Source organism: Diachasmimorpha longicaudata, chromosome 10 (assembly GCF_034640455.1).
Source record: "Diachasmimorpha longicaudata isolate KC_UGA_2023 chromosome 10, iyDiaLong2, whole genome shotgun sequence".
NCBI classification, from domain to species: domain Eukaryota; kingdom Metazoa; phylum Arthropoda; class Insecta; order Hymenoptera; family Braconidae; genus Diachasmimorpha; species Diachasmimorpha longicaudata.
Window position 1 is genome coordinate 666,037 of NC_087234.1, and position 561,419 is coordinate 1,227,455.

General features: G+C 39.9%; 23 protein-coding genes, 8 long non-coding RNA genes, 1 other non-coding gene and 2 pseudogenes across 53 annotated transcripts; 14 read left to right on the forward strand and 20 right to left on the reverse strand.

The window, feature by feature from the left end:
- The first annotated feature begins 69,795 nt into the window (after positions 1-69,795).
- LOC135166760 (uncharacterized) lies at positions 69,796-75,970 on the forward strand. Its single transcript, XM_064129320.1, has 9 exons — positions 69,796-69,812; positions 69,936-70,191; positions 70,781-70,918; positions 71,173-71,289; positions 71,345-71,448; positions 71,701-72,447; positions 72,491-73,146; positions 73,213-75,860; positions 75,902-75,970. The coding sequence occupies exons 1-9, from the start codon at positions 69,796-69,798 to the stop codon at positions 75,968-75,970; spliced, it is 4,752 nt and encodes a 1,583-aa protein (XP_063985390.1).
- Positions 75,971-75,980: 10 nt separating this feature from the next.
- Positions 75,981-77,306, forward strand: LOC135166761 (uncharacterized). The gene has a single exon (XM_064129321.1). The coding sequence runs from the start codon at positions 75,981-75,983 to the stop codon at positions 77,304-77,306; it is 1,326 nt and encodes a 441-aa protein (XP_063985391.1).
- A 1,786-nt stretch (positions 77,307-79,092) lies between these two features.
- Positions 79,093-80,604, reverse strand: LOC135166762 (uncharacterized). Its single transcript, XM_064129322.1, has one exon. It carries the CDS (start codon positions 80,602-80,604, stop codon positions 79,093-79,095), a length of 1,512 nt encoding a protein of 503 aa, XP_063985392.1.
- Positions 80,605-80,631: 27 nt separating this feature from the next.
- Positions 80,632-82,194, reverse strand: LOC135166763 (uncharacterized). The gene has a single exon (XM_064129323.1). The coding sequence runs from the start codon at positions 82,192-82,194 to the stop codon at positions 80,632-80,634; it is 1,563 nt and encodes a 520-aa protein (XP_063985393.1).
- A 104-nt stretch (positions 82,195-82,298) lies between these two features.
- On the reverse strand, positions 82,299-84,374 carry LOC135166525 (uncharacterized). Its single transcript, XM_064128830.1, has 2 exons — positions 83,286-84,374; positions 82,299-83,215 (listed from the first exon to the last, which is right to left on the reverse strand). The coding sequence occupies exons 1-2, from the start codon at positions 84,361-84,363 to the stop codon at positions 82,407-82,409; spliced, it is 1,887 nt and encodes a 628-aa protein (XP_063984900.1). The 5' UTR covers positions 84,364-84,374; the 3' UTR covers positions 82,299-82,406.
- Positions 84,375-86,982: 2,608 nt separating this feature from the next.
- On the reverse strand, positions 86,983-90,201 carry LOC135166764 (uncharacterized). Its single transcript, XM_064129324.1, has 2 exons — positions 88,710-90,201; positions 86,983-88,643 (listed from the first exon to the last, which is right to left on the reverse strand). The coding sequence occupies exons 1-2, from the start codon at positions 90,199-90,201 to the stop codon at positions 86,983-86,985; spliced, it is 3,153 nt and encodes a 1,050-aa protein (XP_063985394.1).
- A 2,049-nt stretch (positions 90,202-92,250) lies between these two features.
- LOC135166765 (uncharacterized) lies at positions 92,251-97,959 on the forward strand. The gene is made up of 3 exons (XM_064129326.1): positions 92,251-93,778; positions 93,845-95,619; positions 95,689-97,959. The coding sequence occupies exons 1-3, from the start codon at positions 92,251-92,253 to the stop codon at positions 97,957-97,959; spliced, it is 5,574 nt and encodes a 1,857-aa protein (XP_063985396.1).
- Positions 97,960-110,243: 12,284 nt separating this feature from the next.
- On the reverse strand, positions 110,244-117,176 carry LOC135166584 (uncharacterized; annotated as a pseudogene).
- On the forward strand, positions 116,861-151,345 carry LOC135166580 (kynurenine 3-monooxygenase). Of its 2 annotated transcripts, XM_064128939.1 has the most exons (10): positions 116,861-116,921; positions 116,993-117,062; positions 118,262-118,452; positions 118,542-118,590; positions 126,590-126,677; positions 140,395-140,590; positions 144,816-145,157; positions 147,952-148,092; positions 148,162-148,323; positions 151,077-151,345. In XM_064128939.1, exons 1-10 carry the CDS (start codon positions 116,874-116,876, stop codon positions 151,161-151,163), a joined length of 1,374 nt encoding a protein of 457 aa, XP_063985009.1. In that variant the 5' UTR covers positions 116,861-116,873; the 3' UTR covers positions 151,164-151,345. The 2 variants fall into 2 exon arrangements, with proteins under 2 accessions (XP_063985009.1, XP_063985010.1); XM_064128940.1 differs by lacking the exon at positions 116,861-116,921 and having other exon boundaries at positions 118,224-118,452.
- On the reverse strand, positions 117,708-137,256 carry LOC135166583 (uncharacterized). 2 transcript variants are annotated; one of them, XM_064128947.1, is made up of 3 exons: positions 136,479-137,256; positions 134,509-134,723; positions 117,708-117,984 (listed from the first exon to the last, which is right to left on the reverse strand). In XM_064128947.1, the coding sequence occupies exons 1-2, from the start codon at positions 136,623-136,625 to the stop codon at positions 134,535-134,537; spliced, it is 336 nt and encodes a 111-aa protein (XP_063985017.1). In that variant the 5' UTR covers positions 136,626-137,256; the 3' UTR covers positions 117,708-117,984; positions 134,509-134,534. The 2 variants fall into 2 exon arrangements, with proteins under 2 accessions (XP_063985017.1, XP_063985016.1); XM_064128946.1 differs by lacking the exon at positions 117,708-117,984 and having other exon boundaries at positions 133,145-134,723.
- Positions 144,166-214,854, reverse strand: LOC135166581 (2-acylglycerol O-acyltransferase 2-A-like). 3 transcript variants are annotated; one of them, XM_064128942.1, is made up of 5 exons: positions 214,289-214,309; positions 213,767-214,132; positions 183,343-183,801; positions 182,897-183,096; positions 144,166-144,451 (listed from the first exon to the last, which is right to left on the reverse strand). In XM_064128942.1, exons 2-5 carry the CDS (start codon positions 213,994-213,996, stop codon positions 144,276-144,278), a joined length of 1,065 nt encoding a protein of 354 aa, XP_063985012.1. In that variant the 5' UTR covers positions 213,997-214,132; positions 214,289-214,309; the 3' UTR covers positions 144,166-144,275. The 3 variants fall into 3 exon arrangements, with proteins under 3 accessions (XP_063985012.1, XP_063985011.1, XP_063985013.1); XM_064128941.1 differs by lacking the exon at positions 214,289-214,309 and adding an exon at positions 214,669-214,854 and having other exon boundaries at positions 144,167-144,451; XM_064128943.1 differs by lacking the exons at positions 144,166-144,451; positions 214,289-214,309 and adding exons at positions 151,329-151,551; positions 214,669-214,848.
- Positions 214,855-217,601: 2,747 nt separating this feature from the next.
- Positions 217,602-262,455, reverse strand: LOC135166579 (protein GDAP2 homolog). 3 transcript variants are annotated; one of them, XM_064128937.1, is made up of 10 exons: positions 262,216-262,455; positions 255,543-255,731; positions 250,442-250,584; positions 249,443-249,925; positions 247,192-247,360; positions 228,670-228,823; positions 224,179-224,318; positions 221,838-221,892; positions 221,443-221,586; positions 217,602-220,515 (listed from the first exon to the last, which is right to left on the reverse strand). In XM_064128937.1, the coding sequence occupies exons 2-10, from the start codon at positions 255,725-255,727 to the stop codon at positions 220,462-220,464; spliced, it is 1,527 nt and encodes a 508-aa protein (XP_063985007.1). In that variant the 5' UTR covers positions 255,728-255,731; positions 262,216-262,455; the 3' UTR covers positions 217,602-220,461. The 3 variants fall into 3 exon arrangements, with proteins under 3 accessions (XP_063985007.1, XP_063985006.1, XP_063985008.1); XM_064128936.1 differs by lacking the exon at positions 262,216-262,455 and adding an exon at positions 258,308-258,458; XM_064128938.1 differs by lacking the exons at positions 255,543-255,731; positions 262,216-262,455 and adding an exon at positions 252,876-253,029.
- Positions 229,752-243,227, reverse strand: LOC135166582 (uncharacterized). 2 transcript variants are annotated; one of them, XR_010299710.1, is made up of 3 exons: positions 241,585-243,227; positions 230,148-237,402; positions 229,752-230,008 (listed from the first exon to the last, which is right to left on the reverse strand). XR_010299710.1 is itself a non-coding variant. In XM_064128945.1 (2 exons), exons 1-2 carry the CDS (start codon positions 241,628-241,630, stop codon positions 238,758-238,760), a joined length of 300 nt encoding a protein of 99 aa, XP_063985015.1. In that variant the 5' UTR covers positions 241,631-243,227; the 3' UTR covers positions 237,411-238,757. The 2 variants fall into 2 exon arrangements, 1 of the variants encoding a protein (XP_063985015.1); XM_064128945.1 differs by lacking the exons at positions 229,752-230,008; positions 230,148-237,402 and adding an exon at positions 237,411-239,011.
- On the forward strand, positions 239,006-242,954 carry LOC135166586 (uncharacterized). The gene is made up of 2 exons (XR_010299712.1): positions 239,006-240,205; positions 240,294-242,954. It is a non-coding gene; the product is annotated as an uncharacterized LOC135166586 (long non-coding RNA).
- A 4,754-nt stretch (positions 262,456-267,209) lies between the features above and the next one.
- LOC135166585 (uncharacterized) lies at positions 267,210-387,410 on the forward strand. The gene is made up of 4 exons (XR_010299711.1): positions 267,210-268,268; positions 313,116-313,675; positions 313,755-314,851; positions 387,303-387,410. It is a non-coding gene; the product is annotated as an uncharacterized LOC135166585 (long non-coding RNA).
- LOC135166637 (uncharacterized) lies at positions 290,623-291,919 on the forward strand. Its single transcript, XR_010299717.1, has 2 exons — positions 290,623-290,915; positions 291,565-291,919. It is a non-coding gene; the product is annotated as an uncharacterized LOC135166637 (long non-coding RNA).
- Positions 331,651-331,727, reverse strand: Trnas-gga (transfer RNA serine (anticodon GGA)). Its single transcript has one exon. It is a non-coding gene; the product is annotated as a tRNA-Ser (tRNA).
- LOC135166759 (putative odorant receptor 71a) lies at positions 359,780-370,397 on the reverse strand. Its single transcript, XM_064129319.1, has 6 exons — positions 370,294-370,397; positions 368,859-369,105; positions 368,766-368,812; positions 360,444-360,648; positions 360,215-360,370; positions 359,780-360,120 (listed from the first exon to the last, which is right to left on the reverse strand). The coding sequence occupies exons 1-6, from the start codon at positions 370,395-370,397 to the stop codon at positions 360,082-360,084; spliced, it is 798 nt and encodes a 265-aa protein (XP_063985389.1). The 3' UTR covers positions 359,780-360,081.
- Positions 387,411-387,563: 153 nt separating the features above from the next.
- LOC135166884 (pre-mRNA 3'-end-processing factor FIP1-like) lies at positions 387,564-400,827 on the forward strand. The gene is made up of 4 exons (XM_064129587.1): positions 387,564-387,765; positions 390,700-391,599; positions 395,506-395,840; positions 400,459-400,827. The coding sequence occupies exons 1-4, from the start codon at positions 387,589-387,591 to the stop codon at positions 400,577-400,579; spliced, it is 1,533 nt and encodes a 510-aa protein (XP_063985657.1). The 5' UTR covers positions 387,564-387,588; the 3' UTR covers positions 400,580-400,827.
- Positions 400,828-403,573: 2,746 nt separating this feature from the next.
- LOC135166883 (DNA polymerase alpha subunit B) lies at positions 403,574-426,676 on the reverse strand. 9 transcript variants are annotated; one of them, XM_064129580.1, is made up of 12 exons: positions 426,354-426,676; positions 426,005-426,265; positions 425,226-425,914; positions 424,858-425,135; positions 423,361-424,637; positions 423,159-423,193; positions 422,843-423,074; positions 420,610-420,661; positions 411,484-411,587; positions 407,938-408,759; positions 404,521-404,730; positions 403,574-404,009 (listed from the first exon to the last, which is right to left on the reverse strand). In XM_064129580.1, the coding sequence occupies exons 5-12, from the start codon at positions 423,378-423,380 to the stop codon at positions 403,691-403,693; spliced, it is 1,794 nt and encodes a 597-aa protein (XP_063985650.1). In that variant the 5' UTR covers positions 423,381-424,637; positions 424,858-425,135; positions 425,226-425,914; positions 426,005-426,265; positions 426,354-426,676; the 3' UTR covers positions 403,574-403,690. The 9 variants fall into 9 exon arrangements, with proteins under 9 accessions (XP_063985650.1, XP_063985649.1, XP_063985648.1 ...); XM_064129579.1 differs by having other exon boundaries at positions 423,361-425,135; positions 425,512-425,914; XM_064129578.1 differs by having other exon boundaries at positions 423,361-425,135.
- LOC135166887 (uncharacterized) lies at positions 412,950-414,576 on the forward strand. Its single transcript, XR_010299766.1, has 3 exons — positions 412,950-413,064; positions 413,857-414,103; positions 414,235-414,576. It is a non-coding gene; the product is annotated as an uncharacterized LOC135166887 (long non-coding RNA).
- LOC135166885 (uncharacterized) lies at positions 413,962-415,473 on the reverse strand. 2 transcript variants are annotated; one of them, XR_010299763.1, is made up of 3 exons: positions 415,003-415,471; positions 414,642-414,916; positions 413,962-414,093 (listed from the first exon to the last, which is right to left on the reverse strand). It is a non-coding gene; the product is annotated as an uncharacterized LOC135166885 (long non-coding RNA). The 2 variants fall into 2 exon arrangements; XR_010299764.1 differs by having other exon boundaries at positions 413,968-414,085; positions 415,003-415,473.
- Positions 426,677-427,991: 1,315 nt separating the features above from the next.
- LOC135166882 (lipase maturation factor 2-like) lies at positions 427,992-439,870 on the forward strand. Its single transcript, XM_064129576.1, has 7 exons — positions 427,992-428,293; positions 430,275-430,458; positions 430,542-430,643; positions 431,992-432,185; positions 432,675-432,853; positions 433,735-433,984; positions 434,815-439,870. The coding sequence occupies exons 1-7, from the start codon at positions 428,200-428,202 to the stop codon at positions 435,756-435,758; spliced, it is 1,947 nt and encodes a 648-aa protein (XP_063985646.1). The 5' UTR covers positions 427,992-428,199; the 3' UTR covers positions 435,759-439,870.
- Positions 439,871-439,971: 101 nt separating this feature from the next.
- On the reverse strand, positions 439,972-448,811 carry LOC135166881 (snRNA-activating protein complex subunit 4). Its single transcript, XM_064129575.1, has 4 exons — positions 448,534-448,811; positions 446,761-447,256; positions 444,481-445,120; positions 439,972-443,530 (listed from the first exon to the last, which is right to left on the reverse strand). Exons 2-4 carry the CDS (start codon positions 447,219-447,221, stop codon positions 442,124-442,126), a joined length of 2,508 nt encoding a protein of 835 aa, XP_063985645.1. The 5' UTR covers positions 447,222-447,256; positions 448,534-448,811; the 3' UTR covers positions 439,972-442,123.
- A 1,293-nt stretch (positions 448,812-450,104) lies between these two features.
- Positions 450,105-452,581, reverse strand: LOC135166886 (uncharacterized). The gene is made up of 3 exons (XR_010299765.1): positions 452,386-452,581; positions 452,017-452,109; positions 450,105-451,935 (listed from the first exon to the last, which is right to left on the reverse strand). It is a non-coding gene; the product is annotated as an uncharacterized LOC135166886 (long non-coding RNA).
- Positions 452,582-454,615: 2,034 nt separating this feature from the next.
- LOC135166916 (uncharacterized) lies at positions 454,616-483,534 on the forward strand. Of its 4 annotated transcripts, none has more exons than XM_064129654.1 (13): positions 454,617-454,808; positions 454,875-455,114; positions 456,739-456,854; positions 456,944-457,077; positions 457,278-457,389; positions 459,535-459,738; positions 459,813-459,916; positions 460,225-461,226; positions 462,959-463,097; positions 463,630-463,879; positions 466,656-466,703; positions 476,444-477,547; positions 480,219-483,534. In XM_064129654.1, exons 2-13 carry the CDS (start codon positions 455,000-455,002, stop codon positions 481,097-481,099), a joined length of 4,209 nt encoding a protein of 1,402 aa, XP_063985724.1. In that variant the 5' UTR covers positions 454,617-454,808; positions 454,875-454,999; the 3' UTR covers positions 481,100-483,534. The 4 variants fall into 4 exon arrangements, with proteins under 4 accessions (XP_063985727.1, XP_063985724.1, XP_063985723.1 ...); XM_064129655.1 differs by having other exon boundaries at positions 454,648-454,664; XM_064129657.1 differs by having other exon boundaries at positions 454,616-455,114; positions 462,959-463,088.
- On the reverse strand, positions 471,697-480,449 carry LOC135166917 (uncharacterized). Its single transcript, XR_010299771.1, has 2 exons — positions 480,309-480,449; positions 471,697-477,421 (listed from the first exon to the last, which is right to left on the reverse strand). It is a non-coding gene; the product is annotated as an uncharacterized LOC135166917 (long non-coding RNA).
- Positions 483,535-496,124: 12,590 nt separating the features above from the next.
- Positions 496,125-498,377, reverse strand: LOC135166427 (uncharacterized). Its single transcript, XR_010299678.1, has 3 exons — positions 498,284-498,377; positions 497,887-497,976; positions 496,125-497,757 (listed from the first exon to the last, which is right to left on the reverse strand). It is a non-coding gene; the product is annotated as an uncharacterized LOC135166427 (long non-coding RNA).
- A 6,003-nt stretch (positions 498,378-504,380) lies between these two features.
- Positions 504,381-507,578, forward strand: LOC135167021 (uncharacterized). 2 transcript variants are annotated; one of them, XM_064129858.1, is made up of 2 exons: positions 504,381-505,133; positions 506,016-507,578. In XM_064129858.1, the coding sequence occupies exon 2, from the start codon at positions 506,016-506,018 to the stop codon at positions 507,576-507,578; it is 1,563 nt and encodes a 520-aa protein (XP_063985928.1). In that variant the 5' UTR covers positions 504,381-505,133. The 2 variants fall into 2 exon arrangements, with proteins under 2 accessions (XP_063985928.1, XP_063985927.1); XM_064129857.1 differs by lacking the exon at positions 504,381-505,133 and adding an exon at positions 505,370-505,639.
- A 9-nt stretch (positions 507,579-507,587) lies between these two features.
- Positions 507,588-515,985, forward strand: LOC135167020 (uncharacterized). Its single transcript, XM_064129856.1, has 2 exons — positions 507,588-510,956; positions 515,315-515,985. Exon 1 carries the CDS (start codon positions 508,425-508,427, stop codon positions 510,324-510,326), a length of 1,902 nt encoding a protein of 633 aa, XP_063985926.1. The 5' UTR covers positions 507,588-508,424; the 3' UTR covers positions 510,327-510,956; positions 515,315-515,985.
- A 165-nt stretch (positions 515,986-516,150) lies between these two features.
- On the reverse strand, positions 516,151-529,290 carry LOC135166766 (double-strand break repair protein MRE11-like; annotated as a pseudogene).
- A 2,562-nt stretch (positions 529,291-531,852) lies between these two features.
- LOC135167023 (hexokinase-2-like) lies at positions 531,853-545,844 on the reverse strand. Of its 2 annotated transcripts, none has more exons than XM_064129859.1 (10): positions 545,643-545,844; positions 540,445-540,551; positions 538,432-538,585; positions 537,088-537,306; positions 534,827-535,146; positions 534,457-534,569; positions 534,219-534,374; positions 533,491-533,630; positions 533,162-533,295; positions 531,853-532,670 (listed from the first exon to the last, which is right to left on the reverse strand). In XM_064129859.1, the coding sequence occupies exons 2-10, from the start codon at positions 540,526-540,528 to the stop codon at positions 532,572-532,574; spliced, it is 1,419 nt and encodes a 472-aa protein (XP_063985929.1). In that variant the 5' UTR covers positions 540,529-540,551; positions 545,643-545,844; the 3' UTR covers positions 531,853-532,571. The 2 variants fall into 2 exon arrangements, with proteins under 2 accessions (XP_063985929.1, XP_063985930.1); XM_064129860.1 differs by lacking the exon at positions 545,643-545,844 and adding an exon at positions 544,032-544,218.
- Positions 545,845-547,180: 1,336 nt separating this feature from the next.
- LOC135167018 (intraflagellar transport protein 88 homolog) lies at positions 547,181-554,490 on the reverse strand. The gene is made up of 13 exons (XM_064129854.1): positions 554,359-554,490; positions 553,775-553,920; positions 553,642-553,692; positions 552,120-552,938; positions 551,091-551,248; positions 550,818-551,004; positions 550,385-550,571; positions 550,072-550,219; positions 549,889-550,000; positions 549,469-549,537; positions 548,626-548,932; positions 548,185-548,373; positions 547,181-547,453 (listed from the first exon to the last, which is right to left on the reverse strand). Exons 2-13 carry the CDS (start codon positions 553,913-553,915, stop codon positions 547,338-547,340), a joined length of 2,484 nt encoding a protein of 827 aa, XP_063985924.1. The 5' UTR covers positions 553,916-553,920; positions 554,359-554,490; the 3' UTR covers positions 547,181-547,337.
- Positions 554,491-554,588: 98 nt separating this feature from the next.
- On the forward strand, positions 554,589-557,493 carry LOC135167019 (intraflagellar transport protein 74 homolog). The gene is made up of 2 exons (XM_064129855.1): positions 554,589-555,013; positions 555,776-557,493. The coding sequence occupies exons 1-2, from the start codon at positions 554,589-554,591 to the stop codon at positions 557,283-557,285; spliced, it is 1,935 nt and encodes a 644-aa protein (XP_063985925.1). The 3' UTR covers positions 557,286-557,493.
- The last annotated feature ends 3,926 nt before the right edge of the window (positions 557,494-561,419 follow it).

Consider the following 561,419-nt stretch of genomic DNA (forward strand, 5'->3'; position numbering starts at 1 on the left):
GCGCACTTGGATTCGTGAGACGATTTCCGATTTTTCTAGGGGTCCGGGAATTTTCTAAAGTCGATTTTTTCGTTTTTCGCGTTTTGCTCGGCTCCTGGGCCTCCTAGAGCAAAACGGGCCCGGATTCGGGATCACACCGTTTTTCGCCCATATCTTTGGAAATATCATAGCTAGGACAATTTGGCTGGCGCCATTGGATTCGTGAGACGATTTCCGATTTTTCTAGGGGTCCGGGAATGGTCCACAGTTGATTTTTTCGTTTTTTGCGTTTTGCTCGGCTCCTGGGCCTCCTAGAGCAAAACGGGCCCGAATTTGGGATCACACCGTTTTTCGCCCATATCTTTGGAAATATCATAGCTGGGACAATTTGGCTGGCGCACTTGGATTCGTGAGACGATTTCCGATTTTTCTAGCGGTCCGGAAATTTTCTGAAGTCGATTTTTTCGTTTTTCGCGTTTTTCTCGGCTCCTGGGCCTCCTAGAGCAAAACGGGCCCGGATTTGGGATCACACAGTCTTTTCCCCATATCTTTGGAAATATCATAGCTAGGACAATTTGGCTGGCGCCATTGGATTCGTGAGGCGATTTCCGATTTTTCTAGGGGTCCGGGAATTTTCTAAAGTTGATTTTTTCCTTTTTCGCGTTTTTCTCGGCTCCTGGGCCTCCTAGAGCAAAACGGGCCCGGATTTGGGATCACACAGTCTTTTCCCCATATCTTTGGAAATATCATAGCTAGGACAATTTGGCTGGCGCCATTGGATTCGTGAGACGATTTCCGATTTTTCTAGGGGTCCGGGAATTTGCTAAAGTCGATTTTTTCTTTTTTCGCGTTTTTCTCGGCTCCTGGGCCTCCTAGAGCAAAACGGGCCTGGATTTGGCATCACACCGTTATTCGCCCATATCTTTGGAAATATCATAGCTAGGACAATTTGGCTGGCGCCATTGGATTCGTGAGACGATTTCCGATTTTCCTAGGGGTCCGGGAATGGTCCACAGTCGATTTTTTCGTTTTTTTGCGTTTTGCTCGGCTCCTGGGCCTCCTAGAGCAAAACGGGCCCGGATTTGGGATCACACCGTTTGTCGCCCATATCTTTGGAAATATCATAGTTAGGACAATTTGGCTGGCGCCATTGGATTCGTGAGACGATTTCCGATTTTTCTAGGGGTCCGGGAATTTTCTAAAGTCGATTTTTTCGTTTTTCGCGTTTTTCTCGGCTCCTGGGCCTCCTAGAGCAAAACGGGCCCGGATTTGGATCACACCGTTTTTCGCCCATATCTTTGGAAATATCATAGCTAGAACAATTTGGCTGGCGTCATTGGATTCGTGAGACGATTTCCGATTTTCCTAGGGGGCTGGGAATTTGCTAAAGTCGATTTTTTCGTTTTTCGCGATTTTCTCGGCTCCTGGGCCTCCTAGAGCAAAACGGGCCTGGATTTGGCATCACACCGTTATTCGCCCATATCTTTGGAAATATCATAGCTAGGACAATTTGGCTGGCGCCATTGGATTCGTGAGACGATTTCTGATTTTTCTAGGGGGCCGGGAATTTTCTAAAGTCGATTTTTTCGTTTTTCGCGTTTTTCTCGGCTCCTGGGCCTCCTAGAGCAAAACGGGCCCGGATTTGGGATCACACCGTTTTTCGCCCATATCTTTGGAAATATCATAGCTAGGACAATTTGGCTGGCGCCATTGGATTCGTGAGACGATTTCTGATTTTTCTAGGGGGCCGGGAATTTTCTAAAGTCGATTTTTTCGTTTTTCGCGTTTTTCTCGGCTCCTGGGCCTCCTAGAGCAAAACGGGCCCGGATTTGGGATCACACCGTTTTTCGCCCATATCTTTGGAAATATCATAGCTAGGACAATTTGGCTGGCGCCATTGGATTCGTGAGACGATTGCCGATTTTTCTTGGGGTCCGGGAATTTTCTAAAGTCGATTTTTTCGTTTTTCGCGTTTTTCTCGGCTCCTGGGCCTCCTAGACCAAAACGGGCCCGGATTTGGGATCACACCGTTTTTCGCCCATATCTTTGGAAATATCGTAGCTAGGACAATTTGGCTGGCGCCATTGGATTCGTGAGGCGATTTCCGATTTTTCTAGGGGGCCGGGAATTTTCTTAAGTTGATTTTTTCCTTTTTAGCGTTTTTCTCGGCTCCTGGGCCTCCTAGAGCAAAACGGGCCCGGATTTGGGATCACACCGTTTTTCGCCCATATCTTTGGAAATATCATAGCTAGGACAATTTGGCTGGCGCCATTGGATTCGTGAGACGATTGCCGATTTTTCTAGGGGTCCGGGAATTTTCTAAAGTCGATTTTTTCGTTTTTCGCGTTTTTCTCGGCTCCTGGGCCTCCTAGACCAAAACGGGCCCGGATTTGGGATCACACCGTTTTTCGCCCATATCTTTGGAAATATCGTAGCTAGGACAATTTGGCTGGCGCCATTGGATTCGTGAGACGATTTCCGATTTTTCTAGGTGTCCGGGAATTTTCTAAAGTCGATTTTTTCGTTTTTCGCGTTTTTCTCGGCTCCTGGGCCTCCTAGAGCAAAACGGGCCCGGATTTGGGATCACACCGTTTTTCGCCCATATCTTTGGAAATAGCATAGCTAGGACAATTTGGCTGGCGCCATTGGATTCGTGAGACGATTTCCGATTTTTCTAGGGGTCCGGGAATTTTCTAAAGTCGATTTTTTCGTTTTTCGCGTTTTTCTCGGCTCCTGGGCCTCCTAGAGCAAACCGGGCCCGGATTTGGCATCACACCGTTATTCGCCCATATCTTTGGAAATATCATAGCTAGGACAATTTGGCTGGCGCCATTGGATTCGTGAGACGATTTCCGATTTTTCTAGGGGTCCGGGAATTTGCTAAAGTCGATTTTTTCTTTTTTCGCGTTTTTCTCGGCTCCTGGGCCTCCTAGAGCAAAACGGGCCTGGATTTGGCATCACACCGTTATTCGCCCATATCTTTGGAAATATCATAGCTAGGACAATTTGGCTGGCGCCATTGGATTCGTGAGACGATTTCCGATTTTCCAAGTGGTCCGGGAATGGTCCACAGTCGATTTTTTCGTTTTTTTGCGTTTCGCTCGGCTCCAGGGCCTCCTAGAGCAAAACGGGCCCGGATTTGGGATCACACCGTGTGTCGCCCATATCTTTGGAAATATCATAGTTAGGACAATTTGGCTGGCGCCATTGGATTCGTGAGACGATTTCCGATTTTCCTAGGGGGCTGGGAATTTTCTAAAGTCGATTTGTTCGTTTTTCGCGTTTTTCTCGGCTCCTGGGCCTCCTAGAGCAAAACGGGCCTGGATTTGGCATCACACCGTTATTCGCCCATATCTTTGGAAATATCATAGCTAGGACAATTTGGCTGGCGCCATTGGATTCGTGAGACGATTTCCGATTTTCCAAGTGGTCCGGGAATGGTCCACAGTCGATTTTTTCGTTTTTTTGCGTTTCGCTCGGCTCCAGGGCCTCCTAGAGCAAAACGGGCCCGGATTTGGGATCACACCGTTTGTCGCCCATATCTTTGGAAATATCATAGTTAGGACAATTTGGCTGGCGCCATTGGATTCGTGAGACGATTTCCGATTTTCCTAGGGGGCTGGGAATTTTCTAAAGTCGATTTGTTCGTTTTTCGCGTTTTTCTCGGCTCCTGGGCCTCCTAGAGCAAAACGGGCCCGGATTTGGGATCACACAGTCTTTTCCCCATATCTTTGGAAATATCATAGCTAGGACAATTTGGCTGGCGCCATTGGATTCGTGAGACGATTTCGATTTTTCTACGGGTCCGGGAATTTTCTAAAGTCGTTTTTTTCGTTTTTCGGGTTTTTCTCAGCTCCTGGGCCTCCTAGAGCAAAACGGGCCCGGATTTGGGATCACACAGTCTTTTCCCCATATCTTTGGAAATATCATAGCGAGGACAATTTGGCTGGCGCCATTGGATTCGTGAGACGGTTTCCGTTTTTTCTAGGGGTCCGGGAATTTTCTAAAGTCGATTTTGTCGTTTTTCGCGTTTTTCTCGGCTCCTGCGCCTCCTAGAGCAAAACGGGCCCGGATTTGGCATCACACAGTCTTTTGCCCATATCTTTGGAAATATCATAGCTAGGACAATTTGGCTGGCGCACTTGGATTCGTGAGACGATTTCGGTTTTTTCTAGGGGTCCGGGAATTTTCTAAAGTCGATTTTTTCGTTTTTCGCGTTTTTCTCGGCTCCTGGGCCTCCTAGAGCAAAACGGGCCCGGATTTGGGATCACACAGTCTTTTGCCCATATCTTTGGAAATATCATAGCTAGGACAATTTGGCTGGCGCCATCGGATTCGTGATGCGATTTCCGATTTTTCTAGGGGTCCGGGAATTTTCTAAAGTCGATTTTTTCCTTTTTCGCGTTTTTCTCGGCTCCTGGGCCTCCTAGGGCATAACGGGCCCGGATTTGGGATCACGCCGTTTTTCGCCAATATCTTTGGAAATATCATAGCTAGAACAATTTGGCTGGCGCCATTGGATTCGTGAGACGATTTCCGATTTTTCTAGGGGTCCGGGAATTTTCTAAAGTCGATTTTTTCGTTTTTCGCGTTTTTCTCGGCTCCTGGGCCTCCTAGAGCAAAACGGGCCCGGATTTGGCATCACACCGTTATTCGCCCATATCTTTGGAAATATCATAGCTAGGACAATTTGGCTGGCGCCATTGGATTCGTGAGACGATTTCCGATTTTTCTAGGGGGCTGGGAATTTTCTAAACTCGATTTTTTCGTTTTTCGGGTTTTTCTCGGCTCCTGGGCCTCCTAGAGCAAAACGGGCCCGGATTTGGCATCACACCGTTTTTCGCCCATATCTTTGGAAATATCGCAGCTAAGACAATTTGGCTGGCGCCATTGCATTCGTGAGACGATTTCCGATTTTTCTAGGGGTCCGGGAATGGTCCACAGTTGATTTTTTCGTTTTTTGCGTTTTGCTCGGCTCCTGGGCCTCCTAGAGCAAAACGGGCCCGGATTTGGGATCACACCGTTTTTCGCCCATATCTTTGGAAATATCATAGCTAGGACAATTTGGCTGGCGCACTTGGATTCGTGAGACGATTTCCGATTTTTCTAGGGGTCCGGAAATTTTCTGAAGTCGATTTTTTCGTTTTTCGCGTTTTTCTCGGCTCCTGGGCCTCCTAGAGCAAAACGGGCCCGGATTTGGGATCACACAGTCTTTTCCCCATATCTTTGGAAATATCATAGCTAGGACAATTTGGCTGGCGCCATTGGATTCGTGAGGCGATTTCCGATTTTTCTAGGGGTCCGGGAATTTTCTAAAGTTGATTTTTTCCTTTTTCGCGTTTTTCTCGGCTCCTGGGCCTCCTAGAGCAAAACGGGGCCGGATTTGGGATCACACAGTCTTTTCCCCATATCTTTGGAAATATCATAGCTAGGACAATTTGGCTGGCGCCATTGGATTCGTGAGACGATTTCCGATTTTTCTAGGGGTCCGGGAATTTGCTAAAGTCGATTTTTTCTTTTTTCGCTTTTTTCTCGGCTCCTGGGCCTCCTAGAGCAAAACGGGCCTGGATTTGGCATCACACCGTTATTCGCCCATATCTTTGGAAATATCATAGCTAGGACAATTTGGCTGGCGCCATTGGATTCGTGAGACGATTTCCGATTTTCCTAGGGGTCCGGGAATGGTCCACAGTCGATTTTTTCGTTTTTTTGCGTTTTGCTCGGCTCCTGGGCCTCCTAGAGCAAAACGGGCCCGGATTTGGGATCACACCGTTTGTCGCCCATATCTTTGGAAATATCATAGTTAGGACAATTTGGCTGGCGCCATTGGATTCGTGAGACGATTTCCGATTTTTCTAGGGGTCCGGGAATTTGCTAAAGTCGATTTTTTCTTTTTTCGCGTTTTTCTCGGCTCCTGGGCCTCCTAGAGCAAAACGGGCCTGGATTTGGCATCACACCGTTATTCGCCCATATCTTTGGAAATATCATAGCTAGGACAATTTGGCTGGCGCCATTGGATTCGTGAGACGATTTCCGATTTTCCTAGGGGTCCGGGAATGGTCCACAGTCGATTTTTTCGTTTTTTTGCGTTTTGCTCGGCTCCTGGGCCTCCTAGAGCAAAACGGGCCCGGATTTGGGATCACACCGTTTGTCGCCCATATCTTTGGAAATATCATAGTTAGGACAATTTGGCCGGCGCCATTGGATTCGTGAGACGATTTCCGATTTTTCTAGGGGTCCGGGAATTTTCTAAAGTCGATTTTTTCGTTTTTCGCGTTTTTCTCGGCTCCTGGGCCTCCTAGAGCAAAACGGGCCCGGATTTGGATCACACCGTTTTTCGCCCATATCTTTGGAAATATCATAGCTAGAACAATTTGGCTGGCGTCATTGGATTCGTGAGACGATTTCCGATTTTCCTAGGGGGCTGGGAATTTGCTAAAGTCGATTTTTTCGTTTTTCGCGATTTTCTCGGCTCCTGGGCCTCCTAGAGCAAAACGGGCCTGGATTTGGCATCACACCGTTATTCGCCCATATCTTTGGAAATATCATAGCTAGGACAATTTGGCTGGCGCCATTGGATTCGTGAGACGATTTCTGATTTTTCTAGGGGGCCGGGAATTTTCTAAAGTCGATTTTTTCGTTTTTCGCGTTTTTCTCGGCTCCTGGGCCTCCTAGAGCAAAACGGGCCCGGATTTGGGATCACACCGTTTTTCGCCCATATCTTTGGAAATATCATAGCTAGGACAATTTGGCTGGCGCCATTGGATTCGTGAGACGATTGCCGATTTTTCTAGGGGTCCGGGAATTTTCTAAAGTCGATTTTTTCGTTTTTCGCGTTTTTCTCGGCTCCTGGGCCTCCTAGACCAAAACGGGCCCGGATTTGGGATCACACCGTTTTTCGCCCATATCTTTGGAAATATCGTAGCTAGGACAATTTGGCTGGCGCCATTGGATTCGTGAGGCGATTTCCGATTTTTCTAGGGGGCCGGGAATTTTCTAAAGTTGATTTTTTCCTTTTTAGCGTTTTTCTCGGCTCCTGGGCCTCCTAGGGCATAACGGGCCCGGATTTGGGATCACACCGTTTTTCGCCCATATCTTTGGAAATATCATAGCTAGGACAATTTGGCTGGCGCCATTGGATTCGTGAGACGATTTCTGATTTTTCTAGGGGGCCGGGAATTTTCTAAAGTCGATTTTTTCGTTTTTCGCGTTTTTCTCGGCTCCTGGGCCTCCTAGAGCAAAACGGGCCCGGATTTGGGATCACACCGTTTTTCGCCCATATCTTTGGAAATATCATAGCTAGGACAATTTGGCTGGCGCCATTGGATTCGTGAGACGATTGCCGATTTTTCTTGGGGTCCGGGAATTTTCTAAAGTCGATTTTTTCGTTTTTCGCGTTTTTCTCGGCTCCTGGGCCTCCTAGACCAAAACGGGCCCGGATTTGGGATCACACCGTTTTTCGCCCATATCTTTGGAAATATCGTAGCTAGGACAATTTGGCTGGCGCCATTGGATTCGTGAGGCGATTTCCGATTTTTCTAGGGGGCCGGGAATTTTCTTAAGTTGATTTTTTCCTTTTTAGCGTTTTTCTCGGCTCCTGGGCCTCCTAGAGCAAAACGGGCCCGGATTTGGGATCACACCGTTTTTCGCCCATATCTTTGGAAATATCATAGCTAGGACAATTTGGCTGGCGCCATTGGATTCGTGAGACGATTGCCGATTTTTCTAGGGGTCCGGGAATTTTCTAAAGTCGATTTTTTCGTTTTTCGCGTTTTTCTCGGCTCCTGGGCCTCCTAGACCAAAACGGGCCCGGATTTGGGATCACACCGTTTTTCGCCCATATCTTTGGAAATATCGTAGCTAGGACAATTTGGCTGGCGCCATTGGATTCGTGAGACGATTTCCGATTTTTCTAGGTGTCCGGGAATTTTCTAAAGTCGATTTTTTCGTTTTTCGCGTTTTTCTCGGCTCCTGGGCCTCCTAGAGCAAAACGGGCCCGGATTTGGGATCACACCGTTTTTCGCCCATATCTTTGGAAATAGCATAGCTAGGACAATTTGGCTGGCGCCATTGGATTCGTGAGACGATTTCCGATTTTTCTAGGGGTCCGGGAATTTTCTAAAGTCATTTTTTTCGTTTTTCGCGTTTTTCTCGGCTCCTGGGCCTCCTAGAGCAAACCGGGCCCGGATTTGGCATCACACCGTTATTCGCCCATATCTTTGGAAATATCATAGCTAGGACAATTTGGCTGGCGCCATTGGATTCGTGAGACGATTTCCGATTTTTCTAGGGGTCCGGGAATTTGCTAAAGTCGATTTTTTCTTTTTTCGCGTTTTTCTCGGCTCCTGGGCCTCCTAGAGCAAAACGGGCCTGGATTTGGCATCACACCGTTATTCGCCCATATCTTTGGAAATATCATAGCTAGGACAATTTGGCTGGCGCCATTGGATTCGTGAGACGATTTCCGATTTTCCAAGTGGTCCGGGAATGGTCCACAGTCGATTTTTTCGTTTTTTTGCGTTTCGCTCGGCTCCAGGGCCTCCTAGAGCAAAACGGGCCCGGATTTGGGATCACACCGTGTGTCGCCCATATCTTTGGAAATATCATAGTTAGGACAATTTGGCTGGCGCCATTGGATTCGTGAGACGATTTCCGATTTTCCTAGGGGGCTGGGAATTTTCTAAAGTCGATTTGTTCGTTTTTCGCGTTTTTCTCGGCTCCTGGGCCTCCTAGAGCAAAACGGGCCTGGATTTGGCATCACACCGTTATTCGCCCATATCTTTGGAAATATCATAGCTAGGACAATTTGGCTGGCGCCATTGGATTCGTGAGACGATTTCCGATTTTCCAAGTGGTCCGGGAATGGTCCACAGTCGATTTTTTCGTTTTTTTGCGTTTCGCTCGGCTCCAGGGCCTCCTAGAGCAAAACGGGCCCGGATTTGGGATCACACCGTTTGTCGCCCATATCTTTGGAAATATCATAGTTAGGACAATTTGGCTGGCGCCATTGGATTCGTGAGACGATTTCCGATTTTCCTAGGGGGCTGGGAATTTTCTAAAGTCGATTTGTTCGTTTTTCGCGTTTTTCTCGGCTCCTGGGCCTCCTAGAGCAAAACGGGCCCGGATTTGGGATCACACAGTCTTTTCCCCATATCTTTGGAAATATCATAGCTAGGACAATTTGGCTGGCGCCATTGGATTCGTGAGACGATTTCGATTTTTCTACGGGTCCGGGAATTTTCTAAAGTCGATTTTGTCGTTTTTCGCGTTTTTCTCGGCTCCTGCGCCTCCTAGAGCAAAACGGGCCCGGATTTGGCATCACACAGTCTTTTGCCCATATCTTTGGAAATATCATAGCTAGGACAATTTGGCTGGCGCACTTGGATTCGTGAGACGATTTCGGTTTTTTCTAGGGGTCCGGGAATTTTCTAAAGTCGATTTTTTCGTTTTTCGCGTTTTTCTCGGCTCCTGGGCCTCCTAGAGCAAAACGGGCCCGGATTTGGGATCACACAGTCTTTTGCCCATATCTTTGGAAATATCATAGCTAGGACAATTTGGCTGGCGCCATCGGATTCGTGATGCGATTTCCGATTTTTCTAGGGGTCCGGGAATTTTCTAAAGTTGATTTTTTCCTTTTTCGCGTTTTTCTCGGCTCCTGGGCCTCCTAGAGCAAAACGGGCCCGGATTTGGGATCACACAGTCTTTTCCCCATATCTTTGGAAATATCATAGCTAGGACAATTTGGCTGGCGCCATTGGATTCGTGAGACGATTTCCGATTTTTCTAGGGGTCCGGGAATTTGCTAAAGTCGATTTTTTCTTTTTTCGCTTTTTTCTCGGCTCCTGGGCCTCCTAGAGCAAAACGGGCCTGGATTTGGCATCACACCGTTATTCGCCCATATCTTTGGAAATATCATAGCTAGGACAATTTGGCTGGCGCCATTGGATTCGTGAGACGATTTCCGATTTTCCTAGGGGTCCGGGAATGGTCCACAGTCGATTTTTTCGTTTTTTTGCGTTTTGCTCGGCTCCTGGGCCTCCTAGAGCAAAACGGGCCCGGATTTGGGATCACACCGTTTGTCGCCCATATCTTTGGAAATATCATAGTTAGGACAATTTGGCTGGCGCCATTGGATTCGTGAGACGATTTCCGATTTTTCTAGGTGTCCGGCAATTTTCTAAAGTCGATTTTTTCGTTTTTCGCGTTTTTCTCGGCTCCTGGGCCTCCTAGAGCAAAACGGGCCCGGATTTGTGATCACACACAGTCTTTTGCCCATATCTTTGGAAATATCATAGCTAGGACAATTTGGCTGGCGCCATTGGATTCGTGAGGCGATTTCCGATTTTTCTAGGGGGCCGGGAATTTTCTAAAGTAGATTTTTTCGTTTTTCGCGTTTTTCTCGGCTCCTGGGCCTCCTAGAGCAAAACGGGCCCGGATTTGGGATCACACCGTTTGTCGCCCATATCTTTGGAAATATCATAGTTAGGACAATTTGGCTGGCGCCATTGGATTCGTGAGACGATTTCCGATTTTCCTAGGGGGCTGGGAATTTTCTAAAGTCGATTTGTTCGTTTTTCGCGTTTTTCTCGGCTCCTGGGCCTCCTAGAGCAAAACGGGCCCGGATTTGGGATCACACAGTCTTTTCCCCATATCTTTGGAAATATCATAGCTAGGACAATTTGGCTGGCGCCATTGGATTCGTGAGACGATTTCCGATTTTTCTAGGGGTCCGGGAATTTGCTAAAGTCGATTTTTTCTTTTTTCGCGTTTTTCTCGGCTCCTGGGCCTCCTAGACCAAAACGGGCCCGGATTTGGCATCACACCGTTTTTCGCCCATATCTTTGGAAATATCATAGCTAGGACAATTTGGCTGGCGCCATTGGATTCGTGAGACGATTGCCGATTTTTCTAGGGGTCCGGGAATTTTCTAAAGTCGATTTTTTCGTTTTTCGCGTTTTTCTCGGCTCCTGGGCCTCCTAGAGCAAAACGGGCCCGGATTTGGGATCACACCGTTTTTCGCCCATATCTTTGGAAATATCGTAGCTAGGACAATTTGGCTGGCGCCATTGGATTCGTGAGACGATTTCCGATTTTTCTAGGTGTCCGGGAATTTGCTAAAGTCGATTTTTTCTTTTTTCGCTTTTTTCTCGGCTCCTGGGCCTCCTAGAGCAAAACGGGCCTGGATTTGGCATCACACCGTTATTCGCCCATATCTTTGGAAATATCATAGCTAGGACAATTTGGCTGGCGCCATTGGATTCGTGAGACGATTTCCGATTTTCCTAGGGGTCCGGGAATGGTCCACAGTCGATTTTTTCGTTTTTTTGCGTTTTGCTCGGCTCCTGGGCCTCCTAGAGCAAAACGGGCCCGGATTTGGGATCACACCGTTTGTCGCCCATATCTTTGGAAATATCATAGTTAGGACAATTTGGCTGGCGCCATTGGATTCGTGAGACGATTTCCGATTTTTCTAGGGGTCCGGGAATTTGCTAAAGTCGATTTTTTCTTTTTTCGCGTTTTTCTCGGCTCCTGGGCCTCCTAGAGCAAAACGGGCCTGGATTTGGCATCACACCGTTATTCGCCCATATCTTTGGAAATATCATAGCTAGGACAATTTGGCTGGCGCCATTGGATTCGTGAGACGATTTCCGATTTTCCTAGGGGTCCGGGAATGGTCCACAGTCGATTTTTTCGTTTTTTTGCGTTTTGCTCGGCTCCTGGGCCTCCTAGAGCAAAACGGGCCCGGATTTGGGATCACACCGTTTGTCGCCCATATCTTTGGAAATATCATAGTTAGGACAATTTGGCCGGCGCCATTGGATTCGTGAGACGATTTCCGATTTTTCTAGGGGTCCGGGAATTTTCTAAAGTCGATTTTTTCGTTTTTCGCGTTTTTCTCGGCTCCTGGGCCTCCTAGAGCAAAACGGGCCCGGATTTGGATCACACCGTTTTTCGCCCATATCTTTGGAAATATCATAGCTAGAACAATTTGGCTGGCGTCATTGGATTCGTGAGACGATTTCCGATTTTCCTAGGGGGCTGGGAATTTGCTAAAGTCGATTTTTTCGTTTTTCGCGATTTTCTCGGCTCCTGGGCCTCCTAGAGCAAAACGGGCCTGGATTTGGCATCACACCGTTATTCGCCCATATCTTTGGAAATATCATAGCTAGGACAATTTGGCTGGCGCCATTGGATTCGTGAGACGATTTCTGATTTTTCTAGGGGGCCGGGAATTTTCTAAAGTCGATTTTTTCGTTTTTCGCGTTTTTCTCGGCTCCTGGGCCTCCTAGAGCAAAACGGGCCCGGATTTGGGATCACACCGTTTTTCGCCCATATCTTTGGAAATATCGTAGCTAGGACAATTTGGCTGGCGCCATTGGATTCGTGAGGCGATTTCCGATTTTTCTAGGGGGCCGGGAATTTTCTAAAGTCGATTTTTTCGTTTTTCGCGTTTTTCTCGGCTCCTGGGCCTCCTAGAGCAAAACGGGCCCGGATTTGGGATCACACCGTTTTTCGCCCATATCTTTGGAAATAGCATAGCTAGGACAATTTGGCTGGCGCCATTGGATTCGTGAGACGATTTCCGATTTTTCTAGGGGTCCGGGAATTTTCTAAAGTCGATATTTTCGTTTTTCGCGTTTTTCTCGGCTCCTGGGCCTCCTAGAGCAAACCGGGCCCGGATTTGGCATCACACCGTTATTCGCCCATATCTTTGGAAATATCATAGCTAGGACAATTTGGCTGGCGCCATTGGATTCGTGAGACGATTTCCGATTGTTCTAGGGGTCCGGGAATTTGCTAAAGTCGATTTTTTCTTTTTTCGCGTTTTTCTCGGCTCCTGGGCCTCCTAGAGCAAAACGGGCCTGGATTTGGCATCACACCGTTATTCGCCCATATCTTTGGAAATATCATAGCTAGGACAATTTGGCTGGCGCCATTGGATTCGTGAGACGGTTTCCGTTTTTTCTAGGGGTCCGGGAATTTTCTAAAGTCGATTTTGTCGTTTTTCGCGTTTTTCTCGGCTCCTGCGCCTCCTAGAGCAAAACGGGCCCGGATTTGGGATCACACAGTCTTTTGCCCATATCTTTGGAAATATCATAGCTAGGACAATTTGGCTGGCGCCATTGGATTCGTGAGGCGATTTCCGATTTTTCTAGGGGTCCGGGAATTTTCTAAAGTTGATTTTTTCCTTTTTAGCGTTTTTCTCGGCTCCTGGGCCTCCTAGGGCATAACGGGCCCGGATTTGGGATCACACGGTTTTTCGCCCATATCTTTGGAAATATCATAGCTAGGACAATTTGGCTGGCGCCATTGGATTCGTGAGACGATTTCCGATTTTCCAAGTGGTCCGGGAATGGTCCACAGTCGATTTTTTCGTTTTTTTGCGTTTCGCTCGGCTCCAGGGCCTCCTAGAGCAAAACGGGCCCGGATTTGGGATCACACCGTTATTCGCCCATATCTTTGGAAATATCATAGCTAGGACAATTTGGCTGGCGCCATTGGATTCGTGAGACGATTTCCGATTTTTCTAGGGGGCTGGGAATTTTCTAAACTCGATTTTTTCGTTTTTCGGGTTTTTCTCGGCTCCTGGGCCTCCTAGAGCAAAACGGGCCCGGATTTGGCATCACACCGTTATTCGCCCATATCTTTGGAAATATCATAGCTAGGACAATTTGGCTGGCGCCATTGGATTCGTGAGACGATTTCCGATTTTCCTAGGGGTCCGGGAATGGTCCACAGTCGATTTTTTCGTTTTTTTGCGTTTTGCTCGGCTCCTGGGCCTCCTAGAGCAAAACGGGCCCGGATTTGGATCACACCGTTTTTCGCCCATATCTTTGGAAATATCGTAGCTAGGACAATTTGGCTGGCGCCATTGGATTCGTGAGGCGATTTCCGATTTTTCTAGGGGGCCGGGAATTTTCTAAAGTTGATTTTTTCCTTTTTAGCGTTTTTCTCGGCTCCTGGGCCTCCTAGGGCATAACGGGCCCGGATTTGGGATCACACCGTTTTTCGCCCATATCTTTGGAAATATCATAGCTAGGACAATTTGGCTGGCGCCATTGGATTCGTGAGACGATTTCCGATTTTTCTAGGGGGCCGGGAATTTTCTAAAATCGATTTTTTCGTTTTTCGCGTTTTTCTCGGCTCCTGGGCCTCCTAGAGCAAAACGGGCCCGGATTTGGGATCACACAGTCTTTTGCCCTTATCTTTGGAAATATCATAGCTAGGACAATTTGGCTGGCGCCATTGGATTCGTGAGGCGATTTCCGATTTTTCTAGGGGTCCGGGAATTTTCTAAAGTTGATTTTTTCCTTTTTAGCGTTTTTCTCGGCTCCTGGGCCTCCTAGGGCATAACGGGCCCGGATTTGGGATCACACAGTCTTTTGCCCATATCTTTGGAAATATCATAGCTAGGACAATTTGGCTGGCGCCATCGGATTCGTGATGCGATTTCCGATTTTTCTAGGGGGCCGGGAATTTTCTAAAGTCGATTTTTTCCTTTTTCGCGTTTTTCTCGGCTCCTGGGCCTCCTAGGGCATAACGGGCCCGGATTTGGGATCACGCCGTTTTTCGCCAATATCTTTGGAAATATCATAGCTAGAACAATTTGGCTGGCGCCATTGGATTCGTGAGACGATTTCCGATTTTTCTAGGGGTCCGGGAATTTTCTAAAGTCGATTTTTTCGTTTTTCGCGTTTTTCTCGGCTCCTGGGCCTCCTAGAGCAAAACGGGCCCGGATTTGGGATCACACCGTTTGTCGCCCATATCTTTGGAAATATCATAGTTAGGACAATTTGGCTGGCGCCATTGGATTCGTGAGACGATTTCCGATTTTCCTAGGGGGCTGGGAATTTTCTAAAGTCGATTTGTTCGTTTTTCGCGTTTTTCTCGGCTCCTGGGCCTCCTAGAGCAAAACGGGCCCGGATTTGGGATCACACAGTCTTTTCCCCATATCTTTGGAAATATCATAGCTAGGACAATTTGGCTGGCGCCATTGGATTCGTGAGACGATTGCCGATTTTTCTAGGGGTCCGGGAATTTTCTAAAGTCGATTTTTTCGTTTTTCGCGTTTTTCTCGGCTCCTGGGCCTCCTAGAGCAAAACGGGCCCGGATTTGGGATCACACCGTTTTTCGCCCATATCTTTGGAAATATCGTAGCTAGGACAATTTGGCTGGCGCCATTGGATTCGTGAGACGATTTCCGATTTTTCTAGGTGTCCGGGAATTTTCTAAAGTCGATTTTTTCGTTTTTCGCGTTTTTCTCGGCTCCTGGGCCTCCTAGAGCAAAACGGGCCCGGATTTGGGATCACACCGTTTTTCGCCCATATCTTTGGAAATAGCATAGCTAGGACAATTTGGCTGGCGCCATTGGATTCGTGAGACGATTTCCGATTTTTCTAGGGGTCCGGGAATTTTCTAAAGTCGATATTTTCGTTTTTCGCGTTTTTCTCGGCTCCTGGGCCTCCTAGAGCAAACCGGGCCCGGATTTGGCATCACACCGTTATTCGCCCATATCTTTGGAAATATCATAGCTAGGACAATTTGGCTGGCGCCATTGGATTCGTGAGACGATTTCCGATTTTTCTAGGGGTCCGGGAATTTGCTAAAGTCGATTTTTTCTTTTTTCGCGTTTTTCTCGGCTCCTGGGCCTCCTAGAGCAAAACGGGCCTGGATTTGGCATCACACCGTTATTCGCCCATATCTTTGGAAATATCATAGCTAGGGCAATTTGGCTGGCGCCATTGGATTCGTGAGACGGTTTCCGTTTTTTCTAGGGGTCCGGGAATTTTCTAAAGTCGATTTTGTCGTTTTTCGCGTTTTTCTCGGCTCCTGCGCCTCCTAGAGCAAAACGGGCCCGGATTTGGGATCACACAGTCTTTTGCCCATATCTTTGGAAATATCATAGCTAGGACAATTTGGCTGGCGCCATTGGATTCGTGAGGCGATTTCCGATTTTTCTAGGGGTCCGGGAATTTTCTAAAGTTGATTTTTTCCTTTTTAGCGTTTTTCTCGGCTCCTGGGCCTCCTAGGGCATAACGGGCCCGGATTTGGGATCACACGGTTTGTCGCCCATATCTTTGGAAATATCATAGCTAGGACAATTTGGCTGGCGCACTTGGATTCGTGAGACGATTTCGGTTTTTTCTAGGGGTCCGGGAATTTTCTAAAGTCGATTTTTTCGTTTTTCGCGTTTTTCTCGGCTCCTGGGCCTCCTAGAGCAAAACGGGCCCGGATTTGGGATCACACAGTCTTTTGCCCATATCTTTGGAAATATCATAGCTAGGACAATTTGGCTGGCGCCATCGGATTCGTGATGCGATTTCCGATTTTTCTAGGGGTCCGGGAATTTTCTAAAGTCGATTTTTTCCTTTTTCGCGTTTTTCTCGGCTCCTGGGCCTCCTAGGGCATAACGGGCCCGGATTTGGGATCACGCCGTTTTTCGCCAATATCTTTGGAAATATCATAGCTAGAACAATTTGGCTGGCGCCATTGGATTCGTGAGACGATTTCCGATTTTTCTAGGGGTCCGGGAATTTTCTAAAGTCGATTTTTTCGTTTTTCGCGTTTTTCTCGGCTCCTGGGCCTCCTAGAGCAAAACGGGCCCGGATTTGGATCACACCGTTTTTCGCCCATATCTTTGGAAATATCATAGCTAGGACAATTTGGCTGGCGCCATTGGATTCGTGAGGCGATTTCCGATTTTTCTAGGGGGCCGGGAATTTTCTAAAGTCGATTTTTTCGTTTTTCGCGTTTTTCTCGGCTCCTGGGCCTCCTAGAGCAAAACGGGCCCGGATTTGGGATCACACCGTTTGTCGCCCATATCTTTGGAAATATCATAGTTAGGACAATTTGGCTGGCGCCATTGGATTCGTGAGACGATTTCCGATTTTCCTAGGGGGCTGGGAATTTTCTGAAGTCGATTTGTTCGTTTTTCGCGTTTTTCTCGGCTCCTGGGCCTCCTAGAGCAAAACGGGCCCGGATTTGGGATCACACAGTCTTTTCCCCATATCTTTGGAAATATCATAGCTAGGACAATTTGGCTGGCGCCATTGGATTCGTGAGACGATTTCGATTTTTCTACGGGTCTGGGAATTTTCTAAAGTCGTTTTTTTCGTTTTTCGGGTTTTTCTCAGCTCCTGGGCCTCCTAGAGCAAAACGGGCCCGGATTTGGGATCACACAGTCTTTTCCCCATATCTTTGGAAATATCATAGCTAGGACAATTTGGCTGGCGCCATTGGATTCGTGAGACGATTTCCGTTTTTTCTAGGGGTCCGGGAATTTTCTAAAGTCGATTTTGTCGTTTTTCGCGTTTTTCTCGGCTCCTGGGCCTCCTAGAGCAAAACGGGCCCGGATTTGGGATCACACAGTCTTTTGCCCATATCTTTGGAAATATCATAGCTAGGACAATTTGGCTGGCGCCATTGGATTCGTGAGGCGATTTCCGATTTTTCTAGGGGTCCGGGAATTTTCTAAAGTTGATTTTTTCCTTTTTCGCGTTTTTCTCGGCTCCTGGGCCTCCTAGAGCAAAACGGGCCCGGATTTGGGATCACACAGTCTTTTGCCCATATCTTTGGAAATATCATAGCTAGGACAATTTGGCTGGCGCCATTGGATTCGTGAGACGATTTCCGATTTTTCTAGGGGTCCGGGAATTTGCTAAAGTCGATTTTTTCATTTTTCGCGATTTTCTCGGCTCCTGGGCCTCCTAGAGCAAAACGGGCCTCGATTTGGCATCACACCGTTATTCGCCCATATCTTTGGAAGTATCATAGCTAGGACAATTTGGCTGGCGCCATTGGATTCGTGAGACGATTTCCGATTTTCCAAGTGGTCCGGGAATGGTCCACAGTCGATTTTTTCGTTTTTTTGCGTTTCGCTCGGCTCCAGGGCCTCCTAGAGCAAAACGGGCCCGGATTTGGGATCACACCGTTATTCGCCCATATCTTTGGAAATATCATAGCTAGGACAATTTGGCTGGCGCCATTGGATTCGTGAGACGATTTCCGATTTTTCTAGGGGGCTGGGAATTTTCTAAACTCGATTTTTTCGTTTTTCGGGTTTTTATCGGCTCCTGGGCCTCCTAGAGCAAAACGGGCCCGGATTTGGCATCACACCGTTTTTCGCCCATATCTTTGGAAATATCGCAGCTAAGACAATTTGGCTGGCGCCATTGCATTCGTGAGACGATTTCCGATTTTTCTAGGGGTCCGGGAATGGTCCACAGTTGATTTTTTCGTTTTTTGCGTTTTGCTCGGCTCCTGGGCCTCCTAGAGCAAAACGGGCCCGGATTTGGGATCACACCGTTTTTCGCCCATATCTTTGGAAATATCATAGCTAGGACAATTTGGCTGGCGCACTTGGATTCGTGAGACGATTTCCGATTTTTCTAGGGGTCCGGAAATTTTCTGAAGTCGATTTTTTCGTTTTTCGCGTTTTTCTCGGCTCCTGGGCCTCCTAGAGCAAAACGGGCCCGGATTTGGGATCACACAGTCTTTTCCCCATATCTTTGGAAATATCATAGCTAGGACAATTTGGCTGGCGCCATTGGATTCGTGAGACGATTTCCGATTTTTCTAGGGGTCCGGGAATTTGCTAAAGTCGATTTTTTCTTTTTTCGCGTTTTTCTCGGCTCCTGGGCCTCCTAGAGCAAAACGGGCCTGGATTTGGCATCACACCGTTATTCGCCCATATCTTTGGAAATATCATAGCTAGGACAATTTGGCTGGCGCCATTGGATTCGTGAGACGATTTCCGATTTTCCTAGGGGTCCGGGAATGGTCCACAGTCGATTTTTTCGTTTTTTTGCGTTTTGCTCGGCTCCTGGGCCTCCTAGAGCAAAACGGGCCCGGATTTGGGATCACACCGTTTGTCGCCCATATCTTTGGAAATATCATAGTTAGGACAATTTGGCTGGCGCCATTGGATTCGTGAGACGATTTCCGATTTTTCTAGGGGTCCGGGAATTTGCTAAAGTCGATTTTTTCTTTTTTCGCGTTTTTCTCGGCTCCTGGGCCTCCTAGAGCAAAACGGGCCTGGATTTGGCATCACACCGTTATTCGCCCATATCTTTGGAAATATCATAGCTAGGACAATTTGGCTGGCGCCATTGGATTCGTGAGACGATTTCCGATTTTCCTAGGGGTCCGGGAATGGTCCACAGTCGATTTTTTCGTTTTTTTGCGTTTTGCTCGGCTCCTGGGCCTCCTAGAGCAAAACGGGCCCGGATTTGGGATCACACCGTTTGTCGCCCATATCTTTGGAAATATCATAGTTAGGACAATTTGGCCGGCGCCATTGGATTCGTGAGACGATTTCCGATTTTTCTAGGGGTCCGGGAATTTTCTAAAGTCGATTTTTTCGTTTTTCGCGTTTTTCTCGGCTCCTGGGCCTCCTAGAGCAAAACGGGCCCGGATTTGGATCACACCGTTTTTCGCCCATATCTTTGGAAATATCATAGCTAGAACAATTTGGCTGGCGTCATTGGATTCGTGAGACGATTTCCGATTTTCCTAGGGGGCTGGGAATTTGCTAAAGTCGATTTTTTCGTTTTTCGCGATTTTCTCGGCTCCTGGGCCTCCTAGAGCAAAACGGGCCTGGATTTGGCATCACACCGTTATTCGCCCATATCTTTGGAAATATCATAGCTAGGACAATTTGGCTGGCGCCATTGGATTCGTGAGACGATTTCTGATTTTTCTAGGGGGCCGGGAATTTTCTAAAGTCGATTTTTTCGTTTTTCGCGTTTTTCTCGGCTCCTGGGCCTCCTAGAGCAAAACGGGCCCGGATTTGGGATCACACCGTTTTTCGCCCATATCTTTGGAAATATCATAGCTAGGACAATTTGGCTGGCGCCATTGGATTCGTGAGACGATTGCCGATTTTTCTAGGGGTCCGGGAATTTTCTAAAGTCGATTTTTTCGTTTTTCGCGTTTTTCTCGGCTCCTGGGCCTCCTAGACCAAAACGGGCCCGGATTTGGGATCACACCGTTTTTCGCCCATATCTTTGGAAATATCGTAGCTAGGACAATTTGGCTGGCGCCATTGGATTCGTGAGGCGATTTCCGATTTTTCTAGGGGTCCGGGAATTTTCTAAAGTCGATTTTTTCGTTTTTCGCGTTTTTCTCGGCTCCTGGGCCTCCTAGACCAAAACGGGCCCGGATTTGGGATCACACCGTTTTTCGCCCATATCTTTGGAAATATCGTAGTTAGGACAATTTGGCTGGCGCCATTGGATTCGTGAGACGATTTCCGATTTTTCTAGGTGTCCGGGAATTTTCTAAAGTCGATTTTTTCGTTTTTCGCGTTTTTCTCGGCTCCTGGGCCTCCTAGAGCAAAACGGGCCCGGATTTGGGATCACACCGTTTTTCGCCCATATCTTTGGAAATAGCATAGCTAGGACAATTTGGCTGGCGCCATTGGATTCGTGAGACGATTTCCGATTTTTCTAGGGGTCCGGGAATTTTCTAAAGTCGATTTTTTCGTTTTTCGCGTTTTTCTCGGCTCCTGGGCCTCCTAGAGCAAACCGGGCCCGGATTTGGCATCACACCGTTATTCGCCCATATCTTTGGAAATATCATAGCTAGGACAATTTGGCTGGCGCCATTGGATTCGTGAGACGATTTCCGATTTTTCTAGGGGTCCGGGAATTTGCTAAAGTCGATTTTTTCTTTTTTCGCGTTTTTCTCGGCTGCTGGGCCTCCTAGAGCAAAACGGGCCCGGATTTGGGATCACACAGTCTTTTCCCCATATCTTTGGAAATATCATAGCTAGGACAATTTGGCTGGCGCCATTGGATTCGTGAGACGATTTCGATTTTTCTACGGGTCCGGGAATTTTCTAAAGTCGTTTTTTTCGTTTTTCGGGTTTTTCTCAGCTCCTGGGCCTCCTAGAGCAAAACGGGCCCGGATTTGGGATCACACAGTCTTTTCCCCATATCTTTGGAAATATCATAGCGAGGACAATTTGGCTGGCGCCATTGGATTCGTGAGACGGTTTCCGTTTTTTCTAGGGGTCCGGGAATTTTCTAAAGTCGATTTTGTCGTTTTTCGCGTTTTTCTCGGCTCCTGCGCCTCCTAGAGCAAAACGGGCCCGGATTTGGGATCACACAGTCTTTTGCCCTTATCTTTGGAAATATCATAGCTAGGACAATTTGGCTGGCGCCATTGGATTCGTGAGGCGATTTCCGATTTTTCTAGGGGTCCGGGAATTTTCTAAAGTTGATTTTTTCCTTTTTAGCGTTTTTCTCGGCTCCTGGGCCTCCTAGGGCATAACGGGCCCGGATTTGGGATCACACAGTCTTTTGCCCATATCTTTGGAAATATCATAGCTAGGACAATTTGGCTGGCGCCATCGGATTCGTGATGCGATTTCCGATTTTTCTAGGGGTCCGGGAATTTTCTAAAGTCGATTTTTTCCTTTTTCGCGTTTTTCTCGGCTCCTGGGCCTCCTAGGGCATAACGGGCCCGGATTTGGGATCACGCCGTTTTTCGCCAATATCTTTGGAAATATCATAGCTAGAACAATTTGGCTGGCGCCATTGGATTCGTGAGACGATTTCCGATTTTCCTAGGGGGCTGGGAATTTTCTAAAGTCGATTTTGTCGTTTTTTCCGTTTTTCTCGGCTCCTGGGCCTCCTAGAGCAAAACGGGTCCGGATTTGGGATCACACCGTTTTTCGCCCATATCTTTGGAAATATCATAGCTAGGACAATTTGGCTGGCGCCATTGGATTCGTGAGACGATTTCCGATTTTCCAAGTGGTCCGGGAATGGTCCACAGTCGATTTTTTCGTTTTTTTGCGTTTCGCTCGGCTCCAGGGCCTCCTAGAGCAAAACGGGCCTGGATTTGGCATCACACCGTTATTCGCCCATATCTTTGGAAATATCATAGCTAGGACAATTTGGCTGGCGCCATTGGATTCGTGAGACGATTTTCGATTTTCCTAGGGGTCCGGGAATGGTCCACAGTCGATTTTTTCGTTTTTTTGCGTTTTGCTCGGCTCCTGGGCCTCCTAGAGCAAAACGGGCCCGGATTTGGGATCACACCGTTTGTCGCCCATATCTTTGGAAATATCATAGTTAGGACAATTTGGCCGGCGCCATTGGATTCGTGAGACGATTTCCGATTTTTCTAGGGGGCTGGGAATTTGCTAAAGTCGATTTTTTCGTTTTTCGCGTTTTTCTCGGCTCCTGGGCCTCCTAGAGCAAAACGGGCCCGGATTTGGATCACACCGTTTTTCGCCCATATCTTTGGAAATATCATAGCTAGGACAATTTGGCTGGCGCCATTGGATTCGTGAGACGATTTCTGATTTTTCTAGGGGGCCGGGAATTTTCTAAAGTCGATTTTTTCGTTTTTCGCGTTTTTCTCGGCTCCTGGGCCTCCTAGAGCAAAACGGGCCCGGATTTGGGATCACACCGTTTTTCGCCCATATCTTTGGAAATATCATAGCTAGGACAATTTGGCTGGCGCCATTGGATTCGTGAGACGATTGCCGATTTTTCTAGGGGTCCGGGAATTTTCTAAAGTCGATTTTTTCGTTTTTCGCGTTTTTCTCGGCTCCTGGGCCTCCTAGACCAAACCGGGCCCGGATTTGGCATCACACCGTTATTCGCCCATATCTTTGGAAATATCATAGCTAGGACAATTTGGCTGGCGCCATTGGATTCGTGAGACGATTTCCGATTTTTCTAGGTGTCCGGGAATTTTCTAAAGTCGATTTTTTCGTTTTTCGCGTTTTTCTCGGCTCCTGGGCCTCCTAGAGCAAAACGGGCCCGGATTTGTGATCACACACAGTCTTTTGCCCATATCTTTGGAAATATCATAGCTAGGACAATTTGGCTGGCGCCATTGGATTCGTGAGGCGATTTCCGATTTTTCTAGGGGGCCGGGAATTTTCTAAAGTAGATTTTTTCGTTTTTCGCGTTTTTCTCGGCTCCTGGGCCTCCTAGAGCAAAACGGGCCCGGATTTGGGATCACACCGTTTGTCGCCCATATCTTTGGAAATATCATAGTTAGGACAATTTGGCTGGCGCCATTGGATTCGTGAGACGATTTCCGATTTTCCTAGGGGGCTGGGAATTTTCTAAAGTCGATTTGTTCGTTTTTCGCGTTTTTCTCGGCTCCTGGGCCTCCTAGAGCAAAACGGGCCCGGATTTGGGATCACACAGTCTTTTCCCCATATCTTTGGAAATATCATAGCTAGGACAATTTGGCTGGCGCCATTGGATTCGTGAGACGATTTCCGATTTTTCTAGGGGTCCGGGAATTTGCTAAAGTCGATTTTTTCTTTTTTCGCGTTTTTCTCGGCTCCTGGGCCTCCTAGAGCAAAACGGGCCTGGATTTGGCATCACACCGTTATTCGCCCATATCTTTGGAAATATCATAGCTAGGACAATTTGGCTGGCGCCATTGGATTCGTGAGACGATTTCCGATTTTCCTAGGGGTCCGGGAATGGTCCAAGGTCGATTTTTTCGTTTTTTTGCGTTTTGCTCGGCTCCTGGGCCTCCTAGAGCAAAACGGGCCCGGATTTGGGATCACACCGTTTGTCGCCCATATCTTTGGAAATATCATAGTTAGGACAATTTGGCTGGCGCCATTGGATTCGTGAGACGATTTCCGATTTTTCTAGGGGTCCGGGAATTTGCTAAAGTCGATTTTTTCTTTTTTCGCGTTTTTCTCGGCTCCTGGGCCTCCTAGAGCAAAACGGGCCTGGATTTGGCATCACACCGTTATTCGCCCATATCTTTGGAAATATCATAGCTAGGACAATTTGGCTGGCGCCATTGGATTCGTGAGACGATTGCCGATTTTTCTAGGGGTCCGGGAATTTTCTAAAGTCGATTTTTTCGTTTTTCGCGTTTTTCTCGGCTCCTGGGCCTCCTAGACCAAAACGGGCCCGGATTTGGGATCACACCGTTTTTCGCCCATATCTTTGGAAATATCGTAGCTAGGACAATTTGGCTGGCGCCATTGGATTCGTGAGGCGATTTCCGATTTTTCTAGGGGTCCGGGAATTTTCTAAAGTTGATTTTTTCCTTTTTAGCGTTTTTCTCGGCTCCTGGGCCTCCTAGAGCAAAACGGGCCCGGATTTGGGATCACACCGTTTTTCGTCCATATCTTTGGAAATATCATAGCTAGGACAATTTGGCTGGCGCCATTGGATTCGTGAGACGATTTCCGATTTTTCTAGGGGGCCGGGAATTTTCTAAAGTCGATTTTTTCGTTTTTCGCGTTTTTCTCGGCTCCTGGGCCTCCTAGAGCAAAACGGGCCCGGATTTGGGATCACACCGTTTTTCGCCCATATCTTTGGAAATATCATAGCTAGGACAATTTGGCTGGCGCCTTTGGATTCGTGAGACGATTGCCGATTTTTCTAGGGTTCCGGGAATTTTCTAAAGTCGATTTTTTCGTTTTTCGCGTTTTTCTCGGCTCCTGGGCCTCCTAGACCAAAACGGGCCCGGATTTGGGATCACACAGTCTTTTCCCCATATCTTTGGAAATATCATAGCTAGGACAATTTGGCTGGCGCCATTGGATTCGTGAGACGATTTCCGATTTTTCTAGGGGTCCGGGAATTTTCTAAAGTCGATTTTTTCGTTTTTCGCGTTTTTCTCGGCTCCTGGGCCTCCTAGAGCAAAACGGGCCCGGATTTGTGATCACACAGTCTTTTGCCCATATCTTTGGAAATATCATAGCTAGGACAATTTGGCTGGCGCCATTGGATTCGTGAGACGATTTCCGATTTTCCAAGTGGTCCGGGAATGGTCCACAGTCGATTTTTTCGTTTTTTTGCGTTTCGCTCGGCTCCAGGGCCTCCTAGAGCAAAACGGGCCCGGATTTGGGATCACACCGTTTTTCGCCCATATCTTTGGAAATATCATAGCTAGGACAATTTGGCTGGCGCCATTGGATTCGTGAGACGATTTCCGATTTTTCTAGGGGGCCGGGAATTTTCTAAAGTCGATTTTTTCGTTTTTCGCGTTTTTCTCGGCTCCTGGGCCTCCTAGAGCAAAACGGGCCCGGATTTGGGATCACACCGTTTTTCGCCCATATCTTTGGAAATATCATAGCTAGGACAATTTGGCTGGCGCCTTTGGATTCGTGAGACGATTGCCGATTTTTCTAGGGTTCCGGGAATTTTCTAAAGTCGATTTTTTCGTTTTTCCCGTTTTTCTCGGCTCCTGGGCCTCCTAGACCAAAACGGGCCCGGATTTGGGATCACACAGTCTTTTCCCCATATCTTTGGAAATATCATAGCTAGGACAATTTGGCTGGCGCCATTGGATTCGTGAGACGATTTCCGATTTTTCTAGGGGTCCGGGAATGGTCCACAGTCGATTTTTTCGTTTTTTTGCGTTTCGCTCGGCTCCAGGGCCTCCTAGAGCAAAACGGGCCCGGATTTGGGATCACACCGTTTTTCGCCCATATCTTTGGAAATATCATAGCTAGGACAATTTGGCTGGCGCCATTGGATTCGTGAGACGATTTCCGATTTTTCTAGGGGGCCGGGAATTTTCTAAAGTCGATTTTTTCGTTTTTCGCGTTTTTCTCGGCTCCTGGGCCTCCTAGAGCAAAACGGGCCCGGATTTGGGATCACACCGTTTTTCGCCCATATCTTTGGAAATATCATAGCTAGGACAATTTGGCTGGCGCCTTTGGATTCGTGAGACGATTGCCGATTTTTCTAGGGTTCCGGGAATTTTCTAAAGTCGATTTTTTCGTTTTTCGCGTTTTTCTCGGCTCCTGGGCCTCCTAGACCAAAACGGGCCCGGATTTGGGATCACACAGTCTTTTCCCCATATCTTTGGAAATATCATAGCTAGGACAATTTGGCTGGCGCCATTGGATTCGTGAGACGATTTCCGATTTTTCTAGGGGTCCGGGAATGGTCCACAGTCGATTTTTTCGTTTTTTTGCGTTTCGCTCGGCTCCAGGGCCTCCTAGAGCAAAACGGGCCCGGATTTGGGATCACACCGTTTTTCGCCCATATCTTTGGAAATATCATAGCTAGGACAATTTGGCTGGCGCCATTGGATTCGTGAGACGATTTCCGATTTTTCTAGGGGGCCGGGAATTTTCTAAAGTCGATTTTTTCGTTTTTCGCGTTTTTCTCGGCTCCTGGGCCTCCTAGAGCAAAACGGGCCCGGATTTGGGATCACACCGTTTTTCGCCCATATCTTTGGAAATATCATAGCTAGGACAATTTGGCTGGCGCCTTTGGATTCGTGAGACGATTGCCGATTTTTCTAGGGTTCCGGGAATTTTCTAAAGTCGATTTTTTCGTTTTTCGCGTTTTTCTCGGCTCCTGGGCCTCCTAGAGCAAAACGGGCCTGGATTTGGCATCACACCGTTATTCGCCCATATCTTTGGAAATATCATAGCTAGGACAATTTGGCTGGCGCCATTGGATTCGTGAGACGATTTCCGATTTTCCAAGTGGTCCGGGAATGGTCCACAGTCGATTTTTTCGTTTTTTTGCGTTTCGCTCGGCTCCAGGGCCTCCTAGAGCAAAACGGGCCCGGATTTGGGATCACACCGTTTTTCGCCCATATCTTTGGAAATATCATAGCTAGGACAATTTGGCTGGCGCCATTGGATTCGTGAGACGATTTCCGATTTTTCTAGGGGGCCGGGAATTTTCTAAAGTCGATTTTTTCGTTTTTCGCGTTTTTCTCGGCTCCTGGGCCTCCTAGAGCAAAACGGGCCCGGATTTGGGATCACACAGTCTTTTCCCCATATCTTTGGAAATATCATAGCGAGGACAATTTGGCTGGCGCCATTGGATTCGTGAGACGGTTTCCGTTTTTTCTAGGGGTCCGGGAATTTTCTAAAGTCGATTTTGTCGTTTTTCGCGTTTTTCTCGGCTCCTGCGCCTCCTAGAGCAAAACGGGCCCGGATTTGGGATCACACAGTCTTTTGCCCTTATCTTTGGAAATATCATAGCTAGGACAATTTGGCTGGCGCCATTGGATTCGTGAGGCGATTTCCGATTTTTCTAGGGGTCCGGGAATTTTCTAAAGTTGATTTTTTCCTTTTTAGCGTTTTTCTCGGCTCCTGGGCCTCCTAGGGCATAACGGGCCCGGATTTGGGATCACACAGTCTTTTGCCCATATCTTTGGAAATATCATAGCTAGGACAATTTGGCTGGCGCCATCGGATTCGTGATGCGATTTCCGATTTTTCTAGGGGTCCGGGAATTTTCTAAACTCGATTTTTTCCTTTTTCGCGTTTTTCTCGGCTCCTGGGCCTCCTAGGGCATAACGGGCCCGGATTTGGGATCACGCCGTTTTTCGCCAATATCTTTGGAAATATCATAGCTAGAACAATTTGGCTGGCGCCATTGGATTCGTGAGACGATTTCCGATTTTTCTAGGGGTCCGGGAATTTTCTAAAGTCGATTTTTTCGTTTTTCGCGTTTTTCTCGGCTCCTGGGCCTCCTAGAGCAAAACGGGCCCGGATTTGGGATCACACCGTTTGTCGCCCATATCTTTGGAAATATCATAGTTAGGACAATTTGGCTGGCGCCATTGGATTCGTGAGACGATTTCCGATTTTCCTAGGGGGCTGGGAATTTTCTAAAGTCGATTTGTTCGTTTTTCGCGTTTTTCTCGGCTCCTGGGCCTCCTAGAGCAAAACGGGCCCGGATTTGGGATCACACAGTCTTTTCCCCATATCTTTGGAAATATCATAGCTAGGACAATTTGGCTGGCGCCATTGGATTCGTGAGACGATTGCCGATTTTTCTAGGGGTCCGGGAATTTTCTAAAGTCGATTTTTTCGTTTTTCGCGTTTTTCTCGGCTCCTGGGCCTCCTAGAGCAAAACGGGCCCGGATTTGGGATCACACCGTTTTTCGCCCATATCTTTGGAAATATCGTAGCTAGGACAATTTGGCTGGCGCCATTGGATTCGTGAGACGATTTCCGATTTTTCTAGGTGTCCGGGAATTTTCTAAAGTCGATTTTTTCGTTTTTCGCGTTTTTCTCGGCTCCTGGGCCTCCTAGAGCAAAACGGGCCCGGATTTGGGATCACACCGTTTTTCGCCCATATCTTTGGAAATAGCATAGCTAGGACAATTTGGCTGGCGCCATTGGATTCGTGAGACGATTTCCGATTTTTCTAGGGGTCCGGGAATTTTCTAAAGTCGATATTTTCGTTTTTCGCGTTTTTCTCGGCTCCTGGGCCTCCTAGAGCAAACCGGGCCCGGATTTGGCATCACACCGTTATTCGCCCATATCTTTGGAAATATCATAGCTAGGACAATTTGGCTGGCGCCATTGGATTCGTGAGACGATTTCCGGTTTTTCTAGGGGTCCGGGAATTTGCTAAAGTCGATTTTTTCTTTTTTCGCGTTTTTCTCGGCTCCTGGGCCTCCTAGAGCAAAACGGGCCTGGATTTGGCATCACACCGTTATTCGCCCATATCTTTGGAAATATCATAGCTAGGGCAATTTGGCTGGCGCCATTGGATTCGTGAGACGGTTTCCGTTTTTTCTAGGGGTCCGGGAATTTTCTAAAGTCGATTTTGTCGTTTTTCGCGTTTTTCTCGGCTCCTGCGCCTCCTAGAGCAAAACGGGCCCGGATTTGGGATCACACAGTCTTCTGCCCATATCTTTGGAAATATCATAGCTAGGACAATTTGGCTGGCGCCATTGGATTCGTGAGGCGATTTCCGATTTTTCTAGGGGTCCGGGAATTTTCTAAAGTTGATTTTTTCCTTTTTAGCGTTTTTCTCGGCTCCTGGGCCTCCTAGGGCATAACGGGCCCGGATTTGGGATCACACGGTTTGTCGCCCATATCTTTGGAAATATCATAGCTAGGACAATTTGGCTGGCGCACTTGGATTCGTGAGACGATTTCGGTTTTTTCTAGGGGTCCGGGAATTTTCTAAAGTCGATTTTTTCCTTTTTCGCGTTTTTCTCGGCTCCTGGGCCTCCTAGGGCATAACGGGCCCGGATTTGGGATCACGCCGTTTTTCGCCAATATCTTTGGAAATATCATAGCTAGAACAATTTGGCTGGCGCCATTGGATTCGTGAGACGATTTCCGATTTTTCTAGGGGTCCGGGAATTTTCTAAAGTCGATTTTTTCGTTTTTCGCGTTTTTCTCGGCTCCTGGGCCTCCTAGAGCAAAACGGGCCCGGATTTGGATCACACCGTTTTTCGCCCATATCTTTGGAAATATCATAGCTAGGACAATTTGGCTGGCGCCATTGGATTCGTGAGGCGATTTCCGATTTTTCTAGGGGGCCGGGAATTTTCTAAAGTCGATTTTTTCGTTTTTCGCGTTTTTCTCGGCTCCTGGGCCTCCTAGAGCAAAACGGGCCCGGATTTGGGATCACACCGTTTGTCGCCCATATCTTTGGAAATATCATAGTTAGGACAATTTGGCTGGCGCCATTGGATTCGTGAGACGATTTCCGATTTTCCTAGGGGGCTGGGAATTTTCTGAAGTCGATTTGTTCGTTTTTCGCGTTTTTCTCGGCTCCTGGGCCTCCTAGAGCAAAACGGGCCCGGATTTGGGATCACACAGTCTTTTCCCCATATCTTTGGAAATATCATAGCTAGGACAATTTGGCTGGCGCCATTGGATTCGTGAGACGATTTCGATTTTTCTACGGGTCTGGGAATTTTCTAAAGTCGTTTTTTTCGTTTTTCGGGTTTTTCTCAGCTCCTGGGCCTCCTAGAGCAAAACGGGCCCGGATTTGGGATCACACAGTCTTTTCCCCATATCTTTGGAAATATCATAGCTAGGACAATTTGGCTGGCGCCATTGGATTCGTGAGACGATTTCCGTTTTTTCTAGGGGTCCGGGAATTTTCTAAAGTCGATTTTGTCGTTTTTCGCGTTTTTCTCGGCTCCTGGGCCTCCTAGAGCAAAACGGGCCCGGATTTGGGATCACACAGTCTTTTGCCCATATCTTTGGAAATATCATAGCTAGGACAATTTGGCTGGCGCCATTGGATTCGTGAGGCGATTTCCGATTTTTCTAGGGGTCCGGGAATTTTCTAAAGTTGATTTTTTCCTTTTTCGCGTTTTTCTCGGCTCCTGGGCCTCCTAGAGCAAAACGGGCCCGGATTTGGGATCACACAGTCTTTTGCCCATATCTTTGGAAATATCATAGCTAGGACAATTTGGCTGGCGCCATTGGATTCGTGAGACGATTTCCGATTTTTCTAGGGGTCCGGGAATTTGCTAAAGTCGATTTTTTCATTTTTCGCGATTTTCTCGGCTCCTGGGCCTCCTAGAGCAAAACGGGCCTCGATTTGGCATCACACCGTTATTCGCCCATATCTTTGGAAGTATCATAGCTAGGACAATTTGGCTGGCGCCATTGGATTCGTGAGACGATTTCCGATTTTCCAAGTGGTCCGGGAATGGTCCACAGTCGATTTTTTCGTTTTTTTGCGTTTCGCTCGGCTCCAGGGCCTCCTAGAGCAAAACGGGCCCGGATTTGGGATCACACCGTTATTCGCCCATATCTTTGGAAATATCATAGCTAGGACAATTTGGCTGGCGCCATTGGATTCGTGAGACGATTTCCGATTTTTCTAGGGGGCTGGGAATTTTCTAAACTCGATTTTTTCGTTTTTCGGGTTTTTATCGGCTCCTGGGCCTCCTAGAGCAAAACGGGCCCGGATTTGGCATCACACCGTTTTTCGCCCATATCTTTGGAAATATCGCAGCTAAGACAATTTGGCTGGCGCCATTGCATTCGTGAGACGATTTCCGATTTTTCTAGGGGTCCGGGAATGGTCCACAGTTGATTTTTTCGTTTTTTGCGTTTTGCTCGGCTCCTGGGCCTCCTAGAGCAAAACGGGCCCGGATTTGGGATCACACCGTTTTTCGCCCATATCTTTGGAAATATCATAGCTAGGACAATTTGGCTGGCGCACTTGGATTCGTGAGACGATTTCCGATTTTTCTAGGGGTCCGGAAATTTTCTGAAGTCGATTTTTTCGTTTTTCGCGTTTTTCTCGGCTCCTGGGCCTCCTAGAGCAAAACGGGCCCGGATTTGGGATCACACAGTCTTTTCCCCATATCTTTGGAAATATCATAGCTAGGACAATTTGGCTGGCGCCATTGGATTCGTGAGACGATTTCCGATTTTTCTAGGGGTCCGGGAATTTGCTAAAGTCGATTTTTTCTTTTTTCGCGTTTTTCTCGGCTCCTGGGCCTCCTAGAGCAAAACGGGCCTGGATTTGGCATCACACCGTTATTCGCCCATATCTTTGGAAATATCATAGCTAGGACAATTTGGCTGGCGCCATTGGATTCGTGAGACGATTTCCGATTTTCCTAGGGGTCCGGGAATGGTCCACAGTCGATTTTTTCGTTTTTTTGCGTTTTGCTCGGCTCCTGGGCCTCCTAGAGCAAAACGGGCCCGGATTTGGGATCACACCGTTTGTCGCCCATATCTTTGGAAATATCATAGTTAGGACAATTTGGCTGGCGCCATTGGATTCGTGAGACGATTTCCGATTTTTCTAGGGGTCCGGGAATTTGCTAAAGTCGATTTTTTCTTTTTTTGCGTTTTTCTCGGCTCCTGGGCCTCCTAGAGCAAAACGGGCCTGGATTTGGCATCACACCGTTATTCGCCCATATCTTTGGAAATATCATAGCTAGGACAATTTGGCTGGCGCCATTGGATTCGTGAGACGATTTCCGATTTTCCTAGGGGTCCGGGAATGGTCCACAGTCGATTTTTTCGTTTTTTTGCGTTTTGCTCGGCTCCTGGGCCTCCTAGAGCAAAACGGGCCCGGATTTGGGATCACACCGTTTGTCGCCCATATCTTTGGAAATATCATAGTTAGGACAATTTGGCCGGCGCCATTGGATTCGTGAGACGATTTCCGATTTTTCTAGGGGTCCGGGAATTTTCTAAAGTCGATTTTTTCGTTTTTCGCGTTTTTCTCGGCTCCTGGGCCTCCTAGAGCAAAACGGGCCCGGATTTGGATCACACCGTTTTTCGCCCATATCTTTGGAAATATCATAGCTAGAACAATTTGGCTGGCGTCATTGGATTCGTGAGACGATTTCCGATTTTCCTAGGGGGCTGGGAATTTGCTAAAGTCGATTTTTTCGTTTTTCGCGATTTTCTCGGCTCCTGGGCCTCCTAGAGCAAAACGGGCCTGGATTTGGCATCACACCGTTATTCGCCCATATCTTTGGAAATATCATAGCTAGGACAATTTGGCTGGCGCCATTGGATTCGTGAGACGATTTCTGATTTTTCTAGGGGGCCGGGAATTTTCTAAAGTCGATTTTTTCGTTTTTCGCGTTTTTCTCGGCTCCTGGGCCTCCTAGAGCAAAACGGGCCCGGATTTGGGATCACACCGTTTTTCGCCCATATCTTTGGAAATATCATAGCTAGGACAATTTGGCTGGCGCCATTGGATTCGTGAGACGATTGCCGATTTTTCTAGGGGTCCGGGAATTTTCTAAAGTCGATTTTTTCGTTTTTCGCGTTTTTCTCGGCTCCTGGGCCTCCTAGACCAAAACGGGCCCGGATTTGGGATCACACCGTTTTTCGCCCATATCTTTGGAAATATCATAGCTAGGACAATTTGGCTGGCGCCATTGGATTCGTGAGACGATTTCCGATTTTCCAAGTGGTCCGGGAATGGTCCACAGTCGATTTTTTCGTTTTTTTGCGTTTCGCTCGGCTCCAGGGCCTCCTAGAGCAAAACGGGCCTGGATTTGGCATCACACCGTTATTCGCCCATATCTTTGGAAATATCATAGCTAGGACAATTTGGCTGGCGCCATTGGATTCGTGAGACGATTTTCGATTTTCCTAGGGGTCCGGGAATGGTCCACAGTCGATTTTTTCGTTTTTTTGCGTTTTGCTCGGCTCCTGGGCCTCCTAGAGCAAAACGGGCCCGGATTTGGGATCACACCGTTTGTCGCCCATATCTTTGGAAATATCATAGTTAGGACAATTTGGCCGGCGCCATTGGATTCGTGAGACGATTTCCGATTTTTCTAGGTGTCCGGGAATTTTCTAAAGTCGATTTTTTCGTTTTTCGCGTTTTTCTCGGCTCCTGGGCCTCCTAGAGCAAAACGGGCCCGGATTTGTGATCACACACAGTCTTTTGCCCATATCTTTGGAAATATCATAGCTAGGACAATTTGGCTGGCGCCATTGGATTCGTGAGGCGATTTCCGATTTTTCTAGGGGGCCGGGAATTTTCTAAAGTAGATTTTTTCGTTTTTCGCGTTTTTCTCGGCTCCTGGGCCTCCTAGAGCAAAACGGGCCCGGATTTGGGATCACACCGTTTGTCGCCCATATCTTTGGAAATATCATAGTTAGGACAATTTGGCTGGCGCCATTGGATTCGTGAGACGATTTCCGATTTTCCTAGGGGGCTGGGAATTTTCTAAAGTCGATTTGTTCGTTTTTCGCGTTTTTCTCGGCTCCTGGGCCTCCTAGAGCAAAACGGGCCCGGATTTGGGATCACACAGTCTTTTCCCCATATCTTTGGAAATATCATAGCTAGGACAATTTGGCTGGCGCCATTGGATTCGTGAGACGATTTCCGATTTTTCTAGGGGTCCGGGAATTTGCTAAAGTCGATTTTTTCTTTTTTCGCGTTTTTCTCGGCTCCTGGGCCTCCTAGAGCAAAACGGGCCTGGATTTGGCATCACACCGTTATTCGCCCATATCTTTGGAAATATCATAGCTAGGACAATTTGGCTGGCGCCATTGGATTCGTGAGACGATTTCCGATTTTCCTAGGGGTCCGGGAATGGTCCAAGGTCGATTTTTTCGTTTTTTTGCGTTTTGCTCGGCTCCTGGGCCTCCTAGAGCAAAACGGGCCCGGATTTGGGATCACACCGTTTGTCGCCCATATCTTTGGAAATATCATAGTTAGGACAATTTGGCTGGCGCCATTGGATTCGTGAGACGATTTCCGATTTTTCTAGGGGTCCGGGAATTTGCTAAAGTCGATTTTTTCTTTTTTCGCGTTTTTCTCGGCTCCTGGGCCTCCTAGAGCAAAACGGGCCTGGATTTGGCATCACACCGTTATTCGCCCATATCTTTGGAAATATCATAGCTAGGACAATTTGGCTGGCGCCATTGGATTCGTGAGACGATTGCCGATTTTTCTAGGGGTCCGGGAATTTTCTAAAGTCGATTTTTTCGTTTTTCGCGTTTTTCTCGGCTCCTGGGCCTCCTAGACCAAAACGGGCCCGGATTTGGGATCACACCGTTTTTCGCCCATATCTTTGGAAATATCGTAGCTAGGACAATTTGGCTGGCGCCATTGGATTCGTGAGGCGATTTCCGATTTTTCTAGGGGTCCGGGAATTTTCTAAAGTTGATTTTTTCCTTTTTAGCGTTTTTCTCGGCTCCTGGGCCTCCTAGAGCAAAACGGGCCCGGATTTGGGATCACACCGTTTTTCGTCCATATCTTTGGAAATATCATAGCTAGGACAATTTGGCTGGCGCCATTGGATTCGTGAGACGATTTCCGATTTTTCTAGGGGGCCGGGAATTTTCTAAAGTCGATTTTTTCGTTTTTCGCGTTTTTCTCGGCTCCTGGGCCTCCTAGAGCAAAACGGGCCCGGATTTGGGATCACACCGTTTTTCGCCCATATCTTTGGAAATATCATAGCTAGGACAATTTGGCTGGCGCCTTTGGATTCGTGAGACGATTGCCGATTTTTCTAGGGTTCCGGGAATTTTCTAAAGTCGATTTTTTCGTTTTTCGCGTTTTTCTCGGCTCCTGGGCCTCCTAGACCAAAACGGGCCCGGATTTGGGATCACACAGTCTTTTCCCCATATCTTTGGAAATATCATAGCTAGGACAATTTGGCTGGCGCCATTGGATTCGTGAGACGATTTCCGATTTTTCTAGGGGTCCGGGAATTTTCTAAAGTCGATTTTTTCGTTTTTCGCGTTTTTCTCGGCTCCTGGGCCTCCTAGAGCAAAACGGGCCCGGATTTGTGATCACACAGTCTTTTGCCCATATCTTTGGAAATATCATAGCTAGGACAATTTGGCTGGCGCCATTGGATTCGTGAGACGATTTCCGATTTTCCAAGTGGTCCGGGAATGGTCCACAGTCGATTTTTTCGTTTTTTTGCGTTTCGCTCGGCTCCAGGGCCTCCTAGAGCAAAACGGGCCCGGATTCGGGATCACACCGTTTTTCGCCCATATCTTTGGAAATATCATAGCTAGGACAATTTGGCTGGCGCCATTGGATTCGTGAGACGATTTCCGATTTTTCTAGGGGGCCGGGAATTTTCTAAAGTCGATTTTTTCGTTTTTCGCGTTTTTCTCGGCTCCTGGGCCTCCTAGAGCAAAACGGGCCCGGATTTGGGATCACACCGTTTTTCGCCCATATCTTTGGAAATATCATAGCTAGGACAATTTGGCTGGCGCCTTTGGATTCGTGAGACGATTGCCGATTTTTCTAGGGTTCCGGGAATTTTCTAAAGTCGATTTTTTCGTTTTTCCCGTTTTTCTCGGCTCCTGGGCCTCCTAGACCAAAACGGGCCCGGATTTGGGATCACACAGTCTTTTCCCCATATCTTTGGAAATATCATAGCTAGGACAATTTGGCTGGCGCCATTGGATTCGTGAGACGATTTCCGATTTTTCTAGGGGTCCGGGAATGGTCCACAGTCGATTTTTTCGTTTTTTTGCGTTTCGCTCGGCTCCAGGGCCTCCTAGAGCAAAACGGGCCCGGATTTGGGATCACACCGTTTTTCGCCCATATCTTTGGAAATATCATAGCTAGGACAATTTGGCTGGCGCCATTGGATTCGTGAGACGATTTCCGATTTTTCTAGGGGGCCGGGAATTTTCTAAAGTCGATTTTTTCGTTTTTCGCGTTTTTCTCGGCTCCTGGGCCTCCTAGAGCAAAACGGGCCCGGATTTGGGATCACACCGTTTTTCGCCCATATCTTTGGAAATATCATAGCTAGGACAATTTGGCTGGCGCCTTTGGATTCGTGAGACGATTGCCGATTTTTCTAGGGTTCCGGGAATTTTCTAAAGTCGATTTTTTCGTTTTTCGCGTTTTTCTCGGCTCCTGGGCCTCCTAGACCAAAACGGGCCCGGATTTGGGATCACACAGTCTTTTCCCCATATCTTTGGAAATATCATAGCTAGGACAATTTGGCTGGCGCCATTGGATTCGTGAGACGATTTCCGATTTTTCTAGGGGTCCGGGAATGGTCCACAGTCGATTTTTTCGTTTTTTTGCGTTTCGCTCGGCTCCAGGGCCTCCTAGAGCAAAACGGGCCCGGATTTGGGATCACACCGTTTTTCGCCCATATCTTTGGAAATATCATAGCTAGGACAATTTGGCTGGCGCCATTGGATTCGTGAGACGATTTCCGATTTTTCTAGGGGGCCGGGAATTTTCTAAAGTCGATTTTTTCGTTTTTCGCGTTTTTCTCGGCTCCTGGGCCTCCTAGAGCAAAACGGGCCCGGATTTGGGATCACACCGTTTTTCGCCCATATCTTTGGAAATATCATAGCTAGGACAATTTGGCTGGCGCCTTTGGATTCGTGAGACGATTGCCGATTTTTCTAGGGTTCCGGGAATTTTCTAAAGTCGATTTTTTCGTTTTTCGCGTTTTTCTCGGCTCCTGGGCCTCCTAGACCAAAACGGGCCCGGATTTGGGATCACACAGTCTTTTCCCCATATCTTTGGAAATATCATAGCTAGGACAATTTGGCTGGCGCCATTGGATTCGTGAGACGATTTCCGATTTTTCTAGGGGTCCGGGAATGGTCCACAGTCGATTTTTTCGTTTTTTTGCGTTTCGCTCGGCTCCAGGGCCTCCTAGAGCAAAACGGGCCCGGATTTGGGATCACACCGTTTTTCGCCCATATCTTTGGAAATATCATAGCTAGGACAATTTGGCTGGCGCCATTGGATTCGTGAGACGATTTCCGATTTTTCTAGGGGGCCGGGAATTTTCTAAAGTCGATTTTTTCGTTTTTCGCGTTTTTCTCGGCTCCTGGGCCTCCTAGAGCAAAACGGGCCCGGATTTGGGATCACACCGTTTTTCGCCCATATCTTTGGAAATATCATAGCTAGGACAATTTGGCTGGCGCCTTTGGATTCGTGAGACGATTGCCGATTTTTCTAGGGTTCCGGGAATTTTCTAAAGTCGATTTTTTCGTTTTTCGCGTTTTTCTCGGCTCCTGGGCCTCCTAGACCAAAACGGGCCCGGATTTGGGATCACACAGTCTTTTCCCCATATCTTTGGAAATATCATAGCTAGGACAATTTGGCTGGCGCCATTGGATTCGTGAGACGATTTCCGATTTTTCTAGGGGTCCGGGAATGGTCCACAGTCGATTTTTTCGTTTTTTTGCGTTTCGCTCGGCTCCAGGGCCTCCTAGAGCAAAACGGGCCCGGATTTGGGATCACACCGTTTTTCGCCCATATCTTTGGAAATATCATAGCTAGGACAATTTGGCTGGCGCCATTGGATTCGTGAGACGATTTCCGATTTTTCTAGGGGGCCGGGAATTTTCTAAAGTCGATTTTTTCGTTTTTCGCGTTTTTCTCGGCTCCTGGGCCTCCTAGAGCAAAACGGGCCCGGATTTGGGATCACACCGTTTTTCGCCCATATCTTTGGAAATATCATAGCTAGGACAATTTGGCTGGCGCCTTTGGATTCGTGAGACGATTGCCGATTTTTCTAGGGTTCCGGGAATTTTCTAAAGTCGATTTTTTCGTTTTTCGCGTTTTTCTCGGCTCCTGGGCCTCCTAGACCAAAACGGGCCCGGATTTGGGATCACACCGTTTTTCGCCCATATCTTTGGAAATATCATAGCTAGGACAATTTGGCTGGCGCCTTTGGATTCGTGAGACGATTGCCGATTTTTCTAGGGTTCCGGGAATTTTCTAAAGTCGATTTTTTCGTTTTTCGCGTTTTTCTCGGCTCCTGGGCCTCCTAGACCAAAACGGGCCCGGATTTGGGATCACACAGTCTTTTCCCCATATCTTTGGAAATATCATAGCTAGGACAATTTGGCTGGCGCCATTGGATTCGTGAGACGATTTCCGATTTTTCTAGGGGTCCGGGAATGGTCCACAGTCGATTTTTTCGTTTTTTTGCGTTTCGCTCGGCTCCAGGGCCTCCTAGAGCAAAACGGGCCCGGATTTGGGATCACACCGTTTTTCGCCCATATCTTTGGAAATATCATAGCTAGGACAATTTGGCTGGCGCCATTGGATTCGTGAGACGATTTCCGATTTTTCTAGGGGGCCGGGAATTTTCTAAAGTCGATTTTTTCGTTTTTCGCGTTTTTCTCGGCTCCTGGGCCTCCTAGAGCAAAACGGGCCCGGATTTGGGATCACACCGTTTTTCGCCCATATCTTTGGAAATATCATAGCTAGGACAATTTGGCTGGCGCCTTTGGATTCGTGAGACGATTGCCGATTTTTCTAGGGTTCCGGGAATTTTCTAAAGTCGATTTTTTCGTTTTTCGCGTTTTTCTCGGCTCCTGGGCCTCCTAGACCAAAACGGGCCCGGATTTGGGATCACACAGTCTTTTCCCCATATCTTTGGAAATATTATAGCTAGGACAATTTGGCTGGCGCCATTGGATTCGTGAGACGATTTCCGATTTTTCTAGGGGTCCGGGAATGGTCCACAGTCGATTTTTTCGTTTTTTTGCGTTTCGCTCGGCTCCAGGGCCTCCTAGAGCAAAACGGGCCCGGATTTGGGATCACACCGTTTTTCGCCCATATCTTTGGAAATATCATAGCTAGGACAATTTGGCTGGCGCCATTGGATTCGTGAGACGATTTCCGATTTTTCTAGGGGGCCGGGAATTTTCTAAAGTCGATTTTTTCGTTTTTCGCGTTTTTCTCGGCTCCTGGGCCTCCTAGAGCAAAACGGGCCCGGATTTGGGATCACACCGTTTTTCGCCCATATCTTTGGAAATATCATAGCTAGGACAATTTGGCTGGCGCCATTGGATTCGTGAGACGATTTCCGATTTTTCTAGGGGTCCGGGAATTTTCTAAAGTCGATCTTTTCGTTTTTCGCGTTTTTCTCGGCTCCTGGGCCTCCTAGAGCAAAACGGGCCCGGATTTGTGATCACACAGTCTTTTGCCCATATCTTTGGAAATATCATAGCTAGGACAATTTGGCTGGCGCCATTGGATTCGTGAGACGATTTCCGATTTTCCAAGTGGTCCGGGAATGGTCCACAGTCGATTTTTTCGTTTTTTTGCGTTTCGCTCGGCTCCAGGGCCTCCTAGAGCAAAACGGGCCCGGATTTGGGATCACACCGTTTTTCGCCCATATCTTTGGAAATATCATAGCTAGGACAATTTGGCTGGCGCCATTGGATTCGTGAGACGATTTCGATTTTTCTACGGGTCCGGGAATTTTCTAAAGTCGTTTTTTTCGTTTTTCGGGTTTTTCTCAGCTCCTGGGCCTCCTAGAGCAAAACGGGCCCGGATTTGGGATCACACCGTTTTTCGCCCATATCTTTGGAAATATCATAGCTAGGACAATTTGGCTGGCGCCATTGGATTCGTGAGGCGATTTCCGATTTTTCTAGGGGGCCGGGAATTTTCAAAGTCGATTTTTTCGTTTTTCGCGTTTTTCTCGGCTCCTGGGCCTCCTAGAGCAAAACGGGCCCGGATTTGGGATCACACCGTTTGTCGCCCATATCTTTGGAAATATCATAGCTAGGACAATTTGGCTGGCGCCATTGGATTCGTGAGACGATTTCCGATTTTTCTAGGGGGCCGGGAATTTTCTAAAGTAGATTTTTTCGTTTTTCGCGTTTTTCTCGGCTCCTGGGCCTCCTAGAGCAAAACGGGCCCGGATTTGGGATCACACCGTTTGTCGCCCATATCTTTGGAAATATCATAGTTAGGACAATTTGGCTGGCGCCATTGGATTCGTGAGACGATTTCCGATTTTCCTAGGGGGCTGGGAATTTTCTAAAGTCGATTTGTTCGTTTTTCGCGTTTTTCTCGGCTCCTGGGCCTCCTAGAGCAAAACGGGCCTGGATTTGGCATCACACCGTTATTCGCCCATATCTTTGGAAATATCATAGCTAGGACAATTTGGCTGGCGCCATTGGATTCGTGAGACGATTTCCGATTTTCCAAGTGGTCCGGGAATGGTCCACAGTCGATTTTTTCGTTTTTTTGCGTTTCGCTCGGCTCCAGGGCCTCCTAGAGCAAAACGGGCCCGGATTTGGGATCACACCGTTTGTCGCCCATATCTTTGGAAATATCATAGTTAGGACAATTTGGCTGGCGCCATTGGATTCGTGAGACGATTTCCGATTTTCCTAGGGGGCTGGGAATTTTCTAAAGTCGATTTGTTCGTTTTTCGCGTTTTTCTCGGCTCCTGGGCCTCCTAGAGCAAAACGGGCCCGGATTTGTGATCACACAGTCTTTTGCCCATATCTTTGGAAATATCATAGCTAGGACAATTTGGCTGGCGCCATTGGATTCGTGAGACGATTTCCGATTTTCCAAGTGGTCCGGGAATGGTCCACAGTCGATTTTTTCGTTTTTTTGCGTTTCGCTCGGCTCCAGGGCCTCCTAGAGCAAAACGGGCCCGGATTTGGGATCACACCGTTTTTCGCCCATATCTTTGGAAATATCATAGCTAGGACAATTTGGCTGGCGCCATTGGATTCGTGAGACGATTTCGATTTTTCTACGGGTCCGGGAATTTTCTAAAGTCGTTTTTTTCGTTTTTCGGGTTTTTCTCAGCTCCTGGGCCTCCTAGAGCAAAACGGGCCCGGATTTGGGATCACACCGTTTTTCGCCCATATCTTTGGAAATATCATAGCTAGGACAATTTGGCTGGCGCCATTGGATTCGTGAGGCGATTTCCGATTTTTCTAGGGGGCCGGGAATTTTCAAAGTCGATTTTTTCGTTTTTCGCGTTTTTCTCGGCTCCTGGGCCTCCTAGAGCAAAACGGGCCCGGATTTGGGATCACACCGTTTGTCGCCCATATCTTTGGAAATATCATAGCTAGGACAATTTGGCTGGCGCCATTGGATTCGTGAGACGATTTCCGATTTTTCTAGGGGGCCGGGAATTTTCTAAAGTAGATTTTTTCGTTTTTCGCGTTTTTCTCGGCTCCTGGGCCTCCTAGAGCAAAACGGGCCCGGATTTGGGATCACACCGTTTGTCGCCCATATCTTTGGAAATATCATAGTTAGGACAATTTGGCTGGCGCCATTGGATTCGTGAGACGATTTCCGATTTTCCTAGGGGGCTGGGAATTTTCTAAAGTCGATTTGTTCGTTTTTCGCGTTTTTCTCGGCTCCTGGGCCTCCTAGAGCAAAACGGGCCTGGATTTGGCATCACACCGTTATTCGCCCATATCTTTGGAAATATCATAGCTAGGACAATTTGGCTGGCGCCATTGGATTCGTGAGACGATTTCCGATTTTCCAAGTGGTCCGGGAATGGTCCACAGTCGATTTTTTCGTTTTTTTGCGTTTCGCTCGGCTCCAGGGCCTCCTAGAGCAAAACGGGCCCGGATTTGGGATCACACCGTTTGTCGCCCATATCTTTGGAAATATCATAGTTAGGACAATTTGGCTGGCGCCATTGGATTCGTGAGACGATTTCCGATTTTCCTAGGGGGCTGGGAATTTTCTAAAGTCGATTTGTTCGTTTTTCGCGTTTTTCTCGGCTCCTGGGCCTCCTAGAGCAAAACGGGCCCGGATTTGGGATCACACAGTCTTTTCCCCATATCTTTGGAAATATCATAGCTAGGACAATTTGGCTGGCGCACTTGGATTCGTGAGACGATTTCCGATTTTTCTAGGGGTCCGGAAATTTTCTGAAGTCGATTTTTTCGTTTTTCGCGTTTTTCTCGGCTCCTGGGCCTCCTAGAGCAAAACGGGCCCGGATTTGGGATCACACAGTCTTTTCCCCATATCTTTGGAAATATCATAGCTAGGACAATTTGGCTGGCGCCATTGGATTCGTGAGGCGATTTCCGATTTTTCTAGGGGTCCGGGAATTTTCTAAAGTTGATTTTTTCCTTTTTCGCGTTTTTCTCGGCTCCTGGGCCTCCTAGAGCAAAACGGGCCCGGATTTGGGATCACACAGTCTTTTCCCCATATCTTTGGAAATATCATAGCTAGGACAATTTGGCTGGCGCCATTGGATTCGTGAGACGATTTCCGATTTTCCTAGGGGTCCGGGAATGGTCCACAGTCGATTTTTTCGTTTTTTTGCGTTTTGCTCGGCTCCTGGGCCTCCTAGAGCAAAACGGGCCCGGATTTGGGATCACACCGTTTGTCGCCCATATCTTTGGAAATATCATAGTTAGGACAATTTGGCTGGCGCCATTGGATTCGTGAGACGATTTCCGATTTTTCTAGGGGTCCGGGAATTTGCTAAAGTCGATTTTTTCGTTTTTCGCGATTTTCTCGGCTCCTGGGCCTCCTAGAGCAAAACGGGCCTGGATTTGGCATCACACCGTTATTCGCCCATATCTTTGGAAATATCATAGCTAGGACAATTTGGCTGGCGCCATTGGATTCGTGAGACGATTTCTGATTTTTCTAGGGGGCCGGGAATTTTCTAAAGTCGATTTTTTCGTTTTTCGCGTTTTTCTCGGCTCCTGGGCCTCCTAGAGCAAAACGGGCCCGGATTTGGGATCACACCGTTTTTCGCCCATATCTTTGGAAATATCATAGCTAGGACAATTTGGCTGGCGCCATTGGATTCGTGAGACGATTGCCGATTTTTCTAGGGGTCCGGGAATTTTCTAAAGTCGATTTTTTCGTTTTTCGCGTTTTTCTCGGCTCCTGGGCCTCCTAGACCAAAACGGGCCCGGATTTGGGATCACACCGTTTTTCGCCCATATCTTTGGAAATATCGTAGCTAGGACAATTTGGCTGGCGCCATTGGATTCGTGAGGCGATTTCCGATTTTTCTAGGGGGCCGGGAATTTTCTAAAGTTGATTTTTTCCTTTTTAGCGTTTTTCTCGGCTCCTGGGCCTCCTAGGGCATAACGGGCCCGGATTTGGGATCACACCGTTTTTCGCCCATATCTTTGGAAATATCATAGCTAGGACAATTTGGCTGGCGCCATTGGATTCGTGAGACGATTTCCGATTTTTCTAGGGGGCCGGGAATTTTCTAAAATCGATTTTTTCGTTTTTCGCGTTTTTCTCGGCTCCTGGGCCTCCTAGAGCAAAACGGGCCCGGATTTGGGATCACACCGTTTTTCGCCCATATCTTTGGAAATATCATAGCTAGGACAATTTGGCTGGCGCCATTGGATTCGTGAGACGATTGCCGATTTTTCTAGGGGTCCGGGAATTTTCTAAAGTCGATTTTTTCGTTTTTCGCGTTTTTCTCGGCTCCTGGGCCTCCTAGACCAAAACGGGCCCGGATTTGGGATCACACAGTCTTTTCCCCATATCTTTGGAAATATTATAGCTAGGACAATTTGGCTGGCGCCATTGGATTCGTGAGACGATTTCCGATTTTTCTAGGGGTCCGGGAATGGTCCACAGTCGATTTTTTCGTTTTTTTGCGTTTCGCTCGGCTCCAGGGCCTCCTAGAGCAAAACGGGCCCGGATTTGGGATCACACCGTTTTTCGCCCATATCTTTGGAAATATCATAGCTAGGACAATTTGGCTGGCGCCATTGGATTCGTGAGACGATTTCCGATTTTTCTAGGGGGCCGGGAATTTTCTAAAGTCGATTTTTTCGTTTTTCGCGTTTTTCTCGGCTCCTGGGCCTCCTAGAGCAAAACGGGCCCGGATTTGGGATCACACCGTTTTTCGCCCATATCTTTGGAAATATCATAGCTAGGACAATTTGGCTGGCGCCATTGGATTCGTGAGACGATTTCCGATTTTTCTAGGGGTCCGGGAATTTTCTAAAGTCGATCTTTTCGTTTTTCGCGTTTTTCTCGGCTCCTGGGCCTCCTAGAGCAAAACGGGCCCGGATTTGTGATCACACAGTCTTTTGCCCATATCTTTGGAAATATCATAGCTAGGACAATTTGGCTGGCGCCATTGGATTCGTGAGACGATTTCCGATTTTCCAAGTGGTCCGGGAATGGTCCACAGTCGATTTTTTCGTTTTTTTGCGTTTCGCTCGGCTCCAGGGCCTCCTAGAGCAAAACGGGCCCGGATTTGGGATCACACCGTTTTTCGCCCATATCTTTGGAAATATCATAGCTAGGACAATTTGGCTGGCGCCATTGGATTCGTGAGACGATTTCGATTTTTCTACGGGTCCGGGAATTTTCTAAAGTCGTTTTTTTCGTTTTTCGGGTTTTTCTCAGCTCCTGGGCCTCCTAGAGCAAAACGGGCCCGGATTTGGGATCACACCGTTTTTCGCCCATATCTTTGGAAATATCATAGCTAGGACAATTTGGCTGGCGCCATTGGATTCGTGAGGCGATTTCCGATTTTTCTAGGGGGCCGGGAATTTTCAAAGTCGATTTTTTCGTTTTTCGCGTTTTTCTCGGCTCCTGGGCCTCCTAGAGCAAAACGGGCCCGGATTTGGGATCACACCGTTTGTCGCCCATATCTTTGGAAATATCATAGCTAGGACAATTTGGCTGGCGCCATTGGATTCGTGAGACGATTTCCGATTTTTCTAGGGGGCCGGGAATTTTCTAAAGTAGATTTTTTCGTTTTTCGCGTTTTTCTCGGCTCCTGGGCCTCCTAGAGCAAAACGGGCCCGGATTTGGGATCACACCGTTTGTCGCCCATATCTTTGGAAATATCATAGTTAGGACAATTTGGCTGGCGCCATTGGATTCGTGAGACGATTTCCGATTTTCCTAGGGGGCTGGGAATTTTCTAAAGTCGATTTGTTCGTTTTTCGCGTTTTTCTCGGCTCCTGGGCCTCCTAGAGCAAAACGGGCCTGGATTTGGCATCACACCGTTATTCGCCCATATCTTTGGAAATATCATAGCTAGGACAATTTGGCTGGCGCCATTGGATTCGTGAGACGATTTCCGATTTTCCAAGTGGTCCGGGAATGGTCCACAGTCGATTTTTTCGTTTTTTTGCGTTTCGCTCGGCTCCAGGGCCTCCTAGAGCAAAACGGGCCCGGATTTGGGATCACACCGTTTGTCGCCCATATCTTTGGAAATATCATAGTTAGGACAATTTGGCTGGCGCCATTGGATTCGTGAGACGATTTCCGATTTTCCTAGGGGGCTGGGAATTTTCTAAAGTCGATTTGTTCGTTTTTCGCGTTTTTCTCGGCTCCTGGGCCTCCTAGAGCAAAACGGGCCCGGATTTGGGATCACACAGTCTTTTCCCCATATCTTTGGAAATATCATAGCTAGGACAATTTGGCTGGCGCACTTGGATTCGTGAGACGATTTCCGATTTTTCTAGGGGTCCGGAAATTTTCTGAAGTCGATTTTTTCGTTTTTCGCGTTTTTCTCGGCTCCTGGGCCTCCTAGAGCAAAACGGGCCCGGATTTGGGATCACACAGTCTTTTCCCCATATCTTTGGAAATATCATAGCTAGGACAATTTGGCTGGCGCCATTGGATTCGTGAGGCGATTTCCGATTTTTCTAGGGGTCCGGGAATTTTCTAAAGTTGATTTTTTCCTTTTTCGCGTTTTTCTCGGCTCCTGGGCCTCCTAGAGCAAAACGGGCCCGGATTTGGGATCACACAGTCTTTTCCCCATATCTTTGGAAATATCATAGCTAGGACAATTTGGCTGGCGCCATTGGATTCGTGAGACGATTTCCGATTTTCCTAGGGGTCCGGGAATGGTCCACAGTCGATTTTTTCGTTTTTTTGCGTTTTGCTCGGCTCCTGGGCCTCCTAGAGCAAAACGGGCCCGGATTTGGGATCACACCGTTTGTCGCCCATATCTTTGGAAATATCATAGTTAGGACAATTTGGCTGGCGCCATTGGATTCGTGAGACGATTTCCGATTTTTCTAGGGGTCCGGGAATTTGCTAAAGTCGATTTTTTCGTTTTTCGCGATTTTCTCGGCTCCTGGGCCTCCTAGAGCAAAACGGGCCTGGATTTGGCATCACACCGTTATTCGCCCATATCTTTGGAAATATCATAGCTAGGACAATTTGGCTGGCGCCATTGGATTCGTGAGACGATTTCTGATTTTTCTAGGGGGCCGGGAATTTTCTAAAGTCGATTTTTTCGTTTTTCGCGTTTTTCTCGGCTCCTGGGCCTCCTAGAGCAAAACGGGCCCGGATTTGGGATCACACCGTTTTTCGCCCATATCTTTGGAAATATCATAGCTAGGACAATTTGGCTGGCGCCATTGGATTCGTGAGACGATTGCCGATTTTTCTAGGGGTCCGGGAATTTTCTAAAGTCGATTTTTTCGTTTTTCGCGTTTTTCTCGGCTCCTGGGCCTCCTAGACCAAAACGGGCCCGGATTTGGGATCACACCGTTTTTCGCCCATATCTTTGGAAATATCGTAGCTAGGACAATTTGGCTGGCGCCATTGGATTCGTGAGGCGATTTCCGATTTTTCTAGGGGGCCGGGAATTTTCTAAAGTTGATTTTTTCCTTTTTAGCGTTTTTCTCGGCTCCTGGGCCTCCTAGGGCATAACGGGCCCGGATTTGGGATCACACCGTTTTTCGCCCATATCTTTGGAAATATCATAGCTAGGACAATTTGGCTGGCGCCATTGGATTCGTGAGACGATTTCCGATTTTTCTAGGGGGCCGGGAATTTTCTAAAATCGATTTTTTCGTTTTTCGCGTTTTTCTCGGCTCCTGGGCCTCCTAGAGCAAAACGGGCCCGGATTTGGGATCACACCGTTTTTCGCCCATATCTTTGGAAATATCATAGCTAGGACAATTTGGCTGGCGCCATTGGATTCGTGAGACGATTGCCGATTTTTCTAGGGGTCCGGGAATTTTCTAAAGTCGATTTTTTCGTTTTTCGCGTTTTTCTCGGCTCCTGGGCCTCCTAGACCAAAACGGGCCCGGATTTGGGATCACACCGTTTTTCGCCCATATCTTTGGAAATATCGTAGCTAGGACAATTTGGCTGGCGCCATTGGATTCGTGAGACGATTTCCGATTTTTCTAGGTGTCCGGGAATTTTCTAAAGTCGATTTTTTCGTTTTTCGCGTTTTTCTCGGCTCCTGGGCCTCCTAGAGCAAAACGGGCCCGGATTTGGGATCACACCGTTTTTCGCCCATATCTTTGGAAATAGCATAGCTAGGACAATTTGGCTGGCGCCATTGGATTCGTGAGACGATTTCCGATTTTCCTAGGGGTCCGGGAATTTGCTAAAGTCGATTTTTTCTTTTTTCGCGTTTTTCTCGGCTCCTGGGCCTCCTAGAGCAAAACGGGCCTGGATTTGGCATCACACCGTTATTCGCCCATATCTTTGGAAATATCATAGCTAGGACAATTTGGCTGGCGCCATTGGATTCGTGAGACGATTGCCGATTTTTCTAGGGGTCCGGGAATTTTCTAAAGTCGATTTTTTCGTTTTTCGCGTTTTTCTCGGCTCCTGGGCCTCCTAGACCAAAACGGGCCCGGATTTGGGATCACACCGTTTTTCGCCCATATCTTTGGAAATATCGTAGCTAGGACAATTTGGCTGGCGCCATTGGATTCGTGAGACGATTTCCGATTTTTCTAGGTGTCCGGGAATTTTCTAAAGTCGATTTTTTCGTTTTTCGCGTTTTTCTCGGCTCCTGGGCCTCCTAGAGCAAAACGGGCCCGGATTTGGGATCACACCGTTTTTCGCCCATATCTTTGGAAATAGCATAGCTAGGACAATTTGGCTGGCGCCATTGGATTCGTGAGACGATTTCCGATTTTCCTAGGGGTCCGGGAATTTGCTAAAGTCGATTTTTTCTTTTTTCGCGTTTTTCTCGGCTCCTGGGCCTCCTAGAGCAAAACGGGCCTGGATTTGGCATCACACCGTTATTCGCCCATATCTTTGGAAATATCATAGCTAGGACAATTTGGCTGGCGCCATTGGATTCGTGAGACGATTTCCGATTTTCCAAGTGGTCCGGGAATGGTCCACAGTCGATTTTTTCGTTTTTTTGCGTTTCGCTCGGCTCCAGGGCCTCCTAGAGCAAAACGGGCCCGGATTTGGATCACACCGTTTTTCGCCCATATCTTTGGAAATATCATAGCTAGAACAATTTGGCTGGCGTCATTGGATTCGTGAGACGATTTCCGATTTTCCTAGGGGGCTGGGAATTTGCTAAAGTCGATTTTTTCGTTTTTCGCGTTTTTCTCGGCTCCTGGGCCTCCTAGACCAAAACGGGCCCGGATTTGGGATCACACCGTTTTTCGCCCATATCTTTGGAAATATCGTAGCTAGGACAATTTGGCTGGCGCCATTGGATTCGTGAGACGATTTCCGATTTTTCTAGGTGTCCGGGAATTTTCTAAAGTCGATTTTTTCGTTTTTCGCGTTTTTCTCGGCTCCTGGGCCTCCTAGAGCAAAACGGGCCCGGATTTGGGATCACACCGTTTTTCGCCCATATCTTTGGAAATAGCATAGCTAGGACAATTTGGCTGGCGCCATTGGATTCGTGAGACGATTTCCGATTTTTCTAGGGGTCCGGGAATTTTCTAAAGTCGATTTTTTCGTTTTTCGCGTTTTTCTCGGCTCCTGGGCCTCCTAGAGCAAACCGGGCCCGGATTTGGCATCACACCGTTATTCGCCCATATCTTTGGAAATATCATAGCTAGGACAATTTGGCTGGCGCCATTGGATTCGTGAGACGATTTCCGATTTTTCTAGGGGTCCGGGAATTTGCTAAAGTCGATTTTTTCTTTTTTCGCGTTTTTCTCGGCTCCTGGGCCTCCTAGAGCAAAACGGGCCCGGATTTGGGATCACACAGTCTTTTCCCCATATCTTTGGAAATATCATAGCTAGGACAATTTGGCTGGCGCCATTGGATTCGTGAGACGATTTCGATTTTTCTACGGGTCCGGGAATTTTCTAAAGTCGTTTTTTTCGTTTTTCGGGTTTTTCTCAGCTCCTGGGCCTCCTAGAGCAAAACGGGCCCGGATTTGGGATCACACAGTCTTTTCCCCATATCTTTGGAAATATCATAGCGAGGACAATTTGGCTGGCGCCATTGGATTCGTGAGACGGTTTCCGTTTTTTCTAGGGGTCCGGGAATTTTCTAAAGTCGATTTTGTCGTTTTTCGCGTTTTTCTCGGCTCCTGCGCCTCCTAGAGCAAAACGGGCCCGGATTTGGGATCACACAGTCTTTTGCCCTTATCTTTGGAAATATCATAGCTAGGACAATTTGGCTGGCGCCATTGGATTCGTGAGGCGATTTCCGATTTTTCTAGGGGTCCGGGAATTTTCTAAAGTTGATTTTTTCCTTTTTAGCGTTTTTCTCGGCTCCTGGGCCTCCTAGGGCATAACGGGCCCGGATTTGGGATCACACAGTCTTTTGCCCATATCTTTGGAAATATCATAGCTAGGACAATTTGGCTGGCGCCATCGGATTCGTGATGCGATTTCCGATTTTTCTAGGGGTCCGGGAATTTTCTAAAGTCGATTTTTTCCTTTTTCGCGTTTTTCTCGGCTCCTGGGCCTCCTAGGGCATAACGGGCCCGGATTTGGGATCACGCCGTTTTTCGCCAATATCTTTGGAAATATCATAGCTAGAACAATTTGGCTGGCGCCATTGGATTCGTGAGACGATTTCCGATTTTCCTAGGGGGCTGGGAATTTTCTAAAGTCGATTTTGTCGTTTTTTCCGTTTTTCTCGGCTCCTGGGCCTCCTAGAGCAAAACGGGTCCGGATTTGGGATCACACCGTTTTTCGCCCATATCTTTGGAAATATCATAGCTAGGACAATTTGGCTGGCGCCATTGGATTCGTGAGACGATTTCCGATTTTCCAAGTGGTCCGGGAATGGTCCACAGTCGATTTTTTCGTTTTTTTGCGTTTCGCTCGGCTCCAGGGCCTCCTAGAGCAAAACGGGCCTGGATTTGGCATCACACCGTTATTCGCCCATATCTTTGGAAATATCATAGCTAGGACAATTTGGCTGGCGCCATTGGATTCGTGAGACGATTTTCGATTTTCCTAGGGGTCCGGGAATGGTCCACAGTCGATTTTTTCGTTTTTTTGCGTTTTGCTCGGCTCCTGGGCCTCCTAGAGCAAAACGGGCCCGGATTTGGGATCACACCGTTTGTCGCCCATATCTTTGGAAATATCATAGTTAGGACAATTTGGCCGGCGCCATTGGATTCGTGAGACGATTTCCGATTTTTCTAGGGGGCTGGGAATTTGCTAAAGTCGATTTTTTCGTTTTTCGCGTTTTTCTCGGCTCCTGGGCCTCCTAGAGCAAAACGGGCCCGGATTTGGATCACACCGTTTTTCGCCCATATCTTTGGAAATATCATAGCTAGGACAATTTGGCTGGCGCCATTGGATTCGTGAGACGATTTCTGATTTTTCTAGGGGGCCGGGAATTTTCTAAAGTCGATTTTTTCGTTTTTCGCGTTTTTCTCGGCTCCTGGGCCTCCTAGAGCAAAACGGGCCCGGATTTGGGATCACACCGTTTTTCGCCCATATCTTTGGAAATATCATAGCTAGGACAATTTGGCTGGCGCCATTGGATTCGTGAGACGATTGCCGATTTTTCTAGGGGTCCGGGAATTTTCTAAAGTCGATTTTTTCGTTTTTCGCGTTTTTCTCGGCTCCTGGGCCTCCTAGACCAAACCGGGCCCGGATTTGGCATCACACCGTTATTCGCCCATATCTTTGGAAATATCATAGCTAGGACAATTTGGCTGGCGCCATTGGATTCGTGAGACGATTTCCGATTTTTCTAGGTGTCCGGGAATTTTCTAAAGTCGATTTTTTCGTTTTTCGCGTTTTTCTCGGCTCCTGGGCCTCCTAGAGCAAAACGGGCCCGGATTTGTGATCACACACAGTCTTTTGCCCATATCTTTGGAAATATCATAGCTAGGACAATTTGGCTGGCGCCATTGGATTCGTGAGGCGATTTCCGATTTTTCTAGGGGGCCGGGAATTTTCTAAAGTAGATTTTTTCGTTTTTCGCGTTTTTCTCGGCTCCTGGGCCTCCTAGAGCAAAACGGGCCCGGATTTGGGATCACACCGTTTGTCGCCCATATCTTTGGAAATATCATAGTTAGGACAATTTGGCTGGCGCCATTGGATTCGTGAGACGATTTCCGATTTTCCTAGGGGGCTGGGAATTTTCTAAAGTCGATTTGTTCGTTTTTCGCGTTTTTCTCGGCTCCTGGGCCTCCTAGAGCAAAACGGGCCCGGATTTGGGATCACATAGTCTTTTCCCCATATCTTTGGAAATATCATAGCTAGGACAATTTGGCTGGCGCCATTGGATTCGTGAGACGATTTCCGATTTTTCTAGGGGTCCGGGAATTTGCTAAAGTCGATTTTTTCTTTTTTCGCGTTTTTCTCGGCTCCTGGGCCTCCTAGAGCAAAACGGGCCTGGATTTGGCATCACACCGTTATTCGCCCATATCTTTGGAAATATCATAGCTAGGACAATTTGGCTGGCGCCATTGGATTCGTGAGACGATTTCCGATTTTCCTAGGGGTCCGGGAATGGTCCACAGTCGATTTTTTCGTTTTTTTGCGTTTTGCTCGGCTCCTGGGCCTCCTAGAGCAAAACGGGCCCGGATTTGGGATCACACCGTTTGTCGCCCATATCTTTGGAAATATCATAGTTAGGACAATTTGGCTGGCGCCATTGGATTCGTGAGACGATTTCCGATTTTTCTAGGGGTCCGGGAATTTGCTAAAGTCGATTTTTTCTTTTTTCGCGTTTTTCTCGGCTCCTGGGCCTCCTAGAGCAAAACGGGCCTGGATTTGGCATCACACCGTTATTCGCCCATATCTTTGGAAATATCATAGCTAGGACAATTTGGCTGGCGCCATTGGATTCGTGAGACGATTGCCGATTTTTCTAGGGGTCCGGGAATTTTCTAAAGTCGATTTTTTCGTTTTTCGCGTTTTTCTCGGCTCCTGGGCCTCCTAGACCAAAACGGGCCCGGATTTGGGATCACACCGTTTTTCGCCCATATCTTTGGAAATATCGTAGCTAGGACAATTTGGCTGGCGCCATTGGATTCGTGAGGCGATTTCCGATTTTTCTAGGGGTCCGGGAATTTTCTAAAGTTGATTTTTTCCTTTTTAGCGTTTTTCTCGGCTCCTGGGCCTCCTAGGGCATAACGGGCCCGGATTTGGGATCACACCGTTTTTCGCCCATATCTTTGGAAATATCATAGCTAGGACAATTTGGCTGGCGCCATTGGATTCGTGAGACGATTTCCGATTTTTCTAGGGGTCCGGGAATTTGCTAAAGTCGATTTTTTCTTTTTTCGCGTTTTTCTCGGCTCCTGGGCCTCCTAGGGCATAACGGGCCCGGATTTGGGATCACACGGTTTGTCGCCCATATCTTTGGAAATATCATAGCTAGGACAATTTGGCTGGCGCACTTGGATTCGTGAGACGATTTCGGTTTTTTCTAGGGGTCCGGGAATTTTCTAAAGTCGATTTTTTCGTTTTTCGCGTTTTTCTCGGCTCCTGGGCCTCCTAGAGCAAAACGGGCCCGGATTTGGGATCACACAGTCTTTTGCCCATATCTTTGGAAATATCATAGCTAGGACAATTTGGCTGGCGCCATCGGATTCGTGATGCGATTTCCGATTTTTCTAGGGGTCCGGGAATTTTCTAAAGTCTATTTTTTCCTTTTTCGCGTTTTTCTCGGCTCCTGGGCCTCCTAGAGCAAACCGGGCCCGGATTTGGCATCACACCGTTATTCGCCCATATCTTTGGAATTATCATAGCTAGGACAATTTGGCTGGCGCCATTGGATTCGTGAGACGATTTCCGATTTTCCAAGTGGTCCGGGAATGGTCCACAGTCGATTTTTTCGTTTTTTTGCGTTTCGCTCGGCTCCAGGGCCTCCTAGAGCAAAACGGGCCCGGATTTGGACTCAGACCGTTATTCGCCCATATCTTTGGAAATATCATAGCTAGGACAATTTGGCTGGCGCCATTGGATTCGTGAGACGATTTCCGATTTTGCTAGGGGGCTGGGAATTTTCTAAAGTCGTTTTTTTCGTTTTTCGCGTTTTTCTCGGCTCCTGGGCCTCCTAGAGCAAAACGGGCCCGGATTTGGGATCACACCGTTTTTCGCCCATATCTTTGGAAATATCATAGCTAGGACAATTTGGCTGGCGCCTTTGGATTCGTGAGACGATTGCCGATTTTTCTAGGGTTCCGGGAATTTTCTAAAGTCGATTTTTTCGTTTTTCGCGTTTTTCTCGGCTCCTGGGCCTCCTAGACCAAAACGGGCCCGGATTTGGGATCACACAGTCTTTTCCCCATATCTTTGGAAATATCATAGCTAGGACAATTTGGCTGGCGCCATTGGATTCGTGAGACGATTTCCGATTTTTCTAGGGGTCCGGGAATTTTCTAAAGTCGATTTTTTCGTTTTTCGCGTTTTTCTCGGCTCCTGGGCCTCCTAGAGCAAAACGGGCCCGGATTTGTGATCACACAGTCTTTTGCCCATATCTTTGGAAATATCATAGCTAGGACAATTTGGCTGGCGCCATTGGATTCGTGAGACGATTTCCGATTTTCCAAGTGGTCCGGGAATGGTCCACAGTCGATTTTTTCGTTTTTTTGCGTTTCGCTCGGCTCCAGGGCCTCCTAGAGCAAAACGGGCCCGGATTTGGGATCACACCGTTTTTCGCCCATATCTTTGGAAATATCATAGCTAGGACAATTTGGCTGGCGCCATTGGATTCGTGAGACGATTTCCGATTTTTCTAGGGGGCCGGGAATTTTCTAAAGTCGATTTTTTCGTTTTTCGCGTTTTTCTCGGCTCCTGGGCCTCCTAGAGCAAAACGGGCCCGGATTTGGGATCACACCGTTTTTCGCCCATATCTTTGGAAATATCATAGCTAGGACAATTTGGCTGGCGCCTTTGGATTCGTGAGACGATTGCCGATTTTTCTAGGGTTCCGGGAATTTTCTAAAGTCGATTTTTTCGTTTTTCGCGTTTTTCTCGGCTCCTGGGCCTCCTAGACCAAAACGGGCCCGGATTTGGGATCACACAGTCTTTTCCCCATATCTTTGGAAATATCATAGCTAGGACAATTTGGCTGGCGCCATTGGATTCGTGAGACGATTTCCGATTTTTCTAGGGGTCCGGGAATTTTCTAAAGTCGATTTTTTCGTTTTTCGCGTTTTTCTCGGCTCCTGGGCCTCCTAGAGCAAAACGGGCCCGGATTTGTGATCACACAGTCTTTTGCCCATATCTTTGGAAATATCATAGCTAGGACAATTTGGCTGGCGCCATTGGATTCGTGAGACGATTTCCGATTTTCCAAGTGGTCCGGGAATGGTCCACAGTCGATTTTTTCGTTTTTTTGCGTTTCGCTCGGCTCCAGGGCCTCCTAGAGCAAAACGGGCCCGGATTTGGGATCACACCGTTTTTCGCCCATATCTTTGGAAATATCATAGCTAGGACAATTTGGCTGGCGCCATTGGATTCGTGAGACGATTTCCGATTTTTCTAGGGGGCCGGGAATTTTCTAAAGTCGATTTTTTCGTTTTTCGCGTTTTTCTCGGCTCCTGGGCCTCCTAGAGCAAAACGGGCCCGGATTTGGGATCACACCGTTTTTCGCCCATATCTTTGGAAATATCATAGCTAGGACAATTTGGCTGGCGCCTTTGGATTCGTGAGACGATTGCCGATTTTTCTAGGGTTCCGGGAATTTTCTAAAGTCGATTTTTTCGTTTTTCGCGTTTTTCTCGGCTCCTGGGCCTCCTAGACCAAAACGGGCCCGGATTTGGGATCACACAGTCTTTTCCCCATATCTTTGGAAATATCATAGCTAGGACAATTTGGCTGGCGCCATTGGATTCGTGAGACGATTTCCGATTTTTCTAGGGGTCCGGGAATGGTCCACAGTCGATTTTTTCGTTTTTTTGCGTTTCGCTCGGCTCCAGGGCCTCCTAGAGCAAAACGGGCCCGGATTTGGGATCACACCGTTTTTCGCCCATATCTTTGGAAATATCATAGCTAGGACAATTTGGCTGGCGCCATTGGATTCGTGAGACGATTTCCGATTTTTCTAGGGGGCCGGGAATTTTCTAAAGTCGATTTTTTCGTTTTTCGCGTTTTTCTCGGCTCCTGGGCCTCCTAGAGCAAAACGGGCCCGGATTTGGGATCACACCGTTTTTCGCCCATATCTTTGGAAATATCATAGCTAGGACAATTTGGCTGGCGCCTTTGGATTCGTGAGACGATTGCCGATTTTTCTAGGGTTCCGGGAATTTTCTAAAGTCGATTTTTTCGTTTTTCGCGTTTTTCTCGGCTCCTGGGCCTCCTAGACCAAAACGGGCCCGGATTTGGGATCACACAGTCTTTTCCCCATATCTTTGGAAATATCATAGCTAGGACAATTTGGCTGGCGCCATTGGATTCGTGAGACGATTTCCGATTTTTCTAGGGGTCCGGGAATGGTCCACAGTCGATTTTTTCGTTTTTTTGCGTTTCGCTCGGCTCCAGGGCCTCCTAGAGCAAAACGGGCCCAGATTTGGGATCACACCGTTTTTCGCCCATATCTTTGGAAATATCATAGCTAGGACAATTTGGCTGGCGCCATTGGATTCGTGAGACGATTTCCGATTTTTCTAGGGGGCCGGGAATTTTCTAAAGTCGATTTTTTCGTTTTTCGCGTTTTTCTCGGCTCCTGGGCCTCCTAGAGCAAAACGGGCCCGGATTTGGGATCACACCGTTTTTCGCCCATATCTTTGGAAATATCATAGCTAGGACAATTTGGCTGGCGCCTTTGGATTCGTGAGACGATTGCCGATTTTTCTAGGGTTCCGGGAATTTTCTAAAGTCGATTTTTTCGTTTTTCGCGTTTTTCTCGGCTCCTGGGCCTCCTAGACCAAAACGGGCCCGGATTTGGGATCACACCGTTTTTCGCCCATATCTTTGGAAATATCATAGCTAGGACAATTTGGCTGGCGCCTTTGGATTCGTGAGACGATTGCCGATTTTTCTAGGGTTCCGGGAATTTTCTAAAGTCGATTTTTTCGTTTTTCGCGTTTTTCTCGGCTCCTGGGCCTCCTAGACCAAAACGGGCCCGGATTTGGGATCACACAGTCTTTTCCCCATATCTTTGGAAATATCATAGCTAGGACAATTTGGCTGGCGCCATTGGATTCGTGAGACGATTTCCGATTTTTCTAGGGGTCCGGGAATGGTCCACAGTCGATTTTTTCGTTTTCTTGCGTTTCGCTCGGCTCCAGGGCCTCCTAGAGCAAAACGGGCCCGGATTTGGGATCACACCGTTTTTCGCCCATATCTTTGGAAATATCATAGCTAGGACAATTTGGCTGGCGCCATTGGATTCGTGAGACGATTTCCGATTTTTCTAGGGGGCCGGGAATTTTCTAAAGTCGATTTTTTCGTTTTTCGCGTTTTTCTCGGCTCCTGGGCCTCCTAGAGCAAAACGGGCCCGGATTTGGGATCACACCGTTTTTCGCCCATATCTTTGGAAATATCATAGCTAGGACAATTTGGCTGGCGCCTTTGGATTCGTGAGACGATTGCCGATTTTTCTAGGGTTCCGGGAATTTTCTAAAGTCGATTTTTTCGTTTTTCGCGTTTTTCTCGGCTCCTGGGCCTCCTAGACCAAAACGGGCCCGGATTTGGGATCACACAGTCTTTTCCCCATATCTTTGGAAATATCATAGCTAGGACAATTTGGCTGGCGCCATTGGATTCGTGAGACGATTTCCGATTTTTCTAGGGGTCCGGGAATGGTCCACAGTCGATTTTTTCGTTTTTTTGCGTTTCGCTCGGCTCCAGGGCCTCCTAGAGCAAAACGGGCCCGGATTTGGGATCACACCGTTTTTCGCCCATATCTTTGGAAATATCATAGCTAGGACAATTTGGCTGGCGCCATTGGATTCGTGAGACGATTTCCGATTTTTCTAGGGGGCCGGGAATTTTCTAAAGTCGATTTTTTCGTTTTTCGCGTTTTTCTCGGCTCCTGGGCCTCCTAGAGCAAAACGGGCCCGGATTTGGGATCACACCGTTTTTCGCCCATATCTTTGGAAATATCATAGCTAGGACAATTTGGCTGGCGCCTTTGGATTCGTGAGACGATTGCCGATTTTTCTAGGGTTCCGGGAATTTTCTAAAGTCGATTTTTTCGTTTTTCGCGTTTTTCTCGGCTCCTGGGCCTCCTAGACCAAAACGGGCCCGGATTTGGGATCACACAGTCTTTTCCCCATATCTTTGGAAATATCATAGCTAGGACAATTTGGCTGGCGCCATTGGATTCGTGAGACGATTTCCGATTTTTCTAGGGGTCCGGGAATTTTCTAAAGTCGATTTTTTCGTTTTTCGCGTTTTTCTCGGCTCCTGGGCCTCCTAGAGCAAAACGGGCCCGGATTTGTGATCACACAGTCTTTTGCCCATATCTTTGGAAATATCATAGCTAGGACAATTTGGCTGGCGCCATTGGATTCGTGAGACGATTTCCGATTTTCCAAGTGGTCCGGGAATGGTCCACAGTCGATTTTTTCGTTTTTTTGCGTTTCGCTCGGCTCCAGGGCCTCCTAGAGCAAAACGGGCCCGGATTTGGGATCACACCGTTTTTCGCCCATATCTTTGGAAATATCATAGCTAGGACAATTTGGCTGGCGCCATTGGATTCGTGAGACGATTTCCGATTTTTCTAGGGGGCCGGGAATTTTCTAAAGTCGATTTTTTCGTTTTTCGCGTTTTTCTCGGCTCCTGGGCCTCCTAGAGCAAAACGGGCCCGGATTTGGGATCACACCGTTTTTCGCCCATATCTTTGGAAATATCATAGCTAGGACAATTTGGCTGGCGCCTTTGGATTCGTGAGACGATTGCCGATTTTTCTAGGGTTCCGGGAATTTTCTAAAGTCGATTTTTTCGTTTTTCGTGTTTTTCTCGGCTCCTGGGCCTCCTAGACCAAAACGGGCCCGGATTTGGGATCACACAGTCTTTTCCCCATATCTTTGGAAATATCATAGCTAGGACAATTTGGCTGGCGCCATTGGATTCGTGAGACGATTTCGATTTTTCTACGGGTCCGGGAATTTTCTAAAGTCGTTTTTTTCGTTTTTCGGGTTTTTCTCAGCTCCTGGGCCTCCTAGAGCAAAACGGGCCCGGATTTGGGATCACACCGTTTTTCGCCCATATCTTTGGAAATATCATAGCTAGGACAATTTGGCTGGCGCCATTGGATTCGTGAGACGATTTCCGATTTTTCTAGGGGTCCGGGAATTTGCTAAAGTCGATTTTTTCTTTTTTCGCGTTTTTCTCGGCTCCTGGGCCTCCTAGAGCAAAACGGGCCTGGATTTGGCATCACACCGTTATTCGCCCATATCTTTGGAAATATCATAGCTAGGACAATTTGGCTGGCGCCATTGGATTCGTGAGACGATTTCCGATTTTCCTAGGGGTCCGGGAATGGTCCACAGTCGATTTTTTCGTTTTTTTGCGTTTTGCTCGGCTCCTGGGCCTCCTAGAGCAAAACGGGCCCGGATTTGGGATCACACCGTTTTTCGCCCATATCTTTGGAAATATCGTAGCTAGGACAATTTGGCTGGCGCCATTGGATTCGTGAGGCGATTTCCGATTTTTCTAGGGGTCCGGGAATTTTCTAAAGTTGATTTTTTCCTTTTTAGCGTTTTTCTCGGCTCCTGGGCCTCCTAGGGCATAACGGGCCCGGATTTGGGATCACACCGTTTGTCGCCCATATCTTTGGAAATATCATAGCTAGGACAATTTGGCTGGCGCCATCGGATTCGTGATGCGATTTCCGATTTTTCTAGGGGTCCGGGAATTTTCTAAAGTCGATTTTTTCCTTTTTCGCGTTTTTCTCGGCTCCTGGGCCTCCTAGAGCAAAACGGGCCCGGATTTGGGATCACACCGTTATTCGCCTATATCTTTGGAAATATCATAGCTAGGACAATTTGGCTGGCGCCATTGGATTCGTGAGACGATTTCCGATTTTTCTAGGGGTCCGGGAATTTTCTAAAGTCGATTTTTTCGTTTTTCGCGTTTTTCTCGGCTCCTGGGCCTCCTAGAGCAAACCGGGCCTGGATTTGGCATCACACCGTTATTCGCCCATATCTTTGGAAATATCATAGCTAGGACAATTTGGCTGGCGCCATTGGATTCGTGAGACGATTTCCGATTTTTCTAGGGGTCCGGGAATTTTCTAAAGTCGATTTTTTCGTTTTTCGCGTTTTTCTCGGCTCCTGGGCCTCCTAGAGCAAAACGGGCCCGGATTTGGACTCAGACCGTTATTCGCCCATATCTTTGGAAATATCATAGCTAGGACAATTTGGCTGGCGCCATTGGATTCGTGAGACGATTTCCGATTTTTCTAGGTGTCCGGGAATTTTCTAAAGTCGATTTTTTCGTTTTTCGCGTTTTTCTCGGCTCCTGGGCCTCCTAGAGCAAACCGGGCCCGGATTTGGCATCACACCGTTATTCGCCCATATCTTTGGAAATATCATAGCTAGGACAATTTGGCTGGCGCCATTGGATTCGTGAGACGGTTTCCGATTTTCCAAGTGGTCGGGGAATGGTCCACAGTCGATTTTTTCGTTTTTTTGCGTTTCGCTCGGCTCCAGGGCCTCCTAGAGCAAAACGGGCCCGGATTTGGACTCAGACCGTTATTCGCCCATATCTTTGGAAATATCATAGCTAGGACAATTTGGCTGGCGCCATTGGATTCGTGAGACGATTTCCGATTTTGCTAGGGGGCTGGGAATTTTCTAAAGTCGTTTTTTTCGTTTTTCGCGTTTTTCTTGGCTCCTGGGCCTCCTAGAGCAAAACGGGCCCGGATTTGGGATCACACCGTTATTCGCCTATATCTTTGGAAATATCATATCTAGGACAATTTGGCTGGCGCCATTGGATTCGTGAGACGATTTCCGATTTTTCTAGGGGTCCGGGAATTTTCTAAAGTCGATTTTTTCGTTTTTCGCGTTTTTCTCGGCTCCTGGGCCTCCTAGAGCAAACCGGGCCTGGATTTGGCATCACACCGTTATTCGCCCATATCTTTGGAAATATCATAGCTAGGACAATTTGGCTGGCGCCATTGGATTCGTGAGACGATTTCCGATTTTTCTAGGGGTCCGGGAATTTTCTAAAGTCGATTTTTTCGTTTTTCGCGTTTTTCTCGGCTCCTGGGCCTCCTAGAGCAAAACGGGCCCGGATTTGTGATCACACAGTCTTTTGCCCATATCTTTGGAAATATCATAGCTAGGACAATCTGGCTGGCGCCATTGGATTCGTGAGGCGATTTCCGATTTTTCTAGGGGGCCGGGAATTTTCTAAAGTCGATTTTTTCGTTTTTCGCGTTTTTCTCGGCTCCTGGGCCTCCTAGAGCAAAACGGGCCCGGATTTGGGATCACACCGTTTGTCGCCCATATCTTTGGAAATATCATAGTTAGGACAATTTGGCTGGCGCCATTGGATTCGTGAGACGATTTCCGATTTTCCTAGGGGGCTGGGAATTTTCTAAAGTCGATTTGTTCGTTTTTCGCGTTTTTCTCGGCTCCTGGGCCTCCTAGAGCAAAACGGGCCCGGATTTGGGATCACACCGTTTGTCGCCCATATCTTTGGAAATATCATAGCTAGGACAATTTGGCTGGCGCACTTGGATTCGTGAGACGATTTCCGATTTTTCTGAGGGGTCCGGGAATTTTCTAAAGTCGATTTTTTCGTTTTTCGCGTTTTTCTCGGCTCCAGGGCCTCCTAGAGCAAAACGGGCCCGGATTTGGGATCACACCGTTTTTCGCCCATATCTTTGGAAATATCATAGCTAGGACAATTTGGCTGGCGCCATTGGATTCGTGAGACGATTTCCGATTTTTCTAGGGGGCCGGGAATTTTCTAAAGTCGATTTTTTCGTTTTTCGCGTTTTTCTCGGCTCCTGGGCCTCCTAGAGCAAAACGGGCCCGGATTTGGGATCACACCGTTTTTCGCCCATATCTTTGGAAATATCATAGCTAGGACAATTTGGCTGGCGCCATTGCATTCGTGAGACGATTTCCGATTTTGCTAGGGGGCTGGGAATTTTCTAAAGTCGGTTTTTTCGTTTTTCGCGTTTTTCTCGGCTCCTGGGCCTCCTAGAGCAAAACGGGCCCGGATTTGGGATCACACAGTCTTTTCCCCATATCTTTGGAAATATCATAGCTAGGACAATTTGGCTGGCGCCATTGGATTCGTGAGACGATTTCCGATTTTGCTAGGGGGCTGGGAATTTTCTAAAGTCGTTTTTTTCGTTTTTCGCGTTTTTCTTGGCTCCTGGGCCTCCTAGAGCAAAACGGGCCCGGATTTGGGATCGCACAGTCTTTTCCCCATATCTTTGGAAATATCGTAGCTAGGACAATTTGGCTGGCGCCATTGGATTCGTGAGACGATTTCCGATTTTTCTAGGGGTCCGGGAATTTTCTAAAGTCGATTTTTTCGTTTTTCGCGTTTTTCTCGGCTCCTGGGCCTCCTAGAGCAAAACGGGCCCGGATTTGGGATCACACCGTTTTTCGCCCATATCTTTGTAAATATCATAGCTAGGACAATTTGGCTGGCGCCATTGGATTCGTGAGACGATTTCCGATTTTTCTAGGGGTCCGGGAATTTGCTAAAGTCGATTTTTTCGTTTTTCGCGATTTTCTCGGCTCCTGGGCCTCCTAGAGCAAAACGGGCCTGGATTTGGCATCACGCCGTTATTCGCCCATATCTTTGGAAATATCATAGCTAGGACAATTTGGCTGGCGCCATTGGATTCGTGAGACGATTTCCGATTTTCCAAGTGGTCCGGGAATGGTCCACAGTCGATTTTTTCGTTTTTTTGCGTTTCGCTCGGTGTTCCGTCGCGGATAGGGTTTATTATTCCTAAAACTAGTCTCATTTTTGGGGACTATAAAATCAGTAATTTGAAAAAACATCTGCCTGTCCGCTAAATTATTTTATTGTACACTCTTCGAAATTTTCCCTCTAATCCCTTCAGCAGACACGGATGGGGAATAAGAAATATTTTTATTGTAACTCCCAAGATTTTAGCCTGCTTTGGGGTCTTGAAGAGTCCCTAATAACTCAGGGTTGTCTTTGAATTTTATTGCCTTTGAGATTCCTGGGAAAAGGTCAGTTAGGGCGACCTTCGTCATGGTCCGTGCTTTCTGCCAAGAGGGCATGGATTTTTCACGACTCTCTCTCTTGTTTTTGGTTTTTTAGTTTTTCTTCCGAGATACGATCCGCAATTATCACGTCACTGATCAGATATAATTCCTACATTATTTCTATCGGTAACATATTCGATTGTTACAAGTTACACCGCGTTCCGTTTAAACTCCTTTCGAATAAAAAACAGTTTTTCCATCCTCGCGATGTATTAAATATCAATAGACTTCCCCGTCGATAAACAAATATTTAGTTTTGTATGTTTGATATCCTTAAGCAAATTTTTAATTTTGGAACATTCTTTTTTTTTGTGTAATAAAGTGAAAGTGACATTATAATAATTAAACTCATTTTTTTATTAACAATTCGTAAATATTTAAACCTTCCAACAATCACCTCCCCAGTATCAAGACACTGTGCGAGTGAACACTCGGCTCCAGGGCCTCCTAGAGCAAAACGGGCCCGGATTTGGGATCACACCGTTTTTCGCCCATATCTTTGGAAATATCATAGCTAGGACAATTTGGCTGGCGCCATTGCATTCGTGAGACGATTTCCGATTTTGCTAGGGGGCTGGGAATTTTCTAAAGTCGATTTTTTTGTTTTTCGCGTTTTCCTCGGCTCCTGGGCCTCCTAGAGCAAAACGGGCCCGGATTTGGGATCACACAGTCTTTTCCCCATATCTTTGGAAATATCATAGCTAGGACAATTTGGCTGGCGCCATTGGATTCGTGAGACGATTTCCGATTTTTCTAGGGGTCCGGGAATGGTCCACAGTCGAATTTTTCGTTTTTTGCGTTTTTCTCGGCTCCTGGGCCCCCTAGAGCAAAACGGGCCCGGATTTGGGATCACACCGTTTTTCGCCCATATCTTTGGAAATATCATAGCTAGGACAATTTGGCTGGCGCCATTGGATTCGGGAGACGATTTCCGATTTTTCTAGGCGTCAGGGAATTTTCTAAAGTCGATTTTTTCGTTTTTCGCGTTTTTCTCGGCTCCTGGGCCTCCTAGGGCATAACGGGCCCGGATTTGGAATCACACCGTTATTCGCCCATATCTTTGGAAATATCATAGCTAGGACAATTTGGCTGGCGCCATTGGATCCGTGAGACGATTTCCGATTTTTCTAGGGGTCCGGGAATTTTCTAAATTCGATTTTTTCGTTTTTCGCGTTTTTCTCGGCTCCTGGGCCTCCTAGGGCATAACGAGCCCGGATTTGGGATCACACCGTTTTTCGCCCATATCTTTGGAAATATCATTGCTACGACAATCTGGCTGGCGCCATTGGATTCGTGAGACGATTTCCGATTTTTCTAGGGGTCCGGGAATGGTCCACAGTCGATTTTTTCGTTTTTTGCGTTTTGCTCGGCTCCTGGGCCTCATTGAGCAAAACGGGCCCGGATTTGGGATCACACCGTTTTTCGCCCATATCTTTGGAAATATCATAGCTAGGACAATTTGGCTGGCGCCATCGGTATCGTGAGACGATTTCCGATTTTTCTAGGGTTCCGGGAATTTTCTAAATTCGATTTTTTCGTTTTTCGCGTTTTTCTCGGCTCCTGGGCCTCCTAGAGCAAAACGGGCCCGGATTTGGGATCACACCGTCTTTCGCCCATATCTTTGGAAATATCATAGCTAGGACAATTTGGCTGGCGCCATTGAATTCGTGAGACGATTTCCAATTTTTCTAGGCGTTAGGGAATTTTCTCAAGTCGATTTTCTCGTTTTTCGCGATTTCCTCGGCCCCTGGGCCTCCTAGAGCAAAACGGACCCGGATTTGGACTCAGACCGTTTTTCGTCCATATCTTCGGAAATATCATAGCTAGAACAATTTGGCTGGCGCCATTGGATTCGTGAGACGATTTCCGATTTTTCTAGGGGTCCGCGAATTTTCTAAAGTCGATTTTTTCGTTTTTCGCGTTTTTCTAGGCTCCCTGGCCTCCTAGAGCAAAACGGGCCCAGATTTGGGATCACACCGTTTTTCGCCCATATCTTTGGAAATATCATAGCTAGGACAATTTGGCTGGCGCCATTGGATTCGTGAGACGATTTCCGATTTTTCTAGGCGTCAGGGAATTTTCTAAAGTCGATTTCGCGCTTCGCGCTCGTGATTTTTAAACTGGAAAACTTGACACGTTCATTTGTTTGCAACGAACCTATCGGGAAATATCCGATAATTTCGGAGCTCTTGTGGTATTACATGCGATTATTTTTCCCACCCAAATTTCAGCCAATAGAATTGCACCATTCGACGTTATTTTGTATAGTCAACACGGTATTTCAGCGGATATTCTTGGAAATTTCACTGGAAATTTTGCATGTTGATATATATAAAAAAAAACAAATATTGAAGTAACCCTCCATTGTATCTGACAGATTAATGGCAATTCATTGAAAATTATGTCTCATGGTGCAATTCTATCGGCCAAGATTTGGATGCAAAAAATAATCCCCCGAATACCACTCGAACTTCGAAATTATCTGATATTTCCCTCAAGGTTCCCTACAAACAAATAAGCTCGTCAAGTTTTCCAGAAAAATCACTCGCGCTTCGCGCTCGTGATTTTCAAACTGGAAAACTTGACACGTTTCCAGCGTTGACTCGCGCTTCGCGCTCGTGATTTTCAAACTGGAAAACTTGACACGTTCATTTGTTTGCAACGAACCTATCGGGAAATATCCGATAATTTCGGAGCTCTTGTGGTATTATATGCGAGAATTTCACTAGGGACGTGAATCGACGATCGGAAATTCGGATGGTCGGAAAAAATATATATGCTACGGTCATAGCTTTCAAAAAATCTACATTTTTATTTTTGATTTTAGTTTTGTCTTGAAAATGGATGCGGTTTTATATGAAGAATTTGATTTAACATGTCCAATGATCGCAATCTTAGCACAAAAAAATACAAAACTACTAGTGATGCAGTATTCACTAGAAATATAAATAGATTTAAATCATAAGTGTTCATTTCACACTTTAGTTGCCATAGACCTATTGTTTCAGTTTTAGAATTTGATGAAAATGCTGATAATGATGATGTAAGAGTTGTTGAAATTATGGATGAGAATGGATCAATTTTGTATTTACTATTTACTAATATTTACTCATTTAAATAAAACCACTTCCTTCGAATATAGTTTCTATATTATTATACTTCATGTCCATTCACAAAGTGCCCACATTGCTTTGATAAACTTGATATTTTATGTACAATTTCTCATGTCGCGAGCGCACCTAAAAATGCTCACCCAAAAAAGTGCCCAACGCGCCATCAGTTCAAGTTTTCACTTCTGCCTTTTTTTTACAGACTTTTAGAGTATTAAATTTTCCCTGGCTATGGAAGACCGTTGGAAAAATTCTCAACGATGTCTCTTCTTTTTTTGACTATGTTGTTCTCTCTTTCTTTTATTGCATGCGTTTTCGTTTCGAAAGTTTTTTTTATCTAAAAAGCAAAAATGTTTTTTGCCTTCCGTCTTTTTTCTTATACCTGAAAAGATGTTGAGGGTTTTTTCATAAATAATTCAACACAGGGTTTACATTTTATCTTTTTTATAATTCATAAAAATAATAGGATACATTTTACAAATCTTTGTCTTTATTAAAATCATTTACATAAAATCATATGTGTATGGTTTTTTCAATATGAGCGCATTCTGTAAGCCCCTCGCGCAAATTTATCCAAATAATTGAAGCAATTATGCAATAATTCTCCAAATAATTGGTACAAATATCCGAGATTTTCGTGGGGTATACATGAGATACATCTCCTCGAAATTTTCGCGTATGCGATAATAAAGATCCTCCGTGGCAGGCATTCTATTGTATTCCATATAATTCATAGCAATCCCTGTAAGTGATGGTACAAGCGATTCCTTATAATCCTTGAGAGGCAATGTCTCCCAGAAATCCAGCCATTGATTAATCCACGCAGCCTTGTGTTTCAATGTAATGATGCTCTGGCCCATCATCATTATGGGAGTCTGATTTGCATCATTATCGGGAACAAAGGTCACGCAGGGATTTTTGAAACTACGCTGGAATTTCACGTTTATGGCCCCAAATTCCTTTGCAGGTACATTGTGGTTGATCTTGGGATGAAACTTCTCAGGGTCAAAGTAGTCGGTTATAGCATCCAGATCGTTGAAAAAAAGGCTCCATTCTTGTCGTGCCATTGACAATATTGCGCGTTTCGGGCGTACGCCCATAAATTGTACAACCGGGACGAATTGTCCGAAACACGTAACTTTTAAGCCGACACGAATTTGCTTTGTCTCTGATCTATTCAAAGATATAACTTGGGACAGTACCACATGCTGTTCAGCATCACTGAATCCCCCTTTGTTTGTTACTTTCCATGTTGAAAAAATGAATGGATGAAATCAGGACGACTGAATAAAATCCACCGCGAGCAGTCGCATTTTATAGCGCGGCGTATGAGAGTGGAGGGGACATAATCCCCCACTATGCACATAACAGACCTATAGCCGTCACACATTATCCCTCACCGCAGGGAGTTCTGCGGACGCGGCGTCACACATGCACCCCACTTTCGCGGTTTTCGTATGTTGCGCGTTACCCCCACTCTTACCATACACCCCTCCTATAGCGATTTTGTTTTTGATGTGAAACATCTATAGGCGCACTCCTAAACCGAATCGTTGGCGTGGCGATACTTGCCGTGGCGAGCAATCTCCACGCTATACTAAGGTATGCCTATCTATATTCTGTGTAGTAGAGTGCACGGTGTGGCTTGTCACTCAGTTCGACGTTGTTGTTGACTACGGTACACATAACCTGCGTTTTATTTAATTTTTAATTTTAATTTTTGACAATAAAATATGTGTGACAGTGATAACTCAGAAGATCAAAGTGATCAACCTTGTGCAAAGAAAGTGAATCTACACTATGGTATACTACCAAGTCATCAGTAAGTAGATCGTATTTTTCAAGTCTCCATAAATGTAATTATTATATTTTTATATTTAATTAATTATATTCATATTAATCATATTAATAATTTATATAAATTATATTAATATTATCTTCAATTAAGTATTCGTTTATTATTCATGAAGGAATTAATATAGAAAAATTTATTAATAAAATTTATATCTGCAAATCTTTAGTCATATATTGCAATAATTAACTAAGATTTGAGTTCATGAGTATATTGAAGCCACACTTAAAATTTTTTTTTTTTGTGTATTTTAATATCATATTTTTTTTAATATTTCAGTTTCTAACAATCATCAGAAGGATCACAAAATATTATTATTGAAACTGGACGTCACCCTGATCAGTTAAGGGGTTATTCTCATGTGAACGCCTATATTTTACCACTTTTTCGGAATTTTTTTTTTATGCGACAACAAACTTCAATCATGTTGATTTTTCAATATATTTTTATTTGTATTTTGAAATATACGAAAAAAATTTTTTTTTTCATTTTTTACATTTTTAAGATATATTTTTTTTAAGTCAAAGTAGTCCCCAACAAAAAAATGTAGTTCACTGGTCAAGGTGATAGCGGCTGTTCATGTTGTCTGACATAAAAAAATCGAATGGATTATGATTCAGTAGATCTGTGGCTATCGTCCCTACCAAATATAATCAATTTCATTAAAAACAAAAAAAAATATCGAACTTCAAAAAAAAAATCACGAAAATCTCCTTCTTTTTCGTTACAAATCGTTTAAGAAAAATATGAAGATATTGTCGAAAATAAACAATTGTGGTAGGGACGATAACTATAAATGAGTAGAAGAACATATGTAAATTTTAAAGCAATCGGTTGAATACTTTTTCTTGTAGGACCTTGACCGTTTCAGAAAATGATGATTCGAGAAAAACGCGTTTAAAGTTGAAAGCCTGGTAGACAATCGCTTACGACACGTCGGCGACTATGAGCTGTAACTTATCAAATACTATGAATTTCGGTCTGAATTTTTCACAGCATGTTTTCAATAGGTTTTACTGTCAAAATATCAAAAAAAAAAAAATCGATTTTTTGAAGTGCTCACATGAGAATAACCCCTTAAACACAAGGTATACTATCAATGTTGTGTAAGACTTTATTAATCGAATAGTGCCAGACTATTTTAAACTATTGCATCTATTGGAGATATGTGTTCTTCACATGTTAAACTACAAGACGGAAGTGAATTAATTATGATTGTAATATACATTTCACCTAATAACAAAATGGATCATATCATTTCATTTTTACATGAAAGGTTATTTCCTTATAGTCAAACAGGTTCAATAATTCTTGAAACGAATAAACATAAACTACCATTATTTTTAGCTGCATATTTCAATGTAAATTTTGCAAATCAATAACGATCCAAAAGAATCTACTACCAAATATGGAACAACAATAGATGCTGTATTTGTGAGATATCTTGATGGTGTTTCATCCAATACTTTTGTAACGTACGTTAGTTATCATCGACCAATCGTCACAGTAATACCGGCAGAGGAAAAATCGAATATAACTATTATTGAAGCCACAGATGAAAATATTTAAATTGTGGCAACTTGATACTAATATCGAATTTTTATATCATGTAAATAAATGTTTATTAAATAAAGTTACCACTTACTGTAAGAATCTCGTAATACTTCATTTTTTCATTAGGCTATATTTAATTCCTGTAATAATATTATCTTTTATGCATATTACTTGTACACACACGATGTTTCACATCTGCCAGGCGTCCCATGACGGCTCATTTTTTTAATTCGAGCGACGCGTTTGTTGTCATTCGTTAAAAGGCATTGCAATAGTAAAAATGTCTAAAAACTTTGATGTTACGTTTTAGAGTCCCTCAAAAAATTTCTCGCGGATCGCAAATCGTATGAGGGACGACAAAAGCCTCAATTTCGCCAGAAAAGAGTACGCGTATGTGTCGATAAATATACAGATAATGACATGTGCATTCCAGCAAAAGCGCGGAAAATCGCGATAGGGTCAGGATTGGAATGTGAAGTGGAAGATTTCCTTGTTAATCCTTCTTGCGTATGTGAAACATGGAATAAAATCCATATCAGATATCGCAGGGATGAATTCCACTCTCAAGATGGGGGCATAGACATGTGTACGACTTTTAAAATATGTTACAAAGAAGAATCTGCCGAATCTAATAAGGAAATCGAATCAAATTTTCAAATGAGATATAATCCTCCATCACTGAGAAGCATTGCAATCGCGAATTTATTAAATGAAAGGAAATATGCGAAATTTGAAAAAACTTTGGCCGTGGTTACCAAAGCAATTGTGCACAATAGTGATGTTTTATTATATACAGTGTCGAAGTCAATGGGTTTTTTCGACTGCATAGAACGAATAAGATTATGTAAAGCAAGCGTGGGGGAAACACTCGACTTGTGTCAATTGTTTAGGGTGTGGGACGAAGAATATCATCTCCCTACGTTGGAGGAGACATTGGTCTACAAGAAAGGAAATGGACCAATCATTGATCTTGCCTTTCAATAGCCAACAAATGCAAACCAGGTTGCGGCGAAAAAAAGGAAAACTCAAGCATCCTTCCTCATTACGTATTCAAAGCACCCCCCACCAAGGGCAAATTTTCAAAAAAGTGTGGAAAACTTAGCCCCTCCTCTAAACTAGGGATGCATCAAGGAACCCAGTGAGATCATTTCACTGCATTTACGTTTTTTGCGTCAAAATGACATCAAGTCAAGTGAACTCATCTCCAACATCCAGTTATCAATGAGGTTATGAGAAGAAGCAATGCATTTTAATTTTTCAGTGTTGTCGATCCTGAAAACGCTAACGTAACATACGGAAAGCTTATCCATGCCGGAATTTTCACTGAGCAACAACAAATGTATACAGGGTCCTCTTTATCTTATTGTGAAGGGTGCACCGGCGTGTTTGGGGGGTGGTTTGGAACCGAAAAGTCCTTTTCCACTTTTCGCCCCGACGCACCCCTATCGAGATATGGGGGTGAAAAGACCGGCCAATGGGGCGCGAGCTTTGCGCGGCTGTACGTCCGTGTGCCGCGGGTAAGCGGTGTGCGTGCTTCCCCTTCTCCACGGACGGACGTTCCATTCCGCTAGTGAGAGGAAGAGAGGGGGGGGGGAAGATATTTCTCTCTCAATCATTGCCAATTTCAAGACAAACCTTGGGGGGAGGGGGTAGAGGGGGTGATTAAATTACATAATTAATGTTTAAAATTGTCGAAATAATAATAAACACGTTAAATAATAAACGCGATTTCTTGATTATCAAAGAATCAAATTGTCTACAACAAATGTCTTATGGCGGGTCCCGTAAATCCATTTGTTTATGTAATAATTGGATGTAAAATTTAAACAACAATCCGCGATTAATTATTAAACTAAGACATCTACGCGATTTTTCGATAAGATCATTAATGTGTAAAATTGAATTTTTGGCAAAAAAACCGTCTTGACAAAATGTTGTAAACCCATTTGTTTACAGGATAATTGGCAAAACGTGTTTTTTGGTGGAAAAATTCTGAAAATCGCGGGCATCCCCCTTGGCGTTCCAAAGCTAATTATTTAAATGTTAATTATCTCATTACGCAATAGCCCTACGGGGTTTTGTCAAAAGATTTTGTTTGAAACGTAGACATTTAGCGCCCAAATAACAATGAAGGCCCCCGGTCAGGCCAAAAGGTCGACAGCGACACCTCGGGTCACTAGGCCCCGAGCTGACCCCGGAAGTACCGAAAATCGTTCAGTTCATCGTAGTCCATCATCAAGCGCGGTAACGCTTAGCAACCCCAGATAATCCTCGTGTAATTTAGTACATCACCGAGTACATCTCCGGCACAATTAAACTGCATAATTAGCCAGTTTGTGCAGAGTGAATCACCAGTGAAAGTTAATATTGTTTACAATAACCGAATCTAATTATATATTGTACATCAACGGCTTATTGAGTGAATTTGTGTAAAAGACTTTGACTTTGGTGGCACGTGGCCCCAATTAAACTTTTATAAAACCCTCAATTATTAACAGTCTGATTTTCATACCATTCAATTACCATCCAGTGGATTATTCCTTACAAATTCCTCCCACATCCACCCCTATAGATTAGAAACTCCCCAAACATTGGTCCTTCGAGCCGGATCGTGGGTGTGAAATTTGAGTGAAGTGCGCGTGTGAAAATTTGGACGCCGTGGGATTCCAGAATATTCGAGGTTCACACGAGTGTCAGCAAGGATTCCAACGCAGGACAATCAACGAGGGATTAACCATCGAGATACTTTGTTTACCTTACGAACAAAGGACAAGGTCAGTCGAATCAACACAAAATTCTTCAAGTGTTCGGAATTAGTCGGTAGATTTCGAGTGTCTTCGCGGAGACCCACTACTTGGGCCGCACAGCTCTAGCAACAGGTGGCGATCGTAGCGCCGTCGATAACGAACCGACGTCAGATTGTCAACGGTCGGTAACTGACAGGCATTTATCAACGGATCGATAAGGAAGAGCTGCATCATGAGCGACATCCACGAACCCACTGACAGCCCAACCATCTCATGAAGGGAGACTCAACAGGAGTCGTGCTCATGGGCAGATGCGACGGAGGAAATCAAATTGGCAGGACCACATGATTCTCTCCATGTGGAAGCTCCAATGACAGACATGCTCAAACCCATAGGAGCAATTAAGACTAGAAAATCGACCATCGGAGCCTTGGACCAGGAAATCACCGCAGCTCAACGTAGCAAATTAAGGATGATTAAAGCAAAGGCTCACATCATCAGAGAAGTGCACCAGGAACTATCCCGGGTACACGAGATGCGGGCTCCATACACCATTGAGGAGTTGGAGAGCCAACGTGACATTATTGGTTCTGAGTGGGCAGAGCTCAATAAAATCAACGACCAGCTGATAGATTCTTTGCCGGCAGAGCATGAGTACCATGAGGGCAAAGAATACGATGAAGCATCCCACTACAAACGAGGCTGCTTAACATTAATGGGCCAGATTAGAGGCCAGATTATCCACGTTCGGGATGCAGCTAGATCGCAGGACGCGACGTACGCCCATCAACTGGGGACGCTCAAAATTAAGCCCTTTGACGGGAAGAGAGAGGAGTGGAGGGAATTCAGCGAGTCCTTCCTGACGATGGTAGGAAACGACGAGAGCATTCCCCCAGTCAAGAAGCTCATGTGGCTAAAGACATTTTTGAAAGGAATGCCAGCTGAGCTTCTCACTACCTTCAGTACTCAACCAGCAAGCTACGAAAAGGCGTGGCAAAAATTAGTCAGGAGATATGAGGATCCAAGGTTAGTGGCTCAGGCATTGTTCAATAAAGTTTTAGACTTGCAGCACATCAGCCACTGCAGAAAGCCTCGGATCCAGAGCCTCAACAGTGGTCGAAACCCTCGACCAGCTGAAGGATGTTCCAGGATTAGACACCGAGAACATCACTGAGCAGTTCTTCGCCCACATACTAAGGAGATCCCTAGATGTGGATACTCTTAAGCAGTGGGAGGTGAAGCTGGGAACATCCAAGGACTTCCCTAGTCTGCAAGAATTTGTGGACTTCCTTGAGGCTTATGGGAGAGCACTCAACGCAGGGGCTAGCCTTAAGGACCATCAAGAGAGCGGTCCGGCAACCAAGAAAATCAAGAGTGGATACATGACAACGCAGCAGCCAGAGAGCCATTCAACAGAGAAGCTACTCCCCAAAACGAACTGTGCATATTGCAAGGGCAGGCACTTTATTGCCCTGTGTCCACTATTTAAGACGCTCATCCCAGTGAAGAGGAATGAGTTCGTTGTGCACAAGGAATTATGCTTCAGGTGCTTGGGTCCTCATCGCAAGCCGAAGTGTAAATCTACAAAGACGTGCCATGAGTGCAACAGGGATCACCACACGCTCATCCACAACGGCAGTTCATGGACAACAACGCCAGCGGTCGGAACTGGACTCAAATCAAAGGACAGAAATGATGAGCATCCAAAGCCAGGCACCTCAACCAGTGAGTGAATGATTTAATACGATAAATAGAATCATTCACTCCCTCATTGGTCCTCTACATTCACAGGACTCAGTACATCATCAGCATCATCAGAAATCAGCACTCCGAGGATCAATGAGAGGTCAACAGAAATCCACGCAGTACATCAGCCAGAAGACGATCAGCAAGCGGTATTACTCGCCACCGCTAGACTCAGAGCGCATTCACCTAGAGGATTCATGGTGAAGGCAAGAGCGCTAATTGATCAAGGATCAGAGTTATCCTTTATTACCGATCAATTAGCACATCAACTGCAACTCAAGAGAAGGCCATCATCAACAGAATTAGTAGGAATTGGCGGAATAAATTCAGGCATCACCAAGGGCGTAGTGACTGTCATTCTTCAATCAACTCAGGGGCAGAGGCACATCACAATCAGCGCCCACGTATTGAAAAAACTGACGACTACACTGCCATCATTTTCATGTACATTAGCAGACATCGGCTCACTAGAGAATCTTCAACTAGCCGATCCTCAATACCTCAGACCTGGACCGATCGACATCATCATAGGAGCAGATTATTATGGGCGGATCATCGAGAGTCAAATCATCAAGTCTAGACGAACAGCAGTAGTTGGCCAACGCACAGCATTTGGGTGGATACTATCAGGACCAGTCAAATGCACAAGTTGTTTAACGAAGATTTCTTTATCTGCAGTACGGGAATCATCAAACGAACAACTACTAGAGCTTCTCCAGAAATTTTGGGTCCAGGAAGAATTGCCAATTCAACATCAACAATCAGAGCTGTCAATAGAGGAACTCGAGTGCGAGAAGCACTTTCAAGAAACCCACCGCAGAGACGAATCCGGACGCTACATAGTGAGACTTCCATTGAGGACGTCATCAGCAGCGCTCGGCGATTCAAAAAACAAGGCCTCACGTCAATTAAAGTCAGTCATCAGCAGGCTCAACAAGGATCAAGCATATGCCCAACTCTACGAGGAATTCATCAGGGAGTACGAGGAATTGGGACATATGACAAGAGCGTCAAAACTTCCAGAATCATCAACAGCCTACTATCTACCGCATCATGGAGTTTTAAGAGAGAACGCCATCACAACAAAGCTGAGAGTTGTATTCAACGGCTCCAGCGCCAGTTCATCAGGTATGTCACTTAACGACATTTTATATCCTGGTGTTAAATTACAGATCAACCCGATGAACGTCTTAACCTGGATGAGAAGACATAAGCTCGTCTTTGGGACGGACATCGTCAAGATGTTTAGACAGATCAAAGTACATCAGGACGACTGGGATCTTCAAAGGATACTGTGGATCGATGACAATCAACAGGAGATCACGTTCCAGCTAACCACAGTGACCTACGGTCTTAATTGTTCGCCCTGGTTATCACTCAGAGTGCTCCAACAATTAGCAGACGATGAAGGACACCGTTTCCCAGTAGCAGTCGAAGCGATCACGAGAGGTCGTTACGTCGACGACATATACGGAGGGTCCGACTCAGAAGAAGGCCTCAAGGAAATAGCAGTGCAGCTTCAAGGACTATGCAAAGCAGGCGGTTTCGATCTACAAAAGTGGAGCAGTAATTGTCCAGAAGCTCTTCATCAACTAGGCCTAACAACAGAGAGCAGTCTGATTCAATTTGAGGAATCAGTGACAAAGGTACTTGGGTTGTGTTGGCACCAGTCAACCGACACATTCAGGTACAAATCGAGGAGATTCAACGCAGCTACCATCACAAAAAGAACAGTGTCATCGGAGATAGCTCAGATCTTCGATCCATTGGGATTCATCGCCCCAGTGGTAGTACAAGGGAAAGTTCTCCTGCAGGAGCTATGGAAGCTCAAAGCCAACTGGGATGATCCTCTTCCAGAGGAGTATAAGGAACGTTGGAGGACATTCCGAGGAGATCTCACCAACTTAGACAGAGTTACTGTACCCAGGTGGATACAGTTAACATCAAAGACTACCAACATCCAAATCCACGGATTCGCAGATGCATCAACGGTAGCCATGAGTGCAGTGGTCTACCTTAGAACGAGATCAAGCAACGAGAATCCATCAACAACTTTAGTATGTGCAAAAACCAAGGTCGCACCAATCAAAAGGATGACCATACCTCGGCTAGAGCTCACAGCAGCTCTACTCTTAACCCAGCTAGTGGATTCAATATACGAGATGCTTCAACTAGACCGGAATCAGATGGAAACTTATCTCTGGTCAGACTCATCAGCCACACTAGCCTGGATCAGAAGCCCAGCCTCAAGATGGAAGGATTTCGTCCATAACAGGGTCATCAAAATACAGGAAACGCTACTAAAGGCCATATGGAGACACGTCAGTGGCAAAGAAAACCCAGCTGACTGTGCCTCAAGAGGAATCTCACCAAACGAGTTAGTAGATCATCCACTCTGGTGGTCAGCACCAAGCTGGATTAATCAGGATCCAGACAACTGGCCTCAATCAACCATAGACGTATCAAAAATGGATACTCCAGAGGTGGCCAAGGAAGCAAAACCAGTACCAGCACATCCAGCAAGGATGAAAATCAGCAAGGTAGCAGAACTCCTCAACCGATACAGCAAAATGGCCAAACTGTTAGCAGTAACAGCGACTATCAACAGAGCGATCGACAGATTCAGCCGGCGCCCAACGCCCCCGGGACCTGTCCTGACAACTAGAGAACTAAATGAAGCAAGAACATTCTGGGTTAAGGTAACACAAGCACAATATTTTGAATCAGCTATTAGACTTTTGCAGAGAGATCATCAGTTACCAAGAAGCCATTAGCTAGCCAAGCTAACACCAACGCTAGATGATCAAGTCATCATGAGACTAGGAGGTCGTCTGAAGAACGCTCAACTCAGTCCAGACGAAATACATCCAATAATCCTGCCCAGACAGTCAAGGTTCACCACATTGGTCATTGCCGAAGCTCACCAGAGAACCCAATATGGAGGTACCCAACTGACTCTAGCCTACACGAGACAAAAATACTGGATCGTAGGAGGCAGAGGTACTGTCAGAGCATACATCTTACGCTGCGCCATCTGCACCCGTCATCGAGGAAGACAAGCTCAACAGCAGATGGGTCAACTGCCGTCAACAAGGATTTCACCAGCCAGGGCATTTCTCCACACAGGAGTGGATTATGCAGGTCCATTCCCCATCCTGAAGTGGAGGCCAACAAATGCACAACCAGGAACAGTGCATATAGCAGTATTTGTGTGCTTCACCACGTCAGCAGTTCACCTAGAGCTCGTCAACAGGCAAAAAACAGAGGCTTTCATCGGCGCCTACAAACGGTTCACGGGAAGACGTGGCATTCCAGCAGTCATGTATAGTGACAATGCCACCACCTTCACAGGAGCAGCAGAGGTCCTAGAGCAACTTTATCACCAGGATTCAAGAGAGAACCAACATGTTCAGGCTGTCCTCGCAACCCATGGAACTCAGTGGAAGTTCATCCCGCCAAGAGCACCACACTTTGGTGGTAAATGGGAGGCAGCCGTGAAATCCGTGAAGTATCACCTGAAGAGGATACTAGGACCATCTACACTCACATACGAAGAGCTCAACAGCGTGATCATCCAGATAGAAGCCTGTCTCAACTCCAGACCAATCTGTCCCATGTCAGATGATCCAGAAGATCTCCAGGTGCTCACTCCAGGACACTTCCTGGTAGGAGAACCCCTTCAACTAGTACCAGAACCATCTCTTCTCCAGAAACCTAGCAGCAAGCTACAGAGATGGAACCTCGTCACCCAGATCACCCAACAATTCTGGTCCAGATGGTCTAAAGAGTGCTTGCAGAGATACCAAGCAATCTACAAATGGAACAATCAACAGGACAACATCAAGGTCGGCGACATGGTCCTGATGATGGATGAATATCCACCAGCAACATGGCCAATCGCCAGAGTCATCGCAACACGACCAGGAGCAGATGGACTCACCAGAGTCGTCACACTGAGAACAGCAAGATCCCAAGTGGCAAGACACGTAGACGGATCACCAGACCCTCAAAATATAAGGGTAACTTACGCCGAGTTTGACAGACCAATCGCCAAACTCTGTCTTCTACCATCAGATCCACCACCAGCAGAAGAACCTCCAGAAGAACAACAAGGGGACCTCCAGGAATCACAGGACTGAGAGCTAAGTATCATTTTGATTAATTATTCAATTACTTGACAATGATACGTCTCTCACCCTGTCCTTCCCCTTACAGACAAAAAACCAATCATCAACAAGAGGAAGTCACAGCTCAAGGGAATTTACGTCTCCCTCAGGCAACCAGCAGTCCAACAGCAGATACAACACCCAGCACTACAACCAGAAGACATCCAACACCTTCCAGAGGATCAGCTGACAACGAAGAATTCAACATTCCTGATGTTGAATTGCCCCCGGGATGTTTGAAACGTAGACATTTAGCGCCCAAATAACAATGAAGGCCCCCGGTCAGGCCAAAAGGTCGACAGCGACACCTCGGGTCACTAGGCCCCGAGCTGACCCCGGAAGTACCGAAAATCGTTCAGTTCATCGTAGTCCATCATCAAGCGCGGTAACGCTTAGCAACCCCAGATAATCCTCGTGTAATTTAGTACATCACCGAGTACATCTCCGGCACAATTAAACTGCATAATTAGCCAGTTTGTGCAGAGTGAATCGCCAGTGAAAGTTAATATTGTTTACAATAACCGAATCTAATTATATATTGTACATCAACGGCTTATTGAGTGAATTTGTGTAAAAGACTTTGACTTTGGTGGCACGTGGCCCCAATTAAACTTTTATAAAACCCTCAATTATTAACAGTCTGATTTTCATACCATTCAATTACCATCCAGTGGATTATTCCTTACAAATTCCTCCCACATCCACCCCTATAGATTAGAAACTCCCCAAATAGATTTTTTTTATTGTAAATTTAATTTACAACAAGAAAGGTGTCTTGACAAAATCCTGTAAAAGAGCCTCTTATCGAGATAATTAATAATAAACAATCGCGGTCGGAATTCCGAGGGGATAGCTCGCGATTTTCGCGGAATCCGGCGCAATAACCGCGTTTTCTTGATTATCAACTAAACAAATGGATTTACGGCCTTTTGTCACAAGACATTTTTTGCAGAGAATCCAATTTCCTACAATAAATGTCTTCTGGTGGAATCCCGTAAATCCATTTGTTTATGTAATAATTGGATTTAAAATTTAAACAACAATCCGCGATTAATTATTAAACTAAGACATCTACGCGATTTTTCGATAAAATCATTAATGTGTAAAATTGAATTTTTGGCAAAAAAACCGTCTTGACAAAATGTTGTAAACCTATTTGTTTACAGGATAATTGGCAAAACGTGTTTTTTGGTGGAAAAATTCTGAAAATCGCGGGCATCCCCCTTGGCGTTCCAAAGCTAATTATTTAAATGTTAATTACCTCATTACGCAATAGCCCTACGGGGTTTTGTCAAAAGATCTTGTTTAGTTGAGGAACGTTGTTTTGGGTGGTCGGGCGTCGGAAAAATTGGGATTGGTGTAGTGAGATGCAATTGAAGACACACGACACTAAATTATAAAAACTTCGTATGTTTATTGTCACTAATTGTAAAAAACTATACAAGTTTCACAAAGTTCGTTGGGTTTCACCCGTGTGAAATCCTGGATCGCTGATATTCTAATTGTAGTTGAGAGACGTTGATAAAGGCGAAATTATAGAATTACGTTGACCGGTACGTTGGAGATACGTTGAAAGACTGATTTGGGGGGGGTCTCAAGTTGGTGACCGAGACCGATGACCAGTGACCCGATGAACCCCGGAAGTATCCGAAATTCATCGATCAGTTGTCGTTGAGTTGGGGGGCGTTTTTTTTAGGTATAGTTTAAACATCCCGCCCGCATTCATCATGCGTGCTGAATCCTCTGTTGATGGTAATCTCTAGTTGTCCTCTTGTTGGTCTGCTGGTGTTGGGTCCATTGGTAGCAAGCAAAGTTTTGCTATCGGTCTGGTGTATTGATGTCGTTGAACCCGAATGTTCTGTGTTGATGGTGATCCATCTGGATTCGTTGGGACCTCTGGTGTTGCTGTGAGCAGTTCTGCGACTCTCACTAGTCCATCAGGCCCTGGCCTTACCGCAATGACTCGCGCCAGTGGCCAACGTGCTGGAGGGAGATCATCATTGATCATCAGGACAATATCGCCCACCTTGATGTTGCGTTGCTGTTGATTCCACTTGTAGATGGAGTGGTAACGTTGAAGACACTCCCTGGACCATCTCGACCAGAATTGTTGTATTTTCTGGGTCACCAGATTCCATCGTGTGATTTTGTTGATATTTGTGTTGAGTTGAGATGGCTCCGGGAGTAGTTGAAGAGGTTCTCCGATGAGGAAATGCCCTGGTGTAAGAGCCTGAAGGTCATCTGGGTCATCTCTCATCGGAACAATAGGCCTTGAGTTGAGACAGGCCTCGATTTGTATCAGGATCGTGTTGAGCTCTTCGTATGTTAACGTTGTTGTTCCTAATACTCGTCGTAGATGATACTTCGTTGACTTTACAGCGGCCTCCCACTTGCCTCCGAAGTGAGGAGCATTTGGTGGGATGAATTTCCAATGGGTTCCGTTGGAAGCAAGAGCAGCTCTTATTTGTTGGTTATCTGGAGATTCTTGGTTGTATAGTCTGTTGAGTTCGTTGGCTGCTCCTTCGAATGTCGTTGCATTGTCACTATACATGATAGCTGGAATGCCTCGCCTTCCAGTGAATCGTTTATATGCTGCGATGAATGCATCCGTTGTTTGTCTGTTGACCAGTTCAAGGTGAACAGCTGAGGTTGTGAAACACACAAAAACCGCTATATGAACCGTTGATGGTTGCGCGTTCGTTGGTCTCCACTTCAGGATTGGAAGTGGCCCTGGATAGTCCACTCCAGTATGCAGGAATGGTCTTGAAGGCGTTGCTCTGGCTGTTGGAAGTTGACCCATTAACTGTTGGGCTCTTGTTGCCCTGAATCTGGTGCAGACAGCACAGCGCAGAATTGCTGCGTGCACTGACTTTCTGCCACCAACGATCCAGTATCGTTGTCTGATGTGAGCCATGGTGAGTTGAACTCCTCCGTGGAGTGTTTTCTGGTGAGCTTCGTTGATGATGAGCGTTGTCAGGCGAGATTGTCGTGGTAAGATAATTGGATGAGTCTCGTCTGGATCAAGCAATGAGTTCTTTAGTCGTCCACCAAGCCTGAGAATTCCTTGATCATCAATTCTCGGGGTGAGCTTGGCCAGTGGATGTTGGCGAGGTAGTTGAATATCTCTGTTCAAGTTCTGAAACACAGATTCAAAGTATTGGTGTTGTGTTACCTTAACCCAGAATGTCCTCGCTTCGTTGAGTTCTATCGTTGTTAATACTGATGAATCGGGCGTTGGTTGTCGTCGAAGTCGTTGGATGGCTCGATTCATCGTTGCGGTGACTTGTAATACTTTTGATTAAGTAGAATATCTGTTGAGGAACTCTGTCAGTGGATGCTGCCTAGCTTCAGCAGCTACTGGGTGAGCTGTTGCTGGTCTCTCTTCAAGAGACACCTCCGTTGGAGAACTGGTTGTATTTTGTGGCCAGGCTGACGGCGGTTTTACTAGCCAGTCAGGCCCTTTCCACCAAAGGTGATGTTCGTTGAGTTGACTCGGTGAAATGCCACGTGAAGCGCAGTCAGCAGGGTTGTAAATCCCACCAACATGTCTCCATACGGCTGTTGGTAATGCTTCCTGGATTTTCGTTACTCTATTGTGAACGAATTCCTTCCATTTCGATGGATGGCTGTTGATCCATGCCAAAGCTACAGAAGAATCAGACCAGAGGTATGTCTCTCCGTTGATTGCCAATGTGCGTTGTGCCCAGCTGACAATTTTTGTTAGCAGAAGGGCCGCGGTTAGCTCCAGGCGTGGAATCGTCAGCTTTTTCAGTGGTGCAACTCTTGTTTTTGCACACACCAAGCTGATTGTTGGTGTTTCGTTGTCTCGTTGAACTCGTAGATAAACGACTGCTCCCATGGCAGCTGTTGATGCGTCGGCAAATCCATGTATTTGTACGTTGGTAGTCGTTGGAGATAGATTTAGCCATCTTGGGATTGACAGTTGATTTAGTTGCGTGAGTTCCTCCCTGAACTCTTTCCACCTTCGAACATAGTCGAGTGGAAGTTGATCATCCCAAGCGAGTTTGAGCAGCCATAGCTCTTGGATGAGTATTTTTCCTCGAACAATGACTGGTGCGATGAATCCAAGAGGATCGAAAATTTGAGCTATTTCCGATAGCAGTACTCTCTTGGTGAAGCTCGTTGAGTTGAATGTTCTAGATTTATATTGAAATAAATCTGTTGCTGGATGCCAGCACAATCCGAGCGTTTTGATGACTGCTTCCTCGAATTGCACTGTACCTGCCGGTCCCGTTGACAAGTTGAGCTGTTGGAGTATCTCTGGGCGATTACTGGTCCACTTTTGAAGTGGAAATCCGCCCGCCTGGCAGATCTGTTGAAGTTGGATTATCATTTCTTTGAATTCTCCCTCAGAGTGCGCTCCACCGTAAATGTCGTCGACATAGCGGCCTTTAGTTAGCGGTAGCACTGCTGCAGGGAATCGTTGACCTTCATCGTTAACGAGTTGTTGAAGAACTCTCAAAGAGAGCCATGGAGAGCATTTCTGTCCATATGTGACCGTTGTTAGTTGGTATGTCACAAGTTGTTGATTGTTGTTTATCCAAAGAATGCGTTGAAGATTCCAATCGTCAGGGTGTACGTTGATTTGTCGAAACATCTTAACGATGTCGGTGCCGAAGACGAGTCGATGTCGTCTCAACCATGTTAGTACATCCATTGCATCCACTTGAAGCTTTCCGCCCGCGTGGAGGATGTCGTTGAGTGAGATACCCGTTGATGTCTTGTTGGAGCCGTTGAAGACTACTCGAAGCTTCGTGGTTAGCGAATCTTCCCTCAGAACCCCATGATGTGGCAGGTAGTAGTTTGTTGCTGGTTCTGATATTTGTTGTATACGTCGCATGTGATCAAGTGCTTCGTATTCGTTGATAAAGTCATAGTAGAGTTTGCTGTAGTCAGGATTAGCGTTTAGTCTTCGTTTCACCGACTGGAGCTGACAAAGCGCTTTATTCCTCGATTCTCCGAGCGCTACTGTTGATGTGCGAAGTGGCAGTCGCACAATGTAGCGCCCAGACGTGTCTCGCTGATGAGTGCGTTGAAAGTGTTCTTCACACTCTAATTCGTCTGGTGTGAGCTCGTTGGTTGGATTTGTTGAGATTGGTGGTTCTTCCTGGCCCAGAATCTTTGTAGAAGCTCCGTTAATTGTTCGTTGGAAGATCCCCTTGCCGCGGATAAGGAGGTCCTCGTTGAAGACGTTGTGTTGCATAATGGACCGGATAAGATCCATCCGAATGTTGTTAGTTGGCCAACTAATTGATCATCGTTGGATTTTTCAATCCCGTTGCCGATGATTTTCCCGTAGTTGTCAGCTCCGATAATTATGTTGAGAGGTCCAGGGGTTGAATAGTTCTCATCTGCCAGTTGAAGCTGCTGCAGTGATCCGATTGATGCAGATGAGCATGAGAACGTTGGTAACCGTGAGGTTAGCTTTTGCAGGATGTGGGCGTTGATCTCAACTTGTTGAAATGGCTGTTTCGTTGATTGGAGCGTGATTGCCACAATCCCTCTCGTTGAACATGCGTGTTTTCCACCAATTCCGATGAGTTCAATCGTTGAATGTCGTCGTTGTAGTTGAAGCTGATGAACCAGGCTTTCCGAAATAAATGAAAGCTCTGAGCCTTGATCGATGAGGATTCTGGCGATCGTGTAAAATCCGGTTTTGGAGAATGCCCTGGCTTTAGCCGTAGCCAAGAGCACTAGTCGCTGATCCGTTGATTTGTGGGAGAACTTAGCGTCCTCTGCGTTGACCGACTTCCGTTGAGTCGATTCTTCGACTTGACTCAGGGGGGCGTAAATCCTCTTGTTAGCCGTTGAATCTGTTGAATTCTCGTTGGATCTAGTTGACTGAGTTGATGTTGGACGACCTGTTGAAAACGAGTGAGGATCAATGATCTGAGTGATGAATGAAAATTATAATAAATCAAACACTCAAACCTGATTCCGCACTCGTTGATGGTTGCTCTGGACCGCTGTTGATTGTCGATGTCGGTGGTCTCTCTCTGTCTGTTGGGTCCATGTGCAACAGCGTGTGGTGCCTGTGTTGACATTTCATGCAAGATTTAGTGCACTTGCATCTCGTCACCAGGTGTGTACCGAAGCAGTTGTAGCATAGTCGTGTTGTTGACAGATGCTCTAGTTTTCTCTGCGCTGAGAGGCTGAGAAATGATGGACACTTTCCAATGAAGTGCTTGGCGTTACAGTACCCACAGCAATCAGCAGGCTTAATACGCTGAGGTTCCTTCCGTTGAACTGTTGCTTCGGCGGCATGATAAACGCGTGCTCGAGGTGGTGATTTTCCACGTTGAATTTTCTCTTTTGGCCGTTGAGAAACCGTTGGTTCGTGTTGATCATCTGGAGTCATGCCTCTTGCTGTTGACTCCAGGAAGTTGACTAACTCCTGCAGAGGTATGAAATTCGTTGATGTTCCCAGCCTCTGTTCCCACGTGGTGCGAGTATCAGCCTCCATTGATCGTTTGAGCAAGTGAAAAACGAATTGATCGCCCAAATCCTCTTTGGGAATCCCGGCGGTGCTAATAAGGTGGTCCACTGTCTCACGAGCAATGTGTGCGTTGGTTATCATGGCCTTGGCGTCTCCCTTAGCCATTGGCCGCAAGTTGAGCACCCTGTTGAAGAGGTGTCCGGCGATGAGACGTGGATTTTCATAATGCCGTTGAAGTTTGTCCCATGCCTTCTCGTAGTTGATGCCCGTAGCAGTGAAGGACGAGATTAGCTCAGCTGGGGGTCCCTTAAGAGCCTCCTTCAGCCTCACCAGCTTTTCTGCAGGCGACATGTCTGGTTTTCTCCCAACCAGATTCTGGAACAGATCAGAAAACTCTTTCCACTGGGAAAATTTACCTTGAAATGTTGGGAGATCGATTCTTTTCAGTTGACTGGTCGTTGTTCGACCCGCGGATAATTTCTCCTTCGTTGATATCTCCCCTTTGAGTTTCCAGATCCTCTTTAGCGTCTGACGTTTCAATTCTCCTGTTCTGAGAAATGCTTTTCCCGTCATCCAGCTGTGATCTGGGGGTAGATTGGCAATCAATGCCTGTGATCGCGCAGCAAATTCGATCCAGGCGTCCTTTAAATACTCCTCATGGCCGTTGAGTTCCTCCAGCGTTGTATCTGAGGTTCATAATTCCCTCAGTTCCTCATCAATTGCGTTGCATTCTAGTATTCTGTCTTGCAGAAACTCTAGTTGATTGTTTGTTCCTGTTGAGAGCTGCGTTGGTGTACTTGAAGTTGATGGCATCGTTGCAATTTCAGACTTCCTCGTCTTGCTAGTTGAGATGTTGACTGAAGGAAAAGTTTCCACTGCAGTTGCCCAGTCTTCATGCTCCTGTGTGGTTGGAGCTTGCGTCTCTGGAGGGTTAACGACGATTGGAGGTACGGGGTTGATCTCGACGTTGATTTCAATGGGTTGGGTTGGATGGTACTCTCCATCATCTGCCATGTTGGTAACTGATACCTACGTTACCGACCGTTGAGCTTTACCGACCGCTGCGCTGTACCGACCGTTGAGTTGACGTTGAGCGGGGTGCGACCTCACTCGTGGAGCACAGTCCCAGTAAGTGGGGGACTACTGGCGAAGTTGAGCGAAGTGGGCCGAGCACTCACGAATGGTCACACACGCGGTCAGGGAAATTTGAGACCCGATGGAATGTAAACACTGAATACAAAGGGTCAAGGGCAATAAACACTTATTGTTCTCGTTGGATTATCGTTGGAATGTTCCAGAATATTCTACGGGTCGTTGATTTCACTATAGGACTTGGCGTCCTTTTTGGTTTTCCGTTGAATTTTCACCACACTTTCACAATTTTTCACTGTTTTTTTACCGCACCATCCGGCTCAAAGGACCAATGTTTAGTTGAGGAACGTTGTTTTGGGTGGTCGGGCGTCGGAAAAATTGGGATTGGTGTAGTGAGATGCAATTGAAGACACACGACACTAAGTTATAAAAACTTCGTATGTTTATTGTCACTAATTGTAAAAAACTATACAAGTTTCACAAAGTTCGTTGGGTTTCACCCGTGTGAAATCCTGGATCGCTGATATTCTAATTGTAGTTGAGAGACGTTGATAAAGGCGAAATTATAGAATTACGTTGACCGGTACGTTGGAGATACGTTGAAAGACTGATTTGGGGGGGGGTCTCAAGTTGGTGACCGAGACCGATGACCAGTGACCCGATGAACCCCGGAAGTATCCGAAATTCATCGATCAGTTGTCGTTGAGTTGGGGGGCGTTTTTTTTAGGTATAGTTTAAACAGATCTTTTTTATTGTAAATTTAATTTACAACAAGAAAGGTCTCTTGACAAAATCCTGTAAAAGAGCCTCTTATCGAGATAATTAATAATAAACAATAGCGGTAGGAATTCCGCGGGGATAGCTCGCGATTTTCGCGGAATCCGGAGCAATAACCGCGTTTTCTTGATTATCAACTAAACAAATGGATTTACGGCCTTTTGTCACAAGACATTTTTTGCAGAGAATCCAATTTTCTACAATAAATGTCTTCTGGTGGAATCCCGTAAATCCATTTGTTTATGTAATAATTGGATTTAAAATTTGAACAACAATCCGCGATTAATTATTAAACTAAGACATCTACGCGATTTTTCGATAAAATCATTAATGTGTAAAATTGAATTTTTGGCAAAAAAACCGTCTTGACAAAATGTTGTAAACCCATTTGTTTACAGGATAATTGGCAAAACGTGTTTTTTGGTGGAAAAATTCTGAAAATCGCGGACATCCCCCTTGGCGTTCCAAAGCTAATTATTTAAATGTTAATTATCTCATTACGCAATAGCCCTACGGGGTTTTGTCAAAAGATCTTTTTTATTGTAAATTTAATTTACAACAAGAAAGGCCTGTTTGGGGATTTGCTGAACTTAGGGTGGATGTGGGTGAAAATTAGGTGAAGGATCTGGTTGGAATTAACACGGGTGAAAATTAGGCTCGTTATTCACTTTTTCACTAAAAGTTTATTGGGGCCACGTGCCACCAAAGTCGAGGTTTACACAAATGTTATATTGCTTAATTGATAATGTACTGATTAATTTCTATTAATGTTCACGACACAATTATTTTACAGTTATTTTAATAAGAGAGGAAAATCCTCCTTAGATCTCTAATGGAGATGTACTCGGAGAGTCACTTTGGTGATTTACTAGGATTAAGGTTGGGAGAGGTTCTTAACAATTAAGCGCGTTACCGTACTCAATAGCTGTCTACGATAGACTGGGGTGAGTTTCGGTACTTCCGGGGTCAGCTCGGTGGCCTAGTGACCCGAGGTGTCGCTGTCGACCTTTTGGCCTGACCGGGCCCTTCATTATAAATTTGGGCGCTAAATGTCTGCGTTTCAAACATCCCGGGGGCAATTCAACATCAGGAATGTTGAATTTTTCGATGTCAGCTGATCCTATGGAAGGTGTTGGATGTCCTCTAGTTGTAGTACTGGGTGTTGTATCTGCTGTTGGACTGCTGGTTGCCTGAGGGAGGCGTAAATTCCCTTGAGCTGTTACTTCCTCTTGTTGATGATTGGTTGTTGTCTGTAAGGGGAAGGACAGGGTGAGAGACGTATCATTGTCAAGTAATTGAATAATTAAAAATGATACTTAGCTCTCAGTCCTGTGATTCCTGGAGGTCCCCTTGTTGATCCTCTGGAGGTTCTTCTGCTGGTGGTGGATCTGATGGTAGTAGACAGAGTTTGGCAATTGGTCTGTCAAACTCTGCGTAGGTTACCCTTATATTTTGAGGGTCTGGTGATCCGTCAACGTGTCTTGACACTTGGGATCTTGCTGTTCTCACTGTGACGACCCTGGTGAGTCCATCTGCTCCTGGTCGTGTTGCGATGACTCTGGCGATTGGCCACGTTGCGGGTGGATATTCATCCATCATCAGGACCATGTCGCCGACCTTGATGTTGTCCTGTTGATTCTTCCATTTGTAGATTGCTTGGTATCTCTGCAAGCACTCCTTAGACCATCTGGACCAGAATTGTTGGGTGATCTGGGTGACGAGGTTCCATCTCTGTAGCTTGCTGCTAGGTTTCTGGAGAAGAGATGGTTCTGGTACTAGTTGAAGGGGCTCTCCTACCAGGAAGTGTCCTGGAGTGAGCACCTGGAGATCTTCTGGATCATCTGACATGGGACAGATTGGTCTGGAGTTGAGACAGGCTTCTATCTGGATGATCACGCTGTTGAGCTCTTCGTATGTGAGTGTTGATGGTCCTAGTATCCTCTTCAGGTGATACTTCACGGATTTCACGGCTGCCTCCCATTTACCACCAAAGTGTGGTGCTCTTGGCGGGATGAACTTCCACTGAGTTCCATGGGTTGCGAGGACAGCCTGAACTTGTTGGTTTTCTCTTGACTCCTGGTGATAAAGTTGCTCTAGGACCTCTGCTGCTCCTGTGAAGGTGGTGGCATTGTCACTATACATGACTGCTGGAATGCCACGTCTTCCTGTGAATCTTTTGTAGGCGCCGATGAAAGCCTCTGTTGTCTGCCTGTTGACGAGCTCTAGGTGAACTGCTGACGTGGTGAAGCACACGAATACTGCTATATGCACTGTTCCTGGTTGTGCATTTGTTGGCCTCCACTTCAGGATGGGGAATGGACCTGCATAGTCCACTCCTGTGTGGAGAAATAGCCTGGCTGGTGAAATCCTTGTTGAACAACTGGTGCATTTGACTGGTCCTGATAGTATCCAACCAAATGCGGTGCGTTGGCCAACTACTGCTGTTCGTCTAGACTTGATGATCTGGTTTTCGATAATCCGCCCATAATAGTCTGCTCCTATGATGATGTCGATCGGTCCAGGTCTGAGATATTGAGGATCGGCTAGGTGGAGGTTCTCTAGTGAGCCGATGTCTGCTAACGTACAAGAGAATGATGGCAGTGTAGTTGTCAATTTCCTCAGTACGTGGGCGCTTATTGTGATCTGCTTCTGCCCCTGAATTGATTGAAGACTGACATTTACTATGCCCTGAGTGATGCCTGAGTTGAGTCCGCCAATTCCTATTAGTTCTGTTGATGATGGCCGTCTATTGAGTTGCAGTTGATGTGCTAATTGATCAGTAATAAAGGATAGCTCCGATCCTTGATCAATTAGCGCTCTCGCTTTCATCGTGAATCCTCTGGGTGAGTGTGCTCTTAGTCTTGCGGTGGCCAGTAATACCGCTTGTTGGTCTTCTTCTGGCTGATGTACTGCGTGGATTTCCGTTGACTCCTCATTGATCCTCTGGTCGATGATCTCCGTTGATGCCGATGATGTACTTAATCCTGTGAATGTAGAGGACCAATGAGGGAGTGAATGATTTTGTTTATTATATTAAATCATTCACTCACTGGTTGAGGTGCCTGGCTTTTGGTGCTCCTCATTCCTCTCCGTTGATCGGAATCCTGCTCCAGTTGATGGTGCCGTTGTCCACGAGCTCCCATTGTGGATGAGCGTGTGGTGATCCCTGTTGCACTCGTGACATGTCTTGGTAGATTTACACTTCGGTTTTCGATGGGGACCCAAACACCTGAAGCATAGCTCCTTATTCACGACGAACTCGTTCCTCTTTACAGGGATGAGTGTCTTGAACAGTGGACAAGCTGCGATGAAATGTCTTCCCTTGCAATACGCGCAGTTCGTCTTGGGGAGAAGCCTTTCTGTAGAATGGGTGTCCTGCTGTTGAGTGGCTGTGTATCCACCCTTTAACTTCGTGACGAGCTTCCTATTTGCTGGACCGCTCTCATGATACTCTTTGAGACTGGCTCCTGCGTTGAGAGCTCTTCCATAAGCCTCAAGAAAGTCTACGAACTCCTGTAGACTGGGAAAGTCCTTGGATGTGCCCAACTTGACCTCCCATTGTTTGAGTGTGTCCACATCCAGTGATCTCCTTAATATGTGGGCGAAGAGTTGCTCGGTGATGTTCTCAGAGTCGAGTCCTGGCACATCCTTCAGTTGGTCGAGGGTCTCGACCACTGCTGAGGCTCTGGATCCGAGGATTTCGGCAGTGGGCTTGTGGATTTGCTGTAAGTCTAATACCTTATTGAAAAGGGATTGAGCCACTAACCTGGGGTCCTCGTACCTCCTGACGAGTTTCTGCCACGCTTTTTCATAGCTCGCTGGCTGCGTATTGAAGGTGGCGATGAGCTCGGCTGGTAGTCCTTTCAAAAACGTCTTCAACCACATGAGTTTCTTGACGGGGGGGATAGTGTCGTCATTCCCTACCATCGTCAGGAATGACTCACTAAATTCCCTCCACTCTTTTCTCTTTCCATCGAAGGGTTTTATTTTTAGGGTCCCCAGTTGATGAGCGTACGTCAAATCCTGGGCTCTGGCTGCATCTCTCGCGTTGACTATCTGGCCTCTTATCTGTCCCATTAAGGTTAAACAACCTCTCTTGTATCGGGACGCCTCGTCATAATCTCTGCCCTGGTGATGTTCATGATTGTCGGGGAGAGAATCAATCAATTGTTCATTGATTTTGTTGAGTTCTGCCCACTCAGACTCAACGATATCTCTCTGGCTCTCCAGTTCCTCAACGGTGTACTGGGCCTGCGTCTCGTATATGCGAGACAATTCCCTATACACCTCTGTGATAATTTGCGCCTTGTTTTTCAGCAACCGAAGTTTGCTGCGTTGAGATGCGCTGATGTCCTGCTCGGAGACTCCTATATCTGAATGCCTCACTTTGATTGGCCTTGGCGGGGTTGGCTCGATGTTGAGGGACTCATCAACCACCGTTAATTTTATTTCCTCCGCTGCATCAGCCCAGGAGCACGACTCCTGCTGAACATCCTTTTGCGTGAGGGTTGAGCTGTCACTGGGCTCGTTGAGGTCGCTCATGATGAGGTGCTTGGTTATCGACGAGTTGAGGAGTATCGGTCAGTTACCGACTGTTGGATGTCTGCTGTCGGCCGGTTATCGACCGTGACGCTGCGATCGCCACCTGTTGATCACTATTCGGCCCAAGTGTTGGGGCTTGTCGAAGTCACTCGAACACTCGCGAGTCTTCCCGATCACTTGAGGAATGTTGTGTTGATTCGACTGACCTTGTGCTTTGTTCGATGTAAACAAAGTGTCTCGCTGCTAATCCCTCGTTGATTTTTCTGCGTTGGAATCCTTGATTTCACTCGTGTGAGCCTCGAAAGTTCTAGAAACACGAATCGTCCAATTTTCACACGCGACACTTCACACAATTTTTAGCACTCACGATCCGGCTCGAAGGACCAATGCTTGGGGATTTGCTGAACTTAGGGTGGATGTGGGTGAAAATTAGGTGAAGGATCTGGTTGGAATTAACACGGGTGAAAATTAGGCTCGTTATTCACTTTTTCACTAAAAGTTTATTGGGGCCACGTGCCACCAAAGTCGAGGTTTACACAAATGTTATATTGCTTAATTGATAATGTACTGATTAATTTCTATTAATGTTCACGACACAATTATTTTACAGTTATTTTAATAAGAGAGGAAAATCCTCCTTAGATCTCTAATGGAGATGTACTCGGAGAGTCACTTTGGTGATTTACTAGGATTAAGGTTGGGAGAGGTTCTTAACAATTAAGCGCGTTACCGTACTCAATAGCTGTCTACGATAGACTGGGGTGAGTTTCGGTACTTCCGGGGTCAGCTCGGGGGCCTAGTGACCCGAGGTGTCGCTGTCGACCTTTTGGCCTGACCGGGCCCTTCATTATAAATTTGGGCGCTAAATGTCTGCGTTTCAAACAAGGCCTCTTGACAAAATCCTGTAAAAGAGCCTCTTATCGAGATAATTAATAATAAACAATAGCGGTAGGAATTCCGCGGGGATAGCTCGCGATTTTCGCGGAATCCGGAGCAATAACCGCGTTTTCTTGATTATCATCCATTTGTTTAGTTGATAATCAAGAAAACGCGGTTATTGCGCCGGATTCCGCGAAAATCGCGACCTATCCCCTCGGAATTCCGACCGCGATTGTTTATTATTAATTATCTCGATATGAAGCTCTTTTACAGGATTTTGTCAAGAGACCTTTCTTGTTGTAAATTAAATTTACAATAAAAAAGATCTGTTTGAAACGTAAACAGAAATACGCCAGGTTTAGCATCAGAACAATCGAGAAAATTCGGACGACCTTGAGGGCATTGAAATTCGGGGCCAGTTCACGCAGAACAACCTAAAAGCATTCAGTTCGTTACGGAAACTCAATCAGAGCAGTTCTCATCTATAAATTGTGTCTAACGTCCCTATCGAGAAATTAGAATCGGGCGTTTAGATATTTTGTAAGGAACGTATAAGTTCCTCGGGTTTTTGAGTACATCATCTATTAAAACCTTATTTTGTCAATTTATCGGAGTGTTAGCAATTCAGCGGATTATTATTGAGATACGCAACGTTATAAATTTCCACGAGGAATAGTTTGTATAATCAGGACACAAGGCTCACGCCTAATAAAAGTACATCAGCAATAGGTTTAGTGGACCATTTGTGTTAAAACATTATTTTCTACCACCAATTGTCCCACTTCCCCTAAATCCCGGCAAAAAACATAGTCACTCCTCAAACATTGGTCCTTCGAGCCGGATAAGGGGCATAGTGAATAATTAGAGTGGTAGAAAACCTCGTGGAAAATCGACGCCACGTCGATTAGAAAATTATCGGGGTTCACATAAGAAAATCAACGGACAGAGATTTCGGGTCAATATTCGTGGTTTATTAGAGTCAGTGCCGAATTCCTTGAGGTCATAAACTAAAAGTATACACGGCTCGTTGTAAACACCGTGAGTGAAAAACCGAGGTCCTTCAAATTGGCCGAGCGAACCTAGCCGAGTCCAGCAGACGTGAGACACATCAACACACCGACACAGCGAAGAGCACAGTCGGTCGGTAACCTCACACAACGGTCACTTACCATGGACAACCAAATCACGGAGCAGCGCAGCAGCAGCGATTCTCAAGACGACCAACAATCAGATGAGTCTATTCAAAGTGTTGTTCCAACCATTTCAATATCTGATTTATCTCATAATGCACATTGCAGCAAGGACATTCCGAAACCTATGTCAGAAAATCATCGAGAATCGGAAATTCAAATCAAAAAAAGGATGTCTGAGGTACCCCCGCTAGGACAATTGAATGGATCTCAGCGATTTAAATTGCAACAGATCGAGTTGCATTTAGATACCCTCAATCATACCAATCAAGAACTTCATCAAGCACTGGAGAGTTCAAGTCTACCCCCACTCACGTGCGAGGAGTTGAATGGGTTGGAACGAACTATCAACGCGGATTGGAAGGAGATGCTCGACGTTCATACGAGTTTAAGCGACGAGTTAAATCCAACTCAAGAGGACATCATCAAGGAGACCTTCCAGAGCGCAACAGTCCTGAAGAGAGAGTGTCTCAGGATGATCTTTCGTCTAAATGGAGAGTTGCAGAGAAAATCAGCCCAGAGCAACTCAACCACTTCAAGTCAGTTACATCAATTAAAGCGCATCAGCTTACCTCCATTCGATGGGAAACACTCAGAATGGAAACAATTCAGTGACCTGTTTCAGTCATTGGTAGGAAAGGATCAATCCATCCCGCCAGTGCAGAAGCTGGTTCGACTGAAAGAAGCCCTGAGGGGAACAGCTGCTAGTCTCATATCTACCTTCACAGTTACTGACGATAATTACGAGAAAGCTTGGGAGAAGCTCGTGAGGAAGTACGAGGATCCCAGATTGATCACTCAAGCTCTATTCAATCGAATCCTCAATCTTCCGAAAATCAGCAAGGCAACTGAGGAGAGCCTCAGCTCCAATTCAGCAGCCGCTCTGGAGACAATGGACCAGCTTGTAGCCATGACTGGTCTATCCAAGGAGCAGCTTATCGAACAGATGATCGTACATCTACTCAGGAAGTCGCTGGACACTGAGACATTAAGAGCCTGGGAGCTGTATGTGGGCAGCTCTAAGGATTTCCCTACCTTGCAAGAAGTCACTAGCTTCGTTGACTCTTGCGGTAGAGGTATCAACGCTGGCTCTAAGCTACATGCAAACACAGAGAAAAATCATCAGAGTACATCAGCAATGCATCATCGAAAGAAGAGCGCTCTCGTCGTAGCGAGTGCTCAGAAAGAGCCAGGACAAACCCCAAAGGATTTTTCAAAGGACAACTGTGCCTTCTGCAAGGAGGCACACTTCATCTCCAGCTGTCCTAAATTCATCGATCTATCACCTGAGAAGAGGAATGAGGTGGTGGCCAGCAAAAGGCTGTGTTTCAATTGTCTTGGACCACATCTGTTCTCCAAATGTAAGAGCAGCAAGACTTGTTACACCTGCAAGAGAAGACACCACACCCTCATTCACGGCGGAAACTCCTACACTGGAAGTGGAGGGGCTGAACGAAGACTTTCCACAGCAGGAGACCAACCAATCGCCGGACCCTCGCATAACGGAAGTGAGTAAAATTTCCTACTCATAATCCACTCGAGCATTCACTGATCGCATTTAAACCACATCTTAGTAGCACGAGAAAATTCATCAGCATCAATCATCAATGAGAAGATCAGTGAGCCAACGGAGAAAATCATCGAGGAAGGTATCATCAATCAGGAAATCAGCCAGCAGAGCAGTCATCATTCTTCAGGAGATCATCAGCACGTACTGCTTGCAACAGCACAAGCCAAAGCTTATTCAGCAAAGGGCTATTCACTCCTAGCAAGGATACTAATCGATCAAGGCTCAGAGCTATCGTTCGTCTCTGACTCTTTAGTGCATCAGCTTCAACTTCAACGGAGGTCATCATCAATAGAAATAGCAGGAATAGGAGGAATCAATTCAGGTCGCACGAGAGGAGTCGTTTCAATACTTCTCCAGGCAGTTCATACCACGCAACAAATTCAAATCCACGCACATATTTTAAAGAAGCTAACCGCAAGACTGCCATCGTTCTCGTGTTCGACAACCGGGATCAACCACTTCCGAGGTCTTCAGCTAGCTGATCCTGGCTATCTTACACCTGGTCCAATAGACATCATCATAGGGGCGGACATCTACGGGCGGATCATCGAAAACAGAGTCGTCAAGCCCAAACAAACTCACCTAGTTGGCCAACAAACGATTTTCGGTTGGATAATAACCGGGCCAATCGAGAATCAAGGTTGTTCACCGAGAGTATCCCTAACGGCCGTAAGGAACTCATCGAACGAACAACTATTAGAGCTATTGCAAAAATTCTGGACCCAGGAGGAGTTACCATATAACTCACATCAAGAGCTATCACCAGAGGAAATCGAGTGCGAAGAATTCTTTAAACGCACACACTTCAGAGATATCAAAGGACGGTACATAGTGAGACTACCCTTAAGGACATCAGCAAAAGTGCTAGGAGAATCGAGATTCATTGCCTCAAGGCAACTCCAATCAGTCACAAGGCGCCTCAAATCAAACGCGGCCTACGCCAAACTCTACACAGAATTCATCGAGGAGTACGAGTCACTTGGACACATGAGGAAATCAGCGGAGAGCACAGAACCCGCAATAGCCTATTATCTACCGCATCATGGGGTTCTGCGCACAGACGCAATCACAACAAAGTTAAGAGTTGTGTTCAATGGATCAAGTCCAAGTTCATCGGGGTTGTCGCTGAACGACATCCTCTACCCTGGTGAAAAACTTCAGGTTGACACAATGAACGTGCTGACCTGGCTTAGAAGACATCGGTTCACATTTGGAACGGACATCGTGAAGATGTTCAGACAAATAGCAGTGCATGAAGACGATTGGGATCTACAAAGGATTCTGTGGCTTAACGAGAATCATGAGCTCATCATCTATAGACTTACCACAGTAACCTATGGACTCAATTGCTCTCCATGGCTCTCACTTCGAGTCCTTCAACAATTAGCCGAAGACGAAGGACATCGCTATCCAGCCGCAGTCGAGACTCTCACCAAAGGCCGTTATGTAGATGACATTTACGGCGGAGCAGACACAGTACATCAGCTTAAAGAAATCGCTTGGCAGCTACAAGGTCTCTGCGAAGCAGGAGGATTTCCCCTACAGAAGTGGAGCACCAACTGCCCAACGGCGCTGGAAGATTTAGGTTTATCAACTAATTCATCACCTATCCAATTCGAGGAGTCTATTACTAAGGTGCTCGGACTGTGCTGGCACCAATCGAGTGACACATTTCGTTACAAATCCAAGGAATTCACCTCACAGACCTTTACTAAGAGATCAGTGCTATCAGAGATAGCCCAACTATTCGATCCATTAGGATTTCTAGCTCCAGTCGTCGTACGAGGCAAGATGATCATCCAGGACTTATGGAGACTCAAAATCAATTGGGATGAATCACTTCCTTAGGAGTACGTTCGAAAATGGAGAAACTTCAGAGAAAATATCAATGAACTAGAGAAGATATCTGTACCCAGATGGCTGAGAATCTCATCAAACACATCTGGCATCGAGATTCACGGATTTGCAGATGCATCAACCGTTGCAATGAGTGCAGTGGTGTATATCCGTTGCAAGGAGATCAACAAACCAGCATCAGTGACAATGGTCTGCGCTAAAACAAAGGTGGCGCCTCTCAAACGTATGACCATCCCCAGACTCGAGTTAACCGCAGCTGTACTGCTCACTCAGCTAGTGGTCACAACGCAGAAGATGCTGGAATTAACAGACGAGAAAATTCACCTGTGGTCTGATTCAGCAGTAGCACTGGCTTGGATCAGGAGCCACTCATCACGATGGAAGGACTTCGTTCAAAATCGAGTAAATAAAATTCAGGAGTCACTTCCCACCGCTACCTGGAGGCACATCAGTGGAAAGGAAAATCCAGCTGACTGCGCCTCCAGGGGAATAACAACGAGGGAATTATCAGAGCATAAACTATGGTGGTCAGGACCCGAGTGGCTAACTCAAGAGAATGACCACTGGCCATCATCACCAATCGACATTCCAGAGGAAGCAGCAATAGAAACAAGAGCAACTCCAGCTCATCCAGCAACAGCAATGCAGGTTAAAGAAATTGCGGCAATCCTCAATAAATACTCAACACTAGAGAAAGTCCTACAAGTATCAGCCACAATAAGTAGGGCAATCAAGAGATTTAGAAGAGAAGAGGTCCCCCAGTCACCTGTCCTTACAACTCAAGAGCTCAACGAGGCCAGGATATTCTGGGTAAAATTAACACAAACTCAATATTTTGCCTCTGCTTACAGGATACTTGTGAGAGATCAACAACTGCCAAAAAATCATCCAATGGCTAAGTTGACGCCAATAATCAATGAAGAGGGCATCATCAGACTTGGTGGCCGCCTCAAAAACTCTCTATTAGACCCTGACGAGATTCATCCAGTTATTCTACCTCGTCAGTCTCGCCTCACCACATTAATTATCGAAGAAGCTCATCGGAGAACCCTGCATGGCGGCACTCAACTAACACTAGCCTACACCCGCCAGAAATATTGGATCATCGGAGGACGAGGAACGGTACGCGCGTATATTTTACGCTGCGCCATTTGCACCAGGCACCGAGCAAGAAGGGCGCAGCAACAGATGGGCCAGCTACCAGCCGTAAGAGTATCTCCGACGAGAGCGTTTCTCCACACGGGAGTGGACTACGCAGGACCTCTTCCCATCCTCAAATGGCGACCCACAAACGCTCAACCCTCACGGGTACATATTGCAGTATTTGTGTGTTTTAGTACATCAGCAGTCCATTTGGAGTTGGTTACAAGGGAAACGGTAGAGGGATTCATCGGAGCCTATAAGCGATTCACCGGAAGGAGAGGTATCCCAAAGGTCATGTACAGTGACAACGCAACAACGTTCACCGGAACGTCCAAGGTCCTCACCAGGCTCTACAATCAGCAGACCGAAGAAAATCAGCAAATCCAAGCTGCCCTCGCCACGAATGGGACCCAGTGGAGCTTTTCACCGCCTAGAGCCCCCCATTTCGGTGGAAAATGGGAGGCAGCCGTTAAATCGACGAAGCATCACCTAAAGAGAGTCCTCGGGCCATCGACATACACCTACGAGGAACTCAATAGCGTCCTGGTTCAGATAGAAGCCTGTCTGAACTCCAGGCCAATCACCCCAATGTCGGATGACCCAGAGGACCTACAAGCGCTCACCCCAGGACACTTCCTGATCGGTGAGCCTCTGCAACTAGTTCCAGAGCCATCACTAGTCAATGAGAATCCTATCAAGCTGCAGAGATGGAATCTAGTCAAGCAGAAGGTTCAACAATTCTGGGCCAGGTGGTCCAGAGAATGCCTTCAAAGATACCAGGCCATCTACAAGTGGAATAAACGGAGAGAAAACATCAAGGTCGGGGACATGGTTCTCATGGTAGATGAGGACTATCCACCCGCACAATGGCCAATAGCAAGAGTTATAGCTGTTCATCCAGGAGCTGACAGTTTAACAAGAGTAGCAACTGTCAGAACATCAAGAGCAGTCGTTCCAACAAATCAGAACGGCACACCCATCATCGAGAGAGTTAGCAGCACGAGTATGACGTTCAAGAGACCTATCGCCAAGCTCTGTCTCTTACCGACGGATCCACCACCAGCAGAAACTCCTCCAGAAGATGAGCCAGAGCCAGAGCCAGAGTTAATCGACGAGTAAAATTCAACGAAATAAATTCATATGAACATTTATCAAAACGCATTGAGAGAATTATCAAAGAAATTCATCATCCCTGATGATGAATGCCCCCGGGATGTTTGAAACGTAAACAGAAATACGCCAGGTTTAGCATCAGAACAATCGAGAAAATTCGGACGACCTTGAGGGCATTGAAATTCGGGGCCAGTTCACGCAGAACAACCTAAAAGCATTCAGTTCGTTACGGAAACTCAATCAGAGCAGTTCTCATCTATAAATTGTGTCTAACGTCCCTATCGAGAAATTAGAATCGGGCGTTTAGATATTTTGTAAGGAACGTATAAGTTCATCGGGTTTTTGAGTACATCATCTATTAAAACCTTATTTTGTCAATTTATCGGAGTGTTAGCAATTCAGCGGATTATTATTGAGATACGCAACGTTATAAATTTCCACGAGGAATAGTTTGTATAATCAGGACACAAGGCTCACGCCTAATAAAAGTACATCAGCAATAGGTTTAGTGGACCATTTGTGTTAAAACATTATTTTCTACCACCAATTGTCCCACTTCCCCTAAATCCCGGCAAAAAACATAGTCACTCCTCAAACAAGATCTTTTGACAAAACCCCGTAGGGCTATTGCGTAATGAGATAATTAACATTTAAATAATTAGCTTTGGAACGCCAAGGGGGATGCCCGCGATTTTCAGAATTTTTCCACCAAAAAACACGTTTTGCCAATTATCCTGTAAACAAATGGGTTTACAACATTTTGTCAAGACGGTTTTTTTGCCAAAAATTCAATTTTACACATTAATGATCTTATCGAAAAATCGCGTAGATGTCTTAGTTTAATAATTAATCGCGGATTGTTGTTTAAATTTTACATCCAATTATTACATAAACAAATGGATTTACGGGACCCGCCATAAGACATTTGTTGTAGACAATTTGATTCTTTGATAATCAAGAAATCGCGTTTATTATTCAACGTGTTTATTATTATTTCGACAATTTTAAACATTAATTATGTAATTTAATCACCCCCTCTACCCCCTCCCCCCAAGGTTTGTCTTGAAATTGGCAATGATTGAGAGAGAAATATCTTCCCCCCCCCCCCCTCTCTTCCTCTCACTAGCGGAATGGAACGTCCGTCCGTGGAGAAGGGGAAGCACGCACACCGCTTACCCGCGGCACACGGACGTACAGCCGCGCAAAGCTCGCGCCCCATTGGCCGGTCTTTTCACCCCCATATCTCGATAGGGGTGCGTCGGGGCGAAAAGTGGAAAAGGACTTTTCGGTTCCAAACCACCCCCCAAACACGCCGGTGCACCCTTCACAATAAGATAAAGAGGACCCTGTATAACCGTGTCGCATCGTGCATGAAAGTGTATTGCATCATACATATACATATATATATATATATTTTTTTCCTTTTATTTTACATTGAAAAGGAATGAGGAGCCAGTTGGGATTTCGTCACAAAGTCGTGCGGCTCGTAAATTGGGCTCATTGAAAATATATAAGGAAAAATTCCTATCAAGATTGTCAATTTTCGAGTTGCAAATATCTTTCCTGTCAAAAATTGTGACTCTGGGGAGAGGACGTTGATGTTCTCCCGTTATTTTTTCACACTCTTGTGTCCCAGAATACATTGAAAATAGTGGGAAAACATTGGAGGACGTGTACCGGCTGATTTCTGGTCCATTCCTCATTTTGGAGCAGAAGGTGAAAAGAAAGCTTTAGAAAATTAACTAGTTTTGTCAATGTAAGACTATCATGATCATTCGCAAAAAACCAGTGATACAGCGAAGGAACCACGAGAATACTTGGCTGATATCTGAGTTCAATCTCCTCCAAAAAAAAAAATGAACCTATTTTTGTTGTGTTTTTGTTTTTTTATTGGTGTTGTTGCTAACAATTTGGGGGTACTCCGGGCCGCTAGTGATCAATTGAGTTTTGGACTAAAGAGAATTTCCCGACGATTGCAAGTGTTAGAGTTACGATGAATGAACATTTTAAGGTCTCCACGAGACCTGGCCTCAATAAAGCACAACTAGCTGATGTAAGCAAAGCGTTACAACAATTTTTTTCAAGCATCTCCAACATGCTTGATGAGTTGTTTTTATCATTAGAAAAATTTTTTTTTTTTTTCAATATTCTAGCAGTTTCCAAGAATTCTTAACATTTCTATCTGATCAATGAGGGCCTTCGAAATCCAATTTTGAAATCAATTTTATTGATTATTTTTCCCATCCAAATCTTGGCCAATAGGATTGCACCATTCGACGTTATTTTATATAGTCAACACGGTATTTCAGCGGAAATTCTTGGAAATTTCACTGATTATTTTTTTCATCCCAATTTCAACCAATCAAATGGTGGCATTTCCCGTCACGTGGTACAAGTAAGAGAGTTTTACTTCGGATATTTTTCGGATATTTCCCTGTTTGTTGCTAAGCAATGAAAATCCTATAAAAAAAATCACAAAAAAACTTTTGTGAAAAAATTTCGCCAAGTTGACGTTTTATTGGCTGATCCTATTTTCCAAAAAAAATATGGTTACTTTTGTTTACAAAAAAAACTTGAAATAAAAAATACGCCAAGCACATCGTTCACAATTCATATTGGTTAGAGGAACCTGATATCTCAAGTGAATGAATCCAGGAACATTTATGAATAGCAAATCGCCATTCTAAACGCTAAATAACAAAACGCCCTCTGCAAATTGTCGGCTCAAGTCTGATCAATGAGTCTGAAACACATAAATGATACATACGCTCATATGTCCATGTGTGAGCAGACTTTAATATATCTGTGATTTATAAACTGGCCATCTTGAAAAAACTAGCGCCACCAACGGTAACTAGCGTCGCCAATTGCCAATTCGATTTTCAGAAAAAAGTCCACTTGGCGCGCCCGGCATTTTATGTATACTTCAGAAAATAAAAATTGTATGTAAGTGAGTAGTTAATAGATAGATGGGTGTCGAACTTCATTTCTAGAAAGCAATAAACAAATTTCGGAGAAAATATTGTACAATCTCCGAAATTAAGTCAATCGTTGGTGATATAGTTACTCGAAAAACATTCGATTGTAGATTATCCCAATTCAACGGTCGATCGAGGAATCAAGTGGAAATGATCTTAATCGTGAATACCATATTCAGTTGAATCAATTGAGAAGGTTAAATACTCCGGTTGAGTAATGTTGCAATCCACTGATGAAGTACTGAGGCGTTCTATCGTAATGAATTGACCGGTAACAATCGGTACTTTCTATCAAGGGACATATAGTGACACAGTGTTAACATAACATATGTCTTGTTGTGTTGTTTTGATCAATCGTAGTTCTCCTATTTAATACTGTGTTAGGCAGTACCCTACGATGGAAAGCGCCCAGTGTTATTGACTTACAAATAACGCGGCGCGCCAAGTGGACTTTTTTCTGAAAATCGAATTGGCAATTGGCGACGCTAGTTACCGTTGGTGGCGCTAGTTTTTTCAAGATGGCCAGTTTATAAATCACAGATATATTAAAGTCTGCTCACACATGGACATATGAGCGTATGTATCATTTATGTGTTTCAGACTCATTGATCAGACTTGAGCCGACAATTTGCAGAGGGCGTTTTGTTATTTAGCGTTTAGAATGGCGATTTGCTATTCATAAATGTTCCTGGATTCATTCACTTGAGATATCAGGTTCCTCTAACCAATATGAATTGTGAACGATGTGCTTGGCGTATTTTTTATTTCAAGTTTTTTTTGTAAACAAAAGTAACCATATTTTTTTTGGAAAATAGGATCAGCCAATAAAACGTCAACTTGGCGAAATTTTTTCACAAAAGTTTTTTTGTGATTTTTTTTATAGGATTTCACTCATTTTTGCAAAGCATAACAATCACTTGCAAAATAATATAAGCAACAAAATCACTGAAACATGGAAGGGAAAATCATCATTCAGAAATAATTTTATCTAATCATTTAAATAATTAAAAATGATTAGACAAAATCATTAAAATGTGATGTTTTTCCCTACTATTTAGTTTCACTGATTTTATCGAATCATTCAAATAATAAAAATGATTAGACAAAGTCGCTGAAATTTAATGTTCTTCTCTTTCATTCCTTTTCACTGATTTGTTTACCAATTAATAATTTTTTTATTTGCTATTTTTGTTTGCATGATTTGTTTCACTTATTTTTATACAGAAAAGCATGTAAATTATTTTAAAAAAAGTTAAAAACATCAGTGACAAAAAATAAAAGGCCAATATTAATTTTTTTAATGATTTTAACTAATCATTTCCACAATAACAACATTATGCAAACGGCTCACAAAGAAACCTCATCTGTATAGGTTAGATTTTCTGTCAGCCGGCTTCATAATCTATCTAATCATTTAAATAATTGAAAATAATTAGATAAAACCATTGAAGTTTGATGTTTTTCCATTTCATTTCGATTCACTGATTTTCTTACTAATTAATAATTTTGTTATTTGTTATTTCTGTTTGTATCATTTTTTTCAATCGATTTTTGTCACTTATTTTTATGCTGAAAAGCATCTAAATTACTAAAACAAATGTAAAAAAAATCAGTGAAAGAAAATAAACGGCCAATATACGGTTTTAATGATTTTTTCAATTTCCCCGCTGTTACCGCTGTTACCGGTAGCGCGGGAAGCTAGAAATGCTGCCAGCGCTACCGGTAACAGCGGTAAAAGGGAAAGACCGCAGGTACTAGATCAAAGAGGATAGACCAAAGTAGAGGCTCAGTTCTGGGGATTTGACTGACGCCAGTTTCTCCACATTACCGACACGATTTCACCCCCGAGGAGACGGGGCGCCACGAGTACTACTGACGTGAATAACCCAGTGTGAGTGACATAGGAAGAGAGAGGGGGAAAGATATTTCTCTCTCGCTCATTGGCAATTTCATCGAAGTCTTTCAGGGGGGGCAGGGCGGTTCGCGTTTTTCTCGGCTCCTGGGCCTCCTAGAGCGAAATGGGCCCGGATTTGGGCTCACACCGTTTTTCGCCCATATCTTAGGAAATATCATAGCTAGGACAATTTGGCTGGCACCATTGGATTCGTGAGACGATTTCCGATTTTTCTAGGGGTCCGGGAATTTTCTAAAGTCGATTTTTCTAGTTTTTCGCGTTTTTCTCGGCTCCTGGGCCTCCTAGAGCAAAATGGGCCCGGATTTGGGCTCATACCGTTTTTCGCCCATATCTTTGGAAATATCATAGCTAGGACAATTTGGCTGGCGCCATTGGATTCGTGACACGATTTCCGATTTTTCTAGGGGTCCGGGAATTTTCTAAAGTCGATTTTTCTAGTTTTTCGCGTTTTTCTCGGCTCCTGGGCCTCCTAGAGCAAAATGGGCCCGGATTTGGGCTCATACCGTTTTTCGCCCATATCTTTGGAAATATCATAGCTAGGACAATTTGGCTGGCGCCATTGGATTCGTGAGACGATTTCCGATTTTTCTAGGGGTCCGGGAATTTTCTAAAGTCGATTTTTCTAGTTTTTCGCGTTTTTCTCGGCTCCTGGGCCTCCTAGAGCGAAATGGGCCCGGATTTGGGCTCATACCGTTTTTCGCCCATATCTTTGGAAATATCATAGCTAGGACAATTTGGCTGGCACCATTGGATTCGTGAGACGATTTCCGATTTTTCTAGGGGTCCGGGAATTTTCTAAAGTCGATGTTTCTAGTTTTTCGCGTTTTTCTCGGCTCCTGGGCCTCCTAGAGCGAAATGGGCCCGGATTTGGGCTCATACCGTTTTTCGCCCATATCTTTGGAAATATCATAGCTAGGACAATTTGGCTGGCGCCATTGGATTCGTGAGACGATTTCCGATTTTTCTAGGGGTCCGGGAATTTTCTAAAGTCGATTTTTCTAGTTTTTCGCGTTTTCCTCGGCTCCTGGGCCTCCTAGAGCGAAATGGGCCCGGATTTGGGCTCATACCGTTTTTCGCCCATATCTTTGGAAATATCATAGCTAGGACAATTTGGCTGGCGCCATTGGATTCGTGAGACGATTTCCGATTTTTCTAGGGGTCCGGGAATTTTCTAAAGTCGATTTTTCTAGTTTTTCGCGTTTTTCTCGGCTCCGGGGCCTCCTAGAGCGAAATGGGCCCGGATTTGGGCTCATACCGTTTTTCGCCCATATCTTTGGAAATATCATAGCTAGGACAATTTGGCTGGCGCCATTGGATTCGTGAGACGATTTCCGATTTTTCTAGGGGTTCGGGAATTTTCTAAAGTCGATTTTTCTAGTTTTTCGCGTTTTTCTCGGCTCCGGGGCCTCCTAGAGCGAAATGGGCCCGGATTTGGGCTCATACCGTTTTTCGCCTATATCTTTGGAAATATCATAGCTAGGACAATTTGGCTGGCACCATTGGATTCGTGAGACGATTTCCGATTTTTCTAGGGGTCCGGGAATTTTCTAAAGTCGATTTTTCTAGTTTTTCGCGTTTTTCTCGGCTCCTGGGCCTCCTAGAGCGAAATGGGCCCGGATTTGGGCTCATACCGTTTTTCGCCCATATCTTTGGAAATATCATAGCTAGGACAATTTGGCTGGCGCCATTGGATTCGTGAGACGATTTCCGATTTTTCTAGGGGTCCGGGAATTTTCTAAAGTCGATTTTTCTAGTTTTTCGCGTTTTCCTCGGCTCCTGGGCCTCCTAGAGCGAAATGGGCCCGGATTTGGGCTCATACCGTTTTTCGCCCATATCTTTGCAAATATCATAGCTAGGACAATTTGGCTGGCGCCATTGGATTCGTGAGACGATTTCCGATTTTTCTAGGGGTCCGGGAATTTTCTAAAGTCGATTTTTCTAGTTTTTCGCGTTTTTCTCGGCTCCTGGGCCTCCTAGAGCGAAATGGGCCCGGATTTGGGCTCATACCGTTTTTCGCCCATATCTTTGGAAATATCATAGCTAGGACAATTTGGCTGGCGCCATTGGATTCGTGAGACGATTTCCGATTTTTCTAGGGGTCCGGGAATTTTCTAAAGTCGATTTTTCTAGTTTTTCGCGTTTTCCTCGGCTCCTGGGCCTCCTAGAGCGAAATGGGCCCGGATTTGGGCTCATACCGTTTTTCGCCCATATCTTTGCAAATATCATAGCTAGGACAATTTGGCTGGCGCCATTGGATTCGTGAGACGATTTCCGATTTTTCTAGGGGTCCGGGAATTTTCTAAAGTCGATTTTTCTAGTTTTTCGCGTTTTTCTCGGCTCCTGGGCCTCCTAGAGCGAAATGGGCCCGGATTTGGGCTCATACCGTTTTTCGCCCATATCTTTGGAAATATCATAGCTAGGACAATTTGGCTGGCGCCATTGGATTCGTGAGACGATTTCCGATTTTTCTAGGGGTCCGGGAATTTTCTAAAGTCGATTTTTCTAGTTTTTCGCGTTTTTCTCGGCTCCGGGGCCTCCTAGAGCGAAATGGGCCCGGATTTGGGCTCATACCGTTTTTCGCCCATATCTTTGGAAATATCATAGCTAGGACAATTTGGCTGGCACCATTGGATTCGTGAGACGATTTCCGATTTTTCTAGGGGTCCGGGAATTTTCTAAAGTCGATTTTTCTAGTTTTTCGCGTTTTTCTCGGCTCCTGGGCCTCCTAGAGCGAAATGGGCCCGGATTTGGGCTCATACCGTTTTTCGCCCATATCTTTGGAAATATCATAGCTAGGACAATTTGGCTGGCGCCATTGGATTCGTGAGACGATTTCCGATTTTTCTAGGGGTCCGGGAATTTTCTAAAGTCGATTTTTCTAGTTTTTCGCGTTTTTCTCGGCTCCGGGGCCTCCTAGAGCGAAATGGGCCCGGATTTGGGCTCATACCGTTTTTCGCCCATATCTTTGGAAATATCATAGCTAGGACAATTTGGCTGGCACCATTGGATTCGTGAGACGATTTCCGATTTTTCTAGGGGTCCGGGAATTTTCTAAAGTCGATTTTTCTAGTTTTTCGCGTTTTTCTCGGCTCCTGGGCCTCCTAGAGCGAAATGGGCCCGGATTTGGGCTCATACCGTTTTTCGCCCATATCTTTGGAAATATCATAGCTAGGACAATTTGGCTGGCACCATTGGATTCGTGAGACGATTTCCGATTTTTCTAGGGGTCCGGGAATTTTCTAAAGTCGATTTTTCTAGTTTTTCGCGTTTTTCTCGGCTCCTGGGCCTCCTAGAGCGAAATGGGCCCGGATTTGGGCTCATACCGTTTTTCGCCCATATCTTTGGAAATATCATAGCTAGGACAATTTGGCTGGCGCCATTGGATTCGTGAGACGATTTCCGATTTTTCTAGGGGTCCGGGAATTTTCTAAAGTCGATTTTTCTAGTTTTTCGCGTTTTTCTCGGCTCCTGGGCCTCCTAGAGCAAAATGGGCCCGGATTTGGGCTCATACCGTTTTTCGCCCATATCTTTGGAAATATCATAGCTAGGACAATTTGGCTGGCACCATTGGATTCGTGAGACGATTTCCGATTTTTCTAGGGGTCCGGGAATTTTCTAAAGTCGATTTTTCTAGTTTTTCGCGTTTTTCTCGGCTCCGGGGCCTCCTAGAGCGAAATGGGCCCGGATTTGGGCTCATACCGTTTTTCGCCCATATCTTTGGACATATCATAGCTAGGACAATTTGGCTGGCACCATTGGATTCGTGAGACGATTTCCGATTTTTCTAGGGGTCCGGGAATTTTCTAAAGTCGATTTTTCTAGTTTTTCGCGTTTTTCTCGGCTCCGGGGCCTCCTAGAGCGAAATGGGCCCGGATTTGGGCTCATACCGTTTTTCGCCCATATCTTTGGACATATCATAGCTAGGACAATTTGGCTGGCACCATTGGATTCGTGAGACGATTTCCGATTTTTCTAGGGGTCCGGGAATTTTCTAAAGTCGATTTTTCTAGTTTTTCGCGTTTTTCTCGGCTCCGGGGCCTCCTAGAGCGAAATGGGCCCGGATTTGGGCTCATACCGTTTTTCGCCCATATCTTTGGAAATATCATAGCTAGGACAATTTGGCTGGCGCCATTGGATTCGTGGTAGGATCGAACTCGAGTCCACAGCATGCGATTTGAGGACGCTCGCTGTGCGCCAATATAGCAATTAAAATATTGTATTTAGCTCTTGGTACATGCTTAACTAACTGGCCAGGTGAAAATATTTCTCTCCTGACCGGGAAAAATAGATCTTTTAAATTAATTTTTGTAAACCTAAAAACGACATATTATGGCTGAAAAATCATAAAGAAACATTTCAAAGGCGCAGAAACCTATATCTGCACTCTCGACTTGTCCCCGTGGCAGCGGGACTGCTACTGAGGCGTTACCGGCTTGGCCGATATGCTGATACCCCAGTAGGATTCGTGGCGCCCCGTCTCTTCGGGGGTGAAATCATGTCGGTAATGTGGAGAAACTGGCGTCAGTCAAACCCCCAGAACTGAGCCTCTACTTTGGTCTATCCTCTTTGTACTAGATAACCGAGGTTGGGACAGTAGTCGGTCGCTGGGCGCGCCATGTGAATCGGCCTTTTTCCCGATTTAACGTCGATTGTGATTGGTCCCGTCATTTTTCCCCTAGAATGAGCCCAGCGACAGAATTTATCATCGGAACATGTACTGTGCCAACCTTGTTATCTAGTAACCTTGGGGAGGAAGAGGAAATTGCATACATTATAATTGTTGCCAACTTTGACGTACAAGTCTAACGCTGAGAAAATAAAATCGCGAAAATATTACATTATGATGGTTGCTATGGGCGGATATTTTTATTTATTATTGTTTATCAAGAAATAAAAATATCATTAGAAAGCTCATAGTCAACTTATATAATGTAACTAAGGACGGATTTCGCGAGAAATTTTCATATAACGAGAAAAAAAATGAAAACCATTCGGGGAGTAGTTGTGTCGTGTATATTATACGCGACAGCATCGGCCTATGACGTCACACGGGTCTAAAACGTCAACTTGGCCGATACGCTCTCGCGTATCTTGATATCCGATAAACAATTTGTACGCGTTTCAAACCCCAAAACTGTCATTACAAAAAATCAAGTTCAAAGACTTTACCTCGACATGAGCAGATTTGGAGGAGAATCCTTGGAGATTATTGATCAAAAAATTAAAAATAATGTTCCTAATAATACAGTAAAGACAAAAGCCACAATTTGGAAACAATTCTCTGCATTTTGTGCAGACAGAAAATATACGCTGGAGAAGCCACAACGCCGAGTGAAAAACCATACTATATGACGTGAAATGCCACACATTTAATTGTTTGAAATTGGAATGAAAAAAATAATCCAGCCAAATACCCCTCGACCTTCAAAATTAATCGGATATTTCCCTCCAGTTTCCCTGCGTAGCACCGATCGGGATAACATTCGCAGAAAAACCCTCGCGCTTCGCGCTCGGGTTTTTTAACCTGCGAACCTTATCCCTCTCGTTGCTACGCAACGAAACTCTCGGGAAATATTCGATAATTTTGAACCACTTGTGGTATTATATGTGATTATTTTTCCCACCCAAATTTCAGCCAATAGAATTGCACCATTTGTTGATATTTTGTATAGCCTACCTCGAATATCAGCGATTATTTTTCCCATCCAAATCTTGGCCAATAGGATTGCACCATTCGACGTTATTTTGTATAGTCAACACGGTATTTCAGCGGATATTCTTGGAAATTTCACTGGAAATTTTGCATGTTGATATATATAAAAAAAAACAAATGTTGAAGTAACCCTCAATTGTATCTGACAGATTAAATGGCAATTCGTTGAAAATTATGTCTCATGGTGCAATTCTATCGGCCAAGATTTGGATGCAAAAAATAATCCCCCGAATACCACTCGAACTTCGAAATTATCTGATATTTCCCTCAAGGTTCCCTGCAAACAAATAAGCTCGTCAAGTTTTCCAGAAAAATCACTCGCGCTTCGCGCTCGTGATTTTTAAACTGGAAAACTTGACACGTTCATTTATTTGCAACGAACCTATCGGGAAATATCCGATAATTTCGGAGCTCTTGTGGTATTATATGCGATAATTTTTTGAATATTTTGGTAAACAAACGACACTTAACCAAATAAACCTCTTTTCATGTCATGGCACAATTCTCTTGGCCGACATTTGGATAGGAAAAATAATCCCCTGAATACCACTCGAGCTTCAAAATTATAGACCGTAACACCGTAGACGTATTAGTAACCGTAATAAAATCCAATCTGTCAGATACAATTGAGGGTTACTTCATCATTTGTTTTTTTTTTATATAGGCAACATGCAAAATTTTCACATATAATACCACAAGTGGTTCAAAATTATCGAATATTTCCCGATAGATTCGTTGCAAACAAATGAAGGAGTCAAGTTTTTCAGGCTAAAAAATCACGAGTGCGAAGCACGAGTGATTTTTCCTGAAAAACTTGACGACTTCATTTGTATGCAGGGAACCTAGAGGGAAATATTCTATAATTTTGAAGCTCGAGTGGTATTCAGGGGATTATTTTTCCTATCCAAATTTCGGCCAAGAGAATTGTGCCATGACATGAAAAGAGGTTTATTTGGTTAAGTGTCGTTTGTTTACCAAAATATTCAAAAAATTATCGCTGATATTCGAGGTAGGCTATACAAAATATCAACAAATGGTGCAATTCTATTGGCTGAAATTTGGGTGGGAAAAATAATCCCCCGAATACCACTCGAGCTTCGAAATTATCTGATATTTCCCTCAAGGTTCCCTACAAACAAATAAGCTTGTCAAGTTTTCCAGAAAAATCACTCGCGCTTCGCGCTCGTGATTTTTAAACTGGAACACTTGACACGTTCATTTGTTTGCAACGAACCTATCGGGAAATATCCGATAATTTCGGAGCTCTTGTGGTATTATATGCGAAAATTCACTACTTGTAACATTTGAAAAAATTGATGTGAACCTCTATTTTGGAAATTCTAGTCTTTCCAACACTTAGTAATCTTTTGATTATTTTTTCAATTTTCCAGACACTAATGAAACACTTCAAAACGATTCCCGTTGCTGAGAAAGAGGCCCTGAGTATTTTCTTCTACACTGTCAAAACAAATGCCAACAAACTCGACCAGAAAAATGGCCTCAATAATGACGCAACGTAACCAATACTCTCATTGTTACAATTAAATTCATCCCCATCAATAACATAATTATTAAGATTTTTATTATAATTTTAACGTTAATTTTTTCGTCTTCTTCCTCGGGGAGGTGACAACTGAATCATGTATGAATGATTATACAAAAAAAACAATTGTGAATTTATTTGAATGAATTTTCTAAATTGTTGATAGACGGCAGTATATTTTATAAGAATTCATTATTTATAATTATATTATATTTTATTATATTATTATATTTATATTATATTAATTATTTATATTAATTATTTTATAGAATGAATTATTTATTAGACACTCTTTCTTTACTCGTCTTTTGATATTGTTTCATCAGCGTAAATCACTCGTTGAGACTGTGCACGTGGTCTCCTCTTCACTGCCACTCAGTTCTAGATGAATGACAAATAAGAAAATTTATTTGAGAATAATTGAATAAATCTTTTTACGAAAAATTGTAAAACCATTGATTACCTATGTTATCCAAAACCTTCTTCTCCGGTTTCTGGACTTTTATGAGTTTAATTTCTCCAGAATCATCATCATCATCGTCATCCTCCATGGCTTCAGGGTCTGAGGAGTCCTATGTGTTCTTCCCTCCTTCTCCAACAGCTAAATTACTATTTGTTATCAATTTTGCTGACCTCTTACCCACTCCCCCAATCTTAATGTCCTGCTCGTCCTTCATCTCGATGTCCAAAGAATCTTCGAGTTCCTCTTTAGCATTGTTTGTCGATTGCCATTTAGAGAGTCGTATGTGGATCCTCTCGGCCATCATTGAGGTGATTTTGTTGACTGCAATAGCGTCTTTGAACCTAAAAGCCTTCGCTGCTTCTTTTTTGTACCTGGGAATATTTCAAATGTGACAAGCATTTAATTGAATGCATTTTTTTTTGGCTGGAGTCATTTCATGACTTCTACCTGGATTCGACGTCTATCTTGACCGTTTCCTTAATTTGTCTCACCAAATTAGTCGCATAATTGACTGCATCTTTCATTGCGAGAGACAGGACATCAGTGGATACTCTGCTGATTGATGTGTGATCGAAATGCAGACAACAGAGTTCTCTGTAGGCGTTCAAGCCCATGGTCAGCTGAGTCACCCCCAGTCTTTCCTCTACATATGAAGCATCCGTTACAGTCGTTCCACTGAGAGTATAAGATGAAAAAAAAAACTCGTTGCACTCCGGGAGTGCAGGCAGAAGTGAAAACTTGAACTTATGGCGCGTTGGGCACTTTTTTGGGTGAGCATTTTTAGGTGCGCTCGCGACATGAGAAATTGTACATAAAAAATCAAGTTTTTCAAAGCAATGTGGGCACTTTTTGAATGGACATGAAGTATAATAATATAGAAACTATATTCGAAGGAAGTGGTTTTATTTAAATGAGTAAATATTAGTAAATAGTAAATACAAAATTGATCCATTCTCATCCATAATTTCAACAACTCTTACATCATCATTATCAGCATTTTCATCAAATTTTAAAACTGAAACAATAGGTCTATGGCAACTAAAGTGTGAAATGAACACTTATGATTTAAATCTATTTATATTTCTAGTGAATACTGCATCACTAGTAGTTTTGTATTTTTTTGTGCTAAGATTGCCATCATTGGACATGTTAAATCAAATTCTTCATAAAAAACCGCATCCATTTTCAAGACAAAACTATAATCAAAAATAAAAATGTAGATTTTTTGAAAGCTATGATCGTAGCATATATATTTTTTCCGACCATCCGAATTTCCGATCGTCGATTCACGTCCCTAGTGAAATTCTCTACTAAATTGAGTATATTTTCGATTTTTCGGGTTTTCCTACTTTTCCGGCTTTCCCATAATTTTTAGCGATTTTCCGACCGCCGATTCACGTCCCTAGTGAAATTCTCTACTAAATTGAGTATATTTTCGATTTTTCGGGTGTTCCTACTTTTCCGGCTTTCCCATAATTTTTAGCGATTTTCCGTCCGCCGATTCACGTCCCTACTGAAATTCTCTACTAAATTGAGTATATTTTCGATTTTTCGGGTTTTCCTACTTTTCCGGCTTTCCCATAATTTTTAGCGATTTTCCGACCGCCGATTCACGTCCCTAGTGAAATTCTCTACTAAATTGAGTATATTTTAGATTTTTTGGGTTTTCCTACTTTTCCGGCGTTCCCATAATTTTTAGCGATTTTCCGATCGTCGATTCACGTCCCTAGGGGAATTCTCTACTAAATTGAGTATATTTTGGATTTTTCGGGTTTTCCTACTTTTCCGGCTTTCGCATAATTTTTAACGATTTTCCGACCGTCGATTCAAGTCCCTAGTGAAATTCTCGACTAAATTTAGGGTATTTTCGATTTTTCGAGTTTTCCTACTTTTCCGGCTTTCCGATAATTTTTAATTCTTAGCTGAAATGAGCGTACTGATAATTTTCCTAATTCCCCAAAATTTCGAGATTTTCTGTAATTTTGTAGAAATTTATCAAACTTTAAATGCAACGGCTTTTTAAACGCTAGCGCCAAACTTGTATTCTTTTAATGTAACTGTTGCTAAAACAGGAAGTTGTTTCCCTAGCGGAAGAATGAAACAGCTCATATATACCTATGCGTATACTAATAGCAGTGATGCCAGACGGGGGCAAAAATCCCACGCGTGGGGGTTTCATGCGCAACTCCCTCGCGCAACTACTGCTGCGGAGTGGGGCAGTGGGAGACGTGTGGGTCCCGCATCTGGCATCACTGTACAATCTCATCTGTCGCGAGTTCACGAGAAAATGCTCACCCACAAAAGTGCCCAACGCGCCATAAGAAGTTTTCACTTCAAAAATACATAATAGAAAATATTAATTTTATTTGGTAAATTAAAATTCCAAAATTAAAATAGAAAATCGAATATGGAAAATTCATAAACGACGAAAAAACCCACTTCTCAAACGTTGTAAATGAGACACAGATTGGTTGATGGAATAGAGTCACAGGCAGAGGATCCTTTTCAGCGAAGGAGTGGATAATGACTTCATCTCCAGTGGAAGTGACATCCGGTCTGTGGAAATGGAGCAGAGCAGCTAGGGTAGCAATACTAGCGCAATCCACAAGATTGCCATCATGATTGATCACACTGATATCCACTCTGAGGTTCCACACTTTCTTGTCAGCCACAATGCAGAGGGACTCTAGGTCAAGGCACCTCGAATCCTTGAAGCATTTCTCCAACTGTCTGGTGAGAAGAACCGCCGTCTCTGACTGTCTTCCAGCTTCGAAATAAGGAGCTGCCAGAGGTGTTAATTCGACGTTTATGTGCACCATTCCCTCGTTGGGTCTGGACACTTTTGGGGGCGATTCCTAGAATAAATTCGCCAATCGTGCCCACTTACTACTAATATTATCTAATTTGTGCTGTAAATCCTTTAACCGATCCATCCCACATATTTATTAAGAATTCCTTGTAGTTTAAGTTACTTTTTTTGTGGATTAAAGCCCAACGAACTCATCTCCATCCGAACTACCCCCTCTCTCCACAGACAATCCCCGGAAGGGCGCGGACATTCAAGGGCTTCCCTTGGATTCGTTGAGCAAAGCTATACGTTTTCGTTTCTGTTTGACTTTTTTTGAGAATCTGTTTTAGCAAGGCTCTGGTTTGCTGTTCCTCGGTAAAAAGGACGGCTGGGATCCAAGAAATGTTGCTCGCGAATCCAGGGGCACGGGCAGTTAACGGATTTTTCTCAACCCCGAGGAAAAATTTCGTTACAAGGCAGGAATGACGCTCTATGCAATAAATGCGGGTTGACAGAGGAGGACCTTCATCATCTACGTACAACCGAGTCGCTGCATCACCGATGCCGATGATGATGATGATGATAATGAATAATAATAATAATAATACCAATAATATTTTTCCAATCAATAATATTATGTAGCATCCCCCATATACCGATAATTTTTGCAGAAATAATTCATATACGTCAATAAATTTTATATCATATCATTATTTCACACATGTAGCCCACATTTCCCACACCACCCCCCACTTTCCACCCCCCCCCCTTTTGCTACATTTTTGAAGTGAAACTTCTTTGCGCTCGTTGGGGTGTAAATCGAATATCGTATGTAACGAAAAAGCGACAGGAAAAGGGAAGGGAAAGCGCGCGTGGTGGGGCAGTCGGACTGAAGGAGATATGAGAGAGAAAGAAAAACGCGACAGATTCGGAGTCGGAAAATGGCTCATTTTATTAATATGATGGACAATACTAATAAAACCTTTCTGTTAATATTGGGAGAGTTCACTGGTAATTACCAATCCAGTGGCATCAAATGCTTTTTACCCATATGAAAATCATGAAATCTCCGGTCTAATTTATCCTTAAGTAAAATTCCCGAATTTTAAGCGGCACGAAAATGAGAATTTCGTAATTTATTAAAATATATATTCTAATATGAATATTGGAGATCAATTAACTTGATTTTTCAATAAAATCGTAAATTTCCTGATTTTTTGTCCTAAATGGGCTTCGGTGTCACTGTTCCCCGAATTCAAGAATGCATTGACAGCAATTTCCTTGTTTTCTGTTCATTTTCAGGGAAATATGGAACAGAAATTGACTATTCTATTTGGTTTCTCCACGAGATTTCGAATTTTCAATGACAAAATGTTCTGAAATCTTCCTGTGTGGCTTAATAAAAATTTCCAGAAATTATCACATATAATACCACAAGTGCTTCAAAATTATCGAATATTTCCCGATAGATTCGTTGCAAACAAATGAACGTGTCAAGTTTTCCAGTCTAAAAATCACGAGCGCGAAGCGCGAGTGATTTTTCTGGAAAACTTGACAAGCTTATTTGTTTGTAGGGAACCTTGAGGGAAATATCAGATAATTTCGAAGTTCGAGTGGTATTCGGGGGATTATTTTTTTCATCCAAATGTTGGCCGATAGAATTGCACCATGAGACATACTTTTCAACGTATTGCCATTTAATCTGTCAGATACAATTGAGGGTTACTTCATCATTTGTTTTTTTTTATATAGGCAACATGCAAAATTTCCAGTGCAATTTCCAAGAATTTCCGCTGAAATACCGTGTTGGCTATACAAAATAACGTCGAATGGTGCAATTCTATTGGCTGAAATTTGGATAGGAAAAATAATCGCTGAAATTCGAGGTAGGCTATACAAAATATCAACAAATGGTGCAATTCTATTGGCTGAAATTTGGATACGAAAGATAATCACAAAAAATTCAGACAAAATTTTTTAACAATCTATGGCTAAGAAGTTTCGCTTCTGTCGTGCATAAATATTATACACATATTTTTTTTAAGCACGTGACCCTAACCACCCACCCACCACCGACTTCCCGTCGAGACAAAAAACATTTTTTTGCCGACTCTCATCCCAGGGGCTCGCACAGCGTCGACGCCCTCTTCAAAGGACATACCGACAAAGAGAAAACCTGCTAAAACGCGCCTGGAGAAAAGGGGGGAGGAGGGAGAATTCTAGCAATAAATTCGTCAATCGTGCCCACTTAGTACTCTTGGCACTTGACATTGTTTCGGAAGAGATTGACCCCTAATAAAAATAAAAATGGCGCCTGGAAAATTTTTTGGAATTTATTTTGTAATACGGAAATAATGGATATGAGAGACATTATTAACGAGAAATTGGACAAATAATACTTTGGCGTATTCATTTTGTCCGTAGATCAAGATATGGAAACAGTTGACCGAGTTTTGATCACAACATGAGATACCTGATGCTATCGAACGCCGGTGTAAAATAGATAAAGAAAGGATATAGCATTTCAGGAGAGATGTGAGAGAGAACATTCTATAATCATAAATATGCTTGAAATTTTTCATTATTCGAAGGGAACAGAGTTTTAGATATGAGTTTTAGGTACCACGAAAAATTCTGAGTAAATTCAACTAATCTAGACCGTAATCAACTCCACCATTTCAATTAGTTTCTTCCTGTAGTTAATTCTCTCTGCACAAACAGTCGAAAACCTAAATTCTGTTGCAATTTCTACAACAATAATCCTTTCACTCCACGATTTCTAATTTGGATTAACATTTTTTGGTAACTAAAAATCTCTCAAGGAGAAAATAACTGTTAAGAAGAATATAGGAAAGAATGAAAAAATGCTTACGCCTTTATATAAGTTTCCATCAAATAACACGCGATTGGAGGCTCACATCTCCTGGCTATGACTGTATACCATTTTCCGATATAACAGAATAAACGCGAGACAAATTCTGATGTTTTCCTTATTGTAGTAAATAAATATCTATTAAAATAGATATTCATTAACAATTAATTAATCTTGCTTACCAATTGAAGCATTGCAATTTTGTATCGAATTCATCAACGATTGATTGCAACCGAACACAAAATTATTATATATTAATAAAGCGGTTGTTTTTGTTTGATTTAAGAAATGAGTTTGTATACAAGTTATTGAGTTTATACTTGATTGGAATAAACCATTTTGTTGATTAAAAAGGATGAATATTTGGGCCGGAGCTTTCTTGTGTTTTTAATATTGGGAAGAGGTGCAGAAAAAATTTACCTCCCGTTTTTTGTTTCTGGTGCCTGCGGAAAATGGAGAAATACTTAGTGTCATCAGGGGTCAATGATATCAAAGTTTTATTTAGAGATAATTTGCAAGCTATTCGAATTCTTCTCCTGCATGTTTTTGGTGAATTAAAGAGGGCAATACGGGGACTATGGAGGGGATGGATGTCTCATAACTCAGTACTTGCATGCGAGCTTCGGAATCAGTGTAGAGTGCGACACGATGAAGACAACACACTCGATGGACATTGTGATTGTGGGGGGTGGCTTGGTAGACTTCACATTCTTATCGGTTTTTATTCTCAAAATTATCAGTGCCAAATTTATTATCTGAATTTTTAGGTTGGCGGGCTGGCCGCTTGTATGCTTGCTGGACGTGGACATAAAGTTCGGGTTTACGAATATCGCTCTGGTAACTAAATATACATAGCATATTCTACGTTAAATGAGTTAATGAATGAACTTCACTCTGTTAAAAATTGATTGCGTATTTTTACGATTTGAAAACTGGAAGAACTATCACTTTGTTTCATTCCGATTTTTACATAACTCGCTACCGTAAAGACCGAATTACATATTCTACCGCACGTTAGTTCTTTCTTAACTCGTAATCTATAATCCGTACAAAACACGTGCAGCATAAATTTTATGCTGAAGTCTGATTCGAAAATCACCTCCGGTTTGTTCTCCAACCCTCAGAATCGCTAGAAATTTGTGACATTTGTTGTGTAATCTAATATTTCCACACCCTCTTTTGAGATGAAATTATTATGGTGTTTTTTCAATAACTCTGCTTTATTTAGCCATTTTTTATTTCTAGGACATAAAAATTTCAAATATTCAACAATCTATGAGAAAATTTTAGATAATGTTTTGTGTTGAATCCCATTGTGCGACTTTCGTCATATCGAGAAATTACAACTACTTAAAAATTTTCCAGTTTTAAATTATAAAATAGGGCTAACATTTTTCATAACCCTACGAAAAATTATTTAAACACAGCAAATTGTGTATTATTAGGATTATGCCTAACGTAATCGGAAAGATTGACGATTTGTTAGATACTCGAAGATTTTCTCAGACAACTTTAACGGTTCAACTAATTCAAAATTTACAGTTTTATCTTACCAATTACTGTATTACTTTTTTGACAGCATCCCCTAAACCTCAAACAGTGTTTCCAAAATTTTCACATAAGTTTTTGTATTATACAAAGAGATTTTGACGGGTAGATTCAAATTCCACTCAATGTAAAACGGAACTCCTTTTCCATCTTGACGGGTGCAAAGTGACATTTCGCTGTGGCTTGACTGATGAGAAATCTGCCTTTGTGGCTGCACATAAACGAAAAATGGAGAGAAACAATTCGAAAAATCCTATTCATATGAAAAAACGTGATTGATGGCCATCCTCGAGCATGAACCCATTTGATATGGACTCCATTTGTCTGATCGAAATAATTATCAAATTCATTAAATGCATAAGAAAATATACAATCACTTCTCATTTGCCCATTAATTTAACTAAAATGCAAAAATTAATTCATTTCTTTTCAAATATTTGATACTTCAAGAAAAAACATTCTATCATATCGATTTCTCTACGACAAAGATATTCGAGTGGAAGAGTCTTGTGGTCAATCCATCGACCTTGCTTTATCTGTTCGGGGAAGAGAGGCTCTCAAACTGATTGGTCTCGAGGATAAAATAGTTAATCATCATGGGATTGCCATGAAGGGGCGAATGTTGCATGGCAAAGATGGACGTTTACGAGAAATGATCTATGACAGTGTGAAGAAGAATGTAAGTCCATAAAAGCACTGATAAATACTTGTTAATTAATTGCATGAACGTGGGAAGAAAAATTAAATTATTATTTTATATTTTTATAGTGTATTTACTCAGTAAGTCGAAAATATTTGAATCAAGTTCTACTAGACGGTGAGTTTTTTCTTTATATTTTATTCACGCAATTATTGTAATAATATATCATCTTACACCTGGCTCACAACCCATACAAAAACCATATCTGGTTTCACTCATATAGCGTTGAAGCTGAAACATCCTCAGTCAAACGTATTTACCTCCCCTGGTGATTCAACGCGTTCACTCCCTCTCTCTCTCTCTCTCTTGCGAAACCTGACACATTTTTGCGATAGTTTATGCATAAAAAAACTATTGTTCCGTTGCATTTCTAGAGTTTTTATGGTTTTCTTCACTACTTTTTCTGCTGTGAAATACATTTTTACTTTTTGAGTTACAAATTACAACTTGTATTCAAGCTTCAGTTGACACTGTTTCCGGGAATTTTACCAGGCTTTTATCGACCTCTACGAGACTGTAAAAAAATTCCAATGCTTAAAGCTGCTATTTCACTCATAAACTGATATAGGTATTTTTTCTTTGTGTGCTGTGATTTAGAGCATTGTAATTTAAGAAAAACGCAAAAGTCTCGTTTTTGTCATAATAGTGAAGAAGTATATAAAACCCATGTAAACAGTTCCGGTCTGGAGTATCTATTTTTCAAATTAATTGTCAATATAGTATGTATGATTGTGGCACACATGGGAAAAACGTTTACATTTTTCAACTTCAACCTCAATATTGATCTGACTAAACACCTTCTTCAATTAAAAACAAGCAACATAAAACCTTACTCGGGAAAAACCGCCGTTAAATTCTTTATTGTTAGTATTTTGATTCTTTTTACTTCTACAAATATCATTGATAAGAGGCGTCCGGGTGGGAGTCATTTTTATTTCGGCAATGATAAATCTATTAACCGTTTTAGTGCCGACGAGCGCCATCACACCGAAAAAATTATTAAAATTGGATAATTTTTCGAAGAGATACAGTTTTTTTTCGAGACAAGAGTAAATGACATGAAAAACAAAAGATTTCTTTGGCACTTTTAAGTAGATATGAGTAAAAATCAATAGCACTCAAACGGTTAATGTATATTACCGAGGCATCCGCACCTCTCCATCCCTGCCATTTCATTCTAACAAATGTGTCATAACATAAAAACATAAAATAAAATAACGCTCCGTCTGTGATATTTCGTGAAATACTACATGACTGTAGAAAAACAGAAATTAATTTTCATAAAAGAACACCAAGGAACTATTTTGATATATTGGCATCGAAAACATACAGTGTTTGTTGGGTGGATATGAAACTCCGCAGACTCAGTCAATGCTGAAAATTGTTAACAATATCTAAAACAGGAAACTGTGCCAAGTTTGTAGAGTGTCTTGATTAAATAGAAACGTCAAAAAAATACGACCAGCCGTACTTGGTGCGATTTTTCATAATATCTGTTCATTTAAGAGAGAATTTGGTGCGCGTTAATCCGCTAAACACTGGTAGTTACGTGTGAAAAGAGCGTCAAAGAGCGTCTGGACACTTTCTCACCTCATCGTCGGATTCTACCCATCTACAATCCCAGACCATGATACTATAGGATCTACTATCACACAGCATTTCAATTTTCTATCGTAATTTTTCAGACTGCTATCGCACCCACGATATCTTTCTCGTCGACGTGAAAAATCTCTATCATTAGCCAACCATCGACAGAAAATCGGCGATATTATAATTTGATTCGATTGATATTATCACAAGGGATGTTTTAACATAAAACCGATTCAATTTTGGATGTCAATTAATGATTCCATTAGTGAAATTTTATCACTAAATTCACTTTATGACGAATGAAATCGGATCTATAGTTTGTGAGATATTCCACATAATATGTAAAACATTGTTCTTCATTATGGCAAAAACTACCAATCCGATGTCTTTGTTTTTTTTTAATGTTCAATGTAGATCATTGAAAAGCTCGGAGATATTTTCCTTTTTCTATTGCTTACTATAAATTTACTTTTGGATATTTTAACACGGCTAAAAGTCGGGGCGAACGTTTCAAGAAACGGATAGTAGTCCGATTTGTCAAATTATACTTATATATTCAATACTAGGCCAGTATTTTTACTATTTTTAACGATGAGACAAGAATAACTGGTAAATGGCTATCGTAACAAGACTTTGTGGCACGGTTTTTGGCCGTTTCTAACAATTTTTCGAAAAATCACCACACGATTACAAAAATCCAAAAGGTAAATGCGGTAGTTTCTGATCACTTAGTCGCCTTTTTGCCGATTTTATGGGTTATGTTTAAATTACTGACCCTTTCTTGCTGACCGCGGGAAGAATTATACTTATAATTTTATTCTCAGACGGAATCATCTGATTAATACTAATTAATATTTTTATACTAATTAATATTTTGGCGAAAAACCGCCAAAATAAATAACGAAATGTCTTGCCTCTAACCAGCACCGGCTTGCAGTGCTTTGTTAATAAGTAAAGTAGCTGTACAAGTGGATTTCTTGCAGTCATATTTCATCATGCACACAGAAAAAATTAATCATACAATACGAGATTAAAAACGTAGTTTACGAGACTGTGGAACACGTAGAGTACGCTTTTGAAAACGTAAATTGCGTCTCAAGAAACGTAAATTAGGACTTTGAATACGTAAATTAGCATTTCTATAAGCTAATTAACAATCTTTAAATAGTAAATGATTCAAAAAACGAAACCATAACGTTCCAACGACGCGTCGAATCATAGCGGCATCGTAATCATTCTTAGTTCCAACTCATAAATTACCAGTTCCTATCCCGTTAATGACACGCCGTATTCCGAAGAAATGACGGCTTAATTGAACACAACGACAACTGAGAAAACGAGATATTGTTGACAGAGAATTGTATTGTTACCCTGAGACTCCGGAACTTGGAAGGTGTTGAAGGTTCGGCGGGTAATTTGAACCTCATTTAAGAGAGAATTCCGGAAGATACCATGACTGTGAACATTAAGATATAATTAATTTATTGTAATATATGTGACATAGTCTAATAACTCTTCCCTCTCGGGAAAGGGGTAAGATTTGATAGAGAAGTGGATAAGACAAGTTTGGAGGATGTCCTTCCTACAGAAGAATCTCGGACTAAAACCCAACATAAATCATCCTAACGACAATTTCACTCTCGGAGTGAGTTATTCCCAAGTCATATAAGAATCGAGTCATAGATACAATTACTGGCCTCAAACATAATGATTACCCCAATAGCTCTTAGCAAGATTTGGAAGGATAGTAAGATTTTACACTTCTCAACAATATCGAATTAGAGAATATTGATTGCCCGCGACAATGACAAATTAGTCAAGAAACTAGCGGGAGGTGAGCTCAAAGTTACAATTAATGGTCATGAAATTCCGGTACGAGCCAACACTACAAATAATAAAAAAAACTAATCTTGTCGAATGTTTACGCCTGGACTCCGAACATAATTCTAGAGGAAAACTTTAAAAAATTAGGGATTACCGGTAAATCATCGATTACACCAATTAGAGCTGCGATTATCGATCCTGAATTAACTCATTTCAACAGCAATCGAAGACAAGTTTATATTCGGGCTGACGAGATGAAAAAACTTCCACTTCAATTAAAAATATATCACGATGACTCAGCATATTGAATATGGCCCTCCACTGACGCCAGCAAATGTTTCACCTGTCATGAACTAGGACATCGAAGTAGAGAATGTCCTAATATTCCGGACGATAAACAGAGAGACGAACATGAAGAAGATCTTAACCCTGACGATGGCAATATTATATCGATGTCAATTGAGCCAGTGCCATCTTGCTTTGATAACCTTAGCAATATCTTGGTGTATGCTGATCATAACTTGAACAAGAACCAAGAAACTCTAACTATATTCTTAGATGTAAACTCAGCGTTTGACAACGTAGACATTTCCATCTTAATAGATAAAATAGAAAGTGTATGATGCTCAAAGTATATGGTTAAATTTATCCACTTCCTAATATACGAAAGAGAAATAACCGGGTGCCCCAAAATTGAACGTCCACACTTTAAACTTAAGTTGGGGGTGAAATTCTGGATCGAAAAGTCCTGAGCGACTTTTTGATCAGACGCACCCTCTTCAACTTATTCAGGGTTGAAGTTGGACGAATCAGGGGCGGGGAATACCCGGTCGCACGACGGTGAGGAAAACGTTCGAGTGTGGTGGTGTCCCCACCATACGGTACTACTCCCCTGCGGCGGCAGAAAGAGACGACTGGCGGCGGCGGGTAAGAGGAAGGGGAGGGAAATGAAAAAAATGAACACCCAAAAAAAAAAATCATGAGCGATTGATCTTTTTTTTTTCTCCTTCGCTGAAAGAAAAAATGAAAATCTCATACAGGGCCAATGGGGCTTTAAAAAATTAAATCGCCGGGTTTTTTTTTCCAGCGCTGTAATTTTCAGCGCAGTTTTTTTCTCTTTTTCGATTAGATTAAGAGGTGTAATGGGCCTCAATCTATGGGGAATTTATTCCTCCATCGAATGCCCTTGGTTTCATCCCTTGGCATTAATTAGGGGAGGAGTAAATAATTGTTATGTAGCGGGCGGGGGTTCATTTTTTTAATTTCCCTCCCCTTCCTCTTACCAACCGCCGCCAGTCAGCTCTTTCTGCCGCCGCAGGGGAGTTGTACCGTATGGTGGGGACTCCACCACACTCGCATGTTTTCCTCACCGTCGTGCGAGCGGTTATCCCACGCCCCTGATTCGTCCAACTTCAACCCTGAATAAGTTGAAGAGGGTGCGTCTGATCAAAAAGTCGCTCAGGACTTTTCGATCCAGAATTTCACCCCCAACTTAAGTTTAAAGTCTGGATGTTCAATTCTGGGACACCCTGTATAAGTCGGTTCCTAGAAAAGTTTATAAAGGTGTCCCACAAGCAATCCAAATGGTCTTATCTTCATTGCTATACACTCTATGTATATGTGCCCCAAGTAAACGCAGGAATCCACCAGGACGTCCAGGTGTCACTCCTCGCAGATGATTTTGCACTGTAATACAGCACTAAATCAATACCCAGACTAACAGAAAAAGTAGAGGAATCGGTTCAAACAATTCATAAAAAACTACAAAATCGTGGCTTATCCCTCGCCCCTCATAAGCCAGAATTCTTACAACTCAACAAAAGCCGTACCTCATCAAGAGACACGACCATCAACGTCTTTACTTGCACTATCAAGTCTAGAGCGCAAGCTAGATTTCTTGGTACTATTATTCATGAGAAATTAATTTCGGAGCTCACCTTGAAAAGGGGTTTATGAATTCCATTAAAATTGTTGGATTTAATCAAGTTTATACTCAAATGCTCGACATTCTATATAATTCATTTATCTGAACGATAATAGGAGATGATGCTTTTGTTTATAGCTCACAGAGAAAAACTCATTTAGATAAACCCGAAAAACTTCAGTATATTGGCATACGCTTAGCCATGGGCTGTAGAAGATCCCCTCCATTAGACATTCTCTTAACTGAAAGTACACTTCCTACCATATACTCCCGGGCAGTATTTTTATATAAAAATTACCTAATTAAATTATTGATCCATACGTGATCAGGCTTAACCTTTAAATATAATAAATCGTATATATAAATACTTCTGTGATATGAATACTGTAATGATATTCATCAAAATAAACCTCATGGCTTCAACGCTTGAAAACAAAAGAGGGAGGATTTCCTTGCAGGACATGAATCTTGGAAAAAAGGCGGAATGGAGGGAAATTGAGGAGTGGGATTCTATCCAGGCACCAAACATTAGTATCCGTCTGGGTATTGGCGGCAATCAAAGACTAATTTTTTTATTAGTTTAGGAAGGAAAGTGCGGACAGGATTTGAGGCTCTAGAGAATTTTGGATATAATTGGAAAATTGGGGGTATTTCGTAAATGGAAAAAAAAAGGAAATAACCAGGGTATACAGGATACGATTTAAAAAAAAGTAAATTACCATTTCAAAAAACATAAATTAATAGCTGCAACCTCGTGCCTTCTTTTTTAGGACATGAAATACGGGGTCTAACCTTCTGATTCATGCCTTTTTTCTAGTAATTTGTCAAGTAATCGTTCTCGATAGGAGAAACCAAGATGAGTTTTTAAAAGAATAATAATTGAAATTCCAGCAGCGATTTAAAAGATATTCGGGGAAGGATCTAGAACAAATTAAAAAAATGGAATATCTCACAAACTATCCATTCGATTTTGTTCCTATTCAATTATTTGATTTGCTTATTCGTGCGATTTAGAAGGTGCTAAGGGAATGATCTAAAAAAAATGGGCGCGTGGAGTCCCTACACGTGGACGAAGTGAAACTTCTTAGTGGTATTCCAAGAAATTTATATCATTTCGTATGAGAGAAAAATAGCGAGGGAGAAAGGAGAACAATAAGGTGGAGTGACCAACACTTTTTGAAATTCACATTTGATAAATTTATTATTATGCAGATTCCAAGTTAATTAGCATCACTGAACTCTGACGGATTCATATCTATAGTATTTGTAATTGGATGCTGATAACTAAAATACGATGTAAACTATCTTACGTCTATTTTAACTATATTTCTGGCGGACACCGCATAGCCGGGCGCCTACGCTTTCCTCTATTTCTCTTTCTCTATCTTTCCTTTGTTCTTTTCGTAATTTCACTTTGTATAATTCATGATAAAAAAAATTCTCGATTTAATTAACAAATTTGATGATTGAAAGTGGTTAGCGATGTTCAGGCGAGATGTAAAATCACAGCCAAATTACAAAAATGTTTTTTGGACATTTTTCCAATACCCTAGAGCCATTAAATTTTTGGAAACAGCCGTTTCAATCCGCATTCCTTCGGGAAAATTGGGGAAATGCGCAGGCTGAACGTAAAAGTGTAATCAATATCATGAAACTTCATTCATCTATGAGAAATTAATAAATACACCATCTGCGAAAGGCATAACATTTATTCAGAATGTTTTGCAGTTGTAGTTAACAAAAAACCACAACAAAATGAATTTTCTGCGCGTGCAGCGTAAAGTGACGACAACATTGCACTTGACTCTGGGGTAAGGATAAACGCGGTATATTTTAAAATTTTCTAAGCAATGTCGTGGATTTTAATATGTAAAAATAATTTGACAAATAAATATTGATGGATACATTCGCAAATAACCATTAAGAAAACTGATAAGGTGTTCATAATCGATGCACAACGACTAATTAAATATGGTTATGGTAATACGGTTTTATTTAATCGCACAGAATATTTTTAAATCAATTTATATTCATGTCTCTTCACAGCAGTTTGTTAACAAATCAAAAGAGGTGAATATCTTTTTGGGGTAACGCTCTTTCCCTTCCAAAAAACATAATTATCCCAGAGATTTTGGGGTGAGATTAAATGCAATCAATCACACATAAAGACTGCACCTTTGGAAATTTCCCAAATTTTGCGTGTACTGAGTTCAACATTCACTCACATATATGCATCATTTATTACTTCCTATAACATACACCGAGGACGTTAAGTGAAATATGACAAGCTGGTGAACTTTGTAAAAACAAATATGGCACCGCCCGACGCTGCCACGTTTTCTTCCAAATCAATTATTTTCTATTTATTATTAACAGTGGCATGGAAAATGCTTGAATATATGCCCCATGTGTAAAACACTTGAATGGTGATAAGAAAAATTATTAGACCATAGGAAGTGTCAAATATGCTACAAAAGTTTATTTGAAAGGGGACAATTTCTGTCGTCTAGCGATTGGTTTTCAGCAAAAATGCTGTAGATTCCCATTCGTTTCACCTTCTCCATTTCATCATCGCCTGTACATCGCTAAGTCTACAATGGTGTTCGTACAAACCTGTAAACGATACTTGGATATCATTAATGTATTTGTATCAAAGGGAGTTGAAAGAAAATCTCTTGTTACAAACATTCATGTCATGGTAAATGAGTTTCTTATATTTCCAATGGCTGGACCTAATACCTGATTGACCATTGGTTTTGTGGATATTCTATACCGCAGCTGCAGATCAATATCCAGCGGTGACACTGATTTTCAATAAGAAGCTGGTCGATGCTGATTTGGATCTAGGGAAGCTGAAATTCGTTGAGTAAGACTATTATTTTCCATATGATTGAAAATAATACAGACACGTAAAGAAAAAAAGTTGGAGAAACATGACCAAACAATTCAAGTAATCGTGAATCACTGAATAGAATCAAAACCCCAGAGTGAATAATGAATTTTACTCGATTCTATCCATAATATTTCGAGGGGCCATTCATTCATGAAATCACTGTTTCCCTTCGGGCTAAAATCGGATAAAATCTCATGACAAGACATCACACCTTCCCGCATATAATAAAAATTAAACTCAACAAGAGTTTAATTTTTAAGAGTTCTCATCTCTGGTTTACATAATTAACAGTAGTTTAAGTCCATATTCTTTTCCTTTAATAGACTTTTACTGCGCACATCTTAAGTCTTTAGGTATTAAAACGTCCTTTTGTTAGAAACGCTGGTTTCAGCTTATTGAAGTGTACAGTTTTGGTGCGATGATCCGTCAATTTGATTACAGCATTTTCCTTATTAGTAGTTTTTTGTATTTCATAAGGACCTAGATAATTAGGATCTAATTTATTAGCCTTGGCATCATTGATGAGGAACACACAATCACCCGGCTGGAAATGTCGCTCATTGACTGTTCTGTCATAATATAGTTTAGATTTAAACTTGGCCAAGTCAACGTCATCAGCCGCGCGTGATTGTGTGTCTCTTAATTTATCCACTAAATCACCTAAGTAATCCGTATATCCCGGTACACTACTTTCTTTCACAAAATTAGAGGAAAAGCGAGCCAATCTACCGAAAATCAGTTCATGGGGTGTAACACCTGTTGATTCATGAACTGAAGTATTGTATGAGAACATGGCATATTTTAGCCAGGTATCCCAATTTCTATTAGTGTCAATATAATTTTTCAAATATTCAACTAAAACTAGATGGCTTCTTTCGAGAGATCCATTAGTCTGAGGGTGAAATGCCGTGGTTTTCAATTGTCGAATTTTAAATAATTTAGTTAAATGTCTCATAACTTCGCCGACAAAATTTGAGCCTTGATCAGTTAATATTGCCTCCGGGCACCCGAAAACACAGATAAAATTTTCCGCGAAGGCTTTAGCGATATCCGTGGCTTTTGTTTCAGCTAAAGGGACTGCCAAAGAGTATCTAGTCAGGTTATCTTGAATTGTCAGAACATATCTATTCCTTGTACTAGTGATAGGTAATGGTCCAACAATATCAAGTGGTATTTTTTCAAACGCCGTTTGTGAAGTGTCGGTTACTATTATAGGCTGTCTTGTCTTGACTCTTACTAATTTATTTCTTTGACAAGTCACACAATGTTTGATAAAATTTTGAACCTGTGGTTTCATATTTTCCCAAAAATATAATCGTCGAATTCTATCGTAAGTCTTCACCACAACTTTATGCCCACCAACTGCAGACTCATGCATCTCTTTAATTATATCTTGTCTTTTATCAACACTAGGTATTTCGATTTGATTTAAGCAGATGGTCACATGGTTACCTTGAGGAAAGGTTCCCTCCAAATACATCTTAATATTACCCCAAGGTAGCTTACCAAGCCCACTTCCGGTTCGCGCTATTCTAACTGTTTTCACCTCAAAATAATCCATACTCTCTTTGAGCCTTGTAATTCCGAGGCTAGTATTATTCAAAAGTGTTTTATCTTCACCTCTATTCTTGATAACGACGAGGAAGATGTGAATATCCTTTTGTTTAAAAACAACTACGTCACCTATCTCCAGGTTATCTTTTGGAAATTCTTCCTCGTTAATGTACTTTCTAACAAGGAGTTCTTGGAAAATTAGGGTTCTCATTTTCAAATCGGCAGAAATGAACGTTGCCACATTGTCTTTTTGCATGAAAATTCCATCTCTGGTTTCGCTAAACACATTCAAGGCAACCCGTTTGAATATTCTTTTTCCGTGTTTAATAATCCTATCTACTCGAGGGGCATTTGTATCCTCTTCATCTGAGGAAGTGACTTGGTCGTCATGATCACTAAGTTCTTCTGGGAAATCGTCTTCAGGAATTTCTGAGATGGAGGGCTCTTCGTCTGAGTTTGAATGGAAGACTTGAGTAGTACTTTCCATATGAAAAATTGGGCATTGTTCGCAAACACGATTGCTTTCATTGGGCGTATTTTCGTAACTAGTTAATTCACCTCTTAACTGACTTCCTTTAGATGACTCAAGTGTTAGTACTGCATGCTGTTTTTCTATTATTGTCTGTAACTCTCGAGGATCATACATGCACGTCTTTTCTAAACTATTTGCATTACTCGGCACTTCGTCTCTGCTCCATGCCTCCGGGCCCGGAAAATAACTATGAACCATCGGTTCTCTGAGAACAGAGGAAAACCAAAATGAAACAGAAGCCCCTGAGGTCAGCAGAGTCCTCTCGGATGATTTCTGCCGTTCCCCAAGGCTCTCCCGGCCCATAATACCAGCTTTTCCCTTTTGATTATTACTAGGTAGAATGAATCCAGTGTGCATTCTAATTCTATTGACTATGTCATTTCGTTCAATGAAATTGACTGATTTTGTTGTTCCACTAGAAGTGAGGAATTTCCTCACTGTGTTTTTCTCTATTGAGAGCATCTTCAGGAAGTCTAACTCTTCTTCAACTACAGATAAACTTTTGGTGAATTTAATATGTGCAATAGATAAATTGGATAACTCTACAGGTTTTCGTGAGAGTGCATCAGCATTCGAGTTCAGTCTCCCTGGTTTATATACCACTTCGTATTGATATTCTCTCAGTAACAAAACCCAACGAAGCAATCGTGAAGCAGGATCTTTAATTTTATGTGCCCATACCAAAGGTCTGTGATCCGTTACTAATTGGAATTTCGTACCATATAAATAAGGGCGATAATGCTTGACAGCGAATACTATCGCGTACAACTCTTTTTCTATAACGGAATAATTAAGTTCGGCTCCTCTCAGCAATGTCGAAGCGTATGACACGGGTAAATCTTTACCAATTTCCCCCTGACTGAGGACAGCACCGAGGGCATAAAAAGAGGCATCTCTTGTGACAATAAAGGTTTTCTTAAAATCAGGGAATTGGAGAATAGGCTCTTTACATAAAAGTCCTCTTAAATGTTCGAACGCGTTTTGGCAGTGGACCCCCCAAATAAAAGTTTGATTTTTCTTTAATAATTGTGTCAATGGACGAGAAATTTTTGCTAAATTGGGAATAAACCGTCGGTAATAACCGATAAGTCCTAGGAACTCTCTGATATTTTTTGCTGTCTTGGGAATAGGAAATTGTTGTACCGCTTGCACCTTCGTTAAATCTGGTGTGACTCCCTTATCGCTCACTATGTGACCTAGATAAGTTACGCTTGTTTGCAAGCAGCGACACTTATCAATTTGCAAGGTCAATCTACTCGTACGCAGCCTCCCCAAAAGTTTCATGAGTTTTCTTTCATGATCTTCGAGGGATGCTGCGTAAATAACAATATCATCAAGGTATACAAATAGGTCTACGCCTTGGAGTCCAGTAAGTACCTGGTCCATCAGGCGTTGGAACGTTGCAGGTGTGTTCTTCAGACCAAAAGGCATTCTTGTATAGTGATAATGGCCATGGGGGGTAGAAAAGGCTGTTTTGGTTTTATCTTGTTCATCCATTGGGATCTGGTGAAACCCGGAAGTTAAATCGAGGACGGAGAAATATTTAGCACCTCCCAACTGATCCAAAATATCAGTAATATTAGAAAGAGGATGCGCGTCTGAAATTGTTTTCTCGTTCAAATTCAGGAAATCTATTACCATACGCCATCGTTTGTTACCTGCCGAATCTGGTTTTTGAGGTACAATCCAGATTGGTGAATTATAGGGGGACGATGAGGGCTCGATTATATCCGACGCGAGTAATTCTTTTATTTGTTTTTGAATTTCTTCCTTGTGGATTTGAGGGAATCTATATTGTTTGGGGGAGATTGGATTTTCATCTGTCGTGGGAATTTTATGGGTCATGACATTAGTACCCTGTAAACGGTCCCCCGGTAGTTGGACTTGATAAGCGAATTTTTCGAATATTCTAAGTATGCTCTCTTCTTCTTCTACGCTAAAATTTTCTAAATGAAGGCTACTTTTGAGTCTCTTCATTCTCTCTTCTATAGACTCACTCTCAAACGCAAGACAAGTTTTCATTGGTTTCCCAGAATATTTTTCAACCTCTTCGATACATTGGGCTGGAATATTGAGCTCCCGTTCCTCCTCGCTGCAATTTATGACAAAAATCCATGCTATTCCATTATTATTCGTAACGAGTGATTCACCCGCGTATAAATTTGGGCTTAAATTTAGCCTGGGTAAGTACCCTTCTTTCAAATCTGTATTCAATAATTTGATCCCAACTTTCTTTTTGCAACGAGCTGGAATTGTCACTCTTGTTTGTACTAAAGGAATTGTAATTCCTTTGTTACTAACTCTCACACAACTGCTTGCGAAACATAAGGTTGCTTTTTCATCTCTCAGAAATTGCGCGCCCAAGATACCATCGTACTTAATTGGAAAATCTGCACGAATAACTTGGAACTTACAAGGAATGGAATTGAACGTGATTTGAACCTCCCCAATTGTTTCATCGGACCCTGAGGTTATACCCGTCAAGAGAAATCTTTTATTCCTATTGATTAAAACGTTTGGTTTCAATAAATTTTCCTTCAACAGGTTTATATCTGCCCCAGAGTCGACAAGAAGTCAGTTTCTCATGCCGCTCAATTCCTCACTAGTAATTGTCACACGAGGGGATGCTAACTCATCTGCATGATTGACATTTATTGCTGCCTGTTGAGTCGATGCCTGATTGCTAACCTGAGAATTTTGACCTCGCAAGATTGGCGATTTGTTCGGGAAGCTTTGACACTTATGTGTTGTATGGCCCATAACTTTGCAGTTAACGCAGTATCCTGGTCTATAATTACTCCTACAATCCTGCTTCATGTGCCCTATTTTTCCGCACGCGAAACAGATTCGGTTTTGACTGAATTTCTGATTTGTCTGAATTGTATTAACGTGAGAAGAAAGGAGTTTGTGTGATCGATTTTGAAAATTATACGGTCCCTGATTTTTAAAATGACTCCTTTGATTTGATTGTAAAGCGTAGGAAGATTTATTTTCCTCGTGTTTAAAAATATCTCTACGCTGTTCAATTTCTCTCTGCTTCTTAATTGCGATTTCGATAGCTGCTGCCAGATTAGCGGGTTCTTTGATCAAAATGCTCGAGCTAAGTTCACCCCTTAAACCGCGAATGAAGCTATCACGAGCCCCCTCATGGGTAGCTGCCAAAACTCCAACTAAGATATCACTGGGATATTTTTCGCGAACTAACTCTGTAATTCCCTGGACTACGGTCTTGATCCTTGCGGCAAGATCAACGATCTTTTCATTTGGTTCTTGATGAATATTAGCAAGTGATCCTTGCCATTGGAAGAGAGTCTGACAAGATGCAAATGTTTGTTTTAAATTAGAAAAGATGCTCTCAAGAGTTGCTGGGTCTTCATCGATATTACTGGCCGTCCCTGCGATTCTCGACTTGATTAATTGAGTGAAAAAAATGTGATGTGAGGGGGATGCAAGCGCCAATGCTTCTTTGCACAAACTAATGAATTTATTTACCGACATATTTTCTCCGTTGAAAGTTGGAATCAAACTAGAAATATCTTTGATGGACATAGTGGGTGCAGAGGGCTGAAGATTCTGACTATTTAAATTCTTTCGACTCCCGGATGGTAAATTTGACAAATCGCTTAAAGTGCTCCCTGTGGTAACATCCACTAAATCACTGAGCGAATCATTGCATGAATTATTGGTTCGTGCAGAATTCCCTTTAGATCTACCTCGTCTAACTCTTACGGGTGGCATTTTGAGGATTTTTTATAAATTCCTAGGACTCTATTGGCTTCTCTCTTCACGAAACTACTATAAATTAAAATTATCTTTTGTGCTCTACCTGGGTATGGACAAGGTGCCGCCTATAATCAGAGTATCCCTTTACTATTCAGGAAAACCGCAAAAACCTGAACGATACCCTGAGACGTGCATCCACGAAATAATGCTTATTTCTAGACTTACAATTTTCTGCATTACAGCTAATCCAATTAGGCCACTAGATTACTTATTTATCACCTTAAAGTTCACTAATTGCCTACAAATTTGTTCACTATAACTTGACACTGATTTTCTTCCTGTCGGACTGGCTGGCTGCGATCACCTCCTTAGCGATTTCCGCCGGAACTCGATGTCGTCAGAGTAATTCGGTTGAATTTAGAATTTGAATTCAATTTCGATGAATGCGGCTATCCCACCGCTGTCTCCAATTGTTATGTCCTACCTGAGTTACCAGGAAGATAGTGGCGCCTCTCACCAGGTTGAGCGCCAAAGTTTTGAAAATCGTAGATTCGTCAGCCGCTAAACCTTTAAAGAGGACTCCGTCGAAGTTGACTCGTTCACTCTCCGGATGCCAGGGTTTAGGTTTTAATTATAAATAAATTGGTAAAACAAGCTCTTAGGAGAGCACACTTTATTTTATTTAAACTTCTGTTGAAACTTCAAGAAGACTTTAAACATAAAAATCCGTAAAACTAAATAAGGCGAAGAGAGAAGCTCAAAGTTGTGGGAAAGAATGCCACACTAGGACTAACTTAAAAAGAATAATTAAATCTAAGGGTTGGGTCCTACACCCCCACCCGTTTATTAGTTGCGCGCGCAATCTTTGTGCGTAAAACATAGGAAGATAGCTCCTAGAAGAAAATGGGAGGGGGGAAAAGAAAAGAGGGATGGATCTTGAACAAGGGGACCATGCAACGTCATGTTTACGTTGCGAGAAACTCAGGTCCCTTTGAGCCAGCAAAACAATGAACAAGGGGAACAACATGTATGGGGCACATGTAGCGCGAAACCTTTCTAAATATTTCGTAACAGAGGGTTTCCAATTTCCCGACCGTGACCGTCGAATGCATTTTCATCTATTATTTTGACTTTCGAGGAAAGTGTTTTTATGATAAATTTTGGAGAATCATAAATCCAACAGGCAGACTCAACTCCTGAGATTTATGACTTCCGATGGTTTTCCACTTTTGACAGAATTATTTTCCATCCCTTGTTTATTCTTCCATAGCTCGACCCTCTCCTAACTTTCTATTTTATCGGAATACATTTCCAAATTTCGCGGATAAAATGGTGAATTAATAGTGCCATCTATGTAATTCTGGCCGCAGGACATCACATGGTCTGCTCGTCAAGATTATCAAACTCATAGACATTTTCACGATAAGCAGATGGAACTTTCGGTTCAATTTTTCGCTTTGTTCATTCTCCTAGAATTTCCAGACTGAAGGACAGTTCGTGTAATAGAGGCAAGTACTCTGTTGTCGCTAGTTCTAAAGAGAAAGTGGTGAGTTTCGAAAAAACCGCGCCACGTACGTTGATCCTGACCATATTGCTGAATAAATTTTTGATTCACAATGGACTTTTTACCCCTTTCGATTTGAGTCGAGTATTTGATTTGACTGCGATGTCCTTTGTAGGACATTGTGGGACTTGTGTTAGTCAAGATAGTCATAGAGAACTCGAAACGATTTATGGACTCCTATCATCACCAGCTTTCTCCACTGGTAAATTCAATCAACGAGCTTGGCATCTTTTTTTATTTGTGTATTTTTTTCAAATTTCCATAATTGTGGCTTCAATTTTTAAGTAATTGTTTTTCAAATGAACAACATCGAAATATATGCTTGGCGCATTTTTTTACAAAAACATTTTTTGTTTTTGGGGGGATTTCAAGCATTTTTTCAAAATGGGCAAGAGATTTTACACTTCTTTTAGTAAGAGTCCACATGTTACCTGGTCTAACTCTCTCTAGACTAAAATTAAACAGGATCGTCCTGAAGACAATTTCCGCTTCCCCCTGACAGACCGCGTTGCTGCTGTGGTGCTGCTGCTGATCTCCGTCCTGGTGGCAGTGGTGGTGGTGGTGGTGGTCTTGTTTTTGCCGCTGCTGCTGCTGCGGGTGTCAGTGGCGGCGAAAGCCCAGCGGCGCGGTTTTGGGCCAAAGGCAGCTAAAAAAACATATAATTAATAATATACTCTAAGCAGTTGGCAATAAGAGTGTGTTAGTCGTGTGACAGCAATGAAATTAGAAATATAACCCCTGTGAGCCGAAAGAGAGGGGAAAATACGTTAAAAACACTTCTCTATACTTAATTCTCGATATTGAATTCTCTAAATTTATTGAAATGATTTAATGACATGAAATGCCCCGAGAAAATGCACAATTAATCCTTTCCAATACGGAATTAGCTCATAGACGTTTCTAATACCCTACACATTAATATATTCATGTATTAGCAACTTCTGCGAGCTAAGAATGTAATAACAAAGACTATTTGTGCATTTTTTTGGGTGAAAAATTTTTTTTCTTAATCATTTTCAAAATAAGGCATTTTCTTTTTAATTATTTTTGAAACATCTCTCGTTTTAGAAAAGTATAGCATATCTCGATTGTCAAAAACCATTTTATATTTTACAGTACAGTAAAGAGGGTTTTTTTTTTAGATTATTTTTCCCACCCAAATTTCAGCCAATAGAATTGCACCATTTGTTGATATTTTGTATAGCCTACCTCGAATATCAGCGATAATTTTTTGAATATTTTGGTAAACAAACGACACTTAAGGGGTTATTCTCATGTGAACGCCTATATTTTACCACTTTTTCGGAATTTTTTTTTTATGCAACAACAAACTTCAATCATGTTGATTTTTCAATATATTTTTATTTGTATTTTGAAATATACGAAAAAATTTTTTTTTCCGTTTTTTACATTTTTAACATATATTTTTTTTAAGTCAAAGTAGTCCCCAACAAAAAAAGGTATTTCACTGGTCAAGGTGATAGCGGCTGTTCATGTTGTCTGACATAAAAAAATCGAATGGATTATTATTCAGTAGATCTATGGCTATCGTCCCTACCAAATATAATCAATTTCATTAAAAACAAAAAAAAATATCGAACTTCAAAAAAAAAATCACGAAAATCTCCTTCTTTTTCGTTACAAATCGTTTAAAAAAAATATGAAGATATTGTCGAAAATAAACAATTGTGGTAGGGACGATAACTATAAATGAGTAGAAGAACATATGTAAATTTTAAAGCAATCGGTTGAATACTTTTTCTTGTAGGATCTTGACCGTTTCAGAAAATGATGATTCGAGAAAAACGCGTTTAAAGTTTAAAGCCTGGTAGACAATCGCTTACGACACGTCGGCGACTATGAGCTGTAACTTATCAAATACTATGAATTTCGGTCTGAATTTTTCACAGCATGTTTTCAATAGGTTTTACTGTCAAAATATCAAAAAAAAAAATCGATTTTTTGAAGTGCTCACATGAGAATAACCCCTTAACCAAATAAACCTCTTTTCATGTCATGGCACAATTCTCTTGGCCGAAATTTGGATAGGAAAAATAATCCCCTGAATACCACTCGAGCTTCAAAATTATAGAATATTTCCCTCTAGGTTCCCTGCATACAAATGAAGTCGTCAAGTTTTTTAGCCTGAAAAACTTGACTCCTTCATTTGTTTGCAACGAATCTATCGGGAAATATTCGATAATTTTGAAGCACTTGTGGTATTATATGTGAAAATCTGTTTATTTACAAGGATAAATGAAAAAAATAGAAAAAGGGTTAGGTGTCAACCGCCATGAAATGCCAAATTATGCATTTTTCATTTATCACTGAATCATTTATCACTAAACAAGAAACAATTTTTCTAATCCCGGACTGATCGAAAATTAAGTATTTTACTTACCAATTCATCTTCAAAATCCATTAGCTCGTGATCGGCGTCCTCCAAGTTCACCATGGTGCACGAAAAGAGAGAACTAGGGATTCCCCTAGTCTCTTCTCGGTCTTCTCGGCGCACTTTCCATCCACGACACTTTTGCCAACCTCTCATTTCTCGCGCCCGTCGCTGATTACGAACCGACCACACAGCGCCCGTAGGAAACAAATGCTGTCAACTTTTGAACAAAAATCTGACAGTTTCATTCTGAGATAATCGCACCGCGGAAAATATGTAAAAAAATCCGTTGCTATGCGCGGATCTTTTTAATTGGGCGTTTAATTCGGAAAAACTTAACATAAACGAATATAGCATATGCGGTTTAGGTAATGTAACTAAGTGTATTTTTGCTGCAAATTGCCGCGTTTTCACTCAGTTACGGAAATTAGTTTTGGAGGTAGTGGAAGGGGTAGTTGTGTCGTGTATAGATACTTGGGAGCACTCGACCTGTTTGTTCGAGGTTTGGAAATATATACTTGGCCGATACGCTCCCGCGTATCTCGATGTGATACGTTGTGTCTACGTGTGCGAAAAAATGTGTGAAACGGATTTTTTTGAAAGCGAAAAATTCTGGGAGGTTTTGAGGAGTGAGACAGGGATTAATTTGTCAACACATGTGAAGTCATTTTGAAATTTAATGGCCTGAATCATCCAGTTGTATTCGGAGGAATCACAATAGAGGCCATTGATGGGACGGAAATGCACACGAGGAATGGTTTGAAGGACATAGTGGATCGCAAGGAGAATTTGCAGTTGGTTTATGGTCATTATCATAAGAAACCCGAAAAATTTTAATTCAACGATGGGTAGCGTACTGTGATAATGAAACTTGTATAGTTAGTAACAGGAAAACCCTGGATTTTCAAGGCATAAGAAAGAAAAGACTCTAGAGACTTAGACGAAGAGAGTGAGAATAAAAATGCCATTGACTATTGATCTTCAATGCCAGACACTTACTAAGAAGTGAAAAAATGTGATTAATTCGTTTTTTGAAAATGAACATCTCATTGATCGGGGAGTCGTGCAACAAGTCTCAGTCGCCGACTTATCTGTTAAAATAACGGTGGTTGAGCAGTACCAAGGAGAGAATTTACCCCAATCGTTCTCGCGCGAGGCAAAAATTAAGTGCATTTCTCGGATACGGAAAACCAATTTAATTATTCATGACTATTCGCGTCAAAATCGCGCATAGTGCAACATTTTGAACCCCCAGATGTCAATAAACTCATACAAATGCGCTCCATGCTGTTAAGGAGTTCGACACGGAGATAAAGGTTTCGGATTGTTTAAAAATCTCTGTGAAATTGATAGAAAATAACCAATTCTTTGCTAAAGGTCTAGATGGTTTAGTTAATTTTGAGGGTGAGAATGTTAAGTAGGTGTAGAATACGAAGGATGAGATTAACTCAACAGAAGAATTGACAGAATTATTGAGAGACTTGACAAATCTTTCTAGTGTTAAAGAACCCCTAGAATTTAGAAGCGTTAATAAGGAAAAAAAACTAGTCTGTTTCCTGAGAGCCCCCTTACTATTGTGCCACATAAATCAGGTACGACGTCTGTAATGCGTAAATTTTCATTGTGTTGGCTTTTTAATCAAGGACGTTCTCAGTTAAGCATTGATAGATTAGAAAGAGTTAAAGCAGCTGAATTAATGGAATTCAACAAGAAAAGAAAGATTTCAAGCATTGAAAATGAAGGGACTCCCTTCATTAGACAATGTGATGAAATAAACATAGGCGATTGGTGTCTATTCAAAGGATAGAATTATAAAACATGTTTAATAGGATTGGTGTTGAGTTTTGTTTATTTGCATCGGAGAACAATCAAATCTCGAGAGTTTTCAGGATGATATGCTCGTGTACAGGGTCATGTTAAGGAAGTAGGGGGATTTTGTATCTGGTATATTTTATCTTGATGAAAGGAAACAAACACTTCTTAAATGAACGCAATGACTACTCATGGCTATATAAATATTAGTCGATACCGTCAAACAATTTCCTCTCCAGTCATTTCCAAAGATGGTCTCCGAGTTGATGAGAAAATATATACAGACGTTGTCACATATTTTTAATTCTGAATTGTTTGTCCTTTACTGAGACGCGAAGATTTTATTCCATTTAGTTCAATTCAGTTCAGTATCTCAGAGATATATTTTATTTTACTATGTTGAATAAATGATTTATTGACAAAGATTGCCATCTTTCTCATCGTGTTTCTCATTGCATGACTCGGATACAACTGCTATTAGTGCAGGTAGAAACATATAGGGGTGACTGTGATATGCAAGTATTCCATCATGCCTTGGTCTCCCTCACCTAGACATTTGAACTAATAAAATTGAAAATAAAAAATTACCCAATTTTCCTGATTGTCCTGTTCCCTCCCTCGCATTTTATCCCGAGATTTAATTGCATTCAACTTATCCCCCCTCCCAGCCCTCTCCGACCTTGTTGCCCCATTCGGATTAACGAATTGAAATCACATGAAAGCACTTGAAGTCACAGAAATCATTCGAAATCACAAAATCACCGGGAAAAATCCCCAGCAATCACATGAAATCAACGATTTCAAGAAATCATTGAAATCATCTGGAAAGCAGCAAGCAGTGCGTCCTCGAATGAATAGCCCCTCGGGAAATTCCCTATACATGAGTGTGATTCCTCAACAGTGGAAAAGTTACCCAGTAAACGCAACTGATTGCTCCCATGTAATGCATAATTCTTTCTTTACGGGACATAATTTTATCGAATTCGTTTGGTAACCATTCCCTTTCATTCGTCTCTATGACCTTTAGATGGTTGTAATAAGAAGCTTTCATTCAGAAGAAGGAAGCAGTTGTTATCAATATTGGACGCTGTGCCAGACGAAAAGACACACGGAGAGAAAAGTTGTAGAAAAATTACTGTGCCGCACACTAGCATCGAGATGCAAAATGTCCGAATACTGGAATGGTTTTTATTTGCACATAAAAATTCCTATCAATACCATATCTTGTTTTCAATACAAAAGGTAAAAGATCCCGTCGCACGTGTATCCGAACTATATTTTTGGTTAGCGATGGTACTTTCAACGAGTGGTGAACTGTACCATTTTTCGGTTAATAGTAAACGAAAAGAATTTTCGTTTACTAGTTTTGACTTTTCGTGTACAAGTAAACGAAAAGGCATTTTTAGACACAGGCTAAACGTAGCAGCAGTCTCAAAAAGGAAATTTTACTAGATGGCATAGTATTTTTTCCGAGGTCTGCAGTTGGCGCCGAGAATGGAAGGTAGCAGTCATTTTTATCGGAGTCATCCTATGCAAATTCACAGATTTTTCTCTCCGCGCAATTGTTCCATCCATGCGAAATTGCTTTTACCAAGGAAATCGGAAAGACCAGTATTTTAACCGTCAAATTTTTAGTTTCAGTCTTTTATATTAAAATGACCCATCCTAGGCTTAGGAACCAGAATGTGATGCGGTTACCCCATTCTCGGATACATGAGAATGTGTGTATATGATCGATCTCCTCTTGTCATAATTGAACAACATATCTGTGTCCAAATCGATCAAATCTAGTTAAGATATATTATAATGGCAGTTTTACTTGTTCGAGTATCGTTCGAGAGTGATCTCCGGATTGATCAATTTGGGAGCATATTGCTAATTTATTAGCTAAAAAAGAGAATAATTAATGAAATACACAAGCAATGATCCACTTGTTTCAGTCAATCTCATTTCACTCTACGATTACGTACAGTTAATTTCGTCATAACTCTCCAGGTCATTTTTTATTTACTTCTTTTTTTATTTTTCATCATTTCTCTGCTTAAATCACGAATGACGCCGTCATATTTCCATCAATTTTGTAGTGTTATAACTAACTGCAATTATTCTTCAGTACGAATTCTCGAGAGATTATCGAAGTCAACGCTGATTTAATTATTGGAGCCGATGGCGCCTATTCCACCGTAAGAAGAACAATGATGAAGAGACCGGGATTTGATTTCTCGCAGACTTACATCGAACATGGCTATGTGGAGGTGAATATACCGCCGCAGAAGATCGATGAAAACCGTCCTGACAAAGGCGTAAAGGTACAATAAAATGGGAAAGACTATTCACTAACTTTAATGGGCCCAGAATATTTTACGCAAATTGGTCTATTATGAAATAGAATTGAACTATTTATTTATTCATCTATTCCATATATACCCTACTCGGGTTTTTACATTGTATTTTGGGGTAGCATGTGCCGACTTCCTTTTGAACCGTGTTGCTTTTACACTAGCAGCTGTACGCCACCTATCAATTCTCCTGGTGATCAAAGAGAATCTTGGCTGGCACGGTGTCCATCAACCAAGCTTCATTGGGAAATAATATTTCTTGATGATTCTTGGCTGCTAGACTTCCGTTCGACGGTTTGCGAAACATTAAAAATTCCAATATCCTAAGCAGGACTTAAATCCGCGCCTATCAGGTCCCGTCGTCCGGCCGTGCGATTTAACCAATTTGACCACCGTCGTCGGCGTGAATTTAACGAGTTAAGTCATTAATTAGAGAGGCTAGTAATTTATTGCACTACGTCGGGCCGGGCCATTTATTCGGCGATCTGGGGCAGTGGAGTAGTTCATTTCCTCACGGGCGAACGGTTCCAAATTGAAAGTCCATCCGACTAGAATAGTGAGCTAACCATTTTCAAAAAGTCTTGATCATCAATGCAGCATATCCTAACCGGGCCAAAGTGATGTACACTAACCATAACGAGAATCACTACAAATGATGGAAAGGTCGATGATTTGAGAAGTAATTATAAGTCATCAGTGAAAATGAAACTTCTTTTTTTTATTCAAGGTCACTTACAGCTCTGGATCAGCATAATCGCCTCCTAACAATATCATTCAATTCGTATTATAACAGCTTTTAGACCCTTCTACCCTCGTTACTTGACATATATCTCTTCGAAATTTCCACGTATGTGATGATGGAGATTTTCAGTGGCTGCCATCCTTCTGTATTCCATATAATACATGGCAACGCTTGCAATCGATTGATCGTACACGAGATTCCTTATATTGTTTGAGATGTAATGTTTCAACGAAATGGAGCCAGTCATCAATCCATGTAGCCTGGATTTCCAATGTTGTGATGCTTTAGCTTATCATTATTATGAGAGTCTAATTAGCATAATCATCGCCAAGAAAATTTGGGCAGGGATTTTCAAAACTGCGGTGGAATTTGCACTTCTATGACCCCAAATTCCTTTGCAGGTACAATTTGGATGATCTTCTAATAGAACTTGTCAGGATCGAAGTACTCCGTAGCAGCATTCACATCGTGAAAAAAGCGCTATTTTTATCGTGGCATTGACAATATTAAAGATTTTCGGCGTACTGCGATAAATGGTACAAGTGGAAGGAATTGCTCGAAACACGTGACTTGTAAACCGATATGAATTAGCCGAGCAATTCAGAGATATAACTTCGAACACCCCGCAGGGGAGAAAGGGGGGCAAAACTCCCCCTTGAACACGGGCGTGATGACCCCGCGGACCCCGAGTCCAGCTGGGAACCTCCAGACAAGCTCGAACGCATTTGAAATACTATTGTGCTTCTTGTGCACCTCACTGGGGACCGAAACCTCGAGATGGTTCTATCTCTACTAGTCGGACCACCAGTTGAGGTTGTACAGTGGTACTCAAGGTAAAGACAATGCCAAGTGCGCGGTCTGTGTTTCTGGTTGTGTGCATGGTGGTCAAACCATTCAAAATGGCATTTTCCCAAAAAGCTCATACTCCGCAAATATCCTTTGCGTGGGTAACACATTATACAGGGTGTCCCAGAATTATATATGCACCACAGCGGGAGTGCATCGCGAATATCATCGGTAATCGCCCATGGCCCCAGGCGGCACAAGCGCTAGTATCGTCCAGGGAGTCGTTCGCCGCGTTTGCGGATTTTTGTAGGGAGTGCATGTGGCTGAAGTGCGTGGAAGCGTACGCGGAAATTAGAAACGACGGCGACGATGAGTGAAGGAATGAATGCGACCAACTAGCTCTCGTTGTCGGAGACGAGAGTCGTGGGGCAGGAACCCGGTAACCTTCTCCGGGTAACCCTGTCCCGGTTGGAGATATGAATGGGAATTAGCTTCACCTCTTCTCTTTTCTTCCTCTTCTTCTATTCTATTTCTTTTAATCCCAAATACCCTTATCCACTTCTCACATTCTGGGTGTCAGGCTGACACCAAGGACCACCGCCCCGAGGTTCCCCGCGGGAGCCATACCTGCGTCAGTCACTTGTGACCTGGCGCCGTCATGGTTGCAAAGTGTCCTTCGGCCATCTGAACCGGCCGACAGTATGGATTTTTCCAAACCCCCCCTTGGCAGTGGGTAATGGCCTAAGTGTTTGTTTCATGTACATAGAGTAGATTAATAGGTCATGCGAGGTTTCCGAAAACCATAACCTGGCACGGTTGTTTTCATACTACCGCATTGAGTGTTCCAGAATTGAACGTCCAGACTTTAAACTTAAGTTGGGGGTGAAATTCTGGAAATGAAAAAAATGAACACCCAAAAAAAAAAATCATCAGCGATTGATCATTTTTTTTCTCCTTCGCTGAAAGAAAAAATGAAAATCTCATACAGGGCCAATGGGGCTTTAAAAAATTAAATCGCCGGGTTTTTTTTCCAGCGCTGTAATTTTCAACGCTGTTTTTTTTCTCCTTTTCGATTAGATTAAGAGATGTAATGGGCCTCAATCGATGGGGAATTTATTCCTCCATCGAATGCCCTTGGTTTCATCCCTTGGCATTAATTAGGGGAGGAGTAAATAATTTTTATGTAGCGGGCGGGTGTTCATTTTTTTAATTTCCCTCCCCTTCCTCTTACCAACCGCCACCAGTCATCTCTTTCTGCCGCCGCAGGGGAGTAGTACGGTATGGTGGGGACACCATCACACTCGAACGCTTTCCTCACCGTCGTGCGACCGGGTATTCCACGCCCCTGATTCGTTCAACTTCAACCCTGAATAAGTTGAAGAGGGTGCGTCTGATCAAAGAGTCGCTCAGGACTTTTCGATCCAGAATTTTACCCCCAACTTAAGTTTAAAGTCTCGACGTTCAATTCTGGGAGACTCTGTATAGCTAGAGACGATTATACTCTATCAAAAAATTCCAAATTAGCTCCATGTAAATAAAAAATAAAAATAAAAAATCGATTTTTCATACTCAAAATCAATTATAAAATAGTATATATATAATAGATTGATTTTGGAAAAAAAATTACACTGCTAGTAATATATTTTTTAAACTAACTCTATGGACAGTTGAATCTGAAATTCATTGCGAATTTTTAACATGAAAAATTCAAGTGAAATTATAACTGAATTTGCAACATATATCTAACAGTGTATATCCAATTTCAGGAAAAATTGCTTCTAGATTTGAGAATACACAAACAATTAAGAAAAAAACTCGTACTAAAGTACGCATGAATTAGTGATCTCGTAAAAATGACAAAATACTAGTAATTATCAATATTACAATATAAACTATAGAAAAGTACAAATAAAAGAACAATGAAGACCCATTTCAATCCGTTAAAATTCTATATAATTCATTCGTTCGGAAATACGAATAAATAAATTAATAACAACAGAATCTCACAATTCCTTGCAGAGTTTATCAATATTGTCGATTACTAATTGTTTTTCCTCTTTTTCCCTCTGCCTGCACTTCCGTCAACGCTAAACTGAATGACGCTCCTCTTCCTGTTTTCTAGTTCCTTCAACCCACGAATTTTCCGACGATCATCTGATATTTTCGATTGTATATTGTTGGAAAGCGGGTGGAGATTTTTACTTTGTCATTTTCGTATTGGTTGGTTTTGCAAGGACTGAAGCCCTGTCTAGTGTATAGACCCTTCGTCGTCCGACGGAGAACTGCCCGAGGTTGTATAACTGCTGCACATGTTAAACAAAAAAAGTTTAAGGATGAGCACATTCATATATTTGCAGATTAGAAATTTTACCGCAAACCCCTTGTGTTTTGAGCCAGTGGGTTCCCTTCTTCCAGGAGAGAAGTTTCAGCACGAGTGTATGTTTAGATACAACTGTTTGAGAGAGTCCAAAATTATTATATTTCATATAAATTTACGAAAGAAATAAAGAAAATATTTCGAATTTGATGTACCGAAGCCATTATGACAAAGGTCATAACAGCTTTTGTGGACTCATCAATGCAATTCTCCTGACACGATAAAAAGTTGATAGTGTAGAAAAACCTGTGATGGCGTAAATAAAAATTCAATTGTTTTTCCACTAATAGTTCTGCATGAGTTCGAAACACCTGCACATCTGGCCTCGCGGTACTTTCATGATGATAGCAATGCCAAACGACGACTGCACATTTACCGGAAATTTATTTGCACCTCTCGCAATTCTGAATGGACTGGATACACCCGAGAAGCTGATTAAATTTTACAAGGACCAATTTCCAGATGTTCTACCAGTAATTGGGGATCAACAGACATTGATAGATACCTTCTTCACCGTCAAACCAAAAACACTGATTTCAATCAAGTGTAATCCATATCATTGCGGAAAGGGTCTTATTCTGGGCGATGCGGCTCATGCTATGGTACCTTTCTATGCACAGGGGATGAATGCCGTGAGTAATACATTTATCAAATATTTTTAAAACCTATCCTCTTTCTCTGTAGAACTTATAAATGACCGGTCTAAATTTCACAAACCAAAAAATATTGTGCGCAAAAATCTTCTCTTAAAATCTAATTGGTGTAAATTACACGGCATGAATATCACATCACACAAGAATGTCATTCCTAAGATCACTTGTTAACATATCGCAACGGAAAATCACTATAATAGAGTTCCTTTGTAGTGTTTGATGCTCGGATCAATATCGACTAGTTCATTTCCTATTTATTCAAGTAGAATAGGTATGACAATCGTTAACCGACTTAGTCAAAAAATTTAATATGTTTGTGCACGTCACACCTTTGAAAAAAAGATCACTATTAACATCGATTTGCCGCCGCGCAGAGAAACGTCTCTTCAGGTCGCTCATTGAGAAAATGTTATTCCCAACTGATTAAGACGACAAAACTAAAATTCCGTGACATATACTCTAAAATTCAGTAATTGTTGGCTGATTGCTATTTCCTTTCACCAACAGTCACTGATAACTGATTTTTAAGGCAAGTTTTTCTCAGTGTGAGGTTCGTTCCTTAAAATTTCACAATTTTTGTTGAGGAAAAAATACGAAACGACTTGTTGTCTGGCTATCGATGAATCCTCAGATAAGTGGTTTAATCGGAATCATTTCGTATCAAAGAATAATTCAATTACTTTTCAGGAAAATTAGAATAATTGAATTAACGGGGGCATGAGTTATATGAACTTGAAATGCTATGAACTATACTCTGGGGATGTGATGTACATGAAATATTTGCAAAGAATTATTGAATACCTTTTAAAAATTGAATCAAGGGAAGTGGGCAAGGCTAGGCAATACGTTGGGCACATATTGGTTTTGAAACGGAGACATCCTAGCCAATATCGAAAAAGGACAGGAACAAGTCCCATTTTCAGAAGCCGATTCTGACGATCCTACGGTGTTCAATAAAAAAAATAGAGAAAATGGAATGGGATTATGGAGAGAAATACTCAGTAGTAATGCGTTAAGAGATTCAAAATTATGGGGTATTTCCTTAAAGCCATCCTACAAGCAAATGAGGATGCCAAGTTTTGACCACCTCATTTGTTTGCAATGAAGCTATTGAGAAATACCCGATAATTTTAACGTTCGAGGGGCATTTGTTGCATTTCACATTCAGAATTTCGACTAATCGAGACAGCGCATTTGATGTAATCGGGGAACAACTCAATTTACTGGCAAAAATAATAATGATACATTCTCAATGTATTATTCATATAAATATTTGCGCAATGGAAGTGACAATTGAAATAAATGGATTCATTCTTCAGATTTGGTCAATTCATGTGAACAAAATTTAACAGTTGTCAAGTTTCATCAGGCTATTTGGATGGGGTACAGAATAAATTTCTAGCTTAGCAACTACCACGGAAATATCCGAAAAATACCCTAAATAATACCCACCCACTTCCCCTCAATTATATCAAATGCGCTGTTTTTATTGGTAGGAATTCCGACGGTAAAAAAATCCCTGGAACTATGACTTGCTTGCTAGCTGTTCCACAGGATAATCAACAATACTAAAATTTTCTTTCCGTTACGGTGCTTCTGACTGAACTTCTGTGAATTGGATGTAGGCTCAATCGAGGGAGCATTCATTTAAAAATTCGATGACACAGCGATTCCTGATTTCATCTGATTTCGAGATCTTTTCAATGATTTTTTGAACTCGTTAATTTCATGTAATTACTAGGTTTTTTTCGCTAATTTTACGATTTCGAATAGTATCCGTCAGTTCATGTAGTTTTCTGTGGTTTGAATTCCGAATGCGAATAAAGCAGCAACGGCGGAGAGGGCTGGAAGGGGGGACAAGTTGGAATTGATTAGATCTCGGAATAAAAGACGACGAGAGGAACAGGACAACGCGAGAAAATGAGTAATATTTTAGTTTCAATCTTATCAGAAAAATTATGTAGGTGGGGAAGACCAAGGCATGATGGATTACTTGCATACCAGAGTCACTCCTATGCGTTTCTACCCCCATCAGCAGCAGTCTTATCAGAGTCATGCAATGAGAAAACTAGTTGACTAGCTTGTTAGAGGGAAATTGGCAGAATAAGTGGGAACCATAACGAGGCTACGAAAAGTACAATCAAAGAGAAAGAGAGTCCGGAGGAAAACAGTGCATTCCTGCGGACTCTCCTCCTATACTGGAAGATGTAGCTGGACACAGAGAGAGCTATCTTGTGATCTCCAATACATACGTCTATAAGGGGTTCTTCTCGGCATTGGTCCCGAACACAACTCGCTTTGAAGAGCCTTATGCGATAAGCACTAATCAATAAGTATGATCGGACTGAACAGGTTGTAGTCTCGTTTGTAAATTATTGTGAATCCTTATTTTTCAATGGTTAAGCCGCCCTCAATCAGGTAGAATTTGAATTTCGATAGCTTCAACATCCACGATGATCGATAAACGATTACGTGGCCCGGGTAAACGATATTGTGGCGCATCTCTCGCCACAAAAATGCTGATTTTCAAAAATCGATATCACAATTCACTCCGGATCACTTCTTCATTGCCGAACTTACTCTTCACAAAATTCTGTCATGGCAGTTTGTGATGCGATGGTCCAAAGTCCTGTCCCCATTTCTCAGTTCCAAGAAGTTTTCAATCATTTATATTTTCTACGATATATTCATGAAGAAATTTTTGTGTATATGTGTTTATATAGTGTTCACATGTTATAATATTTAGAACTGCCAACAAATTATGTACTTGCAGGCATTCGAAGATGTACTTCTACTTGATGAAATAATGAATTATTACGAAGATGACATGAGTAAAGTGCTACCAGCATTCTCTCAACACCGATGCGCAGATGCTCACGCCATCTGCGATCTCGCAATGTACAATTATATCGAGGTACTTTGTATATTAATTAGGTTTTGAGTTTCACATACATAACGATTAATCCATGAATATCTTACCCAGATGCGTGACCTGGTCATGAGAAAATCGTTCCTTGCTAGGAGAAACCTGGATACACTACTTCACAGGCTCTGGCCGAACAGCTGGCTCCCCCTCTATAGCACCATTCACTTTTCTCGCATGAAATTTCAAGACTGCATCGCAAATCGTGAATGGCAAAATAAGGTAATAAAACACCAGTTGAAGAGACACATATGAATTTTATTTACAGTTTCCACAAGCAAAGAAAGTCAGAAAGGATCTGGTTCGCGGAGTTTTCTCAGGGGCTGGGCCAGGCAAGATGTGGATACGGGAGGATGCGTGAGACATCGGAAAATCACTACACATTCGCCTTAGTTTCAAACAATCACAGTTTTTATAAACTTGACTTTGGAAAATAGTCACAATAATTCAGAAAACTATTATTTTTAATTTGCATTGAGCCGATCAATGATTAAATGCGCTACTATTCAACTTTACGCGATGGTCCAAAGAATTATGCCCGAACGGAGCCAAACTACAAACGATGACCGAGAGCTGTCATTTGCAAGCGAACCTTATGATGACCCGAAGACAACAGACCGAGTCCTGTGCCCCGAGGTAGCAATTTTCCTAATTTCGAAGTCACATGACCCGAATTAGAACAATCCCGAAGGATACACGAGCTGTCCATCGAGTGTCGCTGTAGGTGTCTCGGTCATGAACCTCGGTCATCTGAGATCGGTCACCAGTCAGCCATTATCGATAACCCAGAGCGAGCAGGGCCAATAAGCGTATGTGTATGTGTGTGAGAATAAAAAATTCAGTAGAAAACCCAACAGCTCACGAAGCTTAAATTTAGAAAGATCATCTCATTGTAAAAAGATATGGGATTTTTCCATCGGTTTACAAGAAATTGTAGATACGGGACAGGTGAGGTATACATAGATAGGTCATAACGACGCAGCACGTGATAACAGGTCCTGAATAAAGTTTGAAATGAAAGAGATAGCGCTGAGGTAGCTGCTGCGGTCGAACGCTCTCACCTTCTATCCGACGGCATTACTCGTTGCCGGTATCGTTCCTGGTCTCCGGACGTTTGTCACCTCCCAGAGCAAGGCCCGGTGATCGCTCCCGTATAGGCCTCGCTCTCCTCCCGTGGTTGGTTCCCCCTAGAAAGATCGCCACTCACGAAGATCAGGTCTACTATGAAGCTTGACCCTGCCCTGGAGAATGTTGGTTCTTCCCCATGGTTTAGGAGGACCTGGTCCAGCGACGACATGGCCTCCAGTAATATCTGCTCCCTCAGGTTTGTCTCCCTACTCGCCCAGTCGGCCGCCCAGGCGTTGAAGCCACCCGCGATAGCCACGGGGTATCCTGCTTCACGTCCTCGGACAGCCGACCAGGATATATATCCCGGCTACTTTGATCCGCACAGAGGCCTGATCTTTGGCGTTATTTGAGCTCTCCGATGGAGTCCTTCCACATACCCAGATGGCGGCCCCCTGGCTGGTATCGGTAAATCAGCTCTGCGAACCGAACTGATGGTACAGCTCTGAGATACATACCAGTTCCACCCCGAACTCCCGAACCGTCTGCCACAGAAGGTCATGTGCACCACACTGCTTAAGGTTTATCTGCAGCACCCTCATCTCCGATGTGTTGAGGCGTTCTGGAGCACCGCTCTGAACTCCGGAGACCTGCCGCTTGCGGCTACGTGTGGCGCGTTTGCCCCCGTTCCCGACCCACACAGATCGAACACGTCGGCTCCCGGGTGCAGTCTGCGAGTGTCCGGCCGGGCTTGCCATATCTAACGCAGAGCTTGGCCCTGTCGGCCTCGCTCTTGCACTATGCGGCAAGATGACCGTAGTGACAGCGCTTGAAACACTTTGTTGGCCTCACCAGCCGGCTGACCCTGCAGCTGAGCCAACTAGTTTTGATCCAGGCGCCTTCGTCAAGGATCCTCCCGGCACCTCTTTCCGGGATGCCCACCACTGCGATTTTGGTCTCAGTCGGCATGCTCATCCGGTACCTCCTTCTTCACCCTCCTCAGGATGTCACAGTACCCGTGTCTGTCTGTAGGGCGAATGATCATGGCATGGGGCCTCACCAGAGGTCCGCGGTTCCCTCTCCGCTTTCCGCTCTGCTCCTTCATCCGGGAGCGGTCCGCGGCGGCATCCTGCCTTCTCCCTGCGTCATGCCCCTCTTTCCCTCTTGACCCTGAGTCCCAAGTGGGTCCTTGGACAACGTTGTGGGTGAGAGTGGGACGAGGGTGGGGGTGAGAGAGAGAGAGAGAGAGAGAGACAGAGAAGAAAAATAGAAATTTTTGAAATTTTCCATTGTGATTTCGTATTTACCCAAGACCACTCTCAACAATTTGGAAACGCTCAGTGTTTAAAATCTGGCCGTCAAATGTCCCCCGGCATCACCCAATTACCTTTGACCGACGTAACGAGAGGTCACGACGGTCTTCGGGACCGTTACGGTGGTCAGTACACCATCGAATATCATCAGGTTCGGACGTGTTATTCGAACTCGCTCGGTAATCCTCGGGAAAGTAATCTAAAATCGTCAGGAGTTATTATCACTCTTGCGAACCTCATCTCTTTACGTGAATTTATACAGTCCACTATTTATCTAATTTATTTATTGTAAAATGAACATCTACGTGTGCTTTTGTAATAGAACGGGATTCTCATTATAACCACGTGCGGACAGTGAATCATTTGCCCCTCATCGAATTTCCGCACTTCCTGTCCCATCCACCCATTACATCAAATCCGGATAATTAAAATTATTAGCACCCTGTTAAAACTCCGTAACAGACCCACGAATTTGTTTTTCCAAGCGCTTCCTTGTGGATTTACGCAGTATCTTTACTGATTTTATTCGCTTTGCGAAAGTACCGAAATATTTCAACTAAAAAATATCGCACCTCTATTTTTCGTCTATTCTTCCAGGTTCTGAGGGGATGTTTATGCTGTGTAGGATTACTCATGCTTGCAATATTTTTGGCGTCAGCGATATTCCCCGCTATCGCCGAGTGATCCAGAGAAACTCAACGGCCCACAAATACTTCTAAAAAGCGCTTTCTTTACTATTGCGTATTCAAGTTAATTGATATTTTGTCACATTGTATCAGCATTAGGCTAATATCAATGGAAGCATTCACCTAGTGGAGATACGCCTGTAAGTTCGAATGAGTAAATGCATTTTAAAGAGACAGTAATATCGTAGTATATTTTCAAACAGTCCACTCCCATGTAAAATTTCTATTTTAATATATATTGAGTTTCATCTTCTCAGGGTGCTTCAGGTAATTGTGTTTCTCCGTCTCGAAGAGCTCGATCAACTTGATGGTGAATTTATGATGGTATTCGTCAACTTTTGCTTGTGAAGGCTGGAGAATTTTTGGTAGCTCGAGGGGTTCACCAACTGAAAAGGAATTTCATTCATTAAATTAATCATTTAATCCATCGAATTTACTTTTAGTTCGCTACGACTACTTTCAGCCCGTATTCAAAAGTGCTTTTTCGTTTACTTGTGAACAAAAAATCAATTAATGTAAAGGGAAAATGGCACAGTTCGCGCCTCGCTCATCGTAACCTCACTAAAAAAACTATATGGCGGATTGTGATGTCCTGAGCTTGATAGCTAGTAGACGTCACTAAACATCATTAATCTTAGTCCGCGAAATTTAAATTAATCTTAATTTTTATATTTTTAATCAGTGTCGAAATACGCACAAAATAAGTAGATACAATGGACAATGAACAATGAAAACAACACCACCAGTGTGGGAAAAACCGTTACGCATAAATCTTAACATCTTGAGTTTAACTTTCCCATTTATTTACCCGTAAAATTCGTTGGATAAACATTTTCTCCAAACCTGAAACTTGAGAAGGAAATCATAAATCTTCGAATCCATACAGTCTAGGTCGTAAAATACCAGTTCTGTTTTTGCTCATGTTTTGATTCAACACGTGTGAGGTCTCCTTTGTCCATTGTATCGAAAGCTGAGGGCCTGACAGAGAAAACGCGATGTCACGCGTTTTCCTTTTCCCCGCTTTCCTTATTCTACCCCTCTTCCCTTTTTCTCGACCAAGTTGCGTGCGCAACATATAGACTAGTGGGGGTTGTAGGACCCAACCCTTGGAAAATTAGTTTAAGTTTTGTTAGTTCGATTCTAACTTGTTTCTTTGCCGCTTTTCTCTTCAACTAGTTAATCGCCAAATTTCCGTCTAGTTTGGGTTGTTAGGTTCTCTGAAACTTTATTAATAATTCGAGACTCAATCTAAGATTTAAAACTTATTAAATAAAGTGTGTGTTACGTGCTCTCCTAAGCACTGCTGTTTGCATTGATTTTATTTGGAAAACCTGAATCCAATTATTTCCTTTCAACGAGTTGACATCGATGGAGTCCTCATTAGAGGTTTAGCGGCTGACGGATCTACGGTTTTCAAAACTTTGGCGCTCAACCTGGTGAGAGGCGCCACAATCCTCCTGGTAACTCAGGTAGGACATAACAGGATACATGTGCCACGAGGTGTTTCAATTCGTGTGGCCCTCGACGTCACATCGGACCGCTTACTTTACACTCGCTGCCACCGCATCACACTTGTATCCAAATATATTGTGTTGCTCCATTTTGTTTTATTCCTCATCGGTAGTACCCTTTTCATATTCCTGATATTCTAAATTGCGCCCATCAGCGGCGCGGAATGAACTTGCATCTATCCGTGATTGGAGTGTAAAAGTATCTTATTTTTGGATTCGAAACACGGCTTTACTTTCTTCAGGCGGAGCTGTATAAGAACTTTACGTTCGAAAGCCGTCATTAGCGAAAATAGAAAGGAATATTTTTGATATTAATTGACGTTTGTCCCTTTCCTTCCTCTTTCTGCTACTCGGGTCTTGCGAACCAAAAACGCCTTCATTTATTTTCGTTGTCTGAAACGAACGGCGTCGTCTGGTGGGGATAATATCACCATTCTTGCATTCTGGTCATGAAGAGGCACCCAAAGTTCCATGATATATGTACTTGAGATGCAACTTCAATTTTTTTATAACCTAGGACTTGACGTGCGCGGCGCGCATATTTCATTCTCCCCCAATCAACTCTGAGGACATTTAACTCTATGATCAGTAACTCTGGCCACGTTTCATTCTCCCCCTATCGATTCTCAGGACAATCACTGCTCCCACACACAACCCACGGGACGTTTGACTCTCCCGAATCCACTCTGATGATATTGAACCCTCCGCCAATCAACTCTGAAAACATTGAATCTTCCCCCCAGTGATTCTCACGACCTCCAACCCTCTTCCGAATGAGTTTCCTAAGGCTTGACCCTCACCCACATATCAAAAATATTCCTCATATTTGATGAGAAAACATTTAGAATAAATAGTAAGTAAAAAAAGTATTTGCTGAGAATCGAACCCGGATCAACCGTATGGAAGTCCCATCCGTATGTGAATTGCCGCGGCGACATTTATCTGAGTATCCTGAGTTTAAAATTGTTATTTTCCAGGCTCCACGAGCATATTGCTCTAGCTGAAACGCTTGCTCCCTTGGCCCTTGATTAAAAAATATATATAGCTGAAAAATAAAACAAAAAGCATTTATGTATGGCAAAGGGAGTGACAAGCATAATCCTGCTTGCAACCTGTCCCTTCATCGGCGGGACAGCGCCTTCTAACATTGCCGCTCAACTGACTGGATCTACCGACGAAATGAGTAAGTGGACGCGATTGGAGAATGTATTCCGAAAATTCTCCCCTTCCCCCTTTTTTCTAGTCGGATCCGAACCGCTTTTCATTTGTTGGCATGTCCGTTGAAGAGAACGTCGACGTCCTGGGGGCCCCCGGGGTCCCCAAAACAATGTTTTTTTGGTTGACAGGAAGTGGGTGGTCAGGGTCCCGTGGTTCAAAAAATACAGCAAAGAGGGGGGGGCGTGGAAAGTGATTCGTGTGGGAAATGTCGCTTATATGTGTGGAAAATGAAATAATTATATAATACATAATTCATGATCGTTTATGGATTATTTATGTAGGATCCAATTCAGTAATTTTATTTATCAGGTATTATTTATTATTAGAAATAGAAAGTCACAAATACAATTGTAAACCCGACACTACGAACTCCGACTTACTACTAACTAACTTAATAATTTGGTCATCCTTAAATACTAAAAGTGCCCTCTGCTGTCCTCATCTTCCTCACTCAGGCCTAAACCTCGCTATTTTATTTTACAATCTAACCTCTGGTCCCTCAATTGCACTGGGGACTTCCCTAATGAACCTCGAGCCTGCATTCTATTGTATGGCATAATCCTCAGCTTACACAACATATTCCATCAATAGGGGTTTTCCCCACTAACACTCTCTAAGTTTAAATTAAAATATAGATCCCACAACCGGCCGTCCTGAATTCAAGCATCGTCCTCGAGGCAATTCTCCTCTGCCTGATCCGGAACGGGTTCTGCATCATCGTCGTCTTCACCAATTCGAAAATCTACTGCTTCCGACTATGGTTTCATATAGACGGCCGCTGAACTCGTTCGATTGGGTCCCTCGTTTTGCCCAATCTTCTCCACCAAATAGCGATTGTTCCTCAGCACTTTCGTGATTTTGTAAGGTAAGGCGTATGTACCTTCAGTCCTGGTCCAAACTGCGTCCTTTTAATAGCCACAAGATCATTTGGCTGGTAGACTCTCGGTGGCTTTCTCTTTTTATTATAGGTTTGCTTGTTCTCTTCTTGTACCTTCAATAATTTTTCTCGTGCCTCTTTTCTCAATCTCGTGCGGTTTGCATCAAATATTGCACTTATCTCCCCATCAATCAATCGTCGAAGTTTCATGTCGTCCTTTAACTTCATTTTTGTTCCAATGAGCAATTCAAACGGCGTTATGTCTACGCTCCAATTCAATGTTGAATTAAGCATCTACTGAACCTTATCCACGTACTTATACTATTCTAGGGGCTTGGGCATTGACAATTTCGTCAGCACAGGTATAATTGTCCGGTTGACCCTTTCTACCTGACCATTACCTATCGGTACTCCACTCGTCACCACCACGTGTTTAATTGCTTCTTCCTCGCAATACTCCTGGAACGCTCTTGAAGTAAATCTGCTCCGCGGTCAAACATAAGCCTTCGTGGGTTGCCAAATATTGTTGCCTGCATTTGCAGCCTCTTAATTAGCTCCTCAGCTGTCGTAGATGGAGTAGGATAGACCCATACAAACTTAGTAAATGCGTCCACTACTGCAAATATGTGACAATAGCTCTTCCGTGTCGATGGCATTGGCCCGAAGTAGTCCACGTGATACGTATGTAGTGGTGTATCTCCCTTCTCAATAACATTTAAAAAGCCTTCAGCTTTCCCGTGCTTTTTCTCCGATAAGATACACCTCACGCAACTGTCAATTACTTTCTGCACTCGTTGTTTCATGTTCGGAAACCAAAACTGCTGCTTTAATAAGTGCTCCGTCTTACTCCACCCAAAATGACCTTGTTCGTATGCTACTCTAATCACCTTGTACTGCATACTTCTCGGCACAACCAATAACTCATCGCCGGCATACTCTCAATATAAAATATTTTGCGAAGACAATTTAAAATCATCGCTAGATTTCTTTCATGCAGCTTCAATTATTTTCAATACCTCTGGATCTTCTCGCTGTGCCTTCTGGATTCGTTCAATTAATACGCCTCGGCCCTGCTGCAGGTATAACACTTGGACGGGGTTGCAGCTCGGTGCGTCCACATGACGCATTGATGTACCTGGTCTATGCTCCATTGTGTATCGGTATTGCTCCAGCATTAAAGTCCAATGAGCGACGCACAAACAATTGTCCTTTTTCTTCATTGTTTGGACAAATACCTGACAATCCGTCACTATTTTAAAATCAATCCCTAGCAGGTATACCCGGAATTTTTTCAACGCCTTAACGAGAGTCAAAATTTCCAATTCAGAACTTATATATCTCTCCTCCACCGGCGACGTTTTTCGGCTGGCAAAGTATACCGAGTGGAATTTCCCATCCTCAGAGTGCTCTTGCATAATGACAGCAACTAGTCCTCCCTTACAGGCTTCTGTATGAAGCTGCGTTTCAGCTGTTGGTCGATATAGCTTCAAGATCAGCTGCTGGACCAATGCTTCTTTCAGCTTCTCGAATGCCGCCTCCTGTTCTGGTCCAAACTGGAATTTTATACCATCGCGCGACAGATTCGATAGGGGACGCGCTTGCACTGCATATCGCGGAATGAATTTACGAAAATAACCCGTAAGACCCAAAAAAACTTTGCACTTGTTTGACTGTTTTCGGCTTTGGGAAATCTTTAACAGCACGCGTTTTCTCCTCAGAGGGGCGTATTTGCCCATGCTCCACGATATACCCTAAGTACTCCACACGTCTCACTACTACCTTACACTTTTTCCAATTGATAATTAGTCCGAACTTCACTGCGGTCTCTAGCACGTCTTTCAACTTTTTTAAGGCTTCTAATTCAGACTTCGCGGGAAGAATTAAATCATTGAGATATGTTAACATGACTCCATTATTAATTAACTTCTCAAATCCGACTCTGACGAACCTCTGAAACACGCGGGTGAATTACACAAACCGAACGGCACTTTTAAAAACTCGTAATGACCATCTGGCGTCATGAACGCGGTGTACTTCACACTCCCTTCCTCAATTGGCACATGAAAAAACCCGTCTTTTGAGTCTAATGCACAAAATACTTCAGCGTCCTGCAACTTATCCAGGTGATCCTCAATCAGTGGCAAGGGATTTCTATCACGTATCATTTTACGGTTTAACATTCGATAGTCTCCACACAATCGCGATGTTCTGTCCTTCTTTGATACTAACACCACAGGGCTAGCATAGTCCGAAGTACTTGGCCTCAGAACACCTCGCTGAAGCCATTCCTCCACGGTCTCGTTCACGATCTTACTCTGGTTGGCAGGCAGTCGTCTGGGATTTTGGTACACTGGCTCTTCGTCTTTTAGTACAATTTTTATTTCTACGTTCGTGTTTTCGGTTTTTGTCGGCTCATAATTTTCAATTAATTCCTTTACCTCATTTCTGATGTTCACGTCGCTGACGTGTCTTAAGTCCACTTCGTCGTCTCGCTCATCATGTACGTTGATGTTAAGTATGGTTCTACATCCTGGGTAATCCGTCTCCACTGTCCTCTCTTCTGGATTTAATGGCGTTAATGTTACAGCACGATTCTTGAACCGAACCTCAGCGTACTCCGACAATTCTCCTCCAATTAGAAAATCATGCCCGATATATTCGTCAGGAATCACATCGATGTTAAGCTCGAAGTTTAATCCATCAATTACTACCTGTGTCCTAAATCGGCCCTACGTACTCATATTGGGTGCACCCACACCATCAAACGGGATCTTCTTTAGCTGGAGGGGCGGCGCACCCAAACGCACATACAGGCTAGCGCGTGCTAGGTACAGGTCATTACCTGAGTCGATGACGGCTTTTACCTTCTGTCCTATGATGTCCATGTCTTTGTACGTTTTTTGGCCGGCAGATTTGAATGCATCAACTCTTGCCTTCGCCTTTACTCTCATTGTTCCCAGATCACTCTTGTTTTTCTGGGGACATGCAGGAGGAATGTGACCATAACCCTCGCAATTAAAAAACCTTGACCCTTTGTCCGTCTCCGGACAGTCTCTGCTGATGTGATGCTTCGCGCCGCAATTGAAACAATGTTTATGTTTTTCCATTCCTCGTCTATTATCTATTATTGGCTTCCTCGATTTATCATTCACTGTGCCTTTAAGTTGTGATTTGTATTTACCGTTGTTATTTTTCTGCATTTCGTAAAACTGAAATTTCTCGCGTAACTCTTTTATTGTTTTGGCATCGTACAACACTGATTTGTTCGCCTCGTCGTCTTTTACTCCGTCCACTACGTACTGCATAATTGACGCCATCTCTATTTTGGAATGACTCGCCAGTTCCAACATACGATAAATGTAAGCTTGATAAGATTCGTCTGTTTTCTTTTCACCGAGTGCTAACTCCTTATGCACTTGTTTACTGCTCATTGTCTGTGCAAATTCTTTCACTAGCATCTTCTGTAAGCCATGCCATATTGTCGCTTTAGTCTCGAAATTAGCAACCACTTTTGCTGATCCTTTCAATAATGTTTTTGCGTAAATCACTCGATGAGCATCCGGCCACTTGCACATTGCTGCAGTCTCCTCGAAAGATTTCAGCCAGCGGTCGATATTTTCACCAGAATCACCACTGAACGATTCCATGGACTTACAAACATTTTTGAAGGCAAGCGCGCGTCCTGTCTCCGTCACTCGACGTCTGTGGCCCACATTTCTCCGTCGTGTGAGATTGTTTCCATCTTCTTCTTCGCTCGACTCTTTATCTAGAGCTCTTTGCAGTCTTATACGAAGCTCTGCTTTTCTTTCCGTCAGTTTAAGTCCGGCACTAGGCAATTCGGCTTTCAGTTCAGCTGCACGCATTTCGTCGACGTTCAGCTCTTTCTCCACGTCTTCGTCTTCACTTTCGTCATCGTCACATGCTGGCTCCTTATCCTTCACCTCTAGCATTTTTCGTCAATGCTTTCCGGAGCCTTTTAGCTAACACCGCTTTGGTTCCTTTAATGGACCGACCGATTCCTTCTAAACGTCGTCTCAACTCTTCAACCTCCATAGCTGCTACCCGATCCACACTTACGGAGGTTTCTTCGTTAGTCATCTCGGGTTTACAAAGAGTGTTGCTCACTGAATGATATTCTCGTCTATTGGCCGTCTGCCTATCACTCGTTGTCCAACACCGTCACTGTTTAACTTTTCTTTACGACACTATGTGACCAACTCTATCATATACTTTTAATAATTTTGATACTGACGCGATCCCGGTTGCGCCCCCAATTTTGTAGGAGTCAATTCAGTGATTTTATTTATCAGATATGATTTATTGTTAGAAATAGACAGCTACGAATACAATTGTAAACTCGACACTACGAACTCCGGCTAACAACTAACTAACTTAATCATTAATCATCACTTAGAAGAGTGCGAATGTAGAAACGACATGACGATTAGTTGAAAATATCCTACAAATCACGAGTCTTCCGCCTAGATTCATGGCTCCTCACTTTTTTCACTTTCTTACTTTTTTTGTTTCCAAATGACTCTCTTGTTTTTATTATTCCGAGTTTTGGATGTGTTGGCAGATCCATGGCCGGTGAGCTTATGAGAGGCAAGGCGTTTACGCTTTCTCTTATATCCTGATTCACGCATCATGGACCCAATTTTGTCCTGAGCCTTCCTTTCCAATTGCAATCCAAACTCGGCTAATCGGTCTTCTAGCACCGCCTTTAAAGGTGTGCCATTTGTCACTACATCCCCAGCAACGTTAATACGTTAATGCATCAAAAAAGGCCCCCAAGGAAAGCTCCAATTCCATGATCTCGCTGACAAGGACTTCCAACGTATATCCCTTCCGAAATTGGTATATCTATCCACTGATCCTCCACCAGCTTGGCTTGCGTAATATGCAATGTAGGGACTCATTTTTTTGCAGTCAATCAATCCTCTTGAAGGGAAGTGTTACGTTCAAAGGACCATACTCGAATGGAATCATTTCACCCTGATTGAGAATATCTCATATCTCATCATAGGTATACGCAGTAGCATTCAATGGTACCACTTGTAACAGAGATGACTGCACGTCACCTGTTACGTAGGGTACGCAAAGATCGCTGTCGATGAACACATTCTCAGGTAAACCTCTGGCTAAACTTGCTGCTAAAGAGCCTTTACAATAAGGTTTGGCGTTTGTGAAACTGAATACACGTCTCTCAAATCCCAACATATCAGCTACTTTATCGGAAAAGTCTAATGCATAAACTGTGCAGTGCAGGTTTTGGAGGTACAGTGTCTTCCAATTTTCACAAAACCTTGTTGAGATAGATACTCAAATCGGATACGCGTACACAAAGGCGCAAAATTAGTCATGAATCCCACTAAATCTGTTATATCGAGATACGCGGTAGCGTATCGGCCATGTACACGTTTCATACGCTAAAGATCGCCGAAAGCTATCAAGTATCTATACACCACACAACTTCCCCTTCCACTACCTCCAGTGCCTTTTTCTTAGGTAATAAACTTACGCGATAATGTAGATGAAAACTGGCCTTAGTTACGTAATATAAATCGCGTATCAGCTTTCCACTGATGCAATTATTCGATTTATTTATTGAATATTAACGAAGATATGCGCAGAGCAACGAGCTATCATGCACCTTTCTCGACTTTTGATTATGTCCATCCGCTAACGGGTTACACTTGAGCCGCTCAGTTGGCAGCGCGCAGTGTAGTGTACTGTAGTGTAATACATAATCGTGATTGACCATTCGCTAGTAAGACAGTGGCGATCTAAAACCCTAGACAACAGTGTACAGTGCAGTGAAGTGTTGGTGAGCGCATCCTCCCTCGTTTTTTCAGTTTATCAACATGGCCGACAACGATCTCAACATCCGAGCTCTGGCAGAAGGCGCTTGAAAATATCAAATATCAACTATGTAATAGAAAAAAACACTGTTTATTTAAAGTACTAAAACCATGTGTTCAACGAAGACTAGAAGTTTGTGATGATTTTAAAAATAAAATAATGGCCCTTATAACATGTCTGAAGTAATTTCTTTGCGTTCCTTTTTCCCATTGTCTTCTTCTTATCTACTTTTCTATTTTATTTAAATATTATCTCTTTACTATACCTAACTCGAAGAAACCCCAAGGAGTACCAACATCTGCTGTTTAGTTCCAATGTCGTTCATTGGAGCTAACCTAACCTTTCCTTACATGAGGGGTATTGCGACGAAAGTCGGAATATCCCTCTCTATTTCCACGGACGGAGTCACGGCCCTCTCCGCTCCGGTCGGGCGCACACGTTTGTCTCCGGCGCGTGCGCGGCGACTATTTGGAACTCAAATAGTTCGTTGCGCGTGCGCTTTGGCGCTTCGGGTGTTCTCGGTCTCGGGAATGGTTGGGTCTTCGTCCGGATTCACGTTTTTGGCTCTCTCTCTTCTGGAGAAAGAGTGAAGTGAAAGTCGTGTTTTTCGCGGATCTCTTTAACCAATAATTATCCTTTGATATCCGTGCAATCCCAAACCAAAGTTACGAAATAATCGAATAGAATTAAAGACGAAATGGTCGTCATCACTGATCCGTGCATATTTCTGTAGTATTCTATAAATTTATTAATAAAACATAAACTAAAACTAACCTCCTGAGTAACCCCCAGGATATCATCACGTGAGATTTCTCACAACTATCAAGTGGTACCACACATTGAAGTTGGATACCAGATTTAAGATTTGATCCAACGAAACCGATCTGTTTTATCATAGATATATTTTTTAAGTTAAAAGTGTGTATGTGCCAAGTTTGTGTGGGCTGCAGCCAAAATAAGATCTAAAATAATTAGTGCTAAGTTGTTTACTCTCGGTTGTTGTATTAACTATTTAAATATATCTTGGGTTTTTTATGCCGTAACGGCTTTTTCCCAAATCAAAAAACTGTGTTGATTGATTTTTATTTTAAACAAAATTTCAAATAACATAACCTCAAACATCCTATTGCAACTGTCATACCACCTATGGTATGACAGTTTAACTCAAAACATTTCATCTGCCCTCAAAATTAGAATAAGTGACCGGGCTAAGGAGTAAGGAATAGAAAGTTAGAAGTAAAAATATTCGAGACATATATATGTCTCATAAAAAAATACAGTTAGCTAGAGACTTCTTGACATTGGTATAAAAATTCATTTAGGTGAAAAAACTTGAAATATATTTGGTAAAATATTAAACATAGCCGATAAATGCCAACTGTCCATGAACGCATCAGTATACCTAACCAACAGGGGCATGTACCGACACCAACAATTAGCCTATGAAAACACTTTATAAAGGAAAAAATACTCCATGTGTGGATAGCTTGACAGGCAAAAGTACTTGGGTTTCGAGATTGAAATCCGGTTTGGACAACCCTTCATCCCTCAATCCTACCCCCAACACCCGCTCACTCATCATCACTCCGGCTCTGGTATGGCCTCCAAAAAAATATAATTAACTAGAAACTTCTTAACATTAACGTAAAAATTCATTTAGGTGAAAAAACTTGAAATATATTTGGCAAAATATTAAAAATGTCATAAAAATCAAAAATAATTTTTGAAAAAAATGGCCAAGTCCACGTTTCAATGTATTGTGTTTTGCGCGGTTTCGTTAACTTCACTGGTTTCAAAAAATGCTAAAAAAAAAAAAAAAGTCAAGCTTGTACTAATACACTGCCTTAGTAATGAAGCTACCATTCTGAATACAACGTTTATGACAAAAACGCCTGATATTTGGTCGAAAAAAATTTTCAAAAAAATTGCCGCGACTAACGTACTTGGCGCGGTTTCTAAAAAAACCCATCAGATGAGAGCTGCTATTCACTGTAGATATAGATCCTAAATTATAAGATTGGGTTCAGGAAGTGTCCCTAGACAAAAACATCATTGCTGCCTTACTGTGCCAGACTTATTGATCCGTGGTCCTGATTATTCAATGGTATCACTTAATAAATCTCCCTGATCCCCGGGTTGCTCTATGGGGCAGCTCTGGGTTTAAGCCACGGAGGAATTCTAACTGATTGAAATAAAACACATTATTATCTCATAGTCTGCAAACACCTCCTGTGACAATCTACTTTCTGATCCTGAAGTATGACTCAGGATACAGAACTTCCGAAGTTGAATGCTCGATAGTACGGAAAACCGCGCCAAGTACGTTGGTCCTGTCGTTTTTTTGAACATTTTTTTTCGACCAAATATCAGGCGTTTTTACATAAACGTTATATTCAGAATGGTAGCTTCATTACTAAGGCAGTGTATCCCCCTCATCCTACAAGCGTCTGAGTAATAAGAGCTGAAACTCACGCGAGGGGGAGATACCTATGGGGTACTAGACCGGTACCACTAGATTGCTAATTGTAGAACACACAAAATGTAGGGAGTGGTGCCCCTACCCGCATGTTTGCCGTGTGTGGAAACCCGTAACCTTGGTGGAGGTGCCTGGTACGCTGAGGAAAATCATCTCTGCGGAGTTGATGGACCAACACGCTGCTTCGGTCTCTTTCCTGGGCTAAACGGGCGGACGAGGGATTAGCCACCCCTCGACCAATCGGCTTCGGCGAGTTCGGAGGCTGCAGCGGCAAGACACTCTTTTCCCAGAATGCGGACCTACTTTTGCGGGGTGGAATTCTGCATGAGGAGAGGGTGTCGAGTTTAGCTTGCAGTTATCTGCGCTATATCTGACTCGTAGCTCTCACGATGTGTCCGCTATCCTATGGAAGCCACCACATTCGTGCCACTTTTGAGGGTCCACGGAGGCTGGAGCGCGAGAAAGATGAATGAAATATAAATTGACTGTATGGATAATAAAAAGAAAAACACCGCACTTAAATCGACCAACACAAATACCACAGCACAAGTAAAGATGGGTGCAAGGGTCAGGCTTGAGAAGGCTGGAGCTCAAGTAAATAAGGACAAGCCCACAAGAGCAATAACCACAACGAGCAAAAACATAAAAAAGGGAACAAAGCTGGACAGTCCTATAGCAATGGACTGCGAGGAGCAAAGCCTCAAAAGAGCGAGGAGCGACCTTAGCTCCTCCTCTAGCGATAGTACTGAGGCAAAAGCTAAGAAGACCCAGAAGAAGACCATCACTCATTTCGAGAGCGATAGCTCGAGTGAGGAGGAGCCAGAGGTGCCATGCGCTGACCTTGGCACTGATAAAGTGCCGAGGACGGCATACAAGCACCTTGGTATTATTAAAAACGCCCTGGACACCTCAAGTGACCAGGGCAAAAAGGCTGACAAAAGCCTAGACTCCTTAATGGAGATCATTGCCACCCTGACAGCGCGTTGTGCTAAGCTGCAGGGAAGCGTAGACTCCCTGAGGGAAGTCGGGGTTACAACCCAGAAGGGCGTTACATACGCCAGTATTGTGCAAAAGCTGACAGCCCCACGGCTGCCAGCCAAAGCACAGCCGATGAGGAAGGAACCGGTCAAAACCGTGTTCCTAAAACCTAAGAATTCGAAAGAGTTCGAGAATATGGGACAAGCAAAAAGCCGGCTTATGAAGGTGTTCAACCCGAACACCGAAAAAGTACGGATCAAGAATATCCGAACTACAAAATGGGGAATCATAATAACGACCCCCACGGAGAATGAAGCACAAAGGCTAGGTCAGAGCAAAAATCTGACAAAAACTTTCTCGGTCGAGGAACCGAGAAAGAGACCTCCAAGGATCATCATTTATGATGTTCCCAAAGATATGACTGAGGCTGAGTTGGGCAGCGCTCTACATGAACAGAATGATGGGCTAGCAGAGAGTAAAGAGCTTTTTGAGAAGCAATTTACTCTAAAATTCAGAACGGGCAAGAATGGTGGTAAAACCACGAACTGGGTTGCGGAGGTTACTCCGCAGATGAGAAATAGAATATTGGCGAAACAGCGTCTTTATATACAGTGGAACGCTTGTAGAATCCGTGACTTCCTTCTCGTCACGCGATGCTTCAAATGCCAAGGCTTCGGCCACTTGGCGAAGCATTGCGAGAGAGATTCTTGTTGCTCGATTTGTGCAACCGTGGGACACAAGGGGCCAGAGTGCCCAAATAAACAAAACGTGCAGGAACACAAATGTGTAAACTGCCAGAAAGCAAAAAAGCCACATAATCATGTAGCCACACACAAGGACTGCCCATCCTACAAGCAGGGCTTGGAGAGACTAGTGGAACGAATAGATTATGGACAATAAACACCCTAAAAATCCACAGGTGGATGTAGGCTTGAAAGTAGTGCAACTGAACTGCAGAAGAGCAAGAAAAGTCATGCCTGAAATCCGGCAAATAGCCGTGACAAAAGGGTATGACGTTCTCTTGCTCCAAGAACCATATAACAACAAAAATGGTATAGAGGGCCTTGGAATGGGTACAAGGATCGTTAAACATGGGAATACACCACCATGGGCGGTTATAGCTGTTACAAACCCAGAAATCACAGTAACAAAACTCGGACACTTGTGTAACACACACTTTGTGATCGCTGAGCTCATACACAACAACAAAAGCACGTATATGGCAAGTGGATATTTCCAACTGTGCCAAGACATCGATGAACATATCGATCACGTGCAAAAAGTGATGGAACAGCTGAGAGGTAAAGAACTCTTAATTGCCATAGATGCTAATGCATGCTCCACCCTATGGGGAGCAAAGAAAACAAACACCAAAGGTGAAAAACTCGAAGCATTGATCGCCCAGTGGGGATTGCAAGTCGTAAATGAGGGGGACACGGCTACCGTCTCATCGGAAGTCGGAGAAGGTCACCCAGACGTGACACTGGCAACACCTGGAATGTACGAACACATCTGCGGATGGAAAGTACACGATGGGTGGACATCCAGTGATCACAGAGCAATCACGTTCACAATTACACCTACTAAAAACGGGAAAATAGTCAATACCCAAAGCAGCGAAGGCTGCAAAGGGTATGTGACGAGTAAAGCCGACTGGAATCTCTTTACAGAGCGATTAATGCATGAGTGGCATAGCAAACCCTATAACGATCTAACCAACCGAACCCAGGTCATTGAACAGGTAAAACACCTCAGTAAAGCACTACGAAAAGCCTGCAACACGTCCATTCCTATTCGGAATAGTCGAGCCAGGAAGGTTCCATGGTAGAATCCTGAGCTCACAAGACTCAAAAAAGTGGCATACAGGGCTAGAAGGAAACTCCAAAGAAATAAAGATCCCACAAAGAGAGCACAAAAACTCGAAGAATATAGAAGGGAGAAATGGATTTATACACAAAACATTTTCGAAGCGCGCACAAATAAGTGGAAAGAATTCGTTACCCTTAACGGGAACGAGAATCCATGGAGTTTCGTATACAAACTCCAAACAGGAAAAATCAACACCAAAGATGTGATAAATAACATAAAGTATGACAATGAGTTCACAACTGACTGGCAAGCAACAGCCAAAGCCATGATGGATAAGTTGTTTCCGGAAGACTGTGAGGATGGAGAGACGGAGGGCCAGAGGCGAGTCCGGGCGCTGAACAAGCGAACACCAGAAGGCGAAATGAGACTCTTCACCAAGGAAGAGCTAACAGCATGCATAAACAAGATGAAGTTGAAAAAAGCCCCAGGGCCAGACAACTTCAGCTTGGACATATTAAAAGCTGCAATGCCAATAATAAGCGAAGACCTGCTTAAAATATACAACGCCTGTCTCATACACTCCCTTTTTCCAGATTCATGGAAAACCGGGAGAGTCGTAACAATTAAAAAGGGCCCCGACAAAGACGAAACAGACCCGTCATCGTATCGGCCAATCTGTCTCCTACCAATCCTCGGCAAGATACTGGAAGCACTTATGCTAAATAAACTAACTGGGGTAATTGAACCACAATTATCCCAAAACCAATATGGCTTCAGATGTGGTAGATCCACGGTAGACGCCATAGTCCAGTTGAGAAACATAGTAAAAAACTCAAGTCAAAAATATGTTATGGCCATCTTTCTTGACATAAAAGGTGCCTTCGATAATGTGTGGTGGCCCAGTGTTCTGAGAGCGCTGAGAGAAAAGGATTGCCCCAAAAAACTATATTTGCTCATCAACGATTACCTCTGTAACAGGAAGATAATGATGAGAGAGTCTGCTCTTGAGGTCATCAAGCCTGTGAACAAGGGCTGCCCTCAGGGATCAGTCATCGGACCCACGCTTTGGAACCTCATCTTCGACTCGAATCTGAAGATGCTTGAAAATATGAGCTGCAAGACGCTAGCATATGCTGACGATCAAGTAGTTCTAATTGAAGGGCACAGCAGAAGAGATTTAGAGGAAAAAGGCCAAGCTGCACTAGATGCAATAGTTCGTTGGTGTGACGAGAACAAGCTCACGCTTGCTGCACATAAGTGTGAAATGTTACTTGCAAAAGGGAACTTTCACAAGAAGACGTCTCCGGACGTCAGAATCAAAGGAACTAGAGTGAAAAGAACAGAACTCTACAAGTACCTAGGAATCACCTTTGGTCCAGGCCTAAGTGTACAAGAACACGTGAGAAAAATCTCAGAACGAACCAAGGACTTATTTGAAAGGCTGGGCAGAGTGGCCAGACGAGAGTGGGGAATAGGCCTAAAAGCGATGGGAACAATATACAAAGGTCTCTTCGTGCCGATAGCTACCTATGCGGCAGCAGGATGGCATGATAGAATGCTAAGGTTAAACCATGTTAAGGTTAAACTTAACATGGCTCAGAGATTTGCGTTGATCAAAGTCACAGGTGCATATCGAACCGTTTCCGCGCAAGCGCTGACGGTACTGACGAGGAATGTGCCCGTTGCACTGGAATGTATCCGCAGAACAGCGCAATACAATCTGAGAAAAGGGAATAAAATAGAGATTGAGGATCTTGAACGTGACCCCGAGACGCGAAATCCCGGGGAAAGGCTAGAAAAATGGAGAGCACGAGTCCTGAAAGACATTGATAGTAAAATCAATGAAATGTGGCAGAGAGAGTGGGAAAACTCTGAAAAGGGTAGAACCACTTTCAAATATCTGCCAAATGTCATCACACGGATGAAAGCTGAATGGCTTCTTCCAAATAGATTTGTCATCCAGTTCATGACTGGCCATGGCAACTTCAAGAGCAGACTTCACAAGCAGGGATCCATAGATTCAGATCTATGCCCTTGTGGTGAAGAAGAGACGGACAGTCACGTTCTGATCGACTGCGACAGGTACGATCTCCTGAGAGAGAAGTACATGAAGCGGTTGGGTATGGGCGTGATGGACGTACAAAAACTTGCTAAAGATGAAGAATCATTTCGGATCTTTCAGGACTTTGCAAAAGATCTACTTACAGAGAAAATAGCCATGGAAGCTCGGGAACTCGAGCTACAAACGTCTCCAGGGGAGGACGCGTAATTGGGGGCAAACAAAACCCTCAGAAAAATCCCTTAGCATTTAAACAATATATAGAGACATCGAAAATAGAGGTGAAGTAAAAATATACACTCAGTGGTTCGGATCCCACTTAAAAATGTAGGTCCACTCGTGTTCTCGCATGAGGATGCGAGGATAAATAAACACCACAGCCAAATCGATAGTAAGAATGTGGAAAACTTAAAATAGCGAAAAGAGCAAGCCGATGAATGAGAATAAACAAATGCTGGTATGCAATTGCGAGGTACAGCATAGTCGAAAGCTTCACGTAGTGATGCTTAGGAGGCAACTCTCTTTTTTTTTTTTTTTTTTTTTTTTTTTTTTTTTTTGTAAGGCAGTGTATTTATATAAACTTGGCGTTCTTTTTTATTTTTAGCATTTTCTCATACCAGTCAAGTTAACGAAATTGTGCAAAACACAATCCATTGAAACGTGGACTTGGCCATTTTTTCCAAAAATTCTTTTTGATTTTTATCAGATTTCAATCATTTTTGCAAACCAAGAGGAGTAAATTTTTAGTATCTATACTACCAGACTGAGTTACGTATTACACGACTCCTGTCACAAAAAGTACTCCAGATCTATGAAGAAAAATTTCCCTATCTCATTGTTGCGTACCAACATATGTACCAATAGTACAGAAAAATTTATAAGGTGTGTGAATAAGTCTTTCCCGTTTTTTGTAAGAGATGCTGCCACCAATACTGTGCGAGTATTCAATGGTTACATATGTCATAATCAAAGCTTATTCATCTGTCAACAATTCTACACTAACACATTAGTTGAAATTTTTTCGCATCATAAATTTTTGATATCGTGAAAATGTCGAAATTTGAGCCGAGTCGACGTCATTTGCGGGAAGTTTCAGTTTATTGGTTCAATTTGAAGAAATCTGCTGCCGAGGCGCATCGATTGCTTCAGGAAGCTTATGGAGAAGGTTGTGTCGATGATTCAAGTGTTTGCGGATGGTTTCGACGCTTCAAAAGTGGTGATTTCGACGTGGAAGACAAGGAGCGTTCCGGGCGGCCGCAAATCTTTGAAGATCAAGAATTGGCGACTTTGCTTGATGAAGATTCGTGTCAAACGCAAGAAGAACTTGCTGAAGCATTGGGAGTTGACCGAACAACCATTTCCAAGCGTTTGAAAGCCATGGGAATGATCCAAAAGCAAGGAAATTTGGTGCCGTACGAACTGAAGCTGAGAGACGTCGAACGGCGTTTTTTCACTTGCGAACAGCTGCTTCAGCGACATAAAAGAAAGGGTTTTCTGCATCGTATCGTGACTGGCGATGAAAAGTGGATCCGTTACGATAATCCGAAGCGAAGAAAATCATGGGGACTACCCGGCCATCCATCATCATCGACGGCCAAGCCAAATATTCATGGCGCTCATGCTCTGTATATGGTGGGACCAGCTAGGTGTGGTTTACTATGAGCTTCTGAAACCGAATGAAAGGATCACAGGCGAGGTCTATCGACGACAATTGATGCGTTTGAGCCGCGCACTGCGAATAAAACGGCCACAATACTCTGACAGGCACGACAAAGTTATTTTGCAACATGACAATGCTCGCCCACATGTTGCACAGCCGGTGAAAACAGACTTAGAAACGCTCAAATGGGAAGTCCTACCCCACCCGCCGTATAGTCCAGACATTGCTCCGTCTGATTACCATCTCTTCAGATCGATGACGCATGGCCTGGCTGACCAGTACTTCCATTCCTACGAGGAAGCCAAAAAATGGGTGGATGACTCGATATATGCCAAACCGGTCGAATTTTTTCACAACGGGATTCGTATGTTGCCAGAAAGATGGGAAAAAGTTGTAGCCAGCGATGGCCAATACTTTCAATAATTCATTTGTAACCATTTTTTCACAATAAAGGCTCAAAATTTGAAAAAAAACGGGAAAGACTTATTCACACACCTTATAGAATTTAAACATTGTGACCTTTTCCCTAATTTATTATTATTTAAATTAGAGGGCGGGTCAATTATTAAATAAAACGGGGCAGAGGCTGTTATCTAAAATACATTTATTTGAAATATTAGTTAATTGAATTACAATGTTGGGAGTCAAAGTATAATTAATGAAAAATATAATATTAATGACGCGATCGTACAATAGTTTGTTCAATAGTACAATATTTATAAAAATGCCTGTTTCTTGGAATATCTCAGGGGTGGGGGGCAGGCAGGTCGCTTGTCGGACCACTTTTGAATTTATATAATGAAAAAGGGGGTGGCTCTACTTTGAAACAAAAAGGGGAAGAATTGAGGGATCCAATATAAATTAAACAATAATAATAATACGAATAATACAATTAGAATATTAATAATCCCTAGAAAAGAAATAATAAGGATTTACACCGTTGGAGGGGTTCCGCGAATTGTAATTGGGGAGAATGATGCCGCTGGGTGATGAGGGGAAAAGAAAGGGTACTCACTCGGCAGATGATTTTCCGAGTTCCTGGGGATTTTGTCCTCCTTCTCTGGGTCCTCTGGGTCTCAAGCCTCTTCCTGAGGGACAACAGGTTGATCCTGGTGTAGGGTGAGCCTTTCTTCCAGCTCGGACGTCCTGGGTCACTTCACCAATGTTCCGCGATTTATTATATCAAGAATAATGGGGCGCACTGTATGATTAACGGCTGAACGACGAGTGACGAGTTATTGTCCACTTGAGGAACTCCCCGAAGTATTCGGGGGTCCTCGGCCCAATTTCGTCCGTTTCCGGGGTGAGTTCTTCGCCTTCCCCTGATCCACCGATCGATGCTTGTGGGCATCTTCGGGGGCTGAGGGGTGGCGGGGTGGCGCACTACGCAACGTGCGTGTGCGCCCATTGTCCTGTAGCGCGTGGTGAACAGGGGACTGCGGCGGAGGGGGACGCGCTACGTCATCATCCTCTCACGTTGGTGGCTGAGCGCTGCGAGTAGGGGACCGCGGGAAGGAGGGGGACGGCCTACGTCATCCCATCCTTCAGTGGTGCTTCTTGCTGGTGTTTCTCGCGCTGTCCGAGCGCGGTGAGTAGGGGATTGGGGGAAGGGGAAGGAACTAAGGAAAGGGGCTCTCCAACGGTGTGTATTGCGTGTATGAATCTAGTAAGAAATAGGGGGCGTGCGGAGGGCAAAAATCAACATAACTTCTAGGGTTATGTTGCCTCGTCACAACATTTATCATTTTTAAGAAAAAAAGACTGGCTAGGCGTAAAACCCCCCATAAATTGTTTTAATCGCTCTGGGAAAGTACTCGAAATCTCCGAAAGGCACGTACGGAGAAATTCTCTACAATAGTTTTTTTTGGTCAACTCAAATTTGTCCGGGTGGTCAGCACATGGGTGACACTCGTTGCGTTGCGAGAGCGCATCGGGCATAAGTGCATTTTCTCTTTTTTTATATATGTCTTCCCTATCCCTCTGGTTGACCAATTCCAGCTCAGGAAATAGTTTTTCGACCAACCAATTTTAGGAAAATCCCTTCACACTCTTCGTGGTCAGGGCCACGAACTTCCGTGTGAAACCTTTTCAAACCAGTCTACATCGAAGCCTTCATACAATCACTTCGCGCCTTAAATATCACCTTTAATTCGACCTAGCCAAGTCTTTAACTCTACTGAATTCAACTCATGTTAGTCTTAGAATTCTAAAATTAAGAGAATATAATACTTATAAGACTAGTGTAATTTAAAGTGTATAAAGGACTTTAGTAACATTAAATAGTGATCCTTCGAGAGACTCCGAACATTTTATTAATTACTAACCATTAAACTACTTAAACCCGTTTAAAACCAAACGTAAAGCACCAAGTGAAAATATCGTAGCTTGGTTGTCTCATTCCTTATCAATTTTAATAAAAATTACAGCTAAGGCGAGACACTCATATCGATTCAGAAATTCATCAAAAACTAATTTCCAATAGGATGAACTCATCCTGATACCCGATTTCACACTAACCTTCACACATAAATTATTCCCCACAATTATTTGCTTTATTTTATGAATTGAAGATAGCTATTTTATTTTTATTTTTCGGAAATAATTCACGCAAGTTTCCCTGTCACAATTTTAACCTAAAAAATCACGGTCGAGCGCCAGGTGCATTCCCCCCCCCCTAAAAACATATGCAATAAGCAAAGCACATGACTGAAGCTGCTCCCAATATTAACGCGGATAATATAAGGCATTAACGATTTATATTTGGGAGCGTACCTGATCGTCTGTATGCTCGGCAAATGCCAGAGGATAACGACGATCACCAACACTTCACTGCAGTGTGTAGTGTTGTCTAGGGTCTCTAGATCACCGCCGTAGTACTGGCCAATGGCCAGTCATGATTAAGTTTTATGTCACAGTTCACTGCACTGTTTCCAATCGCTGAACGCGATAAATGAGAATTCGAGTCGCGCTGCCAACTGAAGGGCTCAAATGTAACCCGTTATTTAATGGAGATGAAAAAAACTTGAGAAATGTGCATGATAGCTCGTTGCTATGCACATATCAGTGTTAATATTCAATAACTAAACCGAAAATTGGATCAGTGGAAAGCTGACACGCAATTTATATTACGTAATTAAGGCCAGTTTTCGTCTAAATTATCGCGTAAATTTATTAACTAAGGAAAATGGATTGGAAGTAGTGGAAGGGGAAGTTGTGTGGTGTCGAGATACTTGGTAGCTTTCGGCAATCTTTCGCGCATGCCTCTCGGTGGTGTTTCGCATATGAAACGTGTACTGGGCCGATACGCTATCACGTATCTCGATATAGCGGTTTTCCCGGGTGGCAACTTCCTTTCACGATCCCTATCGGCACCTATACTATCCTAACACTACATCCCCTAACGCCGTCACATTTTCTTGCTTAATACCAGGCGCCAGGTGATTTATGTAACCCAGGGTCACCTGTGGACGAGGCTTGGTTTTATCCTACAGTATGACGAAACCCTTAAGGCTGCGTCTTTATATTTGCCAGATCCACTAGATGACCCCTTGATGATTCCACTTAACACCTTTGGTGCATTTTCCCCAGATTTGCTATCTGTTACTTCTGGAGATGAGGTGGTAAGATAGGATTACGTACCCGACCGCTCAGTCTGTCGGTTGTTTAGAGAGGGCGATGTCGAGGGATGTATAATCCTTAAGGATCTAAAGCATCTAAAAGGATATGAAGGATTTATGGGATCTCAAGAATCTAAAGATTACACATAATCTAAAGATTATACATAATCTTTAGATCCTTTATTCTAGTCTATTTCTCAACTAATTATCAGGCCAGGCGGGACCCACTGAAATATATATACTGGAAAAGGCACTGCCATGCCGGCTCGTGTACGGCAAACGAGCCAGTGCGAGTGAGAATAAGGGAGCCACCTCTCGCACTCTATTCACATTGCGCATGTGCAGTACATGGGAAACGTCGCACGGTACAGTCACGTTGAGAAGTTTATGTTTATGAACATTGTTAAGCCCACAAAGAGTTTAAAAAAAAAGAAAATTAAGGAAATTTCGAACGTGCTAACGTGATAATATTTTCGTAATAGTGAAATAACATTGGAATAAAAAAGTACCAACTTCATCCAGTATGACGAATAATTCATCTGTCAAAAAATCTTGTTCAGAATCGACCCGCAATCTTCATATGACCAACAAACCATGGGTAAAATATATATTTCTACAACTTCTTTCCACTCCTTCTTACGTGCAGACGTAAACTAATTTTCATTTCTTGTTATTAGGACACTGATAGAATAATCAAATTTCACAAGGAAAAAGAAGAAGCACTTCGCAGAAGAATAAAAATACTTCAATCAAAACTCCGCCGTAGAGAGAAGAAACTGACAAATTTGACTTCAATCATAAAAGTCCTTAAAAAATAAGGTAATTGTTCTGAATTCTTAGAAAAAGAACTTTTGAGAAGATTTTCTGATGATGTAGTAGAACTTTTCAAAAATCAAGTTGACAATTGTGGAAAAGCTAAAATTCGAATTCGGTACACGGATAAAATGAAGGAATTTGCTTATACTATTTATTTTTATTCTCCTAAGGCTTATAGATTCTTGCGAAAAACTTTATTTTTACCGGATGAATCTTTACTCAGAAAAAGTTCATTAGCATGTTTTTTTTTATAACAGTATTGGAAAGATTAAAAAGAACGCATCACAAATTTATACATCGAATGAAAAGGCGAATTTAATGCCAATATTATATCGAAACTTTATAACTCGCACAACCGAAACCATGAAAGAAAACTTTTGGAGCGGACAGTAAGACAAAGACAGGTGGCCCCCTTCATCGGCCCTCTCTCTCGGCGCGCGTCGAGCGCCTCAGTGCCTTTTCCAGTATATATACATTTCAGTGGCGAGACCACGCGCGCACACACATGAACCCACATCCATATATGTATACACACGCGCGCGCACACACATATTACTCTTCGGTAGCGATAGCTTTGACGACTCTCCGGAAAAGGATTGCCTAGCGTGACTCACACTTCCGCCACGGAGGGCACTCTCTTGACTCTCGGAACAGAAGAGAACTGCCCCCGGACCACGGTAACTTCTAAGATAAAGACGCGAGCTATCACCGCCGAGGCCGACTACTAGATACCCTCCTCGCCTCGGGTTCCCTTGCAGCGCACACCGAGCAAGGTTAATCATATCCCAAGGCTAACTCAGCTAACTACGACCTCCCTGACTAATCTCCAGAACGTTCGAGTGGTCCTCACCACGAATCAAGAACCTCCAGAAATGCATCATCTCGACCTAAGGATTTAGAGAATCGTGCATGGCAGGTTCTTGTGGAGGACTTGAGTCCCTCAGAAAAAAGAACAACATGATAGAGCTCCGTGAAGTGGGCACCCCACTTAGGGGGATTCGAACGAAAATTTGACATTTGATAGATTTTGAGCTACTTGGAATAGTAGTAAGGTTTTTTTCGTTTGTAGTTGAAAACTAAACGACCAATTCGTTTTTGAAACACAGTTAGGAACTATTTCATAGTTACAGCTGGAGTGACATTGGATTCTCGTTGGCAATCGTTTGTAGCTGATTGTAGTTCTGAAAATTTCACGATCGGTATGGTAATGAACGTTTAATAGATTTTTCCAAACAGTGAGGAACTATTTCAAAGTTGTATTCGAAATTACGTGGTATTCTTATTTGCAATCGTTTGTAGTTGATAGTAGTTCTTGAATTTTTGTTATCCGAACTGCAATTAACGAGCAATCGACTTTCAAAGCATAAGTAGGAAATGATTGATAGCTATAGGCAAAGTGTCTTCCGATTCCTATCTACAAGCGTTTGTAGTTGATTGTAGTAACCATAGATTTGCAATGCACGGAGAATAAAAGAAGGTGAGCAGTTGAGATATGCAGGAAAATTTGAAGTTGTGTTTGAAAGTGGAAGAAATAGGAAAGGAAAGATGCTTATGAACCAACATCCATACGTGATTGTAGTTCTCGAATTTTCCAAATGTAAACTGAAATGAGCGTACATATCGATTTTCGGAGCCCGAGTAAGAACTAATCGACAGCTATAGACGAAATGACATCGGTTTCCTGTCTCAAATAGTTTGTAGTTGTTTGTAGTACTTATAGATTTTGAATACACCGGGAAAAAAGGGTGGGAGAGAATTGAGAAATGTAGAAGGATTTGTTTGTAGTTGTTTCTAACAGTGGAAAAAATGGAAAAGTTTGAAAAACCTTATAGAACAAAGTTCATACATGATTGTAGTTTTGGAATTTTACCTATCTGAACTGGAATGAGGGTTCTATCTGTTTTTGAAATACAGTTCGGAACGATTTCATAGTTAAAGCTGTCGTGACATTGGATTCTCATCTGCAATCGTTTGTAGTTGATTGTAGTTCTACAAATTTCACGATCGCTATCGTAATAAACGTTCAATTGGTTTTTTTTTTTCAAAGAGTGAAGAGCTATTTCAGAGTTGTATTTGAAATGACGTGGGATTCTTATTTGCAATAGTTTGTAGGTGATTGTAGTCGTTTATCTTTGCCAATCCGAACTGAAATGAACGTCCAATTGACTTTCGGAGCATAAGTAGCAAATGATTGATAGCTATAGACAAATTTACATCGGATTCCTGTTTAAAATAGTTTGTAGTTGATTGTAGTACTGACCGATTTTCAACGTACCATGTACAAACGGTGACAAGTCGTTCAGATATGTGCAAAAATTTGTTTGTAGTTGTGGTTGAAAGTGGAAGACATAAGAAAAAAAAAAATATCCCTGTGAACCAACGTTCATACTTGATTGTAGTTCTCGGATTTTCCAAATGTAAACTCAAATGAGCGTCCATATCGATTTTTGGAGCCCGAGTAAAAACTAATCGACAGCTATAGCCGACATGACATCGGTTTCCTGTCTCAAATGGTTTGTAGTTGTTTGTAGTACTCATAGATTTTTAATACACGGGGAAGAAAGGGTGGGAGAGGATTGAGAAATGTAGAAGGATTTGTTTGTAGTTGTTTCTAACAGTGGAAAAAATCGGAAAGTTTGAAAAACCTTATAGAACAAAGTTCATACATGATTGTAGTTTTGGAATTTTACCTATCTGAACTGGAATGAGGATTCCATCTGTTTTTGGAATACAGTTCGGAACGACTTCATAGTTCAGATTGGAAAAAGAATTGGAAAATTGGAAATTGGAAAGAATTGGAAAAATTCCAAAACTATAATCAAGTATGATATTTTTTTCCACTTTTAGAAACAACTACAAACAAATCGTTCGACATATCTCAATTTTTCCCTTTTCCTGGTGTATTGAAAATACTACAAACAGCAAACCATTTTAGGCCACAATCCGAGCTCATTCCGGCTAAGGCTGTCAGCAAGTTCCTAATTGGACTTCAAAGATCGATTCGATGTAGATTTGAGTGTGGAACAAAAAACATCCAAAGCTGTAATTGAGTATGAACCTCAATCTATGTAATTATTTTTATTGGTTTTTTTTTTCATTGCAAGAAATGCCTGCAAGAAAATCCTAATATCTGAACTGTCTGCCACCCGGTTTTTGCGGTGCATTCGAAATTTATGAGTACTACGAACAACTACAAATGATTTCAGATAGAAATCCGAGCTTACTCTGGCTATAGCTTTCAATCAGTTTCTCCTTGATCTTCAAAAATCGAGTGGCCGCTCATTTAATTTCCGATTGCAAAGATTCCAAAACTGCAATCAACTACAAACAATTGCAGATGAGAATCCAATGTCACTCAAGCGTAAACTATGACATCGTTCCGAACTGTGTTTCAAAAATGGAGAGAATCCTCATTCTAGTGCAGATAGGACAAACTCCAAAACTACAATCATGTATGAACTTTAATCTATAAGGTTTTTCAAACTTTTCCATTTTTTCCACTGTTAGAAACAACTACAAACAAATCCTTCTACATTTCTCAATTCTCTCCCACCCTTTCTTCCCGGTGTATTAAAAATCTGTGAGTACTACAATCAACTACAAAACATTTTCAACAGGAATCCGATGTAAATTTGTCTATAGCTATCAATCATTTGTTACTAGTGCTCCGAAAGTCAATTCGACCTTCATTTCAGTTTGGATTGCAAAAATTAAAAAACGTTCATTAACTGCAAACTATTGCAAATAAGAATCCCACGTCATTTCAAATACAACTCTGTAATAGTTCTTCACTCTTTAAAAAAAAAACCAATTGAACGTTTATTACGATAGCGATCGTGAAATTTCTAGAACTACAATCAACTACAAACGATTGCAGATGAGAATCCAATGTCACGACAGCTTTAACTATGAAATCGTTCCGAACTGTATTTCAAAAACAGATAGAACCCTCATTCCAGTTCAGATAGGTAAAATTCCAAAACTACAATCATGTATGAACTTTGTTCTATAAGGTTTTTCAAACTTTTCCATTTTTTCCACTGTTAGAAACAACTACAAACAAATCCTTCTACATTTCTCAATTCTCTCCCACCCTTTTTTCCCGGTGTATTCAAAATCTATAAGTACTACAAACAACTACAAACTATTTGAGACAGGAAACCGATGTCATTTCGTCTATAGCTGTCGATTAGTTCTTACTCGGGCTCCGAAAATCGATATGTACGCTCATTTCAGTTTACATTTGGAAAATTCGAGAACTACAATCACGTATGGATGTTGGTTCATAAGCATCTTTTTTTTCCTATTTCTTCCACTTTCAAACACAACTTCAAATTTTCCTGCATATCTCAACTGTTCACCTTCTTTTATTCTCCGTGCATTGGAAATCTATGGTTACTACAATCAACTACAAACGCTTGTAGATAGGAATTGGAAGACAATTTGCCTATAGCTATCAATCATTTCCTACTTATGCTTTGAAAGTCGATTGCTCGTTAATTGCAGTTTGGATTAGAAAAATTCAAGAACTACTATCAACTACAAACGATTGCAAATAAGAATCCCACGTAATTTCGAATACAACTTTGAAATAGTTCCTCACTGTTTGGAAAAATCTATTAAACGTTCATTACGATACCGATCGTGAAATTTTCAGAACTACAATCAGCTACAAACAATTGCCAACGAGAATCCATTGTCACTCCAGCTGTAACTATGAAATAGTTCCTAACTGTGTTTCAAAAACGAATTGGTCGTTCAGTTTTCAACTACAAACGAAAAAAACGTTACTACTATTCCAAGTAGCTCAAAATCTATCAAATGTCAAATTTTCGTTCGAATCCCTCTAAGTGGGGTGCCCACTTCACGGAGCTACACAAAGAGGATAGACCAAAGTAGAGGCTCAGTTCTGGGGGTTTGACTGACGCCAGTTTCTCCACGTTACCGACACGATTTCACCCCCGAGGAGACGGGGCGCCACGAGTCCTACTGGGGTATCTGCATATCGGCCAAGCGGGGGGGCTCCGTTCGTACTTGTTCAACTGTACAAATGATCAACTGTACACAGAATTTTTAGACGGTGAGAGCACTGCTGTGTAGGGATTCAACTGTCGAGAGACAAAGCTAGGCTGTACATGTGGACCCAGCGCCACATGTACAGTCTAGCTTTTTAGAATTTTAGAATTTTCAAACGGTGCTCTTACCGTTTGAAAATTCTGTGTACAGTTGATCATTTGTACAGTTGAACAAGTACGAACGGAGCCCCCCCGCTTGGCCGATATGCAGATACCCCAGTAGGACTCGTGGCGCCCCGTCTCCTCGGGGGTGAAATCGTGTCGGTAACGTGGAGAAACTGGCGTCAGTCAAACCCCCAGAACTGAGCCTCTACTTTGGTCTATCCTCTTTGGAGCTACATGATAGACTTAGTAGGTACTCATTAGTCGAGAGCTTTCCTGGTGCAATTCCAATTAGATTGGCCCACACTCTACACGGCGCTCTGATGTGGCACGACCTCTTCCGAGGATTTTCATGTCTCTGGGTCTCTCTCATAATATTGTGCTCTTGCATCTATCGGCTGTCGCAACATGTGGCTGAAGTAGGGTAGAAGATAGCATTGCTCAACATTTTCTGGGATGTCACGCACTCCAAGCAACTTTTGCCGCTAAAATTAAGGAAACAAGCCGGCAATCTGGGAAAATGGAGGGGTCCCTGTTAGAGATTCCTAGAGGACTGATGCACTGCTGCTCGTATTGCCTGTCAGGGGAGTTCACTACTTATTCTTTCTACGAATTTCGCCCCAGTTCTTCATTGATCACTGAGATGAGATTATTTTCCGGCCAGGTTCCGAAACCTATAGAGCCAGTTTTCGCCAACCAGACTGATGACTCTCGAAGCAGCGCTCCATCCAAATAACGAGCAATGGCGCGATCTCCTGAATCCGAGCCCTTCTGAGGCGTTAAAGATCCATAACATCTCGGGTAGGTATCAACTGTCTGTTAATCTCGATGACTAGTCCAATAGACCCTGCCACACCTAACATTATCGCCAAGTGGGTTCGATTGGCTATCGAATCAGCAAATATGGATACATTTCTGGGAATCATCTGGTCCGCACTTACTTCCAGAGACTTGTCCCCCAACATTCTAATAGAGGTCATCTCAAAAAGAACAAATTGACGATGCATTGGAACATTTTGTATGCATTATTGCGGATCGATCGAGGCCACCTAGTCATCTAGTAACTCGTCTTCAAGACTCCGTTCTAATAACCTTAAACCAATTCTAAACTAAATATCAATTTTTATTTTCTTGCTTTCTTTTTCCAGGAGATTCGATTTTTTGAACTCGAAGTGAAATACTTTTCAAATGGTGAGGGCCTGTGATTGAATTCCTAAAGTACTTTATTAAATATTAAATGTAAGAAGATTGCGGATGTCAAAATTTACAATAAAAACAGTTTACTTCATTGTTTGATTTCGGGGCTTTCCGCAACTACAAAATTTATTTTTCTGAAGTTTCATATTCTTGCATTTAGAAAATATTTATTATTCTATTTTTATGAGACCCTCCTCCATATTGCAATAGAGAAAAAGTCCCTATGAGATCATCCCCGCGTGGGATTTCCCAAAATACGTCTGGCGACCAGGGAGGGTCAAGATGCATAAACCAAGGGTTGGGGAGAAGGAGAGCATTAAGTTATCCTTCAGTTGAGTATAAATCCTGGGGCTTATTAGGAGTAGTTAGTTCATACAAACATTCATACTGTGAAATACTTGTAGCGTCACAACTGCGATTTTAATAATAACTTAAAATGTTAAAATACCCGAAGTGCGAAATACACTCCATTATTGACTGCAATAAAATACAAATATTATGCCGGAGCGGGTACACGGTATCTTAGTATCATTCTTACTAGTTTCATTTGCGGCTATGGCGCGAGACGATTCACGCCCCAGGTGAACACGCACGTGGACAATTCAGTCAGCTGGTGTCCCAGGGGAAAGCAAAGGTGAGGAGAGCCATGAAAAGAACGGAAAATAACAGCTTCTCTCATTACTGATGCCATATATCGGCTGTGGCACATAACCCGTCTCGTGTTGTAGAACAAAACACTACCGTAGAACATTACACCGAAAAATGCATATCCGAGAAAAAGGCCCCTTCTTCGCAACCCGTGTATTCGATAACACCTCAATAATTGAATTTCAATGTACACTTGTTTACGCTCAAATAAATATTTTGTATCTATTCATTCGTGAGTCTATTTAACTTCCAAGTAGAACTCAAGATATTAGTACCTGAACTTATTTTCAAACTTATTTTACATCGCTTCAAAACATGATGGCTGTCTAGATCTCACTATTTTACCCGGCCAGAAATAAACCATGGGACCATGGGCCTATTCACTGCGAGGCAACGCAGCGAATAGGCCGAACTATCTGAACTTTGCTGTGACTTTCATGAAAAAAAGTTTGTTTAGCATTTTCAACCTTAAAAAATCATAATTCTCCAAATTTTACATCTGGTGAGACGTGTAAACTCTTACAATATTCTGATCTTAGTCGTACACACCCATATACAGGGTGATCTCGACGTGGAGGTCGATTCTGAAAACGGCTGATGAGGAAATTGCGTAAATTAATTAGTTTATTCAATAATCGAGGATTATTATTTGAATTTTCGATCTGATAAGATTATTCTTGTATTCTCATAAATAATCCTAATTTTCATAATAACAAGTTTCTATTTACCCCCCCTAAAAGGATTGTCTTGAAATTGCCAATGAGCGAGAGAGAAATACCTTTCCCCCTCTCTCTCTCACTCACTAGCGGAATGGAACGTCCACCCATGGAGAAGGAGAAGCACGCATGCCGCTTACCCGCGGCACACGGACGTAGAGCCGCCCAACGCTCGCGCCCCATTGGCCGTTCTTTTCACCCCTATATCTCAGCAGGGATGCGTCCGATCGAAAAGTGGAAAAGGACTTTTCTGGTCACAATTACCCCCCTAACAGGTCGGTTCGTAATCGGCATCAACTCACCGGACACCCTGTATATAAGTCCAGTATTGTAAAAGTGAGCCCTTTTGATGTGGACGTCCATATATATTTTGATCACTTCGTACTTTACATTTGCGAACTCCGAAGTCCTAATAATAGATCCAGCACTTTCGTATGTATACATGACATGACTACCACTACCGCCAAAATTGATTTAATTACTTAAACTAGAGTGAGAAAATTTTTATGAAAAATGAACTTTGTTACCCCATAGATAAGGCTCTTGAATTTTTCACTCCATTTTTTTTATTGCGCTCACGTGAATAAGGGAAGAAGAACGGGCCGATGAATAAAATCCGTTTCCCTTTTTTCGTTTTAACATGATCGTTCAGGACAATCGGCCAAAATGCCAACGAAGATGCCAAACTTATCAACGAAATGAATTATAAGTCAATTGATCTCTTGACCGAGTATTCCAGAAATAGCTTGGAACGTATGACACAGAGAGAACTGTTAGTAACTTTTTTTATAGAGTAAATAGAGCGTTAGAGAAAAAGGTTGTGACATGAACTTTACTACGTCTCTTTAATTCGTCGAGGTTCCCTGAAATGTTGGCAACGAGTTAAGTTGATACACCTTCTTTCACCGCTTAACTGTCGGATTGATTGATGCGACTTCAATCTCGCCTGCTTCAATTACGTGCAATATCAGAAATAATACTGGTTCCTACATTATTATTTCGGTGTTTTAAATTCTACTGCATAAAAATAAACATAGTCATACCGATTTACCTATTGAGGAATCTATATATATTTGAATGGTTGAAAACGATGAAAACTTTGAAACTTACCTACGACAGTTACTGGTTTTCTCTGTGGGATAAGTCCAAAACTATATTGGAAAAATCCTCGACCAACAACAATTACTGGTGCGATGCCACAAATTTTTCTGATGAATTGTTGAACTTTAGACAGTACCGAGTCATCGGTACTGCGTATTTGATCGTACAAATCTGTCTCACCAAATGAAAAAACCGGAACCAATGGAGTACTAATATAAACAAAAAAATATAGGACGAGGCCATCAGAATAAAAATGAAATTCAGGAAGACGAGTACGGGCCGGTACTAGATGTCTTGATTAAGTTAGACCTGAGTTTAAGAAAGTGATAGTAAATAAGCAAAGCCACAAGATTGAGAGAAAACTCAATCTGTAGTTATCCTAATCGACATATCTAGTATTGGCCCAAAGCCATACACGTGTGATACACATTGACCTGGTTATGGATTGCACCTACCCCGTTTCCAGCGCGATTTTCACGAATCCTTTTCTCTTCTTAAGAATGATATCATAAGTAGATGGTTTGCATTTGAGGGACTCAGCAGCTCCTCCAACAACCAAAACCACAGCTGCACTCTTTTGATTCTGATCCTTTGATTGCAATAAATATTGAAGACTTTCCGAGGAGGCACCACACGCGCCAAAACTGTAGGCAAACTCCCTGAAAAATGGTACCTTGAAGTGCTGATCCAGAGTCACTATCCGCGGGTCTAAACCAGTGAAAATTGTTTTGCAATTGAGGATATCGGTGGAAAATGCAGCGAAGACACCGGTGGCTAAAATTCCATGGGGAAATGAACACAAAAGGTAGTTTTGTGATGGATCAAGGTCAACAGTTTTGACTAGCTTCACGGGGAAATAGGCACAGAAGTAATGCCACCAGATGAAGTTCCTCATCCATAAGGTCCATCGTTCACTAAAACAATAGTTATAAATTATTGTATATGAAAGATGACAAGAGGTGAAAATCATCATCTTGATTGAATGTATTTTTTCGTTTTTAAAAAGTGCTATTTTCGTTGGCTTTCTATCGGTCCGTACTTGAAACCGCGCACCCGCTTCGTGCTATAGAGCGCTGGGATCGGTCAAGTTGCAAGTCAACGGTGGCAACATTGAATAACTCATGAACTCATGTGCACATAAACGTCCACATATGTTTGCGCTATTTTTTCTCCTTTCTTAGCTCAACGGGTGGGAGCAGACTTTATTTCCCTGTGGTGCCTCCTGGGTCACGCTAAAAAGTATGAATCTGCAGTTTGATACTAGAACTCTTTTTCATCGCATTTTCAAAGTAAAAACTTAGGAATTTACATGAAGTATCACCGTGAAAGCTAAAAAAATGCATGCATCGAACGTCCCCCTGGAAATCCTACAGCTGATATCTCAAAACATTTCCTGGCACTTGTTCTCCTCGAGAGACATTTAGATGGATTATTTCAAATGAAACCCCCTGAGACATGTGGTAGCCCGTTTTCAATGTAAGATGAGAATTTTATATAGTGTTCCACATCTTGCGACGTCATAGGAAATTCTTAGACTGGATTTTGGTCTGGGAAAGATAAATAGAACGTAATGTAGCCTGAAATCGGGCTTAATATAGCCATGAATAAGTATTAGGTAACTCTCGGTATGAGTGCCCTGTTATTAAGGGAAAAAGCTCATGAAGGCTGATCTCAGCCATTGCATACTTTCGAAGGCCTCCGCGCGACTTCCCGGGGAGCTGTGGAATGGCTTCCAGATTGAGGGATACCTAGGTTCGAATCGACTCTCCGGTAATGGCAAGTACGAGTGAAGTTATTATTATACTGTTACAGCGTGAATTCAGTGCTGTTTATGAAAGTTGACGTCGATTGGTAAATGGCGTCACTAGCTTCAGACAGAATGCCGAGAAACGGGCTCATAGTTCGGAGGGCTAGAAAATCTCCAAACAAACCACGATACACTCTTCATAAAATTATTTTAATATGTTCGCTACCTAAAACTACCTAAAATTAGAGATCTGATGCATGACGGGAAACTAATGTGTCTTGTCACGATGATTGCTGCCGCTAATTTTTCTAGCTACCTCGTTGTTCTACAGCTGCCAATTTGGGATGATCTTTTTCTCTCGTTGTATATTCCGGCCCTTTTTGCCCTATTTCGACAGATTAGCCCAATCGAAATGTCGCTGTCCCAGGCCAGTGAGTTTTGATTTACAATTTCAGAGTGGCTCGAGGTACTGATTTTTGCGTTAGTGCTTTATAAATTAGTTTGACTTTGATTTGATTCACCGGGTTTTTGATATGAAACATCTATAGGCTCACTTGTAGACCGAATCGTTGGCGTGGCGACGCTTGCCGTGGCGACGGGTCGCCACGCTATACTAAGTTATACCTATATATATTATGGGTAGTAGAGTGTACGGTGTGGCTTCTCACTCAGCTCGACGTTATTGTTTACTACGGTACACATAACCTGCGTTTTATGTAATTTTTCATTTTAATTTTTGACAATAAAATATGTGTGATAGTGATAACTCAGAAGATCAAAGTGATCAACCTTGTGCAAAGAAAGTGAAACTACACTATGGCGTACTACCAAATCATCAGTAAGTAGATCGCATGTTTCAAGTGTCCATAAATGTAATTATTATATTTTTATATTTAATTCATTATATTAATATTATCTTCAATTAATTATTTTTTTTATTATTCATGAAGGCATTAATATGGACAAATTTATTAATAAAATTTATATTTGCAAATCTTTAGTCATGACTTTATGACTTTATTATTTTAGACGGTCCTAACCAGAGGTGCAATCAGCCTCTCGGCCATTTTACACCCTGCCTTTAGGCAGCCGTCTAGTCGCTGGTCTCGAGTATCTGTGCCCTACGAGCTAACTCATAGAGCCCCTTGATCCCGTCCCTGTCGACAAGTATATCTTTGCATGCACACCCAAAAACATCCCACCTGGCTTCATCGAGCCCGCTGCACCTTGTGCATAGGTGAAGAGAATCCTCCTCCGTCAACCCGCATCTTTTGCATAGGGGGTCAGTCCCTTTGCCTATCCCTGATAAATACAGAGCCAGGGGCCAGTGTCCAGTGATAAGCCCCACTATAGCTCGGAGCTTAGCCTTGTTTAGGCCCAACAAAGTTTCTGCAATCTTCCTAGTGGGTTTTTCCAAGAGGGATTTCGTGTGTCTGGTACCCGTCTCCGAGTCCCACCTCTCCACAATCCTCCTGTCCCCACGCTCCTTGTCGTTCACAAAGTCGGTGTGCACGCCTACGTGCTCCACTCCCCCCTGAGAGGCCCTACTGTTTGCGTTCTTTGCTAGCTCATCGGCTTTCTCATTGCCTCTGATGCCAGCGTGGCCCAGAATCCAAGCCACCTCAAGCCGATTATTTACGGCAATTTCCTCCATCAGCTCTACGCATTCACCCACTAACTTAGAGCAACACTCGTACTCGTACTTGAGTATTGCCCTCAGCGCGCGTCTGCTGTCTGAGTAGATGAAGATCTTTTTGCCCTTGTCCCCTCTCTCCAGGATCATCCTGGCGCAGGTCCTTAGGGCAGCCAGCTCAGTCTGGAGCACGGTTGCGTGCGAGTCCAGCCTCTTTAGTCATATATTGCAATAATTAACTAAGATTTGAGTTCATGAGTATATTGAAGCCACACTTCATTTTTTTTTCTTTTTCTTGTGTATTTTAATATCACATTTTTTTTAATATTTCAGTTCCGAACAATGATCACAGGGATCACAACATATTCTTATTGAAACGACGCCACCCTGATCATTCAAACACAAGGTATACTATCAATGTTGTGTAAGACTTTACTAATCGAATAGTACCAGACTATTTTAATTTTTATCTTAGATTTTATCAACATATTTATATTTTTTATAAATATAGATGTGTGTTTATATTTTTTAATATGGAACAACAATAGATGCTGTATTTGTGAGATATCTTGATGATGTTTCATCCAATACTTTTGTAAAACACTTTAGTTATCATCGACCAATCCTCACATTAATACCGGCAGAGGAAAAATCGAATATAACTATTACTGAAGTCACAGATGAAAATATTTAAATTGTGGCCACTTGATATTAATATCGAATTTTTAGACCACATGTAAATAAATGTTTATTAAATAAAGTTACCATTTTCTGTAAGAAATTCGTAATACTTCCTTTTTTCATTAGGCTATATTTAATTCCTGTAATAATATCATCTTCTATGCATAGTACTTGTACACACACGATGTTTCACATCTGCAAGGCGTCCCATGGCGGCTTACATTTTTTTCGTTTCAGTTGTTATATTCCGGCCCTTCTTGCCCTGGTTTAAATAATTCACCGTATCAGATCTTATCCATATGGTTGTAGATTCTGCACTGCACCGCCTTCACACTCCTATAGAATATAGAAATTTGTATGGGTAACCGCAGAAAAAACGTATACCGACACAGACGATTACCATACCGACAGTCTCCTACTCGTCCGAACTTCAGGTAGTGGAAAATTCGCCCCGCGGGGATTTCAACTTTGGCCACTGATGCCGCTTAGCGATGATCTGGTTTTCTGATGAAGCTTCTGAACGGTCTGAAACTTTTTTCTTGATCCCCGACCCGAAAGTGCGGTCTTTCCGGCGCAATTTTGCTCCGGGAACAACACCTTTTGTGGCGCGCGTTATTCATATGTTTTCTCTCCAGGCGAGGACTGTACACAAATGTGACAGGTTATCAGTGCTGTGATTTTACAAGTTTGAAAGTTTGGCTGAACGATGATTAGTTTAAAAAACTTCGTTTCTCCGATTTTTCCAAAACCGATGCAATCAAGTTTATAATAATCAGCTTGAAACGAGTTTAGCCCTGAAAAGGCATTATTTAAGATTTTAGGATTGTACTTTCAACCATTGTACTTTTAATATATCTCGATGTGATTGTGATAAAGAGAATAATCCGCAAAATAAATGAAAAAATCATACATATTTATAAATAGTCATTTTCTGGATTTCACTTTTTCTGCAGCAATTATATGAAATTTTTTGAATGCAGTTCTCACTTTTCGCCCGCCACGACCAGCAAAAACCTCGGCTTCGCCTCGGTTTTGCAAAAGTCGGGCGGGCTCCCATGTAACTGGCGAGAGAATGTTGTTGTCAATATCGAAATAGAAAAAATCTAGTCTTCACGAGGTGTGATTATATGGTATAGACGTACACATGAACATCCCGCGCCGGCGTTCAATCAATAACAAAAGCCAAACGACGAATTTACAAATTTACTATTTCAGTTGATTGCGTTACCACTTATTAAATATTAAGATATTTCTGGTCTACCGCACTTTCGGGTGGGGATAAAGAAAAATAGTATACGACACACGGCCAGGAAATCCAACTCTCTGGCCTTGTGTCGTAATATACTATTTGTCTGTCTGTCTGTCCGTCTGTTTATGGTCAGATGGTCCTTCTTGGAGTTCTTCAGGGACCCTCAACCCTCCTGAAGCCTCAATTTCATGTAGCAAAGTCGTCTCTTGAAAACGACGAGCGGTTTCCACCTGCATGAAGGACGACGAGATAGCAGAACAAGCAACCACCAACCACATATGGCTGAGATCGACACATTCTCTGCGAAAGTCAGTGTGACACTGATGAAAGCACTAATCTTGCTAAATCCGAGTGAGCATCCTGTAAAGGCATGTAAGAGCTGGTCGATACGAATTTCCTTGCGGCAAAACTGAAACTGAAGAGGATAGACTCCCTGTGAGTATGCCGAAAGTACCACTCACACTGCAGCTCTTCCCCCTGTAGCGCTAGCTACATACCAACACCTTCGAAATGAGACGAGACGATACCTTCTCTCTCACTCCTGCGGTGTTATTGTTTCCCGATGGGCAAATTCCTCACAGGATTATCCCCACTACTCTCGGCAAATCACTTGCCGAAAACTAGCAATCGAGTGCTCGAAAGACACTAGTAATATAAACTAGTATATTACAATCGGCACGCGACACACTGTGTATAGTTAATTATAATATTTAATAAACGACGTATTACTTTTGATAAACGAACGTTTAAATTATGTGTAGTGCAGAAACCTAGTTCTGCTACACCCCGAGAGGTTCGAGTTAATCCATTCGAGACGTTCCCCCTGGACCCAGAATTTGACGAGCAGCTCTTCGGGCGGATCGTTCGAGACGTCGGATAGAGCCAGGTGATGCGCTAACCACGTAGGAGCTGACGCTGGGTCCGTCGGCCCGAACTCGATGCAGCCGAAACTGGTAATTTAAGCAACCGGAGCATCTGCCCCGTGTTTAATGCCACTGACCTTGACGATGCGGTCAAAGACATCAGCGCCGATGAGCAAATCAATTCGAGCAGGGTACTGAGCGGAAGCTCGGATCTGCTAAACTCAGCTCCTTGAGATAGTCCCAGTCGACGTCCTCCACCGAGAAGGTCGGGAGTGAAGCTCCGCGCCGAGCCAGCCCAATGAGCTACCACTTGAATGTGCTCTGCTCGAGCGAATCGACTGGAGCGTGAGATTAACTGCGCTAGACGTTGTCCCAAACGACGACGCCACTATGCGCAAGATGTGGATGGAGTAACGCTGCTTTGTCAGCTTTCACTGACGAACGAACGGCTCTGAAATGAGGCAGAGGTCTGAGCCTAGATCCAAAACTAGTTAGACTCGCTAAGCAGGAGGATCATTGATGATGAGCAGAGCGACACTAGTAGAGAGCAGGACCGCAGGACCACTCTCGTGTGAGTGTAGGTTACCTGTGGCACTCCATGGCGCTGAGCTGGTTCAGCAGCTGAAGATGCCGGCGCAGTGGGGAGCAGCACGAGGCTGAGCTCGACAACGGGGGCGATCAGGATGCAAGAGAGTCCGATGCTTCCCCTGGCACATCCTTCAGGTACCCGAAGTCTGATAGAACCGGACGCTACGCTTACCCAAGCAATTGTAGCATAAGCACAGCGTTTCTACCAACCCCTTTCGAATGGGTGGTGAAAGTACCTTGAACTCGCTGCAAGAGGCAATATAATGGTCCCTCTTACAATAGGAACAGGGATGATCAGCATCCGCTCTGGATGTCGAGGTTGTGGACTGTATGGGAGCTGAGCCTTGAAACTTCTGTGAGATCTCAGCTAGGAGAGAGGCCGCTGTGGCAGTCATTTGAGTGGTCGGCTTCCTTGGCTGAAGGCGTTGAATAGGTCTATCTGGAGAGCTGTTCTTAACTGCCTCAGCTCAGCCGATTTCGAGGCTTCCTATAGCTCCAGCTCAGTATTGGAGAAACTCAAGTAGAGTCGTAAGATCCGGAAATTCTGTTGCCATTCCTACTTCAGTCTCCCAAACTTCTTTGAGCTGAGCCGGTAAGCCAAGATGTGTACCATCACTGATTACCAAGGCTCCTTGGGCTGACCGAAAGTTTGGAGAACACTGAGGGCTTCGCTTACCCCGTTGGTAGGGTGGTTTAATGCCTGTGCGTTGTGAGCGATCATCGGGGAAAGGCGCAAGAGAGCGTCGAGGTGCGCGCAGACAAGAAGCCCCTTATTCTCGTACCGGTTAACGAGGAGCCCCTAGACAGTGTGAACGATTCATCAAAGACGGTCAAATTCGAAATCTATTGCGACGGCTCCCTGGACAGAGACGTTCGAAGATAAGGCATCCTCTCAACGTTGGACAAGTCTGGGTTCGATCCTGCCAGCGTCTTTAACAAGTGTCGGAATGAGCGCCATTCACAGAGAACACCGGAAAAGTTTGGCCACGAGATTTCCTGAAGAGCATGTCGAGAGCAGCCGCCTTGATTCCAGGTGGTCACCATCGTGCCACAGGAGTACCCATTGAGATTCACTGCTTCCTTGATCTCAATGAGCTTAGCGATCTTCTCCTTAGCTGCTGCGAAGTTCGAGATGACCTCATCGAAGACGCCCTCCTTGAAGTAGGGAACGTTTAGGACACCGTCGTGCTCTGAGCTCCCTGCGACGATGTTCTCGTCAGTGGATTCGATCTTTTCCCAATAGGTCTGCAGCATCTTCCGCTTTGACTCCCAAACAGCGATACTGCATTGCGCTACTTGCAGTTCCTCCACTTCGGGAGTAATCTGGTCAATAAAAGCGGGACGAAATATCTAAAGATTGACTGTAACCTCGTGACTCGACATTTTGCGGGAATATAAGCGAGGATCTCAAAAAGCTCGAAAATGATCCGAAGAACAATAGCGCCGGTCAGGTTGAATTAATCGAGCGTGACTATGACCTCGGAAATTCGAAAAATATTATTTAATCAAAATGATCACCGCCAAGATAATCAATAAATGCTGACACAAAATGTTAATTCGAAATAGTCGCTATCGAGATGGCCAATCAATTCCGAAAAAAAAGAATGATAAATTGGAATAATCGCCTCCAAGATGGCCAATAAACTTCGCAAGAACGATCATAATAATTATTAAGACTGTCCTTTATGAGGAGACGATGTTCGGTCGATGATCCGAAATATCCGGAGTAGGTCCACCTTGTCTTGAGCTGGTCCGTAATAGCCGGAATGTAGTCGGAAATACCGGAGTTAGCCCACAATATACGGAGTGAGGTGCTGTAGCTCCTGAAGAATTCTGCAGGGCCGGGGCGATGACCACTGTAGTGCCGGTACTGACGATCGAAAACTCCCGAACGGGCTCCCAGGATTGGCGTGACGGCATGCACTTCACCAACTCCCGAAAAACCCCACTCTCGCCTGAGAAACGCGCGAAAAGCAAAAAATACTCCACTGATCCGGCTCGAAGTACCAAAATGTTCGATGCAGGATCTGGTTTGGGGAGTATTTTTTGTGGATGGGCGAGATAAACGTGGATTACGGGAGGATGATGCATAGGTCGAAAAATCACTGCACATGCGCGTTGATGAAACAAAGTCAGTTTTTATTTTAAAAAAACCGTCAAATTGCATACTGTAAAAATCACGACTAATGTTGCGAAGAAAAAGAGCCGAACAAATACTGATTGAGCACGTTGCAATTAGGAGTAGCAATGGTCAAAAGTATTACAAAAGCGGAGCAAAGAACACTGTTAATTAGAACACGAGATGCCCGATGCTATAGCACAAGAATCTAGAAGAAGGCTAATAACAGGTCATAGGCCAAGAGACCGCAAATGGCCGAATTCCGGGGGTCACTAGAACCCACTGGCACCTTCCAGAAAGATAACCGAGCTGTCCAGGACGTGGCGCCTCAGATGCCGAACCAATTAGCTCGGTCCTACCGGGTAATCAATCGGCCAGCCATTACGGATCAAATCGAGGGAGCGGAGGGGATTATCATATTAGATTATGGGGTAGAAAAGAATAAGAACTATTTAAGTTTTAGTTAAATCAAATTATTATTTAAAATATCACTATTGATTCTATCCACTCAAGAGGCAGTACACACTACAAATGTTTACTATGAACGATGCTAGCTAACTAACCCTCGTAAGGCCCAGATGCCACACTCAACCTCAGAGGGCAATAGAACTCCCTCCCCTTGCACCCATCTTGGTCCTCTCTGGTCACCAGACGTAAATGGGGAAAACTATAGCGGAGAATCCTCATGGGGATTCTCCTTAAATTATTCTAGGAGGAGGGCCTCATAAAAGTAGACTAATAAATATTTCCCATATATTGAATAATTTTATAGCAGGGTGACTTTTGCAGTGGAGAAAACCCCAAAATCCAACATATCATGCCATTTTTCAATATGATAAGAATTATGGAATTGTGATTGAGAATAATGAATGTTCAAGTAATTGATGATGAATTATTATGAATTAATTAATATTAATTCTAATATAATATTGATATTAATTCATATTATTATCTGTTTAGTTCCAATGCCGTTCATTGGAAATTACCTAGCCTTTCCTTACATGAGGGGTATTGCGACGGAAGTCGGAATATCCCTCTCTGTTTTTCTCCGCTCCGGCCGGGCGCACACGATTGTCTCCGGCGCGTGCGCGGCGACTATTTGGGACTCAAATGTTCGTTGCGCGTGCGCTTTGGCGCTTCGGGTGTTCTCGGTCTTGGGGATGGTTGGGTCTTCATCCGGATTTATGTTTTGCTTTCTCTCTTCTCGAAAAAGTGTAAAGTGAAAGTCGTGCTTTTTCACGGATCTCTATACTCAATAATTATTGTTTGATATTTGTGCAATCGAGAACCAAAGTTATTAAATAATTAGATATAATTAAAGACGAAACGGTCGTCGTCACTGATCCATGTATATTTTTTTAGTATTCTATAAATTTATTGAACAAAATATAACGAAAACTAACCTCCTGGGTAACCCCCAGGATATCATCAGGTGAGAGTTTTCACAATTATCAAGTGGTACCACACATCGAAGTTGGATACCAAATTTAAGATTTGATCCAACAAAACCGATCTGTTTTATCATAGTTAAATTTTTTAAGTTAAAAGTGTGTATGTGCCAAGTTTGTGTGGGCTGTAGCCAAATTAATATCTAAACAATTAGTGCTAAGTTGATTGCTCTCGGTTATTGTATTAACTATTTCAATACATCTTGGGTTTTTTGTGCCGTAACGGCTTTTTCCAAAATCAAAAAACTGTGTTCATTGATCATTTTTACACAAATCTTCAAGACAACCTAACCTTGAAAATCCTATTGCAACTGTCATACCACCTAGGGTATGGCAGTATAGTTCAAAACGTTTCATTATCAATGAATGAGTTTTGATGAAGCAAAAGAAGCAATCATATATTTTTAAACCAAGAAAATGAGCACCCATGGGCTTTTATTGTCTATACGATTATGAGTATTCAACAGTTGCAGTGTAGCAGACGAGGATACACCAACATTAGCGATCGTCGAAGCTGAGAAACATCAAACTGGGATAGAAACTCGATAGGTGACCAAGTGCGATAAAACCTAAGTTCGAAATCCAGGGGAACCGTTTTTTTTTAATTTTTTCCTTACGATTCGTGTTTGTGAACCATTGAAATGGTGCGTAATGGTATACACAAAGTTATAAATCAAGAATGGAATAATTATTCAAGTAATAATTAATTACTTTAAAAGTCAATCAACCTGATGAGGCCCAGACTTGATAGTGCGTTACACTTCAAATGAGGTCTTGATGCGCTAAGCGCTAGTTAACTGCACGAGAATCTGACTTCCAAAAAACAGTGATCCGTATTAAAAACATATTCTTGGAACTGCGGGGGGTCGAGTGTTCCAGGTACGAAACATTTTAATGTAACCGCATTGCTCCTTTCTTTTGAGAAAATTCACGGGGATTCCACCGGCCACACCATTCTATTCACTTTTCTAGCACATGGAAGACTAGCGTAATTTCTCCAAGATTTAAAACCGACGAAGGTCTCTCTAAACATTCAAGACAATGCTAGTGTTAACTATGATATTTTCTCCATCAAATTGCCTATGTCTCCACAAGATCCAAGAAACTTTAATTTTTTGTTGCTTTCAACCCAACAGTCGCTTCAAACTCAAGTACCACGGTGGGCCTTTCTCCAGACGTGACATTTTTCAAAACACCCAGATTTGTTCACTCCATGCAGACTTGGTCAACATCCAAGTCATAAACCGCCAACTAACCAATCACATTCTCCAGAATCCCTCTTCATCAATCAGAAGGATCCTGATACCGCTACTCATCCTGAGGGAGGAACTCAGGAACAAGGGTTTGATCTAGGGAGAACAAAGGAGGGTAGAATCAGTAGTTTTTGAGCGTCGGGTGAGCTCACGTTGATACAAATAAGAGTGCGCGTCCTTCAGACATTACGACCTTCCACAGTTCCCAGTAATCAACTAAATCAGTTTGTTTTAAGTGTAATAATAATTTAACTAACCAAATCAACCTTATGCGGGAAAATAAACACGTGATTCACCCAAGTCATTAATTGTTTTGAGTCAATTTAATGAGTACCTCAGATGTGTCGTCTACTGTAGAAATAGACGAAACAAACAGGCAACCTGATCTAGACCTGATATGACATACCACGTATTTATTTTTCAAGTTGGGTCGCTCATGACTGAATCTCCCTTTCGATTAATTACTCGCTCTCTTAATGAGTACCCTGCTCTCCTAATCTAAAACAGAGAGCTAAAACTTTATGAATTGCTCTCTTAAGTAATTTTCGGCTCTCTTAATCAATTAAAGTGCTCTCGATCCGTCGATAAAGATTAAAAATCCTTGATTTGCTCAGTTTGGTACTCTACTCTTCATCACCACCGATCCAGGTTCACAGTTTGAGTCCAAGCTATTCTCAGCACTTGCAAAGGTGATTGGAGCCAAGAGCATCCACACCACCTCGTACCATCCTCAGTCGAATGGGTTGGTGGAGCACTAGCACCGCGCAGTGACGGCCGCGCTCATGTGCAACGCCCCAACACCTTGGTCACATCTTCTGCCCTGAGCCTTGCTTGGGCTTCGAACCGCGCTAAGAGAGGACTTGAGAGCCTTGCCAGCACAACTGCTCTATAGAACTGATCTCCGTATACCTGGTGAGTTTTTTGTAACTGCAAACTTGCCAGCCGACTGAAATTTCTTCTAATAGAAATTGCGAGACCATATGCGACGAATCAGACCCACCACCACTGCCCATCACATCAAGGCACGTTGCTTCATCCTCACGAATTTGTACCACTGCAGCCGTGTTTTCGCCCGTGTCGATACGGTTAAAAAACCCTTCGACCCTCCCTGCACCAGACCACACGAAGTCGTCAACAGAGTGTTTGTTGTACAAATAAATGGCATCGACAAAGCAATCTCTGTTGATAGACTCAAGCCTGCATCCATCGTTAAGACTGTTACGTGTCATGTTGCACATTCTGAATTTTTTGTATTTCTCATCATTTCTTTTCTTTGATTTCTCATTTCTAAATTAATTTTCCTAAAAAACTATTTTATTCCAAGGGGACCTATTTCCCTACTTCCATAAATCCATAAAACGAAAGTATTTTCAATCTTCAGTACAGCTGCCCCCTCAATTGTTTTATTACTGTATTTATATTTTTCTCAAACTCTGGACAGAACCCTTTGTCCACATTTTCAATTATCTTTCAACGCATAATTTAAATTGTTTTTCCCGCGACCTGGGTCACCTGGCGCCTCCTATCCCTAACCACCTTCATATTGTTTCGTTGTGTCAACGCATCGGAACGTTTCCAGTAACACAACAAGTGTTTCCCTGAAAGGAATGGTTTTCCCTCTCAATAAGATTCTCTTTCCCTTAAAAAGCTCCAGAAACAAGGGATAAAGAAAACACACCATCGCCAGAGAAAAATTCTCGGGAAGAAGTTGGCATTGACATACCTGATGATCCGACAGTGCATGCAGAGCAAGAAGAGGGGGAAAAAATCACGGAAACCGCGCCAAATGAAACAGTTCTGAAAGCATTTGGACTAAATGCGGAAGACACACCATTTAAAGAGGTCAAACATAATCCAGCATTGATCGGCTCCTGGGAAAAATGGATTAAGCAAGGACTCCCAGAAGAAAAGAAAAAAGAAATCTTGGAGCAGTACGATCGAAAAGGTGAGCTGTACTGTGAGGCCCCGAAAATGAATTTGGAATTGACCCCTCTTCTCACCGAAATAGCAAAAAACAGAGATGATCACTTTGTCCATACACAAAACTGTGTTGGAATTGCCCTGTCTAGCTTAGGGGCTGCTATTTCTATGATGATTGATCCACCAGAGGAGGGAATCAGGGAAGAGGTATTCACTGATTTGCTGAGTCATACGGGTCAGATTCTAGCAGATATTTTCCATCACCAGACGGTAGCTCGTAGGTCGTTCATTACTCCTCTTTTCAACAAGAGTATGAAGTCGACAGTGGATTCATTGGGCTCCGATGAATGGCTGTACAGCGCGGCACTTAGAGACAAGGTGAAGGATGCCAAGGACATGGAAAAAATCTGCTCCGAGATTAAGGAAAAACCAAAGGCCCCTCTTAAAAAACCGAATCAGGGAAACTCGAGGTACCCGCCTGCGATACACAGACAGGCGGGTCAGCAACAGAAGCCTCGATACATGAGATTCGGCAAGCCAGCACCACCCCCAGCACGAGCTGCGACACGGAGTCAAGCCAAGCCACAGAGGCGGACGTCGAGCCGATCATCACCCAGGAAATAAATCAGGTAAACAAACCAGCAGGCAGGCTGCAATTCTTCGAGGAGGCTTGGCAAAGCATCACAGCTGACAAAGTGATCCTGGACTACATAAAAGGCTACAAAATTACATTCAAAAAGCTCCCAGTACAAATGTACTCCCCCAAAGAACGAATATATGTGGTATCCTACCACATCGACACCAACGACGCGAAATTAAGACGAAGTTATTATTCGGCCCCTTTCGCCTATTGTCGTACACCGATACACTAACACACGACCCGAATTATTATCGCGCCTGACCAGCAGCAGATTGAGTAGTCTAAATTTAACCTTTGATTTGTATACATCTTTCCACGTAATAAATTTATCTTCGATAAATATTTAATTGATAGTTGAGTTAGCTAAATACCCAACTCACTTCAGTGGTGACCCCGACGTGATCTGTTGCAAATCAGTTACGTTAACAATTGCAAGCAATCCCACATTTTGTCGATTTGTTTGACCGCGTGGCCGAGTTAATTTTTCGCCGCACATCATTCTCCAACGTGTTAGCTAGTGCATTAGTGCTTCTCAGTGCCTAGCCTCACTGTTTTGTATAATTGTCGACAAGATAAAAGTATTGTTTAATCATTGCCGCAGTATCTCGTAAACGATGATTCTCGGCGTATGGAAAATTCTCGTTAAGTGAACCTTCGAGAACATTCCATAGCATTACCTCAGTATCGATAGCCAGCCTGCGGAACCAAAACAAACGCGCCAAGGCCACCTCACGACACTTCAAAGCAGTGCCCGGAGAACAGTGAATTTTTGCCTAATCCGTTTTCGACAACAACACTCGTAAATCGATAATTCCGCGTGTGTATTACCAAGTGCCGTCAGCTGAGTGCCGACACATTGCTGAGCACCCTATAGACGCTGTGCTGTGTTGGTGAATTTAATACGGACTCACAACGCCCGATTATTCCACGATGCCCGTTGATCCAGTCACAGGTCTCCCGACACCTGCGACGGGAATGTCAACGATAGTCACTGCTGACCTCAAAGCACCACCATTCAGCACGGAAAAGCCTGCCCTTTGGTTCGCCCAGCTGGAAGCTCAATTCAGGAACCGTGGTATCGTCACAGAAGCTGATAAATACTACCGAACTATTCCTCTAATTGATACTCGCTCTGCATCGGAAGTGGAGGATTTAATTATCAATCCACCCACAGAGATACCGTACCAAAAATTTAAATCTGCCTTAATATCATCTTTTTCTAGATCCCGGGAGGCAAATCTCCTCCAACTACTCGATCGCGAGAGCATTGGAGATCGCACTCCTTCGCAGTACCTTCGTTATCTACGAAGCCTGGTGCCAGATATCGACGAAGAAGTTTTAAGGACTCGCTGGATTTCACATCTGCCAGAGCAAACCAAGGCCTGCTTGATAATCCAGAAGAACGCCTCAGTCACCGAACTAGGAGAACTTGCGGACAAACTACACGAGGTCTTTCAGCCCACAGTTACCGCAATCTCAGGCCCGAATCTGGAGCACCAGATTGCCGAACTGACTAAGCAGGTGGCCGCGCTTTCTTCCGGCCGGTCTCGGCCGAGTCGCTCGCCATCCCGCACCTCATCCGACTCTCGCAAAAGGCGAGGTAGTCGATCTCGATCCAGGAAAGTATCCAAAAAATTCGAAACGTGTTGGTATCATTTCGCTTATGGCGACAAAGCACGCTCTTGTTTACCAGGATGTAAGTTTCAGGGAAAAGGCCAGGAGAATCAACAGAGGCGGTAGTTGGTTCCCCTATTTCAAACCGCCTTTTCGTCGACGATACAGCCAGCCGTCAGAGATTTCTCATCGACTCGGGCTCAGACGTTTCCGTCCTTCCACATAATCGACGACCTTCTCTCCGAAGGATCCCTTATCAACTCTTTGCAGCAAACGGCTCGGTGATTAACACCTACGGCGACGCAGTCCTCACATTGAATTTAAAACTGCGCCGTGACTTCACTTGGCGATTTCTGGTCGCCGACGTTACCCATCCGATCTTGGGCGCCGACTTCCTCAGCCATTTTGGTCTCGCCGTCGACCTTAAAAACAAACGCCTCATCGATAATGTAACGGACATGTCGACACCGGGTAAGACGACGGAAAACCAAACCGTAGCATCTATTAAAGTGCTTCAGCAACACGATGATTCACCGTACCTGAAGCTACTTCAGGAATATGCGTCTATAACGAAACCTGACGGAGCCTTCTCCAGAGCTAAGCATTCGACAGTCCACCACATCAGAACGACAGATGGACCCCCAGTATCGAGTAAAGCTCGTAGATTAGCACCCGATAAACTCGCTGTAGCTCAGAAATGTTTCCAAGATATGCTAAATTTAGGAATTGCTCGTCGTTCCCAAGGGTCCTGGTCATCTCCTTTACACCTCGCACCGAAGGCGACAGGGGATGTACGACCATGCGGAGATTACCGCCGACTCAACGACAGGACCATTCCAGACAGATACCCAATTCGACGCCTGGATGACTTTGCTGCAACGCTCCACGGAAAAACAATATTTTCCACAGTCGATTTAGTCAGAGCGTTTAATCAGATACCTGTGGCAACTCAAGACATCGAGAAGACAGCCATCATTACCCCGTTTGGGTTATTCGAATTCCCAGTAATGACATTTGGTCTCCGCAATGCAGCTCAGTCGTTCCAACGGTTTATGGACGAAGTCACGAGAGACCTGCCATACGCCTTCCCATACATCGACGACGTGTTAATCGCCTCGCGCAACGAGGAAGAGCATCTTCAACACCTGAAGACACTTTTCGACAGATTCCAAGAACATGGACTCGTCATCAACGCCGCGAAGTCGACATTTGGGAAGCCAGAAGTGAAGTTTTTGGGTCATCTCATCAATGCGCAAGGGATTAAACCACTACCCGAGAAAGTAGAGATGCTATTGAATTTCCCTCAGCCAAATAACATCAAACAGCTGCGTCGATTCATGGGCATGATAAACTTCTACCGCAACTTCATTAAAGGCCGTGCACAACTCCTCGCACCCCTGAATCAACTGACGAGTGGTAACGTCAAGGGTAGTACAATCATCGACTGGACACCACAGCTCAACGAGGCTTTCACGAAATCGAAGGAAGCCTTAGCCAATGTCGCGCTCCTCGCGCATCCTGACACTAGCGCCGAGTGGGCAATATTCACCGACGCTTCAGATCATGCCGCCGGAGCAGTTCTGCAGCAACGTCGTCAAGAGGGTTGGCAACCATTAGCCTTCTACAGCAAGAAGTTCGCCCCTAATGTCAGCAAGTTATCGACATATGATAGGGAACTTCACGCTATTTATGAAGCTGTTCGCCATTTTCGATACATTTTTGAAGGACGACATGTCGAAATCCACACAGATCACAAGCCGCTAACGCACGCTTTCCAGCAACAACCTGACAGAGCCACTCCCTGGCGATTTCATCGATTAAACTTCATCAGCAATTTTACCACTGATATTCGACATATCGCCGGTGATGAAAATGTCGTCGCCGATTCTTTATCACGACTAGAATCGATTTCAACGGCCGTCACCATACAACAAGTAGCTGAGGCGCAACACTCCGATCCTGAGCTGGGAAATATCCTGCGAGGAAATCACCCGGTTTCAACTCTAAACCTTCATAAAATTCGTTTCCCGGACACCGAGGTCGAACTGTACGTCGACGTCTCGTCGAGTTCAGCACGTCCTTACGTCCCACAGCAATTGAGAAAACAAGTTTTCAACTCGCTTCATTCTCTTGCGCACCCAGGACATAAAGCTTCCTTAAAGCTCATCGCTCAACGCTACGTGTGGCCTTATATGAATCGCGACTGCCGCGAGTGGGCCAGATCATGCATAGAGTGCCAAAAATGTAAGATAACTAGGCACCAGTCAGCTCCAATCGCTCATTTCGAACTTCCGTCTCAGAGATTCGAACACATACACATTGACATCGTCTCATTACCCCTGTCCAGAGGACATCGCAAATGCCTCACAATCATCGACAGGTTTACTCGTTTTCCCGAGGCAGTGCCACTGGAAACGGCATCTACGGAGAACATTGCCCGAGCACTATTACTGCACTGGATTTGCCGATATGGTGTGCCACTAAGAATCACATCCGACCGAGGAGGACAATTCGAATCAGATCTTTTCAGACAGCTAAATGATCTACTAGGAACTAAACACCTCGTGACGACACCTTACCATCCACAAGCAAATGGCCTCGTCGAACGCCTCCATAGGCAGCTCAAGGCTGCACTACTATGTCACAATGACACATGGGTCGACGCGTTGCCCGCTACACTTTTGGGACTCCGAGCAGCATTCAAAGAAGACGTCGGAAGTACGCCAGCAGAACTTGTTTACGGAGAACCAATTCGACTACCTGGCGAATTTCTCGCACCATCGAATAAACCGCTCCGCGCCGGAGAACTCGTCCAGAACTTGAGAAACCACTTCAACAATCTAGCCCCAGAACAAACATCAAGACACGGACATCGTTCAATTTTCAAATTCAAGGACTTGAACGCCGCCAGCCACGTCTTCATTCGCCAAGGCCAAATCCAAGCAAGTTTCTCCAAGCCATACTCTGGACCACATCGTGTAGTTGAACGTCACGAAAAATACTTCATTGTCCAAATCCGCGATAAAACAATCGCAATCTCAATCGATAATTTGAAACCGGCATACCTAATGGATGAAGATATCAACCACACAGCGAAAGTACCTGAACAGACTGAGTCTCAACCAACAGCAGGAACAAGCTCATCGTCTACACCACCTAATCGAACCCGGAGACGAGTGCATTTCAGCGACAATTAATTCTTTCTTGTCTAATAGTCAAACACACCTATTTTTCTCTCTGTTTCAGCCAGTAATCTTTCTCAAAGCAAGGGAGGCATGTGGTATCCTACCACATCGACACCAACGACGCGAAATTAAGACGAAGTTATTATTCGGCCCCTTTCGCCTATTGTCGTACACCGATACACTAACACACGACCCGAATTATTATCGCGCCTGACCAGCAGCAGATTGAGTAGTCTAAATTTAACCTTTGATTTGTATACATCTTTCCACGTAATAAATTTATCTTCGATAAATATTTAATTGATAGTTGAGTTAGCTAAATACCCAACTCACTTCATATATACCCAAGAGGAAACAAAACAATTCAAAGCTGAGATTGATAAACTCCTGGAGAAAAACGTAATAGAAGAATGTTTACCAACTGAAGACCAGTTTATATCTTCGTATTTTCTTCGCTTGAAGCCAGACAAAACTTTTAGATTCATTTTTAATTTGAAAAAATTGAAAAAATATGTCAAGAGCCCACATTTCAAGCTGGAAGATATGAAAACTGTACTGAATTTGCTTTCTCCAGGAGATTTCATGGGATCAATTGATCTTAAAGATGCCTACTTCGTAGTTCCAGTTCATAAGGATTACAGGAAATTCCTCAGATTTGAATTTCAGGGCAAACTTTTCCAGTTCACGTGCCTTCCTTTTGAACTAAGCACAAGTCCATATGTTTTCACTAAAATTCTAAAACCACTCGTTGGTGCATTAAGAAAGAAGGAAAAGTATTTAGTCTTATACTTGGACGATTTCCTCTTCGTAAATTCCTCGAAGAGTCAATGTGAGGAAAATATGAGAGAAGCGATTCAAATGGTAGAACGACTGGGATTTATAATAAATTACGACAAAAGTTGTTTAATTGCCCATAGAACATGCAGATATTTGGGTTTTATAATAGACTCAGTCAAATTTTCTTTGAATCTTCCGAGGGAAAAAAAGAAACTCATTGTTGAACTCATTGATAAATTCAAAATAGGTAGTGCACATAAAATCAAAGAGTATGCGACCCTATTAAGAACATTGACAGCAGCATGTCCAGCAGTGGCATATGGGTTTATCCACTGTAAACGATTAGAAAGACAAAAATTTCTATACCTAAAATTCAATGGGGGAAATTATAACGGAAGAATTTACATTAACGACGTTATGAGTAAAGACCTAAACTGGTGGAAGAAAAATGCACTTATCGGTTCACAACCAATCAGAAGGCAAAAGTATAATTTGGAAATTTTTTCGGATTCATCGTCAACAGGTTGGGGTTGTTTCTGTAATGGAATAAGCATGTCTGGTTTCTGGAACGACGAAGAAAGAAAGCATCATATTAATTATCTTGAGCTATATGCAGCATTGCTGGCATTGAAATGTTTTGCTTCAGATTCAAATGATTGCGAAATTCTATTGAGATTAGACAACACTACGGCCATTGCGTACGTGAATAGAGCAGGAGGTGTTCAGTTCCCTCACCTCAGTGAGCTGGCCAGGAACATCTGGGATTGATGCGAGGAACGTAAAATCTGGGTCAAAGCATCGTATATTCGTTCAACTGAGAATGTGGAAGCAGACATAGCGTCCCGTAATACCAACGAGGACACCGAATGGGAATTATCTCAGACTGCTTTCAAGCAAATCAAAAACAAATTTGGGCCCTTCTCAGTAGATCTTTTTGCTTCACGAACTAATAAAAAATGTGAGAATTTCTACTCACGGTTTCCAGACCCAGAGGCGAAATTAGTTGATGCTTTTACAACATCCTGGCAAAGCGAATATTTCTATGCTTTCCCGCCATTTGCACTGATTTTACGTACCCTAAGAAAAATCATAAATGATAAATCGACGGGTGTAATGGTAATTCCCTTCTGGCCAACCCAGCCATGGTATCCTCTGTTCACCTCGCTTTTGGTTGAACCTGTTCTTACATTTACGCCCACTAAATTGTTGTTAAAATCCCCTTACAGGAACAAAGTTCATCCGCTGTCGTCCCACCTTTCCCTGGTGGCCGGGAAGTTATCCGGAAAGCGTACATGCAACGCGGAATTCAAGGAGAATCAGCGGAAATGTTCGAAAAATCGATAACAACATCAACTCGGAACAATACGAAAGTGGTCTAAGAGCGTGGTGGAATTTTTCTTATGAAAATAACTTAGATGTATACGATACAAAAACTCCACAAATAATAGATTTTCTACACAAAATGTTCAAAAAGGGAGCGAGTTACAGTTCACTAAAACACTACACGGTCAGCCATTTCATTAATTTCAATCAACAACATCAATAATGATGGAATGATCTCACGTTTCTTTAAAAGTGTTTTCAAAGAAAGGCCTACGAAGCCCAAATACACAACAACTTGGGATGTCAGTCCGGTATTAGATTTTCTTGAAAAACTTGCTCCCTTTAAACAACTGAAACTCAAAGAAGCGGGTGAAAAACTCTCGACTCTTTTAGCCCTTACATCAGCACAAAGATTACAGACGCTAGCTCTTATCAATATCGATAATATTGTAATTGATTCGACGGGACTAAGTATCAAAATAACCGAGCAGATAAAAACGTTAAAAGCCGGTGCTTATCAACCGGAACTAATTTTACCTTTCTTTTAAGAAAAATCAAACTTATGTGTGGCGTCGTTGATTCTAGAATATCTAGATATTACCAAAGAATTAAGAGATAAAAATGCAAAGTACTTGCTCATCACGTCAACGAAACCACACACATCGGCTAAAGCAGAAACAATTGGACACTGAATCAAAAATACTCTAAATAAAGCCGGTATTGATACAAATAAATTCACAGCATACAGCACCAGACATGCTGCCGTATCTGATGCCCATAAGAAAGGGGTTGACGTTAACATGATTATGAAAACTGCCGGATGGTCTCAGGGGTCGCAAACCTTTTTCAAATTCTATAACCGACCCATAGAAGCACAGAGCGGCACATTCGCCCGTACAATTCTCGGTTAACCGTACTTTAATACTTTTATGATTCAAATTTTCTTTCTAAGTCTGTACAACAGCGATCAGTCTCTGGTTTTTTGGGAATCTCATTTAATAAAAAAAAAAAAAAACAATAATGAAGTGAATTATCACATCCTCTAAAAAGCTACATTATATTATCATCGAGAACGAGACTCTCAGTATAATTGTGTAATCAAACGAGCCCGCCGAAGGCGGGCGAAGTTTGATCGAAATTATACGCAGAGTCTCGTTCGAAGATGATAATCACCCACCCTAAAAATTCCCAAAATTGAACCCTTTATCATCTTCATGATATTGTGTGATAATTCAAAATCACAACAAAACAATATGAAGGTGGTTAGGGATAGGAGACGCCAGGTGACCCAGGTCGCGGGAAAAACAATTTAAATTATGCGTTGAAACGTTGTGATGTGAGCATGACAAGCATACTACATTATATTATCATCTTCGAACGAGACTCTGCGTATAATTTCGATCAAACTTCGCCCGCCTTCGGCGAGCTCGTTTGATCACACAATTTTACAACTAGCTTACATTTTCACGACGAACCACAATGTTTTATTGCACCAATCGGTTCATCTCAATAATCCTCATCACGGGACGCACTTACCCTAGTAAACCCAAGGTTGCTGCTCCCTTCCACCTCCCGTAACCGAAAACCCTACCGATTTCCCAAATATAGTTATTTTTCCCACCTCCTTTGCATTTCCACCAATGGGAAACCTCTAATTCCATTCATTTATTGGGAGTTACCACCTCCATTTTCACGAACTAATATTAATTTTTGAAATTGTTAGTTAGTAGAATTTAGAACCTCTTAGTAGTTACATCGAGTAACAGTGTATACCCTTATTTGAATAAACGGAAAAAATAGTGAATCAAGTGAAGTGTTTAATCCCGACAATCGAAGTCTTCCTATATTCACCCATCACATCCTCACTCTTTCCAAACAATTCAACAAATCCTGAATTAATTACACAAAGAACCCATTCGGCGTGTAATAGTTAGTTTGAGAGTGAATAACTTGAAATCCCTGGAATTTACAACTCCTGAATCAATAAGTTTTCTTTTTAATTATTCACTCCCCTAACAAACACTGACTCGGACCTGGTACCCCAGTAGCAGGAGCATCCCAGTCCGGAGCCTAGTCCACTAATTGTTGTACCTGAAGAACATCGTTCTACAAATATAGATCTACTTCTGCGGACGCATGCCAAAGTAACTAAAATACCTGAGAGAGTTGCGTTTGCTTCTCTACCTCGTCAGGTGAGCGGGGGGAGGGGGGGAGTGGTTGTGGCGGATCAGCCTCGACCAGAGTCCAGCCGGGCCGACGGAAGCACGCACCAGCGCCAACGGCGCAAAGAGATACTAGTGCCAAGGTTGAATCAAGGAGACTTCGCGAAACGTCCTGTTAGTCGTTAAGGGGTTATTCTCATGTGAACGCCTATATTTTACCACTTTTTCGGAATTTTTTTTTATGCGACAACAAACTTCAATCATGTTGATTTTTCAATATATTTTTATTTGTATTTTGAAATATACGAAAAAAATTTTTTTTTCCGTTTTTTACATTTTTAACATATATTTTTTTTAAGTCAAAGTAGTCCCCAACAAAAAAAGGTAGTTCACTGGTCAAGGTGATAGCGGCTGTTCATGTTGTCTGACATAAAAAAATCGAATGGATTATTATTCAGTAGATCTGTGGCTATCGTCCCTACCAAATATAATCAATTTCATTAAAAAAAAAAAAAATATCGAACTTCAAAAAAAAAAATCACGAAAATCTCCTTCTTTTTCGTTACAAATCGTTTAAAAAAAATATGAAGATATTGTCGAAAATAAACAATTGTGGTAGGGACGATAACTATAAATGAGTAGAAGAACATATGTAAATTTTAAAGCAATCGGTTGAATACTTTTTCTTGTAGGACCTTGACCGTTTCAGAAAATGATGATTCGAGAAAAACGCGTTTAAAGTTGAAAGCCTGGTAGACAATCGCTTACGACACGTCGGCGACTATGAGCTGTAACTTATCAAATACTATGAATTTCGGTCTGAATTTTTCACAGCATGTTTTCAATAGGTTTTACTGTCAAAATATCAAAAAAAAAAAAAATCGATTTTTTGAAGTGCTCACATGAGAATAACCCCTTAAGCTATATAGTATATATCTCACGGACACCACCACAGCTGTGGCCCCGCGCCTTTTGTGTTATTAGTTACAATTTAATTACGCTAACTAAATAAATATAACAGTTACGTATATGTGTATGTTGGGTTTTGTGTGAGATCCCTCATATCTCCACACCAGCATTGCGTGTGGCGCCCTGCCTCTTCTGCGGTGAGGTACTACGATGCCGCTGGGGTCACTCAAACCTGCAGAACTGAGCCTCTACATTCGAGATACGCGGTAGCGTATCGACCAAAGTAATTTTCGATACTTTCCAAATGTCCGAAAATCAGGCCGAGAGCTACCGCGTATACAGGGTGTCCCAGAATTGCACGTCCAGACTTTAAACTTAAGTTGGGGGTGAAATTCTGGATCGAAAAGTCCTGAGCGACTTTTTGATCAGACGCACCCTCTTCAACTTATTCAGGGTTGAAGTTGGACGAATCAAGGGCGTGGAATACCCGGTCGCACGACGGTGAGGAAAACATGCGAGTGTGGTGGTGTCCCCACCATACCGTACTACTCCCCTGCGGCGGCAGAAAGAGATGACTGGCGGCGGTGGGTAAGAGGAAGGGGAGGGAAATGAAAAAAATGAACACCCAAAAAAAAAATCATCAGCGATTGATTATTTTTTTTCTCCTTCGCTGAAAGAAAAAATGAAAATCTCATACAGGGCCAATGGAGCTTTAGAAAATTAAATCGCCGGGTTTTTTTTTCCAGCGCTGTAATTTTCAACGCTGTTTTTTTCTCCTTTTCGATTAGATTAAGAGATTTAATGGGCCTCAATCGATGGGGAATTTATTCCTCCATCGAATGCCCTTGGTTTCATCCCTTGGCATTAATTAGGGGAGTAGTAAATAATTTTTATGTAGCGGGCGGGTGTTCATTTTTTTTCATTTCCCTCCCCTTCCTCTTACCCGCCGCCGCCTGTCATCTCTTTCCGCCGCCGCAGGGGAGTAGTACGGTATGGTGGGGACACCACCACACTCGTATGTTTTTCTCACCGTCGTGCGACCGGGTATTCCACGCCCCTGATTCGTCCAACTTCAACCCTGAATAAGTTGAAGAAGGTGCGTCTGATCAAAAAGTCGCTCAGGACTTTTCGATCCAGAATTTCACCCCCAGCTTAAGTTTAAAGTCTGGACGTGCATTCTGGGATACCCTGTATATACACGACACAACTACTCCCTCCACTACTCCGGAATAATAGTAATGCAATAAAATGCAAATACGCAAGATTACGGGAGAATAGACCTCACTTTCATAATATAAATCACGTATAATCTACACATTTTCTTCCGTGTTTCTTGTTTCTGATTAATATTTTCAGAGGTACGTTCATTAACATTATGTAACATTTTCTATTTTTGCGATTGAGATTATTTCTATCATTTTTTTTGTTTCAATATTAGCATCATTGTCTGACTTCATTCGAGAATCAAAAAATAATGGTTCTATTGGTGTTCCATCGTTGGCTAAATTTGCTTCGATCGAGCGGCACGCATGAGCGTTGAGTGGTACTAGTGACCAGACGATGACAGAACTTATCCCCTCTCTCTCAGGTTCGATATATCACAAGATCTTATTAGTGATTTTCGGAATGATCCAGACTTCGACGACAATTTAGTAAATAAAACCAGCATTTAAGTATAATTTTGTCTAGGAAATAATTATTTAGAATCACCGGCTTTTGTTTTTATCGAAGTTTTCTCGGGATTTCCATCAGATGTATCGAAAATAACATCGTTGGTCCGCGTGAAATTTTCGAGGTTATGGAAAGCACAACTTTGGGCACATTTATCCAAATAAATGTTGACATAATTGTTGTATCTTCCGTAACCTCGGAAATGTTTGGGGGATTCTTCATTGATAATTTTCTCAGCTAGGAAAATTATTTTTTGGACATTCCACGTAAATGTAATGATCTAGCTGTGAAATCTCAACTCTTGAAAAATTTCTTCATTGATGTGTTTGAATTTGGAGGAGATCAAGAAATTTTAAAAAGGGTTTTTTTTGTAGATCTCATCGTGCTCTACACAAAAGGTCATTTTCACAATTGCTCTAGATTCGGAGATATCAATGAATAAATGTCTCAAGAGTTGAGATTACGCAATTCGATTATCGAATTTACTCGATGTCTCATGTTGTTTATTGGTAGGAATTTCTAGCGCCAAACGTAATTGCACAACGAATTATTCTGCAGATCCATTAGATCTATTGAAAATTCGATCTTCGGTCCACCGGACATTTTTGTTTCTCAAAGATACAACTTCTCAAACATTTACTCAAATGAATGTTTAAAAGGTTGTGCTATCTTGTATGATTTTGAAAATGTCAGAGGAGATTTTTCATTGGTACTTTCTGTTATGTCCTATCGAGTCACTAGTAGTACAGTGGCGCCATTAACGAATATGTGCGCCAAGTTTTAAAAACGTGGAATTCGTTAGCCGCTAAACCTCTAATGAGGACTCCATCGATGGCAACTCGTTGACAGGAAATAGTTGGATTCAGGTTTTTGCAAATAAAATCAATCCAAACAGCAGTGCTTAGGAGAGCACGTAACACACACTTTATTCAATAACTTTTAAATCTTAAGTTGAGTCTTGAAATATTAATAGACATTCAGAAAAACTAAAACAAAACTACACTGTGAAACTTGGAGATTAACTAATTGAAGAGAGAAGCGGCACAGAAACAAGTTAAAATCGAACTGAACTAAACTTAACTAATTTTCCAAGGGTTGGGTCCTACAACCCCCACTAGTCTAAATGTTGCGCACGGAACTTGGTCAAGAAAAGGGTAGAGGGGTCGAATAAGGAAAGCGGTGAACAGGAAAACGCGTGACATCGCGTTTTCTCTGTCAAGGGACTCAGGCCCTCAGCTTTCGATACAATGGACAAAGAAGACCTCACACGTGTTGAATCGAAGCATGAGCAAAAAAAGAACTCTACTTTATGACTTAAACTGTATTGATTCGAAGATTCATGATTTCTTTCTCAAGTTTCGGGTTTGGAGAAAATGTTTATCCAACTAATTTTACGGGTAAATAAATGGGAAAGTTAAACTCAAGAGGTTAAGATTTATGCGTAACGGTTTTTCCCACACTGGTGGTGTTGTTTTCATTGTTCGTTGTCCATTGTTCATTGTATCTACTTATTTTCTGCGTATTCGACACTGATTAAAATTAAAAATTAAGAGTAATTTAAATTTCGCGGACTAAGATTAATCATATATAGTGACATCTACTGGCTATCAAGCTCAGGACATGACATTTCGTCAACTAGGAACAACTTTTTTTCATATTTATTACTAAAATCTGTGTTGACAGGTCCTTTTGTAGATCCAGATTTAAGTATTATTGCTTAAAGAGCGAACTAAAATAAGATAATATCTCAGTCGATGAAGTACAATGGTAGCAGACTAGAGCTTCACATTCCCGAGTGAGATCGGAACGAGACTTCTTCACTCAGATTTGAGAAAAAACTAGTGAAATGATACAAAAAAAACAACAAAAAGCCAAAAGCCAAAAGATGAAACAAAATTTTGTTTCATCTCCAAAATTTGAAAAGAAAAGAAAGGTATTTGTTAATCTTGGGAAGTCTCGGGTATGTCGCGAGTACTGAAAATTACAACCAAGATGTTTCTCCCCGGGCATGGGAAATCCCCATTTTTATTTGTCTTTAGAATCTTCCCAAGCCAAAATGAAAAAAAAAACACTCTTAAGGTCCCGGTCTCCTTTTTTTATATATATAACCTCTCTACAAATTATCGCTTCTTGAAAGGTACCTTTCACGTAAAATTCCCACAAGAATCTCTCAAATATTACAGTGTTTACGACTTAATCCCTTGCAGTGGCGACAATAAAGCAATTTTGAGAAGTTTCTCTCGCATTTTACAGCGCAATCCTTTGCAGCTGTGTCCGAATACCTCTCATCTCCGGTCAGTTAGAGTCAGTCAAAAATACGTTTCCGACAGAGACACATCAATTCCGTTCGCGCATATCCGAGATTTCCCAGTCCGCGTTTCGCGATTCGAACATCTTGCCTTTACATAGTCACTTTCATTGTTTGTTATTAAATTGCCATAAGTGGGTGAAGTTTTTAAATTAAATCAAATTGATGTCAAATTCTACCGCTTCCACGTCCTAAAATATAAAACACTGTAAATTTCAAACTTCTGTGTTGTGTATTATTTCTACTTATAAGTGAACAAATCATCAAAAATTAAAAACATTTTTTAACTTAGTCTTAATATTCTTTCGAGTGACGTTAATTTCGATAGCTCGAAAAGTGCATGTGTTTAAACAAACAATAACTACGTGCACACCTTTTATATAAAAAAAACCCACCAAGTCAATTTATCGACTATGTCTCTTTCTACAGAATAGAAATCTTGAGAAAGGAGCACAAAGTCAGAAATGCTTACGAAAGAAAACAGTACAGGCGAGTAGATAATCGAAGACTTGGCGCGGTTTTGTTGATTATCGTAGGTAACTGCTGAGCAGTATTTGATCCAAAGAGGATAGACCAAGGTAGAGGCTCAGTTCTGGGGGTTTGACTGACGCCAGTTTCTCCACGTTATCGACACGATTTCACCCCCGAGGAGACGGGGCGCCACGAGTCCTACTGGGGTATCTGCATATCGGCCAAGCGGGGGGGCTCCGTTCGTACTTGTTCAACTGTACAAATGATCAACTGTACACAGAATTTTTAAACGGTGAGAGCACCGTTTGAAAATTCTAAAATTCTAAAAAGCTAGGCTGTACATGTGGCGCTCGGTCCACATGTACAGCCTAGCTTTTTCTCTCGACAGTTGAATCCCTTCACAGTGGTGCTCTCACCGTCTGAAAATTCTGTGTACAGTTGATCATTTGTACAGTTGAACAAGTACGAACGGAGTCCCCCCGCTTGGCCGATATGCAGATACCCCAGTAGGACTCATGGCGCCCCGTCTCCTCGGGGGTGAAATCATGTCGGTAACGTGGAGAAACTGGCGTCAGTCAAACCCCCAGAACTGAGCCTCTACTTTGGTCTATTCTCTTTGATTTGATCCATTGAATCGCAGCCTCACTCACTCAGTCTCGTTTTCTTAATCCTCTCAACCGCGAATCATAGTCAATGCTCGTTGGAACAAGATTTGGTCACGAATTCTCGAGGATCGGCCCATACCAGTTCGGCCTCCACTCTTGATCTCTACTTTTTATGATTATATCAGATGATCTTTTTTTTTGCTTAGCATCTTCAATAAACCGTATATTCATCATTATCCATTAATGCTGATTTTTTTTACGGATAAGAAAAATTGAGGCGAAAGTTCCGAAAAATTAATTTTCTTACATGACTCTTATCCTTGTTTCCGACGATAAATAGACGGCAATACTACATGTTGTCCCTATAGTTGACATGTGATTCCCATAACCTCATCTAACATTTTTGTGAGAGGTGAAGGTCGTGCAGAATCATGAGTTAAATTAGGTGAGGGGAAAAGGAAAAGGGTATTTGGCAAAAAGTGGGTCGAAGAAAGCTTTTCCCAAAATACCAGTGGAAAAACAAACTTAAGAAGATTAAGGTCGAAGGGCGATAGAGGTCACGAAAACTCATAAATCCATTGTTAATTTAAATATTTCAAACATTCCACTCGAAAAATTTACGTTCCTATTTATTAAAGGAGAAGCACATAAATTAAGTTAGCTACGTAAGACATTGGCTAACTTCATGCGTAAGACTTTTTCCTTATTGGTCGTTCGAGTTCATAGTGGACGAGATCGCCAGCGCGCCGAATTTGAATTTATTCCGAAGTAGAACATGTAATATTTTCGATGGTGACTTAAACAATCAATTAGTAGAATTTATGGAATTGTTCATGTTGCCCGAAAATGAGGTAGTTTCGTTTCATCGTTATGATAAGTCACCATCGAAAATATTACATGTTCTACTTCGAAATAAATTCAAATTCGGCGCGCGAAGCGCGCTGGCGGTCTCGTCATATTTGAAACACGTTGTATAGTGTAAGGGAATGCCATGTTGCCAAATCAGTGGAGCCCTCGGATTCAACCCATCCAACATGGCGATAGATCAAATAGGAGAGTTTTCAATTCACTTTTTTCACTTATTCGTCCGGAACCTTATACTTATCTTTTTTCAATATTTTGAACGGTTGTACATGACAACAAACGCTCCAACATTACCAAAAATGAGATTGTTGATGCGAGGGCACTGTTCGTATAGGAATTGTGGATTATAATTTATTTTTCGGAATTGGTTTTTTAAATGAAATGTCCAAAAACTTGGGTTAAAAGTGTGCTCAAAATGTCCATTCTACACTCCCCCCCCCCCCCATAAGTGGTATTATGACCGATATCTCGCGTCTTTTTACGTTTCACCACAATTTTCTGAGAAACTGTCGCCTTATCGTCGTTTAATGGCTCTCAAATTTTCATAAATGTACGTTTGGTTTTCAACATTTTTACTTAAGTAGTAAGGATTTTCAGAAAAGATTATTGAAAACGTGGAAAAAGTATTAAAAAATGATAAAAGTTAATGAGTCATTAAACAGTGAAGTAAGTTAAACGCGGTATATTTATACGTGTCAATCTTATCGATCCGCTTTCCGAAAAATCGGAAAGAATATGAAAAATGGAGGGATATCGAGAATAAATTCTATGCGTGAACTATTTCATGTTGCCCCACTCGGTATTTGTTAAATATTAATGCAATAAATAATTTCTACTTTTTCAACTCACCTTCGTCCACCCCTTTTGTATGTATTCCAATCAATGTAGAATACCCAGTATAAATATATGAGCGTGAAGTATCTCAACCAATGTCCAAACACTAAACAATAAAACGTGATTATCCATCCAAAGAAACTTCCAAATCCCAGTACACAAAACCAAGCGCCAGCCGCAAGTGTCTGTAGTCGTCTTTCGAGAGGCACCCGAAGAGGCGCAAACTTTACACCCAACAGCTCCATGTGCCAATGAATACAATCGACAAGTTGCGATTACAAATGTCTGGCTTCAACTCTCAATATCTTTACGACTTTATAATTAGACGACGGCACTCTCATGGGCAAACTGGCTCTCTCAATAGGTTTTATTTTCCAGCTCCTGAATGGTTTTAACCGAATGAAGAAAATTTAATAGTTCATGAAGTATAAAATTGCACGTCATGTGACATTGCCATCAGTTAATCAATGCTTAGATCAAAAAATCAATAAATTCCAGAATGGGGGAACTGAGATAATAATTTATACAATCTAATACCTTCGGGAAAAAAAGTCAAACAGAGCTAAACGAATCTGTCGTTTGAGTACGCGTCGTGTGACGCACTTGGCCTGTTCCATCTATATAAATATGACTAGAAGACGTGTGTAACCGTTCCAACGTGACTAGTGCGTTGGTGAGTTTCATGGCAAAAGAACTTAATTATTGAGGGAGAAATTTTTTTTAATTCCATGATGAATTTAAAATGGACGAGGATCAAATTAGTATGAAAAAAAAAATGTCAGAAACTTTACCCTATAATTCGGGTTTCTTAATTCCCAAGATATAGATCAGCAGTTGAAGTGATAGAAAAACATTGACATTTAAATTTATATGATTATGAGAATAATTTACAACAAATATACGATAAATAGACTCACCGACTTTCCTGACGCGAATCGCTCTGATACGAAATATGGTCGAATAATATTATCTTATCGGCCCGCCCATGAACAATGTCAAGTAATTTCCAAAGACGCTGTATTCGTTTTTGCCCAATCTCAAAGTTTTGACTATCAATAGAACCATGTTTATCTAGCGAGTCTAGCGATTGAGTGCACGAGAAAGGTACTCCAAGAGTTGGGGATGGTTAGCTCTTCAAATTGTATATTATCATAAAAGGCAACTATACACAACTGCTAGAGTTATTACATAATGAAGGAGGACAGGAGGTCGCTTGGATAATGGACTTTATTCACAGTTTTCTTGTTTGAAAATTTTCCTTGTAAACGTCGTAATTTTTGTCGGATAATGGTGAAAGTAAAATTTTTCACTTCATTATGTCGTTTATTTTGTAATTATTTGCTTAATAACGAGTTTGATTGAAATAGTACATTACGAAACAAGTGCGGTAAAGTTTTTGTAACGAGTGTGATGAGTGGAAAGTGGAGCGCAGAGGGAATTTGTAATGGTACGAGTTATTCTTTACAGAATTATTCTTTACAATGTGCGAAAAAGGCTCCTAACGCACGCCCTGGTAGGCATATTTCGCTATTCATTGCACGCCGTAATGTAAAATGTTAGAATACATTTTCAATTGAATAGTTTCTTGTTGACAAGGAGTCTTGAAACTTTTTTCGCTGCAATCAATATATTCATAGATAATTACCGATTGCAAAAACTAAATCCAGGAGCTGTTTTGAATTCCAAGGTCTTTGAAAAACGTAAATTACCATTTCTAAAACGTTATTTATGATGTTCACAACCTAAATTAGGATTTCAAACTCGCTAATTGCGATTTGAATAAACATGAATTTGTTGAAAGCCTAAGTTACGATATCCGAATCTGAATTCTTGCAGTTGCAGGACGCTAATCGCAAATTCAAGCAATTCGATATTTACAGATTTTGTATTAGTTTAATAAGCCTCTTTCTCGTTAAGGAGTTCATCAATCAAAGATTTTACGTAATTGAGGAAAGAAGTATAAATCACGAGGTTGGACCACGCATTTTACGTCCCAAAAAAGCGTAATTTACGAAGTCGGATCTCTTAATTTACATTTTTCGAAATCATAATGTAAGTTTTCAAAATCGGAAATTACGTTTTAGAAATGGTACTGTAGGTTCTTTTGAGCGTAATATACACTATCAAAATCGTAATTTACTAGTTTCAAACTTTTGTAAATTACATTTTAAGTCCCGTATTTTACCACTAGTTTTTTCTGTGTGTACTATTACTGAAAAAAAAAACAAGTCTCAATATATTCATCGTTTCTAGAGTACTCGAGAATTTGCTTCAATTGTCTATAAAATCCTGAAACTCACCTGATTTCACAGATATTTCAGAAAAATTGAAAACACTGAAATTTTTCAATTTTACCGAAAATTTTTAAATACCCTGAAAATTTTTAAGAATCCCTTGGATTCTGTCGAGCTTTATAATTAACTTTTCAATTTACTCTTTGGTAGGAATTTGTCTTGATTTTTCATAGGAACTTCTTGAATTGTTACGATCTAAAAAATATAAAGGTAGTGAGCTTATATTGACAGCGATCTTGTGACAAGGAACAGGTCATTGAGTAATTATTTAATTTTTCCATCACTATAAATAAACTAATATGTTTAGATTCTAAATGGCTAGCGATAGTGCTGAAATCCTTACACGGCTTATCATTTGTTCGACAATCAAGCCATTAACTGGAAATGTCACATCAAGTTTCGTGGATAACGATACTTGCTTTCCATTGAAGATGGAATAAATCATATAATAAATTTGGAAGATTTTCAAATGAGTGTAGAATTCGGCCTACAGCCTTTCGAACCGAAGATAATAAAGCTAAACAATGGCCTATCCTTGTTTAAAAAATTTCGCTGAATTTTCCGTGGCAAAGTCTGGAGTTTTCATCGCATCACAATTGCACTGAAATTTCAAAACATCTTGGCATTGAAAATTAAGAGTTTGATGAAAAAATCAAATAGAACTGCAAACTGACGTCCCGTTTATTCCCGAAAATGCACATAAAACCAAATAATTCCGGTGAATAGTTTCTTGAATTTGAAGAACAGTAACGCACAATGCGAGACAAAGTCACGAAATTCCCCATTACATTGAAAATTATATGTGATTTGACAGCAAATATTCATTTTACATTGGAAATTTAGATAAATTAAGTAATTTTTATCTTCATGCTACGTAAAATTCTAAAATTTTGCTCAATTCTCAGTGAAAGCACAACTCATTTCATGATTTTTTAATCCGTAAATCCCAATTCACTACGGTTGAAGAGCAAAAGCCTAATTGAAACAAATTGTAAACTGCAAATGTAACATGCCCTGCTATAGAGCATTGGTCCTCAATGCGCAAGTACTAAATAAACATTTGTTTGTGATGATACGTTCAGATTTTTAAGTTCCATACTATTTTATTATTATTTTCGATAAAAATTGGAAAATGCAAAATTTCATCGATTGAAATTAAAAATATAAAATTTCATGGATTTTTTTTATTAATTATTAGATTTTTCTCCAATTTTCTGTGAAACTCTAGACTATCTTTTTGTTTTCGATTTTACGAAAAATATGGAAAATATTTTCAAACAATTGAAAATATTCCAAGTTTCTCCAGATAGTTTCAAAATTTTAGCAAAACACCGAAGAATTCTCTAAAATTAGCTTCACATTTCAACATTGCATATCAGCTATGTCATGCAGCGCAGTAAATTACAACCGAAAACCTGGGATCCTTGATCTATTGAAAAACGGCAGTGCAATTGAAAGGTTTAAATTTGTTTTGATGTGAATGTCGGCCAAATAATCGCGACCAGATTTCTTAAAACTGAGATATTTCATCTGAACGAATCAAAAATTCATGAAAATATTTTTAAATTGATTTATTTGTTTTTCCTCTAGAATAAATATTGTGTTTTTTAATGGAGTCGTATCCTTCTCAATCAATAACCATCACTTTTCTATACAATATATATTATTCATAATTCGAAATAACAACAATATCGAATAGTGAGGAGAAGAAAACTTAAATTGTTTTTCTATCTCACTCTCTAATTCACGCTCACACGCATACAACTTAAGAAAAAAGTCGATGATAACTGGAAACATGTACTCGGATCTCTCATTAAGAGATTTCGAGATTATTTATAATTTCATAGAAACAATTGTTGAAAAATTCTAAAAAATTTACATATTAGGAAAGCCAACCAAATCATAATTTATAGAATATATGGTGCGATTTGTTTTTAATTGGAACATAGCAGTGATGAATTGTCGATTGATTTAAATGTATAACATGGGGAAGTCGAGATCACTTATGCAACAAATAGATTGTCTGATATATTAAGCTAGAATTAGATCGAGTTAAAGTAAATTATAAAATAAACAACTATGATTAGTTAATAAATTTGTAGACCTGTTACTATTTCATACTATCTAAGGGGTTTCTCTCTGAGTGTTCCAGCTTCACTCCATATTATACTTAACTGATAATTCATTAGTTAAAATTAATTAATCAAAATCAGTGGAATGAAGAGACAATGTGAGAATAGCATTTTTTATAATATTAAACGTTTACTTATCTAGATAACGGATTGTTTCAGAAGAAAGACACAACTAAAAATTTTTTTCTAAAACCAGTGTCAAATAACCAAAGTAAATAAAAAATAAAAAATAATTCTCTTGCTTCATAAATGTTCAACAAATATTGTCTCTCCAATAATAATAAAATAATCACATAAGGAAGGTAAAATGAATAAAATACAAACTGTGACAAACAAAATCAGGAGAATGAATTATCAAACAGACTCCATTGGTCAACATGAACACGAGACCCATTTTATATATCTATTAATTAATATTTCTTTTTTATTATTCAACTTTATTTGTTTAATTATCAACAACGGCGCGTCCGCTACGATTAAGTGGCGCGAAGCTCTTTTGACATATTTCTGATGCTTCATCTAGTCTACTCAGTTGCCTTATAATAAATCTCCTCGATAATGTTCAGATTAATTTATAAATAATGAAGAAAACAAACTTAAATGAACTGACGTAACAATTCAGTTTTTGATATCTCATTCAATATTGAATTATCTTGTTAATGCATGGTTTTTTTTCTGTAAAAACATGCATTCGACATTCGACATTTACTCCTGTAGTCACTCATGACAGATATGAGATATGTTAATACCAACTCAGTCAACGGCTTCGTTTCGCTCTCTTTGTAATTAATGAAAATTTTTTTCTACAACCAGAAAACAAAGTAATAGTATATCTTAATTTTTTCACGTTCTTGTGAAAGCTCACTTCGGACATATATGAAACTCTATTACTCCAATTTGGTTTCCCTCACATCTGACTGTTGAATTTTCTGACAGCTATTTGATTCTTTGAATAAAGTTTCTTTTAATCCGAACTATGCGAGGGCTCATAATAAAGAACTTCTGAAATGAACGGTTGAAAATTTAACAAAAAATTTTAACAAAAATGAGGAATGATTTTTCTATGCTCCCAATGATAAAGAAAATGGCCAGCGATTTCTAAGAGGGCCAGACGTTGACCACTTTGATATGGAATATCATACCTCTCATATAATTTCCGCTCCTTAAAATTAATCTGAACTTTCATATAATCTAGACACGATGTGTGTCCCCTGAATTTTTACACTTTTACATTATTTATCCGCCGATTTCATATCCTTCTATTTCCATATCACGCAAACACTATTATAGCAAAGTCAGTTAATAAAATATCGATAATGTACAGGTAAATGGCATGTAGACTCTTTTCAACGTGTTTCCTCATGTTTGTTTTGATACCATTTGTATTTCTCTGTAACAACAATATTTCGACGCTTTTTTATTTATTTCCAATACCCCCGGGACAAATCCCTCTCGTTCATCTACACGTTATAGGTACTCTCAAATATTGACGACGTGCTCATATCTCTCAGTGTTTAATTCAAGAAAAAAAATGAGGTCATACGAGTAAAAGCCATAATAATGAAAATCTCTTGTTTTCGGTATTACCCCATTTTTTTAATTCTCATGCGGCTGTTTCATAATATAAAGCCCGCACAACGTCGCAAAAATACTGAATTACCGATATTATTTGGCAGTCAATAATGTATAATATCTAGTGTTTCACACCCTTGTGTCTATCATCTACGGATTTGTCATCGATAACGTTAGGTTGTTGGGTGAAAACTCATTTTTTACTCGTGGCACAGGTCTGAATTTATGGAACATAATCCATGGTTCGCAATAGGTAATGAACCGTTTTCTTTAAAAAATGAAATTATAAATCCATCTCTGCTGTAACTGAATTTTTTCATGTATTCAATTCATTAATTGAAAGCAATACCACTAATTAGATCGACTGAAAAATGGTTTTGTCTCGTTTCCTCTGTTGTAAACAATGTATTTTTTTAGAATATCATATCTCATGCAAAAACTCAATGATCTTTGGAAATATTGGGATACTCGACTTCATTCTTTCTCGCAATTAATTCACAATGATTATATTGATCTCTTTTCACCTGAACTGAACTGGGGAAAAAAATCAAGGGGATGAAAATATGGTGTTTCACGGTAATTTCTTAATCTTTTGTTGCGTGCGAAGGCAAATTCAAAGGCGACGCGGGTATTATTAAATTTACAATTTTTTATTCTTCTTTCTTTGAAGTGGGAAATTGGAATTTATTGCGCAGCTGTCACCACATTGCGGTTACGTTAATGGTGAGGGGGACTGGTCTGGTTGGTAATATCTCATTCCGTTTATCTGGAAACATGAAGAAATTCGTTGTTAGTTTTTGAAATACTCGGATTTTAATATTATGTATAGGGTTACAATACCGATATAGCAATTGTGGTTTCTAGTGGAATCAGCATGAGATTCTTTGTATTTTTTGTGGAAAATTCCAATTAAAGCAACAAAAAATGGCCTTTGAGGTTGCACTCAAAATCACATATTCATTTTATTATCATTCCATATTTATCATTTATAGAAGTAATGTATCATAATATATAAAAACTCTAATGTAAAAAGTACCCGAACGTTGTTCTAGTTCTCATTTATTACTTAATTTTGGTTTTCACAGTTTTTTCCTTTCACCATGCATCGACACCTCGAGCTAAACATTTGTCTCTACCTTTTCACACGTGTCAGAATCATTACTTAGACTTTAATTACCTAGATAACCCATATAAGTGTGGATCTCAATATTGAAAGATTGAAAAAATGTTTTTCATTTTGAAAAAAATACAAATTGTATTTTTTTTAGAGAGATTCATAAAATAATTAAAAAATTGCAAGTCTTGAAAATTACAAGAAGTTTTTTTTTTTTCAAATACCCTCTCCAAAAGTTTGATTAATTTTAATTATTTATCAATAAACAATGCATGTTAAAATAATCATAATTTTATGCAAACACAATTATAATGAGACTGACGATTTCAATGGCATTGAATATTTATGAGGAAATTTTTTTTGTACATTCGTTACTCCGGCAATGCTAATCAAGAACTTTTATGATGAAACATTGTTAAATCTATTATTTGATCTGTTGGTAAGTGCAAAATAGACTTGACTATGCTTCAGGAAATGATTATATTCATGAAAAGCGATTAATTTTCACTGCTAATAACTCATATAGTTGTCAATGATTGCTTGGTCACGGCAGGTATGTTTTTGCGTCACTGTACTTACCGTCATATCATATTCAGTGATGTAAGCTGGAATTTCTAGTTGATCTGGTGACATGACTTCGTACAAATACTCAACGCCAGGTAGATTATGAACTTTTTGTTTGATAGCGGGCGCCATGAATGTTGTGAACCACCATGTCATCATCTGGAAAAAAAATTCTGAAAATTAATCCACTGTAACAATTCAATCCAATTAAGCAAAACAATTTCAACCAAATAGCACTGAATTGTTTCACGTTTGGAATCACAACAAGGTCAACACCTAATACGCAAATTGCCGTTTTATCTATCGTGAGAAATCTTTTAGTACTAAATTAGCATTTCCTGTACAGCTTTATCGTTTTATAAGACAAGTTTCTTAAAATCTTAACATTTTCTTCATAAATATATACACACCTTGGTCCAGAAAGTAGGATGAACGATGTAAAAATGTTTGAGATGCTTCTTATATCTGAAAAATAATATGATAAGATAATAAATCAATGATTTAACTCAGTGGCATTTATTTCATCTGTTTGATTTTGTATTTAAGTCAGAGGAATCACAAAATAAGCAAAACTAAATATAAAACCATGAGTCAAAAATTTATCAGCAAATACGACCTATTCCGTCACCGAAATTACATTCATATCTCTCATGATTTTCACGAAGAATTGATCAAAAAAAATCTTGAAATTAGATCAATAAATTTCATTTTATATTCTGGTCATGCGATTTCTTAAGAAAATCTTGAAGCATGAGCTGCTTGATTCCCATGATTATGTTCTAATATTAAATAAAAAATGGAGGCTTATAGAACAATGCCATTGGACTAGATTTGAACCATAATAATGAGGGTAATTTCCTCATGTTTTAGCCAGTCTCCATCAACTTGTATGTCCATTTGTTATTCCTGTGATCATGAGATAATGAAATTTATAGTCACAGACTAATCTATCCACAATTTCCGTCATAATTCTTGTGACAGAAGGACAACAGTTTATTTACAGAGCTTCCAATTACTGAGTAAATTTCATTAATTATGAAGTTAGCAAAAAAGTAGCGGAATAATTGATACGAAAAATCACAATGTCTCTACATTATCCGCCTTCATGATATTTTTTAAGAAAAGTACGAAGGTAAATTATTCAAGTTTTTTACAAATTTTAAAATACCAGTCTAAAATTTGCGAGAAAAATAGATCATAATTGATTTCCTCTCTTTGTCCAAATTTTTTAATGTAAATTTTCCACTTCTAAAGCATCGAGAAAATGAAATATTGAATACGACCTCAAGGCATTTTTTTTTAGGTTGTATGAAATTAAGAAGTAAGTGATTTATGAATTTTAGTCTTCATTCTTTTAATTTTCCCAGTAAAGAATAATTTATCCACTTTCATAAGCAATTTAATATTTAAATCATAGATACATGGAACGAAGAATAATTTTTCGCAGCTCAACTAGCATTTATATTATTTTTAAGTACACCTTCATCACCTGGCAAATAGTATCCAGGTTATTTTTTTTCACTCGATTTTTATGACGGACTCGATGATACTCCATCACTGAAAGACCCTCAAAAGACGTTTGTCGTAAAAGTAACTATGTTTTTGATATGATTTCTGTGTGTATGTGTTGGAAAACTCGAACTTTTCGAGATTCATTTTAAGAAAATTGGCAAAAAACACGGTAAATTTTTTAGCTAAAAATCGGAATTTTCAACTTATGATAGCTATTATTAACCTTTACTATAATCCATCATTTCAACTCAATTGGCCCAGTAGTTCTTGAGATATACCAGCTATTGTCAATTTCGTTTACACTCAACACTCGATTTCCATTTTTTTTACATAAGCCATTTTCCATTTATATATATATATTTTTTTTTTCAGCATTTTATACTGAATAATTTCATTATAAAATGCTGCCCTGTCGAATGACAGTACCACAGCTAACTCCTATCACGAAGGTCTGACTTGATTTTTGAAATGGAATTGGAGATCCATTCAGAAGCATACTACCAATCGAATTGGTAAAAATGAAGAAAAATAACTAATAACGCGTAAAATATCGCTCACATCACTTCTGTCCGACAGCATCGATACCCTGCTTTTTTATGTTAATTTTAACAATGCCACTGCATAAATTAAAAGCTCTCTGTTAAGAAACTTTGAATGCTTTGTAGGTTGTTTTGGATTTTAAATTAAAAAAAAATCGAAAATTTCCAGATGTCCATGTGACAAATCATATATTTGCATTTTCAAGACAGACATCAAATAAACTAAATTAATTCAATGATATATTCAAGATGCAGGCAGAACAATAATCATAAATGATACTTTATCAGAGTTTCGTTAAGCACAAATATTGTCAGACCTAAGCAATTGAAAATAAGTATAATTATAATTGTAACTGAAAATTCCATTGTTTATCTTATTTTTAATGTTCAAATCAATATGGCCAACACATTGGGAACTTCTTTTCACCAAACGATTACTGTCATTGTTCGTATTCCTTGGTTTAAAAAGTCTCAAAGCATCTTAATTCGTAAATTAGTAGGAGTGCATTTTTTTTGTCAAACTGCTGTTACAAAGTATTGAAAAGCAATTTAACCGAAAAGAATCACTTTCGAGAAAAATGCACTTATCCTAGTTTACCAAATCACCACAAAGGAATTCAAAGAAATTCAAATTCATCATGAACCTCAAGAAACATTGACGACCGAGAGCAATATAATAATAGATATGATGAAAACTCACTTGTAGGGAAGCACATTATACACTTCTCTTAACCAATGAAAACTGGGATAGTTGTTGCTTGTTGTTAAAGTATGAAAGTAGGCTATTACGTAGTCACCCTTGACGATGGGATCCAGTAGTTGAATCAAGTAGAGTAAGGCCTGTAACGAAATGTTGAATGACGTGAGAATAATGGATGAATAAATTTAAATTTCCCAACGACGCTAGACAAAGCCAATAATTGTTATAACGAGTTGCAACATGTTTGTCATGTTTTTTGTCTTATTGTCTGTTGATAGCTGTAACACGTAGATTCCTATGTCGCTTTCCTGCATTTGAAACAATATAGGAATTGTAAAAAAACACATACTTAACTAAAGGGCTGCATCTTTTATGATATTGATAATTCTTAAGTTGAAACATTTCAACTGTTCCCCTAAGTTACAAAAATAGTTTTCTTTGCGCAGAAGTGTGACCTGGAATATGGGCCTAACTTTACAAAGTTTAATGAAAAATTGAGGATGTTCATGTATCTTCTAAAGTTTGAGACAGAGTATTGAATTACCAGAGACAAATTTGAAAAAGTTATTAATATTCAACGTTATTCAACAGATTTATTTTGTAAAACATTAGTTAATTAGACATAAATAAATACAGTTGGTTAGACGTTCGAAAAATGTATTTTTTAGACATAAAATAAATGAATGGCAAACTCAAATATTTGCTAGTGCCCTTCTCTCCAATCATAAAATTTTTCCATTGCATAAAAAAATGAACTCTTGAGGGATATATTGCATCTTTCATGAGAACACGTATAAGTTGGACATTTGTTCGATATCATAGAAAAGTTATTTGAAGAAATGATTCAGAAAATTACAGGATTCAGTGCAATTGAGACTGAACGTGCCCTCACGATAATCAAATGATAGTCAGGCGGAATACTAAGAGGAAAATCACTCGACAAGTTCACCAGATCGAGAGGGCTCTTAATATTATTTCAAGAATTGTATAAATATCGAATAAAAATTAGTCGACACCCATCGGTAAAACAGGTACGTGGAAATTGGCACTTCCCCTCCATTTTAACCCCCTCCCTCCTCTTTTGGTGATTGCACACCAAACATCTTAATCAATCTGATGGTCTTTGGAAAACATCTTCTGAATTGCGGTTGAAGGTAAAATTTTCAACTGCATGCCCTAATTAATGTTAATAATGGACTCACAAAAACGATCCTCAAAAAAATGCACGACTAAAAAGAAGTTTTTCTTAATTGATTCGTCTAGATTCTAATATAGTTAGAATAGTTTAAAATGATTCCAACTAAAATTAGCATATTCTAAGCGCTTTTGTTAAATGATATATCATCGAACACTTAATCAATGGCTAATTTCTGTTCCATAGTAGATAGTAGCCAAGACAAGCGTATCAAACGAGAAAACGTCAACAGATGTCTTTCACATAATGAACTGTTGTCCTTGAATGACATTCATTTCATTAATCTTTATCCAATTGTGTTTTTAGACGTTGTACCTGTGTTTTGCGAACAATAAGTTATGAAACTCTAAACAGACAATAAGGACATATTGATATCATCAAATGAATACCTCGACTAAACTCAACTGAATATAAAGCTGATTTTTAATTACGTTAATTATTTAGTACTCGTCGTGATTTTTCATTGACGAACGGAAGTAATTGCTCAATAACCGGATGATAAAATAATTACAAAATCCAGATTTCTATCTATTTTGAGCTATTTCTCGTTGAATATCTCAGTTTATTTGTATTAGTTTTTGCATTCTCTGGTTTCGAGGTAATCATAATCTCTCTCTCTCCCACTCTCGCTGTCCCTTTCGGAAAGAAAAAAAAGTGCTTAAACTGATTAAACGAATTGTAGTCATTATTAAGAGTGCTTCGTATGTGTGGATAAAAATTAATCGTATGTCCATAACTGTTTGCAGTCCAAGTCAGTATTTTGTAGTCTTTCTTAGAACAGTATAGAAATGTTTAAAATAGTTTCAATAAACAGAGAGGAATTAATGAACAAGGCCTTTTGTCAAATGGGCCCAGAGTGTGGAAACTTTGATCGCTAAGAGTCAGTTGATCTGGAGACATCATAGGAGAAAGATATACTTTCTGCGTGCGATAATAGTATTTTTCCATACAAATGCCTGGGAGTGGTATCGAGTGTGAAATTGAGGTGCCAATCACACGAGTTAAAACACCCCGTCACACGTGTATCCAGTAACTATACTTTTTGTTAGTGATATCACATTCAGCCAGCGGCATCTTTTCATTTACAAGTAAGTTTTACAAGTAAACGAAAAGGCACTTTTCGACACGGGCTGAAGGTAGCAGCAGCGACAACAATAAAGGTTGAAGTTCACAATTGATTCGTTTTGATATTATTTAACAATCCCTGTTGATAATCCAATAAATAATTTAGGATTTTGTCAATTTTTAATACCAAACAATATTGTTGAGTTTCAATGCTTTTGTCAAGTTAACATTTATCTCATGGTTATATTACTTTTGCTAATTGTTTTTGCTTTTTCAGGCGTATGACTCAATTAATATTTAGTCTGGTTATTTCCTTTCTCTAAACCGGTTATATATCAAGAGATAACTAATCGTATTAAATTACTACAAACAACAGAAAAAACATTCATATCAATGACTGAATAGTCTCTCCTCAGCGATCACCCTAACTACATTAATTATACTGAGTATAACATAATTAAAATTTTGTAAAACATCTAAAACTAACAATTGGATAAATATTCTTTCCAGTTTTCTCTCTTAACATGTACTGAGAAAAAAAAATAATTCGGTCAATAAAAGTTTCCACGGACAAGAATTTAAGATATTTTTGAAAATAGGATTTTTGGTAATTAATCGTCTGAAATAATTACGACTGGCAATTTTTTCAATTGTGGATGCATGTCTCAATAATTTTTTATAATTACTGACGATTGTCAATCAATAGTTGATTATCAACGGACTCCAGAAAAAAATGCTGAATGCCCTGGAGATCTAATCTTTTTTGGTCTCACAATCAATATTTACGGTTTTAAAAAACGCTCAATTTGTAATATGAGCTCATTCTAATCACACATCGTGTCAGATAATGTAGTATTTTCAAATTTACTCATTTGTTAATTCCTCACAATAGTCAATTATATTAAGTGAAACTGGTTGTTCGAAATTCCCAATCTCGTGTAAATGGCAATCATGGAGAGGAATTTTTTATAAAAATTGTAGTACGGATACTGAAAAAAAGGACAATCTGTCGGTTGTGAAAACATCTAATGCCGTTAAAGTAAATATTTTCCAGATTTCTGATAATAAATTCTGAAAATTTCTGAGAAATATTCACAAAAGTTTGGATAAATTTACATTTAGGCCAATAGAATTTACAATGCCCGTACTGGTATTTTGTTCTGGCCACCAAAATTTTTCTTAGAATTTTCTCTTCATAATTTTCCTTGTCATCGGCTAATCAATTTATCGAGAGATTGAGGGAAAAATATTGTGTTAACAATTGCGGTATAATGGAGTGAGATTCCTCACACATCTGAAATTGTTTATCTATGCTTCAAAATTAATACTAAGCCCAAAAAATCGATTGTTTATTTAAAAAAACGTCGGAGGTTTGCAATTTTGAGTCAGAGAGTCTGAGTTTGTCGTCAAAATTTTATATAAGTCGGGGACAATCATAATTATTAATTAGTTTTTGAAGATTCGATCCGTAAAAAGCCAGTCTCCTCCTCTTTAACATAAAAATGCTCACAATTCGCATTAAATGGCCAAAAAAATAATCCTCAAAATGCTCGAACGTTAATTTTCCTGCTGAAATGGACGATTTGGAATTATTCAAATTGGAGTTTCCAATTTTCATGTTAATGTAATAGTATATGATCTGAAAAGTTCAAATTTTCTTCCAAAGTTGGCGTTATCAAAACTTTATCCAGACATGAAGAGAATTGGATGACTTATATGGATAATAGGCAAGTGGGACATGATCAATAGGCTCTATTAATTAGCGGAAAATAAAATTTAATTTCTCATTGAATTTTAAAAATATTAGTACTCTCCATAATTCCACTGGTTAACGATTAAGTGAAAAATGAAATAGTTGAAATTAGTGAAATAAAATAGGTCATAGAATGATTGAAAAATGATTTTTCAAAATTATATGAATCTCCTCCCCTTTCAATAGCAAATAATGAAAATGGAGAATAAACTTTGGCGTCTAAATAGCCTTCTCTCCCCATAATCCTCTATTTCTGTACCACCACTGAGTGAATATCGATCTCGAGTTCGTAACGTGTTGGGTAAGTTTCACCCGTCACTGTCGACCTATAATCCAAAGAGGTCACCTAACTCACATCAACCCCTGATTCTTCACGTGTTCGCATATTTCAGCTATCGGTCGACGCTATGAATAATAAATTCACGGTTATAACTTCATTACACTCGAAATGGTAACTCACCATCTTCGAGCTTATTACCTTATCAAGATTGATTTTCGTAGCTGGAAACCACTTTCCTACGAAGACAACGACTGGTCTTCCTTGTCTGTCAACTCCACTCTGATAGAGACAACCAATTCCGGAAACTTCAGTCAGGTCTTCAGTTTTCGCCCTTCGTAATAGTCTCTCGTACCTAATGTAAGAAAAAATGATAATTAAGTCGTTATTTTTTTATATTTACATTTGATTAATTGAAATTTGAAAGAAGCATAAAATTTTGATTCTTTTATTCATAATTTTATACGAAAAAGTTTTGAAAAATTACTATTCAATTTGCAATAACATTTCTCTGCTGGATGTTGTTCGTTTAAACAATTCATTGCCGATATAATTTCATGTAATTCGACAATTGCTGTTTGCGATGATTCATATTCGAGATATTGCAATATTCAAAACATCTGCTGAATTCTCGAAGATTCCCTGAATTTGCCGGATGAAATCATCGATGGCCAAGCGGTGAATTGCGTGAAGTAAATAACTTTATTGTTAGATTTTAAGGAATATCTCGGAATGGAAGATAAGATGACTTTCATCGCCAAAAAAATATCGTGAGAAAAAAATATTCCACCTCTTTCAAAATCCAAGATCTTGGTCGAAAACTGGTGACGAATCAAAATCGCATTCACTTCAATTCGCGGTTTTACTACTGTAAATGATTAAATAACAATGTCAAGAACTCTGTTTGTAAAGAACGACATATCCACTAAAACAAGACTTGCACGATCGTTTACATTTACAGAAATTGCACAACAAACCATTTATTTGAAAGTGTAACACCCTCTCTCTCTTTCTCTCTCCCTCAGTCATACTCTCCCTTTTCCATTCTCCTTATAAAATGGAACTGTCTACAACTTAAAATCTTACTTAACGCTCCAATTCTTTTTTCACGTTAATAAGCCATTAATATCTCTCTTTTTTCCGTAACTCACTCTCTGAATTGATAAATTCTTAACACGACCACAGCAGATAGCGCCATTTATTTTTACTGTCCCCGTCATTTATCGCCAAGAATTTTCGATTATTCATGTTCAAGTTCGTGAATTTGTCGTACCATCCTTGACAAAAAAAAAAAAAAAAAACAAAACACAAAATGAAAAAAAAGAGAGTAGAAATAGACCGATATCGAGCGATTAGCAAAACAAGGATAATAAAAATTCACCTGACCATGTCAACAGTCTAATCGAGGACGATTTATTCATTTGAGGTCAAGACCATATTCAACGATTAATTTCGCAAAATAACGAACGGAGGATATACCAAGGTCAATGGACCTTAATATCATGGAGATTTGAAAATGGGTCATGAGACGACAATTAATCTTCAACGATCAATAATTACTCAGTATTATTGGTGAAAAAAATGAACAGAAAAAAAACACAGAATCACAACAAACAGTAATTAATTATCAATTGAATTTCAAATTTTAACAAATTTTTCTAGAAAAATAATGGACCCACCGATCCTCATCGTCATCTTCGTCCAGTCGCACATCCGTCATATCAATCATCACCATTTTATTTAAATGTTCTACACTCGATGAAACAGTTCCTGAAGAATAAAAACTCCGGAAGTCCAAGGATTATTTAGAAATCACAAGAGAAAAAGGCGGTATTGATCTAAGAAAATTAATTGTGGGGAATTAGTCAACTTCAGAGATGATTGATTATAAAAAACCACTGAGAGCTGAACGGAACAGTAGCTGTTCGTCTTCTGCGTCTTCCCGAAAGTGACTGACTGGTCGCGCTTGCGCTCCATATGAAAATTTAAGTTGAAAAAGCCCCGACTGGAGGGCACGTCCAATCGACGTACATACAAGTCTACGTCAGTCGGGGGAAAGAGGTAATTGTTAATTTCGCACGTACAAAATGCCAAAGCTATGGCGATGAGTTGATTTGATGAAATTGAAGTTATTTATTTGCAAAAATATGGAGAAATGTAATTTTTTTAATATCATTGTTGTCATTTTGTGGGAGGGGCAGGAACGGAAAATATGATAATTTAATATTAGAAAATATGAAATTATATTTTTCTAGGCCAATTACACAGGCTATTATGCCTTACTGATAATTGAATTATTTAGGAAATTATCATTTATTTTTCGGCACTTCTCCACTCAGCATTTTACAAAATCAATGGGAAATAGTTCAGTAATTTGAAGTCTATATTTAAATAATGAGGAATTATTTGCATATTGCGAAATCAACTCGCTCAATCACTTTAATATATGAATAATCTGATATTTGCCTTCTGGAGAAATTACCGTATCGCTGTATAATATTGCGAGAAAAATTACTCAACTGGTAGGTAAATTTTTCCAGGTAGTCGTTAAATTTTGCTGAATAGTATGACACGGTTACCAAATTGTCAGGTAATTTCCATAGATGTTTTTTCATAAATTTTAAAAACGGATGCGCCACTATGAAAATTTGTGAGTCATTGAATAATGACTCAACCTACAGACAGTATATTTTTTTATGCTCATCTTCGACATGGTTTCCTCGAAATTCACAAAGAACTTTCAAACTGAGAAGATCTCGATTATAAATTCTTAATAGTGTAGTGCGGAATTTATCAGAATGATTTTTTGCTTAAGAATAGAAGCCTTCCATTGACCATTGGAAATTCTCTAAAATATTATGAAACCCAGAAAAACTGTAAAATCTGTGAAAACGCGAAAAATCTGACTTTTCAACTTACGATAACAATCATTAACATTAACTTTGATGTGTCATTTTAGCTCAATCAGTCCAGTAGTTCCTAAGATAGCAACTTTTATAAATTTCCTTTTTCCTCAATATCTCAAAAATTACTGCAAAGATTTCAACTTTTTTTTTCAAAATACTCGTTTTATTTTATGATAAACCTTCCGTTTTACCTGCACCTCTAAAAAATGGCTGATATAAAAATTCGCTTATATTCAGTAATTTCTGAGTCATTCAATGACAAATGTGATTTGAAAGTTCTATGACTGAAAGAAAAATGGAATTAATGGCGACTGACAGGAAAATCTTCAATTCATGATATTGACTGCAAGAACGGAAAGATGATATATGAAATCGAATATCTTTGGAAATTGTACCATTGGCTGAAAACGAGTAGATCTCAATGGATAATAGAAGACCAGCAGCTTCTCTCAATTTTGAAATAAATTTTTTAGACAAAGTTATTCATATATTACAAAACCACTGGACATTGAGCCTTATCATTGCTACCTAAGAATTAATGTACCGTAGTTTGTAAAAATATCGATAATTTTTGGAAGGTATTTTGGTAAGAAACTTCGAGGATTCGGGGCTCTGCTTGATTTCTCAAAAATATCCAGGAAGTTTCGCTATTTTTGTCACTGTGGAATGCCTTCTATTTACTTTTATTATGATACATCAGAACTTCCAGTTGAATTCCCCGTGACCCACAGAGTCTAAAAATTTTACAGTCATTCTATCACATGACTCCAATAATTTGAATTTGAAATCTTGACATTGAAACATTGGAAAAATTTTTAAATATCATTTTAATAATGCTTTGTTCAGAATGGCAACAATTAGCCAATTTCTCAATCGAACTTGAAAAATTCTTCCCAAGAGGTCCATAGCGTCGACTGGGATAAACTGAGACGCCACTCGGTGAGAAAATGAGGAACATTTTATATTTGAAAAGAAGGATGCTAAATTACTTGTTACTAAATTGAATTACTTGTCTGTGAAGGAGGTTAAATGACTAAATTACTTGGAATTTAACCTCCTTTTTTTAAAATATGGAATGTTCCTCATTCTCGGACTGAGTGACGATCAACCGAAAAACTCTGGTGAAGAGTTTTTTAAACTCGATTAAGAAATTGGCTGATTTCATTCATCTCAATATTCTAAATAAATGCCATTCACAATGTGATATTAAAACAGATACATTCAATACAATTGATAAATGAAAATGAGGGAATTCCTAGTATAGTGAAACCCACAATAATTATACCGAAATGTAGCAAATGAATATCCCTGAGGGGATATTGATAATTCTACTATGTTTTCTATAGTATCGACGTGTTGGCAATATAGGAAACATACTGATCCAGATATTCTAAATCCATACCAGCCGGAACCACTAAACAAACTATACTACTACCATTGCTCTAAATTCCATGAAGGACATTGCCCGAGTCAGAAAAGTAAAGGAACTTTCTGTAGTAGTAGTCCCGTCATTTTCGCTTTTCTATAGGAAGGAGGGTTTCAGGGGATAGAAATTACACCAATCGATAGATTAGAGTTTCGTTGTAAACATAATCAAAACGTATGTGCTACCTTCTATCCGGAAAATTTATAATCAATTAAAAACAATCCAAGTTTTGTCACAACAACGCTTCGAGCCCAGATTTTTCCCGCCCGCAACATTTAATGCAGAAAAAAAAAGTACTTTGTAGTTTAGAGAATTTTCTATCGGACGAAGTTAGAATGTAGCAAAAAATGTTATGTTAATGACTTTAACATAACTTGTAACAAAGTATCAGCTGATTGTTCCACCGGAAGAGTGACACGTGATGCGCGACGTGCGCAAGAGATTCAAACTCCTACTGTACTCTATTGCGATTTTCTTTGCGAAAAATAGAGTTGCGGGAAACTTTGAAGACTAACAACCAGAATTTAATTATTGCAATATTTTATTTCTGTTCAACAATTACATGGAAGAAACAAGTTCTCAAGAAACAAGTCCAGAATGAGAATTATTGGCTGGGAGATTCTGTAACAAAATGATCATATTGGTCAATCATCGAGATTAATGAAATTATGGAAGTTTAATTATATTTACCGATTTACCATTCATCATCGATATTTTCAGTACGTCGTTTTTTACTCTCGCCCGGTTCAATTTTGTCTTTGCAGTCATGCTCATAAATTGTAAATAGCATAAGTTCATCATCAACGTCGTTGAAATTACTGCAGTGTCGATCATCGGATTTTTCTGCTGAATCTGAGGTGATATTGATCTCCATGAAATTCAAGCATGAATCTCAGTGACATCCAGTGGATATGCTTTTACATTTTCAGCCTGCAGATAGCTATCCATCCACAACGATTGGTGGCCTTGCCATTGCTCTTGCAAGTACGATAGATCATCCTGAGGATATTTTCTGATGCAGCTGGTATTCTAGTCATGATAGGAAAATAGATATTGTTCTTCAACTCCCATCTCCAGTCCATTGATTGAGCCCACATCCTAGCCACTTTTGCACTTGTTAATAGCCTCGCCACAGATGTTCCTCAGTGGTTGCAGCAGTTGGTGGAAGGTGTGCTACACGAGGTGCGTTTCCTCGTGTAGCACACCTTCCACCTAAAGCTTACCTACAGCTTAATGCACGACATTAATCGATGATTCTTCCTTATGGGCACTATATAAAGCCAACATCAACCGATGCTGCCTGCTTGCTTGATTCCCTCTTTGGCAGCCTAAGAATCATGGAAAATTTTCACGTCGTCACTTACTTTTGTCTTCAGGATGTCTAAAAATTTTTTCTTCCCTGTGCCATAAACAGCACGTGTTGGGTAACACCCAGTAAAGGCATGGTTGAAGAGAATGGTGTCTTGGAGGTGGTGACAATCCTTTGTAAAGAAAACATTATTGCTGGTCACATAATTCACATATAGATTGAAGACATTTTCGTAGGTACTTCCAGCTGGCCATATCACTTTATAAAGTAAAAATCCGCCATCAATTACATGTCTATACTCACATACATTGATAGAACTAGTGGGCTGAGCAGAAACAGCATCGTAAGATTTTGCTTTCGTGGGTTTGCCCATCATGCCTTGATCATCAAACAATCAAAGTTGAAAAGGAGCTAATTCGTAGGTGAATACTTCTACCGCCAAGTGATAGTCATTCTTCGTAGCTGCTGTAATCCTTCGGAAGATCAACGTCGCCTTGCAGCTGCAACGGATTTCATACGAGTCGTACACTTCAATTTCACGTCAGCAGCATTCAATCATTTCCTTCATGGTTGATTTTCCTATTTCCAATGCCTAGCCACAGTAGGCTACATTCCCACAATCTGCAAGTGATGTGAATCAATCAGCTTCAACTGGTGAACAAGGATCATAAATTTGGAGGCACTTCAAAAATTTAGCGTAATCCTGAGCATCACGCTTGATACTTGTCGATCTCCAGTCTGTGTACTGCTCTGAACTTGCAGTTCGTACTCTTACAAAATTTTCGAAAGCATTGATCACTTCAAAGACAACTGGCATGCCCATTCATTGTTTATTCCAGGACTGCGAGTTAGTCCACCAGACGTTTTCATGGTACCCATCAGCGTCTACTCCACTCATATTTGTACAAATTCCAGCCTATTTTTTTATCAAATCTTCGTATAGTAGAATACCCTTGTTTCATCAATTTTTCATATTCTTGCGGGTCCATGATATTTGAGAGCTCTGAAATGTGCTGGAAGTATATTTGACCGAATTTGGCATAGGTCAAGCGACCAGCAGCGTGAAAAATAGGCAAGATACCTCGCACAGACTTCAGATGAAGCTCCCAGTTCCCTATAGACTCTGCTTCTATCAACAGTGTGATGCAACTTAAATACTCAAGCCTTAATCGAGATGTTCTTACAATGTTCGTCAAAGTTTCCAACATCTCCAACATTTTTATGCTCTTTTCTTAGAATATTTTGTCTACATCAAGTTCTTCTAGCATTGGTGGCATGAACTTGGAATGCTGTGAGCATAGTTCTCATGTAAGCTCGATTTTCATTTGAAATATTGCTAGATTTCTGCGCAATGATGGGTCCCAATTTGGCATATACGAGGAGATGACCTCTAACTGCTCTGGTAAAGGCATGTCCGATCATCATGTGTGTTAACAGTATTGCCTGCAGGAGCTGTTGTTAGCAGGCCTTAAAGCCACTGCCATCCATGATAGTTTCAACAGATCCAAGAAATGACATCAACAAATGAAATCCCCCCAATCTCACTATGACACCTTTGAAGTAAGTATGTTTATCCATCACCAGCTCCACAATTTTCGCATACAACGGCTGATTAAAAGTCACCAATGAGTGCTTCTGAATAAGCATGATTCAGCACAGTATTTATTGTGTCTGGATGTGATGGTGGGAGGTTCACAAATGATAAACAGTGAACCTGGGCAACTACATACTCTCAGGTGTGGGTTATCGATTCCATGTAGTCTCTCCAACTGGGAAAATTTAAGATTTCCAAGCACTCGGCCCAAATGTGAAGAGCATAAGCAACTGGTAACGTATCACGCTCACCAAGCTGCAGTTGGGATACATCAACAAACTTGAATGACTTCAATCCAGTTTTTGTATTGTCCAACTTCTCACCATATACCATCGAAATATTAAATTTCGAAGAAAACTCCGAGGCTTTGGGCATTCGGCTCTGTTTGTATCACACCTTGGTAGTGATTGCAGTATTTGGTGTCACGCGACGAATACCTCTCATACTATGGAATGTATTGAATCTATCCAAAGTATGCACCTTGTTATCAGCATTATCAAATACATGCTGAATATGTGCTTGCTCTTCAAATAGTTTATTATCACTAAATATAGCAGATACTTCGTAGATACCAAGATTGCCGTAAGACTCGCAAATCCCAAGTTCATTCAATATTGTGATTAGTTCTTTGGAAGCAAGTCTTCTATGTAAGTAAACTCCTGTTGTCCTTGAACGAAGAGCTGATACGATTGCATGAGCGACAAAATTACATTTCATCACTAATTTTTGTTCAGTTTTTTTTTGCTCTTTATTGGATTATATAGTTTCATTTATTCTAGGAAATACTTCCAGGGCTTATGTGTTCAAAACTGAATCGATGTAGAGAGTGCCGGAGATTTAATATAAATATAAACAATGACTCCATGGCGAGAAGGGAATAAGGGCTCCTTTGTATATGGGTGACGATATTCTTTTTGGTCCTATGACCGTCTAGTTAGTTAGCTCAAGCAGCTCATCGAGTACAGACGTTTTTCTTCCTCGTGCGTTTTAAGAATAAAAGAAAAGTTATTTATAAATTGATTGCATTTTAATTTAATTAAGCTTCCCATTTCCAATACTCTTGAAGTAAACACCATCCAAGAAATTGCCCAGTTTCAGGAATATCAATTTCAACATTTTTCAGTAGCTCTTCAGGAGTTGGATAAAACAATGTTTCGTATGCCCGGCTGCGGATGTTTTGACGAACTATAGCTGCAGCTGCACAAACAATACAGTGTCTGTCTTCCATTTGATTTTTTGGTATTCCTTCACCATAAAATTTTCCATACTTGTTGATAAGTTTTTGTTTCAAAGTGGCTCTGAAAGTTGTCCAACCTTCCATGTCCTCCATTAGGTCACCGAAAAAGAATTCACACTCACACCACTCTTTTCCATATAATGACGAACACCTTCAAACTCAGCATTTAGCCCCGGGTACGAGTTGATCTAGCATTGTGCTTACACTTGTATTAAAATTTTTCGAAACAGACAGTGTGATAAGGAGCTTTTTCTTGTTGCAGATCCTTCCCTCGACTATTAACCTCTCTTCTTCAGACCCTTCATCATTACGAAGAGCAATGCATTTTTCGATGCACATTAGGTACATTAGGAGTACATATTATACGTCCTGGTTTATCTTTTGGCATCGAGGGTTTCTTACATAAAACACAATGAGTCTCAAAACCTGTGGAGGTGCTCCACTCTTAGATGCGATCGTTTCCTGCATGGGGATAAACGTAATGGGGGATTAGCTTCAAAACCCAACGACTTACGCGTAACCAATTTTTCAAAAAGTGGGAACCAGGGGTGGTTCTTCCAAAGTGGTACAACCAAAATTCCATACACTTTTCACGCCTTACTTTCGCCAATGTTCTGAAAATCACGGATGAACAGCGTGAATCAGCGTAGAAACACAGTTTACACCATTGAATGATGAAGGTGTCAATATAAAGCGCATTACTTCTGGGTGTCCATGAAATATATTTCTCATATTTGGCATTCTTCTCAAAAGCAAATAAATCAATTTGTGACGTCCCAAAGACCCTAAGGATCTTATAGTAGCATATGTCGCTGAGCTCCCATTCAGTGTCTATATTTTTAATTCTAGATATATTATCAGCAATGGTATTATCGTTGAAAGAAATGTAAGAGGCGATTAAACTTAATCCTATTTTCGGCCCATTGTCAAAGGTCGCGAGCTAATTGATTAAATTTTTGAAATTTAGTGCCGCCCATTTTATTGAGATAAGATATGGCGATAGTGCTGTCTACCCGGAGTAGAATTTTTGCAGTTACTCAGTTCCGCAGCTAATTGCTTTAATGCAATTTTTATTGTCAACAGTTCTAAGAAATTAATGTGTATCTTTTGTTCTTCTTCTGAGCAAAACCTTCATTCTGCCAGGGTTGTTCCTGCCAATTTTTGGGTTTCGATCATGGATTCAATTTGAGGGCTTTCAGCTCTGTTACGCATTCATGATTTCCTCAAAGAGCCTCAATCTCCTCCTTTTTCATACCCTCAATGCAGATGAATGCCCATCTTCTCAACAGATCAGCATAATTTGCAGTTTGACTGCCGAGCTGGAGGTTGAATCATCACCCAACAATGAAAAAACAAAAATGGGGAATAGGATCATATAAATGTCCAATATATATAAATCAATATGTGTATTATATTGAGTGAATTCAACGTTGACAGATACACCTGCTGTTCGATGCAGAGAGGTTATACTCCCATCTCTGTCTTGCCATAAAGCAGGTAAGTCTTAGTCTCGTCATAAGACCGAGTTTTCGACTAGCCTTGTTCTCTCTCCTTTTTTTTCTTGAACAGAATCAGGGCTGTATTAAATACAACTGTATTGCCCTTATAGGAAACACCAATATTTGTTGGCATCCTTGTCCTGCCAAACGGTTAAGCACAGATGTGTTGCGACAGGAATAAATCTCGTCACACGAGCAAGCTCATACCTGACTTCCACCATTACATCTTTTCTTATCTTGAATAGTTACGGAAAAAACTTATGAATTAAATCCAATTTCTTCTGGTTCGTCGTTATTAACGTTTTCTGTCTTCTCTTCCTATTCAATGACTTCACCGCCCTCTGATGTAGTGTCGGAAGTAATTGTTTCCAAATGTTCCTGATTGTTTGACGGCATATTCTCCTTGTCAACTGCGTTCTCGTTCTCGGATGTTGTCTGGATTGCGTCGCATGTGACCAGCCTCTCTTCTAATTTTTTCACTTTATTCAACAATTGTTCTAACATTTTATCTCTTTCACGACATCTTTTCTTTGACTTTTTACCCGTTATAACACTGTTAATTGAATATATCACTGAATAAACACAACAAAGAAACACAAAAATAAGATTCTCTTAAAAATGCGTGTGTCACCAAGCGCGCGCGAAGAAAGAGTGCAGTTTGGACGCGACAAGTCGGTGAGGTGGAGATAGTCCCACTGACCCCTTTTTCATTTCTAGCTCTAGAGACGCGTATGGCACATAATGGATTGAAGGGATACTACAAGCTATAATGTGGGAGACCGAGAACGAAATATTATTTCAATTGTGCAAAATCATGACGTTACTGATTAATGAATAGTCCAATAAAAAAAAACACCACATTCAAAATTATATTTTACCGTATGAATGTTTCATAAATTATTTGTGTTAGATTTGTCATTAAATCAACTTTAAATATGTTCTATTGAATTATTGCATTTAATTTTATATTTCAAATGACGGTTACAAAAGTGAATTGGCGTGGACGGCTGAAGAGGCCCCCAAGAGTCTATATAACCATAAACAATATTTTCAACGAAAGGAAGAACAGAGAGTTCTTTCATTATATAATAAATTTTCGTTGAGTCTTTGTAACTAGGTTTTAGTCACCTGGAAAAAACCGCGCAGTACAAACATCTCTTTTTCGTGCCATTTAAAAGGAATAAAAAAAAAGCAAGCTTAATTAATTGTGTATAGTATTCATTTATATATCCCACTTCCAATATCTTCCGAGACCTGTAGAGGAAAAATTTTTCGAGACGTTATTACAGGGATGAGGTGTATGGGAGGAACAATGGAACATTCTGGAAAAATCATCATTGGGAAGTGGTGATCAGGCAGTGCGCCTTGGACCGCTGGCGAGTGAACATCATAGAAGAATTGTCTACGACTACCCCTTTATTTAAACCAAATAATTAGTTAGCCAACCACTCTTGTAATACTCATGAATTTAAGTATACGTTGAAAAGAACTATTGATTTAACATTTTCTTGAACACTCCCGGCGCTAAAATTTGTGCATCTTACAGAACATAGATTAAATGTATACGAGGAATTATATAAACGGTGCATTCCTGTGAAAAAAATCAATTTGTGAATGTTTGTAAAAGATCTCTCACCGTTGCTTATACAATTAAAAGAACTGATGATCTTAAAATCCCATGAGTATTATTAGAATGATGGCATTTAAAAAACAGATAAAAAAACTGAGTTTCAGTTTTTCGCGGCTAATTATTATAATGAACCGAGGTAAGATTAGTTCCATATATATCTACACTCAACGTTACGTTATATCCTACGTCACGATGCTCATACCTAATAAGACTCGTACGTGAAGAATTTTACATCGTACATCACGAAAGACCAATTAATGGAATATCGGTGAGAGCGGTCTCGTAAGACGTCAATTGATCGCTTGATTGAAAATCAGGAAAAAACATCATCAGCAACTTATGAACCTCAAGTGATTTCCAGCGAATGTGTTATTAATAAAGTATTATTCTCTGCCAAATTCGCAGATATTACTTTTAATTATAATTTAGTTGGATATTGGTATTGAAGGTGGTCTCCATTATATCAGTAGTTTTGGAACTATCCTAGAATAGTATTCCAGAGAGAGCGATGACTGCATGCAGATTCAATGATCCCCATTTTGATAGTTGCATTTTATTGCCATTTTTCCTCCCGAATGAAGCCCTTGTATTTGGCGGATTTTTTGACCCTCTAATTTAATTGCGATTGCAAACTATCTAGAATCTTTAGAAACGTGAAAAAACTATGTTTTTTTATATCTTAATATCAGTGTGTACATGTTGAAAAAATTCGCAATTTTGACGACTAATTTTGAGAAAATTCTTCATGAATGCGGTAAAATTTGTAGCAAAAAATTTAAATTTTCAACTTCTAATAGGTATCATTAACCTTTACTTTAATGCGTCATTTCATCTCAATCAGTCCCGTAGGTCCTGAAATATATCAACTATTGTTAATTTCGTTTTTCCTCAATATCTCAAAAACTACTGGAAAGATTTCAATTTTTTAAAAAATACTCAACTCAGTGGGTTCTATCTATATCGATGGAAATAATCACATTTTTTCGGATAAAATTTCGAGACATCGCCGGTTTTAGGTTTGATCATTGTAAACATTGACAACATGGTAAATTAATAAAAAGTCGAGATAGCGAGTTGAAATTTTGTACACTTGTAGCTCTCATAACATCAAAGGCTGTTCTTTTGGACGAGTGCAATCAGCCGGGCGGTTCCACACTTATTACACCTTTTGCGTGAATGTATTTCCTTTAATATCTCATAAACCACTCAGCAGATTTCAATTTTTTCCTCTTTAAAATGCTCGTCTCAGTGAGCCTTATACTAAGCTATGAGAATATGTGTACTCGTTGGTACAAAAATCGAGAGATATCACCATTTTTTTTGTTTTAATTTCTAGTATTTTATACTCAAAAATCATAGTTTTTATTATACGAAAGAATCAGACGTCGGATGAGCGTAATTCGTCGGGTGGTTGTTACAAAATTTATTGTTTTGTCCAAGTTCATATTAAATATATATTTCTAAAGCCCCTGGCGAATGTCAGTAGCACAACTAACTCTCATCCCGAATATCTACCTTTCCATTTTCGGAATGGAATTGGTGCGAATCCATTCGCAAGCATACTACTAATCCAAATGGTATACCACTTCACTTCTATATAAATGATGGAAAATAAATAATAACGCGCAAAGTATCGGTCACATCACTTCTGTCGAATAGCACCGGTCGCCTGCTTGTTTTCACTTTAAAATAACACGGAAAAAGTGCCCCACGGACGGGAAGCCATACTTGTTCTAGTAGTGGTAGTACCTCCACGATATTGGTCACAAAATGTTTTTGTCGAAAAATGTGCTAAGTGCATAGTGTAATGTATCGTTGCTTACAAATAAAACTGGCACTATCGTTTCTTTGAACATAAAATAAAAAATAAAAGGGGATACGACGCTCATAAATACATGTCAATAAACAAAAAGCCGGTAGAGGGGGATATTACGCAAGTTGTTCTAAATTCTTTCCTGTGAATGAATGACTTGATTTAGTCCTATTATTAAGGGACCCTATTATCCCTATAGTGGTCCTATTGGTCCTATCACCACTTGATTCGAGAAATGAATTGAGGGAGTCTATTTCAACAGAAAAAATATCCAGAGATATGGGCAAAATGAACGTATTTGGTGCAGTTATTTTTCACCTAATCGAAAACCAATCCACCTGAATATCTCCTGAGGAGAGGAAGTGACAGGAAAGATTTGGGGACATTGATTGTAGGGTTCGAGGGGTGTATTTAATGCATTCATTTTTTTTCAGCTTTCAAGGTCATGATTACGAGCTGCAAGCATAGGGAGCTTTTTTTTAAAAAAAGCAATCGCATTTTTCACCCCAATGAAACTTGTTTATTTTGATGAACAGTTTTTAGATATCTCATCATTTACGTCAATTCCCGCGTTTCTCCTCAGAAAATGCGACGAAAATGAGTTCTCATATCAAACTGAAGGTTCAAACTTTCTCAGCAGAAGCCAGGATGCACCAGGCGAGTGGGTATGTTGCAAGTCAACGGTGGCAACATTGACCAACTCGTGACCTCATTAGCGCTGTAAACGTCCACACAGGTTTGCGCTATTTTCCTCCTCTTGGTTAATGCAAGGGAGGCGAGCAGAGTTTACCTCTACGTGGTGCACCCTGGGTTACCTTAAGAAAGTCCCAATTTCCACTACCGCAACCCATTTTCGTCATATTTTCGGAGTAAAGACACAGGAATTGGTATGGATGATGAAGTATTATTATTATTATTATTATTATCTATTTTTCTTTGGTGTTACCTTTTTCGGTTTTACACCTCCTCCTTTCTTTCTCCCTAACACTGTGATCCCTCTTTGTTTTTACCTCCTCTCCCGTTTCTCTTTTACATTTTTGTTCCCCTTCCCCTGCGGTGCCATGGGACCAACTTTTTCCCCAGCTGTACTGCATTTGCACAGGAGTAGAGGGAAACCATGGAAAACCTCTACCGTACAGTCGGCTGATAGTGCAGGGTCCCAGTGTACCCTTCCGTCGCACTGACTAGAAGGGTACAACACTGGGTCTCCACACCCGTGCCTTCCGCGCAGTAATTTTTTGAGCGAGCGAACGGTGTTCCTAAGCGGTCACCCATCCAAGTAGTGTCCCAGCGAAACGCTGCTTAGCATCGATGATCGCCGGAGCAACACCGCACTCGCCCAACCATTACAGTCGGTTGGATGATGAAGTATCTGAAAACAATTTATCACGACTACCCAGTTTCACTGAGGTCCAAAATGCGATTGTCTTTACAAAAAAAGCTCCCTATGCTTGCAGCTTACAACTATGACCTTGAATGCTGAAAAAACTGAATGGATTAAATGTTCCCCTCGAAACCCTACCACCACTAATATCCCCCAACACTTTGTGTCACTTGCCCCCCTCGGGAGATTTTCAGGTTGATTTTTTTCAAGTGCAACACCCTATTTATTAAAATGACAATTTTTCCATGTTCCTTCTACTTGACATTGAAACCTTAAAATGAGCAGTTCTCAAGTGTAGAGCAGTTAACACTAAGAAGTTGCCTGTAACAATGTTCCGTTTCTGTGTGTACACTGGAGAATAATCCATTTGTACATGAATTATATGCGAAATTTGAAGAATAGTATGTGGAATGTGTGAAATAAACAAAGAATGAATGAGTGAGTGTTTTGTTATATTAGATATTTGTGCACGTATGAAAGAACAAGTTGACTCTAGTGGACGTTAAGATTTGTTTAGATGCTAAGACTTTAATGTATTTTATGGGTTTGTTTATTATAAGAGATGTAAGGAAAAGGTGACGTGTGTCTCGAACATGAGAGATTTATGTTAGTTGTGTTTTAAGTTTTGAGGATTTGCTCTATAGCATAATGGTGAGTGTTGTCCGGCCATGTGGGATCACTCATGGGACAGACCCTGTATTGTTTAAGGACTCAGGGAAGAAAACGCGCAATAGAAGAAAAGGACAGACGACAGGGCATTTTCGGGTGTGAGCTGCGGTATGAGTTTAGTGTGTTTTTAGTTTAAGTTGTGACCTGACCGCGGACGCGTGAGGATATTCGTCTCATCCTCCTAAGATTATTTTTATTGTGTTTGACTTTATAATACTCTGTAACCTTTTATAAAATAAATTAATCACTTAATCCTTTAACTTGATTTTGATCCTACAAGTATATTTCAGAACAAGCGCCACCCTGATTTTCCATCGTGTCGCATGGTCGACACGATGCATTGGAGGCATTGAAGATGAATGAAAATTCCTACGTAACGAGTCATGAACGAACTTGTGCTGCTGTGATTTTCACTTTTTTCGAGAGCGAGGAAGTGCCAGTACCAATTCCCGGACGAGAAAAGGCGAATAGCAGTACCGAAAATTCTTTTTCGACACCCCTGCACTGAAAGTACATATTTCGCACCCTAATGCACAGCAGGTAAACTACCCTCAGGACAACTGCTTCAACAGACAAACAAAAGAGTGAAAAACAGTTGTAGATAGCAGCCCAGTGGAAATGGCCAGATGCCCAAAAAAATAATGATCAGCATATAATAATTTCATCTTTTTTTTTTTTGCTTTATTCACCCGGCTTAAATGTTTTGCATCTAATTTATTCTCAATATCAATACAAAAAAAAATTTTTTTACTATTTACGTATTCGCGTTAAATCAATCAGCATTGCCTGAGGTACATTATTCACGAAATGATAAATAGCTCAAATAAAGGACGGTATAGATTACAGCGACTTGTACAGGCTTATGCCGTTGTAACATCGTGAGATATGAAAAAAGAGAGTTACAAACGAAATGCTTATACACTACGTGGTCAGCGAAGGAAAGAGGATAATTGTCCTCCTAGTCCTCGTCAGTGAATTAATTCTCCTTCTATTCAAACTAGTGTCAAACTAATACGCATTACAAGAATTCCAGGGAATTCCAGAGAGCAAGGATGCCTGTGGAAAGTGCCCGAACACCAGGAGCTGACGCTATAAAAAAGGCACAGCAAACATCAGTGGAGGTAAAAGTACCTGCGAAGCAAGACAACTCGCCTAAGGTGAGCAGACAACTATTTCTCTTGGAAGGGACATCACGATAACAGATCGACAGTGGATCCAGTCCAGTCTTACAGTCACTTATCGAAACAATGAGCTCGCAGCAGAACAGGACAAGAGCCAAACAAGATGTAGCTAGGCATTTCATTTAGTCTCCAGACAGAGGAAAGGTCCCTCACTCAGCCTTTTCAAAAACGGAGGAAGGAACAGAAGCACGAGATTGGAAAAAAATCTCAACGCCGAGATCCCATTTTCTCAAAACCACTGAACGGCAAAAGGGTAGAATTTTGGTGAAAAGCTCGGCCAATACCATCAGCCGAACAAATCATTGTCTCCAAAATTGATACTCTTTCCCACAGCGTTTAGGAAAAGTATTTCACTAGACAAATTGTAGCCAAAGAACTTCAATATTCAGAAATCCGAATTGAACGACGAAACACCTACCTAAGGGCGTAATCTATGGGAACGACTATCTCATACCATTTTCTACAAGCCAAAATAAAAAGCTTGTAGATTTCTTCCCACATTTCTTTATAGACAATAACCATTCGTTGAACAGTTGTACTATTTTGTTGAAAGTTTGAAGGTGATTTCCAATGGATGGTAAAATAGCAATGGAAAAAACTAATCGTAAAATATGAGATTTAAAACGTCAATTGCAAGTTTGAAAATGGAAATAACGATTTGAAAAAACGTGAATTGCCATTTCAAAAAAGGTAAATTACAATTTTGAAAACGCCAGTTACAAGATTCAATTTTGTAAATAACTTTTTTTTGGGCCATAAAATACGAGGTCTAACTCGTATCGTGATTTACGCTTCTAGGCTCAACTTTTATTGATATTTTTTTCAAAAAGTTTTCAAGGAAATTTCAAAATTACTGCGAAATACCCTTATTAGACCAGTAACAAATCAACATGTTCCAAATTACTCTGCACTATTGCAGTTGCTGAACGCTAATGAAAAATACGAGAAATTCGACAGCAAGTGACCGCTGATAACGGGGCTGTGAGGGTGCTCTTCCACGTTCTATGGACCGAAATTGTCCAGGACTCTCGATAATCTGGAACTCGTGGGCGGAGAAGAAAGGGTGAAAATGACGGAGACAAAAAATTGAGCGGCCATGAAAAATTTCGTGATAAATAATTTGAATAGTAGGCAGGCCTAAGGAGGTCGAAACACTGAAGAAAAACTTATTGAGGAGGCTAAAGATGGAAACTCGCTTCATCCGGAGATCTAGAAAGAGGCTAAAAAGAAAAGCAGAATTGTGAGTGAAGAACCGAACCAAAAAAAACCTCAAGCCAAAGCGGTGGGATCTTACGACGATCTAGTAACGGGACATTTTCTCAAATACCGGAGAAATACCGAGGAGTGCCCAGTGAAGGTATTCGCCTCTCGAGGGGCCAAACTTGCCAGAGGACGGCACAGGATCTGTGAAGGAGGAGACGTGGTGTCAAGTCCGAGTGATGACCCGCAAGCCCGCCGGAGTTGGGGATGGACCATCGATGATGGGAGACTTTATCGTTGGAGAATCCCACCGTGGCAAGGGTACCCAGTAGAAGGTGGAAAATCTCCCGGGGGTATACCGTGAAGATGAGTGATACTGGGTTACCAAAGTCACCTGGCGGCCAATTAGGAATCATCTGTGACTAATTTAAGGGGTGTAGGACTATGGCGGTACGGGTGCCAAATGAAGGGTCCCACCCGGGAAAAAACGTTACAGATTATTAAATTCGCATTCGACTTAGCTTGTCATTTCATGTTCCTTGGAAGAGTTATTCACACTTCATTATCAAAAAATGCAGCAAGAAATGATTAAGGGCAACCGCAACCCTTGATTTGTAGACGCCTGGACGACATAATTTTATTTGGTAAATATAAGAAAATCATCACATAATTATACACGACTAATACTATTGTAAATTGAATTTGTCAGTGAAATGATTAGTTTATTACTTGATTAGAAATATTCAATGGAGTTTGAAACCGTCGAAAAACTGATCGGTTGAGTGTTCTGTATCCAACTTTAAAATAGACTTAGAAAGTAAAGAAAGTAAAAGGTCTAAGGAACATTAATAGTTAAAAATAGCTGATACAATTACCTCTCCTTCTGCTGCATTTGCTTGAGCATTATGTCGGCAAGTGGATCAGCTAGTGGTCGTTCTCCCAGTAACCTCTGTCTGTCCAAATCCCCCTGCATTTGAGTGAATGCGTGTTCACTGAGGTTCAGTGATGTATCCAATTGACTAGATAATTCAATAGTCTCATCAGCTGTAAAACATAAAATGTAAGCAAGTAAATATTTCATTTCAATTTCATTCAACGAACTACAAATGATAATCGCAAATATGATGAGTCAGGTTTTTTTGGTTGTGAATCAAATGTGATAGTCATGGGTATGAAAACTTTTACTTTTCCTTCACAAAAAGAGAATATAATCAATAAAAGAGAAAGTTTCACAAACTTCCATTCAACTACATTGCAAGCAAAAATAATGGACGTTCCAATACTTGCGCTTCTAAAAATAGACAAGTTTCATGGAATTGAATATCGAAAAAATAAGCGAGTGGATATTTGATGTCATCTTGTAGGCCAATTTATTGCTTTGTATTCCAAAGGCAAAGTATATTTAATCATATCTGTAGAGGGTCATATTATTGAATGTACAAATGTATCCAAGAATAGAGAAGGAACTTGAAGTAATTGGGTTGATGCAGAATTTTTCTTATTGAAAGGAATGATAAAATATAAAAGTTTTCTGAAGAATATATAATCTGTGATGTTTTATTTAAAAAAAGAGAAAAACCAGTACTAGCTGACTGAAGAAATATCTTTCCTTGGGCGCCTTTAAATATCAAAATTCTTCGCATGTAAATGGTTTGGACTCACGTAATACATCAAACCTTTTTGATCGCTGATGATCTGTTCATTTCTTATGAATTTTAACACTAAAAAATATTCATGGAAAATCCCAATTAATCTCTCGAAAAATGATAAAAACAGAAATACAAGTGCGTTTCGCTGTGTAAATGACTAATGTCTGATAATTAAAAATTTAAATATCTGTGGATATAAACCAACGATTAACGATATTCAGGTATCTTTTCCAGTGACATGTACCTCTATCTAGATTCAGTTTATTTCAATTACTAATTTCGCCAATTACACTGCGTCAAAAAAATATAATCAAAAATCATGAATATGTAGCGTCATTCCAATTATGTAGGACATTATTTTTTTTTAAGGCAGAATTATAACTCACTGATTAAAATTACTTTAATTCTTGAAAGCTCTATTTTTTCATGTGAAATCAAATTCTCATGCAAATTTGAATATAATGCAATTAATTAATAACCATTATGAATTGGTTATTAGTCGCTTGAAATAATGTTTGTAATTTTCAAATATTCCAATTTTTCAATTATGACATCTGACTCTAGACGTGAAAATAAAATTTGACTGTTTTCACAGAACCTTACAGAGAAATTAAAATTTTCAATTTGCGACGTTTCAATTATAAACTGCTTATAAAATGTTTGAAAATTCAAGACCTAATGAGGTTTAAACAGCTTTGATGTTCTACTACAGAAAAAAGTCCTGCACTGGAAAAAAGAGCAAAACTACTTGGATATCGTTAGATCTTAAATGTTTCACAGATAAACTAAATTAACAATTATGTAGTGTACTTGTCCCACCAACAAATTTAATATTAATTTGTCTAATGAAATACAAAAAATTGAAGTATCCACAATTCGTTCAAAATTAAGAGGAACCCCGTGTGGCGGAATTTCAAGAATAACAAGCACACAATCTAAGTTTTAAGAATCGCTTTGAAATGGCTTCTTTTAAAATCCATTAATTTTTCATTTTGAAGTTGATGGAGCTAAAATACATAATGACCTAAAAATTTAACAACAAAAACGAAAAAATTTGCCCTTTTATTCTAGAAATGTCAAATAGAAAATATTCTAGAGAAAGAGTAAAAAATTTTCCTTGTTTCTATAACATTTATAGAATTTAATCTATTAAGACATTGATTTTTAGTTTAGAGAAATGAAGAAGAATAAAATAATAAAAGCTTTCCACCATTTGAGCCAAGGAAATTCTATAGAAAATATTCGAAGAAATTGAATTATACAAAAAAAATTGAATTTTGTTCACTTTCATCTAGTGACTATCATCTGTTCAGCAGTCAGTTAAAATCGGCTAGAAAGTGATAGAAATTTAAATAAAAATCCAAGAAAATTTCCTACCAAATTCATTAAGTTTTTGTATTAAATAGTTCTCATGCATGTCCCCCTCGAAATCTAATAAATGAAAAGATACCGTAAATATGAAATCAGTAGCATTTACCATGAAGTGTATGTTGCGGATTGTCAATAATTCGTATTTGTCGATCTGGCAGCATCGGTTCCCCATCAGTCCCCCCAATATCACTAGGCAACTGCCAGCAAGCGTTCTCCTGCTCCTCAATAGTCCTCGGAAAATACAGAGGCAGCAGCACTTGATAAATTCCCAAATCACATGGCTCCAGTACAAAGACAACGCACGATATTGTATCACTGAATTGCTCCAAAAATCTTCGCACCGTGCGCAGCGCAATATGTGCCCCAGCATCAGGTGGATAATTACGTCTCACTGAATTAATAACAGGTAATGCAACTGTACGTAATCCAAGTTCACGTGATTTCTGGAGAACGTTACGATAACAACAGTGGAGGGTATTTTGAGCTGCCGTTTGGTATTTTACGTTGTAAATCGGACCAACTGTGTGGATAATGTAGCGGGCTGGGAGATTGTAAGCTTGGGTCACTTTTACTTCGCCAGTTCTGCATTCTGGAATGATTAAACTTTGAGTTTAATAATTATACCAATTAGATATTAAATATCAGAATACATGGCATATTTCCTGCATCAATACATCTACCGAAAAAATTGCTTAGGCTTGAACAAAATTTCTTGGGCCATTTTTCAATGAAGCATTGGAGAAATTAACAAATAAAACCATAGCGATTGCCAATGTTGAATTTTCTATATTTCAGGAAAATTAAAGGATCTTGTGTAGCTTATAAACATATCTATGAAAATGTCTGGTGAAATTATTATTACAAGCACTGAAGGTTTGAAAATTCTTAGAGAATATTTTTTTAATCTGAATTTTTATAGAAACGGTTGACAAGGGAGAAGCTTCTTGTTTTTACCACGAACTGATTGAATGACAACGAATTTCTGGAATATTTTTTCTGAAAACGAATCGTCTTTCAAATATTTGACATGATTTCAGGCTCCCCAAATTTTTATTTGTTATTTTTATTCAACCTATGCAGAATTTCATAAAAATAAATATCTTACCATTAACTTCATTATCAATTTCAATACTGAGCGCTGGACCTGCTTTGGTGAAAATTCTTTGGCACGTTGGGCTATTATCATCCATTGTCTCATTGGTTGGATTGACTACCGCGTCTACTTGTAAAATCGATATATCTCCAGTCCTTTAAGTAAAGAAAGTTCATATTTAATAGTGGTATTCCTACATATCACGTTAGGCTGTATTATTAAACTACAACTTTGATAACAGAGTTTCTCATCAAGAAAATAATGGGAAGTTTTGGAGGTTTATTATTATTTATTAATCATTAATGAGACTTAGGCTCAGTAAACTTAGCGATACAAATTAGTTATAATCGTTCTGCAGTAGCGCTCCCTCTAACCAGAGGGTAAGGTTTACTGCAGTCCAGAATCGTGCTGTTTAAGTAGACGGACAGACCCAAGAATGACAGCCTGTTGCATCTGGCCAGCCAATATCAAGGTGTTTCGCCTAAAGGCCGGGATGACCTCAAGTGCAGATAGAAAAAAATGGCGCATTCTGCCAAGAGAAGTAATGATCAGGAGCACTAACTTAGTCCTGAATCCCCGCTGCAGTTGATGCAGGTGAAACAGAAGAGCTTGGGTATTTGAGTTGCTTGTCCTCTTCGTTCTCTGAAGCCGAGAACTCACCGACATAGATAGTTTTGTCTTCAAAGACAAAGAGGACAATTATGGTGCCAGCATGGGAATTAAAGAGGAAAGTGCTGGACAGGAAGAAATTCCAATGCTGACACAGAAGATTTTGTCCGCTTAAGGGGTTACTCTCCTGTGATCACTTCGAAAAATGAATTTTTTTTTTAATATTTTGGCAGTAAAACCTATTGAAAACATGCTGTGAAAAATTCAGACCAAAATTCATAGTATTTGATAAGTTACAGCTCATAGTCGCCGACGTGTCGTAAGCGACTGTCTACCAGGCTTTAAACTTCAAACGCATTTTTCTCGAATCATCATTTTCTGAAACTGTCATGGTCCTAGAAAAAAAAGTATTCAACCGATTGCTTTAAAATTTACATATGTTCTTCTACTCATTTATAGTTATCGTCCCTACCAGAATTGTTTATTTTCGAAAATATTTTCATATTTTTTAAAAATGATTTTTAACGAAAAAGAACAAGATTTTCGTGATTTTTTTTTGAGTTCGATATATTTTTTTTTTTTTAATGAAATTGATTATATTTGATAAGGACGATAGCCGTAGATCTACTGAATAATAATCCATTCGATTTTTTAAATCTCAGATAACATGAACAGCCGCTATCACCATGACCAGTAAACTACCTTTTTTTGTTGGGGACTACTTTGACTTAAAAAAAATATATATAAAAATGTAAAAAACGAACAAAAAAAAATTTTTTGGTACATTTCAAAATACAAATAAAAATATATTAAAAAATTAAAATGGTTGAATTTTGTTGTCGCATAAAAAAAAATTTCCTCAAAAGTGGTAAAACGTATGCGTTCACATGAGAGTAACCCCTTAAAGGTGAATTTTTCCCGAACTTTTGTGAAAATTTGCCGGAAATCCTCAAAATTTTTACCTTAACAATATTAGATTTGTTCACACCCGAAGAATTGTTATATTTTCCACTACCGGAAGAATAATTGTTTCCCACAACGCATCTCACACTTGTTAAAATTATTGATAGATTCATCGTTAATTGCCAAATGTGTATTTAGAATAGATTATAAACTAATACATTATAACTTACTGTATCTTATATATAGCATTTATGTATTTGCACATATTATTTTTCAATGCTCCTGCAATGAAAAGTTTGTATTTTTTCGCTTTTGTCGTAGAAGCGCGAAGAAAATGAGTATTTTCCACTCGTAGATGAAAACAGTGGAAATAATAAAGTTCATTGACTCCCAAGACCAGATATCACCTGTGAGATAATTTCAAAGAACAAACTCGGATAATTTTCGTGTATTGACCGAAGTGAGGCAGAGTTGCCCTCTCAGTCCCCCAATGTACAATCTAATGATAGATGACATGGATGAAGAGTGGATTAGAAAGAAAATGGTTCGCAAATGGGAGAGCAGAACTGGCTGAGGTACTGTACGAGATGTAGATGATGTTGAATTGGCTGAAAAATGGGCGGCCATAAAATGAATGATGATGAGCCAAAAAATAAACTGATGATTTTTAGGAACGATGGGAGGAGGCAGCCATGGAGATTCTCAATTAATCCTGCAAATGCTTTCTCTGAGGAGGGCAGGGCTTGTGAGATAGCTTTAACGAATACCTATAATGGTTACTCAAGCGTTGAATTCACTCTGGGGCATTATAAGGAGAGCAGGAGTGATCATTCTTAGACGCGGGCTAAGATTTGATGGACTCCATAGTAATACGGGAATTGTTGTACGATGTGAGGGCATGGGGTTGAGCAAGTTGAGATGGAAAGGTGATTACCTCAAGATAAGAGTGGTCATAAACACCTCCAATTATATTTCGGGGATTGAGGCAGTCCGACTCAGTCCCAAGAGCCTTGGAAAAATGACGACTAAATATCTGACATTCTGAACATGAGGGAAGACAGCTGGGCCAGGGTCTGCGTAAGGGGGGAAGTGAGGGGAATCCTAAAGAACGTTCCTCCAAGCTGGAATAGCAAAATGGAACCCCCGAAGACCATGATCAAATCTAAGCTACCATGCCAGGAAGCCTGGAAATCTGGGAAACAAGAGAAATTGAAGAAGATTAGAGAATAGAAAATTCCATTCATAGTATTATATCCGAGATATGGAGAGACATAAACAAACAAGGAGGCGCTGAATACTATGGATTCCCAATCCTAGATGATTGGGTAAGGGGAGTTTGGACTAGACCCGCTGCGCGAACTAGAAAGTGCTGAGAAAAGAGACTATTCGGACTGTTAAGGGGGAGCATACACTAGGTTACAGGAGATTTCTGCACAGGTTTGGCCTTAATTCATTGTCCATGAAAAGACTAGCCCACGATGGGTGTACCCTGTCGAAGAATAAATGTTTAACCTGATGGCTAAATGATCCAAACAGTACATGATTGACATATTGATGGGGGAGCGAGTTAGAGATTACGTGTGTATAATGTAACTCAAGTTTTTCTCGCTTGGAAATTTGAAAAATCACCAATTTGACAGTGGAATCCATAGAAACTGGATGCCTGAAACTACGTTTATGGGAGAAACGAGGTTTTGGTTGAACTGTATCAGAGTTTTTGAGTCGTTGGAAAAATCAAGCGGTTGGAAGTATCAAGTTTGAGTAGTATAAAAACTGGCAAATGAACTTGATATGTGAGAACAACGATATTTATTTATAGGAAATGAACTCGATGTGCAAAGCTTTACTATTGTACCTGGAGGAGAATGTTTGGAAGATTTGGGATAAGTAGTAATAAATTGAAATAACCTACGGAAATTTAACGATCATCACCTCCTAGGGATATGCAAGTATTTATTTTTCTGTTAATATATATTGAAAGGATTCACTAATGAAATGACAAATAAAAAGTTCATGATCGAAAAAATTTGTTTGCGAATCAAAGTTATGATAAAAAAATGTATTGTCTGTAGCTATTCCTTCCGGAGGTAAATGTGTAGAAAATCCCAAAATCGGATCTTTTACAGGAGAGCTTATACGGAGCAAAATTTACTTTTGAATTTCTCACGTCGTATGCCTTTAAGCCACATCTGAGAATTAGTGAGCTTTGAGTAGATGATTTTCTGACTACCTGACAAAATATCACACGACAAAATATTATTAAAGAACAATATTGTAAGGTAACATATTATTATTAAGAGAAATGTCAGAGATGGAAAAAAAATATATTGATTTTAAAATCATCATGGTGTAAATTTTTTCTAGTTTCCTCAATTGGATCTTCGGGAATTGATTGAGTTGAATAAAATATAGTCAGCAAAAAAATTACAACACCTAATATTTTGACGAATACTAATTGTTCCAATAATACATTTGACATGTAATATTGTTTAGTAATATTTTGTCTGATAATATTACGTCTCTGTAATATTTTGTCGTGCTACCAATTTTTCATTACATTTCACTCTAAATTGTCATTTAATTTTGGTGACATCATGTGATTGTAAGTATTATCAGCTATTTGCAGTAAAAACTCGTCAATTAGAAATTCATCAATTATTATGATAAATTCTAAGTGGAGAATTGAGAAATACCACAATTACAAACCTTGAATACAAACGGAAAAAAAATATATAAGTTGATCTATATACTAAATTCAATTTTAATTTCGAAATGGAAGGTTTCTCATTAATTTTGATTGTTATCCATCTTGCCATTAGTTTTTATCCATTGAGTCATTTTTATTAAAACTTGTTCTTTGTTTTTCAGGTATTAGATGAGCATTTACATTAGATAAAGTTGATAAAAATAAAATATCTAAACAATTCTAATAACCCCAATATTAATTTGCGTTTCTTTCAGTAGCCACTCATCCTACATAAATTTGGCTTTGAATAATTCTAATTAAGTTGGATTATCGCGGTTTGTTTACCACTCGAAACTTAGTCTTGATTTTTTTGAAAAAAATTATGTAAAAAATTTGGAAAAATAACACTCACAAAATGTCACATTGATGAATCCCACTATAAGTTAGTGGATAGATTATAGCGTTAACAATATTAGTTTACTTGGGAAATACAGGCCATATACACTAACAACCATTTGGGTATATTTGAATTTGCATGTAAGCATATCACAATTGTTAATAAATATTTTGGAAATTCCAACTCCGATATGATTAACGTAAAAAAGGGAGAAAATGTTCATATATTTTCTATATTATCATGAAATAGGACTAAACAAGTTTAATTTCATGGAACCGCAAAAAAATATAAAAAAGCAATAAAATAAAATAGGAAATTAATATAAAATACCTTATATTTTATATTAATTTATTAGTTTATTTTATTAATCTTACAACATGATTTTACAACAGGTGTGATGTGCTCATTTGTTAATAATATTAAATTTAGTTTTTATTAAAGACAAAAAGAGATTGATGATATTTTCTCGTACAATAAAATTTTTCTGTCAAGGTGACAATTTTGTATTTTATTCTCACCATAATGCAATTATCCGATTTATCACCGATTGACAAGGAAACGGCGATTCCGCGTGGTGTGTTGGCTCCACCAACGAATTGGAGTAATCCGTGTAACGATGTTGTATTGGTATGTCCGACCATCTTGGTAGTGTCCTCACATCTACTACTTCAGGGGCAATACCCAGGGGTTCCATCAGCCTCATTCAGCTAGAAAGCAACAATAAAAACTGTCAGACCCTCAACAACTTCATTAACCCACTCGTGCAATTAAATTTTAAGTTTCGTATGACGCCACTGCTGCCATGCACTGACGCAACAGACACCCGGAAAAAACGTCGGGACCAATGAGATTAGAGTTTCATGAAGTTGGATTTTCCAGATGGAAGAATTATCCTTGTTAATATTGGATAAGTTTATAATTCCTTGTTCGTAACATAAAAATGATACTGGTTAAAAAATGTGATTTTCCCTTTCAAATAGAGATAATGTAATTGGTCAAATTTCAATTTTGCTTTTTTTGGATACGTCCCTACATATCTATGTGTTTATACGCTTGTCATTAATTCATCCCTAATTAGTCCATGAAATTGAATCACCATTTTGTTAGACGTGTAATTATTGCTCTTTTCTGTTTATGCACATTGATTAAAACTGCACTCATCAATAATTACTTTTATTTTCGATTTGTTAAATCAAACATCCCACGATAACTATAAAAAATTTTGTCAAATCAATGAATGGTGGCTTTGAAAAAATTCTGGAGGCGTTCATATTCTAATCGACTTGACAAATGAATCAATGACGATAAGGACTCGTGCTTCGCACTCGTGATTTTTTAGCCTGAAAAACTTGACTCCTTCATTTGTTTGCAACGAATCTATCGGGAAATATTCGATAATTTTGAACCACTTGTGGTATTATATGTGATAATAACTTCTTAATGAGGTAGAAAACTACTGAAATTCAAGGAAAACCAATCTTATTAATTGACATAAAATGAAATGAATAATGAATGGCCCACAGCAAACGGAAATAATGGACTAAAGTACCATTTGGAAATATGGTTTTGCGTTATTGGCATAAATTGTTATAATGTATGCAATAATTAGTCAACTGCCTATTTGCTTGGTAATCATTTGAACATTGTCAATTATTAAAAATAAATAAGAAATTACCAATAGACAACAAAGTAAAATTCATAATCATCGAATTTGCCGTCAACAAGATTGTTGTGCACAATTATTCGCTTTTTATAAATAAATATGAAAAATTAAGCTTTCGCAAGGCCTTTTTCTTTGGCATAAAATCAACTGTCAGTAAAGTGGCAAACGGATTTGGTTTTTTGCACTTCCGGAAAATATAATTTTCTAATGACAAGTTTACTGACAACTAATAACAAATTTTTTAATGACACGGTGGGGTCAGGAGGCAACGACCAAGCGTTGCTTAATAGAATGTAAACTTGGCACTATATTGAACTCATATTGTACTCGTGGTTGTATATTAATCCTGAATAAGGAGAGAGATTCTTTTCTGTTGTTTTATAAAAATTGCCGAAGACCATGGTTTTCTACATTCAAAAAGTCACCAAGAGGGACGATTGTCTGAGCCAATAGACCTCTATTCATAGAATAAACATTGTTATTAGTGCGGAATATTCCTGTGGTCACTCAGAGAAATATTTCAACCAAATACTCTAAGATTGTCCTAAATATAGAGATGATAACAGAGTCAAAACAGTTTAAAAACATGTCCAACTCTCAGCTCACATTAATTCTATATTGCAATTATTGAAATTACCTTTTATCAGAGAGATCGATAAATTTCTGAAAGACTGTGACTAGAAAATTTAATAGCGAGAATACAAAATGTTAAAAATTTATTTAAAACCATCTGTAGTTATTTCAAGTGGATAAACCCTGAACAGGTTTCTGAATCAGTAATATATATGGACTGTGGACTGTGGAACTCACCAACAACCAACAACCATTTCTAGTACCTTATGATTCTGTAGAATCTTGGATAATTTGAAATTAAAGTGTTAAGACAGAAATAAGGAGTGTTTCTCTTGATTTCCACATTTAATTCCCAATTAGGAAATTTAGCTTTCACATTGGATGATAAATATTCAAGACTCCTTTGGCATTGTCCTCAATTATTCATCAAAACAAATGATATCCCCAAAAATTATTTATTTCAAATTATTCACGAGTTGTTCTTTCTAATTTTCTTTTTTTTTCAAAATTATGAAAATATTATTGAGCACTTGACAATATAACCTCAACACCAGTGAGCTCCCAAGTCAGAATATCAAAACTACAATAAAATGTCTGCTCCACGCACGATCAACATGAAGCCCAATAGGTAGTAGAAATTATTGAAAAATATTTTGACGAAAAAAGGCATCGAAAAAATAATCCAATCTAACCTATAAACCCGTGAATATACTGTCACACGCGTCATATCTAGATCAGCTGTTGGTAGGCTCAATTGAGCTCAACTCCACCGGAGGTCCCCCACTGTCACACTAATCAAAACTCCAAAGTTGAAAAAAATCAAAGTCCCAAAATTCACAGCCGAATAACAGACACTTAAGCTTCATGAAAGAAGCAAAACGTGCTGAATAATCAAAAATCACAAATCCCTTTGGGCTTGGAAGATATCGGAAGGTAGGTAACACAGAATAATTGAGTGGGATATCTCCCCTGAAGGCTCCCTCCCCGAATATTCGCTTTTCCAACCCTTCAACTATCTCTGATGGACTGATATTCCTTCTTATTCACCTTTTGTTAACAAAATTCACCAATTGAAATGTTTACTGATGTTTTTCTCTTTCACTTTTGATGTGGCCTTCTTCACGCTAGCAACTTTGACGTGTTCGTACCTGATGTCTAGCACCTACTGCGCTAGATTCTCTTGAAACCCATGTGAAAATGTGTCATTTTGATATTGTCTGGGTGAACGCGCACGCGTACGCGCCCGCGCACAACGCGCGATACTCGTGTGAGAGAGCCTTTGTCGGGTAAACGAGTTGTTATTTATTATACAATGGGTTTTATTATCCACTAATTTGAAGTAATTAATGCATGTCCATTTAAGATATATCGATAAACACCCATTAAAGAAAGTTTATTTCATTTTTTATTTTATTATATTTCCTTTTGTTTTGGTTTTTATTCTATATTTCATCCTGTAGCACGTTGATTTGATTTTAATTGGATTAACATTATTTATTATCGCAGCGAGTAACAATCTGACACTATATATTTTACATTCGCTTCAATATTTATATAGAGATTACGAGGAAATACTTGGTTTAATACCCATTAATAGATATTTCCCTCGGTTTTTCAATTGGATTTTTATCTAGAGGAGAGATTGTTAACATTTATTGTTACCAGTGGTAAAGTTTGCTCGCATCCCTTGCGCTAAAAAAAAAGAAAAAAATTAGCGCAAGCATATGTGGAGTTTTTCAATGTAGCCACCATTGACATGGACATGCAACATGCGCATGTACTTCCACATGTCTTTTTTCTAGGACTTTATCTCCAGGCGGTGCAGCCTGGTTCACGTTAAGAAAGTCTGAATCTTTAAAACGCAAGAATTGGTACAAATTATGAGGTCTTTGAAAACAACTTATCAGTGCAAACATGTTTCATTGGGGTGAAAAATGCGATTGCCATTTAAAAAAAGACCTTGAAAACTGATGAAAAGTATGGATCAAAGGTTCCCCTTTGAAACCCTACAACTAATGTCTCAAAACATTTGATGTAACTTGCTTACCTCAACAAATATTTCCGTGGATTGTTTCAAATGAGACGATACCCTCTATAGTGAGTTAATATTATTATCCATTAATTTGGCGGGATTAATGTGTTTGTGCAGGGAATCTCCTTCACGTTTTATTCCGTTATATTACGTCGGTTTGTTGCGTTTTTTATCGGCTTTACGCTTATTCCGGAAATTTGATGGTAATTGAGTTAACACTATTTAGTATTGTCACAAGTAGAAATCGGCTTCTGTGTATTTGGCATAAAATATACCGGTTATGCGAAAATGTTGAGAAAACAATTTGTCCAGCTTTTTCCTAGTTATGAAGGAACACGTTATAAACATTACCTGATTTGTGTGAGTAAATATAAAGCAGGAAAAATATTTATTCCAGCGAAGGATTCACATTATTCACAGAAAACAACATTTTTTCAAAAGACATTACTTAAAGGCAGAAATTTTCAGGTAGTCTAAGTTCAGTTCCAAACATTACTGCATACGGCATTGAGAAAAGCTCTTTTAGCCTATTTTTAATATTTTTCTTTGAATTCCTATTTTTCTTGAGTGGAATAATTTAGAATAATTTAAAATATTAAAAATCGTTATCCAACGTCATTTATCGGATAATCATCCTCCAGATAAATTGCATTTAGTGGAATTAGTGATCTGAAAAAAATACATTCGAAAATAGATATTGTCTCTTTCTGATATTAATACAACTATTTCTCAAATTATTTCGCGAGAACGAGTATGTTTTCTAATGTTCACATGAAATTTTCAAAATCTCTTTACGCATAGAAACATGCTTCGTATGAACAAATGATTTCTATATTATTTACTGAAAAATTCAATTTATCGATAGAACATTAGAATATTATTCTCAGTTCCGTATACCTCATATAGCAATGTCCACACTTTCAAGACCAGAGGAAAAAAATTATATTAAAAATTGCTAAATATTGTACACTAGCCTATAGAATGTTAGCCATTGTACATGACCTTAGATCCTCTATCATTGATGCCATTGATAAATTTCTGAAAGACTGTCAAACCAAAGGTTTAGACATTAATGGTGGATGTTTTTAATTTATAGCTAATAAACTTTATAAGTTTCAAATACTTAACAGAAAAAAATATTCTAGTACCTGAAAAATTTGATGTTCTAATGCTACAATTGTTGATGTTGCATGGTTGGTCAAAGTTTTATGCATTTTCTATTTTTGTTTCTAAAAGCTAAAACTTTTTTTTAGCAAAAAAACAATGTTCAAAAATTGGTCCTCTGATTGTGATCAACCGCCTAGGATTACAAAATTAGCAATAAATGATGTGAAATTCCTTCTGGTGGAGCCACAAACCCAGGAAGTTTTTGTTGAGAGTCAGAGGCATAACAAGGGGGAGTATACATCCATTGTTTCATATCATAAACGGTAGATTCCTTTGTGCTTGCAACTCGTCAAATCGATTTTGACAGATAATTGAATCTCCATTGGTCCAACCCCATTGCAAAACGGGAGCAAAAAACGTTAATAGGGAAAACACGTGAGTACAAGTCCAGTACTCCAAATAATATGCCAATTTTTACACTGCCTTACAATGATTACATCAGGTTAGATTTTTTTCAAAACATTGTCCATCATTAGTGTATTATTGAATTAATTTTGCTTGAATTCCGATTGCATTATTCTGATAAATTTCCAATCTGACCGTAAAAATTTCATGTGATTTACATTTTTTTTTATTCCAGTGAGGTTGATCACAATGAGGGCAGTCATTGTTAAACAATACTTCTTTGATAAAAAAAAAATTTTCTCAATTTTTTAAAGCAAACAAGTTTGGGCTTTTATGAAAAATCAGCAATTTTTGGGAAAAATATTCATTTTCAGGTAAAATACATTGCAAATCATGATTTTTTTTCCAAGAAATTGTGAGTTTTTTGGAGAAAAAATATATGTAGCACTTTTCCATATGAATTACATGTAAATATGTAAAAATATTTGGAGGATGTTTCATGAAAATGACAAAATACAATGATTCTCGAGAAATAATTGAGTGAGAGGAATAAAATTTGATAGAGTGTGATATCCAATGATATTGTAAAACTTCGAAAATTGGAGAAAATGGTAAATATGGCGCTACATCCCTGGCCAGTTTCTTGTGGAATTGCCCATAACCACTTCATTGACAGCGCTCTAAGTGTTTGACCAAGGATAAATATTTCTGATTATTCACCAAGAATTTTAACGATCATTCGTTATCGACAATTCACATTTTCCTAAGTAGTTTTCGACAATTCTTCAAATTGCTATTAAAAATGAAGAACAAGTCGCTCTCCTTGTACAAGTACAATACAATGTACTCGAAAATATCAAATTTTCTTTATCGAGGGTACGGTACTAATCCGAAGCCCTCCCCAGAACGCTAATACACCACCCGGGGCTTCCCAGCTCCCCCTCTCTCGCCCTCGCCAATATCCCCCTAATCTAAAACCTAAAGTATCATACATAAGGTCAACTATCCCTTTCATTTCTATTCAAAATAAATATTCGGATGGATGTGCTACAACACTCGAGTCATGCCCGACATAAAAGGGGAATTTTTATCGCTCGATTGGCGATGATAATCGATAAGATTATTCCTATCTCCAGGAAGGTGCAAACAATTTTTGTTATTCGATACAATACACCTGAATATTTCGATGACGAGTCACCAAATGGAGAATAGTGATGTCATTCTTGCGACGAAACGTCACATGAATATGTAATGATATTTTCCTCAATTATTAAATAGTCTTATTCACAAAATGTTGAAATTTTCTTTTTCATTATGATTAAAAACCGGTTTACGATGTGCAATTATTATTATTATCTATTGTTAGGTCCCTGACGCATCGACTAAAGTTTCCAATGACAAAAACACTTACGATTTGACGAGAATATAACAGAAAGCCTTCACCGTCGTGGATCAAACTACAAATAGAGGCACATTATTTTCTCTTTTCTCTCTCTTTTTATTTAGTTTGTAATCCCCTTGAGCCAGAATACGAGCTCATCCGATGGATAAAGAATGGCGGACTCTGTTCGATCGTCGATTGAAGGGTCAGAATAGGTATTGACGAGAAATAGACCTTGAATGTGAACTCGACTGGTTGAGCTTGAGTGAATGACTGTGGTTCATTCAGGCCTTTCTGCTGTACGGAGAATACGAATCATTTTGAAGTGCGTTTAGAAACGATTGTGTCACCGGTATCCGTGAGAGTGAGTATAAAATACATGAGGTGTGAAACGATAATGCGTCTTACGGTTTTTTTCTTTTTTTCAAAATAAATATATTCTATTTAATTTCACTTTTTAACATTTATATTATAGCCAAGGACTCTATAAATATAGAGTACTAGTTGGCCTGTTAATCCCATGTGGTTTGTCTATTGGGTTGGTCCACGTCTAGCACTATTGAGCTCATAAACCCTGAGACGTTTACAACGGATCGATTGTTCGAATTGTTTTAAAAATATTTCCACCAATTATTTGTTTAATTTTTTTCAACAATGTATTGACCAAAGAGCTCGTATATGAACATTGGACTGTTCTAATTTGATATCGTCCAGTAGTTTGGGTTTTCATGATTTCTCGCCCTGAGGAGAGTCATCAAGATAAAGAGAAGAAATAAACAATGAAAGAGTGTGTATCCATGTGGGATTGCCATCCAACGCTGGATTACGACGATATGCCCATGTAATCCGACAGAATGACTCAGTAGATTTTGTGAAACAGCGATGAAGGAATTTATTCATGAAAAAAAATAAATTTCCACTCGAGGCAAACGTTCATCAATAATCAATTTTTAAAAGCGAAATCAGCGTTGAGAATTCTGAGGTTTTTGTTGTAAATAAATATCTCCTTCTGTTTAATTTCACATCTCGATGTGTATTAAACTTTTAATAAAATTTGGCATGATCATAGGTTTTACGATATAAAAACATCCGTCGACTGAGTGTTACAAAATTTATTGTTTTGTTGAAGTTCATGTTGAATATCTCTTTCTAAAGCAGCTGACGAATGACAGTACCACATCTAGCTCACATCGCGAATATCTACATTTTTATATTTGAAATCGAATCGGAAGTATACTATCACTCAACTTGGTGCAAATGTAGGCAAAAATAATAATAGCAGATAATGGATTACGATCTATAAAGTTGTACAAAACTCACTCTTCTATCTTCTATCCATGTATTTTTCCATTAGAAAATATTTATTATATATATGTTTGAGGCCCTCCTCCATAGCATAAGAAAAGGAAAGTCACCATGGAGATTGTCGGCGGTTGTTTTTAACAAAATACATCGGGTGAATAGAGAGGGTTAGGATGGGTGCAAGAGGAGGGAATTATATTCTCCTCTGCGGTTGAGGGTACACCCTGAGCCTCACTAGCAATAGTTAGTGCATAGCGAACATTTATACTGGGTACTACCTCTTGAGTGAGCACAGTAACAACTAATATTTCAATAATAATTTAAACTGTATAAAAACGTTAAGTGTTTATTCTTTTCTAGCCTATACACCAATAACATCGGTCGCCTGTCTATTTTTTTTATATTATACTATATTATATTTACCGTGATTCGTTGTACGGAATGAAATTTTGGATAGAAGTTAAACCTATCGAGGGCGAAATGTGAAACGAACTGACAATCAATGACTTTTTAAGTCGTTTTGTTGGGAAAATTAGCTTTGTGATAAAACTAACATTCGTCCCTCGTTTCACTCCCTGGAGGTTTAATTTTTTCCTAGAAATTTCTTTCCCCCCACATGATGTACTCCCACCATTTTTTCTATATTTCTTTCTTTCTTCCGGTCATTTGTTGCAGACATAATCCGGTTGAACTTCACTGAGGGTCAAATATAATTTTGTTAATTAAATATTCTTCTGATAAGAATTTAAAGCAGATTTTCCAATGAAAATTTCGGGAATTTGTTTGTGCAAAACAAAAATGATTGTCAGAGCTATATTATTTTCTCAGTGTTCAAGGTCGTGTCTAAAGTGAACGTCAAATGCATAAAGCGAAACCTTACACACGGTAAGTCACAATGACCTGATGAGTATCAAGGTCAACTGAATCTCAGTGACCATTCTCCAAGAAATTCTACAGCATTCTTCGACCCTGATCCTTCTTTTTCATTACGGACCATCCCCGCTTATTACCTCTACTTTAATTGCTATGATGACCTCGTCAATGGAGGTGCGCAACTGGCTTCGTCTGTAACTGATAATATTTTATATTTTTTTATATATTACAAACTTGGCGTTGTCGATTGGTTCAAAGAGACCAGGTCGTTCCACTAAAGACAGAAATTTGACTTTAACGATATTGTTGCGTTGGAGAAGAACAGCAACAGAGAGAGAGAGAGAGAGAGAGAGAGAGTGAACAACAATTTGAAGTGAAAAAACGAAAATCAGAATATCTCGAAAATTTTGTGCTGACGAGGATATGTGTTGTCCTTGAAGAAACACGAATTCAGTTCGGCCAGTTTTGAGATATTTCTTATAATGATTTTACGCTAAACGGATTGTTCAACTCAGTGGTAGTTCGATGGTTGTGCGAGTAACAGGGAAAATGATCATTTTTTTTCCATAAATAGACAAGTGACAATAACTACAATTTCTTCGAGGGCTCACTTTCCAATTTTTGATTGATTCCAATAGATCCAATGGTGAGGAAAAAAAAAGAAAAAGGGAAAAAATGAATACCGCGCTTAGATTGGAAGATATTGTTATATCCAGCGAAGAATAAAGACGACACAGGTTGGTAAATGTTTGGGGCGGTTTATTAATTACAAGGAGTATTACGATGTGTCATGTAAGAGCTCCGAAGAGAGACACACCAAGACTAATGTTAATCAAAAGATAGTCAAGCTTCTGACCAAGTTCAGATCATAGACAAAAGAATGAGTATTCAAAGGGGGACACGTAGCAATATATTGGAATTCGTGAGCAATTTTTTACCTATCTATGTCTTTTCTCAACTTAAAAAAACCCTGGTCAAGAGAGACCACGCATAGACATTTTCAAGAAAATTTGTATTTTTCGCATTTCAGACCATTCGACTTTGTTCCCAAGCAAAATGAGGATTTTTTTTTTTGAGTCGACAATTTCAATACTTCCATTCGAACGCAAAAACTGTTTACCCCCCTAAGATTTGAAGGTATTTCGAAAAAATGATTTATAAAAAAATACGATATATCAAAAAATGGCTTCACCAATTGAGCTGCATCTGAGTTCAGAGTTAGCCTCGACTGTTACCTACTATCTGACAAAAATTCAAATTTCTTTCTTTAGTTAAAAACGAAGACCTCTGGCCAAAAGAAGTCACGCATAGATATTTAAAAAAAATCTATTTTTAAATTTTCGGCCATTCTACATCGTTTCCAAGCGCAATTCGATTATTTGGGGTCGGGATTGAGGAATTACAATACTTCCACTCGAAAAATACGTACAATACTTCCAGTGTTTTCCGCACCCTAGCCTGTTTAATATTGAAACAATTTAGAAATTTTGAGGTGACCCAAACTCTTTTCCCTCAAAATTCTTGAGATGTAGCACCGATAATGCCTAAATGGCTGATGGGAGGTAAAAGCTAGGTCAGCAACTATCAAGCTTACGCTTGGATCGATGGATACTATCAATTATTATAGTAGTTTCGATGGTTTCATACCGCTCAGTATTGTACGCTCTGGAGTACAACAAATGGCTGTTTAATTCTTGTTGAATTTTGGGGTTTTCCCCGAAGACCAAATTCACTCGTTCCCCAACTTTTTCATTTAAGATTAATGAAAATGTTTTACAACTTAATTGTCATCGGAGCTTTTTCCGTGGGACTTTTATTACTGAGTTTTTCCAAAGGGGTTTTTCCGAAAACCCATGTGGTGACCAGACATGGTCAAGATAGAATTTCTCAGTGAAGTTTCAGGGGCTGTGGAATTGATTGCCCTCTCTAAGTAGAGATGAATCGGGGCCTGACTAGCAATTTGGTTTTTAGTCTTGCCTAAGATTTCATAGTGTGTACAGTGTCCTCTTAAGTAGTAGAGTCTGAATAATATAGTAAAGTTTAGTGTTGTAATTATTAACAGTGTGTTCTCAATTATTTTGTTCCTCATATACCAACACTTCTCTTTACTTTAATTGATCAACATGGGCTAGACATAAACTAAAATAAGAATAATGATTGCATTAAAAATATCACTTAATTAGCGTGATAGCAAGGAAACATGATTTGAGATATTAATATAATGACAATTATCTTACTTTTTGTCACTAGGTGAAAATAAAGTCCCGTACACCTGAAATCTCTTAATGACGTGTCCAATAATGCAAAAAAGCTAAAGTACATTGGCGGTTGCCCATTGGTAATTTAACAAAATGATTTAATAGTAACTGTATTTATAAACGGAATGTTGAAATATTGAAAAATAATCAAGTAAATGAACCAATCGATGTTTGGCAAGTCTTGACGACTCTCTGAATTTAATTGTTTATTTTGATGTGACGGAACAAGGAAATAACTGTTCTCCTTTATGTCCTTTGTGACTGATCTAGGTATTACTCTTTTTTAACAATTGAACTCTTAGTTAGTTCCTCGACTGCTCTCGAAGAGACAAGACCTAAAATAAATTGATTACTCTGAAACTGATTTCACTTATTATTTCCCAATCCTGTATCCCATATTCCAAAATGAAAATTGAAAAAGAGCTACAGAACTTTAATTCTTTTTTCGTAATTCCACATTAACATGAAATTTCCCATGAAATTATTCGAAGGGCTGGGCCGCTCTGCTCCGAATCTAGTAGCCATTGTGCAACAACGCGATGAAATTGTTGGCAGCGGTGGATAACGCATGCCTCCTGGTGCGGGCTAAACCTCCCTCTGTGTAAGTGGCTACCCTTCGCCGCAGGTTATGGTAGTGTGTTTGTCTTCTTTGGGCAAGTGACCGTGACCAAGCTGAAGACACAGTCCAACATTTCGTGATGGACTCTCCGATATATTGTGGACAATATTTTGACATTGGCTCGAAGGCACGACCCATTGTAAACGTCACCGGAAAATAAAACCCAACACGTAGACAACCCAATGGACAAAAAGGCCGTCTTTGGGTCAGAGCTCTCACTCTGGACGAACCGAGGGCTAGGGTCACTCTCGAACGATCTCTCGAGTGAACCACATGGGATTATCACCACAGCTAGTTTTATCTCGAGTCTTTCTCTAAAATCTCATATGTTAAAGACCGAATGAAGTTCGTGTCATATAATTAAATAATGGGAGATATTTAATGCTTCCAGATCACTAGTGGGATATATCCAAAAATACGTGTTTATCAAAATAATCCTGAGAATAATTGAAGTGAAATTCGCAGCAATTGAACGAAGACATCCGTGACTAGCACTAGTAATATTGAAACTATTCAAGTGTTAAGTTGACTGTTAACTGGTACGCCTGTGTTTGGATAACAATGGCCAACACATCGACTTCCCGGAAATGACATTACAACGAGGTTTTGCAAAATAAAGGGGGTCAATCGTAACCTGACGACCAGCAAAGCAGATCCTATACTCCAGGTGATCCACCTGGTAGAAGTAGTGGGCATAACAATGCTATACACAATGATGGTACTTCCGTGTCTCGTGAGTTAGATTATGCGAGACGGTTGAGAACCATAGACAATTTGAGAGCAACGGGTTCAAGTACGTCAATTAATTTTGCTCATGAAAAAGTACTACCATTTTTTCATCCACGAAATAAACAACTATTAACAAGTGACTGGCTGAGAAAGGTCGAAATGAATGCGATGATGTACGGTTGGGATGATATGCAAAAAATGTGTTTCGCATAATTAAAGTTAAGTGGCATTGCTAGACTAGATTACGTGGTCAGAATTTAAAAGTATGGTGTTCCGTCAGTTTTCACAGGATAAAAATTTCGGTAAATATTTTAGAGGCTGATAGATTTATGAGTTCAATGGCCGCATCATTAAAAGAATATTGTTACGAGAAAATAAGTTGAATCAATCGTCTGGGGTTCGATATCCCTAAAGATAAATTAGTGCAGCTTGTTATATTTAGGATCAATGATAAAAATATCCGAAACAGTTTACTGGGTTCAACTAGAGTGACAATTGCGGAATTAGGTAGTTGCTTAAGAAATTTCGACTCAAAAAACATGAAAAAAGCAAAGTTTTCAGGAGAAACGAGATCTTTCAGTCAAGATGGGTCGAGAAATAGATATAAACGTGTTGAAAAAGTAATTTGTTTCAGTTGTGGCCAAAAGGGGCATCGAAAAAATAATTGTAAAAATAATAAAGAAAATTACAGTGAATTTAATAGTAGCAAAACTAAACTTCTCAAAATTATGAAAAATCGAGAAATCAATGTAACTATTGTGATCTGACTGGTCATAAGTAAAGCCAGTGTTACAAGAAAAAAAAGGAGGAAGAAGGGAAAAAGAAACGGTGACTCACCCGGGAAGGAAAATCTTTACAATCCCCGGAAAAGACCATTTCGGTGTTAGAAGTGGTTGTAAACCAAACCAAAGTAAATGAACCTATAAAGGAAGGATCTTTTGGGGATATATTGAAACAATGCATTATAGATTTTAGTAGTAAGTGTTCCATTGTAGGTCAAAGTCTAGAAGAAGAATTAGAACCGAAAATAAAAGATACAAAAAAGTTATTGTCAGCCTTCAATCACGCAACTGTAGTACCAATGGGGTATACTAAGACCAAAGTTAGTATAGATAATGTACCATTTCAAATTAAGGTATATGTAGTGCAAGATGATCAAATTTCCAAAGAAATTTTAATAGGGCGAAACGTTTTTTTAGAAAGCCGGGGTTCAGGCCATATGTGATACTGTAAGATTCACTTCCACCTTAAAGAATGATGTTACAGGAAAAAATAATTCAATGGAAGTAAATGTGGTTAATCTGCAAGGCCAAAGAGCGCTAGAAAATGATATTCAGAGTGAACTTTCAAAGGGCGATGAGAAACAAATGCAATTAAAGGAATTATTAAATAAATACCGCGATACTATTGCATAGTCAATGAAACAGTTAGGCACTACGACGGACGGTGAAATGAAAATTCAATTAACATGTGATGTACCTATGCATCATAGGCCTTACCATTTGCGTAAAGCAGATCGCGAAATGGTACATTTAATAATAGCTGAATTACAATAAACTGTTATCATTAGAGAAAGTCAATCACCTTATGCAAGTCCAATGTTATTAGTTAACAAGAAGAATGGTGAGAGTAGAATGGTTGGTGATTATAGAGTCCTCCACAAAATGACAAAGAAAATCAAATATCCTTGGCTACTAATTGATGATCATATTTATCAACTCCGGAATAAGAGTACGTCGTTAGATTTAAAATTCGGTTTTCATCAAATTCCAATGCATCTGGATTCAATGGAGAAAAATGCATTTGTTACTCCTGATCGGCAATGAAAATATTTAAAATTACCTTCCGGGCTCACTAATGCTCTAGCGGTTTCTCAAAAGACAATAAGTCACATCTGTAAAGGTATTGCGACAGTATATATTGATGATACTCTACTGGCAACATCAGCCACCGACGAAATGTTTAAAATTTTAGAAAAAGTAGTGATAATTTTACGAGATAATAGCTTAACGTTAAATAATGGCGTAAGGATCGGGAGTCCCAAAAACAAAGATTTGACAGCAAGAGATTTAAAGCACGAAAATATGTAGTTGGTGAAGTTGTCATGGTAGCAGCTAGTCCTGTAGCGACAGGAGAAAGTAAAATCGAGTTGCGAAATGAAAAGTGCTATTTAAAATCACAGCCGGGTTACTAAATGATCGTTATGAGGTGCATCTCAGAAATTTAAAGAAGGCTGCAAATCGACGGAGTATAGTTGCAATGGACAGCTTGAAACGCTGGGTCACTTTTGATGAAATGCAGTGACTTAAAGACGATATGAAAATTCATAAATTCAGACTGAAAAGTAAGTTGACACAGCTAGTTAACACCGTATTTTTATTTTACATTCTGATATTATTGAAGACGGAGTTGAATATATGGGGTAGTCTGTGCGTCACTAGAAGACTGTGTGACGGTCTGTTCTTCAGAAGAAGACTGTTTGATAGCCTGTTCTTTAGTACAATGGTTAAGACCGTCGCCTCTTCAGTAGAACACTATAAGAACCTGTGCTTCAGTAGAAAACTGTGCGAGAGCCAGTTCTCTAGTAGAGAGCTTCTGGCAATCTGTTCTTCAGTGGAAGCCTGTGATACGCTGCTCCATGTTGGAACAAGACTGATTGTTAAAAGGTCAGAAGTTCAATAATGTACAAAATTATTGATTGATCTTGAGTCGTAGTTAGTGTCCTTGAGACCTGAAAGAGAGATGGTCACGGATGGGATACTAGCGAGGCACAACCATCGAATGTAAAGTGATTTTTATAATCACTGTGGCGCTTCAAGCTCTCGAAATGAAATTTTTTTGCTGAGGTGGTTAGTGAGAAGACTTGGAGCTGATCACCCAAAAGTGGACTCACTAATTAGCAGAGTGGAATAATAAATAATTTCATTGTCCTTTACTAATTCAATTGCAAAATCGAACTATTATAGGAAGGAATAAGTACATCGAGGACGACGTATTGTCAGTATGGCCGAATGTGGGGAATATTTTGACATTGTCACGGACAAGTGTCCTATTATAAACCTCGCCGGGAAACGCCTAACCACTTCGGCCGTTTATGACCTAAACAACCCAACACGTGGAAAAAAGGACCTTGTTGTTGGATCAGAGCTCTCACCCTGGACGAACCGACGGCTAGATTCACACTCGAACGATCTCTCGAGTAAACTCTCGAGTAAACCTCTAGACCTAACTTTTAAGGTTCTTCCAGATCCTCAGACTCAAACGATCATTCTCTACCCCTACTCCAATCAAGTAACAATTACGTGACTATCCCTCAATATCCCTTGAATATACATCAGATTACTTTCGCTGAATGTGTCACTTATTTACAATCTAGTATTAGACGCAACTAGATGTCCTAACAATATTCTGCTGAGACTTCAGACTAGTTAATAAAGTTTTTTTTTCATTTGTTGAAAAAACCGAAAGACGACGAAGTTTGTTGCGTCTCAATTGCGCAAAAATTGATTAACAATCAAATCTGAAGTAGAAACATATCATTATCAAGTACCATTATTCTAAAATAAATTAAAATTTTTTATTCAAGTTGGTTGTTGGTGTCCATACCAACTCCAATTCTTCCCAAAGATAGTGCATTAACAATACAAAGAAAACCTCGGCGTATAGGATATATATTTCCGAATAGCATTCTGTTGATATCGGAGTCCTAGAATTTACAACTCTGGAAATTCAAAATTGAATATGCTATTCCAACGAATATAAAACAAAGTTTTTTCTGGGTATCCATGACTATTTGCTGATCAATGACCATCAACGATATTTCTCGTAAATTCCTCCTTATCGTTGGAGCGGAGGAGACTAGACCGTAGCATTTCCACACGGCAATTGACCTCCGGTTGAACAACCTTGGGGGTTGTGGATCGGACATGCAGTTATACATATTTTATACTCAAGTTTCTAAAAATAGAACGAAGAACGTCAAATTGGTTCACTAACCCAACGAATGAAGTCTTATCCACATCATGGAGAATGTATCATTTTTTTTTATCAATTTGCTGAAATTCCCCACGCCATTTTATAAATCAAATCAAATGAAATTGGAAGTCTCCTTAGTGGGGGGGCTCCGTTTGTACTTGTTCAATTGTACGAATGATGAACAGTAGAGAGAATTTTCAAACGTTGAGAGCACCGGTGTGCAGGGATCCAACTGTCGAGACAAAAAGGTAAGCTGTACATATGGCGCTGGGTCCACATGTACAGCCTAAGGTATGATTTAGGGAGGTATTCTAAAGTGAAAAACAGGGGACAAGGTCCCGCAAGCGCCTCGAGGGCGCGCGGCGGTCACTTTTAGCTTCCCCTCAACTCCTGGTCATCCCCACTCTTCTAAGCTGTTCGGCGCAGAGATTATTTCTTAAAATGCAAAATGATTTTAGAAAGTACGGAAAAATGTAAAAATATTTTTTACAAAGACGAAAATAAAGGGAAAACACAAAAAAAATAAGAATCATTGTTATTTTTTGCTTAATTGACTATCTCTTTCCCCATGATTTTCCCACTCATTCCCGCGAATTAGTGAACTATTTCATAACGAAATATAGAATAATGTATTTTTTTGATTGATTACGAATAATGGGATACTAGTAATATTCAAAATAATGTAAGTAAATTCATTGATTCACCCATAAACCAAAATGTTTTTTCACGAAGGGACCTTGGAGTGTGGGCAGATTTGTTTACAATTCGCGATTACCCATTGGTTTATCCTATGGAGACATGTAGGAATCGATTTACAGATCGTGTGCGAATCGAATCTGTGAAAATGGTGAAATCGTGTTCAATTGGGAACTATAAAAACTCATCGTGGGACAGTTATCGGTTTATGTTTTTCACGTAGAATGTATGAAGTGATGAATAGATTCTTTAAAAAATTACGATTCATTCTTTCCCTATCCATGTTTTTCTTTATAATTTTCCGATTTACATGTCAACCATTTTTTGGGAGAAATTGTAAAAAAAAAAATTGAGTGCCTTCGCCGAGATTCGAACGCTCCACCGCAGAAATTGCCGAGTGGTGGGGACGAAACGCGCATGAGGGGAAGACGGTGTACAGCGCCGCACACGGCTTCCGGAGGTACTTGTCCCCTGTTTTCTTGTCGGCGACATCAAAGCTTGAGAATACCTCCCTAAATCATACCTTATGTTATGTCCTCCCTAGGTAACTAGGAGAATGGTGGCGCCAGGTGAGTAGTATTTAGCGCCAATCTTCGAATGTGGGTTCGTTACCCGCTAAACCTCTAATGAGGACTCCATCGAAGTCTGTTTCTCCAGGTTGAGGGTAATTGAATTGTTGGGTAATTCAATAATAAAACAATTACACAACTGCTTAGAAGAGCACACTAACACTTTATTTGGTAAAAACTAACCGTATTTTGAATCCTCATACAAAAGTTATTCTAATAACTGATCCTAATTTAGCTCTTGAAAAACTAATTGAACAGGCTAACGGAGAGAAGCTGCTAGCAGGATAATTGTATTAATACTAACTTATCTCAACTTAGACTTCTAAGGGTTGGGTCCAGTAACCCCCCACCAGTCCCCAAAAGTGGCGCACGCAAGTCCTCCTCTTGGAAGGTTTTAGATTTCTCCTTGTACAACAAACAATGAACAATGGATCCCACATGTGTCGAAGATGTAACCCAGAAAACCTTTAAAATAAGCAGTGCTCAAATTTCATGACTTGGAACCGTGACCGTTGACTTGCCCTTTTGTCTTCAAGTTTCAGTTTTACAAAGAACGCCCTTTATCCAGAGTTTTGAGGGTAATAAATTAGATTAAAACTCAACAACTTGAGATTTATGTTTTTCGTCCAACGGTTTTTCTCACGACAGTCAATTTATTCATCCCCTGTTCATTGTTTGTCCTTATGGTTTTATTTTAAATGTTATTATAAAATTTTCCAACGGCATTAAAATTTTATCCTAAAACAATAATTCAAAAAACTCGCGGATTAAAATGGCCGATAAATAGTGCCATCTATAATATTCAAGCCCAGGACATCACACTTAGTACAGCCTAGCTTTTTGTCTCGACAGTTGAATCCCTGCACAGTGGTGCTCTCACCGTTTAAAAATTCTCTGTACAGTTGATCATTTGTACAGTTGAACAAGTACAAACGGAGCCTCCCCCCCGGTAGTGAGTAAGTAGAGTTCCTATGGCGGGGAGGCTCCGTTCGTACTTGTTCAACTGCACGAATGGTCAACTGTACACAGAATTTTCAGACGGTAAGAACACCACTGTGCAGGGATTCAACTGTCGAGAGAAAAAACGAGGCATAGCTAACGGACACATAGATAGAAGGTAATTAACGAATTTTGAGATGAAACTAATCTCAATCATTTGGGAATAGTTTAGGATAGTTTAGGAATACATTCGCATAGTTTAGGAACTAATAGTTTATTTATAATTAATGACTCTTTTATTGGCGTATAGTTAGCAGGTGGAGCAGATGATAAGTTCGAATCTTAATCGGACTTGCATAGATCGATGTAACATAATTTGGGAAGTCTAAAAAACATTAATTCAGAGTTTAGGAATTAACTGTTATTATTTAATTAATGGTTTTCTAATTGTGACTGGGGGGCAGGCTGCGCATGCGCATACGCCCTTGTGGCCGAGGGTAGACAGGGTACCCTTTAGCCTCCTGCTGGTGGTGCGGCGGCATGTTTTGGGGGTAATTTTGAACCGAAAAGTCCTTTTCCACTTTTCGCTCGGACGCACCCCTATCGAGATATTGGGGTGAAAAGCACGGCCAATGGGGCGCGAGAGAGAGGGGGAAAGATATTTCTCTCTCACTCGTTGGCAATGTGGTGCTCTTGACCATTTCTACAGTTGAACAAGTACGAACTGAGCCCCCCTGATCAAGTATGAACGGAGCGCCCCACCCCCCCTATGGCCGCCGCTGTTATGTCCTCTCCAGGTAACTAGCAGAACGGTGGCGCCAGGTGAGTAATTTTAGCGCCAATCTTCGAATGTGGGTTCGTTAGCCGCTAAACCTCTTATAAGGGCTCCATTGAAGATAGTAGACGGATTCAAGGTTATATAAATAATAAATTAATTACACACAAGTGCTTAAGAGAGCACATTAACACTTTTATTTGAATTTGTTTAAGTTCAGCACTTAATTACACTTTATACTTGTTATGAATTAATTTATCTACTCGAAGAGAGAAGCTGCAAGCAGAGGGCTTGTGGAAGATGAACTGAACTGACTTAATTTTACTTCGAAGGGTTGGGCCCATCAACCCCCACTCATTAAAGTTCCGCACGCAAAACTAGGCCCTCCGAAAAGGGAAAAGTTTACCCCACAAGAGAAAAGGGGAACAAAAAAGAGGCGGAGGGGCATGCGACGTGTCACGTATCCTCTATGTTAGGAATCTAAGTCAGCCTGGCGAATACAATGAACAATGTGTTTCCACACGTACTGTACATATGCAGTGGAAAACTTTTAAGATAAACAGAAAGTAATATTTTGCGACCTGAGACTGCGACTTTAAAATAAACTCGACCCTCTAAATTTTTCTATAATAAATGTGTTTATTTGACGTGAATTTCAACTTGACATTTAGATTGAATTATTTTCTTCACACTCGAGAAATGTTTTTGTTCCCTTTGTCCATTGTGTGGTGGAATTATCGTTTCCAATAAATCAAATTTAATTACGCAATTTGAATCTCGCGGTGATTTATGCAACACACGCGCCCCCTGACCGCTCGAGATGTCAGGACATCTGTTGTGTACAACCCTAAACTCTTTAGTAACTTCCTAGTAACTCCCTAGTGGCGCTCTGGTCCCACAGTGAGAACTAAGGTATGATTTAGGGAGGTATTCTGAAGCTTTGATGTCGCCGACAAGAAAACAGGGGACAAGTACCTCCGGAAGCCGCACGCGGCGCTGTACACCGTCTCCCCCTCATGCGCGTTTCGTCCCCACCACTCGGCAATTTCGGCGGTGGAGCGTTCGAATCTCGGCGAAGGCACTCAATTTTTTTTTTTTTACAATTTCTCCCAACAAAAGGTTGGCATGGAAATCAGAAAATTAGGATGGAAAACATGGATAAAGAAAGGATAAATGGTGATTTTTTAAAGAATCTATTTATTCATTGATACATTCTCGCTCACGATTTTCCATTTTCGCACAAATAAAATATTTACAGGGAGACTCTTTCCACGTCACCCAAGAGGTAGAGTCATCGACGCGTTTTATTTAAAGTGGTATCCCCCGTAGGCCTAATCCACTAAGTCGAGGGATGGACAATCGTTATGATTTGCAAACCTGGAAGCGTAAAGAAATAAATAACGTGAGAAACATGTAAGTCCCATCACCTACTGTCTTCTCAACTTACCAATAACCATTGCATCAGAATAAAAAACATATTCAAGATTGTAGAACACAATCGTCGAGAGCTGGAAGACCCAATCGAGCTCCGGGAACCCATCCTAGTGATTATTGTGGTCCTTGAATAGGTGAGTCTTAGCTGAAACAGTGTATCGTTCATTAGATATGTCGAGAAATGAGCCAAGTTGAAAGTTTCCACCTATTTTTAAACTCATGATCATGCGTTTGACCAATTTCAAACTCATGATCATAAATTTAAAATTGGTAAAAAGGTTCAACTTGTTCCAAAGGCATACATTAGTGTACATATTTATCATATTCAACTTCCCTTTGATGAATGCATCTTCTGAGAATTGTTTGCCGAGTGCTTGATAGTCCTTCACGTTGGAGAATTTTTCCGTTTCCCAGCACACTGTGCAGAAGTTCTCATGAAACCGCTTCTAGATGCGTATTCCACCACGACTTCCGGTTGAGACATGTTCAACGCCAAAACGTGCACACGCAAGTCCAGGAATTTGTGAATGCACATTTTGACTAAATCGTGCTTTGAACAGAAACAAAGGGATAGCTCAGGTGGAATCTGCTCATTGATCGCTGTCGCGAGGCATTCCAACACATTTGGTGTCTGCAGAACTCTCGCCCCGGCACTCTGCATTAAACTCTCTGAAATCAACGTGATTTCATGGAGTTGGCCCGTTGGGTGAATTAAGCCTCCTCTGCTGATCTCTTCTGTCCACTGATACGGGAGAGAAGTGTCGATACCAGGCGCAACGAGTGCGGTATTACACTCTTCACAGGATCCGTGGAGCTTGCGCGCAATCCAACCCGCCAGGAAGTAGACACCATACTGTTGAGTTGTTGATAACTGACACGCTTCTAATGCGAGATTTGTCATTGCGCCATTTTCCTCTTCTACCAGCTTGCTCTCTCTATTACGTCCCCTGAGACAGTCGACGTAATAAGCTTCATCGTCATCTGCGTACGAAGAGTTCTTGCTGACCTTCAAAAACATAGCCACTGCTAGAAGTCGGAATTTGTGACGCAAACGAACTGGACGAGGGTGCATGTCACCAGCTCTGGCTTGAGAAAACAGATTCTCGCAGGGACTCGAACCGAACCGACTCGGAAGGAAGTATTCCATTTTCCCGGTGAGCACGTATTGTTCGTGGAACTGCAACGTAGCTAGAGTCGACATCTCTATGCCACGTTGAATTGGTTTCCGTTGAGGAGGCTTGCTGAATGTCAAAGCCTTCACTAGCTCCACAAACTCCGTCAGCTTCTTCCTCCTATCGCTACTCCTGGTGTCGTTCCCGAGGGCTTCACTCTTATGTCTCCCAGACATAATGGAGTACCATTCATGGACTTGAAGAATGAACCACCCTGTGGTTTCCGCTGCTGGAGGAACCGTTGATTCTGCGTTCTTTGCCAAGAGAGTTAAAGCTTTCCCAACCTCTGTAGAGAAAACCTCACGGGCAAGCCTGACATTCATTTTGTTGAATTTGCCAGGCTGCAAATGTTCCACCTTCAATTTGTAGGCGACTGTAATTCCCCCACGTCCATAATTATTTGCCTCGACCAGTGACGCAACATGCTGCATGGAAATGATCATCCCAGGCAGATTGTTGGCGAGTTTTATCTCAGCGGGGATGTAAAAATCCGTCCTCTCCAGTTGACACCACATATTTTTTAGGAGATGCTCACGATCTGGAGCCATCCATAGTCGTTCTCCTTCCTGGAGAGGATGAGGGCAAGACGGGATGCATTGGCTTTGAATGCAATGAACACCTTGAGAATTCCACAATGCTTGATTGCCAGGTCCTGAATCTGATGACAAGCATACAACATGGAGTCCGGCATCAGCAAGCAGTTGAATGATCTGCATCAGATAACTCCACAGTTTCTTAGCATCAATAGATGCACCTGTTAGTGCATAGGAAACTGGCTGCTTCCAGTGTGAAGAAACTCCACGAGCCACGACTGCCAGAGCATGGGAAGCTTGTGTAGCCGCTTCCGTTTCATCTCGAGCAAGTTCTGGAGTCACTAAACCGATGAATTTTTTTAATCCACGGTCGTATTCCACTGCCGGATGGATCGCCATTTCGTCGAAGCTCAAGACACAGAGACGAGCATTGGGAGTTTCATCCTGAGCCACTTTCTCTCCAAGCCATTCGATAATGTCAGGTGTCACGCCAGGCTCAAAAGTAAAGTGAGAAATCCTCTGGAAGATCGTCGTATATGCGGGTAATGGGAAATGTTCCTCCTCCCGCAAATATTTATATCCAGCAACACGAACTTGACATAATATTCGGACTGCTTTCCGGATGGTTTCTTCAGACCAACGTCGGGTGTTCGAGGTCGGACCGTCGCATTGCATGAAATGAATTTGGTCATCATTGAGAAACTTCTTCAGATTAGTCCTCAAAGTCTCCAGTTTCTGTTTAGCATCCCGGGCCTACGCGCAAAAAGGGTCGCTTAGAATATGAATCGCACAGGGGAATATTTTCGCTCATAAAATGACCAACACCTTATGGAATTGACTTTAAAATTATCACAACTCCCATTTAGCCCCGATGACTTCAGCCTCTCGCCTCACGACTCTATCAATCCACCCTGGAAACCCTCTTTTTTCTTTCAATTCCTGAATAAAAATAATATCAATTGAAATTACCTTTCTTTCTGCTGCTGCGAGCTTTCTCTTTGTTGCCACATTGTCTCTTTTCAATTCTTCAATATTGGCTCTTAAAGCAGTAATTATATCGCAATTATCTGGTGGAGTCATACATTGAAGGCGTTCAAGATTACGATGATCGTCGATCATCCCCTCATCCTGATCAACAATGCCAGAGAAGGCTGAGAGACAAGCTTCCATCGAAGTCTCCTCAGGACTGCCCGCTAGAGTTGTGAGTCCTGAAAACAATACGATGATTATCAAAAGCGATAAATGCATTGTTGAAAAACATTAAATTATTATCTGTAAATGCAAAATGGCTTTTAAAAAAATATTTCAAAATTGTTGACCAACTTAATGAATCTTCCATAAAAACCCCTGGTGAAACAGAGTCCATTAGAATATTGAAAACCCATTGGCTGATAGACATGATCATTGGGGATTTTTTTTTGTTATTTAATTTTTTAATGAAACTCACTTCCCAATCTATCAATCCACAAATTGTCAACTATCCCACTTATCTCTTCCTTAGTCAAAAAATGAAAAAAATTAATAATGGAACTTTCTTAATGGTGGTCCATTTTAGTCCAGAGGTCCACATTACCTTAGAATTCCTTGATCATTGTTCTTATTGATTTTAAATTACTTACGTTGCCTTTTTGGTGGACGTCTTATGAATATATCTGGCACAGCATCCTTCTTCAGCATCTCCTTATCGCCCTTCCTTTCCCATTGATCGTTGCCAAAGTGTCCCTATGATTAATCGATTGTTAAACAAAATATATTTATTGGCGAACGAGATAATAAAAAAAAATTGTTGCTTCTGCACCTCGCACAACTGACATTCCACTGTGGATGCTTGATCACTTGGCAACAAATCACCACAATTTTCCAGCCATTTCCTTCGTCTATCGGTTTTTTTTTCAGATGGAAGAGAGAAAAACCGATAACTGTCCCTCGATGAATTTTTACAATTCACAATTGCACAAGATTTCACCATTTTCACAAAATTTAATTCGCACACGATGTGTAAATCGATTCCTACAGGTCTCGATAGAGTAAAACAATGGGCGATCGCGAATCATAAACAAATCTCCCTCCCCTCTCCAACGCCCCGTCGTGAAAAAACATTTTGATTTGTAGGTGAATCAATAAATTTACTTCCGTTATTTTGAATATTACTAGCATCCCATTATTCCTAATCAATAGAAAAATAGATTATTCTATAATTCATTATCAAATAGTTCAGTAATTCGCGGGAATGAGTGGGAAAATCCTGGGGAAAGGGATACTAAATTAAACAAAAACTAATATGATTCTTATTATTTGTGTTTTTCCTTTATTTTCTTCTTTTTAAAAAATTTTTTTACATTCATTTTTTAAAATTATTTTGCATTTTAAAAAATAATCGCAGCAGCGCCGAACAGCTTAGAAGAGTGGGGATGACCAGGAGTTGAGGGGAAGGTAAAAGTGACCGCCGCGCGCCCTCGTGGCGCTTGCGGGACCTTGTCCCCTGTTTTTCACTTTGGAATACCTCCCTAAATCATACCTTAAGTGAGAACGAGAACTACAGTTAGCAATCCAGTACAAGTTAACAAATTAAGTAATATTATAAATAGTAACATTAGAAAACCCTGTAGAAATAACATAATTATTAAGTGGGAGAAACCCTGGCAATTACTCTCAATGACCAGGCGCACATTCCCGAAACATCCCTCAACAATACTTTAATCCCATAATAAATCGATTCGTTTTATCTTAAATTTTTCCAGACACTTTGAAATATCCCAACTCCACCATAAACCCATTTCGTTTATCTCCACCTCTTCCGGACATCTTGAAATCCCAAATCCCATCATAAAACAACAGTTTTATTTTCGAAGCTCCAAAATATTTGTGCCATAAATGTAAAAGTGCCTCGCGTTCATTTCTTTAATTGTTCAAACACGTGGGCGGTCAACTCAAGACCCTACAAAACTGTTTCCATAAAACAAGTCTAAATCCCTTGGGAAAACCCCCTTCCCCTTTATTTCTTTTCCTCAAGTGCTCGAACCTTTCGACCCCTCTCATTCTCCTTCAGGTTCACTTCTTCCCCTCGCGAATTACCTCTCTTCCACTTCTCTCACCTAGGCCCAGCGTCTCCGATGACGTAGACTGGGTAGGGGTCGTAGGGGTTGGGCCTGAAGAGGAACAGTTGAGGGCGTGCGACCCCCTCCACCCACGCGTCATTACCTGATTGGCTCTCTGCCTTAGTTTAGGGGTGTAACCTAGTCTTAAGCGAATTTTGGATACTAGCATTAGAGAAAAACTTATTGTAAGACAGCTCGTTCACTTGTCTCCGATCCTTCAAAGAGAACGCGATTAATTGTAAAAGTTAAACATTTAGTAAAGAATCGACTATTAACTGAATATAGTCTTTCGATCATTTTTCGTCTTTCCCGCTTCCTGCGAGCAGAGTGGTTTAGCACTCCACGGGCAAATTACCTGCCCCCTTTCGGAATAAAAACTACTACCCAAAAGGCGCAATACAACAGTGGTGACAGCGGTGGGATAATTCAAAAAAAAAATTAATTACATCAACAATTTTTTCGTCGGCTCGCAGAGTTAGTTTTGATCGGTAAGTGTAGTTTCGGACTGGTGAAATTCTAAAAAACATTTCAGAATAAGCAAGAACGAAACAGTGCAGTGAATTAATAAAATTAATCGTTTCTTATTAATGGAACAATCGAAGTGAAAGTGATTGCATTGTATGTGTGACCCCTGATTCTAGTGTTAGCAAACATTAAAAACATTATCTTTACAAAATATAATTTTTGTTAAACGCGCTCTTCTCTCATCCCGGTTGTTTGAACACGGTTTTCCCGCGGATGCGTTGGGTAAATACCAGGGAAGAGTGATTTTGATGTGCCTGTAAAGCAAATGCCATCAAATCACCGGCGCCAGGGGTCAAAGTGAACAAGAAATAAAATACGAGGACCAGAAAAAAAAACTGAACGACACAATAAGAGCCGTTGGGAAACTCCCGAAAGGTTTGGAGAGAGAGAGGACTCCAACGCAGAGATAACCGAGAGACGCAGCGGCCAACTCCAAGGGAACTCCAGGACCAGAAAGCTGACCGAAGCCACGAGTACATCATAGCGAAACACATATCCAAAATTCGTAAATACCTCTAAGTTAAAATATTTTTTCATTAATTTTAATAATAGTAATTGAAGAAATAAAAATGCCGCCTATAACTAGACGTGGTAGGAGAGGTAGGCCAAGTAGCACAAAATCAAATAGCACGAGTGGTAGTAATTCTCCCCTTGTCCGCGATCCTTCTCCCGCATTAACAGGAATATCGGTTGGAACTCAAACGCAGGAAATAAACTCGAACGTAGTTGTAAATTCTTCAGCTCAAATTACTCCTTTTCGCGAACACTCAATTAACGATAATTCTTCTTTGCATTCTGCCGCGGATTCTATGATTCCCCTGATAGTACAAGAACAAACTTTGACCGCAGTTACTGACGCCCCTTCATACTTGTCGCTGAAACTTGCCGCCGATTTAGTCCCCAAATTTGATGGAAAATCGTGTACACTCACAAAATTTGTTCGACAATGCGAACTCGCGAGAAATAGTGTCCGTCCTGCTAATCGGGGAAATCTATTATCCCTTATAAAAAACAAGATCGAGGGTCACGCGGAGCAACTCATTACTAATCGGGGTAAACCGACTAATCTCGAAGGCTTAATTAAAACGTTGAAGAGTGCATTTGCGCGTAATTTCAATATTGATCGTGTCCAAGACGAATTAAAAAATGTACGTGAGGGAGACAACGAAGAGGCTGAATTCTTTGTAGCGCGTGTTAGCGAAATCTTGAATCGGGGAAAAGAGGCCGCTAAAGAAAAATTTGATGAACATCAAGTTGTTGGGGTAGATTCAATGTTAAATAGGGCTGCAATTAGAGGGTTCACACGCGGACTGCGCAATGTTTCTCATGGGACAGTAATTACGGACCGAAATCCAGAATCCCTCGATGACGCTATTGACAGCGCGGCCCATCTTGAACGCGAAATGGGAGGTGACCGGGGTGCACCTATCAAACCATCTATTCGCGAAGCGCGGACATTTACGATTCATAATGACGAAAACTCGTATCATGGCCCCTATTCACACAATACGCACACATTCTCTAATCCTCGTCATCCTCAGACATTCTCCAAACCTCACGGTACACCGGCATTTTCAAACACCCGTGACTCTCAAAGATTTAATGATTACCGTGTTTGTTACAATTGTCAACAACAAGGCCATATAGCGATTAGGTGTCCCCAGCGAGCGAAGGCCAAGTGCGAATGGTGTCAGAAGCCGGGTCACGATGAAAGCGTATGTAGGTCTAAATTGGGGGGAAGACCGCGTTTCAATCCTCACTATAACCCCTATAGTAGACCAGAACAGACCGCTCCTTTAAACTCCAAAGGGGACCCGCGCCCAGGCACGAGCCAGGTAAAACCCCTTATTGCCCACGCCAATACCACCGTTTCTGCTGCACATCCCGAATAACAGATCCCTCCGAATTACCCGTTGTTAGCCTTGAAAGTGTGTATTTCAATGACGGTCGCGCTTATCTTTTAATTGATACAGGCTCTCAGTTAAATTTAATAAAAAGGAGCGCTTCAGGCACTTTATTAAATATCAATTGTTCCATTGTTTACGGCCTTACCGGGATTGGTTCAGGGATGATTAATACACTCGGTGAAATCACTTTGACAATTAACAATTTGCATACCCAATTTCAAGTCGTTTCTGATGATTTCCCAATTGATCAAGCCGGTATTCTCGGAATTTCATTTCTCAATAAACATAAAGCCAACTTAAAATTTGGCGATGAAATCCCCGGACGTTTACAATGAGGAAATAACTCCGTTGCCTTTTCTCCACACGCAACATTCCGCTTGCCTCCTCGTTCAAAAACCCTTATCACGATACCAATTAAAAACAAAGAGAAATAAATGGGATATATCGCAAGTATTGACGCTGGTCCCGGAATATTTTTAGGAGAATCTTTAGTTTCAGTTAAAAACGGTACTGCTAAAGTGTTTATGATAAACAGTAATATTACCCCTGTAAGCGTCACTCTTCCTCCCATTGAGCTAGAAGATTTTCAAGTAATTCCACCTGCTCCTCGCTCAGCCCGAACCGCGAATCCTGAATCAGAAAAACCTAAAGCTAACGCTGCTAGATTCGTCAAGTTAACCGAGAGTCTTAAATTAAATAATTTAAACGATGCGGAAAAAACAAGCATTCTGGCCGATATTCAATTGTTCCCTTATCAGTTTACCTTGCCGGGAGGTAAATTGGGGTCCACAAACGCGGCTCAACATAAAATAATCACAACAGACGAAGTACCAATAAACACAAAATAGTATCGATTCCCTCAGATTCACAAACAAGAAATTCAAAACCAGGTAAACGACCTTTTAGAAAAAGATATAATAAAACCCTCCAATTCTCCTTACAACTCCCCTGTTTGGATTGTGCCTAAAAAAGCCGATTCCTCCGGGCAAGCGCGATGGCGAATGGTTATAGATTAGCGCGGGCTCAATGAGAAAACGGTTAGCGACTCGTATCCGCTTCCTAACATCACCGACATTTTAGATCAATTGGGGGGGGGGCAAAGTATTTCTCGACACTCGACCTGGCTTCAGGATTTCACCAGGTCCCCATGGCTCCAGAAGCCCAGGCAAAAACCGCTTTTTCCACACCTCATGGTCATTATGAGTTCCGGAAAATGCCCTTCGGTCTGAAAAACGCCCCCGCGACGTTTCAAAGGCTCATGGACCAAGTCCTTTCGGGGTTATAAGGGATTGAACTGTTCGTGTATATGGATGACATAGTCATATACGCCAGCTCTCTCGAAGAACACTCGAAAAAGCTGAGAACGTTGTTGGGACGGTTACAGAGCGCAGGTCTGACTCTTCAACCGGACAAATGTCATTTCCTTGACCATGAAGTGGCATATCTCGGGCACGTAATTACAAAGGACGGTGTTAAACCCGATCCTATAAAAACTAAAGCCGTGAGAGAATTCCCAGTACCTAAGACCAAAAAACTAATTAAACAGTTTCTCGGGTTGATTGGTTACTATCGTAGATTCATTCCTGATTTCGCAAAAATTGCAAAACCACTAACCCACTTGACTAAACTGACCACCCCATTCTTCTGGACTACACCGGCTCAATCCTCTTTTGAAACCCTCAGAGATATCATATGTTCACAACCCCTCCTGCAGTACCCCAACTTTTCACAACCTTTCCTCGTTACTACAGATGCCTCCAATTACGCCATTGGGGCTGTACTCAGCCAGGGCACTATTGGAAAAGATCTTCCAATTGCGTACGCTTCTAGAACCCCCAGTGATATAGAATTTAATTATTCTACTACTGAGAAGGAGTTATTAGCCATTTTATTCGCAGTAGAACACTTCCGTCCTTATCTCTATGGCAATCGTTTCACTCTTATCACAGATCACCGCCCCCTCGTTTGGTTACACAATGCTAAAGACCCCACTTCTAAACTGATGAGGTGGCGAATGAGATTAAACGAGTATGATTACTCTATTGTGTACAAACCAGGAAAAATAAATTCTAACGCAGATGCTCTTTCTCGGAACCCCATAGATCCTGACCTACCCCTTGCTATGATTTCCACCACTCAATTAATAAATGAATCTAATCTAAAAAAAATCTTATGTCTAAGGAATTTAAAAAGGGTGCCCGTCTACGTTGACAAAACACCAGTTCTAAATTCACAAATAGACAAGGATAAACGAGCCCGATTTAATGACTATTCAAATGAAATGATGATCGGTACTGTTTTCCTGGCGCGCGGGAAAGCAGTACATGATAGAGTTAATGAGGTCATAGACAGAGAACTTAAAGGTAACGAGAATGACTCGAATATGACAAATAGATCAATAGAAATTACAGACGAGACGCCTTTGAGTCCCACGAGACTGAACTCAGGACCGAAGGAACCACATCCCCAAGCGTGTAGTACCCATAGGACTAAAAAACACCAGGGAAGTGTAGCACCCTCGGGTTCCGAAGGAGACCTGTCTCCCGGATACGAGGAAGGGGGATCGTACAAATCCGTAGAGAAAGGAAACACACACACCCTTCGCGGACACATACCGAGTGACCCCCGTGATAAGCTTGAAACAGCCACGGGGTGGCGGTCATGGTCCCAAGGGTTGTTCAAATTGGTAAAAGGCGTCACCGGTGTAGTGTCTACCCTAGTCGTTAGTGGGAGTATGCCGAGAACCAAGGCACCCGCGGACCAGGAAAGTGCCTGCAGCCGATACCCAGGTGAAAGAAAAAGATTAACAGAGAATGATGAAACAAAAAAATGTGTGCGCCTCCCCATAGGTATGACCTCTACAATGATAGATTCTGACGATGACAACCGTAAAAATGGAAATAGACAAGTAAAGTCAATGAAAATATTAACGATAGACGTTCTGCCTCCTGTTCCCAACATCCAATACAGTAAAGACCATTTGTACCTCTGTAAAGAGCATCTTGCACATTTCATTCCCCTTGATTGTAATATTAAATCGGACGTTGGCCTTGGGCTCTTGACACGAGGAAAATTTTCAATTGAACAACTCAAGACATGTCAATTCAACCTCGGAAACACTCTGACCTTCCCCAATGACCCTCAATATACTTTCCATCTTATCGTTAAATCTACTTCTGATGATGAAACTAGCATCCCCCACTTGAAATCTGTTTTAGAATCACTAAAACATCTCATGGAAAACCTGAAAATTAAAACTGTTTGCATCCCTAAAACTAACACTGATTTAACCCCTATCGATTGGTCAACTGTAGCAAACCTTCTAAAAGAGGTCTTCTCTGATCCGAAATATACTATAATCATTTGCACCAGCGAAGTCAAAACCCCTCCAAATACCGAACGAAATGCGATAATTGAGGAATATCACGAATCTGTTGTTGGAGGCCATCAGGGCTTCCACAAATTATATAACCGTTTGCGTGAAGATTTTTACTGGCCTAAAATGCGAGAACACATTGCTGATTTTCTTCGCAGCTGCCCTACGTGTCAAAGATTTAAAATCCGCTCCGCTAAAACACACCAACCGATGAAAATAACCGATACCCCCAAGACCGCTTTCGAAAAAGTTCAAATGGATATAGTAGGACCGCTCCCAGTAACCACGAAAGGTAATAAATATTTACTAACGATACAAGATAATTTGACGATTATTCTCTTGCCATTCCCTTACACAGTACAGGCGCACCTGTTGTAGCCGTTGCCTTTGCCGAGCATTTTATCTGTCAATTCGGGTGTCCGCGAACTATTCAAACCGATCAGGGATCAAACTTTATGAGTAATGTAATGAAAACATTTTGTAAAATTTTCAAAATTCAAAAAATATCCTCCACTACGTATCGTCCGCAATCGCAAGGTTCTATCGAACGAGCTCATCGGGTTTTTGTAGACTATCTCAAACAATATTGCACTAAAAACGACTGGGACGATTGGATCAGATTTGGAATGTTCTCCTACAATACTTCTGTCCATGAAAGTACTAAATTCACCCCCCACCAACTCGGTTTCGGTGTCAAAGCAGTGATACCTTCTGAATTCGCACATGAACGGGTGGAACGCACCTTCGTGGATCATCTCGACAATTTATTCCAAAAAATTACTACCACTCAAGCTACTACCGTTGAAAACTTGAAAACTGCAAAAGAGAAAAGTAAAGAATATTACGATAAGAGAGCCAATCCGCGTGATTTCCAAATAGATGACCTCGTGTATCTAATGAAAGAACCCCGAAACGAAAAATTCGATCCTCATTGGATGGGCCACTATAAAATTATCAGATTACATGCTGATTGCAATGCCGAAATTGCCTTAGACAGTAGAAAAACTAAAATAGTTCACACTAACAAACTTAAGCCTGCCTGTATTAGATTAGATGATTAAGATTAGTGATAAAAAAATTCTTTGTATTAACATTATCACATAGGGCTCACTCAAGATGGAAACCCTTCAATGTAATTCATACTATGTAAGTAAAATAAGAATGGACATGGGACATAAGGGATCAGGTCATAAGTCGATATCGAACCTTCACAAACAAAATTTATATTTAAAATTTCTTTTCTAGTTGTATATATTCATAAATTAATATTAATTAAAGATTGATAAAAGATGTTTCCATTGGAAACACCTTTTAAATAAGGGGGGAGGTGCTGGTACAACCCTAAACTCTTTAGTAACTTCCTAGTAACTCCCTAGTGGCGCTCTGGTCCCACAGTGAGAACGAGAACTACAGTTAGCAATCCAGTACAAGTTAACAAATTAAGTAATATTATAAATAGTAACATTAGAAAACCCTGTAGAAATAACATAATTATTAAGTGGGAGAAACCCTGGCAATTACTCTCAATGACCAGGCGCACATTCCCGAAACATCCCTCAACAATACTTTAATCCCATAATAAATCGATTCGTTTTATCTTAAATTTTTCCAGACACTTTGAAATATCCCAACTCCATCATAAACCCATTTCGTTTATCTCCACCTCTTCCGGACATCTTGAAATCCCAAATCCCATCATAAAACAACAGTTTTATTTTCGAAGCTCCAAAATATTTGTGCCATAAATGTAAAAGTGCCTCGCGTTCATTTCTTTAATTGTTCAAACACGTGGGCGGTCAACTCAAGACCCTACAAAACTGTTTCCATAAAACAAGTCTAAATCCCTTGGGAAAACCCCCTTCCCCTTTATTTCTTTTCGTCAAGTGCTCGAACCTTTCGACCCCTCTCATTCTCCTTAAGGTTCGCTTCTTCCCCTCCCGAATTACCTCTCTTCCACTTCTCTCACCTAGGCCCAGCGTCTCCGATGACGTAGACTGGGTAGGGGTCGTAGGGGTTGGGTCTGAAGAGGAACAGTTGAGGGCGTGCGACCCCCTCCACCCACGCATCATTACCTGATTGGCTCTCTGCCTTAGTTTAGGGGTGTAACCTAGTCTTAAGCGAATGTTGGATACTAGCATTAGAGAAAAACTTATTGTAAGACAGTTCGTTCACTTGTCTCCGATCCTTCAAAGAGAACGCGACTAATTGTAAAAGTTAAACATTTAGTAAAGAATCGAATATTAACTGAATATAGTCTTTCGATCATTTTTCGTCTTTCTCGCTTCCTGCGAGCAGAGTGGTTTAGCACTCCACGGGCAACTTACCTGCCCCCTTTCGGAATAAAAACTACTACCCAAAAGGCGCAATACAACACATCACACCACTGTTATGTCCTCCCAGATGTCACTAGGAAAACAGCGCCTTTATTCGTATTAATAAAAGAAGGCAGGAACGTTTCCCAGCTGAAGCCCAGATGGGCAATCCAACGAAGTCCAATCCAAATGATAATTGACAAATCCTTAATGTCAATGTTAATTGGAATGAGGGTTTATTTAATCTTTGATAAAGAAAACAGTGAGTGCTTCGATAGAGCACATAAACTATTTATTCACTTAATAATATTACAAACTCTGTACTCTATAATTTTAGCTAAATCTGATCTCTAAAAGGCACTCGTCGAAAACAAAAACTGAACTGAACTAACTATTCAAAATTTTCCTTTCGTGGGCCCTATGACTCCCACTCTTTTTAGATTGCGCACGCATTCTTTTTATTCCTTATATTTTGAGATATTAAAAATAAAAAGTGGTGGGGAGGGGCTGGACAACGTCGTGACGCAGTCACCTGTTGCCAGCCACCCCCATCCACATTCTAGAATTTGAGATGCACGTCGGACCTTTCTCAAGAAATTTAATGTAAGCTGAACCCCGCCATCTTCAACACTTAGAATAATTATTAGAATAAGACTAACGGCAGATCCATTATGTTGTATACCCCTATATTTCACTTTATATTTTACATTAATATTTCTGCTTCCCATTCACCTTTCCTAAAAGATTCCCAACTATTGCTCAGGGTTTCCCCCAACTACGTCTGGCCAAACTCTTAATCCCACCATAAACCTTGGCGCGACTACGAATTTTCCACATTTCCCGTTTACGAAAGGCTAGCATCTGCATGCCCAAAAAATAGTCGTGCTTCCCTCCACCCCGCCATTTTCTCCTTGTGTACTCAGGTAAGGAGCTGAGTACTCTAACATTATTCTTCTTAATCAGTTAGAATCCGAATTTCACCGAGAGCACTGAGTCCACTCTAAGATCAGAAATCTCTTCGAACACATAAATCTGTTGTCACAATATTTACACGTTGAGTGAATTTCCTAATAAATATCAGTTGTTATCGAGATACGCTGGAGCGTATCGGCCAAGTATATATTTCGAAACCTCGAACAAACAGGCCGAGTGCTCTCAAGTATCTATACACGACATATCTATACACGACACAACTACCCCTTCCACTACCTCCAAAACTAATTTCCGTAACTGAGTGAAAACGTGGCAATTTGCAGCAAAAATACCCTTAGTTACATTACCTAAACCGCCTATGCTATATTCATTTATGTTAATTTTCTCCCAAAAAACGCCCAACTAAGAAGATCCGCGCATAGCAACGGATTTTTTTACATATTTTCCGCGGTGCGATTATCTCAGAATAAAACTGTCAGATTTTTGTTTAAAAGTTGACAGCATTTGTTTCCTACGGGCGTTGTGTGGTCGGTTCGCAATCAGCATCGCGCGCGAGAAATGAGAGGTTGGCAAAAGTGTCGTGGATGGAAAATGCGCTGAGAAGACAGAGAAAAGACTAGGGGAATCCCTAGTTCTCTCTTTCCGTGCACCATGGCGAACTTGGAGGACGCCGATTACGAGCTGATGGATTTTGAGGATGAATTGGTAAGTAAAATACTTAATTTTTGATCAGTGCGGGATTAGAAAAATTGTCTTTTGTTCAGTGATACAAAAAATAGACATGCATAATTTGGCATCTCATGGCGGTTGACACCTAACCCGTTTTCTATTTTTTTCATTTATCCTTGGGAATAAACAGATTTTCTAAAAAAACCCTCTTTACTGTACTGCAAAATATATAATGTGTTTTTACCATCGAGATACGCTATAGTTTTCCAAAACGAGAGATGTTTCAAAAACAATTAAAGAAAATGCCTTATTTTGGAAATGATTAATAAAAAAAATTTTCACCTAAGAAAATGCACAAATAGTCTTTCCCATTACATTCTTAGCTCGCAGAAGTTGCTAATACATGAATATATTGATGCGTAGGGTATTAGAAATGTCTATGAGCTAATTCCGTATTCGAAAGGATTAATTGTGCATTTTCTCGGGGCATTTCATGTCATTAAATCATTTCAATAAATTTAGGGAATTCAGTATCGAGAATTAAATATAGAGAAGTGTTTTTAATGTGTTTTCCCCTCTCTTTCGGCTCAGAGGGGTTATATTTCTAATTTCATTGCTGTTACACGACTAACACACTCTTATTGCCAACTGCTTAGAGTATATTATTGATTATATGTTTTTTTAGCTACCTTTGGCCCAAAACCGCGCCGCTGAGCTTTGGCCGCCACTGACAGCAGCAGCAGCAGCAAAAAAAAGACCGCCACCACAACTGCCACCAGGACGGAGACCAGCAGCAGCACCACAGCAGCAACGCGGTCTATCAGGGGGAACGGAAATTGTTTAATTTTAGTCTAGAGAGAGTTAGATCAGGTAACAGATGGACATTTACTAAAAGAAGTGTAAAATCTCTTGGCTATTTTGCAAAAATGCTTGAAATCCCCCCAAAAACAAAAACAAAAAATGTTTTTGTAAAAAAATGCGCCAAGCATATATTTCGATGTTGTTCATTTGAAAAAATAAATTGAAAAAAAAACTTAAAACAACAATTACTTAAAAATTGAAACCACAATTATGGAAATTTGAAAAAAATACACAAATAAACAAGACGCCAGGCTCATTGATTGAATTTACCAGTGGAGAAAGCTGGTGATGATAGGAGTCCATAAATCGTTTTGAGTTCTCTATGAATACCTTGACTAAGACGAGTCCCATAGTATCCTACAAAAGACATCGCAGTCAAATCAAATACTCGACTCAAATTGAAAGGGGTAAAAAGTCCATTGTGAATCAAAAAATTATTCACATATAATACCCCCAGCTCAGCGTTGGAGGCCCCCAGCTCAGCGTTGGAGGCCCCCAGCTCAGCGTTGGAGGCTCTGCTCTTTATGCAACCTCCACACCTAATTATAAGGGAAGAGGCGACAAGAGCGGCCGCAAGACTGCGGCTACAGGGAACATGGAAAGGAGCTAGGAATGGGCATGCTAGTGTCCTCCTCGCGGACGGACAGCTGGAAGGGCTACTGTCGCGCGGTGCTGACGCCTGCAGACCCCGATGGCACTTTCGCAGAAAGTTCTCGGTCAATCTTGGATGGGGGGAAACCCCGTCAGGAAAGGATGCGGACTGGGTGCCGCCCCGTGGACTAGTCTGGTATACGGACGGATCACGGGTGAGCGGACGGGCAGGTGCGGGGGTCTGGTCAGAGGGGCCCGCAATAGCGAGGACCATTGGGCTGGACTCTCACGCAACCGTGCTCCAGACTGAGCTAGCTGCCCTAAGAGCCTGCGCCAGGATGATCCTGGAGAGAGGGGACAAGGGCAAAAAGATCTTCATCTACTCAGATAGCAAGCGCGCGCTGAGGGCAATACTCAGGTATGAGTGTTGTTCTAAGCTGGTGAGTGAATGCGTCGAGCTGATGGAGGAAATTGCCGTAAATAATCGGCTCGAGGTGGCCTGGATTCCGGGCCACGCTGGCATCAAAGGCAACGAAAAAGCCGATGAGCTAGCAAAGAACGGTAGTTGCAGGGGCTTTCAGGGGGAGGTGGAGCACGTAGGCGTGCACACCGATTTTGTGAAGGACCTGGTCAAGGAACGTGCGGATAGGAGGATCGTGGAGAGATGGGACTCGGAGACGGGTGCCAAGCACACGAAATCCCTCCTAGGAGAACCCACTAGGAAGTTGGCAGAGACCCTGTTGGGCCTAAACAGGGTTAAGCTCCGTACTATAGTGGGGCTTATCACTGGACACTGGCCCCTGGCTCTGTACTTATCAAGGATAGGCAAGGGGACTGACCCCCTATGCAAAAGATGCGGGCTGACAGAGGAGGATCCTCTTCACCTATGCACAAGATGCAGCGGACTCGATGAAGCCAGATGGAATGTCTTCGGGTCTACTTGCATAGATATACGTGTCGACAGGGACGGGATCAAGGGGCTCTATGAGTTAGCTCGTAGGGCACAAATACTCGATACCAGCGACTAGACGGCTGCTTGAGGGCAGGGTGTAAAATGGCCGAGAGGCTGATTGCACCTCCGGACAGGACCGTCTAAATATGATAAGTGATAATACCACAAGTGGTTCAAAATTATCGAATATTTCCCGATAGATTCGTTGCAAACAAATGAAGGAGTCAAGTTTTTCAGGCTAAAAAATCACGAGTGCGAAGCACGAGTGATTTTTCCTGAAAAACTTGACGACTTCATTTGTATGCAGGGAACCTAGAGGGAAATATTCTATAATTTTGAAGCTCGACTGGTATTCAGGGGATTATTTTTCCTATCCAAATTTCGGCCAAGAGAATTGTGCCATGACATGAAAAGAGGTTTATTTGGTTAAGTGTCGTTTGTTTACCAAAATATTCAAAAAATTATCGCTGATATTCGAGGTAGGCTATACAAAATATCAACAAATGGTGCAATTCTATTGGCTGAAATTTGGGTGGGAAAAATAATCAGCAATATGGTCAGAAAAGGTATATGAGTTTGATAATCTTGACGAGCAGACCATCGGACTAGGGAATTTTCTACAATTTAACTATGTTCGAGACACAAACTATCGTTGTTCCATAATTGATGCATAGGGATGCAAGATTCTTACGAGAAACTTCTCAGTCAGTGAAAACGTCGATATATCCAAAATTGAAAAATTTCGGGACGAAAATGTTATCAAAGTGGATCATTGACAATTAATAAAGCGATCTTACGAAATCAGTAGTAAAACTCTCAAGACCCTTCCTGATCCACAGGCCCACATGTCCACTCTCTACCCCTACTCCAATTCTCTAATAGTTATCACATGGTCATCCCTCAAACTCTCCCAAGTATATTTTGTAGACCTCACTTTTCGATCACCTTTGGACACGACTGGTTGTCTCAACGAATTGTACTCCCAGACAACCAAATAAAGTTCTGTTATTTTTGTAGATTATACAAAAGGAGTACCTTTACTCTGGTATCCAACATCACATTCAGACATATTCTGCAAAAGCTCTCTTATGAGCTACGTCTAATGGATGATTTCACCACTTTCCTACTGAAATAACCTCCTCAAACCGAAATAAAAAATTGCATAGCTGTGACCTTTCACTGTCCATATTACGAAAACAAGAAAAACAGAAAAATGCCAGAATTAGAGATTTTGAAACAACTTCAATTGTGTCCAGTAAAGTATTCACGTCATTCTAGTATTCAACCTATTAACTTTTTTCACCATAAAATATAGTTCACTCTTTCAGTCTCTCGATCAACGCAATGCTGTTGCACGATGCGTGCATACGACATTGACAGACTCCGATGATAATGACCTAATAATAATGACAATCAATAATAATACCAGTAATATAACAGCTGTAGTGATAGGATTAACGGGTGTGGTTGGTTACTCGTTACTCATATTTTTCTTTCTCCCATTTCTTTAGTTGTTAATAGTGATTTAAAAAACAAAACACTTGGATTACATCAATTGGACAACGGTGGTGATGTTGTTGTTGGTGTTGCTGTAACAGTTGTCTGAAGTACGGAATCCCTGGACGCTGATCGGCTGAAGTCACCCAGTATTTTAATCCCCTCCCTTTCCCGATCACCAGTACCCTCGACATTTCCATTGTCTCGTTTACCGTGCCTAACAACCCCAACATTTCTATCTCCATTTCCACCAGCACTATTACCCGGACACTGTACTGTATCGCCAAGACCAAAAGTAAAAGACAGTCATTTCTGTCTTCCACTTTTTTCTTCTTTCGTTTAAAAAAACAGCAGCAGCATCTGGAAATCAAGCAAACACTAATAGGACTTGGAATCGCTTCGAATAATCATGTCGTTTGTGGGTTTTCTTTAATTTCTATGTTCCTCATTTAAAAGAGATATTTGAGCAGAAATGAAGATAGGTAGAGTCAGCTGAGTTGAAATGTGATGAAAATGTCGTGCATTACCGGAGTAAGAGTGAGATGCCAGGGGAGGGCCTAGGTAGTTGAAAGAATGAGAGATGAGTGTGTTTCTGAGGGTGGGTATGTGTATGAGGGGAATTTCCTACTAGGTGAAAAGATGTTCTGATTTTTCGCGTTGCAGCACCTCGGGTACTTGAAACCCTCAATTTTTTCACTCTCAAGTGATGAGGGAACTTTAAAATTCTTAATTTAGAACAATGTCTTAATTTAACGGACAGGGCTCGTAAAATTTATTTTCCGGAAATAATTATTTATCTGAATTGGAAAAGAGTTAAATATGGAGACTCTTCTGGGGGTGGGTGAGAGGGGCCGTGTTTGATTCCCTGTCATGATAAAAGCCCAAAGTTGTCCATTTCAAACAATCTTCTTAATCTTATTGTGAAAGAAGCGACTCATAAAATTATACATTGGAATGTGATAAATCAAGAGAAATACTTTTCTCTTGTTCATTTCCATTTAAATTATACCTCTGATGACAAAATCTCAATCCTTTTATTCTCATGAGGGAATGGCACTTTTTGCCGGTTTTACAATGGGTTTCATTTCAAGGGAATAACTCATCAAAAGATGAATTCGAATGGAAATTGCCACTCAAATTATATTTGTTCGCTTCATTTATATTCGAGCCACACCATTCGTGACGAAAATTCAATGTTTTTATTCTCATATTCCGAGAAAATCTGTACTTTCTTAGCTAAACAGCAATTAACTTTAATCTGGAGCGACCGAATAAAATTATAATTTCGTGTGAAAAGAGTTGGGGAAAATTTCGTTTGTTGCTTCTTTTGTGGTGAAAATCGAACCGTCGAGCGATTAAACAAATAAAACATTGGGTTTTTGTACTGAAAAACCAAGAAAGAATAATTCTTCTGAATATAAATAATTTTTAACAACATGAAGCCTTTATTCTCGAGACAAATATTTTTCTAGGCATAACCGAAAACGTTAAATTACGTAAGAATGGCTTTTCGTTTTAAGGCAAAAAATCATAAAATTATAAACTCGTGGAAAAAAAATTAAAAAAACACATTTTGTTTAACATTATTCGTACCAGGATCGGTCAAGTGACCGTTTTTAAATTTTCAATTGGAATTTCCTACATTCACCTTATGTGAATCGCCTTTAAACTTTACCACTTTTCCTCATATACAGGGTGTCCCAAAACTGAACGTCCAATCTTTAAACTTAAATTGGGGGTGAAATTCTGGATCGAAAAGTCCTGAGCGATTTTTTGATCAGACGCACCCTCTTCAACTTATTCAGGGTTGAAGTTGGGCGAATGAGGGGCGTGGGGTAACCGGTCGCACGACGGTGAGGAAAACGTGCGAGTGCGGTGGTGTCCCCACCATACGGCACTACTCCCCTGCGGCGACAGAAAGAGATGACTGGCGGCGGTTTGGGAACAATTATTCTCAACGAAAGCAAGGTGTAGATTCACTCAATACATGCCACATAAACTGGACAAATATAGTATAAAATGTTGGTTAGCATCCGATGTTCGTAGCAAATATATAATAAGCGGCTTTCCATATTTGGGAAAAGATGAAAGTAGAGAACCCTCAGTTCCTCTTGGAGAGTTTGTTACTATGAGATTAGCAGAACCGTATGGAGGATGCGGAAGAAATATAACCACGGACAACTTTTTTATAAGCCTACTTTTAGCAACAAAACTTTTAGCAAAGAAAACTACGATTGTTGGGACAATTAGAGCAAATAGAAGAGAGCTACCAAGACTGGCAAAACTGAAGAATGACGACATGACACTTTTTTCAACCAAACTCTACTACTCAAATAATTGTATGTTGACATTGTACAAAGCCAAACTAAGAAAGAAAGTTCTAATTCTCTGTTCAATGCACAACTCTGTACAAATTGAAAAAAATGACACCCGAATACCGGAAACAATTCAATTATATAATAGCACCAAGTTTGACGTAGATGTGACCGACCAAATAGCTAGAAATTATTCGGTAAATTCTAAATCTCGGAGAAGCCTCGGAAGAAAGTGACTTGGGATGTAGATATGCACAGGCACAGACATTGTGTTATATTCGTTGGAATACCATATTCAATTTTGAATTTTCTAGAGTTGTAAATTCTAGAAATCGGTCCTACACAGAATGGTATTGCGAATATGTACTACAGGCCTGTGTTTTCCTTGTGTAGTTAGTTAAATGCACTTTTCAGGAGAGTAGGAATTCACTTGAATTATACACAACATCTTTAATAAAAATTTCAAATATATTTTATAAAAAAAGGTGAACTACAAGACACAGGTATTGTAAAGAAGGGAAAGATCTCCGTTGAGATGTTTCTGCTATAATACCGGTTGAATGAAAAATTATGGGAGTGAAAAATGAATTTTGAAATTTCTCACAGTCCAGAAACGCAATAATCCGCAATAACCGAAAAATAATTATTGCGCTCGACAATATCACAATTGGGGGATAGAATCTGTAAAGTAATTCCACGCGCAGAGTTGACCGCCAATAAAGAGATTAAAATGGTTCCTTATAGGCGCAGGAAATAGATAATTATTTTAATAAAATGATGTGAATTTTTAAAGAGAAAATATGTTGAAAGATAAAATGAACAATATTCCGAAAACATTCAAAAGAATTCTATAGTTATATTATACTCTACAGGATGAGTCTGAAACTTTTCAGTTTTTTATGAATTTATTAGGGAATTTGCTTGAGGTAGAAATTTAGATTGTCCTAAAAAAAAGGAACGGAGAAATATTAAATAATAAATCTATTTTGCGTGTTTGACATGCAACAGATACAAAATAGAATGGTTTTCCGCTCGTAGGAGGGAACGTATATTTTAGGTCTCGCTGAAGCTTGACCCGAGTGAAGACTTGCCGTCTTTTGGCGACGTTACTGAAGAACCTCCGCGACAACCGCAAAGCGCTTCGCACGGCACGTATAAGAGTCTGCTTTATACCTTGAAAATGGCACTGCCAGAGAGATTTAGTTAAACTAGTGCCGCCGCGGCCGCTTGCGAATGAGAATGCCTTGAAAATTACTCATTGAAATAAGAAATTTATGCGAATAATCTTGTATAGACATAATTTTTCACGGTATGCGATTCTCTTTGACTTGCTAGGTAAATTTTCGGAGAGTTCCAGCAACGAACTCGTGATAAGGCAACATACAATTGTCCATGATTGTAAAAATCCCGCCTGATATCAATTCCGATTGTTTCGAAAGTTTGCCCCTGTGATTTATTAATCGTCATAGCGAACGACAATTCAACAGGGAATTGCCTCCTTCCAAAAGCAAAAAAGGGTAACCATTTTCACTATACAAAATGATACGATTAATGAAAACAATTTCTCCCGTTTTATCTCGAGTCAAAATTCGACATTTCAATAAATGATTCGTCAGATCTAAAATGACTAATCGCGTCCCGTTACATAATCCTTCATTTATAGAAAGGTTTCTGATGAGCATTACGACAATGTGAATGATTAATCGTAATTCATGAGGTGGCGAAATGAAGTCCTTCATGTCGCCACCGATTCCGGTAGAATTGATTTAGTCATGTCTCCATTATCACAATTTTTTACAGTAATGATATTGCAATAAATTTTCTCTGTTGATTTCAGCATCAGCATGAACATGAGCATTTCTTGCTGACAAAATTGCCCATTTCGTCAATTTGCGAAATTCTTAGTTCTTTATCACCTCAGCATATAAATCTGCGATATCTGCATCTGAAGGTGGTATACACTCATCTGGGAAGTGTATCTCGCAGTCATTTATATTCAATGCTACATCCCCAACGGATAGTAGAAATTAAGCAAATTCATTTTCTTCTCGTAATGTCGTCTTGCCAGTCCATTCCCGTCTACGGGCGGAAAACGATTCTATTTTTGACTGTTTTTATTTACAAATACAGGGTGGCCTGAAGATGGAGGCGGATGGTGAACAGGCATGTTTTGGGGGTGATTCTGGGCAGAAAAGTCCTTTTCCACTTTTCGTTCGGATGCACCCCTGTAGAGATATGGAGGTGAAAAGAACGGCCAATGGGGCGCGAGCATTGGGCGGCTCTCCGTCTGTGTGCCGCGGGTAAGCAGTGTGCAAGCTTCCCCGTCTCATCGGGCAGACGTTCCATTCCGCTAGTGAGTGAGAGTGAGAGAGAGAGAGGGGGAAAGATATTTCATGACAATCCTTTCGGGGGAGTGGGGGCGCTGGGGCGATTAAAAACCGATTATTATTTACATTAGTATTATATATTAAAATACAAGATTCTGAAAAACGCGGGCATCCCCCTTGGCATTCCGGAGATAATTGTTTAAATGTTAATTATGTCATGATGCAGTTGGTCTACAGTATTGTGTCAAGAGATCTTTTTTATTGTAAATTTAATTTACAACAAGAAAGGTCTTCTGACAAAATGCTGGAAAAGAGCCTCTTACCAAGATAATTGACAATAAACAATCCATGTCAACATTCGCAGGGGATGGCTCGCGATTTTCGCGGAATCCGGAGCAATAAACGCGTTTTCTTGATTATCAACTAAACAAATGGATTTACGGCATTTTGTCACAAGACATTTTTTGTTGAGAATCCAATCTTCTCGCAAAAAGATCGTCTTGACAAAATGTTGTAAACCCATTGGTTTACAAGATAATTGTCAAAGGGGATGGCTGGCGATTTTCCCGGATTCGGGAGCAATAAACGCCAAAAAGTAGCAAATAGTTGGGGACTTTTCTAAAGCTGAGGTAATTACGGTATTTGGCTACCTAGCTGTCGTAAAGGCCCATGTGGAAGGAACGCTGTTTCGCACAGCTTTACGACTTGATCTGTTGCCGCCCGCACAAAAAAAAAGGGTTTTCCCACTACCGGTATGAATTGTAGCTCAAATGTGGCACGTTTAAGTCCAAATTTCCCATCTGCGCACGATGGAACAATTGAACGAGAGTAACAGGCCATTTTCATCCATAAAAATTATTATTTTATAGTTGACAGAGGAAATTTTTCCACCAATTTTTCCAAAGCGTCAGTATCCCTAAAAACGTCTTCGAAGACAGAGCTAGATTTCGCGTTTTCTTGCTCCTATACTGTTCTCGTATAAATAACTTGTAGTTCTCTCACTTTACCGAGATACATACGCCATTAGTTAGTGATAAAAAAGTGCAGTGTCGTTGAATTCATATCTGGAGGGTAGAATGGCAAAGTTTAGTGCAGCGGAATATGCGGATATGGTGCCCATTTACGACATTGCGAGAGGTAATGGGGCGGAAGCCTCACGGTTGTACCCTCACCGAGTGGTTCCTGAGGTACGAACCTTCCGAAACGCCCTGCAACGTCTACGAGAGGGAAATATTCTCCCGCAATATGGGGTACGAGTGGAGGAGGCGATCCTGGAGGCCGTGGAGGAGGATCCACAGCAATCCACTCGGGCGATCGCGGCTTCCTTAGGAATTTCACGGAGCAGGGTGCATAGAGTTCTGCAGGAGGAAGGCGTTCGCCCCTGGAAATTTACCCCTGTCCAGGAGTTAAAGCCCGAGGACCTCCCGAGGCGTTTGGCCTTCTGTAGATAGCTCCTCGACAGGAGTGAAGAGCCAAACTTCATCAGAAACATACTGTGGACGGACGAAAAACTTTTTGCGAAGAAGGGGATCGTCAACGAGCACAACGAGCATCATTGGGCGGCTGAAAATCCTCGTCTCGCAAGAAGTTTCAACTTCCAGTATCGCTGGGAAACACTAAATATCTGGGAAGAAATCCTTGGCGATAAAGTGTACATATATCATCTTCCAGGACGTCTCGACGTAAGTATTCCCCATAGTCAATACTGCGTTTCCTGTTGGACTTCGATGTCTAACCCGGTATGACAGGTTTCTCCTAATAATTATTTTTTTTTGGCAGGGTGGGAACTATTTGGGGTTCCTGCGAGAGCGGCTTGCACCGATAGTTGGTGATGGTCCGGCCTCCAGAAATGTATGGTTCCAACACGATGGAGCACCAGCACATACCTGCGTATCCGTCATTGAGCAGCTCAATCAATGGTTCCCCCTGCGCTGGATTGGGAGTCACAATGACTGGGACAGGGCCGGACGACGAGCACCACCCGGCGCGTGGCCCCCGCGTTCTCCAGATCTTACCCCACTTGATTTTTTCTTGTGGGGTACTCTGGAGTCGCGCGTACACGCTCACCATCCCGCGAATCAGGAGGAAATGTTTGCACGCAGCAAGGATCACTCCTGATGAACTGGAGCGAATGAGGGCCAATTTGCTGCAACGGGCCCGACTCTGCACCGCTGCTGGAGGTGGACACATTGAAAATCTATTGTAGTCCACCCAAAGAAAAAAAATCGGCCCTTTTCAGGGCCGCGAAACTAGTCAACCGTATGAATACTCTCTTTTTCCCTGTCTCTATGCATTCAAAAATAAAAGTTAGAATAAAAACAACACGTAAAGAAACACAGTGGGCCTTTTTTTGCGTTTATTCCTCCCGATACCTTATCTATAGAAAAAAAAAATTGCACCCGATTCCGCGAAAATCGCGAGCGTTCCCCGGTGAATTGTGGCATCGATTGTTTATTGTCAATTATCTTGATAAGAGGCTCTTTTACAGGATTTTGTCAAGAGACCTTTCTTGTTGTTTAATAATTAATAATTAATAATTAATAATTAATAATTAATAATTAATAATTAATAATTAATAATTAATAATTAATAATTAATAATTAATAATTAATAATTAATAATTAATAATTAATAATTAATAATTAATAATTAATAATTAATAATTAATAATTAATAATTAATAATTAATAATTAATAATTAATAATTAATAATTAATAATTAATAATTAATAATTAATAATTAATAATTAATAATTAATAATTAATAATTAATAATTAATAATTAATAATTAATAATTAATAATTAATAATTAATAATTAATAATTAATAATTAATAATTAATAATTAATAATTAATAATTAATAATTAATAATTAATAATTAATAATTAATAATTATCACTTATCACTTATCATATTTAGACGGTCCTGTCCGGAGGTGCAATCAGCCTCTCGGCCATTTTACACCCTGCCTTCAGGCAGCCGTCTAGTCGCTGGTATCGAGTATTTGTGCCCTACGAGCTAACTCATAGAGCCCCTTGATCCCGTCCCTGTCGACACGTATATCTATGCAAGTAGACCCGAAGACATTCCATCTGGCTTCATCGAGTCCGCTGCATCTTGTGCATAGGTGAAGAGGATCCTCCTCTGTCAACCCGCATCTTTTGCATAGGGGGTCAGTCCCCTTACCTAACCTTGATAAGTACAGAGCCAGGGGCCAGTGTCCAGTGATAAGCCCCACTATAGTACGGAGCTTAACCCTGTTTAGGCCCAACAGGGTCTCTGCCAACTTCCTAGTGGGTTCTCCTAGGAGGGATTTCGTGTGCTTGGCACCCGTCTCCGAGTCCCATCTCTCCACGACCCTCCTATCCGCACGTTCCTTGACCAGGACCTTCACAAAATCGGTGTGCACGCCTACGTGCTCCACCTCCCCCTGAAAGCCCCTGCAACTACCGTTCTTTGCTAGCTCATCGGCTTTTTCGTTGCCTTTGATGCCAGCGTGGCCCGGAATCCAGGCCACCTCGAGCCGATTATTTACGGCAATTTCCTCCATCAGCTCGACGCATTCACTCACCAGTTTAGAACAACACTCATACCTGAGTATTGCCCTAAGCGCGCGCCTGCTATCTGAGTAGATGAAGATCTTTTTGCCCCTGTCCCCTCTCTCCAGGATCATCCTGGCGCAGGCTCTTAGGGCAGCTAGCTCAGTCTGGAGCACGGTTGCGTGTGAGTCCAGCCCAATGGTCCTCGCTATTGCGGGCCCCTCTGACCAGACCCCCGCACCTGCCCGTCCGCTCACCCGTGATCCGTCCGTATACCAGACTAGTCCACGGGGCGGCACCCAGTCCGCATCCTTTCCTGACGGGGTTTCCCCCCGTCCAAGATTGACCGAGAACTTTCTACGAAAGTGCCATCGGGGTCTGCAGGCGTCAGCACCGCGCGACAGTAGCTCTTCCAGCTCTCCGTCCGCGCGGAGGACACTAGCATGCCCATTCCTAGCTCCTTTCCATGTTCCCTGTAGCCGCAGCCTTGCGGCCGCTCTTGTTGCCTCTTCCCTTATAATTAGGTGTGGAGGTTGCATAAAGAGCAGAGCCTCCAACGCTGAGCTGGGGGTCGTTCTGAGGGCCCCTGTTATGCCCAGCATCGCAAGCCTGCCTATTTTGTCCACCGCTTTCCTGTGGCAGGCCTTGTTCAGGGCTGTCCACCACACTGCGGCTGCGTATGTTAGCTGTGGGGTCATAATGGCCGTGTAGATCCATTTGACCATCTTCGGCCTTAGACCCCATGTGCTTCCAAACATTCGCCTGCATGCCCAGTATGTCATGGTGACCTTGCTAGTCTGCATGGCGATGTGCTTTTTCCAGCTGAGCTTCTCGTCGAGCCAAATACCTAGGTATTTGACCTCACTCGAGAATTCCAGCATTGTGTTATAAATGGAGGGAGCTTTAACAGCACCCCTCCTTCTACGTGTGAAGTGCACCATCTCCGTTTTGCCTGGGTTTACCCTTAGGCCCTTCGATGTGCACCACTGCTGAACATAGTCCAGCGCCTTTTGCATCTTGCTGTGTAGCATGCCCGTGTTCCTGCTAGTTACCAGCAGTGCCACATCATCTGCATATGCGACTGTCCTTACCCCCAGTTCCTCGAGTCCAGTGAGGAGGCCGTCAACAACGAGGAGCCATAGCAGAGGAGAGATAACCCCCCCCTGCGGGCAGCCCCGCCCTGCCGCAGCCCTTACCTCACTGTCCCCAAGGGTGGAGTGGACAACTCTTGATCGGAGCATGGCGGCTATCCATTTGATGATCGAATCCTCGATCCCAAACGCTGCCGCAGCTTTCTCCATTGTATCAAAGGCGGTATTGTCGAAGGCCCCTTCGATGTCTATAAAGACGCCAAGGGTGTCCTCCCCCCTTTCCTTCGCATTTTCTATTGTGCCTACCAAGTGGTGCAGCGCAGTCTCAGTCGATCTGCCAGCTTGGTAAGCATGTTGTGAGGGGCATATCTGATTAATTCTCAGTGCCCCCTCCTTAATGTGCCTATCGACCAGCCTTTCCAGCGTCTTCAGTAAGAAGGAGCTCAGGCTGATCGGTCTGTAGGCTTTCGCGTTGTCGTAGCTGCATTTACCCGGTTTGGGGATAAAGACAACCCTGACTTCCCGCCACCTGCCTGGCACATAGCCCAATGCTAGGCAGGCCCTGAATGCCGGTATCAGTCTGCGCAGGAGCAATGGCCCCCCTCTTCGCAAGAGGGCCGGATGTATCCCATCCGGACCTGGACTCTTGTACATTTCGAAGGAGTCCACCGCCCATTGCAGCCTGTCCAGCGTTACTATTCGTGCGGCTAGCTCCCAGTCGGGATCGCCGCTTCCTGTTCGCTTCCAGTCCACTTCCAGGCACTCTCCTGGAAGCTCAATAATAGAGTCCGGGAAATGCGCGCGAACCAGATGCTCAAGGACCTCTCGCGGTTCTGTGATGGTCTCTCCGCTTTCCAGCGTGATTCCACCCAGCCGTTGTGAAGGGCCCCCCGAGAAGACCCTGCGAAGCCTGGAGATGCCTGAAAGCGCCTCCAGTTCCTCACAGTATGTCCTCCAGGTGAGCTCCTTTGATCGTTTTATGAGCCTCTTGTACTCTCTCTGCACATTTCTGTACAGAGTCCAGTCTTCGGCCCTCTTCGATTTGTGCGTTCGGTTTCCGAGCCTCCTGGACTGGCTTCTCAGCCTGTCCAACTCACGGCTCCACCAAGGCACTTTTTTACCCTTCCTGCAACGTCTAGCCGGGCATGCCGTCTCAAAAGACTCAGTTAGGGCAACGTGGATTCTTTCCGACTCGTCCTCTAACCGGTCCTCCCTGCAGGGCCTGACGCGTCCAACCCCGAGCCTTTCCTCCAGGTTCCTCTCGAAGGAGTCCCAGTCGGTGGCCCTTGGGTTTCTGCGCAGGCGGTCCTGCTGCGGTTGGGCACAGCCCTCTATGCTAAATCTGATGCGTCGATGGTCAGAGAGTGTGTCCTCCCGGTCCACCCTCCAGTCCCTGCATCGCCTCGCCAGCCGGCGGGTGCACATGGTTACGTCAATGATACATTGACAGCGAGAAGTGACGAACGTGGGCCTCGAGCCCCTGTTTAGGATCTCCAGGTCCACGTCTGCCATAAATTCCAGGAGAGCAGTGCCCCTGTCATTACATCTTTCGCTGCCCCACACCACGTTCTGCGCGTTTGCGTCACAGCCTATGATGAGTGGCAACTTTCTAGCTCTGCAGTGATTCACCAGATCACGCAGCTCATTGGTAGGTGGTGGTGTCGGCGAGTCATGTGGGAAGTAAGCCGAGCAGACAACTATGTCCTCCGCACCGGCCTCCCCCCGAAGTCTCACGACAACCGCCACCAAGTCTCTGTGGCAGAAGTTGGCCATTCCCCTAGCTCCGCACGCTCTTTTGACAGCAATGCAGGCCCTGGGGCCCAGGTCGCCCCGAGCATAGAATAGCTCCACCTCGCCTCCAGATAGGCCTTTTACCGAGCCACCGTGTTGCCAGGGCTCTTGTATGAGGCATATGTCTGTATGCTCTACTGCTAGGCTGCGACTCAGCAGGGCAGTCGCAGCCTTGCAGTGCTGCAAGTTAATCTGGGAGCAGTGGACTAGCAGAGAGCCTAAGCCGTCTCCCTGCATATTGCCCTCTGCTCCTTCCCCCCTTATCCCCCTGGCCATTGGTGGGCCGTTAGGCAGGGTCGCCTGGTGGCGCCCTAACCTGCCCTGAGTGGGATGAGCCCGGCAGGGCCCAGTTGAGGGTCCCTTGAGACCCCCTCCCAGTTCCCGCCGCGCCCCCTCTCACCAGAGGCGGCCTTCCTCTTCGGCCCTTCGTGCGCCCGCTCAGCGGCGGCCTTGCAGGGGCAAGGGGGTCCCTCTGTAAGAGGGAGCCTTCCTCGCTCTCCTTTTCCTTCCCCTCCTGGGCGCCTTCCCCGGCAGTTCCTGGGGCACTCACCGAGCCACTAGGACCCTTAGGCGCTCCCTCCTGCCCTCCCCCCTCCCCTGCGATCCCTGACTCCCCTTGGTCGGCGATCACTTTCCCCGGGCCTGGCTGCGCCTGGGGCGCCTTTCCCCCCGCCGCTCTCCGCTGGGTCTCGTAGAAACGAGCCCGGCCGAGGCAGTAGAAAGGGGCCATCCCCATGCCCTTCAGGGCCTCCAGAGATTTGGGGTCAACACCCAACACCAGGTTGAGCCCCTCCTCCCCACTCCGGCAGTCCCAGACCCTCCACTTGCCTGTGGTGAGGGCCCTGTTCTGCTTTCTCAACCTCTCAAGAGCCACAGCCGCTCCTACGGGTTTTCCCGGGAGAAAGGCTGTGACTCTGATCAGTTTTTGGAGCGCTTCCTTATCCATCATGATAAGGGAGGCCCCTTCCCAGGGTGCCAGGGTGGGCACCACGGACTTCAGCCACTCTCTTGACTGACCGTCCGTGCATGCCACCCACAGCACGCCATCGTCAAACCAGTGGCCGTCAAAGCTCGGGAGCTGACCTTCCATGTCAGTCTCAAACAGTGACGCCACTAGCGCCTCCTGAACCAGGTCGGCTTGCTCCCTCGTCAGAGACAGCTCAGGATGGCCAGTTGGCACTAAGGCCACCCTGCCGCCACCCTTCGCCGCCTCTCTGAAGGAGGTTGCCCCCAGTCCTTCCATGGCCCTCAACTTTTTCGTGGGCATGGCCACATCGGGGGGAGTGGATCCTGAGGACCTGGGCCTCTTGGGCCCTGTCCCCTGTTCCTCCTTATCCCTGGACGCGGTCTCTACCTGCGGAGATTGCTGATCCCGCGAGGCATCGGCTTTCAGCCTAGCCTGGCGGGCCCGGCGCTTCTCCGCACCCGTCCTACCCCTTCTCTTCCTCCCCTGGGTAGGGTCAGCGACAGCGGGCCCACCACTGGTGGGCCCCTCTGAGGCTGGCTCCTCCACAACTTCCATTTGGATCAGCGCTTGTTCCCCTTCCGGGGCCCTAGTGCTGATCGTGCTCTCCTCCGACCTACAAGCCTCTGCCGTTCCCTCAGAGAGGGCACCGTCATCGGCGTTAAAATTTTTATTATTAGTTGGGTCCATGTTAATCCCACGAGTGACCAGGAAAAGAAGGTCCACCCCCGCAGAGCCTGGATGCGGAGGTAAGGCATGCATACAATGGGGTGCTGCCTGGTTCCCCAAGGGTATCGTTTGCGACACTGTTCCCCAGTGTCATTCAGCCCTCGGCACGATAACTTCCACCTTAGCTTGGGGAGTCTGGTCCGCGGCGATGCCTTGGGTCTTCCTGACGGGTTTTTACTTCCGTAGGTCGACGTTATAGCTGTCGCTGGCCGGGTACTGAAGTGTGCCCCAGGATCCTGGAGTCAGGTGCTGTTGTTCAGCCTCCTTTCTCCGTTCCCGAGGTGCCACTCTTTCTCCGGCCGTCCCCCTATCCGCCACCTGGGGACGCGCTCAGTTGGTGACTCATACCGTCCCCTTCGTCTCGTTTATAGAGCACGTCCGGGGCTGATAATTAATAATTAATAACTAATAATTAATAATTAATAATTAATAATTAATAATTAATAATTAATAATTAATAATTAATAATTAATAATTAATAATTAATAATTAATAATTAATAATTAATAATTAATAATTAATAATTAATAATTAATAATTAATAATTAATAATTAATAATTAATAATTAATAATTAATAATTAATAATTAATAATTAATAATTAATAATTAATAATTAATAATTAATAATTAATAATTAATAATTAATAATTAATAATTAATAATTAATAATTAATAATTAATAATTAATAATTAATAATTAATAATTAATAATCATTAATTAATAATTAATAATTAATAATTAATAATTAATAATTAATAATTAATAATTAATAATTAATAATTAATAATTAATAATTAATAATTAATAATTAATAATTAATAATTAATAATTAATAATTAATAATTAATAATTAATAATTAATAATTAATAATTAATAATTAATAATTAATAATTAATAATTAATAATTAATAATTAATAATTAATAATTAATAATTAATAATTAATAATTAATAATTAATAATTAATAATTAATAATTAATAATTAATAATTAATAATTAATAATTAATAATTAATAATTAATAATATATTTAGATGGCCCTGTCCGGAGGTGCAATCAGCCTCTCGGCCATTTTACACCCTGCCCTCAGGCAGCCGTCTAGTCGCTGGTATCGAGTATCTGTGCCCTACGAGCTAACTCATAGAGCCCCTTGATCCCGTCCCTGTCGACACGAATATCTATGCAAGTAGACCCGAAGACATTCCATCTGGCTTCATCGAGTCCGCTGCATCTTGTGCATAGGTGAAGAGGATCCTCCTCTGTCAACCCGCATCGTTTGCATAGGTGGTCTGTCCCCTTGCCTATCCTTGATAAGTACAGAGCCAGGGGCCAGTGTCCAGTGATAAGCCCCACTATAGTACGGAGCTTAACCCTGTTTAGGCCCAACAGGGTCTCTGCCATCTTCCTAGTGGGTTCCCCTAGGAGGGATTTCGTGTGCCTGGCACCCGTCTCCGAGTCCCATCTCTCCACGATCCTTCTATCCCCACGTTCCTTGACCAGGTCCTTCACAAAATCGGCGTGCACGCCTACGTGCTCCACCTCCCCCTGAAAGGCCCTGCAACTACCGTTCTTTGCTAGCTCATCGGCTTTTTCATTGCCTTTGATGCCAGCGTGGCCCGGAATCCAAGCCACCTCGAGCCGATTATTTACGGCAATTTCCTCCATCAGCTCAACGCATTCACCCACTAACTTGGAGCAACACTGAAAAGAATATCATACCCTAGATGGTATGGCAGTTGTAATAATTTTTTGTTAGTTAAATGTTTGACGTGGGAATGATTAATTATAATAAATACACACAAATTTTGTTTTGGGAAAAAGCCTTTTGGCATAAAAAACCCAAGATATATTTCAGACTTATATGTCAACCGAAAGTTATCAATACACTTATTAATACACTAATTAATACACTAATTTGGCTGCAGCCCACACAACTGATATACACACACGATTAATTTTAAATTGTTCTTAAAATTAATTACGATTGATTTGTTAGATCAAATATTTTTATTTGAAAACTAACGGTAGTGATATCACTATTGATACGTGAATTTTTCTCTCACGTGGCGTTATCCAGGGGATTACCCAGGAGGTTATGAAAAGTTATTATTCTAATGAATATAGTTATATTTATATAAAAATATAGATTGAAACGCGAGGACGACCGTTTCATCTACGATTATTTTTATATATTTTTTATTATTATTTATCGATCGCGATTTTATTGTTTGATAACGATTGTGTATAAAAAGGGACCCGACAAGATAAACGTGACTTTCACCAAGCACTTTCACTTGAAGAGAGAGCGAGTGCTTCCTTCCGGACGGAGATCTAACCCATCCCCCAAAACCGAAGACACCCGAAACCCCAAAGCGCATGCGCAACGAATCATTTGAATTCCAAATAGTCGCCGCGCACGCGCCGAAGACAATCGGGTGTACCCGGCCAAATCGGAGAGGACCGAATCCCCGCCTAGTTAGAGAAAAAGAGGGATGTTCCGATTTCCGTCGCAACATCCCTCATGAAAAGAGGTTATGTCATTCACACTGGGCGACAGTGGAATTGAACATTCTCCCGGCGGAAGTTGCGAAATGATTCGAAATTTGTACATAGAGCAATATGATTCAGACAAGAAAACTTCATGATTAAATAATTGGCAACGGACAAAGTCGCGTGATATTCCGTTTGTAGATTCCGTTGGTCGTCCTCACTGATGCGACTCCCGCGATGCCATCACTCCCAGGGAACACCTCGAGGATCACGCCTAGCGGCCATCGGGAACATGATACTGCATCTTCAATAAGAAGGACAACCGATCCAACCCTCAGCTGTGTAGTGGACTTATGCCATTTTTGTCGAACCTGCATCTCGTGAAGGCACTCCTTATACCACTTGTTCCAGAAGTCTTGTTTAGCCTTCGTGATAAAATTGTACACGGATAGGCGATTATCTGAAATTGGCAAAAAAGAACGTTCAGGAAATGCAGTAAAAGATCGACCAATTAAAAGATGGGCCGGAGTTATGGCGAGTGGATCATTGGGATCGGCCGAAAGAGCGTATAAGGGTCTGGAGTTTAAAATAGCCTCTATTTCTATTAACAAAGTATTAAGTTGCTCGTATTGAGCCTTTGATCTTTAAGAACTCTTCTCAGATGATGCTTAAAGCTCTTTACAGCCGCTTCCCAAATGCCACCAAAGTGTGGAGATAATGGCGGATTAAAATGCCATTCAATTCGTTTTGATAGCATGTACGATCCGAAAGCTTCGGTAAAGATAGGTGAACTTACGAAGTCGTATAATTCTTTAAGCTCTTTGGCCGCTCCTACAAAATTTGTACCGTTGTCTGAATATATGTGTTCCGGAACACCCCTTCGACTAATAAATCGGCGAAACGCAGTCAAAAAGGCTTCAGTCGACAAGTCTGTGGCAAGTTCAATATGAACAGCCTTAGACACCATGCACACGAAGACACATCCGTATGCCTTGAGAAACGATCGGTTTTGGGCTCTTTTTTCCTTTATCAAAATCGGACCGAAATAATCTACCCCGGTTCGCGAAAAAGGTGGAGCCTCGTTGACTCGAACGCTCGGAAGATCGGCCATTTTCGCGTGTCCCAATCGCGGCCTCTGTCGGATGCATTCGATACAATGATGAATAATTTTACGCACTTGATTTTTTCCGTTCAAGATCCAGAATTTGGATCGACTAATATGTAAGGTGCCCTGAATACCGAGATGAAAATTTTCTTGGTGTATTGGCGTAATAATCAGATCTGTCACCGGATGTTTGCTGGGCAGCAAAATGGGATGTTTGTGATCGAATGACAGGTTTGATTTTTTTAAACGTCCTCCTACGCGAAGGAGTCCACGCGCGTCAATAAAGGGGTTGAGCTGATCAAAAGATGTACCCTTGATCATTGACACGTTTGTCTTAGTTGAAGTGTCTTCGACCGATAGGTTTCGAAACTCCACGGGAAATCGTTCGCGTTGAATCATTAGCAGAACGCGGAATTCAGCTTCTTCGATTTCTCGAACGGAAATTGGCCCACGATTGGAAGTACGATGATTTCTCCATCGTAAGATATATGATATGACTCTGAGCAAACGATTAAAATCTGAAAAACGTGAATAGATAGATTCTGGCGATGTCTGAGAGACAAGACATATTCCGGTTTTTAGACCAGGAATTTGAGAATTCGTAGGGAGAACTGTGTTCGGCCAATGTGATTCATGAAGAGTAAGCCAATTAGGCCCTGACATCCAACGAGAATTGTGAAGAAATTCCGAAGGGAGTTGTCCACGAGATAAAGCATCTGCCGAATTGTCTTCAAAACGAACATGTCGCCATTGGACTTGATTTCCTAAAGATTGAATATCGGCTACTCTATTAGATTCGAAAGGTCGTAAAAGATGCGGGGCTTTCGTTAGCCAGCACAGCACGATTGTGGAATCTGACCACAAATACGTTTGATCTATCTCGAATTCGAATTGAGTTTTAGTTGCAGTGTATAATTTCTTAAGAAGGCTAGCTGCGCAAAGCTCCAATCGCGGGATAGTTACTCCACCCGTAGGTGTAACACGAGATTTGCTACAAATTAGACTTACATTGATTTTTCCGTGTGAATCGCGCGATCGAAGATATAAACACGCTCCGTATCCGTGTTTGGACGCATCACAAAAACCGTGAATTTGAATTGATAATGAACCCGGAAGTCGAATTTGCCGAGGAAATGCGATTTTATGCAACACAGGAAGCTGAAGAGCCAGTTCACTCCACCTGGTATGAATCTCCTGAGGTAGTGACTCATCCCAAGTGACCTTAGCCTTCCAACAATCCTGAATTAACACTTTCGCGTATAGTGTTACTGGGCCTAATAATCCTAGTGGGTCAAAAATCTTAGAAAGTTCCGATAAAAGTTTACGTTTGGTCGCGACTGCGTTGGGATGTATGGGGTGGATTGTGTACCGTAACAGATCGTCACGGGCGTCCCAAACAATTCCAAGGGTCTTTTGAACCGAATTATTACTAATTAAACAACCTAAATCCAAATTGTGTTTTGTAATAGACTCTAATGACGCGTTATGGTTAGAAGTCCATTTCCGGATGGAAAATTCGCCCCGAGCTAATAGGGCGATCATTTCATCCAGAATGTTGATAAGTTCGTCAGGATGATCGGCTCCTGAGATGAAGTCGTCCACATAAAAATCTCTGAGGAGAAGTTTACTGGCACGGGGAAACGCGTGAGCTTCGTCATGAGCAAGTTGTTGGAAGCTCCGAGAAGTTATCAACTTATTATTCTAATCAATTATCCCGCTCATGCCCAATCGTTTGAAGGTCCTTTGCAGGTCTATGATAGATAAGAATTATTGTTTGATCGATCATCGTTTTTTTAAAATGAATTTTTCAAAAAAATGAAATATTTCTACGGAAGTTATCATCTTTTTTTTTTTAATTTGGCCCTAGAATGTTGAATGACCGCTCAAACGATCGAGAATCGTTTGCAGGTGATTGATAGATGACCATCAATCCCCTACAGAACACTAATTATGAATTATTGATTAAAAATCATTTTGAGGTTACTGAGCTCAGCGGCGGCAGGGTAGGGAGGTCGCCATATTGTATCCAACAGCTGACCGTTTGCATTTTGAGGCATGGCGAAAAACTACTCCGAAACAACTTCTTTCCAATCAAACTCACGATCTCATCTACAGGAGCAGGGCGCAAATATTGTTATCTCTTCGTGACACTGACGTATGTTATTCTACTGAGAAAATGTGGAATGACATTCCAATATTAGAAATCGAAGTATGTGGTACACCAGCCGATGTTTGGAGGAATTGTCTTTTTAATGAACCGAGCCAATGGAAAAAGTATGATTTTACTTGTGGGAGCTATATGCAACCCATTTCGATCTTGGAGCCGAATATTCCTAAACCATTGATCACATCAAACAAGTAACTTTTACCTCTGGAGTTTCATAAAGTTTTAAAAAAGGTGCAATGTCGCCGACCTCTTTGTAGCAGCAGATGCAATGTAGAGACAACCCAATTTTCATCTATTCATTCATTTGAAGCGATCAATTAAGTGTTTGCTGGGGAATGTATTTAAAATGATTGAAATGGGCGATCAGTATCAGTGAGTATTACTTTACATCAATTACATTCAAATATTATTCCTTTGGTTTCTAATGTACAATTATTCAAAATTGTTGCAGAATTGCTGGGGTCACCAGTGCATTTCATGACCGATACGTGGCCTTTTGTTTAGTGAATGGAAAGTGGTGGTTGTACGACAACCAGCAGCCAAACATCCAAATGACATCAGATGTAGAATTCGTTGAACTGGTTGGATTAGTTTATATTTTAAAAAGTACAATGAGTTGCTAAGCATGTTAAAAAAAATATCACTTACCAAAGTTATTCTATCAAAGATGAATATTTATTTGTTTTCCAATAAAAAAATATAATGATTAGAAAATTTATTCAAGTCTTATCTTTTAAATAAAGAAAAATTCTCATCTAGTTTACTACTGGGAAAGATCTTCAGCAAAATTCATCAACTATGAATCCTCTCGAGCTCCCCAGATGCAAAATGCTCAAAAGACTTGACATATAATCTGTAAGAAATAGGCAGCATGTGAAAATAATTATCTATTCGTCGATCAGCCACTTCACAGCTTTCTGATATCAAGCAATATTGCAATTTTATACTACAAATGAAAATCAAAGTCTAAAAATGACGGAAAAATTAGAACGTCAATGAAAAATAATTGGTAATGAACAAGTATACAGGCTTATCGTTGATCCATTTTTAGTGGCTTTTCGAATAATCCATTTCATTCAATCGGTTGCCATGCAAACCGGTTATGAATTAAATAAACATAATAGAAAATTAGAAGCATAGAGATGTGAATAACATTCTGCTACGCATAAAAATGGCAGCAGCAATCAGCTGTTGGATGCAATATGGCGACCTCCCTACCCTGCCGCCGCTGAGCTCACTAACCTCAAAATGATTTTTAATCAATAATTCATAATTAGTGTTCTGTAGGGGATTGATGGTCATCTATCAATCACCTGCAAACGATTCTCGATCGTTTGAGCGGTCATTCAACATTCTAGGGCCAAATTAAAAAAAAAAAGATGATAACTTCCGTAGAAATATTTCATTTTTTTGAAAAATTCATTTTAAAAAAACGATGATCGATCAAACAATAATTCTTATCTATCATAGACCTGCAAAGGACCTTCAAACGATTGGGCATGAGCGGGATAATTGATTAGAATAATAAGTTGATAACTTCTCGGAGCTGTTGTTGGAGGGTGCGGATGGCCAAGAAAGGAGGCGCTGCAGTACCGAAGGTTACGGTATTGAGTTGAAATGTTTGAGTTTTACCCTGATAGTGCCAGAAAATCTTCTGAAACTGTCGGTCATCTGGATGAACGAGAATTTGTCGGTACATCTTTTCGATGTCCGCAGTAATTATGTACCGATGTGTGCGAAATCGAATGACCTGTTCAAAAATATTATTTTGGATGGTGGGCCCGACCAACATCGCGTCATTCAGTGAGATGCCCGTGGACGTTTTCGCCGAAGCATCAAAAACCACTCTCACCTTAGTCGTTTCGCGACATTCCTTGATTACAACATGGTGAGGCAAGTAACATCCACCCTCAGCATCGTCACACTGAGTCATGTGACCAAGAGCGATGTACTCATCCATCACCCTGCCATACTCAAGCCCCAACGAAGGATTGGCAGTTAGCTTTCTCGTCAACGACTGAAAACGCTTAAGGGCTTGCGTACGAGATTCGCCTAACTGGAATTTAGAGTCTCTGAATGAGAGACGTACAACGTAGCGACCGGTGCTATCGCGATGAGTATTGGTGACAAAATGTTGCTCGCACATAACTTCGTCGCGTGATTTTAACGGTTCATGATCAAAATCGTCAATTAGCCAAAATCGTTCGATGAGTTTATCTAATTTAACAACGTTACACGACGCGATCGTATTGAGTTTCGGATTTTCCGAACCTCCGGCAGCAATCCAGCCTAAACGCGTTTTCTGTAAGATTAACGTTGATTGATCGTGGACAAATTTAATTTGACCGATTGATAGAACCGACAAAGTAAGATTAGCCGCTATGAGTAAATCTATAGGCTTGGGCAGGTGAAATTGTGGGTCTGCTAGTTGCAAATTCTTTGGAATATGAAATAGATTGCGTGCGAACGCGTCTCGAGGCACTGAATTGGCGATCTGTGGCACCAATAAACAGCTCAATGGTTGTGTAAAATTGTTGTATCGAGAATTTAATATGACCTTCACATAGCGAGTTGAAATTGTACACAGACCGTCTACCGCTCCGATGTTAATCGAACACGGATGAGTACGCAAATTTAAGATGTGAGCAAATCGTTCCGTAATCAAATTCACCGTAGAACATGAATCTAAAAGCGCCCGCGCAGTTACCCGACGATCTTGTCGATCGAGCAGCTCAACTACTGCCGTCGTCATAAGCTGTGATTGAATCGGAGACGTGAGTATGGCGCGAGTCTTTGATATCCGTCATAGAGGATGTGCACCGGAAGATTCTGACGATGAAGGGCCGGATAATGGCCGCTGAGATTGATCCGCGTGAAGCAACGTGTGATGCTTTTGATGACACACTCTACAATTTTGTGTACTTTTACATGGGAGAGGATGTTTCCATAAACAATTCCGACAGATTTGAAGGTTTTTTACGATATTACCGCGTTCTTTAACCGATAACGCGATGAATTTATGACATTTGAAAAGCCTATGAGCCTCGCGACACATTAGACAGACGATCGGATTTTTTGACGACGTTGATTCGGATGTCGGGGAAGTCACGAAAGTATGTACATCGCCCTTCGCTGATCTCTTCGCTGGTTGATAGCGAGGTTCTCCTGATCTTCTCTTCTGATTGACTTGATGAGTGTCAGTCTTGACATGACTGGAAGAATCAAAAGCTTGATGCTTATAAATGGTCGACTGAATAAATTTGAGCAAATCGTCCAGCTTTGGGAGCTCATCCATCCCTAGCTGGTCCTGCCATTTACTGCGCGCTACCGGAGGAAGGCAACGCTCGACGATCCTAACGATAAAATCCTGACTGGAATGGACGCCCAGACCTTCTAAAATATGGAAGTGTTGGCGAGTCATATCCAACAAATTTGATAAATCATCCGCGGACGACCTCGTAACCTTCGGGAGATCCAAAATCGCGTTCAAATGTTCCACGGCTACGATCCGTTTATGATCGTAAAAATCTAGTAACGTCTGCCACGCGATGGCATAGTCCTGTTCGCTGGGGTCAAACTGACTGACTTTGTCCAACGCTTGGCCTACGAGTGAGTCAAAAAGTTGACTGCACTTTACCGCGTCTGAAATATCGGACCGCGAGTGCACTAACGCGAGGAATTTATTTTTATAAGACGCCCAATTTTCCCTCTTTCCGTCAAAAACCGGAATACGGATTTTGGGAAGCCTGGGCAACTCTTGGCGTTCCGTTATGAGCACGTTGCTCGTGTTTAGAGTGCTATTAAGCGCGATCTGATCGCGACTTTGTAATTTGGTTACCGCGGTGGCAATTTCGAAATACCGCGCCTCGAATCCGAGAAACGCGTTTAGCTGAGGGTTGTCCGGCTGTAACATCTCTAATTCCTCGTTGTATTTTAGCATTCCGTTATACAACGAGGTTAAATTGTCGAGCCTCAACTTAGCGTTGATGGGTTCGATTTGAATGTTTTCTAAATAACGTTCTGATTTTTCTAATTGTGCTCTGAAGGAGCTTATTTTTTGTTGCAGGATTTCCACTCGCTGCATTTGTTCCGCGGTGAGCATTTTGATTACTCGGTTAGAAAAAAATTTAATTTAATAACGGTAATAATAATGATAATAATAAAAATCAACTTTTTACGATATTAAATATTTTTTCTTTAAAAGAATGTAAGACTTATCTTTAAAGTTCCTCGATGATGATGATCCGCCAGGCTGTTGATCCCGCAGGTTAGGAGTGATGTTCCGCAATGAGATGTCACTTGAACTTGTTTTATATTGATCACTTTCGGTTGATTGTTAATTAAAGATTTGTGAATTTAGACCTCACAGGAGGCACCATGAAAAGAATTGGACTTTAAACTGTCATACCCTAGATGGTATGGCAGTTGCAATAATTTTTTGTTAGTTAAATGTTTGACGTGGGAATGATTAATTATAATAAATAATAAAAAAATAAAAAACCCAAGATATATTTCAGACTTATATGTCAACCGAAAGTTATCCATACACTTATTAATACACTAATTAATACACTAATTTGGCTGCAGCCCACACAACTGATATACACACACGATTAATTTTAAATTGTTCTTAAAATTAATTACGATTGATTTATTAGATCAAATATTTTTATTTGAAAACTAACGTTAGTGATATCACTATTGATACGTGAATTTTTCTCTCACGTGGCGTTATCCAGGGGATTACCCAGGAGGTTATGAAAAGTTATTATTCTAATGAATATAGTTATATTTATATAAAAATATAGATTGAAGCGCGAGGACGACCGTTTCATCTACGATTATTTTTATATATTTTTTATTATTATTTATTGATCGCGATTTTATTGTATGATAACGATTGTGTATAAAAAGGGACCCGACAAGATAAACGTGACTTTCACCAAGCACTTTCACTTGAAGAGAGAGCGAGTGCTTCCTTCCGGACGGAGATCTAACCCATCCCCCAAAACCGAAGACACCCGAAACCCCAAAGCGCATGCGCAATGAATCATTTGAATTCCAAATAGTCGCCGCGCACGCGCCGAAGACAATCGGGTGTACCCGGCCAAATCGGAGAGGACCAAATCCCCGCCTAGTTAGAGAAAAAGAGGGATGTTCCGATTTCCGTCGCAACATCCCTCATGAAAAGAGGTTATGTCATTCACACTGGGCGACAGTGGAATTGAACAACACTCATACCTGTGTATTGCCCTCAGCGCGCGCCTGCTGTCTGAGTAGATGAAGATCCTTTTGCCCTTGTCCCCTCTCTCCAGGATCATCCTCGCGCAGGCTCTTAGGGCAGCTAGCTCAGTCTGGAGCACGGTTGCGTGTGAGTCCAGCCCAATGGTCCTCGCTATTGCGGGCCCCTCTGACCAGACCCCCGCACCTGCCCGTCCGCTCACCCGTGATCCGTCCGTATACCAGACCAGTCCACGGGGCGGCATCCAGTCCGCATCCTTTCCTGACGGGGTTTCCCCCCATCCAAGATTGACCGAGAACTTTCTGCGAAAGTGCCATCGGGGTCTGCAGGCGTCAGCACCGCGCGACAGTAGCCCTTCCAGCTCTCCGTCCGCGCGGAGGACACTAGCATGCCCATTCCTAGCTCCTTTCCAAGTTCCCTGTAGCCGCAATCTTGCGGCCGTTCTTGTCGCCTCTTCCCTTATAATTAGGTGTGGAGGTTGCATAAAGAGCAGGGCCTCCAACGCTGAGCTGGGGGTCTTTCTGAGGGCCCCTGTTATGCCCAGCATCGCAAGCCTGCCTATTTTGTCCACCGCTTTCCTGTGGCAGGCCTTGTTCAAGGCTGTCCACCACACTGCGGCTGCGTATGTTAGCTGTGGGGTCATAATGGCCGTGTAGATCCATTTGACCATCCTCGGCCTTAGACCCCATGTGCTTCCAAACATTCGCCTGCATGCCCAGTATGTCATAGTGACCTTGCTAGTCTGCATGGCGATATGCTTTTTCCAGCTGAGCTTCTTGTCGAGCCAAATACCTAGGTATTTGACCTCACTCGAGAATTCCAGCATTGTGTTATAAATGGAGGGAGCTTTAACAGCACCCCTCCTTCTACATGTGAAGTGCACCATCTCCGTTTTGCCTGGGTTTACCCTTAGGCCCTTCGATGTGCACCACTGCTGAACATAGTCCAGCGCCTTTTGCATTTTGCTGTGTAGCGTGCTCGTGTTCCTGCTAGTTACCAGCAGTGCCACATCATCTGCGTATGCGACTGTCCTTACCCCCAGTTCCTCGAGTCCAGTAAGGAGGCCGTCAACAACGAGGAGCCATAGCAGAGGAGAGATAACCCCCCCCTGCGGGCAGCCCCTCCCTGCCGCAGCCCTTACCTCACTGTCCCCAAGGGTGGAGTGGACAACTCTTGTTCGGAGCATGGCGGCTATCCATTTGATGACCGTTTTCTCGATCCCAAACGTTGCCGCAGCTTTCTCCATCGTATCAAAGGCGGTATTGTCGAAGGCCCCTTTGATGTCTATGAAGACGCCAAGGGTGTCCTCCCCCCTTTCCTTCGCATTTTCTATTGTGCCTACCAAGTGGTGCAGCGCAGTCTCAGTCGATCTGCCAGCTTGGTAAGCATGTTGTGAGGGGCATATCTGATTAATCCTCAGTGCCCCCTCCTTAATGTGCCTATCGACCAGCCTTTCCAGCGTCTTCAATAAGAAGGAGCTCAGGCTGATCGGTCTGTAGGCTTTCGCGTTGTCGTAGCTGCATTTACCCGGTTTGGGAATAAAGACAACCCTGACTTCCCGCCACCTGCCTGGCACGTAGCCCAATGCCAGGCAGGCCCTGAATGCCGGTATCAGTCTGCGCAGGAGCAATGGCCCCCCTCTTCGCAAGAGGGCCGGATGTATCCCATCCGGACCTGGACTCTTGTACATTTCGAAGGAGTCCACCGCCCATTGCAGCCTGTCCAGCGTTACTATTCGTGCGGCTAGCTCCCAGTCGGGATCGCCGCTTCCTGTTCGCTTCCAGTCCACTTCCGGGCACTCTCCTGGAAGCTCTATAATAGAGTCCGGAAAGTGCGCGCGAACCAGATGCTCAAGGACCTCTCGCGGTTCTGTGATGGTCTCTCCGCTTGCCAGCGTGATTCCACCCAGCCGTTGTGAAGGGCCCCCCGAGAAGACTCTGCGAAGCCTGGAGATGCCTGAAAGCGCCTCCAGTTCCTCACAGTATGTCCTCCAGGTGAGCTCCTTTGATCGTTTTATGAGCCTCTTGTACTCTCTCTGCACATTTCTGTACAGAGTCCAGTCTTCGGCCCTCTTCGATTTGTGCGCTCGGTTCCCGAGTCTCCTGGACTGGCTTCTCAGCCTGTCCAACTCACGACTCCACCAAGGCACTTTATTTCCCATCCTGCATCGTCTAACCGGGCATGCCGTCTCGAAGGACTCAGTTAAGGCAACGTGGATTCTCTCCACCTCGTCCTCTAACCGGTCCTCCCTGCAGGGCCTAACGCGTCCTACCCCGAGCCATTCCTCCAGGTTCCTCTCGAAAGAGTCCCAGTCGGTGGCCCTTGGGTTTCTGCGCAGGCGGTCCTGCTGCGGTTGGGCACAGCCCTCTATGCTGAATCTGATGCGTCGATGGTCAGAGAGTGTGTCCTCTCGGTCCACCCTCCAGTCCCTGCATCGCCCCGCCAGCCGGCGGGTGCACATGGTTACGTCAATGATACATTGACAGCGAGAAGTGACAAACGTGGGCCTCGAGCCCCTGTTTAAGACCTCCAGGTCCACGTCTGCCATAAATTCCAGGAGAGCAGTGCCCCTGTCATTACATCTTTCGCTGCCCCACACCACGTTCTGCGCATTTGCGTCACACCCTATGATGAGTGGCAGCTTCTTAGCTCTGCAGTGATTCACCAGATCACGCAGCTCTTTGGTAGGTGGTGGTGTCCATGAGTCATGTGGGAAGTAAGCCGAGCAGAAAACTATATCCTCCGCGCCGGCCTCCCCCCGAAGTCTCACGACAACCGCCACCAAGTCTCTGTGGCAGAAGTTGGCCATTCCCCTGGCTCCGCACGCTCTTTTGACAGCAATGCAGGCCCTGGGGCCCAGGTCGCCCCGAGCATAGAAAAGCTCCACCTCGCCTCCAGATAGGCCTTTTACTGAGCCTCCGTGTTGCCAGGGCTCTTGCATAAGGCATATGTGTGTATGCTCTACTGCTAGACTGCGACTCAGCAGGGCAGTCGCAGCCTTGCAGTGTTGCAAGTTAATCTGGGAGCAGTGGACTAGCACAGAGCCTAAGCCGTCTCCCTGCATATTGCCCTCTGCTCCTTCCCCCCTCCTTCGCCTGGCCGTTGATGGGCCATTAGGCAGGGCCGCCTGGTGGTGCCCTACCCTGCCCCGAGTGGGATGAGCCCGGCAGGGCCCAGTTGAGGGTCCCTTGAGACCCCCTCCCAGTTCCCGCCGCGCCCCCTCTCACCAGAGGCGGCCTTCCTCTTCGGCCCTTCGTGCGTCCGCTTAATTATTAATTATTAATTATTAATTATTAATTATTAATTATTAATTATTAATTATTAATTATTAATTATTAATTATTAATTATTAATTATTAATTATTAATTATTAATTATTAATTATTAATTATTAATTATTAATTATTAATTATTAATTATTAATTATTAATTATTAATTATTAATTATTAATTATTAATTATTAATTATTAATTATTAATTATTAATTATTAATTATTAATTATTAATTATTAATTATTAATTATTAATTATTAATTATTAATTATTAATTATTAATTATTAATTATTAATTATTAATTATTAATTATTAATTATTAATTATTAATTATTAATTATTAATTATTAATTATTAATTATTAATTATTAAACAAGAAAGGTCTCTTGACAAAATCCTGTAAAAGAGCCTCTTATCAAGATAATTGACAATAAACAATCGATGCCACAATTCACCGGGGAACGCTCGCGATTTTCGCGGAATCGGGTGCAATTTTTTTTTTCTATAGATAAGGTATCGGGAGGAATAAACGCAAAAAAAGGCCCACTGTGTTTCTTTACGTGTTGTTTTTATTCTAACTTTTATTTTTGAATGCATAGAGACAGGGAAAAAGAGAGTATTCATACGGTTGACTAGTTTCGCGGCCCTGAAAAGGGCCGATTTTTTTTCTTTGGGTGGACTACAATAGATTTTCAACGTGTCCACCTCCAGCAGCGGTGCAGAGTCGGGCCCGTTGCAGCAAATTGGCCCTCATTCGCTCCAGTTCATCAGGAGTGATCCTTGCGACTGCTGCATGCAAACATTTCCTCCTGATTCGCGGGATGGTGAGCGTGTACGCGCGACTCCAGAGTACCCCACAAGAAAAAATCGAGTGGGGTAAGATCTGGAGAACGCGGGGGCCACGCGCCAGGTGGTGCTCGTCGTCCGGCCCTGTCCCGGTCATTGTGACTCCCAATCCAGCGCAGGGGGAACCATTGATTGAGCTGCTCAATGACGGATACGCAGGTATGTGCTGGTGCTCCATCGTGTTGGAACCATACATTTCTGGAGGCCGGACCATCACCAACTATCGGTGCAAGCCGCTCTCGCAGGAACCCCAAATAGTTCCCACCCTGCCAAAAAAAAATAATTATTAGGAGAAACCTGTCATACCGGGTTAGACATCGAAGGCCAACAGGAAACGCAGTATTGACTATGGGGGAATACTTACGTCGAGACGTCCTGGAAGATGATATATGTACACTTTATCGCCAAGGATTTCTCCCCAGATATTTAGTGTTTCCCAGCGATACTGGAAGTTGGAACTTCTTGCGAGACGAGGATTTTCAGCCGCCCAATGATGCTCGTTGTGCTCGTTGACGATCCCCTTCTTCGCAAAAAGTTTTTCGTCTGTCCACAGTAAGTTTCTGATGAAGTTTGGCTCTTCACTCCTGTCGAGGAGCTATCTACAGAAGGCCAAACGCCTCGGGAGGTCCTCGGGCTTTAACTCCTGGACAGGGGTAAATTTCCAGGGGCGAACGCCTTCCTCCTGCAGAACTCTATGCACCCTGCTCCGTGAAATTCCTAAGGAAGCCGCGATCGCCCGAGTGGATTGCTGTGGATCCTCCTCCACGGCCTCCAGGATCGCCTCCTCCACTCGTACCCCATATTGCGGGAGAATATTCCCCTCTCGTAGACGTTGCAGGGCGTTTCGGAAGGTTCGTACCTCAGGAACCACTCGGTGAGGGTACAACCGTGAGGCTTCCGCCCCATTACCTCTCGCAATGTCGTAAATGGGCACCATATCCGCATATTCCGCTGCACTAAACTTTGCCATTCTACCCTCCAGATATGAATTCAACGACACTGCACTTTTTTATCACTAACTAATGGCGTATGTATCTCGGTAAAGTGAGAGAACTACAAGTTAGTTATACGAGAACAGTATAGGAGCAAGAAAACGCGAAATGTAGCTCTGTCTTCGAAGACGTTTTTAGGGATACTGACGCTTTGGAAAAATTGGTGGAAAAATTTCCTCTGTCAACTATAAAATAATAATTTTTATGGATGAAAATGGCCTGTTACTCTCGTTCAATTGTTCCATCGTGCGCAGATGGGAAATTTGGACTTAAACGTGCCACATTTGAGCTACAATTCATACCGGTAGTGGGAAAACCCTTTTTTTTGTGCGGGCGGCAACAGATCAAGTCGTAAAGCTGTGCGACACAGCGTTCCTTCCACATGGGCCTTTACGACAGCTAGGTAGCCAAATACCGTAATTACCTCAGCTTTAGAAAAGTCCCCAACTATTTGCTACTTTTTGGCGTTTATTGCTCCCGAATCCGGGAAAATCGCCAGCCATCCCCTTTGACAATTATCTTGTAAACCAATGGGTTTACAACATTTTGTCAAGACGATCTTTTTGCGAGAAGATTGGATTCTCGACAAAAAATGTCTTGTGACAAAATGCCGTAAATCCATTTGTTTAGTTGATAATCAAGAAAACGCGTTTATTGCTCCGGATTCCGCGAAAATCGCGAGCCATCCCCTGCGAATGTTGACATGGATTGTTTATTGTCAATTATCTTGGTAAGAGGCTCTTTTACAGCATTTTGTCAGAAGACCTTTATTGTTGTAAATTAAATTTACAATAAAGAAGATTTGTTTAAACTATACCTAAAAAACGCCCCCCAACTCAACGACAAGTGATCGATGAATTTCGGATACTTCCGGGGTTCATCGGGTCACTGGTCATCGGTCTCGGTCACCAACTTGAGACCCCCCCCCCAAATCAGTCTTACAACGTATCTCCAACGTACCGGTCAACGTAATTCTATAATTTCGCCTTTATCAACGTCTCTCAACTACAATTAGAATATCAGCGATCCACGATTTCACACGGGTGAAACTCAACGAACATTGTGCAACTTGTATAGTTTTTTACAATTAGTGACAATAAACATACGTAGTTTTTATAACTTAGTGTCGTGTGTCTTCAACTGCATCTCACTACACCAATCCCAATTTTTCCGACGCCCGACCACCCAAAATCACGTTCCTCAACTAAACAAGATTTCTTGACACAATACTGTAGACCAACTGCATCATGACATAATTAACATTTAAACAATTATCTCCGGAATGCCAAGGGGGATGCCCGCGTTTTTCAGAATCTTGTATTTTAATAAATAATACTAATGTAAATAATAATCGGTTTTTAATCACCCCAGCGCCCCCCCCCCCTCCCCCGAAAGGATTGTCATGAAATATCTTTCCCCCTCTCTCTCTCTCACTCTCACTCACTAGCGGAATGGAACGTCTGCCCGAGGAGAAGGGGAAGCTCGCACACTGCTTACCCGCGGCACACCGACGGAGAGCCGCCCAATGCTCGCGCCCCATTGGCCGTTGTTTTCACCCCCATATCTCTGCAGGCATGGCTCCCGCGGGGAACCTCGGGGCGGCGGTCCTTGGTGTCAGCCTGACACCCAGAATGTGAAAGGGGGATAAAGGTATTTGGGATAAAAAGAAATAGAATAAAAGAATAGGAAGAAGAGAGAAGAGGTGAATCTAATTCCCGTTCATATCTCCAACCGGGCCAGGGTTACCCGGAGAAGGTTACCGGGTTCCTGCCCCACGACTCTTGTCTCCGACAACGAGAGCTGGTTAGTCTCATTCATTCATTCACTCATCGTCGCTGCCGTTTCTTATTTCCGCGTACGCTTCCACGCACTTCAACCACATGCACTCCCTGCAAAAATCCGCGAACACGGCGAATGACTCCCTCGACGACACTAGCGCTTGTGCCACCTGGGGCCATGGGCGATTACCAATGATATTCGCGATGCACTCCCGCTGTGGTGCATATATCGGACAGTCCATCACAAAATACTGCACTGTGTCTTCAGCCTGGTCGCACTCGCAGTTGCGTGATTGAGCAAGGCACCGGTCATGAAGATAGGACCGGAATTGCCCATGCCCTGTCAGGACCTGCGAGACCCAGTGGTCGCACTCGACCCATTTATCGTCCAGGCGCGCCGCAGTATCGAGGAAGAACGCGAAGACGTTCCTCCCGGTTGAAGCCCGCTCAAACCTATCCCTCCAGAGATTCCGGATCTCTGACTTGATATTCTCGACGGTCTCGATCGGGCGACCGTTGTGATCCATGCGGGGATTCGCGGGGTCTATATCTACATCACTTATTCTGACCGGAATGCCTTTCTTGGCTTGGTAGCGCGCTGCTCTTTCCCTCAATAAAAGGTCCTCAGGAAGAACTCCTGCCGCTGCGCCGAGTCCTTCGTGTGAGGCCGTCCTATACGCGCCAGTCACCGTCAGCAGCGCGCTCCTCTGTGCGGTACAGAGCTTCCGCCAGTCATGCGGTGTGCACCGGTCCACCCACCCGTGGGCTGCATACGACGCGACAGCTTGGAAAACGCCCTGAAAAACGATTTTGGCCGATCGGTATCGGAGTTCCCAATGCTTGTGCATTAGGGCCGATAGCCGAGTGAAAAGTACCCTAGCTTTTTCTAAGATATGTAACGCATGGGCCCGGACGCGCATGTTCCTATTGAAGTGTACCCCGAGGTACCTCACGCTCTCCCTAAACTTAATCCGTTGCCCGGCAAGCCTAATTTCGGGTGGGCGGCTGTCCAATGCCGGTTTTAGACGCCGGCGTCGTTTTCGCGCCCGATCCCACCTGTACTGCGTCAGCGGCGCTCTCTTCTGCGAATTACATGACAGGACTATCGCCTCTGTCTTGCTCTTCGAGAGTTCGAGCTTCGCTGAAGCGCACCACGCGGCGATGTGGTTTACGACGGCTTGGCCTATCCTCTCTAACTCCTTACGCGAGTCGGCCGATACGACTGCGATAAGGTCGTCCGCGTACGTGACTTCGATTTCGCCGAAGTTCTGTTTGATGCTCTTGAGGAGGACATTGAACATGAGGTTCCAGCAAGCGGGGCCGAGGACTGATCCTTGCGAACAGCCCCGGGTGGCCGCTTTAGAAATCTGTTGGTCGCTCCAGGCGATCTTGACAGTCCGATTATCGAAGTAGCTCCGGAGCACTTCAAAGACTGGAGGACTAGGGGCCACCACACGTTGTCAAAGGCCCCTGAGCTATTGAAGGGGAGTCCAATGACGTACCTCTTGACGTTATCGCGTTCGACTAATTCACGCAACTACCGCGTCTTCCGTGGAGCGTCCAGGCAGAAAACCATATTGACGTCCTGATAATTTGTCCTCGGTAAGGATTTTCACCGTAAGTGTTTAGTTCCAATGTCGTTCATTGGAGCTAACCTAACCTTTCCAAACATGAGGGGTATTGCGACGGAAGTCGGAATATCCCTCTCTATTTCCACGGACGGAGTCTCGGCCTTCTCCGCTCCGGTCGGGCGCACACGTTTGTCTCCGGCGCGTGCGCGGCGACTATTTGGAACTCAAATAGTTCGTTGCGCGTGCGCTTTGGCGCTTCGGGTGTTCTCGGTCTGGGGAATGGTTGGGTCTTCGTCTGGATTCACGTTTTCGGCTCTCTCTCTTCTGGGGAAAACGCCCTGAAAAATTTTTTGGCTCTCTCTTTCTGGGGAAAGTGTGAAGTGAAAGTCGTGTTTTTCGCGGATCCTTTTAATCAAGAGTTATCTTTTATTATCAGTGCAATCCCAAACCAAAGTTGCGATATAATCGAATAAAATTAAAGACGAAACTGTCGTCGTCACTGATACGTGCATATTTCTATAATATCTTATAAATTTATTAATAAAAAATAAACTAAAACTAACCTCCTGGGTAACCCCCAGGATATCATCACGTGAGATTTCTCACAACTATCAAGTGGTACCACACATCGAAATTGGATACCAAATTTAAGATTTGATCCAACGAAACCGATCTGTTTTATCATAATTATATTTTCTAAGTTAAAAGTGTGTATGTGCCAAATTTGTGTGGGCTGCAGCCAAAATAAGATATAAAATAATTAGTGCTAAGTTGTTTATCCTCGGTTACTGTATTAACTATTTAAATATATCTTGGTTTTTTTATGCCGTAACGGCTTTTTCCCAAATCAAAAAAACTGTGTTGATTAATTTTTTATTTTGAACAAACTTTTAAATAACATAACCTCAAGGATCCTATTGCAACTGTCATACCACCTATGGTATGACAGTTTAACTCAAATTATTTCAGTAAGGATCCCGTGCAGGACCTTTTCGAAAAATTTCCCGACAACCGACAAGAGGCAAATGGGACGGTAGGATTTGGGGTCGGACACATCCTTGTGAATTCCTTTGAGGAGAGCACGAAATGTGCCGACTTTCCAAACGGTGGGGAAAATGCCGTGCTTAAAGCAGGCGTTGAAGAGTCTCGTGAAGATGTGAGGAATCCTCATGACCGCGACTTTCAGGACCCTAACCCCCAAAAGGGGGATCCCAATCCTTAAACCAAGTTCGACTCAGGGTCCCCGGGGTCGTCACACCCCGTATGTAAGGGCGGTTTTACCCGCCATTACACCCTCTGCGGGGGCTTCATTCCATACTGTACAATTCAGGAATTTTCTTCGAATATGCCACGAAAAAATATTGTACTTCATAGTAACGTTTCCGGAGTTGCCATTGTTCACTCGCACAGGGTAGGGACACTGAGGAGGTGATTGTGAGATTTGCTTTTATTTTGTTTTTGTTGCTTATATTTGATGAAATCATGATTATATTTGATGGATGTCAAACAATTTTATTTTTAGCAAAATTATTATTAAATGCCGAATTGAATTTAATTAAATACAAGGAGGAGTGTAACCGGAAATGGTGTAATTCATAAACAGACAGCTGACAGAATAAGTGTAAGAACTTAATCTGATCAACTGATGCTTCAATAATTATAATGTCTTACTTGAGTAGAACTACGGAACTAACTTAAAATTAAGTAAAACGTCAATTCTTAGGCGATCCCACGGACCATGGGGAGATTCTACAAGTAAGTGCCCTTTAGCTTCAGCGCTTTTGAAGTATATACTGATTGAATAAAATATTAAACAACATACGCCAATTTAATGAAATTGTCTAACTTCGACAAAAAACCATTGTTTATTTATCTATTTTTTTCATTAGAAATTATTGTACCACGATTTTCCACAAAACTGTAATCAAATTCTTCAATAAGACGACTTTCAATTAGAGGAAATTATTTATTTGTTCATTTATTCAACCGTCCTAATAACATTTGTACTCCACTTCCAAATGATAAATATTCGCAAGGAGAAAGGGTAGCACAAATAAAGACGGGCGCAAGGTCCAGGCTTGAAACCGCTAAGGTTCAGGTAAACAAGGACAAGCAACGAGCAACTACTACAACAAATAAAAATGTAAAAATGGGAACTAAGCTGGACAGCTATTCTACGGCAATGGACTGCGAGGAGCAAAGCCTCAAAAGAGCGAGGAGCGATCTCAGCTCCAGCTCTTGCGATAGTACTAACGCAAAATATAGAGCAACACAAAAAAAGAAGACAACCACGCACTTTGAGAGCGATGGCTCAAGTGAGGAAGAGCCTGAGGTGCCATGCGCTGACCTCGGCATTGATAAAGTGCCGAAGACAGCATACAAGCATCTCGCAAACATCAAAAACGCCCTGGACACCTCAAGTGACCAGGGCAAAAAAGCAGACAGAAGCCTTGACTCTCTAATGGAGATCATCGCTACCCTGACAGCACGATGTGCTAAGTTGCAGGGAAGCGTGGACTCGCTGGGGGAAATCGGGGTAACAACCCACAAAAAAGAGGCGGGCGTTACATACGCCGGTATCGTGCGAAAGCTGACAGTCCCACGGCTGCCAGCTAAAGCATAACCATTGAGGAAGGAACCGGTCCAAACCATTTTCCTCAAACCAAAAAACTCGAAAGAGTTCGAGAACATGGGGCAGGCGAAAAGCCAACTCATAAAGGTGTTAAACCCGGCCACCGAAATGGTACGGATTAAGAACATCCGTACCACCAAATGGGGAATCGTAATAATGACCCCGACAGAAAATGAAGTACAGATGCTTGGTCAGAGTAAAAATCTGACGAAGACCCTCTCGATTGAGGAACCAAAAAAGAGACTCCCAAGGATCATCATATATGATGTTCATGAGGAAATGACTGAGGCTGAGTTGGGCAGCGCTGTCTTCGCACAGAATGATGGGCTAACAGAAAGTAAAGAGCTTTTTGAGAAGTAATTTACTCTCAAATTCAGAACGGGCAAGAATGGTGGTAAAACCACGGACTGGGTTGCGGAGGTAACTCCGCAAATGAGAAATAAAATATTAGCGAAACAGCGTCTCTATATACAATATTCGTGGCATATTCGAAGAAAATCCCTGAATTCTACAGTATAAAATGAAGCCATTTTATCGGACAGTACGTTTTCCTATAAATTTCATCTCCCTACGATTTATTACAAATTGATTATTATTGTTACGAATTCGAAAGTATTGTTATATCCAGTGAGGAATAAAGACGACACAGGTTGGTAAATATTTGGGGCGGTTTATTAATTACAAGAACTATTAGGATGTGTCATGTAAGAGCTCCGAAGAAAGACACACCAAGCCTAATGTTATCCAAAAGACAGTCATTCTTGTTACCAAATTCAGATGATAGACAAATGAATGATATTCGAAGGGGGACACGTAACACTACTCCCCTCCGTAAAAAGATCGCCGCTCCGACAATCACACCAGGGACTATTTGAGGTATTAAAACTCAAGGATTTGTTGATTTGATTTATGATAAACTGGAAAATTTAAGTGTTGCAAGATCCCACATAGGGAGGGCCCCAGTCTGTTCTTTAGCTAAAACCTCCCAGAAATCAACACTAAAGAACAGCCGATTTATATTTGTTTGACTCTATACAATAATAATTTATCAACAGTATTTGCTATAATTTTCAATGTGTTATTTTGAGCTAGAGGAATAATGTGTTCTTAATTGACTCATTCATTAAGGGTGTGAATGTCAGTATTTGAGTCAAACTTTCATTCTTCATTTTCTGTAACAGCAGAATGGTTCACTTGAAAATTTCCATTATAGGTACAGTGTCTGAAAACAACTCAACACAGAGATTTCCTCAAATTAGAACAGAAAAAAACATTTAAATGAGAATATCATTCAATGAAAATAACAAGCAACTACTTTTCCAAACTACTTGTCTGTAGACAACTACTAGCAACTAGTTTATAAGCAACTACCAAAAATTCAAACTTCTCAAGATTGCAGTTTTTCGAAAGTTTTCGAAATTGTTACATGCATTCAGCAAAAATAAGCGTATATTATTCGTCATGACACATACACACATCCATTCATCCTGAAATAAATCAAAGGTGATAGAGTAAGGTGAAACAGGTAAAAATAAATAATCAGGCCAGTCTGCTACGACAGACACAAGTAATCAGGCCCGTCTGCTACAACAGACACAAGTAATCAGAGTCTATTCATCTTCCTTTCTCCTACTCTCGGCGTCCCGAGAGACTCCCTCCTCGGCATCCCGAGGAGTTAAACCTCGAGGACCTTCCTGGCCACGTTAGCAAAAAGTCAGTTTTATGCACTGGACTTGTTAACAGGGTTCAGACAGAATATTATAGAACACCTATTTCAATTTCCCAAATCATCTCCTAAGAATTCATCAACTTTCCAAATTTTATTATTCTTTTCTTTTTTTTTCTTTCTTTTTTCTTTTTTTTTTCTTTTTTAATCATCATAATGAATAAGTCAATAATGTGAATAATTAATGAATAAGGTCGTAATAGGCCTGATGGTAAATGTATATTCTCGCCCCCCTCACAAGAATCATTGGAAATGGGCTGAAGGATTCAATTTTTGCGTAAAAAATGAGATGCCCAGGTGGGATTTGAACCCACACCTCCAGATGTCCGGTCTGTCGCTCTAACCAATTGAGCTACCGAGTGTCTCCGTCTCTTCCCTCAAATTTCTCGTCCTTTAGACTCATTTCCCGCCGCCTACCATCCTTAGGCATAAATTCAAATATTGAATTTCTGTGTGGGGGTTATTCTAGACATTTACTTTTTAAGTTTAGCACGTAGCAATTTCTGTATTCGATAAACAACATCATTGATTTTGGTCCTAATGGTATAAGGTCCATTCCAATCGCTTTGTAATTTCGGTGATTTACCGTTGGTTCTTCCGGGGTAAAAAAGCCAAACTTTCTCACCGACCTCATACGCAAGCATTCGTGCTTTATCGTCATAATGACTCTTCCTTTTTTGGCTTATGAGAATTAAATTATTTCTAACTACATCATGAACATCATTGAGTTTTGCTCTCAATTCAGTTACGAACTCTGGAATGGTATCGATGGCGGAATTATCACGTGGAACGGAACCTCTAATTAAATCTAACGGTAAGGTAAGTTCGCGTCCCGGCATTAGCATTGCTGGTGAATACTCCGTAGTCTGGTGTTTGGCATAACGATATGCTAATAAGAACATTGGAATCCATTTATCCTAATCTCTCTGATTATCTGCTACGAACTTAGCAACATAATTCAAGATGGTTCGATTCAACCGTTCCACCAAACCGTTTGACTGAGATCTCAAAGGTGTTGTTCTCGTCTTCTTGACCCCAAGCAATTTCATTACCTCTCGGAAAATTTCGGATTCAAAGTTTCTACCTTGATCAGAATGTATTTCCAAAAGTATACCATAAGGAGAGAAAACATGCGTTACTAGAGCCTTAGCGACAGTTGTTGTCTGATGATTAGGAACAGGAATTGCTTCAGGCCATCGGGTGCAGTAGGCTGTCACAACAAGCACGTAGCGGTTCCCTTCAGCTGATTTTGGTAGGGGACCGAGGATGTCGACGGCAAATGGAACGGCAAATGGCCTCTCGAATGGACTTCCAACGTTGTATATCTGAAGCTCAGCCTTGCCGCATCGTTTGGGACCATTCTTGGTGAAACATGTTGAACAATTTCTGCACCAGTTCTCAACATCAACTTTGCAAGTGGTCCAATATAAGTTTTCTCGAATTTTGACCAGCGTTTTATTCATTCCGAAATGTCCACCGATTGGAGAGTCATGGGCTGTATTACGAATTCGCGAAATTGGGCTTCTTCTAACGATCAATTGCAATCGAGTTGAAGTGTGACTTGTAGATTCCCAGCGTCAATACAATTTGCCTTCGAGGAGCTCTAGTGAATCCCAGTAAAGAAGATAAAGTTTTGTCTCCCCACCCAAATGTGATATGTCTTTCCAATCTGGACGACGTCTATCCTCTTTGGCTCTGATGATGACAGACAACACAGGGTCTTCTAGCTGGAGCTTACGCCAATCCAAATCTTCTGGTTGGCAAACTGTACGATAAACTCGTGACGACAATTCCTCATTTCGCTGGTTCGCTTTTTCACATTTCTTACAGTGGCACGGCCAACTCATGATTTATATGGTGAGGTGATAAAGAACAAAGAATTTGACAAATTAATGAAATGGGCAATTTTGTGAGCAAGAAATGCTCATGTTCATGCTGATGCTGAAATCATTTAAATATAATTTCTGTGATTTTAATTTATGACGGGAATCCAACAAAATTTGGCGACGAGGATCAAGATTGGTTCAACAGTCATGTAAAAACCAGTGTACTTAACGAAAATAAAACATTTTTCAACCTGGACACAAGTGACAAGTGTTATAAAATTGGACCACCACCGACATCTCTACAAGGACAGACGACCAGGATTGGCTTCTCATCTGGAATTAGCACCCCCAGCACCAGCCGGTAGATTGTCCGACAGTATCAACAACTGTAAGTACTGACACTTACACATCTTGTATTCATTTGCGAAAGAGATTATCCTCAAAAACATCAAAAAAATCCTAAATTTTCACAATGGTCAACGACGATCTCCTCAATCTTCCTAACACTTCGCATCAAAATGATCAAAATTTGCAAAGCAATCAGCTGCAACTCGCGGGACAACTCACACTCGATTTTCTTATTAAATTAATTCCAGACACATTTGATGGTAACCGATTACAAGTTACTAGCTTCGTGAAACAAGTTGATGGGGTTTTTGAGATCGCGACAGAAATCCAGAAAATCCCGTTATTGATATATGTTAAAAGTAAATTCACGGGAAAAGCTATAGAGCAGATTGATATTCACTATAACCTCACGACATGGCCAGAAATATCTATATTGAGTCGTAATATCAATTCTTTCTTGATATTGTGTCTCATTAGAATCATGAATTTCATTGCTGGAACATCTCTGTCTTAAATTTCCCACTCATCTCCGATCATTTGCGCTAAACGCCATAATTTTCATATTTTAATGTATTGTGATAAAATCATTTCCACTACACTAAAATTCCTAATCCCATGTCGCTATGTACCTAGTTCCCATGACCATCATCAGCGTCCCAGGGGATCTAGACCCTTCCCGAAGTTTATGAGTCCCAATATTTGGAGTCCCAATATTTCTTTTACACGGAGAAAAAAATCTGGTAAAAATTATAGAGAGATTCGGGATAAAAATTACCATGTGGCAGAGTAATTGTGTAGCATTTCGTCGATGGGTTAAAAAGTATTAAGTGTCAAATAAAAATTGCAATTGCAGAAATAAAATCAGTCAGGCCAGCAGGAATAAAAATTACCATGCCAGCATAGTAAAATTTCTTACCCGGGAATTCAATTTTCATTAGGCGCTGGATCATTTTTGACCTTGATCGCCTAATATTTTTTCCTGGATTAATTTCTTTTTTTTTTGGTCCGTTAACTTCTTTTCTCAAATTACAATCAATTTTAAATAATGTTCGAGTACATATCGAAGATTGTTTATGAAACATTTATTTTTATTGAATTGTCAAAGTCCCATACATTCAAAAATAACTTATGATTATTCTTATTAAAAGTCAAAACCAATTTCTTACAAAAAATTTACCTTGGAGCGTCTTAACTAAATTCGTCACTCTACATCCATTTAAATCGATAGAGCGAAGAATATCCATAATATATTGTTCACTGCAGAGTGCAAACGATTTGTTGTGTTCATCAAGAAACACATAAATGAATTTTTTTACAATGAAGAAAAACTTATTATCCTTGATAATGATATGTTGTATATCGTAAAAATCAGGCCCATCTTCTCCAGGAACTACGCAGATATGCCCAATTTGAATGTGGGTGCCACGGAAAATTATTTTTTTGATCAATTGGACTTTTGAATTGAGCGACTTATTACAGAAAGGTTCAAGATTTAGTAACTCACTGATGCCAACGAATCCTCCTACTTCTCTCTCTTCGACTTTGTCTGCGTCATGAATCAGTTCAGAGGGTGTTTCTTTTTTCAAAAATCTATAATTAAGTTGGAGCTGATGCTTAATGGCTATGATCCTGCAAATATTTACCCGACAGATTGCGGTCCGAGACGTAATCTTTCCGTCTCTGTGCTTCGCTTCACACCTGATCGTGCCAATTTTCCACAGAGGGCCGCATAAGCGAAGTACTTGTGGGTAATGCAAAAGGAAGTGGTCTTTGGGTTTCATAGAATTGGGGAATATCGAAGTTAACAATGTCAAATATTGAGTTATTTTTACCCCGAGGATTTGGTCAGAACCGTAAGGAAGATCATAGCTCGTTACGATGTCAATTAGGTCTTTCATTTCTAGAAGCAATTGCCAGACCAGTTCATCATCAGTAATCAGATGACCAATCATTAGGGGTAAGGAACGGACTAGAGTGAGCATCTCAGAGGCAGACAATGTAATACTTTGTTTTTTTAAGTGGCCAGGCGTGATTTCTGGGGGTTTGTTCGTGATTATACCGTAATCAAATGCGCGTATGAGATTGTTTAATTGAATTAAAGTGAATTTTTTATGTTTTATCTAGTAATGGACAATGAGAGCGATGTCATAACGACATATTCCTTCCAACAGATCATGTACGACGTCCACATATAGATTGACGAGAGGGTGAAAACCGCCTACACCATACAAAACGGATTCTCCCTCGATACCGGTAGTTTTCTTATCGTTTTTTGCAACATCAAAATCATACGTTTGTTTCGAGCGCAGTTTACAGTCATTTTCATTGAAAATTTGATTTATATCCGTCTTGTTGGTCAGACAAAATCGACAGAATTTAGCTTGACTGAATGCTTCTGTAAAGCCCATCATGTAGTGCACACCTAAATTATCGCCACTAACTAAAGCTAGCCTGAAATAAATCGTGTACTGATTGGTTCCGGAAGACACATTAATCCCTACAGTCTCTAAAAATGCTAATTCTGTTTTAATTTTGGAAAAAATGATTTTATCCTGGAAATATTTCCGATCTAGCGAGTTGAATAAACCCATTAGGAAAATATTTTCAACTTTTGATGCAAAACGAGGTGGTAAGCACGGTATCAAAGCATAAATGGCACCGCATTTCGAAATCCCTCGATGAGAACCTAAGGGATTGTTGTTCTCATAATCATCAAAATAAATTATGAGAGGAAAAACTATTGTGTTCCCATCATTAGCACTCAATTTTTTCCAAAGTTCTCCCTGAATGAAATTGGAGAAAATCGATGTCTGATGTTTTAGTCTTTCCATATAATCCATTGTCTCCTGTAGAACGTTAGGCAGCTCAAAGACGAGTTTTAACACGGAACTTAAGGGTATGAATTGCGCTGTTGTCGGGTGCATCACCAATTTGTGACGATTTCTTCTTCGGAAAAATTCATCTCTTTGACCTAATGAGTACGCTATGGGAGGGATGAATGTATTTCGATTCTCAAAATTTTGGAAGCACATGTGCTCTGATCTGAGGTTAATGAAAGAGTCCTCGCGCTTTTGAAAAACCTCCTCGATTTTCTGCCTAATAGTTACATCTTCATTCGAAATAGAATTTAACAAATCAGTCTTCAATTTGTTAACTTCACACTCCACGAAAGTTGCCGTTTCATTTATTACTTCAAGTGACCTATTTCTGCTAACATCGGGGTAATGCAAAAATTTAGCGGCGAGCATCACAGCAGAATTTGAATTATTAGGGAATTGTCCTGATCTGACTGTTTCGATCACATTTTCTGGGTCTGAACTAATGGGTTCAACTACAGCTGCTTCTACCTCATGAAGCACAGCTTCATTTTGAATTAACAAATTTTTCCCCTGCCCTATCAATCGTTCTTTTTTCCTGATTTTAATCACGTCAGGATTTGAATGTTTATTGTAAATATGACATCGGAGTGACCCTATAGTCGTGAACGTCCTGAGACAGTTTGCGGAGCCACATCTAAATTTCGTCAACGCAGGATGAATTAATTTCAAATGATGTAAATATTTTTTACATTCGAAACCGCTCAACTTCCATATATCACAGTACAATCTCTCGTGCGTATCCATGTTCTTATCGTATGACACACGAGACAAATAAAAGCGAGAATCAAGAGAAACCAACTTCAGACACTAAGTTTAGGATTACAAGTTATTCGGTGCTTCGTTCTCGTTATTTCTGGCAAGCCAACTTGAAATTTTACCTATCAGTACCAGTGTTTCTCTGCTGAATTTGTCTTTGGGGCGATGAATGTCGTAAAAAGCCTTCTGAAGAAACATCCAGACGCAAGATGAACGCACTGGATATGAGCATTTCAGGGCAAGGAACATTTTCAGAGTAACATCAATCGCGTGCAAAACTGAATCCACAGTGTAGATCGTTGGATTGTCCACTGTGTCATTAATGTACACATAAATACTTTCTATATTGGCTAGGGGACCCACGATGACTGGCAACGGCTGAAGAGTCAAGCTTGTAGCGCGGATAATTCCCAACTGTCGTTCTATAGCTGGCTGAATATCGTCTGGCGTCTGAAAAGAATAACGTTTCAACAGACTCGCACAAAACAATTATGAAATCGATAGTTACCTCAACGTGGAGTATAAAAGAGTCTTGTTTTTCTCGGATCCGAAATCATCCAACTTCACGACAACTGCAGAGGTTATACCAACACCCAGATCCTTGAAACGAGGAGCCAGTATTATAGGAACATCACCCAGAGTTCCAACATCAACCTCCTTCCAAATCTGGATTGTGAAGAAAACGAAGAAAATCCTCCAGTTCCAACTCATCAGAAGACGATACAACTGACCAACATAGACATAAATGATCTAACAATTACGAACAAGAAGCTTGAAGAGATCAACAATATCTTATCATCAAAGCTCAATCAACCGCCGACTAGTCCACAGACATCTTGGCTCAGAATGACCCTCAGTGTATTTGGTTTAATAATGTTCATCATGACCACCTGCTCTTGCTGCCGAAGCTATAATGGTCTTGAACTCTTCAAACGATTTTGTTCAACCATAGCAAATCCACGTACAGAATCTCTTGTGCCAGTAATACCAAATTATGTGAATTGCAACGTAGATTCCGATATTCACCTGGAGCCCTTGCTGCCATCATCACCAGAAGTCACCTTCAACCGTAGTAGATCTTTACCGCCAATCATCGAGAGAAACCCAGGAACTACCGATGAATCGAATTACAAACCTACACTCCAGCTGAGGCGTTCCAACCGCATCAGAACCAGAAGGAGTACTACCCCCTTATAAAAACATTTGATACTCCGTTTTATTTAGACTTTAGAATTAAAAATTTAGAATTCAGATCCTTTAATGTATTTTGTATTCCAATTATGAATTTTAGTATAAAAATTTTCAGACTTTTTTTTTTCTCTATTGAAATAAGTTTAATTATAGGTTACAAAAACTGAACAACCAGATAACGAGAAATTGAAATTTAGATTAAGTTACAACGGATTTTTAATATTCATATATATATGGACTCAATTAATTTTTATGATTGTAAATGATATTTGCAATCTTAAATGGAGAGGTGTTGTATACCCCTATATTTCGCTTTATATTTTACATTAATATTTCTGCTTCCCATTCGCCTTTCCTAAAAGATTCCCAATTATTGCTCAGGGTTTCCCCCAATTACCTCTGGCCAAACTCTTAATCCCACCATAAACCCTGGCGCCACTACAAATTTTCCACATTTCTCATTTACAAAAGGCTAGCATCTGCATGTCCAAAAAATAGTTATGCGGTCCTCCATCCCCTCCATTTTCTCCTTGTGTCCTCAGATGAGGGACTGAGTACTCTAACATTATTCTTCTTAATCAGTAAGATTCCGAATTTCACCGAGAGCACTGAGTCCACTCTAAGATCAGAAATCTCTTCGAATACATGAATATCTGTTATCACAATATTTACACGTTGAGTGAATTTCCTAATAAATATCTGTTTTTATTTAAATATAACTTCTGTGTTTTTAATTTATTATGGGAATCCAACATTGACGTGAATTTGAAACTTGACATTTATGCTGAACTATTTTCTTCACACTTGAGGAATGTTTTTTGCTCCCTTTGTCCATTGTATGCTGGAATAATATTTTATAATATATAAATCAAATTAAATTACGCAATTTGAATCTCGTGGTGATTCATGCAACACACGCGCCCCCCGATCTCTCGAGATGTCAGGACATCACAAAAATCAAGAAACGAGCACTAAGTCAGCAATGTTTACGAAAAAAAACAGTAGGGGCATAATCGAAGACTTGGCGCGGTTGAGAGGATCAAGACAACGAGACTGGCTGAGGAAGGCTGCGATTAAATGGATCAAATATTGCTCTATAACCCAAATGGCGGCCAAGATAATTGCGAGGAGGAAAAACCATCCGAAGCCACCGGTCATTCTGCTCAAAATGTATCGTTGGTGTTCTACGTAGATTTTCATTATATTTACTGTCCCTGTCCCCATCAACGCGGATATTATGTTGTAAACGTTATTTTTCCTCATTGGTTTGCATTTCATATTTTATGTAAAGCAATCACAGTAATGCGTCAGCTCACAATAATCTCCCTCTCATTGTTCATATATTTTGTTCTTCTTTCAATGAAAAAAATATTGAAGTGAATTGTTTGCAACACAAGAAGGTAACTAATTTGCGAATTTGAGCATTTAATTTTTTTAAATAAAAATCAGAACAGCTTGCAGTGCTCATATTCGGCATTATCTCACTAAGAATCACTTGTTTAATGGCCCGGAAAGTGGAAGGACAGTAACGGTACCATCTTTTAAGATTTCTGGGAATTCGAATTTCAAACATGTTGTATTCTGTTTCTTAAGAAAATTTTTTCATGTTCCGGCCTATAATTGGAATATTCTTCGATTTAAATTAGTCAACTACAATATTAAAAAGTTGTTGTACCCCTGTTTGAAGCTTTCGGGAGGAAAAGAGTGAGAAATTTGTGGAATTAAACGAATGTTTCTATTACTTTATATAATTATTAGCATCTTCCTCGCCTTAAATTGAATCACATAATATGGAACATACAATATGAAAAATTGAATAGTGAATTTCATACTTTGGCGCAAGACCTGCTAGATAGATTCCTTAAATAATTCAAAAGGCTTTTCTCTTCATCAGTGGCATTTACAACCGGGACGAGCGGGTCGCCCATCCGGGCAAATCAGCTGGCAATTCAAGGTAGAGGCCAGGGTACCATCTACAATTACGTTTACGGTTGATTTATACTACATAGCTGACATAATTGCCAGAAATATCTACAGAATACAAATATTAATCACTTACATCCCAATTCAGCTAAGAGTATGGCAGCCATTATAAGGAATAGCAGAAATTGATAAATTTCCATTTTTTCAGAGGACAAAACTTGACTATATAGCTATCGTGAGGCGCCTTTAAATACCCACAGTAAATGTATGTAAATATACAGACGTTGAGTTTTTCCTTGTTCTCCGCAATCAGCAGATATTGCTTACTTAATGGTGTTATGCACTTACATATCTAAATGCTAATTATTAGTAGCAAACCTCAACTAAACTCCCACCATCCTCTAGTACCTTCCCCAATAAAACATGGACCGGACTTTATTCCGGAAATCCTCTACGTTTTCCCCCAATAAAGCTTATGGACCATCCCAAGATGATTTTCAAGACTCTTCCCCATTTAACTCTTTCCCTCCCTCCCCCCCACATCATTGAACTCCCATTCCTTAGTACAAAGTATCCCCTCTAAAAGACCAACATTTTTCCTCAGTTTCCATTCGGCATTACTTTAAGTAACTTGTTACGTCGTTGGCCGTTCGTAACTGGATGGCGTTGCGCTCCTGGCGTGGAATTTGAATTCCAGTATGTCCCGTTTAATTCCATTAATAATTTAATTATTTTATTCTTATTACCGACTGTAATGGTTGGGCGAGTGCGGTGTTGCTCCGGCGATCATCGATGCTAAGCAGCGTTTCGCTGGGACACTACTTGGATGGGTGACCGTTTAGGAACACCGTTCGCTCGCTCAAAAATTACTGCGCGGAAGGCACGGGTGTGGAGACCCAGTGTACCCTTCTAGTCAGTGTGACGGAAGGGTACACTGGGACCCTGCACTATCGGCCGACTGTACGGTAGAGGTTTTCCATGGTTTCCCTCTACTCATGTGCAAATGCAGTACAGTTGGGGAAAAAAGTCGGTCCCATGGCACCGCAGGGGAAGGGAACAGAAATGTAAAGGAAGAAGAGAGGAGGAAAGGCTAAAGAGAGGCGGGAGAAGATGTAAAACAAAGCGAAACGTTTGTAACATCAAAAGGAAAAAACAATACAATACAATATTTTATTCTTATTGATACTGGATGGCTGAACATGTGTGCTCTGGCTGACAATGGGGTCGCTTCTAAAATTCAATAACAGAGAGCTTATTCATGAAAAAAAAATAGAATCGTTTTCCACCCCGAAGGGAAGAAAACGTATATTTAAAGTCTTGCAGAGGCTTGCCCCTTTGGTGATTACCTCGTCCCCCCCTCGCATGTGTGTGTGCCCCAACATATACCAAATCCATACCTTGAGAGCCTCTATGAGGGAAAAGGGTACCCTGAAGTGAGTTTCGTGTGCGGCTAGTGCGGATGGTCCGTTATTTCTTCAGTATTTCCTCCGAATCGTGAAGAATGGGTAAGGCATTCTCATGGTTCCGGTGAGGACTAGCCCTCACTCGGGTCAAGCCTCGGCAAGACCTAAAATATACGTTTTCTTCCCTTCGGGGTGGAAAACGATTCTATTTTATGTCTGTGCCTTCGGCTTGACCCTTTGGAGAAATGTTTATAATCTGCCGGCACCTGAAAGTGTACTGTGACTAATAGTATTCAAGAATAAATTTTTTAATTCTTAAACTCAAAGTAAAATACATAAACTCCAGATTCAGACTGGTTTAAAGCTGTTAATTAAAGAAATTTTTGGTTTGGAAATTTTCGACTTATCTACTTGTTTGTAATAATGGTTGAAGAAATTAATAGGTCCTCTCCAGTTGCCTCTTTTTAGCAATTCATCCAAATCCATCTTCCCCCGATAGTTATTTGATGCTACCGCGGATCTGATTGAACCTGGACTATCTGTAATCTCAGCTTCTTTAAAAACATTTTTAATCCGTCCAGCAATAATTGTTCGTGATGCAGCTCCTACTACTCCTCTCGTTGTGATGAACAGTTGTGACAAATTTTCGCGAGCTTTACGCCTTTCAGCTGATAATGCGATGAGCAATTTGATCCATCCCACTAGATCGAAAATGAGATCTGGTGATTTGGAAACTTTCCAGCTCGATTGGCGATGATTGATACTATCCGTCTTGGAACCAAACTCTGGCCAGAAGATGATTTCATCGTCCTGCATCACACAATTCTCTGGATTAATTAAAAGGAGAGTAAGATCGTGAATTCTTCTTCCCGATGCCAGTAATAATTGGAGGGTCGTGAATCGTGAAACCTCATAAATGCTATTAATATCTGGAGAATTCTGAGAGATCCAGTCTGTTAAAGATTCTACATTCCAAATAACCTTGGCTGATTTTGAGTTCTTTGCCCTCTGAACTCCGGCGGCTTTTAGAACTGACTTTACCAGAGGATGGGAACTCAAGCTGGTTGCACCATCCGGCTTATTGAGTGAGCAAATCACTGACTTATGGTTCAAGATTGAACTATGAGCCAATTTCTTCTTGGAGAATAGAAAATTCGAATATGTTACCGAGTGATGAGCAGTTGGCTCATTTGATCGAACCTTATTTTCCCTGCACCAAGACCTCCATTGATTCCATCCGGATGAGTAAGTTTTCCATGTTGAGTCCCTCCACACCGAACTTACCAGCTCAACCTCTGGGTGGTATAAGCCTCTCACGAGGTTAACCCACCCCGTACCTTCCAGACCTCTAAAACTAGGTCCTCGGTATTTTGTGGAGGAAGGCCCGTGACCATGTCTATCAGATGGTTCTTGAGGTTTTGAAGTTGAAACGGGGCGGCTAGACTCGGTTTTTTGAGGACTCCTCTCCAGAACGTCTTTTCCCACCTTGGAGTGACCAGTAGGAATGTCCCTCTCGCTGAATTGAGGTGTTGCAGTAATTCGGGAATGAGGGGAAGAGGAGGAAATATCTAGGCCACCTCTACGTCCCAAGTCATGCTGAAGGCATTTATATATAGAGCCTCTTGATCTTCTGCTTGCATCGAGACATATGTCGGAACTATCCTGGAGCGAGATGTCGCAAATAAATCGATCTGAGGTGTTCCCCATTTTTCGAAGACCCTCTGTAGAATCTCGGGACTAAGGTGCCAATCCGGAACTGGGAGATTTCGGGACAGTCTGTCTGCCACTGTGTTGAACTTTCCCGGTAGGAAAAATGGGATGAGATGAATCTCGTTCTGGTCCAGCAAGGTTAACAGCTCTTTCACTAAGTTTAATAGTATCTGTGAGCGCGTTCCCCCTTGATTCCTGATGTACGCTATAGTGGTCCTGTTGTCTGTTTGTAGCATTACCGACTTGCTCTTCAGGTGGTCCTTGAACATCTGGATTGCCAGTAGTACAGTGTAAAGTTCCTTGCGATTGATGTGCCATTCTAATTGATCCGGAGTCCATGGTCCCGCTTGAACCCATTGATCCAGCTGGAATCCCCATCCCGTCTCGGATGCATCTGTTGTGCTCGAAAAATCGGACTTGTTTGGTGAACGTTTTGTTTCCACCAGAAGCAATCTAGGCTGCTCAAGTGGAGTAGAGGGAATTTCTTGTTTGGTGCGACTTTTGACAGGTGACGACATCCTCGTTGAAGCTGTCATGAGAAGAGTCTTCCCAGACGAGTAACCAATGTTGCGAAATTTAACATTCCGAGAAAGGAACTTCCCAATTTCCAGCTCCAGACCCTTGACGTCAGGAGCTTTTCTATGAGTCGAATAATTCGAGATTTCTTGTCTTCGGGGAGCACCATCACGTTCCGCTCGGTGTGCCACAAGATGCCCAAGAACTCGATTTGATGTGACGAGAATATTACCGACTTCTCGGTGTTGATTGTCCACCTCAATGAACGTAGGAGCTTCATCCCAAAAAGGAACTGGTTTCCAGGGTCCCGGCATCTTGAAGAGCGAAAAGAAAATCGTCTAGGTAGACTAGAACTCAGATTCCCTGCTGTCGAAAGAGATCTGCTATCCAGTTGCTTATTCTGTAAAAGGTTAAAGGGGCTGTCGACAGGCCGAATGGTAGACATGCCACGTTGTATAGCTGATTTTGGAAGGACAGACAGAGATATCTGCGATGGGAATTTTTGATTGGCACATAAAGATATGCTTGTGACAGGCCTATTTTCGCCAAAAAATCGTTTTTCTGAAGAAATGATGGGACTCTGCGCTGACTTATTAACCGAAATTTTGATGAAGATAATCGTTTAAGCAACGAAGATTGAAAATTTGTCGAAATGTTCCATTTGATTTTGGGAACAGGAACATCGGTGATATGAAGCCTGTCTCTCAATTTGCTCTTTCTATTATTCTCTGAGGGAGCATTGTGTTTATTTCCCTCGACATTTGAGATGATTCTCTCGTGGCGTATTTCATGATACTTTGGCTTGTGAGGAGAATTGTTGGGGGTGTTCTTGCAAACGGAATCGAATAGCCTTGTAGGATGCTTATAATATATTTTGGAGCCTTGAACTTTTTCCATTGAGAAATGAAGCATCTCAGTTGACCTCCCTCGAACTGATAGTCAGGTCCTTTGAAAACTGCGATTTCTCTTTCTTGAGGAATCTTCTTTTATTGGTCTAGAGTTGTACTTTCCATCTTTGGATGGGGGGAACACTCGTCGGGGTTGACCAGATGATGATTTGCTCGACTGCTTTAAAAGGCGAGGCTGAGAAGAGCTTTTTGCCCTTGGTTGAAATTTCGAATGGCCATTACTGGACTCACTGTCACGAAAGGGCTGTTTCTCCTGAAAAAGTACCTTCTGAATACCCTCCTGTTGTTCCAAAAACTCTAATAGTAATTTTTCGTCAAACAAATGCGACTCAGATGGAGGTATCTCTAAGAGCTTTAGAGCCTGATGATGATTTCTTGGTTTGAAATAACCCCTCCTTCTTTCAATGAGTTCTGCTCTACGAGCACATAGAAAGTGTAGGAAGTCACCAGAGACTGATTTTACTGATGAATCCCCAAGAAAAGCCTCCTTGATGTCTTCGCTTATCTGGGGATGCTTGGTTATCAGCGATTTAACGGCCAATGATAACTTTTGACGTTGTAGTAGGAGACCATGAGAAATAGTACCAGCCATTGCATCCGATCTGGCTAAAAACGAGGAACTGAATACTTTGGGGGCACAGAATCCCAATTGGCTATTCACCTTCAGACTGTCAAATACCGGGGAAGCTTGTAACTTTTTCTGGACCTCTTTATATCTTATTTGTTCCAGGAGGGAGAGCCCAACTTCTGAGAATTGATTCCCTGAGTTTTAATTTCCGGATCCGGGGCTGGGATGAGGGGGTCACATTCTTTTACTTGGGGAACCAATGCTAGATCGAAATCCATGAAGGTTGCAGGCGTGTCATCATCTTGGGGCGTCTCCCTTGGACTGTCTACGAAAAATTGACCCTCGTGATCCTCCTCCTCCTCGGCCGTACTCAGATCCTCCTTGTGATGGGGATGTTCTGAATTTTTCATTCCGTTTGGCTTTTGGTTCTTCGATCACCTCCTCCACTATTGATTCTTCCCTCTCATTGTCTTTTCCCTCACCTTTGAGCATTTGATCTGCAGCACTTCGAGAAATGAATCGATGACTCACAGGTTTGAGCAAGTCAAGGAATGACTGCGCAGCCGAGGAAGAGCCTCGTATCTGCTTAACCAAAGCCGGCGGGCTTATACCTAGAGCTCTACAGAATGACCACCCCAACATCCAGAGTTTAATTTCCTCATAAGATTGTTCGCCGAGGCTTGAATCCTCAGGCATAAACATTTTTGTCAATTCGATCGTTGAGAGAGCAAACCGTATCTTGGATAGGACATCATCTCTAACCTTATTTGTTTCACCAAAAATATCTGTTGTAGAAAAATTAAGAATTTTTTGTTCCAGCCATCCGTCGGGAAGACTGGCTTTAGCTAAAGCTTTTATTTGGTCCTAGATTGCATCCGCTTCATCCGGATCCGCTGCTTCGCCTAAAAGCTCTTTTAATCTGACCGATGGTACTGACGTCATTTGAAATGAATTTAATAAGAGGAACAGTAGGTTAGAGGATGACGTTCGAGAAACCTCTACGAACCAGACCAGAATTAGGTTAGGGACTAGGAAAGTCTAACTATATTTGCCAAATTATGAGTTCGAGAGAATGTCTGCGAACAGAGTGCACGGTAAGTTAAGGGCGCAGTGAAACCAGCAGCCTGACGGTGTTTCTTCCGTGTATGTGTGCTCGAGAGAGAATGTCTACAAGCCATGTCCCTTAGGATGATCTGATCCAAGAGTAAAAGTCGAGGCGAAGCCTGCGACTCCCCAGTTGCCTTTTCAGGACATTTTGCTCGGAGGAACCTCCACGAGCGGCAAACAGGGTAAAAATCGAGGCGGAGCCTGCGATTCCTCCGTTGCTATTTCACTTGTCATTTTAAAAAAAAATGGCTATCCCGTAATAGACGACTGGTCTCGACTGTTTTCATCCGCCTAGTACCCTAATCCCTGTAAAATAACTGTATGATTTATAGTGAGGTTCCGGGATAGTTTGGGCCAGATGGTATGGTGGGTGGGGAAGTTCCGGAGATGTCGAATAATTGGCACTGGGTGTGATGAATGTCTTCTTTATTCTTCTTTAAAGTAATTACACAATGTGCACTCCGAGATGTTAAGTATATTCGTTATTTGAATGGACTGTATTTCCGAATGTTTGGTTGCCGATCTAACCCCGTTGGTTATCCGATGGTAGCCAATAATTCCCCGATGGAATTTCCGTAAGACACACCGTATGTCTTTGCCGAATGCTAGCTGATGGCGTACTGACCATCGTAACGATCCCGAGATCGATCGTGACCTCTCGTTACGATGGTCAAGGGTGATTGGCCGAGGTCATCCGGTTGGTCATCCTGACTTTTGACCGCGGGATTTTAAACAATAACTGTTTAAAATCCCGCGGTCAAAAGTCGGGATCCAATCGGCAGAGTGGAGGAACTGGAAGAATTGATGCTCATCATCGATAGGCTTCGGGTTTGCTCAGGGTGCCAACTCCAGAATGAATTAAAACAGACAAATTGTGATTTTATTCATATGGATGTGAAAGGGACATGGCGCCACAACCGTTGTCATCTCTTAATAGCTGATGGTATCAGTATTAAGTGTGAAGCTTGTCGGAAAATTAAAAAAATTGTAACGCAGAAAATTCGTCGGGCGGTTAACCGCGCCGAGGACAAAAGAATTAGAATTGTTCTGTCTCCAAAGAAGAAATTGGCATTTTCCAGGTTGAAAACGAAATTAAATTCTTCACGAAAGGCTACAAGTCGAGCATCTGCGCAGGTTGCATATTATAAACGAGAGCTTGATGCTTGCTGCCTAAGATTACGACGGTTTCGGGATTGTGATATCACGTTTTATGAAGAGAAAGGTCGTCTGACGAAGAATGAGACAACTACGTTAAGGGAAATATTGAGTGCTGCGAAGAAAAAAAGTCCGAGTGGCAGACGATATACGGAGGAATGGATTTTGCTGTGCATGTTATTCCATATGCGTTCCCCGTCAGGATACTCATTCGTCTGCTCACACAGGGTCCTACCTATTCCTTCTGTTCGGACAATCCGACGATATTTGTCTGACATAACCGCGTCTTGTGGGTTTGATCCGGAATTTTTCGAAGTCCTCAGACTTATGCTGGCTGGGAAGGAAGAAAAAGATAAACACGGCATTCTCCTCCTCGATGAAGTCTATGCCAGAGAAAGTTTAGACATTAATAGCAGGACGATGACGTTCACAGGCTTGGTCGATTTCGGTAAAGATGGTCATGAGGAGGCTGTGAATTTTGATAAGAAAGCCAATCGGGCACTTGTTTTTATGTTCCAAGCTTCGACGGAATCTTTCTCCCAGGCCATTGCTGTTTTTGCTTCACATAGAGCTGTTGTAGGCACTGTGATAGATCAGTTGATCCTCAAAGCAATAACACTTCTGGAGAAAGCTGGAGCAAAAGTCCATGGTATCATTACGGATGGAGCTAGCACAAACCGAGCTTTCGGAAGGGAGAACCACGTCAGTGGATGCAGAAAAAATCCAGTTAATTCGTACGAACATCCGAATGATGAAAATCGACGAATCTACATTTTTTCAGATACACCACATCTAGTTAAGACTATACGTAATCGCTTATTCGACAAGGGAACGTTGCAGGTTTGTTGGCAACTAGGGACAATTGGGCTTCTCCCTCATTGTGTCTAATATACATGTGTTTTTTTTACTGTTCCCTTATTATTGAAAAAAAAATTTTTTTTGTTCAATGGATAGATAATTATTTTGCAATATTCTTGTGCTTTCCAGATGAGTCCGGATAAGACACTCATCAAGTGGGAGCACTTGGAGACACTTCATGAAGCTGATAAGAAGTTTGCTGGTATAGGAGGAAAGCTTGTTTGCCCTCGGTTGTCACTCCATCATCTCAAACTCAATAATTCTTCGAAGATGAGGGTCAGATTGGCCACCCAGGTACGAATAATTAAGTTTCCTCTTAACATGAATTTTTCTGGCTTCAATTTTATGTTTTGCAAACTTATCAGCAGTGTAAACCACTTTTTGTTTCAGGTTTTCAGTAATTCAGTTGCTCATGGGCTTGATGTTTTTCGAGACAAAGTAGAGGGTTTGAGGGACTCTGAAGAAACCGCAGAATTTTGTAGGTTCATCAATAATTTATTTGATGCGTTGAATCGCACGGAGGACATGAATGGTGTAGAACCTGGCAACTTGGATTATAAAGTAAAGAGAAAATATTTTATTAAAATGCGATTAAAGGATTAATGATGTAATAGATGGGATGATTCTTTCATTTAGGTAATTGAAGACACTTTAAATAAGTTGGATCAATGGGAGAAATATGTGGAGGAGGGTGAAATTGCCAGAGACTTATTCTTAACAAGGCAGACTGCCGAAGGCCTACGTGTGAATCTGAAATCCACTCTGGAATTAATCAAGTATCTTACTGAGGTGTGTGGCTTTGATAATGTTCTCACTGACAGAATCAATCAGGATTGTCTTGAGGTTTAGAAAGTCACAATTGACCCAGAAACTTCGCTAAGCGCACAACTCTTTTGGCTTCTGCTTATGTCCCTCTGCTTTGCCATCATGACACTGACATTCATATTTCCATCATTATTTGCTTTTGTTTACAATGTGGATTATCACCCCTTAATAGATTTACACTTTTCAACGTGTTCTGTTTTTTTCTTTTTTTTCTTTTATTTCCTTTTCAATTCTCAGAAATTTTTTGGTTCTATCCGTCAAGGAGGTGGAAGTAATGACCATCCGACCACCTCAAATTTTCTACAGATTTATAAAATTCTCAGGACCTACGGTGTACTCAAACCTCCTAAAACAGGCAATTGCACTGTTAGATCAACTGATAAACTGGCAGAGCCTCTTATTAAACTCTCTGACCTCAAAACAATCTACAAAAAATCTTCTGGTTTTGCTCAATCTGCTCTTTCTCAAGAAGTCAAATTGAAACTCAATAATATTGTTGGAAATTGTGACATAGAAGTAGGAGATATCTTTGATCATGATTATACACAACCAGAGATCGCTGACTGCATGATGTACTACTTGACTGCTAAAATAGTCAAACAAGTGATGAATCACGCTGGCTGTCCATTTTGTAAAAAGGGAATGCTACAGCATGATAATAATCCTGCCTTGCCAGAAGCTTATTTTTCTGATATTCTTATGAATGGTCCTCTGATTCACCCTAACAAAGCACTTTATCATTTCGTCCTATTCCTAGAAGAACGATTTATTTACCGCATTAATTCGTCCCATCTATTTGACGATATTCTTGATGATGTTTATTTGTACCCGAGCTTTTCATTTGAGTGTAAAGACCATGCTACACACATTCTTTATCAAATAATTAATTAATTCATCTCTGAACGCATGCGGGAATTCTGTGTACGATCAAACGCGGAGCAGAAAAAAATCAATCAGGAACAAAAAAAATTGGCGAAACTATCAAAAACATAACCATTGAACGATGTATTTATCAATAAATTATCATACACAAAATAATATCTTGCCATTATTGCCTTGCCCATAATCGTCATGAATGACTCCGAGAAACAACATCGCTGTTTGAACGATGCTGTAATGGCGCGCCCTACCGTCAAGTCGTGTAGCGCCACCTCGATGGCTTCATTAGCGGGGACAGAAGTTTGGCCGAGTGTCAGGAGACTGGACTGGGCCCTAATCGCGTCACGTGGTCCTAGCATCCCTGGACCACGCGAGCTATAACGATCTCCGCCTGTCACATCTCCGGGCCTCATAAACTCACAGACCCTCTAAGTACGTGTATGGTACAGGCTTACATTCTTGTACCAATCTATGTCTATTTGCGGGGCTTCCCCATAAATAGCACCTACGCTAAAACTATCATATAACTTATAGCTCTAGACTATCTTAACAAAATACGAAAAACATCTGTCTAAAATATTATTTCTACAATGTGGATTTCCCCATAATTATTCGCGATACTACAGTTACAACAACGTTTGACACACAACACGTTTCGGAAAAAAACGAAAGCGTACTGAAGAAACAACGGACCATCCGCACTCGAAACTCACTTCAGGGTATCCTTTTCCCTCATAGAGGCTCTGAAGGTGTAGATTTGGTATATGTTGGGGCACACACACATGCGAGGGGGGGCCGAGGTAATCTCCAAAGGGTTAAGCCGAAGTCATAGACATAAAATAGGATAAATAATTGGAAATAAACAGTTGGAAATAAACATACAAATATTGAACGCCTGTTGAGTTACTGTCGTCGCCATAAACCCATAAATTCAAGCGTAAATTTCTTGAGAAAGCTCCATGACAAATCCCAACTTGTATGCTTTGTATTGTGGGGTTGAGCAGGTGGTTGAATAACATGCACGCCAGAGTGATGGTCGAATATTTTATTTCCTCTTCCAAGATACAGCGAGTGGTATGTCCAAGGTAGATCGGGGAGTAGTGTCTCCGAGGTAGGTTAAGGAACGACTGTGTCCGAGGTAGGTAGAGGAGCGACTGTGTAGTGAGGAAAAGTGTGCGGAAAAGTGTGGGCGTGCGCATGTTGGGAAACAGGAGAGGGGATGCCCGGGATCTCGGCTGTGATTGGCTCGGCATCGTATTCTCGACACGTGACGTCGTGATGCCGGCCAAGTGCACAGGAAGGTTGGGTTTTTCCTGGGACAGTTCTGGGGTGTTCCCCGGATTTATATTGTAGGGATGGCGACGGTCGGGTAGGTAATTTAGGCTAAGTGTTTTTATGAGTCCTGTCTAGGAAGTCTAGACAGGATTGGGGAATGTCAGGGTGTAGTGGCGACAGGGTCACCACAGTATTAAACCCAAGAACGTCATTTGTTGCGGGTCACACGTGCATCCCAAGTTCTGGAACGTGGATGGGGGTGGCTGGCAACGGCTGACGTTGCCAGCCCCTCCCCCCCACTTTTTATTTTTAATATCTCAAAACATAAGAAAGAAAGAGAATGCGAGCGCAATCTGAAAAGAGTGGGAGTTATGGAACCCATGAAAGGGAAATTTTGAATACTCAGTTCAGTTTTTGTTTTTCGCCGAGTCCCTTTTTTGCGATCAGATCTAGCTTCAATCATAGAGTTCAGAGTTACAGAGTTTGTAATAGTATTAAGTGAATAAATAGTTCACGTGCTCTCTTGAAGCGCTCAGTGTTTTCTTCATCAAAGATTAAATAAACCCTCATCCCAATTAACATTGACATTGAGGATTTGTCAATTGTCATTTGGATTGGACTTCGGTGAATTGCCCGTCCGGGCTTCAGCTGGGAAACGTTCCTCCCTCCTTTTACTAATTTGAGCAAAGGCGCTGTTTGCTAGTGACATCTGGGAGGACATAACAAACTATTTGTCAGGAAAATATACAAACAGCCTCAAAATTAAGAACAACCAATTGAGTAAAAGTTCAAGATTAATCCATCCATTCTAACGGGCCTTACTCACATCTTCTAAATATTAATATTAAATTGAAAGTAGAAAAACTCTATCTGAACATTTTTATCTTTTATAATAATTATTTAAAGAGAAAATAAAAATTTTATGATCAGTATTAAATATTTGGTAAACTCTCAACGAAATATAATATAATAAAAAAGAAAGGTGACATTTCCCTGTTGAGAGTCTCAATAGCCGACTTTATTCCTTCTCCATTCCATTTTTCTTTAATCTTAGACTTTTATCTTTTTCCTGGTGGTAAATAAATATCAATCTAACTTCAAAACTGTATTGCGAATATTTTCATGTCAGTGAATGGGTTTGGAGAAATGAGTACACAATGTGTTCATTGTATGCTCATTTTTTTAGTTTCTAACAAAAGAAACTGCTTTTGTTATTGAATAATATTGGCATTGCTTGGAATATGTCTAGGAATATTAATAATATGCCCATAGCTGTTTTCAGTGCATGTCTGTATTTTATGGTTTTTCTTAGAACCGTGTGAAAATATTTGGAATAATTTAAGCAAAGACAAAAGGGTGGGGAATGAATGAACGACCTTTAAGCCAGTTGATCTGTAGACGTAATGGAAGAAAGATGTACCTTCTGCCTGCGGTTGAATTAAAGTTAAAGTTTATACTCGATTCGTTATGGTATTATTTAACAATCCCTTTTCATGATCCAATAAATAACAATGAAAAATAATAAATTTATTTAATCGTGTGTTGGGCGCCTCAACTACCGACAGACTAACCGGACGAACGCGGAGAGTTGAATAAATATTAATAATTAATTAACCGTAGTATGTTTCACTACCAATCAACTGTCAAATTATTCATAAATATTTCACGATTCATATTCAATTACGTCTCGTGTTATTTACTACTATAAACTGATGGGCGTTAAATTTTGAGGATAAATTCTTGCATCGATTTGATCGGGAACGAAATGTATGATTTTTTAGCCACTTTCCTCAATGAAAAATTCAAAAGTTACAAGTGATTTTGTTTAAATTTTTTTTCCTCAGTCAATTGTTGAAAACCAAAGTGAGCGCATACTAGCCCTCCTTACCTAAGGTATGATTTAGGGAGGTATTCCAAAGTGAAAAACAGGGGACAAGGTCCCGCAAGCGCCACGAGGGCGCGCGGCGGTCACTTTTACTTTCCCCTCAACTCTTGGTCAACCCCACTCTTCTAAGCTGTTCGGCGCTGCTGCGATTATTTTTTAAAATGCAAAATAATTTTAAAAAATGAATGTAAAAAAATTTTTTAAAAAGAAGAAAATAAAGGAAAAACACAAATAATAAGAATCATGTTAGTTTTTGTTTAATTTAGTATCCCTTTCCCCATGATTTTCCCACTCATTCCCGCGAATTACTAAACTATTTGATAATGAATTATAGAATAATCTATTTTTCTATTGATTAGGAATAATGGGATGCTAGTAATATTCAAAATCTTGGAAGTAAATTCATTGATTCACCTACAAATCAAAATGTTTTTTCACGAAGGGGCGTTGGAGTGGGGGGGGAGATTTGTTTATGATTCGCGATCGCCCATTGTTTTACTCTATCGAGACCTGCAGGAATCGATTGACACATCGTGTGCGAATTAAATTTTGTGAAAATGGTGAAATCTTGTGCAATTGTGAATTGTCAAAATTCATCGCGGGACAGTTATCGGTTTTTCTCTCTTCCATCTGAGAAAAAAACCGATGGACGAAGGAAATGGCTGGAAAATTGTGGTGATTTGTTGCCAAGTGATAAAGCATCCACAGTGGAATGTCAGTTGTGCGAGGTGCAAAAGCAACAATTTGTTTTTATTATCTCGTTCGCCAATAAATATATTTTGTTTAACAATCGATTGATCATAGGGACACTTTGGCAACGATCAATGGGAAAGGAAGGGCGATAAGGAGACGCTGAAGAAGGATGCTGTGCCAGATATTTTCATAAGACGTCCACCAAAAAGGCAACGTAAGTAATTTAAAATCAATAAGAACAATGATCAAGGAATTCTGAGGTAATGTGGGCATCTGGATTAAAATGGACCCCCATTACGAAAGTTCCATTATTAATTTTTTCCATTTTTTGACTAAGGAAGAAATAAGTGGGATAGTTGACAATTTGTGGATTGATAGATTGGGAAGTGAGGATCATTAAAAAATTAAATAACGAAAAAAAAATCCCCAATGATCATGTCTATCAGCCAATGGGTTTTCAATATTCTAATGGACTCTGTTTCACCAGGAGTTTTTATGGAAGATTCATTAAGTTCGTCAACAATTTTGAAATATTTTTTTCAAAGCTATTTTGCATTTACAGATAATAATTTAATGTTTTTCAACAATGCATTTATCGCTTTTGATAATCATCGTATTGTTTTCAGGACTCACAACTCTAGCGGGCAGCCCTGAGGAGACTTCGATGGAACCTTGTCTCTCAGCCTTCTCTGGCATTGTTGATCAGGATGAGGGGATGATCGACGATCATCGTGATATTGAACGCCTTCAATATATGACTCCACCAGAGTATTGCGATATAATTGCTGCTTTGAGAGCCAATATTGAAGAATTGAAAAGCGACAATGTGGCAACAAAGAGAAAGCTCGCAGCAGCAGAAAGAAAGGTAATTTCAATTGATATTATTTTTATTCAGGAATTGAAAGAAAAAAAGGGGGTTTCCAGGGTGGATGGATGGAGTCGTAAGGCGAGAGGCTGAAGTCATCCGGGCTAAATGGGAGTTGTAATAATTTTAAAGTCAATTCCATAAGGTGTTGGTCATTTTATGATCGAAAATATTCCCCTATGGTATTCATATTCTAAGCGACCCTTTTTCCGCGTAGGCCCGGGATGCTGAACAGAAAGTGGAGACTTTGAGGACTAATCTCAAGAAGTTTCTCAATGATGACCAAATTCTTTTCCTGCAATGCGACGATCCAACCTCGAACACCCGACGTTGGTCTGAAGAAACCATCCGGAAACCAGTCCGAATATTGTGTCAAGTTCGTGTTGCTGGATATAAATATTTGCGGGAGGAGGAACATTTCCCATTACCCGCATATACGACGATCTTCCGGAGGATTTCTCACATTACTTTTGAGCCGGGCGTGACACCTGACATTATCGAATGGCTTGGAGAGAAAGTGGCTCAGGATGAAACTCCCAATGCTCGTCTCTGTGTTTTGAGCTTCGACGAAATGGCGACCCATCCGGCAGTGGAATACGACCGTGGATTGAAAAAATTCATTGGTTTAGTGACTCCAGAACTTGCTAGAGCTGAAACGGAAGCGGCTACACAAGCTTCCCATGCTCTGGCAGTCGTGGCTCGTGGAGTTTCTTCACACTGGAAGCAGCCAGTTTCCTATGCACTCACAGGTGCATCTATTGATGCTAAGAAACTGTGGAATTATCTGATGCAGATCATTCAACTGCTTGCTGATGCCGGACTCCATGTTGTATGCTTGTCATCAGATTCAGGATCTGGTAATCAAGCATTGTGGAATTCTCAAGGTGTTCATTGCATTCAAAACCAATGCATCCCGTCTTGCCCTCATCCTCTCCAGGAAGGAGAACGACTATGGATGGCTCCAGATCGTGAGCATCTCCTGAAAAATATGTGGTGTCAACTGGAGAGGACGGATTTTTACATCCCCGCTGAGATAAAACGCGCCAACAATCTGCCTGGGATGATCATTTCCATGCAGCATGTTGCGTCACTGGTCGAGGATAACAATTATGGACGTGGGGGAATTACAGTCGCCTACAAATTGGAGGTGCAACATTTGCAGCCTGGTAAATTCAATAAAATGAATGTCAGGCTTGCCCGTGAGGTTTTCTCTACAGAGGTTGGGAAAGCTTTAACTCTCTTGGCAAAGAACGGAGAATCAACGGTTCCTCCAGCAGCGGAAACCACAGGGTGGTTCATTCTTCAAGTCCATGAATGGTACTCCATTATGTCTGGGAGACATAAGAGTGAAGCCCTCGGGAACGACACCAGGAGTAGCGATAGGAGGAAGAAGCTGACGGAGTTTGTGGAGCTAGTGAAGGCTTTGACATTCAGCAAGCCTCCTCAACGGAAACTGTTGGTTTTCTGGGGTAGAAGAAGAATCAACACTGTTTGATTTTGTCTAATTCAATTTATTATTATAGAATATTACTATTGATTTCACTCAAGAGGCACTGCATACGACAAATGTTCACTATGAACTAAACTAGCTAACTGACCCTCGTAAGGCCCGGAGTTCAGACTCAGAGGGCAATAGAGCTCCCTCTCCCTGCACCCATCCTGGTCACTAGACGTAAATGGGGAAAACTATACGGGATAATCCTCATGGGATTTCCCCTTAAATTATTATAGGAGGAGGGCTCCATAAACATATACCCAAGAATATTTTATAGGGTGAATGGCTTTATAGCATGTTGAATTTTGCAGTGGAGAAAACTCCAAAATCCAACAGAAACCAATTCAACGTGGCATAGAGATGTCGACTCTAGCTACGTTGCAGTTCCACGAACAATACGTGCTCACCGGGAAAATGGAATACTTCCTCCCAAGTCGGTTCGGTTCGAGTCCCTGCGAGAATCTGTTTTCTCAAGCCAGAGCTGGTGACATGCACCCTCGTCCAGTTCGTTTGCGTCACAAATTCCGACTTCTAGCAGTGGCTATGTTTTTGAAGGTCAGCAAGAACTCTTCGTACGCAGATGACGATGAAGCTTATTACGTCGACTGTCTCAGGGGACGTAATAAAGAGAGCAAGCTGGTAGAAGAGGAAAATGGCGCGATGGCAAATCTCGCATTAGAAGCGTGTCAGTTGTCAACAACCCAACAGTATGGTGTCTACTTCCTGGCGGGTTGGATTGCGCGCAAGCTCCACGGATCCTGTGAAGAGTGTAATACCGCACTCGCTGCTCCTGGTATCGACACTTTTCTCCCGTATCAGTGAACAGAAGAGATCAGCAGAGGAGGCTTAATTCACCCAACGGGCCAACTCCATGAAATCACGTTGATTTCCGAGAGTTTAATGCAGAGTGCCGGGACGAGAGTTCTGCAGACACCAAATGTGTTGGAATGCCTCGCGACAGCGATCAATGAGCAGATTCCACCCGAGCTATCCCTTTGTTTTTGTTCAAAGCACGATTTAGTCAAAATGTGCATTCGCAAATTCCTGGACTTGCGTGTGCACGTTTTGGCGTTGAACATGTCTCAACCGGAAGTCGTGGTGGAATACGCATCTAGAAGCGGTTTCATGAGAACTTCTGCACAGTCTGCTGGGAAACGGAAAAATTCTCCAACGTGAAGGACTATCAAACACGTGGCAAACAATTCTCAGAAGATGCATTCATCAAAGGGAAGTTGAATATCATAAATATGTACATTAATGTATGCCTTTGGAACAAGTTGAACCTTCTTACCAATTTTAAATTTATGATCATGAGTTTGAAATTGGTCAAATGCATGATCATGAATTTCAAAATAGGTGGAAACTTTCAACTTGGCTCATTTCTCGACATATCTAATGAACGATACACTGTTTCAGCTAAGACTCACTTATTCAAGGACCACAATAATCACTAGGATGGGTTCCCGGAGCTCCATTGGGTCTTCCAGCTCTCGACGATTGTGTTCTACAATCTTGAATATGTTTTTCATTCTGATGCAATGGTTATTGGTAAGTTGAGAAGACAGTAGGTGATGGGACTTACATGTTTCTCACGTTATTTATTTCTTTACGCTTCCAGGTTTGCAAATCATAACGATTGTCCATCCCTCGACTTAGTGGATTAGGCCTACGGGGGATACCACTTTAAATAAAACGCGTCGATGACTCTACCTCTTGGATGACGTGGAAAGAGTCTCCCTGTAAATATTTTATTTGTGCGAAAATGAAAAATCGTGAGCGAGAATGTATCAATGAATGAAGAGATTCTTTTAAAAAATCACCATTTATCCTTTCTTTATCCATGTTTTTCATCCTAATTTTGTGATTTCCATGCCAACCTTTTGTTGGGAGAAATTGTAAAAAAAAAAAATTGAGTGCCTTCGCCGAGATTCGAACGCTCCACCGCAGAAATTGCCGAGTGGTGGGGACGAAACGCGCATGAGGGGAAGACGGTGTACAGCGCCGCGCACGGCTTCCGGAGGTACTTGTCCCCTGTTTTCTTGTCGGCGACATCAAAGCTTGAGAATACCTCCCTAAATCATACCTTACACCCCACGGACGACTTACCTGCCGCCTATTTTTCCCCAGATCAACCGTTCGGTACGTAACAAAATAGAGTGCGGGCCCGAGGTCGGTTGGGGTAGTCCTCAGTGGAGTTGAGGGACCGGAGGTTAGATTGTAAAATAATATAGCGAGGTTTAGGCCTGAATGAGTAAGACGAGGACAGCAGAGGGCATTTTTAGTATTTAAGGACAGCCAAATGATTAGGTTAGTTAGTTGTTAGCCGGAGTTCGAAGTGTCGGGTTTATAATTGTATTTGTAACTTTCTATTTTAAATGAATCTATCATATCTAATAAACAAAATTACTGAATTGAATCCTACATAAGTACAAAGTTTAACTCTAGCTGATCAACTCAATTCGAGAGTTACAACCATTCTGCCTGCTCAGTGTTGGAACTCGATTTTTCAAAATACTCAGCGAGTGAGTCAGAGGGGTGGAAGAACTGGAAGGAGACCTTTGATTGGTTAAAATTAGCGAGGGAATGTCCTTTGAGGGCTGAACTTGGGAGCCAGGGAAAAATGAGGGAGGCCAGATTTCGAGGTATTTGGGAAACTCTTTTGGGGAACTTTATATGGCATTTGGTGGCAAGAGGGTAATTAAGTAGGAACGTGAGGGATAGGAAATTGTGCGGATTATAGCAATAAACTAATTGAGGAGGAGATTTTGGATGGAGCACCTGGTTAACAGAAGTAAGGTTTTTGGGAAACTGCTCAAGATTATAGTGGCCCTACAACAATGAGTCTTTGTAGGATTTGTGATTTTCTAATTCTCACGCTTCCACTTGAGACGGGAAAAACATTTTTCTGTGTGGAAATTCAGAGAAGTTTGGGGTACGGTGTGTATGCGCTGTTGTCTTAGATCTACACAAAGTTGTATGACTGGGATCATTGTTGATATGAGTCATTAGGTCCACGGTGTTGTATCCCTTTTGTGATGTTAGTTATTCTTTCTAAGGAAACGAACTGGAGCGGATGTACCTTTTCGCGCGTATAAAAAAAAAGCATTTAAAATCCTTATTTACAAGTTTGAATTATTTAAAATTACCCAATTTCCAATTATTATCAAGGGTCCAATGCACCCGAGTTAAAAATTCAGGACATTTCTACCGAAGTGTTCTCTCGATATGGCTCTCAAGGTGCTGATATTTTTTGAATGAGGATTAGTGAACAATATTTAATTTTATAGCTCTCCTTTCCTTTAGACTACGTCCAATATATTGTACATAATTATCTCCCTCAATTTAATTTCACATGTAGCTGTTTATTCAGTTTATAACATTTACTTTCTAGTCAAGGACCCGATGGAATTCTAGCTAGATTATTTATTCAATGGGTTTTGCTCGAGACACCGTTCGAGAGTGTGCCTTGTCCTTAGTTCGTCCAGGATGAGAGGTCTGCCTCACAGACAAGGCCCTTTTGCCTATGGGGGTGTCCAAGTGTTGGGCGGTTTAGATCATAAAGAAGCCCAGTATTTTCCGTCATTTCCTGACGAGTCTAATGTTTCAGTTGGCGTCAAAAATATTTCCAACAGAGAATAAGGCGCCACAATTCTAGAGAATATTGTATATAGAATACGCAAACTGAAGTGTCTGAAAAAAAAATTATAATTACTTCGATATCAATAAAAATCAATAACTGTTGGTTCAATAATTTTAACGCGTATTGCATCTCAACGTTACTTACATTTTTCAATGCATGTAAATCCAATTTCAGAATGCCACAACAAGTGAAAACAAACGGCTTTTTACTATTGATCATCATGAACTTTATCGATTGCTTATGAGCTTCACTCAGAGCAATCCAATTGGAAGTGTATAAAACATCCGGAATGCTCTCAAACTACAAATACCTTCTTCATTACCTTGATGATTCGGCCATTTGCACGAAGGTTTAAATGTTTAGCTTAAATTACCTCCAAACGGGTTCGATGGCCAGCGTAACAGAGAAGAAATATTTGATGAAGAATAGCTCCAAAATAAAGGGTTAATTTTCCAAAATTTCTTGAAAATACTGGTGTCCCGGACATGATGTAAACCGTTGAACAGAGGATCAATGATGTTGTTAAGTATTGCATCAAAACCACGAAAGAAAAAATTAATTTTATGTCTCTCGCCGATCTGAAATGTCATAATTACAAAGAGTTGGCAAATTAAATGGCAGGGACTCAACTTGAAATTTTTCAATGGTTTTTCTACCCATCGAGAGACGTGAAAATTACATATGATGGTGATTTTTTAACATGAGGGATAACGTTTTAGGAAAAATTCTCGTGCTAGCACGAAATGTTGGATATCAGAGTGAACGTACTCGTTTGTAATAATCCACAAAAACAAAAGAAATTTATTTCCTTGTCTGGGAGTACAATTTATTGAGAAAACGTGGAATACTGGTACTGGTACTGGTTCTCCACCAGAAATACAAGCGGGGGGTACATTGGTAAAATGTGCGGGAAAATCAAGCTATATACTTTAAATCGCAGACGGTATATGATCAGTAAATTGGACAAATGGTGGGCCATATACGGCACTGAAATGTGGAAATTGTCGAGATGGCCGATGACGAAACGGGTCCGGAGAAGCCGTGGGAATCCAGGTTAACCCCGAACTTTTTGTGGAGGGCCACGAGTGGGAGAGGAGAACTAGAGGTTTTCGATCAGTGCCCCGACAGACAGTTATCGAAGGAAAGGCGAGCGGTGGAAGGCTGTCTAAAAGAGCAACCCAGAGCTGTGGAAAATCAGAATCTCTCATCCGCTTTGGCTCCGGCAGAATGGTAGGGTAGGGCAGAGAACTGAAGAGTAAAGATTTTTGGCGGGAGTAACTATGACTCTCTTAAGGTCGTAGTTGCTCCGTACCCAAAGGCGGCGTCATACGCCACCAAGTACCTACTTCCACCTCCTGGTGGTGGGCGCCGAATGCCGGTCGCTTATGGCGGCTGGTAGCTAACGGGGGAGGTTATCAGACCCAAGGTCGTCGGGCCCGGGGCTCTGGAAGCCTGCAATCTAGGCGAGGGACCTCCCGGCTGTTAGCGGTTTTCCAGGGCTCCGATTAAAGGTCGGGGGTGCAGGGGCTCTAGTTGCCTCGACGGCTGTCGGTTTTGCACTCCGGCAATCGTGAATAGCTTGCACCAAAAGATTGAGAAGAATTACTGGGGCCCTTCCCCAGCCGTCGGGTTATACCTCGGAAGCCCGGCCAAGCTATTTCTAGGGGAGTGAGTTCTGAGGAACCACCCTCCCCTCGCGTGCTCGATACCCGTGCTTCCCCATTAACATCTGCGGCAAGCATATGCCGCACCTATCAGCCTTCACGTCCGTTCGGTACGTTGCGAGGGCTGGCGAATCATATGCACATGCACCGTCCCGCAGCGCTACCGCCAGAGCAGCGTCCAGTATCTGGTGTTGCTTCCCCGGTCGCATCGACATCTGCTGCGTAGGAAGGAGTCGTGTGTCCTGATTGTGCCCGCAACTTTGGTACGCGTATTGGTCTTGGCGTCCACAGGAGGTCAAAACATCCGGACGTGGTGAACGCTGAGATTGTCGTCGATCGCACCGGCAAGAGATTGTCGCAGGAGGAGTTGATGATGGCTGCTGCGGACGAGGCTTATGTTGCACACTTCGGGTGTGACAGAGCCGGAAACTGTGTTCACTTCATCAATGTCTTTCTGGCACCTTTCTTCCCTGCACGGAATTCCGATGGGATTAAGTATGCCAGACAGACGGTGGGTTGTCGCCATTGGTCCAGCGGGCGCTTGTAGCTCTCCAAGATGTCCTTCCTGTTTCGCCCTCGCCGCCTCACGCTGAAATACCCCCCGAGAGCAGTCTGGACATCAGTCCACCCAGTATCTCGGAGAAGGGAGCGTTGCTCCCACCTTGCACCGCCCGGGACATGTATGCAGAGGCCATTAGGCGTCTCATGCGTGAAGTATCACGGGATGATTCGAGTCTGGGTCATAATTGGCTGGGGGTATCGCTGAGTCGATTCGGTCCGTAGCTGTGTCCCCAGTCAGGCGAAGACGTTGTCCTTGGAGGCGGCGTGGTGATCAGGCGGATGCGGAGGTGAACCGCCAGAAGATCAGGCGTAGGGAATATGCCAAGGTGCAGTCTCTATTTAGAACCAACATGAGCAGGGCTACAAAGTTGGTCCTGGATGGAGAGGCAGACGTGATAGTGCCTCCTCCGGAGGAAATGCTCTAATTCTGACTGGCGGACTGGCTGAGCCTCTCTCTGTCAAAGACGTCGGCTCCGTTGACGTCCCTAATCGCTCGGATCTTGGTATTGGCGGGGTTACGCCACGGACATGGAAGCAGTGCCCGATCGCCGTTAGGGCTCTCCTCTACAACATGATTGTCTACAGCCGCTCTTTCCCGGAGAACGTCCTAGTGAGTAGGACGGTCTTTCTGCCCAAAAAGGCGAGTGCCAGATCGCCTGCAGACTTTAGGCCGATAAGCATCGCCGCGGTGGTTGTGCGCCAGCTACATAAGATCATAGCTCAGCGGATGGTAGGTGATTGGTTGGTTGATGAGAGGGCGCGTTGCTTGGAGGATGGTTGTGCCGGGAAAATAGCTGTTCTGGCTTCTGCCATCAGTCATGCTCATAGTCGCCGACAGGAGCTTCACATAGTGTCGCTCGAAGTTCCTAAAGCATTCGACTCGGTCCGTCACGAAGCCATAACATCGGTCCTCACGGAGGCGGGTGTGCCTCGTAGTCTGGTGAAGTACGTTGAAAGTACATACCGCATCTCCACTACCATCTTGGAGGTACCGGGTGGGAAATGCGGGAAAGTTGTTGGGAGCAGGGGGGTTTGGCAGGGGGATCCAATGAGTACTATCATCTTCTCATTGGTCACCGATCGTGCTCTGCGATCCATAGCATCTTCCGTCGAGTACCAGCTGGAATCGGACCGTCGTGTGAATGCCGTTGCATACGCAGATGATATCTGTTTAGCGTCGTCATCGACCACGGGTATGTCGACGGCATTGATTGCAGCGGAGAATGCAGCCAGCGAGCAGGGGCTTGCGTTTAACACCTTCAACTGCGTTGCTACCTCAATTGGTCCAGCGGGTCAGTCGGAGGAATTGAATAAAAAAGAAGGTCAAAGTATTGACCTCTCCCCCATTCAGGCTTCGTGATGGTTCATCGGGCAAGCAGCTGGACCCAACCAAGGAATGGCGATATCTCGGTGTGAATCTCAGCCCGGCTGGCCTGAAAAGGGTGTCCCCGTCCGTAGAGGTAGAACTACAGCGCATTACGGGAGCGTCTCTGAAACCACAACAGCGTCTCACCATCTTACACTGCTTCCTAGTAGCCAGGCACTAGCATCGTCTGGTGCTGGTTGGGTATACGCTGAAGGTCCTGCATGTGCTCGACCTTCAGATGAGAGCTGCTGTGAGAAGATGGCTTCGGTTCCCGAAAGATGTCCTGGTTGCGTATTTCCATACAGCCTGTGGGGACGGTGGTCTCGGTGTTCCCTCCTTTTTACGTCCATCCCTCGCCTAATGCGGAACCGGTTCATGTCAATGAAGCAGTCTTCGTTTCAAGTCGTCAGGGTTGAGCATGAGTCGGAATGGGTCCAAAACCGCATCCATTGGACCAATAGAGCATTGAACCCGAATGGGGAAGGACTCTATAGCCGTGAGTTACGGCATAAGCATTGGGGGAACAGACTTCACATGTCTGTCGATGGCGGGGAGTTTAGAGAATGTGGGCGAACGTCTGCCTCTACGAGGTGGGTTGATGCAGGTGTATCATGCGTACCTGGAAGAGACTACGTCCAGTGCCATCACACCCGCATTAAGTGTCTTCCCACACTGGTCCGTACGTCCCGCGGTGGGAGGCACGTGCACACTAACATCAAGTGTCGTGCCGGCTGTGCGTGCACTGAGACGCCCGCTCATGTTGTGCAGTCTTGCTTCCGTACATATGGAGGTAGGGTGAAGCGGCATCATGCCGGGTGCAAGACCCTCGCTGACTATATGCGGACGCGTAAGATGGAGGTTTTTGTTGAGCCTCATCTGCGCACGGAGGAGGGTCTGAGGAAACCGGACCTCTTGGTCAAGACGGGCAAGAGGGGATTTATTGTGGATGCTCAGATTACGTCTGACGGTTCTCCACTCGACGACAGTCATCAGAGGCAGGTAGCGAAATACAACACTTCGCAGGTTAAGGGGACGGCAGCCACCATCCACAGTATAACGCCAACCTCGGTGACCATAACATCGTGCATTGTCTCGTGAAGAGGAGTCTGGAGTGGGGCGTCCGCTGGGTCATTAAGATCTTGTCTGGGCATGCCGATAAGGCTCCTGAGCGGTATGACGACAAGGGTTCTACGAGGGTCCCATATCAACTAGACCCCCTGGGGCCAAATGACATCTAAGGCCGCGCGAGCTGCGGTGGACTGATCCGAATTGCAACCCCCATCGCATTTGGTTACCTGCGCCACAGTCCCTGCAAACAACATCTTGCAGGGCTTGAGATCTTAAATTCGGCAGCAGGAAATAACGCCGTCGCCCTCGAGGATATCGACGGATAAGAGAAGGGGTTTTAGTGGGTATGCTGTCTACAGTGACTCCCGCACTACCTCGGCAGCAGTGCTGAGGTGCCTCTAAAAGGGTTCCCTTTCTTATAAAATGAAAAAAAAATAATATGTTGAGGATATGTGTAAAGTGGGAAGAGTAAGAACAGAGAGCATAGATGCTACTAAGATACGCCAGTGAAAGTTATAACTTCTTCCAGAATCACCAGACAGGGGAGAAAGTTTTTGGAACAGAGTGGGAGTTTCCTAGGGAAAAAAGTGATGTGAACACCGTTAAGGTGTGGGAACACGGGAGAAAGCTGGGAATAAATATTTCAAAGACGTAAAATACAGGCTCTGTGACTGTGCGGGATCATTAAAGGAAGTATGGGATGATGGGCGAGTCCTTGAGAGGTCAGAGTCAATGGTGGAACTGATGGTAGGTGCACCAACCACCGAGATCGCAAATGTTTCAGATCTTGGAAAAAATTAGCGAGGGAGCTGAGGGAGGAGGGAGAGGGTGCAGAGAGGAGCAATGAGCTTGCCCATATTTGAAGCGGTACCCCGCAGTTCAGCAAGCAGTGGAAGAAACTTGAAGTCACACTGGTAAGTAATGTGATCCTCAGGTATTTCCTATTAAGCGGATGGGACCCGTAGCTTCGGACTGCGCGTATTTCTAGTTTTTATATTACGAACACATTTTACTACTAGATCGTTTTTGGTTCTGCTCTTTGTTTTTTTCTTGCTAGTTTGTTGCTGTTATTCAATTGGCTTATTAGTCCGTAAACACAAATATAATGTGGACATTCCCCACAACCCGAAATGCAACTAGTTATAAGGTACTGTCTATGCTAGGAGAGTCATTCTCATATGGGAACTACATGGGGATTGCGATTGTAAAGGGAGGAGTACACAATGTAAAGGCCCGAAAGTGTGTACATCTAGAGACAATAAATAAAAACAAAATGAAATATTACAAATATTTTTCGACGCAATATTTTGTGTTTTAATTTTTTTGTTGATTATATTTCATTACTCAGTCTGTTGGAATTGGTGCCAGTCGGCAGGTCCGTACTCACACACACTTGCGAACCGCTCACCCTGGGACAACGATCAAAACAAATCGGTCGTTGCCATGGGGCTAATTGGCATACCTTTGGTTTCGGGCCGCCACTTCCTGGACATAGCTCGCTATTATCCTGCATAGGATAATAGCCCCACCAAGGTCACGTAAGATTAGAATTCGGAGCAATTCCAACAAACGGACTAATCGCCCGCTCATTCGTTTTCGGAGTGTCGTATCGCACTACACGTGTTTTCTTCTACCACTCCGCTCAAACAGTTCGAAGTCTCTCGAAAGTTCGACCGGCTATTTCACGGATTTTCCGGTACAGCTGATATCGGGCCAGTTATTTGTTTCCGACAGCTCAATTATGCATTTTTTGTTATCGGAACCGCTCATTAACATTTTTATAAACTATATTGTACAGTTACGGATTTTATTGTAAAATAAAAGTGACCTGTGGTAATGTGCTGAGTGCGTTATTTTTTCCAAGAGCTGCTTGTCCCCCCCCCCTGCGCCCAACCCTTGCGATCCAGATCCTTCATTAAACACAATCAATTTCCGAAGATGTAATTGAGAAAACTGGAAATACACTTACACTATGATTTTAACAGCTATATTTATTTTACGTCTGTGATATTTCTCTCAATAATATGTTATTGCGTAATATTGTTGTTTAATAACATTTTGTCATGTGATGTTTTGTTGTGTATTCCAGAAATTTAATTTTCTTTAGTTCAATTCTCTAATTTTTATAGACAATGTCTGTTTCATCTCTAACAACTATATTTTTATTTATCCTCTAATTGTGTTTTAATTATAAGTTAGTGTCCTCCACAAACGGAAAATATTCTAAATTGCCATGCATTTTGGAGAGCGAAAGGAGAAAGAGGACGCGAATAAGTGCTCTTTTAATCCTTTTTTTTATCCATCTAACCCGGCAATTCTAGAGTGAAGCACGACCTAGTCGTTTGGACAAAGCTGCTGGTGTTTTATATTCGTTCAAATATCACATTCAATTTTGAATTTCCTAGAGTTGTAAATTCTAGGAATCTGTCCTCTACAGAGTGATATTTTCGAATATACACTACACGCTGAGGTTTTCTTTGTGTAGTTGTTTTATGTGTTAATGTTTAAGAGAGTTGGAATTAGTATAATTGATACACAACACCTTTTATTCATGATTTCACATATGTAGATTTACAAAAAAGAAAGGTGAACTATAACACTAAAAGAAGGGAACGGATCCCCGTCGAGATGTTCCTGCAATGATGATCGCGACAATACTGACTATGAAAAATTATAGGAGTGGGAAAATGAATTTGAAATATTTGAGGGTCGAGGAAAAGAAGGCAATAATCCTGCTAATAAAACAATTGTAGTAGGCTGGAAAATGATAAGTGCAGTGTACAATATAATATTTGGGGAAAAGAATCCATAAGTAATCCCTCGCGCAGAGTTTACCCTCAATAAAACGATTAGAGCGGTTCCAAAAAGGTACTGGAAAACATAATGAGCAATATTCCGAAAACATTCGAAAGAATTCTATGATTTTATTGGACTCTAAGGAATGTTTGAACATTTTGTTTTATAGATTTATTGGAAAATTTGGAGAAAAGAAAATGGGAATTGAAAAATTGCAAAATAAGAAATATATCTCGCGTGTTTGACACGCAACAGCTGGACATCTACGAAAAATCTTGTTCCCCAAAACTCATAAAGGTAAATAGCTCAAAAACTATTTACCTTTTTTTCAACCCTAAAATCGCGCGAAGACCAAGAACCCCCGAACTCGTCATTTATGATGGAAAACTCCCCAATTTCACTAGCACCCATATGCTGAACACATTTTTAGAAGGATCTGGCCAGAAATTTAGGACTTCCCAAATGTCAAATTTCTGCCGTTCTTCAAGTCACACGCTCTCTACTCCTACCATCAATAGATCACACCAATGGGTTCGAAGGTTCTTGGCCCACCAATCAGGGAAACTAGAAAATAATTTTTGTATTGCAATTTCTCTCCTCTTTCTTCGGACTCTCTCACGAGAAAAACAAAGAAGATAGTTCAATTCGTTTTTGGGAGTGAAGTTAGAGTGAAGTCTTAAATTTTTGTATCCATTGTATGCAAAGGCCGTATTCAATAAAAAATAGCAAATAGAGTTTTAAGCAACCCAGTGTCAGTCTCATGTGAATATTAGTTTCCCTAAACAATTAATTTTCTTTTCACGCAGTTATTGTTAATCGAGTGACAAACCAACACCCGGAGAGACTGCTGAGAAAACTTCACATTTTGAGTCATATTAATTTGGTAGCTCGAGTGTATCAATTCTGAGTTGATACAGTGTCACTCCGTGGAGGATTTACGAATTTAAATATACGGAGGGGGATTCCTTACTTTTCTGACAGAGATTTGGCAATAGAATGATAAAAGGAAAAAATTAATTGTGTCAATTGAAGCATCTCAGGTTTTCTCACTCCAACTTGACCAATAAACTGAGGAAATAATCAGAAATTCTACCAGAATGTTAAAGAATAACCACTGTACAATAGTCTAAATCCGCTCATCATGGCCAAAGAGTTGAATCTTTCGACTCGAATGAAATCGGCAATCTAACCTCATAATAGCGATGTGATATTGAACGCAGGAATGAAGTGATTCCGGTACCGGCAATTCCTTCTGACGAAAAGTTTTCTTTGTGATATCAACTTTTGCTAGAGTGATCATCATTATTCGCAATCGATGCTTCAATATCTTCACGTGAACGACGATCTGCATCATCATTTCGAAGAAGAAAACGTTATATATCGTATTGAAGATGATGGCGTAGAGCATCGCAATTGTCAAATACACCGATGACAGCCACCATAACAATGGGTCGGAGCAATTGTATGGGACCCAAGTATCGAGGGGTAATATTCTGTGATGCCAAGCTCTCATGAACTCATCGATTCCATAATACGCCGTTGCGATCATGATGTATGCCATCGAGTAGACGGAGATACGTCTGAAATCAATAAAGAGCATTAGGAAAAGATCTATTGCCGAACTTAGTTTTTGATGGGAAACATCTATAGGCGCACTCCTAAACCGAATCGTTGGCGTGGCGATACTTGCCGTGGCGAGCAATCTCCAGGCTATACTAAGGTATGTTTATCTATATTCTGTCTAGTAGAGTGTACGGTGTGGCTTCTCACTCAGTTCGACGTTGTTGTTTACTACGGTACACATAACCTGCGTTTTATTGAATTTTTAATTTTAATTTTTGACAATAAAATATGTGTGACAGTGATAACTCAGAAGATCAAAGTGATCAACCTTGTGCAAAGAAAGTGAAACTACACTATGGTATACTACCAAGTCATCAGTAAGTAGATCGTATTTTTCAAGTCTCCATAATTGTAATTATTATCTTTTTATATTTAATTAATTATATTCATATTAATCATATTAATAATTTATATAAATTATATTAATATTATCTTCAATTAAGTATCTTTTTATTATTCATGAAGGAATTAATATATAAAAATTTATTAATAAAATTTATATTTGCAAATCTTTAGTCATATATTGCAATAATTAACTAAGATTTAAGTTCATGAGTATATTGAAGCCACACTTAAAATTTTTTTTTTTGTGTATTTTAATATCATATTTTTTAAATATTTCAGTTCCCAACAATCATCGCAGGGATCACAACATATTCTTATTGAAACTGGACGCCACCCTGATCATTCAAACACAAGGCATACTATCAATCTTGTGTAAGACTTTATTAATCGAATAGTACCAGACTATTTTAATTTTTATCTTAGATTTTATTAACATATTTATATTTTTTTAATATAAATGTTTTTTGATATGTTTTTTAATATGGAACAACAATAGATGCTGTATTTGTGAAATATCTTGATGATGTTTCGTCCAATACTTTTGTAACGTACTTTAGTTATCATCGATCAATCGTCACAGTAATACCGGCAGAGGAAACATCAAATATAACTATTACTGAAATCACGAATGAAAATATTTAAATTGTGGCCACTTGATATTAATATCGAACTTTTATATCACATGTAAATAAATGTTTATTAAATAAAGTTACCATTTTCTGTAAGAAATTCGTAATACTTCATTTTTCCATTAGGCTATATTTAATTCCTGTAATAATATCATCTTCTATGCATATTACTTGTACACACATGATGTTTCACATCTGCCAGGCGTCCCATGACGGCTTATTTTTTTAAAAGTGAAATTTCTTGACCGATTTCGGAACGGGTTGGCGTTGAACATATAACGCCACCCGGAATGAAAAGAGCAAAAAGGATAAAGATGAAGTGCGCGAGAAAGAGAGAGACAGTCGCCTAGCAGCCATCACAGCTCCTTTAGCCTCTTCCCCCCCTCTCCTCGTTTTCCCCCCCATCTTGGTTTTTTTCTGCACTTAGGTCCCACAACTTCCACCACCCTACACGTAGGTTAACAGCCTTCCCATTCTTCCACAGAGCTTCCCCAGTTTCCATCGGCTTCTGCCCCCAAGATTTGCATCGACCTTCTCGCCGCTTCCCTCCACCAAGCCCTATGTCACCTCCACAGATACTCCCTTACAACCACCCCGCAGGGAAGTTGCACGTGCAACTTCCCTGAGTTCCCAGCGATAATCTCTGCTCCCGCTTACTCGGCCTGTACGCCACCAATCCCTCGGCCCTGCTCCTTTGACATTCCTCTATCTCGATGCTTGATCTTCAGTAGCCGTTGTCCGTCCCCCCCCCTCCAATAATTTGTTCTTCCTTATCGTATGATTATTCAAGCCCTCCTATCACTTTTCTTCAATTATTCATCACGAGGCGGCCCCTTACAATTTGATTGCCTCTGACTCATCTGTACCTCGTCGTCACCCGTCATCGCAGCGTCCTGGGCGTCCTCTAACCTCGTTACCATGCCCTCCTCGGCCACAGTTATAAACGTCGCAATTTACCTTGAACCAGCTTACTGAAATTCACCTCAAAGTCTATAAGGATTTTGCTTCCCCGCTATTGTCACCGATCTAAATGGTGCAAAATGCCATCTGCTCTGTCCCTCACCTGCTATTTTCATCCCCACCCCTCGGTTTCAATGGTAAATCCTGCTGTTGAATCTTCGCTAAAATTGTGTTTTTGTTTTTGTGGTTTTTGCGACCAAAAAATAATGCTATGTTGTGCGGTTCAAGGATACAAATCGGCTTATAATACGAATCCCGAAAAAAGTACATTTTTTTCGGTTCCGAAAAAAGAATTAGCAGAGTGGAGAATCGCATTAAATCGCGATAATTTGAGTGCTGGGAGAGCTGTGTGCGAAAAACATTTTCGAACTCAAGAAATAGATTAGACGGAGAGAGCTGCTGTTATTAGAAATGGACAAGTTTTCGGCAAGGTATGTCTACAGAATTTTTGCTCATGACAAATGATGTGATATTCGGGTGAAAAAAATTGGTATATATGTCTTAGACAAGCTTAAAAATTCTACGGCGCAAAAAAGGAGTAGTTCCGTCCATTTTTCCCTGGACCGAGGACTGGAATTCTCTTGATTTGAAATACCAGAAGAAACAACCAGCTCAAGAAGATTTAGTTCGAGTCAACGCAGGTGTGTGATTGATAAAGGAGAGCTCGTTGATGAGGGACTGGGCTCTAATAATTCATTTCCACGCCCCAATAGTGATGCACCTAATGCTGTTCCGATCCATGAAAATCAGTAGAATTTGGAATTACCCCTGAACATCCCTTCAACTTCAAATTTTAGTGATAGTGAGAATCTTGGATCTTTGGAAAATGCATGTGCTTCGCCATGCTGCAATAATGAGGCAGCTGATTCATGCTCAATTTCTTCGTAACAAAAATTATTGAAAATCAAGACTCATTAAGCGGCCCAAACCATGTGATACCAGTAATCTAGAAGGCGATTTTAATAAAATCTAATTTAATACCTCAATTCTACGTCTTACATCAACCTTGGGATTATGTCGATCATGCACCGATTAGACACATTGAAGAAATCCAAACTTTGATAAATACTATTGATGGACTCAATGTTTGCGCCGGCCCTCTTCAGCACGATGAATTAGATCAATCGAAATGCAGTCTGCCTCACAAGGACATTACAGGCATTTGGCGTCATAACAAATGCACTTTTCTAGTTGACACGCCCAACAAAAGTAAAGCATGTCATTCCTGTCAACGAATTAAAAACACGGTAAGACAACAACTGCGTCCAGTCAAGAAGTCTGGTGATCCACAACGTATTCGTATCGACGTATCGCTGAAAAAAAAGATCTCCGTAAAAAAATTCACACTGCTAAAAAAGCCACAAATCGAGCACACGAGGAAATATCGGAATTGGGGAAGAAGCTAGAGGCGTTTCGAAGCAAATTAGGAAATTATGGAGACGTGAATCTGAGCGAGTATGTTCAAAGTGCAAAACTTACCGAGAATACAGCGATTGCATTAAAAGAAATCTTAAATTGTGGAAAAAAATAGCCCCAAAGGCAACGATACAGCGAGGAGTGGATTTTACTGTAAATGTTGTTGCATATGAGGTCTCCTAAAGGATATTAATTTGTCCACAACCACGGAGTCCTTCCTGTGCCTGATGTTTGCACTCTCAGAAAGTGTATTTCTGCTATCCCTACTTCTTGTGGATTTGATCCCCAATTGTTTGAAGTCTTGAAAACTACTTTCGCCAAGCGAGAAGATAGGGACAGACATGGTATATTACTTCTCGATGAGATGGGCACTCGGGAAAGCCTTGGCGCGAATTGTCACACGCTTACAATGACGGGCTTGGTCGATTTTTGGAGAGACTGGACCTGAAGCAACTACATTGGCTCAGCGTGCTGATCATGGACTCGTTATAATGTTTCAAGGATTGAGTAAATCCTACTCCCAACCCATTGAAGTGCATCTCGTGGAGCAGTAAAACGCGAGATTCTCGCTCAACACATACTGAAGGCCACAGTATTCCTTGAAAAGGCTGGAGCTATAGTACATGGAGTTATAACTGATGGGGCCAGTACCAATCGGAAATTTTGGAAATCTTTTGGACTTTCTGGAAGGAGAGACAAATTAACGATTTCCTTTGGACATGCTCTCGATGCGAATCTCCGTGTGTCCATTTTTTCAGACACTCCACACTTGATTAAAACTATTCGCAATCTCCTACATAACCAGAGAATTCTACAAGTGATTTATTTACATCATTTTTTCCACCTCAAATGGTTTGATTTGTAAAACAAAAAACCGAATTTTGATCGTTCAGATGGGTCCTAAAGAACAACTAATCAAGTGGGACCATTTGAAAAGTATTCACCGAGTTGATAGAGAGGCAGTGAAATTAAATCGGAGACCATTCTGCCCCCGCCCCACTGTTAACCATTGGGACCTGAATAGTGCATCAAAGATGAGGCTCAAATTGGCGACTCAAGTGACTTTTATCCATTGTCAGCATCAATTATAAATGAGGAACAATCAATGAGTTACTATTGTTCATTCAGGTTTTCAGTAATTTAGTCGCCTACGGTTTAGAGGCATATTCAAAGGGAGTGGAAGAGTTATAGGATTCTAAAACAACTGCCAGATTCTGCAAATGGAATAATGACATGTTCGATGCTTTAAATCGCTTAGAGGAAATCGAAGCTGTTTTACCAGGCAACATTGACTATAAAGTATGAAGTTATCAACGCATGAGGATTCTACCTAAAGTTCATCTTTCGTTTCTTACAGATCATTCAGGAGAGCATAAAAAACTGGATGATTGGAAGAGCAGCGTAGAAGAAGGAAAAATTGACAAGAACTTATTTTTAGCACCTCAAACAGCTCAGGGACTCCGAGTGATATTACAGTCGGCATTACAGCTTATCAATAATCTCGCTGATAAATGTGGATTTTCTGACGTTCTCTCTGAAAGGTTGAATCAAGATAGCCTCGAGGTTTGCGATTGTGTTTGTAACTTTTGAGGCCAAAAAATAAACACTTTAACGCTTCAGCTTGCACTACTCCTCCGCTTCACACGCTTTGCACTAACTTTTACTGTGATTGATTCGCCCAGTGTCGAACAATCCAAATTTTTAGGTCATTTTTTTTATTAAGATTGTAGGTCAACTTGAGCGCTTATAGATTCGTTCACTGCTCCGGAGTTTATGGTCATAACTAATCCTTAATTCATCTCCCGTTTTGTGTTTGGTGTTCTTTTTCCTATTTCCACTCTAGAAATTTTTCGGTTGTATACGAGAAACTGGTGGAAGTGATGACCATCCACCTACACCAACTTTCTGCAACTATACAAAATTCTCTCCATCTATAGTGCATTAAAACCCCCAAAGACGGGGAATTGTACAGTGAAGAGAAATGAGCTTGGGAAACCCCTAATTACTCTCTCTGAATTGAAAGTGATTTATAAAGATCGCCAAAATTCTACTTTATCAGAAGAAATTAAGAAGAAAATCGAGGGAGTTGTCAAGCACGAGGAATGGAGATTAGAAGACTTGATTGAACAGTCTGAGTATGATTGTGTTTTGCCACACATTCATGACAGCATAATGTATTACACGACAGTTAAAGTAACGCAATTAGTGATGAATACGATTTCATGTAATGTCTGTCTAAAAGCATTATTGTACAGCGACGACTCACCCATTCTTCCTCAGTCTCAACTTTCTGATTCCTTACTGAAAGGCCCCTTGTTTCACCCTAACATTCGGGTTTATCGCTTCATTCTGTTCCTGGATGACAAATTTGTCAAACATAAAGAGTCCAGATGCCTCTTTGATAACATCCTTGCGAACATTTATACTTGTTCCGTCGCTTTCTCTCCCTTACACAAAACATGCGATCGAAATACTGTATAAAATTATTCGGTGTTTCTTGGTTGTTTGCTTGCAGGAATTCTGCGCGGATTCTAATCGAAAGCAAAACAAAATTCATCGCCAAAAGAGAAAAACGGCCAAAATGGTTAAAACGTAATTTGCAGTCCTATAATTTTGAAAACAGATAATGAGATAAATTCTATATATTTTTTCACCATGGTATGTATATACCTAAGATACGCACTTAGTTCTCATTTTTATAATACACTAAATGGAAACGAATTATCGTTTTTTCTTTATTTTTTTGCCAATGCGCATAAAGACTTTGGCGCGTATTCAAATCTTCAAACTCCCAAGCGGGACCGAGCAGGTTGCTATCAGCGCCACCTAGGACGTGACAGTATCTGGGCAGCTATCGGGCAGGAGTTTCAGCGGGCTGCCCTGAACAGATTATTGCCTCCGTCGATTGTCTCTTGAAAGCTTTTTTGTCCCAAAATCTGATGAGACTCCTGCACCCCCCCCTCCCCCGCGTTCCCTGACAATCCAATTGTAAATATTATGGTTTTTAAACCGTGAGAGACCAGCGATGATAACAAATTTGGACTTTGCATAATAATAATTTGCTAAAATGCCAATTTGCAAAAGTGTTATTCACTCCACCATATTCTTATCTTTTCCCTTTGACTTTTGATTCTCTCATATCACTAAGAAGTTTCACATCTTCCACGCGTAGGGATTCCAGGCACCCAATTGATTTTCATTTTCTAGGAAACCATTTTATTCCTCAAATTAATTCGTTCCTTCTTTTCGTCCCTAAAATATTTTATCCGAAGAGTGAATTGACAAAAATTGAAATATTACCGAATTTCGTCGCTGAAGATATGATAAATTCCACCTTCCTCAGAAGTCTGACATTTGAAAGGAGGCCGTTCCATCATTTTCAGAATATTTATAATTTTTGAACGACAGAAAAATAAGTTAAAACCCTTTAAACCAATACCAATTAGCGTGAGAAATAGTAATTGTCCAATACTTTTGCGGCCTGAGAGAGCGATATTCATAAAGCGAGAAAGACAGTATGCGCCAATCATGGTTATAGATAAAATTGCATAAATATTGTAGAGAATAGATTTGATTTTTGATAAATTTTGTGGCTTCCATAATCCCATGCATTTCAAGACGAAAAATGGTCCCTTTTGGAAATCCATTGATGAACGGTCTCCTTAGAAATGATTTGATATCACTGTTTCTTATTCGTTTTCACTGTTCATAAATGACTTACGGTAAAATTTATTATTATTATTAATTATTGCGAAAACTTATATTTTCAATAGACAAGGCTTTCAGTTTCTGAAATTATACAGCACTGTTCAGTTCAATTCTTCAAATTATACTACAGTATTTCTCCCGTAAATAGTGAATTTCAAAATTTCTCAAATTATAGGGTAATTATTTTAATTGCAGACTTGGCACATTAAACGATTAATAATGATAGTGGAGTGCGCAGTAGCTGCTTGAATACTTCCCGAACCCCAAACAACCCACCGCTCCTATTTCATCATGAAATAATAGCTGAATAACTATTTGAGATCCAATTTAGTTGTAGTTGTTATACTTGCAACTGTTAGATGGGGATATCAAGAGACATATCAATCGGCATATTTACGTACACCGGAATTATTAATTCATTGGCTCGATTTCAATAAAAATGACCAAAGTCATGAAAATATTTCGACATTTCAACTTTTATGTGATAACGGAAACGATATAGCATAATGGAAAAAGTATTGATAATAATAAATCGTATGGAGAAGGCATGAATGTACCTCACGATTTGAAATTGTTATAAATTTAGGAAATTAAATAGTCAATTTATTACGGAAGGTATGACATCATGCTGATAAGTTGGGAAAAAATATCGATTGAATTTTTTCTTCATGTATCAATTATTCATTTTTTATTGTGGTTGAGCTTTGTTTAATATGAAGTTGTTGTGTTTGATAATATTTTATTTCTTAAAAATTAAATATTTAAACAATGTCTGGCGAAGTCGAGCAAGCAAAATGCTTCGATTTCCCAACTTCGGACATTGGCCTCATCCACAGAATGCGATGAGCAAAGCCCAAATAGTGCGACGTCAACATCGAACCATCCGCACACGGGCATTGGCCGCAAACGCATTTCCGACCCTTGCCAAAATTAAAAATCAGTCTTGTCCTAGCATCGCGAACGATCACACCAAGGGGCGAACTCCTTGAAACTTGAGGTACCTGATTTCGGAATCAGTCCATAATTCTGCCCGGCGTTTATCTTTTGTTTCAAGTATCGGGAAAAATAATCACATATAATACCACAAGTGGTTCAAAATTATCGAATATTTCCCGATAGATTCGTTGCAAACAAATGAAGGAGTCAAGTTTTTCAGGCTAAAAAATCACGAGTGCGAAGCACGAGTGATTTTTCCTGAAAAACTTGACGACTTCATTTGTATACAGGGAACCTAGAGGGAAATATTCTATAATTTTGAAGCTCGAGTGGTATTCAGGGGATTATTTTTCCTATCCAAATTTCGGCCAAGAGAATTGTGCCATGACATGAAAAGAGGTTTATTTGGTTAAGTGTCGTTTGTTTACCAAAATATTCAAAAAATTATCGCTGATATTCGAGGTAGGCTATACAAAATATGAACAAATGGTGCAATTCCATTGGCTGAAATTTGGGTGGGAAAAATAATCACATATAATACCACAAGTGCTTCAAAATTATCGAATATTTCCCGATAGATTCGTTGCAAACAAATGAAGGAGTCAAGTTTTTCAGGCTAAAAAATCACAGGTGCGAAGCACGAGTGATTTTTCCTGAAAAACTTGACGACTTCATTTGTATGCAGGGAACCTAGAGGGAAATATTCTATAATTTTGAAGCTCGAGTGGTATTCAGAGGATTATTTTTCCTATCCAAATTTCGGCCAAGAGAATTGTGCCATGACATGAAAAGAGGTTTATTTGGTTAAGTGTCGTTTGTTTATCAAAATTATCAAAAAATTATCGCATATAATACCACAAGAGCTCCGAAATTATCGGATATTTCCCGATAGGTTCGTTGCAAACAAATGAACGTGTCAAGTTTTCCAGTTTAAAAATCACGAGCGCGAAGCGCGAGTGATTTTTCTGGAAAACTTGACAAGCTTATTTGTTTGTAGGGAACCTTGAGGGAAATATCAGATAATTTCGAAGTTCGAGTGGTATTCCGGGGATTATTTTTTGCATCCAAATGTTGGCCGATAGAATTGCACCATGAGACATAATTTTCAACGAATTGCCATTTAATCTGTCAGATACAATTGAGGGTTACTTCAACATTTGTTTTTTTTTTATATATATCAACATGCAAAATTTCCAGTGAAATTTCCAAGAATTTCCGCTGAAATACCGTGTTGACTATATAAAATAACGTCGAATGGTGCAATCCTATTGGCCAAGATTTGGATGGGAAAAATAATCGCTGAAATTCGAGGTAGGCTATACAAAATATCAACAAATGGTGCAATTCTATTGGCTGAAATTTGGGTGGGAAAAATAATCACAAATACGCACATCTTCGTAGTGATTATTCCCGCGGTTAGTTTTTGAACCGAATGATCTCGTGCGGTACCTTTCGACGGGTTGCAAAATTACGCGTTACGGTTGCAGTGCAAGATCAAGAGAGAGGACTCATACAAAAACAAACAAATACAAAATATTGCAAGAAGGAAAATTAAAAGAACAGTTATATAAATCTAAAACTAGTGTTCTGATTGGAGTGTGTCAGCAGCTGAAAGAGTGAATAACCCTAATCAGGCTATTGTGGTAATATTTGGGTTAATTCATTATTCTCTCTCATATTTCGCGAATATCTTGTAGAAAGATCAAATTCAACTTGATGTGTTACTGTTTAGTCACATAAATAATCATTATTGTTATACTTATACTTATATGGTCTAAAATACATTCAATATCGTACAGTTCTGTGAGAGTTTATTTGAGTATTGATCCTCAATCCCTTCTATGAAACAGATGTGCCCAGCACTTTAAAGGTAAGGATTCACGCTAAACAAAAATAATTATTTTATTGCGCGGCTCTGAAAATTGAAACTGATATTTAAATACAAAATACCATTTCAATTTTCCATATCCAACAAAGTTTAGGTCACGTGGAACCATGAACTTCTTAACAACTTCGATTAATTCCTTTTTAAGCTCTGCAGTCAACAATTCCCCACTTGTGTATTTCTAAAATTGAAAAATCGGTCGTTAGATCGTTATTTGTGAATGGGAAGAAGTTTAATAATTTTATTAATTTATTAGAAAATTAATTAAAATTTTTTATTTTATGGAGAATTTAGTTGGAATTCCGGTTCAATTGAAAATTATCTTTCTAATGAAAATGTGATGGCGAACTATATTCGTTATTAGAGATTGGATTTGTTGATTAAATATTGATTCATTTTTACTGCGGAATAAGTTATAAGACGAACTTTCTAAGAAACATTTCAAATAAAAAAATATTTTCTCTTCCTCTAGAAGATGGTTTCCATTATCCTCGAGAAAGAAAATTTGGGCCTCTGGTACAATGTATCAACCACATGCAGTTCTTACCCTCCCCCCCTCTTCAGTGCTCCTTGGCAGTGACCCTTCCCCCGGAAAAAGCGTAATTATTGATTTGGTCCTTGATCTGCACCGCAGAATCAGTTAGAAAAATGGCGGAGGTGGTGTGATTGGCGGACATTATGGTCGTGGAACCCTGGAGGAGAACGCACTTGGGGAATCTCAGCGTTGGGGTAACATCACGAGTCATCCTGAAGTAAGGATTCTGGTCGATGACATAGAGAATGAGGCACTTAATCTTTTCGTCCTTGAAAATGAAGGGGAATGTCGTGGACCGGATTGGAGCTGGCTGTAAAACGGGGAACAACATCTTGCCGACTGTAGTACTACTCGTGAATCTGAAAATTCCTTTGCTCTAATTAGTGGGGAGAGTAAAGAATGAATCACTTACTATGAATTGTGATTTTGTTCATGAAATCCCAAGTAATAATAATAAGATTTAACACTGTACCTGATTGAATGTCATCTTGCTCTTGATCGACATAATATTTTGATAAAACTTAGGATTGTCCCCAATGTGCTCGTGCCCGAGAAAATAAACGTCTTTTCAGGATTGAAGCCGCAGGCGATGATATCCTTGGAGTTCTCATGCGTCAGTTTCATCACCTCATCGACCGTCAGGTTCTTCCAGGTGAAATGAAATCATGAAAAATCCAACAGGTAAAAGAACCGTTGGATTTCTCATGATATAAATAGAACGCAAAAATTAATCTCATTCGCTTTTGAGTGTTTATACTTTAAATTGAAAAAACATTTTTATGGACTGGAAGTTCATAAAAAGGTTATATAATGTTATATCTGTAGCGAAGTGGCAAACTAGGATAAGTGAATTTTTTTTGAAAATAGGTTTTTTGTTTAAATTGAAGCATAACATTGTTCCGGAGGTCCTCACAAAAGGATTTAGCTGAAAATTAATTTTTGGCTCCAGTATCGAACAAAAATGAGGAGGATAAGTGAAATTATGACAGCGCAAATGAAGATACGTTGACATATCCTCGGAGGTTGAGTTGCTGAGAAAGGATAAGTTGACTTATCTTAGTACTTTTACACGACTTGCTTCATTGTTTGAAATCAACTTAAAGCGATCCTTGGCGTAGTTCGTTGCGTGCTTGCCTCTGAAAACAAGCCGCTCGAAACAGACCTGATTCAAATTCAGCACTTGACAATTTATTCAAACAAATCAACAATAATTCGCTGGGGATTCCGGGACAATAGTTAGAAATCACGTACTGAGTTTCCCGGCTTATGAGTCGCACTATTCTCGCAGCAGAACCTCCAAGAAATTTCTACCGTCTCACTTGACCCGGACTCAGATGTTTAAGGGGTTATTCTCATGTGAGCACTTCAAAAAATCGATTTTTTTTTTTTTGATATTTTGACAGTAAAACCTATTGAAAACATGCTGTGAAAAATTCAGACCGAAATTCATAGTATTTGATAAGTTACAGCTCATAGTCGCCGACGTGTGGTAAGCGATTGTCTACCAGGCTTTCAACTTTAAACGCGTTTTTCTCGAATCATCATTTTCTGAAACGGTCAAGGTCCTACAAGAAAAAGTATTCAACCGATTGCTTTAAAATTTACATATGTTCTTCTACTTATTTATAGTTATCGTCCCTACCACAATTGTTTATTTTCGACAATATCTTCATATTTTTTTTAAACGATTTGTAACGAAAAAGAAGGAGATTTTCGTGATTTTTTTTTTGAAGTTCGATATTTTTTTTTGTTTTCAATGAAATTGATTATATTTGGTAGGGACGATAGCCACAGATCTACTGAATAATAATCCATTCGATTTTTTTATGTCAGACAACATGAACAGCCGCTATCACCTTGACCAGTGAACTACCTTTTTTTGTTGGGGACTACTTTGACTTAAAAAATATATATGTTAAAAATGTAAAAAATGAAAAAAAAAATTTTTTTCGTATATTTCAAAATACAAATAAAAATATATTGAAAAATCAACATGATTGAAGTTTGTTGTCGCATAAAAAAAAAATTCCGAAAAAGTGGTAAAATATAGGCGTTCACATGAGAATAACCCCTTAAACTGTATGAGGAAGCATATCCTGATCAAACCGTTTCGAGATGGTGATATGAACAAAAGATCAAGGCGCTTGGCTTATCATTCAAGGAACCGAAAACTGACACGTGCAGAACCTGCGATCAATTGCAGATTCAATTGAAATCAGCTACTACCGAGTTAGAGAAGACTTATGCCAAGGAACAACTGGAATCTCATTTAAATATGGCCAATGCACCATACAACATGAAAGACAATTATTGTCAAGTGCTGGATTTGAACCAGGTCTGTTTCGAGCGGCTTGGTTTCAGAGGCAAGCACGCAACGAACTACGCCAAGGATCGCTTTAAGTTGATTTCAAACAATGAAGCAAGTCGTGTAAAAATCCTAAGATAAGTCAACTTATCCTTTCCCAGCAACTCAACCTCCGAGGATATGTCAACTTATCTTCATTTGCGCTGTCATAATTTCACTTATCCTCCTCATTTTTGTTCGATACTGGCACCAAAAATTAATTTTCAGCTAAATCCTTTTGTGAGGACCTCCGGAACAATGTTATGCTTCAATTTAAACAAAAAACCCATTTTCAAAAAAAATTCACTTATCCTAGTTTACCACTTCGCTACAGATTTTTCATGTATCATTTAAACTATAAAGAAATGATTGGGCAAGGTGGAGATGGGAGAATGCATACGTAGGGAGATGAACGGACATGAACAAGAAGGACTGCAGAGCCTACGGAAGAGGAGAAGAAGCATTGAATCATATCGTGGGTTGCAAGGTGCTGAGGAAAAGACTAGGGGTGGAGGATGAGAGTTGGTGGAAGAAGTGGCGCAGAGTTAGCAGTGGATGGTATTGGAGGGGAAGGTTGGTGGAGCTGATAAGGTCCCCCACATGGTAAAAAGAATTTGAAAACCAACACGAAAAGAGGATAATAGAGGTTGCGAACTCTTATAATAGACCAGGAATAAATCCTAGTCAGAGATTGTTTCGTCTCCACCAGCTATTCACCTTTTTTTTCCTCAACCCTAAAATCGCGCGACGACCAAGAACCTCCGAACCCGTATTTTATGGTGGGAAACTGCCCAATTTCACGAGCACCCATATGCTGAACACACTTTTAGAAGGATCTGGCCAGAAATTTAGGACTTCCCAAATGTCAAATTTCTGCCGTTCTTCAAGTCACACCCTCTTTACTCCCGCCATCAATAGATCACACCAATGAGTTCGACGGTTCTTGGCTCACCAATCAGAGAAACGACAAAATAATTGTTGTCTTGCGATTTCCCTCCTCTTTCTTCGGACTCTCTCACGAGAAAAACAAAAACGATAGTTCAGTTCGTTTTTGGGAGGCAAGTCTTAAGTTTTTGTATCCATTGTACGGAAAGGCCGTATTCAATAAAAAATAGCAAATAGAGTTTTAAGCAACCCAGTGTCAGTGTCAAGTGATTATTAGTTTCCCTCAAAAATTAACTTTCTTCTCACGCAGTTCTAACACCTGGAGAGACTTCAGAGAGAACGTCACATCTCGAGTGATATTGATTTGGTAGCTCGAGTGAATGAACCCTGGGTTGATACAGAGATCAAGTTATATTGGATGAAAAACTAATCCACCCTAACGAACAAAGATAAACTCAGCTTAAAATATATTTTTAGCTAATCAGTAAACTGAATACTGCATGCCAAAACCAAAATTGTCTGATCTGATGATACAGCTACTGAAAAAATAGGCAATATGATCGAGAAGAAAGAGGGAAATTTTGATTAGGTTAAATTCCCATGAAACAATTCACGCATTCCTTGTTTGCCTCGGCCGTTATCAATAGAATGAGTTCAATGTTTATCGTAACCTGTTGATTATCCCACTAATATTATGAGCCCCAAGGTAAAATATACAGCGAAGGATTTATTAAAAAATTTTCCTTCAAAAATATCTTCCTCCGTTTTCTCGTTAGTTCTCGTTAATTGTTTACAAAACCTTCGACTACTCTTACATTTAACAATGAGATTACTCCATTGTCTTTGGAATTAGAGAGGAGCACATGACAACAGACGTGTTCTATCGGTAAAACTTTGGGGGTTAACATAATCATCGGCTATTGCCCCTTGAACTGATAATTATTACGTCGTAACCCGCGAAAATTGAATCGATTTCTCACACCTCGTTGCCAATATCCATTTCTTCTAAGCATCATTGATCCCATGAGAACTTGTCCGTAAGAGTTTTCTTCATGTGATATCATTAATTTCATTCAAAATCGGTTTACAATTATTGGAAATGGGATAAAGGGTAAATGATCAGACGTGTGAATCCCGTTTTAATTCTTTTATTTTATTTCATTGCGCTGAAAAAGCATAACTGTTCTGCTTCGTTTCCTTAAAGGAACTAACTAAAAGACTAAAGGGATACAACACCCTAGACCTGATGTCTCTCATCAACAATGGTCCCACTCATGCACCTCTGTATATATCCAAGAAAACAGAGCACACACATCATCCTCAAGCTTCCTAGAATTTTCTCTTATAAAAATGTTTTCTACTCTCAAGTGGAAGCACCAGAATAGAAGAAATACTAATCGTACAATGACCTATTCATTCCATCTGAAAATTAATTTTTGACAAACATTCGAAATGTAAACTCCAATAACGATTGATCCAATCCAACTCAGCCTCAGTAGAAGCGTCTAATACCCCCCTCTCCCCCTCCCTATTAATTTCTCTCATCATTGCGTGAATCAGATAATCATGTCCACTAACTTCCAGTCTCGTTTTCACTTTGCACCATCTACGGGTTGACGACATCCTCACGAGTTTCTCCATCACGCGTCAACGGACTCAAAGGCCATGCTATTTTCTTCTCACTACTCGTCGCGAAAAACTTTTTCAAAAAATGGAAAGTTTTCATTCTGACTCAAACTCCCAAAAATCCTCTCTGACAACGCAAGAGACTGATAATTACTGCTATCACCCAAAATTGCAATTGGATATACTCAACCGTAATTCTTTCATCGAGCCCTCGACTAATCGCCGCTAATTATCTTCATTGGGAGTAGGATTGTGACCGATGATAAAGAGCAATATACCGAATAACCATCACTGGTAATTTTGTTTATTTATGTGATATTTATTTGTTGCATAAATTAACAAAAATACAATTTGACAGCCCTTTAATATAATACCCCCTATACTCGATCAAAACTTCGACCATTGTCATTGGTTAAAAAAATTGACGAGAAAAAATATTTGAAAAATCTAGCGATAATATCCGTTACGCCGTGACTTCAAAAGCGAGAAGCGCTAACGCTAATAATATCGTATGGGGTCGTGTGCTATCTGAGATAATATAGTAAATAGCAGTCAGTTGTCGCGCAGACCGCCAATAACTATATAGGGTCCCTATGACTTCCATATTTACCACTAGATCTTACTATCTAGATTTAATTATTTTATCTTTCATTACTTTTAATGGAACGTATATGATTATTTTTCCCACCCAAATTTCAGCCAATAGAATTGCACCATTTGTTGATATTTTGTATAGCCTACCTCGAATTTCAGCGATTATTTTTCCCATCCAAATCTTGGCCAATAGGATTGCACCATTCGACGTTATTTTGTATAGTCAACACGGTATTTCAGCGGATATTCTTGGAAATTTCACTGGAAATTTTGCATGTTGATATATATAAAAAAAAACAAATGTTGAAGTAACCCTCAATTGTATCTGACAGATTAAATGGCAATTCGTTGAAAATTATGTCTCATGGTGCAATTCTATCGGCCAAGATTTGGATGCAAAAAATAATCCCCCGAATACCACTCGAACTTCGAAATTATCTGATATTTCCCTCAAGGTTCCCTGCAAACAAATAAGCTCGTCAAGTTTTCCAGAAAAATCACTCGCGCTTCGCGCTCGTGATTTTTAAACTGGAAAACTTGACACGTTCATTTGTTTGCAACGAACCTATCGGGAAATATCCGATAATTTCGGAGCTCTTGTGGTATTACATGCGATAATTTTTTGAATATTTTGGTAAACAAACGACACTTAACCAAATAAACCTCTTTTCATGTCATGGCACAATTCTCTTGGCCGAAATTTGGATAGGAAAAATAATCCCCTGAATACCACTCGAGCTTCAAAATTATAGAATATTTCCCTCTAGGTTCCCTGCATACAAATGAAGTCGTCAAGTTTTTCAGTAGTACAGTTTCAGTAGTACAGTTTCAACAAGTTTCAGTAGCACAGTACTTGTGCTTCGCACTCGTGATTTTTTAGCCTGAAAAACTTGACTCCTTCATTTGTTTGCAACGAATCTATCGGGAAATATTCGATAATTTTGAAGCACTTGTGGTATTATATGTGAATATTAGCTTCGTTGACGCAGTCGAAATATTCCCACAGTTTAAATTGTTATGTCCTCCCAGATGTCACTAGGAAAACAGCGCCTTTATCCGAATTAATAAAGGAGGCAGGAACGTTTCCCAGCTGAAGCCCGGATTGGCCATCCAACGAAGTCCAAGCCAAATGACAATTGACAAATTCTCAATGTCAATGTTAATTGGGATGAGGGTTTATTTAATCTTTGATGAAGAAAACACTGTGTGCTTTGAGAGAACACCTAAACTATTTGTTCACTTAATAATATTACAAACTCTGTAACTCTATGATTTTAGCTAAATCTGATCTCTAAAAAGAAAATCGTCAAAAACAAAAACTGAACTAACTAACTATTCAAAATTTTCCTTTCGTGAGTCCTATAACTCCCGCTTCTTTCACATTGCGCACGCATTCTCTTTCTTCCTTATGTTTTGAGACATTAAAAATAAAAAGTGGCGGGGAGGGGCTGGACGACCCCCACCCCCATCCACATTTTAGAATTTGGGATGCGCGTGTGACCCGCAAAAAAATGACGTTTTTGGGTTTAATACAAAGAATACAAGTTGGGATTTGTGATGGAGCATTCTCAAGAAATTTACATCTGAATTTATGGGTTTATGGCGACGACAGTAAATCAACAGGCGTCTAATATTTGTATTAGCACCCTTTCTACGTTCGTTATTTTCAACTGTTTAGTTTCCAATTATTTATCCTATTTATTTCATAAATAAGCACTCTGTTATTGAATTTGAGAAAAGACGCCATTGTCCACCGGAGCACACGTGTTTAGCTATGCAGTATCAATAAGAATAAAATAATTAAATTATTAATGGAATTAAACGGAACATACTGGAATTTAAATTGGCTGCCAGGTGCGCAACGCCACACCACACAACCGAAAGTTCAGTCAATTTTCCAAAGAGGATAGACCAAAGTAGAGGCTCAGTTCTGGGGGTTTGACTGACGCCAGTTTCTCCACGTTACCGACACGATTTCACCCCCGAGGAGACGGGGCGCCACGAGTCCTACTGGGGTATCAGCATATCGGCCAAGCGGGGGGGCTCCGTTCGTACTTGTTCAACTGTACAAATGATCAACTGTACACAGAATTTTCAGACGGTGAGAGCACTGCTGTGTAGGGATTCAACTGTCGAGAGACAAAGCTAGGCTGTACATGTGGACCCAGCGCCACATGTACAGTCTAGCTTTTTAGAATTTTAGAATTTTCAAACGGTGCTCTTACCGTTTGAAAATTCTGTGTACAGTTGAACAAGTACAAACGGAGCCCCCCCGCTTGGCCGATATGCAGATACCCCAGTAGGACTCGTGGCGCCCCGTCTCCTCGGGGGTGAAATCGTGTCGGTAACGTGGAGAAACTGGCGTCAGTCAAACCCCCAGAACTGAGCCTCTACTTTGGTCTATCCTCTTTGCAATTTTCTTTTCACAGAGTTACGAAAGTGGTGCAGGTTTCTACTTTTGAGGCATACCGACATGCTTCAAAGTCTACCAGAGGGCACCGGGTTGCACCCTCAGCTATATATACCTACCTACCGCAGACTGGCGCAAATTCGGCGATCAGGTCACAGTATGTAAAGATGGCGGACGAAAATGAAGATCAGTGGTTATACGGTGATTCCATTGACGATAAACCCGATTTTCCTGGTGATCCGGATGTACAAAATGACCAGGAAGAAAGTGCAGAGCCCAATACTGGAGAACAACCAGTGCAGGAGGGTGATGAAGCTGAAAATATTCCAGAGGAGGTCACCGGGGTGAGTTGATCAACATATAACCTCCACACCTCTGTTTCTGATCCAAGTCAAACACAGTGATTATTCTGATAATTTAATTGTTTTTCAGTTAACATCCATAGATAGAGTCAGGATAAAAGTCGATTCGCTTTGTTTTATTCAGTGAATGAGAGAAACATTGGAGAATCTGCTATAAATTCTTGTTGAATGTCAAAGCATGTGCATGAGAAGAACTATTTTTTGCAAAGAAATTTCTCTTAGAAGAGTACGTTCTCAATAGTTGATTCGAAGATTGCGTGGTCTTAATGTGATCGATAAGTATAACTGTTGAGTCTTCAAGTTGATTTTTTTACAAAAAACTTTTACCTGTAAAAATCACCGACTTGAAGATCGATTGCAGGTTCTGAAGAATGCGTGGCTTCCCCTCAAGATTTCAACAAAAATTCTATATTCAAAATTCTACAGATTAAACAGGTGAATTCCTGGATGATTAAGAGAAATTCTAATTCCGGAAGAAACCATCCACTATATAATGATCCCAGTTCGTAATCAAGGGATTTCCTTCGGTTTTTAGATCCAAATTCATCTCCCGATGCCATGAAACATATACACCTAATATCTCCAATTCTGATTATTTTGAGAATTTTACAGGGTGACAGATTAATTATAAGGCTTCGGTTGAAAGAGACACTTTGATATGATTTTCGAAAGTCTTAAGTAAACTCAAGTATTAAGTATCAAATCTTAAGTATCAGTCTTAAGATTTCATCGTGATCTTCAGATTGATACCCTTTTTTATTATTTATTCCACCGATTAAGATAAATGTGATAAACGTTAATGCGTCGATTTTAGTACGTCATGCTTTGAAAATTCTTCATTTTTTGTTCTTAAATATCGAAAAATTTCAAGTTTTTCCTCTGATGTCCATGAATATTTCTATTTTAGATGGAAATTTATTAAACTACTCTCAATTTGACCCCTGAATTATCCAATTATCAGAATCCCTCATAAGCTATTTTTCATCAATGACTTATGAGAGTTTTTAATAAGAAAATGAAGTTTTGTAATTTTATGGAAAATTTCATGTACCATATGCTGATCACAAAATCTTATGCTGATTTTCATCTTCAATTTTTACACTACATAAACATCACAAATTTCCCCGAAGCGCGCGTCTACTTAGTACAATAAAAGAATCAGCTAAATTGAAATACGATAGAGTTCCTATAGGTCGAACAATATTTTAATTAATGGAAAAAAAGTTGTTTGAAATCTCAATAACAAACCCAAGAATAATCAAGTTATCTTTCAAATAACTTGCGTAAGGAACCAATTTATTTACGTTATGTGACGTTATGTTAACGTTACGTTACAAGTTATTTATTTAGTACAATTTTCGTTTTATTATTTATGGAAAGTTCCATGGATGTGAAAATTGTAGAGAAGTTGTTCTCGCAAATGATCTAATTTCCTATTTTTCTACATTCAGCGATAAGTTTCGAAATATTGGAAATGGGGTTTAATTAAATGTAAAAACTCAATGGATTTACTATTATCAGTTCTTTATTTTATAATTGCCACGAGGAAAGACCGTCTCTATTCCACGAAACTCTCTAGGACACTAAAGACTGGTCACAAGAACCCAAAGGCGATTCGTCACCCAATGAAAGAACTCTCTGTTCTTTCTTCGTATGGAATTATTGTTTATGTTTACATAAACTGATTGGAGACTTCCTGGTGCCTTTTATGTCGATTCCTTTTTACAACAGTTATTCCTTCTCAAAATAATTCTACCAATACACCTAAATCCTATGCTAAAAAGGAGAGCCACATATCGTATCGAAAATCTCGAATCGAATGGAAATCTCGCAAAGATGTAGCCAGTATCCTATTGGTCGTTTAAATTTTAGGCGCTAATTTTAAAACATAATGTAAAGATCGTTATGATTCACCGATATTTATATATATGAATTTAATTTGCATTTCACATTCCATTATTTGATGATCACCGTTCGCAGCAAAATGAAATGGCAGTGAGCTTCAATACAGATTTTTATTTTATTTTCAAAAATGTGCTGACAAATGCTAGAAATTTTTTAAATATATTCAAACATTTAATAGTGGTCCCCATCAACATCACGCATACTTTTATTCATAAGAAATTTCTTACGTGTTGATGTCAAATGCTTTCGGACGAATCAAGGGTGAATCAAATTGATTTATATGACAGAAACAAAACTCATCCTTCATTTTCCGCGCGCGTTCGGTCTCGTACTTTTAAAAGCCAGACAATATCTGACGCTTCCATATCGAATAAGTGACAAATGAATTCCCTTGGTGAAAATTAATTTCAAATTTTTATACGATTGAGCGATTTAAAGAAAAAATGAGTGCATGGAGTCCCTACACGCGAAAGCGTGAAATGTCTTAGTGATATTCCAAGAAAGACATACCATTCCGTATAAAATAAAAATAGCGAGAGGGAAAGGACACCACTATGGCGGAGTGGCCAACACCAAAATTCAAATAAATAAGTTCATTATCATGCAAAGTCCAAATTAATTATCATCACTGGGCTCTGATGGATTAACATCTATAATATTTACAATGGCATTGTGATAACTAAAGTATGATGTTAAATGTTTTGCGTCTACTTCATCTAGGTTTATGCTTTACTCCTCTTCCGCATGGCCTTAAGCCTTCAAGTCATTTGCTTATATTATTTTGTAAACATCCATGTGGAGCTTTCATCGTAACACCACATAGACAATGTCTCCAAGAAACATGACCTCATAGAATAATAAATTTCCTTTATGTGAGTCTGTAATAAGATCGTATTGTTTTTGCACTTTAAATAACAGAAATCAATGATTATGATTTTAGAATTAGTAATGTCCACATATATTCTAACATTTCAGGTATTTTCCACCGCTAAAACGCTTCTGATGTTTCAGGAACCAGAGCTTCAGCCCGAAGAGCCCGAAGTCCCCGTCAAAGAAACCCCCGACGCGGAGCAAATGTCCCCGAAGACTGCCGAGAACGGGACAAAAGATCCCGATGAGGAGCCCAGTGATTCCGACTCGGATGACGACGTTCACGTGGTGATCGGCGACATAAAATCCACCCCAGCAGCTTACAATAGTCTAAACTTGAAACGAGGAAATCTGATGACCTCCACAGGTGCCGATAACCTGAAAAAACAGTCAGGAAAATTCAGTATTGACGATTTTGAGACGATTGGTGTGATAAATGGTACACAAGCACATGAATTCAACCTGGATCAGTTGGAGGATAAGCCCTGGCGGCAACCAGGTGCCGACATAACAGATTACTTCAATTACGGCTTCAACGAGGAGACTTGGAGAGCTTACTGTGAACGCCAGAAGCGAATGAGAAGTGAATCAGGAGTGGGATTGATTTTGAATGCTGGTGGAGGCATTGGAAGTGGGGTTCCAAATAGTGCGAGAGTTCCCCAGGTAGCACCAATCGCAAATGACAATAGTAAACACTCGTCAATAATGGGACCAAAACGAGCTGGACCACCTCCAGGACGAAAAATGGGAGGAACTATTGATGTAATTGGTAGCTCTGGACTTGCCTCCAGAAGAAATCTGGATAAGTCACCTCCTAAGGAGAATGTAATTCAAGTTATGACGGCTGACAGGAGGGAATACTCGAGAAAGCCTGGATTCCCGGATATGAGTGTGCCTCCTCCAGCTCCCGGAATGCCACCCACTTTTGATATGCCTCCTCCAGGATATGCTCCAGAACCTCCGCCATTTTATATGCCTGAACCCGATCCTTATTATCAGAGCTATGAACCTACACAGGACAGTCAGTGGGGGAGTGATCCTGTAAGTATTCCAATGTTTTCCTTCTGAATGCACCTGTTAAGGTTATTGTGGTATCGTCACTTCGATTTTCGCCGAATTTTTATTAAAAAAATATATATTGCGGAATCAGTGTCGACCTATTTAGAGAAAAAAAATGGGATTGATTAACCATCTCATACATGAGCAATAACTTGAGCAAGTTGGATTTTCTTCCAAAGTGGACAGAGCAAGTAAATTCATACTCACAACAAATTTTAATTTTTACCAGAAATAATTTACCGATTGCAGTCAATTGTAAGTTATTGTTCTAGTACAGCGACTCATCCTTACATTTTTTATTCACTAGTTAATAATGATTAAGGAAATGAGAAGTCACTAAAGTTTTTCCTTCAATTAGTAGAATTGAATGAAATTAATTCAAGTTGGTACAGCTAAATCATTTTAACATGACAAGAGAAATAAATCGGTTGTGTTTCACAAGACATGGTCACCGTCGTGTCCTTTCGCATCACATTCGCACTACTATTTCTCAACTATGTCTATTTTCTCCAAAGTTTTAGTCAAGTAATAGTGATAGACACATTCATTGTACACTCATACCACCAAGTCCATTTTTCTTGGAATAATATTGGCAGTGAACTACATTCTTTGGCTTAAGGGGTTATTCTCATGTGAACGCCTATATTTTACCACTTTTTCGGAATTTTTTTTTTATGCGACAACAAACTTCAATCATGTTGATTTTTCAATATATTTTTATTTGTATTTTGAAATATACGAAAAAATTTTTTTTTTTCGTTTTTGACTTTTTTAACATATATTTTTTTTAAGTCAAAGTAGTCCCCAACAAAAAAAGGTAGTTCACTGGTCAAGGTGATAGCGGCTGTTCATGTTGTCTGACATAAAAAAATCAATTGGATTATTATTCAGTAGATCTGTGGCTATCGTCCCTACCAAATATAATCAATTTCATTAAAAACAAAAAAAAATATCGAACTTCAAAAAAAAAATCACGAAAATCTCCTTCTTTTTCGTTACAAATCGTTTAAAAAAAATATGAAGATATTGTCGAAAATAAACAATTGTGGTAGGGACGATAACTATAAATGAGTAGAAGAACATATGTAAATTTTAAAGCAATCGGTTGAATACTTTTTCTTGTAGGACCTTGACCGTTTCAGAAAATGATGATTCGAGAAAAACGCGTTTAAAGTTGAAAGCCTGGTAGACAATCGCTTACGACACGTCGACGACTATGAGCTGTAACTTATCAAATACTATGAATTTCGGTCTGAATTTTTCACAGCATGTTTTCAATAGGTTTTACTGTCAAAATATTAAAAAAAAATCGATTTTTTGAAGTGCTCACATGAGAATAACCCTTTAAGAGCCCGTCCTGACTGTGCTATTGTAATTTCTCTAGTACCAAAAGATTCTTCATTGGATTTTGAAATGGTTTGCAAGCTGGATATTGTTTTACATCTATTTTTTCATCATTGGTACAAATATCGGCTTTCGGGCAGATGTCACATTTGATTTCATTCATTATTGCACCGACGTTTCAAAAATATTGCACTCTGCATCTTCTGTATTATGAGTTCTGATATTGTCAATGAAAAATCGGAAAGATGGTCTTGGAAATAGTCTTCCCTTGGTGCATTTCCAAGCCTTCCTGGTACTTATCTTCGAAACACCCTTGAAACAATATTGGCCAAATCACTACAAGCTCATCATCTCGTCCATTAAAAAGAATTTGACCGTGGCGACGTCAAAATCAAGATCAATGTGATAAAGTTTCTAGTTCAACATATCACCAATTCAAAATTTTTCATTTTTTAGAATTTTATCTTGAATTATCGTTATTTGACTTGACTATGAGTCAAACTTCAATATGTTTTATGAGATTTATCGAGTTCTCTGGAATCGAGAAACGAATTGTGCCATTTTGATAATTCTTATCAGGTTATCAGTTTTTTAATAAAAATTAAGGATTTCAGGTTGTTTTCGAAAAAATTCCACTTATAATGGAAGTTCCTATTTCATTATAGCAAATCTAATCAATTATTTCGTCTGTAAAGTCTGAGGTTATGCCTGTAATTTGATTGCTGAATTTTCATGATTTTGTTGAATATCGTGATAATTAAGGATTTCTTGCTATTAATTATTTCTCTCACGGAGGCAATGGTGACATGCACTAACTCAAATATCAACGACATCTCCTAAAGAACCATCTGATCGAAGTCAAAGATGAAAGCCATAGTAACAATCATTTGAATGTAGTTCAACATGTTGATTTTAAATTCAGTAAATAATTGAATTTACAAATTAGTTTGATCTTTTCAATTTGTTTTCGATTTTCTGATGTTTATTTCTATTTTTAGTAATCATTCAGGGGCTCATACCATGTGGAGGCCGGTTTTTAATGCGATATTTGAAAATTTTTCGTGGAAAAATGAACAAAATGACAACACATATTTTTTTAGCGCAAAAATGATGGACTCATTTCAAGCTATCGAAAATAGAAGGGGTAAAACAGTATATACGATTCCGCGACTGGTGATCATTCAAAATTAAAAAATAAAACGGGTTCTTAATCTGGGAAGGTTCAGCTATCCGCTGAATTTGGATTTTCTTCAAAATATCGAAAATTGAATTTCTGGCAGGCTCTCAAAGTTTTTTTCACGAATTTTGTTTTTTTCTCGACTACTTCGACTTTCAAAACAAGAAAAAGGGGCTTCGATATCGAAATTACCATAGTTTAACATTACGGAAATTGTTTCTTTCTTGTTGGATTTTTATGCGTTGCCTAGGCGACAGAGCAACTTTATTTCTATGCTATAATAGAGGTGTAGAACCCAAAATTCAAGAAAATAAAGGAGACTTTGGATAATTTCAACCACCAATAGCCGGACTTTGGCCTCCTGGCTGTGCCGAGAACATTTAATAATATAATTCTGCGTATAGTATCCAAACTATTCAAAATAGTGCCCCCTATCCTCCAAGAATCACAATCTCCGCAGAAGATCTTGAAAATATAATGAATTTCATGGGTTTCGTTATGGAGCTGGGGAAGGGGGGGGGGGGGACAATATCATCATAGAAACTCAGCTATACAAAATGTTGCCTCGCTAAGTCCTCAATGCCATTAGATATTTTCTGATAATAATAACATATCTTTGGTGAAATTGGGAAATTGATTATTGACGTGCGGTTTTCACTGCCATGAGATCCTACATCTGTCCAGAATCGGACTACCTCCCCGAGGTTCCCGGTATGTGCGATATTGACACTTTAAAAAAAAGTGGTACCGTCGTAGCAAAAATTTCTCCAGCTTGCTGGCAGATCTGGATTTTTCCAAAACCGAAGAAACCCTCCAGGGAATGCATGGATATATTTGAAAACCGATCACATGACAAAATATCATACGACAAAATATTACACGACGACATATTGTTAAGAAAAATATTACAGATGGAAAAAAAGTATTAATTTTAAAATCATAGTATAAGTTTATTTTTATTGTTTTCTCAATTACATCTTCCGAAATTGATTGAGTAATGAAATATAATCAACAAAAAAATAAAAAAACATCACATTTTATCGAAAAATATTCCTAACGAGTAATATTTCGGCAAATAATATGTTAAGGAATAATAATTTTGCATTAATATTTTTATCATGTACTATTTTCCAGTAATTTTTTATCGTGCTCCCTAAAAACCATGATTGACAAGGTTCTTTTCATATAGGGATTGCACTGTTGTATGTTTATAATTACTGCTAATGGAAAATATGCTTAATTTAAATCATTCCTATTGAATAGAATTTTTAAACGGCAGAGAAAAATTTCGAATTGATTGATGGGCTTATTTTCTAATCTTTTATACTCTTTGAAAATGATTATGAGAATATTTATTTATATTATAGACCTGGCAGCCGACAAATCTAGCAATACCTCTAACTGAACACGACGATAAGGATACAAGTCCAAAGACAATTCCCACAATGGTGCCACCATTGCCAATTCCTCCTCTAATAGTACCATCTGGTCGTGAACAGCGAGCTGATCCGCGGGGAATGGTAGACAGAGAACGCAGGGACATGGGGGACAGAGATGGGGAGTCTACGGTGAGGGAAAGGGATCGGGAGCGTGTGGAACGAGACAAGGATTCTGCTATGCGGGACAGAGATCGAGATTCCGTTTCCAAGGATGATGACAAGGATCGCGATAGATCGAGATCCCAGTATCGACATAAAGAAAGGTAATTTCATCCAGAATGTTTTTCATATTTTGTTGAAATTCCTCAGTGAATTAGCAGGACAGTTTGCAGTTATCAGAAGTTGTGCTAGACTAGCCTGATTGTAAAACATCGTATAAGACATTCTAGTTACAGTACTTTCATCAAACCAACTTATCGCAAACGAAATTGGTGAGAAAAAATAACACCGTGAAAAAAAATCGAATAAATCAACTGACTAAAATTACCCCACACTAGCAGGTGGACAACGGTATTCGAGAGAACTGATGCGACCGATACTTTACGTGTTTTTTTTCATTTATGCCAATTCAATTGGTTTGTGTACGGATTCGCACCAATTCGATTGAAAAAATGAAAAGGTAGATACTCGCGATGTCAGTGAGTACTGAATGGTACTGACATTCGCCAGGGGTTTAAAAAGATACATTTATCCTTTAGTGACATAAATTTCAGCAAGCCAATAAATTTTGTAACTACCACTCGACCGATTGCGTCCATCCGGCGTCTGACGCTTCCACATTATAAAAGCCATGATCATTTCAAATTTTAATTTGATATCCCAAATTTTCATGGAATTATCGAGTATAGACTTTTAGAAGCTTTAGGCGATCCCTCTCGGGATGTGCAAGGAGCCTCTCGGCCATTTTGCACGCTGCTCTAGGAGGCCGCCTAGCCGATAGGACTCAGTATCTGTGCCCTGCGCGCAAATTCGCAGAGCTCATCGATTCCGTCCCTATCAACGTAGATTTCCCTGAAACATGTGGTCCTGAAGACATCTCGACGAATCTCTCCCAGGCCACTGCATCTTGTGGTTAGGTGGTGAGGGTATTCTTCCGTCAGCCCGCATCTTGGACATCGGGGGTCGTTCCACTTACCTATTTTTGCTAGATCACCAGTAAGGGGCCAGTGCTCAGTGATGAAGCCCACCAAGGAGCGGAGCTTCGCCCTGTCCATGCCGACCAGTGTGTTGGCTAGCTTTTTTCGTACGATTGCGCAGTAGGGAACTTGTGGGCCTGGCACCCTTTCCAGAGCATTATTGCTCCGGAATTCCCCTCTGCCCTTTCCCCCGAATCATATCCTTTACATGGTCTGTGTGAACCCTACGTGGCTTCCTACTGCTAACGTTGCACTCGGACATCCTTCCCTGGCCAGCTCGTCGGCCTTTTCATTGTCGAGGATGCCAGCGTGGCCTGGAATCCATGCCACTTCTAGCTGATTATGCGGGGCCATCCTCTTCATCAGCACAGCGCTCTCGTTTATCAGCCGAGAGCAGCTCATATTCTCGCAGAGTGCCCTCAGTGCACCCCTCCTATCCGAGCAGATGTATATTTTCTTTCCCCTGTGGGGGTGAGCAGGTGGTGGAAAAATAACGCAAGGATCTGAGAGATGTATTTATTGAATTTCGCTGCGTTACAGTTCTGGAGAGTTGGTCTCAAGTATAGCTTGTTCTCTCGATGCTCGATCCGGAATGGCGTGGTGTATCCAAGTGAAGGCTCATGAGCGAATATGTCGAGTTTTGCGAATGTGCTAACTTTATAGGAAAGTGTAGGAGTGTGATTGGTTGAAATTTGGTAGAGGGGAATCCCTGGTCTGGGATTGGCTCGGCACCACATTCAGGAAAGCTAGGTTTATGGTTGGGACAGTTCTGGAGTACTCAGATTTTTATGATAGTGATCTGGCTTATTCCCCAGATTTTAATAATAGGGATGGCACTGGTCGGGTAGGTGATTAGCCTAAGAGGGTCTGGATTAGGAGTGGAAATGTTTGGGGAATTTCCCGTGGGAGTGACTGGGTGTAGTGGAGACACAGTCACCACACCCCTGTCCTGTCTATCCAGAACTATTTCTGCACATGCTCTCAGGGCAGCTAATTCCGTTTGGAGTACGGTTGCGTGTGATTCCAGTCCGATGGCCCTCCGTGTTGAGGGCCCATCGGACCAGATCTCCGCCTCCACACAATCACCAGTCCTGGAGCCATCTGTGAACTAGACTAGCCCCTTGGGCGGCGACCCTTCGGCATCGCCCTCTGTTAGAGTCTCCTCGTAATGAAGGTCGACCTGAAGGTTGAACGATCTATGGAAGTGCTACTGCGGTCTGCATGCGTCTCCTCCCCGGGACAGTATGTCGCTCGGGTCTCCGTCCGCAGCAAAGATGGCCGGATGATCATTCGTAGCTCCTCTCCATGTCTCCTAAAGTCACATACTCGCAGTCGTTAAAATGACCACAATGTCCCTGTTATACCGACCAGTGCTAGTCTGCCTATTCTGTCCACTGCCCTTCTGTGGCAGACCTTGTTCATGGCCAGCCACCAGACTCCAACGGCCTGGGTCATTATGCCCGTGTGGATCCATTTCAATATCCTCGGGCTTAGCTCCCATGTGCTATCAAACATACTTCTGCATGTCCAATAGGTTGTGATGACTTTGTTTGTCTGCATGGTGATATGCTTTTTCCAGCTGAGCCTCTTGTCAAACGATATGCCTAAAAAAAAGAGTTGCCTCCTAAGCATCACTAGGTGAAGCTTTCGACTATGCTGTACCTCCCAATTGCATACCAGCATTTGTTCAGTCTCATCCATCGGCTTGCTCTTTTGCTGGTTTAGGTTTTTCCACATTCATACTATCAATTTGGCTGTGGTGTTTATTTATCCTCACATCCTCAGGTGAGAACACGAGTGGACCTACATTTTTAAGTGGGATCCGAACCACTGCCATATGCCTAAGTATTTAACCTCCCACGAGAACCTCAGTGTCGTACCATAACCACCACCCTCCTCTTGTTTGTGAATGGCACTATCTCAGTTTTGCCTGGGTTTACCCTAAGCCCATGAGAGATGCACTATTGCTGAATACAGTCTAGCGCCTTTTGCGTTTTACGATGCAGCACGCCGTCGTCCCTGCTAGCTACCAGCATCGCTACGTCGTCCGCGTACCCAACAGCTTCCACTCCCGTATTGACTATAGAATACTGAAAATATTTAAAAAACGGAAAAATGGCAATACCACGTGATTTTTCTACCAGCGGATGTATACATTTCCGTAGGTTTGTATAGTACCCACTAATATGAGTATTTTGAAAAGAAAAAAAAATTAAAATTTGTTAAGTGGTTCATGAGATAATCGACGAAATACATTCACATAAAAGGTCTAATATCTCTGGAATCGCCGAACCGATTAGGCCCGTCCAAAATGGTAGTCTTTTATGTTACAAGAGCTACAAGTGTATATAATTTCAACACTCTATCTTTATTTATTGTTAATTTCTGATGTTCGCAATCTTTATAGTGTTAACCCCTTGGGTACGGATTTATTTGAGAAAATATTTTCATGTGGAACGGATATAATTTTTGGTTGCTTGGAGTAGTATGTAAAAGCAGCTCCTAGGAAAAACAAGTGAATGACGTGTCTCAGACGTCAAATGTACCCAAAGGGTTAAAACATAAAAAAAATAAAAATTATAGCCGAGTTGACAATGTCCTTTACGGCAGATTTTTTAGAACCACTTTTAAAATACTAAAGTCATTTTCACATGAGGTGTTATGATAAAACTGTTTTAACTGATTTTTTAAAAGCAAAGATCGAGGATCGGCAAGTTGTTTTTATCAAATTATTTTAAAAAAAAGTTTTTTGAAAGTTCTCTCCCAAAAATGCTACTTTTTCAGAACTCAAAAGCCTGGTCAAGTTTGGCAAAAATGTGGATTGAAATAGTGTAAATATTTGCGATTTGAGGCCTTCGCGACTAATATTCCATTTTATTATCCATTTTATGGCTTCCGGGTAGAAGCCCCGTTTAGATATAACTTTTTGCCAAGATTGAACTGAATTGAAGAATCAAATCGACTGAGTCGGATCGATCAACTAAAAACATTCTGATGACTGAGAGATTCATCGTTCCGATGATTCTACGATTCCTTCCCATATAGGATAATGTCCAATATTTTAACATGTTTTTCTAAAAAGATGTAATAAAGTTCCAGTGGTGATAGATAAATATCCTACTTGACATCTTCGACTGATAACAATTATCTATTGATTGATGTTGAAAGTCACTCAATTTAAATACTATTTCATGTTAATTATTAATCAATTCAATTCCCAACCATGATATTATGAAATTTACCAAGTCCATGCCAGTTGCTTAGTATTCCAATAATGAGAGATTTTGGCGCACATAAATCCGAAAATATTCTATTCAATTCAATTTATTTCTTTCGATATTACAAATATATTTCGTTATTTTACATCGGCTCCTGTCAGTCCCTTTGTTTCTCCTCGTTGTCCTTTATAATATATCCAAGTGTCATTTTTATAACTAATATCATATATTCACCTATGTATCTATTTCAACTTAATCTTCCATTCTATGTCTCTTCGTTAGCGTCCACTAATTTTCCGTCGAATACTACATATTTTTCCATTTGTTCCCTACATCGAAAAATATTTTTAGTCATAGTATCTGAACAATAAAATTTTAAATTTTATGTTTATTTTCATTTATTTTTTAAAACTGAAATTTTTTATTTTTATTCATTACTTTTTGTGATTTCATTAATTCATCATAAGATTCAGGAAAACTTGTATATTAATTATTTGATTAATAATTACAAATTGTTTCCTTTTCAGGCATAGACATCGATCGAGATCTCGTTCACGTCGCCACAAATCCCGATCGAGAAGCCCCACTCGTCGTAAAAAGAAATCCAGACGTTCAGATCGTGAACGTTCTAAGGAGGACAGTGAATGAGTTATTTCTATTGTATAAATTCCCTCAAAGTAATTCCATGTTTGTACAAATTCAAAAAGGTCAAGTACGATTCAACTGAACAAGAAAAACATGAGCATTAAACGGCGCATCGAGATTTAAAATAGAAATAAAGGACAAAGCACTATTTTTCAGTGCATGAAGTGTACATTCGAGATTTTTTTTAGAGAACTCACCTCGATTGAATCGGAATGTTACGTAATAAAATGTGATGGCTAAGATGACTACAATTCAATGAGTTTTCTCGTATTTTTTTTACCTTGTAACAGGGTGGAGACGTTTATTGATCAGCTGCACATTAAGGATTATTATGACTGCATTGGCTGGGGGGAGAGGACGACAGCTGCAACTGCCAATTTTTGTGCGGCTTAAGGACATCGAATGATGACGAATTAATAGATTAAAGGCTTATTAATTGGATTTATTAACATCCGAGTGTAGTTTAAAACAGATTACACTACACACTTGACGATTTACAATCATCAAATTCGCATTATTATTAAACGAAGGTTTTGCATTTGTTTCGACTTGCACTTCGATGTTTTCCCTGAACCAGAAATACAGCCAAAATAACGTTCATGTTCACAAACAATTCGGTCGTGAAGTGGTAAACTAGGATAAGTGCAGAAATCCGAATTTTTCAGGAGAGCTGAAAAACGATTTGCAGCATTGTAAGGAGGATTTTCACGCATCTAATGATGGATATTTATTTATTGCTTTAGTATTTGTTAATAACGATGGCACCAAGACTTTGTACTAGATTTGACGCCTAATTCACGCACTTATCCTCACTGTCATGATTGGCAACAAAAGATAAGTCAACTTATCTTCCTTGGCAATAAAAATGGAAAGCAGCAAGTCGTGTAAAAATAGTAAGATAAGTCAACTTATCCTTTCTCCGCAACTCAACCTCCGAGGATATGTCAACTTATCTTCATTTGCGCTGTCATAATGTCACTTATCCTCCTCATTTTTGTTCGATACTGGCACCAAAAATTGATTTTCAGCTAAATCCTTTTGTGAGGACCTCCGGAACAATGTTATGCTTCAATTTAAACAAAAAACCCATTTTCAAAAAAAATGCACTTATCCTAGTTTACCACTTCACGACCGAATTATCCCTGCACCGTTGACAATCAATCATGTTATGGAAAAAAATATCATAAAATAACGGAATTATGATATTATCCTCGTTATGTCGTCGTAATTTGTACTGGGGGGAAGAAGGATGCACTTGAGTTGCACCTGGTGGCACACCCCTGATTTTGAATTAACTGGGCTCATTCGGTGGTCTTGTATCAAATGAAGATTATATTGAAATCAGTGGATTTAGTTCAGTTACCTGACGATATTAAATGTAAAAGCAGTCAAACTTTTCTGTTTGAATGATTAAGAGGCTACTTTAACAGATTGTGTACCATCGACCTTCTCATCATTCCAAATCGCAATCAATTTTCGAATTTAGTGCTGAGTTATTCAAATCAATTCTCACTTCTCCCATTGAATTAGGAGTAGCTTTTAATTGCTTATTGCCATTTAATTTTAATTCAAGTAGAGATAGGTCTATGTGAAGACACTTTTCGACACGGGCTGAACGTAGCAGCAGTGACAAAAAGTGCCTTTTCATTTAGTTGTAAATGAAAATTCACAACTTGTAAACGAAAAGCCACCACTCGCTGAACGTATCATCACTAACAAACAGGATAGTTCGGATACACGTGCGACGGGATGTATCATTTCAATTTCACACTCGTTACCACACCGTTGCACTTGTATAGAAATGTACTATTTTTATTCCATAACAAGATTGACTTGCAGCACACTACTTACTTATTATTGTTTTAGGTGTCTATTGAATTACGAGACAACAATTTGAAAAATATCAGTGAAGATGGCACCCAACGTCCATAAATTACAACCAAAATTTAATATTTAGTGCATTTCGAGCCACAAGTGATTAAGTGATTAAGTTTCTAGTTGAAAAATCATCGTTGTATCAGTTTTTAAATCACAGTATTGAAAATGGGATAATTGTAAATGATTAGCGCAGTGAATCCCGTTTTATTCTTTTATTTTATACACTGAAAAGGCACAACTGCTCTGCTTCGTTTCCTTAAAGGAGCTAACTAAAAGACTAAAGGGATAGAACACCCTGGACCTGATGTCTCTCATCAACAATGGTCCCACTCATGCACTGCACCTCTGTATACATTCAGGAAAATGGAGCATACACATCACCCCCAAACTTCCTAGTTTTCTCTCATAAAAATGTTTTACAATCTCAAGTGGAAACACCAGAATAAAAGAAATACTAATCGTACAAACCCATTCAATCCATCTGTAAATTAATTTTTGATAAACATTCGCCTTAACTATGAAATATTTTTCAACTATCGATTCAAAACACAGGGGATGCTCACTGGAATTCAAATTGAAAACGAGCAGGCAACCGATGCTATTCGACAAGAGTAACGTGACTAATACTTTACAGGTTGTTGTTTTGTTCCTTCATTTATACCGATTCGATTAGTAGAATGCTTCCCAATAGATCTGCACCAATTAGAGTTAAAAAATTAAAAGGTAGATATTTGCGATGTGAGTTAGTACTGAGTGGTACTGACATTCGTCACGGAGTTTAGAAAGATATATTTAACCAATTAGTAACATGATCTCCAACAAACCAGTAAATTTTGTAACCACCACCCGATGGATTACGCCCATCTGTGTGATTATATCCGTGTGATTCATGTGATTTCAAATTTTAATTTTCTATCTCAATTTTTATCAAATTATTCAGTAAAATACTGAAAACATTAAAAAACTGATAAAATGGCAATATCTCGCCATATTTGCACCAACGGGTATACATATATTCATAGCTTTATATGGTGCCCGGTTGATAACATTCTACATAATTTGCAATTGAAATAAGAGGATCGAAAAATTGCTCAAGCACAAGATTTCCACTCGGTAGCAATTAAATAAAAAATATCGTTGGCAGTAGAGATTTTTTTTTTATTAAAAAACAATGCTTATGATATAAAAATTATTATTTATACTTCACTTCAAAACTAAAAACGTATCATTTTTTATTTAAACTTTCAATATCTCACAATCAACGGAATTTGATCCCCATAACTTGCCATCAGTGGGATGAATCTTGAGTCTGGTGTACAAATTCTTGGACATATCCCCTGGATTTATGATAAATGTGTCATCGCTCCATTTGCAGAAGGGTTTCAAGGATGAAGGTAGTAAGAGAATGTGTGGTCTGCATTTCATATGTGCGTACTTCTCCCACAGCTCAATATCCATGTTTATTTCTTTGGAGGGTGGATACAGGGGGTAGAAGCAGGCCTGATGCAACACGTGTTCGGCTAGACGGACGACTCGGTCTGTACCAGTCATATTACTGAAAAATAAAGGATATTCAATTTTCAAAAATTTCTATTCCATTTTAGTTTAGTGAGGAGTATTGATAGAAGGCTTAGAAAATGAATTTTCACCAAACGATACAAAATTTGCGGGGGATGATGATGATAGCTCCGTGAGGATAAAAATTTTTAATATGTTCATTGGTATTTTACTTCATTCGAATTATAGAAATAATATTCTAAAAAAGAGGGAAACTGACGGCAGCCGATGTAAAACAAAGATAGACATTTGTAACATCAAGAAAATAAACTGAATTGAATTGAATTGAAATATTGCAAAAACGAGGAAAATTTATGATGTCGAATAGTTTGTTGCAAAAGCTCTTCGCTAAATATCTTTTAATCTTTCAAATTCTCAAAGTTGAAAGACCTCTGGGATTTTGATATCATCCTCCAATTTGCCTAAGGGTGGAGTTGTTGTATTTGACCTAATTTTAATAAACTAGTTGATTTGAATTAACTTAATAGCATGAGTTGTTCTCTACTCACTGGCTGATTTCCTTGCCTGCCAGGTGCTTGAGAATATCGACAGACGTAGCAGCCAGGGCAAGCCCATTAACATTGATCATTCCTGGATCTGAGATAGTGTGAATATTAGAAGACTTCAGTGTTTGAGGAATAAAATACTCTGGAGTTGGATAGACATTATCATGATGAGCATCTTTGCTGGAGGACATCAGAAGAACTTGCGTGCAGGAACTAAAAAATATAAATATATTGTAAAACCTATGATCATTTCACTATACTATTCAAGTAGTTCTACTCTTCTGATAAATTAAAGATTGTTTTCAACTACTAGAGGAATTCAGAAATATTGATTGTATTCAAAATCCCTATTTTTCAAATTTAATCTTCTTCGATTTTTCAAGAAAAAATCTTGAAAAATCAAGTTTCATCGCACCGTTTCAGGATTACAAAACAATTAGAACCTGAGATTTTAATGATTAAATGTTTAATTTATCATTTTGCCAATGACTTCTATTAGTCAGTCATAAGAAATATATGTTTAAGTGAATATCAATATTGGGGATGATTTAATTAACATAATTCTGAGTGGGCAGATTATTCGTAGTGCAAATACGATCCATAATATTTTAACAATTTAATCGTTTTATTCTGTTCCATCTAGAATATTTTAATCTAGATATACATATGCCATGCTTGGCCCTTACGAATATTGTGGATTATTTTTCCCACCCAAATTTCAGCCAATAGAATTGCACCATTTGTTGATATTTTGTATAGCCTACCTCGAATATCAGCGATTATTTTTCCCATCCAAATCTTGGCCAATAGGATTGCACCATTCGACGTTATTTTGTATAGTCAACACGGTATTTCAGCGGATATTCTTGGAAATTTCACTGGAAATTTTGCATGTTGATATATATAAAAAAAAACAAATGTTGAAGTAACCCTCAATTGTATCTGACAGATTAAATGGCAATTCGTTGAAAATTATGTCTCATGGTGCAATTCTATCGGCCAAGATTTGGATGCAAAAAATAATCCCCCGAATACCACTCGAACTTCGAAATTATCTGATATTTCCCTCAAGGTTTCCTGCAAACAAATAAGCTCGTCAAGTTTTCCAGAAAAATCACTCGCGCTTCGCGCTCGTGATTTTTAAACTGGAAAACTTGACACGTTCATTTGTTTGCAACGAACCTATCGGGAAATATCCGATAATTTCGAAGCTCTTGTGGTATTACATGCGATAATTTTTTGAATATTTTGGTAAACAAACGACACTTAACCAAATAAACCTCTTTTCATGTCGTGGCACAATTCTCTTGGCCGAAATTTGGATAGGAAAAATAATCCCCTGAATACCACTCGAGCTTCAAAATTATAGAATATTTCCCTCTAGGTTCCCTGCATACAAATGAAGTCGTCAAGTTTTTCAGGAAAAATCACTCGTGCTTCGCACTCGTGATTTTTTAGCCTGAAAAACTTGACTCCTTCATTTGTTTGCAACGAATCTATCGGGAAATATTCGATAATTTTGAACCACTTGTGGTATTATATGTGATTATTTTTCCCACCCAAATTTCAGCCAATAGAATTGCACCATTTGTTGATATTTTGTATAGCCTACCTCGAATATCAGCGATAATTTTTTGAATATTTTGATAAACAAACGACACCTAACCAAATAAACCTCTTTTCATGTCATGGCACAATTCTCTTGGCCGAAATTTGGATAGGAAAAATAATCCCCTGAATACCACTCGAGCTTCAAAATTATAGAATATTTCCCTCTAGGTTCCCTGCATACAAATGAAGTCGTCAAGTTTTTCAGGAAAAATCACTCGTGCTTCGCACTCGTGATTTTTTAGCCTGAAAAACTTGACTCCTTCATTTGTTTGCAACGAATCTATCGGGAAATATTCGATAATTTTGAACCACTTGTGGTATTATATGTGAAAAACTTGACGACTTCATTTGTTTGCAACGAATCTATCGGGAAATATTCGATAATTTTGAAGTACTTGTGGTATTATATGTGAGAGTTCTCGAACATTCCAAAACTAAAAGTATTTTAATTCGCATGCTCCACCGAGAAAAAGTCGGTTGTAAGTCATTTTTAGAGCCGGTCAGACGTAACTATCTCCATCTACTTTTCGGATCTGATACGAAGACATCGTTTTAAATACACTCTTTATATTGTACTACCGCGAGGATTTATCGTCTTTCCATACACGACACGGCATTTTTTTAAATTCTATGTGCAATTTAATTAAAAAGTGAACCCTTCATAATAAAATCTTAACAATGTTCCACCGATGACGGAATGTAGGAGGCGAAGAGGACGGAAATCTATGATATTTTTGCAGAAAACCAATGCGTGAACGATCAAAGTTGGTGTCTTTTAAATGAAAGTTTGAAGCATATTTGACACTTTCTATTGTCAAATCATTTTTTCATCGGTATTGAATTTTCAAACACATGAGTCGTGCATTAAGACATTTTTCATTGGACTGTTAATAATAAAAGGATAATAATAATAATAATAGGATAAAGGGCAATAATTCATTTGCAAAAAAAAGTAGCGACGTTAGTCCGATAACAGATTTTTTGTTTGCAAAGTTAGCCAGTTTGCCATATTTTACTCAATGTCCTCGGTGTATGTCTCACATTCCTATAAACAGCTAAATTATCTTGATCTTGACGCATTTTTCTTGAAATTGCTGGTGATTATTCGAAAGTAGTAAATGATACATATGAGTGAATGAATATTGAACTCAGTACGGGCAAAGTATGAGATAATATCAAATGTAGTCTCTATGTTCGAGTATGAAACTCCTTTGATACATTACAAAAATGTTTTGCAGACAAGTACATATAGATGAATTGAGAAATACTGTTTGATTAATTGAAACCATATTATTAACCATTTAATGCGTCGTTCAGCGTCGATTATGAATAGTTTCATTAATCGTTATTTGCCAACATATTTTGTTTCTAAATATTAAAATCCACGATATCGTTTAGAAAATTGTTGAATATACCGCGGTTTGCAATGTTGTCGCGACGTTGCGCTGCGCGTAAATTAGGACATTACATTGTTTGTGGTTTTTTTAAACGACGACTGAAAAGCGTTCTGAATGAATGTTATTACTTTTGCAGACGGCGTCTTTATCAATTTCCCATAAATGAATGAAATTTCATGATATTGACTGCATGTTCACCATCAGCCTGCGGATTTTTTCACTTTTACCGTAAAACCGCGAGCTAAACCGACTGTTTTAAATAATTTATTGTATTCGAACGACGTTTTTCAGGAATGTGAAACTCTGTACAAGGCTTCACGATATGTCTACGAATGTTGAAAAAAAAAATTCAACATTTAGCTGCATTTTTCTGTCTCGCCTGAACATCATTAATAATAACAACTATCCATACCCCTTCACAAAATTCATGATTTTCTCCACCAATTCTTCGAAAACCTCCTGAAGTGTGTCGACGACGACGGCTTGTTTAATATCCTCATTATCTTGAGGTATAAAAGGTCCCACCAGGACAAGTAAATTGGGTTCAGTTTCCGCGACATTCTGCATGAGATTCATCAGCGGCTGAAAGTCGAGTCGATCCCCTTGAGTGAAAGGTCCACAAGCCACGACAATCTGCATCGTCTGTCTAATACTCGGTGGAGGGGTTGGTTGCACCCCAACTCTTGCCCTCATTTCCCTGACAATAAATGTTTCAGTTCCTGGATTTACACCTTCCACGACGACTATTTCGCCAGGAAATATGGAAAATTGTTTCAATTTGCTCATATTCAAGGATGTCGACACACTACCACCACCCTTCCTTCTTCGCGAGGGATCATCATCCACTTTCTCGTCATCGTCCGGGATAAACCAATTTTGCAACATGAAGGACGCAGTTCCCTCCATCCTCTCGCACTTTATTCGACCAAATGTCCGAAACGGCTCTTGAATCATCTCCGTGACATTAGCAGTAACGACCATCTCTTTGTTGTCAATCGGCCAGTCGTCAGAAATCCGTTTCCCCATTTCGTGGCAATAGTTCTCCATAATTTCCAGTCTTCGAGAGAGAATGTCAAACATGTAGGGTTGGTCTGAGGATACGCAAGAGTTAATTGTTTTACAGAGTTTGACGATTTCCTTTGATTTTTCATTTTTCCAAGTCTCTACGTAATTCCCGAATTGCTGAATGACTTTCCCACTGATGTTGGCGGCCACATCTCGTTTCGGAAGTTCTCTGAGGATCAGATAACGGAGGATGATATGTTACTGCGAATATGTGAAAAAGAGGAGAAAATAAAGTAAAAAGTGAAAAAAAAATATTGTAGATTCAACGAACTATAGTATGTTGTTGAATGTATATTCATCCGGCATTGTCGCTTCTTATTACGGTACTGCAATATTACAGCACAATTCATTACATTTGTTTTATTACAGGGACAATTTATCATATTATGATTTATTATATCGATTTGTCAATTGTGAGATAACGACCAGTCGATATAATACAGCACCCAAAGGCAAAATATTTGAATTTTATCTATGTATATATATTTGATATGCAATAGCTTAGACATGCTATATGCTGGAAAAAGTTGAGAAAACCGTTACATGCTTTTTTTAAAAAAGGATTAGTATATCGACTTTAGCGGTCACTGTGCAAGGATAACACACAAAATTGTGAGGCATTCCTCATTTTTCACATGTAAAACGGAAGATTTATATATAATGTTCCACATATTATGATGCCAGAGAAAATTCTTGAATAAGATTTTGGATTAGATAGAAAAAAAGCGGAATTTTTCTCGATATAATTTAACAAGAAAATTTACTGATAAAATGGATAGTCTAGACCGGGGTTCGAACTCGGAATGTTCCTATTGTGCATCAAACCATCATTAATTGTACCTGTGGTGAAATGTGCCTGTAATAAAATTGTTCCTGTAATGAATAGGGTATGTAATACAATTGCTTGCTTTGTGATCAATTGTGTCATAATTAATAGAGGTACAATCTATTCTTTCGTATCAAAATTGAATTCGTATTCTTTCGTAGAAAATTGAAAAAAATAATCCTTGCATTTCGCTAGATTTTCCAGTAAATCCAGTAATTCTTGCACTGAAAGAAAAATGCACGGATTATTTTTTATTCAAACCTTCTGTGTTTTTCAATAGGACCAACGCAATAAGTTCTTGACTATTCGAAATATCATGATTAAACTGTATGCTTCAATCATTGATTCTGAGAGCTTCAAACAGAAACCTTCTGAGTCGATCACGAGGATCTGCGCTCTGTGGGGAGCCCACTGATAAATGAAGATTTCCAAAGTCGAAACAATGGAGCTTATTTTCATATGAAATAACATGCATCAGTATACGTATATGCACAATAGACATGTGTTCTTTACATGATACATTACCAGCCAACACTTTCTCTAAAGCAATTATTCGGCAATAATCGCATTATCAAATAAAGGTGTCTCTTTCACAGATCAAACTAGAAAAATCCTTTCATGAATTTTTCTAATTATTTATCCTTAAATTGTTATAATTAGTAACAATATTTCAAAGATATCCAACTACTTCGTAATTGTGTCATCGAACATCAGATATTCTATGAGATTTGATGAGATTCTGCCAACACTAAATTTGCAGAGTTGTGCGATAATTTTTATATGAAGTTGGGAAGTTTGAATCTTGATATCAAAATGCTAAAATACGTTTTTTCGTTTTCATAAAACATTTTACGTGACTCCGTACAGATCTCAGCGGCCTTTCACCAATACGTCCCAGTACTTCCGCGCTACCCCAGCCTAACTGCTAAACTAACAACTCCCTACTCGCATTCCCTTCTACCTAACTCATAATAAATTCCACAGGCCATAAGTTCGCTTTTTCCAGCACCAGGATTTGAATCCTTGGTTATGGACTGCGTTGTTCATGGGATCAATTTCATGTCTAAAAGGATACGAATTCCAGTTCAATCAAACATTTTCAGTCATGTATTTGCAGACAATAAATGTTTAAAAAATAATAACTACAAAATACTCATTGAAAACATAATGACATTAAAATAATGCGAAATATTCAGTCTTTTCTTTAAAATTCTTCATGCAATCTATTGAAAACGATAATCAAAAATGGTTGAATTTATATAGATTTTCATTTACAACTAGAAATTTATGGTTTGAAAATTAAAAAATGCATCATGCTTCACACTAAGAAAAACATATACCACCAAGGACTTATATTAAATTTATATTATATTTATCAATAAGATCAGATCTATTAGATCATTCCAAGAAAACGTATAATCATAACGCATAATTCATTTATTCAGGTAGTTTTTCTTGCAAAATTAGATCGAGCATAATAATTGTGGTTCCCTTCCTACCTCATTCAAAATCCTATTCAAGAATTTTCTAGGATATCACAAGATGTGAAAGGGTATATAAATTCTTCATCTTACATGTGAGAAAATCAAATCAATCGGTCAAATTAATTTGAGTCATTATTACATTAAAATATTATAAAATTGAGGTTTCAAGGAGAGTAAATGCGTCAAACTTTCGCGGAATAGATAAATTTGTCCTCGTTTTTAGAACGTGTTTTTCGATGATTTTTTTTCTTTTAGAATATAAAATATTATACTGTTAAAAATTTCCAACCCCGCAGAAGATTGTTAATATAAAGAAAGGCATATTTATAAAAAAAAAATCTGTCTTAATAACTGTAGTCTTTGACCTCTGCTAAACTATAAAAGATAAATATTTTTAATGACGGGCACCCAACGTAAAATCAATTATTTCATCTCGTCTTTATAAGGAGTTTCTCATACGTAAATTCCACAAACGACTTCCATTTTGAAATCCATTCAATTTTCATAATTGAGCAAATATAATTATTAAAGAGAAAGTGAAGATTCACAAAGGTGAGAAAGGAAAAAACTGTGATTCCCTTACGCTTTAACGGCATAACTGGCAGGCGAGTACGAGCTCTCCACAGCTCGTACTTTGTTCTCAGGATTGATGACTTCGGCATGTTCAGGACTCCTCAGTCGTTTAATCTGATAAAAAAAAGAATGAACTAACATGAGTGATTGATGAGACTGAAAAATTTTTTCATTAAAAATGCTCACGACTTAAAACCTTTTGTTACCAAATAAATGAGAAACAGGACGCCGTAGACGAGTGTGTATCTAGTCACGGGTGTCATATCAACGTGCACCAAATTCATACTCGTCTATGGAATTAGAGTACCTGCAATGGGCTCCTAAAAAGGAAATAATCATTAGACAATTTATCAACCGGTTTATGTTTAATATCGAGAGCAACAATATCTTGAAAATTAAAAGATTATTTACACAGGTACCTGACAAAGGGGCCACTTGTTGTTAATCACCGAGCGTACTTAATGAGTGTGGATCTAGTCACAATTTCATTTTATCATATGTGCACTAGACCGTCACTCACTGAGTGCAGTCGGGATAATTTTTTCACATTGAATTTTCACTCCTTTGATTATTATATTTCCTAAAACAATTGAGGTGAGTAAATTCCAGGCATTCATGAAAATACAACAGCTTATGGAATTTAACATGCAATTAATGCCCTTGAGGATGTATGCATGTAACTCTTTTTTGTTAGGAGTTACTTAGTCAATATTTGTCGTCTTTCATTTATAATTTTGTTGACCAATAAATAATCTCCTTAATAGTGACTAATTTCAGTATAAATTCTCGCAGTCGCCGGACATTTTTCTCTCGATCAGTCCATTCCTCAACGAAAACCAAACTTCTGAAAAATAATGAAAATTACCAATTACGAAGTTTTTCATTGAAGATTGTCAACTGCCATTAACCTGTCTCCTTCGCGCACGCGGTTCATTGATGACTACTCCCCCATCATTTGAAAAACGCCAGTAAATTCCTCTCCCTCACCTTGACCTTAGAAATTCTCAGGTAAATTTCTAAAAATCACCTGGTGCTCTCTAAAAGCCACAGTAATCTTGGGAGGCAACGGATTTAAACGTAAACGCTCGAAAAACAGAGATAATACTCATTGGAACATTCAACCAAGAGAGAGAAAGAGCGGCCCTGGACTGACCGCAGAACGAAACATCATGATGATCATGATCTATGGGTGCGGGTGGGGGGAAATAAGAGTTAAGGGGAAGGGGGGAGGGGGCTCCTCCACCCCCTCCCCCCTCCAGGTCGTGGAGGTTTTTGGATTGATCTCAGGCATGTGGCGTCGGACATGGACTCCCTTCACATCAACCATATCTCCTTGTTCCCCCTGTTCCCCTTTGGCTACTTGAAAATCTCGTTATCCTTTTCTCTCTCTCTCCCCCCTTTTTTCGGTTATTCCGCCTCCCCTCCCCTCGGTATGTGTAGTATGTACGCTCACTGGCACCGTGGGAAATGACGTTGGACTTTTACCAGTTACACGCGTTTCACAAAGCTAGAACGAACGTTAAAATTCAGCATGAGATGAATTTACAAGATTTTAGGGTGAGTTCTACACGGAATAGTGGAGGGAGAAATTGTGAGTTTTGAATGAAGCTATTGGTATTTTCAAGAGTAAAATAAATTGAAAAATCCGATTTTTAACTAGAGATTTTACCAGATTTTTTCACATGAAAAAAAAACAATCAATTGGTATTTTCACGAGTAAAATAAGTTAAAAATTAAGATTTTTAACTTCAAATTTCACTGGATTTTTTTTACACTTTCCTGAAAATTAATTTTCAAAATTGCAAATTTTTCAGTACGTACATACAGATATGATATAGAAAACATTATTTTCGAAGGATTGGTCAAATACCAGGCTTCCATTTGGAAGCAAAAAATATTCAATTTTTTACCGGGGATTTATATTCTACAGACGCTAAAAATATTTATAATTGAAAATGTGAAATTAATTTGAGTTCAATAATTCGATTTATGGAGTAACAGGATCATTGTGAAATGACGCTAAAATAATTTAATGAATGAAAATTAATAATCGTAAGACAAACGACAGGTTTGTTTAACATTCGTATAAATATTGAACTCCAGGGAAAATGGAATGCCTGTTAATAGAGACTTTTATCATTACGATCTTTCCCATAATTGATTTATTTTTCCTGGATAGAAAATGTTGTAAAAAATGCTAAATGTTCCCCCCTTAATATCCGAAATATTTGCGGTAGTTTGTCAATTGATCCTCAGCAACGCGGGGTAAAGCGAATGATCAAGAGGAATTCAATTTAATTTTTTTAGTTGTAAAATAATTTAGAAATTCAAAATGTATATTGATTTACATAATATACAAATTAATTTTCACTTTTATCTGTAGATATCTCCCCTAAAACCCCCTATACCCGTATACACCAAACTGTTGCAGTCATGCGGGGTCGCGTGCGTAAAATCGTTATATTCCCACCACATCAGTGAAAATATACGAGAGTGAAGATCACAACGAGAATTATTCAGGCGGGAACAAGAGAGATTAGGCGGCAATTCATCAATTGCAGTTAATTGATCGAAAGAAGCCTCAACAGATGATGAGCTCTCTTTGTCTCTCACTGAAACACTAAGAGAACGTAAATAAAATATTTATGACGATTTATACGTAATTCTGTGCATGTGTTCATTATAATTCAATTAAATTACGCCCTCGCCCCCTCCCCTCTATTCTCCGAGGATTACAATTTTGAATGAGAATAATTTTCAGGGGCGTGAGTGAAGAATCGTGAGAAATTAATGACTCTGGACTTGAAAGAGAACTTGACAACGGAACAGAACAAAGAGCTTCAGCGTTCCTTGTTTTATCGCAAGACGCAATCGATTCGGGGAAGCAGAACGCCAGGGAACAAAACATTTTATTTTATTCCCACTCTATCCTATGATTAACCATAATTATTCTCATTTACATAATTCACCCCTGAAGTGTTGTATTTTAAAATGAACGTAACAATCGATAAATTTGAATGAATATGTTTTCTAACTGAAGTACGAACTTTCTGGAAACATTCAAGAATTTTCGCTTTTAGCGACTCCTTTTAGTGATATGCTCCACATAAACAAACAATGACCGATATCGATATTTTAAGGAACAGATTTTTATCGACAAACTATTACCGTTGTAGAGCAGAATGAAGTATTTTCTACTGCAGAGGATGAGTACGTTGGAGGATATATTTTTTTTCACGCAGGACCAGTTGAAGACGCTCCGAATGGCTTGAGACGCTCTCCGAAGGGGAAGCAACAGGTTGCGGTGGCGTCCATTGCGTCACCGAAAATTTCTCACTGCCAATACCTCAAATCTCCAATATTTCGTTCAGCTAATGATGCCAATGACGAAACTATTCCCGGGAATAATTTCTTCTGATACTCTTTCTATCGAGAATAAATGTCTGATGGCCAGAAATAACAGATTTATCATGAAAAATCACAATCACTGGTTCACACTAATCAAAGAAAATCACTAATCAAAACTCACCGATAGTAAACAAATGCAATCATTCACATTATGGAATGTTAATTAGGAGAATATGAAGAATATCAGTCGTATTAACCACAAAGCCCAAGCCACGCCACTGTTCTGTGTACTGGCGTTCTCCTCGAATCACGTTAAATCGTTTCACAGGCCGAATGCCCACGAGCCCCTCGAGTAAAAACCAATGTTATAACGAGGGAATATAAAACCCAACGAAGACGACCGAACTCTCGCGAAGTATCATTTTCCCAACCGATGGAGCCGGCTTGTCGACATCTCAAAGCGCCTTGCTGTTGCTTGCCAACGAATCCCTCATCATCATTACTCCTGATCACTAATCGTGACAAGTTCGATGTAACAAACCATCATAACCACAAAATTTAGAGAAATGGCAAAATCAGTGAATGAGTAATGAACAAAATTATCAATTCAGAAATACGAATTATGAGTTTTATTCACGACGCGTTGAGCAATGCGAATAGTCAGCTCGAGCCGGCCTTGAAAACTGAAATTATGCCCTTTGAAAGAAATCTGGTTGGCGGCTACAGGGGAAAGGAGGAGGGGAGGGGAGAAGAGTCTCACCCCCCTCCCCCTCTTCACCTCGACAAACGGTTTCTTTATTCAAGGGAATAGGTACCCCTGGAGAAGGTATCGTGCATTCATGTCTCTGGGTTGTTCTTTGTGGAGGGAATGCCTGGGAGAGAAAATGCCAAGTGGGGATAATGGTGGCAATTCTACCTGGATTTTTGTGGGGGAAGAGTGCTGGACCGAGGGGTGGGGAGAACCACCTGTCGGAAAGACGTTAGAAATTTTACCTCAACATGGAGTATGGCGCCCTTCCAGTTGTATTTTTCCTTCTTTTTCGGTTAGCTGAATTTATTGGATTTTACACTGCACTTGATGTACTGAGAGGTTTTCGGGAGGGAAAGGAAAGGGTGGGTTTAGGATTTTAGAGATTGATACGTGGCACTGGAATTGAGGATATGGGAGGTTGGGTGTACGCACACACTGAACGACCGTCGGGGCAGGACTAGCCATGTTTCGTGCAACTGGTGGCAGAGCAGGGCCGTAGAATGTTGGGGCGTTCGGTGAAGGGAGATGATTTTTTTCGGTGAAATCTGCGGGAGATGAGATGACTGTGGGATGGAGAGAGGAGCTAGAAGAAAACGTTCGTAGAAAATGTAGAATTTCAGAGTCTTTTTCGAAGATCGAAAAATTATGGGGAATGTCGGAATTGGCGATGTCTGGAGGAGTTGGAGGGACATATGGAATAAGTTGTCTTTACCAAGTATGAAAAATGGGGGTGACATTGTGACTAGAAAAGTGAGCCTTCTGGATTTTTGGGGTATACATGTAGAGTAAAAATGATTCATCTGATATATTCGGAGATATGCAGGAGGGTATCGACAAAGTAACAATTTCCAACGTCCTCTCACTTCTCATTACTCGCTCATCATTAATTTCCTATTTTCGAGGATGAAGGAGTTGAAGCATAAAAATCGTGTGAACAAAAATCTTCAGTAGATTCAGTGAGAAATCATTTGGGAGTTGAGTTGGTTGCGCCGCGACCTTTCTACAAGTACAAAAGAATAAAATTTCCATGATCAGTAATTATCCGAGACAAACTCCTTGTAATATAACGGGGAAAAAAATCTTGAAAGAATTGGAATGTATGGTAAAGAAAAAAAACCAAAGCAAATGAATAAAGATGAAATATGGAGGGCAACTGACATGAAATTCCGAGAAATGAAACTGCGGTGCTGAGACAAGGGTCGATACATCCTGAAGGGGCAACAGTTGGAGAATTGGGTCCACAGGTAGAACGTTGTTACGTCATTACTACAGCATAGGGAGACCAAAAAGAATGTCAGGACAGTGTTGCCAAAGCCTGCTCTGCGTAAATCATCAGCGGTGTTGCCCCGGTGGAGGGAACAATGAGGGGGAAAAAAAGATTGAGGCAGGCGATCGGTGAAAGATGACCGTGGAGAACGAGAAAGATGAGGTGGACACGGAGAATGAACCTCTTCTCGACAACTTCAGAGTCGCCATTTTGTGGGGGGAAAGTGATGGAGGGGCTTCTGTAACATGGCGATTGTTTGTAGGCTTCCCACTTTCCAAAATCCGCGAATACGGAATTTATAGAATCGATGCTCTATTTTTTTGCGAGCACCAGAGAAGGCTTCAAAATCTTTGGGGAAAATTGTTGCAATTTTACAAGGGAAATTCTACAACTCTTTCTGTAGATTCAGAGACATTTCTAAAAAAGGATCAATGCACTCAGATGAATTTCCTCTGGTTCGTAATTCACAGCGGATGACATTCTTTTTAGCTGTCACTTTTTCAAATTGTTCTTATAATTCATATTCATGAATTCATTTTTGATAATAAATTATGCGAAATCCTACGAGCGATTATTTTGCATATCGTTTATCTTGTAAATATTTTCGACACCAAATGGAGCAATCAATCCGTTGTAAACTTCTCAGGAAATGACGGAAAATACTGGGCTTCTTTATGATCTAAACCGCCCAACACGTGGACCAACCCCCTTAAACAAAAGGGCCTTGGTTTGTGGGGCAGACCTCTCACCCTGGACGAACCAAAGGGAAGGAACACACTCGAGCAAACAACATCGGATTATTAACCTTGCTAGAATTATATCGAGTCCTTATATTGACTAGAACATAAATGTTAAAAACTGAACAAAAATATAGATGCACAATCAAATAGGAGATAATTATTTATTATATTTATCACGGTCTGTCGATTATGTCTAATCCATGTTTATCACATTTTACTAAATTTTTATCAAAGTTTTCACTCAAATGAATTTTATAATCATTGTTCTTATTGTTATGGCGTTTTGATAAAATATTAATAGTAAACATTTTTTTATAGACACTCCATTTTCAACAACATCTCCTTTGAATTAAAAAAAAAATTCCTCTTGAAACTCGAGTAGAACAACACTTTAGCAAAATTTTCAAGTCACCGTTCATTGAAATCAGAAGGTTTTTTTATGAATTATTGTGGAATAACCCAGTGATAAAAATTAAAATTTGGTAGACGAGGTTCAACAGCTTCTACCTATCAGAAAAATTTTGAACATTTCAATCGATTTAGATAGACCTCACTGAGCCGAGTATTTTGAAAAAAAAACTGAAATCCTTGTAGTAATTTTTGCGATATTGAGGAAAAAGGAAGTTAATAAAAGTTGCTATATCTCATGCACGCATCAAAGTCAATGTTAATGCTAGCCACCACAAGTTGGAAAAGGGCTGATTAATTCCGCGGATTCAGTAACAAAAAATTAAAGGAGAACTTTGTCTTACACATCGATAAATTCACACATACACCCGGACAGGGTCTAAGCATTCCGTTTTCAGACTTTGTCCATCCTAAATAAGTCGACATTACACAACAAATCAAAAACTTAAATCTGAACAAGAACAATGTCTTCATTTCAAAGCAAAAATTAATTGTATCTTCCCTCGATTTCAAAATGTTTACATCCATAAACAAAAATCACATTCATGAGTTATGAGAATATTCAATTTTTTAAAATGATTTTATCTAATGAATTCGTCCGCAGATTATTCGTACTCATCCAATACTTCTAACGAATTCTACGGACTGTCCTGTACCATAACTTCTTTGAATTTATCAGTCTGATTACTTTCCAATTGACGATGACAACAAAATGAACTGATATAACGGACTGACAGAGTCAGTGGATCAATGGAGATGAGAACCGTCGCAGCCAATGAGGGACCGCGGGATTTTCTGTGGGTTCACGTGACAAGAGCCGCTGAGATTCTTTACGATCTAACAGCACCGTTGCCAAATTTCGATGTCAACTTTGGGGTTTCTTGTATTCCATCCAGATTGATTATTTTTTTATTGGATACATGAACGCGATGTACGAGAGATTTGCATAGATACTAATGGTAATATTATTGTGATTGGATGATTTATTTTTAAGTAGATTTTTATGTGATGTTTATGGAGTCAATGAATTTTAATTTGATTCTTGGCGAACATTTTGAATGTTTTGAGGATGAAAAATGTACGGGGGGGGGGGTATTTTGTGCGAGAAAAATTGCTCATAAATTAAATTAAGGTGTTCACAAAAATGTTGATATTATCTTTACGGATGTCCAAGGACTTTGAGGATTTTTTCTCTGAGTAAATATTTTTATACTTTTCTAGTTGAACATCAGACTATTCGTGTGGATTTCAGTCAACTCTGAATTTGACTGTTATTTTATCATTCGATCGTTGCAAGTTGAAATGGAAATCTCGATACGGAAAAAATGGAGTTTAGTTTCACAAGGTGTCGATGGAATTATTAACAAGAGGAAACTTTGTACTGAAGTTCAAGTTGACACGACAATTTTTCCAAACACTCACTTAATAGCAGATTTTTTTGAGAAAAAAACAAGCATTGAAATATCTCATGAACTAATGATTCAATTCAATTCTTCTTCAATACCCAACGTTTCATTATCAAGAAGGAATTGTATGACAGATTTGGAATTGATGAATGAATTTTTTCCAATATTATCATAGTAACAAACTTATTTTGGACCAAACAAAAAATTGGAATATCTCGAGAACTTAGTGCGATGGGGTATACACATATTTTCATTGAATGAACTAGATTATATCGAGACGGATATATTGACAGGTGGAAAATTGAAATAGATGCGATAGTTTTCGAGATATTTGCAAAAACTCGTTTAGAACGAAATGATAAGTGGTCAAAAACGAACAAATGGACCAATCAAACTGAATTTTGACACAGACTTAGTCCTTAGTAATTCCTGTGATTTGACGAAATTTGACCTTTCTCAGAATAACTTAAATCGTTTATTCTTTTAATTTTCTAAAAGAGTGGTGGACATCAAATTGACCATGTGGACATACACACATGGTCCTCAAATTTGATATTTTTACATTTCAGATCATCCTATATCAGTTATAAGCAAAATTAAAAAATCTAAAAATAGTACGATTAGATAGCTTCCATTCAAAATTAAAAAAATGGTAATTTCTACTAAATACGACTATTTTCTACAATTCATTGATGAATAACGAAATTATCCATCATAAAAATCTTTTATTGGAAATTGTACCTCATCTACTCATCTTCAGCATTTAGTCAGCAATCCATATCGTGCCGAAAGAAACAGTTTCTGAATATTTCAAGATTTTCAATAAATTAATTTTGAGCAAAAAGTAATCTAACCGATACTGAATGTTTTGATCGAAAATTGTTAAATGAATACTTAATTCTGGTGTGGTCAATACTAAATTATTAGTAGTAACCAAAAATTAATACAATCGAAATGATGCCAAAAATCTCATTTACAGCTATTTTTGGGTTACGACCTTTGAATTTACTGGAGCACATCATTTCAAAGAATATTTTTTTTACCTCTCAACTTTCTTTCGCATAGAGCTCATAAATTCGGCAAAGGCCATCAAAAAATTGAGCACATAACTACTGTATCTTCGCCGACACGAAGAAAAATTAATTTATTCATAATTTTATGCATGAAGTAGTACTCACTCCCACAATCAGATAATTGATCAATAAAATTTACTTACGGATGGTGTCGATGGCTTATACCCATACATCTCAAGGATTCCTTCGTCATCACTGGATTGTTAGATAATAAAAAACAATTGATGTAAGGATTTGATCGAACCTTTGTATGGAAGTTTATATCACTATGACGGAACAGGATTAAGCTGAGCTGAACACAAAAAAGGCTATGCAAACTCGGTTAAAATCTTCCCTCATTCAACTCTCTATAAAATCATGTTCATAGGCTTTCAATTTGATTATTCCATAGCGAAGTGATATAACGATTCAAGTGTATTTTCATTATTTGCGAGTTTTAATGGACGTCACTGAATCTAAAAGGGGCAGAAAGATTTTTACTAAATTTTTTTAAACAAAAATGTTAAAACCGTTTTAAATTGTTTCATATTGTGGGGTATATGAAAAATAAATAAATTTAGAAATTAGACAGTTCAGTGACTTCCTTACTTTAGAAGTTTGTTTTCGCTTTGATGGCAATTTGAATTTTTTTTCAGTTTAGTCAAATCAACGTACGGTGAATGGGAACCCCTCCCCTCTTGGTATGTTTGCACTTTTAGATTTGTGTTCTTCTCTATCATTTTTTATCTATGAAACATCGGTATCGACTCAATAATAATAATTTCAAACAAGAAAGAACAATTTGAAAAAATTCCACTTTTCCGAAATCAATTTTTAGAAAATTGAGCAATAAATTGTCCAAAAAAATCAAATATCCTTCTTAATTAGGACTAACTCTGTGCACAACAACAACTTGATTAGTCGAATAGTTTGCAAGAAAGACCAATTTGTTTTTCAATGATTTGTCGTGAATATCTCCAAAACTAATAAACCAATTTGTATTAGTTTTTTCTTTCAAAATATTACTTTTGATACCCTCTTTGTAGATCTATCAAAAGTTGGATACATGTCCTCACAAAGTTTCCAAGATATTTGCAATTTTGATTTTTTGAAAAAGTCGTTCCATTTCACGCAGTTGTAAAAATTGAGATGCCGATTTGAAATTGGGAGAAAACAGGCCATTTATCATCCCAACAGTTCGTATTGCAGATGGGCTTAATGGAACTAGTAGTCCTGGAGATATTGAAAAATTTTTGAAAAAGTGTTTTGAGAATATTTTGCAAAACTAAGGGACCGATTTAATTTATCTTCCAAAAGTTCGCCTTGATCCTCTTTATTTAGATCGATGAAAAGTTTTATACCTGTTCTCACAAAATTTCCGAGATATTTTCGGTTTTATGTCTTTTCGACAAAATCGTTGAACACTTTCTAATATTCGTTAAAGTTGAGATACGAAAGTGAAATATTGAGAGGACATGTTTCTTAGGAGAACAACAGTTTCTGCCTTAAATGTGCCCAATGGCACCAGTAGTTTCAGATATTCATTTAATTTTTCCTGAAAATAGATTATATGCAATGGCTTTAAAGTTACTCTATCATTTTTAGTCTTTTTCCTCTCCATGTTCTTTAAAGAGAATTTATCAAATTTCCTCTTTCGAATTTGCCAGAATTTTGTTCTTGTATAATAGTCATTCGTCAAACATTAAATTCAAATGTTCATGCGATAGTTAAACGCGACGAATTTTCTAGGCTGAGTAACAATAAAAAATGAGAATCTAACTCTTGACTTGGCTGAGGACTCTTTTTACGGGACGATAATTTTATCGCGTGACTCAACCAAAATAATAATTTTAGGTTCGATTTTGAATCAATTTTTCTACTTATCTGCCTCTTGTTCAATGTTTTGCATAAATCCATTCCATCAAAATATTACTTATCTCTTCTTAGAAACCCTCTAAAATATAGTTGCCTGTTCCAGAAATAAAGTGTGAGGTCATAGGAAGAGATAATTTAAGAAAAAAAAAAATTAAAAAATAGAATGGAAGTTTTTCATTCGAAACATAGGACAATATACTGCTTGAGTTTTTTAATCTCATTGCGAATATCTAATTTTTCATTTTTAAAACTGAATTAGTACGAATTCATTGCGCATACTACCAATGAAATTGGTAGAAATTAAGGAAAAAATGACTAATTACTCCTAAACTAACGACCAAATCACTTCTGTCGACTAGCGTCGGTCGCTGCTTGTTTTATTATTTTAGCCATTTTTTGCTCTAAGAGGATACTTTCTCATTTCTGCCCGTTTTTGGTCGTGTTAGCCACCCTCACCTACCCTTAAATAGCTCTATCATTTCGCCACAGAATCCACAGATCACTAAACTTCAAAAAGGATACGTGAATAGTTTTGAGGATGCAGATGCTGCTAAAATCCCCATTTCACTCTTGGGAGTCACACTCTCTGTTTTAATTGTTTGTCTCTTCTTCAAAACTGTATTTTCGAACTCTGTCAGCTTCTCCATCGAGGGATTGCTGTCCTCAGGTTCATAGTTTTTCGATGCTACGTATCCCACCCACTCTTCAACGAACGTCGCTTCGTCGCGGCCATACAGATCGCACAAATCCAGACCTGTAAAGACATTGTGATTTCAATAATGACCGTTGGAGTCAACCCTCAACTACAAGTGTCATATTTTAAGCAGAAAAGCAGTACCATCAATACATGTTGGATTCCTCTTTTGATTGACTCTTATTGAAAAGAGCAAAAACAATTCGATCTTATTACAAACTCGTATAAATTGAATTTATTATACTATGAAATCACTTTTCTTGGAGGAACGGTCTATGTGATGTTACGATAAAGACTCCAGATGAATGTTCACAAAATAATATAAGCAAACGACTAAGCCTCGTACCTTTGACATCTCTTCTTCATCTCGATGAGTTCTCTCGAAATGAGAATACATCCGAATAAAATATAATTCAACTTCTCTTATTTCATAGTGTCATTTATTTATTAACCTCGCTTCCAATAAAACTAACAAATATTGGTTGAAACACAATAAAATAATTGCACTTTTACGTTTTGACATCAGGTAATGACACTCGAATATTATTATCAGATCATTTAGTGTGTAGAAAGATATGATAAAGCAGAGAAAAATAAAATAGTGACGAGATTCCACAAACTGATCCACTTGTGGTACAGGCACCAAGAATCAAACTAGTGTGGGGCATTGAAAATTTGGAAGACGAAACCCTTCTGATTACCATCATTGACATATCATATGACTAATAATAGTACTATTTATTTTCCTGTACCAGTTATGCAAGAATGTAAAATATATCTTGCAGAATTGTAATTAGGATCGTTCTTATTATTATTATTATTATTATGAATCTCCTGGCGGTTTGGTCGATATTAATTTTGATTAATTTTATGAGAGACTGTTAAGAGATTGAAAAATAATCTTTTAAAGACAATACTCAATATTGTTTATCGAGAGTGATGTGTTTAGTCGGTATGATAGAATTGAATGACGGAGTGAATGGAACGTGAAGGTGACTGTTCTACGTTATGTCTTTTGTGACCGATCTACGCATCACTCATTTAGTTATTGAACTTTTAGTGAATTTCTCGAGTGCTCTCGAAGAGGAAAGACCTCAAATAGTTAAGTTGATTGCTCTGAAGCAGATTTGACTTGTTTCCCAATTCTGTATTCCACATTCCAACAGACGCCCCTTCATTTTCTTCAGTACCCTTTTCTCTTCTCTCTCTTTTAAAGAGTATATTGTAAGGAAACGAATATATGTCGTGTTTTTTATGAATTCGGCTTAGCTTCGGGTTTTCTATATGCACTGATCAAGTAAATTGAACGAATTTATTGCTGTGCTATGTTGTGTAACAATTATGATTTCAGTGAATTTCTCGTCAAGTATAGCAAGTTGTTTCATCTTCTCTGTTATGTGACACGTCAAAAAAGACGGTTTGTGCTATGTATGAGGGCTGTCAACTTGACTATTGAAGACGTATTACATGTCAATTTATAGATCTTATTGATTCCTTTAAATTGATATCTCATATTAGGCATTCCATCGGCTAGATCAGTATCTCGCAAAGTGTGTGCCGCGGAAAAATGTTAAGTGTGCCGCAAAAGATTTTCCAAGTTGCACTAGATATTCTGAGATTAATCTAAAAACCAATTTCTGATAACTATAAAAGTACCCAAAAAGTAGTCATTTAACTTTAACTAAATTAGCCAGAAGGCAGGTACTCGTATTTGCCCGCTCAAACTTTGTCGTAACAACAAGATGCACAAGCGAGGGGGTACGAATAATGCAAATTTGTTCCCAGAAACAAGCCCATCCATCACATTAAGCTTAAAATAATAATATGTTCCTTTCTATTGTACCTGTTGGATTTTTCATAAAATAAATAGAGAACAAAAGTCAATCTTATTCTCTTCTGAGTGTTGAAAGACATTTTTATGGGTTTGAATTCCGAGGAGTGTGAGGTATAGCATTTAGGCTTGTTTGTAGGTATGAAGACAGAGAGGGATGAATGGGACTCTTTGAGAACATGTGGCTGGAAGGTCCAGGGTATTGTTTCCCTTTGTAGACCTGGTCAGTTCGTCTATGAAATCGGTATAGAGTAGACGTGTCTTCCGAGCATAATTATTTGACTTGAAATCTTAAAGAATAAAACAGTTTAAATTACTTATTGAATTGTTCTTATTTCTTATAACCCATTTCCAATAGTACCAAATATTAATTAATGTACCTGTTTGTAAAACAAATTTTTAAAATTATTTTTAAATATACGTTTTCTTCCGAAAATTTATTTAGCTTAGTGTGCTGCGGAAAAAAAATTCCTCAGTTAGCGTGCCGCAGACTAAAAAAGTTTGCGAGACACTGGGCTAGATCAATAGCTATGAACCATGATGTAGCAATTTTAGCATGACACGTTTTGACAATGCTCATCTTTTTTCTCATTGTCGTGAGATTTGCTTGGTTTATGTCCAAATCAGTATAGTACTTTGGGCTAGAGTGAAATTACATTAAATGACCTTGAAATTAACAGCAATTCTGGCGAGGTTTCATCAATTTCTAGATACTTTAGCAGATAGTTTCATTTGCTGAATATTATCAGACACCCCTCTATTTTCTTCGTTCAAGTAATCCTCGTATATTGTAGAATTGATTAACAAAATACTAGTCAATATGAAGGCAAACAGGATTGTATTAATTTTAATAAATAATCGATGGAAGATGCTAGTAGTACTCTCGCTTGCGTTGCTAGGCGAACTGCCTCGATCTCCATTTCATCATGGAGATCGTCCAAGCTGTATTCCTCATGAAAAACGTCGCATTCGTCATTTGTTTAGATGAAAATGTGGCCCTGCGAATAGCTCTGGTGGTCCAGGTGCGCCGAGCTGTACTTTGGTCGCCACTAATTTCCCCCCACAATACCTTAAAAAAGTTCCCTTCTGTGAACTCTTCCTACATTTAAAAATATATTTTTTGTTTTTCATTACTCTATAAAATCCTGGAAATCCTTACTCGTACATCTGCGGATGGTGTTACCCGAGGTCACGAGATAATCAACCGAAGACTCGATAAAACGAACTTCATTTTCGTCCAGCGCGATGATGTGTTGAGGTTATGTTCAGAGCTTCGGTGTTTTAAAGTATTCAAAGGCGATTGAATGGAAAAAATTATGTACTAGGGAACCAGTGTGCCCCATGTAGACTTGACACAAGATATTTTCCTCTCAGGTTAGTCAATAAATAGATATTATCAATCGCAAAGGAACAGCATCAACTGCTTCGACAAATTTTCCAGTTTCAGAAACTCCAAATACTGGGGATAGGGAGATATAACGGTGAAAGAGACGTTTGTAGTTACTTACATTTAAGTAGGACCTCCTTATCCTCGATGGTATAGGATAATTTATCGAAATATTGCGCCAAAGTATCCTCCTTCACCATTGTAGTATTACTTCGACCGACTTCCCGCCAAAACTGCCCACAATGACAACGAACCTCAACGAACTCCGGTGATCAAGCGTTAGGTGGGTATCTTAATAGATCCTCTCTGCGCATCCGCTTGGCCAAAGAGGATAGACCAAAGTAGAGGCTCAGTTCTGGGGGTTTGACTGACGCCAGTTTCTCCACGTTACCGACACGATTTCACCCCCGAGGAGACGGGGCGCCACGAGTCCTACTGGGGTATCTGCATATCGGCCAAGCGGGGGGGCTCAGTTCGTACTTGTTCAACTATACAAATGATCAACTGTACACAAAATTTTCAGACGGTGAGAGCACCACTGTGAAGGGATTCAACTGTCGAGAAAAAAAGCTAGGCTGTACATGTGGACCCAGCGCCACATGTACAGCCTAGCTTTTTAGAATTTTAGAATTTTCAAACGGTGCTCTCACCGTTTGAAAATTCTGTGTACAGTTGATCATTTGTACAGTTGAACAAGTACGAACGGAGCCCCCCCGCTTGGCCGATATGCTGATACCACAGTAGGACTCGTGGCGCCCCGTCTCTTCGGGGGTGAAATCACGTCGGTAACGTGGAGAAACTGGCGTCACTCAAACCCCCAGAACTGAGCCTCTACTTTGGTCTATCCTCTTTGCGCTTGGCCAACAATAGTGCTGACCTCTTGATTCCCGCCGAAAGAAGTAATTATTTGAAATTCTTTATTGTAACTGGAGGCATTATAATTGTCTAAAATGAAGTTTTCTGATTTTTTGTAATATAGTCACACAATATGAGCCAAAAGGTCTGACAGTACAATCATTAAGGCGTGTCAGTTGTATGTATGGCTGTGTATAGGTCCCACTGGAAACAGTGTTTTGACAAAAAATAATAATTGAAATACATGCAGTAGTTTTTGAGATATTGAGAAAAAACGCAATTTACAACAGTTGCTATATGCCAGGAACTACTGGACTGCTCGAGCTGAAACTACTACTACTACTATATGAAAGCAAAGGGTAATGATAACTATCATAAGTTGAAAATTACCATTTTCAGCTACAAATTTTATTGTATTTTTTAACAATTTTCTTAAAATTAATCTGCAATTGTGAGTAGTGCAGTACATACACGCAGGCGTGACATAAAAAACATATTTTTTTTCGCGTTTCATAAGATTCTAAATAATTTGCAATCGAAATGAAAAAATCGAAGACTCGGTCAAATACAAGACTTTGATTCGAAAGCAAAAACGCCCCTGGTCAAGAGGAATCACGAACAGACATTTTCCAAAAATGTTGTATCCTTACATTTCAGACCATTCCACATGGTTTCTAAGCCAAATTTGATGGGCGATTACAATGCTTCGATTCGGAAGTAAAATGTAGAGTTATCGATAACACCTCCATATACGCTCTCGACCTGTCCCAACAGCCAACTTTGAATTTTCCCGCTTTGAATAATGTTATTTCTTGAGGTTTGCCAGTCTATAATTCTATTGGTAGACCTGCATGCTCTCCCCCAAGAGCGCGTCATCGCACACGTCCCACACTTTCTGCACCCCTGCCCCCTTGGCCATGTCGACCAACCGAATGAACGCCTGAACAGCATTTGCCTGATCTCCCCCCTGCATTTCGCCCAACCGCGAAGTTGTGCCGAGTGGTCTTCACCAACAATATCCACAAATCATTGAGTTTACTCGTGAAATAAATGTACAACATACTGACTAAACTATAAGAATAATTCAACGGAAAATTGTTGAGCAAGTTACGATGGTGGAGGTGCGATACACCAGGAACTTATTCCTACGTGGAATTTGTATTATTTATCTCTTTGCATTTCTCAGCTTGTACCTGCAGATTCCCGGTGAGTTTTTCAATAATAATTAATAAATAAACTTGGCTGAAATCTAGAGTTAGGAGGAAGTGTAACGATTCACTCATGATTTTTGATGATGTGGAGGTCTGAATGAATTCTGAGGAGTTCCTAGCAATCATTTTCTTCTGACGGTTTTTCGGTTTCAGGGGTTAGCTAGGGATCCTTGGGCATTATCCTCATGTCCGTATCGTTCGAGGGGCATTTTTTTTATCATCAGTTCACGACCAGTGGAGGACAGTTATTGTGATTTCCATTAATTTCTATTTTTATTCTGGTCCATAAGGTTTTTTTAGGGCTACAGTTGTGCTTAACTGTGTCAGTTTTTCGTAGAATGTTTCGTTGAACATGTGGGGGACGAGTATACGCGGGAATACATTTCGTCGGCTACGCTAAAATCTAAAGTTTATATTTTTCAATAATTAATAATCTACCTTCGTATTTACATTCTCACAATCTTCCTATGAAGCCAGTGTATGTAACTGTAAGGAACCTGTTTACAGCAAACCTTGAAGACTTAAAAAGGTCTGAGGAAAAAAAACAGAAAAATAATTTCTTGTACCAACTATATTTACTTACCACCAGTAAATCTATATAAATACTATCTTAAGACATACTAATGTCCAGTTAATTTTCCTGTGGTTGATACATATTTGTAGCACAAGAATTTTTTTTTCTCACATATTCCTCCTAAAGAGCTTCATCGTGGGGATAAGGGGATAGCATACCTCGGAATACCTCGATGTTAACAAATATTTTTTTTTATTTTAGTCGTAGAGAATTTCGTATATTACATAAATAGCCTTTAACATTTTCCGTATCACCGTCGATTACCAAGAGATAATTCTATAATCACCGGTGACCATTCAATGTATTAAATGCCTACAAGTCTGGCGTCATCACCGATTAATTGAGCTTTTAATTTGACGGTTTTAGGAACCTGGTAAATTGCTCTCAGACTTGAAGCAAATGAAATGTCTTTAAAGATATTCAAGCACTGATTTCTCCACCAGACTCATGTTTTTCAGAGTTTTTCTTTGAGCTTCATTAAATACTAACTTTTCGAATAGTTTACAATACCATTATTTGAACTATATTCTCTTGTATTTAAATGTCGACACTGGGCCGATAAAAAAACTTGACAAACTTGAAAAATACGACAGCTAAAATACGAAAAATATGAGTTTTTTATACGAAAGAATAAACAAAATTTGAAGCTTGGAAAATCGATAATGTAATATCGATATAGTAATTTTGTAACAATTACAGACTTTTTCTAAAAATAATTTAGGCAATTTACTCAATCAATAGTGGTTTGGCATTGCAACCCATTTATTGAAAATTCAGCCGGAAATTTAACGATTCTGAGTAATTATTCATGTACAAACAACAAGTGTTTAGAAAAATAATTTTTTGAAAAGTAATAATTTCAATGGAAATTGTTGAGTGTGCGTTGTATTCTGTGTAAAATTGTTTACAATCCTCTGATATTTCCGTAACAATAAACTCACCACTAAATCCACGAAGAATTGTTTTAGAAAAACATGTCAAGAGATATTTTTGTAGTATATGGACTTCTCTACAAACATTTCTGCTTAATATTCTCTTCAAAACTCGTCATGCACAAGATAATTAACGATTAACAGGCTCTATCAAGATCTATTTTTAGTTATTTTATTCATCTCCATTCATTCACTTATTTTTGTCGGATTGACTTTGTCAGTGACATCGTTATCGTCAGTGCAGCATAAACATTCTCTCAGTACTTCATTAAAAAATCAAGAAAATTTCAATTCTATCGTTCGATTGTTGAACTTTGTTCCCCACATTATCGTCACCTCAAAAACACGAATTTCAGTTCATTTTTATTTATTGTAAGTTATAACACTAACGATATCAATTGTCCCCCCTTAATCTCTAGTGTCACAGCAATTAATGATAACAGTAAATAATGATTTTTGATCGTGTCAAGGGTTGTTTGGAGATAATGGAGTGTTACCAGCTAGAACGCAGGTGGACCTCAAGGGAAAAGGTTCCCTCTGGCATAAACTGAGTCATAAGCCTACAGTTTTGTGGTTTGCAAGTTACCTTGGACTCAATGTAGAGTACATGATGGATTTGGTTGCTCTCACGGGAGCTTTACTCTCATTTTTGGGGTAATTTTTACAAAAATATAGTACAAGTTTTCTTTACCATTCGCTTGCTGATGAAGTATTGAATTTGATAATTTTTTTTTCAGTTTCATCTCCCAAAAACTCTGCATTGCTCCGGTGTTTATGCTCCTGTGGACGCTCTACTACTCTCTGTTCCAAGTTGGACAAGTTTTCGTTCAAAATAACTGGTAACCATTAATTTCCAATTAATATGTTTACAAATTTTAATTCATACTCATTAGGGAACGCATAGAGATTTGAATGAAACGTATTCTTTGATAATGTAAAGTAACTTCGACTTCAAGTCATAAAATTTTTAACATTTCATTATCGGGCCCGACTGGAATTGCCAAAAATATGTTTGAGGATAAAGGACTGGCGTTTTTGCTTGAATGAACTCGAAAACGAGTGATTTCAAAAGAAAATTTTGAAAATCTCGTCTGCCTTTAACGAACTTCTCCGTAAAAATTGTTTTCTAATCATTTTTCCCATATCAAAAATAATGATAATCCGAAGATAAGTATTTTATGCAAAACAACAATGAAAAAGGATTTGTTTGCAGGTGAAGGCATCATTTTCCAAAAAGTATTTTAATCTTTTTCTCAAAAATGGGTTATTACTGATATACTACTGCCTTACGTGGCAATGGTTTAATATTTATGGCTCATTTGGTGCCCACAGTCCCCAATTCTGCCGTAAAGTCTATGCTCACATTTGACCAGCTTCAAAAACAGAATTTTTTTTTATATTTTCTTTTGTAAAACTATTTAAAAATAACGAAAATTGTGCATAGAAAATGTCGTTCAAATGTTTAGATAAACGAAATTATATATTATTCCAAATATCTGCTAAGAGCTAAGTCGATTAGAAGTACTTAACTTCTTTGCTGTAGGATGTTTTTGCTAATCAGCAATTTTCTGTAATAAATTATTCATAATGAAGAAAAAGACGATTGTGTCCGAAGTTGGTTTGAGAGGGAAGAAAATGGCAAAGACAACAATATGTTCAAGCTACTTAGTTGTGCGATTATGTTATAATGATCACCAGTTCTATCCTCATGCCATATTTCTCTAATTTTAATTAAATCGGTGCAAATAGTACAATTGAAAATTGGTAGCGCAATCCATTCATTCATTTCCATGTAGAATAAATCGCAAGTTTCAGAATTTATCTACTCCATATCTATAGAATTTTGTGACATCTAGATAGTGAAAACTTTGGGCTGTTGCGGCGGCGGGGAAAAGGGTTTGTCGGAACACCCTGGCCTTGAATGAGTGCTGAATTCACTCTGATAAAAAATAGAGAATTGTTTTTTTTATAACTATTTTTTTCAATATTTAAAAATATGTAATATATCTCAATTGCGCAACAATCGAGTTGCACGGTAATATGATAAAGAAATCGAACCTCGGAAACCATACGGGGAGATATGGATACGTTCAAGGGCAGAGCAATTCATTGTAGATATTTTTTATTAGATATGTTGAGGAATCATTGAACATAATTAATAATTATTCATGTTTTTTTTTTTCTCAGGGATAGTTTGTTGCTAGAGACGGGCTTCCTTTGCGTGCTGATTGCACCTTTCTACATCTCAGCTAAGGGAAACACTAGCACGCCAAGTGATTCCGTTGCATTCTGGACGATCCGCTGGATGCTTTTCAGATACCTGTTCTCATGCAGTGCTATGAAATTAGCATCCAGGTGTCCCCTCTGGTTGAATCTTGATGGTAAATTTTTTACAATATTTTTTTGTATTCAAATTTTTCAGGGAAGATAGACATTTTTCATTATTTGAGAGCCATTCTAAGGCTTACGAAGAAATGAATTGACCTGCCATTTAGTGTTTTAAGAGTTTAAATTGAGGTTTTATGAATGAATTCGTTGGAGATTTTTTATTTGTCATTGTTCATTACCACTTTATATCTGAACATCTTTGGAATAAAAGTTCTTTGGCAAATAATACCGTTGAAGTTCATATCTGACTCTGTCTATTTATAAAAAAAGAAATGAGTCGACGTATATTCATTAAATCGGATAATTCACGCGGATTAAAATTTTCCAGTCATTTGCGTAGCGTTTAGACGTTATTGCTTATGATCGAGATGATAAAAATATTTGTTAATCCAATCCCGAAACATATTATGCTTAAACTCTGATATTATAAAACAGTAAGTAACATTTAATAAACTAAAGATAATGTTTTTCATTTGTGTCAGCTCTTTCTTACCATTTCGAGACGCAATGCCTACCTGCTCCACTCGGCTGGTACGCTCATCACCTTCCAGGATGGTTCCTACGCTTCAACACCGCTCTTGTTTTTGTCTTCGAATTGGTGATTCCACTCCTCTTCTTCTTCCCTAATAGGAGAGTCAGGATAACTGCTTATTACATTCAGGTAATTATTCATGTATGCCTCAGAATCTACGGAAAAGGTAAACTTTTGAAATTTGAGGAGAAATCCGAATACACTCCCGATATTTCTGTGGTGTGAAAAAAACGGTTAATCACTTCTCCTCCAGCTACAGTAGCACCATTGTATGCAATAACATATAGTTTATTAAATCTACTTCTGTATAGTTACCGCGTTTGAGTTCAGTGCTGGGGGGGATGTTTCCCTATTTGCGAAACGACAGCCCAATGGTGAATCGAAATACAGTATAGGCTTTTTTTTGGCTAATTAGCCAAAAAAAGAGTAGAAAGGGTCGGAACATAATATAAGCACCGACCGACGATGTCCAACAATAGTGATATGGCTGCGTATTTAGTCATTTTTTCCTTCATTTCTATCATTTCATAGGAGGTATGCTTCCTCATGGATCCGCACCAATTCCATTAAAAAAATTAAAAGGCAGATATTCGCGATATGAGTTGGCTGTGGTACTCACATTCGCCCGGGGCTTATAAAAGTATATTTAACCAATTAGTAACATGAACTTCCCAAAATGAACTTTTGTCAAAAATTAACTTTTTTATTACTGCTGCTACATTCAGCCTGTGTCGACAAGTGCTTTTCTGTTTCGTTAAAACCAAACCTCCAAACGAAAATCCTTTTCGTATCAATCTTCACACTCGTTAATATTCCGTCGGGCTTATTTCGAAATATACTATTGTGATTCGTTCTGTTACCCCCGATCCTGCACCGGTTATCCTACGCGATCCAACGACTTCATTCACCTGCGGGGAAAGCACTCGTGGTAGATAAAAATTGGACAATTTCGGTATTAAATAAATTATGATCACTTCAAGCAGTCGTTGAAACTTTATTTTTAATTTCAGATGTTCTTACAAGTGCACATCATAACCACTGGAAATTGGAATTTCCGAGACTTCCTGGTGATATGTAGTTTAATTGCTCTTCTAGACGATCAGTTCTTCTACAAGAAGAAATCGAGAAAAAGTAGTTCCACAATCACTCCGATCCTCTCCAGCCTCATTTGCATCGCAGTCTACTCAATAATCGTCTATGGCGCCATTCAAATATTCAACTTCAGATTAACGGATAACTGGACCATCGTCTCTCGAATTGGTAAGTCATCAATACATAATTGTATATTTAAATACAAGTGCGATGGGGTGGTGACGAGTGTGACCTTGAAGTGATACATCCACCCCGTCGCACGTGTATTCGAACTAGACTTTTTGTTAGTGATGTTACGTTCAGGAAGTGGCGAACTGGGCCATTTTTCGTTTACAAGTTTCGACTTTTCCTTTACAAGTAAACGAAAAGGCACTTTTCAACACGGGCTGAATGTAGCAGCAGTGAAAATAGTATATGTCGAGCCTAATTATTTTAAATAAAGATGTCACCCCTTTGAATCCATTCATTATTACAATCGAAACCGGGACACCTCAGCTACATAGGAGTCGGGCACAGGTTTCATAAGTTCCAATTCATTAGAAATGATCGAATTCGAAGGATACCATCTTCTCAAATTTTTGGAAATCTTTCGTCCCTTTGCACGGAGTCGATTTCTGTAGAAATTCTGAACATAAATAAATTTCTTACGATTCAGAACACACATTATTTATAATCGTACTTCAATTGTTTATAAAGTTGGTAAGATGCTCCAGCAGCTCAATAGACTAATGAAATACTAGAATTTAGAGTCGTATTAAGGACCAGTTGGAGACAGTGACGAGATTAAACTGTTGAAATAATGGCTTACGGTGACAATAAACAAAAAATGATAATTGGGTTTGGTAACTATCAAATAATTATTTTGGTTGCACTCTGCAATGGCAGATTGAGGGGATAATCGTTCCTACTGGGCTTTAATAAAGTAAAAATCAACCAAAAAATCCAAAAAAGTCAGGAAGTGACACATTCAATCAATAACTGACTTTATGAATTTTCAGGTTTTACTTATGAACAGTTCGACCAGTTTCTGGGGCGAGGTCTCCCTCTGGCCATCTACATCGGTTTAGCCTCCCTTGGTTTCACCGTAGCCGACGCTCTCACTCACTCGATTCTCTCCAACAAGCCCACTACGACAAGACTCTTCACATTCCTCGTTACGACTATTTACACCTTTGCCGTTGGCTTCCTCTTCGCCATGAGTGCAATCTCCTTCTCCAGTCTTCATCCATCCCAAAACGTGACAGTTCCTGTTCAACTTCGTCCCCTCTACTCCAAAATCAATAATCTTCACATCGTCCACGGTCCCAAGGATTTCGCTCTCTTCCCAAAAATGACGGGAGTGAATGGACGTCCTGAGATCGTAATCGAGGGTAGCAATAACATCGAGGGACCTTGGAAAGAGTATGAATTCCTGTACAAACCTGGAAATGTTAATAATTCACTTCCCTTCGTGGCTCCACACACTCCAAGACTCGACTGGCAAATGTGGTGGGCAGCTCAGGGCACATATCATCAGAATCCCTGGCTCATGTCTCTGACTTATCGACTATTGACGGGACAGAAAGAAGTGACAGGACTCTTGAATAATGTGGAAAAACCGTTCGGTAATAGCCCACCAAAATATATCAAAGCGACTCTGTATCATTATCACTTTGTTCCCTGGAGGAAATCACTGAATCAGCAGAGCTGGTGGATCAGGGAAGTAGTTGGCGAGTATTTCCCTATTTTCAGTCGTGACCATCCACCGCTACTGGAGTATCTGGGCAAAATGAAGATTCTGAAGGATGAGAAAGAGGTGACAGTTACTAATGACGTCTTGAAGAGTCTTCTCGGGGCAATCAGGGCAATTGTAAATAAAGTCGAGGCGAGTTTGTTACTGTGGAGTGTATTCACTGCTGGATGTGCAATTATCATGACGGGAAATAATTCTGGGAAGAAGTAGAGAGATTGATGGAACCAGTCATTAATCGCATTATCAAGAAATTGTCGAGTGTTGAAAATTTTGAGAGACATTTTTTGAAGATTTTGGATTCGATATTAATGAAGCAGATAATTGCGACATTGAATTGAACTAATGACAAGAAACTCGCCAATTTTTTTTAAGATTCTAGGGACTTTTAAAAGGACCCCATTGAGTTTTTGGAATGAGGAACCTAAACCATTAGTCATTAGTTCACCAAATGCATCGATTATCATATCTATTAATAATTTTGCACGTGTTGATAAAATAAAAGCCTGATATTTTCTTTTGAAACCCTTAAGTAATGAAATTATTTCATTCCCATCATTGACTTATATAAACTCTTATTAATTATGAAAATAATCTTAGAATGTCTTTTAATATTTTCTCTCAACACTCATTTAATATTTCAACTCATCATCTTCATCATTGAGTTGTATTCTAATTGCATTTCTATTCAGTTTCTGAAAATCTGAAAAACGTGAGTCTCTCTAATAATCATTATCGAAATCAATTGTTCATCAATAATTATTGATTGATTGATTGGTTGATTGGTAGATCATCGATGAAATTGTGAGTTTGTGACAATGTCGAGATCGTTTTTTTAGACTTCGTAGTTCGAAATAAGCATTTAAGGTTTCAAAAAAGGATCAGTAATTCAGGAGGAGGAATTCTTATGAGTTTTAAAAGTGGGGTGGACTCTTGATCGGAGATTTCTCACACTGAAAATTAGTTACATCACTTGTTTCAAAATATATCATTAGTGAAAACCGAAATGATTTATTACTCCTTTGCTCGAAAAGTGTTTAAAATAATGAAGATAATCCAGAGTCTCAAATTTTTTAGCTAAAATGAGTTTCTTTCAAGAGTTTGAAAAGTGCGCAATACCCATAACGAATTACTTTTTAAAATTTATCCACCACATAACTAATTTTGTAATTTTTTTTTAAATAAATAAATCCGGATTTCATGTGAAATAACTTGGAAAAATCATGACCGAATATATTGATAATATGATTTTCAGATTTTACCGATTATTTTTCCCATCCAAATCTTGGCCAATAGGATTGCACCATTCGACGTTATTTTATATAGTCAACACGGTATTTCAGCGGATATTCTTGGAAATTTCACTGGAAATTTTGCATGTTGATATATATAAAAAAAAACAAATGTTGAAGTAACCCTCAATTGTATCTGACAGATTAAATGGCAATTCGTTGAAAATTATGTCTCATGGTGCAATTCTATCGGCCAAGATTCGGATGCAAAAAATAATCCCCCGAATACCACTCGAACTTCGAAATTATCTGATATTTCCCTCAAGGTTCCCTACAAATAAATAAGCTTGTCAAGTTTTCCAGAAAAATCACTCGCGCTTCGCGCTCGTGATTTTTAAACTGGAAAACTTGACACGTTCATTTGTTTGCAACGAACCTATCGGGAAATATCCGATAATTTCGGAGCTCTTGTGGTATTATATGCGATAATTGTACTCTATTTTCAATGACAATATCGAATCTTCTTTTATTAAACAGCGAAACTAGCTGAAAAATGGGATTAAAAAATAGTATATTTTGTCACTAGTCCATCTATACAGCTCGTGTCGAAAAGTGCCTTTTTGACTTTTCGTTTACTTATAAACGAAAAATGGCACAATTCGTCATTCGTTGAACGTAACAATGCCAACAAAAAGTCTAGCAGGAGGTGTAAGGACTGTGAGACTCATTGACCACTCCGGTTACCAATTCGTTACTACCTCGCTGTACCCGTATGGAAATATACTATTTTGTTATTATACAGAGTGTTTCATGTGAAACAATCCATCTAAATATCTCTTGACGGGGGCAACTGGCAGAAAATTTTTTAACACATTAGTTGTAGGATTTTGAGGGAGGCATGTGATGCAGGTTTTTTTCAGTTTTTAAGGCTACTCTTGTAAGCTGGAAACAGGGGTTTTTTTGTAATGGTAATCGCACTGTTCATTCAATGAAATTCATGTAACCATGCAATCATTTCCATGTAATGAAACTTGTTTGCATTGATGAGTTGTTTTCAGATACGTCATCATTCATGTCGATTCGTCCGTACTTACTCATAAAATGCTACGCAAATGATTTCTGGTATCAAACTGAAGATTCAAACTATCTTAGCGTGATCCAGGATGCAGCACGTGGAGGTGAAGTCTGCACTGATCTCTTATTCTAATAAAAAGTGAAAAAATAGCACAAACATTTGTGAAAGTTCATGCGCATGTTGTAAGCCAACGGTGGCAACATTGTACAACTCATGAACATATTTCTTCGCTTTTTTGTCAGCGCAAGGGATGCGACCAGACAACTCCCACATTTTCCGGGTGAAAACGCGAGAATTTACATGAATGATGAAGCATTTGAAGTATTTGAAAACAACTCATCAAGCGAACAAATGTCAATGGGATGAAAAATGTGATGCCATTTATAAACAAGTTCCCTATGCTTGGAGCTTACAAGCGTGACTTTGAAAGCTGAAAAAAATGCATGCATCACATGTCGCCCTTGAAACCCTACAACTAAAGTCCCAAAATATTTCCTGTCACTTGCCCTCCCCCCCAGAAGATAATTAGAGGGATGGTTTTAAATGGGATACCCTGTACAATTGTTGGCAGAACGGCTCTTATCTTGATGATTATATTTTGTATTTTAGTTATTGGGTAATTAAATCAGTGCAGCTCAAATGGAAATCACCGAGATACGAAGCACCATTTTATTTTAGAGCCATATGTCGACTCTTATTAACTGTAAGCATTGTACGAATTTATTTTGACAATTGCGTACATTTTTCGAGAAAAAAAATTAAAACAACAATCTCTGTAGCTAGAAATTTGAAGATGCTGGAGTATTTTTATCATTTTAAGCGTCTTCGAGAGAAACACATAAAAAACAATCGTTTTTTTTCTGCAATAATCATTCTCCCTTCAACATATGTAGAGCGACCCAAAACTCAAGTCTAAATTAAAGCTGGAAGTTAAGGATTTAATTCTGTATGGAAAAGCTCTCTGGAATTTTTGAGTCGGCACACCCAATAAATATTAAATACTTGAAATTTGACGTCAGTACTTGGCGACTCTTCCCCCTCAATTGTCCGCATAGCATTTTTCCATGTGAGATCCAGCTAATTGGAGAAGGAAAAAACTGCATAAAGACCATTGATTCACTTGAATCCTAAAAATTGAAAAATTATTTTAGTCATAACTAATATCGTTCATGAAAATGTTATCTTAATACAAATGGCTCATCGGTCACTGACTTCATTCTTTCCTAACTTCATTGTATTATGATTGCATTTGCGTATGATTTTGAAAAAATTGTCATAGTATATTTCGATGCAAGTGCGATAGGGCGGGTGATGAGTGTGAAATTGGAGTGTCAATCAGACGAGTTAAAAGACCCGATCGCACGTGTGTCCGAACTAGACTCTTTGTTAGTGATGGTTACGTTCAGCGAGTGGCAAATTGTGTCATTTTTCGTTTACCAGTAAACGAAAAGACACTTTTCCACACGCGCTGAATGTAGCAGCAGTGACAAGAACAAGTTTTTTCGTTAGCGAGAAATAAAATCAATGGCTCATCAGTAATTATTGATTAGCCTTACTAATGAATGTTAGAAGGTAGTCAAAATTTTCTCAGTGGCCTACGAATTTCGTGGAGAAATAATGAGATCACCTAGAACTTTGTACTGCAATGAACCCTATACTTTCCAATATTTTTCTATTTTTCTTGCATTTCTAATGTCTGCTAGATTAGTTCAGTCAGGGCTAAACGGCATTAACTAATTATGTTTTTGAATCATTATTTGGAGATAGTGTACAGTTGTATTCGTACGAAGTGTTTGTATCTTAAAAGTTAATCAAGTGCGTAATTGATGTGAACTTATTATTCTGTATAAACACATGATAATGATTGTACTTCAATAACAATTTATTAGAAAATCTGTTAAATAAAAATATCGCACTTTTGTAACATCAATTAATGAAGATATTAAGTCAACTATAGAGTCGGTGGTTTGCCAAGACTTGAATGATATTATTATTGAATAAAGAAAATTATTGTTTAATTTCCACTTTGTCAAAGTTGATTTCGAATGCAATTATCACTTCAATCTTTATCCTTGTTAGTGTCCTCTTCCGATTTCTTTGGTAACACCACCAAATTCGAATTCGAGTTTTTGTCTCAACATTTTGCACAAACCCAGTAGGATACTCGAAAAAATTTATGAAATTAGTTTTACCAATATGAAATGTTATCTTTCCGCCAGGGGAGACAAACTCCTTAATAATTTTCTTTTTCTGATGTCTTTAAAAGATTAACGATCTTCAGGGGGGATTTAAAAAAGCAGCAAAATTTTTATAATTTTTTGGACTTTTTTAAACATAGGCTGGAGGTTTGTCCGGAGGTTTACATTCTTGATGAACGTCGTTCGAATACATCAAATTATTTAAAACAGCCGGTTTAACCCGCGTTTTACGGTAAAAGTAGAAAAATGCACAGGCCGAGCGTAAAAATGCCACTAATATCATGTAACTTCATCCATCTATGAGAAATTAATAGACACACCATCCACGAAAGTAATAACATTCATTCAGAATGCTTTTCAGTCGTCGTTAACAAAAACCACAAACACATTAATTTCCTAATTTACGCGCAGTGCAAAGTCACGACAACATTGCCCTTGACTGTTGGGTAGCGATAAACACGGTGTATTCAAAAATTTTCTAAACGATATCGTGGATTTTAATATTTGAAAACAAAATATGTTCGCAAATAACCATTAGTAAAACTATTCATAATCGACGCTGAAGAACCCATTAAATAGTTAATGATATGGTTGTAATTAATCAAACAGAACGATTCTAAATTAATTTATCTTCACGTCTCTTCCCATCATTTTTTTTAATGAATCAAAAGAGTTTCACATCTCTTAGAGGCAACGCACTTTCCCGCTCTAAAAATAATTCTCACAGGGATTTAAGTTAAATCAATCGAACATAAAGACTGCACATTTGATATTATCCGATATTTTGTGTATATAGCGAGTTTATATATATCATTTATTATTTTGTATTAGATACATCGAGAACGCTGAGTAAATTATGCAAAGCTGGCTAACTCTCCACAGAAAAGAAAGAGAAGAGAAATATGGCATCGGTCCCATATTACCACCTTTTTTTCACAAATCAATTATTTTCCATTTATTATTAGCAGGGGAATGAAAACGGTTTTAATGCATGCCCCATGTCTAGAAAAATTAAGTGTTGATAAAAAAAATTATTTAACTATAGAAAGTGTCAAATATGCTGTAAACGGTGGAGTAGTGTAGTTAAAAACGGAGAGGGGTATTGTGGAGAGATAGTGCTCCGCAAAGGGTGCCAGACCCACAAGTTCCCTACTACGCAATCCTACGAAAAAGCTAGCCGACACACTGGTCGGCATGGACAGGGCGAAGCTCCGCTCCTTGGTGGGGTTCATCACTGAGCACTGGCCCCTTACTGGTTATCTAGCAAAAATAGGTAAGTGGAACGACCCCCGATGTCCAAGATGCGGGCTGACGGAAGAAGACCCTCACCACCTAACCACAAGGTGCAGTGGCCTGGGAGAGATCCGTTGAGACGTCTTCAGGACCACATGTGTCAGGGAAATCTACGTTGGTAGGGATGGAATCGATGAGCTCTGTGAATTTGCGCGCAGGGCACATATACTGAGTCCTATCGGCTAGGCGGCCTCCTAGACCAGCGTGCAAAATGGCCGAGAGGCTCATTGTACATCTCGAGAGGCATCGCCTAAAACTATTTAAAAGTCTGGAAACAATAAACTTTTCGAAATGGCTAAGAATAAATCCAAGCAACCGAATTGGCATTGATTCAAAAAAATATTGTTTTGGTACTTTTGGAAGAAATATTTCTTTAATTTTCACTTGTTATCTCAGTGTAGGCTTTAGCAAGTTTTCAACATGTGAGCTATTTGTACCGAATAACCCAGATTTCATATTCTCCATAAGATTTCTATCCCTTTTCCCCCGTCATTGACCTAAAGATATGACAGATGAATACCATCTCTCGTAGTTTCGTGCCCCAAACTAATTATTTCTTCTTTTGGAGACAATATCCACTTGGACAGTAAACTAAAATCTAATCAAATGCATAGTGATTTCACTTCCAATACCACTTTATTAGAACACCTCGTAATCAAAATATCGCACTTTTGTAACATTAATTAACGAAAATACTGAATTAAATATTAAATTAATAGTTTTTCAAAGCTGAACTCGTCTTATAACCGAATAAAGAACATTATCATATCAATGATCACCTCAATCTTTATCCTTCGTTGACCCCCCCAACTTCGAATTTCCAGCTTTGATCATCTCATTATACTTTACCATCCCAATAGGATATTTGAAAAGCCTTGTGAATCTATTTTTAAAAGTATGAAAAGCTCTCTTTCCCAGCGCCGTAACAGGTTCCTTGCTCATCCTCGATTCATCCTCGGTCCAGCCAAGGTCCGCATTAGCCTCCTTCATGTTCCTGAGGGTGTCATACCCCAATAGCGTCGCATACATGGGGGCCACACATTTCTTCCGCTCCCTCTCAGCATCCTCCATCGTTTTCATACTTTCGCCCATCTTTCTACCCCAGGATATCGAACTGATCGCATTATTATCCACTAAATCTCTCTCCACTTCAGGCTCCACCCTCAGAAGCTTCTGTTCTAGGACATCAACTCTTGCACAGGGCTTCGACAACATCTCCGAGAGTTTGTCGAAGACCTCGAGCTCCTCGTCCTTCAACATTTTGTTAATATTCTCTGGAGTCTCGATATTGTGATCCAAGGTAACTACACAGTCATCATCTGTCGTCTTCTCGTATTGTTTTCTGCTAAATTTCTTTGGACATTTCTTGAAGTGAAGACCAAAAGGAGCTGGGGGAATGTACAAGCTTTTGCTTTCTCCTTCATTCTCGTCCTCCCCGAACATCTTCTTCCTGAGTACCTCCAAGTCGTCTATTCCACGCGGCTCTTTCCCAGAGGAATAATTCTGAAACGATATGAGAAGCTGCTTGTCCTTGCAGGTTAATCCTTCAATATCAAGATTCTCGGGGATCTGCAGCTGGACATCTAGCTTTTCAAATAAATCGTAGAGCCCTTTTGTGTATCTCTCGAGCTCCTCAGCAGTAAAGTATTTAGTATTCCTGCCGGGTGTTGCAATGGGCGCTTGATTTTTTTGGAAATACTTTCTCAGCCTCGTGTCAACGTCCAGGTAAGTTTCGTTCACTTCGCCGAGAACAAACATTTCGTTCAAGATTCTCTCATCGTCCTCGGGCTGTCGACCTCGTCTTCGCTTTCTTGGGATGTTTGATAGATCACGACCTTTGGCGAAGTGTCGAGTGATGCAGGCATATCGGTGTCTCAAGTATGTTCTGTTCTTTTTCATGAGACTAGCAATTTTGCTCCACTGGGGACCGAATTCCTCGTATAGTTTTAACAGACGCATGTCTTCAGCGACTGTCCAAGAGTTGTACGACTGATCGGTTTTCAACATTAGAAGGGTAAACCTTCCACTTAATTGAACGCTTGTACGATGGGGCAGAAGTTCGATTGCAATTCTGGAAAAGTTTTTGCCAAATTTGGTGACCCCTTCGAGGATTAACTCGTCCTCGTCAGATGTGAATCTACCTTTTCTTAAGGAAGGATCGATGTTGTATTTCCAGTGAGAATATACCTGTGTCGTGTTTAAGAGAAAATAATGTTAAGTAAAGAGCATTATCCATTAAACACTGTAGATGAAGAAGAAAAAAAGAGAAGGGAAACTTTATATGGAAGATGGAAGAAATTCCTATTTATGATGATGGATGATTTTTTATCAATAGCCGAATAAATCTTCGCAAACACCCAATGTATAATAAAAAGTAAAAAATAATAATAATAGCGTTTGTTCACGAATATTTTGGTGGTAAAATATTTTTAAAATGTTTCTCCGCGTCCTCGCGCTCAAAAAAGTAACTTTTCCAAATTGTTTGATACTCGTGGGCACATTATCTTTAGAATTGTTGGATGTGATCACCGCGATGGGGTTACAATGATTGTGATTAAAAAAATCATCCATAATATGAACGATTATTAAATGACATTTGACTGGAATATAACGTAGTATTTGTGTAACATTTTAGAAAAATAAAGCCAGTGAATGTCCAAAAACCTTTTAGTATGAATCGAGTCAGTATGGGTTTTTAAGGAATTCAGTTTAGTCGCAAAGTTTATTGCTCAGAGGCTAAATAGACATATGCAAGGGTTTTAGTTTTAAAAGGGCGAATAGACGAATGCTGTGGCCAAACGTCACATGGTTTACGTTTTGGAAATTTCGAGTTTGAATGAATGACCGTTGAACGTGTGACATTGGTCCAGACAAAAGGAAAATATCTTTTTACCAATGGTCACAATTAAGAAAAAAAGAAGGGTAAGGATTGATTGAAGGGTATTTTGAGTCAGTCTTAGGAGAGGACCTGAGAGATTAACACCGTTGGACGAGTGATTGGCTACGACATCAATCGGTATTATCTACTACTGTTTAATTGAAATTAAATAAATATACTAATTAAATTTCCTGGAATACTTTGCGACTAATATTTTCCAATGATTCTACATAATGCAGTTTTTTAATGCTGATCTTACCTGATTCTTGATCCTATTACCGATGTAAAACGTCACCTGACTCCAGGGAATATAATTGCCAATTCTCAATGATTCCACAACATTAATAAGGACCTGATCTTCTTCAGCTGTCCATGGAACATCTTTATTTTTCAAGTTCAGTGGACCAACTAAGGTCAAGTAACGAATGATGCATTGGTAACCAGACCTTCCTGTTCCCACAGTTTCAGCTATTGCGTTCCAGTCTTGCTGGTTGTGTACATGAACAGCTTTTATCAAATCGCGATCTTCAGAGGTTGTAAATTTGTAACGATTCACGTCTGGATGAAGATAAACGTTCCACATAACCCGACATTCCTCTGCTGAATGACGATTGTTAGAATCGCCTGCTGCGATCTTCATCCAATCGAATTCCCTGGAACCTAAGGGGCCGATCATCTCTCGGTAATTGCTGGGAAGTTGACACTTTTCGAGGTCTAGATCAAATGGTTCACTCGCCGTTAGTGATTTAGGGCCTCCTCGTTTGGCCTTGGCTTTTATTTGTGAAATAGTCCTCTGGGACTGTTTCCTCGCCTCCTTCTCGAAGTGCTCAGTGGCTGCTTGGAGACGAACAGCCATCCACAGATTATTCCTGTCTTTGGCGGTCCAACGACGAGGCGGCCTGCCATTTAAAATAAAAAAAATACGTGAGGGGATCTGTCATTTGGAAATTCTGATGTTATAATTTCTTCAAACAAGTATGACAGACATTGTTCACCGGTATACAAACAATTTTGTGTTTAATCCGCAATGAAAATATTATAACGATTGACAATCAAGTTGTAAATTTTTGTGTTATAGCTCACATGCTAGTTTTTGCTGCTGAAATATTTTTTTAATCGGTTTTTCACTCTTTTTTTCTATTCTATTCTTTTTTAATTGGTATTTTTTTTTGTCGACTTGTAAAATGAAGAGAATAGCGCTAACTATTATTCTGATTTAGCTGAAAATTTGCAACGATTTTGCAATGATTGGTAATAACGATTCCAGTGATATGGTGGAACATTCAAGTTCACATGGATATTGCCAGAGATTAAAATGTGGTGACGCCAGTCAGTTGAAGATAAAAATTGATTACGTTCGTTACAGCAGTTAATTCACTTTTTATAATGATTAGGGAACATTGCAAATTTTTTTAATAGGAATGAGATTTCTGATGGTTTTGTCAGATGTGGTATATTAAAGTTGAAGCGCATTGGTAAACTGGGAAAATTGTAAAAATACTATTTTCAATTCCACTTATGGAAAAAAACTAAAACACAAGCAGCAACGGACATTATTTCTATCAATTTTCATTAGTAGTACGCTTCTGTCTGGATCCGTACTAATTCGATTTTGAAAATAAGGTATTAGATACTGGCGACGAAATTGACACCCACAAAAAATATATTGTCCAATGGTTCAAATACAAAACTTCCAGTTTATTATGATTTTTTTTTCAAATTATCTCAACATACGGCCACATATTTTATCTCTGCAATGGCCGCCTATATTCTACAGGGTCTCTAAAAGGAGACCCTGATAGGACTCTATTCTGATAGAATTAATTTATACAAAAAATTAAACCAAAAACAGATAAGAATAAAAATTCATTGAAAATCATATCTAAGTTCATTAATTTCGTTTAGTTCTGCCATAAAATTATATTCCTGTGAAAAGAGTTGTCAGTCAAATCGAGAGAAAGACTTCACATATCACAGACACTTATTTTAGAGAATTTGTCTTGCTTAAGTATCGCATCCACATTGTAATCTCATGTTTATCGCATAACTATTATGCAAGAGCATTAAATCAGCGATAAAAAGGCGAAAATTAAAATTTTACAGGAGCTCTGCCCTAAAAAGCTGCAAAAATGTACAAAATCATCGAAAAATGTGAAAAAAATTAAATAGTTATCTAATAATGTGTACAATATGGGAAAAAATCGGCGACACAATCGAAGGGGATGACGGCTTGAACCTTGTTGAATTCACTCAGAATACCTCATATGCAATATCAGAGCGATTTCTCACGCGTATTCATTTGAATTCACTTGCTTATATTCTAATGATTCGTATAAAATTAAAATAACGATCATTCGTCATCTATATAAATTCAACTATTTTGTCATTCATGACTTTCGTTAGGATTCAGCATCAATTCAGATGGATTCACCACAATGTCCTTTCGAATTATCCCTTCGTTTAGTTTTTTATTTATGTAACCAAAAACGAGACATTTTTGGAGGGAGCCTAAAAAATTACTTTCATTGTGCATCTTTACCTGTGATACACGACCATGATTTCTCCTTTTTTAAATTTGGTATGGGCGTCCTGGTTCCACGGGGCGCCAAACAACTGCCCATCCTTAAAGTAGGGACAACCGAATTTTCTATAACTCAGCCTAGGAGTCGCCTTAGCTACCTTGGAGGCGAGTTTCACCTTCGCAGAGATCTCTTCTCGTTCCTCACTGATCTTCTGGATACGAGCTAGGATCTGAGCCTTGAGAAGATGGCACTTGGAGAGGAGTGACTCGTTCAATTTAAAAGCCTCATTTATTAGGAATTCTTCGGGTGTCGATGTGGGGAGGGTATCTGCGATTGTCGGGAGGGAAGATTGAGCGTCTGCCTCGGATGGAAGATCCTGTGATTCGGCGATGGGCTCCACTGATGGCTGTTGGGCGAGAGCATCTTCCAGGAGCTTTATTTCTTCGAGAATCTCTGTATCTTCCTCTAGGTCGCTCATCTTTCAAAGTTGCCAATCGATAATACTCTATTTCTCTGTAAAGAAAAAATATTATTTATTTTTTGTCACCAATTTACATTACTGGAGATATTAGCGAAGATAATCTTCACTTGACGCCTTGTAAATTCAATCATTTTTAATCATGAAATTTGTCAATCAAGTTGCCTAAAAAGATTTGAAAAAAAAATCCTAAATATTTCGCATTAGGAACAAGTTATTCCTCTAGAAATGAATAATTAAAAGTGTTGAAACTTTTGGGGCAACTGTTGTTTAGGATTGAAATCGACTCCTAGTAAAATCTCTAAATGGGAATATAGTCCAGGCGTTGTAATGCTTGAATATTGATCGAATAATTTTCCTGAAAGGTTTTATGACTTTTATCGCTAGTTTTAGTGCTCATTAATACAAATGTGAAGAATTCCCCCACAAATTTGCACTGGTTATATTGTCTAAACAAATGACGCAAATATCGTTCGCCGCAAAAAAAATAATCAATACAAAATTATTCCTTATAAAATTTCGCATAAAAACGGTTTCTACATTTTTGTTTATTTTGATAGTAGTTTTGAAAATACAAGTGCATAAAGGTTTACGCGCAACTTTGTATTTTTTTACTTTCTTTCTAAAACCTTATTATTAAATTATCAATCCAGTTAATAATAAAATTCTGTTAGGATATTTTTCATAAAATTCTTCTAGTTAATAAAGAATCAATTCCCTTCCAATTTTCAAATTTTTCTCTAGATTGAAGGTAAAAATATTGATTATATCAATATAAAATTACTACGAATCGATTTGAACATTTCATACCAATGCAGTTGATACAAATAAACTAAAGAGAAATGGCAATAATAAATAAAGTAATGGTCCAATGGCATCGCCCTAATATGCGATAACTCGTGCTTGTTTATTAAGTTTATTCCTTCCATTTTTATTTTTTATTCCAACCTCTAACGTTCACTTTAGTTCAGATTTAAAAAATGGTCCTAACGATTCAATATTATCAATATTATGATTGGAATGCAGATCTGTAGACTTTAAACCATAAAATCATGGCAAAATGTTTGAAAACAAAATCAATTGATGGCCAAATAATAATTTTAGTATTCGACTAAAAAAGAAAAGCGAAGTACAAAATCATTGTTTATAAGTTTAAATGGAATTATTCATCATTTCCCTTTCATTCTAGTCAAGTACTCATCAACCTTGAAAATTACTGACAAATTTGAGGTTAATTGCATGCTGAATAACCTCAATATCACAATGTCCTTCTTTTAATTACTACCTAATTGTTTATTATTAAATTGTTTACCAAGGCGTCAATGCATACGATGCTGAAGTGTTTCACCGGTCATCGAAGGTTGACAGAATATTGATTCGACGTTCTTATGATTAGAATTGGCGGTTAATAATTAGAGGTTAATGAGCTGCAGGATTGTGAATGATTTTGTTTGAATCATCCGACTCCAGGTGCTTACTGCGTTAAATGAAATTTTTCATCAGATATAAACAAAGGGGAGAGTTGAGGTTAGCTGTCTTCCCCTAAATATTGAAGCAAACTAAAACCTCGCGGCATTTTGACAGTCCAACGAATGTCAACAGTCAATTTGCTGTATAAGTCTGAGAGTTGACCTGCGTAGTACAAAAAGCGGCCACGAATTACGAAATACCATTTCTAAATTCTTCTGGTTCCACAGAATGACAATTTTTTAAGGTAATTGCCTAATTAACATTGGAGTGCTATCGATTTTTATTGGCTTGGCTAGATTGTTGAAAAATAAGTGGAAAATTCCTCTTCTCTTGCTCGTAATTTACAATTTGAAAAACGTTAATTTCCATTTCGAACTCGTCAATTAGGAGTTCTTATGTCGTAAATTACAATTTTCAATTTTTTTATTAGGATTCTACGAGTACAAAGATTGAGAGTAATTGGACATTTGGCGATTTTTTATTGGTTTATAACACGTCTTTCGCAATATTGTCGAAATTGCCTTGAAAAATTTTTGAAAAAATATTCGTGAAAGTTGGGACTAGATGATTCACAATCAACTGAAACAGACAAATCTCATACTGGTAAAAAAAATTTTTTTTTTCTATTGAATTTTATCAATCAAGAATTGTACGTGATTGAGATCTCGTAAATAACTAATTTACGGTTTAAAAACCATAAATTACGTCTAAATCGTAATTTAGGTGTATAAAAATCCCGTAAATTATGTTTCAAACCTCGTGTTTTACCATTAGTTTTTTCTGTGTCTGAAGAGAGTTACATGAGTGGGACTATTGTTCATGTGAGTCATCAGGTCCAGGGTTTTGGATACCTTTGGTCATTTTAGTTAGTTCCTCTAGGAAACCAAACTGGAGCGGATGTGCCTTTCCGAGCGTACGAATAAAAGCATTTAATACACTTGTTCACGATTTGAATGATTTAACATAATCCCATTTCCAATAGAAAAAATATATATTTCTAGATAAATTGCATAGAGTCCTTGGAAAAAAGAAAATATATTACGCATCATTGCAAGAATTCTTTTCGTCTCAGGGTTAAGAATTTTCCGTAATAAAACCAGATGGTGGTTGATGTAGAAAAAAATAATACCTTCAAGTTTATATTCAACTAATATATGATATAATGAAGACTCTAGTCAATAATGAAATTCTATATGACAATTAATATTATTACATTGCAACAAAAACTAGAACAATAATGCGTGCCTTGAAAGTCAATGTTATTATGGAATAAAAATATTAGAAAAAAAAATGTGAGCTGTCATGGGACGCCTGGCAGATGTGAAACATCGTGTGTGTACAAGTAATATGCATAAAAGATAATATTATTACAGGAATTAAATATAGCCTAATGAAAAAATGAAGTATTACGAATTTCTTACAAAAAATGGTAACTTTATTTAATAAACATTTATTTACATGTGATATAAAAATTCGATATTAATACCAAGTGGCCACAATTTAAATATTTTCATCTGTGACTTCAGTAATAGTTATATTCGATGTTTCCTCTGCCGGTATTGCTGTGACGATTGGTCGATGATAACTAAAGTACGTTACAAAAGTACTGGATGAAACATCATCAAGATATCTCACAAATACAGCATCTATTGTTGTTCCATATTTGGTAGTAGATTCTCTTGGATTGTTGTTGATTTGCAATTGAAATTCTTTTTGAAGAAATGTAATTAATGGCATTGATTCAGCTCTTGTAAAATTTACATTAAAGTCTCCAGCTAAAATTATTGGTAGTTTATGTTTATTCGTTTTAAAAATTGTTGAACCTCTTTGACTATAAGGAAATAACCTTTCATGTAAAAATGAAATTATATGATCCATTTTGTTATTAGGTGAAATGTATACTACGATCATAATTAGTTCACTTCCTTCTTCTAGTTTGACATGTGAAGCACAAATATCACCAATAGATGTTTGGGAAACATGAACTTCTGTAGTATTTTGAATTGCTAGATCCATGTTGAGTGTAGTAACATGTGAAATGTTGTTGTTTTTATAGATGGCCACTCCAGCGTCTCTAACATTTTGTCGTTTAAATTTTGCAATACAATGAAGTGAACAAGCATGCCCAAATTCATTATTTTTGAAGTTGTCGATGAAATATTCATGAGCTGTTTTATGGTAACTAAATTGACTGTAGTTATTCGGAATTGCCGCAATATTTAAGCTTGATAGGTTACTTGAATTTTGCTGAGATATGTCAAACACTTCATGCTCCATTTCGCCCAAACCAGTTAAATTTCGAGAATTTGTACTTACTTCCTCTATTATAATTATTGGTTCTGTAATTATTTCTCTATTTCCTATATTTGGTGAAGTATGTAATTCTATAATACTTTCTGCATTCTGTAGACGTCTCCTTCTTTCCGCTTCACGCTGACTCAATTTTTCTCTGTTCTTTTCCCTGTATCTTTTTTGACAGTCTCTTCTCTTTTGAAGAGTAGATGAAATAGCAGTTACTGATTCTTCATTATTTACTTCCATTATATTTGAGTTTGAAGAGGTGGACGGTCCGATAATGCTTTGTGAAGATTGTATACGCTTTCTTCTTTCCGCTTCACGATGTTTCAATTTGTCTCTGTTCTTTTCCCTGTATCTTTTTTGATAGTCTCTCTTATTTTGAAGAGTAGATGAAATAGCAGTTACTGATTCTTCATTATTTACTTCCATTATATTTGAGTTTGAAGAGGTAGACGGTCCGATAACGCTTTGTGAAGATTGTAGACGCTTTCTTCTTTCCGCTTCACAATGTTTCAATTTGTCTCTGTTCTTTTCCCTGTATCTTTTTTGACAGTCTCTCCTATTTTGAAGAGTAGATGAAATAGCAGTTACTGGTTCTTCATTATTTACTTCCATTATATTTAAGTTTGAAGAGGTAGACGGTCCGATAATGCTTTGTGAAGATTGTAGACGCTTTCTTCTTTCCGCTTCACGACGTTTTAATTTGTCTCTGTTCTTTTCCCTGTATCTTTTTTGACAGTCTCTTCTATTTTGAAGAGTGGATGAAATAGCAGTTACTGGTTCTTCATTATTTACTTCCATTATATTTGAGTTTGAAGAGCTAGACGGTCCGATAATGCTTTGTGAAGATTGTAGACGCTTTCTTGTTTCCGCTTCACGATGTTTTAATTTGTCTCTGTTCCGCTCCCTGTATTGTTTTTGACGTTCTCTTTTACCATTGTTTACTCTGAAAAAAATATAAATATGTTGATAAAATCTAAGACAAAAATTAAAATAGTCTGGTACTATTCGATTAATAAAGTCTTACACAACATTCATAGTATGCCTTGTGTTTAACTGATCAGGGTGGCGTCCAGTTTCAATAATAATATGTTGTGATCCCTGTGATGATTGTTGGGAACTGAAATATTTTTAAAAATATGTTATTAAAACACACAAGAAAAAAAAATTTTTGAGTGTGAATTTAATATACTCATGAACTCAAATCTTAGTTAATTATTGCAATATGTGACTAAAGATTTGCAAATACAAATTTTATTAATAAATTTTTCCATATTAATTCCTTCATGAATAATAAAAGAATAATTCATTGACGATAATATTAATATAATTTATATAAATTACTAACATGATTAATATGAATATAATTAATTAAATATAAAAATATAATAATTACATTTATGGACACTTGAAAAATACGATGTACTTCGTGATGGCTTGGTGCTATGCCATAGTGTAGTTTCACTTTCTTTGCACAAGGTTGATCACTTTAATCTTCTGAGTTATCACTATCACACATATTTTATTGTCAAAAATTAAAATTAAAAATTAAATAAAACGCAGGTTATGTGTACCGTAGTAAACAACAACGTCGAACTGAGTGAGAAGCCACACCGTACACTCTATTACACATAAAATATAGATAGGTATACTTTAGTATAGCGTGGCGACCCGTCGCCACACCAACAATTCGGTTTACAAGTGAGCCTATAGATGTTTCACATGAAAAATATTTTTATTATTGTTTTTGTAGCGTGACAGAAAAATGGAATGTGGGAAATATTTTGACATCGGAATGCAATCCAGCAACCTATTATAAATGTCTCCGGGAAGCGCGGAAACACTTGGGCCGTTTACGACCGAAACAACCCAACACGTGCACAACCCAAAGGACGAAAGGGCCTTGTCTTTCGGTCGGACTTCTCACCCTGGACGAGCTGAGGGTGGGGACACTCAAGATCGGTCTCTCGAGGAAAGCACACGGGTTTTCAAGCCAGTAATCTTTTAACGTGACTTTTCCTAAAAATTGTTTGTGACTAATCGAAATAAATATTGTGACCTTTGATTAAAAAGTTATTAATTACCTATAGGATTAATAATATTATCCTTGTTTATTGTAAAATATTGACATATAGTATGAAACGATGGACAAATAGAAATTTACAAAATTTTTTAGTGGCTAACAAATATTTCAGTGGATACCAATTCCCATTCGTTCAAGATTGTCATATAATCCTCATATGATGATAGTGATCGCTATATGATGCATCATGTACTTCTCTTTCTCCAGTGAAAGATGATATTTTTATTCCATGAATTATGTTTCACTGTTTATATTAACTCGGAGAACCTTTTAATTGCTTGGGGGAATTCAATTCTAATTTATATGAAGACATTCGTTTTTTCTCTATATTAAAGAAGGATTCTTTCCACAACCATTGACTTCCTTGGGGGTTTCATTTTAATTACGAAGGAAAGAACCCACCTAAATTGGAATTTGAGAGCTACTCCTAATTTAATCGAAAAAGTGCAAACCCATTCATACCAGAAGAACAACAACTTTGATTTCAAAAAGATGAGTCCTTTATGCAAGTCAGCATTAAATTCTAATAATGGATTTGAAATGATGAAAGGCCTCTTAATCACTCAAAAAGAAATGTTTGACTATTCTTACATTTGTTGTCTTCAGGTAAGTCAACTAAATATACCGATGTGAATTTAAAGTCTTCATTTGATACAAAACTACCGAGTGAGTGAAGTTTACTAAAAATCAGTGGTGCCCCATCAGATACAGCTCAAGCTCATTCTTCTTCTCCTCATTACACATTACAATCACAGGCCAAGGATAATATCATATCTCCATTTTTCTATAATAGTTCATATGAAATGAATATAAATAGTTGATATAAATTCAAATGACAACTATTTATATGAAACGCTTTGCGTTTGCTATGAAACGCAAACGTTATTGTGGCTCTCTTTATATTCAATACTATTGGAGTTGACATTTCGAATGTTTGTCAAAAATTAATTATCCAGATGGAATGAAGAGATCTTTGTACGATTAGTATTTCTTTCATTCTGGTGAATTCTAGGAAGTTTGGGGGTGATGTGTATGCTCCGTTTTCCTGAATGTATACAGAGGTGCAGTGCATGAGTGGGACCATTGTTGATGAGAGACATCAGGTCCAGGGTTTTGTGTCCCTTTAGTCTTTTAATTAGTTCCTTTAAGGAAACGAAGCAGAGCACTTGTGCCTTTCCAGTGCAATAAAATAAAATAAAAGAGTTAGAACGGGATTCACACGTCTGATCATTTAACCATTATCCCATTTCCAATAGATACAAAATCATAAATTGAATAAAAATCCAAATACATGTAATACCTCCCTTCCTTCAATCACACGGAGACTCCACTAGTCTTCTAATTTCATTATGAATGACAATCGAAACGAATCCCAAACCTCTGCTCTTCCGCCGACAATTAATAATTTTTTGCAAAAATTCTGACACATTCAAGTCCAACCAAAAACCCCGCTTTTTCGCCACTCCCTCCCATTCCATCCCATATGTTTCCGGCAAGAGCGTATCGCGCAACGTTATTCCCTTCTCCCCTAGGGCATGCGCAGTAGCGCTCGCAGTACCGAAAGATGTCGGCTAGGTGAAGAGAGAGGCTAAGTAACGTTCGATTTTTTTTGGTTGTCATGTGAATATCGAGCCTCCCCTCAACCCAACTACCAACCGAGCCCGTTGACAAGCTCAGACCAATGTCATTAAGATGTTCCGACAATTTTGATGGACAATCAAAGAACTGTCGCCACAGTACGGTAAATTTTTTTCTTCGGTTTCAGTGAATAATTGGGCTTTTTTTTATGTGTACGAGTGCAGTGGGATGTGTTAGCGCGCGGCTTTCTCGCGCAATCGTGCTCCAGATAACCGGCCCGTTGTGGGGGCCTTATGTCAAGTCAACTCCAGTGATTACGGTTTTACCGTGAGGTGAGGTGTGTGCCAACATGAAGAAGCTCTTCTCAAAGATTGACAACACCTCCAAGGAGACCAATAGCTATTTGGGAAAGGTGTTTGTCGTTGGAAGGCACAACGTAACCGTCGAAGAGGTCCTTGCGGAAGGTAATTTCGGTATTGAAGGTTTCGGAGAGGGGATGATATACATTGTACGGATGAATATTATCGGGCTTATCGTTATCACGGTGTAATTTTCGGATGGAGAAGTGTGTACGCCCATTTGGAGGAGGTTTTTAGTGGGGGCCTGGCCATTTTTCTTGAGGATGATATGGATTTTTTTAGGGATTGGGAAGATGAGGAGAGGAATATCTGGAAAGTGCGTAGATCAAGTTACTTGGCAGTTCCGGGGACCCAGGGCCCGGTGGTCATTCGAGGGATTGATTGATGAGGTGTTTGGTGATTCGGGAGGATGACGGCTTGGGGAAATGTTTTTTTTTGTGTGGTATTAGTTGCAAGGAAAATACCTCGTTTTCAAGTATTTCCTTGAGGTTGTCTGGACGGAGGACGTGATTTTTCAAAGAAAATTATTACATATTCAGAATAACTGATGGTCTGAACAGATTTGGGAAATATTTTTTAAGGGTTTAATACACTCTGTCATGAAAAAAATGTGTTTGCAGACATTCTACAATGTCGCACTGAGATTAGAGTTTCGCCAGACATACGGGTTTAATTGTATCACGAGAGTCAGGGGTTGTGAATTAATAATACTGAGATTTTATTTTGTTTTTCATAGAATGGAAGAATTGAGTCATACCGTAAACACATTTTGGAATCAATCAAAATGCTTTTGCATTTAAAAATTGAAAAATTAACACTGGAAGCTGAGGAACGGAATAAGCCAATTTAACTTAATATACGTAATTATTTTCCTGTTAAATAATGATTCCAGTCTTTAGGACCGGTACAAAATTTACTGTTTTCTTGGTTTGTCTTGGTATATGACATTTTGTTTTCGATTATTTTCAACCCACGAGCTTCTTGATATGAATAAAGACGTAATTCTAGAAGGACACAGTTTTTCTCAGGGTCAGATTACCATTGATTTAATTTTTTAATTCATAGCTTCAAGAAATATATTATGGGTTACGTGGTCAATATTTTTCAAATCACTGGATTCATTACAATACAAAAATAAACTTTTCCATCTTCTCTCTACCCCTCTTCCCCTTCTCTCGTCTCGACATATTCATAAAATAAGTTAATTATTGCTCATGACGTATTAAATATTTAATTATTAGTGAAAATTCGTTACTCAATTTCGGTTTCGTTTATTATAGAAGTTCACGTCAACTGCATCATTTGACATATTACGAATCACATTTGTTGTTCAAGAACTACTCGATTAATATTATTATACCTCCCCTACTCGGTCGGCTTCCACCCCTGTGTAATTGCCGTGATCCTTATTTGATCCCTTATGTTCACCTTTGTGACCATTAATTTTTTCCCCCTTCATTTAGGAATTTTATTTTCGAGAACCAAATTTTCATCACTTGGTATTGATTTGCTTGAATTAAGAGACTCAATATTGGTCTGTAAATGACAATTGTAAAATGTTTATTATTATAAGTTGATTTGATTAGTTCTATTGTAATATATCAGTGATTTTTGGAGTTGCCATGGCGTCCATGATTCCGCTGATAATGGTTGGTTAGATAAGATATTGATATCGATATTTGTGACACTTTAAGTTCTTCACATTCGATTTTTTGTTTTCTTTTTGCAGGTGGATTTGCCATCGTATTTTTGGTTAAATCATCGAGTGGGCGATATGCCCTAAAGCGTATGTATGTGAATAATGAACATGATCTCAATGTTTGTAAAAGAGAGATACAGATTGCAGTGAGTACTCCGTTAATTAAATTTGATTTATCATTATGAAGAAGTTTAATTTATCATAATGTGTTTAAATTATCTTTTTGTGGTTTCAGAGTAACTTGAGTGGACATAAAAATATAATAGGATATGTAGATAGTAGTATTACACACACCGGGGGTGGAGTACACGAACTTCTGCTCCTTATGCCCTATTGTAAATCTCATGTGCTACAGATGATGAATAATAGGTAAAATTTTGTTGAAAATTTTTTTTTTTTGATAATTGGATTATTTCAGTGATAAGCATTAATAGAGGAAAATATTGAGAGATAGTCAAAAGAAGTCTTCATATGTTCTTCTAAAAGTACTTATTAAGGAGATAATGCTGTAATTATAGAATACCAGATATTCAATGATTAAATTTGTTATTTTTCGGGGGATTGATTAGGTTACAGGCTGGCTTCAGTGAATCCGAAGTACTCCAAATATTTTGTGATGTCTGCGAAGCCGTATCACGATTGCATCACTGTCAAACGCCGATAATTCACAGGGACCTGAAGGTATGGAAGGAAAATGTAGAATTATAGGGGAGTTATAAAACGTGACAAGCAGCGGATTTTCACGGTTTTATAAATCCTTAACTGTTTTGATCATGACGAATTTTATAGGATAATGTCTCAAGACATTACATCCATTTTTACGTCTCGTGAAATTTGAAGAAATGCTGAAAGAAGTTTATCTATTCCATAAAATTATTTGAAATATTATTGTAAATTCATTTTTTAAAATATTGAAAAGAAGGTAGTCGAAAAAATATGGAATCTGGGCTAACGTTACAAGCTTTGTTACTTACCAATGGACCTATTACCATCACTCGACTTTAATTTTTCCTTCTGTTATTTTAAGATATTGATCCGTTTAAACCAAAATGCCTGATAATGCATTTTTGTAATGATACGTCTGCGTACGTTGTAGAGTTTCTCTGTAGTCGTTAGATAATAAATTCATTGAATTAAATGATTATTTTTTTACAATCACAGGTATCAATTCAGATCTATTATTTTTTTATGTTCGTTTTTGTAATCGGTTGTTCAACCATACGTGAAAAAAAAATTTTGAATGAAATTCAATTTTTTGACAATTCTGCAACTTTTTGAAATCAGTGCAAATGATGGAAATTTTTTTGAGGTTTTCAAAGTTAACCGTAGAAATTAAACAGAATGTGACAATCTTGAAATCTCCTTACTAATTACTTTCTGATAATTTCAAGATTTTCGGCTCCATTCACTCATTTTCAAAAGAAAATGCATAATCAACCAGCAACAATCGATAATTACCATCCAATTAAATATCTCTCAAAACGCTTATCGTAAATATGTCTGGAATTTACTATCTTCTCGATATTTTATCAGTACCAGCAGCTCCTTCAATTTTTACCTGAAATGATTTGTCTTTGACTCGCCAGATAAATTGACAACTCTCAACAATGTCAAATTCACTTGGTAATGTTCTATTCTAATTAAAAAATTAATGGCAGGAGAGTAATTTCAGGGGTTATTGCTGATATCTTCTCATTCTTTGAGTTTTTTTCTGATCATTTTTGAGGAATGATTGATAGAATTGATGTGGAAACTATAGCGTTTTAAAGTTATATTATTATTTAATGGTTCGCGAGGTTTCATTGGGAATGAATTTCCCTACTTTCTCTTTTGAAAAAACTCTCAAAATTTGACTATGAAAATTTGTAGGTCATTCTTGAATTACAACGCCTAACAACAATATATTTTATCATTCCATTTGATCCATGGCTTCGCAGAAATTGGGAAAAAATGAAATATAAGAACATATCGTCAATAACTTTTTCAAAATAGCCAAGTCGCTTTAGCTATTTTCAAATACAGCACCGTTTTTCACCCATTAAACTTGTCATCCACATTGGAAACATAATAATCAAGAAATTTTTGTTAATAACATGAATATTCTATGTTATTTAATTTGTATTATGCTCGGAATCATCATAATTTTTTCATACTTTGCGTCGATTAATAATTAATTTAAAGTTGTTTTCATTTGTCGACGCTTCATTTTTTAGATACCAAACGTATTTCTCGTAAAATTCGAAGCAAAAATATATTTATTTCGGCTCCCGCAAAAAGATTTTTATTTAATTTTCGATTAATCGAAGAAATGAATGAAAATGAAAGAATTGGAATTTTGGAAAATTATTTTCCAAGCTGGCTTCAATTCTTCCATAAAAAGTAAGCTTTTCATTTTGTCAGGCTTTTAAAATATTTTGTAATGAATACTAACTATGACAACTATCGACATTCCAAGTGAAAAAGTTCACGACCAAAGTCAAATGAAAAATTCATTTATGATAAAATTAATTTCGTTGACAGTTTATCATAAATTTCACCATAGATTCAAGCATTTTCAATCATAAAAAACTTGTTAATTAAATTACCCGAGAAAATGTGAAACAATTATGAAATTCATGCGCCACTCATATTAGTTTTTGCTCAAAGATATTATTTTTCTGGTGGCGAATAAATTAAATTAATACTGATGAGACATAAATTAGTAGTTACAGAAAATGCTCGGATTGTTCAAAAATGGAAAGTTTTCAAAAGTTCTTCAACGTCTTAATAAATTATTTTCGGAGCAACAATTTCATGATTTTACTAAATTAATGTATTATTATTCAGGTGGAGAATATTCTTTTGGCTGACTCTGGCCACTACGTTCTCTGCGATTTTGGGTCAGCGACTGGTAAAGTACTCAATCCAAGTATTCAAGGTGCAGCTGCTGTAGAAGAGGAAATTAAAAAGTATACGACACTCAGCTACAGGGCACCTGAGATGGTGGACATGTATTCCGGAAAACCGATTACGACCAAAGCTGATATTTGGGTACAAAACTACCACGAAAGACATGCACTATGAAAAATTATGAATCATAAAATGATTTTTTTTTCATTTTACAGGCGCTCGGATGTTTATTGTATAAACTCTGCTTCTTCACGTTGCCTTTTGGTGAAAGTACTTTGGCAATTCAATCCGGAAATTTTACAGTTCCGGATAATTCCAGGTTAGTGATTGTAAGAGTGACAAATTCGATTCTACATAATTCTAAATTAGCGTAAAATTTTAGAAGTTTTTTCCCATAATAATCAATAAAAAAATATTGTTGAATAAATTCTTTCAATAATACGCTCTATTTTATAGTTTTTGCTTAAAAAGAGAAACAGAAAAAAATTGAAAAAAAGTTTCGTAAAATGCTGAATACCTCTACTATTTGGAAATATGATGATTTATTATAAAAAATATGCTAATCACATATTTTTTCAATCGCGGGTTCATCTCACTAACAAATTATTCAATATTTTACTTCTTCAGGTATTCCAAAGGCCTTCACAATCTCATCCGCTACATGCTGGAGCCAGATCCAGACGTTCGTCCAGATATCTACCAAGTCTCGGCCATAGCTTTTCAAATCCAGGGAAAAGAAAATCCAGTGCAAAATCTTTTTAAAGTCCCTACCTGTACCCTGGATGTCCTCCCAAGTGCCACAATTGAATCGGAGAGTGTGAAACGCTCATCGTCAGTGAAAATTCCTAAGCCTTCAACAGTATCCCTAGTGGAGGGTACGTCAGTGACTCCTCGACAACGACCAAAGGGCCAGGGTGTAACCCCCGGGCCCATAAGCCTCAGTGGCCAGATAGTCTCTCAAATATCAGGCCAGGGTAATCAAATCTGCCAGACTTCCAATCCATCATCTTTCGTCCAGGTTGCAGCACCCCAAGCACTTCAATTCTCCCAGGTACCCCCACACATTCCTTCCCCTAACACAAATCCACCCTTTCCACCTGGACAGAGTCAAACCTCCCCCTTTGGACAGTCCCAAAGTCCATTAATTGGGCATTCACCATTGACGCTCCAGTCTCCAGTGACGGTCCAGGAAAAGAATTCTTTTTACTTCGAGGGGAGACAGCTAGAGGGTAGACCTACAAACGTAACTGTCCCTGACGACAACTTGGAGGCTCTCTTCCCGCCCTCAGGATATCCAGATCCATTTAAAGATGATTTGAAGTCCATGCCACCTCCTACAAAGATACCTCCACCTGTTGCACCCAAACCAGGGTCAAATAAGGCCATTCCTAAGCTCACCACTCCAACCAATTCTGGACCCAAGTTCCCACCTCCTGGGGGCACTCCTGGAAAGCTGGCTACTCCTACTGGAAGCAAAGGAGGCGTTGGAGGAGCAGCAATAACGACAAAAGTTGTTGGGAAAACTGAAAGCTTGAGTCAGAATATTAGTGGAAATACTTCACCTCCTGACAGCCCCACTATGGGATCCAGGCATCGGAGGAACGTCAGTGACACCAGTGCTTTCAATAAGTAAGAATGTTTTTCATAAGTACAAATCTCTCGTTATCACCCTGCTAATCCGGATTCTTTCCGGATTATCCCTTGGATTCGAATAGAAACCTTACATTCTTACGATCCTTCAATTATCTAATTTCAATGAAAATTTCTCTAGAATGCTATGAAATATGGAGGAATTATATTTATTGGAGAAGTATTATACTTCAGAGAAGGATTGACTTTTCAATATTGTATTTTTCTTGTAAGGTCATTACAATGGCAATAATCATTAGATTCGTAATTATGTCAATTAGATTGTTCTAAAATATAATCATGTTAGCTTGAGTGAATTACTTCAGTAATTATGAGCATCAATAAATTCCTCGAAATTCTTTCCTCTAGAAAATAAAAAATTTAGAAAAATAAAAAATCATTAATGGATTTTGGATAAAGTTGTCTGAAGCATAGTTATATTCAAGAGCAATAAGATCGCTATCATTCAAAGCTAATTAAGCTTCTCTTGGAATTACTCAATCCAAGAAATGTAATTTTCAAAAAATCAATCCTTATCTCAAGGAAATGAATATTTGACCAAAACCATTTATATTCTCAGTGATTGTATGTATGTGACAGCTTAGTTTGTTAGGGATCGATATTTATAAAGTTTAACACAAATACGGTGAGAATGGTTGATATAAAGTTGCATTTTTGATTCATAATAATTGTGATTAATCATCATTTTGCTGCGCAGCTTAGTTCGATTGGTTTTCCTAGTTCCTGAGATATAATAACTTGTCTAGATATCGTTTTTTATGGAATATCATAGGAAAACGGAGTTATGACATTATCCTTGATATGGGATCGTAATTTATAATGTAGGGAAGAAGAATGGACTTGAGTTGCACCCGTCGGCACACCGTTGATTTTCAATAAAGTCTTGTATTAAATCAAGACTTTAAATTCATGTCAGTATATTTAGTCGACTTGCCCGACAATACTAAATGTAAGAGCAAGCAAACATTTCTCTTAGAATAATTAAGGGGATTAGAGAATTAGGGAGGATATTTTAAACGATTGCTTATCATCGCATAGTTGATAATATGATTTTAATTAATCGAACAGAACACTTCTAAATTAGTTTATGGTTATGCCTCTTCACACCCTTTCCTTAACGAATCAAAACAGTTTCATATCTCTTTGACGTAATGCGCTTCCCGATCCAAAAAAAAATTCTCACAGGGATTTTGATTTGATTTTCAGTGGAGCCAATCAAAGATAAAGATTACACATTCGATATTATTCCATATTTTGCGTGTACAGAGGTGAACATTCATTCACTTATATCTATAATTTGTTATTTTCTATGAATTACACGGCGGTCGTTGAGTAAAATATGCAAAGCTGGCTAATTCAGCAAAAAAAAATATGGCATCGGCCCGACGTTTCCATTTTTCTCTCGCAAATTAATTATTCTTCATTTATTATTAACAATGGAATTGAAAATGTTGTAATGCACGCCTCATGTGTATCCAAATGAAATGAAGATAAAAAAATTGTTAACCATAGTAAGTGTCAAATGCTGTAAGGGTTCCTCTGAAAGAGGCCAATTTTTATCGTTTGGGGATTGTTTTTCTGCATTTCCTTATCACTTGAACATCGTTAATATCAGTGTTGTATGTTAATATTTTCTACATCGGTTTGATGATTTAAAATTCCGACTGTTGTCATCTTTCTCCAATAAATGTTTAATTTCGGTTATTTTCAGAGTATTTGCCAATGAGACATCGCAATTCCTAGCCCCTTATGATGCCTCGGTGAGACCTCATCCCGGAGAAAGTACACCACCGGAGGGAAAACCCGATGGCAGATCGATTATGGGTACTAGTGCCTCGCATGTACGTATTGTAAGTACATACATGCACATGTTTTTTGTTAATTTTTTATTGTTTAAATTCTGAATTTTTGGGGAGATAAGGTGAACAAGGGATGGATTCCAGGAAGATGTTGGCATTAGTTTGAAAATTTATTTTCAAGTGTTAATTTTATTTTACAATATTGTTGATTTCTCTTTTTATTGACAAAGAAGTACATGGACTAGTTGTAAATATTTTTGAAACTGTTTAATTAATTAAAAAAAGGCTGTTGATTTTTACTTTTAAACCAACTTACTCACAAAATTTGTACAAATGATTTTTTATTCTTCCTCTGACTTCATCTCTTTCCAGCCGTTCACCTCAAAATCATCTCCAGTACTTTCATAATTTCTATTTGTTTGATGATTCTAATGATTTCTTTATTTATCATTAACGACAATATATTATTTATGTCAATTAAAATGTTGATTTTGGCACTGCACATATTCAAAAGTGATGAGAGAAGAAGGCACACAGAGAGATAATGAAGAAAAATAAAATTAATTTTGATTCTGGACAATAGGGTGAGCTCTCCAGTGTCTCGGGAGTGGAAGGACGTTCACTGAGTGCAGACGTTGCTGCGTGGAACCCCTTCGAGGATACTCAACCGTTCAATCAATTAACCGAGGATCACATATTTGGTGCTGAGTTTGATAAAATAAGAAGGGGTAGCAATAGCAGTATCGGGGGTGTTAAAAGTCGTGAGAGCCTTGTTATGACCTACTCGGAATTACCTGAAGATCCATTTGAATCTGCTCCATTTACGTTGCCTGGTAAGAGCCTAAATAGTGGATGTTGAGTTCAAGTTGTTAATTTTTGCAGTACCTTTGAAAGGAATTGAGAAGGAATTTGACAGTCTTCTGCTATCTTAAGGAGTCATTCTTGATATCTTTTCATGTTTTATATTTTTTATCAATTGCTGTGGATACCATGGGTCAGATGGCCGTGAAAACATACGCTGTTTTTACGTACCATCATTATCTAATAGCTCGGAAAATTTCATAGTTGTGCATTCATTTTTATGAATTTTTGATAAAGTTTTGTAGATTTTTGCAAAAGTTTACTGAGACAGTAGGAAAATTCCGTCATGCTGAGGAAACTTCGTGACCCATTAAATAATAATAACTTTTCAAACTGCAATTTTATCAACCGTTTCTGAGGAATTCGGAAAAAAAAGCTTGAAAAACGAAAAGATATCGACAATAACTCCTTAACACAGCGGATTATTTTTCGAAAGTGATCTGGGTTTTTTTTGTTTATTTTAGTAATTTGGAACGATTAACAATTTCCATTTAATATTAAGAAGTCCTAGAGTGGCCGAAAATTATGAGTATGCCATAAAAAAAATATTGAGGACATCTGCATTTTTAATACAGCTGTAATAGGGCGGTGAATCCTCTTGAATTTTCGAGAATCTTTCTGAATTCTCTCGAACTTTTCGGAAACATCTGGACTTCATTCAAATTTTGAGATGTTCAGAGACCCCTTAAATTCTCTTGAATATTCTGAAGACTTGTGAACTCCGCGCACAGTTCTAGACTTGTCGTTAATTTTTTAAAATTTCCTAGAAACTTCTCGAATTACCTCAGAGTGTGTAGACATTCCCAGAATTTCCGGAGATGACTGACGTGACCCTATACATTTTTCCTATTCCCCAATGACTTCACAGGCTGAAACCTCAGCCATCTGCACCTCAAAAAATGTTGCAAATGGCTGAAAAAGGGTCTTGGAGTGATATTGGATAATCCCCGATAGGAAACGGTAAATTAATTATTTGTAAATCTAACCGACGGTAATGGCTGTGCGTACTGAGTGGCACATTAGAGATCCTGAGGTGATCCTGGATTCAATTTACTGCCGAGTGATAGTCTCGTCAAAGCGACAACTGCACCTGAGAGAAAAATAACGTACATTGAGAGAAAATTGTAATAAAACGAACGGATTATTTGTTGATCCAAGCACTCAGTGTTTTTCAATAGTGCCAACGGAATAAGTCCCTGACAATACGAAATAGCTGGGCGCTTTTAATGGATTGTGTGATTAAACTGTATACTTCAATCGTTGATTCTAAGGGCTCCAAACAGAAACCTCATGATTCGATCGCAGTTCCTTTTAAATCTATATAAATATATATCGTATATTCCGTTGGATTCCCTGAATATTTCATCACATTTAACTTAAAACTTATTGTAGGCGACATCAGCGGAATCCGTTGTATTGCCCGAAAGAGAGAAATATACGACAGATTCGAACTGTCATTTGATCGAATCATGAAGTTCATGTTTAGAATCCTCACAATTAATAATTGAAGCATGCAGTTCAATCATGCAGTCCTCTAAAAGTGCCGACATATTTCGTCATATGAATAAATTATTCTGTTGGCACTGTTGCACAAGGCCGAGTGGTTGAATAAAAAAATTATTGTTACGTTTTACTAAATCATTTTCTCAATGTAGCCCGCCGGTGAATATTATGCAGCGGGTTAGGGAATGAAATGGAAATAAATCGTAACTACCTGAAAGGGTATATCGGAAGAAAATTAAGTGATTTGATGTGTCTAATGTTTATTACAGTAGTCACAGAGTATCGAATCGGTAAATCTATTCATTCTTTATTGCACGTACTCCATAATCTTGATGGATTCACCTTTGAATAGTGTTGGATTTTTCGATAACTTTATAATATAACTCATTCTACTGCATTACATAGTTCAGTAGGCGACGTAAAAACTTCCAGACAATTTTCAAACATTCCCGGAAAATAAAAAAAAATTCTGAAGTTAAAATTTCGTATCAGTTTTCTACCGAGATTGAGGACATTTTCGAATCCTCTAGGAAGTTAAAAAGAATTCTGGTCGTCGATAATTATAAAAAAAATCAAATTTCCTTAAGAGTAAATGATGAAAATTTAACACGTTTCCTAGAAATTGATGCTAATACGAAGAGTTCGTACAGAATACAAAATAATTTAGGTAGTTCATAAAAGTTTCGAGCGAATTAAAAAAAAATTCTAAAGAATTCAAGGTTTTTATAAAACTTGCGAGAAAATTCTGGGAGTGTTTGTAGGGTAAATAAACCCCGAATGTTCTTGATTTCTCCAGGTGTTGATTCTCGAGTACGCCAAAAAAGCCGAATTCAGTAATTAAGTGATAAAATGAGACAAGTCATTTTTGACAATTGACTACTTTTTTACGAATATCTCAAAATCTGAGGAAGATGGAAAAATTTTCATCATAAGCTTTTTTTGTCAGGCGAATTGATTTCTATAACAAACGTATTAACAAAAATTTTGCCATCTTTCGTAGATTCCAAGATATTGTTCAAAAACTCGATTGAAAGATGAGTCGAATTATTTTGATTTACCACTTCGTTATTGAACTTCTAAGGCGCTGTTTTTCATTACAGCAATTTTGACAATCCTGGTAGTCACCTAGCTATTTTTGTTCAGAAGCTAATTGTTCCAAAGATATTGCTAAAATAATTAACTTGAAATTTTCACCAAAACGTAATGTCATTGCAAATAATTTACATGATTAAATTGTTTTTCTAGCGGGCAAAAAGTCAAAGCTTGGATCAAAGACGACTGCAATAGCTGGAGGTAATGCTTGAGAGATTTACTTCACTGTAATTTCTATTCTTCCTCTTCTCTACTTCCTAAAATAATCAATGAATGCAAGGTACAGAAAAACAAAAAAAAATGACAACAAAAATTCCACTAACTGATTTCACCTGTTGAAGCTAAAATCTAAAATGATAAACTAAAATGAAGTTTTGTAGAGGGAAAACAACGTCAAGGTACGCTCCTATAATTTCAATTTATAGTTTCGAGTAGTTGGTCTAGGACAATCGTGTCTCGTGAGTATAGTTGTGATAACATGATGAGGGGGAAAGAGGCTTAGGCATAATATCACACAAATGAACGTCGTCCGTAGCTAATTTTTGCGTTGATAGGTTGGCATGTACTTCTAGTTGAACAAAAATAATGAGAAAAAAAAACATCACAGAAATGAAACAAAGGAATAACAGGAAGAAACGAGTCAGCGAACAAATTATTAATTATTAAAATCGTTCTTTTTCGTTTTATGATTTTCTATTTTCTTCGTTCTAAGATTAACCTTCCGAATGACATAATAACGTCATTAGGTGTTGAATAAGCATTCCATGTATTTGTTGCTTCCAGAATGAAAAAAATTCATTAGGCAATTTATTTTTTGGTGATGTGGTGAAACGTACTTCCTAGTTTATTGTTGCGTCAATAATTGATTGAAGGGCGAACATCAAAAGATTATTTATTAATTATTCAACATCTTTCAGCGAAACTATAACAAATTGGGGCAATGGAAATGACACACTAAAATAGCAATAATGGTATTATTTTTACACATTTGGCAGGACTATTTCTTATTACCCTAGGGTACCTTAATTTCCAATTCCTCCATGTGAACTCGATGAGTTCAGAGATATTTATGGTAGAAATTTAGCATCAGAAATTTCTTGTATTTAATTTTTTTATTCTATCAGTGAAATGATAACGACAGAATAGTGTAGACGATTTTGAGCAATTCATTACTAAAAAATATCAACAATAACAAATTCAATGATAATTTTTGGTATTAATTATACATTATGTATTTGTCGCAGAAGTGGATATCGTAGTAAAAGGTATGAAGTGATTTTTTTTTTAGTGTTTAATGATGTGTTTTGGCGAGAAAGCGCTTTGGTGTTTCCCTAGATTCAACAATTTTCGATGTATTATTGGTTCTAACCTCCTGATTAAAATCTTCCTTTCATCATATTTTCATTATTGGTTAACGATAATTATATCTTCACCATGTTGTCTTCTCAAATCTCCCTCTATAACCACCCCTCACCGGGGTAAATATTTATCAATTCAAGGCGCTTCACCACTTCACCACATTTTTTTTTTTCAAAACCTAGCCAAAGATATTTGTAGCTAAATTTCCTCAATTTGCGACAAAATAATTCTAAAATTACCAATCCGATCAATACTATCACAATCTAGTCTACACGACATTAACATTAATTATAGTAATTTACGTACATCAAAATGAATGGATTTTACCGATGGAAAACCCGTTAGAGGAATTAATTATCATTAATTTGAATTTTCAAAATGTTATTAAGTTTACAAAACATTGAATTTTTCTCTATTGATATATAAATAATACTGTGATTTTACTTTCTTGCTCAGTTATTAATTGTTACACGCTCAATAAGACATATTTTAATGATTAGCTTTGAACATAAATATTAATGTGGTTATAATAGTAATTTGTATTGATGTCCGTTACTCAGCGATGATGAACAATCTACAAACATCGAATTTCTAGATGTCAAACGAAGATAATGCGATAATTGAGCTATTGAGCATTATTGTCATGTCATTAATTGGTATTTGAATATTATCAGGTGTGAGTTTATTCTCTTTATTCTCTTTTTTTCATATTCAATGTGAAATCAATATTTCTTTGACAGTGCGGTAATAAACTGGAGATTAATTCTAAGAAACTCGTGATTGGTCCATTTTTAAGGGACAAATATCTCCCTCAGAGAAAAACTTTCGACAAGAAATTTTGTACTTGATCAAAAGACAAGATTAATTTTCTTGATGACAGGAAACCCGTTTCTAAAAACAAGTAAAATTGCATTAATTTATTTCAAAATTTTTGCTTTGATTTTTTAATGCAAAACCATGTTGTGAGTTAATGGGAGGACGAGTTTTTATGCTGTGAACAATTTATCATCGACTTCCGGACAAGTACAAAAATTTTTTGTCATTGAATTCTGTAGGTAAACGGTAAACAGGATTAAGATCTGGACATATTCCTTTCCAAACGTTATTTAGTTTTTTTTTCATTTGATTCTTCTATCTACGAAGCGGCTCCTCTGTCGAGCAATTGAAAACACAGAGCGCATCAAATGACAACGGCTTGCCAATATAATTTTCAATTAAGTCTTTTGACGCAAGTGCTTCCTAGTTTTTTTACGAAAGTGCTCTTGAAAAAAAGCCAAAATTTTTTCAATATTTTCTGCCCACCAATGACGTATGTGCGAATTAGTATTTGGCATTTCATTATCCCATCCACATGTTTACGTTGCGTGATTACCATTGGGCTTATTAATTACAAATCTTTAATGGTTAAAGACCCTTTGTAAATGTTCCAACGTTTTAAAATTAAAGAAAAGCGTATGAGCAGAATTTTGGGAAATCTTGTGGTGGAAAAAATTAGTTCAATATTACGCGGTTTCGTAGATAACAAAATCAAATGAATAATAATCTTGATAACTTTTGGAATGAAGTAGGCATTTTGACATTTAACAAGGTTTGATAATTATTTCGGACGCTAACAGATCTCGAAAGGTTTTTCTTGTGACCTTTTTTATAATGTCCCTTTGGCTGAAATGACATCACGACTGAACTCTTCTTATTTTCATCTTTTTTAGATTGCGTAATATTAAAAAAAAAAATTCAAAAGTTAAAGTCTATTCAATCCGGTTTGCCGTTTTACTACACAATTAAAAACTATGCAAGTAAAAACGTTTGACAAAAATCTTCATCCCAGTCTAGTGTAATGAGGGGAAAATGTAACAGGAGATTTTTGTCATTTTGTAGTGCTCCAGAGCCAATAGTTTCAAAGACATTTGCCAAATAATTAGATTATCTTCTGTTTACAATAGAAGATATCAATATTTTTATGTATACACCCAATATATTTTGAGACATGTGCAAAATTATACATAAATCCCCCTTCCACAAAGATATAATTCAAATTTTGGATAAATTATTTCACAAATTTTTTTGAAACTATTAGGAGACGATGAGATAAAATGAAATTCTTCAAAAATGATTAATTGATGCAATGCAAATGAAGAAGCTTTCCTTTTAATTGTTGTTGATTACTGGTCGTATTAGAATACTTGGTAGAAAAGAACATACGCTGCTAAAGAAATCACTGATATCCGAAGGTCTTTTAACTTTAACTCTGTCTCCTTACGATGAGTAGAGAATCTGCTATATCTGCCATTAAGGATACCCTACACTGAGACAAAAATCTCGTAAGTTCTACGGAATATATTTTGTTTGATGTATGTTCTTTCACATTTAAATAGAATCCAATTGTTTCAACATTTTAAATCTTCGTTTTATTAGTGGCTTCCCCATGGAGTCCAGATAATGACATATTTGTTTGAAAATGAGTCTATTTAATTGCAAATATCTTATTGCACGCGATTCCGTTGTCTGTCGCCTGCAATAAGTTTTCAGATGAACGGAATGCGGTACATTCAAATAATTATTTAATTGTGATGAAATATTCAGGAAACCCATAGGAATATACGATAGATTTGAACCTCCATGTGAGCTGTTTGATCCCCTCTGCATCAAGGATTGAAGAATACAGTTTAATCACGTAATCTGTTAAAATTGTCCAGATATTTCGCATGGTCAAGAGATTATTCTGTTGGCACCATCCAAAAGGAATCCCTCCATTTTACTACATTTTTCTCTCAGTGTATCAATTCGTTTATTAATCGTGTCAAAATTCAGACGTTATATGAAACGTCCTCTTCAGCTGAGAGGGCACATGATCCTGACCAATAGCGAGGTCTTAATTTCGTTGCTGGAGAGTAGGAGAATCAACTGATTATGAATTTATAGTTCGAAAATAGTCGAGATGTATCAAACATCCGTAATTCTGGTAAAAATCATAGAACCATGAATCAAATGTTAATTGATAAATTAATTAATCATCTGTATGGAGCCTCTTCGTGGTAAAATTGAAGTGTTAATTATATCGGAATGGAAAACTGAAAAATACATTTGATTGCAGAAGCTCCAGAAATAATTCATACACTTTGCGGTGCTCTTACGGCTTTAAAAAAGCGCACAAAATATTCAGATTTGTTTTTGATGTTTGGTATAACATGAAAAACTTGGCTCATGAGGAGAAAAATGTTTCATTGAAAAATGATTAGTTAAACATCTTAAACATCTTCACATATAATACAACGAGAGATAAAAAATTATGGAGTATTTGTCGATAGAGTTTCTGCAAACGAATAAAGCAGTTTTCAGTTCAAGTTTTTAAGATAAAAAATAATAATTTTTCTGAACATGTAGTTAATAGAAGTATAAAATATCAGTAATTTTGTCGCAGCGCATGTTCTTTTTCAAAGGAGCAGCAAAAAATTATTCACATCAAGTCTCTTAATACAAAAATTAATAACAAAGATTAATTACTAGAATAGTTGACAAAGAAAAACTTTTATTGCTAGAAGTGTATCAGAGAATAGTTTTTCGACAGTCTTATTTAACCCTGTTCTTCCCTAGATTTATTAACAAATACTTTGAAATATTTGTTGTTGCTCACAAAAGATTCTACAAATTTCGAAGATCTTTTAAAAATAATACAGTCATTTGATCCCCTGTAAACTCACCTATTCTGATACAACCATTCTCTCTAGTGTTATTCTAAAACGGTGGAATTGCACTTGCAGTATGGAGTACTGTGGTATATGAATTAATGAGTGGAGTATTGCATAATAAGTAATACAATAAGAAAATGTATGACTATGGTTGGATAAAATTTATATTTATTATTTGGAGAATATTTTCCCGGCAGAAAATCTTCTTTATTCCGTGTACAGTGTGAATTGTATACAATTTAAGTAATTGTACAGAAGATATTGATAACACGTGTGAAAAGAAAAATTAGATGAGAGAAATATACAGAAAACGTAAGAATTAATTTTACAGAATGAAATATTATTTTTCATGATAATTCATAAATTTTCTTTTCACATTGTCTGGGACTTCCATGAGGACTTATAAATACGTATAAATATATTATATGAATATATATTGGATATGTATATATTGCATAATGAAAATTATGAAATAACAAATTCAATAGCGAAAAGGTGGAATCAGATTAATCTATCATGTCTTGAAAGTAATTTTTGATGAATACCTCGTTGCCCGTCATGCAAAAATTCGCCGGAACATTTTTATGACATTTTACTTGTTCCGGGACTGGGAATAACATTATTTTTGTCAATTGTTCGTTTACTTGAGAGAAGTATTTATTTTTCAAAATTATATTTTTCCCATTGAAGGCCGAATCAGTATCATTTGGGATAATCTCATACTCATGACTATCACAGATGACCTTGAAGTAAGTCCGTTAATGATTCATTTTTTTCTGAATTTCGTATTTTCTAAGGGGAAGAAATTTGATGCATTGGTTAATGCTTATAATTATTGACGGACTTCCCTCAAGGATTTAGTTAACATGATTATATTCTGGCACAATATAATTGGCATAATTCAAATTTACCGAAGATTGTCTAGTGATGACTCAAATGGAGAAATCGGGTATTGAAAAAGTAAATACTTTTCTGGAGAAAATGAATTGCTGACAAAAATATTATTTTCTGAGCGTGCATAGAATTGACTCATCTGGCTTCACCGATACTTACATATTCCAGGATATCCAAGCATCTTTTACAAAACTGCTACTTTAAAAACAGCAGTTTCTTCCAACATTCTATAACGAATAAATAATGAAGATTAAATGAACTTTTAGAACCTTCATTTTATTCCGGAGATTCAATTTCTTGTAAAATTGTCAACATTTTGATCTAGAATTTGTTTCATTTATTTATTCATTACCTTTATTTTTAATTTAAATTTGCTGGAGATTCTCGGGACTAAACACCGTGACAACTCCATTCCGATCTTCGACTTGTTTGCGATCAATATATTGGAATATACGAGACAAATTAAAATCTTCCTCATTATTTTTATTGCCTCCTCGAGTGAATGCGCAAAAAAGGTTCCAATAAACATTTTATTATATCTAATAGACTCCGAGATGTCGATAATGAATTAAATTTGACTGAAACCAAAATTTATTGACAAAAATTCGGGGACTCCAAGCGGTGAAATCAATAGTGTGGTCTCCAAAAAATGATAAAAGATCCTTGTATATCTTGAGATTGTTTCGGCTTGCATTTAATCTCAGCAGTGGTGGCCAGACGACAATACTGTACTTACGACCCAGGGAAAAAAACGACATTGATAATTATTGCTTTTTTAATGTACTCAGCACGCCAGGTACCAGCGTGAGCCGATTAATTATTTTCAACACTGACATTGTGTATGATTAAATGCTGAATACGAGGATTAATCTGCGTATCCATTGTCTGGAACACCCTAATGAGTTTGGGAGGCGACGAATAAAGTTGAAATTGATGTATATATTTATATAGGCGGGCTTCCTCAAGACAGAACTGTTAATTAACTCAGGTTCTTTTCCTTGAAATTAATTATTTCTTCGATTGTTCTGAACAGTTGATTATTTTTTAATTGACGATTATGAGTCTTACACATGTAATTTTGCACATACTGGTACTGCGATGATTTAATTATCACACAAAATAGTTTGCACAAAGTCATATTGCACATTGAGTCAAAAATTTAAGACTTATTTTGTTATTACAATTCACCAATGAGGTTTTGACTTGAATATGAGGTATCAAGTGTCAAATGAGTCCACAGCCGATCCTCACAATCTTTATAATTAATATCAATCTTTCCTGCGATTCGAGGCCAGAAAAATGCAGAATGTTTCGGAAAATTGTTGCTGATATGGATTTTTGTTCGTTTGAAACACTAAAAAATGTGAATAAATTCCAAAATAGTTTTTCTTGGTTCCAATCGTAGGAAAAATTGAGATTGATTTGTAAGCGACTGAAGATCAGCCGTTAATTCATTTGGAATTATTTAAAAAAGGGTGAATGTTATATAGAATTAACTACATTTCATTTTGATGTCCAGAAAAATTAAACGATTTGATGAAACACTAAACAAACTGACGAATTCTGCAGATTCGTGAAATTTCGATTTATCATTGCTCTATTTATTCAATAGTCACCGAATTATTCAGCCGAATTGGATAATATGTTTAAAAAGATTGTACATATGTGCGAGATAATTCCACATAACAATACGAAATTATGCTCATCATTTACTGCTGTGTGGAATTATTTGCCATTTGTGTGGGAAGCTTTTACATATGAGTTATTCATTCTCGTCTGTATAATTTTGTTTGAACTGAATAATATGATGAAGATGTGCTACAATTTAAAGCCGCATATTTCATCAATATATTGATTCATCATTCATGTGCAATGCAACACTGCAAACCATTTTAGAGGGAAAAAAAAAGAAATAAATCAATCACATGATCTAAATTTTGCAGAATTGAATGTTAAGACTCTCGTGTGAATTCTAAAAGGTGCAAGGCTACACTCGAATGTTAACATATGTTTTTTCTTCCGAATGGAAGCCTTGTATTTTACCGATTTTTCGATTCTATAATTTTTTATTCATTGAGAGCATTTTTTTAAACATGAAATGAAAGGAGAGGGACGAATTAAACATCTTGAGGCTTCATTGACCCTTCGGAGATTAACAACATCATCAATTAAAATATTAATTGGAGTGAGAAGACCCCCGAAATGATAATTTTGACTTTTCGTTCAATCAGTTTTGCCCCCTTCTTTTCAATTTTCGCTGTATCTTTGATTAAGTCTACAGCAATAAATAATGTACATTAGGACATTCTGGGTCTCGTTTTTTCAAATCACATGTTGTTGATGATAAGACGCAGCGATTCCTTGATCTTATTGGTTGAACAACTGAAAATTTATCATTTGAGATTAAAATTTTTTTGAATTATTTAATCGAAGAAATGATTTGGGATAATTAATCAAACTCGTCATACTGGTCCATGGACTGCTGCGTTTTGTTACGTTTCCCACCCCTCAAATCTGATTAGGACTGTTCCAGACGAGGTGATAACGTCACTAACAATGGGAAAATTTGTGATGGTTATTTGTTTATTTATTTATGTTTGATATATTGGCCTTTGCTATTGGTTGAAGTTATTGTTTGATGGATAATTGGAATTTTCAATTTTATGAATAGGGTTGCGGGTACACAACACTTTAAAATCGATGGGCACTGATTTGCTGCAACAGACCTAATCAGACACTTCCTTTCTTATCTAGCTTTAATTCAGTGGAGAAGTGATTAAATTATTCGAGTTTGCTCAGCTCTATAATTGGTAATTATTAATGTAGATTGAGAATAAGTCGTTTTAACAGATAATTTCAAAATAGCTTACAATTTTAAAAATATATAACTTTCTCATATTTGAGTGCAATTAATGTATTTACATTGAAAAGAACTTGTAACAAAAAATGCTGCCATGGAATGATTATCAAATTATAGAGTGATTGCTAATTAAGCAATTACTCTGCAGTTATTACATGTCTAGAAAAGTATTAAATTACTTTTATCACTGCACTCAGTAATTTTGCAATAGAGCAAATGACTAGCTTTATTTATTTCGGTAAATTTACTTTGTAAATTACCGCACGTTGAGTGAGTCCAGAAAGTTTCATGACAATTATGTAACAAACCGACTTATTTTCAAAATTATCCAAGTATTTTTTACAACTTGGTGGACGGAGTATCGATTCAACAATTTCCAATCACAAAATTTATAAATTAAATGCGCGAAAAACATTTCCTTTACTTACATTAAATTACATTTCGGAGAAAAATATCATTTTTTCAGCATTCGCTGTTATCAATGAAAAATTTAAATCATTGAAACATTCAAAAATATTATTTTTTAAAAAAGAAATCAGTACATTTTTGAATATGTGTAAATTCGTTATTGTTCTGAAGAACCAATTTGTGTGAAAGGAAATAAAATATGTCTAAATTCTCTCTATACAGTAGTATATACTGGTCATTTTTAAAAACTATAATTTTTAAACGATTTAATCACTTTTTGATTAAATCTAAAAAATGTTTGGAACCTTCCGATTAAATAGATTTTGACCGAGACTTCTGGTATTCATAAAATCAAAACACTTGGAGCTAACTTGATTTTTCTAATCACTTCTTTATTACCTAATTAACAATTCACAACAAAAGAAACGTCGGATTTAAATAATGACCAATCGCTACGTGATCGGCCAATTAAACCTCACAAAATCAATCCTCAACCGGAAAAAGCACTGTGTTATCTAATAAATCCCCTTAAACCCAACTATTTAGGTAAGTACCTGTCCATCTTGAAACTACGCCCATTCGGGTGCAATCAGCCTCATAACCCCATCCGCTTGGTCACTAACATAATAACCCAAACCATCAACCCCCTCAGCAAATACTTCCTCCAAACTTTTGTAAACTATTATGTCCCAGCATTGTGAAAGCAATTCATCTCAACTCTTTGCTTTCAGGTCCACCACCAGATCGCCTCAAGATCTCCGCTCACTGGACTTCCCCGACAGATCCACCGCCCCTGGACGACGAGGCGAGCCTCTTGGTGGATTCCACCACAATTTCTCCTCCATTCGTAAAAATTCCAATGGAAGATCGTTCAAAGTACGAAAAACTAGACTTCAACGCCGACGATGTTTCGAGCGACAGCTCCAATGCCACCAGACGCTCGTCTAACCGCCTCAAGAAGAAGCGAAGAAGAGTGAAAGCTGTCCTCAGTCGTCGTAAAAATCCATCAAACTCGGAGCCAAACCAGGATCCTGAGTATGAATCAGATGATTCAATCGGTTCCGCTAGTGATCTGAAAGCGATGAACGATGACAACGAGATGATAGAAGACGCCGAGCGTTCAAAGATCGACGAAACCATTTCGGAGAGTGTCAGGACCTGCGGTTCCTCAGCTTATCATGCGGAATGTGAGTCCGTAGCAACTCATGAGGATGATCATCGGGTGAAAAAAGTCCGCAAACACCACAGGAATGAGCATTCGCTGGCGATAATAGAGGCACCTGATCCTGTAGTTGGTCATCAATATGGGGACAAACCTCTCCTTCTAGATGATGAGTTGGATCCAGAGTCGAAGCCTGAACAGGCTCATGGGGATCCTTTCGTCAGTCATCAGTATAACTCGAAGCCTAGATTGTTTAACGATAGCTCTTCGGAGGAGATCGAGGAGATCAATCCATTGGGGAATGGTATCTTCAAGACTGAGGAGGATGTGTTTGCCATGGCCCCATTTCCCAGGCCTTCAAGCTCCCGGAAGAGTAGCTGTAGTAGAGAGAGTGGAAACAAGGCCATTCCATCTGTTACACCGACACCGCCGGTGCATAGTTTGATACCTCCGATCTCCAGTTCGCCGATTATCTCGGGTAATCTGGTGGATATTGAGGATGAACTTGTGATTTGCCCTCCGAGACCGCCAAAGACGTCGGAGGGAACTAGAAATAATTACGAAAATGTCGATTTAATGGTGGAATCGATGACTACGGTTGGCGAAGGTGGAGGAGATAAGGAGATTAAGGATCTTGAAGATCTTTTTGGGTCTTCACCGTTCAACTCTACAGGTATGGACGAATTTTCTATCTGGAAATAGAATTTTTATTTTAATTAAATTTTGGAATTTAATGGTTTTCCTTCATGTGGCCTGAAGAACAATATCTCATTATGTATGAAGAATTGAAAATCTAATTGATTCAATTTTTAATAATGATTGGGACTATTAGATAGATTATTAGAGAAATGGAGAATTTAATTTAATGTATTGATATTTCAGTGGAATAGAATCAATCTCCTTTTGTAAAAAGGACATACACCTCAAATCTCGAATCGAATCGAACATATCGAAATTCCGTAACACTTATTCGTGATTGGTAGATACATTCACAGCGGTAAAATTTGAATTTCACAAGTACACAAGTATCAAGTAAATCAAGTCAAAGGATGAGTTAATTAGTAGAAAATAAAAACTTAGTTAGAAACTGGAAATGAAACAAGTTACTCATCAAATGTAAATATCTATATCTTATCGAAACTCCTGTATTTTCCAAGTCGTCTTACAGCTTCAAGACATTTAAAATTTTGCATGTTGCCTACAAGTGGGAAATAGATCAGCTGTGAATATATCAGCAATTTTTAAAGATCCATGTTTACGAAATGATGACGTGTTCAACGTCATACGCCATTACTTCAGGATCATTTTGGTATAATTATTTTGAATTTAAATATTACATTGACTTTTTATATCCCTATAATTCAACTGCTCTACTCATACAGTAGTTAAAATAAGGTGCGCTCATCGCAAATGTGACTTAAATAAAAAATATCACAATTAAGATTAACCAAATCGCGCGCGGTGGCGCGCGACTATGTCTCGTAGAGTAAAAAAGAACATTTAATAAATCTCAGATCGAGTTAAATATTCTAATACTGACCTATAATTATAAGAATTTCATTCATTTTTTTTCAATCTCTTATATTGAAAAGGAGTTAATTATATGGTAGATTTTGTAATGTCGAGATACTCGGTCAGTAACCGATTCAGGTCGAGCGCTACCGGGTCGGGTATCTATTGAGAATATAAAAACCCCCTCCACCACCTCTAAATGATTTCTAATAATTATCTCAAGCAAATGCCGATGAATTAGAATATTGTCCTTAGTTACACTGTATAACTCGTCTATGCTCTTTTCAATAGCACATTCTTCATATTCGTTGGCTTAATAATTACGTAAATACGCGCACAGCAACGCTCCCATGTTCACATTACAAAATTATGAAAATCAATGCGTGGCCTTGGCAAGACTGTCACATGCCAATGGGAGCATGAATGTGCTGTGGGCATTCAAAGAAAAATGGAAAATCAACTGAATCCAATGGATATCCTTAGATATATCTTAAAAGCTTATGTGGGGTTTCAGATTCCTGAAGAATGTTGTTTGAATACAATAAATGACTAAAAACAGCTTTTTTTAACCCGCGTTGTTACGGCAAAAGGGGACAAATGTCCAGACGGAGCGTACAAATGCAGCCAATATGATGAAACTTCATTCACCTATGAGAAATTAATAAACACTCCTTCAATGAGAATAATAACATTCAGAACGTTTTCCAGTCGTAGTTACCAAAAAACCACAAAAAAATTACTTTTCACTTGACTGTTGGGTAGGGGTAAACGTGGTATATTCAATAATTTATTGAACGATATCGTCGTAATTTTAATAAATATGTTCGCAAATAAGCATTAATAAAACTCATGGGATATTCGTAATCGATACAAAACGATGGATTAAATAGTCGATCATATGATTTATATTGACATCTCCTCAGACCATTTTATTAACCAATCAAGAGAGTTTCATATTTTTTTGAGGTAACGCCCTTTCCGTTCCAAAAAAAAACCTACAGACCGAACATTATATAAACACTAAACATAATGGCTACACATTTGATATTATCCAATATTTTGCGTATACAGAGTTCAACATTCACTCACTTATACAGGGTGCTTCAAAAAAATGTATACACACTTTGAACTTCCGTAGAAAATTTATTTACCGTTCTACAAAGTTAAATTTCAGGAAAATAGAAAGCTGAAATTCCAATGTAAATGAAACATAAATAACAAATGTTAATACTGTTCAAATTGGTGACCTGCAGCATCAATACAATTCTGAGTACGAGTCACCACTGATTGTTGATATTACAAATTTCAACTGATAATATAACATAGAGGGACGATTATGCTAGCACCTGGCGAAGAAATATAACATTAGCCTTGTAGAGCGGGAAAACTACAATAGTTTAAAGTGTGTATACATTTTTTTGAAGCACCCTGTACATATGTCTAATTTATTATTTTCTATGAGGTACCATGGAGCGAGTTGAGTAAAATATGTAAAGCTGGCTAATTCTGCAAAAATCATATGATACAGCCCGACGTTGCCACTTGTTTTTTTATCGCAAATGAATTATTTTCTATTTATTATGAACAATTCAATTAAAAATATTTGAATGTCTGCCTCATGTGTAACAAAATAAAATAGTGATAAAAAAATAATTTGATCATAAAAAGTATCAAATACTCTGTAAGCGTTTACTTGGAAGAAATCACTTTGAACTGTTCAGGGATTGATTTTCTGCAAAAAAGCCATAGATTCCCCTCAATGAAGGGTTAACACTTCGACATCTACCATACCATACAATAATTCATGTATTTTTCCCATTATTATGTTGCAGGTTTCATCAATCCTTTCAACAAATCAAACTTCTCGGTCCCCGAGAAAGACCTTCCCTACCAGAGTTTTGATACTACTTCAAGTTTTTTACCAAAAACTCCAAAGAACATAATCATCCCCGGATCTTCCATCGTCTCCTCATCGAAATTTGGTCCAGTCACCGTTAATTCCAAGCCTTCACTAGCCACTTTGTCACCTAAAACCGACGAATCACCAAAAGATTTATTCGGATCCATTCCATTTGATGATTTTGCAACACTCGGTGTAAACAATCTCCAAAGACCGACATCACTACCACTCTCTCAGTCTCCAACGTTTGATGACGGTGGTCTGAGCTCAACTCTGCCTTCGACAGCACTCTCAAATCACTCGGTACAACTGGGGGCAATCAATCTTCATCAGCAAGTACCTCAGACTTATGTCATTCAACCAATTGCTAGGACTATTCACACAGCTAGAATTATCGTTAATGCGACTAATTCAGTGTCTGCCGCTGATGACACTCAGGATATTCAAGGTCCAATGTCACCTGAACCCCTTGTCACTGATGAGCCACCAAAATTCAAGAAAGATAAATTCATTAAAAGTGATAAAGGAAAGTATCATTTGATCAATGAGAACAGAAGTGATATGATCAATGTTTTACCAGTGAAAGCCTCGGGGAAGCTCAAGGGAGGGGTTTATAAGAAGGTAAATAAGGGGAAAAAGGGTGGAGGAAGTGGAGTAACTGGTGGGTTCAGTAATATGAGCTTTGAGGACTTTCCTAGCGATGATAATGATGATAGGGGGGCCGGGGGAAATCGGGTGGCACCTTTTGAGGTATTCAGGGAGGGGGAGAAACGATTTGGTTCACTCAAGAGGCGGAGTAATCCTTTCACTTGAGAGAGAATTTGGGATGAAGACGAGGAGAGTCATTTTGAGTATTTATTGGGGGGCTGAAGGAGGAGTGAGCCACAGTATTTTTGGCTTGTATTATATGAGGGTGAAATATTGAGTGATGTATTGATACTACTTTAGAAATTACTCGAGATATGTCAGCTCTGAATGAGTCAACGGCTGATTCCATCACCCTCCTATTGTTAATTGATCGATTAATTGGTTAATTTATTGATTGGTTTGAATTGTTTTTAGGAACTGGAAAATTAGGACTTAAAATTGAAGAACACGGAGTTTTGGTTAGTGGTTGATAAGTGATTTAGGGGGTAAAATCACTCTCAAGATAGTCGTCTGTGAGAGTTATTTTTCAATTGCACATACGAAGGTACAATTTGGATACGAGTTGATGCCGGTTTTGCTTTTACTTCTTCACTAATCGATTATTGTTTGTCAAATCATCGATCATGTAAAGCCGCATTCGTGGGAACCGCTGTTTTCGGCCGAGGGATGAAAAATACTATGAAGAAGTCTGTTATAAATTGACTCACTTCACGTTGTGTTCAGTATGAGAAGAGGGTTTGATCCACACTACGCACTATTACGACGCACCAGTGTCGGTACGATTAAAGTGCTTTTAACGCACTGCAAACCACTGAACGTCGTCGAGACGGAAAAACCCCATTTTATGTCCTAAAAATAAGCTGAAAAAGGCATGAAACTGGAGCTCAGTGAGGAAATAGTATATTTCGTTATTGTTGCTACGTTCAGCCCGTATCAGAAAGTGCCTTTTCGTTTACTGGTAAACGAACGTACTTCACCACTCGCTGACCGTAACATCACTGACATAAAGTATAACTTGGATACACGTGCGACGGGGGTGATAACGAGTGTGAAATCAAAAACCCATTTCTAATCGAGTGAAGTAAAGTCGCTCCATTAGAAATGTGTTTTATTTCCTGCAATGACATAAAGATTTTTTCAAATTGTAACCTGGTTCGTGCAATTGAAAAGTCACTCCGAGGAGATAATCCGAATAAATAGATCAGGCAAAACGTCTTAAAATCCAGCCAACTCTGAATATTTACATTGCTTTATTTTTTCCACAATTCCCCAAATGGCAACTAATTTCATAATATATCCCTGGTAGGAAATGAGGAAGGCCCAATAGTCGGCCGAGCCTCGGCTCTAAACCAGTTTCCTCTATTTTTAGTCCTCTATAGCATATATAAGTTCCATAAAAATGAGAGGGAGACGTTTCCGTATTTATTCCTTGAAGGGAATGCAACTCAACCGCTGGCTCATTTAGTGTGGAAAACAATCTCATATACAATCGACTTTTTCTACACTGAGAGAAGAATGTAATAAAACGGAGCGATTATTTTTTTATCCAAATACTCAATGTTTTTCAATAGTGTCAACGGAATAAGTCCTTGACAATAGAAAATGTCTGGTCATTTTTAATGGATTGTGTGATTAAACTGTTTGCTTCAATCCTTGATGCTGAGGGGCCCAAAACAGATCACATGGGGGCTCAAATCTATCGTGTATTCCTTTGGATTTCCTGAATCATGTTTTCATCACGTTTAAATAATTATTTGAATGTATCGCATTCCGTTCATCTGAAGACTTATTGCAGGCGACAGACCACGGAATCGCATGCAATAAGATATTTGCAATTAAATAATGACTCATTTCGAAATAAATATGTCATTATCTGAACTCCATGGGGAAGCCACTAATAAAACGAAGATTTAAAATGTTGAAACAATTGGATTCTATTTAAATGTGAAAGAACATACATCCAACAAAATATATTCCGTACAAGCTATGATATTTTTCTCTCGGTGTAGTTTATAAAATGTGCAGCTACACATGTAGTCTCTTCTGTACATAAAGGAAATGGAACTACCCCATGAGTTACATCTAGTGGACCTAAAGAGAGTCTCCTGCATTGGAGTTAGAGGAAAAAGTCAAGCTCTCTCTGGAGTTCTTTTCTTTTTCTAAACTCACAGCACTAGTTTTCATGAGATTGACTTCATGAGATTTCATCACTCCACTAAAAAACCCGAGATATTAAAGAGAACTAGAGTATGAAATACCCGAAATAATGGTGCACGTGAATTAGTAAATAAATTATCTCGTATTAACTTTTTTTTTTCTCTTGGAAATAAATGAACGAGTGAGTCAAGTATCTTTAATCATTTCCAAGTTGTTAAACTTGGTAGCTAATACCAAAAAAAGCAGAAGAGAAAAACATGAAAAAATGAAAATTGAATGAATAAATAAAGCACTGGCATCTATTTTTGCAGCTGAGCATTTTCACATATTTGTATATATGTGTTTAAGATTCGTAGTTTTAGTGTAGAAATATAAGGAGGATATGTCCGGCAGATTTTATTGTCAAATTGTGAATTGAGAGTAATTAAACTGGTTGTTATTAATTCATTGATTAATGTAATTAGTATTATCATGTTTGCACAGCACACTTGCACATTTTCTGATTTACAGGTGCGAGGTTTACAGATGAAATGGTATTTCCATGACATAGAACTATAGGGTGAGAGGTCTTATCCCTCTCTCTATAATCTTCTTTGTGAATTATAGGGGCAGGAGGGGGGGGGGTGAGTTTACATGTCAATTCAACTCCTCACGTACGGGGTGACGCCCTCGCCGCAACCCTCTCATATAAAAAAATCATTTTCTCCGAAACTATGAGGTACATAAAAAAAGTAACATTTGCAAAATTAATAAAATTATCTCTTCATGGAATTATTTTTCTTTTATTTTTGCTTCCGAATGGAAACTTTGTAATCATCCGATTTTCTATTTTTTTTTTTTCATGATCTTAGAAGATTTTTATATGAAGATAAATTGGTAATCGTAGCACCTGTTGAGGTAAATCAGCTCAATTTAAAACTGTCTCGTTGATCGAGAAAATTTTAGTTGAAAATTTGTTATTTTTTATTACGAATATTTTAAGGGCTGGTACATCGAATGACAGATGGATAAAATAAATTTATTCAATCATTAATTTGTTCATCTGAGTGATTAGGTATTCAATAATCATTAGGAAAAGTAAATTATTCATTTAGTTCATAATGAATTTAATCATCTGGTATCTCAGGGTTGTTCACTGCAATTTCAAAAAGAAGCTATGGAAACAATTAGAATTGGTGTGATGTAGTATCGAATACCGAGTACATCCAATGCGTTTTACTTTATAATTCTCGAATTAGCAATTATAGAATTGTAGTAAATTTAATGACGACATTATATTTGCATGAACACACCTGTCGATGAGTGCGTAAACATTTTTAAGTTTTCAAAGTCAATAAATATTTGCTTCTCAATATTTCTTTTAATGTTAAGGCCAGTGATACTAAATGCGATTTCGGAAAAAAAAATATTGGGAATGGGACAATTTAAGGGGTTACTCTCATGTGAACGCCTATATTTTACCACTTTTTAGGAAATTTTTTTTTATGCGACAACAAACTTCAATCGTGTTAGTTTTTTAATATATTTTTATTTGTATTTTGAAATGTACGAAAAAAATTTTTTTTTTCGTTTTTCATATTTTTAACATATATTTTTTTTAAGTCAAAGCAGTCCCCAACAAAAAAAGGTAGTTGACTGGTCAAGGTGATAGCGGCTGTTCATGTTGTCTGACATAAAAAAATCGACTGGATTATTATTCAGTAGATCTGCGGCTATTGTCCCTACCAAATATAATCAATTTCATTAAAAACAAAAAAAATATCAAACTTCAAAAAAAAAATCACGAAAATCTCGTTCTTTTTCGTTACAAATCGTTTAAAAAAAATATGAAAATATTTTCGAAAATAAACAATTCTGGTAGGGACGATAACTATAAATGAGTAGAAGAACATATGTAAATTTTAAAGCAATCGGTTGAATACTTTTTCTTGTAGGACCTTGACCGTTTCAGAAAATGATGATTCGAGAAAAACGCGTTTGAAGTTTAAAGCCTGGTAGACAATCGCTTACGACACGTCGGCGACTATGAGCTGTAACTTATCAAATACTATGAATTTCGGTCTGAATTTTTCACAGCATGTTTTCAATGGGTTTTACTGTCAAAATATAAAAAAAAAAATCGATTTTTTGAAGTGCTCACATGAGAATAACCCCTTAAGCGACCAGCGTTATTATCCCTCCACTGGAGTGTTAGACCTTGACTGAAACCTTTTCCGAAGATTCTTAAGAAATTTCCCTTAAAAATTGTGTTGATTTAAGTACATGCTCGGTCGATGAACGTCCGTGTGGATTACGATTTTTCCCTGTCCGAGTGGAAATTCGAGGCAGGTACCCTAAGTTAGGATAAGAAAATGATGCGGCCGTAGTCAGGTTTCATCCGATAAATTTGGCCCAATATAATGGCAGTAGTATTGAGGAGAGGCTCATCTGAATCTGATGGAGTGGATATGATCCCAGTCCGAGATCAGACCGCCTAAAATCATTAATTGTCTTTACTGGGAAGTTAGATATTGCGAAAGTATTACGACCTAATCTGATCATACTCACCCGACTGTATTTTTATTAAAAGATATATTTTTTTGGAATTCTCACAACGATTAGTATCGCACTTCTTGCATTCTTTCTGGTCAAAATGATATTCATGGAAAATGTATTTAGAAATAAGAAATTGACGTATCTGGATAAAATTGTTCTTTGAAAATGTTTAAAATACAGCAAATGTTCTTAATAAATATGTGCATTGATAATACTTGATGGCAGTAATGCAAGTATAGGATAAACGCTGTGAATTCTTTTTTTTGCTTTACTGCCAATTTCATTGGAATCTGATATGCGATTGATTCGTGGATCAGTCGTTTACATATGAGAAGTGGATATGTGCATTCTGAATACATTTGGGCTCACCAAGCATCACCTGAAATGATGTAATCAAATTCGGATCAATTTGATCTTTTCAAATTCTAAGGAAAATCGACAACACACAATTGATCAGAAAATTGATTAGAAGCTTATTGAATTATTTTATCAATTTTTAATCCATCGTCAGGTTCGGTTTAACGCGAGCTTTATCTGACCTGTAGCTGAATTTCCACTCGGTTGGTTGTCCTAGTTCACTACGAAGGTCTGTACATGGCGTAAAGGTCCTGGGGTACAGTGGGGTGCGATTAGGAAGAAAATCGGGTCATGATAATTGAAAAAAATAGAGAATTTGTGGAGATCCTAGTAGGATACGTAGCAAATGAATAAATAAATAAGAAGATTTGTTTATTGCAAATCAAGAATTCATCGTAGCCAATTGTTTGGGTAATTTCATTAATTATTTTCTCAGTGTGGGAGTTATTGAGGTAACATAAAATATCAAGTGCATGTGCATACACATGTATATACACTCAGAAAAATGACGAGTCATAATGAAAGAAATATTTCTTCCAAAAATACCAAAACAATATTTTTCTGAATCAGTGCCAATTCTTTTGCGTCGATTTATTGTTAGCCATTTTGTAAAATTGATTATCTGAAAATACTCATGAATGATTCATTTCTTTGCCATTATCCAAACAAATCCTTTTTTTATTTACTCATTTTTTTTGCTCGGTGTACGCATGTATACGTGTTAAATTTCTATGTAGAAATTATCTGTGTTGAATTGATCAGTAACGAGGATTTTACATGAAGAATTTTTCCGTCTCTAAAAATTTGGGAAAAAATAAGTAAAAATATTACTGAATTTGAATAACTATTTTATTGTTTCCTTTTCAGGACCCATTTAGTCCAGTCGTCGGGGTGTTGTTTTTTTTTAATTTTTCCAGTTTGTGTTGCATATATATTGATATATTGTTATTGTTATTGTTAAGGAACAGAAAGACAAAAAAATTCCCCTCAATTTCACCCCGAAAATATTGTTTAGAGTATTGTTTTTGTTCCATATCTCGATAAATATTGACAATATCGAAAAAAAACATAAATCCAAAATTATTCCTCATAAAATGACGAACAAAAAAGGTCTGACATTTTTTTTCATTATAACAATCGAATCGTAGATATTAAGGCGTGAAGACGCGCACCACACTCCCTAACTTGTGTGCTGGCCAGTATAGGCGAACCTCTTACTCGTTTGGTATTCCACCATGTAAAAATCATTTGTAAATAATATTCAAATAATGTCAGATACGAGGTCGGGTGGAACTAGGAAGAAAGATTATTTGTTAAAGTCTATACTACATAGCACCATCCTTCATTCAATCATTCCCACCCCACCGTCTTTCTTACACCAGATGAATTTAAAGCAAAGACTATTATTATTATAGTGCATTATTTTATAATGCACTGTTCTTTGAAAACGTACACATTTTCACAGCAATTTTTATCAAACAATGTGTTACTAATATCAGTATTATTATTGTGATTTTTAGTATTATTATATGTAAATACACTTCTCCTCCGGTGTTTTCCAAAAAGGTGTACAAAGGAACCACAAGTAGAACAACTCAAAATTGAGCACGAGCCTTCGCGCACTTGTATTATCAGAATTATCACATATAATACCACAAGTGCTTCAAAATTATCGAATATTTCCCGATAGATTCGTTGCAAACAAATGAAGGAGTCAAGTTTTTCAGGAAAAATCACTCGTGCTTCGCACTCGTGATTTTTTAGCCTGAAAAACTTGACTCCTTCATTTGTTTGCAACGAATCTATCGGGAAATATTCGATAATTTTGAAGCACTTGTGGTATTATATGTGATTATTTTTTGCATCCAAATCTTGGCCGATAGAATTGCACCATGAGACATAATTGTCAACGAATTGCCATTTAATCTGTCAGATACAATTGAGGGTTACTTCAACATTTGTTTTTTTTTATATATATCAACATGCAAAATTTCCAGTGAAATTTCCAAGAATTTCCGCTGAAATACCGTGTTGGCTATACAAAATAACGTCGAATGGTGCAATCCTATTGGCCGAGATTTGGGTGGGAAAAATAATCACATATAATACCACAAGTGGTTCAAAATTATCGAATATTATTTGTATGCAGGGAACCTAGAGGGAAATATTCTATAATTTTGAAGCTCGAGTGGTATTCAGGGGATTATTTTTCCTATCCAAATTTCGGCCAAGAGAATTGTGCCATGACATGAAAAGAGGTTTATTTGGTTAAGTGTCGTTTGTTTACCAAAATATTCAAAAAATTATCGCTGATATTCGAGGTAGGCTATACAAAATATCAACAAATGGTGCAATTCTATTGGCTGAAATTTGGGTGGGAAAAATAATCGCTGATATTCGAGGTAGGCTATACAAAATATCAACAAATGGTGCAATTCTATTGGCTGAAATTTGGGTGGGAATGATAATCATCAAAATAAAAAAAAATGTTCACTCTTTTCTTGTGTAGAACTTCATAAGAAATAATTTTGTATTAATTCGTTTTTTGCAGCGAACGATATTTACGAGGATATTTCGAAAAAACTAGTAAACTGTCATTTGTTTAAACAATATGTCCGGGACACATTTTAGGGGGAATTTTCGACATTTCTATGATTTAACAGCAAAACTAGTAATAAAAATAATGAAACATTTTATAGGAATTATTCGATCAATATTTACGTTTTCCGTTTCTGACCCTTGAGCTAATTTACTACGGTTTGATATCGTTTTGCATATGTACTTTTCATCAGTATGTAATCAGGTCGATGCAAAGTCAAAAATTAAGTGCAATTGACGTAATTTACAAGAAGATAATGATAATGAATGTTAATAATCCAACTCTCTGTGGAACATTTCTCCTTGTAAATTAACAAGTGAAATTTGCAAGTGTGCAAAGTAGAAACAGTAGATGATAAATTGATTGCCGGTCTTATCGTGAGTACCGAACAAAAATAATTAAGCAAGAAGCAAGTGTGAACGAATGAAAGGAGTTTATTATGACTAGTCCTCCCTTTTCAGAGAACGCCTTTTCCCCCACAAGACTGATTCTGACGATGAGCAGTTGACGTCGATGGTTCGATTTTTAGCTGGCTTGTAATTTTTCAAACACTGTGACGATAAGAAGGGCTTTTTTATGAAATTCTAGTTCAATTGTTGAACGTTTTGAAGACTTTTTTAATATTGAAAAATCATTTTTAGTACTTTCAACGCTTGATGTCTTATTGGAAATCAATACTGGGGGCCTTAGATGTTACTTGAACGGGCATTGATCGTGTGATTGTTTTTTAATAATGCATTTACATGCATTTCAAGGGCGTTTTTTATTTTCAAAAAATTCAGAAGTGAAACTCTTGAGTGAAAAATAGTTATGAAATTTTATTGAGGTAATGAGTGGGCTTGAGAAATTAATATTTTCTGCGATCATTTATTATTGTTATAATTACGGTATTAGAATAGTTTAACATACATAATTTTACATTATAATTATTGATTGAGTCTTCTAAACAATCTCCCACTGTTTAGGCCAAGTACACGGAGAGAAAAGTCGGTGAAAAATTAATGTGCCGAGCACTAGAATCGAGGTCCAACATGCTACATGCTGCATCAATATTCCTACCAATACCGTCAATGTTGTAATAAATTTTGTCATTAATGATTCGTGGCTTTGTAAAATTAACTAAAGAGCACTATAAAATTTCAAGGTCTATCATTTCTTATTTGAGGCTGAATGAACAATTGATAGAAATTCTTTAAAAATAGATGAGTTTATTTTATTGGGTCTTTCTTCATTTTTTACTGTGCCACACAGCAATTTTCGATAACTCATTGTGATTGGCGAAGGGGTTACTCTCATGTGAACGCATACATTTAACCACTTTTTAGGAAATTTTTTTATGCGACAACAACATTCGATCGTTTTAATTTTTTAATTTATTTTTATTTGTATTTAAATGTACAAAAAAAATTTTTTTTTTCGTTTTTTACATTTTTAACATATATTTTTTTTAAGTCAAAGTAGTCCCCAACAAAAAAAGGTAGTTCACTGGTCATGGTGATAGCGGCTGTTCATGTTGTCTGAGATAAAAAAATCGAATGGATTATTATTCAGTAGATATGCGGCTATCGTCCCTACCAAATATAATCAATTTCATTAAAAAAAAAAATATCGAGCTTCAAAAAAAAATCACGAAAATCTTGTTCTCTTTCGTTAAAAATCGTTTAAAAAAAATATGAAAATATTTTCGAAAATAAACAATTCTGGTAGGGACGATAACTATAAATGAGTAGAAGAACATATGTCAATTTTAAAGCAATCGGTTGAATACTTTTTTTTCTAGGACCAAGACAGTTTCAGAAAATGATGATTCGAGAAAAATGCGTTTAAAGTTTAAAGCCTGGTAGACAATCACTTACGACACGTCGGCGACTATGAGCTGTAACTTATCAAATACTATGAATTTCTGAATTTTTCACAGCATGTTTTCAATAGGTTTTACTGCCAAATATAAAAAAAAATGGATTTTTCGAAGTGATCACATGAGAGTAACCCCTTAACGATGAGCGCCGAACGCTAATGATTATTGACGACGTTGGACTTGGTCGTGGGAAATGTTGCACGAGACTTTGACATTTTACTAGGTTGACATAAAAGTCGTCCTGAGCCAATAAATAAATTTTACTAGGCAGCATAGTAATGTTTCTGAGGCCTAAAGTGTGCGACGATCGACATTGTAAGACAGCAACACTATAAAAATACCAAGATTTTTCTCTCCCTGTACCCAAAATCATTCAAAATTAAGCAGATCGTAAACTTTTCATTTGATGGAACGATGAGGCAATATGAATTACCATCATCGCGATGAACTTGTCACACCCACAGTCGTAAATTCATCGATTCATTGAAAGAATATTTATGAAACAACAATTATGAAATTATATAAATGTTATCGTCAGTAGATTAACTGTAATTAGGTGCCTTACTGCCTTCTTTTGTCACATTTATTCGTAGGTTTGAGAAATATGTAACGAAAACTTGCAGTCAGTGGTAAAAATGGAAATAATTAAAAGACCTTTCTAACCTTGAAAAAGGTTGCGATTGGGTGATTTATACACTAGTTGCTACAAGCTAATGCCAATGAAACCTCAATTAGTGCTGATTTGTATGAGAAAGTCTTAGTTCAGTAATGAAACAATAAAGAGTAACATTCTAACGTGAATTTTTGAGAATTTCTGCGTTCTTGGGAGATATTATTGCGGATCTTCTACAACTTTTAGTCGATCTTTGCTATTTAGAGGTTCCCGATAAACTATCGATTGGGTCGACGTAAAAAATATATGATTTTTACACTTCATTATTATCCAGTCATTCGTCCCCCGTGAATGATCTCAATCCCCACTTCCACCATTCTTCATAATATTTTTTTTTACTACGAAACATTCATCTAAATTCATATAAATAATATATATATAATATATATAAAGGCCCGAAAAAAAAATGGATTTCTAATTTTTAGTCTTGTATGACATAAATAAGGCCCACCAAAATCTGCGGCGGTACTATATCGAACGTTCCTTGTTAGCTGGTTGGTCGAAGGGAACATCATTTCAGTTCGATATGTATTATTATACACCCAGAGAAATTGTTAAGAAAAATTATGACGCTAGCACGGGAAATGAGGCGCTAAGTGCTGGTCAGGGAAACATCCTAGTGCTGATACCGAAAATTTTATTAGTCTACCGATCTTATTATTTCAATCGATACTTCCGAGTTAATAATTAACGAGACCGAATGCGCGCTTCGTGCGCCCTATTTTGATTTCCCGTCTCAAATACATTGACCAATTAGGAGAAAGTCTTACACATGAAGTTAGTCGATGACTTCTGTGGTTAATTTAATTTAATTTATGTGCTTGTGCTTTCATAGACTGATGAAGGGCGATCACACCGTAAAAGAACGAATGTCAAAGTCGTTGGTTATAAATATGATGAGAGAGGTAACTTGATTGTCAATGGATGCTTTTAGGAACACGAACGTTTTCGTCTTTTCGACTAATGCGAAACTTCATTCATTTAATCGGCCAATGGGAAAGACCTTACGCGATTTCGACTCGGGCGAACTTAATTTATGTGCTTCTGCTTTTATAAATAGGAACTCACTCGAATAATTGACGACTTTTATTATTTTGAACGTTTGTTTATTTGTATGTGATTATGTATTTTGTGTGGTTGGTTACAATGGTGAAGTTGTTTTTAGATAAAAACTAATTGAACTATGAGAATCGAATGTCTCAGTCAATGTCCGCACAGAAAAGAGGCTAGATGGTTCCTTCACTACGGTCGGAGAGTAAGTGGCTCTAAAACGAAAACGAACTTATTTTTTCGGGTGAAAATTGCGGAGAATGTTTAGGCTTACAAAAAATGAGTGCATGGAAGGGAGAAAGATCCTAGGGTTAGTGAGTGATTGGTCCGAACAAGACTCGCTGTAGGAGACCGTGCGGAGCGAAGGAAAGGTGCATCTGGAAAGGATCAAGTTGTAAAAGTCTTACGAATGAGGAATTTGAAATGCGGCAAGCGACCGCACCATAAATTAACTGCAATGTTTTTTTGAAAGTATTTGTCCAGTGTTCCCCGGAATACACTAGCCACGACGAAACATTAGACCTGAGAACCCTCGGAAACGCATCAACGCAAATGTTTAGAAATGTTTAGACCAATCCTCGACATATGAGACATTCGATGTTCAAATATAATTTTCGGTACGAGACAATTAGCTTAATGGTGAATTTACCCCCAACTTCTGAGAAAATTCGTCAGAAATCCTCAGAAATTTTACTTTAACAATATTTTTAATTTTCGTTCACAATCGAGGAATTGTAATATTTTCCAGTACCCGTACTAGAATTTTTATAGGAAATTTCTCTGTGTGTATACATACAGGGTGGTCCGATTAGGGGTGTCGATTCTGACCAGGTATGTTTTGGGGGTGATTCTGAGCAGAAAAGTCCTTTTCCACTTTTCGCTCGGACGCACCCCTGCAGAGATATGGGGGTGAAAAGAACGGCCAATGGGGCGCGAGCATTGTGGGGCACTCCGTCCGTGTGCCGCCGGTAAGCAGCGTGTGTGCTTCCCCTTCTCCTCGGCCGGACGTTCCATTCCGCTAGTGAGTGAGAGAGAGAGAGAGAGAGAGAGAGGGGGGGAAAGATATTTCAAGACAATCCTTTCGCGGGAGGGGGGGGGGCTGGGGTGATTAAAAACCAATTATTATTTATATTAGTATTATTTATTAAAATACAAGATTCTGAAAACCACGGGCATCCCCCTTGGCATTCCGCAGCAAATTGTTTAAATATTAATTATCTCATTATGCAGGGGGCCTACAGTATTTTGTTAAGAGATCTTTTTTATTGCAAATTAAATTTACAACAAGAAAGGTCTCTTGACAAAATCTTGTAAAAGAGCCTCTTATCAGGATAATTAATAATAAACAATGCATCTCTACATTGCCAGGGGATGGCTCGCGATTTTCGGGGGAATCCGGCGCAATAAACGCGTTTTCTTGATTATCAACTAAACAAATGGATTTACGGCCTTTTGTCATAAGAGATTTGTTGCAGAGAATCAAATTGTCTACAATAAATGTCTTATGGCGGGTCCCGTAAATCCATTTGTTTATTCAATAAATCGATTTGAAATTTAAACAAAAAACCGCGATTAATTAATAAAAGAAGACGATTTCGCGATTTTTATCTCAAATAATTAATATTTATAATTGAATTCCCGGCAAAAAACGCGTCTTGACAAAATGTTGTAAACCCATTTGTTTACAAGATAATTATCAAAACGTGTTTTTTTATGGAAAAATCCCGAAAACCACGGGCAATTAATATTTAAACAATTAGCTGCGGAATGCCAAGGGGGATGCCCGTGGTTTTCAGAATCTTGTATTTTAATAAATAATACTAATATAAATAATAATTGGTTTTTAATCACCCCAGCCCCCCCCCCCCCCTCCCGCGAAAGGATTGTCTTGAAATATCTTTCCCCCCCTCTCTCTCTCTCTCTCTCTCACTCACTAGCGGAATGGAACGTCCGGCCGAGGAGAAGGGGAAGCACACACACTGCTTACCGGCGGCACACGGACGGAGTGCCCCACAATGCTCGCGCCCCATTGGCCGTTCTTTTCACCCCCATATCTCTGCAGGGGTGCGTCCGAGCGAAAAGTGGAAAAGGACTTTTCTGCTCAGAATCACCCCCAAAACATGCCTGGTCAGAATCGACACCCCTAATCGGACCACCCTGTATAGTAATATGTCTTAGTCCTCTTGAAGCCCTCAAAAGCACGTAAACATTGTCACACTTCCTCCCTTCCGTCATTTATTCATTATGCATAAAATATTTCTTTACATTTATTAAGTTACCAAATTTTTATATAAATTATGAGCGATTATTAATTGGCTTTTGATACCAGCGGTCGTGTTTAGATTACATCCGCCATCACTCTTTTTGTTTTAGTTATTTTTTCACTGAATAAATATGTTGAAGATATTTACGCATTTGTTGTTGATTGTTTCGTTCAATAAGTCCTGGGTGAATCGCTCGATGGTCAATGCTCGATCGCTGGTCCATTGCTAGTCGATTCTCACTCGATAAATTGAACAGAGATCGATTAGTATTTGACGGGGTGCGCAACAGTTAATATAAATCGAGTGAAGTTGATTGTATTGACTTGGAATTAGAAAATGAAGTGAGTTGTTAGGATACAAATCAATGTGTTATTGCGGATGTATCACGGTCACAAGGGGTTTCCTAATGAAATGGCAAAAGGCCATTTTGATAGTACTTTCAACGCAAAAAGAACTACTAATGCATTTTTTCGTTTTGAAGCGTGTAACATCAACTATTCATATGCATACGATTTGTCAAATGGAAGTGATCGAACGAATAAAATTAGACGATTATGTAATTACGAGGAACTCATTAATATATATTATAAGAACGATATGAGCAGCATTAATGAAATAAACAAAAATATTTGATTAAAGGTTTTTAAAAATTTCATTAATCAAACATTTTTGACGATTCTGGTACCGTAAGATTTTTGTCATTATGCAAAACGCTGACCTCAGAACAATAACTGTTAAAGAGATAACAATGCCATGAGATTCACGATAATTATGAAAATTCATTCTTTTTTGTTGAACAGAAAGAGAAATGAGTAAATCTCTCAACAGTGTACAAATCAAATTAGGCTTTTGGTATCGAAAACCGATAACCGGAATTGATGCTCCAAAATGAAGGGCCAAAAAGCAAATAAATGAAGGGTGGAAATTAAAATGAGCTCCGTAGTAAATTAATTCAATAAATAGAATGAACATAATAATTCACAACATTGGAAATGTTTTCCTCAGGTATCATTAGAACTACATAAATCATTATTTTCTATAAAAGAATTCGTACTCCTGCTCGTTTTGACTGTATTTTCTAACAGTTAAAGGGACAAGCACAATAATTACAATTACAAATCGGGAATTAATTCCAACAGGACTCGATTCATCCTAATTGTGCATTCGTCCGAAGAATGAGAGATTTTCTGGTACAGCATAAAAAAATATGTATTTTCCAGAGAATGAAATTCGGTTTCGAAAAAGTGATTTTAGATTTTTTTTGCAATTGAGAGAAACTGCGGAAAAACTAATAACTTGAAATCGTTTGATTTCTTACCAATAACTCAGTTTCTCGTCAGTTGATTTTTAGGCAGTACAGCTGCGTATTCATTCCCTACCATTTGAGTGTAAAACTAAAAATCGTAGAAGCGTAATTTTTGTTTTCAACATTTAGAGTCTCGTAATTACGAATTAAAAAAAAAGGATTTTTCTGATGCTGGCCAGCCAAATAAAGGGCTGTGGTTGAAATGATACATAAACCTTAGAAATAGGGTTGAATGAAGTGTGTCAGCATTAAATATCTTTATTACGATAAATTTGAAAATCATTTATAAATTGCGCGAACACAAAAACAATTTGATGGTAGTCTTAAATGTCAATCCGATTGTAAATCAATTATCATTCATAGGCCACAAACAATATTGAAAGACATGAGCTCTTCAAATTATGTCACGTTTTATTTTTTTCATATGTTTTAGCTATCCTTGTTGTAAATACGCAGGCTTTTTAGACCCCGTAAAATGTATCATACTGTATCTATTCAATTACAATTTCACAATTTACAATTATTTTTCTTCTCGAAATTTCGCAAATTTTGTAAAAATACTTCAAGGTAGTGGTATCGACTTCGATTGTAAACAGTATTCGGGGATTTGAATGTATCAATTTCGAATAGAACGAATTTAAAGTAAAACAGGTTTAGTTGAACATTTATATAGTGTGACGAGTCAAAATCTTCGTTTTGTTTATTAAAATTACAAAAAAAATTAGGAAAAATTCGTTTGTAAAAGAGCAGAATGTTTTGCATTTGTTTCCATTGTTATTTTGATGATTTATCTTTAAACATAAATAGAGCCACAGTAACGCTCGCTCGTTTATGAACAATTAGCGTTGCAGCGCTGAAAATCAATCTTGTTATACGATGGTAATTTGTAAAGTGGGGAAGAAGAATGCACTTGAGTCGCATCTGATGGCGTACCACTGATTTTCAGTAAACTTACCTCACTGGGTGGTCTTGTATAAAATGAAAATTTTTAATTTATATCAGTATATTTAGGTAACTTACATAAAGTCAACAAATGTAAGAGCAGTCAAACATTTCTCTGTGAATAACTAATAGTCTATTTAAAAGATTATTTATCATCGCACCTTCTTGTCATTCGAAATTCAGCATTATAATTGAATGCTGATTTGTATAAAGGACTCATCTTTTTAAAATCAGAGCTGCTGTTCTCCTTGTATGAAACGGTTTCCGCTTTTGCTATTAAATTAGGAGTAGCTTATTGAAATTTAATTCTAATTTAGATAAAGATAGATTTATGCGAAGAGTTTGAAAAGTAAATGATTTTGGAAAGAATCCTTCTTTAACATACGACAAAACGAATGTCTTCATATAAACTAGAATTGAACGCCCATAAATAATTAGAAGGCTTTCCTAAATTAATCGAAACACGGAATCCTAATTCATATAATAAAAACATCGTTTCTGAATGCGAAAAGAAGACTGCATGATCCATCATGTAATGATCACCATCATCATATGATAATCATGTGACCATCTTAAACGAACCGGAATTCCTTACCCACTAAAAAATTGATTTTAGAAATTTCTATTCGTCCATCATTTCACACAATATGTCAATATTTTATAACAAACCAGAACAATATGATAGTTCCATTGTTCTGTGATACTTTCGGACAGTGATAAAAATAATTTTCTCCTGATATTTTTGTTTCATAACAAGATTGATTCGCTATAGCGCTAATTAATCATCAACGCGATATACTACTGTGACATAATGTTAAAATTTAATATTTTGCCATTTTTTCTTCCGAAGATTTGTCACTATGAATAACTAGCAATTGAACAACTCTTTATCCAAAACTTTCTTATAAATTTCAACATCTAACTCGCATAAATACAGCTCGCGATGTCGGACAAAGACTAAAAGAAAAAAAATTTCCGCAATAAACTCTCGAACACATCTGAAGTAAATCCAGAGATAATTTTTGTAGTCCACCTGTCTTACAAAATATTGCCATCACTTTCCAATAGCTTGACTTTTTTTTCTGGAAAACAATCAAACATTTACATGACTCCCCAATTATCAAAAATGTAATCGGTTTTCATTTATCGCGGTAGCTCATTATTGAATGGCAGCTTGTTATGTACTAATTTATTGCTTATTTAATACTTACCCACGAATTACTGATGTCCTAAAAATGGTCAGCTCCAACAACAAGTGCAGCTACGGTAATAATAAAACTCCCATATTATAAGTGATATACCTTAAAAGAGATAAATAATATATTTCGATATATAAGCGATAGGAAACTGACGACTATGGATTTTTCCCAAGTGAAACTCATCAGTTAAATTTGTCAAATGACTTTTGTAAGGGGTAAAATAACGAAATACTATCTCAATTGTATTATAGATCATTTGGAACGTATTCGTTCAGTCACTTGATCTGATTCAAAAAGATATGTGTATATATTTCTTGTACCTATGTAAAAATGAGTGCAGAAATTAAAATAGAAAAAGTACATAAAATGTATGAATTATTGTGTTTATTCTTCAAACCCTGAATATCACCTGGAGCTGCATAGTTAATTCGATAAACTTTAAACTTTTAGAAAATTTAGGCGATTCCTCTCGGGATGTACAATGACCCTCTCGGCCATTTTGCTCACTGCTCTAGGAAGCCGTCTAGCCTATAGGTGTCAGTTTCTGCACCCTGCGTGCAAATTTGCAGACTCTATCGGTTCCGTCCCTATCGACGTAGATTTCTCTAACTCATGTGGTTCTGAAGACATGCCAACTGATCTCCTCCAGGCCTTTGCATCTTGTGGTTAGGTGGTGAAGATTTTCTTCCATTAGCCCGCATCTCGGGCATCAGAGGTTACTCCCCTTACGTATTTTTTCTAGATAGCCAGCAATGGGCCAGGACTCAGTGATGAGCCCCACCAAAGAGCAGAGCTTCGTCCTGTTCAGGCGAACCAATGTGCTGGCTTGCCTTTTCGCAGGATTGCGTAGTAGAGATCTTGTCTGTCGAACCCCCTCTCCAGAGCTCCATTGCTGTATGGGATTTCTGATGATTTGGTCCACTGCCGCGACGCATCTTCCACTGGGATCTTTTGTAGTTCGAGAAGATTTGCCGTCATTCGGAGACGTTACTGAAGAGCCTCCGCGCCAACCGCGAAGCGCCTCGCACGGCACGTATAAGAGTCTCATTTATACCCTGATAATGGCACTAACAGAGAGATTTAGCTAAACTAGTGCCGCCACGGCCGCTTGCGAATGAGAATGCCTTGAAAATTACTTATGGAAATAAGAAATTTATGCGAATAATCTTGTATAGACATCATTTTTTATGATATGCGATTCTCTTTGGCTTGTTAGGTAAATTTTCGAAGAGTTCCAGCAACGAAGTCGTGATAAGGCAACATACAATTGTCCATGATTGTAAACATCTCGCCTATTATCAATTCCGATTCTTTCGAAAGTTCAACAAAGAATTGCCTCCTTCCAAAAGCAAAAAAGGGTAATCATTTTCACTATACAAAATGATACGATTAATGAAAACAATTTCTCCCGTTTTATCTCGAGTTAAAATTCGACATTTCAATAAATGATTCATCAGATCTAAAATGACTAATCGCGTCCCATTACATAATCCTTCATTTATAGAAAGGTTTCTGATGAGCATTACGACAATGTGAATGATTAATCGTAATTCATGAGGTGGCAAACATGAAGGACTTCATGTCGCCACCGATTCCGGTAAAATTGATTTAGTCATGTCTCCATTATCACAATTTTTTACAGTAATGATACTGCAATAAATGTTCTCTGTTCATTTCAGCATCAGCATGAACATGAGCATTTCTTGCTGACAAAATTGCCCATTTCGTCAATTTGCGAAATTCTTTGTTCTTCATCACCTCAGCATATAAATCTGCGATATCTGTATCTGAAGGTGCTATACACTCATCTGGTAAGTGTATCTCGCAGTCATTTATATTCAATGCTACATCCCCAACGAATAGTAGAAATTAAGCAAATTCAGTTTCTTCTCGTAATGTCGTATCACTAAGGCGAGAAACTCTTCGCTATGATGCACCTCTTCATGAAGGTTCTCATGAAACGACTCTCCGCCATGACACTTGCCAGTCCATTCCCGTCTACGGGCGAAAAACGATTCTATTTTTAACTGTTTTTATTTACAAATACAGGGTGCCCTGAAGATGGAGGTGGATGGTGAACAGGCATGTTTTGGGGGTGATTCTGAGCAGAAAAGTCCTTTTCCACTTTTCGCTCGGACGCACCCCTGCAGAGATATGGGGGTGAATAGAACGACCAATGGGGCGCGAGCATTGCGCGGCTCTCCGTCTGTGTGCCGCGGGTAAGCAGTGTGCGTGCTTCCCCTTCTCCTCGGGCGGACGTTCCATTCCGCTAGTGAGTGAGAGTGAGAGAGACAGAGAGGGGGAAAGATATTTCAAGACAATCCTTTCGGGGGAGGGGGGGGGCGCTGGGGTGATTAAAAACCGATTATTATTTACATTAGTATTATTTATTAAAATACAAGATTCTGAAAACCGCGGGCATCCCTCTTGGCATTCCGGAGATAATTGTTTAAATGTTAATTATGTCATGATGCAGTTGGTCTATAGTATTTTGTCAAGAGATCTTTTTTATTGTAAATTCAATTTACAACAGGAAAGGTTTTTTGACAAAATCCTGGAAAAGAGCCTCTTATCAAGATAATTAATAGGAATCAATCCATGTCAACATTCCCAGGGGATGGCTCGCAATTTTCGCGGAATCCGGAGCAATAAACGCGTTTTCTTGATTATCAACTAAACAAATGGATTTACGGCATTTTGTCACAATGTAGCGGCTACATACCGCCTGAGGGTTGACCACCTGAAGTCACCCACAGGAGCACAGTGATCACACACACACGCACCCAGAGAAATTTGCCTAATACTATTTAACAATACCGAGTCGACACAAGCCAGTTCGCTATCAGTGCCTTACCTGACGACATCGTCTAATTACTGTACTCCAAAACCAAAACTCTGTAACCTTGACTAACGCTACGGCGAATAAATATATATTGTTTAGGTATTATTTGTCTGTGGTTAGATTCGAATACTCCCTAACCTAAATCAACCCGAATCCTACAACAAGACATTTTTTGTTGAGAATCCAATCTTCTCGCAAAAAGATCGTCTTGACAAAATGTTGTAAACCTATTGGTTTACAAGATAATTGTCAAAGGGGATGGCTGGCGATTTTCCCGGATTCGGGAGCATTAAACGCCAAAAAGTAGCAAATAGTTAGGGACTTTTCTAAAGCTGAGGTAATTACGGTATTTGGCTACCTAGCTGTCGTAAAGGCCCATGTGGAAGGAACGCTGTGTCGCACAGCTTTACGACTTGATCTGTTGCCGCCCGCGCAAAAAAAAAGGGTTTTTCCACTACCGGTATGAATTGTAGCTCAAATGTGGCACGTTTAAGTCCGAATTTCCCATCTGCGGACGATGGAACAATTGAACGAGAGGAACAGGCCATTTTCGCCCATAAAAATTATTATTTTATAGTTGACAGAAGAAATTTTTCCACCAATTTTTCCAAAGCGTCAGTATCCCTAAAAACGCCTTCGAAGAGAGAGCTAGATTTCGCGTTTTCTTGCTCTTATACTGTTCTCGTATAAATAACTTGTAGTTCTCTCACTTTGCCGGGATATATACGCCGTTAGTTAGTGATAAAAAAGTGCAGTGTCGTTGAATTCATATCTGGAGTGTAGAATGGCAAAGTTTAGTGCCGCGGAATATGCGGATATGGTGACCATTTACGGTATTACGAGGGGTAATGGGGGGGAACCCTCACGGTTGTACGTGCAACAGTACCCTCACCGAGTGGTTCCTGAGGCACGAACCTTCCGAAACGCCCTGTAACGTCTACGAGAGGGAAATATTCTCCCGCGATATGGGAGAGAAGGACGTGCAAGACCTGCTGCTGGGGTACGAGTGGAGGAGGCGATCCTGGAGGCCGTGGAGGAGGATCCACAGCAATCCACTGGGGCGATCGCGGCTTCCTTAGGAATTCCACGGAGCAGGGTGCATAGAGTTCTGCAGGAGGAAGCGGTTCGCCCCTGGAAATTTACCCCGGTCCAGGAGTTAAAGCCCGAGGACCTCCCGAAACGTTTGGCCTTCTGTAGATGACTCCTCGACAGGAGTGAAGAGCCAAACTTCATCCGAAATATACTGTGGACCGACGAAAAACTTTTTCCGAAGGAGGGGATCGTCAACCAGCACAACGAGCAGCATTGGGCGGTTGAAAATCCTCGTCTCGCAAGAAGTTCCAACTTCCAGTATCGCTGGGAAACACTAAATATCTGGGGAGAAATCCTTGGCGATAAAGTGTACATACATCATCTTCCAGGACGTCTCGACGTAAGTATTCCCCATAGTCAACAGTGCGTTTCCTGTTGGACTTCTGTGGGATATATCGGGTAAAGGATTTACAGTTGAAACGACACTTCTACACTAACACATTTATTGGTTATTCATACAAGTTTATTAAAGAGGTACACTGCAATTCTTCTAACTCTAGTCTAACTCTAGTCAACTCTGACTTTAAACTTCAACTCTAAACTCTAAACTCAATGCTCGACTCTACGCGCTGACCTTCTCCTCAAGGTCTCTCGACACACTCTGCTCTACTCCCCCCTCATAAGGGTCTATCAGGGTGCCCTAACGTCGCCCCCCCACTCCGAGGTCAACACGGTCAGCACGGGAAAGGTTTTTCCCCCTGACGTCAGCGGCATGGGCCGACGTGACCATCTCGTGTGCGACGTTAATGGGGAAGTCCCCATGGTCGTCTCTGACCTGGGTCTTCCGACCCGCAATATATTTGGATTGCTCGTCTATGCTTGAGTCCTCGGACCCATCATAAACGAACTACTCCAGCACTTATGGACAAATTGCTATTCGTCCTAATCCTAACCTACTATAAACTTACTCTAAACTAAATTAAGAACGCATTTACGATACTACACTTCGATGTCTAACCCGGTATGACAGGTTTCTCCTAATAATTATTTTTTTTTTGGCAGGGTGGCAACTATTTGGGGTTTCTGCGAGAGCGGCTTGCACCGATAGTTGGTGATGGTCCGGCCTCCAGGGATGTATGGTTCCAACACGATGGAATACCAGCACATACCTGCGTACCCGTCATTGAGCAGCTCAATCAATGGTTCCCCCAGCGCTGGATTGGGAATCGCAATGACCGGGACAGGGCCGGACGACGAGCACCACCCGGTGCGTTGCCCCCGCGTTCTCCAGATCTTACCCCACTCGATTTTTTCTTGTAGGGTACTCTGGAGTCGCGCGTACACGCTCACCACCCCGTCAAGAGACCTTTCTTGTTGTAAATTAAATTTACAATAAAAAAGATCCATTACATTTTCAGGACTCAGAGTCGAAAATATATTGACCGCCAGTAGGTGTATCATTTGTTGCAGCTTGTGTGTCCGTGCAGCGTAAAAAAGTTCGTCCCACATGCCATTCGCTGCCCTCAGTCGATTCGTGTAGATGAAGAAGAGGACTTCCGCGAAGACTTCTTCACGCATATCGGTTATCTCGATGTTTGTCGCCAACGCGTCCGGATTCTCCCCAACCATGGAGGTGAGTGTTGGACTGCGAGCAGCCAAAATAGCCTTCAGCGCCGGAAATTTACGCTCTCCAACTGTTATTGTTACATCAGTGAACGCGTTATGATTGATTAGAGTCTCCATTTCAGCTGAGAGGATGCTCCTTACCCGCGATAGCCGTTTGCGATTGCAACAGGATGCGTGGAGATGTTCATTTCAACTGTTATTGCGAAATGCAGGGTCAGAACTTCTTTTTCAAAAAGCGTCATATGCTGGGCGATCAGCTTTTCATTGAAAGGCACATTACAGTGTCTCTGCAAATAAAAAAAAATTGTCAGCCTAGAAAGCTAGGCGATAGAAGTGAAACTTCATGGATCTCGATGGGCACTAGCTTTCTAGGCTAACGAAAGTTTTCGAAAGACTCTTCATATAGTGCTCCTCCAAAGTTACATTTTCGATAATTGCTTGTCTATGTATAAATATAATACATTCAACAGAAATCATTGACAATCTTACTGTTCGTAAAAAAAAATATTCGCATTAATCATTTCAATGGAAGGAGATGGGTCAATGTGATTGTTGCTTATTCCAACTTCCCCTCAGTTGAATAAATGGGAGAAATGATGATACCTATAATAATATCGAGGATATATATTTCTGGAAAATGGGATGGATGCAAATTTGTAATGAAGTTCTAAAATATCAATTTTCACGGAGGGAGAAATCGGACAATTTTAATGATGTGATTCCGATAAAAATGATAAAACTACCTTAAAATAAACCTTAAAATTTTATAGTACTGTTTAGTAACTTTTACGAAGGCACATATCATTAATTACAAAATTTACGGTGTTCATATGAAGTTTTATCTGTGAGTAAAACACGTATATTGCAGTATGTTGCACCTCAATTCTAGCGCTCAGTACAGTAACTTTTCACAGACGGTATTTTCCAAAACCCAAACCAAAAATACAAAACAGAAGAGAGGTATTGATTTTGATTAACAGTGTTATCTCCATCATTAGTTCCGCCTAAGAAGAATACCTAATCATTATTGCCAATAGCTTTGAATGAGTATTTTGATCACATCGATCCAGGAGCATTACGGCGCTATAAGAGAAGTATGGCAACGCATCCCATTTTCTACACAGAGTGAAAAGTTGAAAAATTCTCTATGTCCATGCTGCTCAAAGATATCGAAATATTTCCATCCGATAGAATCATTCTTCAGCTAACTCTAAATGAAAATAACTCCCAAAAAATTTTTTTTATCCTCTACTGTGTTTACTTGACCGGAAAGTGTTTTTCAATTGAATATTTGAATTCATGTTTATCCATATTCTAATAATTAAATTTTTGTTGGGGGAAATTTTCAGCAGCTCCTCAAATTTTCTCCTGCTGAATTGTGTTTTTTTTAAGCAAAGCAAATGTTTTCTCTCAGTAAAAGCAAAATAATGTGCCGATTGCGCGTGATTTTTTATTCCTTTTTTTTATGTGAAACATCTATAGGCTCACTTGTAAACTGAATCGTTGCCGTGGCGACGGGTCGCCACGCTATACTAAGGTATAGATATACATATTTTATATGTAGTAGAGTGTACGGTGTGGCTTCTCACTCAGTTCGACGTTGTTCTTTACTACGGTACACATAACCTGCGTTTTATTAAATTTTTTATTTCAATTTTTGACGGTAAAATATGTGTGGTAGTGATAACTTAGAAGATCAAAGTGATCAACCTTGTGCAAAGAAAGTGAAACTACACTGTGGCATACTACCAAGTCATCAGTAAGTACATCGTATTTTTCAAGTGTCCGTAAATGTAATTATTATATTTTTATATTTTAAGTCTGTGCCTTCGGCTTGACCCTTCAGAGATTACCCTTCGTAATCCTCACATGCATATGTGCTCAATCCCCCCCTCGACACCCCTTTAGCCCCCCATAACGTCGTCGGACCAGGACAGCATCTACAGCGCCTCTCGTGCCGGGTTAGCGTTTCCGTGATTATACTAAAGTCAGCATAAGTTTTAACATCGGGTATAACCCGAAGTCTACCCCCTCCACTCTTCGCGCATGCGTAATTTCAGGATATTACCGCGTTACCCACATGAAGGGAGAAGGGAGGGGAGACTTCGGGTTATACCCGATGTTAAAACTTATGCTGACTTTAGAATATCACGGGGACTCCTCAGTACGCTTTTGTTTTCCAAAGCGTGTATATGTGCTTGATCACCTAAACGTTGTTGTAACGTTCGTAGAGTCATCACACCGAAAATAGTGATTAAACTCTAGGTAAGTAGACGCCCTAGGCGAATAATTTTTCTGTTTTAGGTCGGACGAACAGCCTGTAAAGATACGATCAAATGTGAAGCGAGAGTGGGTGGAAATGGCGGTTAACCACGGGCAACGCCCGGACCCCCCCTCACCACACGTCTCGCAAGTTGGTCCCCTCGAGCGGGGGCTAACCTCAAACAGCCTGTAAAGCTGAGGGACTGCGGGTTTCGTCCCGGTCCCTAACCTACAAACCTCCAATGTCGGCCAATCGACAAAGCGGAGGGACCGCGGGTTTCGCCCCGGTCCCTAACCTTGGAAGCTCCTAGTGGCGGACTTTTCCGGCAATGGTATGCAGGCAGCGTTGACAGCCGGCTCTCTTGTTTGTATGTTGCAGATGGCAGAGGCACTGATGATCTCCCTGAAAGAGCTAGTAGGGGTAGCAGCAGACACAGAGGAAGAGGATGGAGTTTTGGATCAGTTGAAATTATCCGCAGTCTCGAGTCTGCCGGTTGGGTGTCAAGAGCGTCAAATACGCAAATTGTCCTTTGCCGAGCTCTTTGGTGAGGATGGTGTGGTGGACACCTTACTCCTGTGGAAAATCGAGTTCGCACTCCCCACAGTGAAGGTGGCTAGGGCATTTGATCCGGAAGCATCGGGGCTGAGTGACGACGAATTTCACAACTGCAAGGCTACGATGCTCCGCTGGCCCTTCTGTAGAGCCTTGATCATTAGCCCGCCAGTATTAGTGAATCGGATCTGGGGCTCCAAGATTGAAGTCCAGCAATTCCTAGACCTTTTAAAACCGGTGAGGCATCTGTTTGTCTCCGCCTCTGAGGCGGACAAAACCTTGAAGCAGGGAAGGCTGAAAAGAGAGCGACCTCCCTCAGAGGAAGGGCAGGAGGAGGATGACCGTCCAGTCAAACGCTCGAGTCTAGCGGCCTTGGAGAAGCGGATGACTTCGCTTTTCGCGACACTGCTGGACAAGCTAGAGGAGAAGGACATTCAGCCCAGGGAGGACTCGGGGGACGCGAGGCAGGACAAGGAGAACCTCTCAGACTCCCCGTCGGAAGTTGAGGAGGATATGTCAGAGGAGGAGGAGCCCTCAACCCTGCACCCTTTGTTCCAAGAACCAACAGTGGAAAATACTGGTGATAGTGTCTTTCTGGACCCACAGGTAAAGGAATGTGATCCCCTAATTCCCGAGCCAGATTCTGCGCTTAAAGCTCAGGGTATCAGTTGCCAGAAACTGAATTCCGCGGCGTGGAGTCGAATCCGGTACAAGGAGGTGCAGAAGAGACTTCAGGCAGCCCCAGTGTTTGACACGCTCAAGATCAACAGTGAGCTACGCTCCATCGCCCCAAAAACATCTACCCAGAGCTTGCTTGGGAGATTTGATTCAATGACGGGCACCTTTGCACACGGCTTGATGTTACAGCGGAAGAGGTTATCGGAAGCTCTTGATTCGCTGCTGAAGAAGCACCCTCAAGTAAAAAATGACGTAAAGGCATTATTTAACAAGGATTCAGGGGTTCAATCAGTCTCCGACGACTTACTCCATTTCACCTGTGCACGAAGGGCGGAGATATTCGAGCTCAGAAGAAATCCATTCAAAGCTCTCGACCCTGGCCTGGCAGCGAAATTGGCAGAGATTCCCCCGTCGGAATCACATCTATTCCAGCAGAAGCAGCTGTCAGAATGTCGGACTCAGAATGGAGGTGTGAAAAAGATTTTTGCACAAAGCAAAGAGTTTTTTCGGGAACAACTTCCAAGTTTTCCCCTTAAGGAAGCGAGCAATAATTACAGAGCCCGGAACAATACAACCTTCACGCCCCACGCGAGTAGGGGTCGACCGAGACCTGCTCACCCGCCCTCTCGCAAGTCAGGAGTTCCAGGAGGAGGAAAAGATCGTCTGCCCAAAGCAGAGGCTCCCAAAAGACACCAGCGCCGGAGAGCATGACTACAGACTGATAGGGGGCCAGCTAAAAGATTTCATTCCGGTCTGGAGGGAGGCAGGAGCCCCAAAACACATCCTAAATGTCTTAAACGGATATGCAATTCCGTTCATCAAAAAACCTCCAACCGTGCCCTTCTCGGCCGACAGCATCAGAAAATACGCAACGAAAGCGACCCCCCCAGATGACGAAAGAAATCGAGTCGTTACTACATCAGGGGATCCTGGAAGAGGCCACCTGGGATTCCGGTTTCTTGTCACCAGTGTTTTTGATTCCCAAGCCGGGGGGGGGGAGTATCGCCAGATTTTCAACCTTCGGGGTTTAAACGAAAATCTCCTACCTCCCAAGTTTCGATTGGTGAATCAACGGAAAGTCCCATCATTCTTACATCAAAACGATTTTTTAGCCAAGATAGACCTCTCTCAGGCATACTTGCATGTTCCCATAAAACCGAGTCATCGGCGTTATCTCTGCCTATCCTTCAAGGGTCAACTCTACAATGCCACGTGTCTGTCTTTCGGCTTATCGACAGCCCCAGTGGCTTTCTCCAGGATATCGAACTGGATAGCTCACACCCTTCGTCAGAAGAATATGAGGGTCCTGGTTTATCTAGACGATTTTTTGCTGGCAAATCAGGACGCCCGGATACTTCAGGAGCAGATTCTCTGGGTTCAGGATTTTCTCCACTCCTTGGGGTGGGTTATGAACATCCAAAAGTCGATCGTCCAGCCTTGCAACAGAATCGAATTCTTGGGAATTATCTGGGACACAAGGGTCAATTTAATGATCCTCCCAGAAGACAAAAAGGAACGCATACTAAAGCTATTGGAGAGTGTGATGAAGTCGAGGTCATGGAATTGGAAAAAAGGATCGTCTCTCCTGGGGATGCTGAATTTTGCGGCAATAGTGACACCCTTAGGACGCCTTTTTTGTCGCCAGCTACAACGAGGGGCGCGCCGATTATCACGAGTCTCTCCGAGAAGAAAATACCCTCTTCTATCATTAGCATTCATCGACTGTCAGTGGTGGAAAGGGAACATCAACCGGACCCGACCTATTTTCCAGACGGAACCGAACCTGTTTCTCTCAACAGATGCCTCCCAGGCAGGTTGGGGATTTCAAATGAACGAGGTTCATTACTCGGGGGAATGGTCACCATCCCAGTCAGATTGGCATATCAACAGAAAAGAACTGTTCACAGTGATGATCGCAGTCAGGATACTAGGGGATCGGCTACAGGGCGAGACGGTGATGCTGCAATCAGACAACAGAACGACACTGGCCTACATCAGGAATCAGGGAGGAACGCGGTCGCAGGTATTGTTGAGGCTGGTGAGGGACCTCCTGCTTTGGCTAGAGAGGTACAGGATCACCTTGATCCCGTTCTTCCTCCCGGGAATGTACAACACCTGGGCGGACAGGCTATCCAGAAATCTTCCCCTGCCAGACTGGCACTTGAGTCCGGCGATTCGGAAAACGGTATTTCAAAAGTGGGGGACACCGGAGATAGATCTGTTTGCAACCTGCCACTCCAAGGTAGTACCGACTTACGTATCAATCAATGCGACCGACCAGAACGCAGCATTCATCAACGCTTTCAGCAGGCCGTGGGTAGTGAACCTAGCGTGGGTGTTCCCACCCCCGCCTCTAATTCCAAAGGTACTACAGCACTTGAACTCAGCCAAGGGAGTCTTTCTGCTGGTGGTCCCGCGGTGGGACAAGACCTTCTGGAGGAACACCTTGAGACGCAGAAGCCTGGATGCCCCGTTCCAACTTCTGGATCTCAAGACACATCTGATAGACCTATCAACGGGGGCTCCCCCTCAGAAAGTCGACCACCTCTTTTTAGAGGTTTGGAAGGTACGGGGTGGAGTAATTCAATAAGAGGTTTGGCAGAATCCGAGATTAAACTTCTAGGCGCGGCTTGGAGGAACACTTCCTGGAAAACGTACTCTTCAATCTGGAGTCAGTGGCGGGCCTGGTGCAAGGAAAAGGGGATCAAATCGGACAATCCCTCGGCACAGCAAGTGGTGGCTTATCTGGGCTACCTATTCAGAGAGAGGAAATTAGCCTATAGCTCCATCCTCACGCAGAAATCAGCAATTTGTTCCCTAGCTAAAGGAGGGGCCAAGGAAAGTTTGAGCGCCGATCCGTTGGTCAAAGCCATCCTGAAGGCGATCGGAATTCAGCGTGGCTCACGTTTTGTGGCTCTCCTTCTGCTGCTGGCGTCGGGGAGGAGAATACATGATCTAACCCTTCTGTCAATCGATCCGGACTTCTACACAGTGGAAGACGACAAAATTATTTTTTGGCCGAAATTTGGATCCAAGACGGATTCGACGAATTATCGCCAATCTGGTTGGCAGATTTCACGATCGGAAGACCGATCATTCAACCTGGTGGAGTGGATTAAGATTTTGGTGAGCCTGTCAGAGGAGAGACGTAGGGCTAGGAAAGAACTCACAGCCCTTTTTATTACAACGAGAGGGGTAGTAAAAGCGGCATCCAGGTCGATAATCGCGGGCTGGATTGGAACCGCCCTCTCGGAGGCTGGCATTCAGGCTAGTCCAGGGTCAACACGTTCAGCGGTAGCTTCGCATAATTTTCAAAGTACAAGGAACATGGAAGAAGTGCTGCAAAGGTGTAATTGGAAGGGCCCTGATAACTTCATTAAGCATTATTATAAGATTATTGAAAAACCAAATAGTCCAGGACCAAAGAATTCTATGTCACGCTGCTTTAAGCCAATCTAATATATCATTACTGTCAGATGGACTTTATTATCATTAAGTGTTCAAAAATGATTAAACATTTATTTCTAAGAATATCTGTCTCTTTGAAGTCACAGTACAGCTTTATGGTGCCGGCAGATTCTAAACATCTCTCCGAAGGGTCAAGCCGAAGGCACAGACTTAAAATAGAACCGTTTTCCACCCCAAAGGGAAGAAAACGTATATTTTGAGTCTTGCCGAGGCTTGACCCGGAGCAAGGGCTTGCCGTCATTCGGAATAGCTACTGAGTAGTCCCCGTGATAATCACGGAAACGCTAACCCGGCACGAGAGGCGCTGTAGATGCTGTCCTGGTCCGACGACGTTATGGGGGGCTAAAGGGGTGTCGAGGGGGGGATTGAGCACATATGCATGTGAGGATTACGAAGGGTCAAGCCTCGGCAAGACTCAAAATATACGTTTTCTTCCCTTCGGGGTGGAAAACGGTTCTATTTAATTAATTATATTCATATTAATCATAGAGTGACAGGCGGGAAAACGACACGGGACAACAGCATCAGAACCGGACAGGGGCATGGGACACCCCAGATCTCAATCATCCCCGGCACCGATTCGACCCAAAGGCTCAACCAGAGGGAGAGGAAGGCCGCCAGGTAGTAAAATAAACCTAAGGAAACTGATAAAGAGGACACGCCGAAGGCAAGAAAAAAAGCTAGGAAAGATGACCCCCCCCCCCCCAAAATTGAAACATTTTTCACGACCGACGGGAAGGAGCCCAATCCTTTTGCCAGCAAGGAAAAACTAAGCAGATCTCCGACTCTCACCCCCTGCACGAGGAGAAAGCCCCCTGACTCAAGGATGGACCAACAACAGGACTATAACCCTGAGGACGAGGATGACCCAGTGATAATATCCCCAGATAGCAGCACAGACCGAATCGAAGCGGTCGATTCGGAACCCCGAAATTCACAGGAGCAATCACAGGAGGATCTGGGTAACCTAACACCCCTAGAGAGCCCACAGGCAATGGAAATTCTGTTCAATGAGGCTGACCGAGAACTGATACGGTGTCTCGATACACTAGCCGCTGAACAAGCACTAAACCCCTACTCCCAACGAGAGAGGGTACCAATAAATATCTTGGGATCGGAAGAGGAATCACCTAGGGGAAGAGAAGTAGTCGATGCACTGAACCAAGAGAATGAAAGGCACATCCCCGCGGTGGGCACGAAAACACCGCTAGCACACCCGGCCCTGGGCATTCAGCTCCAGACATTGCTGGGAGGGATGGAAAGGAGACTCAACGGTACAGTAACAAATGAATTACATCGAATTCTAGATCAACCTAGACTGGAACTAGCAGAGAGGGATCGTATGTGGCAGGCTGAGTTAATGAAACAGGAAGAGCAAGTGACCTCTCTTCGTCAGCTAATAGAACAACTGAAGCTCAGCCACGAAGAAATGAAGAAGGACATGTTCAGGCTCAGCCGTAGTTTCCCAGAAAATCCTCTCAATATTAATAACAACTACATGAGAACCCCCCCATTGGTGAACACAGCCAATGTGCCAATCCCTAGGTCACCGGGTAATAACGAAATGAACGAGGATGCAGAGCAATTCTGGAGAAGGATGGAGCCCCTGATCCCGCACAATTCACAAAAGATCCCGCCAGCACCTCACCAAATGCCAACAGGAACGGGAAGCCCCTACCAGTCATATAACATCCAAAATACACAAGCAACACACCCAGAGGAGAATCATCTGCATTGGTCCAACACACCACCACCACCACTGCCCCAATTCTCCCAAGCCAACAGAAGTGATGGGCCACCAAAATCCCCACCTGCGCATGTGAATATGAATCCCTCGAGGAATCAGGACACGGGATTCTCGCCAGCATGGACCCCATCGACCCTGAGTACGACTCAGTTGAACGCTGAAATGGCAAAAAGATCTCGAAGAAAGAACAACGTCATCGTGCACGAGACAGTCTCCCAGGGGGGCGACGTAGAAGAAGAAACTGCTAGACGCATCTTCAATGCCACAGGTACGCTACCAATGATAAGGCAGGTGAAGATTTTGGGAGGGAACCGACTGTTGTTAAAGCTTAAATCTCTGAGAAACAAAATTAATATCCTGAAGAAGACTAGAACACTCCAGGAACAGGGGTTACATATCGAAGATGATTTCACTATGAGAGAGGCAGAAATACAAGACTGTTTATCGCAGGAAGCTACCCTCCTCACACAAAATGGATCGGAGGGCATAGTGGGATACCAAAAGCTGCTATCGCAAGGAACCTGGTGGACCTGGAACGAGAACGAGGGCAGACTGATCCCCCAAACTCCACGCGAAAATGGCAAACAGTGGAGGAGAAGATCCACCCGTGGAGACCACGGACAACAGAGGCAGCGGCGGTAGCAGTTTTCAACAGGAACATCAGTCCATCCACTTGGTCTCATGGAATATAGACGGAGCGTACAAAATTAAAAAAAACTGGAACTTCCTCAGCCAGTTTGATATAATTGTCTTCCAGGAGACCCATTTGGAAAGGAAGGATGAATCGAAAATATTAGGCAGCATAGACCCCAATTTCACATGGATAACGCAAGCAGCGACAAGGACGAGCCGAAGGGGAAAGGCGAAGGGTGGGAATCTGTTAGCAGTGAGGAAAACATGCAGTAGAGGACTGACGATGAACGAGTGGGGCTATGGAACACAAATCAAGGGACTCAGATCAAAAGATGGCCGGCAGTTGACTCTAATATGTGTATATAATAATGTTAAAATACAACAAGTGATAAAAAAGTTGCAGCCATTGGTAAACGAGGCTTTAGAGGTCGGGGGTGCGCTGCTCATTGGAGACTGGAATGCACGGGTGGCAGGGAAGCAGTGTGCAAGTGAGGGAGTGGAGGAAGTGGGGATGCAACTCCCGAGAAAGTCGGAGGATGGAACACTGAATCGTGAGGGTGAGTTGCTGATTGAATTTGGCGAACTAAACGATCTAGTCATTCTGAATGGAGCAACCGAAGGAGCCCGTCTTGGCAGGACAACCTTCCTAGGTGGATCGGATTCAGTGCTTGACCTGGCACTGCTAAGTATCAATGAGATTTCGCTTGTGGAGGGACTAGAAGTCATACCGAGACTGGGCTCTGACCATCTGCCAGTGGCACTAAAACTGCCTTTGCACAGTGATATTCAGCAATCTCCAGCCACAAACAGTACATTTGATAAGGAAACTTACTCTGAGAAGCTGGTCTGGGATGACAATAAACTGGAGGACTACCAGAAGAAAGTCACGGAGAAGTGCCTTGAGGAAAGCCCAGACGACCCAACGGAGACCTGGAAATCCCTGAAGCACTGTATTTGGGAATCGGCAAGAGACTGCGGCATGGTGAAGAAGGTTAAGGCAAATACACCAAGAGAGGAATCCTGGGTCGACGGCGAATACAAGGAACAAAGGAGTAGGACTTTCAAGGCTCTAAAAACTTACCACTGTGACAAGTTAGACCCCCAGCACAGACAAAACTGGCTACACCAGAGGAACCTTCTAAAGTCGTTGAAGAAAGAAAAAATCGGGGCTCAGCAAGCCCGTAAATGGGACAGAGTGGAATCAAGTAGGAACATGCAGGAACTGTGGACAGGCCTCAATCTTTTCCGATCGAGGAAATGGTCCCCCAAAGGAGATATAAGTGATGAAAAGTGGACTGGAAACTTCGGACGGCTGCTGAATCCACCGGGACAGATCGCAGCAAGCCCCCAGAGATTGGGGGAAGAGGAGCGAACCCAAGGAAATGGCTGTACAGGGAGGACAGTTGACGATGATTCCCTGAATTTGATTACAAATGAACCCACCGGGGATCACCAGCCGGGGCATCCCGAAATAGTGGAGTGGTGGAACGAACCGATCACTGACCAGGAAGTAAACAAGGCCCTCCAGGGGATGAAAAACCATAAGGCCCCAGGAGAGGACGGCATCTCAGACAGATTCCTAAAAGCTCTCCCCGACGTAGGTAAGACTGCGTTCCGCCGGACGATACAAAGCTGCTGGACGAAAGAGAGCCTCGCCCAGGGATGGGAAACGGCCCACATTTGCCCCATTTTCAAAGCTGGAGAAGTTGACAAGGCAAGCAACTACAGAGGGATCTCCTTGCTCGACCTAGGATATAAAGTCCTCACGAAGATCATGGCATCAAGGCTGGCCCGATGGACTGAAGAACAGGGAAAACTGGGAGAAAGTCAAGCGGGCTTCAGAGTTAATCGCAGCACCAGGGATCACATCTACACGCTGAATACTTTGATAGGGGCACGTCTGAGGGAACCACGGAAAAAACTCTACGTAGCATTTATAGACTATCGCGCAGCCTTTGATCTGGTCGATCGCACACTGATGTTGGAAAAGCTGAGGAAGATGGGACTGAGTGGCAAACTGTACCAGATGGTCGAGAGAATCTACAGAGACACCAGAAACCGAATCATCACGCCAAGAGGGACCACGACTAGTTTCCAATCAACTTGTGGAGTCAGACAAGGCTGCCCACTTAGCCCAGTACTTTTCTGCCTGTTTCTGGAAGACCTGGATAAGGCACTAGAAAAGAATTAGGGGGGAGGTACGACTCTAGGGGGGGGGGGGGTGAGAATAACCAACCTTAAATTTGCTGATGACAGCTCTGGTGGCAGAGGAAGCTGGAGAATTGAGATCAATGCTGGCAATTGTGGAAACCCACTCCAAGAAAAAAATCATATTAATCATATTAGTAATTTATATAAATTATATTAAGATTAATAATTTTATAAATTATGTTAATATTATCTTCAATTAATTATTTTTTTATTATTCATGAAGGAATTAATATGGAAAAATTTATTAATAAAATTTGTATTTGCAAATCTTTAGTCATATATTGCAATAATTAACAAAGATTTGAGTTCATGAGTATATTGAAGCCACACTCAATTTTTTTTTCTTTTTCTTGTGTATTTTAATATCATATTTTTTTAAATATTTCAGTTCCCAACAATCATCACAAGGATCACAAAATATTATTATTGAAACTGGACGCCACCCTGATCAGTTAAACACAAGGCATACTATCAATGTTGTGTAAGACTTTATTAATCGAATAATGCCAGGCTATTTTAAACTATTGCATCTATTATCTTCACATGTTAAATTAGAAGACGGAAGTGAATTAATTATGATTGTAGTATATACATTTCACCTAATAACAAAATAGATCATATATTTTCATTTTTACATGAAAGGTTATTTCCTTATAGTCAAACAGGTTCAATAATTTTTAAAACGAATAAACATAAACTACCATTAATTTTAGCTGGTTTTAATGTAAATTTTGCAAGAGCTGAATCAATGCCATTAATGACATTTCTTCAAAAAGAATTTCAATTGCAAATCAATAACAATCCAAGAGAATCTACTACCAAATATGGAATAACAATAGATGCTATATTTGTGAGATATCTTGATGGTGTTTCATCCAATACTTTTGTAACGTACTTGAGTTATCATCGACCAATCCTCACATTAATACCGGCAAAGGAAAAATCGAATATAACTATTACTGAAGTCACAAATGAAAATATTTAAATTGTGGTCACTTGATATTAATATCGAATTTTCATATCACATGTAAATAAATGTTTATTAAATAAAGTTACCACTTTCTGTAAGAAATTCGTAATACTTCATTTTTTCATGAGGCTTTATTTAATTCCTGTAATAATATTATCTTTTATGCATATTACTTGTACACATACGATGTTTCACATCTGCCAGGCGTCCCATTTCCTGATCGAGGAGATTCGTTTTCCCTCCTGGTTCCACCTGATCATCTGGGGCCATGAGCATGAATGCAGAATAGCCCCTGAAGAAATTCAATGTCGAGAAGGGGGTCATTACGATATATGTCAGCCAGGTAGCTCTGTCGCCACATCCCTCAGCGCGGGCGAGTCTGTACCAAAGCACATTGGCCTTTTCTTTATCGAGAAGAATCACTACAAAATGAATGCAATTAAACTGAAAGCAGTGAGGCCCTTCATCTTCAGAGATGTTTTTCTTCCCGAGATAGTCGAGAAAGGATACTGTGACGTCTCGAATGAGGGGATCATCGAGTACATTGACGATTATATCCTGAACACACTTATTCCCGCAAGTGTGAACATCCGGTCAGGACACGAAGATCAACCAAAAAAACCTCTAATTCGTCTGCGTATTTTTTATACTCAAGACAATCACATTGCCGATGTTTCTCAACTCTCCCACAAGTACAGTGACCTAGTCCCCAACGCCAATGACATGATAATTTGGAAGAGATATGGTAAAGGCCAGCCTAAAAAGGTTAAGAATGATCACTTTGATGATATCACTGAGGACATAGCCGAGTGCTTCCAGAACAGTTCAAATGATCCTCTGGAGTGGACGAAGACCGTTCAGAGTGGCCTCAACAAGTACTTTGAGAAACACAAATCCATGCTGACGGTGATATCCCTGGCTGGTCTCAACGAGGCTCATGAGTTGTATAATTGTTAGGTTGATTCGATGGAGCAGCAAAGCGTCTGAATGCTGTTGTCTGAAATTAAATCATCGTCCATCAGTTACACTAATTCAATTATATTTTCATAAAATATCTTCAGAACTACAATAAAACTAGTCAGGATGAAAAATCGGTCCAAAATTATTTTTTTATCGAAGGGTTAACCTAGAAATTAAATTAAACTATGAACTCACATCACCTTCATCAGAACCATCTACCCTACCAGGACTAGGGTCACGAATAACACTGACATTCAGTGCCGGTTTACCCCTGGACCTCCCCGTCCTGCCCTTCGTTGCGCTAGTACCAGCAACCTCCCCAACAGCTTCCCGACCGCGTCTCCTGCGTCCTCCCCTACCAGTTCCAGTGCCTCCAGCATTATCAGAATTTGTGTCCATCACCTTGACAGTCTTCTCCTTCAGCGCATTCCTCTGAACCGGGTCATTCAGCATCTCCTGGAGTTCCCTCAGCTCCTCATCCTCCTCAGTAGCTGCTAGTCTCGCTTCTCTATACTTCTGCAGCTCTTCAGAAACCGTCTCTTCATTGACCTCGAAGTCCTTAGTCATCAGGTAATCAATGCTCTTTTTAATCTGATGCTCCATCACCAGTGCAAAAGCTTCATCATCTCCAGCGACGACAAAGCCTCGTTGAGACCAGCCAGGGATATCACCGTCAGCATGGATTTGTGTTTCTCAAAGTACTTGTTGAGGCCACTCTGAACGGTCTTCGTCCACTCCAGAGGATCATTTGAACTGTTCTGGAAGCACTCGGCTATGTCCTCAGTGATATCATCAAAGTGATCATTCTTAACCTTTTTAGGCTGGCCTTTACCATATCTCTTTCAAATTATCATGTCATTGGCGTTGGGGACTAGGTCACTGTACTTGTGGGAGAGTTGAGAAACATCGACAATGTGATTGTCTTGAGTATAAAAAATACGCAGACGAATTAGAGGTTTTTTTGGCTGATCTTCGTGTCCTGACCGGATGTTCACACTTGCGGGAATAAGTGTGTTCAGGATATAATCGTCAATGTACTCGATGATCCCCTCATTCGAGACGTCACAGTATCCTTTCTCGATTATCTCGGGAAGAAAAACATCTGTGAAGATGAAGGGCCTCACTGCTTTCAGTTTAATTGCATTCATTTTGTAGTGATCCTTCTCGATAAAGAAAAGGCCAATGTGCTTTGGTACAGACTCGTCCGCGCTGAGGGATGTGGCGACAGAGCTACCTGGCTGACATATATCGTAATGACCCTCTTCCCGACATTGAATTTCCTCAGGGGCTATTCTGCATTCATGCTCATGGCCCCAGATGATCAGGTGGAACCAGGAGGGAAAACGATTCTTCTAGATGTATTCGTTCTCTGCGTGCCTTGCACGATTCTGGTGGAGGACTAGGATGTTGAAGCAGTTGTCGAGGGTCGAGAGACGGAGGAAATGCACCTGGGGGGTGAGTGAACATTTTTAATTGACAGAAATTTCTGAAAATTATCATTCTCTTCAGATTACTTTAATAATTAAAAAAAATGTATCTGTACTCAGAAAACCTTTTTAACGAAGAGGGAATCATTAAAAAAACGTTTATCCTCTACTTTAATTATTGGCCATAGAATTTCAAATTTAAAAAAAAATTTTTTTTTTACCTTTCCTTCACGAAGAAGTCTCGACAGTCTTTGCTGGTGAGATTACCCAGACCGTAAATAGCTAGCAGAGACTCTCCTTTCTGAAAGATCATTGGAGTTACGTTGATTTCTGTTAAGTTATTCCACTTTCCGAAGTAATTTATAAGTCCTGACGCCATCAGAAGATCCAAGGTCCCCGTCGACTCAAAACCCTTGGATTAGAAATGAAAACATTCGTTATTTATTTGCATTAAATTTCTACTGATCATGACAATAAGTAGTTTAATAATAAACTCATCGCAGAAGTTTTTGAACGAGATATTCTATTTTGAAAATTCTTTGGTTATTTTCCTGCAAAAATCGATACTTTGGCTTTAATTTATATTAGTAAAATAGTCGAACGAATATTAACTGTATAATTGAAAGATCGAACTTCGTCCGCCGAAGGCGAAGTTCGATCGTAATTATATGAGAAGTCTCGTTCGAAGATGATAGTTCAATTATACTTTCAATTATATTTCTAAGTCTCCTTCTCGATGATAGTTATATGTAGTTCTTTAGAGCTTTCGTTATTGTGAGATAATCTCTTTTTATTAAACACTCATAATTCTATTGATACATGAAAAACTCTAGAACATAGCATCTAAAATTATTAGAAGACAGCTCGAGCAAATTGATCATTGGGTGGCTGAATGGGTCTATTATAAAATTTGAAAAAAGTGTTATACCCTGGGGCCCACCCAGCACTTTGTCTGATAGTGGCTACATCTATACCTCGATTATGAGCTGTGGATACAGCATGCATGTTTAGTGCTATAAGCAGTAAACTGTTCAGTATTGATACCAGTTTTAGACAGCACTGATTTCACCCAACGATCAATTTTTTGTGCTGAAGCTGGGCCATATGGCTTAACAGATAAAATAAATAGACTTTTAGTTTTCTCATCCCTCACTTCTTTGGTAATTTTTATGTATTCTAAAACCGCACCGGCTACGCATAGCCCTGGTCTATCTTTGAAGAAAGGTAATATTAAATCCGGATGATATGATCCTGGTTTTGATGTTTTTAAACGTTCTGTTATTTTGATACTTAAATTATTTGAATCATAAGTGATACTATCGATATTAATTAATGATAAAGTTTGGAGTCTTCGGGCTGTTGCCAAGGCCAGAAGACATGATACTTTCTCTACTATTTCTTTTAAATTTAAAACACTGAGAGGATGAAGTTTATCAAGATAATTCAAAACTGGAGTCACGTCCCAGGTGGTAGAATATCTAGGTTTACTTGGCTTTTCTCTAAAAACTCCTTTTAAAAATCTAGAAACTAATCCATCGCTATGTATATCTTGAACCGAAATGAGAGAAATAGCCGAGCGAAAAGTGTTTATGGTACCATGACTTACTCCACTTTTAAATTTTTGATTTAGAAAACTAACAATATCCGATGATTTAGAATTAAACAAATCTAATTCGTTTGTATACACGTAGTTCCACCATGCTTCAAAGCGCTTTCATATTGCTTATGGGTTGATGCAGCAATTGAATTTAACATGGTTTCTATGGAATCTTCATGGACACCTCTCCCTATGAAAGCTGAGCGGATAACTTGCCTGCCACCAGGGAAAGGTGGGATGACAGTGGATGTGATTGACTGCAAGGAGGAATTAACAGAGAGTGATCAGGTTTCAGTATGATGGGCGTCCCACTGAGGAGTGGTGGAAATAAAGGGTACCATGGTTGGGTGGGCCACATTGGCACAACTAACACTCCTTCTGCTTTATCATTCATGATTTTTCTGAGAATTCTAAGAATGATAGAAAAGGGGGGAAACCCATAAAAATTTTCCGATTGCCATGATTTTGTGAAGCCATCCACAGCTTCTGCTTCCGGATCAGGTAGTCGAGAATAATATCTCTGACATTTTCTATTGAGTCTAGTTGCAAATGAATCAATCGAGAATGGACCAAATTCATGTTCGATCTGCGTAAAACTGTCAGCCGAGAGTTCCCACTCTGTATCAATGTTTGAATGTCGAGAAGCTACGTCTGCCTCCACATTATCGGCTGATGGGATGTAAGAAGCTCTTATCCAAATTTATTTTTCTTCACACCACTTCCATATTTCTTGTAAAAGCTCACTGAGGTGAGGATATTGGATACCGCCAGCTTTGTTTACATACGCAATGGCCGTAGTGTTGTTCCATCGAAGCAATACTTCACATTTGGATAGATCAGAAGCAAAACACTTCAAGGCAAAAAAGGCTGCCTGTAATTCAAGAAAATTGATGTGTTTTTTCGTTTCCTCTACACCCCGAAACCCAAAAGTACTCTGTCCATCATAAAATGAACCCCGGCCCGTTAAGGAAGAATCAGAGAAAATTGCACGAACATAATTTTGTGTTCTGATTGGATTCGAACTAATTAATACATTTTTCTTCCACCAATCAATGTCTTCTCTCAACTTTTCTCTAATAACAATTTTGTTTTTATAATCTCCTCCATTCATTTTTAGGGCCGGAAATTTCTCTCGTTCCAGTTTTTTCGTATGGATTAGGTCATATGCCACTGCGGGACATGCTGCTGCCAATACACCAAGAAACTTAGCAAAATCTCTGATTTTGTAGCTATTGCCCACCTTGAAGTGGTTACATAGACCCACTACTTGATTGTTCTTTTTATCAGGAAGATTCAGTGTGAAATTTATAGAATCAATAATCAATCCCAAAAATTTGCATCTTTGATTTGCAACTAAGGAACTTTTCTCATAATTTATGATAAAACCAAGTATCTCTAATAACGTAATAGCTTTTTTAATATTTCGTTCACATGAATCTTTTAAATTGCTAATGAAAAGAAAATCGTCTAAATAAACAACTGTAAATATACCTTCTGTTCTCAATATATTTGTAATAGGTTTCAAAATTTTTGTAAAAATATATGGACTAATTGATAGTCCAAACGGTAAACAGCAAAATTGGAAAAGTTTTTTCTGGAATTTAAATCTCAGGAATCTTCTATGTTCTTCTACTATTGGTACAACGAAATAGGCATCTTTTAAATCTATTGAACCCATGAAAACTCCTCTAGAAACCAAACCCGAAGCAACCTTAATGTCCTCTAATTTGAAATGTGGAGGGCTTATATACTTGTTCAATTTTTTCAAATTAAAAATAAACCGAAGAGACCCATCAGGTTTAGGAAAAAGGAAAAAGGGTGAAATGAATTGGTCTTCACATGGGAGACATTCCTCAATTGCGCCTTACATTAATAATTTATCTATTTCTACCTCAATCATTTTTTCTACCTTGCTAGAGAAACTTTGTTCTCTCGTTGATGGTTCTTGTATTGGCATTTGTATAAAAGGAATTTTATATCCTTCTACACAATTTAAGATGAATTTATCATCTGTAATTTTTTGCCATTCACGTTGGAAGTCATGTAATCTACCTGCCATCTTCTTTACCTGTTTTATTTCCTGGATAAAGATTGGCTCGTCGTCTGAGGAGTTGCCTTAGTCTGAGTTGAACCCTGTGTTGAGTTCTGGGACGAAGTCTGGTAGTTTCTCTGGAAAGGTTTCCTCTTCCATTTGAAGGGCCGATGGTTCTGTGATTGACCCGTCTGCTTGACGGCTGCAGACGGGTATTTGGAGTTTCCCTGAGCCTTGAAGGAATCTTTTTTGGATTTGTCTTTAATTTGTGCACAGGCTTTTTCAATGTCCTTAGCACCTTTCACCTTCTCTATAAGATTGTCTCCATATAACCATTCGTCTGAAATCATCTCCTCCACAGTTGGTTTAATACTTTTGTCCATTTGGGGTGTAATGAACGATTTATGAGCGATCGATTGTTGGCGAAATACGTCTGACATCATCTGACCAGCGTGGCTGAAATAATCTGTCAGCACGTCCTCATCGACTCCACCTTGTGGAGGGTCGACAATCATTGAAACTGCGGCCCCTAATGCTGCCAAAGCTGTGCCTACACAGTTCTGAGTCTCCAGGAAATGCTGGTCTCGCTTTTTAGCGATGTCAGTCAGCATTGGAACGATCTCCAAGTTGAGTTTAGGGGCCTCTACATACAGCTCTGCCTTCCTGTTATACAATTTCAAGATTTCTTTTTTGTTCTTGTCAGGAAGACCTTGTTTTGTCCATTTCCCCCATGTATTTTTTAGCTCTGGGTGAAATTTCACCTCTTTGAACTGATTCTCACTCAAATCAACTCCTAAAGACAATATCAAGACAACAGCCTTCAAGACAATATCAGAGTGATCTGACGGTTCCTCAACTGTTTGTGGAACATTCCCCAAGTTCTTATCATTTTCCTCGTTATCCTTAGCTGTACGGATAAAGAGAAAAGAAAAGAAAGTGAAGAACCAGTATGATAAGGGACACTTGTTGTGTACGAAGTGAAAAATGTTCTTATTAAACTTCACAATCAGAGAAAAAAACCCCTGCTAGACTCGTGTGGACTCATCGCTCTCAACACTCGTGTGGAGTTATAGAGTGACCCTACTGGAGTCGTATGGACTCATCGCTCTCTACACTCGTGTGGAGTTATAGAGTGACCCTGCTAGAGTCGTGTGGACTCATCGCTCTCTACACTCTTGTGGAGTTCTAGAGTGACTGGTTGTTCAGAATATTTTTGAAGTGAAAACTTCTTATGGCGCGTTGGGCACTTTTGTGGGTGAGCATTTTCTCGTGAACTCGCGACAGATGAGATTTTACAGTGATGCCAGATGCGGGACCCACACGTCTCCCACTGCCCCACTCCGCAGCAGTAGTTGCGCGAGGGAGTTGCGCATGAAACCCCCACGCGTGGGATTTTTGCTCCCGTCTGGCATCACTGCTATATAAAAAAAAAAAAAAAAAAAAAAAACGAGAGTTGCCTCCTAAGCATCACTACGTGAAGCTTTCGACTATGCTGTACCCCGCAATTGCATACCAGCATTTGTTTAGTCTCATTCATCGGCTTGCTCTTTTCGCTATTTTAAGTTTTCCACATTCTTACTATCGATTTGGCTGTGGTGTTTATTTATCCTCGCATCCTCATGCGAGAACACGAGTGGACCTACATTTTTAAGTGGGATCCGAACCACTGACATCACTGCTATTAGTATACGTATAGTGGGGGAGTCCGTTCGGACTTGTTCAACTGTACAAATGATCAACTGTACAGAGAATTTTCAAACGGTGAGAGCACCACTGTGCAGGGAGTCAACTGTCGAGAGAAAAAAATAGGCATAGCCACATCTGTACAGGCGGCGTAGGGTGGATTAAACAGCGTCGACAAGGTAGAGATTGATAGTTTTTTCTCTCGACAGTTGAATCCCTGCACAGTGGTGCTCTCACCGTTTGAAAATTCTCTGTACAGTTGATCATTTGTACAGTTGAACAAGTACAAACAGAGCCCCCCCACGCATAGGTATATACAGGGTGTCCCAGAATTGCACGTCCAGACTTTAAACTTAAGTTGGGGGTGAAATTCTGGATCGAAAAGTTCTGAGCGACTTTTTGATCAGACGCACCCTCTTCAACTTATTCAGGGTTGAAGTTGGACGAATCAGGGGCGTGGAATACCCGGTCGCACAACGGTGAGGAAAACGTTCGAGTGTGGTGGTGTCCCCACCATACCGTACTGCTCCCCTGCGGCGGCAGAAAGAGATGACCGGCGGCGGCGGGTAAGAGGAAGGGGAGGGAAATGAAAAAAATGAACACCCGCCCGCTACATAAAAATTATTTCCTCCTCCCCTAATTAATGCCAAGGGATGAAACCAAGGGCATTCGATGGAGGAATAAATTCCCCATCGATTGAGGCCCATTACATCTCTTAATCTAATCGAAAAGGAGAAAAAAAAAAGCGTTGAAAATTACAGCGCTGGAAAAAAAAATCCGGCGATTTAATTTTCTAAAGCCCCATTGGCCCTGTATGAGATTTTCATTTTTTCTTTCAGCGAAGGAGAAAAAAATGATCAATCGCTGATGATTTTTTTTTTGGGTGTTCATTTTTTTCATTTCCCTCCCCTTTCTCTTACTCACCGCCGCCTGTCATCTCTTTCTGCCGCTGCAGGGGAGTAATACCGTATGGTGGGGACACCACCGCACTCGAACGTTTTCCTCACCGTCGTGCGACTGGGTATTCCACGCCCCTGATTCGTCCAACTTCAACCCTGAATAAGTTGAAGAGGGTGCGTCTGATCAAAAAGTCGCTCAGGACTTTTCGATCCAGAATTTCACCCCCAACTTAAGTTTAAAGTCTGGACGTGCAATTCTGGGACACCCTGTATGAGTTGTTTCTTCCTTCCGCTAGGGAAACAACTTCCTGTTTTAGCAACAGTTACATTAGAAGAATACAAGTTTGGCGGTAGCGTTTAAAAAGGCGATACATTTAAAGTTTGAAGTTGATAAATTTCTACAAAATTACAGAAAATCTCGAAATTTTGGGGAATTAGGAAAATTATCAGTATGCTCATTTCAGCTAAGAATTAAAAATTATCGGAAAGCCGGAAAAGTAGGAAAACCCGAAGAATCGAAAATATACTCAATTTAGTAGAGAATTTCACTAGAGACGTGAATCGGCGGTCGGATTATAGCTTTAAAAAAATCTACATTTTTATTTTTGATTATAGATTTGTCTTGAAAATGGATGCGGTTTTATATGAAGAATTTGATTTAACGATGTCCAATGATGGCAATCTTTGCACAAAAAAATGCAAAACTACTAGTGATGCAGTATTCACAAGAAATATAAATAGAGTTAAATCAAAGTTTTTCATTTCACACTTTAGATGCCATATACCTATTGTTTCAGTTTTAGAATTTGATGAAAATGCTGATAATGATGATGTAAGAGTTGTTGAAATTATGGATGAGAATTGATCAATTTTGTATTAACTATTTACTAATATTTACTCATTTAAATAAAATTACTTCCTTCGAATATAGTTTCTATATCATTATACTTCATGTCCATTCAAAAAGTGCCCGCATTGCTTGGATAAACTTGATTTTTTATGTACAATTTCTCATGTCGCGAGCGCACCTAAAAATCCTCACCCAAAAAAGTGCCCAACGCGCCATAAGTTCAAGTTTTGCCTGCACTCCCGGAGTGCAACGAGTTTTTTTTTTACCTACCTTGAATTTCTTGAACACTAGATACATCAATCAAAGACTGTGATGAATTTTTCTCTTTTTGAGAGTTCACCAAAGATTCCACAACCTTTGTGAGACTAGAAATCTGACGCAGCAATTGATCGTATTTTTTGTCATCTTTTTCTTTACGATGACTCTTTTTTGATCTTGATCTCGATCGGGATCGTTTTCTTGTACGATCTGGCATTTTTTTATTGAATTAAATTATCTTTTCTGTTACGATAAGTTAAGAAACGTGTTGAGGCGTTAGCACAACGAAACAATATGCAGTTAGCCTAGAGAGGACGCCTAGAGGGGGATGCGATGGATTTGAATCCTTATTTTACTTGAAAACGTTGTGGTGTGAGCATGACAAGCATGACTACATGTAACTATCATCTTCGAACGAGACTTAGAAATATCATGCATGGGCAGATGCTTAATTATTAATCATTATTTCCCTTCAAATAGAGGTAATCGGTAAATATAGGTAATTGTATTGTCATCTTACTTGGATTATCGTGATTTCCATGAACAGAAAATACTCGAATGCTGATGTTCAAATTCTGATCCTCATAATTCACAGCTTTGTTGGGGAAGATCTCTTCAGGATTACTGAGGAACTCGAATGGTATCGCTCTGAGAATAATATAAAAAGTTAATAATTTTGCAGATTTTACAGGGGTGAGTGACACAAAATGGAAATTTATGACTTGAAGAAAAAACGGATAAATTGACAACGCAATAATTTCGTGCACAGAGAAAAGAAAACTTTTGTTTAAAAAGTTTATAAACACCGAAATCTCCATCACTTGCATCCGAATAGAGACGTGAATATTATAACTATATTCAGTAGTAATACCCCAAGATCTTCAAAATTATTGGATATTTCCCGAGAGTTTCGTTGCGTAGCAACGAGAGGGATAAGGTTCGCAGTTTTTCTGCAAATCTTATCTCGATCGGTGCTACGCAGGGAAACTGGAGGGAAATATCCGATTAATTTTGAAGGTCGAGGGGTATTTGGCTGGATTATTTTTTTCATTCCAATTTCAAACAATTAAATGTGTGGCATTTCACGTCATATAGTATGGTTTTTCACTCGTAGTTGTGGCTTCTCCAGCGTATATTTTCTGTGTGCACAAAATGCAGAGAATTGTTTCCAAATTGTCGCTTTTGTCTTCACTGTATAATTAGGAACATTATTTTCAATTTTTCGATCAATAATCCCCAAGGATTCTCCTCCAAATCTGCTCATGTCGAGGTAAAGTCTTTGAACTTGATTTTTTGTAATGACAGTTTTGGGGTTTGAAACGCGTCCAAATTGTTTATCGGATATTTTCATTGCTTAGCAACAAACAGGGAAATATCAGAAAAATATCCGAAGTAGAACTCTCTTACTTGTACCACGTGACGGGAAATGCCACCATTTGATTGGTTGAAATTGGGATGAAAAAAATAATCACATATAATACCACAAGTGGTTCAAAATTATCGAATATTTCCCGATAGATTCGTTGCAAACAAATGAAGGAGTCAAGTTTTTTAGGAAAAATCACTCGTGATTTTTTAGCCTGAAAAACTTGACGACTTCATTTGTATGCAGGGAACCTAGAGGGAAATATTCTATAATTTTGAAGCTCGAGTGGTATTCAGGGGATTATTTTTCCTATCCAAATTTCGGCCAAGAGAATTGTGCCATGACATGAAAAGAGGTTTATTTGGTTAAGTGTCGTTTGTTTACCAAAATATTCAAAAAATTATCGCTGATATTCGAGGTAGGCTATACAAAATATCAACAAATGGTGCAATTCTATTGGCTGAAATTTGGGTGGGAAAAATAATCACATATAATACCACAAGTGGTTCAAAATTATCGAATATTTCCCGATAGATTCGTTGCAAACAAATGAAGGAGTCAAGTTTTTCAGGCCAAAAAATCACGAGTGATTTTTCCTGAAAAACTTGACGACTTCATTTGTATGCAGGGAACCTAGAGGGAAATATTCTATAATTTTGAAGCAACGAGTGGTATTCAGGGGATTATTTTTCCTATCCAAATTTCGGCCAAGAGAATTGTGCCATGACATGAAAAGAGGTTTATTAGGTTAAGTTGTCGTTTGTTTATCAAAATTATCAAAAAATTATCGCATATAATACCACAAAAGCTCCGAAATTATCGGATATTTCCCAATAGGTTCGTTGCAAACAAATGAACGTGTCAAGTTTTTCAGTTTAAAAATCACGAGCGCGAAGCGCGAGTGATTTTTCTGGAAAACTTGACGAGCTTATTTGTTTGTAGGGAACCTTGAGGGAAATATCAGATAATTTCGAAGTTCGAGTGGTATTCGGGGGATCATTTTTTCCATCCAAATCTTGGCCGATAGAGTTGCACCATGAGACATAATTTTCAACGAATTGCCATTTAATCTGTCAGATACAATTGAGGGTTACTTCATCATTTGTTTTTTTTTATATAGGCAACATGCAAAATTTCCAGTGAAATTTCCAAGAATTTCCGCTGAAATACCGTGTTGGCTATACAAAATAACGTCGAATGGTGCAATCCTGTTGGCCAAGATTTGGATGGGAAAAATAATCGCTGATATTCGAGGTAGACTATACAAAATATCAACAAATGGTGCAATTCTATTGGCTGAAATTTGGGTGGGAAAAATAATCATACTTATTTCCTGTGCAATATTTCTTCAGCAAATTCAGGCTCTCGAGGACGATACATTGTGAGGGTTTGACATCGTGAAATAAGTCTCCAGCGAGGAAAACAAAATCGACATTCCTGTCCTTGGCTTTTTTCAAAATCTCCAACAAACTTAAGATGCCAACCGCCAGTAGGCAAATGCACATTTGTTTCAGTCTTCCAGATTTTTTTTGGTTAATTAAAATCGATTTGGATAATAACATTCCAGAATGGTGAGATGATCTATTCCATTTTTATTTAATTTACGGAAAATAATATTAACTTTCGTGTTATATCGTATTTATTCAACTCGTGCTAACCACCGACATTTACAAGTCATTATGTAAATGATATTAACGTCAGAATAATTTAACCCTAGGAAAGTTAGAATAACTTTGCAATTTTTACTGAAGTCTTATACTCGACACTGAATTTTTATTAATTTTTTGTGATATTTTTCAAAAAAGGTGTAATTTCTTCGTGAAACTATATGTTTATCTATTAGATGAATGATTGTTACTAAACTGAATGGAAATTGATCTCAAAACAATCAAAACGAGTCTTCACAGTTATTATCGTTCAGAATTAATTTTAAAGTGCAATGTTCATAGTTCATGTCGGCTTTCTGCTGCCTCATAACTTCAACCATATCCGCATAAATCAGCAAACCTCATCTCTGGATTAAAAGCCATTAACCCTTCCAAATGTAACCCTATCACCCATCCATGTTCCCCTGAATTAACAATGCCAAAATACCTAATCAACAATGAAAATGTTACCTCTCTTGCATGTAGCTTCAAAACCTAAATGGCAGCCGGGTGCGATGAGAATCTTAAATCTGCTTTAGTTGTGTCTCTCTTCTTCAGTCGATTGTTCCGCCATAAATGACCGGTGAAAGCTCGTGTTGTGTCTTCAATAAATACCCGAAAACGACTGACCGGGTCATTACCGCGATCGATGGAATTGCTCCGAATTCCAATCCCACGTAACAGTTGGTGGGGGGGCTATTATCCTACGCAGGATAATAACCCCCAAAAGAATACCAGTTAGATACATAGCAACGATCGGTTTGTTTTGATCGTTGCCTAACGGTGAGCTGGTGCGAGTGTGTTAGTGAGGCAGGAATTCCAAGAAAGCCACCGGTAGGCAACGATCAAAACCAGCCCACTGGAACTCCTGCTCAATATCTACATCCTGTTTGCGGGGGGTTTTGGTGTAATTAAAAAATCCGATATGGTATCCACAATCCACAATCGAAAGGCGAATAATGGTATAATATTTTTAGCTTTTTGGTATGCTTTGTTTAAACAAAATGATTTTTTTTTAAATCCCAACCCCTGTTAGGGGGGGGTTGTACTTTTTTTAGAAAAATAAAATAGTCATCTCAAGCTAAATTGAATGGTGATCAATGGTAAAATAAAAGATAAATGCAAATAAGTGTATTCTTGCGATAAACAATAAAACAAATAATTTCACGGTCAACGGCACCATAGCACAGTTGGCTCGCGCACATGGTATTGGCGGTCAATTTAAATGTTATGGCAAAAAATTGTCACTTGTGATTTTCTCCAGAATTGTAACTTCCAGACATAATTTTGGATTATAAACACTGAGCCATGCAATTTGAAAATGTAGAAAATCAATTGTCATGTAGAGAGGTGAGAGAATAACGTGTAATACAAACCATGACTAGCAGAGGTATAGATATCGACGAAAGCCATCAGAGCCAATCTACGTCAATGTGATGAAGTGTGAACACAGATAAAAAATTAACATTAAACAATAGGTTGCTAGAAATCCTGAATGAGTGAAGCCTTCTCCAAGAACCATCTTAAAAACAAGAAGGAATTGCAGTTCTGATGGAAAACAGAATTTCAAAACACCCTCTCCAATATTGTTTTATTTCGTTTGAAAGTGATATAATAATATTGGGATTTGGTTTAACCGTTATAGATAATGAGTAAAAATAAAGTCAAAATAATAAACGAAAATGATTTATTTCATTGATAGAATTATGAAACTCTAACAGAAATAACTATAATTTGTAGTAAACGTCACTGAAATTTCTATTGAATGTTTGAAAAAATGGATTTGTTGATAGTTATAATGAAAACTGTAGATATAAATTACGATGGAGCTACGTAGAGGGCTGCGTAAGGAAGAACGATTTGTGAGCCAGGATATTCTTCTTCAAGGTGAAAAAGTTTCCAACACAAAACCCACGTGCCATTCATGCATCGATAAAATAATCCAGTTTCGCCTCTCCAGCTCACAACCCCGCAACTTAATTTGCAAATTATTTTTTTAAGATGGATCAATTTCGTTTAGCACTCCTCGCATGTCGTTCCAATCGGCTGGAGAGATAACAATTGTGAATTTTTCCAATCCCTTGAATTCCAGTTCCAACTCGAAATCTTCATCATTTCCACAGACCTAAAATAAATTCTTTTTTTTCGGAAAATTTTCATTCGAGATCAAAATGTCTCAAATAAATTAAAAAATCAAAAATTAAGAATTATCGCATATAATACCACAAGAGCTCCGAAATTATCGGATATTTCCCGATAGGTTCGTTGCAAACAAATGAACGTGTCAAGTTTTCCAGTTTAAAAATCACGAGCGCGAAGCGCGAGTGATTTTTCTGGAAAACTTGACGAGCTTATTTGTTTGTAGGGAACCTTGAGGGAAATATCAGATAATTTCGAAGTTCGAGTGGTATTCGGGGGATTATTTTTTGCATCCAAATGTTGGCCGATAGAATTGCACCATGAGACATAATTTTCAACGAATTGCCATTTAATCTGTCAGATACAATTGAGGGTTACTTCAACATTTGTTTTTTTTTATATATATCAACATGCAAAATTTCCAGTGAAATTTCCAAGAATATCCGCTGAAATACCGTGTTGACTATACAAAATAACGTCGAATGGTGCAATCCTATTGGCCAAGATTTGGATGGGAAAAATAATCGCTGAAATTCGAGGTAGGCTATACAAAATATCAACAAATGGTGCCATTCTATTGGCTGAAATTTGGATGGGAAAAATAATCTTGAGGATATTTTTTCCAGGATTCGCTAAGAAGATCAAACAAGGGTTTCTAGGTGAATGTTAAACCACCTTGTCTTCGTAATTAGAAACTGGCTCATTTTGTGATGAGAAACTCATTCATGCGTAACATCTTGATCAGAAGTTACAGCTCAAGATTTAAATCTTCAGAGTTATGATTTTTATGAATTATTCACTGTTCAACTCAAGCAAATTCATTGATAACTATTACTAAATCTCCACAATTGAAGTTGAAAAACGTTTCAATCAGATTTGATCGAGCCTTTCTGATCCGCCTTTCATTGCCACCACTGTGCTTACCTGACCAGAAACTGCAGGACTTACCTTATTTCGAAATTTACGTTTGAAATGAGTGTCTTCTGGCTCTGCTCTACTGAGCTAAGTTTTTCTCATGAACTTACTCGTCAACCTTTTCCCATTAAATGGCTAATTCCCAATGAATGAGGGAAAAATGACTTCAATACGAAACAAAATATTTAATTCTTCATTATCACCTTTTTTTATTGTATATAGCCTTTGTGTTACTCAATTCCAGAAGATTCTAAAGAAACTTTATATACAATAGAAACTAATATCAGTTCTTCACTTCTAAATATTTTGTGCATGCTATTAGCGTAACAAAAAAATCTGAATAACTAGAATGCTTTCTCCAGTATCTGAACTGGATTAAAGCTTGTCAACTCGGGTAGCTAACAATACACCTGAGAAAATAGTCGACATATCCAAAAGGTGATAAAACCGATACTACTTGAAAATAAATTCGTCTCAGTTGTTTTTGTCGTAGTGTTTTTCATCACATTGTAACTATCCCAGACAGACCCATCCCATGTCAGAGGTCTATCCCAGTATATTGATAGAACTAATTATTTATAACAAACGAACGAATTTTGGTTGTAGATTAGACTCTACTTGGTTCGTAGCAAATATTCATTCGTTAATAGTTAACAAATGTATGTTTGATAAATCTTATTCGACTTGACATTCACCATCCACGTGAGCATTTCGTTAGCTATTAACGAATATTCATTTGTTAATATTAAACTCTACTATTTGGTAGTAGTTAACGAATTTCGATTGGAATAAATAAATCGTTCTATAAGTGATAGTATTCGAATGTTACAGGGAACCGTAAATTATTTTATTATCAGATGGACTGGATGATCAAAATTTTAGTGTATTCCATTCTGTTGTGGCTCATTTCGCTGATTCCAGTCGTTTTTTCAATCTCAGAGCAATTGCTGCTACAATAGCAGCACCTTTTCCACTTCCATCTTGCGTAGGCATAAGTTTGAACTGCAAATAGTATAACAAAGGTCAACTATAGCAAAAATATTTTAATACGTTTTTACTAAGACACATATTAATAAAACCTTGAAGTTTTATCGAATGTATCAAAAAATTCATGTATCGTATACTAATCTGATTCTTATGCTAATTTTTGTTTCACCAATTTTTACACAATATAATGAAAAACTCTAATTAGTAACATCTCAAATTATCAACGCGGCCCTTATTTTGTTCAGGGATTTTCAACAGAAAAATGTTATTAACTTCCTTTTCTAATATTTGCACTATTTTTGTTTTGTTTGAAATTAATTCTATCGTCAATCATATATTAGTTTATAGTTCAGCAGCAAACGCGACCAATCAAATATCGTGGTTAACCGTATTAAAAATACAACGTATGCTCAAAAATCGGAATGTAAAAACTGTAAAAGGCGTGAAAGCCATATAGTTGGAAACAAATAAATCTTGAATCTTGTTATTAACTTTCATAAATGTACCTTTCGAGCTGGTGTCAATAAACTGATGTATTGCTTCATCCAACTCTGCAGTCTTGGATGGTGCTTATATAAAGAGCCATCGACAGCGATAGTAACTTCTTCTCTTTTCATATGGTCTAGGAGAGTGGCAACACCTGATGAAATGAATCATATCATTAGATAGATGAATGTTGTTGAATGGGTACAAATGACATATGACGTGATAAAGAAAGTAATTTTCTAAGAACACCTTTGAACAGTTTATCACGAGAACAGTCATTATCACGATACTATAACAGTTAACACAGAGATAGACTTTGTTGATGTTTTGAAACTGAAATTCAACTTACAGATCGATACTAATAGAGCTGCACGATTTGATGCTACTTCACAGACGTATTGGATGATTTTGAGATCATCCTCGTCAGGTATAATGTTAAATTTGCTAAGAACTTCTTTGGCATTTGTACTACCACCATCTACAGTATCTCTGTAACAAATAATTAATAGAATTATAAATGTCATTATTATATTATTGGTGCGTTAGTAGTGTGCAACGATTAGCTTTTTCACATATACTCATGCAACATTTTATCTATTTGAGTGATTTGATTTTAAGTCAAGTATATTCTTTTGACTTTCCTGAATATTTCATGACGTTTAAGTAGTTATTTGAATGCATCGCATTCCACCAATCTGAAAACTCATTGTAGGTGGCATCAATGCAATCGCATGCAACAAGCTATTTTCAATGGACTAATGACTCATTTCCAAACGACTATGTCATTACCAACGCTCTATAGCGAGCCCCCTGGTAAAATGAAGATTTAAAATGTTGAACCAATGGAATTCTATTTTCACATGAAAGAACATGCCTCCAGCAAAATATATTCCATAAAATCTACGACATTTTTCTTTCCGTATAATTATAAATATCTACACTACGTCATCAGTGGTGTGTCCGATAACCACTAATCCAATGATAACTAATCTCTAGACATTCCCCACTTCAAACCGTGTAACTGTCAACATTCTATGGTCTTCAATATAATCATTAATATATTTGTAAATTCTTTACTGTTCAATTAGAGAGATGTAATCTGTCAGGAAGTTTCCAGGAATGAGTAGAGATTCAGGAGTTTCTCGCGTAAACAACAAACCATCTTTTGATAACTTTACCAAAATACATCGGACGACTTCTCCTAAGTATTTTCCACTGATATATTTTTCGAATCTGCAAACCATAAAATGATGCATTAATAAATGGTGAATCAGACGATCACTTCCTTTGTATGCTAATTATGGGATATACTTACGTGAACGAACTGACAAGCAATGAATTGGCGTCATTTTGTCGATCGAAATCAGTTTTTATAAAATCTAGAACCCCATTGTCCCCAAATGCACCCCATTCAATATCAATAATAACCTGAAACAAATTTTCAACAATCATTAAAAAGAATTGGCTGGTCTTTGTCCATTACGTAATGAATGCAAATTGCTGTTCATAGAACTACCTCAGGATGTTAATATTGAATGCGTTTTTGATATTAATGAAAAGGCAGTTTTTATGGAGAATGTTTTCACTGTTGAAAAACGTCCTTGCAATGTCCTCTAAAGTCCATTTCTCATTTATTTCCCAATTTTATTGCGAAAAATATGGTTCAGAATTTCAGAAGTAATCACCTCACGTTCTCCATGTCGTTCAGGTTCCCAGTGCTCGACTTTGTCGGCTCTTTCGAGGTAACAGGCGTTACTTCCAGTACCAAGGATTAATCCTATTGCAGTTTCTGGATCTTGAGTGGCTCCCTGAAGTAGAGTTCCAGTTGTATCGTTCAAGACAGCTACAACTTTGACTCTAGTATCCCCACGTCTTTCGAGTGCCTCCTCCAGTAATGCCACACAGTCCTTGCCAACGACATCAGGACAATTAAAACTCTTAGTCCAAGTCACAAGAATACCGACATCCAATGAATGCTGAATCATCGGAAATGAGAACGTGAAACCTGAGTAAAGAATTTTAACATTATTCTATGAGTACGAATACCTGGACATACCTGGGCATTGGAAAAGAAAATGTTATTGATAAGAATACTAGGATCTGGTATCGAAGATGAATGGTCTTTTCTTGTTATATGCCAGTGTATACATATGATATATACGTCAATATGGCCGATTATATGTCCAATCATACTTCAGGGTAAATATTTTATAAGTATGACATATTACATTGTTACACAGAGAAAAAAAATTAGCAAACCGAAACGATTTTGTGACTCAACCACTCGGTGTTCTTCAATAGTGTCATCGGAATGATTCATTAATGTAAGGGAATATGTCGACATTTTTAGAAGACTGCATAATTAAACTATATGATTCAATCGCTGATTCTGAAGGATCCAAACATAAACTTCATGTGTCAATCAAATGAAGGTTAGAATCCATAGTATATTAGTTCGTATTGCCTGAATATTTCATCGAATTTCAATAGTTATTTGATAGCATCGCCTTTCGTTGATCTGATAACTAATTGTAGGCGATATCAATGGCATTGCATCCAATAAGATGATTTTAATGGAATGGAATGACTCATTTTCAACAAAATATTTCATTATTAACGGTCTATAGGGAATGCATTGCAAATATGAAGAATAAAAACGTTGAACCATTGGAATTCTCTTTTTATATGAAAGCATATGCATCCGACCAGATAGTCTTCGTAAAATCTACCATATTGTTCCCACAGTGTTGATGATATTGTCCAAAGAGGTTTTGTACTTGTAAAGTCTTGTTTCATTTCTGTTCTTCAGAGCCCTAGAAACCCATCTTGTGCAAAAATTAACTGGTAAGAAATTATCTACAGAATGCAGTTCATATTTTCTAACATGTCAATTAAAGAAGTCGCTAGTTAGCAATGTTAAGGACAAGTTTTCGATAACACTAACGACCATTAGTGATCACAGTTATCGATGTTTCTTATTTACAAATCATAGAACTACTGATTCTTGTTGACAACTCCAAAGATGCCTGAGGCAGGAACGATATTCCAATTAATAGAAAGTTAGGAGGTGAATTTGACGAGTTACCATCTCGGACGACTGTTACCCTTTCGAGCAGAGGGTGATATCGTACGCTGACAGAAAATTATAGTAAAACGACGGATTCATTTTTTATTCACACACTCAGTACTTTTCAGTAGAGCCAACGAAGTAAGTCCTTGACGATCCAAAAAATCTGGGCACTTTTAATTAACTACGTGACTAAAGTGCATGCTTCAATGGCTGATTCTGACGTCTACAAACACAAACCTCATGATTCCATCACACGTGGGTTCAAATCTATCGTATATTCTTTTGGATTCCCTGAATATTTCATCACATTTGAATAGTTATTTTAACTATTGGATCGCTTTTCGTTGATTTGAACACTTATTGTAGGCGACATCAACGAAATCACATGCAATAAGATATTTTCAATGAAAAAATGACTCTTTTTCAAACGAATATGCTCTTACCTACGCTCTACAGGGAATCCACTGGTAGAAAAAATATTTAAAATGTGTAAACAATTCTATGTTCTCTGAGTGCAAGACCAGAATACTCTATACATCCCCTAACATAAACAATGCTTCATAAACAATGCTTCAACGTTCTATATGATAAGCACATACACGATAACCATCATTACGAATATGGAAAATAGAATTTACGTACAGGTAATTAGTTTTATTGCTTAATTAGTATTTTTTAAGTCAGAATTTCATTCTTGTAATGATGATTTCAGAATGTAGGCGTTTGACAAGCGAATACTGCTTTCATTGACTAATTTTGAAATAGAACTTCGTTAAATTGAAAATGAAAATTAGATGTGCCTATTCCTATGACTTTCAATTATCAATGGATGGATGAAATAGGAGGAATGGAGGAAGAAACGTGTGCATAAATCACCTAAGGCTAACTCTACATCCTGGAGACCCTCGCTGATAACGAAATCACTGACACATTCGGCTAGATACTCAAATAACGGGATTCCAGATCCAACTCTCAAATGAGCATCTATGTGATATTTCTTGACATCCTCTCGTACTATTACCCCGTGAACCAGCTCCAGTAACAGAACACGGAAATTCGTACCTCCCAGATCAAGGGCCAAAAACAATCCCTCCTCTAGAATAATAAAAATAAAATAACAGTTAAAGTAACATCAATTATCAATCATTAAGTACTGGGAAGTTTCAATATGACAGCTCTCGAGTTGAAAAATATGGAACCGTGAATTTTAAAGTCAAGGATAGGTCGTGCATGAAATTTCTATGATTATTTGGTGTGTTCAGAATATATCTGTAGGAATAAAACTTGATATTAGTGCTGTGGACTTGATATTAGGGCTCTTCCTGACCTTTCTGAATTTCCAATAACGAAAAAGTGGAACTTTCAATGGAAACTTGAACTTTTAATGCGATTAAATGGGTTTTAAATTTTCGGAAAATGTACCGGAACATTCGAAGTAAGTGTTTAACCGATCTTCGAAGAAGATATGTAAGTACGATATGCCGACATTAAAGCTCGAGTTCGGAGCTTGCAGCCACGAAGTTGCAAACTGCAATATTTGCGAAACGTCAGCGTAATAATTAAACGAAAGATGGCATCGATTCAGAAACCAATTTTACTATAAATACTCATATTGTCTCTTATGTTTTGTTATGAATGCATATAATGTAAATCGAATAGTTTGTTTAGATAACAGAAAGAGAAATTAATTAAGTGTTATGAAAAAAAGGTCATTGTCAGAAACCACTGTTTCTATTTTTTGATTTACGAATATCTGAAAAGATTTCTCGATGGTCTAAAAATAAATTTTTAAAGTTGATAATCAGACTTTAGATTCTTCTTTTGATTTCCATTCAGTGGCCTCAGGGTTTCTTTTTGAATCTGATTTGTCATTACATATGTACGTGACATTCCTTGGTTCCATTTTATCGAGTCTTGAGGGGAGTCCAAAGATGACGTTCTATCTACAATTTTTTATTTTTTAGGAAAAAATTTGCAGAAAAAAACTAACTACATGTTGGTCCTGATAAATAATAGATGAAAAAGAACTCTAGGACTGTCGTTCATACTTGACTGCCGTTCATACAATCTGCGTAAACTGGGCTGGAAGAACCAACTTTTGCTGTCGCTAACGTGATCTCATAAAAAAATTTCCAATATAATTACTCCCACCAAGATCGAAGATGAGGGTAGGAACTAATCCACTTTATTTCTTGGTGTATATCAGTTAAATGTACTCACCTGTTCCATCAGGCAATTCAGGGATGTACGTATTTTCCATCTGTAGTGATGAGTCCTGCTGATGAATGCCTTTGTTCATTTCCGACAAAAATACCTTTTGAATCTTCCTTGCTGTAGCACCAGACAGTCTCATTTGTGCCAGTAAATTTTCAATCTAAAATTAAACAGAAAAATGCTAATTAGAAAAAATTAATCACTCAAGTAATGATATACATTGGGGGGAATATGATCGTTTGTCTACGTGTTTTGTTGTTCATTATTTCCTATATCTATCAATTCTTGAATGGTATTGTCAGATTTGGCGACTTCTTGGTGATCGCATGGTACTAACTACGTTTTTAGGCATCTCCTGTCAAGCATTCTAAGGTCCACTGGATGTGACCTTAATAAATATCGATTATTCTCATAAATCGATTTAAAAAAATGATTCAATTCCGAAATTCGAGCATTGGGGGATACAGCATCTTTTCCATTCGTAATACAGAGAAAAACTATCGATTTTTGAATTTCAAAATCTGATAATTCGACTATATACCACATCTTCTCCTCTAGAAATATGAAAATGAGATCGTCTAACATGAACGAGGGAGCAAGAATACAGGAGGTTCATAGCCAGTCTCTCCTTATTATTCCACAATTGCTTCCACTAACACGTTAGACGAAGCCTCACGTGGTCTGTTCTTAGAAGTCTATGATTTATCTCCATTAAGACCATGATTGCTAATTGCCACCTATCGATCGCAAAATGGTGTAATATGTTACAGTTAACGGAACTCAGTAATAAATTTTTTTTCCCGCTTGATGTAGGATCCACTGTGGAAACATTCGATTAATCTCGCAGCAGACGGAGGAAAATATTCAGAAAAAATTACGGAACTGTCAGCTCGTTGGCTTGGAAATTTTTACGTGATAGTATCGTAATTTTGCGTAGACAACTCAGATAAAAATTACGGAACGTTTAGGGAAAATTCATTTATAGTTCCGTCAAAATTACTACAAGTGCACTTCGCTCCGGAATTACAGAAAAAGTACGTAATTTGTACTGAATATTTTTCTTTGTTCGTGAGTGATTTTTAAAAGTTTTTTTTTCGGGCTAATTGCAAATAATTAGAGCGCAATTATAGGCAAAACCAAATCGAAATATAATTGGTAATGTTTAATACTGATGTGGTGTGATTGGTAAACATCTTAAAGTTTGAGAAATAATCAATAAAACTGGTTCATCATGTTGATACTGATTGGATCGCCTGATATTGTCAGAAATTGATCATAAACGTCTCATTTATTCCGCAATTTCGCAGTTTTTGAATTGATATATGTTGAAATAAATACATAGAGATAATTTCAGTAAGCACAAAAAAATAATGATAAAGATTATACTGTGTCCCACTGAACGTGTCATCGTAAACCATTGATAAACAAGCCGATACTCAGGTTCAGGTCATCGAAATGTTCCACACAAGTGACCCTCGATGATAACAAATTTTGCAATTTAGTTGAAACATAATAGTAAACTTAATCCACTAATGGGTATAATTCCTACGAAAATATGATCATATTAATCATATCATATCATTTGATCATATTTTAATATGATCATATTAATTTGAAAATGATGCCTTCCTTCATTTTTTAATCCAGTTTTCATGAATGAGAAAAAATGAGTTTTCTTTTTTGTCAGAACAAAGAACTTTGACGAATATTCATCGATATTTCTCATCATTTTTAGCATTTTAGGAATTTCTGCATAATTTGCATTAGCGTAGCACATTTATTATTAAAATTCAGGTGAAAATAGAATGAATTCTTGAATTTTAAGAATGAGAAAAAAACAGATTGAGGAAGAAAACCTCTGACCGTTCCATTCATGACTTCAAAATCAAAATTCAAAACAAGGGCGGAGTTTTTCTGCATGAAAATTAATAATTATATTTTAATAGAACATAAGTGAGCATAAGTGAGAAAATAATGTGTATGTGTCGAAACTAATTTATTCGATCTGGTGTCTCTTACCTTTTGTCGTTTGACATCGTCAGGGAGATCCAGGGGGGCAACCTGAATGGCTTCGTGAAGGGCTCTCTCTGTTGGTACCATCATTTTTGAAGTTCTTCAGTCTTTTACTGAAATAAATCAAATCAATAAACTATATTTTTTCTCTATATCAATTGTTGGAGAGCAATGTTTGTTTCAAAGAGATAGTTCAATAAAAATTGTGCGAAAGTTCTGTAATTTCTGAAGAAAAACAAAGGTCCAGTAAAAATGATCTAATAATAAGGATCTAATAAAACGTTGGTGCACTTCGTAAAAATTACGTAAGTGGCTTCGGATAATTTTTATCGGACCTTTATTCTCCCTCACGAATTACAGAAAAGATACGTAATTATTATTGAATATGTTTCTCCGCACGTAAGAAAATTTTCCTTTCTCAATAAACTTTCGCAAAAAATTCGCAAAACTTTACTAAAACTCTATAAAAATAGATTCACGACTATGAAATTTGTTGAGTAATCGAATAATGACAAAACGCAATAAAAACGCCACATTTTTTCACGTCCATCTAATCCATAGTTTCCCCAAAATTTATTAAAAACAACAACAATGAGAAAATATCGGTAATAATTCCTTAACTCCTGTGCATGAGGACTTTCAGCCATATTGCCAATATTTCTGGACAATTTCATGCTTTTTTTCAAAATGGATAGTACTAATAAAAGCATCAGAGTATACACGTGGTTTAAACTTTTCATTTCTATTTTTAGAAAGTTAGAAATATTCAATAAAAATTATGTATCTTTTCCATAATATCAGACGGCCATCTAGTAAATGAAAATTTTAGGGAATGTTACGTATATAATTTTTTGGAACGTTCCGTAATTTCTATCAAAATTTTATATGAAAAATGATCTGAGTTAAGTCTCGTAATTTTTACTCAATCTTTCTCTCCGTGCAGAAGCACTCTTAGATCTCATTAAAATTCTCGTAAATCATTTGCTATTCATTAACAAAATAATCGTCACTAGATACCCAACAAACAGTGTATCGAAAAATGGCCCACAAATTATTGCCAGAAATTTATATTCTATGAGGAACTGGTGAAAAATTGATCTGATTAACTTAATTACCAGTTGAAATAACGGATGGATGTGCTTTCATTAATTTCCAGGGAAAAATTATACAATAGATTATCTATCTTCCGATATGCCTTTAGTTTTGATAAGAAATTTCAGTATTATGTAACCCAAGGTACACAGCACATGGTGAACCTGTTACGAATAATGTCTCCCCTACCCGGTCATCACTCGCTCATCATTCGATTTAGTCTGCTCCCACTCACCATGCAGATGATTAATGGAGACCCTATTTAACCACACCATTTATATGGACTGAATTCTATTTGATTGAAATAACAAGGGAGTGGGATATTTATATCAATGAAGAATTTTAGAATTTAACGGAGTTGAAATATGATTCCGTAGTGAAGCTCCAGTCTACTGCACTCAGTGACGAATAGATACTTTTCGAGCATTGAATTATTATGAGGGACAGATTCCATGACCAGTTTTCGTTCCAAGTTGACCAGGATTAACCTATGGTTAAAGTGAATTTAATACCTCTCACGACGAAATTCAATCAATTGGAGACTCTACCCTGGAACTGACTTTAACCTAAGTCTGACGATTCTCAATTAAATCAACAATCAGCTGATTCTTGAACTCCAACGAATATTCATTAGTTACCGACTCATTTATGATTTAAAATCCATGAGATTCTCGACAACGAATGGGGAATAATTAAGTTGAATAAAATGAATCAATGGCATATCTTTCTAGGGATAAAATAACGTTCAAAAGCAACTAGCAACTAATAACAAAGACATTTTGTTCACAATCACTAGCCCTATAATAAAAAAATCCCTCATATTTAACATTGAATATTCAAGTAAATTTTTGTTGGTGTGCCTCAACAGCTCTAATTTCTCCATCGGGGCAAAACGGCGAGCGGGTCCCTGTTGATTCGAACATACTGAACGATGATGAAGGACATAAGATAGGAATAAGATCACCAGGACCTTTTCGTTAGAGAATTTCGCGTTTTACAATTTTGTATTTCACCTTCTGAATCGCATCGCAAGCCATTTATGATTTATTTCGGAAAAACCCAATTTAGTGGTGAATTTTTCCGTTTTTACCCCAAAATCTGGGGGTGAGGGCCCTCATTAGCATGAACGTTTAATTAGAGCCAAAAAATCTAGCTTCTGATAGAAAAAACAGGAGAACCGATGCAAATCGTATCTCAAAAACTCATTCACTGGACTATGAAATTCGAGCGGAAAGAATGCAGTTATTTTTAAGAAACAAAACATTAAATACTGTATCGAATACTGCGAGATATGCCAATTATTTTTATCTTTAATTTATTTCATAATTATCAACAAATGATGATAACACTATATCCGTATTTTTGATATTGCTATATGTAAAAATAATACTTTGTTCCATTGACCATTGTCAGAAGCGTTTGAACAAAGAGACAAAATAGTATTCATACATAAATAATGAAAATAATAATAATAGTATTCATAAAGCCCATATCTAAGCAAAAAGTTTAATGATCACCCAGTATTTTTTCAACAATTTTTCTTTATATTTTGACGGTTGAACTTTTCAATTGAAAGTACTCGATGATTTTTAAAGATTTTAACAAAATAATATGTTTGGCTTGAAAGAAAGTATTCTGGGATGTCCATCTACACTCGTTAACACTTATTTGATAGGTAAATAACATTTAAACAAAATACGAGAAGTAAAAGTCTCGATTCGAGATGTCAGAAATTTTTAATTTGAAGTAGTGATTGTTAATTTAGGCTTTTTCATGTTTTAATTTAAAATTGATGGTCTCGAAATACCATTAGTTATTAGAATGCAGTAATTTGTATCACAGTACTTCACTTTCCGCAATTATATCGATACATTGTTCAGTAATGAAGATATGTACATAGGTAACTCAGCACTTAAGCTCACGTGTTATTAAGATATCAATATGATAATGTACGTCCGCAACGGAGGCTTCCACGACAGTTTAACACATAGTGAGATTCCCTACTTTTTTCACACCGATGCGAATCGTGACATACGCTGTTGACTTCATTGGCAATGTGAAGTAGATCAAGCATGATAAACGGAAATGAAAGAAAATAAATTATGAAAAAGTTATGCCATTGTCAAATTAATGTTAATGACATACCGAGATTTATCGATAATACTAAATAAGTGGAGAGACTTCCCTGGAAGAATATTCGTTTGTACAATTTGATAAAAATTGTGAAACAAAGAAAATAAATAAATCAGAGAATAGTGGATATTTTTTAATGGGAGGATGTCGATTTGATTCTATTTCTGGATCAACTGAAGAATCATTTTGATTAATTTATGTCTATGAAGGCCACTTCAACAGAATTTCCACTCATCTATCCAAATTGTTAAAACTCATGTCTATTTTCATGACGTACTTTTTCGTCACTAGTGGTTATACGGTATCTTAAATTATCACTTCATTATGACCATATAAATACCTTCATGAATAAGTAAAAAATTATCTACCTTGCATCACGTGAATCGTTCTAATAGAAATAACGATACGAATTTCCCACATTCTCGTCTGGAATTTAATTTCTCAAACAATTGTTACACGAATTATTTTCATATCCTAACAAGATCGAACTTTTTTTTTCTCATCAAATGAAAAAAATTCCACTCGATGTCGGACAAGTTTGTTATCAATCTTTCTACTGGTGTCGTAGCGTCGGGACTCTAAAATTTACTGATAAGTTTCTACTCATTACATTTTCCTCATTCCTTATTTTTCATTGTGAAAGCCCGATGGAATTTATGAGTTGACTAATTTTATCTTCGTGCTATAGAGATATTTCTCAACTCTGAGGAAAAATGTAGAATCGAAAGAGACAGAAAAAAAGGAGAGGGAGAGAGAGAGAGAAAGAGAAAAAAAAGAGAGAAAGATGGCACAAGTTACTGCGTTACTTGAGTTGTTCATTGTTGAGATGGGCAGATCGAATAAACCTTGATTGAAATCAATTGAAAAGTGTAAACGTCAAATGTGATCATTCAGTCTTCATTAAACTTTGCAGTTTATTTTTATTTACCACATATAGTACTTAACATTGTAAATAGAATGCAAAATTAACACAATCAGAGGCGATCATATTCCCTGCACCATAAATCCGAATTATTTCTGCAATTGCCCCGAGCGATAGAACTTTTTTCGCAGCATTTAGAAATGACCTACAGATTTATCAGCTGTTCAAGAGAAAAAAATTGATCGATTTGTTAAGACTCAGAAGTGATAGTCGACTGAGCCGTATGTTGAGGGCTGGTCTCCAGTTCACCGGTTCATGACCAGAGTTTTCATGTCTCCATCATTGGTTTGTTTATTTAAAATATCTTCATTCAAGTTCACATTTTTATTTGAGAGAAAATAATATTTTTCCATCAACGGACGGAACGATTTGATATCTCTTCGATTATAAGAAAACCCATTTATTCTACTGCGCTCTATCATTTCACTGCTGAAATAACCATAATTCCTTTGAAGGTCATTATCTAATAGTGGTGTTTCAGCTGTAATGAAATGATAAATTCCAGGAATTCCCGAGAACATTAATTGGTGGTTGATTTTGAAAATATCATTATGAAACTAAAATCAGGTGATTATCAAATGAATGCACGAATGAAGACCAATGTATAAATGCAATATCTCTGAATAGCAGATAGAGTTCAAACTAATACTCAATTTTCCCCTTCTCCTTCACTTCAGAACCAAAAAATAGAATAAATCCAGTGTTGTTCAAGTCTCAATCATTATTACATATTCTGTTGGTATTTTTGCGTCCATTTATCATGTGACAATCTTTAATAACGATCATCACGTATTCTCCAACAAAAAAACATACTTCAACAATAATACTAACCACCGAGGAAGCAATATCGAGGAAAAAAATTCCAACGATAAAGTTGATTTCAATTGTTCTAATGAAAGAAAGAAAGAAATGATATAACGATTGAAATATTTGAAAAATGCTGACACTCTCAAATAGGTAAGGAAATACTGTTTTAAATTATCCATTGGGTATAGGAAAATTAACAAAAAAAAACTTTTTAATTGCAAATATGTTGTGAACAATTATTATCACTCACCTCAGCAAACGACTGTCGAAAGGTACCAAAAATATTGCTGAATAATGTCAGAGTTGGTCTCACCACGTGAAGCTCAAGGCAGCTGCGACCCACGAGGGCCTGTAATGAGTGGGGAAGGAGATTGACTTCTGACGTATTGGGATACTCGTCCGCTTGTAACGTAACTACTCGTACGGCCGTGGAATTACCGAATGTACGTCGTTGGCAGAAGACTGACCACAAGTACCGTGCCTCCAGGCCAATCCCCCACTCCATTAATGGATCATTGCGGCATTGTTTTTATCTCACTTTTGACGTTCAAATTCCTTCAGACCATTTATTCAATATAAGAAGTTCAAGCGTAGTGAGCAGAAGAGTTAAAAGCCATTAATATGACACTTTTTCATTAATTTGTCGAAAAATGTTCACATCTAGACTTTATCATCTGTAAGTGAGATCGCAATTTTTTTTATTCAATTATGTCATTTATTCAATGTGAGAAGTTCCAGCGTAATAAGCAGAAGTTGGACGCAATGGATATGAGAAATTTTCCTGCCAATGTCGTGATTTTTTACCTGAATTTCCGGCAAAAAATGACAATATTGTTCACTGAAATCCTGTCCTAGTTGAATCCGTAATCAGTGAAGAAATGCGACTTCTGGAATTTTAACTGAATATTTTTCTCCGTGTACTGCAATTGATCTGATTTTGCATATTTCCATACAAATATTTCAAAACAATGAAACGAGGAATATCAACAAGCAAAATGCATATGATGATTTACTGAGCAGGAATTGAATCAGAAGGAATATTACGGTTGTCATTAGTATTACGTATAGTGTCTTGTAGTATATACTAGTAGAAAAAACTGTATGAATATTCACGCTTTGCAAGAATGACAACAATTTAGTGCATATCGTGATGGTTAATATGTGACTATGTTATAGTACTAGATTACTATCTTGTTATAGCAGTAATAATATGCTATGCTATATTAATATAGTAATATAGTAACGATCATTATGATCGCTATGGCCGCTTACAAAAACAATGAAAGAGTAATTAATGTCTAAATCGAATTACTTTTATGATTCATTAACCGTATTTTAATAAGTAGAAATCATCAATTTCAATGCCAAAAACAACACAATTTTTTTTCATTCTGACTTGGAGGAAAAAAGACCTTTACTTTTTCATAAATTTCTAATAAATGCTTGTCAGCTGTGAATGTCATACATTTTAACTATGAACTAATTAACTAACACGAAGGAAAATGAAATCGTCAATTTCAGAATATGACAAAAAATATTAGAATTAGTGCAATGGAAGTAGTCATGGTAGTTATTAGTTTGATTTTATATTTATATATTTTGATTTATATCACCAAGACGGGAAGTTTATATAGCGTTCCACATTTCTTGTGACGTCAAAGGAAATCGTTGGATAGGATTTTGGATGAGGTAGGAAGGGGAACAGGATAATTCTCCATATGATTTTTGCAAGAAAAATTACTGAAAAAATGGATAGTCCAGACCGGGTTAACTTTAACTTTTTGTACAGAAGTTCTATGTTGATTTAATTGTTCCTCAGCCTCCTACATATTTTACAATCCATTGACATTAGAACATAGCAAAGTCGAAGTAGAAGATAATAATAACAAATTCTGGATCTACTAGTTTTACTAGTATTACTGGGTAACCTGATGCGATGGCGGATTCACACTGGCAAAAGGTCGTCACCAAGTTCCTCATCACCGAAGTCATCATCTCTTTTGCCCGCTGCTGTCATTGGTCTTACTGGCAGTGGGCCAACGGGATCGTTATAATTCATATCTGAAAAAAATTTTAATAGCCCACTAATTTAATCTGCAGTTACCTCAGTTTCTCAGTTTAATTAATGATTCTTCAATTGACTGCATAAAAGGAAAGAAATAGTTATTTATAAGCGAAGAAGTTGAATGCATTCTTGGTTTACGAATAGATAGAACAAATCAGTTAATCCTCTTAATCGGTTCATTCAATTCATCAAGGTAATGCATGCCCTATCCGATCAGATGAGTCCGATAAGTCTAGGATTAATAACTACGTTGAACGGAACCTTCCGGAAAAGTGGAAACGTTAGGCTTCGTTTTTATTTCAACCAATTTTCCATCGCTACAAATGATTTTTGTCTATTTACTATTTTAGGATTTAAGTGATGAGTGCAATTTGAGAGACGAAGAATGAAACTGTCGATATTTTTTTTTTGGTAGATTTTATCGAATGTTGATTGCATAGGTGTTTCGAATTTGAAATCTTACACAGAAAAAAAAATCATGGAAAAATGTGCCAACTTCGTCAAACAGTTCTCTTCTATTTATATTAATCTTTCTATTAATTTATAGGGAAATTTATTGGTATATGCAAGAGGAAATAATTTTTTTCCCTAGAAGAATGAAAAATTGACGGAAAATCACTGATTCGGAAAATATGAAAATTAGCTGTCGTACTTTGTGATCATCATCTCAACTTTTAAGTTAATTCAGTTATTAGTGATTGCATTAAAAAATCAATGAGTATCCTACCATTCTGAGACTCTGGTGTATTGTTTTCGTAACCATCCAGAATACTTAAACGATTGAATCGAGATGGCCCACCACTGAGAGATGAACGAAGCTCCCTCCGGATAGTGATTGGACTCGAACGATTGTCTGACTGTATGCTCATTCCAGATCCTCCTCGAGATGAATTACCACTGTTACTACGTCTTGAACCTGGTAATTTATTTAACACAATCAGATTACACAAATGTGAAATTATCCGCTTCATTTAAATGTTTAATATCGTTTCTCTCCTCATCATCGCGATCATCTTTGATTTTGGATGGAATTCTCTTTACAGCTATAGCAAGAGCTATAGTAAGAGGTTCCAAATAGTGTGATAAAACCAATGACAGTATCAACTAGCTATTCTTGCCTCTAAAAACATATTTTTATGTATGTAAGAATAAAATTGTTGTTATTTACCGCTTCCAGTAGTTCCAGGTCTTGCAGAACTCTGTCTCTCTTTCAATTCTTTGGATCTTTCCGCTCTTTTCAACTCTGCAACATACCCTTGGGCTTCCTTCATTCCCAGATCGCTGCATAATCGAATCAAAAACTTCAAACACTCAATATTTTCTGGAAATTTTCGATGAATAGCTTGGTACTCTTCAAGAGCTTTATGAAATTCTCCTTTTCTCCTGAGACAAGTTGCAACCAGTAACCGCCAACGGGGTTGATCGGGCGCCAGTTCTACTGCTCTCCCAAAATAAGGTAGAGCTTTTTCAGCGACCTTGGAGAAACAAAGTTACAGATAGTTAAGGAGGAGGGGAATATTCACAAAAAGCTAGTCAATTTTATGAAATTTTTTTTCCCTGTGTTATTGACGGGGAACTGCTAATGGGACTTGCGAGATTAGAAGAAGGTAGTTTGGAACCATGGTTCCTAACTACCTTTCACAGAAGATAGTATACACAAGACGTATATATATATAGATATACGATATAGGGCATGCTCATACAACAAAGAAAATATGGTAGTCAAGTCCATGGTATACAGAGTGAACTAGTTTTCTGCTTAAAATTACTGAAATTCCGAAGTTTGTAGAACTTAAATGAGGGAGTCATGTCCACCTGTAGCATCACCACTTGATAAGTACATTGATACAAATCCTTCATTTCCCTTCTTAGGGTAAAAATTCTAGTTTTTGTATTTTTGTCGACACAGAGACAGATCATGAGAATTGGGCATTCTACTGACCGGAATAAAACATTGTACACCAAATGAAGAAAATAAAAAATTTTGATTCATAATTTGACTATTACTCACTTGCATTCCGATGTAATAAGACCCAAGCCATTCAATGACGTCGAAATTCGCTGGATAAAACCGATACGACTGCAAAACACAATTAGCTTGTTAATAAATATCAATATTTAGACGGTAAAAAATAATAAATTACGCAGAGCGCGTTTTGTCAAGGCTCGATGTAAAAAATGAAGGAACTTCATTAGATTTTGGTGTGTTGAACTACTATTTTTAGTCATTACATCTCGCTATATTACTATTTAATCAAATTTGATATGTAATTTTGTAAAAAAAGGCCAACTGAAGGGAAGATTTCCGTTCCAGTCACTACAACATTAAACATTACTTAAGTAAGCATACAAAATTTGCAATATTTTTTCCTGCACATAAAGAATTATAACATAGAGCAAACAATTCATAGTTCTATTTTATTATACTAACGTCATGGTAATGTTGGAAGGCCAGCTGTCTATCTCCTAAATTATCGTACATTTCTCCCAATTTTCGAAGCACCCCGGGGTCAGACGGCATTATAGTCAATAATTGATTGTACCTGTTGCATGACCAAGCAAAATTATAGAAATGACTCTTTTCTTCCTGTTACACTTAACTATTGGATAATACCATTCTGCAACTTGATCCAGGTCTTTTATCAGCTCATACAAGCGGCCGATTTGATATACCGTTTGTGGGTCATATCGTACGATATTTCGCAGTTTCCAGAAACATTCGAGAGCTTCTTCGTACCATCCTTGTCGTTTGTAAACCAGTCCTAATTGAAAATACATAAAACACTTCGGTTAAGGTCAAAAAACTTATCAACTTTCCAATATATCGAGTAGATCATTACTTTGTCCGTGAAAAATAACATGAAATTCCATCACAACTTCATGGCGAATAGTAAAATTCAATACTTGTTCGATTTTGTTATTTTTACCTAAATTATAAAGTGCTTGCACATGACTCGCGTCACTGTCAAGAGCGCAAAGTAATAATTCTCGGGCTCTTTCCAACTCATTCCTCCTAATTGCGACAGCAGCTAGATTAACGTACGCCGCTGCATTGTAACTGTCAACTTTTCTCGCTGCCTCTGCATATTTTTCCGCCTGTTCATAGTCTCCTTGCTAAAATTAACAAAGAAAGAAGATCGTGAAATTTTGAAATAATTGTAAATTTTGGAAAAAAGTAGCACGAGGAGAGCTCAATAGAAATATTTACGAATTCTCTATAAAACTATTGACTTTCCTGCTCAGGGTGGGAAGTGCTTTCTTTCCTCCATCTCGTCAGGGAGAAAAGTATTATAACTAAAGTAAGTAACTGTTCAGTGAATTAGAACTTCCTGTATCGAATTTTTAATAAAAAGATATTACCAGAAAACTAATGAATGATAGCATGGTAGATGCTGAACTGTTGGCCTTCGAGTCACGATTTTCGAACATTTTCAGCGTATCGATTGCCAATCCGGTTTCTCGATTGTACAGAAATACCATTGCTTTGTTTATCTCCAGATCTGCAGCCAGAGAACTGTATGCTGAGGATTTCATTGTGTCTACGCACCTGGAAACAATTTTTTATCAATAACACTGAAAAACAGTTTTTTTTTCAAGAACTGATTTTTCTTTCTGTGAGTGGATTATACTTACCAGGCAAATCCTGCAGCCAAAGTGTCCTCAATGACAGGAGCAATAAGTTTGGCAGCTGTTAAAATGGTTTTTTCTGCGTCGAACTGCATTGTCGTTTCCAATTTTGATAATTCATCGTTTCTAATCACTTCATTCAAAATGTTTGCAGCAACATCATCCTAAAAAACCACAGGGGACATTCATAATTGTTCTACGAAACAGTAGTTTATACGAATTTCCTACGAGCGCACGAGCACATACGAAGTTTTTCGTCTACAAATATATGGAAACAAACCAGAAAAACTGATACTCCACATTGCATTGGAATCGTAAAAGTTTTGAACAAATTTGTAACAAAAATCTACGAAAATCTGTAGCAATTTTGGTAGAAAATCTTCCGATAAAAATTCTAATTAATGTCAGTTAAAATTATATTTGTTTTCTCAACCGACATTCTGTCAGATATTTGATACCTAAATAAATAAATTTTCATTCTCCTGTTTCAATTATCTCCTTGAATTTTTTTTTTATTTAAATTATTGGGCACAGATTTTCTAAGATCTCCCTATCATATTTTCCCGTGTTTTGCATAACACTATTCGGGAGATAAAAATTCAACAATTTCTACCCATTCATTCTTGTAGAAAAAGCTCCAATATAATAATCGTATGTAAAAATCGAGCTCTATTGTGTTTTCTATGAAATTTCTTACAGCATCAGCTCAAGAAAGTAGAATAGAATGTTAATAAAATTCTCCAGGGAATTCTCAAAAAGCTTACTTTCCGCCCTAGTGTAAAAAATTGGTTCCAAAACTGGAAAGTCTTGATTTTCCATCCAGGAGGTGACTTCCCGAGGAAATGGTTTGGGTGGAAAGTCATTCCGGCAGCAAATCAAGACTTTCCACACCTGGGGACAACTGTCCGCCGAGGGAGATGGCATGTGAGCACTTGTCTCTTACTGACAAGGGAGCAAACTACGAATTTTCCATATAGATGTTTAGAAAAATACTGACATATTCCTACAAAAATAAGTTTAAAAAATGATGCTTACAGTGGTGATGGTGTATTTATCTTCTTGATCAATATTCAACTGTACTTCCAGCAATTCCAGAAATCCTCGTTTCATCTTATCCCGATGACTCAATGCAAAATGACACAAAATTGCATGTAATCCAGCTTTGAATTCCGATTTCTCTTTCATGACCCATTCAAAACTATTCACAGCTTCTTCAAGTCTTCCCATTCGCACCAATACCATTCCAATATTATGTGTGATTTTAATCCTCAAATCTTTTTGAGCAGTCGGAGCCTGATCAAACGCCATTCTATACATTTTAATAGCTTGCGACAGCTGTCCAATTTTTACATATATATTACCCACATTTACTTTAAGTCGTGCACTGTGACTGAACATTCGATTTCTAGTGATTGCTTGATAAGTGGCAATGGCTTCTGTGTACATCTCATTATTAGTATATTGGGTTGCTAAATTGAATAAAACTGCTAGGGTCAAGTCGACATTGTGGCTGTCACTGAGACCAGCCTGTTCCTGAAGACGAATTAAGACTCTTTCTCTGGATGAAGCTTCTCTGGCCCGTTCTAATGCCACTCTCATGTTTTCACCGAGTGCTGCTTCCACAGAGCTTTCAATCAAATCCATTATTTTACGCTCAGCTGATTTTATTTTCTCTTCGGGAGTATCTTCTTTCCCCGATTCCAGGGGAGGCGCTGGACCCCTGGAAGTGTTCCCCATATTCAGAGGATCGAATGTCACTTGACGAGAACGCGTGTAACCTACGCCCCGCACTGCTGTCATAGGACGAGGTCCTGTTGGCGGACGACTTATTAAACCAGTTCCAGTGCGATGAAACTGTGAAAATTAAAATTTATTATTATGGTAGGGATTTAAATGTATAGCCAACTAGGACATTCCATCCTGGATATTCCATTTTTGAATAATTCCTTGGATTTTTATCCAGGATTTTGAAATTCAAAGGTAAAATTTTGGAATTGTCATGTTGAATAAAATGAGAAGTCACTCTCGGAAGATATTATTTCATTATAAAAGGATAAACTGTCTCGGGATGAAAGGGGAGGATGAAATGTCCAGGATAAACTGTTCCAGGATGAATCGTCTTGCCTTCGAAATTTTTCGGAATTCCTTCTAAAAATTCTTTAGATACTTTCAATGATTCTCTACACTTCCTTTCTTCGGTTGCCTTTCCAGAGACGACTTGTATTTCCATGAACTTTTAATAAATTTGTATAATTTTGACATTAGAATATTTGAGATTTCTCTAGGAAACTCCGAAAATTTCCAAAAAATTACAATTTGCTGGAAACAATCTCTATCTAAATTATTTAAATCAGAAAATTAAATTGAAAACTGAATAATCGGAATCAAATTTATTACATACATAAAAGAAATTTGACATTTACAAAATATATAATAGTTTCCATGTATTCAAATTTCTTAAAAATACTTTAAAGTCAACCGAAGTGTAATCAATGAATTCGAAATACATGCCACATCATCACTTAATAGTAGAATATGAATAAATTGTTCATCTTACCCCCGAAGATGTTCCCAGTCTCATTGCTGTTCCAGGTATTTTCGGGGTCATCTTGACAATAAAAACAAAGTGATAATACATCATTTCAACGAGTGAGAACTCGTAATTTCAAATAATTGGTGGTTAAACTGACAATATTTTTTCGGTAGTTACTCATCTGAACAGCCTCTTGGAACACACTATCCTCGTCCAAATCCTTAGTATTATATATCGAAGGATAATCATTGTATCCTCCGTACAAATCGTCGTCAATGCCAGATTGTCTGCTGATCATGATTTCTACGCGGCCAATCACACACCAAGTGACAACAAACAAACAGAATAAACAATTTTTGTTCTTTTCACAATGCGTTTTCCACTGTTCATAGAAAAATGAAAAACAGACTAAATGAAAGTATCACCGGACAGTGGTAAATAGCATCCATATTGTGATTGTTTTGTATATTTATTATGATCCTCGTAACCATAACAACTGAATGTTTTTTTCTGAAGCTGCTCTGCCGGTCAGTAGAGGGACCCCCACCCAGCTAGTTCTATTTGATTGGTTTCCATGGTAATGAATTACCCAACAATGCCTCAAGAACATTAACGTAACTATAGAAAAAGTCGTTCTTTTGTCGGAATATTTTTAATTATTCTCAGTTTTTTTAATTGTCCAAAGTACTGGAACCCAAAAGTTAGATTATGTACACTATCGGTGTTTTCCATTGTATTTACCTTTTTGGTTTTGAAAATTATACTTTTTTACTCCTTAAATTGCAGAATTTCAAGCGATTGATATCTCGTCGATGTCCTGACCAGCAGCATCTGCAAATATCCTCGCAGTTGATCATTTCAACGCAATCTCGTCAAGTTTCCCAATAATTTCCAAGGCACCTGGCACAGGGGGTCTATCCTCACTCTATCCTAGTCACATATTGGGTTGTTCTCAGTTATAAAACTTGAAAATGGAGAACCACCGAGTAAAAACTGGCGTTCGACCTCCTGAACGCAGCGCCAATCATCGCAGTCAGGACAACGATGACCCGAATCGTCCCTCCTCTGAACGACTACCAACAGGAAGACCTCAGACACGTGTTGAGCGTCCGGTATCCCGGAGAGGAGCCCAGAATGAACCATCACATGAGTCAAGTATCTATCGAGCTCCAACTCCGGGCAAAAGTTCCATGAGACCTCCATCAGCTTCAGTATACTCTGTTCGTGGAAGTACTGCAAGTGGACGATTAAATACACTGACATCATCCACAGGGATGACCAGGTTATACACTGGGGTTCCACCCACAGCTCATGCCAATTCTGGAATGATGGAGAGGCCAGTCACCCAGCATGGAATTGCAGCCATTAGGCCTGGAACAACTCGAGGGTTAACAAGGTGGGATATTCAATTTATCATTAATTTTGAAAAAGTCTAATATAGATGTTAGCAATGTATTTTTGACCAAATGAGCTTTTGCTAAAATCTATCCAATTACACGTCTTGTAATGACCATTTTATCAAGATTTTGAATGGCTGTATTGGAGTTTACATTTCAAATTCTTTATCAAAAATTAATTGGCAGTTGGATTAAATAGGTCTTTGGACGATTTGCATTTCTTCTATTCTCCTGTTTCCACTTGAGATTGGAAAACATTTTTGTGGGTGAAGGTTCTGGGAGGTTTGGGGTGTGATGTGTGTCCTCTGTTTTCTTGTGTCTAAACAGAGGTGCACGAATGGGAGCATTGTTAATGTGAGTGATGAGGCCCAAGGTGTTGTGGCCCTTTAGTCTCCTTAGTTAGTCCCTCTTGTTGTGCCTTTCGAACGAATAAAATGAAAAAAAATAAACTAACATTTACACGTTTGAATTATTATAAGTATTCTATTTCTAATAGACTGAATACCCTTTCAGTAGCAAAGTGGTAAAACGAGATAACTCACTTTTGACTATCGATCAGTGTTGAATAAATATCTTGGAATCTTTTTTGTCACGTAAAGTGACTGCTACAACAAACGTAAGGACACATAACCGCTCACCCTCTTAAATTCGTAAATATTGTTAAACAACTTGATCAAAAAATAAGTCAACTAATCTCGTTTTGCCTGAGTAGTGTGTTTCTGACTTACTCAAATTAACAGTTTTATTCTGTTGTTCCCCAGGCAAATTCAGGATAAAAGATATTACGAGAGTCTCGTGCAGATAAAAATCCGTGAACTGTCTCAAGAAATATCCACCATAACCCGGGAGATTGACTCTCAAAACAAGGAGCGAGCGACTTTTCTACACTACGATGACAGAGCAAAGAACTTGGCCAGTGAATTAACAGAATTGCAGGGACAACTCGCCGATTACAATATCGTCATCGACAAAGTAGCTTCAAACCTGGATAAAGAGTCAATGGAACAAGAAGCAGCCGATCTTCGTGCGTTGAATGACAAAGCAACTGAAGAAATTGAGGTACTTTTCGAACAACGACGATCAAAAGAACGACAGCTGAGGCAAATGGAAGAAAAAATTCAATCAGAAGAGCAAAAAGAGGACAGAATTGTTGAGGAAATGAGTTTGGATGTTCGTAATAAATACGAAAATTTTAAAAGTATGAGAAACGAATTGGAGGATGAGGTATCTCAAATGCAGAAAAATATCGATCTCCTTTCAACCGAAAAACAAAGTCTACAAGAGCAGATAGCTCTGTCTCAGGTTAAACAAGAAGCTGTAAAGCTTCGGGTGAAAATTTCTGACGTTGAAGAGAAACGTCGCCGATTGCAGGAGGAGCAGAAGAACAAATTGTCACCGGAAGAGGAACGAGAAAAATTATTGACAAAAGTTAAACAGGATAATATGGATATAGCAGCTGCTGAGAAAAGGATAAACGAAGCGAAGAAACAGATTAATCAGATTGAGCATGAGATGGAGCAGTTGGAGATGGACATAGAGGAAAATCATTCAGAGAAACAAGTAAAGTATAATGAATTACGAAAAAGGGAAGAGGCTATCGAACAGTTTATGCCCACATTCGAGCAAAATAAAGCTGACGAGATTAATAAAATAGCCAATACCGAAGTGGAGATCGTTGAAAAATTGAAGAGATTAGCTTATGCTGTGGATAATGAGTCGGGACAATTTGGAATGGACGAAATGACGCTCTTGGATATCTGTTCAAATGAGGAAAATGAGGATCAAAGTTTTGACAGTCTTTGCAAACAGCATTTGAAATTGCAACAGGCTGGGAAAAAAATGCAAGCTTTAGAGGAGAAATTGAAAGCTGAATTAGTGAAATTAGTTGACAGAATTAAAATTAATGAAACTGAACTCATTGTCCTGGAGGATTTAGATGGGCTTAAAACACGATCTCAAATGCAATATGAAGCATTAGAGACTCGAAAAGAAGAGCTGAAGAAACAACTACCACATGTGGAAACGGAGTTAAGTTCAGTGAGAAAAGAACATCAAATTTTAAAACGAGAGTTAGATATGAATGATATTTATATACAAATAAGTGCGTTGGAGGAAAAACATGAAAAATTAAAGAACGGCAATGAGAATTTAAAAAATTTTATTGATAAAGGTAACAACAGGGTAGATTATTTATCTTTGAGAGAAAAAGCTCTTTCATTGACTAAAATTTACAATGAGTTTCTTTCGAGGAACCCTAAGTCCGTCTATTAATTCATAAAGTGATTGTATTAATTTTAATTTATGTGTAGTGGGTTTGTTAGCAATGAGTTTTGCTTGCAATTGGAATTGGTCTGCTCTTTTAATGTATTAAAAAGGATGAAAAAAAGTTGTTCAATTTTAAATTCATTAGATAATGAATGAATTTCAATTTTAACAACTGACTTAGTGTTGTTCGCATTTGTTAATTAGATAGTTTAACTGAATATGAGAGAAAATTAATTAATAAAAACTTTCTCGACACTTCTATGTTTTTCAGTTGATCAATATATTTTAATAAAACTTCACCCTTCCCTTAGATTTCTTGTTAAAGCAGCTCTACTATCAATTGGGTATTTTACTAATTGCTAAATTTGACGAATCAACTGCATTGGTAAAATTAAAAAAAAATCGTACATAATGAGTATTATCTAAATTAACTTTTAGAAAGTATTGACATTTTTTTGAACATTTCCTTCTCATAAACAAATAACAGAACTTGTTGTCGCAGTTCATGATCAGGAACTCATCCACTCATAACAGAATGATCGAAAACTGTCTCAAGGACTGAATTTCTTAAAATTCTGATTTTAATTGTTTGTTGCTAACTAAATTGCTTAATGTCTAACTAAAACAAAGATACTGATAATTTTTAATAAATATGCAGAGTGCAACTTCAAGTCGAATAGACAGCCGACAGGAGATTACTTTTCGTAAAATTAACCCTCAGTTTTTACCCATATGTACGGAGCTTCAAACATTTCCTTAATTTCTCATTTATTTATGACTGAATAATTAAAAATCCAATAAAAGTAGGGACCTCTGTGTGCCACGGGTGGAACCCTCATGCCCGCAGTGTGTTACATTCCAATCTGATTCGCGGGTATTCCTAGTGGAGGATCCGTTACCCATGACGTGCCACCACTCTGCTTCACAAATGCGGGGAATTTTGAGTTGAAATAAATAAACACAAACACCAATTTTACATTAATCCACTTTTGTCATTTATAATTCCGTCTGAACTTGATATATCACAATAACGACTTAAGATTCTACAAAATGTTTAAATTGTTCCGAACAAGTTGTGTTCGCTTAAAGAATGGATCTCACTTTTGTCTTATCCTAAAAATTCGTCTGTGCCGAAGATGGTAGGGTTCATCCCACATGAGGGAGTCGAGGGATGGGTCTAAAATAGGTACAGCTGTACCTATTATACAGCTCCCCCTATCCCTATTATACAGCAGCTGTACCTATTTTAGACCCATCCGTCTAAAATAGGTACAGCCGCAAAGAATGGTACAGGAAGTGGCGGCCATTTTCCCCAGAAGTTTCGGGGGTAGGGCCATCTAGAATCACTGTAGGGAACTGAAAAAAAGAATTTCTTTACCTGTTGTGAAAATTACCGATCGGAGAAAAGAATGCGAATGTCCTCTATCATAATTTTATTGTAACACATAATTTTTATGTTTTATAGATGGCGATAGTAATCCAATAATCATCTTTCAACGTTCTGTCAAGGGATGCTCAACCTAAAATACTAACGAGAATATGCATGGAAGCTATATGCCCCGTTTTTTTCAAATAATTAATTAATTGTTAATGAATTAATTTATTGTATCGATGATGGTTATTCGCTCTTTGAACTTAATCAGATATTTTTTTCGCAGTGCTCTATAATATTTCTTATTGTTACGGTTAATTATATATAATGGGGAACTTGCATGATTTTTTTTTATTTTTTTTTTACATAGTTAATGGTCCTAATAATAGATTTTTCATGAAAAATCATTTAAAAAATCGTTTAACAATTAATTATCGATTGTTCAGAAAGTGAAATTTTCAAATGCTCCAAAAGTTGTCATGACGTCATCAGGCGGGTCCTATACTTCCGCATGTGGCGCCATCTACCGGATCATAGATTCCTACCGTCGGTATATCAAATTTACCTAACCTTAATTGATTAAACCTATTTAAACTGATTTAACCTTAACTGATTAAAACACTCACAAATACTCCAAAATGTCAAATGACAGTAAAAAAGTTAAAAAACAACCATACAAATATTGTTTTGTACCATCGTGTGCGAACTCAACTGTGTCAACCCCGAATAAAGTGTTTATAACAGTTCCTGCGTGCAAAAATATTCGATAATTGTGGTCTGAAGCCGCAGGTTATTCTCACCCATTACTGGGCAGAAGTGACATTTAACAATATAACCTCTACTGTATGTTGACACCGGCTGACGTTTAGAAAAATATCAGTGCTGTCATCTAGCGGCTGCAATAAGAACCCGGAGTCACCGCCTGATGACGTCACGAGCGTTAAACCATGGTTCAAAATTATGCAATTTTCGATTGATTGTTAAAAAAAAACTGCAATGTGTTAGAATGCATTTTTCATTGGAGAGTATTCCATAGGCGTCAAACTATTTATTAATACATTTATTTCTCAAATCTGGGCCGCATGCAAGTTCCCCATTGGACCAACCTAAATTACCGGTGATGGAATTTAAAATTTAACAAAATAATAAATAAATAGTTGTTCATTCGATTATATATAATTAACCGTAACAATAAGAAATATTATAGAGCCCTGCGAAAAAAATATCTGATTAAGTTCAAAGAGTGAATAACCATCATCGATACAATAAATTAATTCATTAACAATTAATTAATTATTTGAAAAAAACGGGGCATGTAGCTTCCATGCACATTCTCGTTAGTATTTTAGGTTGAGCATCCCTTGACAGAACGTTGAAAGATGATGGGGGGGCTCCGTTCGTACTTGCACAACTCTAAAAATGAACAACTGAACAGAAAATTTTCAAACTGTGAGAGCACCACTGTGCAGGGATTCAACTGTTGAGACAAAAATGTGGTTGTACATGTGGACCCAGCGCCACATGTACAGCTTAGCTTTTTGTCTCGACAGTTGAATCCCTGCACAGTGGTGCTCTCACAGTTTGAAAATTTTCTGTTCAGTTGTTCATTTTTAGAGTTGTGCAAGTACGAACGGAGCCCCCCCAAGATGATTATTGGATTACTATCGCCATCTATAAAACATAAAAATTTTGTGTTACAACAAAATTATGATAGAGGACATTCGCATTCCTTTCTCCGATCGGTAATTTTCACAACAGGTAAAGAAATTCTCTTTTTTAGTTCCCTACAGTGATTCTAGATGGCCCTACCCCCGAAACTTCTGGGGAAAATGGCCGCCACTTCCTGTACCATTCTTTGCGGCTGTACCTATTTTAGACCCATCCTTTTAGACCCATCCGCTCATAACGCACTCGGCCACACACTTTAATTAATTAATAGACCATAAATAATGATTGATAGACTAATGATAATGGACTATATATCGCCTACAAACGATTCTAAAACTATTGACAAGGTTTATTTTGACCTTCAATTGAAAAATAAAAAATGGGGTGCTAACTTTCTCATCAAAATGTATTTAATTATTAAAAGAATAAATAGCGATTATCTAAGCACACTAATTAACTAACAACGCTCTACAATGCATCTTTAAATGACCTGAATCGAAAATGTAATGTATTTTTAATTATGTGGTGTTAACTACCTGGCGCCATCGTTTCACTCAAAGAGGATTAACTAAAGTAGGGGCTCAGTTCTGGGGGTTTAGGGTAACCCCAGCGGCCCAGCGACATTGTAGTACCTGATCCTGATCCCAGACGAGGCAGGGGACGACATGTAATACTGGGGTGTCTGCCCCTCAGCCGACTCCACAATTTCTCAGTAGTTCTTTTTCTAATGAAATTAGGTAACACTAGAATGAGCAGAAAGGAGGATATGAGGATGTTTCATTTAAAATTAATGAGATTGGAAAGGTGTCATTCCAAACCCAATTACCGGATTTGATTTTACCATTTTCAACTAGTCCCTCGTTCCTAGAGGAATTGTTGAATCGGCTGATGGGCAGATTCCCCAGGATTGTGTGTGGCGCCCTGCCTCTCCTGTGGTGAGGTACTACGATTCCGCTGGGGTCACTCAAACCCCCAGAACGGAGCCTCTACTTTAGTCATTTCTCTTTGGTTTCCCTTTCCCTTCAGCCCGACGACATCTTTTTTTAACCCCTCCCTGAAAGCCGGCGCGGGAACACAAATTTGAGTTGTAACTCTGAAGC

Bases quoted from the DNA above. Each gene is read 5' to 3' on its own strand.
- LOC135167021 (XM_064129858.1), top strand. From the start codon at position 506,016: ATGGCAGAGGCACTGATGATCTCCCTGAAAGAGCTAGTAGGGGTAGCA.
- LOC135167020 (XM_064129856.1), top strand. From the start codon at position 508,425: ATGGAATTGGAAAAAAGGATCGTCTCTCCTGGGGATGCTGAATTTTGC.
- LOC135166582 (XM_064128945.1), bottom strand. From the start codon at position 241,630: ATGCTTGCGAATGGATTCGCACCAATTCCATTCCGAAAATGGAAAG. The intron at 239,012-241,584 runs GTAGATATTCGG...GTGTTTATTCAG, and splicing joins TCCATTCCGAAAATGGAAAG to TGATATATTCAATTAACAGT.
- LOC135166581 (XM_064128942.1), bottom strand. From the start codon at position 213,996: ATGGAGCTGTTGGGTGTAAAGTTTGCGCCTCTTCGGGTGCCTCTCGAA. The intron at 183,802-213,766 runs GTGAGTTGAAAA...CTATTGTTTTAG, and splicing joins TACAAAAGGGGTGGACGAAG to TGAACGATGGACCTTATGGA. The intron at 183,097-183,342 runs GTAGGTGCAATC...TGTTTATATTAG, and splicing joins AAAATCGCGCTGGAAACGGG to TACTCCATTGGTTCCGGTTT.
- LOC135166763 (XM_064129323.1), bottom strand. From the start codon at position 82,194: ATGCGACGTATACAACAAATATCAGAACCAGCAACAAACTACTACCTG.
- LOC135167018 (XM_064129854.1), bottom strand. From the start codon at position 553,915: ATGATCAGCAGACAATCTGGCATTGACGACGATTTGTACGGAGGATAC. The intron at 550,572-550,817 runs GTAATATCTTTT...TGTTAATTTTAG, and splicing joins TATCATTCATTAGTTTTCTG to CAAGGAGACTATGAACAGGC. The intron at 549,538-549,888 runs GTTAGTATAATA...TGTGTTTTGCAG, and splicing joins CCTTCCAACATTACCATGAC to TCGTATCGGTTTTATCCAGC.
- LOC135166760 (XM_064129320.1), top strand. The intron at 70,919-71,172 runs GTAACGCTTAGC...AATTATTAACAG, and splicing joins GTAGTCCATCATCAAGCGCG to TCTGATTTTCATACCATTCA. The intron at 73,147-73,212 runs GTGAGTGAATGA...CTACATTCACAG, and splicing joins AAAGCCAGGCACCTCAACCA to GACTCAGTACATCATCAGCA.
- LOC135166764 (XM_064129324.1), bottom strand. From the start codon at position 90,201: ATGAGCGACCTCAACGAGCCCAGTGACAGCTCAACCCTCACGCAAAAG. The intron at 88,644-88,709 runs GTGAGTGAATGA...CTACATTCACAG, and splicing joins AAAGCCAGGCACCTCAACCA to GATTAAGTACATCATCGGCA.
- LOC135166765 (XM_064129326.1), top strand. From the start codon at position 92,251: ATGGACAACCAAATCACGGAGCAGCGCAGCAGCAGCGATTCTCAAGAC. The intron at 93,779-93,844 runs GTGAGTAAAATT...ACCACATCTTAG, and splicing joins CGGACCCTCGCATAACGGAA to TAGCACGAGAAAATTCATCA. The intron at 95,620-95,688 runs GTACGAGGCAAG...TCACTTCCTTAG, and splicing joins GATTTCTAGCTCCAGTCGTC to GAGTACGTTCGAAAATGGAG.
- LOC135166883 (XM_064129577.1), bottom strand. From the start codon at position 426,432: ATGGTGAAGGAGGATACTTTGGCGCAATATTTCGATAAATTATCCTAT. The intron at 420,662-422,842 runs GTATCCTTTTTG...CTAACAATCCAG, and splicing joins GCATCCTCAAAACTATTCAC to TGATGACGAAGGAATCCTTG. The intron at 411,588-420,609 runs GTAAGTAAATTT...TTTTTTTATCAG, and splicing joins ATAAGCCATCGACACCATCC to ATTAAACGACTGAGGAGTCC.
- LOC135166579 (XM_064128937.1), bottom strand. From the start codon at position 255,727: ATGAGGCTGATGGAACCCCTGGGTATTGCCCCTGAAGTAGTAGATGTG. The intron at 249,926-250,441 runs GTAAGATATTTA...TAATCATTCCAG, and splicing joins AATTGATAATGAAGTTAATG to AATGCAGAACTGGCGAAGTA. The intron at 228,824-247,191 runs GTAATTGTATCA...TTCTTACATTAG, and splicing joins CAAATGCAGCAGAAGGAGAG to GTACGAGAGACTATTACGAA.
- LOC135166525 (XM_064128830.1), bottom strand. From the start codon at position 84,363: ATGACGGGAAAAGCATTTCTCAGAACAGGAGAATTGAAACGTCAGACG. The intron at 83,216-83,285 runs GTTTGAGTGTTT...CGTTTTCAACAG, and splicing joins ATCAACGAGTGCGGAATCAG to GTCGTCCAACATCAACTCAG.
- LOC135166881 (XM_064129575.1), bottom strand. From the start codon at position 447,221: ATGAGCGACCTAGAGGAAGATACAGAGATTCTCGAAGAAATAAAGCTC. The intron at 445,121-446,760 runs GTAAAGATGCAC...TTTAAATGGCAG, and splicing joins ATCATGGTCGTGTATCACAG to GCCGCCTCGTCGTTGGACCG. The intron at 443,531-444,480 runs GTAAGATCAGCA...AACACGACACAG, and splicing joins GTAATAGGATCAAGAATCAG to GTATATTCTCACTGGAAATA.
- LOC135166916 (XM_064129653.1), top strand. From the start codon at position 455,000: ATGAAGAAGCTCTTCTCAAAGATTGACAACACCTCCAAGGAGACCAAT. The intron at 456,855-456,943 runs GTGAGTACTCCG...TTGTGGTTTCAG, and splicing joins AAAGAGAGATACAGATTGCA to AGTAACTTGAGTGGACATAA. The intron at 466,704-476,443 runs GTAATGCTTGAG...CTTTGCTTTCAG, and splicing joins GACGACTGCAATAGCTGGAG to GTCCACCACCAGATCGCCTC.
- LOC135166759 (XM_064129319.1), bottom strand. From the start codon at position 370,397: ATGTTCAACGCCAACCCGTTCCGAAATCGGTCAAGAAATTTCACTTTT. The intron at 360,371-360,443 runs GTAATTTAAGCT...AGGTATTTGTAG, and splicing joins GCCATCGAACCCGTTTGGAG to TTTGAGAGCATTCCGGATGT. The intron at 360,121-360,214 runs GTAAGTAACGTT...TTTTTTTTTCAG, and splicing joins ATTTACATGCATTGAAAAAT to ACACTTCAGTTTGCGTATTC.
- LOC135166884 (XM_064129587.1), top strand. From the start codon at position 387,589: ATGGCGGACGAAAATGAAGATCAGTGGTTATACGGTGATTCCATTGAC. The intron at 387,766-390,699 runs GTGAGTTGATCA...CTGATGTTTCAG, and splicing joins TTCCAGAGGAGGTCACCGGG to GAACCAGAGCTTCAGCCCGA. The intron at 395,841-400,458 runs GTAATTTCATCC...TTTCCTTTTCAG, and splicing joins CAGTATCGACATAAAGAAAG to GCATAGACATCGATCGAGAT.
- LOC135167019 (XM_064129855.1), top strand. From the start codon at position 554,589: ATGGAGAACCACCGAGTAAAAACTGGCGTTCGACCTCCTGAACGCAGC. The intron at 555,014-555,775 runs GTGGGATATTCA...GTTGTTCCCCAG, and splicing joins ACAACTCGAGGGTTAACAAG to GCAAATTCAGGATAAAAGAT.
- LOC135166882 (XM_064129576.1), top strand. From the start codon at position 428,200: ATGGTGGAGGTGCGATACACCAGGAACTTATTCCTACGTGGAATTTGT. The intron at 432,854-433,734 runs GTAATTATTCAT...TTTTAATTTCAG, and splicing joins TAACTGCTTATTACATTCAG to ATGTTCTTACAAGTGCACAT. The intron at 433,985-434,814 runs GTAAGTCATCAA...ATGAATTTTCAG, and splicing joins GACCATCGTCTCTCGAATTG to GTTTTACTTATGAACAGTTC.
- LOC135167023 (XM_064129859.1), bottom strand. From the start codon at position 540,528: ATGATGGTACCAACAGAGAGAGCCCTTCACGAAGCCATTCAGGTTGCC. The intron at 534,570-534,826 runs GTGATTACTTCT...AATTTGTTTCAG, and splicing joins AACGACATGGAGAACGTGAG to GTTATTATTGATATTGAATG. The intron at 533,631-534,218 runs GTAAAGAATTTA...TATTTGTTACAG, and splicing joins TACATCTCTCTAATTGAACA to AGATACTGTAGATGGTGGTA.
- LOC135166583 (XM_064128947.1), bottom strand. From the start codon at position 136,625: ATGAGAGGTTGGCAAAAGTGTCGTGGATGGAAAGTGCGCCGAGAAGAC. The intron at 134,724-136,478 runs GTAAGTAAAATA...ATGTTTTTTTAG, and splicing joins TGGATTTTGAAGATGAATTG to CTGCCTTTGGCCCAAAACCG.
- LOC135166761 (XM_064129321.1), top strand. From the start codon at position 75,981: ATGAGACTAGGAGGTCGTCTGAAGAACGCTCAACTCAGTCCAGACGAA.
- LOC135166580 (XM_064128939.1), top strand. From the start codon at position 116,874: ATGAAGACAACACACTCGATGGACATTGTGATTGTGGGGGGTGGCTTG. The intron at 118,453-118,541 runs GTAAGTCCATAA...ATATTTTTATAG, and splicing joins ATGACAGTGTGAAGAAGAAT to TGTATTTACTCAGTAAGTCG. The intron at 140,591-144,815 runs GTACAATAAAAT...TTCCACTAATAG, and splicing joins GTCCTGACAAAGGCGTAAAG to TTCTGCATGAGTTCGAAACA.
- LOC135166762 (XM_064129322.1), bottom strand. From the start codon at position 80,604: ATGAATCGAGCCATCCAACGACTTCGACGACAACCAACGCCCGATTCA.